This window comes from Miniopterus natalensis, chromosome 13 (genome assembly GCF_054644295.1).
Source record: "Miniopterus natalensis isolate mMinNat1 chromosome 13, mMinNat1.hap1, whole genome shotgun sequence".
In the NCBI taxonomy this organism is placed as follows: Eukaryota; Metazoa; Chordata; class Mammalia; order Chiroptera; family Miniopteridae; genus Miniopterus; species Miniopterus natalensis.
In genome coordinates this window covers 32,534,913-33,111,628 of record NC_142093.1, presented here as the reverse complement: position 1 = coordinate 33,111,628, position 576,716 = coordinate 32,534,913, and the positions used below count along the sequence as shown (strand labels likewise).

Here is a 576,716-nt window from a genome sequence, read left to right as displayed (position 1 = left end):
TTTCTCACCATTAAAGACTCTGACATTTCCTTTAAACTTGATATCTAAGCAAACTTTTTCTGAAATGTAAAAAGTATTCATTTTGTGTCAAAAACTACACAAATGTTCATACCCTTTGATTCAGCAATCCCACTGCTAGGAATTTAACTTAAGGATTAATTCAACTGCCCTGGCCAGATAGCTCAGTTGGTTAGAACATCGTCCTGATGTGCCAAGGTTGCATGTTTGATCCTGGTCAGGGCGCATACAAGAATCAACCAGTTAGCCCCGCCAGCGTGGCTCAGTGGATGAGCATCAACCTATGATCCAGGAGATAGCACTGCAGGCTTGATCCCCAGTAGGGGGATTGCAGGAGGCAGCCAATCAATAACTCTTTCATCATCAATGTTTCTCTCTCTCCCTCTCCCTTCCTCTCTCTGAAATCAATAAAGATATATATATATTTTTAATTTTAAAAAGCTTATTTTGGGGGAAAAAGAATCAACCAATACATGCATAAATAAGTGGAATGACAAATCGTTTCTCCCTCTTCCTCTCTCCTCTCTCTCTAAAAACCAATCAATGATTTAAAAAAAAAATTAATTCAATGGACAGGCTCTCCCTGGAACAAGCCCACATTTTTCTTCCCTCTAAGGATGCATCTTTATTTATCTCTTCTAAACTCTAAGGGTCCCCATGAGACTTGCAACCAGGGGAGCAATTGGCAGTGGCAGCTTGTCCCAGGTGAACCCCCTGAACCTGTATCCAAGGTCCCCTTCCCTGTGACTTTTTAGTTAGCTAAAAGCAGTCCTGTCTTGCCTTCTTTCACTGTGACTTCTACTTCTCAGCAAGTTCATGCAGCCCAGGATGGCTCACTTCTTTCCTGTGGTTATGCTTTTGAGGGGTCTGGAAAAGAGGATTACTTTGGCGTTTCAAAGGTGTGTTAACCTAGATGCACAAGAACAATGAACAGGGGTTGCTTAAGGCAAAGATAAACTTTTTACTAAAAAACTGATATGCCGCCCTGGACAGTGTGGCTCAGTTGGAGCATTGTCCTGTGCACCAGAAGGTTGCAGGTTTGGTTCCTGGTCAGGACACATACCTAGGTTTCAGGTTAGATCCCTGGTCAGGGCATGTGCAGAAGGTAACTGATTGATGTATCTGTCTCACATCAATGTTTCCCTCTCTCTTCCTCCCTCTCTAAAATCAAATTTTTTTTTTATTTTTTTTTTTGTAGAAAAGCAAGGAAGAATTGTCTGTAGCAAAAGTATCATGGGGTCCCTTAGAGGTTAGGGGATACATGCCTTGGAGGAAGGAGAAAGGGAAAGGAATGGCACGCGTGTGCTCCCTAGAGGGAGACCTCATCTAAAATCAATTTTTTTAAAAACTAGGCCTCCCTTTAAAAATAAATAAACAAATAAATTTTATACCTGGGCATGGCTACCCATCATGACCTACCCGGTTAGGAATTTATGATCAGGTCACTATCTGTTTCTGGACTTGCAGAACATATTATTGTCCACATCTTTATCTGGATTTCAGTTTCTTCATCTGCCAGAATAGTGTCACCTCCATGAGGGCAGGAACCAAGTCTGTATGAAATGGAGATTTGCATTTGGGAACAACTATGGGGCCTTGGGTTAGGCAGAGGAAGAAGTTGAACTATGATATGGTTGCAACAAAGGCCTCAGCTGATCCCATAGGATCCTCTAGACTTAGAATGACCTTTCAGAATTGTCACAAATTTTAGCAAATGGGCCTACTTTATATGCCTATTTAGACTGGATGTGGGCTTTTCTTAGCGAGGGACCATAAACTTGGGCAAGGAAGTTTCCTCAGCCTCGGGCAATTTCTGGAGAGAGGTTCAGCTAAAAACTGATGGCAGCCAATAAACCCAGCTACTGGGAAAATAGGTGTCTTGGTCTGAAGGAAGGTATCTGGGCAGCACACTACAGCATCCACTACAATCAACACGTTCTTAGCACCAACAGACACAGTACATGGCACAGGGAGGTGCTCATTAAATATTTGTTAAATGAATAAATTATAAAAAGGAATGTGTGGATTAGATAATCCCTTTCAGCAATATTGCCTACATCTATCTGTTTCCTGAAGGGTATGTGGAAAAGCTAGTGAATTAATACCCTCACAGTTTTTGTTATTGTTGTTTTAAAATAAAGGCATGAGAATAGGAATAGGAGATGAATGTGTAGTAAAATTAATGTTGACTGACCTGTTTGGCTAGAAAAAACAAGCATTCTTTGTGATTAATAGTAAAAAGCATTAGGGAAGCAATACTATAGATATTATGTAGAATCAAACTGTTGTCTAATACAGTAGCTGCTAGCCACAGAAGGCTATTTAATTAAAATTAAATAAAATTTATTCCTTTAATCACACTAGTCACATTTCAAGTGCTCAGTAGCCTTCTGTGGCCATTGGTTACCACCATGAAATAGTGGAGATACAAAACTTTCCCATCATAGAAAGTTCTATTGAACAGGACTGAATATACTGAATAGATGTGGTTTTTTTACCTCCATTCAATAAAAATCTAGTTTACTCTCATGAATTCTGCTCATTATAGTGAGAGTGCTGGAACTGGAACCAAAAATTTAAAAGGCTTTGGAAAAAAAGATTGCCCTGTATCCAAGTTTCTTCTTGGAAATCCAAGTAGTACAGCACAACACTAAAATGGAATAAACACAGGGTGTCCCAAAAAATGTACACACACTTTGAATAATTATTCATTCTAATGGGATAAATCTGAAAAAAAAGAAACATCAATTGAGCTATCAGCTGTTAAAGTATGTATACATTTTTTTGGGATACCCTAAATTTGTTCTCATTTCATTCTGTTGCTGCCATCTAGATCATCTGGGTGACCAAGACAAAAGGCCCTGGGATTCTGAAATGTGCCCTGCTCCTGCTTTCCACAGCCAGTGAGGCACAACCTGAAGCCTCAAACTGTCAAGATTTAGACATTTGACACCCAGATTTGTGTCATTTTTAATGCCTCCTAAAACCTAGGCATTAGCTCTGAGTCTGATATATTGAAACCCAGAATAAATGTTGTCCCTCTTTTCTCCATTAATTTTTTTGACCTGTTATATTATTGAAAACTTTGAACCAGATACAAAAGTAGCAAATTCATATAATGAGCTCCCAAGTACTCATCAAGCAGTGAAAATAGAGACAAGTGGACAGACTCAAGAGATTTATGGACAACCAAAAAGCCAGCTTTGTGCTTACTGGAGAAACAATGGAATTAAACTCAGGAACAAGACAAGATGTCCACTATCACCATGGTTACTTAATATTGTTCTAGATATATTAGTCAATGCAGTTGGACAAGAGGAGATAATTACTGATGTTAAAACTGGAAAGGAGGAATTATAAAGTTTCACTATTTATAAATTATATGATTATGTATCTGGAAACCTCAAGAGAATCAAGTGGAAAATCCATGATAAACAAAAGAATTCAATCTATGTGTATGAACTAATAGCTTTTAAAAAAAAAAAAAAAAAAGTCTTTATTGATTTTAGAGAGAGGAAGGGAGAGGGGGAAAGAGAGATAGAAACATCAATGATGAGAGAGTCATTGATCAGTTGCCTCCTGCAAGCCCCCGACTAGGGATTGAGCCCGCAACCCAGGCATGTATGTGCCCTGACCGGGAATCGAACCACGATCTCCTGAATCCTAGGTCGATGCTTAACCTCTGGGCCACGCCAGCAGGGCACCAATAGTTTTTATGCATACAAATAGCAAGCAGTTAGGTATAGTGGGGAAAAGGCACTATTTACAATGACAACAAAAAAGATAAATTCCCAGGATTAAACTTACCAAGAAATCCATATGATGAAAACTTTCAAATGTTCCTTAGGAACACAAAAGAAAACATCATGCACAGATGGAAAGGTCAATCAGTTTCTTGGATAGGAAGACAGAAGATTCAATTATAAAATATCAATTCTTTCTACATTAATCTATACATTTAGAAACAGACACATCTTTGATTACATTGGCAAAAGTAGTTTGGGTCACTTAATAGGTGGAAACAAAAGCTCTCAGAGTGAGAGGCCGAAATGCAAAGCTAAGTAGATAATGTTAGCAAAGTGTCTTTTTTATGGGCTTAGGGACAGAACAGTATGTGCAGAGGTCTGGGGGTGGAAATACTTGTCGCATTCAAGGACTGAAAGATGTGCATGAGGTGGTCTGTGCTGAGGAACAAAGGGTATGCAAAGAAGCTGGAAAGGTAGTGAGTCCAGAAGTAGGGACTAGAAAGTGAGGCTTGGGGACCAGGGATGCAGGCAACGCTGCGGGAAGGCCAGCCCCTCAGGGAGTGGGAATAGCACGCCAGCTACTGTTCTCCACCGTGCCTCCCTCTAAGAGGGCTGCATAAGGATTCTTCCTGCTACTTTCGGAGTAATTCTGTATACAAACTAGACCTTCCTGAATGCCTCCTGAGATTACTGGGCTGAGGGGCATTGCTCCTTCCTAGTTGGCGGCTTAGCAGCGCTTTTCCAGACCTTCACAGTTATACACTATTCCTTTCACAAGGCATCCCCATCCTTGACTTAATACCCTCAGGGGATGAATTTGGCATTGTTTAGCCAGAAATGAGAAGAGTTTGAGAACCAGTCTCACCCTCCCATGGTGAAATCAGCTGCATACAGGCCAGAGAGCCAGCTTTTCACAAGGTGGAATTTGTGGTTAGGAATGCAGAAAAGCTAATCTGATATTTGAACAAGACCCTGAACTCATTACCCAGTATCATGCCCAAGAGAGTTAACAAATTATGTGGCAGTGTAGGCCTAAGAAATGAGATTTAACACACCTAATTAATGCCTGGTTTCCCATCGCAGAGAAGCTTGGGCCCTGGGAAGGTGACGTGAAGTCCATTTCCTAGAACAAAGGCACACAGCAGTCCTCCTTCATGAGCTGCCAAGTAAAACTGTCAGACTCTATTTAAGAATACCAGGCCCGTCTGGCTGTGTTTATTGAGCATGGCCATATGAGACAAAGAGGAAAATAATTTTCATTCAATTCATGCAGGGTTCTTTATTGAGTACCTACCACATGCTAAGATTGTAGGTACATAGAAATGAGCCAAGTAGACAAAACAGTTGTCCTCACAAAGCTTACATTTTAGTGGGAGAAGATAGACAATAAAGATAAGAAGCAAAATGTGTGTATATTAGAAGGTAATAAGTGTTAAAGCTTCAGTTAGCATAGGAAAAATGTCTATAGGACATTTTTAGGACACAAATGGGTGTTGGCAGAGAGCCTACATAAGGGGATGTTAGTTATTCTATTAGATAGTAAGTAGTGTGGTCAGTGAGGAGCTTTCTGAGAAGGTGACATTTAGGCTGCATTCCGAAAGATAAAGAAGAAGCCTTGTGAAGAGTGAGGAAGAAGAAATGCTAGAAAGGGCCTGAGTTAAGCAAGAAGTTGGAATGTTCAAAGATAGGAAGGTTGATTTCTGCAGAGGAGAGATCCTAAGGTAGGGGTGAGATCCTAAACACCAAGCTGGGGAGGCAGGCATGCCCTGATAAGGGGTCTGGGTTTTTCCTAGCTCTGTGTGCTCATTATGGCACAATTATCTATTCTACTGTAATTCTGCTCACTCCCAACTTGTAGGTTAACTAAACTGCCTGGCCTGAGTTCAGAAAGAAAACATCTTGAAAAGTCCCAAGAGCTAAGCCTATGCTCTGAAACTCACAACACTTCTCAAGGAAGAGCTTCTGGGATTGTAGCCAGTTCATTTACTTTCACTTTAAATACCCTTTTAGTAAATTTCCTAATCTGATTTGCAAACTCCTAGCAGGTTACAAGCATCAGATTAGAAAGGGTGGGCCCTCTGTTCAATTGACATTTTAATTCAGTGAGTCATTTTGCTTGGAAAGCACCTTTCCCCATGACTGACCTCATCCTGTACTGCAAGGACTCCAGGATTTATCCAAACACCCTTATGACATTTGCATTTATTGTGCCATGATGTAGTGGCAAGAACACTGATACACATCAGTCCTGATATAAATCCCGACTCCAGCACTCATAGAGCTATGTTCCCACTAGATTGTGAATGATTTAGAGACATTGTGTCTTAGTCATTTTTTAATTCACCCATAACCCATCCCCCTACTCCAAGCCGTGGATAATGCTAGTTGTGTAATTGTGTGCGATTAATGGATCTTGAGTGCCTCATCTATAGATTGAAATAGCATCACCACCTCAAGGGCTGGCTTGAAATGTGAAATAACAATATATGTAGAAAGCACATTGTAAAGTACAACATATAATGCAAGATATTTTGCTCTTTGGGACTGATTCAGAGGTGCCCTTCAAAGGGTCAGGGGAACCTTTAGGTCCTTGTGTCTACAACTTGAAGTAGTTGCCACTAGATGGCAATGTTTTCTTAGGCCACATTAAGTCATTTTTGAGTCCACCTTGTGGTCTTCACACTGGGGGTTCTCATTCACTGAGAGTACAGAATCTTTTCCAAGATGTGCTCAATTATGGACAGCTTTGAGGAAATCAATTTTCCGATCCTCAACTTTCCTAAATTAACCTGCTTGGAAAGAAAGTACCTGTGTTCACAATAGTCCTTCTTCAACTTTTCAAAAGAAAAGCACGCCCATTATTCATCACAAATCTGATTTTATGGCACCAGCGGGTGAATCCTACACACCAGGGCATCAAGTAAAGGGGAAATCCCCTTCAATGATTAACAAAAAACAGTCTTTCCTTATCTTCTATATACTTCTGTGAGGAGTGGAACTTGGCTTTAGAAATGGGGTATTTTTAGCCCTTGCCCAATAGCTGTTGGTTAGAGTGTCATCCCAATACACCAAGGTTTCCAGTTTGATCCCCGGTCAGGGCACATACAAGAAGCAACCAATGAATGCATAAATAAGTGGAACAACAAACTGGCATTTCTCTCTCTCTCTCTCTCTCTCTCTCACCTTTCCTCTCTTTCTCTAAGATCAGTCAATAAATACAAATTTTAAATAAATAAACTTCCTTTAAATATTGCTTTAGTTGCATCACAAATGTTGATATGTTTATCAACTGTATATTTAGTTTTAAATCAACTGTATATTTAGTTTCTGTATCAACTGTATATTTAGTTTCTAAGTATTTGGGAATTTTCCAGAGATCTTGCTGTTATTTATTTCTAATTTAAATCTATTTTGGTCCAAGGAAATAATTTACTCCTCCCTCCCTCCCTCCCTCCCTCCCTCCCTCCCTCCCTCCCTCCCTTCCTTCCTTCCTTCCTTCCTTCCTTCCTTCCTTCCTTCCTTCCTTCCTTCCTTTCTTCCTTCCTTCCTTCCTTCCTGAGAAAGTTTATTTAGAAAGATACAGAGGTAGGAAACAAGTTACAGAGGCAAAGAAGGGCCCTCGGAGCTTAGGAGAAAGAGAGAAAGGTAGAGGTAATGCACCTGGGGGAAAGGAGAGCAGGACAGGAAAGGCTCTGGCATGCTCCCAAGAGGGAGAAAACTATTTTTATGACTTGATTCCTTTTAAATTTACCAAAACATTTTTATAGCCCAGAAGATGGGTAGAAATATGGTCCACCTACTGGGAGAAAATGCAGTCATTATTATGCTAATACAAGGACTAAGGTCTAGACAACAATATGTTTCTTATCAGTATATTGGAGTTCGGATTTTATGCATCGTTAGATGAGTTCAGTAAATGTGAGTTCCCTCCTGAGAGAACAGGTTGCCTCTTAATGTTCTCTATACACAGTGGCGAAGATCTTAATTGAAAACTGAACATTTCAATCTTCAAGGTATTTTCAAGTATCTATATGTTAGTGTTCATATGTTTGCTTTAGATTTAGAACATAAATGAAGATCTTAGGTCTCTGACTAAATTGTCCTTTCTTGGATTACTTTGTTGCTCATCTGAGAATTAAAAATTAACTCAAGTATTAACTTACTGTGTTTATACAGAAATGTATTTTGAGAAGAAATGTGATCCATATTGCTCAATATCACTGCATTTAACAGTTTAAGTGACCAGTAAATGTGTAGAATTTGAGCCTCCTTGGAATCAGCCTTAAAGTTCTGTTTATGAACATATTGAAATTAAATATTTTTAGAGCCATTAGGTGGTGTGCAAATACATTGTCAACTTGGGATATTTTTGAATATACTGCTAGGGATCATAATTGCAATATCTGAATAAATATTGGCCTATTAAAAGAAGTTGTTGCCAATGTCAAAAAGCAAAACAAAACAAAAACGAAAAAAAGTGACCTTCTGCTCCCCGCATAAAAAGAGGGGAAAAGCTGAAGGAATAATATCCCTGTCCTGCCTATGCTCTCCCCACAGCCAATCTTTTGTCTCTTTAGTGTGCCTTGAGCCCTCTGTCCTTCTGTGACTAGACACAGCATGTGGCAAAGAGGGCACAGTGTCAGCAGACCATTGTGAAAATGGTTTTCTCCCACTATCTGGGGATTTCAAGCTCTAATTTTCAATGTCTTCTTACTGTATGTATGTAGGGCCCACGTGGTCCATACTAGCATGGGGCCTTTCAATTGCAAACTCTGAAGTTATACAGAAAACTAAGGGTTGCAGCACCAGATCTCAGACACAATCATCAATTTTTTTTTCAGGGAACTTTTGTTCTGAAAAAACCACAAGTCTGGATGCACAGACTAAATGATCTGATCCAATTTATAACATCTTCATGATAACTCAGCCCCTCTCTTCTGGTGGATGTTTTTCAACTAAACATTCTTGGCATACCAGGATATGTTTTATGAAAAAGAGAAAAAGCAAGTATTACTAAGTTAAGCCTTATATTTAAAGCAGCAAAATGAAAGAAACATCCCTTGCTTGTACCACAAGCTTACAAGATAGGCAGTCAATCTGCTCTGAAGTTCCTCAATAGCTCTTTTAAAAAATAATCTATGGAGTGGCCCTTAACTCCCTTCACATTGAATAATGTCATTTGGTGGAGATATGTATTTCAAGAAATTTTTTTTGTGAGAGGCAGTGAAGTTAGGAACCAAGCCTCCACAGAGAAAATGTTCCATAGTTTCACCAACTTAACTTTTCCCTGTTCTCATTAAAAAGTGAGTAAGAAAGAGGTCACCCACACACGGCACAAGGAAGAAACTTAGTGTTAAGAACATCGGATAGGGGATCAGAAAACCTGAATGCTGGTCCTGCCTTTGTCACTGACTTGTTGGATGACTGGGAATTAAACCACTTAGTCTTTCTGCTCTGGAGTTCCTCGTCTTTTAAGTCAGGAGTTTCGTATGGACTCCTCTCATCTGCTTCCTTGCTTCTGTGGCTCCCTGTTCTCTGTGTTCTGTATCTCTCATGTCCCCTTTTCTGATAATTCTTTTTCCTATTGTCACATAAATGTAAGAACCTCTCCAGTGAACTGTCCTTGACTCCCTGTTTTCTCTAATCCTCTCCTAATTTTAGTTATAATCTCTGCAGTGGTTACAGATCCCCCACTTCTGTACTGAGGCTTACCTTTCCCCAGCTTCTGGGAAGGTTGGAGGATGGCAGCTCTCAGGGGAGCTCCAATCTGGGAATTGCCCTCATGCAAAGAGAGGTCATGTCCCTTCCCTGAAGAAAGCTTGAGGCCAATGCTAGTTCAATGCAGGAATGAGAAGGCCAAGACCCCTTGCCCCAAGGTCTTAATTTTTTGAGGAACCTCCATACTATTGTCCAGAGAGGAAAGGGGGTGGGAGAGGGGGCAAAGTGGCTAACAAGGGTCATAAATATGGTAACAAAGGAAACTAGAGACTTCAGTAGTGAGCACTCAATATATACAGATGTTGAATTATCATATTGTATACCTGAAAATGATATAATTTTTTTTTCCTTTTCTTTTTTAATTTATCTTTATTGTTGAGAGTATTACAGGTATACCATTTCCCCCCCCCCCAATTGATCCCCTCCACTTCCCTCCCACCCCCTTCCCAGGTCTTCACCCCGTTATTAACTGTGTCCATGGGTTATACATATAACTTCTTCGGTTAATCTCTTCTCACCCTCCACCCCCCTTCCCTCTTTCCCCTGAAATATGATCGTCTGTTACATGTGTCAATGTCTCTGGATCTATTTAGTTCATCAGATTCTTTTGTTCATTAGCTTCTTGTTAAAGAAGACCCTTCAACATTTCCTGTAGTGCTGGTTTGGTGGTGGTGAACTCCTTTAGCTTTTCCTTGTCTGAGAAGCTCTTTATTTGACCTTCAATTCTAAATGATAGCTTTGCTGGGTAGAGCAATCTTGGTTGTAGTTCCATGTTTTTCATCACTTTGAATATTTCTTGCCACTCCCTTCTGGCCTGCAAAGTTTCTGTTGAGAAATCAGCTGACAGTCATATGGGTGCTCCCTTGTAGGTAACTAACTGCTTTTCTCTTGCTGCTTTTAAGATTCTCTCTTTGTCTTTAACCTTTGGCATTTTAATGATGATGTGTCTTGCTGTGGGCCTCTTTGGGTGCCTCTTCTTTGGGACCCTCTGTGCTTCCTGGACTTGTAAGTCAATTTCTTTCCCCAGGTAGGGGAAGTTTTCTGTCATTGTTTTTTCAAATAGGTCTTCAATTCCTTGGTCTCTTTCTTCCCCTTCTGGCACCCCAATAATACGAATGTTGGGCCTCTTGAAGTTGTCCCAGAGGCTCCTTATACTATTTTCATATTTCTGGATTCTTTTTTCTTTTTGCTCTTCTGGTTGTGTGTTTTTTGTTTCCTCATGTTCCAAATTGCTGATTTGATTCTCAGCGTCCTCTACTCTGCTGTTGATTCCCTGTAAATTATTCTTCATTTCAGTTCCTGTAGCCTTCATTTCAAATTGGTACTTTATTATGTTATTGATTTTCTCAGTTATTTCCTAACAGTCTGCTTAAACATCCTTATAACCAAAATTCTGAACTCTCTATCTGTTAGCTTGCTTGGATCTATTTCATTTAGTTCCTCTTCTAGAGATTTCTTCTGTTCTTTCCTTTGTGACATGTTTCTTTGCCTCCGCATTTTGGCTGCTTTCAGGTGTTTGTTTCTATGTATTAGGTAGAGCTGCTATGTCTCCTGGAATTGGTAGAATGGCTTTGTGTAGTAGGTATCCTGTAGAGTCCAGTGGCTCAGCCTCCCCAGTCACCTGAGCTCCCCTGTGTGGGCTGTGTGCACTGTCCTGTTGTAGTTGAGCCTTGGTTGCTGTTGGTGTTCCTGGAAGGAACTGACCCCCAGGCCAATCAGCTGTGAGGACCAGCTGTAACTACAGCCAGAGAGCTGCTGTGCTGGAGACACCCTTATGGAGCAGGATTTACTTCAGTGGAGCTTTGGTGTTCACCAAGTGCGCCCATTGAGTGTGTCACTTGTGGATGTGGTAGGGTTGTAATCCAGTGTGGTCGAGTCTGATCACCAGGTGCACTGTCTCTGAGGCCTCCAGGGAGGTGCAAAGTCAGCCTCTGCCATTGCCTTGCCCAGGGCCACCCAGCATGAGCTACACAGCAAACCGTAGCTGGCTGCTACTTGTGTTGGGCTTTGCGTTGTCCAGGAGAGGCCAAGCTATGAGCCAATGCAGGCTGCCGCTAATGCCGGCCTGGGGCCACTTATCAAGCTGTATGGGGCCCGCTGCTGCTTGTTTGAGAGATTTTAGGGGAGTCCTAAACATGAGGCTTGAGAGGCCACTTGCACAGAAAAGTCCCTGGAAATGGCCTGGATGAGCTGCAGGTGGGGAGGGGCGGGGCCTCCAGGATCATGGGGCGGGGCCAAAGGTGTGAGTCAGGTGCTGGAAATTCAAATATGGCACCTGCCTGCCGGCTGTGTGCGGGGAGGACTCGCCAAGGGAGCCATGGCCTCCGCCAGCCCTTCTGCCCGGGAGGAAGCCGCCCTCCGCCTCTCGCCCGGATTCCAGGCAGGTTAGTTCCTCCCCGAGTGTCCCGGGTCCTTTCAGGCTGCTGCCCGGCGCTGGGCTCAGAGGGAGCGTCCAAGTGAGTCTGCGCCGGGCCCTTGAGAGGAGCTGCTGGGGCTCCCGCAGCCTCTGCCACCCTCAGCGACAGTCCCCGCTGGTTTCACAGCCCAGAGTTGTGGGGATGTCTCTTCCTGGCCTGAAGCCCTGGGCTGGGGGCCTGCTGTGGGGCTGGGACCCCTCCCTCCTCCAGGAAACCTCTGCGGCCGAGATTCCCTTCTGTGTTTGTGATTCTGCCCCCACCCGCCAGCGTCTGTGCCCCTCCTACCGCTCTCGGTGCTTCTTCAGGTCCCTGGTTGTGGGGCTTCTGTTCAGCCAGATCTCAGGAGGCTCAGAGTGATGGTGGTTTTGTGTTTTAGTTGTAATTTTGATGTGGTTGCGGGAGGCAGAGGGTGCAGCTGTTACCTACGCCGCCATCTTGTTGTTCCTCCCGAAAATGATATAATTTTCAAAACCAATGTAACCCCAATGAATTAAATGTTTAAAAATTTACGCCCCCAAAAAATGGGATTTTGGAACTGGAGTACCCATCTGCCAGCTGACAATGAGGACCCCATCACTGGTGGTGGGAGGCGAACTGCAAGCTCCTGACATGCAGGGTAACTGTTAAAACTGTCGCTAGTGGTGAACTTGGATGGAATAGCAGTGGAAGGGGGTGCACTAGCTTTTGAGATATTGGGGAAAGTCCTAACCATAAGGACAATGGAATCAATGGCTCCTTCTGAGTGTCACTGATGCATGGGAGAAAGACATCAAAAGACCAAGAGCGATTAATCACCAACTGAAAGCTACATGTGAATACCAGAGGGCCTCTTTGGAAGCCAAGATTTAATTATAAGAGCAGAAGAACTCCAAAGAAATTTGAATTCTCCAGTCTGCTATGCCAGAGTTAGGGCCCTGACAGGAAGAAGTAAAATCCTGAGAGTTGGGATGGGAATATTTGCATTGACACACTCCAAAATTTGAACTGCAGATCCCTTTAAACCCTCTGGGCCAGCAGAAATGGACAACTGCTCCTGTTAAAGACTAGTGCTCTCACTTGCTTGTAAATAATGCAGAGGCCTCCCCAATCTAGATAAGAAACCAAAGCAGGATTTTTACACAATAATGTAAATGCATATAATGCCACTGAACTATACCGTTAAAAATGGTTAAATGATAAAATGTATGCTATTATATTTTACCATAATTAAAAAATTCCTGCACATGAAGCTCCCTTAGGGTCCCCTTTTTCCTGGGGACCCTAACTGGCAACCTTCGTGAATACGGCAGACTGCTGGCTCCCGCCAGTACTTGTCCTCTCTTTTTCCTGCACGATTGGAGTTCAGTCTTACCGCTGGCTATGGGGTGTGAGACGTGTGACTGAGTTCGCCAACTGGATGTGAGACGTGATATGGGCCACTTCCTGGGGGTGCTCATAAAGAAGCATGCCCCCCACTTGTCTCCGCCCCTTCCTGCCGGCTGGGATGTGGGTGTGGTGGCAGGAGCTGGAGCCAGAGATGGAAGCCACAGGTAGAAGATGAGAGCCACCCTGCCAAACCTAGACCTACTGCCTCTGGCCGTTACATGGACTAGAAGTAAACTCATGTATTGGTAAGCCTAATGTGCCCTGACATATCGGATGACTCCAAAATCCATTTCCCTGACCCTGACTCCTTTTGCACATAGCTCCTGTTTTGCGTTTCCAGGTTTTTTATACTCTGCCCGTCCACACCAGAATTTATCCTAATGCTTCTTAAACTTTGTTCCCTCTTTGTTCCTTATTTCTAATAACATCCCAATCTCTTACTATGAAGAAAGAACTCAACATTCACACAGGGGAATACCACTCAGCTGTTAAAAGGAGGAGGAGATGGCCCTAGCTACACTGACACAGAACAGGTCTATGGTTGGGTGAAGAAAGCAAGGAGCTGTACAGTGTCTATAATACACCACTATTTGTGTTAGAAAAAAGACTATATACTATATAAATATTTGTATGTGCATAGAATATCTTGGGAAGGATACCCAAAAACTGAGTTAATGCTTTAGACAGGACAGCTAGGGGACAGGGCAGCAGAGAATGAACTCACGTACGCTAGCTTGAGCCTGTGAACCGTGTGCTGTATGCGAAGAGCTGCTCGACTACACAGCCCAAGGGTAGAAGTGAGGCCCCTGAGGTTGTGCTGTGTGTGGCCTGGGCAGCTGTTCGTATCAGTACTGTTGTGCAAGTTTTACAAACACACACACACAAGGTTTAAGGAAATATACTTACTCTTTGTTCTGTAGTTTGGACAGAACTGCTATTCTCTGAAACTGTTTCAGTTAAAATATTCTAGGATAGCATATTTCATAGATAGCATCTGGATTGTTATTTACATTACTGTAACCAGCCATTGATTTAAAATGAGCCTTTAGTATCTTACTCTTTTCAGGAACTTCCTTCAGTGCAAAAAAACCACCAGGCAGCTTTTTTCTCCAAACTCCAAGGTGAGATTGGGGGAGGGGCGACACTAAAACTTGCCTAAGGATTTAACCCCCCCAATTGTCCTTCTCTTGGAAGCTGTCAATTATCAATTATTTAATGTGGACTGAGAACCTGAAAATGTTCTTAACTTTTGACCCTGCTAATTCTGCTGCTATGAGTTTCCCACGTTATCTTAAAGAAAGTGTCACAGATACACACCAATGCGTATGTAGCCGCTCGCTGTGGCTTCTTTTGTCCAAAATCATGGTCACCAAAGAACCATAAGTATAGGACTAGTTAAATCTAGTACAGTTCATCAAGGTAATGGAGTTCCATAGGTTAGAAGAATAATGAAATCGAGAAAGGACTACATTATGTTGATAAATGAAAAAAGGCAACTTACAAAACAGTAGGTGAGGTATTAACCTTGGACCATCCCTATTTAGTTTTTGAGTAGAAGTGTACAACTGTGCCTGGGAAAGATATTCGCTAGTATGTTTATACTGGTTTTCTTTGGGATTTGGGCTTATTATAGATTATTTTTATTTCCTTGTTTGTGCTTGCCTGATTTTTCCAAAGTTACTACAATTAACATGTTTTCTCTTACAATAAAAAAAAAAAATGTTACCACCCACCCAAAGTCAATTTGGAGGTTCTGTGAGCACTTCAATTTGCCCCTCATTGGTCTCGTAGTACTCTGAGGCAAATATGTGAATTTTAAATGAGAAATATCAATCCTAGTTTATGTAGAGAATTCTTCCGACTTGATTATGTGCTACAAGGAGGAGGGATGAGCAGAGGAGTGGCAGATGGCAAGGGGGAATAAAACAGCTTAAATGGCTTTGTTACCTTTGTTACAAGTTTTCCTTCCAGGAAGAGCCACAGAATGATTTTCTAGCTAAATGAGCTGTTTTACATTTATTTGTAGAGATGAGGAACTTCACTACTCACCAGGACCACATGCTTTTTTGATTGTCACAAAAGCTTTGAAGTCTAAAATATATGCTGTTTAGGTACGTTAGTCTAGACTAAAGAGTAATAGCTCTCCCCTAAATAATACATTAGTATCTTTTTAAATAGCCTGGGCAAGAGAAATTTTTACAAATAGGAGATATGGGTCAGAATCAAGTCCTATAACTTAGTACATTTCTTATAAAACATTTATGGATTTGATTGGAGGTTTATTTTAGACACATTTGTGTATGGCATAAATAAAACTTAAATGTAAAAATTTTTAATAATGAAAGAGTGAATCCTAAAAGGACCAGCAGGTGGCATAAATAATTTATGTAATCAAAACTGCCAAGATATATATTGTAAAATATATCTCCCCTGACCTTTCCCCCATGGGGAAAAATCTGACTATTTAGACCCAAATTCGCAGTTAAAGTATCACTAAATAAGACTTAACTTAGTTATAAATACAAAAATTAAAACTGCAGGAGAGATGGAGCTCATAGATATCAACCTGAAGCTAGATTATAAACCATGTGCCCGACCCTATCATTAAACTGAAACACAAAAGACAACATATAATGAGAACATCTAATCTAGATGCTCCAGCCAGTACATTTCAGCCTCTGAAGTGGGAGACGTGTGCTGACATCAGAGACTTTGGAAAATAATGTCTTCAAAAGTTTTGTGAGTGTGTACCTGCCCCAATACATTACTCTGCAAGAGCAACATGAAGCCTCTCCTCCCTTCAAATACAACTGGAATATTAATTTCAACGTTCAGTGTTTACTGGGTACCAGTAAGGTCCAAGACAGCATTCTATCAGATACTTGTTAGCTGCCTTGGACCTGCGCTAGGATATTTCCTACATTCATGAACATGTGGTGAAATGGCCAACAGGATGTTTGTCTTCACCTACTTTTGTACCTGCTCCCATGCCAATAGCTCCTGTCAGAGAGGTATGTGCCAAAGAAAGAGGCTGTGTAGTGGTATTGGCCTTTAATTCCACTGAAAGGAGAGACTTTTCCCAAAAGTAGTCCTGCAGGTTCCTGACTATTGGTAGCATGTAGTACAGAAGTCTGTGAAGCCCACATGTCACCTAAGACCTCTAGAGCACTGTTTCCTGACCTGGGACACTCAGGGGAGGGCCGGGGACCACAGACTTACCACCATGGGTTATAATCCAGATGTGTAAAGGCTAGAACAAATTGCACCAAACTATTAATAATGCTTTCTCTGGAAGGTGAGTTTGTAGAAGATTGTCTATTTTATGCCTAGTCTAGGGTCTTATACATAATAGGTGCTAAATAAATATATGTTAAATAAATGCTTTTCTGTAATTTATTTTTACTTTTTGTGTTGTAATGTTTAAATTTTTTGAAATGAGCACATTACTTTTGAAACCATAAGGAAAAGAAAGGTTTTCTGGCATTGTCCTCAAAAAAGTAAAGAATAACTCTTCTAGAGAATTTTTCCCTCAGTGAAAACCTAATTACTTTTTCTTCCACAGTCTTAATTTGAATCGATTTAATTTTTTAGTGTAAATATTATTCAATATATACAAGCTTGACAAAACCCACCTAGCTTACAGTGTCTATATTAGATAACAGATTCAATTATTTAAATCACCGATAACTCATTTCAGAGACTTTCCAGTACCTGTTTCAATAAAAACACTCCACTATTACTGCACTTTTGCTCCTGTGGATCCTCACACACATCTTGAAACATCACCTCTCATGGTCTTGGTTACTTCTCCATGTTAACCTGGAAGAAATACTGAAAGTCAGCAGCTTTTTCTCAAGTAAGACACCCACTGTGCTGCTCTGTGTTTCTTGCAAGCAGTCCTCAGCTTGAATCCTAGCAAGGCCAAATATTAATTGGAAAGCAATTGGGATGGAGGGCTGTAAAACAAAGTTTTCTTTAAAACCATGTTATAAATAATGGTCAGAGCCCAAGGCTACCCCTCCGATGTTGGATTCACATATAATATAGTTGAAACCATTCAAATTTTGGTATGTAGATAAGCACTCATTATGTATTTGTTGAATGAATGGATATTGATAGTACGTCTTAGCAAGAGGAATTTATAGATTGAGACCCAATCACACTCTCCACCTGCCCAGGGGCGCACCTTTTCTGCTCTTAGCACTTGGCAGCTATTGATACCTGCAGGCACTTACAGGTTGAGTGTTGGTAATTCAGAAGATGCCTATGTATTGGTGTCTTAGACAAAGATCTTCTGATTCTAAGTAACTGGAGGGGATTTACTATAAAGGCACCAGCCTGTTGATACACCTTTGGGTGGGGGCAGTTCTCAGAGAAGGACAGTTGTGGACTGGAAACATAAGAGGTATCTACTATATATGTGCTTTAGACCTTTAGGCCATTTTAGTTTAGACTCATCTGGTGATAAGGAACTGAGGTTCACTGAAGTTAGCTAAAATAAAGGGGATTTATTGTAGGGAGTGATTGCAAACATTAATCCAAAAGGAATCATCACCAGCCTTCCTGTGGCTAGAAAAGAAGATGGTTCTGGGCTCACAGCTATGGGGCGGAGGCCCCAGCTGCAGGCCCTATGGGATTTCCTGCTGTTGTCCCTCTGTTAATATGCTGTCGATACACATCAGTGTTGTGTTACCTTCCTCCTCTTAAACTGGCAGAACTTATTGCACTGGGCAACAGGGCAAAGGTCTTTGATTAGTCTGAAGATTGACAACCCACTCTGGCAAAACAGCTGTGGTCCAGAAGGACAGGGAACAGCATCACAGGGAACAGATCATAGCTGTCTAGAAAAGAGGACTGTGGAGGGCCCTAAACTATGTTTAGTATATTTGGGTATTTAGTTTAAGAAATCTGGGTGCTATTTCAGGCTGCTATGGACTCAGGATTAGCCCTGAATATCTAAAGGAGAAGAAATTTCTCCTTAGACCATTGCATACACATGCACACACACATACTTAAGCAAATACAGTGACTGGTGTGTTAATTTTGCCCTAAGATCCTGACACTAGACTTCCACTCAGGCCTTCCTCTGATTCAAAGTGCTCAGGATACAAATTATGTCATCATGGCCTTAAAAAAGGATGGCCATAATGAAATTTCAGGTAGCCTGATGAAGTAGAATTCTAAGAGTGTAAAGCAGTGTAAAATGACTAGTTTGGGCAGAGGGAGGGCGGTGGGGGTGCAGAGAAGGTGGGAGGGGGGCTTCCTATCAACTTATAAGTCATACCACATCATCAATTCCTGGAAAGACTAGCCCCTCTGCCCCTCTCCATTCAACTATCCTTGCCTTTCCTGTGTGCTTTAAACTATTATTAGCATAAACGGCCCTATGTACATTGAATGGATATGCTTTGACTTATCTGAGTGTTAACAGCAGTTTTAAAACTCATAATTTTGACTTTTATCTGTGACTGTTGCATTCTGGGAGTCGAAGATCTTCCCCTGGTCCCAGCTGTCCTCACTGAGTCCCTAATAATGGCTGAATCTCTCACCAGTGATGGGGTAGGTCATCAGAAGAGAAAGGGCCAAGTCCTGTGTACAAGACGAGCTTAAAATGTCATATTGCACTTTTATTCATTTATTTAGCAGAAGTCTGAGAATGGCTGCTATGGCCAGGCACCATGCAAGGTGTTGCGACCCAGAGAGGAGTGGGACTGGGGGAGAGCTGGACATTGAAAAAAGGCCATGTGTAGTTTAGCGAGCAAGAGCAAGAGTGGTTCAGAATGAGGTAGCTACTCATTTCTTGTCTTTTATCTGAAAGTTTATTGTAAAGAGTCTAATCTGTCACTTTCCATGGGGAAAAAGAAGGAGTTAAAATGGCTCTCAGACTATGCTGTCCAATATGGGTAGCCACCAGCCACCAGCCACCAGCCACATAGGCGATTGAGCACTTGCAATGTAGCGGATCCAAAATGCAATGGGCTGTGTGGAATACACACTGGATTGTGATGACTCGGTCTTAATAATTTTTTTATTGATTATATGTTAAACTAATAATATTTTTGATGTATTGAGTTAAAATATATCATTAAAATTAATTTCACTTGTTTCTTTTTTACTTTTTTTTTATTTTGAGAGAGAGTTGTTGTTCCACTTATTCATGCATTCATTGGTTGGTTGTTGTATGCATCTTGACCAGGGATTGAACCTGCAACCTTGGCATATCGGGATGACGCTCTAACCAACCGAGCTACTCAGCCAGAGCCTCTTTTTAACTTTTTTTATGTTTTTAATATGGCTACTAGGAAATCTGAATTTACACTATATTTGTGTTGGACAGCATTGCTCTAAAATGTTTACTTCACCTTGACCAGTTTGCTCAGTGGTCCAGAGCATCGGTTAGAGCATCGGCCCGCAGACTGAAGGGTCACAGGTTCGATTCTGGCCAAGGGCACCTCCATGGCAGGCTCGTTCCCGGCCCCGGTCGGGGCACATGCAGGAGGCAACCAACTGATGTGTCTCTTTCACATCGATGTTTCTCTCTCCCCCTTCCACTCTCTCTGAAAAGCAACGGAAAAAATATCCTCAGGTGAGGATTAAAAAACAAACAAATAAATAAAATAATTCCATTAAAAAAAAGAAATAAAAGAAATAAAATAATAAAATGTTTACTTAGATGTGAAGAAAAACCATTTGGCTATGAGGGAGATTAGGTAATTTAGAAAGGGAGATTTAAAGATTCCAATTCCAGGAGACCTTTAAAAACAGGGCAGCAGTCACTTACCTCTCTTGAATGACCTAAGAGTTTCATTTTCCTGGAGGCAGGGAAAAGAGCAAGCCATCCAGGCTCTTTAGGTTCCTTCCAAGGACAACAGAATCCACTTATTATCAGGCATTAGTAGGCGCACAAAATAGTGGGCAGGGCTGGAGGAGCAGGTTCTAGGTGGAGCTCCTCAAAACAACCCCCAGCCCACAGTCACAGCGCTTCTCGGTGGCGGGGAAATTGCTGCTGCCACCACAGCAGGCTGCTGCCGGTTGAGCAGCACATCCCCTCCTTTGCCACGCCACACCAGAAACACAGGTGATTGTCTCCCGATTTTACTAAATTCTGAATTCAGGTCTCACGTGAGAGCATCTGATTGGCAGAACATAAATTACACTCAGCATCTAGCTGAAAAGGACTCTGGGAATTGCAGTTTTTAGTGTTCCAAATTTTAATAGAGCAAGACACACCCGAAGGAAGTTGTAATGGATACTGACTGAGCCAATCCTCAGTACCTACTATAAGGGAAGGGAAAATATTTGCAAGGATGCCAGTGTGAGAAAAAAAAGCTTGGCACATCCAGCCAGGCTTAGTGAGGGAAACTTAGTGAGGGAACTTATGCCAACTTAGTGAGGGAATAAAGGAAGATATCAGGAATAAACATGAACATAGATGAACCTTGAAAACATTATGCTAAGTTAAAGAAGCCAGTCACAAAGGACCACGTGTTGTATGATTCCGTATATATGAAATGTCCAGAATAGACAGATGTATAGAGAGAGAAAGTAGATAATTGTTTAGGGCTAGGGAAGTGATGGGCAGATTGGTAGGTGGTGGCTAATGGGTGGAGGGTTTCTTTTAGGGATAATGAAATGTTCTAAAATTGATTATGGTGATGGGTACACAACTCTGTGAATGTAGTGAAAGCCATTGAATTGTGCATTTAAGTGAGTGAATTGTATAGAAGTCTTGTTTTTAGTGGACAGGGTCTACAAGGCAAACCTTTGAGATCCTTACAAGGCCTCTGTCTAGCTGAAAGTTTCTGTGAGGCACCACCTTTGATGTTTCTGAGATTTTAAGTAGGGCCTTGATCTCTGCCCTGAAATTTTTTACATTTGAGAATCTTTTGCCCTCTGGAACAGCTGGGAACAAGAAATAGTTATATTTTGTTCAAACCCGGCAAGTCCTGGCTCTTTTATAATTCTTCCAAATTTTTTAACTTTATTTTTTAGCTCATTTCTGTCTAAATCTTACCATCACAGCTAGAAGAAACCAGTTGGCACTTTCAACACCCTGCCCAGAAATCTCCTTAACTACATCTCTGAGTTCATTAGGTCCGGCTCCTATTTTCCATGCTATGGCAGGAAACAGTGCTGCTAAACTCTCCACCACTATGTAAAAATAATCCCTTCTCCAGCTTCCAGTAATTTTCTCATTTCCCTATAAGTCCTCATTGACAGTCTTCTGGAGCCCTGTCAGGTTTTTCTAGCAATCTCAAAGCCTCTTCCAGCTTCTGCTTGCCACTGGTCCCAAATATTTTAGGCTTTTCCATGGCAGCATCCATTCACAGGTAATAAAATCCATTGTGATTATAACTGCTGCATCACAAACCACCTCAAATTTAGTGGTATTAAACAATAACCTTTTTTTTTTTTTTTTTGACCTATTATGTGGATAGGGTACAACAGGGAAGGCTTTTCTGCTCCACAATGTCTGGGTCCTCAGTGAAAAAGACTTGAACACCAAGAGTGACTGATTTGGCTGGGGAAGGAGGAGGCTTCTTCATTCACATACGTGATGCATGTCTCAAAGGCTGAGCATACCTGGGACCTATGTGTGGTTTGGGCTTCTCACAGAAAGGCAGCTGGATTCTGAGGGGGAATCTCCTAAAAGTGAGCATTTCAAAAGAACCTAGTGGAAGCTGCATAGCCTTTTCTGACCTAGCCTCAGAAATCATGCAGCATCACTTTACCAATTTCTCACAGTGCTGCATCACTTTAAACTTAATGCATAGCGTGAGATTTGTAGGACGACGCAGGAATGTAAATGTGGGCTGCAAATCTACACTAGGAATGTTGCAAATCTACACTAGGAATGTTTGAGGACAGTCCCCCTCCACCCCCCACCAGCACTCTGCTCAGTACCAAGGCAACATTCCTTGCTGACCATGGAGGTTAGGGGTAGGGGATGGGTTTATTTCTGGACCAAACTTTATGACACAGGGTCTCCTATCAGCCCCCATCTTGGGTAGGTCTTTGTCTTCATGAAAACTGAAGTTCAAGTTTGACAAGTTTGGCAATTTTCCTCAAAAGTAGCTTCAATACTCCACTTACCTCTTTCGGTTCATGCCTTCACTTATGTTTTAACCTTTATTTCTTACTATATTGCAATCTGCTTTTAAGAAGATGGTATTGCTCTGGCCATGTAGCTCAGTTGGATAGAGCATCGTCTGGATACACCAAGGTTGTGGGTTCGATCCCTGTTCAGCTTCCACCTAGTTCTCTTGGAATGCTTGCTCTCAAGATGTTTCCTCTTGGAAGCCAGCTGCCATGCTGAGAAGCCCAAGCCACATGAAGAAGCCATAAGCCGGTGCTCCATTCGGTAGTCCCGCTGAAGCCAGCCTTGCATTATACCAGCTCAGGCATCAGATGTGAGTGATGGAGAACTTCAGATTATCATAGCCTCCAACCAGTCAGGTCAGCCCCCTGTGTGTGAGGCTTTTCAGCTGAGAGCCTAGTCACCATGGAGCAGAGACAAGACATCTCTGCTGAGCCCTACCCAAATTTCTATCCCACAGAGTTTGTGAGCAAAATAAGATGGTTAATGTTTTACACCACTAAATTGGAGGTAGTTTGATATATGGCAATAGAAGTCAGGATAGGGCTGGCCAGTGTGGCTCAGTGGTTGAGCATCGACCTAGGATCCAGAAGATTAAGTTTCGATTCCCGGTCAGGGCACATGCCTGGGTTCCGAGGCCCATCCTCGGGGGGGGGGGGGGGCGTGCAGGAGGCAGCCAGTCAATGACTCTCTCATAACTGATGTTTCTATCTCTCTTCCTCTCCCTTCCTCTCTCTGCAATCAATAAAGACATATTTTTTTTAAAAAAAGAAACCAGGATAGGAAGCATGGCATATTCAAAGAACCAAAAAAAGTGTTATGGCAGATAAAAGGAGGCTACTACTGGCTACTTGAGTAACAATCATTTCTGTTTTCTACTATGAGAAATCAAAAATCAGATAAAGGAGGAAGGGTGAGGTCATCCGCGGGAGGAATGGTTGGGGAAATTATGGCTACATGGCTTATACCTCTGTATAACCCTATATCAAGCCAAGCACGTTACTCATTTTCAGCCCTTCCCATTTATTGTAGAAATAAATACAGAGGCCTCTGGCCCTACCCAGGTTTGCTCTACATCAGGCTTCCTTACAGAGCAGGGCCCATCCAGGGTGTCTCTTACCCCACCCCAAGCAACAACCCTGCAGATGTCTCAACTGACCCTCCACATGTCCCTGTTCTGTTCCTTGCTAGCATCAGGCAACTGCTACAAACCCTGGGACTGGGGCGGTTCTATCCCCATTCCAACAAAATTAGCTCTCTGTTAGTACTCTTAGTTGTGTGATCACCAGAAAAGAAAAAACAAGAAATTTCGCACAGTTTCCTTTAGCCCAGATATGACACCCCTGTCCCCTGGGCCATTCTCCCACGAGGCAAGTACACCCTGCCGTGGCTCATTCTACCCTATCTTATGTGGCGCTGCATGAATTCTGAATCAGGAGGCATTCAGCCTTTAGGTCATTTGCCATGGTTTTCACTTTGGAATGCACTCAGGGTGCAGGGCAAATGCCTGCTGACCCCATGTTTATTTTTTCAGCTGGTGATTGAAGTTTTGGTCCAGTTATAATAGATTGGAATGCCAATGTCTTGTCCATTTCCAGCTATATTGCAAATTTTGCATTGCATAGGGGTCAGAGTTCTACTCTCAGCATGTAAAATAAAAGTAATTTTTAGTCTGTGTTTCCAAAGAAAATATCATTGTTTGCTCCCCTTCCCTCCACCACCGCCCCATAGAATTATTTTAAAAAGAAAATACACGAAATCACTTCTCGGCCTTTTGGCTAAGATCAAGTGTAGAAAATACACGAATATGGAAAAGTAACATTCTAAGCTTTGGGGGGAATGTTATTAACATATGAGGCTTTTTAAAATTATAAAGCCCGGCCAGCATGGTTCAGCGGTTGAGCATTGACCTAGGATCCAGGAGGTTGAGGTTTGATTCCCGATCAGGGCACATGCCTGGGTTGCGGGCTCGATCCCCAGTGGGAGGCACGCAGGAGGCAGCCAATCAATGACTCGCTTATCATCGATGTTTCTCTCTCTCCTTCTCCCTTCCTCTTTCTGAAATCAGTAAAGATATTTTTAAAAAATAATAAAAATTAAAAATAAATAAATTATAAAGCATGTTAAAAAATATTGTATTCGATAATCCATGACCATTATTCTGCTTATAGTATCTTACACCTCCTTAACTGAATAACAGTACTCCTTTTTCTATGTATTTAGTCAATCATTTAATAAATATTGATCGAGTGCCTACTGTGAGCCAGATATTGGCGATACAAGAGTGATCAAGATGAACAAAATGCGGTTCTTGCCTTTATGGCACCTATATTTAGGTTCAGTCTCCCCATTGGAGTGTAAGCTTCCTGAGGACCAGGCAATATAGCATTGGATTAAAAACACAAATTCTAGAATCAATCTGCATTGGAACCACAGTTCTATCACTTGCTAGCTGGAGACCTTGGATGAATTTCTTAACCATCTGTGTCTTAGTTTCCTCAGTTACAAAATGGGACTGTTACAAAATTAGGGTGGTTGTGAGAACTATATGAGATGTGTGGTGGTTTTAAAATGTGTTTGCAAATTCTTTAGCACTCTTAAGTTCTCTTCCCTTGGGCACAGGGGATTTGGGGACAAATAGATTGTGATAGCAGTGATAGTGTTTGAGGTGAGGACATAGGCATTGTGGCTTTGGATCACTTCCTCTGGAGGAAGTCAACTGCCTTCTTGTGAGGACACTCAGCCCACCCACGGCCCACGGAGACGCTCACGTGGTGAGGGACTGGAGCAGCCCTGTGAGGAAGTCACCTTGGAAGTGAGTCCTGCGGCCTCATTCAAGCCTCCAGAAGACTGCAGTCCCTGCCGACATCCCCCCAGAAACCTCTGGGGAGACCTAAGCCAGGACCAACCCGCTAAAGAACTTCAGGATTCCTGAACTCACAGAAACTGAGATAATAAATGCTTGTTGTTTAAACCATTATGTTTTCAGGCAATTTTTGTTTTTAATCCTCACCCAGGATATTTTTTCCATTGCTTTTCAGAGAGAGTGGAAGGCAGAGAAAGAGAGAAACATCGATGTGAGAGATACACGCCAACTGCTTGTCTCCTGCATGCACCCCAACCAGGGCTGAGGACCGAGCCTGCAACCGAGGTACATGCCCTTGGCTGGAATCGAACCCGGGGCCCTTCAGTCCACAGGCCAATGCTCTAACCACTGAGCAAAACTGGCTAGGGCATTTTCAGGCAGTTTTTTATCTGGCAGTAGAGAACTAATATAAGAAGATAATGTTAAAACACTTAAAAAACATATAGTAAGTCCTCAATAACTGTTAGTCTTTGCCGTTACTGCTATGTTCTCCTTTGAATCATCAGCGCCTAACACACTATCATGCTATCTAGTCGGAGCTCAATATATAGCCTGTGACTGACTGAATAAATAGATAGGCACATGAGTAACATGAAGGGTGGAGGCACTCACCCATGGCAGTGGTTGCTGAAGTTATTTGAGCAAGGACATTTCCAAACAAAATCTCACCCTGTGTTATCAGTCAGGTTTGCGGCAAGAAAACAGAAACTACTTTAGGCATTTCAAACAAAGGGAATTTAATACTAGGAATTAGTTACATAGGTGATGGAAGAGCTGAGAAGCCAAACAGGAAAGAGTGAGAAAACCCAGAGATTAGCCAGAGCAGGAAGCCGCTATTATTCCTAGAGCTAGAGGGACAGTGAGGAGAGGTATATTGCTGGAGTCCAGAAGTCAGGGCCATCCATAATCAGAGGATGGAAGGCTGGCAGGAGGAAGGCTGTTGGGCCAGAGCCATGAAAGAGAAGCCACGTGAGTCAGAGACAGAGAGGAAGAAACACCTTCTTTCTTCCTTGGTTTCTTTCTCTCGGCCTACAGTGTTTTACCAGTGCATGCTATTGGCCAAATCTCCCTGAAAGACAGCGAACAGCCTGAGAAATAAATGTAGTTCCCTATGAAGCAGAGCAGAGCAGGAGAAGGGTGAGGAATGGATCTGAGAGCAAATTGTATGGACATAATTAATATATGTAATTATATATGTATATATGTTTTTTAATGTTTTTTTATTGATTTCAGAAAGAGGAAGGGGGAAGGAAAGATAGAAACATCAATGATGAGAGTCATTGATCAGCTGTCTCCTGCACACCCCCTACTGGGGATTGTGCTTGCAACACAGCCAGATCATCTCCTCTAAACTAGTTTAATTAAACATATTTTCCTAAATTGTGTTGCTAGCCCTGGCCAGTGTCACTCAGTTCATTGGGCGTTGTCCCATGCACCAGGAAGCTGCCAGTTTGATTCCCCATAAAGGGCACATGCCCAGGTTGCGGGCTCAATCCCCAGTAGAGGGCGGGCAGGAGGTAGCTAATCAATGACAACTCTCTCATCATTGATTCTTTCTCTCTCTCTCTCTCTCTCTCTCCCTCCTCTCTATGAAATCAATAAAGATATATTTTAAAACAAACAAACAAACAAAACACCCAGGACTTAAAAAAAAAAAAAAGATTCATTTGAGTAAAATCAGACTTCAGCTAGTGCCTATTTATGAGGGCTTCTACAGATAGAGAGAAACAACAAAATTAATTTGGGATCAGCAAACTTCCCTGGGCCACTCATTTTCTGCCCAGGCCTCTGAGAGACCCAACCCCTCGGGTTCTAGGCCCTCTCCAGAATTCATCCCCTTTCAGGGTACTCAGAGGCAGAGCCCATCCAGACCCTCCAGAACTGTATGCATTGCCAGCACAGTTCTCAGAAAGATTTGCTTTCCAAGTCTGATAGAAAAATGTCCATTTATACTGAACTGTAAACAGAAACCTGTTATTTGTACATCTTGGGAGAGAGATTCCGGGTTTCCCAAAGAAATGCTTGAAGAATCAATTCCTCAAAATTGAAATTGTTATCCTCCATCTGGGAAACTTAATTTCATGTTTCCAAATGTATACTATGGGCATCACTTTGTTTTGCAGGCCACACATAGCTCTAATTACATGGAAACAGTGCACCGAGAAAGAACATGGCAACCATCATGCAACTGGAGAGTAATTACCAGCTCCTTTCTGTTGTCTAAACCACAGCCACACAATAAAATATTAAAATTGTAAATAATATAGCAATTAATCTGTTAACTATTTGGACAGTGTTTTACTAGGTGTATATGCCTTGCTTCAATTGCCAAGCTTCAATTTTCCCAAGCAAAAGGACTTCAAAACAAAAATAATGGTAAGCCCTAGCCGATTTTGCTCAGTGGTTAGAGCATCGGCCTGCGACTGAAGGGTCCCGGGTTCAATTCTGGCCAAGCGCATGTACCTCGGTTGCAGGCTTGATCCCCTCCCAGGGTCAGGGTGCATCAAGGAGGCAACCAGTCGATGTGTCTCTCTCACATCGATGTTTTTCTCTCTCCCTCCCTTCCACTCTCTCTGAAAAGCAATGGAAAAAATATCCTTGGTGAGGATTTTAAAAAAATGAAAAGAGCCCGGTGGGCGTGGCACAGCTGTTGAGCATTGACCTAGGATCTAGGAGATTGAGGTTGGAGTCCTGATCAGGGCCCATGCCCAGGCTGCAGGCTCGATCCGCAGTTGGGGGCATACAGGAGACAGCTAATCAATAACGCTCTCACCATTGATGTTTCTGTCTCTCTCTCCCTCTCCCTTCCTCTCTCTGAAATCAATATAGATATATTTTAAAAAAAGAAAAGAAATAATGCTAGGATGCTACATAGCATCTTGCTTAAAAATTTTTTAAAAAGCGGAACTGCCTCTTTTTGTCTTAAGGAACCTGTAAAGTATTAGATATTCAGATTTGGGGACAATGGAGCTAGATGTTAGTCAACCCTGTTAATTAGCTAATTCATTAAAAATAAAAAGGATCCCAACCTATGACATGGGATCAATCAAAACTGATTTGAAGCCCTGATTCCTCTTGGGTTGAAGGAGACCAAGTCTCCCTCACCCCAGGCACCCTAGTTTGGGGAAGGGCCTGTATTTTTTTTTTTGATGATACCTCAACTTCCCACCTATTCCTCCCCTTTCCCATGCTGCCAACTTCTAACCACAATAGTGACTCTGTACCCATCTGTTTAGTTCTATGTATAAATGAAATGTGGAGATAGCCCCTCCTCACACTGCCTGGTTCCCCTCCCCTTTTCCACCTGGTCATGGCCACTCATGGGAACAGGACCAATAAGGGACCTTCAATTAAAAAAAAAAAGGAAGAAAAAACAACATAAAAAGGCTCACTTAATAGGGGAAAAAAATAATAAAATAAAAATAAAATGTGGAGCTAGAAGAACCTAAACTTTCTGTTAAAGTTAGCCTCTGATTCTGTGTCCTGGGCAGGAGCATACATTTACAGGGCACCAAACTTTGCAGAAAGACCTGAATCACACCTTGAGAGAGAGTCAAGGGACTGAGAAGCATAATTCCGTTGCTGTCAGTGTTTACAGTCAAACCAGGGATCAAAAATGTTGATGCTGGAAAGGATTTTAGGGATAATGAGATCAAACTATAGAAATTTAAAATCCCGTACTCTCAAGATGGTCATTCACCACGCACGCCCACCTTTTACCCTTGTCAATCACAGTGGGTCTGCTTACACCAGAAAGGCTACATAATGTTCACTTCAGTTTTAAGCAAATTATTCCATGTTATTATGTAGATTATGCACACACTAATTTTATTTTATTATTATTTATTTTTTTGTTTAAAATATTACAAATATCCTTTTATCTCCCCAATGACCCTCCTCCCCAGTCCCTCTCCCACCATTGTCTGTGTCCACACACTGATTTTAAAAGGCACAAAAGTGTAGAGGGAAATGTTTCCCTACTACTCTGGGTCCCCAGCCATCCAATTCCCCAACTCACCTGGGGAATGTTACAACTTTCTCACATATAATTGTAGAGATAGCCTATGCATCTAGGAGCATGTGTGTGAAGAGGGATATAAACAAAATAGTACATTCTGATTACAGTTCTGCTTCTTGATTTTTGTGCTTAATTTGGAGATTGTAATCTTGGAGATGTTATATCAGGATATATGGGCCTTCCTTATTTTATAAATTTAATTTTTTAATAAGAAATTATCCACATGGTTCAAAATGTTTGGGTTTTCCCCCACACACTGTACACTCTCCTTCAGTGCTCACAGCCCACAGATAAAGAGGCTGGGCAATTTACCCTGGCATGGCTGCACTAGGAGGGGCCCACAGAGAAGGGCCCATCATAAGCCATCAAAATATATATTTTTTAAGTTTCTCTATGACCCATGTCTCCAATCATGAGTTCCTAACTTATCCCCCCAAACTAAGCTTTATATTTCCCATATTTTTAAGCAAAAGGCAGACTACTACACATACTCAACTGCCTTTTTTTTTCCATTTAAAAATATGCCTTTGCATGCCTAGCTGGGTATGGCTCAGTGGTTGAGCATCGACCTATGAACCAAGAGGTTCCCGGTCAGGGCACATCCCCGGGTTGCAGGCTTGATCCCCAGCAAGGGTCTTGCAGGAGGCAGCTGATCAACAACTCTCTTTCTTGTCATTAATGTTTCTATCTCTCTCTCCCTCTCCCTTCTGCTCTCTGAAATCAATAAAGACATATTTTTTTAAATAAAAAGCAACAGGAAATTGCTTATACAGCTAAGAAAATATTCATAATATATTATAAAGTGAGACAGGCAAGCAATAGTAAAAACAGGTGGTGGGAGGTTAGAGGATAACAGGGAAGGGGAGGAAAACATATACATGTTTACTTGGATACTGTTAGATTATCTGCAAAGAAACACAAGAAAATTTTAACATTGGTTGCTTCTGAAATGGAGAACTGTTGGCTGGAGACAGGTGGTGGAGACTTTTATACCTTTTGAATTTTGAAGTTTTGTGAACTCAAATAATTAAATACAAATTTAAATTCTATTATATATACACACTTTATTTTTCTATTCAGAGAATTGAGAACTGGTAGAGATCTCAAGAAATATGGCAGCAGATGGGCCCTAAGATAGCATCTTAAGCATTTGCTAGACTCATGAGAACAGAGACTGTGTGTCTTACTCACTCACTGCTGTATACCCAAAGACAGCAGTGCTGGAACCTTTGAAGGGACACAGTAAAGCATACTAAGAATATGTGTTAAGTGAATGAATGAATGAGTTAATAGTTAGCTGGTGTTAAATATTTATTTTTATAATTCTCTATAATGTAGGCTTTACACCCTTACAAGGTCACGCATTTTTAGAGTTAGTAACATCTTTCTTATGTCCAACAAAGGCCCATTTCATCTTGTTGTGTCCTTGGTAGAAATGACCAACAATTGGTCAGGGAATCTCATTTTAACCTTCCAAATGCTTGAAAAGTCATCCGTGACCCTTTAGCCTTCCCTTTTACCAATTCAAGGGCCCCAACTCTTAACCTTTGCTCAAATATAAATTTAATAACTATTCAATCATTCTGGGTTTTTTGAGCTCTGCAAATCTTTCTTTAAACTCAGATTTCCAATTGGCTTATGATATTTTAGTAAGAATCACACCTATCAGATATTGTGAAAGGATTATTGACCAGCTTTCATATTCCCTTCCATTAACACTTTCCTATGTTAGCTTTTGAAAGAAAATCTTTTTTTCTTCCCAGAGAGAGCATGGAGTCGGGAAAAAAAACACCAGGTTTCAAACCAGGAGACTCATCTTTTGAATTTCCACCTCCACCATTTACTGGCTGAGTGGCCTTTCATATATTCATTTATTCAAAAAATATTTGTTGAGCCTACTCTGTGCCAGGCACTGTGCTAGGCACTGGGGATATAGTAGTGAAAAAAACAAAGTTCCCACTCCCATGGAATTTATATTCTAGTGGGGAGAGACCACCAATAATCAAAATGAATAAGTAATGTATATGTCATCTTAAATGGTGATAAGTGCTATGGAGAAAAACAAAGAAGGAAAGGAGGAGGTACAATTTAAAAAATTTTTAATTGATTTTAAAGAGAGAGAGGGAGAGAAAGAAACATTGATTTGTTGTTCTACTTAATTTATGCATTCATTGCTTGATTCTTGTATGTGCCCTGGCCAGGGGGTTACAATTTTAAATAGAATCAAGAACATCTTTCTTGACAAGGCCACATTGTAATGGTGATAACTGAGACAAGACTCTAAGGATGTGAGGGAGCGAGTTACATGGATTTCTGGGATAGAGGGAACAGCAAGTGCAACTGCTCTGAGGTGGTAAGTGGCCTTAATGAGGAACAGCAAGGAATTAGTGTGGCTGAAGGGGAGTAAATAGGAGAGCAGAGACGAGAGTCAGAGAGGGGGGAGTTCAGCCAGAGAGGAGCCTGTGAGGGGCTGGACAGTGGCCTGTGACTGAGTGAATTAATTTCTGACAATTATAACAATACTTCATTCTCTGAGGTTTAAATAATGTAACATACATGAGAGTGCCTGCCAAAAAGTATGACCTAAGCAGATGGAAGTAAGTTTAATTGTCTGCAAGTCCTTGTGGCTATTTTTCAGGTTGGGGAATTACTTTTACCTAATGATTTATTCCCTATGATTAGAAACGTCTGTGTTCTAAACTATTTTCACAAAGACAAAAAAACCCATGTGGCTAACGTCAATTAAGGTGTTGGCCCATATCCCAGAGTTGATTTTTTTTTATATCTAAAAGATATATGCATATTATAAACTTACCCATCTGTGGCAGAGAGAATGCTGCCAGGACACCTTCCTTTAACAGAAGCCAAAGGTGAATAGGTGAGAGGAATGGCAGCCCGAGGTCACTGGGGAATGACACAGACTGATTTAGTTGATTCAGCAGAACATTTAGTTAATGCCAGTATCTGACAGAATAATTCTCCGCAATGCAGGCTACAGTATTGCCTAGCCAAAATGGGTTTTTCTCTGCCAGTCTTTCTATTTATTTACTGAGAACTGAAGATTTTAGTTAAAGAAGAGGTTCAGAGGCAACCTGACCTTTCAGAAGCCAATCAGGAGGCATCTGTCTGAGAACAAAGGTGAAAGGAAACCAGTGGAGAAGCCTGTTCCCAACTCCAGATTCTAGAGGCCACAGCCGCTTTCATTTGCCTCTCCCAGAAGCCCTTGCTTTCTGGCTTGTAGCAGAGCCTTGCTGTTCTATGAACAGATAACCCAGGCGGATTGAATTAATTTTGCTATCATCAATCCATCAATCTTAGGTCTGTTAAATATTAATGCCTCAGGCCCAGATGACCTAAGGTTCTCCAAGAGGTATCCAGGTAACACAATTCAACTACATCAGCAACTAGAACTAACCTAAACACACACACACACAGCTATACTGACAGAAGATGAAATAAAATCGGTTGTATTAAAGCAACAAGATTATTTTATCCTATTTTTCAAAATCTCACTTTTGAAATTTTTTAAAAAAATGCTTATGGGGTTTTAGTAAATGTGGATTACCAAGAAGTATTGTGTGATTAATTTGTGTTTTCAAACTCCAGACAACCTATTCTATAAAGGAGATTGATTTTTTTAAAAATTCAGTACATCAACATAATATGCAGCCATTAAGATATGTTGTAGAAGCTCTGGAGGGATAGCTCAGTTAGTGTCCTTCCCATACACCAAGGTTGTGGGTTCGATCTCCAGTCAGAGCACATGTAAGAAGCAACCAATGAATGCATAAATAGTGAAACAACAAACTGATGCCTCTCTCTCCTTTCCCTCTCTCTAAAATCAATAGATAAATAATAAAAAATATGTTGTAGAAGACCAGAGAGTGACTGAGAGAATATTCAGGATATATTGTGAAGTAAAAAAATGAGTACTGTATAAGGCCATTAAATAAATATTTTTATACATAAAGATAGAATATATATAAAAATGACTAACATATTGACATTATTTATTCTTAGAGTATAAAATTACAGGTGGTTTTATTTTTTTGTGTGTGCTGATCTATATTTCCAAAAATTTCAACAATGTACATGTATTACTTTTATAAGAATTATTTCAATTTTGTGTTAATTAAAATTCAGCTGCCTAGTATTTCTAAAAATCAAATTAATTTTCCAACTAGAAATACAAATAAAGCAATTCAGCTCTCTACTTTCTCTCCTTCAGAAAATGGCTTGAAAAAAGGCCACAGCCATAAAGATTTGTGCCACTGCAATTTAATAATGCTGAGCACTTCCGCTGGGCTGTCAGCACTTTGCCTGCATCACCTCACCTAACCTGCACAACCTCATGAGGAAGTTCCCAGTAGGGAGCCCATTTTACAGATGAAGAAACTGAAGAGTAGAGATTAGTAAATTGTCCGAGACCAACCACAAAGTTAGGAAGAGGCACAGACCTGGGCAGTGGGGTTCCAAAGCCTGAGTCCTCACAACTATAGATGCCTCACTGCTAGTCTTTATATAAGGCAGCCCTGGTCACCTCCTCATCTATTTACTTCAACAGCTGTGGCAAGTTCTAGCTCTATTCTCAAAATCCACTCTTAGCAGCTGACTTGATTTCCGAGAAAAGGAGAACCCCTTCAGCTTCCTGCATCCTTCCCTGACTTATCCACTCTCTCAAAGGGAGAAACCTTGTATGATTGCAATATTTGGGATATACTTCTACTAAAAAAGTTATTATTTATCGGAAATTCAAATGTCCTGTTTGGGGCAACCCTACTTAGAGAAGATCCTCAGCTATCTTTCATCCTAAGAAAACACACCAAAACAATCTTAATTCCTTATCCCTCGCCAACAACAAATCACCTAGCCGGAAGATGCCTACCCTGCCTACCACTCCCCTGCCTCCTCCCAAGGAAAGCTGTGTGACAGCAAAGCCACATCTCCTGTTGCCCTTGATGGCTTAATTTGAACCCGTCAGGATCTGGCTTCCATAGCTGACTGGGGACTGGCCTGGGGGATTACTGCAACCTCCACTTCCGAACTCAGAGCCTGTCCACTGTTGTGGCCAAATTCCAGCTGTCCCTCCAGTTGTGGTAGTGTCAGTACACTAGGAGATCTGTGGGCATGGGAGACCTAACGCCCTTGGTTAGCCTCTTTCTCATGAGTCCTCTCACCTGGTCCGGGGCTTGGTGTAATGTCAGGGAGGTGGGGAAAGTATAAACTCCTCAAGAAAGGACTGAGGCTGGTAGACGTTCCTGGAAGAAGGGGTTTAATCCTGCACAGGAAGGGTACGTGGAGGTGGGAGAAAGCAAGGTGGCGATGGGATTACATGATAGTTAATAAGATTACTTGCTCCCCTGAAGGTGGCTTATTTCAAAAGTGTGTTAACCTACTGCACAGAAACAATGGACAAGGCTTACTTAAGGCAAAGATAAACTTTACTAAAGAAGTTATGTGCTGCCCTGCCCGAGTGGCTCAGAAGTTGAGTATTGACCTTTGATCCAGGAGATGGAGGTTCTATTCCTGGTCAGGGCACAGGCCCGGGTTGTGAGCTCGATCCCCAGTAGGGGGCATGCAGGAGGCGGCCCATCAATGACTCTCTCATCATTGATGTTTCTCTCTCTCTCTCCCTCTCCCTTCCTCTCTCTGAAATCAATGAAGACATATAAAAAAAATTTTTTTAAAAGAAGTTATATGTCTAGGGTGTGACTACCCACTATAACCTGTTCAACTAAGAATTTATGATCATATTACCCTGTGAGGTTACTTTCCATAGAACCCCCCTGTTTTTTGTTCTTAGTGAGCATTACCATATATTAATTTTCTGTTGCTGCTATAACAAATTATCACAAACTTAGTGGCTAACAGCGACACAAATTTACTACCTTATAGTTCGGTAGGTTAGAAGTCTGACATGGACTCACTGGACTAAAATCAAGAGGTTGGCAGGGCTCTGTTCCTTTTTGGAGACTCTAGGGGGGAATCTGGAGTTTCGCCTTTCCTAGCTTCTGGAGGCACCTGTTTCGGGGATCCTGGTCTGCTTCCTCCACCCTCAAAGCCAGCAATGTCAGGTTGCTGAGCTCCCCTTTACCTTCCCTCTCCCACCATTAAAAATCTTTGTGATTATGTTGGACTCATCCAAATAACTCAGGATAATCTCCGCATCTGCAAAGTCTCTTTGCCATGTAAATGAACATATCTCTTAGGACATGAACATCTTTGGGAGGCCATTATTCTGCCTATCACAATTAAATTTCAAAAAGATACCATGTGAAACATATATTAGGTATGAATTTTAACGCACTTAAAATGAGGAAATATTACTGTGAATCCCAGATTTTGGCTCCCATTAGATTAAGGTGATGGGAAACTAATTAATAATTATTGGTGAGGGCGCCTTATGTGGAACCCATAATGCCACAAAAATCTTGGTCTCAGGTCATGTGGTCCCTTAATGTACAATGACATTCTGGTCTGTGGGGTATGGGCATTTCTGCCCAAGCAGGTCATTGTGGAGTCCAGTCATCCTGGATGCCCCAATACACTCTGAGGTCTTGACCACTCCCTGGGCCCCCGAATCATTAATGAAGTTCCTGGTACCCCAGGACCCTCCCTTGTCTAGGAGAATCTCCCCTCTTCCCCATTCCCTCTCCATTAATCTCTCAGGCAGGGTCCTCTCTCTTTCTTCCCTCCTCTTGACTGGGTTTACACTTTGACAAAAGACCTGAAGAGCATTTGGCTTTAAACTGCTTTTGGCTTTCTCTTTTGCAAAAAAAAATACCAGGAAAGGAATTACAAAAGACCTAGACACAAATGACCTGTGTAGAATAGGGTGGGGTGGGGTTGTGTGGAGGCTAAGAAATGATATGGTGAGCAAAACACATTGGTACAATTAATAAATTAACATCTCAGAAAATAATCTTGTTGCATAAGTATAGCCTACTATTTTATCTTTTCCTACCAGGACCTATTTCTATTTAGATAACTTCGTTTATAAAACTTCTCTATAGATAGTTCTGCAGAGGCACTGGTAAATTCTGACTCTCATGGTCTTTTTTTTAAAGGATCTTTATAAGCCATGAAACTTTTATTTACATTTGTCATTTACCCATGAACATTTCTAATAATGCATTTTATCTTCTACTAGCTAGTTTAACCTGGCTGCTCCCTTAAAAGATGTGGGAGCACATCCTAATCTATTATTGAGACTTATAAAACAAAGTTGGGATGGGTTGTTCCATCTGAAAATAACCAATCTTTATTTGTGTGTGTACATGTGTGTTGTGCATTTACTTTGAGGATTTGTTTGTTTTCATTTTTGTTTTTTTTTGTTAACCCTCACCCGAGGATATTTTTCCCATTGATTTTTAGAGAGAGTGGGAGGGAAGGAGGAGGAGGAGAGAGAGAAACATGATCTGAGAGAGACACATCCATTGGTTGCCTCCCACGTGGTCGGGAGGCCAGGGATGAACCTGCAACCCAGGTACATGCCCTTGACTGGGAATCTAACCGACCCTTCGCTGTGAGGGCTGATGCTCTAACCACTGAGCATGCCAGTCAGGCTATTTTGAGTTGGTTTTATTTTGTAGTAAAATATACATAACATAAAAATTACCACTTTTAACAATTTTTTAAAAGAGAAAGTTTATTTAGAAAGTTACAGAGGTAGTAGAAGTGAGCAGCTGGGCTCTGTAGGGTCAGGAGACAAGTTACAGAAGCAAAAGAAGGGATGCACCTGGGGGAGAAAAAAAGGGGGACAGGAAGATCAGGGGCATGCTCCCAAGAGGGAGAGCACACCCACTTCAACAATTTTAAAGTCTACAAATCAGTGGAACTAAGTACAATGTTGTGCAACCATCATTAATATCTAATTCTAGAACTTTCCCATCACCCCAAATAAAACCCTAATTCTATTGTCCATGGAAGAAAGTTTATTTGAACCAAACTGATGACAGCCAGGGAGAAAGATCTCAAATACTCTAGAGAATAACAGTTTTGTAGCTTTTTAAAATTTTTTTAAATTTTAAGCAAAGTAAGAATTTATTGTCTACAGCAAAAATATACTTAGGACAGTGAAACAAGGAAAGTGCATAGAAGAAGTAACGGGAGAGGCTAGGCTGGGTTGCTCTGGCTCACTGAGAAGTCAGAGGAAAGGGGGCCTTGGAGACAGGTTCAGGGAGTTAGCCCAGGACGAGATGCTGCTGCCTGTTGCTTCCCTGGTTGCAAGCCTCATGGGGTCCCTTAGAGGGAAGAAGCCGGGAGGGAAAGGTGCAGGCATGCTCTCCTGTGGTGGAGCTCTCACTGGGTCCTTTGTGTTGAGAGTATTTGTCTATCTCTTGCAGGTGGGAATCTTAGGTGGGTTTCAGGGGAGGGTCTCAATAGAATATTCATTAGCTTTCCAAGCAGCTTTTTTTATGCATTTGAAATTAAGGAAGAGAGGTAAGGAAGATTACATGGAGATAGGAGAAAGCAGCAAGGTGGGGATTAGAATACAGGATATTTAACAAGATTATGTGCTTTCTTAAAAGCTGTCTACCTTCCAAGGGTATTATTCTGACATCTCAAAGGTGTATTAACCTTGCAGAAGAACAATGGATAAATCTGGCTTAAAACCTTTCACTAAAGAAGATATAGGCCTGGGGCATGACAACCCATCATGACCTGCCCAGTTAGGAATTTATGATCAGATCACACTGTGAGGTTAATTCCCATAGTTTTTCATCCACATCATTAACCAGTCACTTCCTACTCTCCCTTCCCCAATCCTTTATTTGTATAGTTTTTATGTTAATTTTTTCACTTGATATAATGTATTTATAAAAAATATAAAATACATAAGCAATATAGGAAATGTCAAGGTAAAAATCTCTTTTCCACCCTACCTTATCAGTTTCTCTTGGGTATGCTTCCAGAGTTTCTTTCTACACACAGAAACAATTTTTCCCTCATTTTTACACAGGATGGATAGCTCAGTTGGTTAGAGACTTGTCCCATAGGCCAAGATTGTGGATTTGATCCCCAGTCAGGGCACATACAAGAATCAACCAATGAATGCATAAATAAGTGGAACAACAACAAATGGATGTTTCTCTTTCTTTCTCTTTCTCTAAAAATCAATTTAAAATTTTTCTTAAAAAGGAAGAAAGGCCACAGACCAGGAGAAAATATTTGCAAAAGACACATCTGATGAAGGACTGTTATTCAAAATATACAAAGATTCCTTAAAATTCAACAATAGGAAAATGAACAACCCAATTTTTAAAATAGGCCAAAGACCTGAACAGGCACCTCACCAAAGAAGATATACAAATGGCAAGTAAGCATATAAAAATATATTCAGTATCATGTCATTAGGGAATTGTAACTAAAACAAAGAGATATCACTATACACTTATTAGAATGGCCAAAATTTAAAAAACACTGACAATACCAAATGCTGACAAGGATATGGAGCAACAGGAACTCTCAATTCATTGCTGGGGAATGCAAAAATGTACAGGCACATTGGAAGACAATTTAGCAGCTTCTTACAAAACTAAACATACTCTTACCATACCATCCAGCAATCCCATCCTTGGTATTTACCCAAATGAGTTGAAAACTAATGTCCACACAAAAATCTGCACATTGATGTTTATAGCAGCTTAATTCATAATTGCCAAAACATGGAAACAACCAAGATGACCTTCAGTAGGAGAATGATAAATTGTGGTATATCCAGACAGTGCAATATTATTCAACACTAAAAAGAAACAAGCTATCAGACCATGAAAAGACAGGAAGGAACCTTAAATGAATTTCGCTAAGTGAAAGAAGTCAATCTGAAAAGCCTCCATACTGAATGATTCCAACTATCTGACATCCTGGAGAAGGAAAACCATTGAGACAGTAAAGAAGATCTGTGGTTGCCAGGGGTTAGGGGGGGATGAATAGAATACAGAGAATTTTTAGGGCAGTGAAACTGTTCTGTATTATATTATAATTGTGAGTACATGGCTTTATACATTTGCCAAAACCCAAAGAATGTACAACATCAAGAGTGAACCCTAATGTAAGCCATGGACTTTGGGCAATAATGATGTGTCAATACAAGTTCATTGTTTGTAACAAATGTGCTACCCTAGTGTGGCGTGTTAATAGTGGGGGAGGCTGTGTGTATATGGGAACGGGGTATATGAGAACTCTCTGTACTTTCCACTCAGTTTTGCTGTGAATCTAACACTGCTGTATAAAATGAAGTTTATTAATTTTAAAAAAATGTGTGTGGCTACTTCTAAGAGCCATTTTATTCAAGATATGCATAGTGTTAGGTGAATAAAAGAAGTTCAGAAACGTATTTTTATGATCCTATTTTGTATAGGAAAAAATAGAGAGAAGAGGATATGTTTAAATATGCTCAGAACGTTAATGGAAGGGCATTAAAAAGTTGATAATGGTTTTCTTCTGGGGAGTGGGCTGGGGAACCAAGAATGGGAAACTTTTATTTCCTTTTGCATATAGATTAAAATTTTTTTTTAATATATCTTTATTGATTTCAGAGAGAGGAAAGGAGAGGGGGAGAGAGATAGAAACATCAATGATGAGAGAGTCGTTGATGGGCTGCCTCCTGCACGCCCCCAGCTGGGGACTGAGCCCACAACCGGAGCATATGCCCCGACCGGGGAATCGAACCCCGATCGCCTGGATCCTAGGTCGCAGCTCAACTGCTGAGCCATGCCCGGCCATGCTAGATTAAAATTTTAATGTGAGCATGTAGGTCTTCTTATTTTGCCATGATTACTTACTTTATTTATGTAATAAATGGGTATGTTTTCTTTGCAAAATATTCTAACAATTCAGATAAGTAAAAGTGTTCTTGACCTCCCTCCACACAGTCCAACCCCCTCCCAGGAGATAACCTCTGCGGGCAGTTTATTTGTATCCTTCTTTTATGATTTTTAAAAGTATATGTAATTCCCTTTGAGCTGCTTGAATTTCTGTGTTTATTATTAGTTGTAAAATTCCCCAGGGACCACAGAAATAATCCTTATGGGGAAAGGGAAGTTTTAAAATAGGGGAGCAGCAGTATTTGTCATAAACTAGCCGGGCCGCAGGGAAAACCCCAGGCCTTTTTTAGATCTCTGAAGGATAGCTTAAGGTGACTGGCCAGAGGCTGGGAGTGGACAAAGAAAGGAAGCCGAGAACAATAGGGTCACTCCACCTCTGCCTTTCTGGAGGGGGGGCCACTGCAGTAAGTGTGGGATTGGCCTAATCAATGTGACTTAGGGATTAGAAGGTCACCAGAGCTAAAATCTCAAGTTATTACTTTGAATTCTAAGATAGGATATGGTGAGAAGAGTGGAAAAGTCTGTCACTTGCTCCCTTGGGTACAACCACTACACTGGAGAAAGGGACCCAGGAGATGGTGCCACTTAAGTTATTTTGCTGCTTTGCAATTGTTATAAAGGTTAAAAACACATGGGTGTTATAGAATTTTTTTATTAAAAAAGTTGCTGCCCAGCCGGGCATGGCTCAGCAGTTAAGCTTCGACCTAGGATCCAGGTGATCGGGGTTCGATTTCCGGTCAGGGCACATGCCCGGGTTGGGGGCTCCATCCCCAGTCGGGGGCGTGCAGGAGGCAGCCGATCAATGACTCTCTCATCATTGATGTTTCTATCTCTCTCTCTCTCCTTCTCCTTTCCTCTCTTTGAAATCAATAAAGATATATTTAAAAAAAAAAAAAAGTTGCTTTCTGTGTCGTTTTTGGATTAATGGCTATTTTCCCCAAATAGTAATTTATTTTCCTGATCATTAAAAAATATGTACTGAATTTTAGTCGATTCAGTCCAGCAGATGCATCTAGAGGGCAGGGAAATTCCTAATCTGACTTAATGGGAAAATCCCGGGACTGGGACTCGAGTCCTTACTAACTGGATTCCTTGAGCCCTTACTAACTGTGATCTCATTTAATTGCTTGGTGCTTCATTTGTTCCATCTGTAAAATGAGACTGTTAGTACCAACGATTTCTATGGTCCTCTGGTTCAAAAATCTATTCGTTGAACTCGTCTAGTTAACGTAAAACTGTCAGACTTATCATACACTCAAATGAAGTGGAGAGTTAGATCAATTGTATGGATCACTCTGGAAAAAAATAGAAAATAAATTGGACCTCAATTAGATCTATTTCAGGCCAAATTGTTTATTCTGTCTTACTTTTCTGAGACTGTGAAACCGGAATCCTACCTGATGGATCAATGCAACTCACTGGTTCTCAACTCCATTTCATCTAGGTGGGCCCCACAAAGATTCAAATACACCTAAAAATGCCAGGTGTAGTTTTGCTCTATATGTGCCAGAAAAACAAGACGTTCTTTCAAACTCAGTGCTAACCGGATCTCACACTTAGTGTCTGCCACCATTTAGGTAACCAGCCCTTCTCAAACTTTATAAAGTGCTTAAAGAGTCACCTGGGGATCTTTTAAAATGTAGATCCCGATTCAGCAGAGCTGGGAAGGGCTCATGAATCTGCATATCTAACGAGCTCCCAGGTGATGCTGCGCTGTTTGTGTTCTACACTTGAACTAGCGAGGGGCTAACCCCGGAGCCCCTCACTGTCTTTTGTAACCCTCTTCTCCGATGCAAGTTATTTTTAATGAAGAATAACTAACTCTTTAAATGATAAAACTCACTGATTTCAGAGAGTATTTGTGAAATAAAGCCAAAATTAAGGTCATTCCTAAAATAAATGTGTTGGGTCTGGATGCATAACACTGCTAATTGTTTAAGAAATGTACAAACATATTCCTTTGTCTCTCAACCTATATATAGATATCTTATACAGCAGCAAAGACTTATTAACATATATAAATTCCTTACTCCAAAAGGAGATTCAAGGCAGTAGGTTGTGAGGATTAATAGATAACCTATTCCAAAACCCTTAGCCTCATGCCTAGTACTTACAAAATACATAACCAAAAGACATATTACCAAGTAAGGCAAAAGATACAAAGGGGCATTTCATAGAAGAGAATGGTCAATAAACATTTGAAAACAAGCACAGCCTCATAAATAATCAAAAAACTGGAAATTCAAACTGCAGTAAGACACCACTTTATAACCTCCAGAATAGCAAAAAGTAAAAAAATCATACAATAGCATATGCTGGTGAAGATATGTTATGTACTGCTTGTGGAATTTTAGTTGGTACAATTACTTTGGAAAACAACTAGGCATTATTCAAGAAAGTTGAAGAATATGAATATCCTACTACCTAGTAAATCAAATATTAGCTACAAATCCTAGAGGAAACTCTTACAATATATACCAGTAGACATGCACAAAGAAGCTCATGATATAACGGTCCATAAGAACAAAAAAATGAAAACAACCCAAGTGCTCATGCATAGTTGAATGGATAAGTAGTTTTATATTCATGTGATGGAATATTATACAACAGTAAAAATGAAGGTACTGTATTTAGTCACATACATCATCATGGGTGAATCTCACAAACTTAACGTTGGGGGAAAGAAAAGGCAGAGAAGAATACATTTAATATGAAAAGCACACAATGAAAACAAGATGTATTTAAGAACATATATATATGCATCATTAAACTGAAGGAAAAATCAGGGTAATGATTATATTGGGATAAGGAGGGACACATAACTGAGGTCGGGCACTATGGGGAGTTTTAAATGCATTGACAATGACAACACGTACAATATTAAAGCTATTTTCCCGTTCCTATTGTCCCAAGCTGGACACTTTGCCATCATTTTTTTTTTAAATATATCTTTATTGATTTCAGAGAGAGGAAAAGAGAGGGAGAGAGAGAGATAGAAACATCGATGATGAGAGAGTCATTGATCGAGCCCGCAACCCGGGCATGTGCCCTGACCGGGAATCGAACCCCGATCGCCTGGATCCTAGGTCGATGCTCAACCGCTGAGCCACGCCCAGCCGGGCGACTTTGTCATCATTTTAAAAAATATGTTTTCATTGATTTTAGAGGGAGAGGAAGAGAGAGAGAGAGAGACATCAATGTGAGAGAAACACTGATCGACTGCCTTCTGTACGCACCCCGACTGGGGGTGGAGCCCTGAGCACAGGACAACCCTCAACTAACTGAGCCACACCGGCCAGGGCTCATCCTTTTTTACTCCAATCTCTGCCCACATCATATCAGTTTCTTACCTGACTTCTCTCACTTAAGGACATTATTAATCCTGTCACCTGTACCAGAAATGTGAAGGTCATCTTTGATTCCTCATCTCCACATCAATTATCAAGTTCTCTCATCTAAACATTTCTCAGATCTCTGCCTTCATTTCCATTCCCATCCCTACTAATACACAATAAGTCCTAAATCTTGGACTATTGGAATCACCTTCTAATTTTTCTTCCCATCTCTAATCTTTCTCTCCAATCTTCCCCTCTATCTTCTTTTGCAGCCAATAATCTTTCTAAAATGAAATCCAGTGTCGTACCTCCCCTAGAAATCTTAAACAGCTCCATGTTGTTTTTAGGATAAAAAGCACATTCTTTGTCATGGAAGGAGCCATTTTAACATTATAATAATTAATACCCCTAACTAACATTTAGTTAGCAGTTGCTATGGGTTAGGCACCATTCAAAGTGCTTTTCATTTATTAATTTGTCCTCACAGCAACCCTATTAGGCTGGCATTATTATTATGTGTCTGGCCCCCAGTGAGTGATCAATAAATGCTGTCGAACGAATGCATTTCTCTTTTACAGATGGGGAAATGAGGCTTAGCATATTAAGTCCCCCAAGGTTTTCATAGCTAGTCAGTGATAAATTGTATACACAGGGCAATCTGACTCCAGGGCCTATAAGTGTGATCCGTTAAAAGTGGACCCTACCCTACTTTTCAGGCCTCATCTCTGGATACTTCTTAGTGTTTTTTTTCTACCCTAGTGACTGTGCTCTGGATTTATGAAGCTAGTTCATATTGCCCATCTTTATGCAGGCTCTTGGCTCTGGAATGCCTTTCTCTATTCCCCTCTTGGTCAGAGTAGCTCTTTTCAACCTTCAGTATCCAACTTTCTTAAGACTGAGTCTGAGAAGCCCTCCTTCACCCCGAGGCTGAATTACTCCTTCCCTCTCCTTCTGCTCCCAAAGCACTTTATTCATGCGTCTAATTGCAGACACTCTAACACTATATTTATGATTTACGTGTCTGCATCTTCCTAGGTTGTGTTCTCCTTCAAGGAAGGGACTAGGTTTCATTCATGTTTGTATCCTGGCATGTAATCAGGATTTAATAAATATTTGTTAAGTGAATGAATAAATGGATGTCTTTGATTTCACTTTGCAAAAGATATAGGAAATATCTCTTTGAAAGGACATTTCTTATAATAACCTTTTTATAGAAGTTAAGGGATAAGATTAAATCTTAATTTAGCAAAGGTCCTTAGCAGGAAACTATTTCTTTTCTTTTTTTTAATATATCTTTATTGATTTCAGAGAGAGGAAGGGAGAGGGAGAGAGAGAAATAGAATCATCAATGATGAGATAGTCATTGATCTGCACCTCCTACATGCCCCCCGACTGGGGTTGGAGCCCGCAACCCAGGCATGTGAGCCAACCGGGAATCAAATCGCAATCTCCTGGATCATAGGTTGATGCTCAACCACTGAGCCACACTGGTCAGGCAGGAAACTATTTCAATATCAACAAGAGATCTTGCTTTCTGACACTACTTAATACAAGGGTGTCAAGGAACTAGTTACAAAGACACATCATAAGTGCACTTAAATAGAAGAGGCTGACCAAATAAATGTGAATGGTTTGCTGATACTCACCATGTGGGGAATGAAAACTAGAGAACTTAAAAACCAAAAAAGCCACAAATATTTCCATTTATATTTTAAATGTTAGATAAGGGAGTTGGGAATAGAGAAAAAAAATTACCGGTTACCCTGTGCTAAAGTCTATTTTTATGACCTTTAGTCCGAATGCTTGTCATAAGCATTAGGGACTCCAGGTCCCTTATCGTGGATTATGTGTCATCTCTTCCTTGTCTATGTACATAACAGCAAGTTTAGTTTCTGAGACCAGTCATTTGGTAGGTTATTTGGATCCTTGGATCTCTGAAAATTGTTAATTTCTGCCAACCTGTCTCACTAACTACTAGCTTCGAAAGAGATGCATCTGACTCATCAGCAATTTCAGAAGTTGAGGCATCCTCTCATTCTTATCCTGATAGAATACTTGACAAGCATTCCAATATTATTTTCAGTAACTTGGTTAAGTCTCCACCTTTTCCCTCCCTACTTTTTTCTGCGTAACCAAAAACATCCGTTGAAAAAACAAAGTAAGCTAGAGAAAAGAAAATGTTAAGAAAATTATAAGGAAGAGAAAATACATTTACAGTATTTATTGAAAACAATCTGCATATAAGTAGACCTGCTCAGTTCAAACCCATGTTGTTCAAGGGTCCAGTGTACATGCATAGAGATTTCTTCTAGCTTTTCGTCACTGCTTCTTTGGTAAGCTTACGCTGCTTGCCAAAAGGAGCCAGGATAACAAGAAGAACGTTTGGGTCCATCGGCACAACAGCATCACAGAAGTGCCTATAAATAGGCAGACAGGAGGACCCTTCATGCTGACTCTATCAAATCGCTGAGTTATAACTGACCGGGTTAAAGACTAGTGAGCCAGAGAGATTCAAGATTCACAGAGAGAGGGTGATTAGTAGTGCAAAGCTCTAGAGAACGGGGGCGGTGTGTGTGATCCACAGCGTAGGTGGAAAAAATAGCCTTAATAGGTGGAAAGGAGGGGTGTTATTTTGGAGGCAGGAAGTCGGGGGAGTTCCTTTTAAAGACTTCTGTTTTTCTTAAAGAAGGGGGTGAGGTCATTCTTGGAGGGTGAGGTGGGAGGGTCAGAGATTTGTGGAGGTTTAAAAGGGCTATTGTGGATAATAGGAAGCAATCCTTTTAGCCTGGCAGTCCTGTGAACCCCTTTGCAGGTGGAACCACAGAAAGGTAAGGGAATGTGGGGTCGAAGTAAAGGATCAAGAGCTACAGGCTAGAGAAGGAAGAAATAAAGGCAGAAGGAACTCAGCCCAAAGGGAGAAAGAGAGAAGAGGTCAGAGAACCTGGGTCTGAGGAGGGACTGAGGAAAGGGCAGGGTGAGGGCAGGGAACGTTTGGTCAAACAGAGTTGTCCAAATTATCATTATCATTTTAAGTGTAAATAAAACAGTATCAGCTTGAAACAAAATTAAATATACTACAATTTTGTAATCTTGCATTTGAGCATTGGTTTTATTTGTAGATTATGTTTTTCAAACTTTTAAAATGAAATTTTATATAGGCCTACCTAGTTGGATCCAGAACGGGTGATCTAGAGCCCCATCGACCCTCTGCCAGCTTTACACCCCTCCTCAGCAACCCCTGAGCACTTTTATTATACCCCAGGACCCCACAGAACAAAGTTTAAATATTGCCACTGCCCAAGTTTTGAGACTGAAAACAATTTTATATCAAGTGAACACAATTCTGGCCTTGTTTGATAACATTCTGGATCACATATTTACTGTCAAAGTCATGATATCATCTCAAGAGCACATTTCTATATTTCCCATATTTTCCATGGTGGACATGTATTACATTTATAATGTGTTCTAACTGGAGTCAGAAATGCAACTGGTCCTAGATTCAGTTCAATAATGCATCCAGAACCAACAAAGGAGCTAACACTTGAGAAATCCCAAGGATAGGCCTCTCAGCTGTGTAAAAGAAGCAAGTAGAGCTAATTTCCTGTATTTTTAAGGCTAACATAGTTTTCAGTCTGCCCTCTATAATTAATATTTGTTAGAAAATAACAGTAGACCTTTACCTCCTATATTCCAAATGCTAAAATACATTCCATATAGTGTAAATATTTAAATATAAAAAGTCACAATATGTAATTAGAAGAAAATATGAGAAAAAACTTACATAAACGTGCATAAGAAAGGCAACTTATAAACTTATATCAGAATGGCAAAGGCAACTCGGGAAAGTGAGAAGCCCAAATTTTAAAAGATAGTCCTATATGACTACACAAAAGGACACAGAATGGAAAAGGCACAAAAGCCATAATCAAATCACGGCTGCTAAAAATATCTGCAACACATCTGACAGGCAAATAGTTAATATCATTACAAACTGATAAGAAAAAGACAAGCAAACCAAGAACAAGGGGGGCAAAGAATAGGCATTCCACAGAGGAGGAATCCAAGTAGCCAAAAAATATATGAAAACAGTAGCCAGGAAGTTTAAATTAAAATAACTATCAAACAGCATCCTGTGCTGGAAAAAAACTATAGAAATGGGCACTCTCAAATTTATAGTGTGTGTCTAGGGTGTGTGTGTGTGTGTGTGTGTGTTACTACAGCCTTTTGGAACAATAATCTAGCAACATCTATAGAATTTTAAATATTAATAAGATTAAAATACAATAAACATGAACTTTATCTTCTAATTTTATATTTAAAAAATTTTCAAATCTATAGAAAATTTGCAAGAATAGTACAATGAACAACCATGTATCTTTCACCTAGAGCCATTAATTGTTGACATTTTATTATATTTACTTTCTCTTTATCTCTTTCTATATATAATATGTAAATACTTTTTATTTTAAAGAATAAAAATGTTTAAATAAAAATATTTTAAACTTAGGATCTAGGTGTGTCAATGTCAAATAAAACATGAAATGGAATCAAGTATGACATGCAAATTCTTGAAACATTCCCTATTAAAAAAAAAAAGTAACTGTTCTAAGTTTGTTCATTCATCATTTATTCAGTCATCCCTCATTCCCCAAACATTTACTGAGCATAGTTTCATTCCCAGCAAGATATTTGCTATGCCTCTGAATTAGAACAACAAAAGACACAGCAGTGAGGCGGTGGAGCAAACAAGTAAACAAACAACTAAGATGCTCTGATGGATGTAACACAACTAGAAGGTATTATGAACACTCAGGTTGAGAAACTAAACCAGCTTGGTCAATCAAGAAGGGCTACTTGCCCTAGTGGGTTTGGCTCAGAGGTTAGAGTGTCAGCCTGCAGACTGAAGGGCCCCTGGATGGATTTTGGCCAAGGGCACATACCTCAGTTGCAGGCTCAATCCCTGGCCCCGGTCAGCGTGCAAGCAGGAGGCAACCAATTGATGTGTCTCTCCACATCAATGTTTTTCTCTCTCTCTCTCTTCCACTCTCTCAAAAAGCAATGGAAAAAATATCCTCGGAGGAGGATTAAAAAAAAAAGAAGGGCTACTTAAGGGAGGTAATATTTACCTTGCTCTTTAAGGATGGGTAGAAATTAGGCAAATGAATGGCATTCCAGTTGGAGGAAGCAGCATTCATTCATTTATACATTTATTCCATTTACAGCATTTACTATGTGCCAGTCCATAGGCTCTGGAGATGTAGCGGTGAACAAGACAGAAAAGTCTATGCCCTCCTGTGGGGAGAGATGATAAACAAGTAAACAAAAAAATGTATAAATGACAAGAAGGATAAGGGATGAGAGAGGGTCTGGGGTGGTGTGTGCATTTTAGATAAGATGATTAAGGGAAGGACTCACGGAGGAGATGACGTTTGAACAGAGACTTGTGTGAAGTAAGGGAGGCACTGTGGAAGGAAGAGCAGTAAGTGCAAAGGCCCTGAGGTGGCCAGTGAGGCTTGAACTGAGGGAATGAGTGGGAGAGCAACGCAGGAGATCGATAAGCAGTGGGAGATCACCTAGAGCCTAGCGCGCAGCAGCCTGAGACTTTGATGAGATCACCGAGGAAATGAGGGTGGGGTTAGAAGAGCAGTCTTAGATATGAGCAGGGAAATATTAAAAGACGCTGACCAAGGACACAGTTAGGTCACCCCATCTCTGATTCCACCTCCAGTGCCCCTTCTGCTACCTCTGCTGGTTCATCTTAACATATGGACAACATTCATCGCAGGCGTAAACCTGACGAAGAACTTATTATTCCGTTCTTTTTTTTCTTTCTCATAAAAGTTTACTTCAAAAAACTCCACAGTTAAAAAATCAACCCATAAGCTTTCCGGAATCGGTGAAAATGAAGGAGACGAATCTGTCACCTTGAGGCTTTATCCACAGGGAGCGACCAGGATCAAACCTCACAAACACAGCAACTGGAGCTTTCGGTCTCTCTGGCACGACGGAGTGAAGGCATTCTTCCCAAGGGGTCTCCTATCTACTTTACCAGGTTATTGAATGTTTTAGCAGTCAGATAATGTTCTTAAAGACTTAAAAAACATGAATTTGATGTGCCTAAATATTTTATTTATTTAAAAATTCATCCCATAACTGAATAAATGTGCTAAATATCTTTTTTGTTTCAGATTTTGACTGTTTAAACCCACACCTGAGATATTAACAAAACTATGAGGGTGTTTCTGTTGGGTGGGAGTTACTCTTTCAGCCTTGTAAATGGCTTGCTCCATACTCATGGGGAAAAGGAGTGGCGGGGGGTGTGACGAATATGTGTAGAAATAAAAAATAAATGACAGTTGCTAATAAATAGAATGGTTTACTAGAATGGTTTTTATATATAGTTTATGTAATAGTGTAAGTTTACTAATAATGAGAAAAATGCTGTGGTGCTATTTTTCAGCCCTTAGATTGGCAAATAACCAGAAGCTTGTTAACACTGTTTGTTGAGAGGCTGTGGGAAAACAAGTGCTCTCACTTACCGCTGGGGGGAATATAAATGGATTTAATCCCTATAGAGGGCAATTTGGCAATATCTGTCAAAATAATAAATGCATATACCCTTTGACCCAGCAATAGCAATCTTAGGAATTTACTTGCACATGTGTTAATTGACTTAATGTACAAGATTATTCATTGCAGCATTGTTTGTAATAGCAACAAAAAAAAAAAAAAAGAAAACAATCCAAATACCTATCAATAAGGAACTGGTTAAATAAATTGTAATGTAGCCATGAAATGGAATACTATGCTGCCAAGAAAGAATGATCAACTAATGATATCGAAATATCTTCAAAATGTGTATCACTAACTGACAAAAACAAGGTGCGGAGCAGCACGTATGGTATGGGTATTCTACCTTTGGCAGGCGAAGAGCACAAAACAAGAGCATATATTTTTATTTGTATACTCATAAAGAAATTCTAGAATAATTCATAAAGTACTATACCAAGGATTATCTTTGGTGGTCTGGGTATAAGCCAGCGGGAGACAGGAGTGGGAAAATTTAAGTGAACCTGCCTATTTTTTTAAATGTTTGAACTGTGAGAGAGCAGACTGATGGTTGCCAGAGGGGAGGGGCAGTGGGGTGGGGAAGGAGGGCTGGGTGAAAAGGTGAAGGGACTAAGAACGACAAATGGGTAGTTACAAGAAAGTCATGGTGATGTCAAGTACAGCATAGGGAATACAGTCAATAACATTGTAAGAACTATGTACCCACATAGGTACTTGAAATATTGAGGGGACCACTTTGTAAAGTATGTTAATGTCTAACCACTATGCTTTACACCTGAAACGAATACAAAATAATATTGAAAGTAATTGAATTGTAATTGAATTGTAATTGAAAAATAAAGTAAGAAACAATAAATGTTTGAACGGTGAGACTGCGTTATCTATTGAGAAAAAAAGGTGTGGAAAACGTATAAATGAGTTACATACTCAACATTTAAAATTTTTAAATAGATTTTTAAATTGGCTATTTTAGGCCCCTTTTAAATTGCTAACAGGACATGGTGAAGTATTCACTGCGACTCATTGTGTCTGCTGTTGTGTACATATATGTGTTGCTTTCTGCTTTGGAGCTAGAAGACCTGGATAAACTGGATTTAAACACTGGCTGTGGTCTTAAGGTAACCACCACATAGAGTTGAATGAAGGAGATAATGTACAGGTTTTAGTTCAGAGCCTGGCATGTGCCAAGTTTGTTTTCATGTTTTCTGAGAGTTGGCACTTGCTTCTCCCTCCTCCCAGAGCACCTGTTACCCACTTCCCTTTAAAGCTTTTATGCTCTGTGGTAGCAGTTTGTTTGCAAGTCTGATCCCTTGAAGACAGACACCCCATCTTACTGAGCTGTGTCCCCACAGTGCCCAACGCATTGCCTGGCATGTAGTAGGCTGTAGTGGGCACACAATGAATGTGTGTTTCTTCATTCAACAAAGATCTATGGAGCACCTACTATTTGGCAGGTACTGTGCTTACTGCTGAGCATTAATTAAAGAGGTCCTGTTGACAGTCTAGCAGAAGATACAGACATTAAAAGATACTTAATTGCAGTGGGATGAGACCCTGCAGGGAGAGGCTAATCTGGGAGACTCCCTTAGGAGCTAACATGTAGAGAATTGAAAATAAATCAAATTAGGTTGCCAATATTATGAAGAAAACACTGCAGGCAGAGGGAACTGCCTCCCCAAAGGAAAGGGTTTTATGCCCTTGAGGAGCCAAAAGGCCAGCAGACCCTTAGGGAGTGAGGAGGAGAGAAACCTCTACAGTGGCCCTGGAGGTAGACTTAATAAAACTTAACACTTGTATGCTTGATGCTTGGGGGGAGGGGGTGTGTGTGAAAAAGGTAAAGGGATAAAGAGGTACGAATTCGGCAGTTATAAAAATAGTCATGGGAATGTAAGGTACAGCATAGGAATATAGTCAATAATATTATAATTATGTATAATGTCAGATGGGCAATAGACTAATCAGCATTATCACTTCATAAGTTATATACATGTCTAATCACTATGCTGTACACCTGAAACTAATATAATATTGTATGTCAACTGTAATTGAAAAACAAAACAAAATCATAAAAAAAAGAACAAGGAGTTTCCATTGAGGGATTTTAGGCAGAAGAAAGACTTGAATAGATTTGCATTTCTTAAAATCTTTCTGGCTGCTATGGGAAGATTAGGAGGCTGTTATAACTGTTGAGGGTCATGAAAGTGACTAAGTGTTCAATGGTTGCATAGATAACTCCAAACAAAGTTCATCACCAATTGTATTCAACAGACTCTAATACAAATTTACTTGGTTTGCGCCTTCTTTTGTGTTTCACTGAGACAGTATCCTCTTTACTTTAGATGTAGGAATTCAGTTACAGATTAATAACCATTTTTAGGATGGTTACCTCTACAGATAAGCCCTATTACTGTAGAGGGTAATCAAATCTTGAAACTCTGGGGAGACCACATCTGCCCCCACATGTGGTGGGCCACACAGTCGTCTTTCTACCCTACACAGCTGCCCAATACCACCCCCGGCTACCACCTCACACAATTATTCTACTTAGGAGAAGCCTCGGAGAACTTGTCAAGAAAAATCAGCAAGCAAGCTAGTTCTGGCAGAAGAGCAAAAACAAATATGGAAACGGAGGAATAGCAGAGTAAAGCCAGTTTCTATCTAATGTGTGTGATTTTTACAGGAACTCTTTGGCTGCCTTAATCACCTAGAAATCAGTCCGGGTAACAGTTCAGAAAGTGGTACTCTTGGAATAGTAATGTCATTAGGCAGTTTCTATTCTAATAATAGCTGTCTGGTACACTTGGCCAAAGTTAATAGAATTCAAACAGTGTCACAACAGATTCCTTTTACTTACCAAAATAAAAATAACGACACTAATACACAATTTAAAACTCTGAAATTACTTTTATTCTGTTCTTCATTTTGTAAAGAATTTGACATTATTGCTGATATAGATGCTAAGTAATAAAATTCTGTATGTCTGTTTAGAAGGTTATGACTTTAGGGGAAAGTATCTTTTTTCGCCCTTCTGTGACATTCTAAAAAAGGAGGGGAAGGCATTGTTTTATGAAATAATTACTGCAGTAGAGGTGCTTCAAGTGAGGTGCTTCAAGCTGTGTGAATCTGAATGGGTAAAAATTCTAACGACAAGGATCAAGATTTTAAATGTCTTATTAAAACGCATTTCCTCACCAGAGGGAGAGACTGTAAACACCATCTGAAAATGAAGCTCAGACGCTGGCATCTCCTTTTGGAGTGACTCGATGACTTTGATAAGCGCCCCATGTGACAAAATTATTCTTTGACTCTGAGGGGTAACTATTTGATAATTATATAGAAGTCAAATTTTTTTTTAACCTAGGGAAACACTTTATTTGGATGAAGTGACAAACAGTATATCTCACTAATCTGTATAAGCCAGTTTGTCATGGTTACACTTTATCAATCAAGTAGAAGACGAGTGGAGAGCAGTGTGTCCTTGGAACACCTGAGAGTGCCTGGTGCCATGGCTGTACACAGATTCAGAAAACACCTGGTGAGTGATTAATAGCAATGATGATGATAATAATTAATAGCAATGATGATGATAATAATATGTATGGCGTGCTTATCATGTGCTGGGGACTTTGAAGCAAGCTTTACAAGTATTACATGTGTAACTACCCGTTCTCACAATGACCCGAGGAAGCAGGTTCTGTTGTTATCCTCATTTTGCAGATGGGGAGGCTGGAGCACAAAGAATATGGGGAACTTGGACAAAATCACAGAGCTAGGAGGTGCTGGAGCTGGGATTCAAAATCAGACATCTGCCCCTAGAGTCTTTAATCACTGCTGTTTCTTAAATATGGGATGATGAAAGTTGAGGTTTTCAAGCAGCAGGCCATAGCCCATCACTTTAATGGCTCTCTCAAAAATTAAATGGAATGGAATGAAACAGAGAATATCAGAGTGCATGGCAGTAAAGGTAAGTAATGTTTCATGAAGTTACTGTCATTTATGTGTAGACACATAAACAATCTCCTGCACAGTGTCGAATGAAAAACTACATTACAAAGCCTGATTGTCACAGAAATGAAACTAACAGATTCAGTTTTCCTAAGAGGGTGGCTATCACAGCTATCTTATTTTTCCTGTAAAATTAAACCTAAAAATTCACCAGTCCAACTTTTACCCCCCAGCTCAAAACAGCATACATTTATCTCACAGTTCATGTGGGTTACCAGATTAGTCATTTATGTGTACATAAACACACGTGGACTGAGTCACAATGTAAAATGTATTTTTTACTGTGGGTTGAGGTAAAAAAAAATCTTTGCAAGCCCATTAACCTGAAATATGGTTGATATATTTTTAATTATCAAAAGCGGCAACATTGAATTGATTAGTCCTTAAGTTCTTACAAAAAATTAGATTTTAAGAAATTTTAAAAAGAGCATTTAAGTTTTACCTATTGTTTAAAAGCTTGACAAGCTAAAAGTTGAAGAAAACCCCCTAGAATTAGAAGTAGATAAAAATTTATTATTAATTTGAGATCTCATATGATGAAGTGTTTATTTTCTAGTTAAAATAAAAATTTGAACATCGTAGTTTAAATAATTCCTATCTTTGGTCCCTTTTTTGCTTTTCAATATTTTCAAGCACATAAAGTTGATCTGATGCTTTTCTGGTTTAATTTTGCAGGTAAAGTAAGATAGCTGTGATATTTTCCCTTTTTGGAAGACTGATCCTGTTTCATGTCTGTGAATCAGGCTTTGTGATGTACTTTTTTTTTTTTTAATACTATGTGGTAGGTTGTTTTCATGTTTTAAAAAATAATCTATGCATTCCAGTTTATCACCAAGAGTTATGCAAATGGAAGAGATGAATTAGCCTTTGTGATTTTGTTTCTTACTGTGTGTTATGATTAATTATGACCTGGTTTTAAAATGTTTTAGACAGGACACTGAACTTTGAAATTTTAACTTTTGTCATCACTTCTTTGATTGTGGAAATAATTAAGTAAAGGTTGGAGAATGAATCAAAGCTTTCATTATGTAGACTAAATGTGTTTATTATGTTAACTGTTAAGATTATTACTGATTTCTAGTAATGGGCTATTGATTAACTATAATGACCTCCTTCACCATGTCCAACACATCTTTTTGTGGGTTGGTTTGCCCTGTAACTTCATGAATTATAGTTCAATATTTTATGATTTACAAGATTTCCAGAGGGAATCTGAAAAGTTTACAGGATTTTTCTCTACGGAAAGCACAGAGAACATTGTTTCTGACATTTCTGACATTCTAAGTGACAAGATTTCTCCAAGATGTAGTACGTAATAGTATACAATACAGTTTTACATTGCTTTGGACCAGAGGTCTCTATGTGATATGATTCTAAGTGGCTGGTTGCACAGACTTTTCTCATTGTACAAATTCTGTAAAATAAGATCCTTTTAAATATTTGTTTTAAAATAAGAGTATCCTTATAATAGGAAATTTTATAAATTGATTATGTCTGCCTGTTTTTTTAGTCCTCACTGGAAGACAGGATTTTATTGATTTGAGAAAGAGAGGAAAGGAGAGGGAGAGAAAAAGAGAGAAACAACCATCAATTGGTTTCCTTCCACACAGGATCCCACAGGTGGGGACATGTGCCCGGACCAGGAACCTAACCTTCAACCTTTCGGTGTGCAGGACTATGCTTCAACCAACTGACCCACACTGGCCACGGTTATATTTTCCTTTAAAAAAAAAATCTTTATTGATTTGAGAGTGGGAGAGAGACAGGAACATCAATGATGAGAGAGTCATTGATCAGCTGTCTCCTGCAAGTCCCCCACTGGGGATTGAACCCTCAACTCGGGCATGTGCCCTGACTGGGACTTGAACCTTGATCTCCTGGATCATAGGTCAATGCTCAACTGCTGAGCCATGCCCGGCCAGGCTATTGTTTCCTTTTTTGACAACAGGAACACTCCACCAAGCTAGCCTTTTCTGTCATCTTTCAGGCCTAAAGTGACTTTGTAAAGGTAAATTGTGTGAGTATGATGTTCGTTTTGTTTTGATTTTCTTTTCTTTTTTTTTTTCTTTTTAGAGAGAGAGAGAGAAACATTGATCTGTTGTTCCGCCCCTCTAGCACTCATTGATAGTCTCCTGCACTTGCTCTGACCAGGGATCAAACCATCAAACCACAACCTTGGCACATCGGGATGACGCTCCAACCAACTGAGCTACCTGGCCAGATTTGTTTTGCTTTGTTTTTAAGAGTAAGGATTTTTCAGTTCTACTTTGTGTATAGCATTAAAGTTTCATTCATTCATTCATTCATTCATTCATTCATTCATTCATCTATTAATTCAACAAATATTTACTGAATACCTAATCTATAGATAAGCACCATAGGTAACTTAATGGAATACAAAGACATATACTGCAGAGTTCCTGCTCTTCAGAAGTTTATCACTTGGTTGGGAAGGGAAGATGTATACCAGACAAACCACCAAATTCTGATAATTCTACCCCCTTAACATTTCTTGATTTTTTCCACTTCCTGCCATCCTCAAAGCTGCTACATTAGTTCAGGCCACCACCAGCTCTTCCTTGGTTTCCTCTAACATATCTTTGTCCCAAAATCTATTCTTCACAGTGTGCTTTCTAAAATGCTAATCGAATCACTCCCTTTCCTAAAACCCTTTGATGACTCACTATTGTCCGCTGGATCAAGTCTAAATTGTCAAAGTGGCTGGATCTGGGCTCGCTTCTTTCCTTTGTCCCACCTTTAGCCACTTGCTTTCTTCAAATATGTTTTCAGCCATTCCAGGTTCCTTTCAGAGTCCCTAATTCACCATGCGTGTCTTTCCTCATGTTATCCTCCCTACTTGGAATGTCATTTGTAGATGCGTGCTCATTAATTCATTTATTCACTCAAAGCATCTTTTATTAAGGGTGTCTCTGTGCCCAGCTCTGTACACCATTCTGACATTTCCCATTGTAGTCAGGGGCTGGATGCGTAAGCTGACCATTGTACTGCAGCGGGCAAGTCCCAGGATGGATGCAGGCACAGGACTGCGGGGGTCACAGATAAACCCAGTTCCGGAAATCAGGGAAGGGCTGGAGGGAGGGAGGGATGAAGAGTAGTCTGGATTAAAGAAGCAGCATGTGTAACGGAATGGCACTTTGTGCGGTCTGAGTGGACGGTGTGCTAGCCTCCGAGCATAAGCAGGACGGGGGAGGCAGGGCCCAGTCACCGAGGGCCTTACATGACATGCTAGGGAGCTGGGGTTTCTTTTCTTGTGAAAAAATTGGGAGCCGCCGAAGGATTTTCAAAAGTGTAAGGGACCGATGGGGAGCTGGAGAGTAGAAGGAAGACTAGCAAGGTCACATTTGTTTTTTAAAATCAACACTCTAGTAGCATGGCTAGTAAAAGCGACAATTTGTCACAGATTGCTTAAATAAGCAAACACAGTTCTGAATTGGAAAAAAAAAAATCACCTGAAAAATTTCAGGGCTGCTTTATAAAGCTGAGGCCATTGGCTAGCATGCTAAGAAAGTTTAAATTGCATAAATGCATGCTTTAAATTTCTCCTGTTTTAATAAACTCACCATATCCCTACCATATCCTCACCACCTACAACAGAATCTAGCATGGAGTAGATTATCAATAAATATTTTTGACCAAGTGACTCTTAAATATCTTCAAATACCTCTTCCAACATCCTTCAATGAAAATAACTCCCTGATATTTTAAAAAAGCCAACAATATAAGTAAATTAACCCCCACTTATCAAAGTTAACATGTTCAAATTTAAGAAACTGCGATTAGTCAGAAACTACTACACAGTAGATCCAATTACAGGCATAATCACATCTAAAGAAAATTTTTGTATCATTTGGTCTTTTTATGTCAAGGGAAGTAAAAGGTTTTCCTTATTGTATCCCCAGCCCCAGCACAGTACATGTCACATGGGGGGCCTTAAAATATTAGTTAAATAAATGAATATCTGAATAAGTATAGAGAATGCTTCCTTAAGGCAAACACATTGACAAAATCCCTAATAAAAAAAAATTCTGTACTTCTATTTATCTGCTCTAATCTTCAAAAGAAAGGAACACCCAGAAGTCAGGGTTGTCAGAAAGGACTTTAGGAACCTTTTAACAGTGCAATCACTTCACGGATGGTGAAGAGCTCTGTCTGTTTTATTAAGGGCAGAACTAGGAGGAGAACCTGGATCTCCTGCTTTCAGACACTTTTCACTGTTCCATTTTGCATCTCCATTTTTTAAAAAATGTGACAACATTTATAAGAATATTATTTGATCCTGTGAAACCCACTTTGTACAGCTGAAATGTATCTCTCTCCACTGAAGGGTTACTACAGAGCCATATATCTCCTGTAGGAGCAGAATTCGGAACACAGATGCGGAATTCACAAATGAAGGCAGTTCTGACCCTCAAGTAAACCTTGTAAGTTTTTCTGTATGCCAGTTATTTCCACAGTATAAGTGGTTTGACTGCAGTCTTCAACAACCAATTAAGTTTATGTTGTACACGAGACCTTGGGGATTTCATGTTTGCTGGGGCCAATAAAAGCAAATTCTCTTATGCCCTCCTACCAAGAACCTCATTGTAACATTCTGCCAGATGCCGTCTCAGGTCTGCATGAGTTTCCACTTCTCTCTCTAGATTCTACAACAGGCAAAGTTTGTCTTTGAAGCACCATTTACTCTGTCTTCCCTACTGGTCCTCTTTCTGCCTTTTCAGCGGTCCTCTTTTCTTCCCTTAGCTACCCTGATCTCATAAGAAATATGCTTGCAGAGTTCTCATTCCCACTAAAGTGTAAATGCCTGAAACCATTCTCCCCACCCCACCCCACCCCACCCCACCCCATTCATTTGTGAGAAAAACCAGAAGGGAGAAATAGCACCTGTCCCTGTTTGCAGTTCTGTGTCTCTAAAGGCAGAGACTAGAAGACAATTCTAGGAGCGCCCTAATGGCCTTAGGGCTGCCCACAACCCTTTGGGTTCTCTCTAGTGAGGCCTTAATGGAGAAAGAAGGGAAGCCCTGCTCTTCTCTTCTTCCCAGGCTATAGAAGGGCACTCATATCTACCTAGAGAATTCAGTCAGAGGGTTCAGATGGCCCAACTGAGCTCCTTAACAGAAGTACTTAGGAGGCCTGGAGCTAAACAGGCTGCTGCCTACATTCTCAGTGAGGTATAGGAGATAGATGAACTCCTGATGGACAGATGATCAGGAGCTTTGTTAACTTCCAACTGTCCCCTTGCTTCTCTGTCATGGGCTTACTTACTTTGAGGACTAGGTTTCCTGTTTTTGTATCTTTCTCTAGCATCAGAACTGATGCCACTAGAAGACAAGGATGGACAAATTCTTCTGACACAATTGAGTGATGAACTCCATTGACTTGCCTCCAGCCTTTTCTAGCTGTAGCAGTGAAAGCATGAACCCAGAAACCTAAGGCACTGGATTTTGTGTTAGGCATTATTATACTTATTTTTATTACTACCTTCACCTTCTGATCTACCTGGGCTTATAATGTGCTCTGTTTAATTCTGACATTGCTAACTGTTGTTTTGTGAGAAAATGTTTGATTGCTTAAATGTCTCCTTAGGGTCAAAATTGCCCCTTGTTGAGAATCACTGAAATAGATGCACTAACTGCTAGGCTCTTCATTTCTTCTAACGTCAGAGCATATGATTTAACATTTTTTTTATTGTTGTTAGGATTTATTTTATTTAGTTTATTATATGAGAATAAGGCTTTGAAATAGAAATTTGATAAAATATTGTCAAATTTGGATAATATATTACTATTCTGTCTGCTTTTAAGTTTTCTACTAATGCTGATAATATATGAACCTCTTCTTGTGATCAGACAACTAGAGCACCAGGCAGGCAGAAAGATGCAGGGCAAAGAGTCAGACCTACTCAGTGGTGAGAATTAAAAGAAGTAAAATAGGCCTAGTTCAGTGGCATCTAGTAGCTTTCCTCCTATTCAGAGTCATTGTGTCACAGAATTTTACATCTTGCAACATCTTTTCATCAATATTAATTTCCAGGACTTCTTTGAATACAAAAGCCAAAAAGAAAGATTAATTCTTGAATCTAACAAGTATTTATTAGGCATAACTAAGAAGTTGGCACAAAACCCTTGACTTTAAGGAATTTATGGGTGATGGTAAATTGAGATCCTAATTCTGCCCCCTTCCCCACGACCTGTTTCTCCTGCAACACGTCTCAGACAATGATAACTTCACCGTTCCAATCCCTGGATTAATACAATCTCCTAACAGGTCTTCCTTTTTCTACCCTTGCTCCACAGGCTATTCTCATCTCAACATCTAGGGTGATCCTGTTAAAATTTGAAGTCAGGTCAAGCCCTCACGTCTCTGTTCAAACACTTGGATTTCCCAATTATCACTGTGAAAACAAGCAAGAGCATTTACAGTGGCTTACAGTGAGACCCTCTCCCTCTTGCTCAGTTAGCTCTGACCACAACTCCGGCCTGCTTGATGGTCCTTAACACACAGCAGTGTGCTGATAAAGATTTAACGACAGGCTCTCAGGAGAAACAGTCCTGAATTTCAGCTGACTTCCATGGTATAAGTACCCCCACTATGGCCTATTTCAAGCTACCAATGTGATGTCACCAATCACGGAGCCGGTCATTATGTAGTATTTCCATTACACAAACACCATTGATGTAAATAATAAAGTGTAATCATATAATTAAGAAGTGATGAATTCTGAGTATTTATTACCTTTGTTTTTAATATAATTTATTTAATATAATTTAATTTTTTATAATGGCTGTGTTTGACAACCAGCTTGCAAAATTCCTGAAAATTTAATAGTTGTCTCCCAGTAGTCAATCAAGCTGGCTCTATCTAGCACAACTCTGTAAATAACACACCAAACATGCTCCTGCCTCAGAGCCTTTATTTTTCCATCTGACTGGAAAGCTCTTCTCCCTAATACTTGCAAGGACTACCTCCTTCATCTCCTTCAGGTCTTTTCTTGAATGTTACCTTCTAGGTGACACCTTCCCCAGCCACTCTATCAAAAATTGCACCACCTCCCAGCTCCCTATTCCAATACCCTTATTCATTTTTAACCTTGTCACCATACAAAACACCATTTCTCTGACTTACTTCCAGCGTCCTCCATTAAACTGAAAGCTTAGTGAAAGCAGGGATTTTTTGTAGGATTTGTTCCCTCGAATGCTCAGCACTTAGAACAGTGGATTCTCAATATAATATTGGTTGAATGAATAGATTAGTGTCACCTCTTATTTCCTTTTATTTTACTCATTTTTTCTGACTCTCATTGCCTAATAGATAATGGTATGTTTATGTGGGAAAGAAGTGGCATATCTTTCCAACTCACAGATACCAACTTTACTTTTTCTAACTCATCCTTTTTTCTTTTTATATATGCGGACTCCAAGCCCCTGATCATTATTTTTACTTTTGGCTTAGAAATACTTCAGCAAAAAAACTTTGGCTTCCCCTGTCCTGCTTGAGAATAATCTTAGTTAAATGGTACTTCATTTCTCACTCCTCCAAGAGTAAGAGGCTCATTGCTGTATGTCACCTACTAGAACTGTATACACTTCTCAGACAAACTATAACTCCTAGACTTAGCCCCCTTTGTCAGATGCTTTTTTACTATGTTCTCAAAAAGGCAGCAACTCACTTTCAGGTAATTGCTGATTCTGCTCTTGACTGATTTGAGGTTTCATAGACTCCACATAGATATTCACTGAGGTAGTGGACACACAGGTCTTAGGTCCGCAGATAGTGTAGTCATACTTTCCATAAACATTCTCAACATTATAATGGACGTTGATAGAAATAAATTTGTAACCTGGACTATGCCTTCTCAGGTCAATTATTTTCTTGAAAAGAGTATTCCTTCTCTCCCACCTGCATGCTTCCGCATCATACACAATTTTAATGTTGTTCAAGTTACATTGGCAATTTTTTTGAAATCTTAGGGTGTGATGTGATATACTGTTTTACAAAGTATTTTTTAAAAGCAAATAGAAAAACAACTTCATATAAGATATGCACAAAGAAATTCTTCTCCTGTGCCTCCTTTCAGGGTTTACAAAGTCACAAACATGCCTTCAAGGTTCACTGGAAGAAAAAGCCCATGGGATTATGAATTTGTGCTCAATACATGAATATACCAGTAAGTCAGACTCATGATATGTTCAGCTCAAGTGCTCTTTTTTAAAAAAAAATGTATCTTTATTGATTTCAGAGAGAGGAAGAGAGAGGGAGAAAGAGAGAGAGAAACATCAATGATGAGAGAGCCATTGATCAGCTGCCTCCTGCATGCCCCTCACTGTGGATTGAGCCTGCAACCTGGGCATGTGCCCTGACAGGGAATTGAACCATGATGTTCGGGATCCTATGTTGATGCTCAACTGGTGAGCCACGCCTGGCTGGGCCGTTTTTGTTTTTTTTAATCTTCACCCAAGGATATGTTGTTATTGATTTTAGAGAAAGAGAGAAAGGGAGAGGGAAGAGAGAGAAACATTGATCACTTGCCTCCCATACACACGCCAACTGAAATAACCAGAAATAGACTAATTGTCTTCAATAGGGGAATGGTTGAATGATTTATGGTATTGAAAAGATGAGGTGGATTTATATATTCTGATTTGTTAAGCAAAAAGCAAGTCACTGAACAATATGCATAATATGATGTCATATACGTTGAACAAAACACAAAGCAAATATACTCGTAAATGGATAGAAAATATCTCAAAGCATACAGAACACACCCTAAATAATGATTATCTCTGCACAGGAAAAAGAAATGAAGAAGGCATAAGAAAGGGATTTTTACTTTTTACCGCAGATAATTCTTGCTCTATTGTTTGAATTGTTAACACTGATCATGTATTACTTATTAATTTTAAAGTACTTTTTAAACAGTTCACAAATTTGCATATCATCTTTGTGCAGGGGCCATGCTAATCTTATCTACATCGTTCCAATTTTAGTATTGTGTGCTGCCGAAGTGGGTACTAAAAATAATTTAAAAAATAGAAATACACGCCCTGGCTGGTGTGGCTCAGTTGGTTGAGTGTCCTCCAGTGCACCCCAAAGGTCAGCGGTTTGAGTCCAGGTCAGAGCACATGCCCAGGTTTCGGGTTACACAGGAGATAACAGATCATTTGCTCTCTCTCTTTTTCCCTTCCTATCTCTCTAAATCAATAAAAACATTAAAAAAATAATAATATATGACATGTGATAGAAAGGAATTTATGTGTTTCTGTTTCTCTAATTTTGTTTGTTTTTGTTTTTAATCCTCTCCCGAGGATATTTTTTCCATTGCTTTTCAGAGAGAGTGGAAGGGAGAGAGAGAGAAATATCGATGTGAGAGACATCAATTGGTTGCTGCCCTCCCCAGCCCAACTGGCCTGGAACAAACCCCAGGACCCTTACAGTCCTGGGGCTGACACTCTAACCACTGAACCAAATCGACTAGGGCTGATGAACGTTATTGTGTTGTGAGAGACAATGTGAACTAGTAGAAAGAACACAAACACACACACCCCCAGTCCGTTTTTATTCCTATTGTTCTCCCTTCTAAAAAATCAGGATCCTGGTCAAAGCTAAAAATGCGGATGAAAAAACTTTTTAAGACACAGGACAGCCCCAGTTTTTCTAGTAATAGAATATAAGTATTCCCTATGATCAGTGTACATTTATATTTTATACATTATGGTTTGATATTATTCAGTTAGGCTATGAATAAAAATCTTAGGTCTGAAAGTCATCCAATATCATTTTGGTAAATCTAGGCGTTAAGTTGTTGGGTTTCTCTTAATGGCGTTATTCTGAAGGGCGCTTTGGTGTTAGTCATTGTCTACTGCGAGTGAAGATTTGCTGAAGAAAATTGTGTTGATTTAATAAACCATTTATCAACCAACCTCTTGGTGGCACAACGGGCCCATACAATTTGGGTGGGCTGCTTGCTGTTTCTTAAGCAAATAACAATCAGTAAAGCTGATTTGGAGGGCACCTGGGGACAAATCAGAGGCAACCATGTGAAAGGCCACGTGCATGTGACTTGCAAAGAAAACACCCTTTGGTGGTGGTGAAGCATGTGAAGGACGGCTATGCTGAAAAGAAAAACCCAGGGTAGTGCCACACCAAGGGCACCTGGTGGGAGGCACTTGGCCTGCAAGCCTACCCGCAAAAAATACCTGATGTTATACCAATTATCGGGATTACAGTCGTAGTTTTTAGGAAGAGTTGGTTGTTTTTATTTTTCCTTTTTATTAAATTTATTGGGGGTGACACTGGTCAACAAAATTATACAGGTTTCAAGTGCACAATTCTACAACACAGGGTTAGCTAAGCAGCCAAATTCCAGACCGGGGAGACACCCAGTTACAACCTGAGGACTTGTCCAAGAACTAGCCTAAGTATCTTTCCCAGGTCTCTGAGATCACAAGGCGCCAAAAGCTAACGCCCCCACACCTCACCTCACCCTCCTTCACGGTTATTGTCCCCTCAGCTCCAGGTCCCAAACCTAGGGCTTTGAAACACATTAGAGAGGTCTGGGCCTACACTCCGGCCAGGCATGCTGTTTTCGCTTTTTCCACGCTCTCCCCGATTATAAAAACAACCGGGCGCGCCCTCCCTTTTCACAGCGCAGCCCCCACTCGAGGGGCGGGCCCTCCTCCCGGCGGGCTCGGGCCCCGCAGGTTGGCGGGAGCCGCGGGGGCGGGGGCGGGCCGCCGCGGGTCCTGGGAGCCGAAAGAGCTGAGCCGCGCGCGGCGCTCAAACTCGCGCCACCACCAGCTCACGAGCTGCTCCCCACCCTCTCCGTCACCAAAGGCGCCCAGCCAATGAGCAGGTCGGAAAGGCCGGGCCTGCGGGCTAAGCCCTGGGAGGGGGAGCGGCGGGAGGGGAACGGGAAGTCGAGGGCGGGCTGCGTTTGATTGACGGCTTCTCGAGCCAATCCTCCTCGCGGCGTCCCTTCGCTCTTTTCTCCGCTGGGCACAACACTTGTCCCACCTCCTCCTCCTCCACCCCCCTTCTCTCTCTTTTTCGACCCGCCCCAATTCCCTTCCCCCACTCTGCGGGCAAATCGCTGCTGGAAAGAGGCGGGGGCAGAAGCGGCGGGCTCGTGTGGAGACTTGAGGTGGGATTGACGGGCGATCTGGCCAGTAAGAGGTAGGCTGATGGCGCGGCTGTGGCTGGAACTGGCCAATAGGCGGGCGGGCTGGGGGCGGAGGCCCAGGTTCCAAACGCTCCGCGGCGCCATGGGCTGAAAACTCAACCGAGATGGAATCTCCCAGTCTGAACCGGTTTCAACCGGTTCCGAGTTTGAGGCACTAGGAGGAGGGGGAGAAGCGGCTGCAGCGGCCGCGGCAGGAGCAGCGGGAGCTACAGCATCAGCAAGAGCAACAGTAGCTACAGCCCCGGCGGTGGTGCTTGTTCCAGTCTTTGCTGCTGCAGTCCGTGCAACCACCCAGAGGGGGAGGGGGGAACCACCAGTCGCTGAGAAGCAGGAGAAGGGGGGAAAGTTTAGGCGAGCCGGGGTGGGGGGGGCCCAGCGCCGGAGCCGCGTGAGAGAGGGAGCCGTATTTTGGTAGGGGAAGTCGGACTGCAACTGGCAGCAGAGCGTCCCCCGGCCGTGTGGACTCTACACCCCTACTCCTGCCGCTCCTGCTGCCGCCTGTAGCTGGAGGGTCCCCTTGGGGCTGATCTTTGGGACTTGACCCCGTTCCCCTCCCCCTCCTCTTACTCCCTAGCCAGGCGGGAGCATTTATTCCTCAGATTAATTCCCCCTTCTTTTTTTGGGGGGGGCGGGTGGGTGTGTGTCGGGGTGAAGTGTTCCTGAATAGTAAATATTGTTGAGCTTTTTTTTTCCCCCCCTTACCTCTTTTTTTAAAATTTCCATTTTTAAGGTGGGAAAACTGAAACCCACCTTGGTTTCCTCCCCTCTCCCCTCTCCCCACCTTCCCTCTCCCTAATCCCTCGACAAGGAAGGAAGAAGCAGTTGGTTCAATCTCTGGGTAAGTCGACTGTGTCTTCAGGGCCGGGGGCCGGGCGGCTGCGCGGCCGGGCGGGAGGAGGCTGGCGTGGGGCGCGGCGGCCGCGGGAAGCGAGCCCGGGAGGCGGCGGCGGGCCCACAGCGCAGCCTGCGATTGAATGGAGCCGCTTCTGCCACTGGGAGATGGAGGCGGGGAGGCGGCCGCGGGAGGGGAGCGCTTGCTGGGTCATTCGCGTGTGCGGGTGACGGTGGAGGAAAGCGAGGAGCGTGGTAGTGAAGCAGGGCCTCGGCGCGGGGGTGGAAGGGCTTCCCCAGTCCAAAGGACTGGGGAGAAGTTGGGGTGATTTTAGGAACATCTCTGTAAATTATTAGGAGTGGAAGTTTCCAGAAATATTTAGTGCAGCAGCATTGAAACGTCCGCCTGCATCACGTGGCCGCTCGGTGGAGAGCTTGGGATCAGGGGAGGGAGGGGCTGCCGTGTCCCTGCTCATGCTGCAAGGGAACTCAAAATCTTTGTTTAATTTGCAAAGTAGGATTAGAAGTAGGAAAGGTTGGTTGGTTTTTCAAGAATCTGCAAATGGGGTTTCGTGCCATAGTTTGTTTTCGGCGACTTGAGTTCGTTGTGATCGAATTTTTACTGCTGGTATTTTATAGTGGATGATGCCCTAATTCTCCTTCATTGCGATTTCTTTTAATTTGGCGTGAGTGGGAGGAAGTGGTGTAGTAGAGGAAGCATTAAAGATTTTGCCCAGCCCGGACCTCCTCTGATCATACAGAGGCCATGCTGCCTAGAGAATGGGGCGGTGAACTTCGGGCGCCTGGTTATGCCTCCTCCGAGTATGGGCGGGGTGAGTGCGTGCTCCAGTGTGCTATAGTTAGAAGTGCTGCAAATCCGCTCCGGTGGGAAGATAGGGGAGGGCGGGCCTTAGTGAGGTGTGTTTCTAGTGAATGAAGCAAGCAATGTCCCACACACCTAAGGTAGCAGTCTCTGCCCTTGTAGCGACTTTAAAAATTTTTTTAATTCATTTTTTACCTACTATGTAGTTATCATGAACCAACTGTTACGCTTTTCTTGTTTTTGAATGGGAGCTGGCAGTAGGTAGCTGTCTGCCTCTTGAGTTTGAAGTAGCAGTGAAGGTATGTTGGTAATCACTTGTAGAGTCACCACATTGCTGGATAATCCCTTTGTATGTTACCCAGTGCTTGGATTTTAGGATTGAGTATTCCTAGGAAAAGGGCGTTTGTGGTTTCACTTCTCTCGCTGTGGCTATTTGTTATCTGTCTCGTTGTATATTGTAAGTGTATGGGACACTGCTGTTGGTGGAAAGAATGTTTTGGGAGCTATTTAATTTGGGGGACTAAATGTGCTTGGCATTGACCAGAAAGCCGCCATTTCTGTACTCCATACAGTTCAAGAATAGGTAGGTCATTTCCAAGATAGCCGCTAATTCTAAAGATGGCAAACTTAAGTATTTAACACAAGCTTCTATTCTAAACTTGGTATTTTGCAAGAATTTAGCACCGACAACTCTGAGAACAATGTACTTGAAAATGAAACTTTTTGGAGTCTCTTTATTCTTTTTTGTTTTGGCTATTAAATTATAGGTAGAGCTAAATAGGTTAGTTCATTCAATCTTTAACCAAAAAAATCGAAAACTTGATATGTAGATTTTGATGCTTTGTGGACATTGCTTTCAGCCTCAACTTTTAGGATTGTCTGGCTCTTGAAGGGAGGAAATTTACACATTTATTTGAAACGTATTTCTTTTTACATTAATATTTGGAGCAAATATTTTTTGTTGTGTATGCCAGGTATTCTGTATTACAAACACATTTAACAATTGCTATAAAAGTTTTTGAAATCTCATCAGTTTTACTGTCATTAATGGACCAAAAGACTTTAGGTTAATAAAAATGCTACAACTCTTAATACCTCGATTTTTACATAATGCCTAATTTAACCAACTTATGATTTGTTGTAATTGACATTATCATTAAATAAAACATTTGATCAAGCTAGTTTGTTCAAACATAATCAAATTAGCCACCCATTTTCTGATCCTGGAAGGTTTTAAGAGAGGGAGAAGTGGAGATGACCATCTGACTTTGTTGGGTCTAAGTACAGTAAGCCAAGAGTTTTTAACCTGAGGTTTCATGCCTGACTTTCAAACTGTCCCACACCTTCTGTAATTGTATACAAAATTGTGAGCTTTTTAATTTGGCAAGAGTTATTATGCCCTGCAGTTGTAAGGCATCTTGACCCAAAGATGTTAAGGAATACTGATTTAGCCAGTCAAACTTGAGTGGTACTGGCTTTGAAGAAACAGCAAAGGAAAGATCTTTATAATGTTGGGCAACAAAAATGTGGATGTGTGCCAGCATCTTGGGTGGAATCCTCTTAAAAGGATAACATTGCATATGAACCAGTAGGTTTTAGCCACTACATTTTTGAGGTGAAGCTCATTTTCTGTTGTGTTAGAATTTGTTTTTATTTGGAAAATAGTTGGCAAGCTTTACAGTTTTTACCTTGCCGATGAATACCTGGAAATTTGAAAAGAAAATCTTGTTTGACATGTTACCATAATGTGTTTTTCTAGACCATATGTTCAGGGAACTTGTATGGTTGTAATTTTAATTCCCCAAAATCATTGAGGGTTGAAAGAAACAAATGTACATGGTTTAACTGCATGTAGAAACTTAAGTCCTTTTATAGAGGTTAAGGTTATCAAATTTGTTATACTGGTGGTTTCTGTTAATCATTGATACACACAATAGCAAAACTTGTGTACCACATTTAATTTTTAGCATCTTCCTGTCTTTTCAGCATATCTTAAAAACTAAGGTAACATGAAATGAGGGGAAGTGAGTTTTTGCTGAACTAGACCTGCTTATGAGCTTGGGGGGGGGGGGGTGATGATGATGATGACGACGATGACTAAACTATCAATTTTTAGGCCATAGGTTCATTTTATTTATTTATTTTTTAGGCCATGGGTTCATTTTAAAAACAGGTTAGGGTAACTATATATATGCAAGTAGAGAACAATACAGTTTTTTTGGACTCTAGAAGAGTTGAATGGTCTAATAACTAGTATGGCGATGGAGTAGCTAAGTAACTACAATTTTTTACTTTTACTATTAGTTTTTAGGTAAAGTCTCAAAAATACTCATTAAAAATATTTGTGCGAGCATGGTTGAAGTAAAATAACTTGAGTAGAAAGTTTTGACTGATACTATAAAAACTTCATAGGCATCTTAAAATTTTTCTCTTTATTTTCAGTAATCTATGCCAGCAATTATGACAATGTTAGCAGACCATGCAGCTCGTCAGCTGCTTGATTTCAGCCAAAAACTGGATATCAACCTTTTAGACAATGTGGTGAATTGCTTATACCACGGAGAAGGAGCCCAGGTAAAGTAAGCTGTTCAAAACTTTATAACATTGCAGTGTAACAAAGTTATTGGATTTTGAATACAGTTTTAAATTATCACCTTTAAAAAAAGTATTCCATGGGTTGTATTGATTTGGAATTATATATTAACTGTAATGGAAAATGTCTGGAGAAAGAAATTGGATTCTACTTTGACATGGTTAGAGGGGAATAACATTCTTGTTCTGTTTTGTTTTGTTTTGTTTTAATTAGTAAGTTTACTATTTTTATTTAATTATTATTTTAAAATATATTTTTATTGATTTCAGAGAGGGAGGGAGAGGGAGAGAGAGAGAGAGAGAGAAACAGCAATGATGAGAGAACCATTGTTTGGTTGCCTCTTGCATGACCCTTGCTGGGGATTGAGCCTGTAACCCGGGCTTGTGCCCTGACCAGGAATCGAACCTCGATCTCCTGGATCATAGGGGAATGCTGAACTGCTGAGCCATGCCAGCTGGGCTTTAAGTTTTTAAAATGTATATGTTAACAAGAAACTGGACTGTCTTGAAACTTTACACTGTGGAGCTAATCTCAAAGAGTTTCAAATGAGTAAAAGTTTTCTGTTGGATAGAAAAAAATCTTCTTAATAAGAGAGAATTTTAAAGGAAAGGGGGCCATGAAAATATATGAATGGAAAAATTACTCTGAAGTGATTTTTGTAAGCTTGTTAGTCCAGTTTTATACTCCTAGGGGCTGTCAATCAGAGTTCTTGTCTCCAAAAGCATTCCTGAAAAAGTTACTCCATCTGTATTTATCACACATGTCATGTAGCTGTTTCCTCATGTTGTACATTCAACATGGAGCTTTAAGCTTCATTTCATTTTAACATGTATGTATGGATAGCAGCTGCTTTTGGAAGAAAGTATGAAAGTAAGGTTAAAATGCATGAAGTAAAGTTGGGCTCAACTTTGAATATATTAGAAGTGCAAATCTGTAGCCATTAGCAAGACGGGCATTTAATTTTTTCACATCATTCAGTTACTGCTGCTGTTTAATCTTTGTCCTTTTTTAACCTGGTTTACAGCATCTAAAAGTATGAATAAATGGATACCAGTGTTCTTCTAGGCTTATAACTGAGAATTAGTAATATTTAGTAATGTTTCACAATATTGAGATTTAATTATTTGTTTTAAATTTGACTTTAACAGTAGGTTTAGAAAAGTATAAATATTTTCTATTTATAAAAGCAAAACTAACTTTCCCAAAAGTAAGGACTTAATGTTTAGATTACATGTGACAAATCAGATGCATAAAGATAATCAGTAAACATATTTGTTATAGGTAAGGAAACTGAGGTTTAGTGCTTAAAGGTTAAGAACTCCTTTTCTAAAAATCATGTTTTAAACTTATAGTTAAGTCTATTTTTTTATAACTACCTCTTTGGGGGTGTTATTTTAATTAAAAGTAGGGAGATGTAATGGAAAACATGGGTTAGCTGTCTTAATTTTATTCCAGTAAGTTTTCTAGTCATTGCTCTCGAGTTTTCATCTTCAAACTATTACCTACCTTGCAAGAGATTGGAGGATTAATGATGAGGTTTGTAAAGCATCTGTTACAGTGCCTGATACTTAGAAGGAATTATGTTTAAAGGGTACTTCTGGAAGTTTTGGAAGTATAAAGATTGAGTATATGTGATGTCAAAACTCATTGTTTTTAACATATGGTATATATTTTTTCCTAATCTCATAAAATAATGTGCTAAAAATGGCAACTAGAAATTGTACTGATTAAGCTTGTAAATTAAACTGTAGATATCCTAACTTTTTAAAAAGGACTATATAACTTTGGAGGGGAAGAAATTATTAGAAAGATGGCCTTTTAAAAATCTATAGACAGAACTTTTACTTAGATCGGGGGAGGATAGTAGGATATTTAGCACTGTAACATTAGGACTACCTTCTATTGTAAGCATTTTTCTATTTTTAGCCAAGTAGGCAGCCAGGGGAAAAAGATACGGAATTGTTAGGTGTTTTCTCCAATACTGTGTTAAGTGTCTTGAACTCTTAATCTATTGCTTAGCAACTAGAATACTTTAACCATTCAGTTAGTAACAGGGAGATGCCAGATTTTCTCCCTCTTTGGTTTTCTTTTTAACCCCTTTGGAGTTTTAAGTTAGTAAAAGAGTATTATATAAGGATAGTGGGCTTAGGGCAAAATAAAGACACTAGGATACAAATACTAGAATTAACTTTGGAGAGTAAAATTACAACTGCAAGAACAACTAAAAGAAACATGATTTATGCAGAGATTGAAATGAATGGTGATAGTGTGGGGAATATTCACTTAAATGTAGAATGCTCATTACTTCAAAAGATCAGACAGTAGTATCTTGACCAAATAACTTTTATGACGCATGGGTTTTTTATGTCTCGATATTTGTTACTATTTATATGTAAGTCTATGTCTAGTTGGAAGTGAATTATTTACTTAGAGATTCTCAGTGAGAGAATCAAAACACTGCTAAAATGTGCTTTAGCCCTAGATAACTCACATCACTCCTCTTTCTGTCTTTTGTCAATTGTTATATAACACAATTATAGCCCCTTTTAAAGATACCAGTCCTTAATGAAATCATATTTTCCGAGCTTACACTCTGCTCTAGCCCCAGACCCTTAGGTGAAACCCAGCAGCTGATTTTTCTTTTAAGTTCCATGAGGGTTCTGGTGGTATTGACAGGATACAGAAACACTACCTAACTTTAGTTTAACTCAAATGTTTTAAAGAAAACAATAAGCAGTATATGTTGCTGGTAGATTAGTTGGAAAAATCATGAATGTGATTTTATAACTGCTACATGAGGAAAAGAATTCTCAACATCAAAGCCAAAGTAGGAATAAGGATTCTTTCTGTAAGTTGGAATAAAAGCTAAGTTAAAGATTATGAGGTGGCTGACAAATTTTAAAACCACCAAGCTTACTTTTGCTTACAACTTGTGATAGAAATAGATAAAAGATAATTAAGGAGGATCCAGTTGAGCTACAAACCGGCCTTTAAAAGTAAAAAAGATTAAGCTGTTGCTTCTTAGAAAAAAGAAAACATTATTAATAGAATTAACAGCCTTTGTTTATGTATGGAAAACTGTAATGGTTTAAAAAACTAGATAAATAATGTCAACAGGGCTAGATCTTTAAAACTGTCCATTTCAGTCATACCTCAGTAAAGATGAGCGAGGTGGGAACTGTCAAATGGAAAGAGCAAATTGCCGGAGGATTTCTATATAGTATACTATTTGTATAAAATTTAGTAGCTACATAAGTATTTTCTATGAAGTTCATATACGTGCTCTGAAAGTATGGACAGGAAAAGACCAAATTCATGAAAGTAATTATCTCTAAAGAAGGAACAAAGGAAGGAAAATGGCACTGGAGAAACTTATAAAAGGTGACTTCCATAAGTTTTACATCTTTTATGTTTAAAAGAAAACAGACATATCCTAGATAATGGCTACATAGGTTTAATATTATTTTTGGTTTGCATTTTTTTGTTTGTTTTTATTGATTTCAAAGAGAGGGGAAGGGGGGGAGAGAGAAACATCAATGATAACAGTCATTGATCTGCTGGCTCCTGCACGCCCCCTACTGGGGATCAAGCCAGCAACCCCAGGCATGTACCCTGACCAGGAATTGAGCCATGACTTCCTAGTTCATAGGTTGAGGCTCAACCATTGAGCCACGCTAGCCAGCTTGGTTTACATTTTTTAAAACTCAAAGCTTTCAAAATAAGCTAGGATTTAATATATGAAATTAGAGGACATTCAGAGAGTGATTTTTCCATTATAATAAATTTAAGAAGTCTAAGGGTCTTAATGTTTTATATATATGTATATCTGTGGGCATTTGAGATTTGTAAGTATTATTTAGATCCAGTTTATATGTCTTCCCTTGCAATACATTTTTGTTGATAAATTTTGTTATCGATATCTTGGTGACTTGTAAAACAGATATACCATTATATAATTTATCTAAGTAGATGAGTTTTTCTATGTTGCTCTTTTTGGTAATTGTAAGTACTGAGAATTTGTTTATGTCAGAGGAGATCTTTGTTAGCATTGGTTGGATTTAAGTTCAATTTTGAGAATAACAAAGCAGGTTATCCCAAAAAGGCTATTTTGTTTCAGAAGAATATTTCTAGTTTTAATTGAAGTTAATTGATAATGAAGACATTTTTATTTCTATAAAGACTAATTATTTCTTGAGTGTTTCTGAAAGTTGGTAGAATCACTGTCCTTTTAGGATTTGTGCCTTGCTCAATACCATTTTAATAAATGATTCAAAAGAACAAGTGAGTTTAAAATTCTTCTTGTATAAAATTTTAGCAAAGAATGGCTCAAGAAGTACTGACACATTTAAAGGAGCATCCTGATGCATGGACAAGAGTCGACACAATTTTGGAATTTTCACAGAATATGAACACGAAAGTAAGCAAGAAGTGGTTTTTAAAATCCATTTATTTCTTCTTTTCTTCCAGTCATAAACTTTGAGGAAGGTATCTCATTTTTAGTATGAGCATTTGTTATCTCAAATCATTTAATATTGTTAACTTATTTCAAAATTTAGGCTTAAACATAGAATTAATTCTTGCAAGTAGTCCTAAGAATTATGAAGCTTTGTAATTGGGACTAGTATGCAAGGTGGCTTTTTTTTTGGTTTGTTTTGTTTTCTTTTTAGAATATGTGTACGGATCTAAGTAGCATAAATTCTGAATGTTATTCAGAGATGAAACATAACATCAGAGGAATTATTTTGGGCAAGTAATCAATAAAATACAGGCTAGACGCCTCCAACACCAAGTTGTATGGGCAGTGTAAAACCCTACTCTGTGGTACCAATGCTTTTAATGGGACAGCACTCAGTTTTTATTTGCAGTTGAAAATGTTATAATCCATGTCCTTTTTTCTTAAGTTTGAACAGAAGGGTTGATCAAAATGTGTGTTGACTGTTTTAGACTTGATGATTCACACTTCTCTTTAAACTGCATTAACGTAACAAAATACCATTCATGGCATTCTGTTTAATACGCACAAGGTTTCCACTTGGTATACATTGTGTTAAAACAGAAAGTAGCCATGTTCACATCTGTTTCTGAAATCAGACTGTGTTAATTAACAGTTTTAAAATATTAATTAGTTTTGACATCTTGTAAATTTTAGGGCAAAAATTCAGTTCAGAACTTCCTCAAAGTGCTAACCTTAAGTAACATAACAGTGTTTGCCTGTTTGCTTGCCTGGTAAATTTTGCTTTTTATACTGACAGACATTACTAATGTTTAAGTTGATTTATCAACAGTATTTTTAAAAACTCAAATTTGTCTTGTGAAAAATGAGATGATTAGAGGAACAGAAAGAAAGCAACAGGTAAAGAATTCTTCGATTTACATAAATTACAAATGATTTGGTGCTAAATTTATGCACTATGACATTTGGCTTTTATGCAATCATTTTTTTTTCTTTAAAGATGTTAACACTACCTGATATTAATCATAATGTTCCATTATGTTGATTGCTTGTAATAGGAAGAAAAGGGGTGTCTTCCTGTGCAACTGACACAGCTAGGCTTTGACGGCAGGCCTCCACAAGGTCTACCCTTTTGATTCCCTTTAACTGAATTCTGTTCATCAATTGTTTTTGTTTCATGGGCGGTGGGAGGGGAAAGGGGAATTCAATGCATAAAATAATTATTTCTAAGGGCTCAGTAGAAATTTCTACCATAGGGATCATTTCATGCATTTATTTTTTTCATTTAGTCTTTGCTGTTTTCTGTCCCATATCTTCATAACTCAGCAGTGGATTTCCCAAATCCTGAGATATAAAGCAGAAATGTAATTCTTTAGAATGATTGGATTATTTGTGGATATTTCTAAAGTAGTCATTTATTATTGGCCTTCAGATTTGGCTCTATTTTTTAATGTTTTTATTGATTTCAGAGAGAGGGAAAGAGAAAAACATCAATGATGAGTCATTGATCCGGTTGCCTCCTGTACACCCCCTGCTGGGGATAGACCCACAACCCGGGCATGTGCCCTGACCAGAAACGAACCTCGCTTTCCTGGATCATAGGTCGATGCTCAAACACTGAACCACGCCGGCTGTGGGCTTGGCTGTCTCTTTAGATTTTTGAATCAAAATACTCTTTCAAAGAAATGTGAATTCTCTTCATGTGTAGAATCTTAATATCTAGGGGAGACTGGGTTTTAGGATATTGTATTTCTTTGACCTAACTTGTGAAAAGCTTTTATTGGGCTTCCTATTTTAGCCCCCTTGGCAGAAAGGTGCAAATATGAGTGTATCTTCTGCAAGCTTATACTACCTTTTTACAGCTGGGAGAAAGGGCTAGAGGTTAGTAAATAGATAATTTAGGTAACAAAGTATCAAATATAAAGGAAGACATAAATAATGAAGGGGGAGAATAGTCAATTAAAGTGTAAGCTGAAAAACATTGGCTAAATATGGTAGTGTTATTAACATTATTTTTACTGGTATATTTATGGTGGTTTTGTTTCGTATTTTTTAAAGGTCTTTTTAATTAGTTTAGAATTAGCAAGAGGATATATTCTGTATATAGAAAAGTACCTTGTTTTGACTTGCTAAAACTTGACAGTCTTATTTCATGCCTATAAAGTTTTTAGAGCAGTATTTTTTTTTAAAGTTAATTTAGAATTTCAATCAGAAGCTTCCCCTTTTTGCTTTTATTCACTTTTTTCTTGAGACCTAGACATAGGAGGTGTAAATGAAAGGATAGAAAAGCTTCACTATTTACTGCTGATTATGAAACCCTTTACTAGCATCAAATTTGTATTTTTAGAATTTTGCTTTTGGCCTTGTTTTTATTTTGGAAGTCTTTTTAAGGAATGCTTTGCAGATGTAGGATTTCAGTTGAAAATTTTCCTGAAAAGCCTGAAATGTTAAAATGAAAGAAAACAGCAAAAACATTTACTGTTTGAGCGCAATGTAGTTTGGGACAGTCTATATTGTGCTTTGGATAAAGTGAGCATTCACATGATCCCTTTGGTTGAAATACTAATGCTCCTATTTATTTTATTGTGTGATGACTAACCATTTTAAAGATGAACTCTTATTCTCAGCCAAAACTTGCAATCTGAGGTTCTATGTCTATATATGAGTAAGTTTACCTTTCAGGTATTGTAGCTGATTTTTCCCTAATTCAACCAATTGAAACGTACCACAACAGTTTTGTCCTTTTTCTTCCTCCTGTCTATCCACACTAATTGGTCATGATAATAATTTTGGGTTTTTAACTCCTGTAGTATTATAAATTGTTACAAACATTCTTGACTATTTAGAGTGAGTAAGCAGCAGGAGGGACAAAATGGCTTGAAGGTGGTATCTGTTTATTCAGTTTATTACATTTTTAGTTATAACTTATATTTAGGAAGGAATACCTGAAAGGTAGATACAGATTGCAACATGCACTTCTGTATTATTTTTGACTGTGCACAAAAGTTTATCTTTAAATTAGTAGAAATAGCAACTATAAGGGTGGGTTAAAATTTAAAATTAAACCCATGGGCTGTCTTGCTGCTCCTTAAGTAACACACCAGTGATGTTTGTAAACACTTTCTATAGAAAGTATCTGACAATACTTTAATGCTTGGCCAAGAGCTTACAACTCCTAGAGGATGGTAGGAAGCTTGAAAGCATCCAAGCTGCTAAATTCTTAGGAGCCTGGTCGTGTTAAAGTACGTGAGCCTCTGAGCAGTCATTTATGCTATGAATTCATATCTGGCTGCTACTTTTCCTTCTACAGATAAGCCCATTTGGCTGCAAAAGGGCTTTTTATTTGGTTGTTCTTCCTGGTGTGAGCATGTATAAACAGCAGGACGTTAAATAGAGTAGTAAACAATAAAATGAGGAAAATGCATGAAAACTCAGTATATGGGTGAATAGATCCTTGTTTAATATATGTAATTAAACTTGGTAGCATAATGTTTTTGAAACTTTAGATGTAAATGTGTGAATGTCTGTCCATTTGTGAATCCTGAGAGTTGCTAGTCTTAAAGCAATATATTCACATGCTTCTGTTATCCAATTTTCAGTATTATGGACTACAAATTTTGGAAAATGTGATAAAAACAAGGTGGAAGATTCTTCCAAGGAACCAGTGTGAAGGTAGGAAAATGTTTTACAAATTGTAAATTCAGAGAAATGTTATTAATCCTGGCATTTTTATTATAGTTGAATATTTGGGTGGCAGGTATATTGAATCTAGTTTATTATGCTCTAATGGAGATTACTGAAGTGATGTAGCAAGGCGCAGGTTGTTTATAAGGTTATCTTTTGGCGGGGGAGAGCAGATGAGACTGGTCAAACTTTTTTACAATAAATACTGTGATGAAAATATGTATCAATTCATAGTTACTATGGATCTATGTCTGAAGTGAATGAAATTTGAATATGAGCTCTTATACTTTGTTTAAAGTTCACCAGACAGTAACTGACAAATAATGAATATTATAACACTGAACTAATACACAAATTTAAAAGAGTAAAACATGTTTTGAAAATCACAAGCCTTTACCTTTTGAATTATAAGAGGTTGACATTTTAAAATAAGAAAAGATCAGAAAATGAAGATGTGGTGATGCCTGTATTAATACAGGGTGGAGCAAAAGAAGGTTTACAGCTCTAAGTATGTGAAACAGTTTATTCTTGTATTATTATTTATTTTTGTAATTTCCATAATAAGTGTAAACCCACTTTTGTCCTACCTTGCATAAAACTTTTCCCTTTGTGCTGTTTCAGTGAAAGTAGTCATAGTTTGAGGGACCTGAGGTAAGGTTAGTCTCTTGGAATTCTTTGCAATTACTTTCATTTTTCACAAACTGCCTTTATTGCCTACTTTTTATCACTTGTTTAATCTCTGAGAAATATAAGTAGAAGACTGGACTTTATAATAGGGGGTATACTACTTTTGGTGGCATTTTCTTGTAAAATATGTCCCCTTTCTTTGACTGTCTTTAAGATGCTGTCTTTCATTTGCTTTCTCATGTCATCTCTATGATGGGTTAGGGACCTGGATTTTACCCAGCTAGTCTGACTTAAATCTTCACACCTATCTAGCGTGTTTAGAGGTAAATAAGACAAGTTTTAATGACTATTAATATTATAAACCAAAGATTAAGTGATAGTGCAGGAGGAAATAGTGCCTCCAAAAGAGGTTCCTGTTTCTTTTAAATGTTTTATTTTGAGTTGAAACCATTTTAGATCATATTCTGTGACCTCAGAAACTAATAATTGCAGTTTGACTATGTGGCCCAAATAATTCCTTTATACTTCCCCATTGCTGTTCAGGGACCTTAGGTGCTGTCCTTGTTCCTTCTTTTTTTGTTTTTTGTGTTGTTGGTGTTTTGTGGGTTTTTTTTTAAATATATCTTTATTGATTTCAAAGAGAGGAAGGGGGGAGAGAGAGAGAAACATCAATGATGAGAGAGTAGTCATTGATCGGCTGCCTCCTGCACACCCCCAACTGGGGATAGAGCCCATAACCCGGGAATGTACCCTGACCAGAAATCGAACCTCTATCTTCTGGATCCTAGGCCGATGTTCAACCCTTGAGCCATGCCCGGCTGGGCCCATCTTTTGTTTGATACATGTGGTCTGAGCCTCAAATTTAACTTTGGCCGTGGCTTACTATAGCAAAAAAAGAGTTTACTTTTTTACTTCAGTACCATTTTTACTATAGTATAAGTCCCTCTTTTGTTTTTAAACAACTAGATCTCTGCTTCTGATCACATAAGGATTGTACTAGATGACTTTTTGGAGCTTTATATTTAAGTGATTTAAAATTATAGTAGCTTGTCAAAGTCATGGTTGTATTTGTTGTTGAAAAAATAAGAGGCTCAAAGTCTCCCCGAGGATTTGACATTTTTAGCTTTCTACACGAATGGGAGTGGTATGTTTGGTTTTTTATTATGAAATCGTAAGGGCTCCCATATATTAATATGCAAGTATCCAATATACAGTATTTCAAGGGGCATAAGACTTTACTTTTGAAAGCCTATTGTGTTTTAAGAAACTGGAGGGGAAGGTGATGGTGATTATTCTGTTTGACTTAAGAGAAATTCTGTTTAATTTATGTGTTATTTTTCTGTGTTAAGATAACTTCATTTCTCTCCAAGCTATATTTATAAAAACCCACCTATTAGAATCACCTTTCTCCCTTAATTTCCCTTCATCACTAGTATTAAGTGTGGTGTAAACTTTCTAAAACTACCTAGTTACTCTATCACCCATGTATGGTTGACATTGTTGGTGAAGACGTTACATGGAGGAAAAAGGTGTGGGGTAACTTCTAGGGTCTTTGAGAGGCTCATTGTTGGAAGACCATGCAAAATGGCCCCCAGAGAATGCTAGTGATCCCTATATTTAGATGCCACAGCAACTTTGTATGATGGATTTAATGATTAATGTTCTTGTTTAAGGTAATTGTTCTCATTTGTAAAGCATTGGAAAGTAAATTCAATACTGTATTAATTTTATAATTCTCTTTAACATTGTCAATCCAGGGAGGCTTCTCCAGGCTTAAGGTTTCATGTTTCAAAAAATATGCTGGCATTTCTGAACCTTAATTTTCCTTCATCTTTAAGTAACTTTGGTATTGGAAATGAATTTGTATAATCCCCAAATACTGTACATTCCTTTTGTCTTTGTCATGTCTTTTAAACTAAGTGCCACTTCTTAGTCCATCAAAGCATATATATTTATTCATCTGGGGCATATATTGTGTATCTGCTTTGTATAAAGCACTGTTAGGTGTTAAGACTATATAAGTATACCCTTACATCGAAGTGCATGCTATGGGTCAGAAGATAAAATATGTATGTAAAAAATTAAGTTTTGTACATTTTTTTCCAATCTAGCAATTTTAAAAATCTGATTTCAGGTGCTTGTTCATAAGCATATGTTAATTTCCACATGTTCTTTTAATGTAGTGGCATTTTAAATTTAAGCCTCTTGTCTAAAGCAATTTGTTAGGAAAATCTCTGACAGTTCTAGACGTCTCTTGCTTCATGTTCCCTTAGTAAATCCTGTGCCAGTGGATCACAGATAAATACAATTTCAGTGAGCAAAAGTCACGCAGGTAATAATTAGCCAAGTAAGGACGTTTTAAAAAACATTTAATAAAACATTTTAATAAATTTAGATTTATATAATACAAAATTTACGTTGTTCTGGTTTTTGCCATTTTTGTTTTAGGTCAGAAAAAAGGTTGACTATTTGCAGTAACCCCCCACCACCATAACATTTATCACACTAAACTGTCATTGTTTTTCTTACTCTTTCTCTTATCCCCCAAAATGTTAGCTTAATATGGTGTCAGGGATCAGAGAATGTCTTTATTGCATTCTTATTGCTTGGTATGTATGTGTTAGTATATAATTAATTAGTGAATTACGTATTATTGAGTTAATGTTCTCCAATTCACTTTATTTCTCTACTTTAGGGGGAACTAATGACGTTCCCAATATTTTTGTTCTTATAAATTATATATGTGTATATAATTGATACCTTTGAAGTTAAGTTTTGAAGTGAATATTTGCATAGATGAGATATAAATTAAAGACTCTAAATATTTTTGACTTAGGAAAGATGGAGCCCTAGCCCATATGGTTCAATGGTTAGAGTGTCTTCCTAGGGACTGAAGGGTCCTGGGTTCGATGCTGGCCAAAGGCACATACCTCGGTTGTGCGTCTGTGCCCTGGCTCCTGCAGAAGGCAACCAATCCGTGTGTACCTCTCACATCGATGTTTCTCCCTCTTTCTCTCCCACTCTCTGAAAAGCAGTGGGAAAAATACCCTCAGTGAGGATTCAAAAAACAGAAAGATGAAGGGGATCCCGGCTGGCATGGCTCAGGGTTGAGCATAGACCCATGAACCAGGAGATCACAGTTTGATTCTGAGTCAGGGCACATGCCAGGGTTGCAGGCTCCATCCCCAGTAGGGGGCATGCAGGAGGCACCCGATCCATGATTCTCTCTCATTGATGTTTCTCTCTCTCCTGCTCCCTTCCTCTTGAGGAACCAATGGAAACATTTTTTAAATTAAAAAAGAAAGGAAAGAAAGATGAAGAGGAAATTTTATTTTTTAAATATACCGTATCTTGATTGATTTCAGAGAGAAGGGAGAGATAGAGACATCAATGTGAGTCATTAGTGGACTTCCTCCTGTATGCTCCCTACTGGGGATCAGGCCCCAACCTGGGCATGTGCCCTGAGTAGAAACAAACCTCAATCTCCTGGATCATAGGTCAGTGTTCAGCCACAGAGCCATGCTGGCGTGGCTGAAAGAGAAATTTTAATATGTGAAGTAGAATAATAGAAAATAGGGAGTGTTTGCTAGTAATGGAAGTAATTAAAGGTGTACTAGGGTTGTCAGTGATCTTGAATCTGTCTTGGCTGCACATCAACTTTGCATTATTCAGGTCTCCCCCCCCCCCCTTTTAAAAAAAAATTTTGTATTTGGTTTAGAAATTTCAAACTGCAAAGGGGTGGGCAGGGAGACCGTAAAAACTTTTATTTCTCCCTGAAAAAATAATCTATCTGTATAAAGGTATCTCTGTATTTTTAAAATTTAAACGAAAGGCTCGTGTTTTAATCTATTAAGGCGAATGGCTAAGAGATCACTTTATGAGACAGATAAGAATTTGCTGACATTGAAAAGAGGAGTAATGAATTAATGAATAGTCCAAAGTGATAAAATCATAATTGGACATTTTGGAAGTTTGGGTGCTTAAAAGTAGTTGGGCAAAGATTGAGTTGTGCAGTTCTGTGTTATAATTTAGGAAGTTGACAGACCAAAGCTGGTTACCCATAAGCTTTTATACAGTGCTTTCCTTTGGAATGAGGCACGTGGTAATTTATTATTCGATCTAACATAAGTTACGATACCTCTTTGAATCTTAACTGTCCTGCAGGGTTTTTGGGATATCAGAGGTGCAATGTGTGTAAAGTTCTCTGTGCTTCTAGGTGCTGAGTATGAATAAATGCACAGCATGTGTTGCAGTCTTTTTTTCAAAGATTATTTGTATTTGCTGTCTTTTTGTTTATTGAGGTATAATTTGATATACACAGTGGACTGTGTGTTGAAGTGTACAATTTGATAAGTTTTGACTTATGGATATACCCATGAAATCACCACTAACCAAGATGTTCATCTTGTGATCACCACTCCCCCACTTCCCAATCTGCTTTTTATCACCCACTTGATTAGCTAGGAATAGAATGACTGGATCATATGGTAGGTGTATGTTTGTTTGCCAAAATGTTGGTATCATTTTACATCCTTACTAGCAATATATGAATATGCTTTACATCCTCACTGAAGCTTGGTACTGTGTTTTTTATTCTAGCCATTATAGTGCATATAATGGCTTCTGGTTTTAATTTGCATTTCCCTAATGACTAATGCTGTTGAGCATTCTTTCACATCATGTATATGTGTATATATATGTATCATGTTAAGTTGATACTGTTGCTCCCTATTGAACACGGATGGTGGTAGTTTCCTTTGTTGGTAATTTTGAAAAGAATATTTTAAGTTTTGGGGCTCTTAAGCCCTTGTGTCTGAAGCAAATTCATGTGAAATTCCTCTATTTTTCTTTTCATAGAATATAATTCTAGAAACATTTTCAGTCAGATCTCAAATTTGACAGTTTGTATGTTTTTGCCAGTTTTATACCATGATGGGATAATAAAAAGACAATATTGACTAAATCTATATTTTTTATATCTTAAAAAACAAGCCAGTATTTTTAAAATATCCTATTACATTTCAGCATCATGCATATTTGACAGAAAGTATTTTCCTATGACTTCTAGTTAAGGTAGCACTTTCTTCCTTACAAAGTTTTTATGTGGTATTTCCATAAGAGATGTTTACTTGAGATCTAACAATGTCTAATGCTTACCTTGTATTCATATAGCAGCAGGAGATAGGAACCACTTGATGGACTTGATTAAAGCAGGGTGGATTTTTTTTTTTTTTTTTAAATATATCTTTATTGATTTCAGAGAGAGGAAAGGAGAGGGAGAGAGAGAGACAGAAACATCAAGGATGAGAGAGTCATTGATCAAGCCCACAACCCGGGCATGTGCCCTGACCGGGAATCAAACCCCTATCATCTGGATCCTAGGTCGACGCTCAACCACTGAGCCACGCCCGGCCAGGCAAGCAGGGTGGATTTTAATAAATTTGATTTTTTTTTAATAGGAAAAATTATTAAATCTTTAATAAAATTTGTTTTGTACAATATCCTTAAAAATATTTGTCATTTTAAATGTATAATTTAGTGTTGGTAAGTATATTCACAGTATTGCACAACCATCATCATTGTACATCTCCAGAATTTTTCATTATACCAAATCTGAAACTACCCATTAAACGTTAACACTCTACCCTCTCTCCCCAGTCTTCCAGTACCTGCTAAGTGCTATTACACTTTCTGTCTCTCTGAATTTGCCTAGTCTAGTCATCACATATATGCACAATCATGCCATATTTGGTTTTGTGTCTCACTTATTTCACTTAGCACATGTTCCCAAGGTTTTTCCATGTTTTAACATGTATGGAATTTTATTCCTTTTTAAGGCCAAACAATATTCTGTTGTGTCTGTGTGTGTGCACATTTTACTTATTCATTCCTGTATGGACATTTGCGCTATTTTCACCCTTTGGCTTTTATAAATAATGATGCTATGAACTTAGTAAAATGTTAATTTCTGCATTATCTTTTAGAGTTCGTGGTAAGTATCTGTTTCAGGCCATAAACCCTTTTAAGAAAGATTAATGTTCTTATACATCCATTCCTTTTATGAAACATGTAGGCAAATAAGTTAGTCTGATTCTAGCCTACTTATGGGAGCCCTAGGTTAAGTAAGAACCTCTGGTTTTGAATTGTTTTTAGCTATTTGTTTTATATTGCTGTTCTCACATGCTCCTTCCATTGAGTGACTAGAACAATATTCTGGATTCTTTTGGATAATAAGGGAAAGGGGATAGCTATTTTAGAGTAGTGTTTGGGGTGAGGGGAAAGTAGGTTTACAGTTTGTATGGAAAGCACTACAGTAATTAATAAATAATAATACAAGAATAAACTTTTGTGTACTCACAACTATAAACCTACTTTTACCCACTGCCCTGTATTTTATTGTCTGCCATGAGGAAGTAAGGCCCACCTTAGTGACTCTCTTTCTGATGATCGGTGTAGATAGTTTAAATGGACAGATGTTTGTAATAAATCTACATCACAGAGAAAGGGCCATTTGTTTTTACATGGTTTTGATGGAGGGGTTTACCCAGATGTACTTTTTTATAGCTTACAGAGTAAACAATGAAAATGGATTGAATACTTTAAGTATAGCACAAGTGGTTGGAACTGGATTGAACTCAGTTTGCATGGTTGAATTTTTACTTTTGTAATAGAGTATTAAGGTGTTCCATTTTCTGTTGTATATGAAAATTAGCCACACTGAGTAATCAGAATGTATCTTTTTTACTCGCATATTTTACATTTTGTCTTTGAACACAGTTTTAATAGTCAGAACCCTGTATTTTGATGAAACTTACTGTTTGACAGCCTTATTACTTGACTTGATAAGATGTTAATGTACAGACCTTATGATTTAAATTTGGAAAGTAGGACTTTTGCTTCCATGAGAATAATTCACCATCAGTATGTTGGCAGTGTTAGTAAGTTTTCATTAAAAGGTTCTAGTGGATCCTTTTAGGGAAATTAGTTTCATCAATGCATTTCTTTCTGTATCATTAAATATCCAGTATTTGAAAGCTGTTTCTGGGGGATAAGATTATTAATATAACTGTGTAAATAACTTGCAAGATGTAGATTCTTGCTAGCTGAAGTTGATACTGTTCACTTAAAACTTAGAAGTTTATATTGATTATTTGATATTGCTCTCTTTTTATTTGGAATGAGATTGTCAATGACATTTTCTCATTGAGAAAATAGTTGGATTATAAAAGATACACGCATAAACTCTTGGAGTTAGGAAAATTTACATGTCTTAAAGCTGTCTTCCAATGACTAGTTAGGTGTTTTTATAGTAGTGTATCTTGTTTTGAAGAAATTATAAATGGCTGGTCTTAAAAAAACTAACACCTTTGAATAAACTGAGGGTTAAATTTGAAAACTTTGGAGGTGGTTTTTTTTGTTGTTCATACTGAGAATCGAGTGGGGGTCCATGGATACAAATATGCTAAATAATTTTATGAATCTTTTGAAAAACTTGATGACATGATAACCATGTAAGACCACAGTTGCACTTGTCAAAGACATAAAACTTAATTAAAATTCATCAGCCCTGGCTGGTGTGGCTCATTGTTTAGAGCATTGGCCTGCATGCCAAAGGGCCACTGGTTTGATATTCTGTCAAGGGCATATACCTGGATTGCGGGTTCAATTCTCTGACCCCTGTTGGGGCGAGGGAAAGAAGGTACTGAATGTGGTAGAGTGACATTAAATTGAGACTTCATTGTCTGTGAGAACCTTCCGGTTATTGACTAATATTGCCTTTTTTCTATTTTCTTCTTTTGCCCTTTGCTTCATCTACAGTGAATTTTACAACCTGAAAAGAGGGTGAACATAACATGATTTAATCAGTAACAGAAAAGTAGAAGGATCTGTTTTGATCCTGTTTTAATCAAAGCAGACTGCATTTTTGTCTCTATTCTTAAACTTTTGAACTTGGATTAAGAGGTTTCAGAGGAATGCTTACTTTTTTTTTTAAAGAATTGCCCTTTATTTTGGGGGGTCTTAATGATAGTAATTTGTGTAAAGAACAGAAAGGTCAACGATACTAGAATTTTGTTTTTATTAGATATAACAGGTATTAATATTAAGGACACAAGAGATTGTTGTGTGGGTTACCCTAAATGGTATAATTTAGTGCTCATTTAAAAATAACTTTTGATTCCCCTAATTGTTTCCTTTTGAAAATCACCTTATTTAAAACTAGATCTGATTTTGTGTCTACAAAACCACTTAATATTTTGAAGTAATTTTAGACTATGGAAAAATGTTGCCAGAAAAGTACAGTTTGTCCTGATACTAACACCTTATACACTATAATAAAATGAATAAACCAGAAATTAACATGTGGTTAGTACTATTAACTGAACTGTGGACCTTAATTCACATTTCACAAGGTTTTTCTTTATTGTCCCTTTTCTGTTCTACAATTCGTTTACTTGTGTCTCTTTAGTCCTTTAATCTGTGGCAGTTCTTAATTACAGATTCTATGCCTTTGACACTTGATGAATTCTGGTCCGTTGTTTTGTATAGTGTATTTTAGTTTAGGTTTGTCTTACTGTGATTAGACTGAGAGAAACTTTTTGTTTTGTTTTGTTATTTTTTTAGCATTCATTCATCTATTCAGAATACTTATTAAGGGAAAGGCACTGTAACAAATGCTGACAGCAGTAAACTGAATGGACAAATACTCCTGACATTATGAATCTTTTGGTAGAGTGGAGAACAGAAAAAACTAATTATTCAAATCATATAATGATAGTTGTGGTTGAGGTACACATTTTTTAAAGCCAGAATACCACACGTGATGATGTGTGTCCTCAGTCCACCAAACCACTTGTTATTAACCTTTATCAGTTGGCTATGGTGGTGCCTGCTTGGTTTCTGTTTATAAAATTACTGTTTTTCACATTGAAAGTGATAAGTATATTGAGATGATTTTCACACTATGCAGATACCCATTTCTCCTGAGGTTTGCCCATTCCTTTTAGCGTTAATTGATGGCTCCTGTCTGCAACAGTTAGTATTGTGTCTTTGCCTAATGTAGAACTGACTTTTTAAAATGTAAACAACAGTTTTCATTACGTCGTTACGTGTATGTAATAATCAGTTAAGAATTTTTAAAGAAAAAATAGGCAGCCCAGCCGGTGTGGTTCAGTGGTTGAGCATCTACCTATGCACCAAGAGGTCACGGGTTTGATTCCTGGTCAGGGCATATGCCTCAGTTCTGGGTTATGCCAGTAGGGGGTGTGCAGGAAGCAGCCGATTGATGTTGATGTTTTTCTCTCTCCTCCCTCCGTCTAAAATCAAGAAAAACACTTTTTTTTGGTAAATTATACAGGCAGTGTTTTTAAATATTATACCATACTGTTGATACTACTTAACGTTATATTTTCATTGATACTTCATTATTTATATTTGACTTTACTTACTAATAAAATTTTCCCACACTTTGGAAAATTAATTTCATAATTAGTGTTTTTTAGAAGTTGGGTTTATTTGTGACATTAAAGGAAATGGCCATTTTCCCTATAATTAATAAAAATCACTTTCAAGTACCAATTAAAGGGAACCATAGGTAAAACTGAGTTTAATACTAAAGTTCATGAAGATTACTATATTAAGGTCGTTTTACAGACTTTACAATCAAATAAGCATTTTGTTGTCTTCAAGTTGGCTATATTTTCTGCTAATTTTTACAGGCACACTTCTCACCAGATCCCTTCATTAAGTGTGTTCTGGTTTGTTAGATGAGGTTGGGACACAGTTTCACAAACCTCTTATCTGTAGTTCCAGAGTTCACATAGCTCTGAAGATTAAAAATCTTTATTGATCATTTGGCAGCAAACCTAAATGGGAGAGTAGTCTTTATTTAATGTAGTGAGAAATAAAAATTTGTTTCATTGGGGTTTCTGTTTTATACCTGTTGGGTATGTTAATATAGGTGCATCAAATTACTTTAAAATTTAAGTGGACCTATAGTAGATGCTCTGTAAATTCTGAATAAAGAAAATTAAATTCAAAGGTGTGGAGTCTTAACTGTTGAAAGAATAGGTTGTACCATTAAGGGGCTCTTAAGTAAAAAACCTTACAAACAAAAACTTTACCTGACTCTTTTTTTCCTGCGGTCTAGTGGGGGGAAAGTTTAAAATTACATTTCCACACCCTAGCTGGGGAGATCAGTTGGTTAGAGCATCGTCCTGATACACCAAGGCAGGGGTTCGATCCCCAGTCAGGGTACATACAAGAATCAACCAATGAATGCATGAATGATTGAAACAACAAATTGATGTTTCTCTCTGTTTCTCTAAAGTCAATAAGTAATATTTTTTAAAAGTTACTTTTCCAGGATTAGCTTAACGTTATATTTAAATAAATTGGGAAAGTATAAATATATCTGATCTTGATTTATAAACATTTTACATAAACTTCTTTTATTGCTTACAAAGTTACATCTTTGGGTTTTTGTGGCTTTAACCCGCAAAAATAAGTTGGTGTGTTTATTTATTTAAATGAAAAACACAGTAGTCCCTTGTGGTGTTTTTTTATTTCAAAATTATAGATTTTGTATAATTAACTGATAAAGCATTTAAAGAATATCTTGGAAGATAATTTGTAATTGTTAAATTTATAATTTGTAAAGGCTAACAACAAAATCTAAAACTTTAAAGTAGTACACTAAAGCCCTGGCTAGTGACTCGGTTGGGTGTAGTTCTGTGCACTAAAAGGCCTCCAGTTAGATTCCCAGTCAGGGCACAAGCCCTGGTTTCCAATTGATGTGTGTCTCGGTCTCTTTCTCCCCCTCTCTTCTCCCTCCTTTTCTCCCTCCTTCTCCCTTCGTCTCTAAAATCAATTAAAACAAAAACAAAAAACTTACAAAAAAATAATAAAGTAGCACACTAAAATTTCCCCAAAACAGCAACATTGGTCATGGGATTGGGCATATTATCTGGCTGTGCTCTGCCCTCTTCCCCAATTTTTTTTGCTCCTGAAGATTTATTGGCATGCTATAAAAGTATTTTTTTCCCCATAGGAATAAAAAAATATGTTGTTGGCCTTATTATCAAGACGTCATCTGACCCAACTTGTGTAGAGGTAAGAGACTTTTTGGAGATTATTGTGACAATGTAAAATCATTTAAATATTGAATCTTCATCTTAAACACTACTGTCACAGACGTACAAACATATACACAGCCATTTTCAATAGATAGCAATTATTTTTCTCTCACGGGTTTCATAATGCTTATGTTCTTCCTTAGGCTCTCAATTAATCTAAATTTTTTTTTTTGTTTCTTAGAAGGAAAAGGTGTATATCGGGAAATTGAATATGATTCTTGTTCAGGTAAGCTTTTACTTGATTCGCTCTTTTCCTCAAAAGAGTTCAGTGCTTCATTTAGGCTGATGACTTTAACCTAATATTTGAACTTACTTTATTGAATAAACTAACATCTTGAAGAGGTAGAGATAGTAGTCTTTAAAATAAGTATAATAGTTAATCTACTATCTAGCATTTGAAACTATAAAACTGAAAATCCATCACTCTTATGGCTCCAATATGGATTGGACTTGTTTAAAATTTTCTAATTTGGCCCAGCCATTGTTGCTCAGTGGTTGAGCATTGACCTATGATCCAGGAGATCAAGGTTCGATTCCCTGTTGGGACACATGCCCAGATTGTGTGCTTGACCCCCAGTAAGGGGTGTGCAGGAGGCAGCCAATCAATGACACTCACTGATGTTTCTCTCCCTTCCTCTCTCTGAAATCAATAAAAACATTAATTTTTTTCTCATTTGCTTGCTATGTGCTTGTTTCTATGTTATCTATGTCAATCTTAATTCGTAAATCATTGTTTGATCTCTCTACTTTATCAGCTTTTCAAACTTTCTGTACAGTCGTAACTTTAGACATTTTAATTTACCTATTTTTAATTGGTGTGTGAGAGAAAAAGAAATTGTTCTGTTGAATAAGTTTTGGGAACTTGGTTTTTTAAAATACTTGTGTTTTCACTAAGTTAAACTAGCTTTTAAACTAAGGAGTTTTTGTTTGTAGCCTATTTCTGAGTGGGGAGATAGAGGAGTACAGACTTGAAAATCAAACACGATCCATTAGGTTTTTGGTCAAAGATGCTTCTATCAGCAATTGTAATGCCTCCTTTCTTCTAAATTTATATGTCCAAACTCTACTATATTTCAAGGGCTAGATTTCAGCCAAAAAGTTTTCCCCTGTCCATCACCTTTTTTATTGCTTAGAGTCTCCTAGGATAATTTACATACATCTATCTGGCAAATACTGATATGCATACACGTTAGAGCCAGATTAGGCCAGTTGGGGTAACTGAGAGGAGTCACCGGGAATTTTAGACAGAGGGCTTTATGAACTTTGTTGTACTTTCTATGCAGTGGATTGTATAGAGAGTGACACATTTCTGTTTTTAATAAAGAGGTAGAAAATGGAAAGTGATTTGATATTTGCTTCTTTTAGTATGACACAGTTTCTTTGAAGTTTTGCCATTGACAACTGAAATGAAATTAACATTTTCTGTCTTATTTTAGATACTAAAACAAGAATGGCCTAAACACTGGCCAACTTTTATCAGTGATATTGTTGGAGCAAGTAGGACCAGTGAAAGTCTCTGTCAGAATAATATGGTGATTCTTAAACTCTTGAGTGAAGAAGTATTTGATTTCTCTAGTGGACAGATAACCCAAGTGAAAGCTAAGCATTTAAAAGACAGGCAAGTATTTTGTTTAAGTAATTTCTCAAACTATTTAATAGAACTTGGAAGCGGACTAAATTTTTAAGAAATCATGGTTGTTACTACTTTTGTTTTTGAGTACAAATTTAAATAGTCCTACAATCGGCCTAATATTCTAATTCTGGAGGCCTAAAAAGTACATGCGGTGTTAAAGATGTTATACTTCACTGTCACAGCAAAATAACGTCATACATCACATGGGGAAGGGTTTTAGACTGAGAGTTCCCAGAAACTCCTTTGGGATCTGTTTTATATGTGACTATTAATTATGGTTTCCAAGGAAATTACTTGTGCCCAAATGTCAACTGAATTTTTACTAGTCCTGCATCTTGTCAGTTCCTTACTGGTAACACTAGGATCATTCCAGACTTTCTTTTATTTCTTCTTAGTAATTAAAAATTTGTTGGAAGTTACTAGGACACAGCAGTATATTACCTTTATAACTTTATGTGGTCAAACTAGCTTCAAAATACACAGTTTTTCCTCTGGTTTGGTATAAGCACATTTTAGGATTTGGCACATGCAAAAGTACATTTACAGTTGTTCCTATGGAAAATAATACAACAACTACTAAGTCATAGAAGAAAAAACTGTTTCACATACAACTGTAAAACTACTTTTGTCCCACCCTTTATATGATGCTACTTCTCTTTGGAGAGTTTTGTTTCAACTATCTTGATTTAAAAGACTAGATTGATTGATAATAAATAGAGAAAGGATGACAAAAGAAACCAAACCTCCAAGAAACACATAATTTTTAATAACTTTGTAGCTTTTGATGAAGTTGTTAGTATTTGCGTTTAAATATAAGTAGCTCAAGTTTTTAATGACCAGATTACTGGAATTTGTGTTATTTGTTAGTATTTAAATAAGTACAGTATTCCTATTTGTCTTCTAAAGTGATCCCTTTTTTTTTATTTTTAGCATGTGTAACGAGTTCTCGCAAATCTTTCAGCTGTGTCAGTTTGTAATGGTGAGTGCTTTTAATTTTACTTTTAAAAATAATAATTATAAGCCTGGCCTGAGTGGTTCAGGGATTGAGCATTGACCTACAGTCCAGGAGATGGTGGTTCCATTCCCAATAGGGGCACATGCCTATGCTGCTCGCTCAATCCCTGGTAGGGGGCGTGCAGGAGGCCGCCGATCAAATGACTCTCTCATCATTGATGTTTCTCTCTCACTCCCTCTCCTTTCCTCTCTCTGAAATCAATAAAGATGTCTTTTTAAGTAATAATAATAATTATAAGAAAGTTATTTATAGTTATGTCCTCATTGCAGGAAAATTCCCAAAATGCTCCACTTGTACATGCAACATTGGAAACGTTGCTCAGATTTCTTAACTGGATTCCGCTGGGATATATTTTTGAGACCAAGTTAATCAGCACGTTAATTTATAAGGTAGAGTGAATACATTTCAGTTATTTATCACTGAATAGTTCATATATTATCTTAATCTGTAACCCTCTTTCATATAGAAAAATTATGAATTTATAGCCATAATCAACCTTGTTTCTGAGATAAGGAACCTGCTCAGAAGTTTTTCATTGTTTCTGCTAGTAGTTCTTTGAAATACTGTCAAAATCTTACAGTTGTTCCACTTACACCATGTAATTTCATGAATTCTATGAGAACAACTGTTAATGGATTTGACACTACTTTAGGTGATGATATAAATCACAATGAGGTAAGTTAAGGAATGTTTCTACAAAATGGAAAGTATTTTTTTCCTGATAATTTAAAAGCAGCAACATGTAATGCCTATACGAAGTCTCATAATTGTTCATCAAGAGATAATCAGTTACCAATTGGCTTTTTTATATTATCAAATGTTGTCTTGGCAGATGTAATGAATAAGCTATGTGCTTAATTGTGACTTTATAAAAGCAGGCAATTATAATTTACATTTTGGGCTTTGTAGTTCAGGGTTTGCGATGGAAATAATTCTGATATATGTATATATTTATAATATTGGAGACATCATTTTATTAATAGACAATTTATATATAACATTGTTTGCTGTTGTCAGCAGTACTACCAGTGACATTCTTAAATATAAGGCATTTATGTCCTTGTCTGAATATTTATTTTGTTTGAGCTTGTGTAAGTATCAACAGTTACGTCCATTTCTAAAGCTTTTGCTGCTTCCCAAATTATTATCCACAAATGGTATGCCATCTTTATACCTTCTCAATAATAGAATATGAAAAAGCTAGTTTTCCCACACCTTCATTAATCATAGGTGTGTTTACTGTCTCCTAAAGTCCTGAGTGGTTATAAATCTTGGATTCTTTTTAGACTAAACAGAAAACATGTTTTTAAAAGTCACGTAAAATAGGTCCTGGGTAAGTTACTAAAAGCAACTTGATGTTTTTTAGATGTCCCAGGACACATCAAAAGAGCACAGTTTGCTCCTAAAATATTTATTGTCAATTGGGTGTATAATGGAATTTCCTGAAAATACATTTAAAAATGTATCTATCACCTGTTTAATCTGCATTTTGGGGGTCTATATTTGATGTAAAATCCTTTATTTTTTTATTTTAATTGTTAATTTTAAGTAAAGTGTTTCATACTATTTAATGTTATGCTTTCTTTTTTGTATTAAAATAGTTCCTGAATGTTCCAATGTTTCGAAATGTCTCTCTGAAGTGCCTCACTGAGATTGCTGGTGTGAGTGTAAGCCAATATGAGGAACAATTTGTAACGCTATTTACACTGACAATGATGCAGCTAAAACAGGTAAAACAGCATTCTTAAAAACTGACTAAATTTAGATGCCTTAGAAAAAGTTGGGTTAGAGTTGAGCCATTTCAGTACAACTTACTCTAGATCAGCTGTAATGTAATTGCATATTTATTATATAAAATTAAAAATAAACTAGACATCTTAACATTTTAAAACGTCATTGAAAGCTCGCAGATCTGGGGTTTAATATCAGCTCTGCTTCTGACCTTATGTCTTTGAAATGAAGGTTTGTGCAGTTCTAGTTTGGTTAGATATATATGAAATTATCTGGAAAGTTATAATATTTCATTACTGTATAAGTTATCTGAATTAATTGAATATTTTTATGTTTCTAGTAAGGAGAGAATAGTTTGACAGGGAAAAATTCAGAGTATAGTCTGAGGAAATCTTACTATTTGCAACATTAAAGGGGGAAAAAATTCCCAAACTAGAACACAAAGATACAAAAACAGGTATAACCAACCAAGGAGTTCTTGGGAAGAATAAGCTGTTTATTCCAGTATTGGTAAAAGGTTGATGGAATCTTGGGGGTTAACTGTAGTACAGTTTGTTGTTTTAAAATGTAGACTAACAAACAATCTGTATTTAACTTGCAGATGCTTCCTTTAAATACCAATATTCGACTTGCATACTCAAATGGAAAAGATGATGAACAGAACTTTATTCAAAATCTCAGTTTGTTTCTCTGCACATTTCTGAAGGAACATGGTCAACTTATTGAAAAAAGACTAAATCTCAGGGAAACACTCATGGAGGTAGGTTTTGTGGAGCCTTTGGCTTCTTAAATTCTTTTTTACATAATAATAACTTAAATTCCTAAAGGATGTACAAATGTGTAATTTCTAAGATGAAGTCTAATGACCCTACTTAAGTTGATGTGTAATCCAAATAACATGAAGCTATCCATTTTCAAGTGTACAATTCTGTGGCATTTAGTACATTCACAGCAGTTTCAACCATCTACGTTTTTCATCACCCACAAAGTGTACCTATTGAAACATTTACCTCATTATTTTCTCCCTCTATCCTCTAATGGCCACTGATTTGCTCTGTTTCTGGAACCACCTACACTAAACCTTTCATATAAATGGAATCATACTATGTGGTCTTTTGTAATTGGCTTTTTTTAACTTAACATGTTTTCAAGGTTCATCCATGTTACAGCATGTACCAGTATTTTTTTATGGCTGAATACTATTTTCTTATGGCTATATCACATTTTGTGTGTCCATCAGGTGGTGGACATTAGGATTGTTTCTACCTCTTTGCTATTGGTGCCAACTAATTACTACTTAAGTGTTCTAACATGTAAGAAGAAAGCAGAATTGACTCCTAGAGAATATTAAGTCTACTGCATGAATAATGAAAACACAAGAGTTGTGAAAAACATGAATTTTTATTTCTAAATAATGCGACGAGTGAAAAGCAGTTTCGTTAATTATATCAAAGAATTATTTTAATAGTTTCATCTTCTTCATAGGCCCTTCATTATATGTTGTTGGTATCAGAAGTGGAGGAAACAGAAATCTTTAAGATTTGTCTTGAGTACTGGAATCATTTGGCAGCTGAACTCTATAGAGAGAGCCCATTCTCTGCATGTGCCTCTCCATTACTATCTGGAAGTCAACATTTTGATGTTCCTCCCAGGAGGCAGCTGTATTTGCCCGTGTTATCTAAGGTAACAGTAAAGTGGGTGGTTGGATGTGTTTCCTGTTGCTTACTGTGATTTTGAGAAATAAATGCAAGTACTGGCTTTTATTTTGGCTAATCTATCAAAATAAATGAGCTACAAATAGAATCCAACTTCTCCATGTATATTGAAAAACAGAACATGAAAGGGATTGGTATAAGAACATCTGTGAGTTTGTTAGAAATACAAATTAAGAGGCTACCCCCTGTCAATCTCTGGATGAGACACTGGAAATTTAACAGTTGGTTTTTATTCATGATAAAGTTTGAGAACCAGTGTTTTAGAATTAGATTTTAAATATGTTTATATTTTTCAAAAATTGTCTTTAATTTTTAAAGTATTACAGGTGTCTCCTTTTTCCCCCCCATTGACCTCTCCACCCCATCCCCAATCCTGCCCCTTCCGCAGGCCTTCACGGTACTTTTGTCTGTATGGACGGGTTATGCACATATACATATAAGTCCTTTGGTTAATCTCTTTTTGTCCCCCACCCCCTTCACTCTCAGAATTGTCCGTCTGTTGCATGCTTCCATGTCTCTGGATCTGTTTGGTTTGTCAGTTTCTGTTGTTCATTAGATTACACATAAGTGAGATCATGTGATATAACATGTTCCTTTTAAATTGTTGGAGCAGTTTGGTATCTTAAGGTGCATATATCTTAATTTTTTTATCACAACATTTGAAGTGGCTGATTTCAGAGGTCCTAACAGATTTTTCTTACGGTTGAATAGGTTCGTTTATTGATGGTTAGTCGCATGGCTAAACCAGAGGAAGTATTGGTTGTAGAAAATGATCAGGGAGAAGTTGTAAGAGAATTCATGAAGGATACAGATTCCATAAATTTGTATAAGAATATGAGAGAAACATTAGGTAAGTTAATAAATACTATTAATTTTTATCTTTGTGATTCTATTCTGGGGTGTAAATATTTAGGACATGTGGTCCACTTAGTTTCTGAATCTGTTAATAGCCATTTTATTAATGTGCTGCTCTTCCCTTATTAAAAATCTTTTGCTCATTACGTTTTGCATTTGAAATATCTGGAACTTTTTTCCTTTGTAGTTTATCTTACTCATCTGGATTATGTAGATACAGAAAGAATAATGACTGAGAAGCTTCACAATCAAGTGAATGGTACAGAGTGGTCATGGAAAAATTTAAATACATTGTGTTGGGCAATAGGCTCCATTAGTGGAGCGATGCATGAAGAGGATGAAAAACGATTTCTTGTTACTGTTATAAAGGTATGTCTGTGATGTTTGTAGACTGGAATCGTTAGATAACTATGTTTTATTATAAATTACTGAAATCTGTCTTATTTTACAGGATCTATTAGGATTATGTGAACAGAAAAGAGGCAAAGATAATAAAGCTATCATTGCATCAAATATCATGTACATAGTAGGTCAATATCCAAGATTTTTACGAGCTCACTGGAAATTTTTGAAGACTGTAGTCAATAAGCTGTTTGAATTCATGCATGGTAAATCCTCTTTATTTAATATATTTTATTTAGTTGTTTTTTTAAAAATTTTTTTTGGAAACTTTTTTGATAAATGTTTTTGTTTTGTTAGAGACCCATGATGGAGTCCAAGACATGGCTTGTGATACTTTCATTAAAATAGCTCAGAAGTGCCGCAGGCATTTTGTTCAGGTTCAGGTTGGAGAAGTAATGCCATTTATTGATGAGATTTTGAACAACATTAACACTATAATTTGTGATCTTCAGCCTCAACAGGTATGGGAGATTTTAGCATATTTTCTTAGAAAGTAACTACTATTTTAGTCAGAATTTATTAACGGGAATAGAAAGAATGCCACTATTAAATTCAGTTCAGGCATCTCTGATTTAGTTTTCATAGTGAAGCAGAAATTCAACCAGAATTTGTTAGACTATTTTCCTATATGATATTAATTATTTCTGACACTTTAATAAAATTAATTTTGGTACATATGTGAATTGTCAGTGTGTGGTTTTACTTACTGTGATAGATTAAAGTAAAATGTCTGCCTTTTAACATAGGTCCATACATTTTATGAAGCTGTGGGCTACATGATCGGTGCACAAACAGACCAAACAGTACAAGAACATTTGATAGAAAAATACATGCTACTTCCTAATCAGGTTTGGGATAGTATAATCCAGCAGGCAACCAAAGTAAGTTATATTAGTTTTTGTAAAAGTTCTGGTGGAATTTAAGAAGACTGTTATTTATAAAAGCAGTGAATTTGGTACCTTTGACTTTGGTACCTGATTCATAAGTGCTTTTATCTGTGCTTTTGCTCATTTAAATTGGGAATTTTCACTGTAATCTTAGTTGTAGATATCAGTGATAGACTTCTGTGTTTGTTAAACCATTTGGGATTATAAAGGTGACTATAAATTTGGAATAAGTTGGGTAGTGTTTTTTTGCTTTAGTAATTACAAGGGCAATTCTCATGTGATAAGTGAATGTATTTGTCGTTCACAGAATGTGGATATACTTAAAGATCCTGAAACAGTCAAGCAGCTTGGTAGCATATTGAAAACAAATGTGAGAGCCTGCAAAGCTGTTGGACACCCCTTTGTAATTCAGCTTGGGAGAATTTACTTAGATATGCTTAATGTATACAAGTGCCTCAGTGAAAATATTTCTGCAGCTATCCAAGCTAATGGTAAATGATTTTGAATTCTTATAACATCAGGTCTACATTCACTGCCTTTGTGTAAGGATTCAATAGCTCTCACCAATTTTAAATAAATCTCCCTGCAGATAACCCTAGATAATTTTTTAATCAGTTCCATACCCCTTCCCTTATAAAATCAGTCTTTTTCTTTTATTAGGTTTTAAAACTTACCTTTATTGTTGACAGTATTACAGATGTAATCTCTCCCTTTCCACTCCCTTACCCCCCCTTCCTTCTGAGGTTCCTTAGTCTGTTCCGTGCTTCTGTATGTCTCGATCTATTTCGGTAATTAGATTCCACATGAGTGAGATCATGTGATACTTGTCCTTCTCTGACTGGCTTATTTTGCTTAGCATAATACTCTCCAGTTCCATCCATGCTTATTTTTTCAGTAAGACCTAACTTTATCTTTAGGTTTTTAGTGGTAAATAGTATTGGAAGCACGTGTAATTACCAATAAAGAATTTTAGTTGTCAAGTTGGATTCCACTTGGTTGTATTTTTTAGGTGAAATGGTTACAAAGCAACCGTTGATTAGAAGTATGCGAACAGTAAAAAGGGAAACTTTAAAATTAATATCTGGTTGGGTGAGCCGTTCCAATGATCCACAGATGGTAAGTGAGATCTTGTGTTTTTAGTTTTTTAAGTTGATGCTGCATTCTCTGGTATATGCTTTATCTCTGTATACATTTGGCTAATTTAAAGGTAATTTAGATGTCTACGTTTGCGATTATTTATAGCATTCTGTTTATTACAGTCCTTGAGTACTTGGCAGATACTATCAGTTGCCCTACCTGGTTTTGCTCAGTGGTTAGAGCACCGGCCCACAGACTGAAGGGTCCTGGGTTTGATATTCTGCCCAAGGGCACGAACCTCAGTTGCAGGCTCAAATCCTCAGCCCCGGTTGGCGTCGAGCGTGAAGGCAACCAATCGATAGTTTCTCTCCCACTTTTCCACTCTCTTTGAAAAGCAATGGAAAGCCTGGCTGGGCATGGTTCAGTGGTTGAGCGTCGACCTAGGATCCAGGCGATCAGAGTTTGATTCTCGGTCAGGGCACATGCCTGGGTTCCAGGCTCGATCCGCAGTCGGGGGCATGCAGGAGGCAGCCGATCAGTGACTCTCTCATCGTTGATGTTTCTGTCTCTCTTTCTCTCTCTCTCCTTTACTCTCTCTGAAATCAATAAAGATATATTTTTTTAAAAAAAAATTAAAAAAAGAAAAGCAATGGAAAAAATATCCTTGCGTGAGGATTAAAAAAAATGTGTTTTTTTGTTTGTTTGTTTGTTTTTTAATTAAAAAATACAGTTATAAACCATCTTCCAAAGAAATTGCTGCTCGTTGAGGGGAGGGGTGATATGTAAGAAGATAGCTGAGAGGAATGAATTGAGTCATTTTAATTTTTCCATGGATAGATATACAAAGAGTTCAGATGAAATTTTGGGATTCATGATGATTTTGAAAGCAATTTACAAAGCTGCCATTGGTTTGCCTCTTCCAATGGAAGTACTTTCCCATTTGAATGTTCAAAAGTCTCTTTTACTGTCTTACTGCTTTTAGTCTTAAATCATTTCTAGGAAGGAACATAATTTTCAGAAACTAAATGAGCTCCATATGCTTCAACTTGGAAAAATGTGAATTATTTTTAGTTTTCGTTACACCTTTTCATTCTCTTGGTCTTTGGAACATTACAAAAAATTCTATCTTGTTAACATTGCTGTGTGGATATAGTGGTTGACAAGTGAGGTACTTGCATAATTTTGAAATTTCAATATTATTGTTGATAAGGAGATAATTTCCAGGAAACTTCTTCTGAAAACTATTGTGGAATTCTCAAGGTATCATGTAAATATTGAAAAGTTTTGAACATGTGCATTATGAGAGTTATAACTGTGTTTAAAATTGGAAAGTAAAAAGTAGAATGAAGGAATTGTGAAGTTCATAATTTAAAATAGCTTGGGCAAATTTCAGGCTTATCAGTGGTAGTGATACAGATTGCACCATTATATTTTACAATGAAGATTTATGTAAAGGTTAGAGCAGTAAAGTCAAAGATAGCCGGCCTGAGCCAGTTTTGCTCAGTGGTTAGGGGGTTGGCCCATGGTCTGGAGGGTCCCTGGCTCCATCCTGTGCCCAGGTCCAGGTGTGTGCGGGAGGCAACCAGTCATTGTCCGTCTCTTTCTCCACCCCACCCCCCTTTCCACTGTCTGAAAAGTAATGGAAAAAATGTCCTCAGGTGAGGATTAAAAAAAATTCAAAAACACTTCAGATCCAGTTTATAGGGAAAAATTATTTCAGTCAGTGTTAAGATTAGACATTAGAACCAGCTCTTATTTGAGACACCAAGTGGGTAATTGAGAAAATAATTTTCTACTTATCCTTCTATCTTACTAGATCTGTTTTGTATAGTAGTACACCACTAATGCTAGTAATCTTCAGTTAACAAAACATTGGTTGTACTTACTGTACACCTCAATATGACTAGGTTTATTGAGAATTATAGAAATGCCACAGTCTTTCTGATGAAATTCTGTTTTCTTTTATGAGAAGTGATGGCAACTTTTGTTTAGTAAAATAAAATACATTTAGTGCCTGTATTTTGGTTATATATGAGTACCTTGGTTTTTATAGATACTATCTATCCACTGAAGAAACTGATAGAATCTTGGTTAGGAGGACTGTTCTTTCCTATTAGTTTCCTCATCCTTCATGTACAGTTTCCCTAGAATCCTGGTTGTTCCACTGTAGCTTGGAGCCAGTCACTTGTTTTTCAGCCTTATTTCCTTCCTAATTATAAATTTGAACTATACTGTGTTCCTGGCCCTTCCAGTCTATTGTAATGTTTTGGGTTTCTTTCAGTTTAATGTTTTAGTACATAAAAAAAACTAGTCAAAGTATAAGATTTCCAGTTTACAGTAGATGAACCTTAGAGAAAACAGTGACCTAGCATTTTATAATAGTGACCAAATACATACATTAAAACTTATTAAAGCTTTCCCCTGCTGGCGTGGCTTATTTGGTTGAGTGTTATCCCATGCACCAGAACTTGGCTGGTTTGATTCCTGATCAGGGCACATGCCCGGATTGTGGGCCTAATTCTTAGTGGGATATGTGCAAGAGGCAGCTGATTGATGTTTCTTATGTTCCCCCCTCTCTAAAATCAATAAAAACATTTAAAAACTTAAAAAGTTTTTTTGTGTGTGGTTTTTTCTTTTTAATAGGTAGCTGAAAATTTTGTTCCTCCTCTGTTGGATGCAGTTCTCATTGATTATCAGAGAAATGTCCCAGCTGCTAGAGAACCAGAAGTGCTTAGTACTATGGCTATTATCGTTAACAAGTTGGGAGGACATATAACAGCTGAAATACCTCAAATATTTGATGCTGTTTTTGAATGCACATTGAATATGATAAATAAGGTAATGTGATTTGCATTTCAGTTGTAAAATGGGAAAATTTGCAGGATATCCTTGTAACTCTTGAAAGTATGAATGATATCTATGAGTGCAACATAAGTTCTGGGATTAAATGTTTGAATATCTAGATCAGAGAAATACTTGTTTTTTTAATTTACTACAAATAACGGCAAATTTGATAGGTTGTAACATTCATTCAAATAGTAGCTTGCGTTTATTGAAAACTATTTACAGGCATTAAGAATTTAGTTGTATTGATTTGTTTACATAAAAAGGCAGGTCTACATATTCAGTTATAAAAGTATAGTATATGCTAATATAGAGGCCTTGGAAAATACATTAACCAAGAAAAGAAATGATGAGGTTTATGTACAAATTTACACAGTAGCTAACAATTTTTCTAATCTGTATTATCCCAGCATTATTAGAAAATGTGGTGTTTTTTATGTGTGTTTTGATGAGTTCCTTTATAATGTGACCCCGTTTCCTTATTTTCGTAATTCATTTGTTTAATGGTAATTTTATCGTGTGTGAGAGGTGAATTATGTTGTCTTTGGGTTTGCCTTTCAGGAGGCCATGCAGCTTATGAGTTTCACTAACAAGTAAAATTAAGGCGTTTTAACTTTATTTTGTTCCTACCATTTATTTTTAGGACTTTGAAGAATATCCTGAACACAGAACGAACTTTTTCTTATTACTTCAGGCTGTCAATTCTCATTGTTTCCCAGCATTTCTGGCTATTCCACCTGCACAGTTTAAACTTGTTTTAGATTCCATTATTTGGGCTTTCAAACATACTATGAGGAATGTTGCAGATACAGGTAAGCGCATAGAAATGATGTCTTTTTATTTATTATTCGCCTACCAATTTACAAACTGTACAGACACTTATAGATAGATGTACAGTTTTAGACAGGTAGATATCACTTCACAAGTTTTATCTGTGTAAGTCCTAAAAGCTATTTGTCTGTTTCAGACATAGTCCATAGGCAGGATTAGTTATGGGGAGATGGCATAAAATTCAAGGTAGGGAGAACATCACTTACTCATATCTTTATGAATGTTTTTTCCCCCCAATATGCTTTCCCTCTGTGGTAGTAAGAATTGACCGAGGATAAAACTAAAGAACATTTCTAGCAGGAGGATTTTTTATTTGTTGTGTATTTAAATAGTAATTGGCTTATATAATAGAACCATCTACTTTGTTCTGTTTTTGATGTGGGTGTGGAGAAAATTGATCCTTCAGGCATAGGGGAGAGGTGGTAATGGTTATTACTTATAATATAGTTTATTGGTAAAATACTATCGTGGAATGTTATCAGTCTGTAATTGTCGGTGTTCTATGTATTTTAGGCTTACAGATCCTTTTTACACTCTTACAAAATGTTGCACAAGAAGAAGCTGCAGCTCAGAGTTTTTATCAAACTTATTTTTGTGATATTCTTCAACATATCTTTTCTGTTGTAACAGACACCTCACATACTGCTGGTAAGGATTTAAAGCTATAAAAGTGTTAAATGTTCCAGTAGTTATTAAATCGTAGAGTTAATAATGTTCTTTTTATCAACAGGTTTGACAATGCATGCGTCAATACTTGCATATATGTTTAATTTGGTTGAAGAAGGAAAAATAAGTACACCATTAAATCCTGGGAATCCAGTTAACAACCAAATGTTTATTCAGGAATATGTGGCTAATCTCCTTAAGTCTGCATTCCCTCATCTGCAAGAGTAAATATATATACTTTTTAATAAGCAAATTTCTTGTTTTAAAAAAGAAGGTGATTATTTAATTACTGTGTTTTGATTTGCAGTGCTCAAGTAAAGCTCTTTGTGACAGGGCTTTTCAGCTTAAATCAGGATATTCCTGCTTTCAAGGAACATCTTAGGGATTTCCTAGTACAAATAAAGGTATGTATTTTATTTGCATTTGCAGAAATATTGAGACTAAAGATGATTTAGGTATTGCATCATAGAAGTAACTACTTTATATGTATTGCAGAATGATGGGCGGGCTTTTAAAATAATGTCCAGTCTTACTAGTGATTACGGAATGAAAAACTAAGGGCCACGAAGAAGATAGGTTGGAAATGTCATTTTTGGAAACGTGTTATTAATATAATCCGTTTTAGATAATTAATTGCTCATAATGTAATTGCCTATTGCAGTATTGTGATTGACTTTCACAGATGTTTTTAAGGAGTATGATGAGGGAAACACATTGGTAGTTCCTTTTGGGGTTCTATACCCATTTTATCTATGACTGTATAAGAATTGGCCACATAAAATATTCAGTGTTTTATACCCTCCAAAATATAAGTTGTTTCACAAAAATATTAGCTAAGTGTAAAAAATGAATTCATAAAATAGAGGAAGAATGAAATACAGCTATGAAGATAATGAAAACATAGTTAAACTTTATCATTAGTCTTAAGAGAAACAGCTTTCTCGATATCTTTGCTTAAGACTTTTTTAAAAAATGGCATCATACTGTGACTCTTGTAACATCCCCCCCCCCAACATCTTTGGTTCCACATAGTACTATAATTTAAATCCAATCAATGGAAAATTTATATCCCTTGTGCAAACAGGGATGTGCTTATCTGTACTTTTTCTCCCCCAAAGACTACTCATTTTTTATAATGTACTTATGTGGACCTTTCAACTACCTGTTTTCACAGGAGTTTGCAGGTGAAGATACATCTGACCTGTTTTTGGAAGAAAGAGAAACAGCCCTCCGACAGGCTCAGGAAGAGAAACATAAACTTCAAATGTCTGTCCCCGGCATCCTTAATCCACATGAAATTCCAGAAGAAATGTGTGATTAAAGTCAGAAGTCATGCTGGGGTTTTTTTCTCTGCAACTCTTGTTAGCAGAAGAAAACAGCATCTGGATATTTGTCGACCAAAATGATGCCAATTTGTAAATTAAAATTGTCACCTAGTGGCCCTTTTTCTTATGTGTTTTTTTGTATAAGAAATTTTCTGTGAAATACCTTCCATTGTTTAAGCTTTTGTTTTGGTCATCTTTAGTTTGCATGAAGTTGAAAATTAAGGCATTTTTAAAAATTCTACTTCATGCCCATTTTGTGGCTGGGATGGGGGGAGGAGGCAAATTCGGTTTGAACATATACTTGTAAATTCTAATGCAAAATTATACAATTTTTTTTTTTCTGTAAACAATACCAATTTTTAATTAGGGAGCATTTTCTTTCTAGCCTGTATTTCAGTCTAGAAGAAAAATAATGAGTAAAACAAATTGCATTGTTAAAAGGATTATAGTGCTGCATTGTCTGAAGTTAGCACCTCTTGGACTGAATTGTTTGTCTAGACTACATGTATTACAGGTCTGTATGGCAAGTTTGCAGCAAGATCATGTGCATATCATCCCATTGTAAAGCGACTTCAAAAATATGTGAACACAGTTAGTTATTTTTACACAGTTCTTTTTGTTTTTTGTGTGTGTGTGCTGTCGCTTGTCGACAACAGCTTTTTGTTTTCCTCAATGAGGAGTGTTGCTCATTTGTGAGCCTTCATTAACTCGAAGTGAAATGGTTAAAAATATTTATCCTGTTAGAATAGGCTGCATCTTTTTAACAACTCATTAAAAAACAAAACAAAAAACAAAACTGGCTTTTGAGATGACTTATACTAATTTACATTGTTTACCAAGCTGTAGTGCTTTAAGAACACTACTTTAAAAAGCAAAATAAACTTGGTTTACATTTATTTTCCCTTTATTGGCTCAAAATTATTCCTGTATTAATGAAAGTTGTTATTTGTGTTTAGGTGTTATATTTTAAAGCGGTATGTGAAGCGTGTTGACATATAAATATTTCTAAAGTTCCTGGGAGTAAAAGTAGTGACATAAAGTGAATATGCTCAGATACCTTCTGTTCCCAAGAAACAAATCTCCTCTTTGACACATTTTTACCTTTATTTGCGATTAAAGAGTGTCTTGTCTCCTGCTTAGGGAGATCAGTGTAACAAAGAATGAGAACCCAGATATAACAAACTACTACAGATATTCTTGAATGTGTTCATGTAAAATGTAACCCTTAGAAGTAAGTGGGCGGAAGGGGGAAAATGTGTACAGGGCCTATAAAACACGAAAAAAGGAGTAGAATGAAGGGAATAGAAAAAGTTAATCAGCTGTAGTAAATTCCCAGAGGGTAAACTAATCTATAAACTTGATTAAAGCTTAAGCATTTAGAGGGGCTTGTGTTAGTGGAGAATCAGTAATTTTGCATAATTGGCATATTCCTAAATTAAGTCTGTGGCAAAACTGCCATAATTTCAGTTAAATATAACCCTTTAAGCAATTTGTTTCTACAATAGCAAATGTTAAGAATTTAAATATTCAAAGAGGAATATTCGGAGACTATAAAGTTTTAGCTTCGTTAAAATCTTTAGTTCAGTCTTTAGCATATGACTAAAAATATGTTTTAAGGTGTTTTTTTGAGTCAGCTAAGAGTTTTGGCCCTGGTTGATTGTCCTATTTCAATTAGCTGTATAAAGTACAGAGTTATTTTTTAACAATGGTCATAATGTAATTTTTTTTCTTCCTACAGCGACACAGGACTCTTGATATGTTAGGGATGTTGCAAGAAACCAAACTTGGGCTTGGGAACCAGGAGAGTCCACTTTGAATTAGAAATGATTGGCAACTGGGGATTCCACTACTGCCAAAAGTAAATTTACACCTTTAAATTAATGAGGATAATTATAGCTATAAGCAATAAGGGAATCATTTCTTCAAGGTTTGAAATATGTGAACTTGACATATTCACAGGGAATTCATAGATTGAACTAGAAACGTGAGACTTAGGTGTTTTTATTTAACGTGGATCTCATCAGATGTGCATTATTCTATTTCAGTTTAATCCCCGTGTGAAGATTATTTTGTGGGAGTATTGAGCAAAAAGATTTGACCAAAACTAGAAAACAATAGCGATAGCAACTTAAATCTAAGATGGGAAATTTCTTGCTTAATTGTTAGTCATATTTGGGTCAGCCTCAAGGTATTTGACAGCAAAGCACACAAATAACTGGCCATCTCAGCTGTTTGGCATACTACTAGAACAAGGCAGTGTTTTAGTTAGAAATTGTGAGAGATAATTGGAATTGTCTTTCATAGTAAGAGGGTATCAGTCCTGGTCTAGGCACTTACTGGGTATGAACTTAATTATAGCTGTTGGTATACATTTGACAGTATAATTACTATTTAAAGTTGTCTTCCAAAGGATGGTTCATCAAAATAAATTGTTATTCTTTGTGCAAAAAGGCACACAGAAGCAGCAGGCATAAACTCGATACTAGGAAGGAAATCATTGTTGGAAGGATTAGTACCACAATTCCCCTTTTTTTTTTTTTTTTTGCAAAGTAGTGACCAAATTTTTTTGCAACCAAGGGAGCTGTCCATAAGCTCTGCAAAGAATTATATACCAAATGCCATTACACTTCAAAAAGAGCCATAACCGATTCATGTATTTCCCAAGACTGTGTTCTCATTCTTCAAAAAAATTTTATTGAATTTATTGGAGTGACTGGTTAATAAAATTATAGGTTTCAGGTGTACAGTTCTATAATACATCATCTGTACATTGTACTGTGTGTTCACCACCCCAACTCAAGTCTCCTGTCACCACTTGCCTCCCCTTTACCCTCCTCTACTTCCCCTTGTCCCCCCTTTCCCTCTGGTAATCACCATAATGCTTGTGACTCTGAGCTTTGTTTTTTTTTTTTCTTTTCTTAATCCCTTCACCTTTTTTACCCAACACGCCTCCCCCCCCCCCAAAAAAAAAGAGCTGTCAGTCTGTTCTCTAAGAGTTTGCTTCTACTTTGTTAATTTTGTTTATTAGACTCTACATATGAGTGAAATCATATGGTGCTTGTATTTCTCTGACTGGCTTATTTTACTTAGCATAATGCTCTCCAAGTCGATCCATGCTGTCACAAAAGGTAATAATATTCCATTGTGTAAATGTCCCACAGCTTTTTTTATCCATACATCCACTGATGGGCACTTGGGTTGCTTCCAGATCTTGGCTATTGTTAACAACACTGCAATGAACATAGGGGTGCGTATATTCTTTTGAAATGGTGTTTGGTTGGTAATGTCCCCCCCGCCCCCTTCCACTTACTCAGGTAATGCAGGTACATGCCCTTGACCAGGAATCAAGCCCACAACCTTTTGGTGCAAGGGCTGATGCTCTAACCACTTAGCAACACTTGCCAGGGCAGTGTTTGGAATTTTTTGGATATAGTTCCAGAAGTGGAATTGCTGGGTCAAAAAACAGTTCCATTTTTAATTTTTTGAGGTAACTCGGTATCTACTGGATACATCATTCTCCATTACTACCAACGGTGTAAGAACATTCCCTTTTCTCTACATCCTCACCAACACGTGTGGTGCGTTATTGATGATAGCTATTCTGACAGGTGTGAAGTCATGTTTCATTGTAATTTTGATACACGTTTCTTTGATTAGTGACTTTGAACATCTTTTCATGTCTATTGGCCATCTGTATGTCCTCTTTGGAGAAGTGTCTATTCAGGATAAAAAATACTGCTACAAGAAATGTTTGAGATTTTACTGCCTATGTTTTCTTCTAGGATTTTTAGGGTTTCATGTCTAACATTTAAGTTGTGTGGGGTTTTTTGTTTTTAATATGTCTTTATTGATTTCTGAGAGAGGGAGAGGGAGGAAGGTAGAAACATCAATGAGGAGAGTCATTGGTTGGCTGCCTCCTGCCTGGCCCTTACTGGGGATCAAGCCCGCGACCTGACGGAATTGAACCACGATCTCCTGGATCATAGGTCAGTGTTCAACCACTGAGCCGTGCTGGCTGGGCTTACATTTAAGTTTTAATCCATTTTGAGTTTATTGTGTATGGTGTAAGAAGGTGGTCTAATTTCATTTTTTGCATATATCCAATTTTTCCATCACCAGTTAGTGAATAGACTATCATTACCCCATTGTATGTTCTTGCCGCCTCTGTCATATATTAATTGACCATAAAAGTATGGGTTTATTTCTGGACTCTATTCTGTTCCATTTATATGTCTCTTTTATGCCACTACCATGCTGTTTTGATTACTGTGGTAAAAATGGACATCCCTGTCTTGTTTCTGATCTTAATGGAAATGCTTTTTGATTTTGCCTATTTAGTATGATGTTGGCTGTGGGTTTGTCATATGTGGCCTTTATTATGTTGAGGTATTTTCTCTCCCCACTTTGCTTAGTTTTTATCATATATGAGTGCTGGATTTTATCACATGCTTTTTCTGCATCTAATTGATATGATTGTGTGACTTTTATCCATTTTGTTTATGTGATGTATCACATATGTTGATTTTTGGATATTGTACCAGTCTTTTCTGGAATAAATTCCACTTGATCATGGTGTATTATCTTTTTAATGTATTGCTGGCTCTGGCTTACTAATATTTTGTTGAGGGTTTTAGCATCTATGTTCATCAGGGATATTGGCCTATAATTTTCTTTGTAGTGTCTTTATCTGGTTTTGGAATTAGAATAATGCTGGCCTAGTAAAATGAGCTTGGGAGTCTTTTCTCTTGAATTTTTTGGAAAAGTTTGAGAAGGATAGCTGTTAGTTCTTTGAATGTTTGGTAAAATTCACCTGTGAAGCCATCCAGCCCAGTCTAGAACTTTTGTATGTTGGGAGTTTCTTGATTACTGCTTCAGTTTCACAAGTTTTAATCTATTTTCAGATTTTTAGATTCTTCTGGATTCAGTTTTGAAGATTGTATGTTTCTAGGAATTTATCCATTTTGTCCAGATTGTCCAATTTGTTGTCATAGTTCATATTTTCTTACAATCCCTTGTATTCATTTGCTGTCAGTTTTTACTTCTCTTTCATTTCTGATTGATTTATTAGGTCCTCTCTTTATTACCTGATGAGTCTGGTTAAAGGTTTGTCAATCTTCTCAAAGAACCAGCTCTTGTTATTTTTTATACTCTTATTTATTTCTGCTCTAATATTATTTCTTTCTGTCTGCTCACTTTGGGCTTTGTTGTTCTTTTTCAAGTTGCTTTAGGTGTAAACTTAGATTGTTTACTAGAGATTTTTCTCGTTGCTTGAGGTAGAGCTGTAATGCTATGAATTTTCCTCTTAGGACTGCTTTTGCTGTATCCCATAGATTTTGGGTTGTGTTCTCATTTTTATTTGTATCAAGGTATCTTGATTTCTTCCTTGATCATTCACCCATTCATTGCTTAGTAAAATGTTATTTAGCCTCCATATCTTTGTGCATTTTTCAGTTTGTTTGTTTTTCTCTTTTGATTGACTTCTAGTTTCATACCATTGTGGTCAGAGAAGACACTTAATATGATTTCAGTCTTAAGTTTATTGAGACTTGCTTTATGTCCTAACATGTGGTCTGTTCTAGAAAATGTTTCATGTTTGTTTGGTAAAAGAATATATCTTCGCTTTAGGGGTAAAATGTTCAAAAGATATCAATAAGTCCATCTGATCTACTGTATCATTTAAAACCACCATTTCCTTGTTGTTGTTCTGTCTTCATGTCAATGGGGTGTTAAAATTCCCTACTATGACTATTACTGTAAATCTCTTTTTTTATGTCCGTTAAGCTTTCCATTACATAGTAGGTGCTCCTAGGTCCATGTCAAGACTGGCTTTTACCAGCACTGGGCTTAGGTGGGCAGGTCAGCAAAAGTCCCAAGGTACCCCAAGATTACCTCTGCCTACTGGCTGCATGTTAAGGCTCAGTCACTCAGAGCCTCTGGTGGTACTCAGGTTACATGAGGTAGGTTCTCAGTAAGATACCAGGTAGAGGTGAGTGGTTTTCACCAGATCGATACAGTTTCAAACTCAGGTGCCAGTCCTAGGTCTGAAGCCACTCAACAAATACCCGCAGTTATACCAAGTCTAGGTGCCACCTGCCAGGTGCCCCCAGACCTTTCTGGTGGTGCAGGGTCTTGGAGTGGTCAGGGTGAGGCCGGCAGAGTTTATCATGCCCAAACAGACCAAGGTTTGGCTATGTGAAGGGAGGGCTGTTCCAGTTGGGTATGGGAGAAAATGGCCACCCTCATAGAGCCAAACACTCAGTCTGTCCCAGGTTCTGCCAGGAGCCCGATCTCAGCAGGACAGGGCCACTGGGTAGATCTGCAAGATGGGGTTAGTGGGTTTTCCAGTGGTGGGGAAGTGCTTTTCAAGCTTGGGAGTGGCTCCTGTCCCAGAGTAACACGACTCAAGTTTGTCCTGGATTTTGTCTAAACCTTGACAGATCGGAACCACCAGCAGTTGGGAGGGTGAGAACGCCTGGAGGATCTCCCGTGAATGGGAGGTGCGAGTCAGGTTCAGAGAAAGTTGGAGGAGTGGTCCTTGCCCCAAAGCCATGCAACTCAGTGACAGCCCAAGTCTGCCCAGGCCTCTATACCTAGCCCCAGGCAGCTAACTCAGCAGGGCATGAGCTCCTCAGGTTTGGGAGTCCAGAAGGTCAGACTCACTTCCTCCTAGGCTGATGCTGTATGAGTAGAGTGCTCCATGTAAGAAAGATGCATCTGAGGTGTGGGAGGGTGATTCAGCACAGGTAGTATGGCGGCTGTCCATTCGGCTCTCCAGAGCCACAAACCACAGTGGTCTATTCTAGACCACTCATCCTTACTCTGCTGGAGCAGAGCCCAGAGTGAGTGGCTATGAACTAAGATTTTGGGTATAGCCCTAAAAGAGGGCACCTGTGTCTGTAGCAGACTCCTGCCTGTCCCTGTGCAACAGAATCCCTGATTTTCACAGCCAGGTATTACGTGGGTGCGTCTTCCCAGCTCTGGTGCTCCCGCTTGGGATTCAGACCATACACTTCTTGGGGAACTTTTTTTTTTTTTAAACATCTATTGATTTCAGAGAGGAAGGGAGAGAGAGTTGAAACATCAATGATGAGAGAATCATTGATCGGCTGCCTCCTGCACGCCCCTGACGGGATCGAGCCCCCAACTCAGGCATGTGCCCTGACCAGGAATCAAACTGCTATCTCCTGGATCCTAGGTCATTGCTCAACCGCTGAGCCACGCCTGGCTGGGCTCGGGAACCTTTTGCAGCTGAGAGATCCCTCGGGAATATCAGCCTCCTCCAGTGGGAATGGGGCCAGCTCTTTCGAGTCTCTGCCCTTCCTACCAGCCTTGATGTGACCTCTTCTGAAAATCCTTCAGCAGTGTTCTTATTTTTGATGGTACGTAAAATAATGATGCATCTTGCAGTTGGAGTCATCTTAGATTTTAAATAAAGCAGTAAGTAAACCAAGTATGAGTTTAGTCTTCACAGGCTGTTCCTACCCCAGTTGAGTCTAATCTACTTCGGTAGGTGTACCTAGAATGCAGGCATTTGATGGCAACAGAGATAGGCAAGGATGGAGTTTAAAAAAAATACAATATAGAATGTTGAGAAGAACTAATTAGTCTGATTTAGTCATGTATGTATTGGATTGTCCTCCAGAAAAGTTACTGGCAGAATTCATTCTGTAACAATGTGAAGACAAGTCTTTATGGAAGAGTTTCATAAAAAATGGTCACTTAAGTCAATGAACTGGTTTTGGTGCTGTGATTAAGAAGCTCATGGATGGAAAGGTCTGTATTATAAAGAATTATATTAATTCTGCCTAGGTGGCTCAGTTAGTTGTAGAACTGTCCTGTGCAACAGAAGGTTGCAGGTTTGATTTCCAGTCAGGACACGTACCTAGGTTCCTGATCAGGGAGGCAACCAATTGATGTTACTCTCTCACGGTGTCGCTCCCTTTCTCTCTCAAAAAAAAAAAAAAAAAATCATTAAAAACATATCCTTGGGTAAGCATTAAAAGAAATTATATAAAATGTTCAATTCTTATTTATAAATAGTACTTTTAGTAATTTACTCCTGTCTGTGTTACTAATTGTGATGTCAAGATAAGTAAAACTACTGAAACTAATATATTTGAAACCTGTAATTTCCAACTGTGGAAAAAGTCTGGGAAAAATGTGGAATCTGAAATTCCAGAGTATTTTCCTTGATCCACTTCTAATTGACCTAATGCCCAAACAATACCACTGCTCTCACTTATCTGTTATGACATCCAAGGAAATTATATCTTTTCCTTGTTTGCTGACATCGAAGGGTTTACTTTCAAAATTCTTTGTCTCCTCTCAGTATTTCTTTTTTTTAAATATAACTTTATTGATTTCAGAGAGAGGAAGGGAGAGAGATATAGAAACATCAATGATGAGAGAGTCATTGATTGGCTGCCTCCTGCACGCCCCTGACTGGGCATCGAGCCCACAATCCGGGCATGTGCCCTGACCGGGAATCGAACCCCGATCGCCTGGATCCTAGGTCAACGGTCAGCAGCTGAGCCTCGCCCGGCTGGGCTCCTCTCAGTATTTCTTTGGAGCCTAATAACAAATCAGCATGCACTGAATTTATTAAGTCTCTCTTCTGTTAGCCTATTAGAATTTTGCAACCTGGGATACACTATTTTTTTTAATGTAGTCAAATTTTAAATTTTATTGATTTTAGAGATAGAAACATTGATGTAAGAGAGAAACATCAACCGGTTGCCTTCAGTACACAACCTGACCTGGGATCAAACTATGAAAGACAAGTGGGAGATATTACAGAAGTGAAGAAATATGAAATATAAAGCAAGACAAAATAAAGGTTCAATTTTAAGAGAAAAATTGTCTAAGCCCAGCTGGGCGTGGCTCAGCGGTTGAGCATTGACCTAGGATCCAGGAGATTGGGGTTCGATTCCCGGTCAGGGCACATGCCCGGGTTGCGGGCTGCAGCCAATCAATGATGACTCTCGTCATTGATGTTTCTATCTCTCTCCCTCTCCCTCTCTGAAATCAATAAAGATATTAAAAAAAAAAAATTATCCAAGAAATTACATGAACGTGTTTGACCATTAAAGTGAAATGAAAAACAATGGGATTTCAACATTGAAGTCTATTTTGGCCAGACTATAATTATGATCTGTGAATTGAAGGTGAACAATAATAATATTAAGCCAAGTAATAGTTTAACTGAGATTCTAATAAGTGACTTTATGACTTAATTGATAGTAGAGGTATTAAACACAAATTATAAAGGTTAGAAAATTTTCAAAGTAATTTAATGTAGTTCAACAGAAGCTGAGATAGAAATTGTCTACTTAATGAAACTGCATCTACTGTCTCAGTTTAATGGGGAAGTTAGAAGAAATCGCTGCATGACTACATTTAGCTAAGTGAGAGTTGTATCAAAATTCAACAAAAGACTTGGTAGTTATAATAAGTTACTGAACAATCTGTGCCTTAACTTGATATTTTTTAAGTTTAGTTAGGAAATAAAAGGGAATATTCTTAAATCTATTAATTTTGAGTATCATTCCATAAAGATTTTATCTTTTTTCTTCACAAGCAATTTATAAGAATTCCTGTTCCTCTTTTTTTAAAAAGTGTTTCATTGGCTGGAATATTATGAGAATTTAAAGGACAGAAGTGAGTCTAATAAAGGGTACAGACTACCTAAGTTTCATTGAGTGCTTTATCCATTTGACTCAATGCAAATGTAATTTTTTCAAATACTGCGTTACATATTTTGTATGCTTTGCTATTTCAGTTTGTGTGGGAGGTGTATATGTATATATACACACAAAAATTTTATATATTGATTTAAGATGAAGGGATACATAGAGAGAAACATCAATTTGTTCCACTTATTTATGCATTAACTGGCTGCTTATTTACTGCCTTAAAAATGTATATTGATTTTTAGAGTGAGAAAGGGAGAGAGAAAAACTGATTTGTTGTTCCACCCGTTCATGCATTCATTGGTTGCTGCTTGTATATGTCCTGACTAGGGACTGAGCCCAACCCTGGCATAGGGAGAGGACGCTTTAACCAACTGAGCTACTCAGCCAGGGCCTACTTATTGATTTGAGAGGAAGTGGGAGAGCGAGAGAGGGAACAAAACAAAACATCAATTTGTTGTTCCACTTAGGCATTCATTGTTTGATTCCTTTTTCTTTTTTTTAACTGTGAGGCCAATGCCCCTTTTTTAAAAAGTTTTTATTGATTTTAGAGAGAGAAGAAGGGAGAGGGAGAGAGAGAGAGAAACACTGACTTTGTCAAGCCCTCGGCTGGGCATGTACCCTGACTGGGACCTCTTGATGCATAGGTGTTGAGGATCAACCACTGAGCCACATGGTCCAGGCTCATTGGTTGATCTTGTATGTGCCCTGACCAGGTATTGAACCCTTAACCTTGGTGTGTCAGGATGACGCTCTAACCAACTGAGCTACTCGGCTCGGGCAATTTGTGATATTTTGAACCAATTGATTATCAAATAGTGTGCACCCATCAAAAGTGAATTCATGGTGTCATGTTACCTTCTAAACTTTTCTAATGGACTGCAAGTTGCTATCATTCCCTGCAACTCAAAAGTGGGTTGGTGGTCTTGATTGTAGCCAGACCACTATTGGCAGCATTAGGAGCCTCTGGGATTCTTGAGGAGGTGAAGTTCAGGAGAATGCTTGGTGGGTAGGTGTTTTCAAGTCTACAAGTGCTGATAGTCTGCTGCTTATTATGTAGTGGGTTCTGTTAGTTGCTACAGTTGCAGCAATGAGTAGTAACCTGCGATCGTTTAAGCCTCTCAAGGACCCTGTCAGAGACTGTCATCCCTGTTTTACAGATGAAGGTAACTGGGCAAGCAGGTTTTTCACTTGCCTGTGATGACGGAGCAGGTAGGATGCAAATCCGGGCCTCTCTCTCCCATTGTAAGTGGGCACAATGCAGTTTAATGAAGGACAGGGGTGTGTAGAAATCTAACAGGAATACAGTGTTATAATAGTGCTTGGGTGTCAGAGCAGAAATTCTGTTGGAAAGTAATGGCATTAGGTCTTTGAAGAATGATTTGTTGCTCAGGGGGATGGAGAGTTAGTGTTTATGGGGTCAGTGTTTCTGTTTGGGAAGATGAAAAGGTCCCTGAGGTTGTGGCCAGTGTGGCTCAGTTGGTTGGGAGCCCTCCTGTGCACCAAAAAGTTGCCGGTTTGATTCCCAGTCATGCAGGCGGCAGCCAGTCAATGTCTCCCTCTCCCTTCCTCTCGCTTAAAAAAAAAAAGTCAAGCACTGACCTCCTATGGCCAAGTACTTCAGTTGGTTAGAGCTTCATCCAGATATGCCAAGGTTGAGGGCTCGATCCCCGGTCGGGGCACATACAGGAATCAACTCATGAATGCATAAATAAGTGGAACAAATCAATGTTTCTCTAAGATGAATAATTTTTTTTTTTTAAAGTGTAAAACATAAAACAAACACTGTCCTGTAATCATCTAATATGTAAATTGGGCTTGTTAGAGTGACTTACCTCTTTCATTCCCAACAACCATCAAAGGAATGAATAGCTTTTGAGAGTGACCATTGTAAGCCATGCAAAAAAAGCCTCAAACCCTAAAAATGGCTCCCCCATCACACAGTTAAAGGTGAGCATCCCCCTCACCCCACCACCTGCCCCCACCCAGGCTATTATATTATTTATTTCTAAGGCATGTCATTGGCTGGAAGGGCGAGCACATTTGAATAGCAGAAACAGTCTACTGGCTGGTGATGCTACTCCTTAACTTCGGGGGACTTATCAGATATAAAAAAGTAAAGTCAGGGTTAAACATTTTATGGAATTTCAGGTAAGGTATACATAAATCAATAAGGTTTTACAATTTATTTGTCAAATCATATGACATCTTTATTCATTTTATAGTTAATTCTCATCTTCGACTTATTAAATGCTTTCTTTCCTACTTCCATTAACACAAAATAAAATTATACCCCAGTTATAGACATTAGATTTTCATAATATATACTTTTCTGTTTCAATACATATATAGGAACAGTTTGATCATGAGTTCTAACAAAACATATTTCTGATTTTTACATGTATTCTTAATAATCCTGAAAACTCAATACCAGAATTTGATACATGCAAACATATACATTTTATATGTTATATTATTTTTCTCATTTCATAAACTTACTTTGGATATATAGTACACTTTTATTACAAATAATGGAAACTATTATATAGCTTATGAAAAAATTATGTCATTTGACTTTATTACTTTAGCAATCTACCTTGTAAGATGTGTTCTAAAATGCATTTCTCAGTGGTTTTTGTTACTATTCTTTAAAGTATCAAAATCTATAAAATATATACTGATATATTAATTTGAATGAAGTCAGCCATTTTATTGGTTTGATCTGGCAGATTCAGTTGACAGTGAGGACCTACTTTGCCAGTTTTGTTAACATAGCCAGTATTTTCTTTAAATTGAATGAATTAATCTGCAACCTTATAGTTTTGACAAAAGCCAAAGGTGACTCTAAGGGAAATCGTAACTAATATTTTAGTTTTATATTGAACAATTTATCAAATTGTTATATTTATGTTTTGATCAACCGTGTATTCAAAATAATTTAATGTCAGAAATGTTACACTTAAAACCTCATGTGTGTTAAATTTCTTGAGTATAAGAACTGTATCATGCTTATGTAGAACGATCTTGTTTTTTGTCTTGTAGAATGTTGTTTAGGAAGTATATTACATTAGATTATGTAGAGGAAGTAGAATGAGAGCTTGTTGCTTGCTGTACCTTTGAAAATGGATGACTGTTGAGTATCAAGTTGCTAGGGATTTCAGATTTCATTGGAAACATTTAAAAGGGATGAAAACATTTTATTTAAAATGTCAGTATTTGTGTCATAAATTACATCTGTTGCAACACTTTAAAGTTATGACAAAATATGTTAGATACCAAATTAAAAATCTGCAAGGGATACTTTTTCTAAATTACTTCGTGGTATACAGTTGAAAGGGTTAGGAGACTCCAGTTCTGAGAAACACTGTAAATTGTGGAGCAAAACAAACACTTAAAGGCTTACTTGCACTGAGCTGTCCTATTTAGAAAAACAACCCCCCATCCAGTCTTTTTCACACACATCCACCTATCCAATTTTATGCCAAGATAAAACCTTTATATCTTTTTACGATGCTTTAAGAATTTTAGAAATATGAACTCAATACAAGACTGCTTACAAAAATAATTTTGTGGCAGGGAGGTGATAACTTTTTTAGATTTTTCACCTGTTTCATAACTATGGGGTAGGTTTAGAAAAGCACTAAGTGACAGGCAAGGACGAAAGGAAGCAAAGAAGAAAGCTAGAGATGTCCAAATTTACAGATTTCACACAAAGTTTATTTGGTTTCTCCTTGTATATTTTAGCCAGAATTAAGGTAGTGAGGGACTTAATTATTGTCTTTGTTTTGCTCTTTATTAGGTGTTACCATGTAAAACCTGGGAAGCTGTTGGAGCAAAACAGGGCAGCCTGGCCGGTGTAGCTCAGTGGTTGAGTATCAACCTATGATGCAGGAGACTGGAATCTGATTCTCAGTAAGGGCACATGCCCGGGTTTTGGGCTCAATCCCCAGCAGGGGGCGTGCAGGAGGCAGCTGATCAGTGACTCTCATCATCGATGTTTCTCTCTCTCTCCCTTCGTCTCTCTGAAATCAATAAAATTATATTTTAAAAAAAAGAGCCCGCCCGGGCGTGGCTCAGTGGTTGAGCGTCGGATCCAGGTGATCGGGTTCGATTCCTGGTCAGGGCACATGCCCGGGTTGTGGGCTTGATCCCCAGCCAGGGGCATGCAGGATTTCACACAAAGTTTATTTGGTTTCTCCTTGTATATTTTAGCCAGAATTACGGCAGTGAAGGACTTAATTATTGTCTCAATCCCCAGCAGGGGGCGTGCAGGAGGCAGCTGATCAATGACTCTCATCACTGATGTTTCTCTCTCTCTCCCTTTCCCTTCCTCTCTCTGAAATCAATAAAGATATATATTAAAAAGAAAAAAAAAAAGGGCAAACTCAGCTGTCTCCACTAGACTTTCTATGAATTAGAAAAAGATACCCGTTCCTCAGCACACTTTACTTTCACACATTGGAAAACTGTCATGGTATCCTAATTGCTAAAAGATGCTTTATTTATATCCTGTTATAGTAACCATGCAAATTTATGATGTCTAAGATGTAGATGGCATTCTCTTAAATTGTTCACTGCACAGGGCTAACTGCACATTAAAGGCTCTGGGAAGACTGGTATCATGAGTTTCATGAATACCAAAAACCAAGCTCTACCATATCTTCATCTCTACCTAGCATCACTATCACACTTTTCTGGTTAATTGGTTCATCTGCCCTCCAGAACTTTTATTTCAAACTTATAGCTCTTTCAGTCTTGCATAATCCTACCTTCTTCTTGACTCCAGATGACTTCGCCTCTTCGAGAAAAAACTCAAATCATCTGATGGGAATTCCCTCAACTCCTGATCATCAAATGCACACACATGGGTACCCATCCTTTCTTCCCAATTAACAAAGTTCAGTTCTTCTACCTGTGCCAAGGATTACATCCCCTCTCACCTTAGAAAAATTACAGCAACCACTTTGACTTTTCTGTCCTAGTATCATCCCCCTGTCTCTGGGACAAAGTATTTAAACTCTCTGTGCCGCCTTATTCTCTTTTGGAAAATAGAATAGGATATAGCATACAAGGTGCTTGAGAGAATGAAATGAGTGTACAGGACAGTGTTGCACAGTATGTACAATAAGTTACCTATGATTAATTTCATGTTTCTACTACCATTTACCTCACTTTCTCCTTTTAAGAGCCCAAAGTCTTAAAACAGTTTTCTACTTTATAGTTTCTTCTATAAATGGTCTTCAGTCTACTGTAATGAGGCTTCAGTGTCCATAATTCCATTTCCCATGACCTCCAAGCACTAAATCTAATAATTTTGTAGATCTCGTTTTAGTTGACTTCCCAGCATACAGCAATTGTCATCTTTTCCTTTGGTTTAAATGGTACCAAAATTCCCTCCCCACTCCTTTACCATATTCTTTACCCTTTGGGGCATCTTCTCTCTCTCTACCCCAATTCTAGATGCTAACAGTCCCTTGAGGCTCTGTTTTAGGTCCTTTTCACTGGAAGGTATTACCTCTCCCTATATCATTACTTCATTTACCATTTGTGGCAGATACTGTAAGTAATCTGACTTAATACTCACCACCTTGAGGTGTAAATGTGGTCATGTGACACAGAGTTCTGGGAAATGAGATCAAAAGTCAAGTCAGCTGTAGGGCTTTCTGGAAAGTTTTTGCTTTCCTCATGAGAGGACAGTTGAGGAAGAGCTAGCATACAAAGGATTGTTTTCATATTTACATTTCCAGTCCGAGACTTTCTTCCAATCTTTAGATTCAAATAACTGCCAGCTCAACAACTTTTGGTTATCTCACAGGCACTTCTAAAATAGTACTTCTTGACGCTCAACCACTGAGTCACAGCGACCACAGTTGGATCCCTGTTGGGGCACAAGCCCTGGTTGCTGGCTTGATCCCCAGTAGGGGGTTACAGGAAGCAGCCAATCAATGATGTTTCTCTTACCGATGTTTTTCTCTCTATCCCTCTCCCTTCCTCTCTAAAAAAACACACAAAACATCTAAAAAAAGTTCTTGTCTTTATTGACCGCACTTCTCTAGTCCTTCTTGAAGTGAACCCTATCTTGGTGGGTGGCACCACTATCTCCAGTTGTGCAAATCAGAAATCTGGAGGCAGCCCTGGGACCATTGTCCCCCCATACCTACAAACCAAGTCTTGTTCTTTTTACTTCTAAAATATTCTTAGACTGACTCTCTTTTTATTTATTTATTTTTTAAAATATATCTTTATTGATTTCAGAGAGAGGAAAGGAGAGGGAGAGAGATAGAAATATCAATGATGAGAGAGTCATTGATCGGCTGCAGCCCGCAACCCGGGCATGTGCCCTGACCGGGAACCGAACCCTGATCGCCTGGATCCTAGGTCGACGCCCAACCGCTGAGCCACTCCCGGCCAGGCTATTCATTTCTTTTCTATTACCCTAGTCCAAGCTATCGTCATCTTTCTGGATTAATATTAGTAACCCCCTGTTGTCTCTACCTCCAATCCATTCTCTACAGACTAGTCAGGTTATTTAAAAATACAAATAAGATTGTATTGCTTCCACACTTCAATTACTTTTAGGATCTAAGACAAAATATAAGCAGGATTTGTGGTGCTCTGCAAAGTATGGCATGGGCCTTCTTCCACAACCATGTTCATTATCCTGGCTTTACTTATTTTTATATGTTTTTATTGATTTCAGAGAGAGGAAGGGAGAGAGAGAGTGAGAGTCGTCATCAATCGGCTGCTTCCTGCAGGCCCCCAACTGGGGATTGATGCCACAACCCGGGCATGTGCTCTGACCAGGAATTGAACTGCCATCTCCTGGATCTTAGGTTGATACTCAACTGCTGAGCCACACCTGGCTGGGCATACTGGCTTTATTTTTGTTTCAGGGATTTTGCATATGCTATTCCCTGTAACTGCATGCTACTTGTATTAGTTTTCTATTACTGCTGTAACAAATGACCACAAATTTAGTGGCTTAAAACTAAATTTCTTTTATTTAAAAAATATTAATTTTTTCATAGAAAGGGTGAGGGAAAAGAAAAGTATCAGCCACCTCCTGCCTGCCCCACACCAGGGATCAAGCCCACAACCTGGACATGTGCCCTGACCAGGAACTGAGCCAGTGTGGGACAAGGCCCAACCGAGCCATACCTGCCAGGGTAGAACTAAACTTCTTTTAAACGTTTTACAGTTCTGTAAATCAGTAGTCTAACACGGGTCTCATTGGGCTAAATCAAGGTGTCAGCAGGGCTGTTCCTTTCTGGAGGCTGAAGGGGGGAATGTTTCCTTATCTTTTACAGCTTCTCAAGGCCACCCATGTTTCTTGGTTCATGGCCCCCGCTCTGTTATCAAAGCTAGGAGACTGCATCTCTCTAATCACTCTTTAGTCATAGCTTCCTCTGGACAAAGCTGGGAAACATTCTCTAATTTGAAAGCTGCATATAATTGAGCCCACATGAATAATCTGAAACAATCTCCCCATCTCAAGGTCCTTACTTGCAAAGTTCCTTTTGCCATGTAAGGTACCATATTCAGATTCTGGGGATTAGGACGTGGATGTCTTTGGGAGCTCGGGGGGACATTATTTCGCCTACCACACTATTTTTATTAAGTGTGTTGGGCTACAAAAACTCCAATAGTGACTTGAGGGTTTTTGTTAGATAAACAAATGTCTTATAGAGATAGCACCAAGTAGGCAGTTGCTAGCACTGATTCAGCTACTCAACAATGCCATCCGGTACCCAAGTCTTTTCTCTTTCCATTCTGCCATCTTTAATGCCTTGGCTTTTGCTTACAGGCTTATTGTGTCATGATGGCTGCTGCTGCTCCAGACACAACACTTGTATAAGAGGGAAGGGCAGTGTGCCAGATACCATCAGTACTCAAAGTTCTTATCACTTCAGTGCACAATGGCCAGACTTCCAATTGTTGGCCCATTTTTTCTATGCCTGAGGGTTTTCTCAGGCTGCCTGAAAAGCCTGCTTTGCTACCTGCAACTCCTAGCAACACTCAGTGACTAAAGAGGATAGATGTAAATACCCAGCTTCCTTGTCCCTTTAGTAGGATGATATTAAGGCACGTTTTATAATGGTTTGTAGTTTCCCAGTGGGATTAGGTTCCAGTTACCCTCAAGAAGAAAGGGTTAGACCTGGCCAGTGTGGCTTAGTTTGTTGGGCCTTTTGGTGTCCTGTGCACCAAAAGGTGGTGGGTTCGATTCCCAGTCAGGGCATATACCCAGGTTGCGGATTTGATTCCCAGTCGGGGTGTGCATGGGAGGCAGATGTTTCTCTGTCTCTCAAATCAATTTAAAAAGAAAAAAATAATGAATCATTTATTGGATACCTATTCACCTCCTCCCCAATTTCCTATCTCCACTATTCCACCAATGTTTCTTGGGATAATATAAGCATAAACTATTTCCACCTGTGTCCTTGTTTCACGACCTGCTTTGGGGAGAATCCAAACCAAGACAGGCCATCACCACCTTTCTTCCTTCCTGTCTTTAAAGCAGATAGTTGGTGCTACAGTGGCTATCTTACAAGTAGGAGATGACAAGCCAGTATGTGGAGGGTGGAGTGGAAAGAAACCACCAACTTTGGTCCATATCCTTGAGCCAGTAATACAGGCCCTAGACTGTCTACTGTCTTGTTGGTCACAAGAGAAAAATAAGCCCTACTTGTTTAAGCCATTCTTAATTGAAAAATTTTTTTGCCTGCAGTCCAATGTGTCCCTGATACAAATAAACATAAAAATAATTACAGACTATAGTAAAAGCTTTGACGGAAATAAACAGAGTACTGTGATACCTTTGGAAAAAGATGTTAGCCATTTCAAAATCAGAAAGCATGTCCTAGGAAGAAACAACAATCACTAAGACCCAGAGCAGGAAATACTTTTATTTTAGAAATCAGACCCATGTGGCTGAACTGTAACAAGAGTAATGTTAAAAACTGGAAAGATTGGGGGAAGACCCAAGTAAAGTTTATTCGAAAGGAAACAGGAAATATTGAAGCGTTTTAAGCAAGTAAGTGATATAAGCTAATTCATTTTTAAAAATAACCACTCTGGCAATTTAAGACCCAAACAACAATTTGCTGGGCTGGGTGCTGTGGAAATAAAATAGCATACCTGCCTTTCTAATAATGGCACTAAAGTCCACAAAACAGTGATGATTGTGGGAGTGAGGGAGAGGAGTAAATTCTGGAATAACTCTGGCCTCTGATAATAACACCAGACTTTAATTCCCAAATTCAGAGACAAAAATCCTATGTTCAGTAACAGCAACCAGAAAGCTGAGGACAAATCATTTCTATAGCAATAATAATTTTCCAAAGTTGTTTATGCTGGGCTAGTTTCCAGGGAAGTACCTAGGAATGTACTACAAATATACAAGCTTGAGGATTAGAAATTTCATAGATTGTAAAATTTTACTCAAAGCATAATTCTACCACTAGATGGTGACATGTATACAAATTATTAAAAAGTTATCAGTCTTTTAGTTATCGAAGGTGTATGGTGATCACTGATTACTGGTTTTAAAATCAATTTACAAGAATTTAGGATATATTTTGTCAGAGATTCTGTTCCATTATTCTCTTTATTATTATTTTTTTCAACTTTTAGAAACTGTTTATTTTCCGTCAACCTCATTTCCATTCTTTTAAGAGTTTGTGGAAGAACAGCTTAGGACCACTCAGTGGTTGTTCCTACCTTTTTGGTGGCCTGGGCAGTGGGGACTGCAGACCAGTCTTCAGTAGGAAACTGTTGAATGCGCACAGAAGGTACCTGCACACCTTCAGACCAGTCTGCGAACTCAGGCTGAGCAGCAATGAACTTGGGAGCTGGAGCAGTCCATTCACCCTGAAATTCCTCCTTGGCCACAGCCTTTTCAGCAGTGGCCTGCTCTTCCTTTTCAATCTCTTCAAGATCCCTGTAGAAGGTCAGGTATGACCTCCCATGGGTGTTCACCGAAGATGGTGCCATGCATGCACAGAACTTCCTGGGCCAGCATCCACCACATCAGACCCACTGAGTGAGCCCCCTTGATGTTGCAAGGAACGGCAATGTCCACATAGTGCAGAGGAGAGCCTGTGTTACACAGAGCAATGGTGGGCAGTTTCACATAAGACGCCTCCACGAGAGGCTGGTGGTCAGCTCAGGGATCAGTGACCACCAGAAGTCTCGGTGGCCTGGATCTGGTTGGTGAAGTTTCCAGGAGTGAAGCAGCCGGTAACAGGAGTGGCTCCAGTGGCAGCAGAGAACTTCAGCACAGCTTGCTGGCCAGTATTCCTGGACGATATGACGCTGACATCAGCTGAGTTTTCAATGGCAACAATGGCACTAGCTGCCAGCAGAAGCTTCTCCCAGGTTCTCTTCAGATTTATGATGTAGATGCATCACCTCCTTTTGCAGATGTACTGTTCCATTTGGAAGTCAAGGTTGGTGCCACCTAAGTGGGTTCCCATTGCAAGGAATTTGAGGACAGCCTCCTCCATTTGCAGGACATCCAGGGCTCTAGACATTGTGAAACTTCCCCTTTATGTGGGAACCGAGAACAACGCCGTATGGACCTCTCCCTGGGTAGCATGGAAGTCCATTATTTTTTTAGAATGCACACCTTTCAAGTACATTAAAAAAAACCCAACTCTGTTGACACATATATGAAGATAGCACAGAAGAGTGTAGCCAGGAGGCAGGCAACCTTTTTATTAGTTTCTATGCCTTTATTTACAAGCAGCTGAAGTAGATAAAGGGTTGGTAAACTACAACCCATAGGGCAAATATGGCTAGTTACAGGCTTGTTATTTTTAAAATCATAGATTGTATAATGTTTTTATTGATTTTGGAGAGGGAGAGACAGAAACATCAATGATGTGAGAGAATCATCATTGATCAGCTGCCTCCTGCAAGCCTCCTACTGGGGATTGAGTCCACAACCCAAAACAGGGCATGTCATACTGTCACCTCCTGGTTCATAGGTTGACGCTTAACTACTTAGCCACACTGGCCGGGCTAGTTACAGGTTTTTGTGTGGCCTGTGGGCTAAGAATAATTTTTACCATTTTTTATTGAAAAAAATTTCAAAGTCCATAAATAAAAAGTTTTATTGGGAGTACAGCTACACTTATTCAGTATATATTGTCTATGGCCGCTTTCCTGCTTACAGAGTCATGTAGTTGTGATAAGAAATTTGGATTGCCTATAAAGCCTAAAATATTTATTATCTGGTCCTTTACAGAAGTTTGAACCCTGAAGTGATGAGTGAAGAGCAGTGATCATATATGAGAATAATTCTCTAATCTTTTTTTTTCTCTAATCCTTGCCCAAGGATCCTTTTTCCATTGCTTTTCAGAGTGAGAGAAAGAGAGAAACATCGATGTGAGACAGACACATCAATTGGTTGCCTCCCTCTCGCACCCCAATCAGGACAGAATCTGCATCCGAGGTACATGCCCTTGGCTGGAACCAAACCCAGGACCCTTCAGTCTGAAGGCCAATGCTCTAATCACTGAGCCAGCCCAGCCAGGGCTCAAATAATTTTTTATTTATTTTAAAAAATGTATCTTTGTTGATTTCAGAGAGAGGGAGGGAGAAGAAGAGAGAAACATCAGTGTTGAGAGCGTCGTCATTGATTGGCTGCCTCCTACATGGCAATGACTGGGGATTAAGCCCACAAGCCAGGCATGTTCCCTGACCAGGAATCAAACCATGATCTCCTGGACCCTAGGTTGATGCTCAACTGCTGAGCCACGCCTGGCCAGGCTCATATTTTTAAAAATAATTTATACTGTTGAAAGTATTACAGATGTCCTTTTTCTCGCCATTGACCCCTTCTACCCCACCCCTGTCCCCCCCAAAAATTTTTTTTAATCCTCACTTGCTTAGAGAAAGGGAGAAACATTGATAGGTTGCCTTCTGTATGAGCTCTGACCGGGAATCAAATGGGCAACCTTTCTGTGCACTGGATGAAGCTCCAGCCGGGTCACTCAGGCCAGGGCAAGATTCTCAAATCATTTTAAACCAAGCACCTAGAAACCAACTGATTATTTAAAAATATATGTATTTCTTTAAAGGTCAGAATATGTAGTAGTAGTCCTATTTTCAAGAACTGTCAAGGGTCCTCTGTGGTCTTAAAAGCATACGTAACAGATAACTTACAAATAATTATCAAAAGAATATCTGTATCAGGTAGGAATGTGGCTACAAATAATGGAAATTTAAGAGTAGATTAAGGAAAAAGGGATTTTTCTTATATAAGCTTGACATTGCTGCTCAAGGATGTTATCAATGACCCACCCACACCTTATAATTCTGTATTATCAACTTTATGGTTGGCATTTATCTTGTGGTTTCATTGTTAAAAAACAAAATAAAAATGGATGCTGTATTACTTTGTGTATCAAGAGCATGTTTCCGGGAGAAAGAACTAAGGGTTAAGGGGTATGCCTGCTTAATTTGTCCCTTTTTATTAGGAAATGCCAATTATTTCTAAAAGACCTACTCTGCAGAGTTCTTTTTCTTTTTCCAAATTTGTAGAAATGATTTTTTATATGCTTCCACTTATTTGTATTTTCCATTTCTTTTCTTCCCCCCTTTTATTGAATTTATTGGGGTGACACTGGTTAATAAAATTATACAGGTTTCAGGTGCACAATTCCACAACACATCATCTTGTACACTGTGCTCACCACCCCCAACTCTGCAGATTTTTGCTTTTATTTCATTGGCAAGAACTCAAACATATAGCCAGCCCTAGAGTAACCATACCATGATTGGTTTTAAATCAATAACAAATATTTCTAGGGGCTTTCCTTCCAGAGACAGGTGTCTCAGCTGCCACCTGAAAAACAAACGAACAAAAACTACTTGGGTTTGGCAAGTTTTGCTGTTGGCAGGGATGGGTGGGAATGGATGTTGGATGGATGTTGTCTGCTCACAGGGCCTAAAATCTAGGAAACCCAGGTGTTGTGGGAAAGATGGGAAGAGAAGATTATGTCAGAATAGCTCTACACTTCCTAAGGAGCACCTGCTTATATGGAGCCACTTAAAACAGGATGGGCAGAAACTTTATAGCACCAACTTCAGGCGGCAGAAAAGCAAAGAATGCCGGGATGGTGGTCCTGGCATGGTGAAGTGATGGTGCGACCTAACTTCGACAAATTCTGTGAAAGAATTACTACCTAATAGCTGCTCTGATTACAGTTCTAAAAATATTATGAGCCCTACCTTTGGGACTTTTCAGTCACCTCTCTATATAACCACATTGGATACAGAAATCAGCGAGGAAGGTATTAAGTGCAGATATGAGGAAAATTTCCCCAACGTTAACTAGTTAACACCACACTTCAGCTGAGTGTCCCCTTTCCTTCACCTGTTCTTCCTTCTCCGTTCCCCATCGTAACCCTTTAAAACTGCTCTTCGCCGAGAAGCACAATATGCTGTTTCAGGTGAAGAGTCGTAGATGGGCAATTCGTGAGGGGCCCTCTTGCGTAAAAAGGAGGCGATGCCAACGTGGACACTCTTCACTCCGCCATTTCTAGTCACATTAGGTGTCTCACTGCTCGAGGACCGGTGAGCCTTACAGGACTGAGGGCAGCGAGGCGCGCCGATGCAGGTGTAGCCGACCCCGGGCCGGTCCATTCTCACAAAGCCCGGCGGGGAGAGGGCCGTGTGTCCCGACCTGGGCTGCGATGTCGGCCCGGATCCCTATGGACTCCCAAAAATACGCAGCGCGAGGGAGGGCGACATGGGAGAAAGCAGCACCCACTCCCCTTCGCGGGCCCGGAGGGAAAATGGCGAAGCTCGGGGGCGGGGGACAGGGCGCCGCGAGTGACCCGCTGCTCGCTGGGCCTCGGAGCCCGCGGAGCGGGCCGCCGTGGGCGACGCCGCGCAATCGCGACCGGATCGGCGCCTCCGCCATCTTCGCCTACTCACCCGGACTCCCCCCGCGGCCGCGCTGGCTTCGCGTCTCCCTTCCGGCCGCTGACAGAGATCCGGGCTGGGCGGGGTGGGCGAACGCGCAGAGGGGGTGGACCTAGGGCGGGGAGGCCAGACGGAAGAGGAAAGGGAGGGCTGCGAGCTGGCCGCCGAGGGGAGTGGAGCGTGCGGCGTGGGCGCGGAGGGAGAGGTGGGAGGGCGGGAGGCGAAGAGAGGGCGGGAGGCGGAGGAATGAGAGCGCGAGGAGCTACTCGTCGGCTCCTTCGCCCGGACGGAAAGAGCCGAGCGCAGCCCGAACGCTCTATTAAAATGGCGGCGGCGGCGTCGGCGGTGGCCGCGGCGTCTGGTCGGTGAAGTGACTCTGCTGCTTCTCTCCCCACCCGCCCCCTCCCTCCCTCTCCCCTCCCCCCGTCCTTCCCCCCCTTCCCCGCCGCCGGCGCCTCCGCGCCCCTCCGGCCTGCGCACCTCCCCTCGCCCCCCTCCTCTCCCCCGCCCGCTCCGGGGACCGCCGGCCCCCTCCCCCATCCTCCTGCTCCCCGCCCCGTCCCCGCCGCCGCCCGCCCTCGTCGCCTCCCCGCCCCGCCGGCCGGCCGGCCCCCTCCTCCGCCTCTCTCCCCTCCCCCCCGCCGGTCGGGATCAGTCAGTGCGATCCGAAGCGGGGGAGGGGGGGGGCGGCGGCCGAACGATGTGCGAGAACTGCGCAGACCTGGTGGAGGTGTTAAATGAAAGTAAGTAGCCGCGGCGGCGGCCTGTCGGGGTGCATGGTTTGGGGTCCCTGCGCTGCTCCCCCGCCTTGCCGGGCTGCTGCGGCCTGCGGGAGGCGACGGCCGAACCGGCGGCGTGCGGGCCTAGCGCCCCGGGAAGGTGCGCTGTGGCGCGGCCGCCGCGCCGCCTCAGGCCCAGCCTGGCCGGGTTACCTGGGCGCCCGTGAGGAGCCGCCGCGGAGCTGCGGCCAGGCCGGGCCTGAGCGGTCTTAGCGCTGGGAAAGTTTCCTCATTACAGGTGTCAATTAACGAAGGCACTAATGAGCCTTCGCCTCCTTTTCCTGCTGGGGAGGTGAGGGGAGGTGGGGTCCGAGGACCAGGCTTGCCTCCGCAGCCCGGACCCTCCGACCCTCCCGCGGCCCTCTTTGATTTCCAGCGTGCTGCCGAGGCCTCTCTTACCTGTTAATTTTCATTGAACTCCCTGGGAGAAGGTTGGTGGTTTTCTCCTCCCTTGGGGTGTGTGTGGTGTATTAAAACCTTCTGCCAGACCTTAAATACCCGAAAATGAACTGTGGTAGTGATGATTAGAAACTTTATACCTATTTTTAAAAATTAATTAACGATGTTTCTTAATGGACCATTCGTTGTTTTAATGGTAAATTCTATTATATTAAGGAGAGTATTATACCTCAGATACCATCCTGGGATAGTCATGGCCTATCTCTTGCAATAAAAGGCCTTATTCCTTATACTTTTGTTTATTAAAGAGTGTTAATATACGTACATTGATCTTTTCTAGCCAGATTAAAAATTTTTTATTCCCGACCCTTGTAAGATGGTATTTTAGCTTAAAGAAACAAGATATATTGCAAGTTAGTTAACTTCTGTGCCCAAAGGCCTAGTTGGACCAGGTGAATTAGATAGAAGATTTATAAACAGAAACTTGATTGTTAAGGAAATGCTTATTACCAATCGCTTATGTGGGTTTTGGATTTGTGTTGTGGTATTTCGAAAGACTTAAACGACCTCTTTTCAAATACGATTCTTTAAAACAATTGATTTATAAAATATATCATCTTGCTTGTGTTTGAATTTTACTTTGTGTGTTTGAATTTCACGTTAATGACCAAAGGCAGTAATAAAGGTGGAAGGGTACTCAGTTTACTTTCAACTGAGTATTTACTTCCTGACAGGTGGAAGCAGAGTTTTGCCCATTTTCAAACTATACTTTTCCAATATTTGTGCCATTCTACATTTTCCTAGAATTTTAAGGTTATTTGTATTTATTTTGGGATACTTTTATTTTTGGTGCAGGTGGTTTGATATTGCTGATAAACATAATCCTTTTAAGTACTTATTTCAGTAAACTGTATTCTGTAGCGTAGATTTAAGTTGTGTGATTATGGCTTTGTTCTGAAATTGGAAAACAAATAGCTTTGCTATCTAATATGTTAGGAAAAAGTGCTTTTAATAATTTTGTTGGTGTTTTAAAAATTATTTTAAACTTAATGAGGAAAATTAATTTTAAACATAGTATCTAAAGAAACTGAAGTTAGTTAATCTTTATTTTGAAAAGAGACCTAGTGAAAGAGGTTCTGTTGAAGATTATCTGGGAACCCCCTAGAACTCTGTTTAGAAGCACTCAAAAATGCAATGGATTTATGGAGAGTTAGAAGTAGTATGGAGAATTGAAGTAGAATTTAGTTTTTACTACCATTAAGTAAATACAGTTAGTTGAACCAGGTTCACAAAATCTGACCATGCAGACCCTCTAAGAAACCTGTCTTAATGAACAAAAATAGGATTTCCTATTTGTGTATGAGCCAATGATCTCTAAAAATTCTAAGACAGTTTCTTAATATTTCCTTTAAGGCTCAGTTTAAAAAATTGCCTCCTAAACACAGTCTCACAATGATACTTCCTTTTTTAAAAGAATATTACTTAAGCAACTTTATTTGTAGGTTACACTGAGCTCTATTACCAGTCACCCTCCCCCCCCCAATTGTTTTCATTTTTTCTTTATGTAGTTCCTGTATCTCATTAACTAACATTTGTCCATGACCTGGTAGGAGTCAGATAGTTGGAACTTGATAAAACGTGATGAAGTAGGTTATATGTCTGTCTTGTAATCTGGCTCACAATAATTAAGACTTTACTTTTCCCCTCCCATAGGTTGTACAAAAATGAGCACCAGTTCATAATGTGCTCAGAATTTATTTTTTAGTATAACTGCCCATAACAGTTTAACCAAGAGAAGAAATAAAATTATATTTTTTGGGTGTTATGTTTCAAGTTGTTGAAAAAGAGTTATTTTTTAAAAATGCCAAAAACTTATTTCTTTTCATATTTACAATCTCTGATCAAACTTAAAGAAGTCTGCCTGGACACACCAGTAAATGTGCAGTTTAAAAATTTTGTGTTTTATATGAAAGGGTAGAGATAATGTGGATAGTATAGCTTTGTATCTGGTATACACAGGGTTTTGATAAGGTAAGGGCTTCAGATGAATTGTTTATTTTAAAATCTTGTAGAATGTAATATAGTTAAAAGTTGGTAGCAAAAGAATGTAAATACGTTTCTTTAGTCATCAGTTTTTGATGAGTATTAAAATTACCACTTCTATTCCTGCTAACAGTCTAAAGCTGTAAACTCTTAACTGTGGAACGTGTACCCGTATACAGACACAGTTCTCCCTGCAGGTTAAGGGGCAACTGAAGCCTGTCTGTGTAACCAGGATCCCATATTAAGGACCCTCTCATCCCCCCGTTTTTTTCTTAATCTTCACCCCAGGATATTTTTTCCGTTGCTTTTTCAAAGAGAGTGGAAGGGAGTGGGGAGGGATGGAGGGAGGGAGAGGGGGAGAGAAACACCGATGTGAGAGACACACATCGATTGGTTCCCTCCTGCATGTGCCTGGACCAGGGCCCAGGATCGAGCCAAGGTATGTGCCCTTGGCCGGAATTGAACCCTGGACCCTTCAATCCACAGGCCGACGCTCTAACCACTGAGCCAAACCTGCTCGGGCTCATCTCCTTTTTAATGTCATCTTAACAGATATCCTAAAACAAACTAGCATTTGGCTTTAGTGTTAGAAAACTGTCTCAACAGTGCTAATATTTGAATTTCCATTTTCCTTTCAGTGCTTTGTTTTTAATAAAGAAGACTTTTTTTAAGGCTTGGAATGTATTGAGTGAATTTTGCTACTATCGGTTTGTGGAGTTGCATTTAGTTTAGGAGATAATTTTAAGTTTATATTCCTGTGCTTGCTTTGTCAAGTTTGTATGTGTGCTGCTTTTATAGCTATTTTTATGAACCAGTTCAGTAAGTCCAAAGTATTTCTGGATGTTGATGAAAAGTTGGAGGCCTGATGTTATGCTTTGGGCCATCTCCCTAACTAGCTCACTGGTAAATTGAGGTCAGTATTTGCCTTGGAAAATTTTCTCTGAGAGCAGAGAAAATGGTTCTGAATGTACATCAATCTTTTAAACTATTTGTACATTGTGGATTTTATTCTTTGTGTGTGTTACAGTTTACCTGTTGTTTAAAATAGACAGTCCATTTGTCCTTCCTATCCTTTGAGATAGGCCAGAACAAGTATTGGCGTAACTTGAAAGGTGAGGAAATTGAACCTCAGAAAGGCTAAGTGGTTCGCTAAAGATCACCTGTCACCTGCTTAGTTAGTAGCCATATCTAAGCTAGAACTCTGATATCAGTATTTGCAGAATACTTTTGTTTACATTTTATTTTTGAAGCAGAATACTTCATTGAACAGTTTGTGTTGGGTACTTTATCAGTTCTTTGAGCTAGGTACTCTATCACCCCTTTCAGATAAGAGAACCAAGGCTTAGAGTTTATGTAACTTGCATAGAGAATCACAGGAATATTCAGTGGAGCCAGGATTTGAACAAGACTTAATTATAGGTCAGGCTAAAAGCCCACACTATTAACAGTTGTGCTCTACTGTATAAACTTGATGATCTGTTCAAGTGGAGGAATACTATTATAAGTACATTGTTGGGACAGAATAAAAAATTACTGTACTTTTATGTATTTTAACAAATTCAAGCGTAATTCCATGGCAATTGTAGTAGAAGTTTATGGTGATAAATGTAGCTGAATGGGAATCTTATTTCTATCTTAATATTGTTTGTTATCAGTGATCCCATTAAAAAACAACACAGTTTACTCTGGCCGGTGTGGCTCAGTTGGTTGAAGCAAAACCCTGTAATGCCAAAGGGTCGCAGGTTTGATCCTGGTTGGAGCTCATGTCCAGGTTGCAGTTCGATCCCCGAGGCAACCAGTCGATGTTTCGCTCTCACATCGATGTTTCTCTTTCTCTCTCTCTCCCTCTTCCTTCCCTTCTCTTTTAAATCAATAAAAAAGCAAACAAAAACTGTGTCCTAGTCCAGCTGGGATGGCTTAGCGTTTGAGCATTGACCTATGACCCAGGAGATCTGGGTTCAATTCCTAGTCAGGCCACATGTCTGAGTTTCGGGCTTGATCCCCAGTTGGGGGCGTGAAGGAGGCAGCTGATCAGTGACTCTCATCATTAATGTTTTTCTCTCTTCCTTCCTCTCCCTTCCTCTCCCTTCCTTTGAAATCAATAAAGATAAATTTTTTTTGAGTGTCCTAATGTGAGGATAAAAGAAACAAAAATAAAAATAAGTACATGTTCCTAGGGTTTTTTAGATAAGTACACAGGCACTAAATAAATCATTAGTAACATAACATTTTTTGGTAGATATTTAATTCTAAAATTTGACCTGATTTTGCCTGGCTGGTGTGGCTCGATGGTTGAGTGTCGACCTAGGAATCAGATCACTAGTTTGATTCCTAGCCAGGGCACATGCCCAGGTTGCAGGCTCTATCCCCCAGTGGGGGCATGCAGGAGGCAGCTGATTGATGATGTTTCTCATTAATGTTTCTGTCTCTCTCTATCCCTCTCCCTCTCCTCTAAAAATCAATAAAAACATATTAATAGCCTGGTCGGGCATGGCTCAACGGTTGAGCATCGACCTAGGATCCAGGCGATCGGGTTCGATTCCCGGTCAGGGTACGTGCCCAGGTTGTGGGTTCGATCCCCAGCAGGGGGCGTGCAGGAGGCAGCCGATCAATGACTCATCACTGATGTTTCTCTCTCTCTGTCTCTCTCTCTCTTTTCCTCTCTCTTCCTCTCTCTGAAATCAATAAAGATATATTTTGAAAAAACCCAAAAAACACACATATTAGTAAAATAAAATTTGAACGGATTCTTAAAATTGGAAATTTGATTTCACTACAAAATGAAGTCCCAAATTATGGATTTTTATTTGGTAAATTAATCTTGCTAAATATCCTCTTAAAGCAATTAGTACTTAAAATAGTTTTTCAAAGATCATGGTATTCACAATTTTAGTTAAAATATTTTTATAAAGTAACAAACCGTAAAGTCACAAACCTGTAGTAGATTATTAATATGAAGGCTTTCTGCATAGTCATTGATAACTATTGATGACTAGCTTTAGCACTGTATTCATGAAATATGTTAATGTTTCATATGTTTAATAATGATAGTATATATGTATTTCTTATGTGCATTAAGAATTTTTAAATTTTCAGAAAGAGAAGGTCAGAAACTTTCCAATAATGACTTGATCAGGTGTGACAGATGGTAGCCAAATGGGCTGGGCTACCTTTCTTTTTCACTTTTTTTTTTCTTAGTTATAAAGGTTGCATATTCTCATTGTAGACATATTGAAAACTTCAAGCTTAAATCCGCCATAATCTTACCAAGCAGTGATGACGCCTGTTAATGTTTTGAAATATTTTTCCATCTTTTTGGTACACATTTACATTTTTAAAATTGAGAATGAGGTATATGTAGTTTAATATCTAGCTGGTTTAACCTAACATTGTGTATGATTGTCTCCTTTATTAACTTTTGAAAACATATATTTTGTCTGTATAATACTTCCATTTTATATACAATTTAATATTTTCCTATTATTGTACTGTTTGTTTCCAGTTCTCTCATAAATAATGCTGCAAATGGTCATCCTTGTTTGTAAATCTTTTAATAAATCATTGGTTCTTTACGATAGATTCCTAGAAGTAATTACTGTGTCAGAAATATAAAACATTTTTGTTTATATTATCCAGTTGCTTATAGCCATTTTTTCAGCAGTGTCTGCGCAACTTGGGCACCCTCACTTGTGCAGAATATTATCCTTGAAAAATGTTATTTTGGCAAAACATGTAATAACTAATTACTAGTAAGCTTAAACACATTTTTATTCGTTATTTGCATTTAATGCATTGCCTTTTTGGTTTTTAATGTTTTGTAATAATTTATAAGAGCTGTTCATTTATTAACTATATCAACGCTTGGTCATATTCAGCATGTGTATTTTTTCCTGCTTTTTTGTTTGCTTTTTCATTTTGGTATTTTTAATTACCACTTTAAAAAAATGTTTTATATTGTGGAGCTTCTCCATTGTTGCCTGTCTAAAACACAATATATGATTATCATATTGCTTGCTTAAACCATCATAGCTCTTTATTGCCTGGAGAATAAAGTCCTAACTTCTTAGCCTGGCCACATATATCATAGCACAGTTTGCCCCAAATTCATCTCACTTTTTCGTGAGGCCTTCTGAAATCTTTTTGGACTTCTCTTAACATGACTTACTCCCTTTAGTTAGAATACATACTTACGTAATAGTTCTGTTGCTGCTGCTGCTGCTTCTGCTTATTATTATTAATATCAGCCTCCTTGCTGAATGGTGAATTCCTTAAAAGTCAGGAGCCATGTTTTATTTCTTCTTTTCCCAGTCCTAGTACAGTGCCTTGTAGAGAGTAGTGCTTAGTAAACATTTTAGTTAATGAAAAGTTGTGGTAGAAGATTGCCTAGGTAAATCAGTATTCTTGGACCTATAGTCAATAGTAATTTATTTATTTAATTAATTAATTTAAATTTCTGAAAGCTTATAGTAATTTTTAATTGATTTTTTAAGAGACGGAGGGAGGAAGTGAGAAAGAGAGAGAAACATCGATTTGTTGTTTCACTTATTTATGCATTCATTGGTTGATTCTTCTCTGAGCCCTGACTGGAGATTGAACCTTCAACCCAGGCATATTGGGATGATGTTCTAACCAACTGAACTACGCGGCCAGAGCTTAGTCAATAGTGATTTAGATATGAGAGTTTCTGGATGAAGTATGCTATAGCAGTAGATTATAGCGTATGTACTGCTTTTTATTGTCTTATTCATAAACCAGTAGGTATATGCTTATAAAAAATACCCACCCTGCCCTAGCTGGTTTGGCTCAGTGGTTAGAGCGTTCACCTGCAGACTAGTGGGTCCCTGGTTCGATTCCAGCCAAGGGCATGTACCTTGGTTGCAAGCTTGATCCCCAGCTTTGGTTAGGGCGAGTGCAGGAGGCAACCAATTGGTGTGTCTGTCTCACATTGATGTTTCTCTCTCCCTCCCCCTCCCCCTTCTCTGAAAAGCAATGGAAAAATACTTCAGTTGAGGATTTTAAAAAAATCCACCCTAACCAACTATGTTCTAAATTAATAGACAATGCAAAAAGGCAAAAATTAGTTCTCTGTCTACATAGGAAGTGAGATTTGGGTCTATGGGATGGAATTTGGCTAAATAACTTTTGTTTAGGGCTTTATATGCCAGGAAAAGGATTGGACTTTGCCTTTTAATGTGATTAATACCTGTTAATGTTATTTTATCTTAAATGCCATAGAAATTAAGTCTCTAAATGTAGATTACTCAGTTAATTGAGAATTGATGTAGTATAAACCTGGCCTCGTCTTCCACTTTCCTTACTGTGGTAGAAGACATGTTTCCGTTCCTGCCCTGGCCACAACCTATACTAGAGAATTTATCTTTATTACAGCCCCTGGAAGACCCTGCTCCCTCCCTAGCCATTGCTGCTTAGATTACAGGTAGACTGCTGACCTCATGGATGGTGGGGCTGCTGTCAATCAGATTTTTCCTGTCAGAATATTTGAACTAAAAACCCAGGTAACTGGAGCAGCTGAGCTACAGAGTGTTTTGGCAAGCTGATGTGAGGGAGGCTGTTTGCAAAAGAGAATTGGGGCAAATTTGTGGAAACAGTTGAAGTTTCATAAAGAGACAGAAGATAATTCCCTGGTGGCTTTCCAATACTGAAGCTAGAGCTCCTTTTGAGGTGTCTCTCCTGTGTGTATTAGTATGCAACCAAGTGTTTTGACTCCAATATAGCCCCAATGAGCTCTCTTTTATTGGAGATTTGCTGCCATCTTTAGCTGTGAATGCTTCTTCATAGTCAGGTTTAGGTTTTTGGAAGTGTCGGCTGTAGTATTTGGTGTCAGGAGAAAACTTAAAAACCCCTATTATTAATTACCTCTTTATCAGGGTTTTCAGTCTTTTCCCAAAGAATGAAAGTAGCTTTGTTGTTTGTGATGTCTAAAAAGAATACCTGGTTTTTTAGAAAAAAATCAAATAGTACAGGAAATAAAGTTAGGAGAATATGGAACTGTGCTTACCAAAGAATTGATTTGTTGTGTTATAGTGAGCATCTCTCTCTCTCTCTCTCTCTTTTAAATATGTTTATTGATTTTAGAGAGGAAAGGAGAAGAGGATAGAAACATTGATGAGAAACATCAATATTGGCTGCCTCCTACATGCCTTCTGCTGGGGACTGAGCCCAAAACCCTGGCATGTACCTGGCCTGGAATACAAATGTCGACATCCTGGTGTATGTGTCAATGCTCAACCACCGAGCCACACTGGCTGGGCTACATCTCTTCATTCTTTTCTGTTTCCTCAGACACACTATTTAATGTAAATAAACTAATTACAGGTTACTCTATATCATTTTTATTAATAAGATGTAGGCACCTTTCCGTGCTAATACACATTTACATTATACATTTTTTTTATGGATAATCCTCACTTGAGAATATTTTTTCCTTTTTTTTATTTTTTAAAGAGATAGTAGAAAGGATGTAATTTTTTAAATTGATCTTGGAGGGAGGGAGAGAGAAACATTGATGTGAGAAGGAAACATCGATCAGTTGCTTCTTGCATACACCCCAACCCAATGATCAAACCTGCACCCTGGGTATGTGCCCTGACGGAATTGAACCCGCTACCTTTTGGTATATGGGATGTCGCTCCAACCAACTGAGCCATACCAGCCAGGGGCATTATACTTTTTAATACCTTAAAGGTAGTATTCCATTATTTGGTCATAGTGTAACTTAACCAGTCCTTGTTTGACAGGCACTTGGGTTGCTGTATGTCTTTGTTTAATTGTCTGATTATCAGCTTGAATATATTGAAATCATATTGTTGAATAGTGCATACTGTATTTCTGGGAGGAAATTTGGCAATATGATAAAACAAATTTATCTTCTAACATCAGAGCATCAGTGTGTAGGCTTCATAGTCTTAAAGTGTTTATTTTGACTCGTAGGTGGTGGGTCTGATTTAGCAATGTACTGGTTTTAAACCACCATAGGACAGAATAGGTGGGTACTTTTTATTCTGGGTAACTTTGCTGCCAGATTCATGGACCATATTTTGATTATTGAGAATGGCTTAGTAACCAGTGATGACTGTAGAAGTATATGAGAAGTAGTAAGAGTTCTAGCTCAGAATAAATTGAGACTTAAGAAGATCCTTAAGACAATAGGGCTTTTAAAGTGTTCAAAATAAGACAATAAGTAATAAGGGACAGTGGACAGTAGAGTAGTATAATAGAGTATAATGGTCAGCAGAATGTTGTTTTACTCTGATAATACTTTGTTTCCACTTTCCCTTCTAAGACGAGTCCCCAGACTGGCAGGATAAATCATATATTAAGAGGAAATCTAGCCCAGCCGGGCGTGGCTCAGTGGTTGAGCGTCGACCTAGGATCCAGGTGATCAGGGTTCAATTCCCGGTCAGGGCACATGCCCAGGTTGCGGGCTGCACCCGATCAATTACTCTCTCATAATTGATGTTTCTCTCTCCCCCTCTCCCTTCCTCTCTCTAAAATCAATATATATTAAAAAAAAAAGCATGCAAGAGGAAATCTAGATTTTTTCCAGCTGCTGTTGCCCTAGGCATGGCGACTCCTCGCCCTATGACTTCAGAGGCACCCTTTGAACCATCACAGCCCCCAGTCATTGAGGGTTTTAGCCCCAGTGTCTACTGCAGTCCGGAAAGCTTCAAGGACGTTTCTTTGCAAAACTCGCGAGAACCCAATGGTACCCATAGGCTGCCTGGGCACAGCGGTCGTCCTTACCTACAGCCTCTACTGCTTCCACCAGGGTCAGAGCCATGGCTCCCAGCTTGTGATGCACACCCAGATTGCCACCCAGGGCTTCATGGTTGCAGCCATCTTGATGGGTCTGTCAGTATCCTCTCTGAAGTCTAGACCTTGAGCCTGAGGCCTGGCCTTGAAAGCTCCCCAGAGATCATCACCAGCCCCTGGAGCAACCGCCGGTCTTGCCAATGGACTTATTCCTGCCTCTCCCCTGACATGCCTCTGTGTCAGTGGGGGAAGAAGTGGCCAAATGAGTAACAGATTTTTTTTCTGCAATCTCTGGTTTGGTTCTGTTTGGGTGTTGCATATTTCTAGTTCTGCCGCACTTTCTCCACTCCCTACATAACTCTAATCCACCGTAAAAAACAAAAAAAAAACAAAAGAGGAAATCTAACTTCCAGATTGTTGAGGAATAATGAGAGCTTTGTTAGTGGTTTGAAGAGTTAAAAATCTCCATGTCTATGAAGATTCCATCCGGTGAAGGTGATATAGAGCTATGATTTTGTGATTGTGAAGCGTTAGCTGAGAAGTTTCCAGAAGAGCAGAAATTGGCAAGTGTTGTCTTAGGTTATTTTTTTCCCTCCTCATTTTGGGAACTACAAGAGAAACTTGCCACTATTAAATAATTAATCACTTAGTAAAGACAGAGGGAAAGGATAGTAAAAAATTGACATTTCACTAATAAGTAACTTATGTTAAACCAGTCCTTTTTTTTCTTTCTTTGACCTGGAAACCAATATGGTAAAACATGGAAATGCCACTATAGATATGACATTTTGAGTACATTAAGGCACTTGAAAGAATCTGATGCTATTCTTGTGAAAAAAGTTGAGATGTATTTTTGTCAACCTGGAGGAACTTCACTGGTAGCAAGCCACAGGATCTTGTCCTTAATTCTTTCCTCTTCAAGATTTTTAGTAATGAACCTTGGTTTATAAACTGTTCCTTGGAAAAGAATTGACCCTATTTCAATGGAATGATGGGGACTTTGGAACCTTTTCCTTTGTTTCAAAATGAAAAGCTTATTTTGATCTGTTTTATTAATTGGGGTATAAGATTTCTTTTGGGGAGAAAGGGTGTAGCTGTTTTTATAAATAAGCTTGAAAACTATTCACAGTATATGGGTGCTCAAAAAGCCAACACAACATGAAACACTCTTCAAGTATTATAAGCATTGTACCCAGGTTACAGGAGGTAGTAGTGCAGTGCTTGTGCAGTTGGAATAATATTGAGTTGAACTGTATACAATACAGTGGTGGTGATTTACTTCTGAAGCTATTTGAACATTGTGTAATTTCATATTTCTTCATTGAACCTCACAAAAATTATGAGAGAGTGATTTGGCCAAGGTTACACAGCTAATAAGTAGGAGAGCTAGGACTAGAATTTAGTTCTTATTTGTACTTATTGTTTTTCATTAACCATGCTATCTTTTTAAAAAAATGTTTTTTATTGATTTTTTTTTTTTTTTTTTTTTTTTTTTAAAGAGGAAGGGAGAGGGAGAGAAAGAAACAGGATAAGAGAGAAACATGGATTGGCTGCCTCCTACTGGGGCACGCCCCCTACTGGGGATTAAGCCTGCAACCTGGGCATGTACCCTGACTGGGAATAGAACTGGCTACCTCTGGGTCATGGGACTATTCTCAACCAACTGAGCCACACCAGCCAGGCAACCATGCTGTCTTTTTTAAAAGCTTGCCTATAGGAGTTGGGGAACTCATGAAAAACTGTTAAAGGAACTATGGGGAGATTTATTGTGACTAAAGTGGATTAGGGAAGGTTTCAAGGAAGATGGAAGATTGAACTGGACCTTTAACTGGTTGGAATAGTTGCTGGAAATGAGTGGAGTGGAACAGCTTACTATGATTTGTGAGGCTCTGCATGACATGTAGCTGCTGCTAACCTGGTTCCCTTACTGGTTTTGCCTTTTATTTATTGATGTTCTTTGCTGCCTCTGAGCCTTTTATGTATGCCTGGAACTTATCACCTTCAAGTCTTGACTTAAATGTTATTTTTTTCAGAGAGGCCTTTTTTGAACAGCCAATCTAAAATAGTTCTGGTTCTTAACCTTCATAGCTCCACTGTTTAGAATTATGCATTTAGTTTTATTTACTTGTTTAATGTCTTTATTTTACAAGATTATTCTTTGATTGCAACTACCTGTTATGTCAACTAACTTTCACAGTACTCACACATACTACAATTAATATTTATTTGTTAAAATACCTGGAAAAATATTAAGATCACTGTAGGTGGGTAATGGTAGAGAAGAGAAGGGTAGGCTGGATGTGGTAGTTTTTCCCTGTTTTTTTTTTTCTTTTCTTTTTCAGTTTTCTTGGATATTTCAAATACTGTCATTTCTTGTCTTTGTGAGATGTCCTCCTTACCACCCCTCTTCATAAAAAGGTGCTTTTTTTTTAACATTAAAAAAAAAAAAAATCTTTATTGATTTCAGAGAGAAGAAGGGAGAGGAAGAGAGAGATAGATAGAAACATCAATGATGACAGAGTCATTGATTGGCTTCCTCCTGCATGCCCCCTACTGAGGATCAAGCCCACAACCCTGCATGTGCCCTGACCACAATCTCCTGGATCATAGGTTGATGCTCAACCACTGAGCATCACCAGCCAAACATCTCTTTTGTAAAGAGGTGTTTTGTTTTGTTTTGTTTTGTTTTTAATTCCTGGATATCCGTTGATACTAACATCCATGGGTTAAAGTCTAAGATTGGGAATTACTTTCAAACCAGTTAGTATTCTGTCACAAGGACCAGAAAGAAAAAAGTCCATATGGTAGAAACAACAGGATTTTTTTGAAGCTATAACTAAGCATTACAGGTGTGTACTATCTTTGGGTGTAGACTACTCTTAATTTATCAATTCATAGCAGTATCAGGACTTCATTTCTTTATGGCTTGCTTTGCTGTACTTCCTTGGTTTTGACTTCAGTTTTGCCCTTTTAATGGTAGCAGAAATGGCTATTGTACCATCTTTATACCATGCTGTTTGGAAAATCTCATATTTCTGCTACACAGAGGGAAAGAGAATATCTTCAGAAACATACTGTACGAGAACAAGGAAGCTTCTTTTTTCAAAACTTCGATAGCAGATGACACTTCATATATCATTGGCCTTATTCTTGAAAGAGTTAAAAGAGGGTGGGTTTTGGTTGTCTTAAACTGATTATGACCCATTCCTGAAGCTGATACTGTCAAAACCTCATAAGCTAAAAAAGTAGGTGTTTCTCAAATCTCAGAAATTTGGCATGTCGTGACCATGAAGGTGAAATTGTTTCTAGGCAGCAAACATACAGGTATGTAGTAGATTGTGCAATACTGAAAAATTATTTTTGCAGTTTTATTAACTTTATTTGGTAATCAGTGGTTAGTTCTCATCCACATTGACTATATGTAGATTTTTGAAAGTGGTGAACAGGTACATAGGTAACCAACATAAAGAGTTTGGTGAATCTTCATCTCATGTTTTCTGGACAACTGAACAGGAATACAAGTATGGGCCATTTCTTATTCCTTTGGCCCAGACACATTTGTTGAGCCTGGTGTCATTGTGCACATTTGGAGTTCCCATATCCTTCATGGCAGATTTCTGGATCTCTGAGGGCCTGAATAGCATGCTTCTTGAAGCCCACCCCATGGATGCACTGGTGAATGTTGATGATGTGTTCTCTGCTCACTACCTCATTGATGGAAGAATGGCCCTTCTTCTCCCTACTCTTCTTTGAGGGAGCCAACCCGCTGGGCCCAGGTTGGAAAGTTGAAAATCATTTTTATAATAAAAAAATCCTCACCTGAGGATATTTTTTCATTGTTTTTAGATAGAGTAGAAGAGAGGAAGGAAGTGGGGGAGGTAGGGGTGAAGGGGGGAGAGAGAGAGCGAGACATCGATGTGAGATGTCTGGGTACCTCCCTCACTTGCCCTGATGGGTGGGGAAACGAAACTAACCCAGGTACGTGCCCTTGACTGGGAATGGACCCTGCGATCCTGTAGTGCATGGGCTGACACTCTAACCACTGAGTAATACCGGCCAGGGCCGCATACTGTGTTTTTTAACTTATATGGTCTGTGTTTCTTTGTGAACTTCTTTGGGTTTTTTCCATTTATGTAGGTTCTGCACATTTTCTATTCATTATTCCTAGGTATTTTTGTTTCTATTTAAAATGGAATTTCCACAAAGCTTTATTATTATTTATTTACTTTATTATTGTGACAGCTTTACATTAAAGCTCACCTCTGTGGCTCAGTTCGTTGGGCTCGTCCTTTGCATCTGAAGATGGCTGGTTCAGTTCCCCGTTAGGGTACATGCCTGGGTTGTGGACTTGGTCCCCGGTGGGGGCATGCAGGAGGCAGCCGATTGATGTTTCTCTCTCTCTCTAAAAATCAATAAGGTATTAAAAACAAGAACAAAACAAACAATTACCTCACCCATTAAAACTAAACAACTCAGTTGCTTTCATTAACCTTTAAAAGACAGCATTTAAATTCGGCCAGCGGGACCTACTCCTTGCCGGGAACTAAAGTTCCCTTTCGTCGGATAAAGGGTATATTCACAGAATTATGCAGCTATCACCACAATCAATTTTAGAACACTTTCAGTACCTCAAAAATATCACTTAAAATTCCTCGTCTTCTCGACCCTAAGCAACAATCTACTTTCTCTATGTATTTGCTTATTTTGAACCTTTCATATAAATGGAATCATACTGTCTTTTGTGACAACTGTTGCTTAACTTGTTTTCAGGATTCATCCATGTTGGAGCATGTATCAGAACTTTATCTCTTTTCATGGCTTAATATTCTGTTGTATGCAATATACCACATTTTGTTTATTCATCAGATGATGGACATTTTGGTTGTTTCTACCTTTTGGCTATTAGGAATAATGCTTCTGTGCATATTTGGGTAAAAGTTTTTCTGTGGATTTATGTTTTCATTTCTCTTAGGTATATAGCTAGGAGTTGAATTACTAGGTCAAATAGTAGCTCAGTTAAATTTTTTGAGAAACTGCTGGACTCTTTCCCAAAGTGCTGCACATTTTATATTTCCTTCAGCAGTGTATGAGGGTTTCATCTTCTCCACATCCTCACCAGCACTTGTTATTTTCACTACAGGCATACCTCGGAGATATTAGGGGTTTGGTTCTAGATTATCATAATAAAGCAAGTATGTATCATAATAAAGGAGTCACAAATTTTTTGGTTTTCCAATGCATATGTTATGATTACACTATACTGTAGCCTGTTAAGTATGTAATAGCATTATGTTTTAAAAAACAATACCTTAAGTTAAAAAATACTTTCTTGCTAAAAAAATGCTAACCTAACCATCATCTGAGCCTTCAGTGAGTCATAATCTTTTGCTGGTGGAGGTTCATACAATATTTGCGAATCTCAGTAAAATGAGGTATACCTGTATTTTATTCTAGCCATCCTGGTGGGTGTAAAGTGGTATCTTTGTGGTTTTGGTTTGCATTTCCCCAGTGAATAATGATGATGAACATCTTTTCATGTACTTATTTGTCATTTGTATATCTTCTTTGGAGAATTGCCCATTTAGATCATTTGCTCTCTTTTTAATTGGGTTATTTGTCTTTTTATTATTGAGTTGTAAGAGTTCTTTATTCTAGACACATAACCTTGTCAGATATATGATTTGCAAGTATTTTCTTCCATACTATGAGTTTTTTCACTTTTCAGTAGTGTCCTTTGAAGCATGGAAGTCTTTGATATTGATGAAGTTCAATTTAATATCGATGAAGTTCAATTTATTTATTCCTCTTGTTGCTTGTGTTTTTGGTGTCCTATTCATTGCCAGAATCCATTGCTAGATCCAAAGGCACAAAGACCCCCTTTCTCCCTCTCTCTCTCTCCTCCCTGCCTCCCTCCCTCCCTTCGTTCCTTCCTCCTTTTTTAAAAATACATCTTCTATTGATCTCAAAAAGAGGAAGGGAGAGGGGGAGAGAGAAACATCAATGATGAGAGAGTCGTCATCAGTCAGTTGCCTCCTGCATGCCCTGAATGCCCCTGATTGGGGATTGAGCCCGCAACCCAGACATGTGCCCTGACCAGGAATCAAACCACAATCTCCGGGATCCTAGGTTGATGCTCAACCACTGAGACACGCCTGGCTGGGCACCCCTATACTTTCTTGTAAGAGATTTATAGTTTTGGTTTTTACATTTAGGTCTTTAATCTACCCTGAGTCAATATTTTGTACATGATGTAAGGTAAGGGTCCAACTTCATTCTTTTGCATGAGCGTATCCAGTTCTAGCACCATTTGTAGAAAATACATTCCCCGTTGAGTGATCTTGGCATCTTTGTTGAAAATCAGTTGACCATAGATACATGGGTTTATTTCTGGACTCTCAATTCTGTTCCACTGATCTATACTTATATCCGTCTGCCAGTACTACATTGTCTTACTGCAGTTTTGTAGTAAGATTTGTAATTAGAGAGTGTGAATCAGCTTTGTTCATTTTCAAAATTGTCTTGGCTACTCTAGATCCTTTGAGTTTTTATATGAATTTTGGGATCAGTTTGTCAGTATTTACAAAGAAGCCAAATGGAATTCTGAGGGAGTGTGGGAAATCTACAAAGCTGAAGAGTATTGCCATTTTAACAATATTAAGTCTTCTGATTTATGAACATGGGATGTCTTTCCATTTATTTAGATCTTCTTTAACAGTTTTCAGAGCATAAGTTTTGTACAAGATTAATATACAAAATCAATTCAATTTCTATACACTAGCAATAAACAATGCAAAAATGAATCTTAGAAAACAGTTCCATTTACAATAGCATCAAAAAAAATAAGACTTGAGGATATAATTTAATAAGTACAAACTGTGGTATACAGCTATAGAATGGAAAATTACTAAGCCATGAAAAGGAATGAGGTACCAAAATGGACAAATTTTGAAAATGAGCCTCTTTTTCCCTCTTTTTTAAAATATGTTTTTACTAATTTCAGGGAGAGGAAGGGAGAGGGAGAGAGAAACATCAGTAATGAGAGAGAGTCATTGATTGACTGCCTCCTGCATGCCCCCTACTGGGAATTGAGCCTGAAACCCCAAGCATGTGCCTTCACTGGGAATTGATTGAACTGTGACCTCCTGGTTCATGGGTCAACGTTCAATCGCTGAGCCACGCCCGGCTGGGCTCCCATTGTTTTTTAAAGAGAGTGGAAAGGAGAGAGGAAGGGAAGGATGGGGCCGGGGAGAGAGATCAATTGATGTGAGAGAGACGCATTGATTTGTTGCCTCCTGCACACACCGCAACCAGGGCCGGAGATCGAACCTGCAACCCAGATATGTTCCCTTGACAGGGTATCAAACCTGAGACCCTTTGGTGCCAACCACTGAGCCACACCGGGCAGGGCGGTAATGGATGTTTTAACTAATCTTACCGTGATAATCATTTTATAACATATATGTGTATCAAATCATGATGTTGTACACCTTAAACTTACACAATATTATGTGTCAATTATATCTCAAAGCTGGGGATGAATAAAACACATCAGCAGCTATAAGAATGGTTGGGTGGTGGAAATACTCAGTTTTGCTGGTGCTTACATGGTGTATACATTTGTCAAAATGAATGGAACTATACATTTAAAATCAATGCAGTTCAAAATGTAAATAGTGATTCAAATTTTAAAGAAAAATTTTAAAATTTTAAATTTAGAGTACAAGGAAAATTTGACCACTAAATGTCTTATATTAAGAAACTGCTTAATTTTTTATCTATGATGATATTGTGGTTATGTATAGTAAAAGTATTTGTCTTATACAGAAACACAGATAACATGTAATGCCTGGATTTGCTTCAAAATTATCCAGTGAATGGGGGAAAGGAAATGAGTATGGTACATATAGAACAAATATGCCCATAAGTTGGTAAATGCTGATTGGGCGATGGGTACATAAATATCACTGCCCATGAACCTACCCACTTACTAAATTTTTCTATAATGAAGTTAAAAACAAGCATACCAAAAAACAAGACTACAGACCACATATGAAAAACAAAGAGGGCTGGGTGGGCCTGGCTCAGTGGTTGAACGTTGACCCATGAACCAGGTGGTCACAATTCAATTCCTAGGTTGAGCATCAACCTAGGACCTGGGAGATCGGGGTTCGATTCCCGGGCTGGGCACATGCCCAGGTTGTGGGCTGCAGCCGATCAGTGACTCTCATCATTGATGTTTCTATCTCTCTCTCCCTCTCCCTTCCTCTCTCTGAAATCAATAAAGATATATATATTTAAAAAAGAAAACAAAACAAAAAAACAAACAATGGGAGCCCAGCCAGTGTGGCTCAGCGGTTGAGCATCGACCTAGGATCCAGGAGATTGCAATTTGATTCTGAGTCAGAGCACATGCCTGGGTTACAGGCTTGACTCCCAGTAGGGGACTTGCAGGAGGCACCCAGTTAATGACTCATCATTGATTTTCTGTCTCTCCCCCTCTGCCTTCCTTTCTCTGAAATCCTAATACATATTAAAAATAAATAAAAATATATTTTTTTTAATTAAGAAAGAAATGTCAATTTGTTGTTCCACTTATTTATCCATTCATTGGTGGTTGTGTTGTGCCCTGACCAGGGACTGAACCTGCAACTTTGGCATATCGGGATGATGCTCCAAACAACTGAACTACCTGGCCAGGGCCCTAATACAGTATTAATTATGGTCATCACACTGTACATTAGATCCCAAGAATTTACTCATAACTAGAAGTTTGTACCCTTTGACCAACATTTTTCCATTTCCTCTACTCCTCAGCTCCTAGAAACTTCTACTTTTTTTCAAAGAGTTCAGCTTTTTTAGATTTATATATGAGATCGTACACTATTTGTCTCTCTCTTTGACTTATTTCACTTAGTGTAACACCTTCAAGGTCCATCCAAGGTGGCAGGGTTCCCTTCTTTATGGTTGAGTAATAGTCCACTGTGTATATGTACCCCGTCTTCCGTATCCATCCGTCCGTCCGTCCATCCATCTGTGGACACTTAGGGTTGCTTCCAAGTCTTGGCGATTGTGAGTAATGCTGCAGTGAACTTGGCTGGGGTGCGGGGGAGACGGGGGAGAATGCAGACACTTTTTCGAGATTTCTTTGATTTCCATTTAACGTATACTCAGAAGTTGGATTTCTGGGTTATATGGTACTGTTTTTTGCATATTTTGAGGAACCTCCATACTGTTTTATATTGTAACTATACCAGTTTACATTCTCATCTTTAGTGTAGTAAGGTTCCCTTTTGTCCACATCCTCGCCAACACGTTATCACTTGGTTTTTTAATAATGGCTGTTCTAACAGAGGTGAGATCATAGTTATTGTAGTTTTGATATTGAGATCTTTCATGTACCATTTGTATGTCTTCTTTGTAAGAATGTCTATTCAGGTTCTTTGCCCATTGTTAAATTGTATTCGATATTTTTTACTATTGAGTTGTATGAGTTTCTCGTATTTTTAATATTAACGTTTTATAAGATAAGTGGTTTGCAAATGTTTTCTCCCATTCTGTAGGTTGACTGATCTTTTTGCTGTGCAGAAGCTTCTTAGTTTGATATAGTCCTACTTGTTTATTTTTGCTTTTTTTTTTTTAAATTGACAGGCTAGTTTTATTTTTATTTTTTAAATATATCTTTATTGATTTCAGAGAGAGGAAAGGAGGAGAGATAGAAGCATCAATGATGAGAGTCATTGATCGGCTTCCTCTTGCACTCCCCCGACTGGGGATTGAGCCCACAACCCAGGTATGCGCCCTGACCGGGAATTGAACCCCAATCGCCTGGATCCTAGGTCGACCTTCAACTGCTGAGCCAGGCCCGGCCAGGCTATTTTTTGCTTTTGTTGCTCATGTTTTTGGTGTTACATCCAAAAACGTTGCCAGGGCCAGTATCAAGGAATTTTTGCCCAGTGTTTTCAGTTTCAGGTCTTATATTCAGGTCTTTAATCCATTTTGTATTAGTTCTTTGTATGGTGCAAGAAAGGGGTCCAGTTTCATTCTTCTCTGTGGATATCCAGTTTTCTCAGTACCACATATTGAAGAGACTATCCTTTCACCATTGAATATACTTGGCTTCCTTGTCAAATATTAGTTGGTTATATATGCATGGTATTCTGTATTTTCTATTCCATTGGTGAATCAGTTTTTATGCCAGTATCATTTAGATTATTATAAATTTGAAATGAGGAAGTGTGATTAAACTTTGTTTTTTCTCAGGGTTGCTTTGATTATTCAGGATCTTTTGTGGTTTCATGCAAATTTTAGGATTTTTTTCTATTTCTGTAAAAAATGCCATTGGAATTTTGAGATATTACATTGATTCTATAGATGACCGTGAGTAGTATGGACATTTTAAAAATATTTTGATCCGTAAACACAGGATATCTTTTCTCTTTTTTGTATTTTCTTCAGTTTCCTTCATCTTGGTACAGATCTTTCACTTTCTTGGTTAAGTTTATGCTTAGGTATTTTGTTGTTTTGATGCTATTGTAAATGGGATGGTTTTCTGTATTTATCTTTTAGGTAGTTTGTTAGTGTATTTTGTATGTTGATTTTGTAGCCTGCAACTTCACTGAATTATTCTATAAGTCTTTTTGGTGGAGTCTTTAGGATTTTCTATATATGAGGTCATGCCATCTGCAAAGAGAGACAACTCCAATACTATGTTGAACAGGAGTGGTGAGAGTGGGTACCCTTGTTTTGTTACTTCTCTCAAGAGGAAAAACTTTCACCATTGAACCTTTAAAAGACTGCATTTAAATTCCCATAGTGGGGTCTCCCGGCCGGAGCTTTTTTGGGCATTTAAATTCAGCTCTGCAGGCATTTACTTTTTTGCCTCTATCTTATCATAGAAGGAGCAAGAAATAATTCAAATGAAGTGGGAACGAAAGTTCCCATTCAGCCAACGGGACCCACTCCTTGCCGGGAACTAAAGTTCCCTTTCGTCCGATAAAGGTGAATATGATGAGTTGTGGGCTTGTCACATATAGCTATTTTGGGTTCCTGGACCCAATTCCAATGTGTGTTTGTGTGGAGGCTTCCCACATAAACAAGCAGTTCTTGGACACAACTGTTTCAGAAGTCATCAATTCTGCTCAGTTATGACAGTTTATACCCAGAGTTAGCATCAAATTTCAGATAAAAGGTTCAGTCCCACATTACCACTCTCCACCTCAGATACTAACCACAGACCCAGATTGTTACCTGTACTTCTTAGTGACTGGTTATAAATCAGAATTTCCCACAACTCCTTCCTTGGGTTCAATTAATTTGCTAGAATGGCTCACAGAACTCAGGAAACCTGTTTACTCAGTAGATTACTGATTTATTACAAAGAATATTAAAGAATACGAATCAACAGCCAGATGAAGAGATATATAAGGTGGAGCTGGGGGCCTAGCACTGTGACATGTGGAAGCATTCTAGTTCCCCAGTCTGGAATGTCTCCAAACCACCTCTTTTTCGTTGTTTGTGGAGGCTTCATTATGTGAGCATAATTGATGAACTCATTGACCATTGGTAATTGCTATAGCCTCTCCTCTCCCTGGTAATGGAGGTGGGACTGAAAGTTCCATCCTGCTATTCATGGTTGATTTTCCTGGACCCCCCCCCCCCTTAGGTGCTTTACAGAAGTTACCTTCGTTAACATAAACCCAGTTGTGCAGGAAAGGGGCTTGTTAGGAATAACAAGACACCCATTTCACCTTTATGGCTCTGGAGTGTTTTCAGGAACTGAGGATGAGGGACAAATAGTTGTTTCCCTTTCTCTGGAATAACAAAAGACATTCCCCTTTCCCTGGGATAGCTTAGAAAATTCCAAGAATTTTGGGAGCTATGAGCTAGGGAATATGAATGAAGACCAAATACAGTGTGGGGCAAAAATAGGTTTACAGCTGTTTGTTTGGAAAATAATACAAGAATAAACGTGGTGTTTTGCATATTCAGAACTTCAAACCTACTTTTGTCTCCACCCTGTATATGTGAGAAATATATTTTGATCGCCTGAATGACCAAATATATATATATTTCTTATAGATCACAACATTGTGGTGGCTTTTATTATGTTGAGGTGTATTCCTTCTATACCCAGTTTTGAGAGTTTTTATGATGATGTTGAATTTTGTCAAATGCTTTTTTTGCATTTATTGAGATGATCCTAAGATATTTATCTTTCACTCTATGAGTGACTAATCATGTTTATTGATTTGTATATGTTGAACCATCCTTGCATCCCAGGGACGAATCCTACTTTATCATGGTATAGGATCCTTTAATATGATGTTGAGTTTGGCTTGCTAGTATTTTGTTGAGTAATTTTTGCATGTATATTCATCAGGAATATTGGTCTGTAGTTTTCTTTCCTTGAAGTTATTTTTTTCTGGCTCTGGTATAAGAGTAATGCTGTCCTTGTAAAATGAGTTTGGGGATGTTCCCTCTTCAGTTTTTTGGAAGAATTTGCAAAGGATTGGTGTTAGCCTTTAAATTTTTGGTAGACTTCATCACTGATTTGTTGAAAGGTTTTGATAACTGATTCAATCCCCTTACTCATTATTGGTCTGTTTAGATTTTCTGTTTCTTCATGATTCAGTCTTGGTGTTATTGATGGGGTATCCTCTGTGTCTCTACCTGTCACTGATGGAAGTGGGCTTCTTGGGGTGCTGCAGGAACAAGAATTTCCTGAGTCCCTCATGGGAGAATGAGGTAACATGGGAAGCTTTATTGATGAGGTAACACTAAGGGGGGGGGAACCCTTCCAAGGTCCCAACTACCTCTGTTTAGCCGTGGAAGAAGTCCAGCCTTGTCTTTAGCAGAGCTAGAATTAAAACCACTGCCCAGAGTTGTCGCTCCATATTAAAGTCCAGTCCAGTCCAGCATCTGGCTAGGTTAGCTTATGTTCCCAGCTGCAGTCCATTGCATGTGGGGTCTGTGTGGCAGCGCCACATGGCAGGGTTGAGTGCGGGTCATGGAGCAAGCGAGAAACATGAGCACAAGAGGAACAAGAGAGCAAACTTTTCTTTGGAGATATTAACCAGGAGCTTAACCAGTGAATCCTTCAGGATTTCACACTCTTGTGGCTCCACCCCTCTAGCCAATCCATGGTTCCCCAGGCTAGACTGACAGGCAGGCATTTTCCCTATGTCACCCTGACTTTACTGAGCAAGTGCCCATCTTCCCCTTTGTCGGACCCCTTCTTCCAGTAATCATCAGGGAATGGACCGGTGGTTTCCTGGGGAGTGTTAAGTAGCAGCTCCCTGGTGAAGCTGCCCAGATGACCATGCTTATAATGTCCGGCTTTCTCTCCTTTCTGTTACTAATATTTGCTAGTTAATTACAACAGTATCATTGGTAGGTTGTATCTTTCTAGAAATTAATTTTTTTAGGTTGTCCAGTTTGTTGGCTTATGATTGTTTTCATTTGTCCCTTGTGATATGTGGTATCAATTCTGATACCTCAGTTGTCTCCTCTTTTATTTCTGATTTTATTTCTTTTGAGTGTTGTCCTTTTCCCTTAGTCTAGCTAAAGATTTGTCCTTTAAAAAAATCTTGAAAAAAACAAAAAACCCAGCTTTTAGTTTCATTGGTTTGTTTTTTCTAGTCTTTATTTTATTTCTGCTGTGATTTTTGTGATTTCCTTTCTTCTGCTAACTTTGGGCTTAGCTTGTACTTTTTCTAGTTTCTTGAGGTGTAAAATTAGGTGTTTTGAGATTTAAAAAAAAAAATCTTAATATTGCATTCATAAGTTTCTCTCTTAGGACTACTTTTGCTGCAATTTTTTAATTTCCTTTTGACTTTTTTGACTCGGTTGCTCAGAAGTCTGTTGTTTAATATACACATATTTGTGAAATTTCAGCTTGATTTTTTTTTTATACCATTATGGTTAGAAAAAATACTAGATATGATTTCAGTCTTCTTTGTATTTTGTTAATCCTCACCTGAGGATATGTTTATTGATTTTTTTTTTTTTTTTTTTTAGAGAGAGTAAAGGGGGAGGGAGGAAGGGAGAAAGAGAGGGAGAGACAGAGACCGACATCAATATGAGAAGCATCAATTAGTTGCCTCCCTTATGTGCCTGAACTGGGGATCGAGTGTGGGTTCGATTCCTGGTAAAGGGTGCATATACGTGGGTTAGGGGTTGGCTCCCTGCCCCTGGTTGGGGTGCTTGTGAGAGGGAGCCAGTAGCAACCAGTTGATGTGTCTCTCTCACATTGTTTCTCTCTGTCTCTGCCCCTCTCTCATTTTCTTCCCCTCCTTTCCTCCCTTCCACTCTCCCTAAAAAGCAATGGAAAAAAATATCCCCAGGTTAGGGTTAACAAAAAAAAAGAAGATACAGTGGCAGAGCTGCCTAGTTGTGAAAGAGACTCAGTGGCGTGCAGCGCCTAAAATACTCCCTTTCTGGCCCTTTATAGAACATTTTGCTGATCCCTGATTTTATACAAACATTGTACATTAAAAGACTTGTTGGCTATTATATTTAACTTTAAATTCCTTTTGTATTAGTAGTAGTAGTAGTAGTACATATGGTATATGAAATGCCAGTATGTCAGTTAGAGTACAGTCAGGGAACTGAAGAGAGAATTTAATCAAGAGAAGCAATTAAGTAGATGTTGAAGGTTTTAAAGAGCAAAGAGGGAACCTGGAGGATACCCAGAAAATGGTGATGACAACAACAACAACGATAACTGCAGGAAACATGCATTGTCCCCTAAGGCTGGGGGAACAAAGGAAAGAGAGTTGTCTAGGACTTCAGGGATGCTGCCTGGCTAATCCTGGTACCTCTAAGAGAAGAGTACCATGAGATAGGTTCTTAGAAGCTGTAGCCTGGAATCAGTGCTGCTGCTGAGTGATGCTTTCAGATATAGCAAGGTAACATGTTCTTGGTCTCCTCTTACCTCTCAGTCTTTTTCTAGTGCTGTGTAGGCACTGAAGGAAGATCTGAACAGGAAGCCAGCTGGAAATGAAAAATGTAGCTTGCAGAGTCCCAGCTCCAGCATCACAAAGTACAGAACAGAAGGGTGGATTTGAAGTTGAGAGACAACACTAGAATGATTGCAAAGGGTCTTCTATTTTTCTGCTCAGAATTAAATATCTTAAAAATGTCTTATTAAGCTCAAATTATTCATTAAGTAAATAAACTAAGATTTATTTTCCTTAGTGAAAGCAAAAAAAAAAAAAAAAAGTCACCTGAAATACTTGCATTTGTAAATCTAGGCTTTTTTGGGTGAAGTATTGGCTTTAACATTGGTTTAGCGTTATTTATTCATAATTAAATTTTATTTTTTCTACTTTATTTTAGTATCAGATATAGAAGGTGGTGATGGACTGCAGCTCAGAAAGGAACATACTCTCAGAATATTTGCTTATATCAATTCCTGGACACAGAGGTATGTATCCTTAAGTATTTTGAAGACTAACTTTGGGAGTTGTATTTTAAATTTGCTTTGTTTGTCATCAGTTTTTCCTTTTAGGATGTTGGGTTGTATACTTTTAGTCATTAAATGACAATTTATCAATATTTATTAAATCTTCCCTTTCTTACTCATGGGGCCATTTATGGCTTTGTTTTTAAAACATAAAAATAAAAATTCATTTTTTTCTTTAACCCTGCCTTCATTATTAACAAATATGGGTGTGATCAAAATTCTAAAAGTAATTATTTTGAGAGATTAAAGAATTGTTGTGGCATAGCTAGAGGCCTATAACAAACTTACTCTTTTTAAAAAAATTGCTATTGTGGTAGAGGACACTTTGGCCCTTCTGGAATCCACTTGCCATTTGTTCCTTTTCCATAACAGTTATGCATATTAGAGCCATTTAAAAATAACACATATATTGAGAATATAGAGAAAAAACTTTAGGGAACACAGTGATTAATGTAACCAAAGTTTGTTTCAAGGATTTGCAAATTTTTGTTTCTCATTGTGATTTAATTGATTATGGCTAAATATTCTTCTTGTGTGCTTATCCTGTTTAAACTTCCTAGTCCTTCTAAAATTTTATGGGTAAAGAATGTTTGAAGCATTGTGTACAATGATTAATGAACATATTAAATGCAGTGGTAACATAAGTGACTGTCCTGAGGCACACAGGATAGCTGATGATAGTTTATCAGAATAGTTTAATTTCAAAAAGGTATTTCCTGTGCAGAAACATCTTTTTTCCATATGTTTTTTTACCCTTTGTCAATAAAATTGGTACATAAATTTGTTTCCAAAAAAGACTGAAGATTTTAGGTATTTAAAATTTATGTGCCATCATTATTGGCATCTCTTCTGAGTCTCAGCCTGAATTCCTTTTGACTAAGTTTAGCAATGGTTGCTGTTCCTTTCATTATGGGTAAAATAGATGATTGGATATTTTGTAATAATACTGTGTGTGTTTTTTGTTTTGTTTTTTGTTTGTTTTTAGTATATCTTTATTGATTTTAGAGAGAGGAAAGGAGATGGAGAGAGAGATATAGAAACATCAATGATGAGAGTCATTGATCGGCTGCAGCCCGCAACCTGGGCATGTGCCCTGACCAGGAATCGAACTCCGATCCCGGTCGGGATCCTATGTCGATGCTCAACCGCTGAGCCACGCCTGGCCGGGCTGTAATAATAATATGTTAATGATTTAAAATTCACATTATTAGCCTAAAGGATTTGCTAAAAATGGTATATTTGCGTCAGAATTTTGAATTTATTGTAACTACAGTTAGGTGACAACATGTTATACTAGGATAAAATCATAGTTTTAATTTCAGGATTTATAGGTGTGCCACTAAATAAATGAAGTTCAGAGAAATGATATTTTACTAACATCTTATCCCTGGTTATTGGTGGAGATGGGTGGGAGTTACATTTTCCCATTTGTAATTCACTTTTATCTTAGATGTATACTCTTAATCCCTGTATCACAAATTTTTAACCTGAAGTCTGTGGATAGGAATAAAATTATAAAGGAAATTAAAGATATATATATATATATATGTCTTTATTGATTTCAGAGAGAGGAAGGCAGAGGGAGAGAAACATCAATGATGAGAGAGTCATTGATCGGCTGCCTCCTGCATGCCCCCCTCGCATGTGCTCTGACCGGGAATTGAATTGTGATCTCCTGGATCATAAGTCGATGCTCAACCGCTGAGACATGCTGACCGGGCATAAAGGAAAGTTTGATAGACACAAGTTTAGGCATTAATTTGTAGGTTTCATCAGAATATCAAAGTGTGTTTACTCCAAACTGTTAGAGATGCTCTCTCCCTTTATCTCATCCTGCTCCAGAATATAGTGGTTAACAATATGGCTTTGGAGCTACATAGATGTAGATTTCAGTCCCGCTTTATCACATGTGTATTGGATGATTATGACAAATAACTTTTGTAAGCTCTAAGCTCTTACTTCCTTATTTGTAAAATGAGGATAATAAAGTTACTACTATCTTAGTGAGGTTTTAGAGAAACAAAGTGCTTAGCATAGTATCTGTTGAAACTTAACAAACACCTATTTTAATTAAAATTGTTAAAATTTATTTTGGAAAATGAAATATATATTGAAGGGTACATAAGTACATAAGCTAAAGCTTGAAAAGTTTAACTGAAAACACAGTTTGTAACATTTCTAATTCTAATCACATGTTGATAAGTTATGAAAAGTTTTTAGCTGGTAGTAAAAAGTACTAAAAAGTATGCCTGGCCGGTGTTGCTAAGTGGTTGAGCATCAGTCCATGCACCAAGAGATCGCAGGTTCTATTCCCAGTCAGGGCACATGCTTGGATTGCAGGCTAAATCCCCAGGAGGGGCATTTAGGAGACAGCCGATAGACATTTTTCTTTCTTTTCCTTCCTCTTCTCTTTCTCTCAAAATCAATAAAAACATATTTTTAAAAGTACCATGCTGATAGAAAAGTGAAAATAGTCAATTGGATCACAGTGCTTTGTAGTAAAAATTTTTTTCTATTCTGCCCTTATTCTCACCCATATCTCCCAGTTTCTTGTTTGGGCATCAGAAAATATTGTTGCCTATATTAACATTGTGGATAAATGGCTACTCATAAAGCCATTTAACTTTGGGGCCCATGACCATGGAAGTCTATAAATACATCTTAATGCACTAATGAACCCATGACATTTCATGCAAAATATTCTTTATAGGTTTTCTGGGAGAAAAGTGATAACAGCTTCCATAAGATTATCAGTGGTTAAGAATCATTTTTTAAATGTATTAACTAGAATATAGGTAAAAGAGAATGTTCGCTTAAAAACAATGTTGATAAGAATTTAATTTATAAGCATTACAAACATTTTAATATTTTATATTATTTTTCCTCCTCTTTAAATGATACACTTGTAAAAATCTTTGAGAAAATACAGGGGATCGGAATTTAAAAAAGTATACCACCATGTAGAGTAAAAATTGCTTTTTTTTTTTGGTGTCTAACCTAGGTATGAGATTGTGAACAGTACAGTTTAAAATTTTACAAACTGATTTTACTACATGTCTGTTGGATAATATGATTTTTCACGTACAGCCTACTGTGATCAATCTCTCCATGTCATCAAATATTATATGTCATTTTAAAATTGCTATAGAGCAGTCACACAACTGCCACTCCTTTGTCTTGTCTGTAAGATCAGGAAAGTTAGTTATGTATGTTGGTTTAACAGATTATCGTTATTTCATTTTAATATTGTAATTGGGAAAGGAATGAAAGGAAAACTAATTCAGAGAATGGGAAGAGCAGATCACAAGCATAAGAGCATATAAGGGTCTGAAAGGAATATCATGTTTGACGAATGCATTGAAACTACAAGGCATAATCCTTAAAAGTTGGAAGCATTGCTAGTTTTTTAAAAATTGTTCATCACTTATAAAACAAGCTTAGGTTTATATCTTGTAAATTTCATATTCCTTAGGCAGTCAAGGCTCTTTGTTGTCTTCTACTTATCTACTTTTTAAAAATACACGTTTTTATTAATTTTTAGAGAGGAAGGGAGAGGGGTAGAGAGAAACATTGATGAGAGAATCAATCAACTGCCTTCTGCATGCCCCCTACTGGGGATCGAGCCCAAAACCCAGCCATGTGCCCTGACTGGGAATCAAACCAGAACCAGTGACCTCTTGGTTCATGGGGAGACACTCAACCACTGAGCCGCACCTGCTGGGCTGAAAGTGATGTTTTTATTTAGAAACAAACACTGTTTCCCATTGTGGGTATGGATAAATAGAGAAATGCTATGCTGTTTTGAGAATTCAAATACCTAGACTACTCAGAATTGAATGTAATAGAGTAAAATGTATAATTTATGTAATACGATAATTTTAGAGATGTTTATGTGTATCTTAGACTCTTAGCTCTCCTTGAACTTACATATTTTAGGTCTATAAGGACCTAGGTCCAACTTTCCATTACTTTGTTTATATATCATTTTTGTTTTTTAAGATTAATTTCCTAGTCAGTTACCAAGCAGTTTAATGCTTATTTCCTGACGGTGAATTTTTAAAGTAAATTTGATTGGCTTTTTGGCTTTCTTAATCCAAATCTGACTTCAAGGGGGTTTTTTTTGGTGGGAGGGAGTGTTCAGAGTCCATTTTCACAAAAGAAAGATATTCAAAGGTATTATCCTTCTTTTTGAACTTGGTTTTCCTAAACCTAAAGAAAGAAACTATTCGTTAGAGAAACTTTAGTTTTCTTCTTATATAAATTGTAATATTACAGAATTTTAAAACTAGAGGCCTTAGAGGTAAAATCCCTTTCATTTTGCTACTGATAAAACAGGCGCGATGCATCATTTAGGTATTTCTGTGTAAGAGATTACTCCAAAAGTAGTGTCTTAAAGACAACAATAAACATTTATTATTCTCAGAGTTTGTATGGATAGGAATTTGGGAGTGGTTCAGTTCTGGCTTGAATTTCTCAGAAGGTTACACTCAAGATGTTGGTCAGGTTAGTCATCTGTACCTTGTGTGGGGCTGGAAGATATTCCAAGTTGGCTCACTTACATGGTTGGCAAGTTGGTGCTTGTTGATAGTGTGAGACCTCAGTATTTTCTTATGTGGACCTCTTTACTCCTTGAGTGTCTTACAACACGATAGCTGGCTTCCATCAGAGTGAATGATCCAAAAGGGAGCAAGGCAGAACTGGCAATGTCTTTTATGACCTCGTCTCAGATGTCATACACTGTCATTTCTGCCACATTCTTTTCATTAGAAGCCATTCATTAAATCTGGTCCACATTAAGGGGAGGGAAATTGGCCTTCACTCAAAGGGAAGAGTGTTTGGCCATACTTCAAATCTGCCACACCAGGAGAAATGCGATGATTTCTACACGAGTTGGTGATCTATTTGGACTACAATATAGATGTTTTGATAATATAACTAGGTGAAAATTGTAAGTAATAGTTGCTTAACTGTCATTCATTATTGGATGCAATTATTATAACCTGGTATTTGTGTATCATTTACTTATTGACTCACCAGACCCCTTTGATTATTTACAATATGGTAGGCATTGTGCTACTAACTTGTCTAAGAAAATTAGATTTGTATGTAATAATTACTGACTCTTATTGTTTACATTTATTTTTATTTTATATGATTGTGTGTGTGCGCATGCATGCACGACAGTGGTGTTCCTAAACTCTTGATCTGCCAATCAGGGTAGGAATGCCCCTTTTAAGTAGACTTCAGGCAAATTATTAATTTTAAAATGTGGATTTTTTTCATTGACCACAAAACCACTTATGTAAAATAAGCATCTTTATTAATAAGGTATTTTATTATGGCCAATTTCCTGGTATTTACTAAACATATATTGAGTACTTGGTACTTAGAGAAACAAAGATATATGCCACAATTCTTATTCTTAAATCGTTCTTTGTGTAGAAGGGCAGATAAACGAATATGTAAAATTGAGATGATAGCTGTCAACCTAATATGGTGACTTTTTATCAACTACAGTACCAGTTTTTGGTGTGATGCTATCCATAGACGTTGTTATGGTGCTACTTACTTCATCAGGAAGGGGGAAATAAAAACCATTTGGAAAAAATGTATTTTGGTATTTGCTTATTTTCTTTATATTACTTATTAGGTATAATTGTTACTTTTCTAGAAATTATTAATTAATTAATTTTTTTTCTCTTTTTTTTTCTTACAGGCAATGTCTATGCTGCTTCAAGGAATATAAGCATCTGGAGATTTTTAACCAAGTAGTGTGTGCACTTATTAACTTAGTGATTGCCCAAGTTCAAGTGCTCCGGGACCAGCTTTGTAAACATTGTACTACTATTAACATAGATTCCACGTGGCAAGATGAGAGTAATCAAGCAGAAGAACCACTGAATATAGAAAGAGAGTGTAATGAAGGAAGTACAGAAAGACAAAAATCAGTAGAAAAAAAATCGAACTCTACAAGAATTTGTAATCTGACTGAGGAGAGTTCTGATCCTTTTAGTTTATGGAGTACAGATGAGAAGGAAAAACTCTTACTATGTGTGGCAAAAATTTTTCAAATTCAATTTCCCTTATATACTGCTTACAAGCATAATACTCATCCTACTATAGAGGTATGTAACAATAGGTATTGTGGATTTTAAGTAATAAGTTATAGTTGGCATGGCAGTTTCTAACTTATGAATAAATATAAAGTCAGTTATTGGTTGAAAATTTTATAAAAATTATTATAAAAATCCAGTTTTCTCTCTACTATTCCTGTAATAACTTGTGTTGAACATTTGCTCAGCATAGTCCTATTACGGAAGGATTTATAAATTGAACTGTTTGTCAGTGATTCAAACATTTTGCTGATATAGATCTATGCTCTGTTGTTAGTCTTTCAAAAGGTAATGATTGAGGAAAAAGAAGAACTTAGAATTTTGAATTTCATTCTTAGAGGCATAGGTAACAGAATTTGGAATTCCCTTCGTCAAAAACGTAACTGCTAAAAAAAAAAAAAAAAAAAGTACTAGGCTGGCTGGCATGACTCAGCGGTTGAGCGTTGACCTAAGCTCTAGGAGATTTCAGTTCGATTCCTGGTCAGGGCACATCTCTGGGTTGTGGGCTCAATCCCCAGCAGGAGGCATGCAGGAGGCAGCCGATCAATGACTCTCTCATCATTGATCTTTCTCTCTCTCTCTCCCCCTCTTCCTTTCTCTCTCTGAAATCAATAAAAATATAGTTAAAAAACAAATGGTATCTCATTGTTTAAAAAATAACTACTAGTTTTAATAGTATTTTCTTTTGCTAAGTCAGGGTGCTTGACTCATTCTATGAATAATAATTTTACAAGCCTTTCTAAGAGTTTAGTAACCCACCTTAGGTTTATTTGTAATAGATAATGGTACTTCTTTCTAAACATAGTGGGAATTGAGGCAGTTATGTGGCAATGTATAATATTAGTGGCTTAAAACAATAGTGATTTATTGTTATTCATGTGGGTTGGCCTGGCAATTTCTTTGCTGGTTTTGTGTGGCTTCATTTATGCAGCTGCATTTACTTTTGATTGTGTGAAGGTCCAACTTCATGTCTGACAGTTGGTGCTGACTGTTGTCTAGGGTACCTTAGATTTTCTCCATATTCCCTCTCATTCTCCATTAGGATAGACTAGCTTCCTTACATGGCAGTCTTAGCATTGATCCAGTAAGGGAAAAAAATAAAAGCTGGTAGACCTTTTAGCTTCCAGTCTCTGAAACCACACAGCATCAATATTGCCACATTATGTTGTTTGAAGCAGTTTACAAGGGCAGCCCAAGTAAAAATGGGTATGAGGTAAACTTCATCTCTGGATGGAAGGAGAGAGAAAGTTTCATTTTAAATTTAGTATATTTCGTTGTCTGTGCATTCTAGCGTGGGAACAATTGGGGCCATTAACAAATCTACCACATGCTTTAAAAAAAAGTTACCTATTTTCTTGAGCTTATTTGTTCTGTAACCTTCATACTGATTTCCTTAAACTTCTTTCTTCATCTAGAAAAAAATGGTTCTTTCTTGAAAATATTTTCACATTGAATTGAGATTATTTAAAAACATAGCCTAGGAGTTGGGTATTTTCCCTATTAGAATGAATTCTTCATAAGAATATTTTAAGTCAGATTATGCTCCATAGTGAGCACTCAAAAAAAAAAATCTGTTGAATAAATGGATTAATGTCCAAAACCCTGTTGTTTAGATGGATACCACTCTTTTGCTATGATAATTAATGAACTAATAAACATCTTATTGCATAGATTTTACTTTTGAATTTTCCCTTATGATTACACTGATAAAGAAAATATTTTAAAAATGTATATTTTTGTTCACTATTTAATCATTCATCGATTTACCAAATATTTAAGTGTCTGCTAGCCATTGTTTTATGTCTAGTGACAAAGCTGTGAAAAAGGTAGATGAGGATTTTGACTTTATGAAGGTTTTATTCTATTTAGGGAGATAGGCAGTAAATAAACAATGAAATATCAGATAGTGATAGGACTCTGGAGGAAATTGAAAAAGAGGAGGAAAAAGTATGCTGTTTGGGCAGGGATGTCAGGGAAAGCCTTTCTGAGAAGGCAAGTTTTAAGGGGATTCTTAAATGAAGTTAAGAGGTTGAGCCATATGAATGAAGTAGAGGGAAAAGCATGTGCAAAAATCCTGCTGCAGTAAGTATTTTTTTATACAATGGAGTTGTGTCTCATTAATTTTATTTGCTCTTTGGCTAAGTATTTTTTGGGGGGAGCTAATTTACTAAGTGTAACTTCTATGTTTTTGATCACAAATAAGGATAAACCTTTGTTCCCTGTATTTCTTCACTACTTGCATTTCTTTTTCTTAATCTTCACCTGAGGATATTTTTTCCTTTGCATTTCAGAGAGAGTGGAAGGGAGGGAGAGAGACAGAGAAACATCGATGTGAGAGAGAGACATTGGTTTCCTCCCACACTCGGCCTGGTTGGGCCAGGGATTGAGCCTGCAACTGAGGTACGTGCCCTTAGCCAGAATGGAACCTAGGACCTTTCAGTCCTCCGGCCGACACTCTAACCATTGAGTCAAACTTGCTAGGGCTGCATCATTTCTTCTTTTTTCTTTTTCTTTTTATATCTTTATTGATTTCAGAGAGAGGGAAGTGGGGGGAGAGAAACATCAATGATGAAAGAGTCATTGATCGGCTGCCTCCTGCATGCATCCACCTGGGGACCAACTCCACAACCTGGGCTTGTGCCCTGTGCCCTGACTGGAAATTGAATCTCGATCTCCTGGATCCTAGGTCGTTGCTCAGCTGCTGAGCCACGCCCGGCCGAGCTGCATTTCTTCTTAAATGAACTCTTTTTTTGCTGTCCTTTGGGAATTGACTGTTGGCATCTTGTTGCTTTCCTTAGAAATTTGAATGTGATCTTTATATGTTAGAGATACAAATACTTCTCTGTATCGTTATTTAAATTTTGGTTTTGCTACTTTTTATTATATAGCTATCCTCTGGTTTTGTATGTATTTTAATGGAATAAAGTGATTTAAGAAGGAAAAAAATCAGATTGTGCTCTATCTTCTAGAATTCTTAGTCTATTATCTTCCCACATAGAAATCTTTTAATGAATTGTTTACATGACATAGGTGTTTATTAAACATTCTAAAAGGTGTGATCTGAGAATCATTTTTCAACAAAAAGGGTTCATCTGTGCAAATCTGCTAAATTTAATCTTAACACCATATGAATAGTGTATTAATGCCTTAATAATTGAAAGATGCTAAGAATACTTTGGTTAGGGACCTAGATAAGACATGAAATTCATGTGTTTCCTAGAAATATTCCCCCAGTTAAAAATATCTTAATAGAACTATAGCAATACTAAATCTGCTGTTTTGTTCCTAAAATCAGTTTGCTCGTCAGTTTAAAAAAAAAGTAAAAGATTTTCAAAGATGGTAATCTCTAAATGTTGGCATAGTCACACTCCCTTATATTTTCCCTTTTGGAATAAAGTGCCTCATTATTCTTTAGGATTGTTCCTTGTGACTGCCTGGTTGAAAGCAATGGTTCGTGAGGTGTTTGTGGTAAAATTCTAATAAAAAACATTCTTAGACATACTAAAAGAGGAATCTCCTTATATAGAATTCTGTATTCTTATATTCTTGTATTATACGGAATTCTAATCGCCTTATACAGAATTTATGTGCGCTTCTTTAATCTGTTCATAGTAATTGTTTCCCAAGATTCCAATATATTACTGAAGATTTGTTACAAATATTCTAGAATTTCTAGTTTCTGTCCTGTTGGCTGTATAATTAAATATGTTAAGAGTCAGCTGTTTTAAAGGGTCTTAGTAGCAAAACCTTGGTTGCACATGTGTATAAAATTATATGTGTGTGTCTATATATACATAAATAGAGATATCTTAAGAAAACCAATGCTTGTTTTGCGATGCAGTAGAGCTTACTATATTTTTGTATGGAGATTTTTAAAATTTATTGATAGAGATACTGATTTATGCATTCATTGGTTGATTCCTGTATGTGTTCTACCCAGGGATCGAACCAGAAACCTTGGCATATTGGGATGATGCTCTAACCAACTGAGCTACCTGGCCAGGGCAATACTAGTTTTAAATAATATTATTTTCTTTTGTAAGTCAAGGTGCTGTAGATATTCTATTAGTAATTATTTTTAGTATTGTATCCATTACCTCTAGTGAATAGGATGGGCGGGAACTTGGAGCCTCTCTTCCCCCTCCATTCTCTCCATTCTTTTCCTCCTGTTGAAATTGATAATTAAAGATGTAGTCTGGCTGGCGTGGCGCAGTGGTTGAGCATAGACATATGATCCAGGATATCATGGTTCAGTTCCTGGTCAGGGCATATGCCAGGATTTCGTGCTCAATCCCCAGTAGGGGGCATGCAGGAGGCAGCCCATCAATGACTCTCTCACCATTAATGTTTCTCTCTCTCCCCCCCCCTTCCTCTCTCTGAAATCAATAAAGATATAGTAAAATAAAATAAAGATGTAGTAATTGGAAATAAGTAATATTCTGGTTAAAAGTTTTTTTGGGTGACAAGTTACATACTTTTTACTAATTCTGAATAATTATATGTAATTCTATGAAATAAGGGATTGCCCTAGTGTTATTTCTAAGTAGAGCGAAAAAGAATATAAAAATTGTAGAAAGGAGGGAAACCACTGTGTTTCTGTTAAAAGTATATATAATATGATCAGGAAGATTATATATTGTTTTATTTTCAAAATTTCTGAATGTAGACTTGTTTTTCTTGCCCCTTCTCACTTTTTTAATTCACTCTTAAAAATTTAAAATGTTACGTATTTTTAATTCATCCTTTTAAAGTATACAATTTAGTGTATTTGCAACTATCACTACTATGTAGTTCCAACACCAATGACTTATTTTTAAGCAAAAATTTTACTTCTAATCTATAGGCCTTCAGTTCTTTATGGTTGATCATGGATGAAATAGCACTTGCTTAATTAGATTTAAAATTACTTTCTAGTTATTCATTTATTTCTGTTTTTTCTTTAAAAAAAATAGATGAATTTCTGTTTATATCTAGAAATAGAATGGCACCATCTTATTAAGTAAATGTGAAATTTTGGGAAAGAACAAAAACTTAAGAAATTCCTGATAGGTTTCTTAAGGCCTTTTCAGGGTCATCTAAAATTAGAACTTTTAAAAGAAAAGTTACATTGATTTAGCTTTTAGCAAGACTTCCTAGTGTTGTTACTTATAGATTTATTTTAACTGTATATGCTGCTTAGAATATGATTATAATAACACTGTTAGGATTTTTGTCTTCATGTATCCAGAGTAGAAATATAAAATGGTAAAACAGTTCTTTTGAGTAACCAAAATAGATGTTGCATTTTGTGTATCAGAATAGAATTCTGCCCGGCTGGTGTGGCTCAGTAGTTGAGCATCAGCCTATGATCCAGGGGATAATGGTTCTATTCCCAGTCAGGGCACATGCCTGGGTTGTAAGTTCAATCCCTTGCAGGGGGCATGCAGGTCAATGATTCTCTCATCATTGATGTTTCTGTCTCTCTCCCTCTTTCTTCCTCTCTCTGAAATCACTAAAGATATATTTAAAAAAAAAATAGAATTCTGTTAAGATTTTTCTAGCTGTGTCCAAGGTAGCACTAGAAATCCGGACTCCTAGCTAATATTTTCAGCATGGTTCACAGGTTCATTAATCTGCATCTTATAATACCACAGCAGTTCTTATATTTTGGACCTTTTGAAGATGAAAGGTTTGATAAAAATAAGTTAAAGCTTTAACTGGGGCCCTGGTTGTAGAGGGTTGGGAATAGATTTAGGTGTTTTAGTACACTTATTTGACAAGTGTTCTGACCTCTCTTAGGACAGTTTTTGGTAATTTTGAAATTTTTTTAGTTTTATATGATGCTCTGAGTTGTTTTGAAACTATTTCAGCAGGGAAACTTAAATATATAAAACAGGTAATAGTAACGAATGAGTAGGTTCCTTTGGCAGCTTTTTTCAGATGAGAGTATCTTGCTTTCTCTTTTATAAAGGTAACATTTTCATTGTGACCAAGAAATATAGAATATACAAAATACAGACTTTAAAAAGCCTAAACCTTTCCTCTTTCTCCATCCTGTCAAAAATCAGTCATGAAATTAGTTCAGATAATTCTAGATAATCAAATATAGTCAGATCAAATTCATAAATTTATTTTTTTTAAATGTAAGTTATCGTCTATGTTTGTACATATTTATTCACTTTATTAACAGCTTTTAAAGGTATAACTTACCATAAAGATTATTTGCTTAAAATGTATAATTTAATCATTCTAGTAAATTTAAAGAGTTGTGTAACCATTACATTACAATTTTAGAACATTTCTATCATTTCAAAAAAGATCCCTCATGCCATTTCATCTTATTATTTTTCTAATCCTCACCCGAGGATATGTTTTTTATTGACTTTAGAGTAGAGAGGAAGAGCGAGAGAGAAACATCAATGTGAGAGATATACTTCCATTAGTTGCATTTCATATGTGTCCCTACTGGGGATTGAACCCGGTGTCTTTCAGTGTGTGGGATGATGCTCCAACCAACTGAGCCATTCCAGTCAGGGCTCACCTTACTATTTTTGAAGGATGCTTAAAATTCTGGATGGTTAGGCCGTCATTTATTTAGCCATCCTATTGATATTCAAGTTGTTTCTAATTTTGAGATGTTACGAATAATTTCAGTGAGCCTGATTATTACATACATTTTCCAAAACCTTTTTTTAGTTGTTTAGGATAATTGAACCAGAAGATGAACTCCTTGATCAAAGGGAATGTGCATTTTAAATGCTGATGAATATTCTAAATTTTCCTCCAGCAAGGCCATACCAGCTTATATGCTCACCAACAATGGATGAGTGTGCTTTTAGGAGTTTAAATTTTATGTATGGAAAGCACATTGTGAAACTTTTTAAGTATACCTCTAGAGAATTCCAAAGCACAGTTTCAAAACCATTTAAGCTCAGTATTTTTATAAGAGTTACTAAAAAAAAAAATTTTTTTTTTTAAACCCTCACCCGAGGATATTTTTTCAGAGAGAGTGGAAGGGAGAGAGTGAGAAAGGGAGTGAGTGAGAGAGAAAAACGTTGATGTGAGAGAGAGATATCGATTGGTTGCCTCCCACACATGCCCAACAGGCTGGGCCTGTAACCGAGGTTCATGCCCTTGGCTGGAATCGAACCCGGGACCCTTCAGTCCATGGGCCGATGCTCTATACTGAGCCAAACTGGCTAGGGTGAATTACTCTAATTCTTTAAGGAATGATTTTTGTTTAAGAAGGCAAAAAAAAAAAAAAAAAAATGTGTAGTACATAGTATAGGAAGATTTCTTTGGAGAAGACTTAACATATACTTTAGCTAAATCATATTAGCTTCAGTTAGGAATAGCACTGTTCATATTGAGAAGCAATTGCAAAATTTGAATTTTTATAAAATCAATTTTTAGAAAATTGTATTTTTTAATGGTTGTCGTTAAGTAGCTTGACCTAATTGTATTTACTTTTTTTTTTTTACTCAGGATATATCAACCCAAGAAAGCAACATATTAGGGGCATTCTGTGATATGAATGTAAGTTTTGGCCCTTATTCATTCCCAGGTTTATGGAAAATTTTATTTTTTATTTATTTATTTTTTTTACATATATGTCTTTTGAGTTTGTTTTTATGTCTGATCAGTATCTTTCCAGTATTGGTAAATAAAGTAAAAATTTTCCTGATTTAGTTTTAAAATAATAAATTTTCTTTTTTCCCTCAGGATGTAGAAGTACCATTGCATTTGCTTCGTTATGTATGTTTGTTTTGTGGGAAAAATGGCCTTTCTCTCATGAAGGATTGCTTTGAATATGGAACTCCTGAAACTTTGCCATTTCTTATAGCACATGCATTTATTACAGTTGTATCTAACGTAAGTATTTGGAATTGGTTTTAACCTTGGGAACAATGTCTAGTATTTTAATGAACTTCACCTCCAGAAAAGGCATGTTTTGAGTGATTTGCATGTACATTAATTTTGTTGTTGTTTATATTTTGAAAAAGTTGAGTACAGAAACCTTCTTAAAGTTTTTTTTAGAAAATGTCAAGAACTCTTTTATTTCAGTATTTAATTGTGTATACTACCTTCTTATACTAATAAATAACCAGCATTTAAAAAAAATTCATTAAAATCCAGAAAGTTCTTTTTTGGTGAATAATACTGTTTCAGTCTTATGGCAGCCATAATAAAGTACCACAAAATGGGTGACTTACAACAACAGACATTTATTCTTTCCCGATTCTGGAAACTAGAAGTCAGAAATTAGCTGTCAGCAGGTTGGTTCCTTTTTTGTAGGTTCTTAAGAGGAATTGATTTGGTTTTGTATCCCAGCATCCGGTCGTTGTTGACAATCCTTGATGGTCCTTAGCTTATATATAGATGCATCATTCCAATCTGTGCCTCCATGTTCACATGGCTTTCTCTTGTCTGTGCCTTGTCTCTTCTCTTTCTTGTGTCTGTGTCTCTGCATCCAAATTTCTCTCTTCTTGTAAGAACACCAGTCATTGAACTACGGTCTACCCTAATCCAGTATGACCTCACCTTACTTGATTATATCTTTAAAGTGTTCTTAAAATCTTTATTATAATAAAATTGAATTTGTATAAATTAGCAAATTTAAGTTAAATAGGTAAATTTAGCTATTTACCTGTTATTTGAAATATAAGATAGGTAGCTGTGTACAAAAATTGATTTTAACCTTTCTTGCCTGGGAATTTTTTTTTTTAACTGGAAAATTTTTGGCTTCTTAGAGTTTTTGGTCACTTAAATGATGGTTAGCCTGGGGTACTAACTTGACTTCCCTCTATATTGCAAGTAAAGACCTAACATTTCATTTGCCTTTGTAAAGATAATTCTTTTGTATGTTGTGAATGTCAGTTGCTGTGAAGCACAATAAGTATGGAAGCAGAAATAAATACTTTTTATTGCCTGTATATTAAAATTCAGCCTTTAATAACCTATTTTGGTTGTCATTTTAAAAATTGGTGTAACAAAATTTAAATCTAACATTACCAAAGCCTGAATTCTTGTGTTAACTAAATTACCTTAAATACTAACTAATGTGAAATACTTAAAATACTTTGTTACATTGTTAACAATGATATTCTCTTTGTAATGAAGTAGTATACTGGACAGGGCACTGGCTTTACGTAAATTTATTGAGTATCTGGACCTCCAGGGTTCCATATTTAAAATACATTATTTGTATCAAGACTGTTTTTATTCCCCAAATTTCTTGGTTTCTGACAGGTTGAAAACACTATCTATGAGAATAAAACTACTATAATGTAAGCATATTAGATTTAGAAATGGGTTAGAATATTGTGCACAAAAAAGGAAACATTTTATAACTTAGGTTGGAGCATTTACAGTAAGAGCTTAATTCATAAGTAGTTGTTGATAGTGAAATCAATGTGCGACTCTATAAAATATATATATCTTTTTTATTATTGATCATAGAGAGAGAGAGAGAAACATCGATGTAAGGGAGAAACAGCCATCGGTTGCCTCCCGCAGGTGCCCCACTGGGGGTCATACCCGCAACCTGGGTATGTGTCCTGACCAGGAATCAAACCCGCCACCTTTGGTGTGTGGGACAGTGTTCCAAACAACTGAGCCACACCGGCCAGAGTTAAAACATACTTGTTTTAAATGGATATTGAAGTAATTAGAAATCAGAGGTAATTTGATATTTTTTATTTTTTAATTTAATTTTTTTATTTCTTAGAAAGAATGATGAAATGGTTTATTAAAAACTAAGATGGCTTATTCAAAAACTAGTTTAGTGCTGTAGTATTTGGGTTGTTACCATATTACTTGGATAGGTGGTTCTCCATTTTCAGCAAGAAGCCAGTATTCTTCAGATTGATTTTATGTGTGTGCACATATATATAAAATGTACATAGGTTAAATTAATTACTTGATATGTGCATAATTTTATTTCTTAGTTTATCCTTTCCAAAATAAAGAAAATGTGTGTAATTTTAGAGGCAGCAAAATACTAATAGATCTTGTTTTTAATTAAAGTGAAAGACATGTATTCACATATTCATTATGCATTAATGTCATCTTCATGTTTCTTTATAGATTAGAATATGGCTACATATTCCTGCTGTCATGCAGCACATTATCCCTTTTAGGACCTATGTTATCAGGTATGTTTATAATTATATTGTTTTACAGTCCCTTGTTTTCACATTCTCTAGAGAAAATTTTAATTCACAGTTTGGTGTATAGTATTTTTTATGCATATGTTGGTCTATATTTAATGTTTGCTTTTAAACCATTTTTGTCGACCTTTTTTTATTACATGAGTATATAAAAAGAATTAAAGAGATTACCAATGGTTACGTGGTATTCCACTATATTCAGTCAATGAATATATACTAAGTATAGTGTTCTAAGCACCCTGATATAACAGAAGAAAATATTTCTCCTTTTGTGCAACTTTGTACAAAATGAATAAGTAAATGACATAGTTCATCAGCCAGTGATTAGTATTACAGAGAAAAATAGCAGTAAAGGTGAATTGAAAGTTCTAGAGGGTGGGTCACAATTTTAAATATGGGAATAGAGAAAGCCTCGTGGAGAAGGTGACAGTTGAGTTTTGTAAGTCTCAGCCTAGGAAGGAAACCTATGAAGAGGATAGAGAAGAATTGTATTGATTAGAGTTAGAGAATGAACTGTTCAAAGATTGTATTTTTTGGTAGTAATTGTAAGTTCTTTATACTATTTCTCATTTGCAAATATTTGAGTGCTTACTAATTTTTCATTACTGTTTGAGTTGTCCTACAAAGTGTCAGGAAAAGAAACAGGCAGTGATGAATGTTATGCTAGTAAGGTAACATGACGGAGAGAGAATATGAGGCCTTTTCTTTTTTTTTGTGTGTGTTAAGCCTCACCCAAGGATCTTTTCCCATTGATTATTTTAGAGAGAGTGGAAGGGAGAAAGGGAGCAGAGGAGGAGAAGGGGGGGAGAGAGATATCAATCGAAGTGATATAGATTGATTGCCTCCTACACGCACCCTGACCGGGTCTGGGGTTCAAACCTGCAAGCCAGGTACATGCCCTTGACCGGGAATTGAACCCACAACCCTTTGGTTGCCCGGCAGACGCTCTAACCACTGAACCACACCAGGCATGAAGCCTATCTTAAAAGTGACATCTGAAGAACATGAATCAGCTAATCAGATGATAATTAGCATATTTCAGGTAGGAGGAACGTAAAGGTGTAGGCTTTGAAATTGGAAAGAATATGACATTAAAGAAACTAGAAGCAGACTTGTGTAGAGCATAGTGAATAAGGGAGCAAAATTATGATTTGAGGTTGGATAAGCAGGGTCAAATTATTGAGGGACCTTCAAGCCATTGTAAGGAGTTTGGATTTAATTTTAGCAATGGGAATCTCTTGAAGGGTTTTAAAGCAGATGAGACAGGCTGGCTTTTAAAAAGATCACTTTGAACGAAACAGATGTCCACTCTCAACACTTTTATTCAGCATAGTACTGGAAGTCCTAGCCAGAGCAGTCAGGCAAGAGAAAGAAATAAAAGGCATCCAAATTGGTAATGAAGAAGTAGAAGTGTTAATTTTTGCAGATGACATGATTTTTTTAAAAAAAATATGTCTTTATTGATTTCAGAGAGAGGAAGGAAGAGGGAGAGATAGAAACTTCAGTGATGAGTCATTGATTGGCTGCCTCCTGCATGCCCCCTGCAGGGGATTGAACTTACAACCTGGGCATGTGCCCTGACTGGGAATTGAACTGTGACCTCCTGGATCATAGGTTGATGCTCAATCACTGGCTAGGCGACATGATGATTTTTTTTTTTTTTTATAGAAAATCCTAAAGACCACCAAAAAACTATTAGAACCAATAAATGGATACAATAAAGTTGCAGGATACAAAATCAGTGTATAAAAATCCACTGGAGTTCTATTAACAATGACATTTCAGAAAAAGAAATGAAAAAAAAACCCCACCAACTCTTTTTGCAATTGCAACAAAAAGAATAAAATACCTAGGAATAAACAACTAAGGATTTGAAAGACCTATGTACTGAAAACTACAAAACATTTTAAAAAGAGATTGAAAAAGACACAATGAAATGGAAAGATATTCAGTGTTCATCGATTGGAAGAATCAACATAGTTAAAATGTCCATATTACCCAAAGTAATTACAGATTTAATGTAATTCCCATCAAAATAGTGAAATTTAAAATTTATTTTTTATTATATTTTTATTTTTATTTAAAAATATTTTTATTGGTTTCAGAGAGAGGAATGGAGAGGGAGAGAGAAACATCAGTGATGAATCATTGATTGGCTTCCTCCTGCACGCCCCATACTGGGGATTGAGCCTGCAACCTGGGAACATGACCTGGGTAGGAATCGAACCCTGACTTCCTGGTTCTTGGGTTGATGCTCAACCACTGAGCTCACCGGCTGGGCCAAATAGTTTAAATTGGGAATGTTAATCCCAGGATTCCAGGTTCTACTGTACTAAACATTTTGATTTTTGAAGATATGGAGCAAAGAAATATTTTGCAAGTTTTGTATGTTTTATTTCTGAAACATTTCAGGTATTTATGCAAGCTCTCTGATCAGGAGTTAAGACAGAGTGCGGCTCGCAACATGGCTGACTTAATGTGGAGCACAGTGAAGGAACCATTGGACACAACATTATGCTTTGATAAAGAAAGCCTAGATCTTGCATTTAAATACTTTATGTCACCTACTTTGACAATGAGGTTGGCTGGACTAAGTCAAATAACGGTAAGCTATACTTCATTTTTGTTTCATTTTTTATTTACATTTCAGACCATCATCATCACCATAATAATACCTACTGTTTATGGAGCACTTACCTCATGTGAGGCATCATACTAAGTATTTTACATGCATTACTTTGTATATGGTCCTTACAAATAATTTCTGTATTCCTATTTTAAATATGAGGAGACTAAGGCTTAGATTTAGAAGGACTTATACCTTAGGTCTTTTTGATTTCAGGGTCCAACTCTTTCACTATTTTTTTAACACTTCACTTTTTACGTTTGCAGAGAGAAAAAGACTTAGAGATTATAAGTAGTTAATTCATTATTTAGGGATTGGCCAAATTTGACTAACAAAAACATTTTGTTTGGTTTGCACAATAGCAAATACTGTTTTAAATAGGGAGAAATCTGTATTACTGACCTCACTTGTGGGGTGGAGTGGGGTGGTATAGGGAGGAAAACTTGATATCCTAGAGTCTGTATTACATTAACAACAATTTGCTAGAGCTAAAGTAGTTAGCTGCATTCTTTAGAATGGATATGCTTTCTGTGGTTTACCAAGGTCTCTATTGGATTTTCTGCTTGTTTTTGTAGTGTAGTTTTTCTGAAGTAGTTGGATTTTACCGATGTATTGGACTTGTAAATATAGAAGATACTTGTTGACATTTTCCCAGATTAAATCTTAAATGTGTTTATTTAGCGGGCCTTTCCAAAATTCTATGTAGTGACATACTACTGCCTTGCGTTAGATTTTTGTATTTTTCTCTTTTTTTCTGTAGGCTGCGTAGTGGAATAAAGCATAAGTAATAGTTGTGGAATGAATTTATTTAATGTTTTAATATGATAAAGGAAATAGCCAAACTAAATGGGAAGTGTGTGATTATGTATTTAAATTTTATAATTTTGTTCTGGTTATTGGTTATGATCTACAAATATCAAACTGTTTCTTGACAGTTGCTAATATATATAAGAATAATGTTGGAAAACTTTTCTAATTATAGAATCAACTTCACACCTTCAATGATGTGTGCAATAATGAATCATTGGTATCAGACACAGAAACGTAAGTAGGAGCATTACTTATACATAAATAATACCACTTTAATGTGTAGCTGTTTACATAGTAAATATAATTGTGACTATTAAATTTGAAGTGTTTACTAGAAATTCTCTGCTTTTTGGCTTCATTTGTGTAGTCTTAGTAAGATTTCAGAACAATATTTTGAAACATTTCTTCACATTTTTTAAAAGCATATATCAAATGGTGTTATTTGCACAAAATGTAAAAGGATGTTATTTATATAGGAGAATTTAGTAGTAAAGAATATGGTACTGATAGTTTTCAGAAAGCACACTTAATGCAGAAAAAGAAAAGACCTCATTCAATACATTTTGTGGAGGAAAACCAGGTTAATGATGCTCATGTATGAAAAAAAGTTTTTATAGCTTAGAGCTTTTCAGGTTCTTAATATTTATTTCAATATTTATTAAGTTCTTTCATCGTAGAAATCAGTTTTTAAATCTTAGGTGGTAGTATGTTTTCTTTGAACAGTTACAAAGTTAAGGTGTTAGAAAACTCATAGTTACATGAATGTGTCATATATTTGCTTTACTGTAACTTTTGTGCATTAATCTTAGTTCTGTCCTATGGAGCTAATCTCAGTTGAATCCAGCCCTTTGTGAATTTGAAAATCAGAGACTATGTTTCTTTTCTTTTTTCTTTTTTAAAAATTGATTTGAGAGAGAGAGGAAAGGGGGGAGAGAGAGAAACATCAGTCAGTAGCTTCCTATATATACCCCACCTGGGGATGGAACCCACAACCTGGGTATGTTCCTTGACTGGGAATCAAACTGGCGACTTTTTGGTATACAGGTTGTCACCCAAGATGTTACTCAACCAACAGCCACACCAGCCAGGGGGAGGCTGTCTCCTTCTCTTTTTTTCCTCCAGGCTGAAGCTTTCTTATTTCTTCAATTATTCTTCATATGCTATGGTTTTTAGATTTATTGCCAGATCAGTCATTTAGCTCTGGCAACATTTTTTGTCAGTGATCCCCTTAAAATGTGTTGTCCAGAATTGGTTGTATATTTATAAATTCTGGGTTGTACTAGAAGTGCTATTTCATATCATCAGGACATTATATAGACTATATCAAATATGTGTAAAACTACAGTTCTGGATTTCCTCTTTGACCACTCAGTGCCCACCCCACCCACTCCAACCACATACATACCTCTACCCCCACAACACTGCCTAATAGAATGTAGGCAATCCCCATCCCTTTCCCCCCACTCCCTGCAACAACAACAGAATACCTGGAATCATCAGTGCAGTAATCCCACAAGTCCAGGCTAGGTCTTTTTTCTTCTTCTTTTTTTTAAATAAAGACTTTTTCACAAAATATTAGCAAATCAAATCTAAAAATGTATAAAAAAAGAATTATTCGCCATGACCAAGTGAGATCCTCAGGTATGCAGGGCTGGTTCAACATCTCAAAATTAATTAATATAATCCATCATATCAATAAAGAAGAAAAATCCATGGTCATACGGAGAGATTTAGAAAAAGCATTTGACATAATCACTCATTTGTGATAAAAACTCTTAGTAAACTGGAAATAGAAGGGAACTTCCTCAACTTGGTAAAGAACATTTACAATAAACCTACAGCTAACATCATATGTAATGGTGATAAGCTCAAAGCTTTTCCACTAAGATTAGGAACCAGCTAACATCATATGTAATGGTGATAAGCTCAAAGCTTTTCCACTAAGATTAGGAACAAGGAGAGGATGTCCCTCTCACCACTGCTTTTCTCCATTTTGCTGGAATATCCTACCTAATGCAGTAAGGCAAAAAAGGGAAATGAAAGGTATACAGATGAGAAGGAAGGAATAAAAATCTTTGAAAGATACCAAAACTCTGATGAAAGATACCAAAGAACTAAATAAATGGAAAGATACTTCATATCAGTGGGATAGGAAGACTCAGAATTCTAAAGAAATCAGTTCTTCCCATCTTGATCTGTACAAATTCAGTGTAATCTCAGTGCCAGCAAGTTATTTTGAGGACATTGATAAACTGATTTTAACGTTTAGATGGAGAGACAAAACACCCAGAATAACCAATACAGTATTGAAAAGCAAAGTATAAAGTTGGAGGCTCTGTACTTCAAGACTTAATATAAAGCTACAGCAATCAAGACAGTGTGGTTTTGGTTTAAAAAAAAAAAAAAGGATCCATAGAAAGGATAGAGAGGTCAGAAATAGACCTATATAAATATAGTCCATCCACTGATGTTTTGACAAACAAAGGCAGTACAGTGGAGCAAGGATAGTCTTTTCAACAAGTGGTGTTGAAGCAATTGGAGAAACACTTGTAAAAACAAAAAGAATCTAGACATAGACCTTACACCCTTAACAAAAATTAATGCAAATGGATTACACATCTAAACTTAAAATGCAAAACTGTGAAACTCCTAGAAGATCATATAGGAGAAAACCTAGATGGCCGTGGGTGTGGTGATGACCTTTTGAATACAATACCATGATTTGTGAAAGAAAGAATTGGTAAGCTGAACACCATCAAAATTAAAAACTTCTGTTTTGCTAAAGACAATGTCAAGAGCCTAAGAAGACAAGCCCACATACAGGGGGAAAATACTTGCAAAAGACACATCTGATAAAGGACTGTTATCCAAAATATACAGAGAACCCAAAAGTCAGGAATAAGAAAAAACCTGATTAGAAATATGCCAAAGACTTTAACAGACACCTTGTCAAAGAGGATATATAGATGGCACATAAGCACATGAAAAAGATGTTCCACATCCTCTTTCATCAGTGAAATGCAAATTAAAATAACAGTGAGATTCCATTACTCAACTATTAGAATAGTCAAAATTCAGAATACTTAAAACACCATATGCAGACAAGGATGTGTAGCAACAGGAAGTCTCATTCATTGCTGGTAGGAATGCAGGAAAGCACAGCTATTTTGGAAGACAGTTGGGCAGTTTCATACAAAATTCAACATCCTCTTAGCTCATGATCCAGCAGTCATGCTCTCTGGTATTTACCCAAAGGAGTGGAAAACTTAATGTCCACATAAAAACTTACAGATATTTATATCAGCCTTGTTCATAATTGCCTAAACCTAGAAGGAACCAACAGCCATTGATAAATACAACTAATGGATAAATCTTATGTTGAGTGAAAGAAGCCAGATTTAAAAAAGAGTGCATACTGTATCACTTTAAAATATAAAATTCTAGAAAATGAAAACTAATCTATAATAATACAACGTAGGCCACTAGTTGGGGAATGAGGTTGTGAGGGCTGGAAAGGGGATGGATTACAAAGGGGCGTAGAGAAACTTTTTAGGTTGATGCGTTTGTCATCTTGATGCTGGTGATAGATTCATAGATGTATACTTAAGCTTTAACTCATCAAATTTCAAATATAGGGTGGGGCAAATAGGTTTACAGTTGTATGGAAAATAGCACAATAATTAATAAACTGTTTCACATACAACTGTAAACCTACGTTTGCCCCACCCTATATGTTTAGTTTATTAGATGTCATGTATATCTCAAAGTTGTAAAAGACAACTGATAAACCCATACTACCTTATAGGTAGAACTAACATAATAGTTTAATTTGTATACCAGTGAGTGAGTTATTACTCTAAAAGAGAATAGCTTTTAGATCTTAAAAAATGAAGGGTAATCAGAAAGAATATATGTACCCCTATGTTCATAGCAGTGCTATATACAAAAGCTAAGATCTGGAAACAGCCCAAGTGCCCATCAGTAGATGAGTAGATAAAAAATATGTGGTATATTTATACAATGGAGTACTATGCAGCTGTAAAAAAGAAGGATCTCTTACCCCTTGAGATAACATGGATGGACCTGGAGAGTATTACGCTAAGCAGAATAAGCCAGTCAGAGAAAGACAAGTACGCCATGATCTTGCTTATATGTGGAATCTAATAAACAAAACAGATTGACAAACAAAATAGATCCAGAGACACGGGAACATGGAACAGTCTGAGGAATCTCAGGGGGTGTGGGAAGAGATTAACCAAAGAATTTATATGCATGTATGCATAACCATGGACACAGACAGTAGTGCAGTGAATGACTGGGGTAGGGTTGGGAGCAGGGGGGAGGGGGTTATTGGGAGGGGAGGGACATCTGTAATACTTTCAACAAAACAAGTTTTTAAAAAATGCAGAGTAAAATTGTTCTAAAATAAGGTTATTTTTTTTAAATGAAGGATGAGTTATGTTGGTAAACGTAACTAAGTTGTTCTGAGCGATCAGTTGATATCTTTGGACCACATTAGTGGAATCTTGATTAGTATCAGGCAGGAGACTTGCATTTTGACTTGGAGTTAATTTTTTTTCATCCTTTTGGTAATATGCTTTAGATTGCCATAGAGATCATATTGGGAAAGCTTCACTGAACACTTTAGTGCCTACTATGGGAATTAAAAAGTAGGAAGGGAAAGTCCTTGAGTAGGAACATACATTGCTTATTTAGGTGTTACACTTGCTGTTCTCACCTGTGTACCTGGTGGTGTTACTCTAACTTTCCAGGAATTTTTTATTTGTCAAGTTAGGTAATATTACCATTTCTTATATTTTACTTGTTGTTCTTTGTGTAGTAATCTAAACAGCTAATTGTGTATAATCACTTTTTATAATTTGCGAACAAATTTAGGTTTTCAATTGTGTCTGCCTTTTAGACATGGGTAAGTGATGCTAATATTTTTTTAATATATTAACTATTTTTATTATTTGATTTTAGGTCCATTGCAAAAGAACTTGCAGACTGGCTTATAAGCAACAATGTAGTAGAGCATATATTTGGACCAAATTTACATATTGAGGTTTGTGTATGATTATATGACTACTTTGCTCTATTAAGACAGAAGAATATTTTAAAAAAGTAACTATAGTAAGTTTTTCTTTTCCAGATTATCAAACAGTGCCAAGTGATTTTGAATTTTTTGGCAGCTGAAGGGCGACTGAGTACTCAGCATATTGATTGCATTTGGGCTGCAGCACAGGTAATATTAACAGCTCACATTTATTGAGTGCTTCCTCATTATATGTTCTAAGTGCCTTCCTCCCTTATGAAGTAGGTTCTGATATCCCATTTTATAGCTAAGAAACTGAGACATGGGAAAAGTTGGGAATGGAACCTATGAAGTCTGACTTCTAGAGTCTGTGTCTTATCCTATTACCAGTAAAGCTAAAGGAAATGAGTTGGGTAATTGGAAGTTCTCGACAAAAATTATCTTGGCTTATTAAGAAACATTTTCCTATTATTTGCATTTATATACTGAACCCCTTCTATCCTGAACATTGTGTTGGTATGTTTCTTTTCTTTTGTTTTCTTTTTCTTCTTTTTTTAAAATTTTATTGTTGAGAGTATTATAGGTGTCCCATTCTCACCCCCCCAATTGAACTCTTCCACATCACTCTCACCCCCTCCCCAGGCCTTCACCCCATTATTGACTGTGTCCATGGGTTATGCTTATATGCATATAACTTCTTTGGTTAATCTCTTCCTACTCTCCACCCCCCTTCCCTCTTTCCTCTGAGATATGACTGACTGTTGCATGTGTCAATGTCTCTGGACCTGTTTAGTTTGTCAGATTCTTTTGTTCATTAGCTTCTTCTTAAAGAAGACCCTTCAACTTTTCCTGTAGTGCTGGTCTGGTGGTGATGAACTCCTTTAGCTTCTTATCTGTAAAGCTCTTTATCTGACGTTCAATTCTAAATGATAGCTTTGCTGGGAAGAATAATCTTGGTTGTAGGTTCTTGCTTTTCATCACTTTGAATATTTCTTGCCACTGCCTTCAGGCCTGCAATGTTTCTGTTAAGAAATCAGCTGAGAGCCCAGCCGGGCGTGGCTCAGTGGTTGAGCGTCGACCTGGGTTCCAGACGATCGGGGTTCGATTCCTGGTCAGGGCACATGCCCCGGTTGTGGGCTTGATCGATGACTCTCTCATCATTGATGTTTCTCGCTCTCCCTCTCCTTTCCTCTCTCTGAGATCAATGAAGATATATTAAAAAAAAAAAAAAATCAGCTGAGAGTGTGTGGGTGCTCCCTTGTAGGTAACTAACTGCTCTGCTTTTCTCTTGCTGCTTTTAAGATTCTCTCTTTGTGTTTAACCTTTGGCATTTTAATTATGATGTGCCTTGCTGTGGGCCTCTTTGGGTTCCTCTTGTTTGGGACCCTCTGTGCTTCCTGGACTTGTAAATCTATTTCTTTCCCCAGGTAGGGGAAGTTTTCTGTAATTATTTTTTCAAATAGGTTTTCAATTTCTTGCTCTGTTTTTTCTTCTCCTGGCACCCCAATAATACGAATGTTGGGCCTCTTGAAGTTGTCCCAGAGGCTCCTTATACTATCTTTATATTTCTGGATTCCTTTTTCTTTTTGCTCTTCTGGTTGGGTGTTTTTTGTTTCCTCATGTTCCAAATTGCTGATTTGATTCTCAGTGTCCTCTACTCTACTGTTGATTCCCTGTAAGTTATTCTTCATTTCAGTTTGTGTAGCCTTCATTTCAAATTGGTTCTTTATTATGTTATCGATTTTCTCAGTTATTTCCCTAACAGTCTGCTTAAACATCCTTATAAACAAAATTCTGAACTCTGTATCTGTTAGCTTGCTTGGATCTATTTCATTTAGTTCCTCTTCTAGAGATTTCTTCTGTTCTTTCCTTTGTGACATGTTTCTTTGCCTCCACATTTTGGCTGCTTTCAGGTGTTTGTTTCTATGTATTAGGTAGACCTGCTATGTCTTCTGGAATTTGTAGAGTGGCTTTGTGTTGTAGGTGTCTTGTAGGGTCCAGTGGCTCAGCCTCCCCAGTCACCTGAGCTGGGCCTTCTAGGTGCTCCCGTGTGGGCCGTGTGCATTGTCCTGTTGTAGTTGAGCCTTGGTTGCTGCTGGCTTCACTGGGAGGAATTAACCCCCAGACCAATCGGCTGTGAAGACCAGCTGCAACTACAGCCAAAGAGCTGCTGTGCTGGAGACACCCCTATGGAGCAGGATTTACTTTAGTGGAGCTTTGATGTTCACCAAGTGTGCCCCTTGAGTGTGTGACTTGTGGATGTGGTAGGGTTTTAATCCAGTGTGGTCGAGTCTGACCACCAGGTGCACTGTCTCTGGGGCCTCCAGGGAGGTGCAAAATCAGCCTCTGCCAGTGCCTTGCCCAGGGTCCCCCAGCATGAGCTACACAGCAAACCGTAGTTGGCTGCTACTTGTGCTGGGCTTGGAAGTGCCCAGGAGGTCAAGCTATAAACCGGTGCAGGCTGCCACTAGTGCCAAGCCTGGGGCCACTTATCAAGACGTTTGGGGCACGCTGAGGGCAGCTGCTGCTTGTTTGAGAGATTTTAGGAAAGTCCTAAGCATGAGGCTTGAGAGGCCACTTGCACAGAAAAGCCCCTGGAAATGGCCTGGATGAGCCTGCAGGTGGGGAGGGGCAGGGCCTCTGGGAATCACGGGGCGGGGCCAGAGGTGTGAGTCAGGTGCTGGCGATTCAAATATGGCGCCTGCCTGCCGGCTGTGTACCGGGTCGACTCGCCAAAGGAGCCATGGCCTCTGCCAGCTCTTCTGCCTGAGAGAAAGCTGCCCCTCCAGCTCTCACCTCGATTTCAGGCAGGTTAGTTCCTCCCAGTGTCCCAGGTTCCTTTCAAGCTGCTGCCTGGTGGGTGGGCTCAGAGGGAGCGCGTCGGAGCCCGTGCGTGGGCCCTTTAAGAGGAAAGCCTGGCGCTCCTGCAGCCTCTGCCACCCTCAGCCACAGCCCCTGCTGGTTTTCCCAGCCCCAAGTTGTGGGGACTTCTCTTTCCGGTCCTGGAGCCCCAGGAAACCTCCACCCCAAGATGTCCCTCCTGGGTTTAAAGTGTCCCACCGGATGTGGACCCCCGGCCTCGTCTCTAGGATTCAGCCCCAATCGGCCTGCATCTCAGCCCCTCCTACCGGTCTTGGTGCTTCTTTAGTTCCCTGGTTGTAGGGCTTCTATTCAGCCAGATTTCAGGAGGCTCTGAGTGATAGTTCTGTATTTTAGTTGTAATTTTGATGTGGCTGCGGGAGGCGGCAGGTATAGCTGTTACCTATGCTGCCATCTTGTTTCTCTGTTTTTTTTAATTTAATTTTTGAATAGGCATATATCCACTTGGTTCAAAATCCAAAAAGTAAATATAAAAGGATATGTTACACATTTTCCTCCTTCTGCTCCTGTCTCCCAAGCATGCAGTTCTTATCCTTTCAGGTGCCTCATGGATTTTATATACAAATAGTTAATTGTAAACATTTCTCTTCCCTTTTCTTCCTCTTTTCCACAAATATCATGTATTAAATGGACTTGGCTTTTTTTCACTTAATTTATCTTGGTGATTATTCCGTATCAATACATCAGACACTTATCTTTTTTTTAAAGACTCCATAGTGTTTCATTATATACATGCACTGTGATTTAATTAACCAATTCTTATTCATAAGCATTATTCCCCCTCAGTCTTTTCTATTTTACACAATGATGCAATAAGTAGCTTCTAACAGTCATTTCACGCATATGCAATTATTATGTAGTATTAGTTCCTACTTATAAATAGAATTGTTAAGATAAAGCATGTGTGGTTTACTTGTAGTTAATGATGTGATGGTGGCACTTTTCCCTTATTCTCTCAATACATTGTGTTCTGAAACTTCTTGATGTTTGGTAAACTGATTGGTAAAAGGTGGTATCTTGGCTGTTTTAAATTTCTTTCATTTGAATCAGGTTCCAAATCTTGTGTTTAAGAGCCAGATGTTTTTGTGTTCTTTTCTGGGAATATCTGTTTATAAAGTCTTTGCTATTTATTAGTTGCTATACTTGTTCTCTTTTCATAGGAGATCTTTATGTAATGAAATTAGACTTTTGTCTGTGTTATGAGTTATGACTTTTACTTTGATTAAAGGTGACTTTTGTTGATCCTTTCCAGTTTGTGGTTTCAAACTTGTGGTTGAATATTTTTATGGCCTATGAATTTTGAATAATTTATGGGATTTGTGTGTAAAATTTAGTATGTTAAATAAACAATATCTAAACTATTATTCTTAAACTCTTAAAATGAAATATCCACCAGAATGCAGTAACTTTATTCCAGAATTGGTATTTATGAAACAAAGAAGCCTGAATTTTGCAGCTTATTACTACTTTTAAATATGTAAAAATACTAGATTAGGTAATGTCTGTTACAAATCATTGTAATGTGTTATAATTGTAAAATATACAAAAGAAACACATTTGCATATTCATATAAAGGATAGACTTGATCTTTAAAATGTTTTTAATATGAGGGGAATTGAAATTCTATTTTCCTATACAAAATATGATACGCCGTTTTGTTTTTTTCTGTGTCATTCGGTATTTCAAAGTTTTTGTATATAGCCTTGATGTTGTTTGTTCGTAGGAATTTTAATTTTATTTTTGTTGTTATAATAGCAACTTCTCATATTTTTTCCATTATATTTTCTTTCATTATATTTGATGATCACTACATAATGTGCATAGTTTTTATCATATGTAAACCTTTTCCGATTTTTGATTGTTTATTGTGAGCCTTGATACTTAATTTTTAGATTGGTTGTAATTTTTCAATACATTTTTGACTTTCCATTTTTGACTTTAATATTGTATATTTAAAATCACTATCATTTTAACAAATTTAAAAAGTTCATGTTTTTGAATAAAGAGTAATTTTCTTCTGTTGCAGCTTACTCTCAAAGTATTCTGAGCTACAGTTTTCTCTGTCGGTAGATTTTTAAATGTATTCCCATTTTAATATGTTAATTATGCATTTCATTAAGGTAGATGTGAGATGAAATGTCACTGGGGTAGGCATACTTGAAAAAGGGAAGATTGCCAGGCACAACTTTCTCTAGAGAGTGACATTTTTTTTTTTTTTTAAGTATACCTTTATTGATTTCAGAGAGAGGAAAGGAGAGGGAGAGAGAGAGATAGAAACATCAATGATGAGAGAGTCATTGATAGAGCCTGCAACACGGGCATGTGCCCTGACCGGGAATCGAACCCCAATCGCCTGGATCCCAGGTCGACGCTCAACCTCTGAGGCACTCCCAGCTGTGCTTGACATCTTCATTAACATCAAGAATCACAAAGTCTGCCTTGACTTTTTCTGTAAAGGATTAAATCATTAACTTTTTAAAAAATGTATTCCCGTTTTAGTCATTCAGACATTTTTTGAAATCTCATCTATTATTGATTCATTTTCTTTGTGGGTTTAAAAAAAATTCTAAAATACATTAATGATTGATTCTCTTCTGTGGAAGATGAGGAAATTTTCATCATTTCTCTCTCTTTTTTTAATCCTCACTCAAGGATATGTTGTTTTTAATTTTTACGGAGAAGGGTAACATCAATTGGTTGCCTCTTGTACTCACCCTGACGGGTGATTGAACCTGCAACCTAGGTATATTGACTGGGAATCTAACCTGCCACCTTTTGGTGTACAGGATGATGCTCCAACCAACTGAGCCACCCAGCCAGGGCTCATTTTTCTCTTGTCATTTTCTACTTCCCAGTATTTATTCATTCATTCATTCATTTTAAATATGTCTTTATTGATTTCAGAGAGAGGAAGGCAGAGGGGAGAGAGATAGAAACATCAATGGCGAGAGTGTAGTCACTGATCGGCTGCCTTCCGGAACCCAGGCATGTGCCCTGACCGGGAATCAAATTGCGATCCCCTGGATCCTAGGTTGATGCTCAGCCGCTGAGCCACGCCCGGCCAGGCCCAGTTTTTATTAATTGTTATTTGTACTTTATCAAATTACAAGTGACCCTTGAACAACATGAGTTTGAACAATGCGGGTCCACTTATACATAGATTTTTTTCTCAATAAACAAACAGTACTGTAAATGTATTTTTCTTAGAGTTTTCTTTTTTCTCTAGTTTACTTCACTGTAAGAATACAGCATATAATACATGTAACATACAAAATATGTGTTGACTGTTTCTGTTATCTCTAGGGTTCCAGTCAATAGTGAGCTATTCGTTAGGTTTTTGGGGTGTCAAAAGTTATATGTGGATTTTCGACTGCACTGGGGTATGTCAGCACCCCTAATCTCCATGTTGTTAAAGGGTCAAGTGTATATAATGTTTAAATTTTACACTATAACTCCCTCAGTTTTTTCGTACTAATTTTGTCTTTAGGCATATGACTCACCAAAAATGACATTTCCACATATCAGAGTTCATTGTATGTATTCTTGTGGATTTCACAGAACAGCCCTTGGTTTTCCCTGAAGAGAAATTTGTGGATATTATATTCTGAGTTTCTACACATTGAAGATATCTCGCACTTTAAGAGTTTGACTGAATGTAAGACACTAGAGCTAGTCGTATTTCCCCTCAGAACTTTGTAGTAGACGTGATTTTCATTGTTTTTGGAACATCTTTTAGTTCTTAAAAAGACTTTTTATTGATTTTTAGAGAGAGGGGAGGGGAGAAGGAGAGAGAGAAACATCGACGTGAGAGTGAAGCATCAGTCAGCTGCCTTTTGCATGCCCCCTGCATGCCCTCTACCGAAGGTCAAGCCTACACCTGGGCATGTGCCCTGTCCATGAATTGAACCAGCAACCTTTTGGTGCACAGAACCACACCCAGCCAACTGAGCCACATTGGCCAGGGCTAGTTTTAGTTTTTTATGAAGATACATATTTACCTCTTTGTTGGCAGAATTTTTCTCATGTAAGTTTTCGGGTGTTCCTTAATCCCATGAGAGTTTTTATTTTTTAACTTGTGTAGAGTTTTTGGTTGATGGCTTTTAACAAAGTATATATTTTTTATTTTGTTTATTTTAAAATTCTTTGTTGTGGTACAAATATATATAATGTAAAACTTAACCATTTTAACCATTTGTGTATACAGATTTGTGGCATTAAGTGCATTCACATTTGCCTGTGCAGTACTCAAAACTTGAACATCATCCCAACAAAAACTGTACGAATTAAACAATGACTCCTCTTCTCCCTCCCCATAGCCCTTGGTTTCCTCTATTGTAAATTATATCGGTTTGAATTTACCTATTCTAGGTACTTCATTTAAAATGAATCATACAGTATTTGTCTTTGTCTAGCTTATTTTACTAAACACAGTGTTTCCATCCGTGTTACAGCATATATAAAATTTTTCTTTTTCATAGCTAAATATTCCACTGTATATACTACATTTAGTTTATCCATTTGTCCATCACTGGACATTTGAGTTGCTTCTACCTTTTGGCTATTTATTGTGAATAATGCTTCTGTTAACATGGGTGTACAGATATGTGTTTGAGTCTCTGCTGTGAATTCTTCTGTATATATACCTAGGGGTAGAACTGCTGGTTCATATGGTGAGTCGATGTTTAACCTTTTGAGAAACCACCAAACTTTTCCACAGTAATACAGGAGGATTCCAATTTATTCACATCCTTGCCATCACTTGTATTTTTGCCTATAAAAAAAAAAAATTTTTTGCTATCCTAGTAGTTGTGAAGTGGTATCTCATTGTGCTTTTAATTTGTATTTATTTTCATTTCCTAATGACTAATGATATTAAACAGCTTTTCATGTGTGCATTGGCCATTTGTATATCTTTTTTGGAGAATGTTTATTCAAATTCTTTGTCCACATTTGAATTGGGTTGTTTGGGTTTTTTGTTAGGTTTTAGGAGTATTTTAAATATTCTAGATAATAATCACTTATTAAATAATTTGCATATATTTTCTCCAAATCTGTGTTTTCTTTTGCTTTCTTGAACATATCCTTACATGCAAAAAGTCTTAATTTTGAAATTCAGTTTATCTGTTTTTTCTCTTGTTCCCTATAATTTTGGTGTCTTCTTGATGAACATCATTGCCAAATAGAATGTTGTGAAGATTTTCCCCAGTATTTTCTTAGAACAGTTGTATGTATTTGCTGATTTAGGTCTTTGGTCCTTTTTGAGTTAATTTTGTTTATGGTGTAAGGTAAAGTCTACCTTCATTTTTCTCAGCACCTTTTGTTGAAAAGACTGTCCTTTTCTCATTGAATGGTCTTGGCATCATTTTTTTTAATTTAAATATATCTTTATTGATTTCAGAGAGGAAAGGAGAGGGAGAGAGAGAGATAGAAACATCAATGATGAGAGAGTCATTCATTGATCGAGCCCACAACCCGGGCATGTGCCCTGACCGGGAATCGAACCCCAATTGCCTGGATCCTAGGTCGATGCTCAACCGCTGAGCCACGCCTGGCCGGGCAGGCATCATTGTTGAAAATGAGTTGACCATTCATGTGAATGTTTATTTCTGGATTTTCTATTTTACTCCACCTGCCTGTCTGTCCTTAAAAAGCATATTGTTTTAATTACTCTCATCGTAAGTTGCAAAGTCGTCTTTTGGAAGATTATTTTGGCTTTTTAGAACTCCTGGCAATTCCATATGAATTTGAGGATTGGCTGTTTCATTTCTTCCTAGGCTCTTGAATTTTGATAGGGAGTATATTGAATCTACATCGGTTTGGGTGGTATTAACGTCTTAACAGTGTTAAGTTTTCCTATTTATGAACATGGAATGTTTCACTTATTTATTGAAATCTTAAGTTTCTTTCAGCAGTGTTTTGTTGTTTTCAGTGTACATCTTTTACCTACGGTAGATTCATTCCTAAGTATTTTATTTTGTGTGCTATTACACACATTATTTCTCTTTTAATTTTAAGTTATTTTCATTGTAACTGCCTACATTTTAATTTATTAGTTTTTTTCCTCTTTCTCAAAAGCATTTTATTTTATTATTTTTTAAAATTTTAATTTTGTTTAAAATATTCCAGATGTCCCTTTTTCTCCCCAATGACCCGTTCCACCCGGTCCCATCCCCCTCCCCAGTCCCTCTCCCCACCATTGTCCGTGTCCTTGGGTTGTGCATATATGCATATAAATTCTTTGGTTACTCTCTCCCCCTCCACCCACTCGTGATATGTACAATAATTTATTTGGCATCTTCTTCATACTTAGATTCCAGAAACTATTCATTGTGGGCTTTTCTCTTGTAGTTAGAAAATTAAGCTTATAAAGTTCTGCTTATGTGGAATTTTATTTTCACAATTTTATGTACTGCCATTTATGATATTTGGTAATTAGCATTATACCAACATACTAAAAAGTATTAGTGTAACAACCACATTGGTTTTTAAAACTAAAAAAAATATAAACTGCATAACTTCTTTGTTACCATATTATTTATTTATGTAAGGTGATTGTTTTTGACTATTGTCTCTACCTTTTATTTTGTAGTTGAAACATTGTAGTCGGTATATACATGACTTATTTCCTTCACTCATCAAGAATTTGGATCCAGTACCACTTAGACATCTTCTTAATCTGGTCTCAGCTCTTGAGCCAAGTGTTCATACAGAACAGGTAATTTACTCAAAAACAAAACATAGTGATAGTTATTTTTTTAGTAATGTGAAAATTTATCTGTGATTCAGATAATTTAACTTGTAGTTTACTACTGTTAGCATTTTAATTAGGCAAAAGGATATTAAATTTGTTATAATGTTGCCTAAAACCTCTAATTTCTACCTCTTTCTCTTTTTAAAGACACTATACTTGGCATCGATGTTAATTAAAGCATTATGGAATAATGCACTAGCAGCTAAGGCTCAGCTATCTAAACAGAGCTCTTTTGCATCTTTATTAAATACTAATCTTCCCATTGGAAATAAGAAAGGTTAGTAAAGTGTAATGTATTTTTTAAAGTAAGTTATGCAAAGTTTGTAACTCAAATTTGAAGTAGTTTCTGTTTTATAGTTCAGTTCAACCCCAATTTCAGAATAAATTTGAGGTGGCCACTAGCGTGTTTGTGAAAGGGTGAATAAATTGGAGTTAGTTCGTCCTATGGCTGTCACTTCAGGTGTTTTATATGTGCTTTTACATGTATATACCTTTCTAGGACTTTCTAAAACATTATACCCTAATTTTTGTCTCCTGACATCATATACTACTCTTCTCTTAGGCTTTTCTGTGTAGGCACTCACAACTACTATTGCAGGTGGTGGGGACTTCAATTATTGCAGATTTCCCTACCTGTATCTTATTGATTATGTAATAAGAACAACTGATATGCTGTCCCAAAGAAGCCCAGTCATTTAGAATATTTCCCTCCTGTTTTTTCCTTTTCCTTCAGAGGAAGAAGAGCTGAGAAGAGCAGCTCCATCACCTTGTAAGTTGAGTCTTAGAAGTGCATGGCAAGATGACTTATACTTTTATATTGATGGTGGTCGTGTAGTTAATTGACTTTATATATTTGTATTAGTCATAAAGTTCATTTTGAGCAGAGGATGTAAACCCTTAACTAGTTACCCAGCTCGCTCACCCTTTTGTTTAAACTATTAGTAATCCTGACTTGATTGAAATTGCGGATATTCTTTTGGCAAATGTTAACATTTACAGATTATATTTTTGTCTAATTAGCATGAAGCTTTGGTAAATCAAAGAATCAAAGGACTGTGCCATTCTGATAGATCCATGTTAATATAAATTAGAAGTAAAACAAAAAATCTATTTAATATAGGGTCACCTGCAGCTAGTCCTCAAAGCAGTGATAACAGTGATACCCATCAAAGTGGAGGCAGTGACATTGAAATGGATGAGCAACTTATTAATAGAACAAAACATGTGCAACAGCGACTTTCAGATACAGAGGTATGAAAAAAGTCTCCCCCCTCCCCAGTAATTTTTGGGTTTCTGCCATGTTTATCCCTTGAACTGGGAATATAAATGTGATCTATGTTCAGGCCTAATCTCTCTTTTCTTTTAATCCTCACCTGAGGATATTTTTTCCATTGCTTTTCAGAGAGAGAGAGCGATTAGTTGCCTCCCCACCCTGACCAGGGCTGGGGATCGAGCTTGCATCCGAGGTACGTGCTCTTGGCCAGAATTGAACCCCGGGCCTTTCAGGCCACGGGACAATGCTCTAACTACTGAGCCAAACTGGCCAGGGCCTTAATCTCTTTTAAGTAGTATTATTGAGGTGCTTTTACTTTCTTTGAGTTTTTAATTCCATTTTGTATTGTTCAAAGGAATGAGTCAAGACTGTGACAGCCTTTTAAAAAGTACAGTGTTGTGTTGATGTCACTTTTTCTTAGTAGTGTAAATATTTATTTAAATCTGTTTGTTTCTAAATACAGGAATCCATGCAGGGAAGTTCTGACGAGACTGCCAACAGTGGTGAAGATGGAAGCAGTGGTCCTGGTAGCAGTAGTGGGCATAGTGATGGATCTAGCAATGAGGTGAATTCTAGCCATGCAAGCCAGTCAGCTGGGAGCCCTGGCAGTGAGGTACAGTCAGAAGACATTGCAGATATTGAAGCCCTTAAAGAAGAAGATGAAGATGATGATCATGGTCATAATCCTCCTAAAAGCAGTTGTGGTACAGATCTTCGGAACAGAAAGTTAGAAAGTCAAGCAGGCATTTGCTTAGGGGATTCCCAAGGTCCATCAGAAAGAAGTGGGACAAGCAATGGAACAGGAAAAGACCTGGTTTTTAACACTGAGTCACTGCCATCAGTAGATAATCGAATACGAATGCTAGATGCATGTTCACACTCTGAAGACCCAGAACATGATATTTCAGGGGAAATGAATACTGCTCACATAGCACAAGCATCTCAGGAATCTTGTATTACACGCACTGGGGATTTTCTTGGGGAGACTATTGGGAATGAATTATTTAATTGTCGGCAGTTCATTGGTCCTCAGCATCACCACCATCACCACCACCACCATCACCACCATGATGGGTAAGTTTACTTTAAAAAACCAAAAAACAGCTTATGTTTTCTTTTTTCTTCTTTTTTTTTAATATATCTTTATTGATTTCAGAGAGAGGAAAGGAGAGGGAGAGAGAGAGAGAAAGAGAGAGAAACATCAATGATGAGAGAGTCATTGATCGAGCCTGCAACCCGGGCATGTGCCCTGACCGGGAATCGAAACCCCGATTGCCTGGATCCTAGGTTGACGCTCAACCACTGAGCCACGCCCGGCCAGGCCAGCTTATATTTTCTTTAGGGAAGTAATTACGTCTTAAATTTATTTACAGTTATTCTAGATCACTGTTGTCCAGTAGGTATATAATGTCAACTACAAATGCATGCCAGAAATACATAATTTTTAATTTTCTGTTGGGCGCATTTTAAAAAGCAGAATGATCCTGGCTGGGTGGCTCAGTTGACATCATCCTGTACACCAAAAAGGTTGCAGGTTCGATTCCTGGTCAGGGCACATACCTAGGTAAGTTTGCAGATTTGATTCCTGGTCTTGTGCATATGGGAGGCAGCTGATCGATGTTTGTCTTGCACATTAATCTCCCTCCCTCCCATCTCTACCTCTCTCCATTCCTCTGTCTGTAAAATCAATAAAAATGTCCTCGGGTGAGGATTAAAAAAATGGTAAAATAGATTAATTATAAATATTATTTAAAGCAATAATATCTAAAATATCTTCACATGTAACCAGTATACAAAATATTAATAAGATTATTCTTGTGCTGTCTTCAGTATTTTGTGTATATTTTATACTTATACCACATCTCAGTTTAGACCAGTCACTTCAAACAAATTTTTTTTAAAAATTACAGTTGGGGCCAGATTACAGCTGGGCCAGCTGATGGGTGTGGCTCAGCGGTTGAGCATTGACCTAGGATCCAGGAGATCGGGGTTCGATTCCCAGTCAGGGCACTAGCCCGATTTGTGGGCTGCAGCCGATCAGTAACTCTCTCATCACTGATGTTTCTGTCTGTCTCTCTCTCCCTCTCTCTCTCTGAAATCAATAAAGATATATTAAAAAAAAAATTACAGTTAATGTACAATATTATATTAGTTTCAGGTGTACAGCCCCGTAATTAGACATTTATATAACTTGTGAAATGATCACCTTGATACTATATGTAGTTATTATTGACTATATTCCCTGTGCTATACTTTATATCCCTGTGACTGTTCTGTAACTACCAATTTATACTTCTGAATCCCTATACCTTTTACAGCCATCCCCCAAGCCCCTCCCCCATCTGTGTTTGTTTCTATGTATTAGGTAAAGCTGCTACGCCTCCCTGACTTGGTAGAGTGGCCCTACGTAGTAGGTGCCCTGTAGGGCCCAGTGGCATAGCCTCCCCCTGTCACCTGAACTGGACGCTCCAGGTGCGCCCCCATGTGGGCTGTGTGTCCTGTCCTGTTGTAGTTGAGCCTTGATTGCTATCATCGCATCACTGGAAGGGATTTACCCCAGGCCAGTTGGCTGCAAGGACTGGCTTCAATTGCAGCAGAGGAGCTGCTGTGCAAGGGCCAACCCCATGGAGAAGGACTTAACTTCAGTGGGGCTTTGGTGCCAGCCAAGTCTGCCCCTTGTGTGTTGCTGTGAGGCAGAAGCTGTCCATCAGGTACACTGGCTCTGGGGCCTCCCAGGAGGTGCAAAGGCGGCTACAATATGTTTCCTGCTCAGGGCCACCCAGCATGAGTTAGAGTGATCTGCAGATGGCTACTACTTGTGCTGGGTTTGGATGTGTCTGGGGGAGGCCAAGCTGCAAACCAAGGCTGGCTGCCTCTAGTGCCAGACGGGGCCACTTAGCAAGAGGTATGGTGTACACAAAGTCCAGATGCTTCTTGTTTGAGAGATTTGATGAAAGTTCGAAGCATGAACTAAGAGAGGCTATTTGTATAGAAAGCTATTGGAAACGGTTTGAATGGGCCCTACTGTTGAGTGGGTCAGGGGTCTCAGGGAATCACCAAGGTGGGACGAACAGTGTTATCCTGGTTGATGGAGACTCAGAAATGGCGCCAGCCTGCTGCCTCTGTGAGGGTGGGGTTCAGCAAAGGAATAACAGCCTCTGCCAGCACTTCTGTTTTGAAGAAAGCTGCCCCTCCAGCTGGGCCCCAGTTAATATTAACCACATTTTGATTGCAGCCTTAAATTAAAATATTTTTCTGGTAGTTATCATTTGATTCTGTAGTTCTATGAGCAAATGTAAACAAATTTTAAGGTTCACATTGTGTTTATAAAATAATTACCTAAAAGTAAGTTTACTGACCTTCTCTGAAATTATTCTCTTTGAAGTGTGTTGGTGGGCAGATAACATGTAGGCATATTGTAAAATTAATATATAGTTCTGCTATTGTGGGCTTTTTAGTTTTTGTAAAGCTCTTAACATAGTATCTTATTAAAAAACAAATGTAGCTTTGTTCTTGAATGTGAATAACTTGTGCCAAATATTTTGAGAAAGATTTTTTTGTTATTCACACAGTGTGTTTAAATATCTAATTAGTAATTTTGTGCCCTTCTCTTTGTTAACAGGCATATGGTTGATGATATGCTAAGTGCAGATGATGTCAGTTGCAGTAGCTCCCAGGTCAGTGCAAAATCAGAAAAAAATATGGCTGATTTTGATGGTGAAGAATCTGGGTGTGAAGAGGAGCTAGTTCAAATTAATTCACATGCAGAGCTAACATCTCATCTCCAACAACATCTTCCCAATTTAGCATCTATTTACCATGAACATCTTAGTCAAGGTAAGATTCTATAATAAAATATTTTACTTTCTTTAAAATAGGAATAATTTATATTACATTGTTAAAATGAATCACAGTTAATATTATGATACTTAAATATTTTTGCTAAGTAGGTTTCATATGGTAGTTTTCTTTCCAAGTGAATGAAATTGATATTCCATCATGAACATAAAGGCTGCAGTTCCATCAAGAGATATTTAGCTAGAAGAAATATAAAAAATATGTATAAAAATTATAGCTTTGTATTTTATAAAATACATAGCTTTATTAGATTTTATATTCAGCAGGACCAAAAAGTAGGAGATTACACAGGATCACATATTGTATGATTCCATTTCTATAAAATGTCTAGCCTGTTGCTAGGGAGGGTTGGAGGGGAAATAAGGGAAGGGGTGACTGCTAAAGGGCAAGGTGTTTCTTTCACTGGGGATGATAAAATCTTTAACCATAATGGTTCTTTCTAACCACTCTAAATCAAGTGGGGAATGTCTGACCTTTGGGCCCTGTACTGCCCACGAAATCATTTGGTCTGGCCCTACCAAGGCAACTACAGGGAGGGATGGACACTCAAAATTCAATATATCTAGGAGCTTTTTTCACAGCTAATTTTTAAGTTGATAATTTTATATGGCCCGCAAATGATGTTATAAATATCCAAATGGCCCTTGGAGAAAGAAGGTACCCCACCCGTGCTCTAAATGAATCTAAAAAAAGTAATAGGACAGACCAGATTTGGAAGAAGCGTTTAGGGAGGGTTAAAGAATAGTGGAAGAAAAAGGAGGAAAGAGAAACATTAAGAGAGGAGAACAGTTTTAGAGTTGTCAGTTTTAAGGTCTGTATCCAACCTCTTGTTTGGTTAGGTACCATCAACACTTGCTAGGCTAGGAAATTGGTTTTGGGATGACAGTACATTGCAAACTAAGTAAACCTGGTCAATTAGATTTATCCTAAAAGGTCATGATTAAACTTGGAGATAGAACTTGTGGATCTTGGCAACAACGTTTATCTATTTAAAATGTTACTTGTACATAATCTAGGTAAGTTTACCTTTTTTTTTTTTATTGTGTTATTGTGGTTGTTGAGAAATGAGTAGGTTAAGATTGAGGTCATTTGATTTTGACACTATTAAATTTTGACCATTCTTCTATTCTTATTCCATTTTCCTTTTATTCAGTACTGTATGTATTTTTTATTATATGGAGTTAGAAGTTGAACAAAATTATTAAGTGTATTAATGCTGTCCAAAGCTACCTTGCAATACAGTGTATTTAATACTATAAAGAACTCCTCCAACACGTTAAGACAATTCAATTTGGAAATGATCAGAAGATTTGAAGACTTAATACATAAAAGAAGATATAGAAATGGTCAATAAATACATGAAAAGATTCTTAATATTGCTAGTCATCTAGAAAATGCAAATTAAAACCAGAGTGCTACTATACACACCTGCTGGAATGGGTAATATTAAGGCTAATGATGACAAATGATGCTAAGGCTATAGAGCAGTAACTAGCTGTCGGGGAGTATAAAACAGTATAGCTAGTTTGGGAACTGTTTTATCAGTTTCTTATAAAGTTATATGAACAGGCACTTACCATAGGACTTAGCAATTCCTTCTAGGTATTTATCCAAGAGAAATGAAAACATATTCACCAAAATATTTATATATGAGTGTTCATACCTGCTTCATTCATAAGAGCCTCAACTGGAATTAACTGGTAGGTAAACAAATTATGGTGTATTCACATAGTGGAATACTACTCAATAAAAAGAAAAGAACTATTGATATAGTTCAACACAATGGATGAATATCAATAAACACCCTAAGCAAATGAAGTTAGAAGAGTACATGCTGTATATAATTTATATTTATTTCTACAATATTTAATTATGGGTGAAATTATGGTTTATTATGGGTGAAATGTACTCAGTGATTACCTTAGGTTTGGTGGTGGGGACTGATTGTATAAGGTCACAAGGGAACCTTTTGGGGTGATAGACATGTTCTGTATCTTACGTATTTACATTATATTTTAATAAGATTAATTTTAAAAAGTAAATACAAACAAAGTGCCAAAAAGTCAAGCCACAGAGTGGGAGAAATATTTCTTAATAAAGGGCTTGTATCCAGAATATAAAAAGTTTTACAACTCAGTAGTAAGACAACATAATTAAAAAGTGGGGAATGATTTATTTCACCAAAGAAGATACATAAATAGCTAATAAGCAGCTCAACTTCATTAGTTATTAGAAAAATGTAGATAAAAACCACAACGAGATTCTATTGCACACCTATTAGAATGGCTAAAATAAAAGACAAATACCATGTGATTTCATTCATACATGGAATCTAATGAACAAACTGACCTAACAGGCAAAATAGAGACAGAGTCATAGATAGCAGGCTGAAAATTCTTGGGGAGGCTGGGGAGGTGGAGGGATTGAACAAAAAAAAAAAGAGAAGGACTCATGGACACAGACAACATTGTGGTGATTGTTGAGGGAAGGGTGGTGGTGGAGTTGGAAGAGTATATAGAGGGGATAAATGGTGATGTAAAAAAATAAATGAAAATACCTATTTTGTAAAAATCTAAAAATATATTAACCTAATGGATGACTATTAAATACATATGTATGCATTTATTCCTCAAGGCACTTTTAGAAATGGAATTTATATAACTGGGAAGCAATTTATTGTTTTAAAAATTGAAACAGAATAAAGAGTCCAGAATAGACCCTTAAAAAAAAAAAAGTGACCAAAGATTGTTGAGGAGGATGTGGTGGAGCAGGAACTTGTACTTTAATATGCTGCTGGTGGGAATGTAAAATGGCACAGTCATGTCAGAAAAGAGTTGGGCAGTTGTTTTGTTAAATGTACATTTATTTACCTTTTGATCCATTAACTCCATTCTTAAGCATTTACCCAAGAGAAAGGAAAACATATCCATAAAAAAGACTTGTTACACAGATGTTTAAGGCAGCATTCCTCATATTAGTCCCAAACTGGAAACTATCCAAGTGTTCATTAACTGGTGAATGTGTAAACGAAATGCACTAGTTTCACATATGAAATATTATTCTGTAATGTAAAGGAGCACACTAGTGATACATGCTTCAGAATGGATGAACGTCAATAAAAGTGTTGCCAAGTGAACAAAGTCATAACACTATGCATACTGTATGATTCTATTTACATGAAATTTCTAGAAAGTAATAATATATGGGGATGGATAAACAGACTAGGGCTGGGAAATGAGATCAGGGATTAGCTGGAATTACGTATGAGAAACTTCTAGGGTGGTGAAAGTGTTCTATAGCTGTGTTGTGGCATAGCTACACAATTCTTATTTTAATGAAATCAATGTACATGTACAATCCAATAGGAAAATTTCATGGTAAAGTTGTTAAAAAGACAAAAGCAAAGAAGATTTTTGCTTAATATAACAGAATTAGTGAGAATTTATTCAGCCTGGTACTCAAAGTCTAAATTATTATAGTAGAATCTGAATTTGAAATTTGGGTAAATTATCTCCAATCTAATTAAAAAAAATTTTTAATGTAAGAATATAAAGACAGCTATACAGAAGGTCATTTAGAAGACTGTCCCTTGGTTATAGAATTACTTCACATAAGTTATATTCTTTATGCTTAATTTGCGTTTTAAGTGTTTATGTACAGTTTTCTTGACATGTGAAAAACATTAAATAATCATGTTTAGTAGTGACGAGACTATGAAAAAACTTTTTTTACTTCAGTCTTATCAAACTTCAGACACTATGACATTCATAAAGCAACTGTTATGCTAATCTTGTATTGTTTTTATTTTGCTATGTAAAAAAGATATTTATTATACTTTTGATTTGTTAACTTTATGAATGCTATAATTCACATCACAATTTTAGTCAGCTGTGTTTCTCTATAGTGTGTTACATTTTGCCCCCTCAGGACCTGCAGTACATAAACATCAATTCAACAGTAATGCTGTGACAGACATTAATTTGGATAACGTTTGCAAGAAAGGAAACACTTTGTTGTGGGATATAGTCCAAGATGATGATGCAGTAAGTTATTTAATAGAACCAAAAGACTGCAAAATTTTAGCAAAATATAATCAGGATAAACAGTAACTTTATGTATTTTTTGTAGGTTAATCTTTCTGAAGGATTAATAAATGAAGCAGAGAAACTTCTCTGTTCCTTAGTATGTTGGTTTACGGATAGACAGATTCGAATGAGATTCATTGAAGGTTGCCTTGAAAATTTAGGAAACAACAGGTAAATAGGAATTTAAAAATTTTTTATGTAGTAAAGTTCATTTTGTGTATTATTGACTTGGTGTGATGAAATCATAGCATTTAATGTGCCATTATCAACCTATTTTTTAGTAATTGTGGTTTTCATATTAGGTTCAAAGACTTCTTTTTCAGGGTTCATATTTTATCACACAGTCTGGCTTTTTTTCAGGATTTTTTTCTTTCTTTTGGCATCTTGAATAGATCCCCACCAAGAGAAACAAAGGAATAATAATAGTAGTACTTTCTTCTTGACTCTGAGAACATACTGGTGATTACTTTGTGTTCAAATTGCAGTTAATGTTCTTGACTGTGTCATATTACATATAAAGGAAGCTAAATAAGGTAAATGAAGTAAATGTAAGCCAAAATAGAAACTTTTAAAAAATATATATCTTTATTGATTTCAGAGAGAGGAAGGAAGAGGGAGAGAGAGAGAGAAATGTCAATGATGACAGAGTCGTTGATTGGCTGCCTCCTGCACACCCCCGACTGGGGACCGAGCCCACAACCTGGGCATGTGCCCTGACCAGGAATCAGACCTCGATCCCCTCGATTCTAGGTCAGTGCTCAACCGTTGAACCAGGCTTGGCCAGGCCAAAATAGAAACATTTTGATAACGGCATTGTTCTTTCATTTGAGTGGATCATTTGTGTCTCTACTTTTGTAATGTATAAAGAATTAGATTAGCGTTTTTCCTCTAGTTTGACTTCTGCCGTGTATTTATAGCCTTCTTATCAGAGCTCAAATGATTACCATAAGTTTATTGATTTTTTTAAAATTTCTGTTCTATTGTATAATTTCAGGCTTTTCCTTGTCTTATACTGCTTTGATGGTGATGTTTTATTTTCTGTCATAATAAATTCAATTATTGATTGAATATATTATTTATATTAATACAATGTTTTCAGTTTACCTCTCCCCAGGCCTGATATAAATGCCAAATTTTACTGAATATTTAAGTGCTTCAAAAAATTCTTTTTCCTAATTGAATTAGACATGTATGTGCAATATTTTCTACTTCTGGTCTTTAAAGGGCTGTCATTTGAACAGTCACAATAGAAAATTGCTTGTTCATGCAGGTATGAGAAATTATTAATGGACCTCTTTTAGTGGGTCAATTGCCTCATTTAAAAGGAATGCTACTAATGGCTGAATGATATTTCGTCATTTACATAGGTATTATACTAGTTAATTTAAAAATGCTAATTCTCTTTTAAAAGTCTTTGTGGAAACCACCAGTTTTTTAAAGTGGTTTTATAAATTTTGTATTCTTCATATGTGTATCTGCATTCCCTGTGACCCAGCAATTAATTCCACTGCTAAGTATGTGCCCTAAGAAATTCCTCCAAGTGGTTACCAAAAGACACTATTCAAGAATGTTCATAGCAGCACTATTCAAAATAACTAAATATTCTTTGTGTAACTATCCAGATGCCAAAAAAGAATAGGAAGGAAAATCAAATTTGGACGGTTGAGTGACATTTTGTATAACAATGGCAATTAATGAATTACAGCTGCACAGAATAGTGTGGATGAATCTCACAAACATAGTGTTGAGTGAAAGACGCCAGATCTATCTCTTTAATTTTATAATGTTTAAAACAGGAAAACTATTATATTTAGTAGTCAGGATAATGGTTACTCTTATGTTGTTAGTGACTGGAAGGGGCGCAATGAAAATTTCTGGTATGCTGGTAATGATTTATTTCTTGGTGGTGGTTGCACAAGTATGTTTACCTCCTAATATTTTGAACTGTCACTTAGATTTACATGTTTTTGCATGTGTGCTATACTTGCAAGAAGAAAAACAACTGTGAAAGATGAAATATCATGTAGCCTTTTAGGGTCTTGTTTTCAAAGATTATATAATAACATGAGCATATACTCACAGATCAGTCTGTTAAATAGATTGCAAGCAATATGTGGGACTGTAAAATGGTTATTTTCTGGTAGGATTGAGTTATTTTTTCTTCTTTAAGCTTTTCCGTTTTCCATTTTTCCACCATGAGCATATATTTCTTTTATAAGTAAACTTAAAAGGGACAAAAGGAAAATCTGTGTATAAAATGGAAATTGTCAATCTGGATTTTTTATTAAGCTTGATTTTGTCCACCCCAAATTACTTGAAGATGAAACATTTCACACTTGTTTGAGGCAATCACTGTACCCTAATCACTTAATGATTTTAAAAATATTGATTTTTAGAGAGAAAGGGGGGGAGAGAAATGTGGAAGTGAGAGTGAAACATAGATCTGCTTCCTCCTGCATGCCCTCCACCGGGGAATCCAGCCCGCAATCCGGGCTTGTGTCCTGATGTGGAATCAAACTGGTAACCTTTTGGTGCAAGGGACAACACCCAGTCAACTGAACCACACAGGCCAGGGTTAACTTAATGATTTTTTGAATAACTAGTAAACATAACTATTATGTTGAAGTTAATTTTGCCCTCAGACTTTACTCCACAGAAGGTTGCTATATCATGCTAGTCTTACTATAGAAGACATTAGTCATGTGACAATACATAGAACATAGTGCCATTTTTCAGCCTATGATATATGTAGCATAGACAGTGTATATCAGCTGAACTTACTGAGGTTATCATTGCAAATGGAAAAAAATAGGTTTGAAAATAATTTAATTATCACCAGTCTGGGTTTCCTAACAAACCAGTGGTTTTCAATGGAGGTGACTCCCCTCAGCCAGACAATGTTATTGTCTGAAGATACTTTAAAAAAAAAAAGTTTTTATTGATTTCAGAGGGAGAGAAAGAGAGAAATATCGATGATGTAGGTCATTGATCATGCCCCCCCCCACCCCCTTGGGATCGAGCGCACAACCCAGGCATGTGCCCTGACGGGAAATCAGACTGTGACCTCCTGGTTCATAGGTTGACGCTCAACCATTGATCCACCCCAGCGAGGCTGGAGATACTTTTGATTGTTACACTAATGAGTAGGAAGGATTAGAAGTGTTATTACAGGCCAGGGTTGCTGCTAAATATCCCTCCATGCAGAGAACAGCCCCTTACAACAAAGAATTATCTGGCCCTGAATGTCAATAGTGACATCAGAGTTGAGAAATCTATTCTAAATACAAGAATTCTTTCTCCAAACATAGCCCCCTTAGTTTACCATCACAGTGAGAAAAGAAAGTTGGGCAAGTATGCTAGTATTAATAGGAAAACTCTTCCTTATGTTAAACAAATGGGCAGTGTAACCTTAACTCGTTTACCATTTTCCTCACATTTGACAAAAATCATAGAGGTTTACTTTTTTTTTTTTTTTAATCCTCACCCAAGGATATTTTTTTCCATTGCTTTTCAGAGAGTGGAAGGGAGAGAGAGACATTGATGTGAGAGAGACATTGATTGGTTGCTTCCTGCATGGAGGCCGGGGGTTGAGCCTGTAACCGAGGTATGTGCCCTTGACCGGAATCGAACTGAGACCCTTCAGGCTGAGGGCCAACACTTTAACCAGTGAGCCAAACCAGCTAGGGCAGAGGTTTGCTTCTTGATGATGGTAATTTTTTATATACTTATGGAGGTTTTATTTTTATTTTCTCTATGCTAGCCTTTTCATTTTCTTTCCAGTTCCTCACTTGCCATGGTTTATAGACCTGTCAGCATTTTTTGTTTCCTTTTGCTTTTCTCTGGTCATATTCCAACTTATTTTATAAAATGAACGTAGCCTTTTTTGAACAATAATTTGGACTCTTTACTTCTCAGGAAGCAGATCTGAAAAAGAAAATTAAAGTCTTCCATAAATTGCCCATAATTCTATCATTTATATGGGACCATTGTAAACACTTTTTAAAAATGTTTTTATTAATTTTAGAGAGGAAGGGGGAGGGATAGAGAGGTAGAAACATTGACTGACTGCGTCCTGCAGGTGCTCCACCAGTAATCTAGCCTGCAGCCCGGGCATGTTCCTTGACTGGGAATCAAACCAGTGACCTCTTGGTTCTTGGGTTGACTCTCAACCACTGAGCCACACCCTGGCTCGGCTATAAACACTTTTTTAAAAATGTCTGCATAATCTTTCTCTGTGATATGCAACATGTGCCTTGTGCACATTTATCCCTAGGTAGATTGGTTTATAAGGCATATAATAACATTTCAGCAATGCAGGAAGTTTAAAGTTACACAAAGAAACACATAGTAGAATGTGTACCTAGGCACCCCTGAGATTCTGTGGCCTTCTAAGAATTGAATTGAGACTCTGGGAACCTATTCAGTGTGCTGTTTTTTGCCAATGATTCCCTGTAGGTACTTGAACCCGTGTTCAGTTTTTTTGCATTTGTGTACAAATGATTTCTTGAGTAATGATTGCATGTGTCAGAAATCTTGTTTATGTTAATAAAAGTTCAGATGATTAAGAAATGGGTGGTACTATATACTTTTTTTGTTATGTTTTTTCCCCCTCCCATGATGACTATATTATAAACAAGATTTTGTGTCAACTCTTGGTGTATATATAGTTGTTTGTATGGATAAAAGACATAAAACAATAATTAATAAATAATAATAATAATTGATTAATAAATAATATATTGTTTATAAATAAGTGAAAGAGGTCAGTGCCCCCGACTAAATAATCAGGTATTTCATGTTTTAAAAATTCTTGTGGCACACCAATGTGCATTGGCACACAGGTGGAAAATCACTGGCCTTAGTAATAAGTTTCTGGTTACAACAAAAACTCTTAGAACCAAGCAAAGAACTATAGCAGTTTAGTGTAATAGAATTTTTCTGGACTCTAAAATTAGTATCTTGTTACTCTGGATTATTGAACCCTTTTGACTTAAACTTATTGTTGCCTAGAATTTTGGTATTTGAAAGTTTCACTCTTGGAAGAATTTTTGAAATATATAGCAGTTCTTTTTTATATTGAGTTTTGTAAGCATTTAGCAATCAAAACTTCAACATGGAAGTACTAATTTCTGTCACCAGGCAAATAAATTATCTTCCCCATTTTGGAAGTGATTAATTTTTAATCTATAATAAGTATGTACTTTATATCATTTTTCCTTTTAAATTTATTTCAAATAAGATGTTGCAGTATTTTGAGATCATGTTGAATTTGAATTTGCTCATTTCTTATAAAATATTCTTAAATGTATAGCACTTAAAATATGTGGCTTCTGAATTCTTGGGAAAATTTTTAAGGAGAAAATTTGGAATTTTTCTGACGCTTAGGAAAAACTTAAAAATGTTTTAGTCATTTAATGTTTAGTTATTTATTTATAAATATATTTTTATTGATTTTAAAGAGAGAGGAAGGGAGAGGTTAAACATTGATGATGAGAGAGTCGTCATTGATTGGCTGCCTCCAGAATTAAGCCTGCAACCCAGGCATGTGTCCTGACCGGGAATCCAACCTCAATCTCCTGGATCATAGGTCGATGCTCAGCCACTGAGCCATGCCCGGCCAGGCTAGACTCTTAACACCATTGACTGCAAAAGAGAGAATTCAGTCAGATTTTCAGAAAATATACATTTGTTTCATACTATAAGACTTGCCATAGTTTTTTCTTAAAGAAAATAAGAAATGGTATATCTTTCTAGTCTTTGTATTTTAAACCATTATTGAAATTACACTAGGCAAACAATTTTGAAATATGCCTTTGTGATTTTAGATGAACTTTTTCTATATCTTTTTTCTTTGTGATCTCGCTTATTGATTTTATTCCTGTAAAGCCTCAGGTCTCTGATTTTTCAACTAGTGTGCTAAGAATTTTGACAACATCCAGTACCTAACTATTTAGTCAGGGATACTGACCTTTTTTCCCTTAGATTGTTAAATAAAAAGATGACAACAGCCAGCACAACAATAGCCCTCTGGTGTGAATGAATCAAAAGTATACTTTTTTTTTTTGGTCAGATCAGCAAAAAGTATATTTTTTAGGTGTGCTCCAAAATTTTAGTAATTAGTTTATGTGTGCCATGAGGTGAAAAAGATTGAAAATAACTGCCTTAGGTCAAATTTATATATATATCTCTATTTGTTCTAGTGTTATATGTATTAATTCTTAGGAAAAACTCCAAAAATGTTTCTGAAATTTTGACAAAGGATTTTAGATAAAGAATCTGAAATTCCCCTTGATTCTCCATGGTCTGTTTTTCCAAACCCCATTTACTGTGCAACTTGCCGAAAAATATTAAAAATTTTATTTAAAACTATACTTAATTTTTTTATTTACATAGACCTGTATATTTTTTGTTTTCATCAACTACCTAAAATGGAATTGCAGTCTCATGGGACTTTAAGAAACTGATAGAGTTTTTGACAGTCATATTTTAAAAATATACTTTAAAATGTTAATATTTTTAAATATTTGGAGAATGTTTACATTGCACTTACTGTATATCAGGCACTTACTGTCCTCATTACTTCACTATGTACTCCTTAACCTGTACCAATATGGGTTTGATCCTCTAATGTCCTACTAGCATACTGCTTTTTTTTATTGTGTAGTAGAAGTTTTGTTTCGTTTTTTGTCCTGGTTCTTCCTGACAGTTATATATCACTTAAAAAGTTGGTCATAGCCCTGGCCGGATGTGGCTCTGTTGGAGTGTTGTCTCATACACCAAAGAAGTTGCGGGTTTGATTCCCGGCTAGGGAGCATACCTAGGTTCGATCACTGGTTGGGGCATGTATGGTAGACAACTTACCGATGTTTCTCTCTCTCTAAAAATCAATAAAAACTTATCCTTGGGTGAAGATTAAAATAAATAAATAGTTGGTCATCTCCTTCCTTGAAAATCTTGCTTTTAAGTTCTTTGCTGGTTCATTATTTAAGTATATATTCATTATGCACCATGTGCAGAGAATTTTAGTAAGAGTCTTTGCTCTCATTGAGCATATATCAATGATGGGTACATTAAATAAAGGAATGTTCTTTAGATGATGATGAAAAATTGGGAAGGAATCAAGAGGAATAAAGAGGTTCCTGGGGCAATGGACGGGTGTTATTTAAAAAGATGTCATGGGCATATTTTCTGATGACAGTTGAGGAAACATGAATAAAGTGAGAGGGATTCCTGCAGATAGATACTTAGGTAAAGAGCATTTCCAAATAGAGACAATAGCAGAGGCCCTGAGCAGGAATGTGATTGTGTGTGTTGAAGGGATATCAAAGAGAAAGATTGGAAGGAAATAAAGTTAGACTGATCGGAGAATAGGGACATATTACAAACAGGGCTTTGTAGTCCAATTTAAGTACTTTGGGTTTCATTCATAAGTAAATTTGCCTTTCTCTCTAGTTTGTGCTACTCAGTATTCCCCACTGTTTCCCTCCCACTCAAACGTGTTATTTTTATACCCCTGGTACTCTTCTCAAAGAGTAGGCATTTTGGAGGACTTACTTGTACATCAGACTTGTGGTCAGGGTGCCAACTTTTCTCTTTTCAAAAATTCTTTCAAGAAGCTATATTGGCTCCTGAACTTAAAAAAAAAAGAAAGAAATTCAGTATCTCATTAGAGTTTGTTGCCCTTTCGAGGCTCATGCAGGCAACCTCCTTGCCTGCTAAAACTTCTGGGATTTGTATGCCAGTATCTTCCCTGTACCCCTTTCTTCCAGAAGATAGGCATACTCAGTTCTACTTGAGTATGAACTTCCCTATTCCTTTTTTGCTTCTTCATACTTGAGGTATGTGATGTGCTTTCATTATTAACATGGCTCCTAATGAAGTGATTCTCAGCTTAGATGCAGATCATAGTAAATGAGAATTAGGGAGAAAGTGGTAGTTTGTTTAGTTCAAAAAAATATTCTCTACATTATTGCTCCTCAGAATGTGATCCACAAACCAGCAGTTTATCACTGGTGATGTTGTTATAAATGCAGAATTTCTGAACCTACCTTAGACCTACTGAATCAAAATTTGCATTTTAACAAAATTCTCTCAGGTGAATCAAGTGCACATTAAACTTTGAGAAGCCCCCCTCTAGCTGCTGCTTCCTATTTTCCTTAATTAAATTCTCAGAGCCCCCATCACTTACTAAAGAATATGTACTTTCATGAAGAAAAATTTACCTTTAAATGCCCTTCATTTGCTTTTATACTCAGATATTTATAGTGTATTTTACTTTAAAAGTCTTGGGTTGGAATTTTAAAACTTGATTTCTTGCCCCAATGGTAAAATAAATTTATATTTCAGAAGAAAAATTTTTAATGTTTGTGTAAGAAATATATATGTAAAGTTCATTAAGTTCTTTTGCATATAAGATTTTAAATAGTTGAATTTCTGTAAAAAGCCAGAACTACTGATAGTAGTTAAAATTATTTTATTCTATAAATATTTGTTTTTGTTGTTTCAGATCGGTTGTGATTTCCCTTCGACTTCTTCCAAAACTGTTTGGTACTTTTCAGCAGTTTGGGAGTAGTTATGATACACATTGGATTACAATGTAAGTAAATAAAAGAAGTGTATTCATTTTAAGGATCTTTTTTTTTAAATCGTAGTTATCGAAGCAGGGTTTTGAATAATTTGCTTACTGGCTTTTATTCTGTAACAGGAAAATTTTATTTTCATGTGGTTCAAATGTTTTCTTAGGTTTCTTGAGTGTTCTCTCTTCCACTTATCCCCATGGAAATTATTTTCCCATCAGTAGAAAAATCTGACTTTTGTATTCTTTGTAGTTTGAGGAAAATACTGTGACAATTAATGCTCTTAATTTTAGGGTGAAGATTTTTAGTATATCTAGCCATAGCAAAGAACTGAAGAAGATCCACACTAAAATAAACACTCCAGATGTCTTTTATTTTTCCTGTTACTAGGAATTGGTTCTAGACATTTTATCATGTTAGGGATAATCTTGACCCACCCCATCCTATTAATGAATGTTAAAGAATTCTTTCAAGGATAGTACTTTGTGAAATTGATCCAGTTTTTGGTAATATTCTAGAGAAAGTTAGCTATCACAAGTACTTCATTAATCTATAAGAATGTGTGACTTATTTCAAAATAGACTTTTGGAGAGACTTTAGAAACATTTAAATTTTAGGAAAAATTAGATCTGTTGGATTCATGTTTGAAATCAAGTAGGATGGCTTTTACCTAATATCTTCTCACATCTAAGAGCTCTTGCACTTCCTTGCTTTCAAAATACCTTTTAAAAAATTCTTGGACATCTACATTATTGTTCTAAATAAGATGAAGTTCTGAGTTATAGCTCTTGCTTACTTATTGCTCTTTTAAAAGAGATCTATTTAATGTGAACCTCTATTATTTTTTTAAAAGCATCTTAGTCTCTTCAGTTAATATTGCAGTATGACTCTAGTGATCATTCTATTTGTGAATGCAGGGAAGGTCCTTGAGATGCTAAACAGAGGAATGGAGGAAAATATTTAGCATCCTTCAAGTATAAGAATAGCATGAGTCATATTTCATGGACACTTCCCATAGTGTTTAAATGGCTGAATTACAAAATTCTAAAATTTGAAAGGGATTCACTTGGGCAGGATGGTGACATATTGTGGCTAGTTGAGTTTGATGTTGAGGAAGAAAGGGTAACATTCTTGTGGAAGAGGCAAACTGAATATATAGTTATCAAGTACCTGAACCTAAATATATTGAGTTGAAACTTTTTGAGCTTGTTCATGAAATTAAATGTAAATAAGCTCAGTTAATCACAGATAACAGGTTTCTAACATGAGACTGGTATCCGAAATCTTATCCAGTGATTCACTTAAAAGAACACTGAGCTCCCTATAGTTAGTTAGCATCAGTAACAAAAAACCACTTATTGTGAATCTTATGTGCAGCAGCACTCAACATTTGGCACATATTATCTCTTAAACTCTTATGGCCCATATTTTAAAATTGGAAGTTATTGTCCCTGTTCCTCTTAGTAAATGTTCAGGTAAGCAGCAAACACTTCAAGAGGTCAGGTTACTTGCCCAAAGCTGTGGAACAAGTGTGTTAGAACTGGTTTTAAACCTAAGTCTTAAAAAAAAGAAAAGAAAACCTAAGTCTTAGATTCTACCACTTGATCTTCATTAAATGATTGGCAAGATGAGTAACTTATTTTGAAAAGAGCTATAGCAAAAGCATGATGTAAATCACATTAGAAGTTTGGGAATTTTAATCCTTTTACATCTATACATTTTAGCAGATACATTGCTAGTAAATACTGTGTAAGATGGGTTAATTGTGGAAATTAAAGATGCTGGGATCTCTGATTGTATTTATTTATCACTATTCCCCCCCCCCCCCAGCATTTCTAGATTACTTTGGAGCTTAATACCTGAATATTTCTTTGATTTTAAAAAAATTGTTAAAAATAATTAGCAGATTACATATTGACAGTAAAAAAAAATTCTGGTTTAGTAAGTTCATATTGTTTGTATTTTATATGCCAGGCCTCCTGCTAAATTCTGCTAAATAATGACCAGTGCACACAGTTTATTCTTATATGGACTGTATCATACTATTTTTAATATTCATGTTAGTCATTTATAATTAACACTATACCAGACATTTTATCCCCTTCACAGGGATTGAGTATTTTAAGGTTAAAAAAATGACATTGATATTCTAAATTAATAAAAATTAAGGCGTAAGTTTTGACAAAAGATTTTGTATTTGAAAATTTTATAGATATATATTTTCCATTCTGTAATAGATTTATTCTTTTACCTTATGGCTTTAAAATTATTTTTTCTCTCAATTGGTCCAGGTGGGCAGAAAAAGAACTGAATATGATGAAGCTTTTCTTTGATAATTTAGTATACTATATTCAATCTGTAAGAGAAGGAAGGCAAAAACATGCACTGTAAGTATCCCTTAATTAGGTTAGTTGTGTTTAACTGTTGATTGTTTATCCTCTAAAAGATAACTTTCCTGTGTTTCTACTTCTTTTCTATAGTAAATAAATATAAAAATTTCAATTGTAAAAAATTTAAGAGAAGGAAAGGATTTTTTTTGAAGTTGTATTTCGTAGTTATTTTTGTAATTCTTAATCTTAAGGAAATGTAGGTTCTATAACTTAGGGGTGGTTAATCTTCACTATTGAGTTTTGTTCAAAGTTGTTTTCAGGAACTAAAAGTAAATTTTTTTCCAGAAATCATCAATATCCTTGTCTTAATGTATGTATTAGGGCATTGAATCTAAAAATTTTAAATATTTACTTCCAAACAAATATATTTAACATAATTAATTTAAAACATTATTCTCTGTAATAATTGGATACTAGTATTAAAAAATTTAGGACATGTGTGGAAAGCTTAAAAAAGGATGACATGACTGGTTAATATTTCATCATTAAAAATATTCTCTGGCCCGGCTGGCGTGGCTCAGCAGTTGAGCATTGACCTAGGATCTTGGAGATTGCGGTTTGATTCCTGGTCAGGGCACATGCCTGGGTTGCAGGCTCACTCCCTAGTGGGGACGTGTAGGAGGTAGCCGATCAATGACTCTCTCATCATTGATGTTTTTATCTTTCCCTCTCCCTTCCTCTCTCTGAAATCAATAAAGACAAATTTAAAAAAAAAATTTCTCTGGATATGTTGAAGTGACATTGGATAAGAATTGGCAGAAATTGGTCAGTGGTAGAGCTGTGTTTAAAACTATTCTTATAGGGAAATGCCTACCCAGAAGTAAACATGTAAAATTCAGAAGGTTTCTGCTTGTGAGTCAATTGGTGGAGACTGATGGCCTAATTGAGGAAACCAGCTCATTGTTAGTATCAGCACGTCAGTAAATATGAGAAGTAGCACAGTATTTACTGAGAAGATATACACACAGAAAACTTACACGTCGATGGAAGCTGAGTACGCTGGAGAAGTGTTCAGAAAAGTCACAGACCTTTAAGGCATATTTATTCACCTTCAAAAATGAATTTATTTTTTTCCACAAAGCAGTTTTTCCTTCAGATTTTACTATGTGCTTGAGAGTACCACCATCCTCTCCCAGTCACCTAAAACTTGGAGACTTGGATTTTGGGGGATTCTTTTATTTCTAAACATTGAATAATGATGATGATGTTGATAAAAATAGCTAGTGTTCATTGATACTGTGTGCCAGATATCATTTAAGTATTAAGTATTAACTTCAAGATATACAACAACCCATTGGAGGTAAGCAGTCTCATTTTAAAAATAAAAACATTTAAACTATGAGGTAAATAACTTGTCCAAGGTCACACATTTTAGTAGTGAAGCCAGTGTTTCTAGAATTCCTTTTATGAACAGTGGAACAGTTTATTTTCTATAATTACTGTTCTTGAGTGTTACCTTATACTGTTGTCAATCTCTAGTTAGTTTGATGCTAAAATATATCCCATGTCTTTTCACAAGTTGACATTCCCACGAACACAGTTCCAGTTTTTTTTTTGAATCCTTACCAACAACATCATTGTTCATTGACTTCCCTCCTGATCAATACCAAACTCTTCTATCTGACATTTAGGCTGGCCATAATCTGGCCCCCTGTCTACAGCTTCAGACCCATCTCTTAGGTTTTCTCATCCAGCATTTTAAAAATGCTGTTTCTTTTCAAATGCCTACAAACTGAATTCTGAGAGAGCCATGTAAAATCACCTACTTAATAAGCTTCCAGAGCAACTCTTACATTAACCACTGAATTTTGTACACATGAATTATAGTTATTTAGATTTGAAATAACATTTAAAAGTGTCAATTGTGTATCAACTGAGTTCTTCATGAACTAGATTTATGGAAATTATATTTTATTAGCGTTTCTTATTTAAGGAATAAGAGTATGTCACTGGAGGGACAGTGATAATGAAACATGCAATTTCTAGATAGAGATGTAGTTTTTTGTTAACTTGTAATTTATGTGCATATTGTATAATTTCAAAATGTCATATTCATTCCACTATTGAGTTCTTACGTACTTTCTCGTCATCTAATTTGAAAGTACATTTTCTAATAGTTTACAGATTTTTATAATTTATTAAATAACATGAATCGCAAACATAACATTTGACTTATGACCTTTTTTTGTGTATCCAAAGTTATATAATTAACATTTAATAATTATGAATTATGAAAATGGAATTTTATTTTTGTGTAATTTAAGATTAGGACCATTCAATCTTTAAAAATAATTAAGAAATAAGATCTTTCGGTTAATTATTTTAATGAATTTTTATATGTAGGTACAGCCACAGTGCTGAAGTTCAAGTTCGACTTCAGTTCTTGACTTGTGTGTTTTCAACTCTGGGATCACCTGATCATTTCAGTAAGTTTTTTAATCAGTATTTTAATCAGTTTTTAGATCTGTATTGATCCTTGAAGAAGAGTCCAGTGAAATATACTCATGCCTTTTTTTTTTTTTTTGGGGGGCCAGAGCTCCTTTTCTCTTACTAGACTGTGTTATCTCTCACTCTCCACACTCTTTATGTCTATGTCAACAAACCTCATTTGTAAGGACATTCTCTTTCTTTAGCTATGTTAATATAGTCAAACTCATGAATGTCTTACTAGCCTGAGAGGTGTCATCACTCTTTTTAAGTCCATATTTATGCTTGAGATGCACCATGTGTTTATTTTACTGTGTAAGTCTATAATTTTTTCAAGTCAAAATTATTTGTAACAAATACCACTAACATTGTTATACCAACAGATTTCAAAATGAAGACACTTGTTTTTGATAGGAAACTGATGTCTCATGTTACTAGGTCATTTATCATACCCATTATGATGGGTACCATACAGGAAAAAAATAATATAAAATGAAAAAAACCCATCTTATTCTTGGAGAAGTCAAATCTAAACAAATTCTATCAACATAAATAATTTCACATGCCCACTAAATTTTATGTTTGTTTAGAATAGACTCTCATTGGAAATATTAACCACTCTTCTCAGTATTTGAATAGTGAATTATTTATTTTGCTGCTTCCATCCCAGTGAGCACAGTATATACATTCTTTGTGCATTATAGCTACTGTCCAGATAGAATCCAGTTGAAAACTTTACTTCCCCCAGATCATAATTGTACTTTTACTGGCACAGTTCCTGTCAGGTATAGTATAGTTACTCCAAAGTTATATTCCATAAGTTAATACTGATTTTTAATGTATCAACGAATATCTTTTTTAAAAACTTAAAACAATAAAGCATATACAATGTCTATTGAATGTAGATTGGTGATTCAGTCATTTATAAATACATTTCTGTTTTATCATTTAGTTCACTAATTAACCTGGATATTCTTTTTTAGGACTGGTATCTATTTTCTTCAGTTGTCGCTCATCTTAATTACTTGTGTTTAAGTTATACACTAAATGTTGTTTCTAGTTTTATGTTGACTCCCAGAGGCACAAGTTGTTCTTAGAACAGATACTCTGTACATTAACTATTTCTGTGAGAAACAGGATACTGTTTTTCTGTTCAAACTCTTTAGACTGGTATTGCATCTTGGTAAATGTTTTCTGAGGTGTTTTTTTCATATTCTGGATCTCATCTACTTTTCCCAAGAGAGAGGTTTCTTAGGATTCTATCATACCTTCATATCCCTTCTGATTCTGGGGAGCCAACCCCAGACTTTGGAACCTCTTATGATACACTTGAAAATCCATGTAATGCTTTTATTTCTACCTCTTTAGATTGTCTCATTTATCCATATTCAGACTTCTGATTGCCTTTAATGCCTTCTCCTCCTTTTGAATAGTTCTCTGGCTTCCTTCCGTCACACTTTGGAATCATTTAATACTTGAGTCAAAGTACCATACAGGTTTCATCTCATTACAGTGGCTTCCCTGTTAATTGTATCCCCTGATGTGTTGCTGTTCTCTGTTTTAGGCAGTCAGTTCCATTTTTCTTTGTTTATCACAAGGATCCTTATTTTCACAGTTTACAAAAATAATGCTTATTAGCATGTATTGTTCACCTGTTGTGTGCATAGAGTGAGCTTTGAACATGGTATCCACTCTGTTCTTAACCCATAAACCTTAGTAGAACTGACTCCTCAACTTTTGGAATTACCTTCCGTTAATCATGTGTACTTTAATACAGTAATATGTTCATATTTTAGGAAGAATGATTTTCCAGACCAAATGACTCTTCTAGGATACTATATAAATTGTATGTTTTTAGACGATTTATATATAGATTATATTTAACTACATTTAAAAGCATAAGTTATGTGAAGTCTCTTACAAAATAATTTTTATAAAAGGCTGTAAAACATCTCTATATTTTTGGATATATTGGTGCTTCTAATACATTGAATTAGGAGCGAAACATTGTATGTACCATGATTCAAAATTTGAATTTTTTTTTATCTAGGGTTAAGTTTAGAGCAGGTCGACATTTTATGGCATTGTTTAGTAGAAGATTCTGAGTGTTACGATGATGCACTCCATTGGTTTTTAAATCAAGTTCGAAGTAAAGATCAACATGCTATGGGAATGGAAACCTACAAACATCTTTTCCTGGAGAAGGTAATTTTATTTCTTTATAGTTTTATTGTTTATATTGTTTTTCCATATTTCCTTTTTATCTCTTAAAATATAAACTCTGTAATGTTAATTTTTTTTCCTCTTTCGACATCATTTTTTTAAAAAGGTAAATGTACTGTTTTTCAGCAGCCCTTATATAGTTTTTTCCACTTAGATTTTGCTTTAATTTTGTTTTCTGCCGTGTTTATATCAAAATTAATACTTAGTTTATATTTGCAAAAATACTCTGTTCCTTAACTAAAGTACTTAAACTAACAGTAATTAGCATAACTCTTCAGGCAAACACAAGAGATGTGGGGAGTTTTGGTATTTATTTTTTAAATAACATTATAGTTAAATTTTTAGGCGTGGTACCCACACCCACTAGTGTGGAGTTGTATTCTGTGACTCTTCCTTAGTTAAATGGTTGTGGTTTTAGCCAGTCTTCTGGCATATGTAAGCCAACATTCAGATACTTTGTAGATCCCTAGGAAGGCAGTTTTAGGAATTGCTGTACTGATATTAAAGATATTCTTCTATCCAGTTTTGTTCGCCTTTATCAGATGCAACAATTGTTTCAGGTGTTAATTTTCCATGAGTTTTGAAACATTGATAATAACAGCAATAGACTTATGCTTATTTATGAGATTGTAAAGGCTCTCTGCAAGCTCTCACATTATCTCTGGTAGAATTGAGTATATGTGAATGAGTACATGTAAACTAAGTTACTTAATAGATCTAAAGCAAAGCTACAAATACACTTTCAGGTATTTTAATTTCAACCTGTGACTTACAAACTGTACGTGTAACTACACATCTCATAAATGTGCATGGTCTAGGTATACAAAAAATGATAAATTTTTTAATTCGTTATCTCTGATTTTAGTCTATGTTCATTACAAAAACTGAAACATATCAGGTATGTTTTAATTATGACCTCAATAAAATTTTCATTGTCTATTTTAATTTTTTAAATTATTGGAAATCTGAGGTAATACATTTCCTTCTATATGTTTTCAGTAAAATTAAGTTTAATTTAAATCTCAAGTTAAATCCAATAAAATAAAATGTTAATTTAATTACCACACTAAGCTAGCTTAAAAAATTATTTTTTTAAGATGCCCCAGCTAAAACCGGAAACGATTAGCATGACTGGCTTAAACCTATTTCAGCATCTATGTAACTTGGCTCGATTGGCTACCAGTGCCTATGATGGTGGTTCAAACTCTGAGGTAAGAATTTAGACTTGTCATTTTATTAAGTCAGTTTGTGGAATTTTTGTTTTATTCCTCAAATTAGATTACTGAATTACCTTACATAGTTTATCAAGCATTGAATTTACTATGAAGACTTTTATTCTTAGGTTTTAAAAGTTTTATAAAGCGAATTTGATGACTTTTCAGTATCTAAGATAACCTTGGTTGTACTTAATGAACTTATTAAACATTCCTTGATTAATAGAGAAGAGACCATCTGAGGTTTTAGTCCTCTAAACACTCCCAGATAATATAATCAAGTAGTTTTGTCAATTAGAAGGTTGATTTGTCTAAAATCTGATTCTTATGCCATTTGGTGAGGCCAAAACTTCTAGTTACCTACAGAGTTCCTGTTGGTAACCTCCATTCTGGAATAGAATCTCTTTAAATCATCTTTGACCATGAGTCATACAATCGCTTTATTAGCTGAAGACTCTCACAAATTGCTAGTTTTATCTCTGGTTTAGAATTCCATTTGCCTAGTTGGGTGGCTACTAAGTTTTGTTGAATGCATTATTCCTAGATTCTCCTAACACAGACTGTTATTTGAAAGTCTTCCTCATTGGATGTTCTGGTTTATTAATGATAGTTTTGATATATTTATTGTCCACATTTTTCATTACTTTTCTTCTGAAATTGGAGTTGTATTATAATGACAAAGGCAGAGAAAACTGATGTTAATTTATGTGATAAACAATAACTGTTTCTAGTGTTCTTTTTTTAAAATTTAATTTTGGGGGGCCTAACTTGTACTTTGATAGTACTATCATAAATTTCAATTTGTGATTTTCTAATTTACCTAAGAAGTAGTCATACTATAATTTTGAGATAATACTGCTTTTTACGTAGATGTTACAAAAACACTAAGGCTGTTCAGTCACTTATCAGAAGGATATCTTGCTTTACCCTGCCCAGCTTTTAAGAACTTCCATTCTCCACTTTTTCTGTAGTTTTCAGGAAAACATTCTCTTTGCCATCTCATAGTTAAAATAAATTTAAGTGACAACTTGGATTAACATATTTTTAAAAATTTTCTGTGAATACCTGTAAACAGTGACTTTATCAGAGTAAGTTGGATGAAAGCATTGAAGCATTGTTATGCTTATAATTTTGTGTGTGTTTTCATTCCTTTGTAGCATGTTTTTACCACTGTGTAATCACAACTTTTGAGTTATTGAACATTTCATACATTTATAGTCAGCTGCTTTATAAATAAGTAGTTTTAGAATCAGTATGTCAGTAATTGAGGAAATTTCCAAGGCTTTTGTCCTCTCTATTATTATTTAATAACTAAGTAATAGCAATTACCTTTTAAGTATTTTATAAGATACTAAAACGTTTTGATATTGTATGGCTTTTAAATTTGTTAATTCAGCCTTAGCATTTGCATTATTTGACAAATAATAAAATAGATCTCACATTTTTCTTTCTTAGCTCTGTGGTATGGACCAATTTTGGGGCATTGCTTTAAGAGCACAATCTGGTGATGTCAGTCGAGCAGCTATCCAGTATATTAATTCATATTATATTAATGGTGAGTTATTTGAAATATTGCCTAATAGGTAATTTTTTATGTGAAGATTTTTTTCAGCTACAATTTTCATTATATAGCAAAACAAGATATAAGATTGATATACATGTCTAAATATCTGATTTTCAGGTAAAACTGGTTTGGAGAAGGAACAAGAGTTTATTAGTAAGTGTATGGAGAGTCTTATGATAGCTTCTAGCAGTCTTGAGCAAGAATCACATTCAAGTCTCACTGTTATAGAAAGAGGACTCCTTATGCTGAAGACACATCTGGAAGCATTTAGGAGAAGGTAATTTTTAAATATCACATCAGAATGAATTTCAGGTTTTTTTATTGCTTACATGTCCAAAAATATTCTTAAAAGAGGTTTTTTGAGGGGGTAGGTAGAAAACGTAACTTACCAAAAGGAAGTGCTAGCTCTCAAAGTAATTTTTGTTCATAAAATGTACCATTTAGTGGTGCAATAGGCAATAATAATAGATTACTGGTAAATATTGCAGAGCTTTAAAATCATTAGATTCTGAGAGGGTATGCATGAATAAGAATTTCTAGACAGAATTTCATCACTAAGAAAGTATTACTATGATTGAAAAGGCAGACCACCACTACCAAAAAAAGTTTTGCTAAAACCCTCGCCAAGAGCATCAAATAATCTATCATAGTTGAATCAAGTTAAGTTTGTTTCATTTGCTGTTTTTTTTTCTTCTTCCTGGACTAGGAGAAAGTATTTTAATTTTGAATTTCCATTTACCATGGAAACATGATCAAAAATTCTGTGTTAATGAATATCTGTATAATTAATTTAGACATACCCTGTGTAATACAGAAATAAAGCAAATTAACATTTATGAATGTATCGACTGAAGTGAAAGGTGAGTAGATAGTTTTAATTAAGAAATTCTGTGTATTAAAAATCATGAGTAAATGTAAAAGTATAAAAAACCGTCTTGCCCTAGCCAGTTTGGCTCAGTGGTTAGAGCGTCGGCCCTTGGGCTAAAGGGTCCCGGGTTCAATTCCTGGTCAAGATCATATACCTGGGTTGCATGTTCGATTCCCAGCCCCAATGGGGGTGTGGGGGAGGCAACCAATCAATGTGTCTCTCTCACATCGATGTTTCTCCATCTCTCTCTCTCTCCCCCCTCCCTTCCTCCCTTCCACTTTCTAAAAATCAATGGAAAAAATATCCTTGGGTGAGGATTAATAAAAAACAGTGTGGGAAAAAATTCTTAAAATGAATAATTTTTTTCAATTTCAGAGCTTAGTTTGATAATGAAAATGTCATATAGTTGACATTTATTGATATTTTTTAAATATCGGGAAATACTGAATAATCAAGATATTCTAGACATTCCTTATAAATAGCATGACTCCATGATTTAAAAATTTGAGCATTGCAAAATTTTTTACTTTATGAGTGAAATTTATGGAAATTCTACTTAAGTGATTCCTTGTGTTTTAAAAGAATATGTATGGGTACTCTGGAGTTTTTTGCGCAGAAACTTCACAACGCTAGGTAACTTGTACCACTTTAAAAAATAAATAAGCAAATGTGATGTTTTATTCAAATTAAAAAGTACTCATAAAATATATGTTACACTAAGATAGTAGTATAGAAAGTAGTATCAGATAGTTACTGTTAATGACATATGTATAGGGTGGGGCAAAACTAGATTTACAGTTGTTTGTAGGGAAAATAATACAATACTTAATAAAAGATTAAACTGTGTTTTGTGTACTCACAACTGTAAACCTAGGTTTGCCCACCCCTGTACATATATTCCAAAATTTTCTCTATGCTGCAGGGTCTACAAACAACAAACCAAAGTCTGTTGGTTGAAACCCTTAATCCTTATATGATGTTACCAGTGTTTTAAAACAAACACATCTTTAAAAATAAATTGAGGTTCTTAGGATTCCATTGTGCTTTTATAACTAAGAGGTACTTTAATAATTTACCAAGGTATTTTCATGCAAATCTTGTGCAGTATCACTGTACAACTTCAAGTACTTAATGTAGTTATTGCTGCTACTAATTTATTTATTTTTAATCCTCACCCAAAGATATTTTTTTCCATTGCTTTTCAGTGAGAAAGAGAGAGAGAGAGGAATATTGATGTGTGAGACACATCAACTGGTTGCCTCCTGCATGTGCCCGGACTGGGATCTGGGATCGAGCCTGCAACCATGGTACATGCCCTTGACTGGAATCGAACCTGGGACCCCTCATTCCGTAGGCCGACACTAATGACTGAGCAGCCAAATCAGCTAGGGCAGTGCTACTACTTATTTAATATTGCCTAAGGTTTATAGAATGAAAATGTAAAGTAATTGTGTTTATGTGTTCCTTATATTAAGAGAGTAAATAAAAATGTCTGTTTTAAAGGTTTGTGGTTTTTTTTAAGATAAGGTTATAATCTTAAACAGCGGTTCTCAACTAGAAGCAATTATGTTTCCGGGGGGACATTAGATAACTTCTGGAAACATTTTTGATTGTCACAGCTTAAAGGAAAAGGTGGTACTATTGGCATGTAGGAGGTAGAAACTAAGGATGCTGGTAAACATTCTACAGTGCTTGAGATAACCCCTCTCCTCCCATAACAAAGAATTATTTGGCCCCAAAATATTACTCTTTTTGTTCAGTCTTAGAAGCTGGACATTGGATCGCTTCTGGGAAATCAAGTCCATTTTATTTCCTTACCCTCTTTCTATTCCAGAATTGATGATTAATATAAGATACTGATAATTTTTTTTCTTAACTGAAATCAGATACCCTGGATCCTGTCTTCAACAACTAAAAATCACTTAGAAAATTGACATATTTAGTGTCATGTTAGATGCCTGTGTCCTTTGAAATACTAGTCTTCATAATTCATTTTATAATTTTAGCAGTCATGGAATAAGCTCTCAAAATTCTGTTAGACTGGTTATCATATATTTACTAGAAACATTTTCTAACTCTGAAAAATATTTCTAATACCTTTTTTTCCTCTTCTGAATGTAGGAATGACAACTTGCCATTTCTTTTACTGGATTAATTTGTTTGGATTCCTACTGCATCTATTACCACCACTACCCCCTAACCCCCATTTTTGGAAAAAAAGGAATGTTCTTAGTGGGATTTTTCTCTCAGTATTTTTCCTGAAAACTTTTTTAGGAGCTTATAGGTATATTTATTTACGCATTTAAGTTTAATTCAGTGTGATGAATCTAAACTTAGTGCTTTTTTTTTTCAAATTGGAAAAAAATTAAACTCAGTGCTATGGATAAGAGTAAATTGAAATGTGCTAGAACCTTTTGAGGGCTTTTATGTTTTGTAAAATAAGTTCAGTAATATTAAAATGGTTTAAAATTATATCCTTCCTATGTGTGGTTTTTGTGTGTTTTAGGTTTGCATATCATCTCAGACAGTGGCAAATTGAAGGCACTGGTATTAGTAGTCATTTGAAAGCACTGAGTGACAAACAGTCCCTGCCGCTAAGGGTTGTATGTCAGCCAGCTGGACTTCCTGACAAGGTAGCTATATAGTTTTAGTTTCCAAATTGATAACATTTCCCAGTTCAAATATCTGTTCTTTTTGTATTTTTAAATTGGTTGCATCTCATATTTCAGATGACTATTGAAATGTATCCTAGTGACCAGGTAGCAGATCTTAGGGCTGAAGTAACTCATTGGTATGAAAATTTACAGAAAGAACAAATAAATCAACAAGCTCAGCTTCAGGAGTTTGGTCAAAGCAGCCGAAAGGGAGAGTTTCCTGGTAAGTCCAATAATTCAAATTTTCATATGTCCTAGGTTGTATAGTAATAACAACTTCAACCTTTACTTCTTTGAAGACTGCCAACCATGTCCATAGCTTCCATCTGCCTTCCCTTACTCTTGGTATGATGCCATTGATTCTTAAGCATGAGTTAAGAGTTTCTTCAGATGTTAACTTGTAAACATTTTCCCTCCTTTTTTCCAAAAATTTCTTCTTTCAGCGGTCATTCCATGAATACTGTGGGAAATATTAATCAGTTTGTTTCCATATACTACTTGGTACCCAACAATTTGTTTTTGCTATTTATTTATATACACACACATACATATATATATGTTTGTTTGTTTTTAATCATCACCTGAGGATATTTTTTCCATTGCTTTTCAATGAGAGTGGAAGGGGGAGAGAGAAAGAGACATCGTTTGATTGCCTCCCACACATGCCCCTACCAGGGCCCAGTATTGAGCCTGCAACCAAGGTATGTGCCCTTGGCCGGAATCAAACCCGGGACCCTGCAATCCGAGGGCCAATGCTCTAACCACTGAGCCAAACTGGCTGGGCAGCATTTAGATATCTTTTGTTTTTGTTCTTCAGAGCATATTAAAATAATGCAGCCTTAAATTCCACCTGTGCATCTCTCCCCCTCTCCCCTTCCCTCCAAAAAAGTATCATACTAAGAAATTTTTTTTTCTTTTTTTTTTTTTTTTTTTAAAATATATCTTTATTGATTTCAGAGAGAGGAAAGGAGAGGGAGAGAGAGAGATAGAAACGTCAATAATGAGAGTCATTGATCGAGCCGGCAAACCGGGCATGTGCCCTGACCGGGAATCGAACCTCGATCGCCTGGATCCTAGGTAGACGCTCAACCGCTGAGCCACACCTGGCTGGGCGAGAAATTTTTTATGTGGGCCTAAAAGGTTTATTTGATTTGTGCATTAACTGTTATAAACCAAGTTACTAGTGTTAAGCCTTGGCCCACTTAGGGGGAGGTATACTGCTTGCCAAACTAGATGCTGCTTGTTTTGAGAGATTTTAGGAAAGTCTGAAGCATTGGTCAAGAGGGGCTGTTTGTATGTAAATTGAGTGGGAAGAGCTTGGGTGGGCCCAAAAGTTGGGTGGCATGGGGTCTCAGGAATCAGCAGAGCGGGTGAACTGTGTTTGATGGAGACTCAGATATAGAGTCTCCCTGCCAGCTCTTTGGGGGCTGGCTCAGAAAAGGAACAATGGCCACTGCCAGCACTTATGTTTTGTAGAAAGCTGCCCCTCCAGCTCTTGTCCTGATAGCAGACAACTCAGTTCCTCCCAGTTTTCCCTGGTGTCTTTCCAGCTGCTTCCCTAGCACTGAAACTCAGAGCAAAGTGAGTTTGAAAAAGTTTGTGCCCTGGCCCTTTAAGAGGAATGCCTGGGACTCCAGCAGCCTTCTGTCTTACTCTGCCACAATCCCCACTGGTTTTTATAGCCGGAAATTATGGGCACTTTTTTTAATGCACTGGAACCCTGGGCTTGGGGGGCCTGGTGTGGGGCTGAAACCCTTTGGTTCTCTGGGGAGGGGATTCTGCAGCTGAGATATCCCTCACAATTTTTATCCACTATATTGTGGGTGTGGGACCAGCCTCTTAGGGGACTCTGCCTCTCCTACCAGTCTGGATGTGGCTTCTTTATATCCTTAGTTGTAGAGCTTATATTCAGCTAGAGGCTGTTGTGAACGATTTCAGGTGGTGGTTCTGTAGTTTATTTATAATTTGGATGTGGTTGTGGGAGAATTTGAGTACTGCATTTACCTACGCTGCCATCATGACCAAAACCCCTTAATTTTCCTTTTCTACCAAGCATTTCCTCTAAAAAATAAAATGAAAAATCATGAATTAAATAATACTTAATTTGAATGCCTGCTGTGTTCTCTTGCTGGGGAATACATCTGTGAACATAATAAAATCTCTGCCTTTGTGGAATTGGGATTCTTTTTTTTTTTCTTTTTTTATGGAGGAGAGACAAATATATGTCAGATGCTATTAAGTGCTTTAAAGAAAGATAAAGCAGAATAAGGGATTAATAGTGAATTGAGGCTCTTTAGATAGAGTGAGTAGATAGAGGGCTTTTTAGAGCTTATATTTGATAGAGATGTGAAGCAAGTGAGGGAATGAGTTATGTGAATTTCTGTGGAGAAACATCTTAGGTCTTGATATGGGAACATTTTTGGTATTTTCAAGAAAGAGTAAGGACACTGGGTGGCTAAAGCATATTTAGGTGGGAAATGAATTTGAAGGTGTGGGCAGCAAAAAGGACTTTATGCTTTCTGGAAATAAATTGCCTCTATTGAGTTATTGAATTTACCATAATCTGGGATGTTGTAACTGATCTTCTCCCCACTCCCCCATGTCAGAGCTTTATGTTGTTTGTTGTTGTGTTTAAGTTTATCTTTATTGTTGAAAGTATTACAAATGTCCCCCAAAACTTGGTCTTTTTCATTTTTATTTTTTCTGTATTATAGTTTGTTTTACTTTGTTTTGGTGGATAAGAACAGGGAAGAGAAAGCTCGATCATTAAAAATACTTGCTGGTTACTTGTGTAATTAATGCATTAATGAATCTGATTCATCTGTTTGTGTTGCTGGGGAGAAAATGCTTTAGGTTCCCAGAAAGCTCCATAGTGCTTTTCACTTGTAAAATTTTTCATATTGTTAAGCAGGCAGGAATTAATCTAGTCAAACAGATGGTAAATGAGAATTTCTTGCAATTTTTAATGCTTAAGGCTAACCACAAACAACAGAAAATAATGAGGAATCATGTTTAGTACTGTCTCCACTTTGCTCAATAGTTATATTTAAGCTTAGTGTCCAGTAGAATTAATTGCTATAACCATATTTTCATGTCAGCAAATAAGTTAACGCTTATAAAAGTTCACTTATGTTTTCTCCTGTTTTTAAGGAGGCCTTATGGGACCTGTCAGGATGATTTCATCTGGACATGAGTTAACAACAGATTATGATGAAAAAGCACTTCATGAGCTTGGTTTTAAAGATATGCAGGTACACTTAAATGTTATTTGAGTTTTAATAATCTGTTGACTGTTATAGTCAATAGTGGAATATTCAAAGTTATAGTTTAAAAACAGTTCTTACTGCTTTTGTTATATTAAAATAATAAATGAAGTTATTTTATACTTAAGAGATTCATTAAACCAAAAACTTGATATATATAAAATATTTATTTGGTTTTCCCCCCTATTGCTTCTATTTTTACAGATGGTCTTTGTATCTTTGGGTGCACCGAGGAGAGAACGGAAAGGGGAAGGTGTTCAGCTGCCAGCATCTTGCCTACCACCCCCTCAGAAGGACAACATTCCGATGCTTTTGCTTTTACAAGAACCTCATTTAACTACTCTTTTTGACTTATTAGAGATGCTTGCATCATTTAAACCACCTTCAGGAAAAGTGGCAGTAGAAGATAGTGAGGTGACTTTACCATTTCATTTCTACAAAGTTTTGTTCTGTCTTTCTTTTGAGTGGAAAATAAATATCTCTTAAGAGCGATAAAACCTAAGAAACCAAGTATTTGTTAGCTGTTAAAGTGTTTAATATGACCCTGGCATACTGTTTAAAGTATTGTTTTACAAGGATCAAAATAAGCACAGTTTCAGCCTTCGTTGAATCCAGCGGGTAATACATATCATTGACATGCTGAACAGATAGTTTTAGGTAAACTAACATATAAATCATAGATAAAGATAGGTGCTAAGACTGAGAGACGTGGCATGCCGTTATTAGAGCATGGTGATAGGGACTCACATATTATTTGGTCAGGGAAGGTTTCTCTGAGGGAGACTATATGTAATCTGGGGAAGAAGGATGAAGAGAAACCGGCGAAATGAAGACGGTGAGGAACGATTTGGGTAGAGGAATTTGATTCCTGAAGCCCTTGATATGAGATGGAGTTAGACAGGTCTAGGAATTGTTAGAGAGCTGGTGAGTAGAATGTGAAGGGTGCTACTAGAGTAGAATGAGAGGAGTGAGATTGGAAAGTTAAGCAGAGCCAGATTAGTCAATACATGCCATTTCCATTTTACTCAGAGTAAAGTGGACAGCATTAAAATATCTTACACAGAGAGAGAGACATGTTCTGATTTTTGTTTTAAAGGTAATAGGTTTGTTTGACAAGAATAGAAAAAGGTGTAAGGAACCTAATGCATTAGACCAGGGGAGCATTGACAGTGCCCTGGCATAGAATGGTGGCAATGGACATAAGTGGACAGCAGGTCAAAATAACAAATTGGTGGTGGATTGGCTTGGGTTTAGGAAGAAGGAAAACTGGTTTCTGGCTTGAGTAACTGTGTAGAGTCCATTTGACATGAAGAATGGATGCATGACTTTAGAGGGAGTGGATGGGGGGAGGAAAGGGGGAGAAAGAAAGACAGAAACATCAATGTGACAGAGGCACGTTGATTGGTTGCCTCCCATACTCACCCCCAACCAGGGACGGGGATTGGACCTGCAACCCAGCCAGGTACATACCCTTGACCAGGAATCGAACCCATGGCCCTCCAGTGTGCAGGCAGACACACTAACCACTGAGCCATGCCAGCCAGGGTGACATAACTCTTAATTTATTGAATAAATGTGTTTACCATGTAAGGAATAGTTTATTTCTCACCATTAAAGACTGTAAAATATTATCAAACTTGATAGTGATTTTATGCAAAAAACAAAAAAGTTGAACTTAAGTTTAGAGGGTTTTTTTGTTTTTTTTACTGATCCATCTTGATAAGCAGTTGTTCTTATTTGTGTAGAGCTTAAGATGTGAAGAACTTCATCTTCATGCAGAAAACCTCTCTAGGCGTGTATGGGAACTACTGATGCTTCTTCCTACATGTCCTAACATGTTAATGGCATTCCAGAATATCTCAGATGAACAGGTAAGCCCGCAGAATCTCTCTCTTTTTTTAAAAGATTTAAAAAACAAAACAAAAACCAAACATTTTATTGATTGATTGATTGATTGATTTGAGAGAGAGAGAAACATCAGTTTGTTATTCCACCCATTTATGCATTCATTGGTTGATTCTTGTATGTTCCCTGACTGGGGATTGAACCCTCAACCTTGGTGTATCAGGATGATGGTCTCACGCAGATACCTGGACAGGGTCCACAGAATCTCTTTATTTTCCTGGAGGATGGTACCAGTTTACATTCCTACTTGCAGTGTTTGAGTTTGTTTTTTGACCTGTATCTTCAGTAAAATCTGTTTTATTAAATAGGTAAACAGTGCCAGTTCATTTGAACATTTAATGAAGTTGAATAATATAGACTAAGTATAATAATATAAGGCAAGGATTTTTACTAAAATTATCGTTAGAAAACATGGATATGCCTTTATGTTAATATTTTTTCATATTACCGTATGTTCTGAATATTGCTTAGTTTTTCCCAACAAAAATGTTTAGAGGAGAAACACTTATTTAATGACATGCATCAGTTCTTGTTTTGGATGCTCATACAGGTCAACTGGTAGAATTAGGTACAAAAATGAAGCTAAGAAATCTAATCATGTATTTGTTAATTTCCCATATGGGCATGACCTCACATATGTATTAGATATCTTCCTAGAAAGACATCTGTTAAAATGAGAGATTACTTTTTAGGTGTTACTTTCTGAGAATACCAATAGAACACCTATAGGATGAGTGGAAAAATAATCTCCTGATGTTATCTATGCTAATCATTATCTATGATTTTGGATTTTTTTCATATGATTTCAGAAGGTCCTATATCTGGAATGACTTAGAAATGAAGACAGTGGCCCTGGAAAGTGGTAGTTCATGACTTAGAGTAGCTCTAATAATATCGTTGTCAAAGGTGCACACTAAGTGTGAATAACAATTACATAAGTTGAGGGTAGAAAAGAACAGTATATTTAAATGTATTTGCATTTGACTTTTGAATGGGTAGGTGTAACAAGTATGAAACATACAGACTTTACTACTTGTATATTCTTAAATGTTCATGCATTCAGCTAGGCTTCGGTGTTTTTTTTATTGGTCAGATGGTAAATTGATTCAACTCTTGTGAAGGTTAAGATATTTTTTCCTATTCTGCTGTTTGTATTAATTTTATTTTAACAAATTTAATGAGTAATTGATGTTTTAAGCATACCATTAGTACCAATTATATAATTGGTTTTCGCATGTTAGAATATGTTTCAATGTATATGTAATATTTGAGTTTTTATATGGTGTCAATTTCTTTAATTGGGGAGGGTCCCTTAGTAAATTGGCATGGGAAACTTATGCTTTTCTTTTATTAACTTAAGAGTAATGATGGACTTAATTGGAAAGAACTTCTCAAAATTAAGAGTGCTCACAAGCTATTATATGCCCTGGAAATTATTGAAGCACTGGGAAAACCTAACAGAAGAATAAGGAGAGAGTCGACGGTAATTGCATTTCCATTGTTATCATTACATAGTTGTTATTCTCTCTGGAGCAAAATTCCAGAGTGTGTTATCTTTTAATTCTAGAATAATTTTTTCTCTTGCCATTCTCTCATTATTTTTGCCCTTTTTTTCACAGGGAAGTTACAGTGATCTTTATCCAGATTCTGATGATTCAAGTGAGGATCAAGTGGAAAATAGTAAAAATTCCTGGAGTTGCAAGGTTGGATCATGTTTTTTACAGTATATTGATAAAATAATTTATTTCTAATTTTTGGCTCCTATTTTTAGCACTTATATGTTTCCTTCATTGTAATACTGTGTTAGTATATCTCAGTGTTTGGGATTAAATGGTTAATGGAATATAAAGATACGTTGTAGATTTTTGCAAGAATCTATTTTAAAAATTCTTGAAAGTAGGCTGTATGTTATTACTTTGTATAGGAGTTATTTTGGTTATTTAAGTCAAAGAGAAATTTCTTCAATGAAAGATATGTAATATTTTACTTACACATACACAAAAGCAGGTCTTCATTATATTATGTAGCTGCTTTTCTCTTACCATTATGTTCACAATTGCTTACAGTTTGTAGCTGCTGGAGGACTTCAACAGTTATTAGAAATTTTTAATTCCGGAATTCTGGAGCCTAAAGAGCAGGAATCCTGGACTGTGGTAAGTGAAAATTCACTGCTAGCTAGTTACAATAGTTAACCCTTTTTAAGCATTTCCATTTCCCAGTAGCAAGTATAATTTTTGCTACATCACTGTAGCAAAGGAGAGTATGGAGTATAGAAATTATTATTTTTTCAAATAGGGTCTGATAAAGTAATTATGCAATAAGAGTTCTCCATGGCAACTCAGTTTAAAAATTTTAACTGCTAAAATTAATTACTCTGAACGATGTCTAATCATAAACATTTTTACTTTAGGTTGATACATTATATATTAATGTTTATAGAGTCAAATTTTGGATTTTAAAAAAACTTTTTAAGAAACTTGGTGTATGTATTTAATTTTTTGAAGACATTCTTTTTCATTTTGTTTTGACCACTTTTTTCCTGTGTAGCAGTACTTCTCAAAAATGTGTTTCCAGACCATTTTTGAGTGCTCTGTAATGACATGGGTATAAAAATTGAGAGTAAGCTTTTAGAAATTTTTATAGCAATATGACATTGCTGCAGTATTTTTTATAGTATTTTACAAAATTATTGGTACTCTAAAAATTTTTTTAAATGGTGCCTTACTACTATTAACTTGAAGAAACACCTTTCTATAATATTACCAAAATAAAATTACTTGTAGAAAGTTAAAAAATTCATAATGCTATACTGCACAGTCTGGTTTTAAGTGGAAAGGATTTTCCTTTTCCTGCCTCCAACAAAGCAGAGTAATTTTACTTTCTTTTTTCCAGTTTGGGTGCCTTTTATTTCTATTTCTTGCCTAATTTCTCAGGCGAAAACTTTCACTGCTATGGTTGAATGGAAGTGGTGAAAGCAGTGAGCCTTTCCTTGTTACTGGTCTTAGAGGAAAAGCTTTTAGTCTTTCACCACTGAGTATGGTTTTCATTATGGATTTTTCATATATGGCTATTTTATGTTGAGGTAGTTTGTTTATATTTCTGTTTTGTTGAGTGTTTTATCCCTAAAGGGTGTTGAATTTTGTCAGGTGCTTTTTCTGTGTCAATTGAGATCATGTGATCTTTTTTCTTTATTTTGTTGATGTGGTGTATTGCTTTGATTGGTTTTTGTATGCTGAATCATCCTTGCATTCCAAGTATAAATCCTACTTGATCATGGTGTATAATAATCCTTTTCATATGTTACTGAATTCTGTTTGGTAATATTTTGTTGAGGATTTTTGCATCAGTGTTCATGAGGGATACTGGTCTGCAGTTTTTTCTTGTAGAGTCCATCTGGCTTTGATATGAGGGTTATGTTGGCCTCATAGAATGAGTTAGGAAGTGTTCCCTCTTCTATTTTTGGAAAAGTTTGAGAAGGATTTGTATTAGTTGTTTAAATGTTTGGTAGCATTTACTAGTGAAGCTGTCAGGTCCAGGAGTTTTGTTACTTTTTTTTTCTTTTCAGATTACTGATTCAGTCTCCTTACTAGTTACGGGTCTATTTCAGATTTTTTATTTTATTTCGATCTGCAGTTTAGTATTTTATTTTTTAGAAGTAATTTTACTTTAATATATTTAGATTTTATTTTTGAATTACAATGGACATTTTTCAATCTGCATTTTTGTCCTTTTTATTGAATTTATTGGGGTGACACTGGTTAATAAAAGTATACAGGTTTCAGTTGCACTATTTTACAGCACATCGTCTGTACTGTATTGTGTGTGCACCACCTCAGTTCAGGTCTCTGTCCATCACCATTTACCCCCCTAAACCCTCCCACCTCCCACCTTCCAGCAGTCACCACACTGTTGTTCGTATCCTTGAGTTCTTCCTCTTTTTTTCCTTTTTGCTCAGTCCCTCCACCCCCTTCACCCAGCTTCCCCCCCACCCTGCCCAGGTGTCAGTCTACACTTTATGAGTCTGTCTCTATTTTTATTGTTAGTTCATTTTATTCATTAGATTCCACATATTAGTGAAATCATATAGTACTTGTCTTTCTGACGTGGAGAGCATTGTTCAGATTTTTTCTTTCTTTATCAATGAGTTTTGGTAGGTTTAGCGCTTATAGAAATTTGTCCATTTTGTGTCAATTATCTAGTTTTTTGATACACAGTTGTTCATAGAACTCTCTTATAATCCTTTTCATTTTTATAGAATTGGTATAAAAGCTCCCACTTTCGTTTCTGAGTTTAGTAACTTCACTCTTTCTTAGTCCTACCTAACAGTTTGTCAGTTTTGTTGGGTTTTTTTTGAAGAATCAACTTGTGTTTTCATTGATTTTTTTCTATGGTTTTTCTATTTTCTCCTGTTTACCTCTGCTCTGATCTTTATTATTTCTTCTTCTGCTAGCTTTAGGTATAGTTTGTTCTTTTTCTGGTTCCTTAAGTTGAAAAGTTAGATTGCTGATTTGAGATCTTTCTTGCTTTTTTAACATAAACATTTGTAACTATAAATTTTCCTGTTAACACTGCTTTCACCGTGTCCCATAAGTTCTGTATTGACCATGCTTTTTACCTTCCTTTGTGAAATTTCTGTTCATACCTTGGACTTTTTTTTTTTTGTCTCAGTAAAGAGTTATAAGACTTTTCCCCTGCTTAATTTGGACAATGTTTTTTTTTGCCAAGTGCCCCCTTATCCATGGGGATATGTTCCAAGATGCCAGCAGATGCCTGAAATCCCAGATAGTACCAAACCCTATATATACTGTGTTTCTTCCTGTACATACATACACTTTACAACTTTGCTTTGGCATATCCGAATTGGCAGCATCAACACTCTTGCATGATGGGGCTGTTATTAAGTAAAATAAGGGTTCCTTGAACACAAGCACTGCGATACTGAGACAGCTACTTAGTGCTTAATGGTTGGGTAGTGTATACAGTGTGGACACACTGGACAAAGGGATGATTCATGTCCTGGGTGGGACAGAGTGAGACAGCAGGAGATTTCATCACACTACTCAGAACGTCGCACGATCTAAAACTTATGAGTTGTTTATTTCTGGAATTTTCCATTTAATATTTTCAGGCTGTTGTTGACCATGGGTAATTGAAACCTCTGAAAATGAAACTTAATGGGGGGGGACTACTGTAGTGGTAATATTTTCACTCAGTCTGTAGCTTGCATATATAAACACTGATGGTTTTTTAAGCAGAGTTTTTAACAGGTTTTGTATCCTATATAAGAAATTCCTGTTTTAAGATCACAAAGATTTTTCTCCTGTTCTTTTTTTTTTCTCCTGTAAGTTTTATAGTTATCTTTCACATTTAGATCTGTGATGCATTTTGAACTAACTTTTTATGTATGTAGTGAGGCTTTGGTTTTATTTATTTTTTTATATGGCTATGCAATTTTTCTAGCACCGTTTGTTGAAAAGACTATTCTTTCCTCACTGAAATTTCTTGGTATGTTTCTTGAAAACCAATTACATGGGTTAGCTGTATTTCTTGGTGTATTGGTGTAGATATAGCACTTGGCACTGGCGTTAGGAAAATGGGAAGAAAAGGACTATTGAAGAGGAAGCTCTGAAACTCTCATCCCAAACATAAGTGATATTCTTATTCATTTCAAGGAAGTGTTTTACTTTAAAATTTTTAAAGGGAGCTTTAAGTCAGTTAGAAATATTATAGTAAACAATATTTTACCGCCTGGCCAGGCGTGGTTCAGCGGTTGAGCGTCGACCTAGGATCCAGGTGATCAGGGTTCGATTCCAGGTCAGGGCACATGCCCGGGTTGCGGGCTCGATCCCTGGTTGGGGGCATGCAGGAGGCAGCCGATCAATGACTCTCATCACTGATGTTTCTATTTCTCTATCCCTCCCCTTTCCTCTCTCTGAAATCAATAAAGATATATTTTAAAGTAAATAATGTTTTACCAAAAATTGTTTTTTTATTTTAAATACACAGATAGAAATGTAATATTTTCAGTTGAATTATTTTCTAGAACTATTAAGAATTGCTTTGGCCCAAACTGTTAGAGTGTATGCATCTTATGTGGAGAAACAACTTGCAGTCCTTTGTCTCAGTTCATTTCATTTGTAGGTAAATATCTTTGTTAGCGTATAAATAATTTTTTAAAAATCATAATACATTTTGAACAGTGTACAGCGGAATATTGGTTTTCGAACGTGTTCGTTCTGGAAGGCTGTTGAAGAAGCAATTTATTTGAAAACTGAATCATTTTTTCCCACTAGAAATAATTAAATTGAATTAATCTGTCCCAGACCCACAACTGATTCCCTGTTTTTACCTTTCTTATATACACTACATGTCTAATGTACTGTTTAATCTATAAATAAACACATCCTTTCTTAAATTTATCGAACCCCCTTACTAGCCTTAAATGAATCACTTTTTCAGCACTCCTTCCAGGCATATCTTTCAGGTTAGCATGCAGTATCTTTGCTTGTTCGTATTATCACTGCCTCCAAAATACTATCACTGGCTGTTTTTTGTTTATCGAAATCAGCAATAGTGTTTCTACCTCTTCAGTTGCCTGTGATCATTGCTTCTTTCACACCCTTAGGAACATTAGCGCTCTTGACGGCCTCTTTATGTTTGAAAATTGTGCTAATTGTTGATTTCGCCAGCAGCAAAAGCATTCTCTCCTTTGTTGTCTGGGAGTCATGCCTTTTGTCATGTAGAGGTTTGCATGGAAAGGTTGTTAAGTCAGTCAGCCTAGACATTTTTTGTGTGAACAACTTGGTTGAGAACAGAATTGTTCGCGATGGGAGATGCTCAAGAAAATGAGGTTTGATTGTATTTTTTAAAAACCCTGTATCTCTCTGTTACATACATTTGTATGATGCTTTCATGATAGAAATGCATGTTATTTCCATTTTATTAAATGCACCCACTTAGTGTTTTGATAGTTTGTCTTCATTTTTATAAGATTGGATTGTTATCATAATAAATGCTCAGCAAAATTCTATAGCACACGGATTAAGTATTAGGTATAATTATTTTTATTTTTTAGCCTTTCATTTTAAGTTGTATAGTAACCATATTAAATTAAAATAGGGAAATGACTTTTTCTTTTTCTTATCCACAGTGGCAGCTAGACTGTCTTGCTTGCTTGCTGAAGTTAATATGCCAGTTTGCAGTAGATCCATCTGATTTGGATTTAGCTTATCATGATGTCTTTGCCTGGTCTGGTATAGCAGAAAGCCATAGGAAAAGAACTTGGCCTGGCAAATCAAGAAAGGCTGCTGGTGATCATGCCAAGGGTCTTCATATACCAAGATTAACAGAGGTAAAGTACGGAAGTTATCATTAAATTGTAGTAATGATTCTACTTATGTTTTAAGAAATCTTATGTATTTTCATTTTGATAAAATGATGAAATACACTAATGCATAAGAAATACTATTCTACAATACCACAGTATGATGTATCTGAAGTGATGCCTTCATTTTAAAGCAGAAGTAATTATGATACAATAATGCTTTTCAGTTCATCATCCAAAATGCAGAAATGAATTATATGGCATTTTAATGTTATCTAACTGTAGGATTGAGTTTATTATTTGGATTCAGTAATATATATATATATATATACTGAGTGTATATATATATATACTGAGTGTATCAGGGTCCATTCAGGCAAGCAAACCACATTAAATATTTCAACAGAGGAAATTTAAAATAGAGCATTGGTTTTACATATATGTGTTGGAGGACTGAAAATACAAAAAAGAAATGTTGAGGTAACCTAGTCAAGTAACCGTTTACTGCTCCTGGGGTTTTCGGAACATATGGAAGGAATAGGTTGGGTTTTTCAGAAATAAGCTTATAGAACAAGAATACTGTTGAACTGCGGTTTAGGACTCTGAAGAAGGGGGTTCTGCTACTGTGTCTGAAACCAATTGCCTTTTCTGAGTAAAATACTTCTGGAGCAGTGCTAACAAAAATGCAAGGAAGTAATTTCTGGTGTCTCAGGTTGACAGAACTTAATAGGAAGTCAGCTGTCAAAGGAGGAATTTGATTTGTTATGTACCAGCCCTAGAATTGCAGAGCAAGTATATAAAATGGATAGAGCTGAAGAAATGGTACAATAACTAGCAATACAACTAGAATTATTTTTGACTGTGGATTTTGTTATTCACATGATCATATATTTTCCCTTCCAGTGTCTTTGTCAGTGAATTAGGAAGTGCGGAAGAGATGACGATGAGTTTTTAGTGAAATCTCTTCCTTATTTTGTAATCTTTTGAGACTGGCACCTCACCTTGTACCTGCCCAAGAAAAAACAAAGTAATGAGTTGTTTAAGGATAGAAAAATATTGTGGTGATTATAGGTTGGAAATTGCTGGTATAAATGGAAAACCAGAGCATATTTCCCTGGAATTTGGGGGGTTAAATGAGGGAAACAATCAATGCTAGTATTCCAGGGTTAAATGGGAAAAATGCTAGTATTCCAGGTTATAATGTAAAAAGCTCAAATTGAATGTGGTTTTTTCCATTAACTCCCTAAATAATTTAGTGATTTTCTCTTGAGATATTAATAATATAAATAGATAAATATATATGTATATATGTAAATATAGATACACATGGAGTTTTAAAAAGAATTGGCTTGTTCTTTGTTTTTATTTTTTTAACTGTATTTTTGACACTATTACAGATGTCCCCCATTTACCCCATGTTGCCCACCTCCACCAAAACACCAAGAATTGGCTTGTTTTTTAAAAAATATGTGCAAGTACATTCTTACTGAAAATAGTTCTGAATATACAAGTGAATGTTTCCCCAGCATTATGTTTTAGAGGTGTTTTTTTTTCCTACACACATGCCAGTATTAGCTTTTTGTAGTTTACAAAAGGTGCATACTGTATGTATTTTACCATTAGTTTATCATAATAGAGCTTAGTATGTAAATGGAAGCTGTTTGGGAACAAAAGTTCTTCTTACACTAATACTGGAGACAAAAGTCATCCAATTTTGGTACACTGTAGATATAGTAAGTAATTCTTTTAATAAATTATTGTCATGCATTATTTGTTCTCTTTAATAGCGTTTAAGAAGCTTCAATTCCAAATTGAACTTTTAAATTCTTGGCTAAACATAGTTTCTCTTGAAGCTTTACTGATTTTGCCAGGGGCAGGTTTAGTTGTTACTTCCTTGTTTTGCACATTTGATACGTTGTATATACTTATGTTACAGTGCTCTCTCTGTTATCTGCGGCACTTGTCTTATATCTCCAGGATGGGAACGGTGCCTTATAAAATAAATGGTCAGAATGGGTTCTCACCTACAAAAGGGATTCAGTAATTTTTTAATTAAAATAGCAAATTATTTTTTCTCTTATATAGATGAAGAACTGGAATTTAGAAATTAAGTATTTATTAGAATCAAGGCAGCTTGAAAGTCAGCAAACTCAACATCGAACATAGGATTTTTAATCTAAAATCCATGCTCTATATCCCTGGTATATTGCCTTTCTATATTTAATTCAGGATGGTTGAGGAATCTGCTATTTCTTGATTTGTTTGTTCTTGTTTCAGAAGTAGAAAATGTTTAATTCTTTAACCATGTCCCAAAAATCTAACCTGTAATATACATTCTTTTTCTCTGACATGCAGAGAATCTGTGGATCAAATATAAAAAATAGTTTTGCCAGTGTATTTCTAAATTTTGAATATTTTCTTGTTAAAGTTGCTCTTTGGTTACAAAGTTTGGTTACAAAATTCTGATTTTCTGATATTTGATATTTTTACAGTATTTTCAAATGGCCATTCTTAATCCTTATTTTGTCATAAATAGAAATTAAAATAATTTGGAGTCAGGTTAAAAATGCAGTTTTGTGTTTTAAGTGTATTTAAAGATACTTTTCAAATGTTTTTGTTTTAAAGGTATTTCTTGTTCTTGTGCAAGGAACCAGTTTGATTCAGCGACTTATGTCTGTTGCTTATACCTATGATAATCTGGCTCCTAGGTATGATGTTTTTAACAATTTATGTATGCATATGTAGTAAGAATATAGTGTTTTAAAACTCCATTTTGAAAAATTTAATACTTAGAAAAATTTTAGGGTGTTTTTATGAACTCCCATACTGCTTATCTAGATTTGCATATTATTATCAATATTTTGCCATTTTTATCATATAATGATGAGGGTGTATTTTCTGTGTGTGTCTGTGTGAACACATTTATTTTCCATATTGTCCTGAATCCTTGAGAGTAAGTTTCAGACATTATGACCATTTACCCGTACTTTTGTGTATATCTCCTAAGACCAAGGACATTTTCTTAACCACTAGTATAAAATAAGCTTAGAAAATATTAACTAGGATACAGTTAATACTCAAATTATCTCACTAATATTCTTATAAAAATTCTTTTCCTGCTTTAGGATTATGTACTACTACTGCATTTAGTTGTCCTATTTATTTCATTTCCCTTAATCAGAGATATTTTCTTAGCCTTTCTTTGATGGTCTTAACATTTCTGAATAGTACAGGCCAATTCTTTTGTAATGCACCTTTCAGTTTCGGTTTTCCTGATGGCTCCTCATGATTAGATTCAGATTATATCTTTTAGCAGGAATACTCCATAAAAAATAATCTTTCCCAATACATCCTGGTGAAGTCAGTTTTCCCCATTATTAGTGATATTAATTTTCATCAGTTAATCTGGTTTCCTTTAGGTTTCTCTACAGTAAGATTTCTGATAATTTTTTTCTTTGTAATTAAAAGTAACCTGTGGGAAGATATTTTGCAGCTGTTTAAATTTTCAGCTCCTGATAAAATTTTTATTCATTGATATATTTTTTAGCATTCAATGATGATTCTGTCTGAATTTAAAATATTAATAGCCCTAGCAGGTTTTCTCAGTGGTTAGCATCAACCTGAGGACTCAAAGGTCTCGGGTTCATTCTCGGCCAAGCTCATGTACCTTGGCTGCAGGCTCAATCCCCAGCCCCTGTTGGGTGTGTTTGGGAAGCAACCAATCAATCAATCAATCTCTCTCTCTTTCTCTCTCTCTCTCTCTCTTTTCACCCCTCTCCTCACCCCCCCTTTTCCACTCTCTAAAAATTAATGGAAAAATACCCTTGGGCGAGGATTAACCAAAAATAAAATATTTGTATGGCCCTGGTTGGAGCATTGTTTTTCCTATGTACCAAAAAGTTGTGAGATTGATTTCTTTTCAGGGCACATACCTAGATTGTGGGTTCGATCCCCAGTTAGGAAGCATATGGGAGGAAACCAATTGATGTCTGCCTGCCTGTCTCTCTCTCCCTTTCTCTTTCCCTCCCTTTCTCTAAAATCAATAAACATTTCCTAGGGTGACGATCAAAAGGGAGGGAAAAAGGTAAAATATTAGTATATTTGCAAACTAGTGATTTTTCTAACTCTTACCATTCCTTTTATGTTTATTAGTTGACATTCTGTTGTGAGAAAGTGCTTTCTCTTCCTCCCTTTTACTTATTATCAGTTTGGATTTTTTTTCATTGAACATGTTGTAATTCATTACTATTACTATTTACTTTGCTCAAATTATACCTGAGTTGGCCTCGTCAGGCTTGTTCTTATGTCCTTTTGACATATCACATTATTTTGTGTGGAGGGGAGGAATCCTTTTCCCCTCTTTTATTACAAGATCTTCCAGGCTAGTAGTTTCCCTGCCTTAGTCCTAGTGCCAGCCACTTTCTTTCAAGACCTAGTTCCTATTGGTAGGGAACCTCAAAAAATATGGGTGCTTGGTGTTCTCATTCCTACCAGTGTTTCCGTGCTTGTCGGCCCTCTAGACAGAGCTGGAAATGTGTAAGAATATAGTTAAAATATGTAATATGATTCCATTTATTTGAGCTGTGTTGGAAAATTTTTTAATGTACAAAATTTTAATATAGAAATTATTGTATTTGTTGACTAATACATGGGGAGCAGAAAGAGAGAGAGAGAGCGAGAAGCCGATTGGTTGTGCCTCTGGGCCACACCCCTACAGGAGATCGAACCTGAAACTTTTTGGTGTATAGGACGACGCTCTAACCAAGCCACACCAGCCAGGGCCTAAGATTATTTCTTTTCTTCTTTTTTTTTAAAAAAATATATCTGTTGATTTCAAAAAAAGGAAAAGAGAGAGAGAAACATCAATGATAAGAGAGTCATTGATCGGCTGCTTCCTGCACTCCCCCGACTGGGGATCAAGCCTGCAACCCAGGCATGTGCCCTGACCAGGAATCGAACCCCGATCGCCTGGATCCTAGGTCGATGCTCAACTGCTGAGCCACGCCTGGCTGGGCGATTATTTCTTTTTTAATGTACTTTTCTTTAATATTTGTCCTAATTGAATTCACATTCCTTGATCAATATCTCCTGTACCCCACTAGGCTCAGTAAGTTCTTTATCAACTAAATCTGATTTTGCTCACCATTATATTTTCAGTGCCAGGCACCTTGCCTCGTAGTTTGTAAAACTTATAAATGGATAACATGGGGAAATGAAGAAAGTGCTGTAACGTGCCCTTGATTAGTATGATGAAATACATTTTACACCCCAACCACTAATTACTCTCAGCTAAATGTTTCTTAACTCTTCCTTCTTATCCTCTAACATACACTCTACCTCAGTATCCCACACACTACAATATATTGAGTTAAGGCAATTCAATGACTGTTTTAGTCTGCTTTTTCTTCACTTTACTCTGTTAACCTCATACAATGAAAAACCAGCTGTTGCTGCTCAAGTTGGTTCTCTGTGGCAATTCTTGTTTTCATTCTAGCAGTTCCATTCTTTCTTTAAATTTTTTTATTTTAGAGAGAAATCAAGACATTGATTTGTTATTCTACTTATTTAGGCATTCATTGGTTGCTTGTATGTGCCCTGACCTGAGATCGAACCCACAACCTTGGTGAATTGGGATGATGCTCTAACCAACCGAGTTACCGGGGTCGGGGACCCGCAGTTCCATTCTTAAAGAACTCATTAAAATCTTTGTAATGTGAGCTCTCACCCCTCACCCCACCCCCACTTCATGCCTGTGATTTCTCAGCTCCAGTTTCTGCACCATTATCTTTTCATAGGTTGTAACCCTCTGTTCATTAGGTGCTAGGAGTTTGTATCAATTAAGACAGCTATAACACTTTTTTTGCCTATGTTATCAAAAATTATCTAATGCTATAAATGTAAAAGATAGATGGGTAAGCTGCTCTGGTAAAGTTAACTATATCAATATGTTTATTGTATATTAATACTTGATTTATAATGTTTTAACTTATTAGTACCTTTTACTTTAAATCAATAATATGGATGAGCCTTGCTTTTGGGGATTTTGAAAGGTGTTTTGTGAATTATAACAGTGGTAATGCTAGAGATTGGTGCTTTTTTTAAACAGTTTATTTGTAAGGCAAATAATCTATGTTTAATTATTTCGTTAAAATAAAAATTTTTAACATTTAATTTTCTTGAAATTGAAGTAATACATTTCCCTTTGAAGTTACTAAAAGTATTGGGGAAAATAAAGGTGAAATTATATTAAATTAGTTTTCTCTACTTTTTAATAATTTGCTTTTAACAATATTTGTGGTAGAAATTGGCATTAACAATACAAAAGCATTAAACAGAAACTTTCATGGCTGAAAGCTTTTCTGAATGGGTTTGTTGAGCCAAATGCTAGCCAGAAAAGGACAAGGTCCTTCCTGGGGCATGAAGTCTAAACCAGCAGCAGGGCTAGGTGGAGTAGACTACATGTCCACCATACTGGAGTTGATGGGCTCTTTATACATTATGGAAGAAAGGTGTAAGCTGTTCTGAAAAATTTACACTGGCTACAATTAAGGAGGACGGTGGGAAAAGGTGAAGCAGGGGCAGTTCTAGGATAGGTCCATAGTTCCTGAGGAAGAAATGTTTACTGCTTTTGATTGATTGTGGGCAAGAGTCCTGAAAGTTCATGCATAAGCAGGATATGGTGGCTTCTGGTGGTTGCTCCAGGAGTTGATTCAAAGCTCCTACATGCATTCAGGAATGTGAGCAGCCTGTTGTTAGTTGGCTCACAGCTATTAATTAACTGGTTAAATACTTTTATCTCACTCTCTGGCCTGCTGTAATTTAATTTAGGACATATCAGAATTTTCCTATTAAAGGAAGGGCATTTTATGTCAATGTATGATTCTTTTTTTTCAAAGGAGTCTGAAGTTTAGACTAAACCATCGTAACCTTTCTCTTTGTAATACACATCTTAGTAACTAACTCATGAACATTTTTTGAGGGCTCACTTAATTCAACCAATATTCGTTTCACTCAGATTTTATTAAATCTGAACATTTATTTGGTGTTTGCTATAAGACTTTACCAGTGATTTTTTTAAAAAAAGATAAAGATCATAGAAAAACATACAAGTAGATTTCTTAAAACCTAATGTTTTTTAGGGGGAAAGTTGTATATACTTTAAAGGATATGTGGTAATTGAGTTATTTTTAATTCATTGCTGAGTTTAATTGGTGGTGGTCTGTTTTTACTTTACAGAGTTTTGAAAGCTCAGTCTGATCACAGGTCTAGACATGAAGGTAAGGGCTCAAGAAAGTTAATTTTTAATGATAAAAACTTGGATAACTAGATACATTTATATATAATATCTTTAAATAATGAACATTGTTTTCTTTACAGTACAAACCCTTATAGTTGTATTTTTTCTAATTTTTCTTTAGTTTCACATTATTCAATGTGGCTCTTGGTGAGTTGGGCGCATTGCTGTTCTTTAGTGAAATCTAGCCTTGCTGATAGTGATCATTTACAAGATTGGCTAAAGAAATTGACCCTCCTTATTCCTGAGGTAAGATAAAAATTGAAAATTAGTAGTTACTCTTCATATTTTTTCATGTTGTTAAACATTGATAATAAGAGAGCTAATGGAAACAAATGGACATGATTCCATAAATATATTACATTATCTGGAATGTGTTTAATCAATCCTTTAAGATCTAGAGTGTTTTGAACTATCTACAGAGGTGAACATTTATTTTGGTAATTTGTGTTTTAGAGAAGTTCTAGATGCAGCAGAGACTAAAAATAAGTCAAATATGTTTTCTTTTGATGCCATTATCAACACTGAGGAGGACAATATAATTTTCACTAACCATATCTTGACATTACACCATATTCCTAAATGAAATAGTAGAAGCACACTCTTACTGTCATTTAGCCACAACAATCACATCTTTTTTAGACAGCACTGTCTAAAACTGTATCTCTGAATTGATGCATATGTGTTTTTGTTCTGGCTCTGTCCCAGAAAACCATTGTGACATTTGGGCAAGTCTCTTTAGAATATGTAAAATGTTCTCGTTTATTTTCTAATTGCTACCTGTTATGAATACATTTTATCCTGTTACTTAATCTTGTAAATAAATTAATATGTATATTTTCTCCTCAATCCCTTTTGTATTTGTCTATTGTTGTTGTGTTTATTTGGTCTTATTTTATGGCCATACTTGGGATTTCTAAGATATGTTTTTACATATTGTATTCTTTAATGTACTTTATTTGACCATATATTATTTAATGTGCATTAATATGTGATCAGAACATTGCATTTTAAAATAGATTACTAAAGAAGTCACCTAACGTTATTTCTGCCAACATATTAACTTTAATGTTAACTGTTTAATACTAACTCAGATTACCTTTGGAACTTGCTTTTTCATTTAGACTGCAGTTCGTCATGAGTCTTGCAACGGTCTTTATAAGTTATCTCTATCAGGACTAGATGGAGGAGATTCAATCAATCGCTCTTTTCTGCTATTGGCTGCCTCAACATTGTTGAAATTTCTTCCTGATGCTCAAGCACTCAAACCTATCAAAGTAAGATTTTATTGCTTTTAAGAGCTGTTTTTAATTTTTCAGTTTCTTTTGCTCATTTTTATCATCATGTTATATTCTCGCAGTAATTTTGAGTACTTGTTTACTGTATATAATTTTTACCAAGATGATAATAGTTATATAGTTTTAAAGTGGCAGCATTGTGACATATTGTGACCATGTTATACCTAGGAATGGAATCTGTTTGCTTTGATTTCAGCTCTAGGGGATCTCGTGGATATTCTGTTCTGGAAATAGCATTCGTTCTTACTAGGTTCTGGGGCCTTCTTTAGTAAGTTGAATGATAGAAATATCATAAATGTAGCTATCTTATTTAGTCATATAGGGTTTTATGATGATGATATTCTGAATTTCCAATTTCCTTCCCTTTCCAATGTATATACTACCCTTGTAAAAGCCTTCTACCACATAATAAATCCTGAGCTCATTAATAAGTAAATTTTACTAATCCCAGAAATATGTTGCATTGTAGGATTTACTTTTCCTCCTCCATATTAACCTATCATCGACTATGTAAGAAATATAATGTATTCTTTATTTTTCAGATTTCAAAACTATAATAGATCATTGCATGTGGAAAGATTTATATATAATCATGTTCTATAAGTTTCTTTTATTCCCACATTTTCATTGAATTCTTAATTTATATCACATTATTTAGCATTATACATTATTCATATCTTTTTCAGGTAGGTTGTAAGTAATTTGAGAGTAATGTTTTTCTGAGTTTTCTCATTATTCACTATGTACTTAGTAATTCTACTTTTATAGAAAATATGAGTGTTGTCTTCATATTTTTGTTAAATTTTGATTGCCGTTTAGTTTGTATTGGGATTTAATTTTTTCATACAGTCTAATTTCTTAAATATATTGTAATTTTAAGTTATTTTCCTTTTTAAAATGTTTACACAAAGTTAAAAATTTTTTTAATAGATAGATGATTATGAAGAAGAACCAATGTTAAAACCTGGATGCAAAGAGTATTTTTGGTTGTTGTGCAAATTAGTTGACAACATACATATAAAGGACGCTAGTCAGGTATGTTCAGGAAATTATATATTATCATGTTAATAAAGATGAATTATGCACATGTATGTTTGTAACTTTATAGATCCTTATTAAAGGCACTTTAATCAATAACAAGTTGAAAATGTTATAATTTTTCTACTGGATTTATACTTTTCTGTTCTGCTTGAATCCCTTTTGACCTTCCTTGAAATGGCTTTATCTGGTATCTGTATATAAGTAGTTTCCTGTCTCTTTTGAGTAAGATTTGTAGATGCAAAATCTTACTTAGAATGTCAAACTTAGACTTTAAACTTAAGTACAGCTTTCTATAATAGCATGTAGATTTAGAGTTCTGAATGTAAAATAAAATTGCAATTGAAATAGAAGTTATTTTAAGCTAAAGAAATACTATCAGTTTGCTAATCTAATTTTCTTATTCCCTTATTCCAGACTAAAATATTTTCATCTAAACAAATGTTTAAAACAAGTTAATTTCTAGAACAAACTTGATTCCTTTTCTCTTTTATAAATTTATTGAACTAAAATTCATCTAAGTGAGCTCAGAAAAAATGAGAAACTCTTGAACAAAATACATTTAAATATTTAGGAAACATTTTCTCTCATTTTTTAATGTATTTTGATCAAAGTGCAGTATATACATTTTACATTTAAAATACCCTGTAGTGTTTGAACTTTCTTTTGAGAAACAGTTTACATCTGAATTCTTAAAGTTTTCTACTTTTCATTTGAGAAATAATTGTAAAATGTAATATTTAACGTGTTTTAATTTATTTGATGATTATTCATAAAATATTGATGCCAGATAAACATTGATTTTTTTTTTTTTTTCTTAAACCCAGGGTTGCCTATTTAAAGTAGGAATCTAATGTTTCTTGCTTGCCAAAGTTACTTTCCTGCATAGAGATTGTCTTGTAAGAATCCTTTTTTTAAAAAAATTTAAAAATTTTGGGATTTTTTTTTTAAGAGAGAGAGGAAGGGAGAGGGATAGAGAGAGAGAAAATTGATGGAAGAGAAACGTCAATCTGCTGCATCCTGCATGCCCCCTGCTGGGGATCGAGCCCGCAACGTTGAGCATGTGCCCTGACTGGGAATTGAACTGGGGATCTCTTGTTGCACAGGTTGACGCTCAACTACTGTGAGCCACACTGGCCAGATTATGAAAACCCTCCAAAATTAAGTTCTGTTTTATAAAATGTTATAATTTGCTCAGTTATAATGAGAAAGCTTTTTGAAATTATTTAACTGTATATGTAAGTTTGTTTTTAAAGCGTAGTTTAAAGATGGGGTTAAGCCCGGCCAGGCATGGCTCAGCAGTTGAGCATCAACCTAGGATCCAGGAGATCGGGGTTCGATTCCTGGTCAGGGCACATGCCCGGGTTGAGGGCTAGGCAGCCAATCAATGACTCTCTCATCATTGATGTTTCTCTCTCTCTCTCCCCCCTTCCTTTCCTCTCTGAAATCAATAAAGATGTGTTTTAAATAAAGATGGGGTTAAAAAAATCCTAATGGCCCAGGCTGGTGTGGCTCAGTTGGTTGTCCCATGCATCAAATGGTCAAAGGTTCAATTCCCAGTTAGGGCACATGCCCAGGTTGCAGCTCCATCCCCAGTAGGGGCATGCAAGAGGTAGCCGATTGATGTTTCTCCCATTGATGTTTCTCTCTCTTCTCCCTTTCACTTCCTCTCTATGTAAAATCAATAAAAACATACTTTTTTAAAAAGCCTTAATGGGTGAATTGTATAGTATGTGAATTACATCTCAATAAAATGTTAAAAGAAGAAATAAAACAACATCCAACTTTTGTGTCTTCTCAAATAACTGAGGATCATTTGTTACTGACATTCCATTGTATCTTTTTTTTAAAAAAATTTTTATTGATTATTATAATTTTTTTTTTTAGAGAGAGGGAGAACCATCGATGTGAGAGAGAAACATTGCTCAGTTGTCTTCCTCATGTGCCTTGACTCAGGATCGAACACACAATCTGAGTCTGTGCCCTGACTAGGAATTGAACCCGCTCGCTACCTTTCGGTGTACGGGACAGTGCTCCAACCAACTGAGCCACACTGGCCAGGGCCCGTTTTATCTTTCTTGAAGGACTATCGATGTATTTACAACTGTAATATTCTTTATTTGACATCACATATAAGTAAATGAGTTATTATTTAATAGGTATATTAATGAATATAAGAGAACAAATTCTCATTACCTACAAAGGAAAGGATTTTTTTGTTGTTTTAATAATCTCTGAACTACTAAACATAAAAATTTATATTTGAATCTTGTATTTTCTCTTTGTGTTAAGACAACACTCCTCGACTTAGATGCTTTGGCAAGACATTTGGCTGACTGTATTCGAAGGTAAAATTTGATGTGAAATTGACAATTATATTCTTGAGGAAAGATAAAAGGACATGATTATGTGAACTATTTTGTTTTGCTTATTTATTATAGCAGGGAGATCCTTGACCATCAAGATGGTAACATAGAAGATGATGGACTTACAGGACTCCTCAGGCTTGCAACAAGTGTTATTAAACACAAACCACCCTTTAAATTTTCAAGGGAAGGACAGGTAGGTATTAAGACATCTCTATGTCTGTGTGAAATGTGATTGAAACTTTTTTGTTATTGCAACAAAAAAATTCCCTTAAACGTGCAAACATATAGTTTGCTAGAACGTTACTGCTGGCAGGAAAGTAAACTGTGAATAAAATGAACCCTGGAAATATAAACCTTAGGCTTATTTTTAGAATGCAGAAACAGTTTTTAATTTCTATAACTATATAGAGAGACAACCTCTACTTTATATGGTCTAGTTTTGTAGGATTGAATATTTTGAATAGTAACAAACACAATGGAGTTAACAACTAGTCATTATAGAGTACCTGTCTTACTGGTTTTATATTTCAAAGGTCCATTTGACATAAAATCTATTATTGAATATTTGATACACTTAATGACTCTACACTGACAGTGTCTGATTACTCTCTGTCATTGCTTGCATTGAGTGAGTTATGTTCTGGAAAGTTTTCTTGAGGTTATTGATTGTGTTAGGAAACATAGGATGGAAGATTGTCCCCATGAGCATAGACAGGATTCTTGAGATACACTTAGGTGACAGTCTTACCTATCTTAAACCTGTGCTACTTCCCCTATTCCATAAAGCTCCTACATGTGCATTTTTAGACAGTACAAAGTGAAGATTCCTTTACACAGTTCGATTTCCCATGATGCTTTGGTGATGGCCTTCCAGAACTTTCTGTGGATATAGTAAATACATAACTATGTAATTTGTGGTGGTTATATAAACCACCATTCTGTGATCTGCTTTCTTCATTTAAAAAGAATACATTTTAAAATAAGTACATAAGAGGGAAATAATTTAATCTTTATTGACATATTACTTGTTTTAAAAAAACAACTGCAAGGAACATCTTTGCACACCTATTCTATTATATATTCACATAAATTCGTAAAGTAAATTTGATTAATTTTAATCAGAATACACCACTTTACAAAAAGTCTTGCCATTTTATATTCCCAGCCATACTATATGACAGTGATTTTCAGCTGTTGAGCCACAAGCATGCTAGTGAGCTGCAATAATTTTTAAAACAGAATACCTGACTGTTTAGTCAGCGTCACTGACCTCTTTTCCCTTAGACTGTCAAATATAAAATGACAACAGCTAGCACAATAGGTGTACAGTGTGAATGAATCAAAATTATATCTATTTTTTTGTCAGATTGGCAAAATATATATATTTTTTGGTGTGCCACAGAATTTTATTAGTTAATATGTGCCATGAGGTGAAAAGGGTTGAAAATTGCTGCTATATGACAATGCCAGTTTCTCAACATCCCCACATTCCTTACATGACCTTTAAATCTTTGCTAGCCTTAGTGTTGCTTTAGTTTTATTTCTTTGGCTATTTTTGAAGATGAGTTTCTTTTCATTTATGTATTATCCATTTGTATTAACTTGTGAGTTTTCTATTCATACTCTGTGTATATTCTTTAGTCATTTTTTGTATTTATTTCTAAAAGTTCTTTTGAAAGTGCCAACTCTTCTGTCATATGTGCAGGAAATATTTCTAAAAATCTTACTATTTATTCATGTTTTTTAAGGACCAGTTTTTTCCTTCTCTCTTTTTGTTTATTGATTTATACAAATAATTGTCGTAGGCAAAGTGTTTGAGCCCTTATAAAATGTAGATACTGCCTGGCTGGGTGTGGCTCAGAGGTTGAACATTGACCTGTTATCCAGGAGATCGTGTTTCTGTTCCTGGTCGGGGCACATGCAGGGTTGCGGGCTCGATCCCCAGTCGGGGGCTTGCAGGAGGCAGTCGATCAATGACTCTCTCATCATTGATTTTTCTATCTCTCTCTCCCCCTCTCCCTCCCTCTCTCTGAAATCAATAAAGATATATTTAAATATATATATAAGTACCTTTTTAGAATCATATTCTAAACTGCCATATGTATTTGTATTTATTTCTGGACTTCCTGTTTCACTTTACACATGCATTCAGTTTTCAATCTTGTACCCTTATTACATAGATTTACAGTTAATCTCGTAGAGATGGCCCATCTTCATTATTACTCCTCAGAATTTTCCTGGCTATTTTGTTCTTCATGTGAACTTTAAAATCAGTTTGTCTCATTTCTTCAAAAATTTAAATTCTGTTACTTTTTAAAATTTGGATTGTATTCAATTTATGATTGGTATAGAAAAATTGATATTGTATTGAAATTACCTGTACAAGAACTGGATCTGTCTCTTTATTTATACAAGACCAGTCTTTTTGTGTTCTTCACTTTAAAGTTTTCTTTTGAATATGAATTTTAAGCATTTCTTAATAAGGTTATTCCTAGGAATTTTATCTTTTTTATTGGTATCGTAAATGGAATCTTTTCTACAATTATGTTTTCTGTTTGTTTGTGGATTTATTTTTGTGTATGAATTTGTTGTAGGCTATCTTCATTTTAATCTTCAGTATTGTCTTTGAGTTTCTATTTGTTTTTATTTTATCTTCTCTAAGTAATTATTTTATTTCTTGATTTTTAAGTTCTATCTTTCCATTTTTAAAAAAATTATTTTTATTGTTGAGGGTATTACAGATGCCTCCCATTCCCTACCCCCTTCCCCCCCTCTACCCAGTCCCTGCCCCGCCCTTGACCTTCACTGCAATATTGTCTGTGGTTTTCCATCCTTTTACTTGTCTAATTTTGTCTAGAAACTACATAACATGTTAAATAGTTGTTTTATTGTTTATTAATAGTTAATATTGAGAAAATTTTAATGTTTATGTAATCAAAATTGTAGTTTTTCATTGGTGAGCTTGGAAACCTTTAGAAGCACTCGTACAGGAGAAAGATGTGATGTGAATTGACATTTTAAAAGCTTCACCATACTCTAGGTGTGAAGATCTAGGTAGAAAACTAGAAAGGGCAAGTGTATGGGTCAGGGATCCAGTTAGGAAGTTTTGCCTTGGTTCTGGTAAAAAGTGATTGGACTTATAATATTTTTGAAGGTAGAGCTCACAGGACTTAAATTTAGATCAAATTGCCCTAGCCAGTTTTGCTCAGTGGTTAGAGCGTTGGCCTGCAAAGGGTCCCGGGTTCAAATGCGGCCAAGGGCATGTACCTTGGTTGCAGGCTCAATCCCTGGCCCTGGTCGGGGCACATGTGAGAGGTAGCCAGTTGATGTGTCTCTTTCACATCGGTGTTTCTTTCTCTCTCTCCCACTCTTTGAAAAGCAATGGAAGAAATATCCTCGGGTGAGGATAAAAAAAAATTTAGGTAAGATTGTGAGGTGGAAGAGAGAAGTTAATCAAGAGTGACTCCTCAGTTTTAAGTCTTAGAAACTAAGTTAATGGTAATGCCATTTGCTAAGAAAGGGAAAGCCCAGACTCCATCAGATAGGGGGAGGGTGGGTGTATCAGGATCATGTTAAATTTGGACTTGTTAAATTTGAAGTGTCAATTTAGATATTCAAGTGTAAGTGTTTAAGGCAGTTGATTTGGGTGTAATTTTAAGAAAAATCTTATTTCAAATATATTAAAAGTTCCTTTTCTACTTTAGTGATTTTGCTTTCTTATTTAAGGATTTTTAAAAATTTCATTTAGAATTTTACTTTAGTTCAGGAGTCAGTAAACATTTTCTGTAAATAGCCTTATAATTTTAGGCTTTGAAGGCCATGTATGGTCTCTGCCACCACCATTACTATTGCTACTGCTTCTCCTTTCCTTCTTCCTCCCTTCTTCTAATTCTCCTTTAAAAATATAAACCCCACCCGGCTGGGCATGGCTCAGCAGTTGAGCGTCGACCTAGGATCCAGGTGATTGGGGTTCGATTCCCGGTCAGGGCACATGCCCAGATTGTGGGCTGCAGCTGATCAATGACTCTCTCATCATTGATGTTTCTATCTTTCTCTCTCCCTCTTCTTTCCTCTCTCTGAAATCAATAAAGATATATTTTAAAAAAAATAAAAATATAAACCCCATTTTTATCTCTACTACCTAGCATAGTATCTAGCAAATATATGTTGAACAGATGGATGATTAAGACTTAGTCCTGATTCTTAAAAATTTGACAATCTAATGGTTCATTTGTTTAGCAGGTAATTATTGAGAAGCCTGCCTTATACAAAATTTGTATGTATCCTCGCAAATAATGGCCACTCATGATACTTATAACTCATGGTAAAAAAAAAAAAAAAAAAAAGCTAGTAAAAGAATGTAATCAGGGATATGGAAGATCAGATAGCATTGAGATGATTAGGAAAAGCTTTGAAGAAGATACAGCTTTTGTAATACAGGATAAAGTTTTCTTAAGTAGAAAAATAAGGGAAACATTTAATCATAGAAAAGAATATGAGTAAAAATTAAGTCAGAAAACTGCTGGCTATGTACAGGAAATTGAGTGGTTAGTTCAGTTTGGCTTCAATTTGAGAAAGTATAGGAGGTAACTTTGGGAAGCTAGGTAGTCATCTATTGTGGTCACAGGAAATTGTTTTTGTATGTACAATGAAACAAAACCTTAACTTTTGTAATTTTTTTAAAAAGGGTTTTGAAGTTTTTGATCAGTCAAATAACATCAAGAATATATTTTGGCTAAATAAATCTGGTAACAGATTGAGAGGCAGTGTAGTGCAGTGGTCTATTAAGCTAGAATGATCCTGTGATTATTCTCTTTATATTTTTATGGATATAAATTCTGGGAAACTTTGTTTACATAGTAGAAATGTAAACCTTGTTCATATAATGTTTACAATGGGAATCAAAGTTTTGTTTTAATAATGTTATTTCTTTTAATTTCTTCTGAATTACTTCTCAGAAGTCACACTGTGATCAGTCATCAGAAACTATTTCTAATATTCTCTCAGGTAGTTGTTTTTAAGGTTTTTCTTTCTGGGGAGTATACCAAAATGGCTTTATCATTATTTATCAAATGGGTATGTTAATAGACATATGTTACTAGTTCACTTAGAGACACCTGCTTTCCTGATAAACTCAGAGTAAGGAAAATAAAAATAGTTTTTATTTTAGTATGCTTTCACTAACCTGATATTTCTGATAAAATGCTTTCTTCTTATCATAGGCTTTAAATATATATTTTCAATACTTTGGAGCTACAGATATTTAGCTAATTCAATTTCTAGATCTAAACTGATTGACGAAGATAACTGTTAAACCAGTTACTAGCCAATTCCCTTTCCTGTGAGTGAGCTTGATTTTATTTTCTAGTTCAAGTAAATGTGTTACTTTGTGTCTAAGGTAGTCATCTCACTTCTGAATTCTAAGATAAACAAATATAACTTATATGAAATAAGACTGTATTTACTTTCCATATTTCTTAACCAAAGTTAGGAACTATGTATTATACTTTTGATAATAGTGGGATGCAAGAGCTTTGAGGTCATTAATGGAAAAATATTTCAGATTGTCCTTTATTTGGTACTTGTGCCAAGACCACCCCCAGCTTCACTGACTTACTAGAAGTAATCAAAGGACTCAGCATGTAGTTGTAATCATAGCTAAGCTTTATTACCGTAAAATGATACAAAATGAAAGGAGCAAAGGAAAGCATGGAGCCAAGTCTAGTGGAAACCAGGTACATGTTTATAAAAGTCCTCTCATTGGAGTTTGACAGAATGTGCTTAATCCCCCAGCAGTGAGTGTGACAATATGTGTGCAGTGTTGTCTACTAGGGAAGCTCTCTTGAGCTTTGGAGTCCAGGGTTTTTATTGGGGTGGGTTGTGTAGGCACATAGTATCTGAATAACTGACCAGTCACTGAAATTCCAGACTCCCAGATGGAAAGCAGTCTCAGCATAAACCAAAACCAAATAGGCACAGTGAGCCACTTTTATCACTTAGAGCAAGTTTTATATCAAAGGAGGGTACTATTGCCCGGCACGGTGTGACTCAGCGGTTGAGCGTCCACCTAGGATCCAGGCGATCGGGATTCAATTCCTGGTCAGGGCACATGCCCGGGTTGCGGGCTCCATCCCCAGTCTGGGCGTGCAGGAGGCAGCTGATCAATGACTCTCTCATCATTGATGTTTTTCTCTCTCTCTCTCCCTCTCCTTTCCTCTCTCTGAAATCAGTAATGATTTTTTCTTATAAAAAAAAAGGAGGGTACTATTTACCATTTAGGTTTCCAGATGACAGCCAAGGGCCAACCTTACAATCCAGACTTTCTAAGGATAGCAGAGTCTCAGTCTTAATATCACTTCTTTTCTATGCAGTACTCCAGGAGGTTTTGTACACCAGCACAATGTATCATAGTAGTATTTGAGGTGGGAGAGGGATATAATTGGTCCTTTGCTACTTTACTAAAGAAAATTAGGAGAGAACAAGTGGGAAAGGTAGTCCTTTCTCAGCGTTATGAGATGTAGGGAAAAGTACATCTGGAATATACTTAACATGGTAAAACCTTGCACCTCAGTTTGAACTTCACTCATATAGAAGTTAAGAGCTTGATGTCTTAGATCCTGACTCTGGCACCTGACAACTCTATGACTCCAGGCCAGGCTTTTTTTTTTTTTTAAATCCTCACCTGAGTATATGTTTTTATTGATTTTTAGAGAGACAGGAAGGGGGGGGGGGAGACATTGATTGGTTTCCTCCCATATGCCCACCGACTGGGGATCAAACCTGCAACCTGTGTATGTGTCCTGACTGGGAATTGAAGCCACAACCTTTTGGTGTATGGGACGATGCTTTGACTGAGCCACCCAGCCAGGGCAGACATGGTTCTTAATGTTTTTTGTATTGAGGCCTTTGAATATCCTAGGGAAAGTTCTCATGAGTAAGTTGCTGCTTTGGCTGCTACTACTATTATTATTATTAGAGTAAAATAAGGAAAAACTTAAGTAAGCGCAGAGGCAGTCAAGATAGGAGTAATGAATGAGTCCTTAACAAAAACTTGGTCACTTAATGGCGTGTAAAATAATAGCATTATATTATTTTACAATGGTAAGAATGAGCTATACTAGGTGTCAAGAGGGAGGTAAGAATAAAGGTGATTCTCACCCATTCTGTTTTCTCTAAGAAAAGTGAACATTCTGCTTTTAAGTTTTTAAACAGTCTTTTAGAAAATTGTAGATTGTCATGTGATTTAGTTTACATAAGTTGTTATATTTGGAATATTCAAGTTTAGATAATATGCTTGGTTTTTCTCTGTTTTTCAGGAATTTTTAAGAGATATCTTCAATCTCCTGTTTTTGTTGCCTAGTCTGAAAGATAGACAACAGCCAAAGTGCAAATCACATTCTTCAAGAGCTGCTGCTTATGATTTGTTGGTAGAGATGGTTAAGGGATCTGTTGAGAACTACCGGCTAATACACAACTGGGTTATGGCACAACACATGCAGTGTAAGCATTTTTCTTTTTCTTTAATCTTTCTAAATTTTGTATGCAGAAATGAGATTTTTGAATGACATAGTCCAAAGAAAGAATTCACTGTTCAAACACTTTAACAATTATAAACGATTGTTGCTTAGGATGTTACTGAAGTTAAGTAAAAATTGTTTTAAAAAACAGATGTGAAGGGCATTTTATAGATGGCTGAAGTCCTTGAGCATTTTGTTGTTAAATAATTTAGTGCTAAGTGAAATAAAGTTGTGACAGTCCTTTGAACTTTTAGGGACTGAAATTGTTTTACTGTGTGCTCTTACTACAAATTTAAAATTTTTACCATCTATAATGTTTTATGCATATTAACTAAGTATGTAATGGAGGGTAGTGGTTGTTAATAAAAACAGATTACATTATGTTTAATAGTTTGTTTGGGGGAAATTTTTTCCTCCCTCTTTTTTCAGCAGCTCATGCACCTTATAAATGGGATTACTGGCCTCATGAGGATGTCCGTGCTGAGTGTAGATTTGTTGGCCTGACTAACCTTGGAGCTACTTGTTACTTGGCTTCAACTATTCAGCAACTTTATATGATACCTGAAGCAAGACAAGCTGTCTTCACTGCTAAGGTATAGTTTTCTCAGTTTAAAAATTAAAACTGTAAAACAAAATTTTTAAATTTTGTGGATAAATCTTGATTTTTTTGAATTTAATATTTGAGATTTATGAATTTAAAAAATGACAAAATTTGATTACATAACTAGCTAACTCCATGTTTGTTTTAATTATTTTTACATTTTAGGTTGCTACTAACATTGTAGTATAGTAGAATTTCTCAAAGGAAAACATAGTTGTGGAATATACACACTCAATATACACAGTGAACATGGTATTTTTACTAAAAATTAATACAAATTTTAATTATATAGAAAATAAGCAAAGCCTAAAACAAAGTAGATAGGTATTACCAGAATTAGTGGTCTTGTTTCTTTAATATTTATCCCAAAAAAATTTTGATTGTGGGACTAATTTGTTTGGGTAAGCTGTGCTTTGTTTTCTTTTGTTAACTTGGTCTTTCTAGTTTTCGTTCTTTTTTTTTTTCTTTACCATGGACTATTTTTAGTTTGCCCTTTGCACTGCTTTTAAAATTTCTTGGCAAACTTTCTTTATGCTGGCACTTGGGTTTTTGTTTTCCTCCATCATGTCATCTTGATGTCCTGGCTTTCCTTCCTCCCCTCGGAGTATTGTAGTTTTTGATATATCTTTAGTCTTTATATATCTTTAATGTGTTTAAGTTACGCTTTAATGGCTCCCATTTACAGTGTACTTGTGTGGGTTTGTTTTTTGGCTTTAGTTATATTGATGTTTTTAAGTTTATCATCTGAGACAGATTATGATTAGAAATAATTGAATAATTTCATTTAGCATAAATAAATTTTTGTGACTAAATTTGGTGACCCCATCTGCATAGTTTTATAAAACCAGTTATTATCAAAGAGGCATGTCATCTTTTTTCTAAGCTGGTCACTTAGCCATATTTCTTATTTCTTCTTTATATCAAAGATCACCTTTAATTCATTAGCACTGTGAGGAATTAGTATGTAGCAAACGAAAGAACAGTCATATGTGCTAATTGTAAGTTTCATAAATGGTATTTTTAGAACTAAACTTAGACTTGTCTCTACATAAAATAGTCTTACTATATTCTTAAACAGTATTTGACGTGACTTTGGAAAGTACTCTAGTCATATGGGCACTTATTTACATGAAAATGTTATATTTAGTCCCTTTTTTGATGTTCACAGGAAGATTATAGAAAGCTACGTGTATTTTAATTGTGGTAAAAATATGCACAACGTAAAATATACCATATTTAACCATTTATAAGTGTGCAGTCTGGTATTAAGAACATTCATATTGTAACCATCACCACCATCAATCTCCAGAATTTTTTCACCTTCCCCAGCTGCAGCTCTGTACCCATTAAGTACTTAACTCCCCATTCTCCCTTCCACTAAACTCCTTGCAACCACTATTCTACTTCAAGTCTCAATGAATTTGAATATTCTAGGTACCTCATATAAGAGGAATCATACAGTATTAGTCCTTTTGTGACTGCTTATTTCACTTAGCATAATTTCTTCAAGGTTTATCCGTGTTGTAGCACATATTAGAATTTGCTTTTTAAGGCTGAATATTTCATTGTATGTATATACCACATTTTGTTTATCCATTCATCTGTCAGTGGACACTTTTGGGGTATTTACACCTTTGGCTATTATGAATAATGCTGCTATGAACATGAGTGTACAAATACATATTTGAGTTCTGGGTTTCACAACCTTTATGCATATACTCAGAGGTATAATTGCTGAATCATAGGGTAATTCTATATTCAGTCTTTTAGGGAATCCATGCCATTTTCCCACAGTGGCTACGCTATTTTATATTTCTACTGGCAGTGCACAAGGAACCAAATTTCTTCATATTCTTGTCAACAATTGTCATTTTCTTTTTTTTTTTTTAATAAGACATCCAAAAAAATAATAAGTCGTCCTAATGCATGTGAACATGAATTCTTTTAAGTAGTAAATACATACATAATGTAGGCTAGTTAGAAATTGCACCATAAGTAAAATATCCTTGGTTTGACTTGATTTTAAAGAATTCAGTCATTTCTGTTTTGCAGCCAACTAATACTTTATTCTCCAGTAATGAAAATATAAATTCAGGTCTTTTTTTTCCTAACCATTTTTGTATTCTGAATTAATAATTTGCATATATTAGATCTGATATATAGGAAAATGTCATTTAATATGACTATTCTCATAGAATATTAAACTTCCCATATACCAGTAATATGTTATTTCTTTTTCCAATTTTGATGATTCCTTTTATTTAATTCTTATTGCAGTTAATAAAAAATTACAATTTTGGTGTCTTTATCTTGTGTCCTCAGTTGAATATAGGCTCCTATATAACGGAGCCATATTATTTGCACTTAACACAAATAACTAGTGTATGCTTTCGCATATGGGAGGCCTATTATTCTGTGAGACTATCAGACCTTCAGAATTATGACAGGTAGTAATTTGTAATGAGGATAATAGGTTTACTTTAATATTTGAATGAGATAGAGTATATCTAATAAATGCTTGTCATGTGAGACTCACTTGTAAGGCTGATGTTCAGGATTAAATCTCTAGTAAATGAGTCTAGCCACATTCCTGAATCTTAGTTAATGATATTTGAATACTTAGAGGATTATTCAAGATCTTGGCCAGTATTCCTCTGCAATGTTAAGGACCTGTTTTAGGAACAATAAAGATATGACTAGATGAAGGTAAGATGTGATTTATTAATGTATTTTTTTATTTTGTGGAAAAGTTTTGTTGCACACCTAAGATGTCTTCTATTCTTAGAAAATCAATATATAAATCAGCATTTCACCAAATGAGTGTAAATCTGGAAAGTGACCTTTTAAAGATGTCTTTATTCAGTTTCCTTACATAATAGTGATGGTTGTATTTCTATAATGAACAAAATACTCTAATTTTTAAATGCTAAAAAAAAAAGAATAGACTGTGTCTTTGTTTTTTCTAGACATACCTAAAAGAAAGAAAATGGATAGTGTTAAGCATATTGTAGTACTTTCTTTGCTAAATGTCTAATTTACTGCCATCACTATCTTTTAATGGAAAGTTTTCTTTTGAATTTCAGTATTCAGAAGATATGAAGCACAAGACCACTCTTCTGGAGCTTCAAAAAATGTTTACATATTTAATGGTATGTTTGAGAATTGTGTATTGGGTGTGGGAGATTAACCAGAGAACTTATATGCATGTATGCATTGACCATGAACACAGACAATAGGGTGGTAAAGGCCTGGGGCAGGGAGGGAACCGGGCAGTGGTGGGGCAAGGGGGAGGAAAAAAAGTCTGGGCGGGGGGTGTATCTATAGTACTCTTAACAATAAAAATATTTTTTAAAAAAAACATTAGATATACCCTCTGACCAAAGCTGAAAACATTAGAGTTCATTTATATTGACTTTGTCTTGATTGAATTAGTTCCTTACTGGTATTCTTAATAGCCATATCTGTTCTTTACATCCTATTATTGTCCTTTGAAGAATCCTTTTTCCTGTCACAGCCTCCTCCACCCAGGCTTAGAATTTTCTGACAGATTTATTTTTTCTCCCTCTTAATTCTTACTTCCAAAACTATAAAAGTAATCAATCTTTTTAAAACAAGCAAATCTTACAATATTACTCCCCTGCTTAAAATTCTTCAGTGATTCTTTATTATGAACAGAATAGTATCCAGGTTCATCAGCATCACACATATTTTGCTTCCTTCTTTCAATTTTTTTTTGTTAATCCTCACCCCAGGATATTTTTTTTCCCCACTGATTTTTAGAGACAGTGCAAGGGAGGGAGGATGAGGGGGAGAGAGAGAAACACATCAATGTGAGAGAGACACATTGATTGGTTGCCTCCTGCACATGCCCCGATGTGGCTGGGGATTGAACCTGCAACCTAGGTATATGCCCTTGACTGGGATCAAACCCTCAACCCTTCGGTGCTTGGGCCGAAGCTCTAACCACGGAGCCACAACAGCCAGTACAAGACTTAGGTTTCTTTATTTGATTATTTTATAATCCCTTTTCCCACTCCCACCCCACTTATGCTTTACAGGAGAGTGAGTGCAAAGCATATAATCCTAGACCCTTCTGTAAAACATACACCATGGATAAGCAGCCTCTGAATACTGGCGAACAGAAAGATATGACTGAGTTTTTTACTGATCTAATTACCAAAATTGAAGAAATGTCTCCAGAACTGGTTAGTACCAGAATACTGAAGTTTTGCTGACATTTGTAGAGATTTGCCCAACTTTAGTTACTGACTTCTGTTGTTTGTTGTTGTTTTTTAAGAAAAATACTGTCAAAAGTTTGTTTGGAGGTGTAATTACAAACAATGTTGTGTCCTTGGTAAGTATTCTACCTGTTCTTTGCTTTTTAGAAATCTTAATGTGTATTTTAGCTTATTATAATAAATTACTAATTTTTGACTGTTGACTGACCAGGATTGTGAACACGTTAGTCAGACAGCTGAAGAGTTTTATACTGTGAGGTGCCAAGTGGCTGATATGAAGAACATTTATGTAAGTAATGTATCTATTTTTAGACTTTTCCTTCTTTTAACTATTTGTATATAGCAGGTTTATATTTCTCATCTTGAAAGTTAACTTTCATCTATTTTTTCATACTGTGGTACTCAGATAAGAAAGAAAGGTAGACCACAAAGCTGACCCAATCAAAATTTAAATACTTCATTTTTGAAAAATTTAGTAAGATTCATAGAGCATTTTTGTCAATAAGGGGAAGACCATTTTTTACCGAAATTAAGAATTCACTTTAAAAAAAAATTTGTTCTCCTCTGTATATTCTGCCCAAATTATAATTACTATTTTTTTAATTTTTGCATACTGCAAACAATAATATGAAACGTTTAACTGTGGCTTTATACATAGGAGTCTCTTGATGAAGTTACTATTAAAGATACGTTAGAAGGTGACAACATGTATACTTGTTCTCATTGCGGGAAGAAAGTACGAGCTGAAAAAAGGTATGTTTTTGAAATGTAATGTTTATCACTTTGATAATCATCAAATGGAATTAAAACAAACTTAGTTTATAAATTAAAATTACCTGGTTAAGGTAAAGGTCATCTGCTTGGAGCTCATTCTCATATATTAGCTTTTTATTCAGTTACTGAAGTATACTTTAAAGCACCTTCAGATATTTCAGGTTTTATTTCCCTTTTAATTAATCAAATATTTACCAAGGTCTGTCTGATTGCTTAGTTCTCTGCTGTGCATTTAGTGGAGCATGGTAAAGAGTCTACTCATGAACTTAAGACATCCTCTGAATCTCTATAATGAGAGAGTTTTTTCTTCAGAGCCCAGCTATAAGATGGCCAGTTTAGGACAGAGTAGTTGGGTAAAGATGTTTCAGTTCTACAAGTGAATATTGAATGACAAATAGAAATTAGATTGAAAGAGCATCTTATACAGTTAGTTGCTAGGAAAAAGGCAAAGAAATAGAAATGATGTTGTAGGCCAGCTTGAATCATTCAGGTTGGTGATTTGCACTGACCAGTAATAGAAACCAAGATTGGTAATATATAGTAACATCAAATAATATCTAGATTTTGGGATTATCTACATAATTGGTTGAAGGCATCAGAACATCTGCCTGAGAAAGAACATATAACTATTGCAAAGGACGGAGACTTAAGCCAACTTAAACATGCAAAGGGAAAAGTGACAGAATCAAAGCCAGGAAAGAAAGAAAATCAAGATAGGATGGTAACCCATAAACTAGGGAAGAGAATCTTAAGAAGATGATATTCAGTTTATATAGTTTGCAGAGATTGGGGTGCGGGGGGAGGATGACAGCTGAGTAAAAAGCATTTGGGTTTTGTTTCAAAAAGGTACTTCGTGTGTTTTGTCAAGTTGTCGCTGTAAAAGCAGGGTTTTCAGGGTACGTGGTGTCAAGTACAGATCATTTTAGAAGTCTGACAATAAAAGTCAGCAAGGAAGATGGAATGTAGAATGAGCTTTGGGATTAAACAGGAGTTTTCTAGGTGAAATAGATCTGAGCATGTTGAAGGCAGAGAAAGAAAAGCTATTGCTTCAAAGTGCTTCATAGAAGATTTTTCCAGGTAAATATGTATTTGAAGGGAATGGTACTCATTTTCTCAATCTCCAGAGTTCAAGTTGGTTGGAAAAGAGAAAGGTTGTAGGTGGACATACTCAAATGAAAGTATAGCTGTGCAGGCAGTTACAGGAAGAAGAAAAACTCATCTGACAAGAGTTGGATTAGGGTAAGAGTTAAGGACTCATACAGAATGGTGTCAGTGAAAAGTTTTTTACTGTGGAGGAATATAATGAGTCAATCAGAGATAATTGACAGAGTGAGACATGTTCTTTGGAGAACCTCTTTTTAGGTTGAATAAATAAACTTGTTGAATAAATCTGTCATTCTTAATAATCTGCTTCTTGGAACATTTCCCTTTTTTGGCTAATATGATTCTACTGTTGTGGTATGCTTTTGTTTTTTTAATACTGTCTCATCTTTCCCAGGCAAAGTGTTATGCAGTCTTTTGTACTCTTATACTTTAGATGTCTGTAATAACATAGTAAATGGTCAACAGAAATGGGCTAAGGATCATATTCTGCTCTGTTTTTAAACCTCTAGTTTTTCAATTTATTCATTCTTTCCTGAATAATTTTACCTACCACCATAACATTAATCTCTGCTGACATGCTAATGATTCCCAAATTATCTTGCCTAATTCGAAGTGCTGTGCTGTGCTCTTACAACTGTCTTACTTGTGTGTCTCATAGATTTAATAGGTCTTATAACATAAATTCTCGTCTTTTCAAATGTTTATTTTATCCTCTGACTCAGTGCCTGGTTCCACTGCCCACCACAGGTCTGTTAGTGAATTTTAGCTTTCAGGATAAAGTTCACACTCTTAACATTACACACAGACCCTTCATCATTTAACTCCTTTATACTTTTGTAACCTTATCTTTTGCTAGTCCTAAGTAATCAGTAATGATGAATTAAAAAAAATTTTTTTTTTAAAAAAATATATTGATTTCAGAGAGAGGAAAGGAGAGGGAGAGAAAGAGATAGAAACATCAATGATGAGAGAGTCATTGATCGGCTGCCTCCTGCACGCCCCCGACTGGGGGATCGAGCACACAACCCAGGCATGTGCCCTGACAGGGAATCGAACCCTGGTAGCCTGGATCCTAGGTCGACGCTCAACCGCTGAGCCACACCCGGCCAGGCAGGAATGATGAATTTTTAGACTAGTTATTCCCTTTGCTTATGATATCCTTCCTGTACCTTCTTCACCTTCCTGAATTTTTTAAAAAAACAAAAAAACTGAGCTCTTGGTTTAAACAAAAGTCTCTTTTGAATCCTGTGTACAGTGAAGTATTATTCCCTGAAATGAACATTATTCATAAATCCATGTTTTTATATATATTTTGTTTAAACTGAAATTTTATTTTTTTCTACACTTGGACTAGCAATATGTCAGCCATAAGATTTAGATAACTGCCCTAGCTGGTTTGGCTCAGTGGTTAGAGTGTCAGCGGGTGAACAATTCTGACCAAGGGCATGTACCTCGGTTGCAGGCTCGATCCCCTTGGGGCTAGTGAGGGAGGCAACCAATCGATGTCATTGATGTTTCTCTCTCTCTCCGTGTCTCTCCCCTCTCCTTCCCACCTCCCTCCCCCCCTCCCCTTTCCACTCTCTGAAAAGCAATGGAAAAAATATCCTTGGGTGAGGATTAAAATAAAGATGACAATGATGATTTAGGTAACAAATTGACTTGCTCCTGGTACTGCTGTGATTGTTGTACTGTCGGGCAGCACATATTGAATAATATTTGCCAGGCAGTGTTCTAAAAGTTGTAGGGAATAGCCACTTTAATCTCCATTTTACAAATCAGGAATTAAGCTCAGAGAGGTTAACTTGTTTAGGTTCATACATCTAGTAAATGATACAGAGACTCCGCAATTCTAGTTCACCGAAATAAATACTTCAAACCCTATTATTTAAGGTGGAAAAGAAAACTGAACCAAAGACCTCCTTGCCTTTGAAGTATGATGTGACTCTCTCCTCTGCTTTCATAGCACCTTTATATATCTTCATCATGTTATCGCAGTCTGCTGTAATTTTTCATTTATTTTTTTAAATCTAGACACAGGAAAGCCCTTTTAGAATGAAAAAAGTCACGTAAGAGGACGTATCTGTATATGTCCCCCTGTTACATGGTTGAAGTACTTTTGAGAGAATTTTTAACAAAAGTTTGTTTTCTCTTTCAGGGCATGTTTTAAGAAATTGCCTCGCATTCTGAGTTTTAATACTATGAGGTATACATTCAATATGGTAACAATGATGAAAGAGAAAGTGAACACACATTTTTCCTTCCCATTACGTTTGGATATGACACCCTATACAGAAGATTTTCTTATGGGAAAGAGTGACAGGAAAGAAGGTAATTTTCCATCTCTTTTATTGTAAGTCTCTATAACAAGATAGTTATAATTGTAAAGTGGTAATCAACTACATATTTAACAAAATGAAATTGAATCTTAGAAGAATATTTTTAAAGACAGTGTGGCATGTTCAGTCAATTACCAAGTAAATATTTAATATTTACTAGGACTATGTTCTAGGCACTCTTCTAAGCATCGGGGACACTGTAGTGAACAAGATAAATGTCCCTGCCCTTGTAGAACTTAAGTTTAGTAGGCAAGTCATATTGAACAAGAAATTACGAATATGATGTGTTGTCAAATAGGACCGTGAATGTATTACATATCTAGGGGAATCAAGGAGGGCTTTTGTGAGAAGGTGACATTTAAGCAGAGCTTGAGTAAGAGCTAGATTGAGAGTAATGGATAAGCTCTTTGGTGGGTGGTGGTTGGGGATGAGGAGATGGGCAAAAGGCAGTGGCCAGATCATTTTTTTGGTAGGTCATGTTAATAATTTTGATCTTTATTTAGTGCGAAACCATTGGAAAATTTTAAGCAGGGAACTGAGATGGGAACCAGGTGGGATCTGGAAAAGGTTAATCTGACTACAGCAATCAAAATGGATCAGAGGATGATGAAAAGGATGTGGGGACACCATTTTAAACTACAGAGGTGGTAACTTAGATGAGAAAGCACACCAGTAAGATTGGAGGAGAGGTGTGTAGAGATACAGTTCACAGGCCTCAGTGACTGAATGAATAAATGAATCCAACAAAGTTATTGAACATCTGCCTGCTATGTAATTTGCTATTCTTGTAGTAATGGGATTATAGTGACAACAAAGAACAAAGTGTCTCCCCCTATAAAGATTATATTTTAGTCAGTCTGCTACTAGAGGGAGGAGGAAAAGTCAAGAATGACTCAGGTTTCTGCTTGGATCAGCTAGTTGAATAAGGGGGTCAGTATTTCAGGATCTCAAGAAAGGGAATGTGGTCAGAATTATTGGATGCTAAACAGAAGGAATAGTTTCAGTAAGAACATAATGAAACATAATCTTATCATGTGGAAGATTTTTGGTTGTCTTTATCAGAGCAATTTCATTTGGGTGTTGCAGTAGGAAGGCAGGTTGCAGTGAGTCAGAGATGGATGGCTCTTGGTTCATAAGTAGTTACCTCCAAATTGTTATTACTTCCATAAGACCAGTGATTTTCAAACTTCTTTGTATGTGCCTCAAGGACCACAGAAGTGCAGAATGGAAATAATGAGAGAAGAAAGCAAAACAGGTCCAGGGCCTTTTCCATTCTTTAGCCAGAGAAGTTTTGTTTTACATATTAAGGGCCTGACAGTGTTTTCTTTGTATAAAAAGTTCTGCTGATTTAAAATTTTAAGGTTTAAAGAAGTTACTATAAGATTTAGGAAAAAGAACAATGATTTGCTCTTTATACTCTATTGCCTGGCACTTACTGAGCATTCAGTAAATGTTTTACTCTGACTAAATGAGAGGTGTGAACAACGAGTGTAGGGTATTCTTTCAAGAGAAGAACATATTCCTTATTTGAAGAGAGGAGAGAAAATGGTGACTGTAGCTATGAAGGAATATGGAGTTATGAGAGGGAATTTTACAGTTAGAATTTGAGTATATTTAGAAATTGCAGGAAATGAACCAGTAGAGATGATAAGTTTAAAAATACAGGTGAAGTTAAGAAGTGGGTATTGTATATATACATCCTACTTTTTAGAACTCTTTTCAAACCATTTATAAAATTATAGCAAGACTGCACAGGAACTATGCTTCATTGTACTTTTTATTATGCTTCCATGGATGGAAGTAGCAGAAACTTACGTGAAGATAAAGGGTTTGTTAGGCCACAGGTCAGACCCTAGCACATTCAACTCCTCAGCCACTGCTTTGACACTGTCAGTCATTTTTTTCCTCTCCACCTAATTGTTACTTCACTTTCTAGTTTAGATTGCACTCAAGTTAACCAAATCTGCTCTTTCTTACTTGCTTCTGATTAATGCAGTTGTCGCTTGGTATCCTCTGAGAGTTGATTCCAGGACCCCTGCAGATACCAAAATACATGGATGCTCAAGTCCTTTATATAAAATGGCTTAGAACAGTGCATACAGTCAGCCCTTGACATCTGCAGATTCCTGACTGTGGATCCAAAATACTGTTTTAGGTCTGCCTTTGATTGAATCTGCAAATGTGATACCTGTGGATGTGGAGGGTCTACTATACTTTTTCCTTTCTTTATGATGCTGAGAATATAGATCATAAATCATCCATCTTCTTTAAACTTGTTACACCATTCTGAAGTTTTTTCCTTAGTATATTTAATACCTCTCAAATTTAAATCTTTATGGGTGGGAAATATATCTTTTATTTTTGTTTCTGTCTACATAAGGCTCCTAATACAGAGTGCTTCCTATTAACTGATTGTTGGAAGCATGCTACCAGTACAGTGCTCCCATTTCCCTTCACATGAGACTAAAAGACATAAATATGTTAATGCCCTTTCAGATCTTGTGTTTGCCTGCTCCTAATATAGTACAAAATCTTCATTCATGTTTCTCTATTTCAAAAGAAATAGCCAAATTAAACAAAAAGAGCATACTTTGTTTTATGTATTATGTTGTAGTTATCCATAGTTATGTACTAACACGTGTTTGTTTTTCCAATGATTTGTATAAATGTTCCTTAAAATTTTAGGCTGTGGATGGTGAATGACTAGCAAATGCAGTTGTTTTGTACCTATTTTAATATATAAAGTATCTGTACCTGTTTATGTACATAAAATATATAAAGTGATTCTAAGATGTCACTGTGTGCAGTTTTCAAAATTATTGCCATTATTTTATGTAAATCATTTCAGGTTTTAAGGAAGTCAGTGATCATTCAAAAGACACAGAGAGCTATGAGTATGACTTGATAGGAGTGACTGTTCACACAGGAACAGCAGATGGTGGGCACTATTATAGCTTCATCAGAGATATAGTCAATCCACATGCTTATAAAAACAATAAATGGTGAGTTTTAAATATTTTTTTGGGATTTAAAAAAAAATTTTTTAAGTATAAGCTTATGGTAGTTTTCTCTTCAGATATGTTTTCTGATTTTAGTTTTCTAAAAACTCTGTAAATTTAGGAAAGTGGTTAGACAAAATTTTTAAATGAAAGTGACTTTCAAAAGACAGTATGAATCAGTTATTCTTAAACTTTATGGATCTCTAGACTATTTTGAGAATTTTATGAATGCTTTCCTGAAAAAAAAATGAACACACGAAATTTTGCACGCAACTTTATATTCATGGAAAATATTGCACCTTCCAAATCTTACCTGTGTTCACTCATTCAAGAGCTATTGTTTATTGAAACCTCCTATAGGGTGGCCACAAAGTTCTTATATATTCTAGTTAGAAATTAACCTTCATGCTCCACTCTCTTCACCTTTGCTTTCTCTTTCAACACACATTCTTTTTTATCATTTTATATCAAGTTAATGATTGGAAGTCATTAAATCAGTTCTTTGATAACTATTTTTTGGTCTTCAAATGTCTTCAGATGCTGTTAGGTAGAGTCCCGGGTACAGAGAGACTATTATCTGTGCTAGGCAGTGTTCTGATTGCTGAGGATATTGCTTTGAATATTTACATTGGTACATTGATCTGCAGTTAGCAGAAAAGTTTTGTCAACTATTTCTCACTCTTTTAAGCCATCATGTCCATGATATCCTTAACTTTTTTTCATTTGAATATATTTCCATAAATACACTTTGAATCTTTTTTTATCATAAATTTTAAAATGGCATCTTTATCTTTGGAAGTTCTTCCATCTCTTAATATTTTTCTGTCCAGTGGCTTTACGTGTTACATTTATGCAAACTTTTTATTGTTTTTACAGACCCCTGTTGCTTCTAGGTTATAAATGAATCTGTCAAATTTTAGGGTGGTTATGACTGTCATAAAATTATATTACCAGTTTCTAGTGGATTAGAGTTGTCAAAAGAGCTTAGTTAGAATTTACCTCATATTAATAATAGTTTGGTAGTTATTTATAATATATCAGTATATAGCCTAAATATTTTTTTAAAAAGACATAATAGATATTCAGTACCTATATACTTTATCAACACTATGTGCTCTCTCTTAGGTATCTTTTTAATGATGCTGAGGTAAAACCTTTTGATTCTGCTCAACTTGCCTCTGAGTGTTTTGGTGGAGAGATGACAGTAAGTTTTATTCAGAAATTAGAAATAGTTTGTGACTTTCACATGCTTTTCAGTATCCTAAAATCCAATAGCAGAATCACTTAACTTTCTTTTAATTACTGTGATTAAATCTAAATTTTATTCTGCTGATATTTATTGGAACTTCAGTATGTTTGGAATGTATGATAGACACTAGGAAATATTTTAAAAATTACTATTTTTGCCTTCAACTGATTAAGAAGGTTAAGACTTAAAATTGAAAATTAAATAATAGTGTAGGAATTCAGTTACCTTGCCATGAGACATTATGATTGAATAAGTTGCTTTCTTAATGCTTTGGGATTAATGCCAAAAGAAATTACTCTTTATTAACTTAATATGAACACATTTTGACAAGGAAGTTGGATTGAGCTGAACTTTAAAGAATTATTCATTCAGTGCCTTTTGTAAAGCAGTAGCAGCCTGGTTATTACAAGTGACAAGATAGAAAAAGAATAGCTTATCTGTTACATAATTAGCAGTAAGATAAAAGAAAAGACACTTAGGTTAGAGTAGTAGTGTAATTTCACTCTTCATAGGCAGTTTGTCCTACTACCAATTTTCTGAAAACTCTTAAAATACCCTGTTGATTCTCACGAGTCAGGTATTTAATAGTCATTTCCATTTCACAGGTAAGCCCAGATAAACCAGTTTTTCACTTCAATAGCCATGTTTATTGTGAAATAACTGTTCACATTTTGAATTTTAATGAAGGACTTTTTATTGATCTTTGGTGTTCTTATATACTATTCTGAATAGAAAAGGAAAAGTAGGAAAATTGCTAACACTTTGGAAATGGGTAAAAGAAGGAAGTAAATAATGAATTACCACTGAAGCTATCACTAAACTGATTGCATCGCTAAATGTTATTCCCAGGATATTTCCTCAAAAAAAAAAAAAAGTAAAAGTAAATTTTGCAAAAAGCTCTTCTAAAAGATGTTTTTAAATTGAAAGGCCATTTTATTTTCTCTTTATATATTTTATGGTAAAGTACCTTAAAATATGTTTTGAATCTTCATTTTTTAGTATACTTCTGTCAAGGATTTTTATAAATGTAATGCTATTTGGAAACTGTTTATGAAGTTACTGCATGGTATTAAATAGCTTTTTTGAAATACTTTATATTTAAATATAGCTGAGTATACCCATTTTCTAAAGAAGGAAACTTGTTTTTTAAAACAGACCAAGACGTACGATTCTGTTACAGATAAATTTATGGATTTCTCTTTTGAAAAGGTAACCATTTCTTTCATGTATGATTTTACATTGTTTTCTTTTTTCCATGTTGCCTACTTGTTATTTATTTATTTTTATGTTTTAATTTATCTTTATTGTTGAAAGTATTACCAGTGTCCGCCTTATTCTCCCATTGATTCTCTCCACCCTGAACACCCCTCCCCCCCAGGCTTCACATGTTGCCTACTTTTATAGTTATATTTTGTCAAAGTGAAAATATACTTTTTTTCCTCTTAAAGACACACAGTGCATATATGCTGTTTTACAAACGCATGGAACCAGAGGAAGAAAATGGGAAAGAATACAAATTTGATGTTTCATCAGAATTACTTGAGGTATAAACTAATTTAACTTTAGTGACAATTTGAAAGCATGTTTTAAGTATTTTTGCAAGTAATAATAGTACTGTGATATAAGAATAGGCTATGACATCATTAGTATCTATAATCCAGGGTAGACGTTAACACTATATACAAATACTTTTGGTAATACTGATATATAACAGGTGAACGTAAAGTGAATGAGATTAAAGGGAGTGGGAAATTATTAGTAACATTGAAGAAAAATAAGAAAGATAAAATGGTTGATGAAATTACAGCAAGCTCACAGGTAACTTGTATGGTTGATAATGTTCTTACTGGTGATAGGAGGATTGCAAGTGTTCTCTTATGCTTTGTTACACACAAGTATACAGTGTATGTGTGTTTGAAATGCATTTGAAATACGTATTTTTTATATTAAAGTGTGTCTGATTTGAGGCTTTCTTTGTTTTATAATGTAATAAGTGGTAATGTTACTTTAATGTTTTAAGATTTATAAAAAGTACTCATCACTCATTGTGTGTTATGTCAATCTTAGAAACTCAGCGAGTCAGCCAAAAGTACAAAAAATAAATCTCCAGAAAGGTATACCTGAAAAAATACTCATCTATCTGGACAATTCAGTTTTTACTATCTAATTGATTTGTTTATATTTGCACTGTGTGGTCAAGCCTTAAAACTGAGTGTATTTTGTTCCCCCAGACAAATGCTGTAAACTAGTATCTTGCCTACCAATAATGTTATTGATAAAAAGCCAAAAATACTGTCTTTAATCCCTTGTATTGGATTTACCAGAAAAAAGTAGATTCTTTGCTACATTTTAGGCCATTCAACTCACCTGTTTGTATAGTAATTTCAACCACCATCATAATGAAAATTAAATAGATTAGAATCACTATTATGTGCAAGACTTTATGCTCCCAAGGGATTCAGGCAAATGTAGAACTTGTTCTACATGAGGACTCAATAGTATTTTTTTTTTTTTTACTCAATAGTATTTAATGACAGCCAGCCCATTTGTGAAATAAAATACTCATTTATATCAATAGGTTCTCAAATGCCTTTATATTCTTAAAAATTATTGAGAACCTTAGAGTTTTAAAAAAATACAAATTTTAATGTGGTTATATCAATATTTACCATATTAGAAATTAAAGCAAAGTTTTAAATTTTGTATTAATTCATTTAAAAATAACATGGCATGCTAATATAAAGTGAATGAGATTAAAGTAAGTGGAAAAATTATTAATAACATGAAGAAAAATATGAAAGGTAAAGTGGTTGGTGGAATTAGGGCAAGCTAATTATTGTGAAATATTTTTCAGAGCAGTACCATTCAGTGAGAAAAGTGCCCCTGTTTTACATTTTTACAAATCTCTTTAATATCTGATTTAATGCAAGATAGCTTGTATCTCATAACAGCTTGTATATTTTTGCATATTGTGATCTCATCATTTAACCTCTGGAAAACTCCATTGTGCTTAGGAGCTTACAGACACCCTATAAATGTCACAGGGACACCCACAGCTACCTGAGCCATTCTTTGAGAAGCACTAATTTATGTTGTGACAAAAGGGAATCCCAGACGTTTGCTTTATTGTAGTAATGGCAAGAAAAATAAACTGAACTGCTTTAGAATATTCTTAATTGCAGACCTAAACCAACCATTTTTTCCTATCATTGTTTCTTTCAGCTTATTAATTTAAAATGTTTACACATACATTTTACTAAAAAAATTAAGTAAAAATATAATAATATTACTTAACATTAATATAGATTTTAGATATATACTGGAATCTGGGTTTTTAGATTTGTATAGTTAAAATATAGCTAGTAGCAGACTTTACCAGGAGGTAAAAAGAAAAGTTTAGAACCCTAAAATAAGTAAACAAACATTATAAATTGTGTGACTGTTACAGATAAAACAAGTAGAGTGCTCAGAAAAGGGTAGTTAAATCAGGAGTGATGGGGAAGGTGATCAGGAAATGTGACCTTCAACTTCAGTTTGAAAGTTAGTGAGGAGTTAATCATGTGAAGAGTACCCCAGGCAAAGAGAATGTTACATACAGACTCCTGAGGAAGGATAGAGTTTGCTGGCATGTTTTTGGCACTGAAAGGTGACCTCTGTGGCTATGATGATTAATAAATGCAAGGAAAAGTGGTCCAAGATGAAGCTGGTTGTATATATAGAAAACACTTAAAGTTCTTTCTGATCAGTGTAGTACAGTAGTTTCACAGTTAGTCACACCCAGTTGGCTCCATGTACATTGTATTGATACAAGGCAAAAAGAACAATCAAAAAACAAGATGAGCCTGGCCATCATGGCTCAGCGGTTGAGCATTGACCTATGGCCAGGAGATCAAGGTTCGATTCCCAGTCAGGGCACATGCTTGGGTTGCAGGCTCGATCCTCAGCAGGCGGCATGCAAGAGGCAGCCAGTCAGGCAGCTGATCAAAGACTCTCACCATTGATGTTTCTATCTCTCCCTCTTCCTTCCTCTCTCTGAAATAAAAATATATTAAAAACAAAACACCAGGATGAATATTTCTACATAACAGAAATGGAACAGCATTAAAAGCAGTAAGTCTGGTGGAAATCATGGGACTGCCAGACTTTAAGTCCAAAGCAGATAATGGTGGCCGAAGGTTCAGCATTTGTGGGTTAAAGGAGACAGTTCCTAGCTAAAAGCAAGAAGCTTGGAATAGGGCTCAGTGAAAAGTCGCTGAATTGAGTGGGATGAATGAATGCTGTCAAACTCTCTCTGTGACTAAATCTTTATAGAAAGCTGTATGCCTAGAAATACTAGAGGACCAAGAACTCTGAAGCAAGGCGATTCAATGACTAGGTCTATGATTTTCTAAATATAATGTAGAGCAAGAGCTCTAATATGTGATTATAAAACCTGGTTCTGGAGTAGTAGGGGCTGCGGGGTAAGTAGAGGTAGTTGAAAATCTTTAGGGAGATAAAGATAGCCAGTAATATCAATTATCAGATGATAAATTTGTTCCAGATAAAAATAATGTTATAGAATTGCCCGACAGTGACTTAGAGCATGTTTAGAGTATCCAAAGAGATGAAGGAACATAAAAACTAAAGAGAGCAAAGCAGTCTATGGGACTAATGTCAAACAATAATTTTTCATGATTTTTATAGAGTAAACGGAAATGAACTCATATAGGTCTGCCAACCTGAATTAAAGGTGTTTTTGCCAGTTTTTAAACAAACCTTTCTCTCATAACCTATTCTTACCAAAATGTAATATGACATAATTAATTTATATATTTGTTCTTCAGGCAGATGAGATTTCAGAGTTCTTTCAAAATCTCTATAAATACATTTTTTAACAATCAGTTGAGGTAGCCAGATATATAATGATAATTTGGATCAGGTAAACTTAAAGTAACTTACAGTACTTTCATGTTCCATATACCTGGGGGGGAAATCAACATGAATTTTAAGTGAATGTATTTGGGCGGTTTTGTTTCTAAAATATTGGTAAAATGTCGTAAAGCAAATGGTTTCTAATGTGTGATGTTAACTTTTTTTTTTTTAGTGGATTTGGCATGATAACATGCAGTTTCTTCAAGATAAAAACATTTTTGAACATACATATTTTGGGTAAGTTTGGTAAATTTAGTAATAGATTTTTAAAATTTTTTATTGAATTTATTGGGGTGACATTGGTTAGTAAAATTATATAGCATTCAGGTTACAATTCTATAATATATCATTTGTTTATTTTATTATGTTTTCACCACCCAAAGTCCAGTCTCCTTCCGTCACCATTTATCCCCCCTTTACCTTCTTCTGCAGCCCCCAGTAATAGGTTTTTTTTTTGTTACATGTTTACATTTTTTTCTGTAAGAATTTCAACTTACTATTTTTAAATTCTAGGTTTATGTGGCAATTGTGTAGTTGTATTCCCAGTACATTACCAGATCCTAAAGCTGTGTCTCTAATGACTGCAAAGGTAATATATAAGCCTTAGATAACTTTTTCAAAATGACTACTTTAAAATAATTAAGTCTTTTTTGCTTAATTTCATCTTTCTTTACAGTTAAGCACCTCCTTTGTCCTAGAGACATTTATTCATTCAAAAGAAAAGGTATGTTTTATTTTGTGCATTTTTGTGATTTGATATCTTATGGTTCTCATTATCTTTAGCTGAGAAATCCTTATGCCTTCAGTGACTTTCCTTTATTATTTGTTTTTTAGCCCACGATGCTTCAGTGGATTGAATTGTTGACCAAACAGTTTAATAATAGTCAAGCAGCTTGTGAGGTGAGATGAATAATTCAACCAACAATGCATAGTTTAAGATTCACTTCTTGTTATATTTTCTTTTTTATTATTATTATTATTTTAATCCTCACCCTAGGATATTTTTTCCACTGCTTTTTTTTTTTTCAGAGAGAGTGGGAAGGTGGGGGGAGAGAAACATCGATGTGAGAGAGAACATTGATTGGTTGCCTTCCATATGTACCTCGACTAGGGATGATACCCACAACCTTAGTATACTGGATGATTCTCCAACCAACTGAACCACACCAGCCAGGGCCATTTATTATTCTTTATTAGCTTCCAAAGTGGTGTAAACCTTCCTGGGAATGCAAGTCTTATAAACTTCCAAGAAGTGGGAGATAGCAGCATAGGATGCAGTAGATGAAATTAGTTGAAGATTTTTTTTTTTTCTTATATGGAAGGTCATCTAATTATTCCTTGTAGTGATGAAATAGGAAAATCTAAAACTTTCTAACACAAAGGCTTAACTTTTTGAAACTTAATGAACATTTCAAAGCATGCTCAAAAATAGATTTCTTTTATTGAAATTGAGTGATACATAAATTCTTCTGGGATTTTTTTGTGTCTCCCTGCCCCCCCCCCATGCTTTTTCTCAGCTGAAATATTTTAAAGCAAACTTAGATACCATATCATACATCCATTAAGCTCAATATGTATCTGTAATAGATGAGAACTTTAAAAATATATATAGCATAATTTCATTCACTCTTAATAAAATTAGAAGCGATTCCTTAACATCCAGTAAAACGAGTTCAGGTTTCTCTAATTGTCTTTAAAAATGTTCTTTTCAATTGGTGTGCTTAAATTAGTATTCAAACAAGGTCCACATTTTGCTTTTGTCTATTAAATCCTCTTCCATCTATTAAGTTACTATTTCTACTTGCTACTTTGTCATTGTTATGCAGGATTATTCTCATGTTGGTTTTGACTGATTGCATCCTCCTGGTGTTTTGTTGTTGTTGTTTTGATTCTTTTTATCTTTGTTGTTGAAAGTATTACAGGTGTCCCATTTTTCCCCCCAATTGACCTCATCCACCTTGCTCCCACTCCTTCCCCAGGCCTTCATCCCGTTATTGACTGTGTCCATGGGTTATGCATATATGCCTATAACTTCTTTGGTTAATCTCTTCCCTCCACCCCCCTTCCCTCTTTCCTATGAAATATGATCATCTGTTGCATATATTAATGTCTCTGGATCTATTTCGTTTGTCAGGTTCTTTTGTTCATTAGCTTCTTATTAAAGAAGATCCTTCAACATTTCATGTAGTACTGATCTGGTGGTGATGAACTCCTTTAGCTTTTCCTTGTCTGAGAAGCTCTTTATCTGACCTTCAATAGTAAAGGATAGCTTTGCTGGGTACAGTAATCTTGGTTGTAGGTTCTTGTTTTTCATCACTTTGAATATTTCTTGCCACCCCCTTCTGGCCTGCAAAGTTTCTGTTGAGAAATCAGCTGACAGTCGTATGGGTGCTCCCTTGTAGGTAACTAACTGCTTTTCTCTTACTGCTTTTAAGATTCTCTCTTTGTCTGTAACCTTTGGCATTTTAATGATGATGTGCTTTGCTGTGGGCCTCTTTGGGTTCCTCTTGTTTGGGACCCTCTGTGCTTCCTGGACTTGAAAGTCTATTTCTTTCCCCAGGTAGGGGAAGTTTTCTGTAATTATTTTTTCAAGTAGGTTTTCAATTCCTTGGTCTCTTTCTGCCTCTTCTGGCACCCCAATAATACGAATGTTGGGCCTCTTGAAGTTGTCCCAGAGGCTCCTTATACTATCTTCATATTTCTGGATTCTATTTTCTTTTTGCTCTTCTGGTTGGGTGTTTTTTTGTTTCCTCATATTCCAAATTGATGATTTGATTCTCAAGCATCCCCTGCTCTACTGTTGATTCCCTGTAAATTATTCTTCATTTCAGTTCATGTAGCCTTTATTTCTGATTGGTACTTTATTAGGTCATCAATGGTCTCACTTGTTTTCATAATAGTCTTACTAATATCCTTGAGCATCCTTATAAACAAAATTCTGAACTGTGTATCTAGTAGCTTCCTTGGTTCTATTTCATTTAGTTCCTTTTCTAGATTTCTTCTCTTTCCTTTGTGACATGTTTCTTTGCCTCCACATTTTGGCTGCTTCCAGGTGTTTGTTTCTATGTATTAGGTAGAGCCGCTATGTCTCCTAGAATTTGTAGAGTGGCTTTGTGTAGTAGGTGTCTTGTAGGGTCCAGTGGCTCAGCCTCCCCAGTCACCTGAGCTGGGCCTTCTAGGTGCTCCCCTGTGTGGGCTGTGTGCACTGTCTTGTTGTAGTTGGCCTTGGTTGCTGTTGGTGTCACTGGGAAGAACTGACCCCCAGGCCAATCGGCTGTGAGGACCAGCTGCAACTATACCCAAAGAGCTGCTGTGTTGGAGACACTGCTATGGAGCAGGATTTACTTCAGTGGAGCTTTGGTGTTCACCAAGTGCGCCCCTTGAGTGTGTCACTCATTGGTGTGGTAGGGTTGTAATCCAGTGTGGTCGAGTCTGACCATCAGGTCCACTGTTTCTGGGGCCTCCGGGAGGGACAAAGTCAGTCTCTGCCAGCGCCTTGCTCAGGGCCCCCCCAGCATGAGCTACACAGGAGACCGTAGTTGGCTGCTACTTGTGCTAGGCTTGGCATTGTCCAGGAGAGGCCAAGCTATGAACCAATGCAGGCTGCCCCTAGGCCACTTATCAAGCTGTATGGGGCATGCTGCTGCTTGTTTGAGAGACTTTAGGAAAGTCCTAAGCATGAGGCTCGAGAGGCCACTTGCATGGAAAAGCCACTGTAAATGGCTTGGATGAGCTTGCAGGTGGGGGGCGGGGTCTCTGGAAATCACTAGGTAGGGGCCAAACCTATGAGTCAGGTGCTGGTGATTCAGATATGGCGCTTGCTTGCTGGCTGTGTGGGGGAAGAGCTCGCCAAAGGAGCAATGGCCTCTGCCAGCTCTTCTGCCTGGGAGAAAGCTGCCCCTCCAGCTTTTGCCCCAATTTCAGGCAAGTTAGTTCCTCTCCAAATATCCCAGGTTCCTTTCACGCTGCTGCCCTGCGCTGGGGCTCAGAGGGAGCACATCTGAGTGAGTCCATGTGCAGGCCCTTCAATGAGGAGCTGCTGGGGCTCCTGCAGCCTCTGCGTCCCTCAACAACAGCCCCCACTGGTTTTTACAGTGCATAGTTGTGGGGACTTCTCTTCCTGGCCCTGGAGCCCTGGGCTCAGGGCCCCTCACTCCTCCGGGAAACCTCCACTGCCAAGATATCCTTCCTGGGTTTAAACCTCAGCATCAGATGTGGGCCCTGCTGCCACATCTCCACGATTCAGCCCCAGTCTGCCCGCGTCTTCGCCCCTCCTACCCATCTGGGTGCTGCTTCAATTCTCTCCTTGTAGGGCTTTTGTTCAGCTAGATTTCAGGAGGTTCCGAATGATGGTGGCTCTGTATTTTAGTTGTAATTTTGATGTGTTGTGGGAGGCGGTGGGTATAGCTCTTACCTACGCCTCCATCTTGTTTACCTCCTGGTGTTATTTAACATGTTTTTCTATTCCCCTTCCACTTCATGATTTTTAAGCTGTTTCATGGATCCAGAGGTTTGTTTGATTAGGTCATAACTTGTTTTGTTTTTGTTTTTTAATAAACTTTTTACTTTAGAATTTTCACTAAGTATTTGCCTCTGGAACTCTCTCAAGGAGTTAAATGTTTCTCCTACAGTTGTCATTAATTGTGTGTATGCATAAATAGGCAGTACAATTCAATAAAAGACTTAAATATGTGGTTAGTAGGTATCTTGAAATCAATGGGAAATTGTTCTTAACTTAAGATAAAGAAGCAGGTTTTTTGTTATCAAGAGAGCATAATTTGTTTTTAAACAAAGAAAATGAATCCCAGTCAGACTATCACAAAAGACTGTATAGTAGGACTGTATGAGGACTAAGACAAAAATAGTATTCCATTTTACTATAAAGACTGCAGATTGCCATCATGCGGGGTGTGCACTATGATATAAATGGCACCCATGGAATTCTGTAATAAGGCGATCCTGATTATTGGCTCTAGGAATTTTAGGCTTTTTAACGAATGAAGAATCTCTTTGGTAAGAACTTAAAATAATTAGAACATTGATGAGAATTAAAAAATCCTTGTGTGATTTTTATCCCATTTAATGAGTATTGGTTAAATGTTAAAATCACACTATTTTCTTACAGTGGTTTTTGGACCGCATGGCTGATGATGACTGGTGGCCAATGCAGATATTAATTAAGTGCCCTAATCAAATTGTGAGACAGGTAAGAAAAAATTTATTTAAAAAAGAAATGACTGTTTCTATTTAAAAAAGAAATGATTCTAAATTTACCCGAGACTGTATCTTAACCCTGCTTTTATAGTAGTTTGGAAAGATTGACCTCTTACCATAAAAGTCATTTTGCTATTGTTTTCACCAGCCTTTTTTTTTTTTAGCAAATCAAGGATTATTTCAATCAAGCAGTTTAAATCATTCAAATGTCTTGGTGATAGGAAGATAGCTATAGCCACCATTCTCTCAGATCCTATTCTGGCTGCTTGATGAGTTATACTGATTCTTTTTCACATCCTTAAGGTATTCTAACCATGGGAACTGAAGTGACCTTGAAAGTTAAGTGAATAGTTTATAATTCATTTCTGTGACAAGCCCTGAGCTGTCACATGAATATTTGTTTTCCTAATTGGAAAATTTGGACAAGAAAAATATAAATACTACTTTTATTCATTTATAACACAAAACCAAAAATTTGATCTGAAATATGCCACTTTTCAATTATTATTGAGATATAATTCTTACGCTATAAAACTCACCAAAACCTTTCAAAGTGTAAAACTTAGTGGGTTTTAGTATGTTTCCAAACTTGTGTGACCATCATGTATCTGATTTTATAACACCCCAAAAAGAAGCCTCATACCTATTAGCAGTCACTCCCCATTTTATCCTTCTCTTCTCATCAGCCCCTGGCAACCACTAACCTACCTTGTCTTTCTATAGATTTGCGTATTTTGACCATTTCATATAAATGGAATCATATACTATGTGCTCTTTTGTGACTGGCTTCTTTAATTTTACATTGTTTTCAAGATTTATCCACATTGGATTATGGATCTGTACTTCATTTCTTTTCATTGCCAAATACTCCATTAAATGGATAGTCAAAATTTTGTTTATTCATTCAGCAATTGATGAATATTTGGGATGTTTCCACTTTTTGGCTCTTTTGAATAATGCTGCTATGAACATTTGTGTACAAATGTTTGTGTTAACATATGTTTTCAGTATTTTTTGATATGTACCTAGGAGTGGAATTGCTGGGTCATATGGTCACTTTATGTTTAACAATTTTAGGAACAACCAAGCTGTATTTCATAGTTTCTACACCAGTTTATATTCCAGCAGCAATCTATGTGGGTTCCAGTTTCTCTACATCTTCAACATTTTTTACTGTCTTTTATTTTAGCCATCCTAATGAGTATGAAGTACTATCTCATTATGGTTTAGATGTGTATAACCCTAATAATTAATGATATTGAACATCTTTTCATGTGCTTATTGGCCATTTGTATATCTTCTTTATTAAGAGAGGTTTGAGAAGCTTTGTTTTTGATAATCTCTAGTAACTGAAACTTATTTGTTTTTGTTTATCCCTTACTATAAAACTGAATGTCGTTTTTCAGTCTAACTTTGTCTTATGTCTTCACTCTCTAGTTGAGACTCCAGGAATGCTTTAGAATGTCAAAAGATTTAATCTGTGGGCAAAACACAAATGAATGGCAGAGAATTTTGAATCATGTAAATTTTTCAGTATCTTTGTTACCTGATGCAAGTTGGCTCTCGGGTTGTTTTATCTTTTCATTTATAGATGTTTCAGCGTTTGTGTATCCATGTGATTCAGAGACTTAGACCTGTGCATGCTCATCTCTACCTACAGCCAGGAATGGAAGATGGGTAAGAACTATCTTTTGAATATTTTATTTTTAAGCTTTTTGATGAGCCACCTACAAAGTATTTTTAAATATTCACACTGAAATATTTAGGTTCTTTTATTTTAAAAACATCTGTAATAATACAGATCAAGAGGGCAAAACTTTTTGTTTTATTTTTAAATAAGTGCATCTTCAAAATACTCTACAAATAACTTTATGACATCATCTTTTGTGTTGATTTACCAGGCACAGTAATTGGAATCCAACTACTTATATTGTTGTAATTGGTATTTATTATTACAAAGATGAGTTAAATTCAGGTGGTGGTGTTTTTTACATCCTCACCCGAGGACATGTTCATTGATTTTTAGAGAGAAAGGCAGGGAGAAAGAGAAACATCAATGTGAGAGAGGCATCGGTCGGTTGTCTCCTATACCTGCCCTGACCAGGGAATCGAACCCATGACCTTTCGGTATGTGGGACAATGCTCAAACCAATTGAGCCACATTGGCCAGGGCAAAAATCAGGTTTTTAAAACAGTTCTCCTCCCAGAGTATCTGTCTCCAGACTTCATACTTTCTCTAAGACATTAAATTATGTTTTCAGGTCAGATGATATGGATGCCTCAGTAGAAGATATTGGCGGTCGTTCATGTGTCACTCGATTTGTGAGAACTCTGTTATTAATTATGGAACATGGTGTAAAACCTCATAGTAAACATCTTACAGAGTATTTTGCCTTTCTTTACGAATTTGCCAAAATGGGTGAAGAAGAGGTGAGGTTATATCCTGTTTATTTCTGGTATTATGTACCTATTTTCAGTATTTATAACTTGTTTTTATATTATATTTTTAAATCAATATTTTTATTTTTAGAGCCAGTTTTTGCTTTCATTGCAAGCCATATCTACAATGGTACATTTTTACATGGGAACCAAAGGGCCTGAAAATGTAAGTACAGTTCTGTCTCATGTCAGGGATTTAGAGGCCATGTTTACAAATTTGCATCATGAAAAATCATTAGATATTACAACCCTTTAAAGTCCCTTCTGGCCTTGATACTAGATAATTTTAAGGGTCAAAGTTTGATTTATTTATTTATTTATTTATTTTTACTATATGTTTATTGATTTCAGAGAGAGGAAGGGAGAGGGGGAGAGAGAGAGAGAAACATCAGTGATGAGAGAGTCATTGATCAGCTGCCTCCTGCATGCCCCCACAACCCAAGCATGTGCCCTGACCGGGAATCGAACCGCGATCTCCTGGATCCTAGGCCGGCACTCAACTGCTGAGCCACACCAGGCCAGGCTAAGTTTGATATTTTTAATGGATATGGCAAGAGAAGAAACAAATCAAGCAATAAATTTCACTGGCAAGGCCCTGAAACAAAGCAAATAAATTTAAGCAAAGTGGCCACCACCTACCTTGGGCTTCTATCACTAGAGTGTTGTTTTGAACATTTTTGTTGCCCATATTTTTTGTCAGTGTCTCAAAAATTCAAGTAGCTGATCTGTTCACATATTAAAGCATGAATGTGAATTTTGTGTTTTCCATAATGACCACATTAGATCAAATCCTCTATTTGCACTATCTTAGTTAATCCTTTTGTAACCCTAAGAGATAAGTACTTTTGTTATCTCCGTTTTACAGATAAGGAGCTTGAAGCATAAAGATATTAACTTGTTTTAGATCACAGTTGAGTTGGGCTTTGATCCTTGATCAGACTCCTGACTTAATTACTATGATATATGTATAAATGCTTCTCAGAATATGGACAGTTATGTAATTCTAGCCTATATGGCTGCTTGTTTAGACTGCTTTTCTTTTGCTTTGTTAGACTGTAAAACTTTTTTAGTCTCTTGAATTTCAAAACCCAAGTGACTATCTGTTTGAAATACCTACTATTTGGATTATTTGACAACTGCAAATAAGGATACCTTACTTGTTTAAATGGCAGTTTTAATAAATAGGAAAATACTGTTTTATCATACTCATACATTTTGATCCTAATTTATCTTCCAAGGGGCTTTCCTATAAGAAAAAAAGAAATTATTAAAAGATTTATCCCTTTAGGTAAGGTAAATCATCACAGTTTTGAGAATTATTGCTCTTTACAGTTCTGCCTATTAGATCTAAAATCGTCCTGAATGTGGTTTTGAGTTTTAAAGTTAGGGTCAGGCCTTTGAGTGGTTGTTTTTCATCATACATACTCCTGCCATAATCTACCCTGGATAGTTATATAAAACAATCAAGTTATGTGCTCTCAAGATAATATTAAAACTAATATTAAAATTGGATTTTATTCTGTTCTAGCCTCAAGTTGAAGTGTTGTCAGAGGAAGAAGGGGAAGAGGAGGAGGAAGAAGAAGATATCCTCTCTCTGGCAGAAGAAAAATACAGGCCAGCTGCCCTTGAAAAAATGATAGCTTTAGTTGCTCTTTTGGTTGAACAGTCTCGCTCAGAAAGGTGAAATGTTTCAACATTCAAAATGCTTAAAGCATGTTTGATTTTATTCTTTTTCATGATTACTTCACCACTATTAACTCAGTAGCTTTTGTTATTTAACTCCTTTTAAATAACGCCACAGTTGACCAACTCTTACAGCTTAAGTATTTCAATCCTTTGTACCAAACTCGTACACTATTTACCTGAGTCATGTTAGAAATATACATTGAAGAAATTATACAGTAAAATATCTAGCAAAATTATATGTGCATTCATCCTTTAACCTAGCAAGCCCACTTCTAAGAATCTGTTCCCCAAACATAGAAAGATATATGTGCAGTGCTGTTTATTGCTGCAGTGTTTGTAATAACAAAAGACTGGAAATGTTTAAGAGGGAACTAGTTGGAAAACAGGGCATCACTCAATAGAGTACTCTATAGCTGAAAAAAAGGAAGCATGGGAATATATCTGTACTACCTTGGAGAAATCTTTAGGATAAGTATTACTAAGTGAAAAAAACAAGGTGAAGGAAAATGTATATAGTATGCTACTTTTTAAGAAAGGGGAGGCTATGAGAGAGAGAGAAAGAGAATGTGTGTATGTGTGTCCTCATAGATCTCCTGTTTGCGAATTTACCTACTTGCTAAAATTTTTTGTAATCCCAAAAGCAGTATTCAGGAGCTTTTACAGTCATTTATGGACTGCAGAAAAGACATGTGCAATGTGGTTAAAAAAAAAAAAAAATCAAATTGCCTGTTGTACACTTTCCCAACTGTAGTTAAATATGGTGACATTATACCTTGTTTCAATTTTCATATTGTAAACAATGTCCTTTTCTCGGTATATGTCTCATTTTTCACATTTCTGGTTTTTGTTGGTGACTTGGCTGTGTAAAATGTCCCTGAGCATAATGTTAAGTGCTGCCTAGTATTCCTAAGCTCAAGAAGGTCATAATGTGCTTTAGGGATAAACTTCATTCAGATATAAGCTAAGGTGCTGTTTGCTGAGTTCAATGCTAATGAGTCAATGATACATATTAAATAAGGTATCTTTAAACAGAAACACACTTACAAAAAGGTAACATCTTTTGGTTGACAAAAATGTTGTCACCAGAAGCTCGTGGGAACCTAACCTGTCTTTCCCCTTCAGCAGTGATTGAGTATTCACTAATTTGATGTTTGTAGCACTTTGTAGAACATAAATACTGCAAATAAGAATTCACTGTATATTGTTTTTAATTGAAGACTGAATCAAAAACCAAAAAAGAGTTTCCTTTGGTTGTAGAGGGAAAAACAGGCTAGAGGGGAAAGGAATGAAAGAAAGCTTAACTTCTTTGAATATACATTATTTTGTTGTTTTTGTTTGTTTTAACTTTGGAATCATGTAAATGTTTAATATAATTATTAATTAATTAAATGCAATCCCTAAAAATCAAAAGCATGTTAATTTAACTCTAAATTGCCAGTAGGAGGTACCTGGAGGACAGAAAGAATTGTAAAATTATCCTAAACTGTTTTGAAATTTTTATTCTGAAACTTTTTATATTATAGAATAAAGCAAGTAATTGTTCATGTCATTAGAAGCCAAGATTCTTAGCAAAAGAAAAAAGAAATACAAATATAATAGGGTTTTTACATAATTTCTGTAAACTGAACTTGGAAATACCATTAGAATTCATGATATATTTTTGTCTTAAAAAATACATCATATACCTACATTTTTCTGAAAAGGCCTAGAAATCCTGTCCAGCTCAGAATCAATGAGTGCCCTTAGCATCTAGAGTGTAGTCTCTAGATACTGTTTCCCACTGAAAAAATTTCAGTTCCTTGGAAATATGGCCAATTCCAGGTTTATGGCAAGAAATGAATGGGAAGTTGGAAATGTTTTGTCACCTTGGAAAACAAAGAGGCTATCAAAACCTACTGAGATCATGTTAAAAGTATTCAAGAGCCAACTTAAAGAGGTTTATGCTGATCATAGTTTGGACAACCTGAGCATCAATATTAATAACTAACTACAAGTGGACTAAATGTTTAAATTCATGACTTCATAGTAATACCTAAAAAAAATTTTTTTTAACTTTTTTACAACCTTTGGAGCATATTAGGAAACCAAATCATAATTTTAGAAACATATTAATAAAGGAATGATAGTAAGCATTTCTCTTTACCTGCAAGGATTATACCTCATAGCAGCCAAATGGTAAGTGAGAGGATTTGAGGTAATAAATAAGCAAGTAGTGCTGGAATTACAATATGAATATTATACATCTCAAATGAAATATTGGGTCTAGGAAATGGTCGTCATTGGCTGAAAACATTACAAAAAGAAAGACAACTTTTAATTGTGTGCTTCCTGATGACATCCATACCACCACTAAAGTATTCTTGGTTAAAAAGTCAAACCTAGATTTGATCAAGTCTCTAGATCCAACTACCAGTTTACAGGAAATACGGGGACACAGGAACCATGTTAAAACACCACCACAGGGTATAATCAGCAAAATGGAAATGTGGGATATTCTATAGAACAAACCACCTGCTTTCTTTAACACATAAATTGTAAGATAAAAACAAAATCAGAGGGGAAACCAGTAGTCTAAAAGATTTGAAAGATAACTTCAAACAATTGTAACAAAGAGCATTTTATTTGGATCCTGATTCAAACAAATTAAGTGTAAAAGGTTTTGTTTTTTGATTTTTTAGAAATTTAAGGAAATTATACATTGGATATTGTATGATAGAAAGGAACTGTTGATTTATTTTAGGTATGAATAATGATAGTGCGGTTACGTATTTAAAATTTATCTGTTAGTGATATGTATTGAGGTTTATGGATTAAATGATAAAATACTGGAATTGCTTCAGAGTATTCCATATTAAGTGAGTAGGAGGTAAAAGGAAACCAGACTGTCCATAAATTGGTAATTAGAAGCTGAGTAATGGGATACTCACACTATTCTTTTTATTTTTGTACTAATTTTTTTTTATAAGAAGTTTAAAAGAAATATTTTAAACTGGCAAGTGAAATTTGCTAGTATTTCTTGTAAGTTCATTTTGTTTTGAAGGTTCTCATTTCAGAAAAAGCTATCTAGCCCGGCCAGGCGTGGCTCAGCGGTTGAGCATCAACCTAGGATCCAGGCCATTGGGGTTTGATTCCTGGTCAGGGCACATGCCCAGGTTGTGGGGCGAGGCAGCTGATCAGTGACTCTCTCATCATTAATGTTTCTATCTCTCTCTCTCCCCCTCCTTTCCTCTCTCTGAAATCAATAAAGATATGTTTTAAAAAAAAAAGAAAAAGCTATCTAAATGAGACCTGACCTAGTGTTATAAGAAAAATTTAAAAAATATATATATATATTGATTTCAGAGAGAGGACGGGAGAGGGAGAGAGAAACATTAATGATGAGAGAGTCATTGATCCGGCTGCCTCCTGCACACCCCCTACTGGGGATGGAGCCCACAACCCAGGCATGTGCCCTGACCGAGAATCAAACCTCAATCTCCTGGATCATAGGTCAATGCTCAACCGCTGAGGCACGCCGACCAGGCACAAGAAAATATTAAAGTGAAATAAATTAGATTTGAGCTCCCATATACCAATTTTGGAATCTTGAAAAATTATAAAAAATACGTCTAGCAAGCAAGTCTAGCTAGCATAGTTCAGAATTATTTTATGACGGTTGCTTGGTATAGTTATTGAATTTACAATTTTGATGCGTGTCATGATGCAAGTAGCTATACAGTAGTACAGAGGGAAGAAAAACTTATTTCTACTAATGTTTTCTTTCAGGCACTTGACATTATCACAAACTGACATGGCAGCATTAACAGGAGGAAAGGTAATACTCTATATCCAGACTATTTTATAATCACAAAAATAGTAACATAACACTTCTTAAACACCTTTTGCTTTTAACAGGGATTTCCCTTCTTGTTTCAACATATTCGTGATGGCATCAATATAAGACAAACTTGTAATCTGATTTTCAGCCTGTGTCGATACAATAATCGACTTGCAGAACATGTAAGTGCTGAGAAGCAGTCTTAAAGTTTTTTGATAATTTTAAAAAGAATATTCTGAAATTCTCCTTTTTCTGTTTTAGATTGTGTCTATGCTTTTCACATCAATAGCAAAACTGACTCCTGAGGTATGTAGAAATTTATTAATTCATGTTTTTAGAACTTCTGCCAGTGTTGACAATACTTTCAATGAACCTTTGTAATTGTCCTTGAAAAAATTTATCCATTTTTCCCATAACTTCACCTATTTTTAAGTATGTAACGTGAATAAATGGAGTTAACTCTTCATGTCTTACAACAAACATAGTTTTCTCAATTAAATATAAATTTACACGTTAAGTTCAACATATCAGAGTGTCCTGCCTACACTTTAATCTTGTTTAGTTTTAAACATATAATTGTGCCCAAGATAAAAATAGACTAACCACAGTACTGGATAGGTGGGAAGTATATAAAAAAGTGGAATACAGTACTGTACAAAAATACTTTTTTGTAAAATGGAAGCGTTGTAGCTACTTTGATAATACATGTCAAATATTAATATAAATTATATCTGAGATCAAAGGTTGCTACAGGAAACTTTTAATCTAGATTATTCTACAAACATGGTTGTCTCAGTAACAAGAGTTTTGATTTATTTTTTTCCCAAATTAACAGCCAGAAAAATACATGTTTTCTGTTACATATGGCTCCCATGCAATTGACTTTGTTTCCCAGCTCATTTTATGATAGTTCAAGTTCATATGCAGGAGTAGTCAGCTCTGCAAACATAATGCAGCAGATTTAAATGTTATGTATTCAAGAGTTACACATGTTTATGTTTTGCTGATAGAAATGGGTTCAAGTAGATAGAAATACAGTCTTCTGTGTCTCTTACAGGCAGCCAATCCTTTCTTTAAATTGTTGACTATGCTAATGGAGTTTGCTGGTGGACCTCCGGGAATGCCTCCCTTTGCATCTTACATTCTGCAGAGGATATGGGAGGTAAATCTTAGCAGATGTTTCAGTATTTATTTTTTTGAGGATTTTGTTCGTCGAACGCAGTCACTACCATATTAAGTTTCAGTTTCTTCTTACGTGGGTAACCAAAAATGGATTTAGTAAGTCACAGGTTAAGGAAAGAAGAGACACTTTAGTCAGAAGGTCTAGGGGGAAAAGAGTTTTTGGCTAGTGTCCCAGGTGTTTAAAGAATTTCTCCTTGTGTTATAAATAGCCTTCAGCCAATCCAAGGTTCTCATTTCCCCCCCCTAAAAATAGAAGATTGCCCTGGCTGGTGAGGCTCACTTGGTTGGGCGTCATTCCATTGGTGGTTGATTCCTGGTCATGGGACATGCCTGGGTTGCAGGCTCCATCGCTGGCAAGGGGCTTATGGCAGCTGTTTGATGTTCAGGTCTCGCATCGATGTTTCTCTCTCCCTCTCCCTTCCTCTCAAAAAATCAATTTTTAAAAATCTTTTTTAAAAAAAAGATTATATAATAAAGTGGTAGAAGCCCTAGAAATACAAATCATGTGTTTTCAGCAGTTGACAGAAATAGTAGAGGAAGCACCAACCACTTCCTTTCTTCCAGAGTTACTACTGAGGTCACAAAATGTCTCCTTAGTATTAGAAAAGCCCACTCTCTAGACCAGGGGTCAGCATACTTTTTCTCCTGGCCAGATAGTAAATACTTTAGGCACTGTTGAAACCATTCAGCTGCTGTTTTAGCATAAAACCAGCCATGGGCAATACATAAGTGAGTAGGTATGGCTGTGTTCCAGTAAGTACTGAGCAAACCGGCAAACCACAGAATTTGGCCCACGGGTCTTAAGTTTTCCAACCCCTACTCTAGATTCCTAAGGTTCCATTTCCCCTGTGAAAAAAATTTCCCCAGTGGTGCAGTGAGCTAGTTTTCATTCTCACTGATAGAAACAGATTGAGCAAACAATAAGAAAAGTAAAGATGAGAAACTTTAAAGAATTAAAAGCACTTTTAAATTAATCTGCAAGCTTAAGACATAAAAGTCATTGTCTTCTCTTATTGTTCTTATGTTAGAATCCTTGATTATTTTAATTTTATTTTGTAAACAAACTAATGACACGTTTCTGAACATTTTCTGTTGATAAATGGGAAAACACATGGTTGAAACTTTTTAGGCTCTAGTTTTCATAAAACTATTTTGGCCTTTGTATATTTAATGGCATATACCAAAAGTAAGTTAAAAAGTAACTGCTCATTCGGTTGGCCTTATTCTGTTCTTGTCTGTTTTAATTTGTAGGTAATTGAATATAATCCTTCTCAGTGTCTGGATTGGTTGGCAGTGCAGACACCCCGAAATAAACTGGCGCACAGCTGGGTCCTACAGAATATGGAAAACTGGGTTGAGCGGTTTCTTTTGGCTCACAATTACCCTAGAGTCAGGACTTGTAAGTCAAATATTCAGAATTTAACACACCATTTGTTGTTGTTCAAGTTTTGTTTCTTTGTTTTGTTTGTAAGGTGACTACAATATGCCCATTGTTGTATAATTCAAATGCTCTTAGAGGTATTGTTTTTAAAAGCCAAAGTTATATTAGTATGTGGAAACCTATACCAATGTTTTACAAATAACTATAGTGTTTTTGGTTTTTTAAGGATAGAAAACTATGTCCTTTCTTAGGTAACACCACCAGCACAACCATTTTTGTTTCCTTGTTTGATGGAATGACAAAGCATGATTAGCATTAGTAAAGAGAGTAAAGGATCAGAAAATTCTATCTTAAAGGCAGTTTGAGAAGACTAAAAATAAAGTAGTAATGAAGACATAAAACAGGTTGAGAGAAAACATTTACTGAAATTATGGGCATTAAATGATAAACATCTCTATTGTACACATGCTGGAAGAGAATAAACAAAGATCTTGGAAGAGATGGATAAGTACAAAATATAGATATTTCACAGAATAGAAAATTACTTGTAAATGAACTTAAAATATGTTCTTTTGATAGTGTTCAAAGAAATAAAAATCAAAGTAGTTAATAAGATTTTTAAAATCATTACAATCACTTGCTAGCTGTCTGTTGAGAGGGCCTAGAATCAGTGATACTCTAATAGCAATAAGCATATCAAATACCCAGATCTCTTTTTCTAAACACCATTCTTTAATTAAAGGAATCACAGCTCCTTGGAGAAATGGCTGATTCTAGGACTATGGCAGGGAATATACAATATGAACTTGGAGCATCTTGTAGAACCAGAAAGTAAAGAAGTACTCAAAAACCAAAGTGGCCCTGGCTGGTGTGGCTCAGTGGTTAGAGCGTTGGCCTGCACACCGAATGTCTCTGGTTCGATTCCTGGTCAAGGGCACATAACTGGGTTGCAGGTTTAATTCTGATTCCAGTTGGGGCAGGTGCAGGAGGCAACCAGTTGATATGTGTCTCTCACATCAGTGCTTCTCTGTCTGTCTGTCTCTTTCTCTCCCACTCCCCCCCTTCCACTCTTGCTAAAAAAGAAAAAATCAGTGGAAAAAATATCCTCAGGTGAGGATTAACAAAAAACAACAACAAAGTGATGGAGTTGTATCAAAGAGACATAGAACCAACCTGAAAGATCTCCTAATGGTCAAAGCTAGAACAATTTGGGTAAAAAAATAAATAACATACCGCTGGATTGTAACCCAAATGATTGAATAAATAAATGGCGAAGAGTCACATATCCCATACAGGAGAATTTGAGATAATTTATGTGCCCCAAGGAGGTGGAGTATAACTCCCCATCCCTTTTGTGTGAGCTTGATGCCTTGCTTTCAAAATGTAGGGTATGGGGGATGAGGGAAATAACTTTAAGTGAAGAAACTTTACAAACATTAACTCAGCCAGTTGGCTAAGGTTACATCACTGAAGAGTCACATTTATATTATAGCATGTACCCTTGATATAATATGATGTAAAGGGCACTGTACCTGTGTGTGTGGTACAGTGTGGTCTTCCTCCCAAAAACCCATAACCTGAGTCTAATTATGATAAACATTAGAAAACAATCTAAAGGTCATTCTACAAAAATACCTGACCTCAAAACTAGCAAGGTCACCAAATGCAGGGAAAGTCAAACTGTCACAGCTACAAGGAGCTTAGGGGACATGATAACTAAATATAACGTATCCTAGAACCATAAAAGAAGAACATTAGGGCAAAACTATTGAAACCTAAAATGTGAAGTTTAGTTGATAGTTGTGTGCCAGTGTTGGTTCCTTAGTCATGACAAATGTCCCTTAGTAATAATAGCTATTAACAGTAGAGGAAATGGGGAGGAAGTGTATGGAAATTGTCTGTTCTAAGTATTGTAAAGTAAAATATTTAGGGAAAACACCTTTCAGGGGTGGGTACACATGGATTGGCATTGGTACTCTGATCATAGGCTAGTTTTTCTTGCCAATTTAGTTAACTGCACAGTAATGGGATATTGGTAAGAACCGACACACATGCTGGCTGGCATTCATGTTCTGACTCCTGAACATAGAACAATTAAAAACCTATGCCAAGCCCCTCCACTGCCAAAAAATGTTTTTTAGCTAGACATTACAGCTAATATTCATGACAGTGCTTAGGAAACGGCATTCTCATGCATTGCAGTGACATCGTAAGTTAATATTACCCTTATGAAAGGCAGTTTAGCAGTATGTAATGAGATCCTTAAAATCTTTTTGCCCTTTTTAACTCAGTAATATAATTTCAGGGATTCCAGTATATAAGTAAGTCACCCAATATATGGATACCCAACCACATTATTTATAGTTGTGAAAAGTTGAAAGCTGGATGTTCAGTTAGGAAATAGTTATAATGCATTATTTTTAAAGTATTATAGTGGAGACTATAGTAATGTCAAAAAGGGTTTTTGATATAGAATGAATATAACTTAGAATAAAAATTAGAGTAACATGTATAGAAGAAAGATTACAAAGAACTACTTTTAAATCTTACAAAATAACTTTAAGGAATAACTGAGAATGTTTAGTATAAAGTAAAGAAGAAAAATTGAGACATAAGTGTCTTAAAATAGTCGAAGAGTTGCCTCATAGAAATGGAAGTAGATTTGCTCTAAGTTCAACTGAATACTTTTTTTTTAATCATGAATGACTTTTCTAAATTGCAGTTTTATACAAAAATTGATCAGGATGATACCTATATGCCAGCTTTTTATATTTGAAACTCAGCAAATTGAGCCATCCTGGAAATAGACTACCAGAGCAATATATAGGTGAAGAAATACATAGAAATGGAGTATTGTGCAGAAATAAAGTTTAATTTATATATCTATAAAATAGTTTACAATTAACTTTAGAAACACTGACTTTTTTTGCTTTGGCAGCACAATGGAAATTATCAAATTATTGGTAGAATAGTGGGAGACAGAATTTAGTAGGTGTATTATAGAGAGTTAAACTAAGTCATTAGAAGCTTTGAAGAGGCTCTGTAGTGAATCTTACAAGCATTAGCTCATGAACCCGACCATCTGGGTTTGAATTCCAGTTGTGCCACTAGCAGTGTAATAGGGGTAGTCTGAGTGAAAGTGGGGATAATAATAGTAGTGCTTACTATATAAGGTTATGATGTTAAACAGAAATATTCAATAAATGTTAGCAATTCTTATTATTGATGTTGTTGTTTTACCATTGTCATCATCATCATCCTTTCCCAAGGCTGAATATGGGCTCTACTTTTTTATCTGTGTGACCTTAGCCTTTACTTCTCCAAGATTCAGATTTTCCAGTGTAATATCACCTACTTCTGGGGATGGTTATGAGAATTAAATGAGATAATATTTATAAAGTCCTTAGCTCACTGCCTTGCTCATAGTAACTGCTTTTACAGATGGACTCAACTAATAAGTCATTAACCTTTCAGAATTACAGCATAGGCTTAATAAGATTTTTCAGGTATGTTGGAGAGATTCTTTTTTTGTGTGCAAGGTTAGCCTAGAAGACTGTTAAAGATTTTCCAAAGTTAATGTTCTATAATTGGAATATATCTAATCTTATATATTACAAAGGACTTTTAAGTAGATCTCATTCTCTCTTTGTAATATAAGTAAATTTACCATTATTTTGTAAAGAAGAAAACTAACACCCTAAAACATTAAATGATTTCACCATGTCCGTCAGCCTTATGTAGATCTTCTGGTTCCAAATACTGTGTTCTTCCTGTTAAACCATATTGTTCCTGAGAAGAAATGAAATGATAAAATAATTGGGAAAACTACATCTTGGGAAAGCTAAAGAGATTTAAAGCTGTTTCTGCTAATGCGATTGTTGTCTCCACTTAAAAAATAACAGTAATAGAATGGAAGATGTCTGTTTTCATCAGTCATTGGGATTTTTCTGTGGGGCTAATGGTAGAGCAGAAGGATATTAAAGGAGATGTTTATAGCCCTAAAATTTTACTCATTTTAATTTTTAAAGGGAAGAGTGGCTTTGTGTTTAATGACTGCTCTTCAGTCTATTTTATATCATGTAAGGATCTGACAGTTTTGTTTTACATTTTATAGCTGCAGCTTATCTTCTGGTGTCCCTTATACCAAGCAATTCATTCCGCCAGATGTTCCGGTCAACAAGGTCTTTGCACATCCCAACCCGTGACCTTCCACTCAGTCCAGACACAACAGTAGTCCTACATCAGGTCTACAACGTGCTCCTTGGTTTGCTCTCAAGAGCCAAACTTTATGTTGATGCTGCTGTTCATGGCACTACAAAGCTAGTGCCCTATTTTAGCTTTATGACTTATTGTTTAATTTCCAAAACTGAGAAGCTGATGTTTTCCACATATTTCATGGATTTGTGGAACCTTTTCCAGCCTAAACTTTCTGAGCCAGCAATAGCTACAAATCACAATAAACAGGCTTTGCTTTCATTTTGGTACAATGTGTGTGCTGACTGTCCAGAGAATATCCGCCTTATTGTTCAGAACCCAGTGGTAACCAAGAACATTGCCTTCAATTACATCCTTGCTGACCATGATGATCAGGATGTGGTGCTTTTTAACCGTGGGATGCTGCCTGCCTACTACGGCATTCTGAGGCTCTGCTGTGAGCAGTCTCCTGCATTTACACGACAACTGGCTTCTCACCAGAACATCCAGTGGGCCTTTAAGAATCTCACACCACATGCCAGCCAATACCCTGGAGTGAGTAAAATTGATAACCCTTATATCTGTATCCTCAAGTTGGATAGAAATACCTGTTTTTCCCCTCTTGGGAAGTGGTGAAAAAATACAGGAGTATAGTCTAACTTTATTCTTAAAGATGACATGTATTTGTTTTCTTGAAAACATGTAAAATATTTTATGGTTATAAAGTTTATAAGTATATGGATAGTTTTTCTTAGATTGATGTTGAAATTTTCTCTAGTGGAACTTACTTATTGTAATTTATGGTTTTGTAAATGTGTCCTTCATATGTACCTAATGAAAAAAGTTAGCTTTGTGTTACAGTTTTAAGGAAGTATTTACTATTTTGATATTTATTATCAAGCTCTCTATGCTAAGCTAAGTTGTGAGGTAGACAATATTTTTATATTTGCTGTAGGATTGCCTAGAATTTTTTTCTCACACTACATTCAAGTGAATGAAATGGTTAAGGACTCTATTAGAATACAAATATATGCCGTCTAAATCTGATTCTTTTTTTCTCTACATACTATTTTAGGTTTTTATTAAAATTTCCCCCCTCCATATAAGGCTGTCATTCCTGGATATTTCTTTTCACTATTATCTTTTACTCTCCATTGTCAATGGAAAATTATACTAAGGGTATAAGTCCTGGAAGGGGAGTGCAGAACCCTTTTTAAAGCTGTTGTGAACTTAGAGGCCACAAACTGCTAATATTCTGAGTTTGCTAAATAGATGGTGGGAGTGGGGAGTAGGAAGAGCTTTTTCAAAACATTCAACATTTAAGAGTTCAATAAAAATAAAGGGTATTTTAAGGATTGGTAGCCTTGAATTGTGTACTGTACTCCTTTTTCCTGTTGGAAAAAAAGGACCATAACTGTTCTTTAGACATAATGTAGTGAAGTGTTTAGAATTTCTCACCTTGAAAGAATAACCTATTCCCAGTGAAGAGTTAGAATGCCTATAATAAAGAAAAGAAAGTGATTGTATGGAGTACCAAGAAACATTTAAAACCAAGGCTATAAGAATACAGAAGGAAAAGAATGAGAGGTTCTGCCTGACTTAGGGGTCAGGACAGGAATTACTAAGAGTAAATGGATTTGACATTCACATAAACAATACTTCATTTCATTACTAAACATGTCCATAGTTAAATATACCTTTGAAGGTTGCTGGGTGAGTGAGAATATCTCCTAATGTTGCTTCTTGCCCTTGACATCAATGAAATGTAACAGCTTTTATTGTAGAACTTATCTCTTAGAGATTTTGATGAAAATGGTGCTTAAATCAGTTTTTGCCAGGTAACCTGAACTGAATATCCATCAACCAAGAAAGATCATTCCAAATGTTGGCACCAAAGGGTTTTCTCAGAAATGGTCTTAATTGAGGGGTGTAAAATGTTTGTGACAAAGTAATGATTTCTCATTTATTAAAGAAAAGGGGGCAAAGGATTGTTGTAGCACGTCTCTGGATGCACATCTGAAATTACGAAACTTGGTCTTTAAACAGTATTAAGACTTAAAACTGAACTATATTAACTTACAGTTTTTTAATCTTTCTGAAATTCTATTTTGAGGTTTTCTTTTAATGAATTATATATGAAATTATAAAAATAGAATTCATTGCTAATTTTACAACTATTCTTGAATGGTAGTGTAATCAGACTTGTGTAATTTTTAAGAGCTGGCTAGTGAGCATAACATTCAGAATGAGAAGCACACATTCTAAAAAGTTGTAAGGCCCAGCCGGGCGTGGCTCAGCGGTTGAGCATCGACCTAGGATCCAGGAGATGGGGGTTCGATTCCCGGTCAGGGCACATGCCCAGGTTGTGGGCTGCAGCAGATCAATGAGTCTCTCATTATTGATGTTTCTATTTCTCTCTCTCCCTCTCCTTTCCTCTTTCTGAAATCAATAAAGATACATTTAAAAAATAAAAAAAGTAACATAAAAAGTTGTAGGATTAAAAAGATCACCATAATGCTTATTTGTTCTTTTTAGGCAGTGGAAGAACTGTTTAACTTGATGCAGCTGTTTATAGCTCAGAGGCCAGATATGAGAGACGAAGAATTAGAAGATATTAAACAGTTTAAGAAAACAACCATAAGTTGTTACTTACGTTGTTTAGATGGCCGCTCCTGCTGGACTACTTTAATAAGGTAAAAAGATGTTTTGTGGGGTTTTTGTTTTGTTTTGCCAAGTGAGGGGATGGGGACCATACTTTTACCAATTTAAATTATAACTGAAAGTTTACCAATTTTGTAAGGTTATTGGGGAAGCATTTATGCATTTAGTCCCCTTGGAAGAATTTATATTTTGAAAGTTAATGACCTACTTTTGAACAGGTTTTGTTTTGTTTTGGATTGTTTGTGTTTTATCAGAATTATAGAATTTTAAGGTTGAAAGGAATCTTAATATACAGTCTTCTACCTAAAGCTTGACATTTCCTCTATGGCAATCATCCAAATTTATGCTTGAACCAGGTCAGTTCTAGAGGCCTCCAGAAACAGCTTTTTTCATCTTTGGATGAGTCTCACTGTTAACGTTTTTTATTCTATTTAGCCCAGATCGCTCTGTCTTTTTTAACTATAGGAATTAGGCAAAACAAATCATGATCTTTACAATTAATTGTTCAGAGCAAATTAAAGTAGAGGTTAATTTCTTAAAATACTTCTATATATTACATCTAAGACTTGGAGGTGATGTCCTTTATTAGGCACACATTTCTTGGCATTACTTTCTTGAATACTATAATATCTTTAAAATTTTTTTTTAATTTATTGGGGTAGTATTGGTAAATAACATATAAATTTCATGTGTACAACTTTATAATATGACATTTGTATACTCTATTGTGTGCTCACCACTCAAGTCTTGTCTCCCCTCCTGTCACCATGTATGTGACCCGCTTTACCCTCTTCACCTTCCCCCTACTCCCCGTAATTCTAGTAGCCACCATTCTGTTGCCTGTATCTGTTTGTTTTTTTGTTTGTTCATAGTGTTGAACACTGTAGTATCTTAAGCTGTTCAACCCAAGATACTTATTTCAGATTATCTTCTTCAGAAAACTTTTCAATTTGAATTTTTATTAATACACAAAGTGCTTTTGCCGTGACTCTTTAAAGAAATTTGTTTTAAAAAATTGGCATTAATTTTGAATATATTGTTTTCCCAAGATTTACTACTTAAAGTTTATTTTCAATAAAAGATTTGGAGCTTTCTTAAAGTGGAAGGATTTCCAGTTGTACTACTTAACAGCAGTTTTCAGTACTTAATAATGAAATAAGGTCTGTTAACAAGAATAATAATGGCTTTTGGTGATTATTATATAAATTATTTTTAAGGCCACATGTTTTTAATGTTTTCCCCCTCATGTTCCTATTTTTTCCCAATAACCACCTAATGAGTGGTTTGATAATACAAGTGTATTTTTTTATTATCCAGAACTTAGCATAATTTAGAAGATAAACCCATTATAAAAATAAGCATTTTTTATATTAAAACGTTCAAAATATTCTTATTACACCTGTCTTCCACCATTGTGGATAAATTAAGAGTTGACTAGATACTGTTAGAAATAACTTTTAAGTTACTTAGAGGGTTTCATATTTAATATTTCCTTTTATTGCACTATTAAGAAATAGATGCAGTAGTTTCTTTTCTATAGGTAGGAATGTAGAGAGCCTAAATGACAGTATACTTCTGGTTTTTGTTTTTTGTTTTGTTTTTTATCAGCAAAGTGTTCTGTTCTGATTCAGAATCCTCAAATTAGACTTTATGTATTCTTCTAGTGCCTTCAGAATACTATTAGAATCTGATGAAGACAGACTTCTTGTTGTATTTAATCGAGGGTTAATCCTGATGACTGAGGTAATTATTTTATTGTAGATTTATTTCATTTAAATTTTCTCACCAAGATTTCTTGTTTTGTGGAGATTAAGAGTTTATTATTGTAGAGTGTTTTACAGGTATTTGGATTTTATACAGATAGTAAATGCTAATTTATATTCAGAGAATAATGAGGTCACAGTTCTTAGGGTGCTGTTTACATTTTCCATAGTAGTTCTTCTCCCCCTCAGTTAGTATTTAGAACAACCACTTGAAATAGACTAGTTTTATGCATTTTATTTGTAAGGATAGAAACAGAAGAAATTCATATGGTTTAATCAAGGAAACACAGTTTCTCAAGAGTGCACTTATTTGGTAGAGTTAAGAAACTCAGATTAGCATCGTAAGAGATAGCCAGTGAGACTGTTATAAGGTGGTTAAAACCAGCCATTCATTCTTCCCATAATTCTTGAACATACATCCTGTGAGATGATTTTAAGGCCACAGAGGCCCATTGTAACCTTTAGTCTACTAATGGAGGTAAGATGGAAGAGTATATGCCAAGGGTACTGTGAGATTAAGAGGTAGGGTAATTTCTGTCAGTTAATGGTATGGTAGAATAGGAATACAATGTGTTTGAAACTGTACTTTGAAGAATTTGGTCTTGGAATGATTAAGTGGAAGAGCATTTAGATAAATGACTTAATGGGCACAGGGGCAAGAAAGTTTTGATTGTGTATGAGAAATGCCAACTATTTCTGTTTGGCTAAAACAAAAGGTATGTGAAGAGCGGTAGTGAGAATTTCATTCTTTCATTCAACAGATGTTTGAATGTCTACTCTGTGCCAGGCATTGTGCTAGGCACTGGGGATACAGCAGTGAACAAGACAGACAGGGTTCCTGTCTTCACAGTTTACAGGTTAAGTGTCGCACAAGTACATCGTTCAGATTGTGTACTGCCACAGATTCTAGGCTATGAATTTGAACTGACCAAGAGGATTAGAAAAAAAGATGCTATGAAAGGGGGGGGCGAAAATCTTACTTTAATTAAGCTAATAGAGTTCAGAGGAGTTAATAGATTTAACAAACCAGTATGATTCAAGGAATTCCTACCTTTTTGAGCTCTTTTACCTCTTTCTTTTGAGTATGGCTGACAGCCATGTCACCATTTTCTTCCTTCAGAAGCCCTGAAAAGTTGGTTAAAGTTGTTTTATATTCTCCCTAAACTTCCTTTTGTTGCCTGCTGCCTTATAATCTCTAAGGCTTATAGTCTTAGAGCAACCAGTAATAAAAAGAAGAAAAATGTGATTAAACAAATTATTCCTTCAGACTAAAATGTGTACACAAAATATCAGAGCTCTGAAGTGTAAGGACTGTTGTGTATTTTAAAAGAGCTGAATGAGAATTTGACTTTTAGATAAAAAGCAAATACATTTGCTTTGTGTTCATATGCATATACATAGTCTGAGTCTAAAAACATCTGTCTAGGGAATGAGCACTACAGTTTTGTGGCTCAATAAAGTAAAAATGAAATGAAGTTTTCCATTTTTTAAATCACTTGTAGTCTTTCAACACGCTGCACATGATGTATCATGAAGCCACAGCTTGCCATGTGACTGGAGACTTAGTAGAACTTCTGTCAATTTTCCTTTCGGTATTGAAGTCTACACGCCCATATCTTCAGAGAAAAGGTTTGGCTATCCCTATTTCTTTCTTTTTTCTTTTTCTTTCTCTTTTTTTGTTGTTGTTGGGTTGTTGTAGTTGTTATTAGTTCAACTGTTAAAGAGCAAAATAAGGTATTTAGACCTTTTGGTTCAGAGAATCTGTTTTTATCTCTAGTCACAGAAGATGGGGTTGTTGCCAACTAATCATCAGGGACTGTTTATTATGACCTCCTGATATAAGACTGGAATGCTGTTTTTTGTTTTCTTTATACCTACCAAAAAAATAGGCATGTTATAAGAGTTAAGATACAGGAGACTGGAAAACATTTTTAGCACAGTTACAACATGAGTGTTTTGTGAAGGTTCTCCAAGCATGAAACTTCATGGCTTAGATTAGATCATTTTAGTTTCAAGAGAAATAACTATAAAAGTATCTCTTTTGTGCCCCTGTAAGATAGAGTGAACTCCGTACTTCATATAAATTTCTTTTAAAAATAGGATATATTCATCACTAAAATCCATGCTTTAAGAAATCTAGCAGGTTTAACAGCAGTAGCCATCTCATGAAGAGAGTCATAGGTTTTACCCAAGATGTTTATGTAATTAATTTGAATTTCTCAGTGTTAGTATTCTCTAGTTTACATAGAAAATAATTGTGAGGAGGTTTGATCTCAAATGGCATATTTATGTGTGTTTTTGTATTTGCAGATGTGAAACAGGCATTAATTCAGTGGCAGGAGCGAATTGAATTTGCCCATAAACTCTTAACTCTTCTTAATTCCTATAGCCCTCCAGAACTTAGAAATGCCTGTATCGGTAAGTTACTTAGAAACTATACCTGTGTAAAACCCTAGTGAAAGAACATTTTTGTGGGATTATTTTTTTGTAAAATGTGATGTTCTGTAGGGTTTGGAAAGACAGTTGTGCTTTTTATGTGTAACTTGCATTGGCCAAAGTGCAAGAAAATCGAATTTTATTTCTTAACATGCCAGTAATTACCTATATGATCATGGACAGTTCACTTAATATATCTGGAGAATTGTAAAGGGTTGTGGTGATTATTTTACTGAGTTCTTTTGCCTAAAGATACTTCATAGTAGCTGTTCATAGACTCCTAAGTATTTTTACCTTTTTATTGATTGCATATTCAAAATAAAGTAATAATTTGTGCCTGTTAAAGGACCCCCTCATTGAAAATTTATATTGAATTGTGGCTTAGAAGCCACTTTAAAGTCATCTTTAGAGAATATAACTGCCTATAACAATTTCTCAAAATAACATGGATTGGCTGTCATGTATCAGCAGTCAGTCTTGGCAAGCATTGACCTGATGGTCTGTGGAATTACTGGCCTATCCTTCTCCAGCAAGAGGAGAGAGGCGCATGGTGGTAATCTCTGATAGCCAAAATCTCTACCACTAGTCTGTGGTCATGAGCTTTACACCCCTGTGATTAGAGAATGTGAATCAGTCCAGCTAGCATTATGAAGTATCAAAAGTAGATTAAGGATTATTCCTTGGATTTGAAGAACTCTGAGCCTTAGATTCTTTGATATGTTTCTTTGGTTGATTTTATAAAGACACATAATGTGCATTAAATACTTCTCTCAGTGTGCTGCTACATGGTGTTTCTCTTGGATAAATAATACACAAAAAAATAGTTTTAAATTTTAGTTCATAAATGATGGCCCTTTTGTGGTTAATAACTCTGCTGATCCAGATTTGATTGAGCATCAGACAAAATTTCTTGTGGTGTCAGGAGCTAAAACAGTTTTAGACTGATTAAAACTTCACAGCTGCCACACTGCAGCTAGTCACTCAAAAAGGGTTTGTGAGTTTGAAAGTAACATGTAGACATACTCCAGTTTTTAATACCCAAATTGTGTTTTTATTTTCAGATGTCCTCAAGGAACTTGTGCTTTTGAGTCCCCATGACTTTCTTCATACTCTGGTTCCATTTCTACAACACAACCATTGTACATACCATCACAGTAATATACCAAGTACGTATTCATCTAGCCCAGTACTTGAATATGGTTGGCATTTAATCTTTCTGCACACTGAAACATGGAGATTTATTTTTTCCATTTATTCTTATTGTACACTTTTAATGTCTTAGTGTCTCTTGGACCTTATTTCCCTTGTCGAGAAAATATCAAGCTAATAGGAGGGAAAAGCAATATTCGGCCTCCGCGCCCTGAACTCAATATGTGCCTCTTGCCCACAATGGTGGAAACCAGTAAGGTATGTTGGGATGCCAGGAAAACCATGTTTCTATAGTACATAGTAATTTGAAATTTCCCCTCTGGCAGTTATGAGTATATTAGACTTAAATGACCATTTTGTGGATCCTAAAAAGATTTAGATTCATTTGGACTTTTCCTTAAAGTGCTCTGAAATGTTGGTTTAATATTTGCAAAATCAACAATAAGCACAAGTAGTAAGTTTTTTCCCCCCTCAAAAACTACCCTAATAGAAAAACTTATTAGTGTTTGTTACTAGGCTAAATTATAACTGGGTCATATATCTAAACCTGAAAAGTCAAGTTAGGTATTTACTATTGTTTAAATTTGGCCACATAGTCAATGACTTCTCTTACTTCCCTTTAATTATAATCCTTTGACCTAAGCCTTGTATCAAAATTAATAGATTTATCATTATTTGTAGTCTGATTTTTGTCCTCTTAACGCTTATTCTAAAATAATACTAATTCTAGATTATGGAGAGAAGGTACAGGATAATTTATTTTAGTTTCAACATTTTTTAAACAATTTTCCCCCTTTTATCCTCAACCCGCTTCATTCACACTCTCCCTTGCCCACTCTCTTTGTATCTTAAATATACTTAAGTTCTTATAAGATAAACTATTAAAAATAATTAACACTGTAGTAACTATTACAGAAATAATATGGAATCTATTTCAAAAATCAAATTTAATTTATTCTTGATTATATGTCTGTAGAGTTAAAGTGTCACATTTTAAACTCTTATAATAATTTTACTTTATTAAAGTATATAGAAATAATGGGTAATTTTAATTTGCACACTGAAAATAAATTTGTGACAGTTAATATCTTAACATTACTAGAAACTTGGAAATTAAAACTAGGTTCTTATAGAATTTAAATATTTAATCAGCTTTTTAGTTTAAATTTATTACATTTGCACAAAATATGCTCTTTAATTTATTATACAATTTAAGTGCAACCATTTTATCATCTTTAACCTTCAGGGCAAAGATGACGTTTATGATCGTATGCTGCTAGACTACTTCTTTTCTTATCATCAATTCATCCATCTATTATGCCGAGTTGCAATCAACTGTGAAAAATTTACTGAAACATTAGTTAAGCTGAGTAAGTATAAAAGATGAGCAGTAAATTCCACTGAATTATTTTAAGCCCCTAGCCATTCAGAAAGGGGAGGAAAAAAATGAGACAATCCTTTTTTTATTTTTTAAAGTGAATGTTTAAAAATATTAATTATTCTTGGGAACACTTTTATTTTTATTAAGAAAACACCAACTTACTGGTTTCCATTGAATAGTTCTGCCCAGAGTTTCAGCTGGCCTATAAAGTGTGGAGTAGGGCTGCTCACTTTTGTGCATAGAAGCCCAAGTCCTCCTCCATCTGCCCAGCAGAATTTAAAAACAAAAAACAAAAACTGCTCTGCTTAGGGAGACAGGCTTAGATGGATATCCCCAGCCCTGATCTTGAGGGTAAGTTGAGATCTATAGTGCCAGCTGTGCTTTGGAGCTGGTAACACCAAGAGCAAGCTGAGTAGGCTTGCTAGGGTGAAGCAGAGGTGCATATATGAGATAATTAGGAGGTAAGTCTCATAAAATAGAGGAGGTGAGTAAGAAGGGAAATTTGAAAAGGAATATGTGAGAAGTAGAAAACAAAACCATCAGTGAATTCTGAAGGGGGAAGAAAACTCTTAATTACTTAATAAGTAATATTGTCTCTCCAAGGATGTGTCTGAGAGCTGTTAGAGAATGCTCCCTTTGGGTGACATTTTTAGCTGATAAGTCTTTGGAAGACATGTAACCCTCCTCCAGGTGTCCCCTATCTCAGGACCTCAAGAGTTCTTAGGCTCTGTGTGTCTTGCTTCTTTAGGGATGATCCAGGATCCTCTCCAGTGTTCTTTAGTTTTATTTCAGAGCGTGGGAAGTAAAGTATTCATGGAATTATCACCCAGGTCAAGAAATAGAATATTACCATACCCTAGAAGTCCCCTTCCGCTCCTTCTCAATCACAACCTCTTCCTTCCTGTGGAAAAGGTTTTGATTCATTATCGGTAGGGCAAAAGCTGTGAATGTACCTTAGGTTTCATTATCCAAGAAGAAGGAAGTGGTAACAGCTGTCAGGGATAATTCTTCAGAAAAACCCATCTTATTGGTAAGTGATTAGAGCATCTTCAGATTTGAAAGGTTGTTTTTTCCACCTCTTACCCTTAGTTGGTGTGTGTGTGTGTGTGTGTGTGTGTGGCTGAGGTGCCAGCATGGGTGGTGGGAGGGGTAAGGATATGCTCAGATTGGCCATTTTATGATTGCACAGTTGGGTTGTAGCACTTGGTAAAAAGCAAAATCCTAGCAGTGGCAGTGATCAGATGTGAAAGAATATTCAGGAGACTTAGTAACACAGTCTTGAGGGGGACTTCTAAAGATGCTGACCTTAAGAAAAGTTCTTGGTAATTGTGTTCATATGATTTATACCAAAAATTATGTGAGGAGCTATTTTAGCTACTTGAATAGCTCTTATCAAATAATAAATGTTCTACCCTGTTTGGAACTGTATTCCTTATCAGCACAAATACACAGTTTCAGGGAAGTTAAACATGGAGGGGAGGAGGAGAGGGGAAAAGGACAACACACTTAGCTGGATCAACTTGCATAATATTTTAGACTCTCACCACTCTTACAACCATGAAGCACTGTTGATGCTACCTCATGGTATTTAGTTCTCTACATATGCATTATCTATAGAACTTCCTACAAGGACAGAGAAGTAGTCTCCATCTGCATCACCATCCATAATATGATAGCCACTAGTCATATGTGAGTGTTGAGAACTTGAAGTATGACTAAGGAACTAAATTTTTATTTTTTTAATTTTAACCAAATTAAATTTAAAGAGCCAGGTGTGGCTGGCGGTTAGTGTATTGAATAGCACAACTCTAAATAGAAACCAAGACGTTCACAAATGAGCAGGATAAAAAATTTTCATGGTTAGATCTTAGTTAATGCAGAAAATCAGATATGAAGACAAAGACCTAAAAACATTGCTTTCCTTATGCCTCTTGTAAATGTAGAGATTATGCCTCACTGTTTAAAGTTAACTCCTCCTTCTAGTTGAAATGATTATTTCCAGGGAGAGGCATCTAGGAATGTAATGGAGAGCAGAGAGTTAATTGGGAGTTTTAATTTGTATAATTTCTTCAGGAAATTATATTTGGCGATAAGGAGAGGGAAGGGTAAGTTTAAATTGGTTATATTCTTACTCATTTGAGTTTTGAAGTTAGATCAACCAAGGACCCAGAATATTGTGACCACCATCCACAGATAAGATTGTCTCAAGACCAATACTGGATTGCAGGTTATTTCCAGTTTTGAAGAAAAGTCTTTGTGGTAATTCTTATTTTGGTAACTGAGCAGATTTTAAGATTGTTAGGGGATAAAAAGGAATTATTTAATAACTGTAGATTAGAATTGCAGGGGATAGAGTCGCAAGTACTGAATTGTAAACAAAGGGAGGGTGGAAGTACTTTTGAAGTGAGGACAGTCAGGCATGGGTTTAGGGGAGACAAGTGGGAAGAGAATTCAGGGAGGGTGAACAAACCTATTGACTGCCATGTGAAGTAACTGAAACCACAATATTTTGATATTAAAATAGCAGAGTTTAGCTAGAAAAGTTCTGACAAAGAAGAATAGTAAGAGGGACTAGCACTATTGATTTCTAAATACTTATTAAAGATACAGTAATTTGTTTTATTTTTTAGTATTTATTATATATGTAGTTCACAATTCAAAACAATATCAAAAGGTACACATCATCGTATCACTCACAGCCTCCTACCACTTTTATTTTTTATCTTTTTTTTTGCATAAAAACAGCAAGTATGGATTATTTTTCTCCTTTCTTACATAAAAGTCACATTACATTAAAACCATGTGATGCAGATATGGAAAAATGAGCTCCCAAACAAATATAAGGATATATGAGGACACATCAGATCAATGGTGAATGTGTGGTATTGAGATAATTGGTTAGCTGTCTGGAGAGAAGGCCCAGGAGACTTTAATACCTGCTTCACTCCTTAGACCAAAATACATTCCAGGAGGATTAATGATTTAATTGTTAAAAGTAAAATCATAGAAATATTAGAGAAAAATATAGAATGATGCAGATACCACCTTGAGATTTGAAAGGCCATCTTAACGCTGGAAACAAAACCCAGAAACAATAAGAAACTGAAAATTTTGTCTACATAAAAATTAAAAATACTATATATTTTAAAATGCCATAAAGTGAATGAAAATACAAACAACTAATGGGAAAAATATTTGCATTCATAACAGATAAATGGCTAATATTGCCAAATAACAAAGAGTGTTTAGGATTCAGTATGATGGTAAAGAATATAAAGTTAAAATAAGCAAACACCATGAATAAGCAGTATACACACACACACACACACACAGTACATGTTTGGTAACCATATAAGAAGTTGCCCAACCTTAATATATAAAGAAAGCAAATAATTTTTTTTTTTCAACTGCTAAAGTTTAGATAATATGCATGTTTGGGGAAAAGAAACGATCTTACAGCATAGTCAGTTTGGAGAGGCACTTTGGCATTATCAATTTAGATTGTTCATGCCCTTTGATACAGCAATACTAGATCTAGAAATCCACCCTACTCTACTCATAAGCATGTACAACAATATACATAGGATCCCCCCCCCCCCCCACTTAGTGTTAAGTAAAAATTGGAAACAACCCAATGTCCATTAACAGAAGCTTAGTTAAGTAAACCAAAGTTTAGCTTTTAAAATAAAAGGGTGGGAATTGACCGTGGGTTATGTGAAAAAGATAAATTGGAAAACTATGCAGAACATGACTACACTTTTTTTAACCAATGTATTTTTAAAGATTTGGTTTTTAAAAAATTTTTTTAGAGAGGGAGAGAGAAGGGAGGGATGGAGATTTTGTATTTGGGAAACAACAAGAGTTTAAAGTAATATAGAAAACTTGTACTGCAAATTCTAATACCATTTTTTTAGGTTCTGTATAGTTTATGCAGAATTAACAAGATGCTCAAGAATCAAACTTAACGGGTCCTTAGATTTCATCATTTAGTTAAATAATTTTCAGAGACAAAACAAGAATCTAATAACACCTTTATTATTTAACATTGTTTTGGAAAGTTTGCCTAATGCATTAATAACCAAAAGTAAAAAAAAAAAAAATGGATTTTCTTGCAAGTAACATTATGATGTACCTAGAAAATCCATAATCTTCAAATCTCTAGAATTAAAAAATTAGTATAGTTGGTAAAAGTAAACATGTTAAAATTTCAAATTATTAAAAGCACAGCACTGGTTCATGCTTTACCTTTTTGTGATGTCAAGGTGGTACTGATTGGGTAAGCAACTGGTTAGCCGTTTCCAAAGAGGCTTCTTAAGGTGAATATACTTCAGAACAGGGCCAATCATTTAGTGCAGATCAGAAGCCAGCTTTTACCAGTCCACCAAATGCAAATCCCTTTATCCTAGGCTAATACATGGTAATTATATTTAATAAACATATTTATAATTCTACTTATTATACCAATTTGTTAATTTACATAGAAAAAGAACTGGCACAGGTATCTGAATATTCTGTGGTAGGACCAGCAGATTTTTTCCAGTAACCTACATGGGAAGCACAACAGTAGGTTATTTGGTGGTTTGAAGTCAGACAAGGGAAATTAGAAGCATCAGATGTGTGATAGTCTTAGGCTAGGATGTCTTGGTGATTCAGTCTCGCAGTGGAGTATTAGTTATGGGCCTTTCATCCATTGGCTAAAGCTATCACTTCCTGTGGATAATGCTGGGATATGGTAAATACTCCTATAGAAAACTAGACAGAGAATCGTAACACAATTCAGATAGGAGAAACCCTAACTAGTAAATATACATACGCAATGTTTCATCCTCACAGCAATCATCTGAACTCCATTTTACCTACAAAAGCAGTTTTTAAAAGATTTTTCTTTTAATACACCCAGCAGTGTCTATGGTATAAGGTGTTAGTAATGAAGAAAAGGTATGTTTGCAACAGTTGTTGATTATTGTATATTAGTTCCTTTGTGACTAGGGGATGAAGAAAGATAAATGTTCAGAAGCTAGTAGCTTTTAGGCCTGCCCATCCCATTTTACTGAGACAAAGCTTAGATATGTGCCTGAGAACTTTGGTGATTGCATCTCCCTGTGCTTTCCACCCAGTAAGTGAGACTCCCCAGGAGGTATTGGAGGAGTGTGTGGAGTAGAATGGTATTGGTCTCTACCGTGAGTCACAGAGCCAAGATACACCTGGTCCTCAGTGTTCTGTGAAGATGCTAGAAAGAAACTGAAACTGTTGCTCTGAAGGAATGACCTTCCTTCCAAAGGAGGTGCCACTCGGAAAAGGGAATAGGTTAGACTATGAAAGAGGTTTCCTTAGCTTACTGTGGGCATGTTTTCCAGAGTGGTATACAAGATGGCTCAGGGAAAATAGTTTTTATATTAATAAATATGCGTGATCTTAACTGGATTACAAGAATACATAATTACTACCTCAAACCCATGATTTAGAATCAGATAAATCTGGGGTAGACATAAGTATATTGCTTACGGGCATTTGGAATGAACCTGAGCAGATTACATAATCTCTCAGATAATTTCCTCATCCAAAAAAGGGGGCGAAAATGAGGCTAATGCCTCCCAAAAAAGTGTGATTATCCGACATACCTAGCACAGGAGATGCCAGTATGTGTTTTGCTTCCTCACAAAAAATAAAGATATTTGCATCAGAATATCATTGAAAGTGATCTAGATTATAGAGTGCCCCCATGGGGTTTTTTTGTTTGTTGTGGTAGTATTGGCTTTTTGGTAGTTAATGGAAAATAGGAATAAAGATTGTTTTACTTTGCTGGGTATTTGGAGAAAAAAGAATAAAGACCAGAGAAATATAAATTGTAGTATACAATCTGCTTTCCATAAGAGGGTTTATGTTAGGGCAGCCTCTAGTTCAGGGCTGGCAAACTTTGTGCAAAAGGACTAGATATTAAATATTCTAGGTTTGCAGGCCATATGTGATCTCTGTCGCATATTCTTTGTTTGGCTGTTGTTTTTTTATACTTCTTTAAAAATGTGAAAGCTCATTTTAGCTCACATGGCCATACAGAAATATGGTGTGGGCCATTCATTGTTTGCCAGCCCCTGCTCTACTTTTATGGGTAATTATGATGCTGGGATATAGGGGTATAGATGCTTTCTTCCCTGTAACCAACAGTTTTGTTGACATGCCCTTGTTTGCTTATGCATATTGGATAAAGGAGAAAGATGATAGAGTTTCCTTGGGTCTTTATAAAGGGATTAATCTTGACAGGAAAATAAATAGGCTTACCTACAAAAGGGAGTTGAGGCATCTTTGGATGGCTCAATTGGGTAACTGATCTGACTTCCCTTTCCAAAATTTTCTCAAATCTTTGGTCTAACTCAGAGGTTTGCAAACAGAAGCCTGCATGCTGCTGCTATTGTATAACCAGTGAGCTACCTGCAAGCTTAGAGGGGTTTTGCTTTTTAGGTAGTTTAAAAAACACATACACAACTAGATTATTCTAAATATTTTGTGACACATGAAACCACATGAGATTTAAATTTCAGTCTTCAAGTTCTGTTGAAAGACAGCCACACCCATTCATTTAGTGTTGCCTGTGACTGCTTTCACAGTGCCTCTGCAGAGTTGAGTAGTTAGATCATATGGCCACAAAGACTAAAAGATTTACTGCTTGGCCCTTTACAGAAAAGTTTGCTGACTTCAGGTCTAACTTACAATTTTGTTTAACAGAGGAGGTAGCTTTTACTGTATTTCTCCTCCATGATTATACTTTTCCTAAGGGTGGGAGTGCGGAGTATGGGAAATTAATTTCAAACTGTGTTATCGCAATTTCTGTGTTTTGAGAGGTGGTAGGGCATAGGGTACGGGAATGGATTTCTTAAAGACATACTTGACATCTGGAACAGTCAAGAAGAGGAAAGGGTAGCACACTGACATACAGCTAAGTATGGTCTATCCAAAGGATCCTGGAGACAGGGCTAGAAGCTGTTAGACTCAGAGCAGTGTTTACCTCTCCCTATCTTTAGAGAAGGTAAAAGAGGAAGTAATATGTTCTCTAATTCTGAATATCCTCTTTTTGACCTTATGAAAGTGCTCCTGAGCACACACAGACAGATACTCCGCCTTGCAGTCTAGCTATTGCATGAAAATTTTCTAATAGGCAGAGTGGTGTCTTAATTCAAGAAAGCTTTGGAACCACTTGGCAGTAACCTTTACTAAACTGTCCCAAATAAAGCTCCAGTACTCAAAGAACAGAATTGGTTTAAGTTGCCTCAGATCCTTCTGACCAGGAATGAGGTGTGGGATATAAATAAGTTCAAAGTGTACTGCATTCTAAATTATTTAACTGGTTAAAACATTGGAATGAATTCTTCCCTTTAAGTATTTTACATATTCCTAAAACATGTGGAAAATATGCCTAGTTATGAGTAGAAATAGCTATTATATTGTACCTGCATTGCAGTCAGTACCTCAGTAGTGCAATTTATAACCTATTCTGATTTCTTTTCAAATATTAGGTATCCTAGTTGCCTATGAAGGTTTGCCTCTTCATCTTGCACTGTTCCCCAAACTTTGGACTGAGCTATGCCAGACTCAGGTAAAGAAAATTGAGTTTTAGATGATTTGGTCTTTAATCTTATTTGACCCATACGGTCAGTGATTTTAGAAACAATGGGATGAAAGCTGGCTTGATACTGGGGATATTTTAGAAATCTTGGTAGGTAATCTATGATTAAGGAAATAATAGCTACTAAGCACTGGGCATCTAGTTCTTTGAAGTTTTTTACTTCAGTAGATTTGTATCACAGGGTATTTCACATAAGCTGTTTATAATTGAATGCCTCATTTGTGGGTCAATATCAGTAGTTGTGGTAAAAATCCAAAACAAGGAGATATTAGGGAAATACATACGCCACTTCTTGCTCTCCCTACCCTGCCCCCATCTGTCTCTTGCTCCCCTCCACCGTTGCTGCTCCCTCCACCATTCCAAAAGCTCTAGCAGAAACTACTTCAGCAGTCTGTCCTTGAACTCTTATCTGTTAACTTCGAAGTAGTTTTCAAATCTGATGTGCATGTTTTCTTAACAATCTCATTGAGAACAGAAAACACTGTACCCTTCCTACCTTAAGTATCTGAGAGCCAACCTCTTAAAATAGAGTGGGCACCTAAACATCGACTTGTTAAATTGTGGAGGGAGAATGTCAAGGAGAGGGGGAGAAATCAGATTGGTCCTGAGGTTGGGCTCATTCCTTAGGTCAGGCATAAAGGATCCCCACTCTTTTAGACTCTGAAAAAAACTATTATTTTCCTGCCTAGTTGCATCTGCTCATTTCCAGAGAAAGAGATGAGTTTGTTAACCTTCCTTTGGCATAAACCTTTACCCATGTTATAGTGAATTACTTTGGTCCAACCTCCTGCCCAGGCAATAGTGCTCTGTATATTCTCCTAATGGATGTGTGTCACTTGGTACTGTGATAGTTGTTTCTCTATCTCATTGTCCCTAACTGCAAGCTCCTCAAGTGCAGAGACTTTGTCTGAGTCATTTCTGTCCCCTGAAGAAATGTCATTTTGGTTTCTATAGTAGGAATCTTTGAAGGCTAGACACATTGATTACATGGTTTAGTACTTAGTAGACATTCAGAAAAATGACTTGCTGGTTGATTTTTGAGCTGAGTGGTCTCTTTAGTAAATTAAAGCAGATTATATCTCTGCTTTTTCCTTCTCTGTTGCTGATCTTCTTGATTTGGCGGGGTGGTACTGTACTCTGCCACCACCTACTGCTTCCCCATTGCTCTGCACTCTACTACTCCCTTTATTTGGCTTTTTTCCCCACAGAATTCACCATCCCTCCAAACTTCCCTTAAAACAGCCAAACCAACCCAACTAAGGCTTTCAAAGCCCCTGCAAGTAATCCTGTGCAAGAAACATAGGCAGTAGGCAGAGGCTGTGACTGGTAGAATAAGGGGGGTTTTTCTTGACACCAAAAATCTGAAGTCCTGGGTCCTGGTCCTACTCAACTCCTCTAATTTCTTGGGTGACCTTGAGTGTTAATTATTTACTATAGTTGCTTACTGTAATAAAACATATAAATATATAATACAGATATTATCTAAACTTTTGTCCTATTTTTTAAAGTCTTGTCTCCCATGTAAATCACCTATTATTAAAACACATATAAGTAATTAGGGAATATATCTACTTAAAGACATACTACTTGTGTTTAAGAGCCATGACCATTTGAAAACAGGAAAACCAAATTTTAGTGAAATTTCCATATATTGGGACCCACTAATTTTCTGTGTGAGGTAATTAAGAAAAGAGGTTTGCTGTTTACCTTTGCACTATTTATGGGGGGAAAGGATTTTAACAAACAAATTACTACTGCTAATGAGATCATACAGTAAAAGTTTTAACTCAGTTTAGAGAATACATTTAATTCTTAAAATTTTCTCTGCCTGTCCTTTGGTTACCTATTAACTATCCATTAATTGGTTCCCTAAAAACATTGTCCAGTCCCTTAATTCTTGTAATGCTAGATAATAAAGCTGCTGCAGTATTTTAAAGAAAATACTTGTTCAGCTCTGCCATTCAGACTTTTTACAAGTCTGTCCCGCTAACACTCACCCATGGAGTCCAAGTTAGTAATATTTTGATTGATCGGGAGGACATTTGCTGTTACTGAAAGTTTAGTAGACTGAGTTACAAGTGGCTTTTCCAGTCACATGTACAGACTCCGCCATATATCATAAGCAGTGTGTTTAAGGGTTACAGTCATTTCAGCGCTCACCCATCAGTCTTCTTCTCCCCACTTTAGTCTGCTCTGTCAAAAAATTGCATCAAGCTTCTGTGTGAAGATCCTGTTTTTGCAGAATATATAAAATGTATCTTAATGGATGAAAGAACCTTCCTAAACAACAACATTGTCTACACATTTATGACTCATTTTCTTCTAAAGGTATGTTGTACTTTGAAAACTCAAAATATTACTTCCAGTTAGTTAATGGTTGTGTTTTCATTATGTTGGTCTTTTGGAGATTTTTTTTAATCCCTTTTTTCAGGTTCAAGGTCAAGTATTTTCTGAAGCAAACTGTGCCAATTTGATCAGCACCCTTATTACAAACTTGATAAATCAGTATCAAAACCTGCAGTCTGATTTCACCAACCGAATTGAAATGTCCAAAGCAAGTGCTTCATTAAATGGGGTAAGAACTGTGGAAGGGAATAGTCATGTACTTCAGAACTTCCTTAAATCAACTTTAAATTTGGCCTTACTATGATTTTATTATACCTTTATTATTCAAACTCTAGAAGTCAAATATGATGAAAAAAACTATTCAAATTTTTAAAAATTTGTTCACTGTGCCTTTTATGTATATAGCACACACTTTTAAATATTTTTATTTTTTAGGGAGAGAGAAACATCAATGTGAGAAGGAAACATTGATTGGCTGCCTCCTGCATGGCCCCTACCATGCACCCTGGGCATGTCCCCCGACCAGGAATCAAACTGACAACCTTTCGGTGTATAGGGTGAAAAACAACCAACTGAGCCACACCAGCCAGGGTGCACACACTTTCTATTTATTACCTTAGAAGACATGAGCTAATGCCATGAAATACTAATGGCAGTATGACCACTAAAAGCCATCCCCTTTATCTTTTCTTTACATTTTTTGAAACAATTACTTGTGATGTTTCTGTTACTGCTTATGGCTCATAAGTAACTAAGCAGTCAGATTAATGATCTGCCTATTATAAAGCCAGTTAAAACTAGAGAATTAGTAAGTGGCCTTTTATAGACTCCCATGGTAGCCATGCCATAGAGTAATGGAACACGTGTGCTAACACATATCCAGCAGCAGTTTCCCAAGCAACAAAATGCTTAGATGCCAGAACAGATAAGTGAGGAAGACCTTACTGTTTTCCACATCCTCCCAAAATTAACATATCTGAACAACTGATTTCTAGATTAATAAGGCCTAAATTTCTCACAGATCATTCAGGGTTTGTTTTTTAAATTCCTGTGTAAGTTCTGTTTTGATTGTAAAAACAATTTGATTGTTCAGTTCAACTTTTTTAGTGGTGTGGTGCATAAAATAATGGTATTAGTGACTTAGAACCGATGATATATAGTATCATAGCATGGGCTTTCTAGTTCCATCATTCTTCTAAAAATACCAGGGAAGCCAGGGTAGGTTCCTGGGAGAGTAAATACGTGCATTGAACTGTGAACAGAGTGCGTCACATGTTGACTTTAGGAGTTGAAATGTTCATGTCTGGATTCTTGTAGGACCTACGGGCACTCGCTTTGCTCCTTTCGGTACACACTCCCAAACAATTAAACCCAGCTCTAATTCCAACTCTGCAAGAGCTTTTAAGCAAATGCAGGACTTGTCTGCAGCAGAGAAATTCACTCCAAGAGCAAGAAGCCAAAGAAAGAAAAACTAAAGGTTAGCTTTATGGACCAGTATTACCTTTAGGGTGGGAGAAGGGAATACACTTGGTGTAACTGCGTTGTAGCTCTATGTTCACTTTGGCCTCCTAAATGTAAATGCTGTAAAGGAAATTTTCCACAATCACTCCCTTCCTCAGTGTGATCTTAGTGACTCCTTTCACAGAAGTTTGTTTGGATATCTTCACAGATGATGAAGGGGCGACTCCTGTTAAAAGAAGGCGTGTTAGCAGCGATGAGGAACACACTGTAGACAGCTGCATCAGCGACATGAAAACAGAAACCAGGGAGGTCCTGACCCCAACTAGCACTTCAGACAATGAGACAAGAGACTCCTCAATTATTGATCCAGGAACTGAGCAAGATCTTCCTTCCCCTGAAAATAGTTCTGTTAAAGAATACCGAATGGAAGCTCCTTCTTCGTTTTCAGAAGATATGTCAAATATCAGGTCACAGCATGCAGAAGAACAGTCCAACAGTGGTAGGTTTGAAGAGTGTAAAGAATTCAAAGACCTCCACTGTTCCAAGGATTCTAACTTAACTGAGGAAGAATCAGAGTTCCCCTCTACTTCTATCTCTGCAGTTCTGTCTGACTTAGCTGACTTGAGAAGCTGTGATGGTCAAGCTTTGCCCTCCCAGGACCCTGAGGCTGCTTTATCACTCAGTTGTGGCCATTCCAGAGGACTCTTTAGTCACATGCAGCAACACGACATTTTAGATACCCTGTGCAGAACCATTGAGTCTACGATCCATGTGGTCACAAGGATATCTGGCAAAGGAAACCAAGCTGCTTCTTGACATTAGATGTAGCATGTCTACTTTTAAGGCTCCCTTACCCCCCAATGCTGTTTGTATAAGTTTTGCTTATTTGTTTTTGTGCTTCAGTTTGTCCAGTGCTCTCTGCTTGAATGGCAAGATAGATTTATAGGCTTAATTCTTGGTCAGGCAGAACTCGATGAAAAAAACTTGCATCTTCAGTATACTTTCTAAAGGGCAATCAGATAATGGATATGTTTTATGTAATTAAGAGTTCACTGTAGTGGCTTTCATTTAATATGGCCGTCTGGGAGGAACAGGGTTCCCTGGCCCTGTACAATGTAATTTAAACTTACAGCATTTTTACTGTGTATAATATGGTGTCTTCTGTGCCAGTTTTGTACCTTATAATAGAGGCAGGTTGCCTCCGATCGCTGTGGTTCTTATTATCAAAATTAAGTTTACTTGTATACGGAACAACCACAAAAAATTTGATTCTGTAAAGAATCCTCTTTAGCTGTGGCCTGGCAGTATATAAATGGTGCTTTATTTAACAGAATACCTGTGGAGGAAATAAAGCACACTTGATGTAAAAATAATTGTTTTATTTTTATTGACATGACTGATTGCTATTCTGTGCACTTAATTAAACTGATTGTGATTACTTTTCATTTGTTTACATACGTTGCTTCAGTCTTCTCAGATGAAAGTAATGAGAAAACTGTGAAAGGGGGAAGCACTTACCCATTATATTCTATTTCATTAGAGGTGTGAGTGGCAGTCCAGAAAGTAATTTATTCCCATAGACTTTTCAATCCTATCCACCCTGAAGTGCTTAAGTGCTGCAGGGAGAAGTTTAACAGTACAACCAACTTGCTCTCACTTCAACATGCTTCTGAGTGCAACATGCCACTGTTTCACTAACCTAAGAGCTACCCACCTTAAAAACCCTGAAGTAAATAAAGGAATGATACCAACATGCCACTTACTCTTGTCTTCCTGAACTAAAACTACAGCTGAAAGTAAGCTTGCTACAAGGACGAGCTTTAAGTTGGGAAACTTCAACTATCTGTACTAAGGGATTCAATCTATTCCCAGAGGAGCATCTATGGGAAATAAGGTTAAATACTTCAGGTTGCTTGCTGCTTCTAACTTACTCATAGTAAAGATTGAAACAATGCTTTAATGTTTCAAATTGTGTAAAAGTTCATGGATTTCAATATAAAGAGTTTTGTTTTCTTTTTTAAAAGGAATTATAGGAAAGAAGTAACTTTCTCTGCTTACAAAGTGATGCCCTTAGAAAACCTAAAATTCATCCATTTAGGGTGGTCAGCTGCAATAAATCTTTTATTTCTTCAAAATGCTGCTTCTGCCAACAGAATTTCATGTTCTCCTCTTTATGGACAGGAACTCCTTTACAGTCCAACTGTAATTCCGTGAACCCTGGAGTAGGCACAAAATTCAGTACAACTGTTGCATAGTGTTCTGGAAGGAAAATAGGAACCATCATGAAAAGGGAAACAGATAAATACTACCACCTGCTTTTCCTAGGGGAAAACAGCTTGAGTGTTTTTAGACTCTTACAACAAACGGTACTAATAACATACCTTCTGGCCAGTTCCTGCATTTCCATTTCATGATGATCTTTTCATTTGTTAACTGAAAACAAAGAGGAAGTTCTACTGAAAGCATCTTTTTAAATTTCCTACAGTACTAGACAGAAAAACAAAGCCTTTCTTAAAAACCCCTATGTACTAAAAGTAATCAATGAACATACAGTCTCATCTTCCATTTTATATGCCAGCACCATTGAGAATTCATTGTCTCTAGTGCTGAAATCCTTAACAGCAGTTAACATCAAGCACAAGTGTAGTAACATGGGCAACCAGAGCAGAGCTGATGTCAAGGGTGAGGCAGCTGACAGTTGGAAACACAGACCCTGGCGATTGAGGTGGCAGAAAGCTCAATGTTCTACACCAAGAGCTTGAAGAATTATACTTCTAAAATCATAAGCATTTGCACAAGTACTGTGAAACTAAGGCTTCAACTTTCTCATTATATATAACATTTTTTATTTGCTTTACAACCAACTATAAAAAGTTCTCAAGTTTCTTTGAGCTCAGATAAGAACCCAAAGCAAGTTAAAAAGCATTAATTAAAAAAGCAATGTTAATGGAAACAAGAATCTGTCCCAGCTTACTTTACTTTAACCATAAGATTTCTTACCAATTCTATATATTCACCGGTCACATTCCCGTCAAACATTTGGAACTTCCCTCCCTTTTCAGCTTCTAATATGGCAGGTGATTTAGAAAATTTTTGCACCAACTAACCAAGAAAAACAGACATTATTTCAGCATAGAACAATTACTGTGGGTGGTTTGAGGTTTTTTGTTTGTTTGTTTTTAAGTCCTGAATATGTAGCTTGTAATTACTTACAGCTTTCTCTTCCTCTCCTTTGTAGAGGGAGAAAACTAAATTAATGTATCCCCTAATTGCTGATATATCCCCCCAAATGTTTCAGAAGTTACCCTAAAGACTTCTATCCCCACAATTCCAGATCCCTTCAATCAAAAATATGAACATAAGGGAAACCAAAAAGCAGCTCCAGTAGTTGGACATTTTCTCCCAGTGTCAGCATTTGCAGTCCTAGCTTGAGAAGGGACGTCCTCCTCCTACGGTGAAGATGCTGTACAGCTGCTCTACAGCCTCGTCATACATTTCTGTCATGTGCAGCGCCACAGTGGGAATCTGGACACCCAGCGGCCCCTGGATCTCGAGAAGAGGTTCCAAAGGGTAATTAGCATGCCCGGAGATAAAGCTGCTTAGATTTAAAAATTCAGTCTCCCTGTCTCAATAAAACACCAAAATATCCCAAATTCCATACTACCCCTTCCAGAAACATGGAAATAGCATGAAAAGACTTTTTAGCACCACCAGTCCTGGCCTTTACTTTGGAAACAGCTCGTTATTCCTATGAGCTCTCTAGCTCTGTTCTACTTCCGGACTATGGCTTAACACCCCAACTCCTACTTGGGCGTGTAAATGTGGCCCAAAGGGTATAATGATAAGCAGATGAAGGCCAACAGCACGTAAGGACAAAGTATTAATTTACACCACTAGATTCCAAGAAGAGGATTGAAAACCTTCCAATCCGAAAGTGGAGAGAAGGTTGGTCCACTGTGGTATGTGAACCTCAAAGTCACCTGGTTTGGGTAGGAAACAGTCATCTGTTGCCTACCAAAGAACAGTGCCTTTAGAACAGTCTCAAACGAAAGGCGTTTATACATTCCTTTTCATAAAAAAATTAAAGTCTCGTCATCCCCCCCCCCCCCCCAAAAAAAATGGCATGGATGCAAGAGTGGATTAACTGGCCCTCACTGTACTTCAAAGTCCCATCATCAAAAGGCTGTTGAGAGCTTTGAAGAATTCTCACTGAGCACTTCCTTTCCCCTTCCCTTCATAGTCGCCACTAGAGATCACACCTGCAAGGTATTCTCACTCAGTTTCCTTTTAATAGTCAATTCCTGGGTTGCCATAGCTTTTGTTGGTAAAATCATTCCCATTGTAAACTCTACAAGGAAACATGGGAATGTTCCTTTAATAAGGAACTTTTTCCTTTTCAGCACAAATAGGCAGAAAACCCAAAACAACATTACAAGAAAATAAAAGCTGATGATTATAAAAAGAATGCCTAAGTCACTTTGAAAATTTCTAGACCATTCCATGTTTTTGTATATAAAACTAACATGTTACATAGCAACAAATGCCTTTTATTATTTTATTTTTTCAAATGCCTCCCTTTTATACAGTTCTTGATAAAACAGCAAAGATTTTCAAATGTTCTTTTCCAAAAAGCTCAGTTTTATACAACTAATAGTTTTGTGGACTTCATCTACTGTCAAAACCAGACACCTTCTCATTGCTTCACTACCGCCTCACAAGATTGGCCTCAGTATTCAGGCCTGTGGGCCAGCTACGCGTGGGTCTCGGGAAAAGCGGCAACCTCAAACCCATCTATGTTGGCTCCTAGACACACAGCAGAACCCAAGTATGACGTGCAGACAGACAGGCCCTGTTGGCCACTTTGCCTGGCAAGTAACTTCTCTAATTTAGGGAAGGAAACAATAAATAACCTCACTTCCACACAGTGTAGGGGTTATCTAGGTAAATCTTAACTATACCTGGCACCTACAGTTAATTTCATTCCTCCATTCATTCATTCAACAAAGATTAAGCACCTACTATGCACCAGGCATTGTGCTAGATGCTGGAGAAGCAGCAGTAAACAGACACCTTCCATGCCCTCACGGGGCTTACGCTCTGCAAAGACAGACATTAAGTTAGTAAGTATACAAACAACTGATGAAATAATTTATCAATCCAGAAAACTATTAATTCTGTAGGTAAAATGTTTCACGCTGTGTAAAATACTGATAACCACTAATTGTAGTCTTACTCATGACTAGCTCTCAGCATCCACACTGCCATTTATCCTGCAGCATAGAGTTGTTTCCAGAGCCTTAGACAGCAGCCTAACCTGCGAAGCCAGACCACAGTGCAGAGCCTAACTGGGGTAAACAGAAAAGGGACCCCCGAGTTCACAAGAGATGCCTCCTTTATCGGTCTTAAGTGCCTTCAGGTAATCTCCAAGGGCCTCCCTCACCTTGGCGGTGCCTGCAGTTTTCATAAGATCCTTCAGTATATCCCCATTTCCTTTCTTTTTACTCACATTCACCTACAAATCAGAAAAATACAAACCTAAGAAAACTCTGGTCTGATGTATTCTTACAGCACTGGGCCATATGGATGAGAGAGGAACTCAGACTCAGGGAAGGGGAAGAAGTGGCTATTAAGAGAGTTGTGACAGAATTCTCCCTATAGCTTGAGAAGACGTAAGGGTTTTTTAATCAAGGCTCCATTGACTGGGTTGGCCAAATCTTGAATGGACTTCTTAGAATGTGAGCCCCTTAATTTGCATAAAAATTTCATACATAGGTATTACATTGATGTAGTCCATGGCTTTTACCAGAGTCTAGAAATGCGCTGTCCAGTATGGTAGACACTGGCCGCATGTGGCTCCTGAGCACTCAAAATGTGGCTGGGCTGCTTTGAGATCTGCTATAAGTGTAAAGTAATACACACCAGACTTGGAAGACTTAGTACAAAAAGAGTAAAATAATCTAATAATTTTGATGTTAATTACATTTAAATGGTGTTTTTTACATGTTGGGTTAAATAAAATTATTAAAAGTAATTTCACCTGTTTCTTTAAGTTTTTTAATATGGCTACTAAAAAATCTTAAATTCAGTATGTGGCTTGCATTCTATTTCTATTGAACAGCGCTGGTCTAGAACCCCAAAGCCAGTACGGCCTCAAGGTACCCATTTTTGGCAGGAGAGTTGGGAAAGGGAGAGGGGAGGGAGGGAGGGGACAGAAGGGAGGAAAAGAGGAGGGGGAAGGAGGAGGAGACAGGGAGAGGGAAACATCAAAATGCTGCTCTGGGGATGCCAGTGTGGTCTTCTCAGAATGAAAACAGGTGTTGGTTAGAAATCATTTAGTGTCCCTATGATTCAGTTGGGCTGGAGTCCTAGCTAGAGAATTTGTTCTCTAATGCTGCCAAGGATTGCATCTAAAAGACCAGTGTACTATTCTGATGAAAAACTTCTCAGCTGATGGACCTGAATATTGCAGAGTGAAATCACAGCCCGAGAATAGCAAGCCCATGTCTGAAGATATGTCCGAGACAGGCCCCCCTTTTCTGGCATTTTATAACCTTTAATAAAGGCAAGTCATAGGTGTGTGGCTCAGGATGATTTAGTTTCTATATCTTTGAAAGCCTTCACAATGAATAATTTCACAAATCAAAAAAGACCTTTTGTCAAACCATTTGGTTTGGAAAATACAGCTGCTGTACAAATGGCCGCTCCCCAGAACCACGCCTTCAGCTTACAGAAGGCACTAACTGAAAACCAAGGTTGGGCGTTACACAGGCTCTGTCCCCCAAGAGAACTAGGAGAGCCAGTCAAAAGCAACACATACTAACTAGTTTACGAAAAAACATGCGCTATAACCAAGGGCGATCGCAGCCAACGGCTGCGGATTTTCACTATCAAAGGGAAACAGCAAAGATGCAGGGGAGGAAAGCAAAATCCCACTCACCAAACTGCGTGCTGCCTGAGCACCTTCCCGTGTGTTCACCGTGACACCTATCTGACAGCACCCCTGAAAGGTGCATTCACCCAGTTTCACAGGTGAGGTGGCCACAAGGATGCAGCCACCTGCCCAGGCCCCACGCCTGCCCCACGGGAGCCCAGGGCTGCCCCGGCCTACTCGCCACCGCACACCCCCCGCGGGCCCCACAGGGAGGGATCCTCACCACGAGAGCTCTCCACAAGTCACCACAACTGCAGGAATCACAGTCTGATGAGCAGTTTTTCAAAACCTCAACATCTACAGCAGAAGCTTGATATAAAAGAAAGAAAAAAAAAGAAACACCATCACTTCACCTCAGTGTCATCTACTTCATTTTCTTCAGCAAGGCTGGGTATTTCAATCAATCCCTTGTGCTTCCCACCAGATTCTTTAATTATACCTAAAATGAGCAAAACGTGTTCTTCAATTACAAAGTAACGGCTGGTGTGTGCAAAACTTCCCTGCGTGACCGACACGCACGCCCTCCTCACAGGGCACCGCCAGAGGTGGTAACACGGCGGCTCAAGGCTTTACCACCACACAGGTACCACCACTGACCCTGCTCTCCTGGCCCACGTTGCAGGTAAGCAGCCAAGAAAGGTGGCGCAGAACCTGGCCGAGGGACGTGCAGAGGAATCGGGGGCCCGGTGGAAGCTTGGGGTGGGAGTAAGTGGTTCTGTAACCAGCGCTGCTTCATCCCCCAATATTCTCCACCACATCAAAGCAGGATAAAGGGCCATCCCAACGAGCAGTCGCAGAAGAGATGGAAGAACAGAAAGGGACAGCGAGTTTGATCATGGAGAGAGGTGGGAGACCGCAGCTTGGGGGAGTTCTATGTGGACTCCATGCAGCTGGATATTTTTCAACACCAGAGTGTTGATTTCAGTGACAACATCAAGATGGCAACATAGGTTATTCCCAAGTTCAGTCCCCTTCACAAAACGACCGTCTATAGACAAGACACCACTGTGAAAATCCCAGAACCCACAGGTGAGGCCGAAACACCATCCTGGGCCAGAGGCAGAGAGGACTGCATTAGAACACTGACCACACCACCCCTCCCCCAGGCCAGCACAGAGCCCCACTGAGAGGGTCTGGTCCCACTGTGGTTTCTCCAGCAGGAGAAAAGTGCACATCCAGGTCCCCCAGAATTGTGGGGTGCTTCCTGGAAGGCTGCCTGGGACTTTCCTCATGGGGACCGCTGGGAATCGGAGGAGTATGGGGCAGGGCTTTCAGCAATCTTTAATTTTATTTTTCAATTAGAGTTTATATTCAGTATTCTGTATTAGTTTCAGGTGCACAGCAGAGTGGTTAGGCAATCATATACTTTGCAAAACTCTAATCTTGGTGGATTGTATTACCGCTTGCAGCAGCCAATCTGCACAGCCAGGGACCTCAGCTAGCAATTCTGCCTGATTTGGATCCCCAGTCGATGGGCGAAGCCAGCTGTGGAGCTCATTCGATTGCCCTACCCAGGCAGGGAAGCAAATTTGCAGCCCTGCTCCACTGCTGAGCATAGCCTCCAGTCCCAACCATCTAAGAAGCCTGACCAGGGGACCTGGGCAGCCATGGAACCCATGCTGCAGCACCACTCAGGCAGAGAGCCAAACCAGAAGCCCTGCCCAATTTCTGAGCCAGACTCCGACCCTGCATAACTAGGGAGCCTGAACAGTGACCCTAAGCAGCCGCAGAGCCCAGCCTATAGCCCTACCCAAATGCAAAACAGAGCTTGAGGCTGCACCCAGGTCGGGAGCCCAGACAGTGGGGTACCCAACTGCAGAGCACAGTCTTTAGCCCCACCCAGCCAGAGACTTTGCTCAATACTGAAGCATGGCCAGCGGCCTACTGGCTACCTGATCACAAAGGCAAGCCTGCAGACCCGCCTGTGCGCCCACGTGCTCAGAGCCTTTTACTAATCTACTGAAAGCCACCACTGAATGTGGTAGAACCCATGCAAATGATGCCTCTGCCCTGAGGACTTCCTTTTCTTCCCTGAACCTGACCTCAAGACTGTTCTTGTTTAAACTTTCAGAATCTCCTTGAATTTTGTGAAGATAATACAGAAACCTGGATGAACAATTTTCATTACACAGGGAATGTAAGGCAAAGAGTTTCAGTGCTCCCTGCCCCATTTGGTCACAGCTGTCTGGAATGCAATGGTTACAGCAGGTCAATAGGTCAAATACGACTTGTTGGTATGTTTCTGACTTCAGTTTGTGAGAGATTCTCTCTAAGAATCTGTGTGAGGACCAGGGCACGCTGACAAGAGCCTGTGAAATGGTTATTGTGCCTAACCTGGGATTCGGAGCTGCTGCTGGAGAAATCTCTGAAGGTAATTCTGAGGAGCACATAAAAGGAAATTTGCAGGGATCGGATACTGAAACTAGACACAGGGCTGCTTGTGATCTAGCATGAAGAATATGCAAGTTTTTTGAGGGACCTGTGACAGGAATCTTCTCTGGTTATGTTAATTCTATGCTGCAGGAATAGGCAAAAAATCCATCTGTCAACTGGAAACACAAAAATGCAGCCATTTACTTAGTGACATCTTTGGCATCAAAAGCTCAAACACAGTAGCCTGGAATCATAAGCAAATGGACTTGCAAACCCAAGCGAGTTCTCTGTGAATCACATCCTGCCTGATTTAAAATCAGCTAACGTGAATGAATCTCCCGCCCTGAAAGCTGACGGTATCAAATATATCGTGAGCTTTAGGAATCAAGCACCAAAGGAACAGCTTTTAGTATCTGGTCCTCTCTTGGTTAATCATCTTCAGGCTGAAAGTACTGCTGTTCATACTCACACAGCACATGCCCCTGAGAGGCCGCTCACAACACGGGGCCTAACCACGCCACTCTCTTTACAGCTGCAGAATTAGCACTGTTTGTTGAGATTCTGCTAACGAACCTTTTCAAAGCTCTCACACTTCCTGGCTCTTCAGAAAATGAATACATTATGAAGCAGCAGCCATAACCCTTACTCCCCACACTCATCACTCAGCTTACTCAGAAGCTATTAGCCGTTGGTGAGGACCCAAGTAAACCTCACTTTGATCACTGCATGCTTGAAGTAATATGTTTATCCATAAAAATAACATGCAAAGCCAACCCTGCCGCTGTTGTAAATTTTGAAGGGGCTTTGTTTCTGGTGTTTACTAAAATTTTACAGAATTAAGTACAAGAGTTTATTCCATGTGTCTTTCCAGTGATATCTTTGCTTCTGGAAACACACAAAAATGATATTCTATCTTCCTATATGGCCTTATTTCCTCAGCTCCCTCAGCCAATGCTTTGGGAAAGAACAGGAAATATCCCTGCTCTAGTGAGGCTGCTCCAAGCATTCCTAGAATGCAGTTCAAATACAATAGCAAGTGCTGCAGCTGACAAAGTCCCTGGGATATTAGGTGTTTTCCGGAAGCTCACTGCATCCAAAGCCAATGACCACCACGGTTTTTCTCTTCTAAACAGTAAAACTGAGCACATGCCTCCTGAGTCAGTTGACCAATACAGGAAGCAAATCTTCATTCCACTATTCCAAAGACTTCAAAATTCCAAAACAACAAAATTTATCAAGATTTTCTTAATCTTGAGGAACAACAAGATGGTGGCGTAGGTAACAGCTGCACCCTCTGCCTCCCGCAACCACATCAAAATTACAACTAAAACACAAAACCACCATCACTCTGAGCCTCCTGAGATCTGGCTGAACAGAAGCCCCACAACCAGGGACCTGAAGAAGCACTGAGACCGGGAGGAGGGGCGGAGACGCGGGCGGATCGGGGCTGGATCACAGAGACGTGCCGCGGGCCCACCCCTGGTGCCGCGGGTTAAACCCAGGAGGGAAACTCGGCGGCTGAGGTTTCCCGGAGGAGGGAGGGTCCCAGCCCCACAGCAGGCCCCCAGCCCAGGGCTCCAGGCCAGGAAGAGACGTCCCCACACCTTCGGGCTGTGAAACCAGCGGGGACTGTCCCTGAGGGTCGTGGAGGCTGCGGGAGCCCCAGCAGCTCCTCCTAAAGGGCCCAGCGCGGACTCACTCGGACGCTCCCTCTGAGCCCAGCGCCGGGCAGCATCCTGCAAGGACCCGGGACACTCGGGGAGGAACTAACCTGCCTGAGATCCGGGTGAGAGCTGGAGAGGTGGCTTCCTCCCGGGCAGAAGAGCTGGCAGAGGCCATGGCTCCTGTGGCGAGTCCTCCCCGCACACAGCTGGCAGGCAGGCGCCATGTTTGAATCGCCAGCACCTGACTCGCACCTTTGGCCCCGCCCCGTGATTCCCGGAGGCCCCGCCCCTCCCCACCTGCAGCTCATCCAGGCCATTTCCAGGGGCTTTTCTGTGCAAGTGGCCTCTCAAGCCTCATGCTTAGGACTCTCCTAAAATCTCACAAACAAGCAGCAGCGGGCCCCATACAGCTTGATAAGCGGCCCCAGGCCTGGTACTAGCGGCAGCTGTATTGGCTCATAGCCTGGCTTCTCCTGGGCACCTCCAAGCCCAGCACAAGTACCAGCCAGCTATAGTTTGCTGTGTAGCTCATGCTGGGGGGCCCTGGGCAAGGCACTGGCCGAGGCTGACTTTGCACCTCCCGGGAGGCCTCAGAGACAGTGCACCTGGTGATCAGACTCTACCACACTGGATTACAACCCTACCACATCCACAAGTGACACTCAAGGGGTGCACTTGGTGAACACCAAAGCTCCACTGAAGTAAATCCTGCTCCATAAGGGTGTCTCCAGCACAGCAGCTCTCTGGCTGTCGTTGCAGCTGGTCCTCACAGCTGACTGGCCTGAGGGGTCAGTTCCTCCCAGGGACGCCAACAGCAACCAAGGCTCAACTACAACAGGACAGTGCACACCGCCCACACAGGGGAGCACCTAGAAGGCCCAGCTCAGGTGACTGGGGAGGCTGAGCCACTGGACCCTACAGGAAACCTTCTACACAAAGCCACTCTACCAATTCCAGGAGACATAGCAGCTCTACCTACTACATAGAAACAAACACCTGGAAGCACCCAAAATGCGGAGGCAAAGAAAGATGTCACAAAGGAAAGAACAGAAGAAATCTCTAGAAGAGGAACTAAATGAAATAGATCCAAGCAAGCTAACAGATACAGAGTTCAGAATTTTGGTTATAAGGGTGTTTAAGCAGACTGTTAGGGAAATAACTGAGAAAATCGATAACATAATAAAGTACCAATTTGAAATGAAGGCTACAGGAACTGAAATGAAGAATAATTTACAGGGAATCAACAGAAGAGTAGAGGACACTGAGAATCAAATCAGCAATTTGGAACATGAGGAAACAAAAAACACCCAACCAGAAGAGAAAAAAGAAAAAAGAACCCAGAAATATGAAAATAGTATAAGGAGCCTCTGGGACAACTTCAAGAGGCCCAACATTCGTATTATTGGGGTGCCAGAAGAGGCAGAAAGAGACCAAGGAATTGAAAACCTACTTGAAAAAATAATTACAGAAAACTTCCCCTACCTGGGGAAAGAAATAGACTTACAAGTCCAGGAAGCACAGAGGGTCCCAAAGAAGAGAAATCCAAAGAGGCCCACAGCAAGACACATCATCATTAAAATGCCAAAGGTTAAAGACAAAGAGAGAATCTTAAAAGCAGTAAGAGAAAAGCAGTTAGTTACCTACAAGGGAGCACTCATACGACTGTCAGCTGATTTCTCAGCAGAAACTTTGCAGGCCAGAAGGGAGTGGCAAGAAATATTCAAAGTGATGAAAAACATGGAACTACAACCAAGATTGCTCTACCCAGCAAAGCTATCATTTAGAATTGAAGGTCAAATAAAGAGCTTCTCAGACAAGGAAAAGCTAAAGGAGTTCACCACCACCAAACCAGCACTACAGGAAATGTTGAAGGGTCTTCTTTAACAAGAAGCTAATGAACAAAAGAATCTGATAAACTAAATAGATCCAGAGACATTGACACATGTAACAGACGATCATATTTCAGAGGAAAGAGGGAAGGGGGGTGGAGGGTGGGAAAAGATTAACCAAAGAAGTTATATGTATAACCCATGGACACAGTTAATAATGGGGTGAAGGCCTGGGAAGGAGATGGGAGGGAAGTGGAGGGGATCAATTGGGGGAGGAAATGGTATACCTGTAATACTCTCAACAATAAAGATAAATTAAAAAGGGAAAAAAAAAAGAGTTTCTTAGTCTTTATTCATTTGTATTACATAAAATATGGGCCCAAGCACTACAAGAAATATTTGATGGAATACAACCCAAAATGTTTGGAATGGTTTTGGCATGACCAAATTACTAACAGAATGTTCCCCAGTGATGGACACTGAGTATACCAAACTACGGACTCCTTTACTGCAGTCTCTGATTGGCCTTTTTGAGTTACCTGAGGATAATTCCATTCCTGGTGAAGAACATTTTATTGACATAGAAGATACACCAGGATACCAGACTGCATTCTCACAGTTGGCATTTGCTGGGAGAAAGAGCATGATCCCGCAGGTCAAATGGTGACCAACCCAAAGATTCACCTGGCACAGTCACTTCACAAATTATCTACTGCCTGTCCAGGAAGAGGTCCATCAATGGTGAACACCAACCTCAATGAGGAAACAAAAAACACCCAACCAGAAGAGAAAAAAGAAAAAAGAACCCAGAAATATGAAAATAGTATACGGAGCCTCTGGGACAACTTCAAGAGGCCCAACATTTGTATTATTGGGGTGCCAGAAGAGGCAGAAAGAGACCAAGGAATTGAAAACCTACTTGAAAAAATAATTACAGAAACGCTCCAGTACCTGCAAGGGTATCTTCAGGCAGCCAATGTGACACTGCGTTGAACTATGATTTGGCTAATAAAGCCCAAGATGGTTTCTGAGGAAAGCTGGGAGACTTCTGAAGAAGAACAGCTGAGTAAAAACAAAGCAAGTTTTCCTTTTGAACCTGTCACAAATGCCATCGTGTAAAAAATATCAAATGCTGCTTTACCCTGAAAAAAAATATATATGAAAAAATAATGACAAAGAACTTCCCTAACCTGGTGAAGGAAACAGACATACAAGTCCAGGAAGTGCAGAGTCCCAAACAAGATGAACCCAAAGAGGCCCACACCAAAACATATCGTAATTCAAATGCCAAAGGTTAAAGACAAAGAGAGAATATTAAAAGCAGCAAGAGAAAAGCAGTTAGTTACCTACAAGGAAGCTCCCATAAGACTGTCAGCTAATTTCTCAACAGAAATTTTGTATTCCAAAAGGGACTGGTAAGGAATATTCAAAGTGATGAAAAACAAGGACCTACAACCAAGATTACTCTACTCAGCAAGGCTATCATTTAGAATTGAAGGTCAGATACAGAGCTTCCCAAACAAGAAAAAGCTAAAAGAGTTCATCACCACCAAACTAGTATTACATGAAGAAAAATGTTAAAAGATGAAGAAAAATAAAGTAGGAATAAAAACATATCTATCAATAGTGAATCTTAAAATAAACAAGCAGAACAGAAACAGACTCATAAATATAAAGAACATTTTGATGGTTGCCAGATGGGAAAGTGTTGGGATGGGTGAAAAAGGTGAAAGGATTAAGAAGTACAAATTGGTTGTTACAGAATAGTCATGGGGATGTAAAGTACAGCATAAGAAATATAGTCAATAATATTGTAATAATTATGTATGGTGTTAGATGGGTATGAAATTTATCAGGGTGATCACTTAGTAAGTTATATAAATGTCTAATCACTGGGTTGTACAACTAATATTATATGTCAACTGTAATTGAAGAGTAAAAATTTATTTAAAGTCAAAAAAAAAGAGAGAAGAAAAAACTGTCAAGTAAGAATACTATAGCCGGCAAAGCTGTCCTTCATAAATGAAGGCGAGATAAAGACTTTCTCAAACAAACAGAAGCTCAGGGTGTTCAACACCACTGAACCTGCCTATAACAAATGCTAAAGCTCATTCCTCAAGCTAAAATGAAAGGATGCTTATTAGCATCATAAAAACATACAAATGTATGAAACTCCCTGGTAATGATAAATATATAGTCAAAATCAGATTATCTTATATTGCAATAGTAATGAATAATTCACTTACAACTCTAAAGGTTAAAAAACAAACATATTAAAAATAACCATAACTTTTATGCACAGTAACCTAGGGTTATTTTTAATACTTAAAAAAAAATTTTAAGTAAATTGTAACATCAATTATATCAGTTAAAGTAAACTGTAACATTTAAAGTAAGTTGCAACATGAATAACCTAAAACATGAGGGAGAAAAAGTATAAATTTCTGTATCCTATTGAAGTTAAGTTGTTACCAGTGTAAACAGAATGTTATAAGATATTTTATATAAGCTTCAAAGTAATCACAAAGAGATACCTGTAGTAGATACACAAAAGATTATGAAAGGGAGTCAAAACACACCACCACAAATAGGCATCAAATCACCATGGAAGATGGCAGGAGAGGAAGTAAGGAACATGAAAACAGGAGCTACAAAACACTCCAAAAACAATGAACAAAATAGCAACAGTAAGTCCTTTCCTATCAGTAATTACTTCAAATATAAATGGATTAAATTCTCCAATCAAAAGACACATAATGGCTGAATGGATTAAAAAATACCAAGATCCAACAATATGCTGCCTGTAAGAGATTCACTTTCACTTTAAGGGCACACATGACCTGAGATTGGAGGGATGGAAAAAGATATTTCAAGCAAATGGTGACCAAAGGAAAGCAGGAGTAGTCATATTAGCTAAAATAGACTTTAAACTAAAAATGCTCAAAAGAAACAAAGATGGTCATGGTATAATACTAAAGGACAAATACTGTATGATCTCACTTATATGCGTAGAAAACCGAACTCAGAAACAGAGAGAGTAGACTGGTGGTTGCAAGGGGGTGGGGAATGAAGCTGGTCAAAGGGTACAAACTTCCAGAATAAGTTCTGGGGATGTAATGTACAGCATGGTGACTAGTTAACAATAACATACATGTATTTGAAAGGTGCTAAGACAGTAAATCTTAAAAGTTCTCAGCATACATATAAAAAAAACTGAACTGATGGATGTGTTAGCTAACCCTATTGTGGTAATCATTTCACAGTATATACATAAATCAAATCATGTTGTACATCTTAAACTCGTACAATGTTGTAAGTCAATTATATCTCAATAAAGCTGGAGGGGATTAAGTTAAAATTTAATTAGAAAACAAAACAAAAACAAGACAAGAGTGTTGCCTCCTCCCCAGCAGGTCCCACACGCCACCTCTGGGACGCACTGCTAGAGGAGAAAGCTCAAGGGGTCAGGGCAAGTCCTGTTCAGCCTGCCCTCTCTCTGGCTGCCACCTGGAAGTGGGTGGGCCTTATCTTGCAAAGGAGCTGGTTGTTGCCTTGAATTAAAGCAGATGGAATGGACACAATATAGTGAAAGCTTCCTCTGGGCCCTCAAAGCCCTGTATTGGCAAGGAGGGAGATGAGGGGACTAGTCAGTTGCAGGGAGTCAGCCCCTGCTGTAATCTATCCAGCAGCAGCCACTGAAGGAGTAACTGACAGCAAACCCAAACCAAAAGGTTCCCAGGCATGTGTGGGACTACTTTTGATGCTGTCTGACCATCTCCCTGGGTTCTGGCCTAGCTAACAAGGCTGGGTAGAGGCCCAAGGCCAGTTTACTCAGTGGCTTGCTAACCCAAACTCTCAAGAAAGGAGCTGACTCCTGGGCTGAGGCCCAAACTTGAACACGGCACAATCTTCTAGAACCAGCTCTCTCCCTCCTTCCTCTTCCTTTCCCCCTTTGTTTTCACATCTGTGGTTATTTTAACAAGTATTCATTGAGCACAGACTGCCTACCTAGCCAGGAGCTGGGCACCACAATAGAAATTTATTCATTCAACAAACACACTATGTTCCAGACAGTGATGTGGGCCTGAAACAAAACCAATCAATTCCTGACCAAAAGACCCAAAGAGTGGAAACAACCCAAATGTCCACTAACTGATGAGCAGATAAACAAAATGTGCTGTATCTGTACAAAGAACACCATTTAACCATAAAATAGAACAAAAAATGCTACATACAACATGAATGAACCTTAAAAACACATTACATGAAAAACAATCACAGAAAAACACATACTGCATGATTCCATTCATACGAAATGTCCAGAATAGGCAAATCCGCAGAAATAGGAAACAGACTGGTGGCTGGGGGGACTGGGGGAGTGACTGCTAATGGGCTCAGGGTTGGGGGAGGAGTGATGAAATTTTTCTAAAATTGACTGTAGTGATGGCTGTACAGCTCTTATTATACTGAAAACCACCGAACTGTGCACAAGTTGGCAAATTATATAGTATGTGAATTATATCCCAATAAAGCTAATATATTTTAAAAATTCCTGTCCTAATGAACTGGGAGAAGAGGGGGACCAGAACAATAAATGAAATATTTAAATAACCGTATACAGTATACAAAATACCAGCGCTTTGGAGGAAAATAAAGCAGGGGAGACTGTACAAGGATGGCATCTGCAAGTTTCACAGGATGCACAGGTGGCTTCACTCAGGATAAAGGCCTGAAGGGCTGACAGGAGCCAGCAGGCAGCTACCTAGGGGAAGCGTCCAGGCAGCAGCTCCGGGAAACTCTAGTGCTCACGGTGCCCGGCAAAGAGAACAGCTGAAAGCAACAAGCTCGACGCAGCTCTGCGCCCTGGGAGAAAGGGAGACCCCCAGCCTGTTGGACAAGGAACTCCACCTGTGGTCAGGTTGTGTCTGGAACTACAAACACCAATTCGGGGTTCAGCCCGTGCAGGGTCCACAGCAGCTCTAAAAGAATTTGCTGAATGTTGAATAATGAATCGACAAAGTCTGCCCCGAGGCTGCCCCCAGCCCCGCCTGGACCCGAGGCCCGTTACCTTTCCAGCCCAGCGTGATGTTCCACTCATAGAAGAAAAGCAGCTTCCCTCTGCAGCTGCGACAGGAAGCCTCACCTTCCACCTGCTTCAGCTCAGTGATCTGGCAGCGACCAGCCTCGTTCTCCACGTCGATGCCCACCAGGAACTCCCGGAGCTTCCCCTTGGACCAGCTGGTGGCATCCTGCTCTGTCCTGCCAGGGACCAGCAGGGCAGAGCCGTGAATGGAAGGCCCAGGCGGTATCGCGGGCCTGGCCCAGATCAGCGTGACTGCTCTCAAGGGGCCTTAAAAGAACTGCCACCCTCAGACTTACAAACACACTTCTCAAGCCACCTTTCTGCCAGATACTTTGTAATCCTCCTGCTCGGTTCCTTAAGAGAGTATTAACCACTATTTAAAGTAGTATTTTGTCTTAAAAACACCAGTTTATTTGGGGAAAAGGGGGTCTAGCCATCTGACCAGTTGGAAATGAATGGGCAAAGCTTATGAAAAGGTAGTAATAACTGAAATAATTCTAATCATAAGACAAATGATTAAGTGTGTTCCTACAATCTCCCCAAATAATGTTTCCACTTTGGGGAGCGGAAATGAGCTGAGAGAAGTCCATCATGTGTCCATGGTAACAGGGCTGGGAAAGGAGAGGCCAGCTCCTCCGAGCCCCGAGCCCCAGGGTTCCCCCAGCAAATGATCCCTTCACAGGCCCGAGGGTTTGCTCTGTCCAGGACCTGCCTCAGCATCACCTCGGTGGCGCTGAGGTACCCACCGCCCTCAGAGGCGCAGGGCGGAGCATCACTTCCTGCAGCCCTGGGGGACAGAGGGAGGCACAGACAACCGGTTTCCAGGTGAGGTTCAAGAAGATGGGTAACTTGTTCCAACTCCTCGAAGGGGCGCTCACCGGAGGCCCATCGAGTTAGATGCAGACAGAGTGGGATCCACATGCCTCTCTTCCCACTGCGCACGAGCCAGAGCACACCCACGCTCCCGCACGCGCTTTCTAGCTTCGTTTTGCTTCCAGAACATCCAGAGGATTAGGGGCGGGAGCGGCTAAGGGGAGGGAGGACCTGAATTAAGGGCACAGACTGTCAAAGTTGAAGAGGTCAGTCAAAGGCCATTCTCGGAGCCCGACCCAACTTTCAAAAGGAGGAAACGTGTCCGGGGGGCAGTGAGCGCACCACGCGGGGTCTCCAGCCCCAGAGGGCTCTCGGGAGCCCGGGGCTCACGCGTGGGCCGCACAGAAAGCAGGTGGGGGAGGGGAGAGAACCCTCCGCACCGCGCAGGCCCCGCCCCTCAGGGGGACCCCGCGGCCTCGCAGCCCGCAGCCCAGGGCGCAGGCCCCGGGCGCCCGCCGAGGGCCCCGCCCGGGAGGAAGGGCACGCGGAGGCCCGCAGGCGGCCCCGCCCGGCCGCACTTGTGCCGGTTGTGGCCGTCGGTCGAGTCCTCCCGCTCCTCCACGACCCCGCGCGGGTCGCCCTGGCCCCACGCCCCCCGCGGAGAGCCGGGCAGGGGTGCAGCTGGGTCACCGAGGCTTCCCGCCTCCTAGCCCAGGGTCCGAGCGCTCGCGGCGCCCACGGAGCGCCAGGAATCCCCGCGCCCCGCGCCCCTGAGCTCGGCCAGGGCCCGGCCGGGTAGCGGGGCGGGGGCCTGGGGGCCCGGGGACAGGGGGTGCCCGGAGGGCTGTGGGGAGCGTTTGGGCCCGGGAGGCCGGGAATGGGGGCCCAGGAGAGGTCGGCCCGAGAGTCGGGGGGCGGGGAGGCGCAGGAGGGAGGGGTGTCGCGGCCTGGGGCGGGGTCGAGGGCGGTGTGCGGAGGCGGGGGTGGGGTGGGGGGAGATGGTCCAATAAGCGGGACTCCCTGGGGCGATGGGGAGGCGCGGGGCGGGGGTTTGGGGAGGCCCCGGGCTCCGCTGCGGGACTCGCAGGTGCGCGCTGGGAAGGGGAGCCTCGGCGGCCCCTCCGAAGGCCCAGCCCCTCCGTGAAGGGCTCGTCCCCGCGGTGGTTGGTGGCTGTGCGGGCGAGCGGGCGGAAAGGGGCGCCTGAGCGCCCCTCTGCGGTTGCAGACCCGGAGCGGCTGTCCCAGCGCCGTCGGCTGCGCTAACTCCTGTTTCGGACACGCCCCGAGCACGTGACCGCAGTTTGCTCTGCGACCGACTCGGGGTGGGCGCCCGGCGCGCGTGGTCCCCCGTGCGCGTGGCTGTGCGCCGCTCGGCTCCGAGCCGAGCCTCCTGCGGGCGGAGCGCGCGCCTCTCCCCACCTGCCTTCCAGCCTGTCCCAGCAGCACGGTACCAGGCTCCCGGTTACTTCGGGAAACGTTTACATCTCATGTCATCGTCCTTTACAGGTGACAAAACGGGATTTCGAGCGCATTCAGCGTGATGCAGTTTTACAATAATTAAGTGGGTATTAATGATTCCTTGAACGAATCTTCACCTTCCAGCAAAAACTTTGTACCAATTATTTGGAGGCTATTACCTGGATATTATTTAGTATGGAAAACGGGTATGACAGTGGAAGGGTGGGAGGACCTGTGCTGTTCCCCGTGATCACCTGTCCTTTGCCTGTGATCTGTGCGCAGCAATGAGATAAACGGGGCGGGGGGGGGGGGGGGGTTGGTTCTCATTTACTACAGGAGCTGCTACATCCCAATATCATTTTTCCAAACAGCAACAACAGTTATATAAACCGACTGCTTCCAAGTGTTTTGGCCTCAAAACAAAATGACATTTTGACTTCACCTTTTACACTTCACTTCACCAAAGGCATGGACACCTAACACATGGTATCCAATAGAAAAAAATTTCAGTGGCCATGCTAGTGGAGCATGGTTTTCTTGCGCATTAGCTGTGCGTCTTTATCCAATTCATAAAGAATTTTAAGGGTAGAACATGACATGGTAAGGTTTAGATATGGATCATTGGAATCTAGAACGCACATAAGACAGCAGAAAACTTACAAAAGGCAGAAGCTATAATCACTAAAATTTTGTGAAAAATCTTTTGCAATATTTATACAAAAAGAACTATCCCAATGGAAATGATCATATTAAAATGTAAATGGAAAAGGCATTCTATGTAGTAATTGATCAAGATTTAATTGGCCCAGCTGTTCTGGCTCAGTGGTTGAGCTGTGATCCAGCAGAGGTAGGTTCAATTCCGGTCAGGGCACATGCCCAGATTAAGGGCTGGATCCCCAGTAGGGGGCATGCAGGGGGCAGCCAATCAATTGATGTTTCTCTCTCTCTCCCTCTCCCTCCCTCTCTCTGAAATCAATAAAAACATATTTTAAAAAATTAAATTGGCCTGCTCAGTGGGAGCGGCTCAGTTGGTTGGTTGTGGTGCTGTGCACTGGAAGGTTGCCGGTTCAATTCCTGGGCACAGCACACACCTGGGTTACAGGTTCAATCTCCAGTCAGGGCAGGTATGGAAGGCAGACCACAGGTGTTTCTCTCTCTCTGTCCCTCCCTCCTTCCCTCACTGCCTCCCCCTCCCCCTCCCTCCCTCCCTCCCTCCCCCTCCCCCTCTCTCCCTCCCTCCCTCCCTCCCTCCCTCCCTCCCTCCCTCCCTCCCTCCCTCCCTCCCACTCTCTGAAAAGCAATGGGAAAAATATCCTCAGGTGAGAATTAACCAAAAAAAGGGAAGGAAATCTTGACACATGGATAAACCTTGAGAACATTATTCAAAGTGAAATAAGCCAGTCACAAAAAGACAATACTGTGATTCCACTTATGTGAGTTACTTAGAGCAGTCAAATTCATAGAGAGAAAAAATAGATTGGTGGTTACCAAGGGCTGGGGGAGAGGGAGATTGAAGAGTTAGTGTTTAATGGGTGTAGAGTTACAGTCTTACACGGTGAAGAGAGTTCTGTGGATGGATATGGTGATGGCTGTACAATGTGAATGTACTTAACACTACTGAATGGTTAAGATGGTAAATTTTATGTTATGTATATTCTACCACAATTTAAAAAGTTTACTGAAAAACAAGATGGCAGCGTAGGTAACAGCTGCACCCTCTGCCTCCCGCAACCACATCAAAATTACACTCAGAGCCTCCTGAAACCTGGCTGAACAGAAGCCCCACAACTAGGGAGCTGAAGGAGCACCGAGAGCGGGAGGAGGGGTGCAGACGCGGGCGGATCGGGGCTGAATCCCAGAGACGGGCGGGGGGGGGGGGCGGGGGGGGCGGTGCTGTTGTTGAAACCCGGGAGGGAATGGCGGAGTTTTCCCAGAGGAGAGAGGGGTCCCAGCCCCACAGCAGGCCCCCAGCCCAGGGCTCCAGGCCGGGAAGAGACGTCCCCACAACTCTCCGGGCTGTGAAAACCAGCGGGGACTGTCGCTGAGGGTCGCGGAGGCCGAGGGAGCCCCAGCAGCTCCTCTTAAAGGGCCCAGCATGGGCTCACTCGGACGCTCCCTCTGAGCCCAGCGCCGGGCAGCATCCTGCAAGGACCCGGGACACTCGGGGAGGAACTAACCTGCCTGAGATCCGGGCGAGAGCTGGAGGGGCAGCTTCCTCCCGGGCAGAAGGGCTGGCAGAGGCCATGGCTCCTGTGGCGAGTCCTCCCAGCACACCACTGGCAGGGGAGCACCTAGAAGGCCCAGCTCAGGTGACTGGGGAGGCTGAGCTACTGGACCCTACAGGACACCTACAACACAAAGCCACTCTACAAATTCCAGAAGACACAGCAGCTCTACCTACTACATAGAAACAAACACCTGGAAGCAGCCAAAATGTGGAAGCAAAGAAACATGTCACAAAGGAAAGAACAGAAGAAATCTCTAGAAGAGGAACTAAATGAAATAGATCCAAGCAAGCTAACAGATAGAGAGCTCGGAATTTTGTTTATAAGGATATTTAAGCAGACTGTTAGGGAAATAACTGAGAAAATCGATAACATAATAAAGTACCAATTTGAAATGAAGGCTACAGGAACTGAAATGAAGAATAATTTACAGGGAATCAATAGTAGAGCAGAGAACACTGAGAACCAAATCAGCAATTTGGAACATGAGGAAACAAAAAACACCCAACCAGAAGAGCAAAAAGAAAAAAGAACCCAGAAATATGAAGATAGTATAAGGAGCCTCTGGGACAACTTCAAGAGGCCCAACATTCGTATTATTGGGATGCCAGAAGGGGAAGAAAGAGACCAAGGAATTGAAAACCTATTTGAAAAAATAATGACAGAAAACTTCCCCTACCTGGGGAAAGAAATAGACTTACAAGTCCAGGAAGCACAGAGGGTCCCAAAGAAGAGAAACCCAAAGAGGCCCACAGCAAAGCACATCATCATTAAAATGCCAAAGGTTAAAGACAAAAAGAGAATCTTAAAAGCAGTAAGAGAAAAGCAGTTAGTTACCTACAAGGGAGCACCCATACGACTGTCAGCTGATTTCTCAACAGAAACTTTGCAGGCCAGAAGGGAGTGGCAAGAAATATTCAAAGTGATGAAAAACATGGAAATACAACCAAGATTGCTCTACCCAGCAAAGCTATCATTTAGAACTGAAGGTCAAATAAAGAGCTTCTCAGACAAGGAAAAGCTAAAGGAGTTCATCACCACCAGACCAGCACTACAGGAAATGTTGAAGGGTCTCCTTTAAGAAGAAGCTAATGAACAAAAGAATCTGGTGAACTAAGTAGATCCAGAGACATTGACACATGCAACAGACGATCATATTTCAGAGGAAAGAGGGAAGGGGGGTGGAGGGTGGGAAGAGATCAACCAAAGAAGTTATATGCATATATGCATAACCCATGGACACAGTCAATAACAGGGTGAAGGCCTGGGGAGGGGGTGGGAGCGAAGTGGAGGGGGCCAATTGGGGGGGGAAACGGTATACCTGTAATACTCTCAACAATAAAGATAAATTTTAAAAGTATAAATAAATAAATAAATAAATAAATAAATAAATAAATGTTTACTATTATCAGCAAGTGAAAGACCAAAATTTTTAAGTGCTTGTAGAGAACTCGTGGGCTCTGAATATTTCCGTAGACCCCACACACCCTGCAGTCCACACTGCTTTAATCTGTTCTCCACCCTCTACCTCTAGCCTGGGATCCTAAGAGTGACCTTACTCTCAGTTACTGCTCAGCTCTCCTCAACACCAACCTGCAGCTCCTGCTAACTGACGTCCACCAAAATCAACACGTATTCTCACCTCGTTGCCTTGGCTTGTGCCTTTCCTCGTATGAAATATACACTTTCCTCTGCTTGCATTACCCAATCCCTCCGTTGGGTTAGGTCCCTTCTCCTCCTCACAATGGGATAGTCCCAGGCCACAGGGTGTCAATATTCCCCACTGAGCATCAGTTACACATTCTAAATTATTTTATCACTTATTCTTTCAATCACTCAACAGACATTTCTTGAGCACAGGCCACATTCATGACAATGTGCTCGGCCCCGGAATCAAATGCCATGTCTTCTGCTTTTTCTCTCTCTCATAGCCCCTAAATATTTCACTAAAATTTGCTGCAGTGTGTTGGGTGATGTTGTACTGGTCTGTACTGTCATATTCCACATATAGACAGCAAATTTTAAACTACTGAAATCAAGAATACTATAATCAAGAGGGTATTTTGTTGGTAATGGTAGTTTTTTTGGTTATCAGTCTTAAAAAGCAGCTGTCAGCCCAGCTGGGCATGGCTCAGTTGTTGAGCGTTAACCTAGGATCCAGGCGATCAGTGTTTGATTCCCGGTCAGGGCACATGCCCAGGTTGCGGGCTCGATCCCCAGTGGGGGGCGTGCAGGAGGCAGCCGATCAATGACTCTCTCATCATTGATGTTTCTCTCTGTCTCTCTCCCTCTCTTTTCCTCTCTCTGAAATCAATAAAGATACATTTTTTAAAAAAGCAGCTGTCAGTCAGTACAAGAAAGGTTTCAGGACTGAGTTCAATGGGGATTGCGTGGCAGGGACCCTAGTCCTAGTTATTGGAGGTTCCCATGATGATGGCAGTAATGTTTTGGGTCATGAATGCCTGTGATCATCAAGGACATGTGCTGTTTCCAAAGTTCCCTTGAATACCATTTACCTAATAGACATCTGCACAAACACAAATAACTTTATTCATGTTAGAAGCTTTGAATAGACTGACTTGCAAGGACACTTAATACAATCAATTCCTTGAACTCAGGTTTGTGTTTTAAAAAAACACTCTATATTCAAGCTCTGGGTATTTTACTTATAGAATTTTGCATGTAGCCCACTTCTTTCTGCACAAAAGTAAAATGTTATTTGTATTTGCTTAATCCTCCATTATTTTGCTGTTTCAACATGATTTTGTACCCCACCCCGGTCATCTCATTGTTAGTCCAAGGTTACATTTCTTTCACTCTCAGCCTTTCCTGAGCTTCATTTTCTCTCTTTATGCACATGAATATAGCTCTGAGGCACAGGGTACTCCTTCCCAAGATCCACAACAATTACCTCCCTGGAAAATGTCACTCCTTTTAAAGGTCCTTTGTTATGAGTAACTGAAGGGGGTCCAGGGACAAGTGTGTGTGCTTTTTGCAAATCATCACCCTGTAAGAGAATGGGACAAACAGTGTAAATGATCAACTTATGAACACAACAAGCCCTGCTCCTAAAAATACAGGTTATATGTGCATTGTTAGTGAGAAACAGAAGTGTCACTAAGTGATACAGAAAAGCAGTGATAATCCATCATTTTCGTATTTCTAGGGTTAATAAGAGCTTACACTGACATATTCAAATAGCATCTGGTAACGTGTCAAACCCGAGAGCCACCTGGACCATCATTCTGTCTCTAACTGGGCATGGGCCTCATTTTGGGAAGACATGTGAGTTGTTCTTATTAGGGAGCCCCGGACATGGAGCTCAAGAAGGTCCTGGCAGTGTCTGTGTGCTGCCGCAGAAGACCTTGAGGAGGGACACAGGGTCTGGCCCAGAGCTCCGCTGCAGTGAGGGATGACCTTGAGTCATTTATGTCATTTTCTCAGTTTTGGTTCCCTAGATGATCTCCAAGGCCTCCTCTAGCTCTCAGATTCTAGGATTCTGAGAAAAGCAGCAAAATGAAGGGGAATTATTAAGAAAAAACACAAATGTAGGGATGAAGGTTGAGCGGGCATCTGTAAATGGTGTAACAACAAGGAACCGATGAAGCTAAGAACGGTCTAAAGGGCCGCGGCCATTGCACTCCTTCCGGATACAGACTTAAATTACAGGCACGGCCACTCCTCATTTTACCTGGCCAAGTACCTGACCTCCTTTTCTAACCAATTCTGAAGCGCCCCATGAGTCACCAAGCCCATCACCTCTTTGGCATCCTCAGGATCTCCCTTCTGTACTTTGTCCTCTGGGTACTCTTTGCTGTTTAAGTGTGTGGCCAACATCTCTTTACTCCGTCTGTGGACAAGAATGCCCGGCCTCAGGATTTGCCTTAGAGTCCTAAAATAGTCAACCAGCAGGGATTTTTTTAAAAAAAAAATAATTCGTGCCTGTTGGCCCCCACTGTCACACACTCACACACACACACACACAGACACAGACACACACAGACACACACACAGACACACACACACACAGACACACACAGACACACACACAGACACACACACACAGACACAGACACACACACACGGACACACACACAGGCTTTGTACGACATTCGATGACACAGACTTACTTTTCTTGGACTCCTGGGTCGCCTGTCCTCACATTATTACCAATTACACAATCTTCACAAGGACCACTCTCCGTCCCACCGTCGTTCTTGGTTTGGAAACTGAAACGGAGCGAGCGGAGAGTGAGAGGCGGGGAAGGGCGGCCTCGGGCGGGGCGGCGCGGCGCACGCGGAGCCGGCCGCCTCCAGGGGGCGCTGCGCGGGACGCGGTCTCCCTTTACTTCTAGCTACATCGCTAGCGCGACCGAAAGCTGAGCCCAGTTCCCCGGCGGGCATTTATACCATTTATATAAAAACAGCGTCAGTAAGAAGAGGATGGAAGCGAAGCAGATAAGCAAGATGATGACGAACGTGACCAGCAGGGTGTCTAAGCTCATGGACCTGGCGAGCAGCTTCCTCCGCGGGCGGGCGCCCCGGCGCGCGCTCCCTGCTCCGCGTGAGCGCAGGTCTTCCCGTCCTTTAAGGTCTCGAGGAGAACGCGAGGCTCGTCTTCATGGCTGTTTTTCTAGACCAGCTTCCGCGACGGCTGCTCCGCCGGCCTCAGGGCCGCTGGCTCGCCCGGGCTGCGGCGGGCGGAAGGGAGACCGAGCTGGGACCCGTGCGACCGCTCCGCTCACCGCCCCTCATCCCCAGACTCTCCAAGCCCGCAGGGGAGGAACGGGGGCATCTGGCGCCCGGCGCAGCTCCCCGTTCTTCTCTCGTCAATGACATCACAGAATCAGGGAACCTTGGAGCTGGAGGGACCGGGCGCCGGCCCCACCCCACGCGTCGCCTGGAACCTGGGAGAACCAGGGGCCCCTGCTCCCCGCGGAGAGGGTGGGGTGGAGGCCCCCGGCGCCGTCTGGGCCGCTCTTTGCACAAGGGTTTCTTCCTACTCCCCAAACACATCCTGCTTACCTTCCGGCTGTTTCCGCAGGCCGCCAGCCCGCCTCCTTGTCGGCTCCCTCTCCGGCCCCAGGCCTGGGTCCTGACGCCCCTCCCCGGGCGCAGCGCCCCCTGCCCGACCCCCGCGTCGGGGCGCCTGCTTCCCGCACGCGCGAGGGACCTGGCAGCCCTGGCGGAGGAACCAGGTGATCAGAGTAAAGACCCCTGACCCGCCCTCACTCCAGGTGAGGGAGGGGTGCCCGTGACCGGGGGAGGGGGACAGAGCTAAGATTTTCTGAGAAAAGGAGGGTGCAGAGGAGTGTGGCGCCCGCTGCCAATCGCATCTGTAAAAGTCAGAAGGGGAGCTGGGGGGCCTTTGGGCTGCAGTGACACTGGCTCCCTTCCAGAAAGGCAGGGGCTGTGGCTTCTTTACCTTTGGATCCTCCACCAAGTCATGAAAATTCCGTAAATGTTGAGTAAGAGTGTGTGGGTGAGTGTGTGTGAGCATAAGGAGGATTTGCTGGAGCCTCAGGCCAAGGCCGAGTTTGCACAGTGTGAGCCTCTGAGCCACCGGCAGCCAGCACAGCTCCTGCATGAAGCCAGGGCTCCCGGAGGAAGACCCGGCCGCGCTCCGGCCGCACTGAGGTCCTGAGAGGCCAGATCTTCTCATGTCTCACGGACACCTGGATTTTTCTGGGAGATGAGGGTATTTTATATCTATTTACTGGTGGTTAGACAGACTTAGACATATGTAAAGACCCAATCAGTTGTGTACGTATGTTTAGTACACCTGATGCCCTCTACTGTGTGGATATTATACCGAAACAAAAAAGGGCAAAAGGGCCCCTTCCCGGACCTGAATTTGAGTGTGTGCCGTGCAGAGTGGTGCTGGGCTGGAGGGCACCGCTGCTGGTTGGTCGTCTCCAGGACTGTTCGCCCGCATGCTCTGAGGCCAGAGGCCTTTAGCAAGGACACAGCGGTGGCTACAAGTAAGGGCTGGGTAAGACTGTAACTAAGGGCTTTCTTTCACAGAATGTGACTTGGGAATCAATACCTTAAGTTTATACGTATGGAAGTGAAAGCAGGGACCCAGCAGACATCTGTACACCCACGTTCATAGCAGCACTGTTCACAACAGCCAAAAGGTGGAAGCAGCCCAAGCGTCCACCAGGAGGTGAGCAGATAAACAAAATGTGGTAGATTCATACAAAGGGATGTTGTTCAGCCTTAAAAAGAACAAAATTCTGACACGTGCTGCACATAGATGAACCCTGAAGGCATTATGCCAGCCGAAGTAAGGCAGACACAGAAGGCCAGCCACTGTGTGATTCCACTTATGTCAGATTCCTGGAAAAGTCAAATTCATAGACGCAGGAAGCAGAATAGAGGTTACCAGGTGCTGGGGGAGGGAAAATGGTGAGTTAGTGTTCAATAGGTACAGAGTTTCAGTTTAGGAAAACGAAAAAGTTCTGGAGATGGAGAGTGGGGGTGGCGCACAGCAATGTGAATATACTTAATGCCACTAAAGCAGATGCTTAGAAATGGCTAAAGTGGCCCATTTTGTGTTGTACGTGTTCCATTACAATTAAAATTTTTTTTGAGGAAAAAAGGAAAGGGATCTTATCTATGTAGTAACCTGGTACATGGCAGGCGCTGGAAAAATAAAATCAGCACAAAGAGATCGTGTTTCAATCTGCATCCATCTGTGGACGTCCTAGTCCCGCCCCCAGCCCTTCCCCTGCCCCCTCCCCTAAGCCCTCCAGGCCGGTCTTGGACTGCTCTTCCAGGTGCCTTCCTCCTGGCTTCTCTCAGCCGTCACTGCAGCTCAGTGACGCGCCACGTCACCGCCTGCACCCCAAACCCTCGTCCGTCCAGCTCCAGCCGCAGGCGCGCTGGGAAGCCGCAGTCTTCCATATTCTTTGTCATTGCTCTCCCCCTGCCTCACGTATTCCTTGACCTCAGGCTCCCAGAACCCTGCAAATTTCACTCCCTCCTGTTATCAAAACCTCAAAACCTGCTTTCTTCTTTTTTTAATCCTCACTAGAGAATATTTTTTCCATTGCTCTTCAGAGAGAGTGGGAGGGAGGGAGGGAAGGAGGGGGAGAAGGAGAGAAACGCTGATGTGAGGCAGACACATCAGTAGGTCGCCGCCTGCACTCACCGCACTCGCCACCACCTGGCCGGGACCGAGCCTGCAACCGAAGTAGTCGAACCCGGGACCCTTCAGTCTACAGGCTGATGCTCTATCCACTGAGCCAAACCAGCCAGGGCTCAAAACCTGTTTTCTAATCCTTCACTCTAAGAGTTCTTGATAGAAATTTAAAGTGTTTCCACTCAAGGACATTTGTACTTTAACAAGGGCTTAAAGCGAAAGCAAGACAGTCAGGCCTCAGCCAGCAGACAGCGAGTTCTCTTTGGAGCCAGGAGGGTTTTTCGGGTGCTCCTGGCATCTGCCACAGTGAAGTCAGACGCGGACTCCTCCCGGGACGAGCAGTCCTGCCCCGCCTCCCCCCTCCTGCCTTCCGGGTCCTTTGGGGTAGTGGCCAGAGGACATGCACTCCTGGTGACAGGGTCTGCAGCATCTTGTGCTCCAGGTGGGCCCAGGGTGCCTATGAATCCCCAGCCACCTCCCTAAGGCCTGGATCCATGTGGCCTGGGGAGATCCTTTGACAGAAGCATGATCCCTGAGTTACAGGATCAAGGTGAGGACATTCAGAGGACTCAAGGTCATAGCTGCCTCGGTCTGAAAACCAGGGTGAGCACAGGACCCAGTCCCGGCTGATGACAGTTCAGGGGTCAATCTGTGATCGGAATCATCCCAGTTGGACTCAATGTCGTGACATTTTCAGAAACTGCCAGCACAGAAGAGAGCAGGGCTGGGGTGTGAACCGGAGGCTGAACTCGCAGCTGTGTGAGCCAGGGCCTCTCTTTTTTGCCTTCAGCTGGTTTGATTGGGGCTTGTGTCTCTTGCCATCTAAGAGTCTTGTTGTGACCGACACTCTCCTGCCTCCTTTCTGAGCCCTCCACCCCTAATGAGAGATTCCTGCGTTCCTCCGGGAGAGCCAGCGAGCCGGTTGGCTTCCCCGCTGGACATTCCCTAGGTTCCCTCCGCCTGCGACGGCAGGGAAAGGAAACGAGGGCCTCTCTTTCACCAGGTTAGCACAGCCTTTTCCCCGCCACAGCCGGGGGGCTGCCTGGAGGCGGTCTTTTAGATTTTAGAAGCTAAATGGGAGTTACTGAAGCTCTTCAGCATCAAGCTATGATATTTACCAGGGCACTTGTATTGAAAGTCTTTTTCTTCTACATTAATGGCCAAAACCTGTCTGTTTTTATTAGAGGAAAAAAGAAAAAAATATTAAACACCGAGATAAACGCCTACTGTTTCAGTCCATGTAATTTCCACACAAGAGAAAGGTTGTGCTGTTGAAAAGCCTTCCTTATTTATGATCCACAGTTACCCTTTTCATGCAGAAGTCATTTAAAACCTCAGAAAGTCAGGACAGCTTGATGGGGCTTTTGGCAACCCATTCATCGCCCAGCCGTTTCCGCGCACCAATGACACTGAGTTATCCACCAGGCAACGCCGCCCGTGGCACTTACCTCAGTAAAAAACAGGCACCCACCCCCAAACGCCACATCTGGGGACAGATAACCCGAAACGCAGACCCCGGGTGGGAGGAGAGTTGGAAAGCAGCAGACGCCGCGGGGCGAAGAGCAGCGATCAGACTCGGGCCATCGTGGGGGCCGGCAGGCCCCCCCCTGCAGCCGCGCGTGCTCGGGGAGTGTCGGCAGCAGCGCACCGGCACCGCGACAGCGTAGCCCCCCGTTACACGTGCACCCCCGACCTCGGCCTCGGCAGCCACCGCGCGCCCCGGGCACGTGTAGAGCCGTCTCGTGCTCCCCGGGGGTGTGTGTGTGTGTGTGTGTGTGTGTGAGGGGGTCGCCGCGGCTGCCTGAGCCCGCGCTCCAGTGGCCCCGTCCACCCTCTGGTCTGGGAAGGCCGCCGAGGCTCCCCAACAGGTATTATATCCTCACCCTGAGCCCAGAGCTTCACCATCCCCCAACCCCCCAGCCGGAAACCCGGGGGTCCGCCGATGCCCCCCCTCTAATCCATGACCACGTCCAGCCGGCCGCCGCCCTAACCTTTCTCCACGCCGCTCCTCGCGCCTGCCGCCTCCCCGGGGCGGTGGGGGCCTGAGCTCCGCCGGGGCTATTGCCAGAGCTGCTTAGCTGGTCTCCTCGCCTCTGAATTTGTTTCTCTTCAGTGCACCACTTACCAGCCCATCAGCGTTTCTTGGTCGGTACAATCCTGGTAACGCCGTTCTTGGCCTGCCCTGTCCATCGGCCCCCCAGCACTTACCAGATCGGCTGGTTCCAGGCCCGCCTCCTTTCTCCCGCCTCCTTCCCAGCGTCGCTTAGGGTTCTCTCCAGCTGCGGCGCTGTCCTCGCCGGCGCCCCTCGCACCCTCGGCCCAGCCCGAGCCCCTGGTCACCCCTCGGGGCTCACCTCACGCTCCCCGAGGGGCCTTCTCTGCTCTCGCCCCCGACTGAGTGCCTTGAGGGAAGGAGTTGAGGCTCATCTGTCTTTGTATCTCCGTGTCTGGCATCCATTTGAAAAATATTTCTTGAGAACCTACCATGTGGCAGGTGGGCACTGTTCCACGGGCTGCGGATCTGGTGGTGGGCAAGGCAGCAAGGCACCTGCATTTCATGGCACAGACGGTCTACTTCTTCTTTTCTTTTTTAAAAATATATCTTTATTGATTTCAGAGAGAGGAAGGGAGAGGGAGAGAGACAGAAACATCAAGGATGAGAGAGTCATGGATCGGCTGCCTCCTGCACGCCCCCGACTGGGGATTGAGCCCGCAACCCGGGCATGTGCCCTGACTGGGAATCAAACCCCGATCGCCTGGATCCTAGGTCGATGCTCAACCGCTGAGCCACACCGGCCGGGCCGGTCTACTTCTAAGAGACACAAGAGGCCTGGTCTGTGGAGTGAGCAGGATTCTACAGGTGCAAACAGAAAGCGGCTCTCCTCTCCTCCGTCTCCCAGACATACGCCCTCTGTTGAACAGTGTTTTCTCTGCCCCTGCCTCTTAGGTAAGAGTGGATAAATAAATGCTCTCTTTGTCTTGACTTTTAAAAATCCTACCCCAGTGAAATGATCAGATCTCCAGAACTGCTTCCCTTCACCAGCTGGGGTCTGATGAAGGCTGGCCCTGTAAGTCACTGCTCTCTCACGCCACACTTCATGCTGGGTGGCATTAGAATGGTTTCAGCCATTTTAAAATCTGGGGAAGTTGAACTGGGGATATATTCAGTTTGAGTTTGATGGGATGCACTGATATGATTTCCAATGACTTCCGTGTATGGCGAAGTCATCGCTAGCTGTTCTGGTATAGGAACGACTCCCAGGAATACCCCCCCGCCCCACAGGGCTGCCTTGCCCTGCAGGCATCCTGAAACAAAGGTGCAGGGCCAGAGGTGGGTAACAATCCGAAAGTGTCCTACAGTAAGTACCTGGTGCTGGAAATGAGAAACAGGCTTGAAAGGCACAGAGCCAGAAGCTGGTCTACAGTCCAATTCTGAATTATCTCAGTTTCTGGATGGATGAAGTTGCTCGGACACTGACAGTGCTTCCAGCTATCTCTCAGAAGCGAACATGTATTCTCTCAGGAGGAAAAGAACATTATTTTAGGCTTCAAATGATCTTTATAATTCTTCATATACAATGACCACTTTTCAAAATAAAAAATAGGTGTGAAAGGGAACAAATTGATGTATTTAAAAATAAAGGGGGGAATCCCCAAATTCTCCTGTGTTTGAGTCATTTTCAGGTTTGCAGTTAGCATTACCTTAAAACAGAATTCAGTATGTAATAAGTTTAGCATCACAAACTAGTGGAGGAAAATTCTATTTGATACATGTGTTTACTGACACCATGGATAACTGGTTAGCCATCTGAAAGAAAAATAAAGTTGGATCCGTATTTCATAATTATACCATGAAAACTTTCAAATGAATCAAATACTTAAATGGGAAAAGTAAAATCATGCAAGTTTCAGAAGGAAACATGAATTTCTTCATAGCCACTATTTCTTTATAAACTTTACATGTGAAAGGCCCTTTTAAATGTGACTCAAACTCTAAAGTCATAAAAGATTCAATTGACACATCTCAGTAGCTAAACATAAAAACACTCTCTGAATGGCCAAAAGATACCACTCACCAAGTAAAATATAAATGACAAACAGGAAAATTATTTGCTATTCATATTCACAACCAGGCAAAAGCTAGTATCTCTACTATATAAAGAACTTAGAGACTGATGAGAAAATACTAACAATCCAATATAAAAATGGAGAGTGATTGAAAAGAAATGTCTCTTAAATATATGAAAGATGCTCAATTCATATAAAAGAAATGCAAACCAAAATTATGCTGATACCATTTTTTATCCATTAGTAGCCCCAAATACAAAAGTCTGACAGTACTTTGTTTATGAGGCTGCCTGGAAACAAGCACTCTGATGCATTACTGGTGGAACTGTTAGATGTTCATATGAAAGGCAATTTGGCAACATCAAAGTAACAAAACTTTGGCCCAAAAATTCCACTTGGAGGAATTTATCCTGCAGATGTACTTGTATAAGAACAAACTGATATATTACATATTCGCTGTATATTATTTGCCACATGAGGTTGGAAACCACTCAAACTTATATCAATGGGGGGGGGGGCCTGGTTAAATACCTTATGGTACATCCTCAATGGATGTTATGCAATTATTTGAAAAAAATGAAGATGCTCTATTAACTCTTATGCAGACATGTCCAAGGTACTTATGTTAAAATGCAGTGTATATATGTTAGCTGTTGTGTTAAAAGAAGAAAAGCCTGTATGTTTCATTGTATTTGCGTGAGGAAACGGTAAAAGAATACATAAGGAGATACAAGAGTGGGGTGGGGCTGGGACTGGGAACTGGACAGATGAGAAATAATGATGAAAGGGAAACCTTTTACTCTGTCCCCGCTGGTTATGAAGCGATTGCTTCTCAGCCCTGATCCACCCTCCTGTATTCTGCTTAGTGATGCAGGGGCTGGGACGCTACATTTCTTCTTTGCCAGTTGGCTCCTTTTAGGGGGTGTAAGTAGGAGACTGGAGGACAGCCGGAGAGGAGAAGGGACACACTCCTGTCTGTCTGCTCCCTATTTCTGTTGGTGTTGCCTCAGCAATGGATCTTCACTCTGGCAGCAGGTGGTTTCAGTCTTTGCCCTTTTTTGGCATTCCCAGAACAGCCTGTCGCGCTCCCTCTCAGAAGCCTGGGTCTGGCCCCACAGGGTCCTCCTCTAAGCTCCAGAGGCAGTGACACCAGCCTGGGTTCCACTCCGCAAGGCCCCTCCTCCGACGCTCTAGGTTCTAATAAGTTCAGCTTTTTCACTTTGTTCCCTCAGCCCTGAGAATGGTGGCTGCTCCCTGCGGTTACTGCACTGCCTCAATGGCCTCTTTTCAGTCTGTAAATTCTCCAATTCCTATTTAATCCACTCCTTATATTATCAACCCTCTATGGAAACACGTAGTATAGTTTCTATTTCCTTGACATGCAATCTTTTATAGCCTTTCGTTTTTAAACCATGTAAACTATTAAAAAATGCAAGAAAAAATACTTCAGGGTGATTGGACTTAACCAGATATAAAGGCCTGTCTAAAGCAGCAGCAGTGAGGACAATGGAGTTCTGGCGCAGGCCTAGACACTGCCAATGGGACAAAACGAGAACCGCGGACGTGCTTACACGCTCATAGGAACACAGTACCTGACGGGGCGTTATAAATCAGTGGAGAAAGTGGTGTTCCTTGTTTTCTTTCCTGCTTTTCTTCCTTTTCCTCATTTGCCTTCTAGAATTCCTTATGTATTTTAGCTATACTTTCTCTTACCAGCTCTTTTTCCAATATTCTGTTTTCTTCTACAAATAATACACATATGCACACTTGCTAAGGAAGACTAAGCATAAACAAACCAAATTGTGAGATTTTCAAACTAGTTTCCTGGCACTTTGGCGCCATCCTCTGGCAGCATTCTGGTACCAGAATCTGTGCTTTCCTGATTTTTTTTTTAATGCTCCTGAACATTTCCTCTGAAGTTTGCTGTGAGTCATTTAAAGATATCATGTCACATAGCAGTATGGTTCTCAATCTGTCTGTACAATAGAGTCACCTTGTGACCCTTAAAAAATATCAACACTAGGCCTCACTGCAGAACCACTGTCAGAAAGGCTTTCACATTGATTTGTTGGACAAAGCTCGATGCCATTTAACAAATATTCAGCTCCTTCACTTACTGGGGGGAAGTCGGCTTTCTTCCCTGATTACATAACCACATACACTCACAGTCTTATGACTATTTATGGGTAGAAATAAATACACTTTAGAGGTCCCGTCAAGTGTTTGTACCTGATGTAAAATAATTCTGACAGTTGCCTACATTTGTTGCTGAAGCTTTTAATTTTTTAAACAAATTCTCATCATTTTAATGGTCAATAGCTTCTGGTGGTTTAATTCTTTTTAATTTGGGAAAATATATTAACCACAAACATAGAGTCTAAAACAATTCAAAACTAACAAAAATGAACATTGACATATTTGTTTCAAATATTTATATAGATTATACAGTTGACCCATTGAACAGCACGGGTTTGAACTGTATGGGTCCACTTACATGCAAATTTTTTCCAATAAGCACAGTAAATGTTTTTTCTGACTTTCTGAATATTTTTTCTATAGCTCACTTTTTTGAAGACAACAGTATATAATACATTTAACATAAAAGAAATATATATTAATCAACTATATATTATTGCTAAGGCTCCTGGTCAACAGTAGACTATCAGTAGTTATGTTTTGGAGGGAGTCAAAAGTTATATGTGGATTTTCAACTGTGTAGGGGGTTTAAGCCCTTAACTCCCACACTGTTCAAGGATCATGTGTATATCAAATATTACTACTAGAGCATAGGAGTTGGTTGGGGACTTAAGATCAAAAAAAAAAAAAAAAGCAATGAGAACATGTGACTGCTAAACCGAGGCAATGTTGTGAGTGCCATATAATTCGGAGAAACCAACATGGAGCAGGGACATAAAGCCAGGGAGAAATTTCAATATGCAGCAGAACAAAAGAGCAATCTAGGTAGGAAAACATGAGCCAAGGTCAAAATGGAAATGAGCACAACATAGTTATTTCTAAGTCTTTCATGTGGCCTAACAACATTTTTTTTTCGTTTTTTAAATATATCTTTATTGATTTGAGAGGAAGGGAGAGGGAGAGACAGAGAAAGAGAAACATCAATGATGAGAGAGTTGTCATTGGCCTCCTGCACACCCCGACTGAGCATCAAGCCTGCAACCTGGGTATGTGCCCTGACCGGGAATCAAACCACTGTCTTCTCGGTCCTAGGCTGATGCTCAACTGCTGAGCCACACCGGCCAGGCAATAACAACATCTTTTGAGCACTCACTATGTGTCAGGCTCTATTCTTAGTGCTTGACGTGTGTATATTACCTCATTTAACACAGCAACACTGTTACCAAGAGCACGCTGCGCAGATCATCCTTTCTGTTGCCCTTAGACATGCTGCTATCTCTGGGTCTCTGTTTCTCCTTCTGTATAAAAAAGTAGATAATAATACTGTTCTGGGCATGGATATATGCATATGGGTAAACACAAGAAGAGATTAAATTAAAAAGGATATACCTGTTAGGATAAATTGATGGATAAATGGTAACCTTTTTTGAGGAACTGTCTGACTGCTTTCCAAAGAGGCTGCACCATTTTACATTGTCACCAGCAGTTATGAGGGGTCCAATTTCGCCACATTCTCTACACGTCGATAGGTGGCTTTCTTGTTATAGCCATTCTACTAGGTGTGACCTGGTATCTCATTGTGGTTTTGATTTGCATTTCTCTGATGACTAACGACGTTGAGCACCTTATGAAGTGCTATTGGCTACCTTCTTTGGAGAACTGTCTATTCAAATCCTTTATCACTTTAAAAACTGGGTTGCCTTTTTAATGTTGAATTGTAAAAGTTCTTTATATATTCTGAAAAGAAGTCCTTTATTAGACATAGGATTGTAAACATTTTCTTCCATTCTGTAGGCTGTCTTCTCACTTTCTTAATTGTGTTTGTTGTCATATTTAGGTTATTAATCCATTCTGAATCATTTTGTTGCTGTTCATGGTGTGAGGTAAGGGTCCAACTTGATTCTTCTGCATGACCCTATCCAGTTGTCCCAGCACCGTTTGTAGAAAAGACTATTCTTTCCCCATTGAATGGTGTTGGCATGTTGTTGACAGATGGCTGTAAACAGATGGGTTCATTTCTGGACTCTCAATTCTGTCCCATTGATATATATATATATATATACATATATATATATATATATATATAAAATATACACACACACACACACACACACACTCCATCCTTTGCTAGTACTACACTGTCTTGATTCCTTTAGCTCTACAGTAAGATTCTAGAACAGAAAGTATGAATCCTCTTTGTTCTTCTTCAAAATTGTTTTGGCTGTTCTGGGTCCTTGTTTCCATATGAATTTTAGGATCAGCTTGTAAACTTCAACAAAGAAGCCAGCTGGGATTCTGACAGAATTGTGGTAACACTGAGGAGTCTCATGCCATCTTAACATTTAAGTTTTGTGATCCATGAACATGGAATAGTTTTTCCATTTAATTTCTTTCAATGATACTTTATAGTTTTCAGAATATGTTTTGCATTTCTTTTGTTAATTTTTAAGTATTTTATTCTTTTTGATGCTATTATAAAGAGAACTGTTTTATTTCATTTTCAGATTTTTCATTGCTAGTGTGTAGAAACAAGTTGATTTTTGTACATCGATCTTGAATCCTGAGATTTTGCTGAACTTAATTATATGTTCTAATAGGTTTTTAGTGGATTTCTTAGGATTTTCTATCTAAAGATCATGTCACCTGTGAATATAGTTTTACTTCTTTTCCAATTTGGATGCATTTAATTTCATTTTCTGGCATGAGAGACAAACTACAAACCAACAAAGAAGAAGAAAAAGAAACATATCAGAGTAATGTCACATTCATACAGAAATAAACTGTGATGATGTGATGAGAGTGACTTGGTAGCTACTTTAGGTTGAGTACATGGAAATGCCTCCAGAGAGGAAATAATATCTAACCTAAAACCTGAATGGTAAGAAAAAGCCTTGTAGACAGTGAGACCAGCTAATGTGAACAGACAGAAAGGTGGGAATGAACTTACGTGTGCTGGAGGAACAGGGGGGCTAGTGTGACTGAAATGCAGTAAGCGAGAGAGAAAGGAGGTCTGAGAGGCAGCCAGGGGCTAGGCCGTGTAGGACTTTGTAAACCCGAGCCATGGAGGTTGATTTTATTCCAGGTTTGATGAAGTCCTCCTAGAAAGAGTGTCAGCAGGGGAGTGATGTGATCTGATTCACATTTAAAATCACTACAGTTGCTTTGTGGATAACAGGTTGGAGTGGAAGCTGGGTATCACTTGGGAGACTTTGGCAGCACTTCATGTAAAAGACACTGACTTGGGGTGGTGATAATGGAGATGGAGAGAAGCAAATGGATGTGTCGGTGAACTGGATGTGAGAGTGAAGGAAAGAGAGGAACAGGAAAACAATTCCTAGATTTCGGCTCGTGTACTTGGATGGGCAATATCACCATTTGCTAGACTGGGGAAGACCGGGCTCGAACAAGCAGGGATTGGGGAGGAGGTGCTGGGGAAATATATCACAAGTTCTGTTTTTATTATGTCAAGGTGGAGACAAGTATTGGTGCTTCAAGTACAAATGCGAAAGAGGCCGCTGGATACACAAGACTGAAAGTACAGGAAGAGAGCGGAGAGAGAATGTTTCGGGCAATCCAAGGTAAATTGTTTCAAGGCATTGGATTGTGCTGATAGGTCCAGGTTCCAATCCCAGTGTGTGGGTTACTTTACCTCTCTGAACTTACTTCTCCACCTATAAAATGAGAATACCTGATGTGGAGGGGTTATTGTGAGACTAAAAGAGAGAAGGCATATATACATTTAGCAACTACTATTCTACACCAACTCTGATTTGATCAGAACTGGCCTTGACAACTAGGAAGAGCCAAACTAGCTACATTTTCTCAAGAAAAGATACATCTTGGATGGAGAGCTGCTCTAAGAAAGACTATGGTGTAACCTTCACTCTCTTCAGTAAACCTCTTTGAAAATAGCATAGGTCACTATCACATATCAGGAAATGGTTTTCCTTCCTAGCTCTTCCTACAAATGCTATTTATTCTGCCTGAGTAAGGCAAGATGTTTAATATAACATAGTAACCCATGATGCCATAACCACCACCAAAGTACTGGGTGCCTCTTTTCTTTCTTGCACTAAGCACACACAAACATACTTAAGTCTTAGCAACTCAAGTTATAGTAAGAGGGATATCAAACCCTCATCTTATAGAATTTAAGTCTACTTACTAAATATTAAAATAACAATGCAACAATAGTTGTATTTATGGAGGGCTTACTATCAGCCAGAAAGTATTATGCTGTTTTAGATCTGTAAGTCATTTAACCCCAACATTCTTGTAGGATGGGAATAACATTATCCCCATATCATCTTCCCTGACACATCAGCTTTAAGTGAGAGTGGGAGTTAACATATTAGAAATAAACTGACTAGGGTACCCCAGTGACTTTTAACTAAAAGGTGTGAGGTGAAATTTATACTAGTTCCTCAATGAATAGCTGAAGGTTGACTAATTCCAGGTATTGGAGATAAAAGATATTTTTATTTTTATATAATAAAAATAAAATGCATGATAGAGCTTCAGCTTCCGCTTCCAAAGCAATCAGCACATCTCACAATACCTGGCTCAGCATTCAGAAGGAAAACAAAATGATTCCAAAATGCCACAGTTTGGAATCAGCACTGTTAGCTGGTTGAGCGTAGTCCCCTGCACTAAAAGGTCGCCAGTTTGATTCCCGGTCAGGGCAAATGCCAGGTTGTGGGTTGGATCCCTGGTCAGGGTGTGAGTGGGAGGCAACCAATCGCTGTTTCTCTCTCTCTCTAAAATCAATAAAAACATATTTTTTAAAATCCATCTTAGATTTTATGAAATTCACCTTTTCTATGAAAACCTGTGGTCTAGAGTCCATCAGACTTTTCTGAGAAAATGGAATAATTCAGATCAAGGGACTTCTCAAACTACTTTTGTCATTAACGTTTATTTCAATTAAAGAAATGGGAATTCAGAATTAATTTAATGTCAAACCTCAAAGTATTTGGCAAAAGAAATGCTATTAAAAGCTTGAATAAAATGTTTGTGGTACCTGTGTTATGTTCGACAGACATTAACAAAATAAAAAACACGCTCTGAAGAGAATCAAATTCTGATAAATTGTGGTTTGTAAAAATCAATTCAGTGTTACAGTCTCCCCAGGGGAGAAGCAATTTGCCTTGTTACTATCAGTTAAAAAATCAAAAGAGCCCATTTCCCTCTTCTGGCTGTGACTATCACAGCACTATGTAACATGTATGTGCCTCAATCCTTTAAATAAGGGAATATAGTAAATTGAGCAAGACTCTGGTATTTAGCAGGGCTTACAGATCATGTATTATAAACATTTTCTTTTAAAAATAAAAATTTTATCATCTATTTCAAAGACATCAATTGAAAAATATATAAACTGCAACAAAGTTTCCAAACAGAAGTTAAAAAACCTTGGCCAATCCATACACAGAACACCAAATAAAATCTAACTTAATTTATCAACTAAAACTAAAAAGAATGGTTTCTGTATGTGCTTACTGAGTGTAACACTTCAACATTTCAACAGAAACTGCTGTTCTGTCACACATTATCAAAGTCTGTTCTCTAAATAATTTGAAACAATTTCAATTATAAGGCAAATCTTCATTTAAATTAGAAACAGTGCATCTTAAAGTTTAACAAGACCTATATATAAGTAATTTCCAAACACATACCTTTTTATATGCTTTTGGTTTGGAACAAATTTTCCCTGAGCACTCTTTCTGCTTGGTTAGGAAAATTAAAGCATGATCTCTACAATTTTATTTTGATTTCTCTTGAATATATGCAATTTTTCATCCATCCAATGCATTTGGGAATCTTCCTTCTAGAGAACTCTAAAGCAATCAGCAGTTATAACTGTTTTAAAGGGCTATTTGAATGGCTACAGAAATGTGGTTGGGTTTTAGAACCCTGAGAACTGTACAGTGGGTGTCTCGTATAACTGAAATGACTTACTATCCGAAAACTATCAATTATTTTAACAAATTCAGGATGGCACTAGCTTCACAGAGAAAGAGTTCATAATCAGTAATTCCAGCTCAGGTGACCAACAGATAAGCATTAAAAACCAAAAGAAAAAGAAAGTTGGATTGACATTGTGCTTTCCATGGAATAACACTGAAAATGCTTACCCCTTCTGCCCAACACAAGAGATATCTCCCCATGACATGTTACTTAATGCAGTCTTGAGGGCTGTCTCTCCTTAATATCCATGCAAACATAAAATCAGCACCACTGGAAATGTCAGCACACAAACTGCAGTGCCCAGTGCTACCCCACAATTCACAGAAGACATGCGACAATCAGTGCACATGCACGGCACCACCACCAGGTGTGTCCCTCTAACTATTTAAGGTTTTAAAAGACCTTAGCTACTCGAGAGTTTAGGCCTCTTCTCTTTCAAATAAATAAATTAATATTAGGAGTCTTAACAAATTTGTAAATATCAATTTTCTATATAGCCTAGCATCACACTAAAAGAAAATTAGATTTGAAAAGTTTCATATTTACAATTAGATTCCATAAGACTAAATTATACGCTTCCCTTCGCATTATGATTTATGTGGTGTGCAAAAATAATTAATGAATAACTTAGAAGTCATCGTTCTGAAGATCTTCAAGAGGTGAGCAATTCCAGATGTCCAGAGGTGTGTCTTCTGCCTTTTTAGTTACATGTTAAGGTGCTCTATGCAGGACGCCCTGGACCAAAACGGCTTTTAGACCTAGATTTTTTAAACAGGAAAGAAGGTCAGAGGTGCTTCTAAAACACTAGGAAGTTACTGCTGCTTTAGGTTATGCTTGCTTGACAGTATCAAAGTTTAATGAAACTTTATATAGCTCCATAATCCATTTTTAAAAACCCTTGGAGTGAGAGGTATTTTAGAACTCAAATATTTTTTGATTTGGGGAGGTAATATGGTAACTATTGTATATTATGGATCTGGAGCAGTGCCCCATAGTCAAACACATTAATATTTCTTCACAGTGAAACAAATGAACAGTTATATTAAGTGGGAAAAGTAAAAACTACAAAACAGCATCATAGTAGCTCAGCGTAGGTTTGAACTGACACAGATATATGAAAAAAATCTGTGGTTTTCTGAGCTTCCTGGATTTCTGCATTGCAGATAAGGCTTTTAACTCTGTAGTATTAATGATCAAATATCAATTAACTGTTAATCTTTAGAAGAAAATGTGTGATGTAAAATAACACAGGACCCACAAGTTAGATATTTAAGAGAGAAATAAAATAAAACAAGGAATGGGAAAGACTTCAATGATTTATATAAAGTAATAATATATAACCTATGAAAAGTATACAAATTCTGCTAATTCACAGTAGCACAATAGCTTACAGTTTTATCAGCAGTTGGGTCAGAACAGAGCTGAATTAATAAACAGAAAACTTAAAAAACAACAACTATACTTTCATTAAATTTTGTGCTTATGACCCTTGTTTTTTTTTACTTATGAACCTTTTAAAATCTTAACTTTTAAGTTAAACTCTGATTCTTATTAATGCCTGGGTCTAATTCTTAAAACAAAACAAAATTCAAATTATATGCTTCTAGTGTCATGATTTTCCCTAAAAAAGAAAATCACTTCAAAGTCAATGGCACTCTAAATTCACTGATGCTGACTTACCTCGTGTTCTTCTCTGAGCTTCCCTGCCGCGCACTGACTGACACTGAGGCCTTGATTTGTGCTTCAAGCCTGGAATAAATACCTCCTGCAAACTGCAGAGTAAAGGAGCAAAATTTAGTCATTACCTTTACAGAACCAATAGAAGCTGTGCTTTACTAAAATGGCATTGCTTTCTAACTTAAAAGTAACTTTATTTTGATTTTTGAAAATTCAGACTCTTCGACTTATAGTTTACATACATTAAAATTCATCTGTTTTAGTAAACATTTTGTTTTGATAGATGCATACAGTTGTGACATAGAATACAATGGAGATATAGAATAGTTCTTTCACCCCAAGAAAATCCCCTTGTGACTCTTTTAAGTCAATTGATTTGACACTGCCAATCTGTTTTATGATGCTATAGTTTTGCATTCTTCCAGAATATTGCATATACAGAATCATACAGCCAGTAGACTTTTGCATCTGGATTCTTTCACTTAGCATAATGTATAGGAGGTTCATTTATGTTGTCGGATACCAGTAGTTTGTTATAGGGAACTACCAAACTGTTTTCCAAAGTGGTCATTCCTTTTTCATCCCTACTTGGTATATATGAAGGTTCCAGCTGCTCCACATCCTTGCTGGCATGTTTTTAAATTTTTTCTAGACATTCCAGTTGGTGTATAGTGATATACCGTTGAGGTTTTAATTTACATTTCCCTAATGACTAGCGATGCTGCATCTTTTCCTGTGCTTATTTGCTACCTGTATCCTTCTTTTAAGAACTGTATGGTTGCCCAGTGGGGCGTGGCTCAGAGGTTGAGCATCGACCTAGGATCCAGGCGATCAGGGTTTGATTCCCGGTCAGGGCACATGCCTGGGTTGCGGGCTCGATCCCCAGTTGGGGGCATGCTGGAGGCAGCCGATCAATGACTCTCTCATCATTGACGTTTCTATCTCTCTCTCTCCCTCTCCTTTCCTCTCTCTGAAATCAATAAAGATATATTTAAAAAAAAAAAAAGAACTGTATGGTTAATCTTCTGACCATTTCATTTAATTGGATTGTTTATTTTTGAGTTTTAAGACTTCTTTATACATTCTGGATACAAATCCTTTACCAGATAAGTATCTTACACATATTTCCTCGTAGCTTATGACTTGTCTTTTCATTTTCTTAACAGTGTCTTTCAAAAAGAACTAAATTTTGATGAAGTCTAATTTGCCAATTTTTTTTCTGTTATGGATCATGTTTTTGGTATTGCAGCTAAGATACATTTATTTGCCTAACCCAGGTCACAAAGATTTTTTCCTATGTCTTCTTTTTGAAGTGTTATAGGGAGGTAAATTTTTTAATGCAAAAATAGGGGCAAGAGTTATTATAACTAAATAATAACAATACTATGATAATACATAATGTTATGACTAATATGTAATTCTAGGTGTCTGTAGTCATCATTTTCAGCAAGATAATATCTTATTTTAGAGATAACCACCCGGCATGCAGGGTTGACCACATCAGCAACTTCTTGAAAGCCACCCTCTGGATAGTTAACCTACTCCAGCTGTGACATCCCACTTTCAGTGACAATGTACTTGGTTAAGTGTGTTACAGAGGACCTATGAACCATGAATAATAAGAGACAGTGGGAAACTTTTATGTGAGTGAATTGGCTAACTGGTCCAGAATATAAAAATATTTATTCTTTTTAAAGACTTCCTAAAACAGCTTTATATTTCTCATGATGAACATAAAGTAGAAAGGCATATCTATGCAAGCACAGGACGCTGGTACATAATCCTTACTTCTTTTGATTCCTTTGCCTTGACTCGGTCTAGATCACCCAATCTCATCTTTATCAGGTGCCCTGTAATTTCAGACATCCGCCGCTGATCTGAAGTTAAAAAATAATAAATCTTATGTTTTATGATGATGGTTTATAACTTTTATTTCTTAAAAAAGATTGCAATCATCAAGTGTTTATGAAGATATTTTACAGACTACCTACGGCCTATTTATTTTTGAAGCATTTTGGGCCACAAGTGGCAAAGTGGCTTATACATGGATAGCTTTTAAGATTACTGTAAATCAGCCTGAAACATTTTCTGTCATCTTTAGAGTGAAAGTAGTGGACAAAAGTCAGTCTGAGACCTCAAAACCATACATGCATAAAATAATGCATTAGCTACTGTAATAATGAAACTCTGGTTGATGTCTAAGGCATGTGTTAATTCTGGACCTTATTTCAGCTGAAACATTTAAGGCTATTCAGCATACTTAATAATATAAACGATTCTTATTATTGCTCTTTGTACCTAACTTGTATATTACCCAAACGATAAAACTCACCATCTTCTCTTTGCGCATCCTGGTTGAATCTCAAGGACCTTGTGACATCCCACTTGTTCTGCTGCATACTCACACTAGTGGAAAGTTAAACAAAGTCAGCACTGTGCTTTCAGTGAACATCTGACTGGATGCAGAAGCAATACTCACATGAAAGGAGACACATCTCTAGAAGTTGACTAAAAGAAGTAGACAACATTAAGGCCCAATTAGAACATATTTACTGGTTAGTGCTATAGTTAATAATAAAAGTTTACATTTACTGAGTGCAAGACACTGTACCAAGGGCATTACAAGTATTATTTCATTTAAGCCTTACAACAGCCATGTGAGACAGGTGTTATTATTATTTCTATGATAGAACGGGTTTGTAAAAATTAAGAATCTTGGCCAAAGAGAAACAAACCTGGAATTTGACCCCAGCTTTTTCTGTCTGACCTGGAAGCCCCAGTTTACACAATCTTTTATAATTTGCCCATTCATGTGTCTGCAGTACTTAACACGAAGATGAATGTGCAAACATCCAATGTAATTGTGTGGAACTTCTCTCAACCCCAGCTTTCACACATCTTTGTAATCCATGGTTTCTCTTTTAGCCAACTGTGGTTACTATGGTCCTCTTATTCCTACCTGTTTTTTTACCCCTTTATTTCATGACACTTTAAAAGACCATAAAATACAGGGTGGGGCAAAATTAGATTTACAGTTGTGAATACGTTAAACAGTTTATTCTTGTATTACTAGGTATTAATTATGTTATTTTCCATACAAACAACTGTAAACCTACTTTTGCCCCAATGCTGCATAATTTATTTAAAAATTTAAAAAGTTTATTTATCTTATTTTATTTTAAAGTCTATTTATGTATTTTTTGAATAAGTAACATTAGTTCAAAATTCAAAAGGTACAAACAGCACATATAATAAAAAGCCTCTGCCTCCAGACATTCAGGTCCATTCCTTAGAGGTAACCAATCTTATCAAGTTCTTATGTAGCTTTCCAGAGATATTTTATGTATATGCAATAAATTCATATATATTCCTTCACCTATACTACACAAATGGTAACATAATATGCCACTCTACATACTATTCTACCCTTTTCTTTTTCACCTGTCAACCTCGAGATCTTTAATCTTGGTCTCTACAGAACCTCATTCATTTTACACTGCTGGCATTCCATTATGGTATTTGCTACTCTTCTTTCAGATTTCTCCTGGCTATGTTGCTTGCTTATTTCTCAATATGAGCTTTAGAATAGTAGTATATAATTCAGAGTTACCTTCTCCAATGCCTTTTCTTTCTTCTGACCACAGGGTGAAGACATCTGCTTTTTGGGTTGTTTAGTGAACTTCTTTGGCTTCTCCTTCTTCCCTGATAACAGAAAATCAATGTCATAAGTCCCATATATTTCTCCAATGCACTTGTTACCTCCAAACAAAAAACCCTTAAAAACCATTGTTTTTTTAAAACTAACTAATTAGCTCTGGATAAAAGTAAATATACAGAGAAGTCAAACTGAAAGTGCTTAACAGGTTTATTTTAATTACTTTTCTTCTTTTTACTTGGTGAAGACCTTTGCGGGGAAAAATGAGGGCAATGAATTCAAAGTCTCAATGAAATTAAATATAGAAAAATGTTGGGGAAAACCATACATATTTATTTATCTTAATCTAATTTGACAGTGAAGTCATCTCCTAATTCCAATGTTTTTATATTAAAAAACAACTATAACCCTGAAAAATACAATTTGAGAATGGGAGAACTCCCAAAAAAATCTTTAAAATGTCCTTTGCTCAGGCAGGAGGTGGGCTATGAAGGTAAAAATGAAGGCAGGACAGAAGTGATCTTGGGAAGCAGCAGATTTGGAACAAATTATATTCTGGACGGGACACTCCTGCAGTCAGTATTCTGAATTTATTCTGGCTGACAGTTAAGTAGAGAAAGGAGAGGAGCAGAAAAGAAGGAGTAGAGAAGCATTTCTCTAAAAACAGTGTTTGAAGGTAAGGATAATACTGTACATTGGATCACTGTTTCCCAAACATCAATTATTTGTATACCATCTTCACAATTTTTGCTATACTATTTAAAAGGGAAACTTTATATCACTACCATAGATGAAAAACCTGTAAAACGTACTACATATTAGATAACCTTGAAGATACTAGAATAAAAACAAAACAATATTAATAATCTAGATAGATTTATTTGTCTGCTGACAAGCCCTGAGCCCCTGACAAGTGCCTCTTTGTTAAACTGGAAGATTACAAAGTGCTATATATAAAATTGCTTTATAATGTCCAATCACTGGGTTATATACCTGAAACTAATATAATATTGTATGTCAATTGTAATTGAAAAATTTAAAATTATTATAAAAATAATCACGGGGATGTAAAGTACAGCATAGGGAATATAGTCAATAATATTGTAATAACTATGCATAATGTCAGATGAGTATTAAACTTATCAGAGTGATCACTTTATAAGGTATATAAATGTTATCATTATGTTGTACACCTGAAACTAAAATATTGTGGGCCAACTAATTAATTGGAAAATAAATTAATTTTAAAAAGACACGATAGGGTGGGACATCTGATAATGGCAGTGTAAAGAGGTTGGATAACTCCTTCCAAAGAAAACAATGATAAAAACAGAACAAAAATATTACAAACAACCATCTGCAGGCACTGGCAAATACTCTATAGCAAGCAGAAATTGAATATTTACATTTGAAAGATGCAAGAAGTAAGAACTGTGAGTTTGTGCCCTTCTTGCCCGAGTGTACTTCCCAATCTCCCCAGCTCAGGGAGAAAAATTACAGCCTTATAGGCTCCAGGGTAAAGATGGAAAGGCTTCAAAGCAACAGAGAAGCTGGAAATATAAAGGGGCAATTTTGGAAGCAAGAAAGTCACAAAAGACCTGAGATCTAAAATGTGAGTATAACCTGGCTGGCGTGGGTCAATGGTTGAGGTTGACCTATGAACCAGGAGGTCACGGTTTGGCAGTGTCTTATAAAGTTAAACATACACTTCCCAGATGACCCAGCAATTCCACTCCTAGGTATCTACCCAGGAAAAATGAAAACATATGTTCACAAAGACTTATGCACAAATGTTCACAGCAGCATTATTCATAAGAGCCAAGGACTGGAAACAACCAAAATGTCTGTGAAATGGTAAATGGATAAACAAATTATGGTATATTTATACAACAGAATACTATTCTGCAATGAAAAGGAACAAACTACTGATATATACAACATGGATGAGTCTCAAAAATATCACAGTAAGTGAAAGTAGCCAGACACAAAAGACTACTCATGATTCTACTTTACGTGAGATGTTAGAAAAGGTAAACCATGGTGACAACAAGCATAGGACAGTGGTTGCCTGGGGCTGGGAGTGGGGAAAGGGAACTGAGTGTAAAGGGGTAAGAGGTAACTTTCTGGAGTGAACTTCTAGGTCTTGATTTTGGTGGTGGTTACACAACTGTGTGTCAAAATTCACCAATGTGTACACTGAAAAAAGGGTGAATTTTATTACATGTAAATTATACCTTTTTCCTGCTATTTCTGTCACCAGTGAATTGAAAACTTTTGACACAAGTTCACTCTCTAGCTGTATAAAATCATGTTTTTAATTTTCTTAAACACATTTTGATGACTATTATTCAATGTTTCATTTGAGTGTCACTTCAAATTATCTCAGGTAAACTGATGTGAGTCATACGTTTTGAGAAACCCATTAGGTTACACTTGAAATAAAAACTTGGAGGATTATTTCTCAGTACACTGCCTTTGGTTATAATTTTATTGAGGATTCTGTGTTAGTGCCAACGTTAGGAAATCTTGATGGAGCCACCTTTATTTATTTTCTTCCATGTTATAGCCTACCCTGTAGACTTAAAAAGCCAATTCCTCATCCCTTGCATTAAAGTCGTCAGAATACAACTCCTTCATAAAAGTAAGGCATGGCTTTTAACTCAGAAATCAATGTACTTTGTTTCTTGGATAATTCTTCTTCATCTCCAACCTCATCTTCAGTGACCTCAGATCCGGTGGTGTATTCTTCTTCTTCTGAAAACAATGACTGTTGCTTCTGAATTAAAAAAAATACATATCCTATTAAAAATGTAGTATTTATCACATCCCTAATGAATTTTTTCAAACACATTTATTTAAATTTATTTTCAACGAATGAAAATAAGAGCTGATAAAATGACCACTGCCTGCCTAGCACAACATTCAGAAAACAGACATAAGAATTTCTATATTTAGGATTGCATTACATAAGATATTTTTTTATTTCCTTCACAAATTCTAGCAGAGTGATGGGCATCTAATAGATACTCAGTATTTGCTGAATTGTACCACTATCACTCAACTGAATGTATGTTCCTTGATATTAAGAATAAATTAAAATACAGTAACTGCCAATATTAAAATAGTTTCATAAACAAGCACATGTGCACATTCTCTGGGTCAGTGGGGTTCTGGATTACTTACACGTATCTGCATCAGTTTCCTGTATCTATCCACCCTACTGTCTGTCATCACTGATCCAATTATGACCCCATTTTTGTGAGTACTGATGGCAGATGGCATAGTAACGGCAAACAGGTAAAAAAAACAAAACAAATAACCAACCAAACAGCCAAACAATTGAAAAGTTCTAGTTATAGATTTGTTGCTTTGTTTACTGTTCTAAATGTGACATAAAAATAACATTTAAAAAGTCATTTAAATACTTATGGATTGTGCAGCCAGATAATGGAGTATGTGTCTGTTTTAAACGACGACATTTTCAGTAAAGTACAAAATTGTAGACACTGAAAAGGATGATAAACATTTAACTAAAATCTATAAAATAAGATACTGATAACATATTAAACTAAACTTTAATTTAGGAAGAGATCCATGAAAGTGGAATATAGCTGCTCACTTACCAGTTGCAAAGTCCAGTTTTTCAGTGATAAAAACTATAAAAAAAGACAAAAAAATAAGAGATTAATAAGTCTGCATCTACCCATGCAGTAAAAACCCTGAAGGCCATGTTATATTTTTCCCCCCAAATTTAAGTCAATTAGTTATTAATTCTTTGAGCACAATGAATATGTCCTATTATCCTTATAGTCAGGTAGTCAGTAAATACTTATTACCTAAAAATTAAAACTTCAATTTAGCCCGGCGGGGTATGGCTCACAGGTTGAGCATTGACCTAGGATCCAGGCGATCGGGGTTCAGTTCCCGGTCAGGGCACATTCCCGGGAAGAGGGCTCAATCCCCAGTCGGGGGCATGCAGGAGGCAGTTGATCAATGATTCTCTCATCATTGATGTTTCCATCTCTCTCCCTCTCCTTTCCTCTCTCTGAAATCAATAAAGATATATTTTAAAAAAACCAAAAAAACCCCACTTCGATTTAAACTTATCCAGGTTTCTGTCAAAGATTAAATGTCATTAATTGTTTATATAAATAACAAGTCAAACAAGCTACTCACAGCATTGAGCTCCCCAGTTTTGGGGCCCCATGGTGTATTTGGCTCCAGTAAAACATCACAGTCCAGACCCTTCTCCTCACAGGGACCAAACCCAGAATCACTAGGAAGAAAAAGACACATTATGGAGAAGTGTTCCATTTCTTAAGAATTTAAATGTGAATGACATCTTTTTATTTGCAAATGTTTTATAAATTGTTCTTTAGAAATACAGTTCTGAGTATAAGATATGCCACTACAACTTTTACATTTAAAAAAAAAAAATCTTTATTGATTTCAGAGAGAGGAAGAGAGATAGAAACATCAATGATGAGAGTCATTGATTGGATGCCTCCTGCCACTACAACTTTTACATTTAAAAAAAAAAAATCTTTACTGATTTCAGAGAGAGGAAGAGAGATAGAAACATCAATGATGAGAGTCATTGATTGGATGCCCCCAAGCTGCAACCCTGGCAGGTGCCCTGACCGGGAATTGAACCACGATCTTCTGGATCCTACGTCAATGCTCAACCGCTGAGCCACTCCTGGCTGGGCAACTTTTACATTCCTTAATTCACCTACTGATTCTCCTAGCAGAAAATACTCCATACAGGGGGAGCACCGTTACACTCCAGGCACCTTACTTGCCAGGTGGTGAAACGGGCTTCTAGAATGTGTACTAATTTGAGAACAGCCTTTATTAAAGGGTCCTCCTACCCTCAACCTGACAGCCTGCTGTAGTTGCAAGATGATGGAAGTAACTTCAGAAATTAATGACTTCAAGGAGCTCAAATTTATGCAAAGATGACCTCAACCATCAACTATTTTTCCAGTTGTGTCAATCAAGCATTTAAGATGAACTTAAGTAATTTGGGAAAAGAAAAAAAAAAAACACGCCTCAAAAATTGTATTGTAAGTCCCAACCTTTCAATCATCAAGGACTCCTTTTATTAGTTTTTCTTCCTCTGGACCTCTAATATTTTGAAGTGCTGATTGCTCTTATTGTAAGCTAACGTATAATTTCAGTTAAGCTTTCTGAAATACTGTAAACTGTTTGAGGACTGACACTGGTGATTTGGGGAGGCACCAGGAGATTGAGGATTCTGAGATGGGACTCGCTGAATAAAGCTGCAATACAGCATCCCTCCCCCAAACCCACGCCCTCACCCTACCTCACCTGACTGTATCTTTAGAAAAAGGCACAACAATGACATCTCTGTGTTTGTGCAGATCCTCCAGTATTCTAGCAGTCGGACAAGATAGCAAATCTCCACCTTCACCTTGATCACGAAGAACAACCATGTGGTCTTTCACTTTACAACCCTGTTGTACAAGAGACACTAAATTGGAGAGGTTGGTTCATTACAGGAACATTCCTTTAAAGATGACCATTTTAGTTCTTTTTCTCAAGAAAAAACACACACAGGAAAAAGCATTAATGTAACCACCATCCACATTAAGAAATGGAGTATTTCCAACACTCCAGGAGTCCCCATGAGCCCTTACCTGCCACCCTTCTTCCAAAAGATAACCTCTACCCTGACTTTTATAGTACTTACTTCTTCCTGTTTTTATCCATTACCACTTAAAGATGCATCCCTAAATACTATCATTTAGTTTTGCCTTGGTTGTTTGGTTCAACATTACATTTTTATGCTTCAACCATGTTATTTATTGCATGTAAGCAACATTTGCTTTAATGCACAGTATTCCTTTGTATGAATACACAAAGAGCTTTAGGTTCCTTTCATCACCCATGAAATTTAATAATATAACCTTTTCAAAAGGATTAGTGATCAAGGACTCTAACCTATAGCAATACTCATGTATTGCTCCAAGATGTATGTGCAAGGATGCTCGTTGTAACACTAATACTATCAATCCTTCATGAATGTATTGCCTTTACACTTTAAAAACAATAAAAGAGAAAAAGATTTAAATAAAAAGTCTTAGTGAGCACTGTAACTCCAAAAAGGCAACATTCAACATTTACCTTTGTAAGCCGAGTAGGATCAAAGCGAAGAACCTTTAGGTCGCAGCAGGGATAAATCCCAGCGCCCACAGTACTTGGTGAGCCTGTGGCAGGAGGGTAAACCACTGCTTCTGAGTGATACTGACAATGAGAAAATTCTATACAGAGAAAAACCTGAATAAAATAAATGCATAAAGCTAATTATTCCGATACTGAAATTTACATCTCAAAAATATTTATTCAAGACCACATATTCTATGTTCCCTTTACATAAAATGTACAGAAATGGCAAATCTTTAGACACACAAAGTAGATTTGTGGTTGTCTGAGGTTGGAGGTAAGACTGGGGAGTGGCAGCAAATGGACACATGCAACCTTTTGGGGGTGATGGGAATGTACTAAAACTGGATGGTGGTGATGGTTGTGCAACTCTAAATTTACTAAATTGTATACTTAAAATGAATGAATTTTATGGCATAAAATTATACCTCAGTAAAGTTATTAAAAAGAAAAAACAAAAACACTTTACTCAAAATTCAGATTATTTGATTTTGATGCACATCTAATTTTACAATTAGCCAATCACATAAAAAGTTTTCAATGAAAATAATGAAATAAAATTTTGCCTTGATTATTTCTTGGCATATTTTTAAGGTAAATATTTAGCATTAGTATTAATGAAAACTATGGAATAACTGAATCATTGGTAAAGAAATGTATCAAGGTTTAATTATAAAAGTAATAGGTTTCAGATACGTTTATAAGTTGGTAAAATTAAAGAAAACAACAAAATTAATAATTTTAAGCACTAATCTTGAACACAAAGGCAAAAAAGGATAGTCTATAATTCAGAATTCTTAGTTGTTAGTTCCAGTTATGATTTTCAAGTGATTTTTAATTAAAAAGTTTTGAGACTGATGAAAGCTATAAGGTGTACACTCATATACAAAAGTATTTAGCATACAAACTAGTTTTTGAGTTTATGAACTCTCCATAATAAATATTAAGTGTTATAAATCAAATCAATATTCAATTTGCTATAAGGAAGGGGGCAAAAATCCCTCAAATCTTCTATGTTCTGATAAGCTAAACAAGTCAGGTTTCAGAAGCCTGATAATCTTGATTATAAATGATACTCTGTTACACTCCTCTTAAATTTAAACAAAACCTACACCAATTTGACAATATCAAGTGCTAGTGAAGATGGGGAGCAACTAGGCCTCTCATCCGTACCTGGGAGGAATGCAAGTTCAGGACTTTGGAAAACTGATAGGATTACATTTACCATGCAATCCAGCAATGCCACTTCTAGGTTATTACCCAAGAGAAATAAAAACCTATATTCACATGAAAGTCTACAGGAAATGTTTATAGTTGCTTTCTTCATAATAGTCCCAAACTAGAAACACCGACAAAGTCCTTCACTGGCAAATGGATAAACATTTCAAGTCCATTTTTCTAAGTAAATAAAACTGAACTAAAAAAGTTAAATATGGTATAATTTTATTTGCATGACATTCTGGAAAAGTCAAAATTATAAAGACACTTAACAGGTCAGTGGTTGCCAAGTCTTGGGTGGGAGAAGGAACTGACTACAAAGGGGCACAAGAAATTTTTAGGGTGATGGAAGTGGTTTATGTTCTGATTGTGGTGGTAGCTACATAACTGTGTTTGTCAAACCTCATAAAAGGAATTAATTTTACCATATAAAGGTAAATTTTACTGTATATAAATTATACTTCAATTAATCCAATTTTTTAAATTGTAGGAACACAGGAAGTCCATTGGGTATAAACCTATACAGTTTGAGAAATCTCACTCTGAAGGTTTTAATAAGCAGCTCTTCCTTCCCTCTATTGAAAATCATTACTCAAGAGAGAGAGGAAAATTGCTGGGGGCAGGGAGACATTAGGGAGTCATAAACAATTTTATGTAGAACACTCTGGATTATAAATAAGACTAATTAGGAATGATTGTGACCTATAAAGACCTATTTATTCTATAAAAGGATTTCTTATAGGTACTTTCAAATAGCAAACTTTCTTGTGCTTTTATTACAGACTTCATTTATTAAAAACAAACCCTTTTTGGGAACACAGCTGTTATAACAAGGAGGGCACATATCAATAACAGCCTATCTGCAAAGGTGTTTCTGGATTTCTAAAGAAATGTATGGGCTAACAGAGAAACAATTTGGCTGGAAATAACTGGAGGCAATAAGGACTCTGTATTTATTTTTCTGCTGAAAAAATATACTTGGTCACTCGCAGCTTGTTGGTTTTCTAAAAATTCAGCAATTCATTGATTGTTTCAATAATGAAAATAAAGAGGAAGAAGAAACGTAGTGAGAGAAATCAAGTCAGATGTAAGCAATGCTACAAATGAAATTTTATCTATTAATAGCACCAGTTTTTGCCTCTAATTTCTTAAAAAGATGTCAGATATTGTCAATACACATCCAAACATGCTAATTAAGCAGCATATATCAAAAGAGCCTGCTCTCAATGTTTGCAGAGCAGGGCATTTTTAAAAATCTCACCTGATAACATCTCGAACAAGTCAGCCAGTTGACTGTTCCCCACAAGCGCCAATATACGTCTCTCCAAGATTTTAATTCTTCAAAAAGACTGTTCAGATACTCGTGAACATCCCAAGTCTTATCTCTGGGGAAAGAGCCTCAATTGTTACATTATTTTACAAGCAAGCAATATTAACAACTGATTAGAGCAAATGTTTTTAAATTTGTGGCTTATATCCAAAAATATTCCCCAACTAATGGCTATGGGATAGACTACAATGAATGGTAGATAAAATTTCATTTGGGAGTCTGCTTATGCTTTCTTTTCCTGTAGACAACAGGAAAATGTATGAAAGGTTGAATGCCAAATTATTTTGCTAAGCTACATAAATGATTATAATTTAAATACAGTTTGAGTAGGCTAACGTTTGGGACTTAGGCATATGTTGCTTTATTTTAATTGTACATAATTGTATAATAAGTTAATTATTGGTGATTCTAAACATTTCATTAATGTGTCAGTTCTTTATATTATTCTCAAGACATTTTCTAGCAATTGAGTAATATACAATCAGGCCTTGGTAATATACACTTTTAAGTTAAGTAAGATCAACTTTAAAAATAGCAAAGGCTTAAAACCCTATTTGCTACAGTCATATGTAACTCAAGTTCCTATTTTTTTCCAAGTCCCTTAATCTTTTCAAACTTTTGCTATTTTTGTCCTTGGTTCAACAAATAACAAAATGCCATCATGTTATTACAAATTACACAGGCACATCTGTTTTAAGTTAAAGACAATTTAAAAAATATCAACAGCTGACTTGCTGGAAAATACTCTGAATAAAACAAAAATGGATGTTAAAGTTAGTATCATTTTTTTCACATAGTTACCACTGTCAGAATATACATAGAATACATAAAAGTTATTGCTATCAGAATGGATATAATTTGTCAAAATTGATATTAGAGAGAGGAAGGAGGGAGAGACAGCGAAGGAGAAAGAAAGACAGAGAAACATCAATGTGTGGTTGCCTCCCGCATGTGCCCTGACCAGGGATCGAACCCACAACCTGGGTCTGTGTCCTGACCAGGAAGCAAACCTGTCACTTTTTGGTGTCTGGAATGATGCTCCAACCAACTGAGCAACACTGGCCAGGGCAGAATGGACATAATTTTAGAAGATGAGTAAAGTCTCAAGACAAAAAAGTAGAAAATCCCAGGTGCTTATAATAACTAACAAAGATTCCCTGATTATTGTATACAGAAAAAAGGAAACATTTAAAGTTGATTGTGCTATTCATATTAGGGTCAAATGTGTTTTCTGTACTTCTGTTTTAATGTTTAACATATGAAATCTAACATTTGTCAGTTTTTCTTTAATAAAAGTGGTGTACATTTTTAATATAGAAATAAGAACAAGCATGAAGAAAATGAAAACCATCCATAATACTATTACTCAAAGGTAACACCACAGTTAACATTTGAGTGTGTTTCTAGTTTTGTTTTATAACCTGTTCTTTTTGCCTCTTAATTTACTACTAACAATTTGTATGTAAATATATATTCCTTTACAACATTATTCTCAAAGGCTGCACATTAAGAATTGATTAGATGTGCCCTAGCCGGTTTGGCACAACCATTTTTACTCTTTTAAAACTTGAAAACATACTGATAATTACCCAATTAATAAAACATAGCCTTTAAAACAACTTTGTTTTGAAAGTAGCATCTTTCTAAATCAAAGTTGGATCATATGCAGAAAGTATATCCTTTTCCTTACAGGAGTAGTAATGCTTCTATAAATACACTAGTAATTCACATGTGAAAAGCTGTATTTTATTTTCACGACACCTTATGTGAATGTACACAATATTTCCATGTCGATCCACATTGATTTTTCCAGGGATGCAAGGAATTCTTCTTTCTGTTTCTTTTGTTAAAAGTTTCATACACAAACAGCATCTATAACAAAAAAAGATACAAAAACACACAAGAAGAAAAATTTCAATGTAGTAAAATTAAAGAATTTAGCTGCATCATATAGCAAAGCAAAGAAAAACAGGTCACCATACCTGTACAGCGTTGCCGCATTATTTGGAGAATCTGGGTTCAAGTACTCAGGATCAAACAGTCTCTCAATTTTCTTACAAAACAGTTTACTGTTAACAAATGACCAACAAGTTAATTTCCTATATCTACTTTACTAAAGCTACTTAACAGTAATGAAAACAAATGCTGACATATCTGCACATGTAGCAAATAAGATTAATAAACCCTTAGATTTATTAATTCTCTGGGAATTTATAATAAAGTTTTAGTGTTCTAAGTAAATACACCTCCTAAAAGGAACTGCTTGATCAACAATCTATTTTCACAAGAAAAATAAGACTGATGAATAACTACCTCTCTTTTAGTCTTTTGTTGGTAGAATATTCAAGACTGAAGATTGTGGAAATTTAACAATTCTGAGTTTACCAGTAACTCAGTATGTGATCTTTGGCAATTTAACCTCTCTGATTGTTGTTTTCTCAGCCATAAAATGGGGTTAATAATTCCAAACTCCTAAGTTTTTAGGAGGGTTAAATGACATGTTGTTTAAGAGTGCCAGAGCCTGGCCTGTGTGGCTTAGTTGGTTGAGCGTTGTCCCATGCACCCAGAGGTCACCCAGTTCAATTCTTGATCAGGGCATATGCCCAGGTTGTGGGCTGGATCCCCAGTAGGGGGTGTGCAGGAGGCAGCCAATGTTTCTATCTCTCTCTCTCTAAAAATCAATAAAAACAAATATTAAAAAAAGTGTAGAAGTCCCTAATGGTATAAAAACATTAAAAAAAAAAAAAAAAAAAAAGAGTGCCAAACATAGCAGTAAGTATTCAATAAATATTAATACTTTATTAACATGCAAAATGTGACTGAAATTTAAATCTTCTAATTAAGCCAATTGTCATTAATTCCAAGTTGACCATCCTGTCTCCATTCTCCCTCATGTAACATCTGCTATTAAAGGCCAGATCCAGATTTAGGATCCTGATCTCATTTTTAAGTATTTAGCTCTTGGATAATTATTCTCCTTTGTCTCATTTCCCTTAAGGACTAAACTCTTGGGTCAATACCTACATGATCAATTCCTCCCACTCTAATGAATCATCCTGGTCAGCAAATAAACATAATCTAATATTTCTCTCCTTAAAAAAAAGTCTTTATTGAGCCTACCTAGCCCTAGTAGCTACTGCTAAATTTTTCAGCAACTGTTCAGAGCAAAACATCTGGAAAAATTTTATCTAAATCTAACTGGTTATATTTCTCTCCTCATCTTACTCTACATGGCAACAGAATTCTACACATTTGATCACTTAATCACTTCCTCCTGTTTGAAACCTTCTTTCCTTCAACCCATTGGCTCCTCCTTCTCCGGTCCCTCACTGGTGTCACTCCTCTATTGAACCTCTAAATTTTGGATAGTTTTTATCAATACTCTCTTACTAACAATTAGAAAATTAAATAAATAAAAATAGCATTTACACCAACACCCCCAAAATTTAATACTCAATAATAAATTTAATAAAAAATGAAAAATATCTCTCAACTGAAAACTATAGAACATGGCTAACATAAATGATGGGTATACCATGTTCATGGACTGAATGACTCAATATTATTAAAATGTCAAATTTTCACAAATCTACAGGCTCAATATTAATCCCAAATTATTCCAACAGGTGTGTGTGTCTGTGTATGAGAGAGAGAGAGAGAGAAAGAAAAAATGATTATAAAATTTATATGGAAATGCAAGGAACCTAAAATAGCTAAAACAGCAATCTTAAAGAAAGAAAAAACTAGAGAATTTAGATACCAAAAAAATATTAGAAAGCTACAATTAAGACAGTGTGCTACTGATATAAGTATCGACAAAGAAATCAACAGAAAATGGAGAATTCAGAAACAAACCTCACATATATATTCACCTGATTTATAATAAAGGTGCCACTGGAATTCAGGGGAGAAAGGAGAATTTGTTAGGAAATCTCATCCAGTTCTATGGTTTCAAACCTCATCTATGCTTATATTTCTACTTTAAGCTCTGACCTCTGACCTGAACTTCAGACTAGTATATCCAACTATCTACCTGTCATTCTACCTGATGTCTAAAAGTATATTAAATAATCTTAACATGATCCAAACCCATCTCTTGATTCCCTTCACCTCAATCTTTCCACTCTCTGTGAATGACACTACCATCCACTTACTTGTACAACTTTAAAGCCTAGTAAGTACCCTAGAATACTCTTCCTACATCATTACATTTGAAAATCTGTCATATCTTTCTAATAACTTACTCTGATTCCATCTACTTCCTTCCATCTCCACTGCTTCCACTCAATTCCCAACATTTTTGTCTCTCACCAGACTACTGCATTAGCTTCCTAGTAGGTCTCCTTGCTTCTTATATCCTTATAATCTATTCTCCACATAGCAACCAAAATGATCTCTTAACAAACCAGATCATGCCACTCCTCTGCTGCTATTCACACTCCAAATAAAGTTTACACTCCTTACTATGACCTAAAAAGCCCCTAAGTGACATGACCGCTGCTGACCCCACTTCTTACCACTCTTCTCCTTTATACTAAGGCCAGTCTTACTAATTCCTCATATAATTTACTGCAACAGTAAACTAATATGTATATTATGCAAAATAACTGATTTAATTACTAATTTTTATCTTGAACAATTGGCTCTGGATATATTTTACTTCATTTAAAATAAAATGGTAATATATTTCTAAATATAACCTAAAAATAGAATGTTTTACTAAAATGAAATAGAAATATTTTTTTCTAATAGGAACACTAGAGTTAAAATTAAAAATTACCTCCTAAATTTATCTTTTTTGTCCTTTAAATCATCAACCTCATTGTGTGTGAACAAATCAGCTATACGTGTAATAAGATTTGCATTAATACAGTTCATGTTGCATGGGGTAGCTACTATGTCATTCATATTTTTGTGGCAATACTCAATACATTGATCAACCTGTAAGACACAGAATAGAAAATGAATGTTGAAAATAGCAGCATAAAGGATGTCATATCAATACCTTTCAAAGATAAAATTCATTAAAAGCCTTATCCATGTACTGCTAGGTACTATTTGGGTTTTGTCTATTTGGGTTATCTACACTGTTCCAAAGTGGTCCAGCAGGTCAAATGTGTATAAACATATAAACATAGCTAGAATAATCATTTTCAACCTTGTTAAAATGTTTCAAACAATACTGCAATGAGCATCTTTCATGGTTGTGGCAGGTATAAATCTTAGTCTACAAACTCAAGTGTACAGGATATGTGACTTCCTATCACTGAACTTAGTTACAATTTTAAGTTCCCATTTCTCTGAGTAGCAAAAACATAATTTCAGTCACTTCAGGGTTTTCTCAGTCGTGTTGTGCTTGCTCTTTTTTCCCCTTTCTCCAACCTAAAGTATATTTATTTACTTTTTGAGGTAGATTTGGGTTCTGGGGAAAACTAGCATTGGCTAATCATGTATTGTTTAAAACATTTTGCTTATGGCAGAAAAATTATCCTTTAGGGCTTAGATTTCAAAACTCAAATGTTAAAGACTCTTTAAAAAGATTTTTTTCTTCTATAATCCTTCCCTGAAGCAACTAATACCATCAACTGAATGGGGGAGGGACTAAGGAGTAGAAAGAATACAGGGAACTAGTAAAACCCCAAACAATCAAATAAACAAATTTCACATCTGTTAACATAGCAAAGGAGTGTTCTGCCCTGTGTAGTCTTATCAGGGACTAAAAGCAAATATTTATTTAAAGTAAAACCACAAGAATATATAAAAACATTTGAATGATAAATTCATTAAATAAAAAGAAAAAAAGAAAAACACATGTATTTAATGTTAAAGCTGTATATGTATATGTATATGTATATGTATATGTATATGTATATGTATATGTATATGTATATACTGTGCTTTATGTTTCATCAACTACTCATTAAACAACAGATATCAGCATCTGATTTACCCATTCAAAATTATATTGTTTAATAGTTGGGTGTTTTTTCTTAATTTGCTGAACTATAAATGAAAGACACAAATTAGCAAAACATGCTTAAAGAAATTACTTAAATAGTAAAAAAAAAATTCCAATTAATTTTTATTTAATTTGGTTTTAGAGCAAACTCCCTTTTAGGGTAAAGTCAATTCTAATACAAAGAGAGCTGCTCCTTGAGGATATATTGCTTGCTTTATAGGCATCACCTATAAATGCTATACAGTAGCCTTAACCCATTTCACAACAGAACAAAATACCTTCAAACATGAGTAGTTCTAATCGAATCATGCGCTTGAATTAACAATAACTTCAGATAGATGCCTTAGAATTTTATATCACTTGAAGGAAAAATCAAGTTAAAGATTAAATCAAGCCTGGGTGAACAGAAGAGCTCAGATCTTTTATTAATACTTACCAGTGAATCCATTTTCAAAAACTCTGAAGAAATAAGAATTGAAATGACATTTCCTGGCTCTAAAAAGCAACAACAAAAATTTTAATTCTCCTTTTTATTTGTACCTCAATCGCCTCAAAGCAAGCTTCCTCTCACCTTAAAAGAGGATGATACTTTAATAATATTTTAAGATAAACTTACTATGGCTTACATACGTGAAAGGAAGAAAATGTTCAAACTGAGGGTATAAAGAAAATGCACAGTAAATTTGTCCTAGAATTAGTTAGATTTATGTCAAGTAAAAGGACTCCAGCTAAACATATGACACATGCAAACTTCTCCTTAACTAAACCAGGAGAAAAGATAATTAAAATGGAGAATATAATTCATCACACAAAATCAGTGATAAGTAATTTTAAATGATTAATGAGAACCCTTGTTATTAGTTATTTCAAAAGCAGTTCAATGCTTGTTATGAACACATACTTAATGAAAAAGATTCTGAAAGATAATATAAAATTTACTTCTGTAGAAGTGCTAGTTACTTCCTAAAGGCAGACTGAGTAAGCCTTCTGAGGCAACCAGGGAAAGGGGATGCCAGCTGATGCTATTGTTTCAGTAAACCTAAGTCATCTTCTATGAGGTATATTTAATAAAAAGAAAAATCTGATTTTTACCATTACAGCACTAAGACAATCCATCTAAAGAAAGAACTATACAGACAATGATTAAAATAAGTAATCCCAACCTTTCCTTAAATAACAACTCTAGATTAAAGGTTCTCAAATAAAAATGAAGGGAGGAAGGAACTGGTGAAAAAGTTCCTTTGAAAACTGTAATATCATCCATTCCAATGAAGGCCCAATGGCTGAATCATCAGAGATTTAATTAAGCATTTTGGTAGTTTTCCAGGTTAGAATAAGGACTGTGTTTATAAAAGTTTACATTTCTAGTCACTGACTTAAGGTCAAAGATTGCAGTGACTACCACTTTTTTTTACCTTTATTATACACATAAATATGCTGGATCAAACAATAAGAAAAGTTTTTTCTCTCTACGTATTTTGATTTTTACTTCACACATGCCTATCATATCTGGATGGTCTAGAATCTCTGAACTCTGATTGGCTGAAATTTTTGATTTAGCAATCTTGCAATTTTTATTTAAGGATCACTAGAAAATTTTCCATTAAATTTGGTCCTTAAAATGTAATAAATTGTAAATTTCCTCAGAAAACTTTTATACTGTTAGTATAGATTCATTTACTAATAAAAGGCTAGAAATATTTTGGTACTGCTGCAAACAGCAATTCTAGTGCACAGAAAGACTTTATTAAACCACTCGTGAGATTTCCTATACAAGTCTATGCTCAATGAAAGATTACTTAGTAATTCTTTTTCTTATCATATAGAATACTGGTTCTCAAACTTTTACTCTCAAGATTCCTTTTCAATCTTAAAAACTGAAACAATATTACTGAAACAATAGCATCAGCTGGCTCTTTAGATGCCTAAAGAGCCTATATGGGTTGTATCAGTATTTATAACATTAGAAATTTTAAAAGAAAAAAATTTATTAATTCATTTTAAAGAATAAACTCATTACATGTTCACATATTTTTATGAAAAATATATTTTCCAAAATGAAAAAAAATTTAGTGGGAAGAATGACAGTCTGACATTTTTTGCAAATTTCTTCAGTCTGACTTAATAGAAGACAGCTGGATTCTCATATCTGGTTCTACGTTCTCTATGTGGGTAGTCTTCTTCGATGTTACGTCAAAACTTGACAAATGGTACTTTCTTAAAATTAGCTGCAATGGGATCTGAAATCTCATCAATGAACTTTTCCATTCTGTTACCTCAAGCGCCACTGATTGATCTTGCGCTTTGAACCTTTAACCCCATGTATGATTTTTTTAACATCACGCATTAGTCATTTGGAAAATATTGGTTCATTGAGTTATGTAGATCCTCCAATGTTGAAACATTTCATTGTATAATATATTAAAAAAATCACATTTTTTAATATGACCACACATCTCATCAGAAAAGTCTTTAAATATTAAGAAGCTGTCAAGCACATGAAGGCACATACAAGTTTTCCAAACTTTAATTCTCACTTAAAAGCTTGAATTTTATCATTGGCAACAAATATTAGCAATTATTTCCCTTTAGTTGACCGGCTCACTTAATTCATTTTCAAGACAGTATCTGCAAAATACCTAAGTCTGAATAACCATAATTTGTCTGTTAGTCATTCTTTCAAGTAAAAATAGTTTTCTATTTTTAAAAAAACAACTAGGTTAACTTGCAACTCACAAAACTGCACCAGTACTTTTCCTCAAGACAGCCACCATACTGTGGTGTGTGACTGAGTCCACTTCCTGTGTCATCTCACAGAATGTTACAAAGATGTTATGTTCGAGAGTCAAAACTTAATGAAATTAGTAATTTTTACTGCTTCATCAAGGACATTCTTAAGTGAACCTGGATTATTTTTCTTTTTTTCCTTTTTACTATGAACACATGGTGAAGATTACAGAGACCACCAGAGTACAGTCTGGTGCCCTGGCCTTGATGTGAGCTGACACTGCACCAGTTTTACCCTCCGTTACTTCTGCACCACCTGAACATATGTCAAGACACAAGACAAATACATCTTGGTATTATTATGCAAACTGTCTTGACCTCGTGGATCCCCTAAAAGGATCCTCCAGAACTCCAGTAGTCTATGTACCATACAGTGAGAAATGCTGATCTAGAGACCTGTCCATTTGCCATAAATTCATTATAATTTACTGAAAAAGATGAGGTATCTGTTTCCTAAAGGGGAATTACTAATCTGAGTATAAATGTTAATGTTCAAGCAATTATCCACATTTCATGTCTGGCCTGAAGCAACTACCAGGTGACACACAAATTTAACTACTAAATAAGTAATAAATTGTTCTTTACCTAAAGTGGGCATCTCACAATCTTTATTCTCCTTAGTGTTTCTTTTAACATATTTTATCAACCAGTTGAAAATCTGAACGTCACAGTGAACTGAAATGTCCACCTCTTCCCAGCGCTGGGCATCCATAGATAAATATTCAGCAAAATACTTCATTTCTGATATCAAAAGATCTCGTGGACAAATAAAATCTTCTTTCAAGCTTTTTGCTTCATCACATACATGGATCACCATGTTTGGCCTGCAAAAAAAAATGTTTCACAGAAATGAAATTGTTAGGGTTTTAGAAGAGGAACCAAGAATATTAACATTTATTGGAAGTATGAGAACAAGATGTTTTTGAAGGTTTGACTACAAATTAGTTTTACAGGATTTAAGTGTCTTGCTAATCTGATCCATACCTGAGATTATGAATAATTTTAGTTAAACTACTAACTTAATAAAACAAAAATATTTTTACTATGGAACTCGTAATTTATAGGGCTTAAATGTATTATTTTCAAGTTAAAAGTGAGAAAATTTTTAAAAAACAATACCAATTCACAAAGAAAAATTAAATAATACATTCTAATTCTTGTGATGAGTATAAAATAGCACTTTTACATGGCTATGGGTCTGGGAAGGAGATAAAGTTAAATACTAAAATTTTCTTACTAGTAATAAGTAGGAAAAAACAGTTAAAATTATTCACTAGAGAACTGAAAAATTAGCACAGCAACTTAGTTTATTTTTAACAACAAGAAAATTTGTCAGGCATTCAATAAATATAAATTCGTAAATATAGTTAAAAGAATTCTTAAGACTACAATGTGCTTATTTACATATTTTAAAAATAATTTGAGAATAAGTTCAGGTAATACATGAGAACAATTGCTTCGAAAATTATATACTCCTTGAATTTACTATCCCTTGAAAATTATATTACCTCAAAAAGAAACATTAGTGATCCACAACTGCCTACATGTCATTACAAAAGGAAGAATTAAATAAGAAGAGATACAGCGTCCTACAATATGAATTTAATGTGTGTTTAATTGAACTTCATAAATTTCTAACACAAAAAATTACATTTGTCCTAACCACTATGTTGTACACCTAAAACAAATATAAAATAATACTGAATATCAACTGTAACTGAAAAATAAATAAATAATTATATTGGAAATAAAATTGGGCTACCAGAAAAAGGGTTATTAATTAACACTCTGTCAAAGTCAAAGGAATTTAAATAACTCTTTGCAAATTGTTCTTCCAAATAAATATAAACAGGTAATGGCAAGTATAATGAAGCATAAAGTTTCTGTGACATTTTGGACCACCATATAAAATATTAGATAATTCCAGTAAAAAAATTATCTGATAAAATTTTTCTGCCATACAAACTGATTTTTCTATCAGTTAAAATAAAATCTATGTCAATAAACTAAAAATCACTTTAAAAGAGTGATTTTATTTTATTGTGGTAAAATATACATAACATAAAATTTACCATTTTAGTCATTTTAAGTGTACAGTTCAGGAGCATTGAGTACATTCACATCGCTGTGCAACCATCACTACCATCTATCTCCAGGACTTTTTCAAAAGGGTAAATGTTATGGTATGTGAATTATATAGTAATAAGGCTGTTATAAAAAGAACTATCTGAATGGAAAATACACAAAGGAACTTTAAGAGACAATGAAAATGTTCTATGTCTTCATTTGGGTGATGGATACTAGGTGAGCCCATTTGTTAAAACTCATCAAAGTGAATACTTAAAATATATGCAGTTTAGTGTATGTAAAATATACAAAACAATACAAAAGTTTCAAAACTTGCAATATACTGAAAGATATATTCTAAATTTTAAATGTTTCTAAAATGAGTAGTTATATTCAAATACATTATTCTAAATTACATATCCAGTTTCTTTAATAAAGTTGGAGAACTAATGACAGATATTTCTTTAGATTTAAAATTTTACTTTTCAAAGTTTTATGTTAATAGAGGTTATTTCTAATATTTCAAAATGAAGTTTTAAAATGAAAAACTAGTCCAATTTATAAATAACACAAATAAGCCATGTTTAGCTATCAAGCAATTATTTATAGTTCAGTACATGAACAACACTGATTTTGAATGTTTATCAATTGTGTAATGTGTTATTTCCTAAATTATAGTAACTGATGTATACAATCACCAATCATATATTTTATAATTTAAAGTGGATATTGATATTAAATCTTATCTAGCAAAGAACCAGCCTCCTACCCTTCAGATTCTTCAGTCTTTTCTCCACCACTATGAGTAGTACAATTTTCACTTTCTGAAGAACAGTTCCTTGTGGAAGCTATACTATGTCTTCCTTAAAGACAAAAACAAACACATACAAAAACAAAGGGGGGAGGTTAGCATTTCCAGCTCAGAATGGGTTTTTACCTAATGAATGGTTATACTGTAAATGCAGGTTCTCAAGGCTAGTTAAAGATGGTACTTGGTCAGGTGACATTTCCCTCAGTATTTCCAAAGGTCCATGGAAGAAATAGTCCAAAAAAGGGATAACAAATTGCTAATGTTATACTGAAGCTTTAAAAAAATCCTGATATGGTGTGTAGAAACAGGGTCAAATGCTCAAAAGCCAATAGTATAAATTTCTCTTCCTGAAGTAAATGTTTACATCAATACTTTGACCGCTGTTGCTGAGATTAAAATAACTCACTACACTCCGAGGATTTCTAAAAACAGTTATTTCCAAAGCAATTGTGAGAAACATCTCTTCTACCCTGCCACTGTGTCATGTGAAGCTATTTTTGACTGCAATAAAGATAAAAAAGGTAACACAAGAGACAAGCAAGATTCCCTCTGGGGAAGAGGGGGGAACTTTAAGTAAAAGGTATAGGGCAAATTCCTTTAAAATTTATGACAGTAAAATTTTGGTAAAGAACTTTTTTTGATAATAGTATTTGACCTGTATTTTTTTTAAAAAAAAAAATCTTTATTGATTTCAGAGAGAGGAAAGGAGAGGGGGAGAGAGAGAGAGAGAAACATCAATGATGAGTCATTGATCCGCTGCCTCCTGCACGCCCCCAACTGGGGACCAAGCCCACAACCTGGGCACGTGCCCCGACCAGGAATCAAACCCCGATCATCTGGATCCTAGGTCGACGCTCAACCGCTGAGCCACACCTGGCTGGGCATGACCTGTACTTTAACATTAAATTTTTTTTCATATACAGAAAAGAAAATTTTCTAAAACTTAGGAATATACAAATACGAATAGGTTTTTCTATTAATGTTTATATTAGCCTTTATATAAATAAAGAAAAGGTGACTGTAATACATAATATTTTGCAGAATTATTGTAAGGACAAACACTGCATTTTGTTTTCAAACCTTACCTGTTTTGGAAACTGCATCCTGACCAACTGAAGTTTCCTGAAATTCTCCGTGTGTGTCAAGAAGTGAGGATTTGATATACGTGGCTAAAGTTTCAACAGGACTCTCTCCAGCCATTAGGGGACTGTACTGGTTGTCAACAGGTGAGCTTCCACTGCTCTTCAGTTCCTCAAACCTTTTTGCACACTGTAATGATATAAAAGTAAGAAAATGCAGGTCTGGGGGACTTTAAATTAAAAAAATAAGAAAATACATTCTTGCCTACTATTTGAAGATACTTTGCTATAATTATTTTTTTTGTAAGTGAATATTAATCCACTGGGTAACTACTGAAAAATGAGCATATGTTTCAATACAAAAAAGCCCTTGAAAATTTTTTTTTTAATTCAGGGTAGAATTTTTTAAAAATACACTTTAACCCAAAGGCCTAATATGTTTATGCTCTTGTAGAAAAATGAAGAATGCCTTTATCAACCATATTTCCTGTGGTGTGTATCTATTATCAGATAGCAATTTTAATAATTTAGTTAAAAACCTGGCTAATATATTAACATTAAATGAATTTCCACCAGGAATAAGACCAAATTCTAACCTTCAACGGAAAGTAAACCAAAAAGTTTCTGATTTGTGACACCAGATTTTCTTTATTAAAATAATGAAGACTTTGTTCCTAACAGTGCCTTGCATAAAATATCGTAGTAACACTTCATTGCCACCTACTTGGACTTAGTTTGTTTAGTACAGTGTTTTCCCTTAACCCATTAGCTGGTCATGAAATCAACTGAGAAGGTCCAGATTAGCAAAACATTAAAATATATTAGAAAATATCAATAGTACATTAAGAATAGTAAGGCTAAGTACTCCTTCACCAAAATGCCTTCCTTACTATGTTACTATGGGTGTTGATCAAACAACACTGCTATAGCATCCATTTTTAATCTCATCAACATCGACGTGGATGGTAAATTCCATAGCAGACTGGAAGGCGCAAAGGAAGAAAAATATACACCTACCCTTCCTCTTTCTCTGGAATCAATTAAAAAAAAAAAGATATTGTGAGTGAATTTTCAGTTGTATAGACATACCAGGTGGGTTAATGTATTATATAATTTATATAGTTTTTATCTAGTCAAATCATATCATATGCACATTAAGTATTTATACCTACATATAAATAAGTAAAACTCAAAATTATTTTCTTGCTTTCTGATTTTTTCCTGGAGATATCTGTGGGACTGTTATTTACCTCTTTGGGTGTTAAGCCTGGCACAAGCCTTGCCACAGTTTCCCAGTTGATGGTCTGATGAATTCCGATTAATGGATAAATGAGCATGTCTAACACCATTTGGTTGTTATTGTTCAGGCAATTGTTGTTTTCTGAATACCCACGACTCATTTTTTGGAACTAGAAATAGAGAAGACAAATTTATTTACATCTGATATCCAAATGTTTTCAGAACATTATATATCAGTTTATGTCTTAAAAATTATCTGTTACTATGTAAAGGAAAATTAAAATTGACCTAAAATAAACACAAACTATATAGCTCAAACTCTTCAAATATAACAGCATTTTAACGTTATGACTCAATGGATGGATAGAAAAATGGACAAATATGTGATTAAAAGTATAATACAAAAATATTAATGGTAGAATATAACAGGTGGGTATACAGGTGTTTACTATGAAATTCTTTTGACTTTGCTATATGTTTAAACTTTTTCAAAATAAAACATTGGGGGCAGGAATTGTATACAATTAGTGTAATTGTAATCAAGTATACTTTGATTAGCAAAGTATAAATCAGGCACACTTAGGAAGATAGAATTAAACTGTAAAAAATAGCTAGTTAAAAAGAATTATAATTTCATTTTAGTCCTAAGCAATATTTATTTTTCTGAGTGAATGTCCATGCTACAAACAAGGGAGGCTGAACATACTTAACTTTTACTGATGTAATCAAATGAAACTTAAAACCAAGTTAATCTGACATTTTGGGATAAGCATAATCATTGTGCCAAGTGATTATTAACTATAAATGACAGAGAGATTATATGAAAAACTATAATTAGTGTTATTTTTATATATTTGTAACAACTTTTTTGGAAAAGTTCTCCTCTTCCTTGTCTTCAGAAGTAATGTAACCATTAGCTTGATAAGCTTTAACCCTTACATACACACTGGAACACACAGCCTGGCACTCACATAAAAAACCTGGACATCTACACACGTGCGTGCGCGCGCACACACACACACCCTCATGTGCTCACTCCTGCAGAGTGGAGGCTTCCCTTGCTTCCTCATCTGGCTCTCCACCCCTCTCTCCTCACGTCACATCCCCTATTTCAATCCAGGAGCCCTTGAATAACATATCCAATGACCAAGGGTGTCCAAAATCTTTGGGCAACAGGATTGCCAAGAAAAAAGGATCTACATGGCTTTCAAAATGAATGTAGTTCAATAAACATTCAGTGAGTCCCAACTATGTGCCAAGCATCAAAAATAAATATGGCATGGTCCCTGTCAAGGAGTTTATGGTCTAGTGAGGGATACTAACAGACAAACGGATCATTTTAATACCATTTGCTGAGAGCCAAAGCAGAGGGGAGCCATGGAGGGGCAGAAGAGGGACACATAAGAGCTATTACTTACTGAGTACTTCTAGGGATGGTGGAACTATTATTTCAATAAAATCTCACCACACCCCTGTAAGATAGGTGTTCTCCCTACTTTTACAAGATGAAGAAACAGGTTCAGAGAAGTTAAGTAATTTGTACAAGGCCACAGAACTAATAAGAGGCAGAGCCAGGTAAAACTGACTCTCACATCCTTATTGTTTCCATTATATACAAGAGATACAGTACAGGGGAGACAGCAGGTTAGGCATGATGGCTTGGGGTGGAGAAAGATAGAGTCTAACAGATTTTGAAGTTAGTTATAATTCAATGAAACAGTTTTGAAAGCTGTTTGTGAGGTAGGGTAGGGGAAAGGCTGTGGTATCAAAGTGAAAATGAAGCTACACCATTTAAACTTAGAGAATTTTAAGAATTTATGTCAATTATACTTCAATAAAGCCACAATTTAAAAAAATAATTTTAAAAACTTTTTTTTGTATCAATGTATGTGAGACATTTCTTATTTTCTTCAAACATCTGCTGAGCCTTCACTATGTACCAGGCATTGTATCTGAAGTTAGAACATAAACAGATGAAAATAAGACAAAGGCTAGTCATATCTATGATGAATTCTGGGTTGGGAATATAATCACCAAAGAGAAGCTGTTCCTATGGAAAATATCATCTATTTTAGGATAAGAAGTACAAAGTGAGGATCCACTGACAGACTGGTACAGGGCCAAAAGTAGTGCACATAGGACTCTGCAGCTCTGCTTTGAGTATTAACTCCACATATGCTAATTAAGGCAAGTCATCTTAACTTCAGCAGTAACATTAAATGATAATACCTCTGACCGACATCATAGAAGAATCAAAGGGATTATTTTGTGAAAGCACTTTGAAGACAATAAAAGCACCCCACAAATGTGATGCAGCATAAAATAACAGGATCTATCTCCTAGGATTGTGCTGAGGATTTTGAGATGTTTAAATGTTGGGATGGGGTGTTGGAGTATAGAAGCTCTCAGGTCAACTACGACTAGTACTATGTAACTGTTTACATAAAACATTGATATAGGACATCAGGTGGTGCACATCAAAAGTTATCCTACATGTATCTGCATGAGCATTAAAAAGAAACAAAGAAAAACACTAAGCACTCTAAAATCACAGTTTTCTAGCAACAAGAGACTACCTATTGATGGGCTAGAATCATGTTGTGGATACAAGTATAGACTCTGGAGGCATATTGCTCAAATTTCATTCTGGTTCTACCAGTTAAAGTATTATATGGTTCAGATTACTTATTTCTGTGCCTCAATTTCCTCATCTATAAAACAAAAAATAGTGGCTAGCCCACATACTTCTGAGGATACATGGACCAAGCTACCTGGTACAACAGTAAGAACTATATAATGTTTGTAGTAGTAACATTACCATTCCAGAGATCCTCAGATTAACGAAATTCATAAAGATAAATGTGGCAGAAAAGGAGAGACAGTAGCTTTTCAATGAAGTACACTTTTGACAAAATAAATAGAAAGTCAGATCTAGATTCTTATCCAGTTTTACCACTTTCAATTGTCCCAGCTATAAAAAAAAAATACCTACTTTTGTCGTTACTGTAAGGATTAAATAGTAATATATAAAGCACCCAGCACACTATGTGGCATACAAAAAGTGCTCAGTAAATAATTTATCACCACTATTATTATTTTTCCCCTTCCAATTTTGGTCATTATTGGCATTCAAAAAATCTAAGAATTATTTTAATAACCATAAATCAGTAACTGTAAATCGCTGCCTTGAGCCCACTTGAAGAGAGACTTTACAGAATTTCACTGGTCTCGACCTGTGAGTCTGGCTCACCATCACTTTTCCTACCATGCAATTTGACATGTTAGGGTACGGGGCATTTTTTAATAATTTGTTTGGGCCTTAGAAAACAGTCTAAAACATAATTCAGGGCATGGAACTCGGTGCTTCCCTCCCCCCCCCTTCCAAAACATTTACTTAAAATTCCTAAAATATTTATTGTGACCTACAATGTGTAGGCCTCTGTTAGCTAATCAAAAATGCAATCCAGACTAAACACTTAAAAACTTGTATGTACACTTCAAATATGACACTCATACACACGTTTAAGAATAATTTAAATCATCTAGAGGTGAAAATTTGCTTTCTGTTGACATTTTTCTCTACACAACTGAATCACACCAAGCCGGGGAGAGTGCCCGGTGTCAATCCAGTCGGATGAATGAATGTTCAGGAAAGCCTCCCTCAGAGCCTGGATGTAGGTACGGGGGGCACAGCGCTGACGGACAGTCCACAGTAACACCCACTCTCTCAGAAGAACTGTCACAGTGCATCCCACGGGGGGGGGGGGGGGGCGTAGACATAGAAAACTGACAAGAAGTTTGAAGCTCAAATGACACCACTACTAAATCTACTCCCATTCACGACAAAATATATTTTAAAAGTTAACGTTTAAGCTGCAACGTGTTACTTACCAGAAATAAAGATGCTACTTGTTTACTACGCTACACTCTAAGAGCGCCCTTCATGTCGTCTCCTCCACTCCCACAAGCTTGGTTTATTTCAATGTCTCTGTGCGACCAACCTAACTAGTTAAGGCCAGCAGAGGTCCACAGCTGGCATCTCATTGTTAATTGTTTTTTCCTTTTTGAAATTGACAAAGGCTCCTCGGGACAGCAGTTTCCCCCGAGCCGCGGAGGGAAGGGGAGCGAGGGCGCGGAGGCAGGTCGAAGGCCCCGGCAGGGCGGGGCGGAGGGCGCCCCGAGGCGCCCCGCACCGGGGGAGCCCGGCGTCCCCGCTTCCAGACCCCCGAGAACCGCGCCGGCGGCTTCCGTCGTGAAGGAGACAGTAATCACATCTGACACCCGGAATGAACGGAGCAGAGCCCCGACACCTTCGGCGGGGCCCCTGCGCCGCGCCCCGCGCTCAGCCTGCAGAGGGACCCGGGGCGGACAAAGGCGTCGGGCGGAGGGGCGCGGCCGGCGCGACCCGCGGGGCGGCCGGCGGGCGGGCAGAAGCTGGTTCCCCCGGCAGGTGCGCGGGCGGGACGGGTGGAGGGGCTCCGGGGCGGGCGGCGCCAGCGGGCGGCGGCCGGCGCCGGGGCGCGTTCGCGGGCGTTTGGGCGAGCGGGACCCCGGCCGGCCCGCCGGGATGGAGGCCGCGGCGGGAACGCGCCGGCTGCCAGCGGCACCGCCCCTCGCCGCACTTCCCGCCCCCTGGCCGGCACCCGAGCCCCCTCGGCGTCTCGCTCACCTTCACAGGCCCGCGGCGGCCCTCGCTGCACCTCCGTCAGCGGCGGCGGCCGGCTCGGCCCGCGCTCGGGCCATACGCTCCCGCGCCCGGGCCCGCAGCCCCCGCCGCAGCCCTCACATCGAGCCCTCACGCGCCGCGCCGCGCCGCGCCGCGCCGCGCCGCCCCGCCCGAGGAGCCGCCGGGGACCAGCGCCCGGGGGCGGGGGAGCGCCAGGCCCAGGGCCGCCCGGCCAATCGCGGGCCAGCGCCACAGCGGCGGAGCCAATGAGCGACGAGCTCCTGTCGGGCGGGAGGGAGCCGAACGCGCGGCTGCGGCGCCTCGCCTAGGTCTTCCCCAGCTCCCGGGACTGTCGCAGTGCAGCGTCCCCACCCTCCCGCGTCCTGTCCCTTGGCAACCAGAGCCTCCAAGCCGGATCTTAGGTGACCAGCTCCGAGTCCGGAAGAAAGGGGGAATATGGGAGGGAGAGAAGAACTCGAGTAACGGGCGTGCGAAATGGCTTTCGGGGCGGGTCGCTTTGGTACAGCGGCTTAGATTAGGCAGAATGGCAAAATTGTGTGACCCGAGAGACACTGAAATTGTCTTTGGTTAAGCATCGTCTTTATCAGGAGGCGTCTCTTGAAAAATGTAAATAACTCTGGGTGACAAATTCAGCTTTTATTCACACCAGTAGGTTCCGCCTGTGTGTGACTGTGTTACCGCTGGGAACCTGGTACGATGTATACAGCCCAGTCTTGGAGGGTAAGTGCCACACACCACATTTTAAATTTCCACTTGGGATATGTCTGTTCTGAGGACCGAAAACTAAATGTCAGAGTCAGAGGGGACAGAAAAAGCCAAGCCCCATCCAAATGAATAATTCCTGCGGGGAGGCCTGATGATGGCGTGGCCAACTGGACAGAAAACGTCCTTTTTCCCCAACTGGATCACCTGTGAATTCCTGCAAATCTTTCGCTCTTTTTGTTCCGCGAAGACATTCAAGTTAGGCAAGTTCTGTAGCACAGATTTACCAGGTGACTTCGTGAGAGAGACTGCTGGCCGGCTTCCTTTCCTCTCCCACGCGGGCTGGCGCCCCGCGGTGCGGGTGCCGAGCCAGCTCCACGCGGGGCGCCAGCAGGACCCCTGCGGGACTGCAGAGCGGTAACGCGGAGGGACCCGGGCCGCCGACCGCCTCGCTGGCACCGCTGCCTAACGCGCCCTGCGCGGCCTGCCCGTCCGCCTCGGGACGTGTCAGTCTTGCTTTAGCTGGTGCCCTTTTGACCTACTTGTTACAGAAGCTCAGCGAAGCCCCTGAAAGGGAGAGTTGGTAGCGAGAGTGGTGTGCAACAGTAACAGAGACCCAAGACCTACATGGCGTTGGCAGGTGGAAGCCTACTGCAGGCTGGAGGGCTGCTGACTCGTCCCAAATGTACTGGGGAGAGTGTCACCCCAGTGAACTTGGAAGGCGGGCTGTCAAGCCTACAGCTCTGAGGGAAGTAGTTCAGAAAAGTTCAGAATGTGAGTTTGTGTTGGCGGCCGCCCCTTGCTTTCAGCAAGGCGCAGCAAAGAGAAGTGCAATCAGTTAGGAATGAACCAGTTCGCAAGCAGAGGCATTAGAGAACAGACTTCCACTACGGGGCCTCGCCGGTAACATCTGCTCCGGCTTTTGATCCACATGTGACTATGCATCTCTGGGGGATCAGTGCAGGCACTTAATGTTTGAAGGGTATCCTCCTCATCTCTCTCCAGTCTCTTCTAGAACGAAATTCATTTACAGAATGACAGAGCTAGAAAGGATCCTTGAACAGTCAACTTCTTCAATCTTTTCATTATAAGGTCAGAGAAAGTTTAAGTGACTTGTCCAAGGTCAGATAGCCGACTCAGGTTCAATGACCTTTGCCCAAAGAAGAATCTGTCTTTGGTATTGTACAGATGTCCCTTCCTGAGGCCTTTTTTGCAGAATGGCCTCTTCCATCCACTTTCCCTTCCTCAGCAAGTCTAACTCGTTTGTGTTCATAAGCTCACCTATCCCTCAATTAGGTTTAGCACAGACTAAGTTGCTTTAACAAAGAGACCCAAAACACAGTGGCTTAAACATGATACAGGTTTATTTCTCTCAAATTACAGTACAGGTGGTAGTTCAGGGCTGGCATGGCTGCTTTGCCATCCTTGACGCATAACTTCCATCATGGCATCTGAAATGGCTGCAAACGCTCACTCTAACTTCCACACCCCACATAAGAAATGGAAAACAGCAAGAAATGCATGCCCCAGGACTCTTTAAAATTTGAATGAATTGGGGTGACATTGGTTAATAAAATTATATAGATTTCAGGTGTACAATTCTATACTACATCATCTATATCATGCCCCAGGACTTTTAAGGCATGGTCCAGAAGTTACATGTGTCACTTCCACTTGTGTCCCATTGGCTACAATTTAACCATAAAGGAGGAGGCCAGATAATGTAGGCTCCATTTGAGCAGCTGTGTACCCAACTAAAAGGTGGGAGTCCCACTTTTAAACTATGGGAGAGTGAATACTGATGGTCAATAAGCAGTCTCTACACAACAGTCTAGTTTCAAGGATTATATGCTACCCAGACCTCTATTATTGACTTCATTACAGTAACTTATTTTTGAAACATTTTTAACTAGTGAAATGTGAAACTAAAAAGGAACTCCATTAGTACTATAAAATATATATATATATATATATATACACTTAGATAAATGGATGAAAGGCAATAAAAATAAATGCAATGTCTTTTGGACTCCAGCTACTACCAAACATGATTGCAGAGCATGATTTAAAACGTAACTTTCTTCATGACAAGGCAAAGAGCTGTATAAAACAACAAAAAGAAACAAAATGTGGAAAAGTAAAAGATATAGCAATAAGCACATTTCCTTCATCTGCTTCAAGTCTGGAAGAAATCATGTTGGAGGCCATGTTCACTTCCCCCCAAAAGTCTCTGATAGTTATTATATCCCAGTGTATTCTTTTTACTACCCCAAGGTGGAGGCCCTGTTCACAAAAGCCACTAGAATTGATATGCCTCATGTTCAGAATCCAAGTCCAACATGGTGTCATGTATGTGTTTGTGTGTGTGGCAGTTCTGTGCCTAACACTGTAGACTCTTGACTGCTTATTCCTGAACAATATTTCCCCCTGTCCCTCAGTACCTGTGCTAGCAATAGGTAGGAAATTTTCCACTCTTCTAATAGGCTGCTACAAGACAGTATCCCCATTCCTAAAGGGCACTGTCCCACCTGATCCCCTTAGCAGGTCTTTTGTCTTTAAATACAGTTCCTGATTCAAAATTGCATCTTGATAGCCTGGCTATTAGCAAGTGCTTATCACCTTTAACAAGAACACTTACCCCATTGTCAGGTGCTCTGCTAGGTGCTTAACACAGTATCCTTTCAACAACTCAATGAAATAGATATTTAGAACTTAATGGGTATTAACAAGTTTCAAATGGAAAATGTGTTAACTATTTGTAAGTTCACTTTTAAAAAGGTGTTTTCTCACTTGGCCAGGATGGCTCAGTGGTTGAATGTTGCCCCATGAACCAAGAAGTCACTGTTGGATTTCCGGTCAGGGCACATGCCGGGTTGTGAGCTCCATTCCCAGGAGGGGGCGTGCAGGAGGCAGCTGATCCATGTTTCTCACCAATGTTTCTCTCTCTCCTTCTCCCTTCCCCTCTCCCTAAATAAAAACATTTAAAAATTTTTGTTTTCACATACAAATGGAAAAACAGTATAGTAGTGTATGTTTAATCATTAATACAATGGTTGAGATTTTTCCAATTGATTTATGAGTTTAGTTGCCATGTACCACATATGGATGAAAATTTTCAAACAATATTGCCATAGACTAAAAAACACACACACAAAACTACAGTTGTAAATGTACCTGCTTTTTTTTCTCTGAGTCAGAAGGCACTTAGAAGTCTTCCTAAACCTCAAAGCAGAAGTTTCCAAATGTCTTAGTTTATGGACCTGTTGTGAGGACATGTGGCAAAATGGGGGAAAAAATATATGCTTGCAGGTTTATTAGTAGAAATTATGCCTTTTCTACTTTCTGGTGTTAATATCCTTTCTTCATTCCTGGCTTCTCCTCACATCCCATTGAGGATATTGAGTTTCCCAGTTAATTTCAAACGAAGGATTAGTTTTTACAAAGTAAATATTAAACAAAACAACTCAAAGAAACAAAAACACATTTCTTGACTTTTCACAATGTAAAACTTGAAATAATTGGCTATGAGTGTCTGGAAATTGGAGGGAAGTTCTCACTTTTGGCATTGTGGTGGGCTACATGTGAGGCTCTCCTGCTGAACAAGACCCTGTCTGAGACATACACATTAAGGCGCTGTGAGTTTCACAGGAAGTTGGGGGCAGGCAAAAATCTATCAGATTCAGTGAGCTGGGAAACTGCAGGAAGAAAGGAGGGGTGTGGGTACCCTGAGGGTAGATGCCCAAAGCTGTCAGGAGTCTGAGCTTTGGGCCAGTAAGTAGAGTGAGGGTGAGGGGAAAGAGATCCTGGTCTCCTACTCTTACTTAAGACTTTCAAGGGAGTACTTAGTTGGTCCCAGAATATGATGCATCCATACTATCAGTAGAGGCAGAAGTGAATCCTCTGTGGAGTCAAGCCCGCCCAGTTTTGACCTGCAGAACTCACAGATTAACAAGCAATAAGCTCAGAAAGGTCACCACAAACATGAAGAGGCCAGATACTATGCGTGGGCATCAGAACAAACAATAAACATTTTAACTTCTAAGGATTTGCAGATACTGGAATTCTTGTAGACATTAACATGGTGTCCTTAAATAAAGGGCACAATATATGATCAATGATGAACAAGCAGATTGAAAAAAAGAACTTTTAGATACAATTATTAAAATATAATTAAATTTAAAATATAATTATGAAAATTTAAAGAAACCACAGTGAATGAATTAAATGGTAAATTAGAAATAACTGAAGAGTGAACATGCAAATAAATACACATGAAAAGTTATCCAGATTGCGGCACACAGAGACAGAGATGGAAATACAAAGACAAAGCTATGAAGGACAGAATGTAGTTTAGCACATGTCTAATTTGAATCTAAAGAGAACAAATAGAATGGAGATAACTGTTGTGAAACTTCTAGAATTGAGTAAAAAGATGAATCCAAAGGTCCACAGATCCTGGAAGCAAATGTATTACAAAAACATTTGTAATGCATTGCTGTGGGAAATTAAAAGTATCAATTCTACTTAGCTATCTAAAAGATTTGCTACCTAAATGACTTGTGTTGTGGTCTTTTCTCCAGGGCTTACTTTCCAATTGAAATTTACTGTATTGGCTTAAAATGAAAACTTCTTTAGTGTGCTGAATGTTATGAATGTATTAGTGAAATTTAAAAATCAACCAAGTTTGCCCAGCCGGGGTGGCTCAGCGGTTGAGCATCGACCTAGGATCCAGGAGATCGCTGTTTGATTCCTGGTCAGGGCACATGCCTGGGTTGCAGGCTCGAACCCAGTGGGGGGCATGCAGGAGGCGGCCCGATCAATGACTCTCTCATCATTGAGTTTCTCTCTCTTTCTCCCCCTCTCCCTCCCCTCTCTGAAATCAATAAAGATGTATTTTTAAAAAATCAACCAAGTTTAAACTGCACAAAAATTGAATTATCAAAGGCATATAGTTTGATACTCCTACATATTTTAATCTTAACAATAAATTAAGTCTACTAACAGTGTAAACAAATGTAAAACTTTTGCATTATGAATATCTAGGAAAATACTGTTTATTATAGCTAGTAGTTATAAATTTAAGCTATTAATTTACCCTGTACTCATCATTAATTATGTTAGGGTTAATTTCATATGCTCTTCCTAGAGGGAAACTGACATTAATGAGAGTATTGGGAAAAGACAGTATGATTTATCCGCTCTTTCAACATATGAGTGCCTAAAATATGCGAGGTACTGTTTCATTGTGGGATGCAGGAAAACATGAAGCAATATATACTACAAAAACAAAACAAAACAAAAAAGCAAAGAAGGATAAGGGAATGTAGAGGGTTGCAGTTTAAAACAGGGTGACATGGATGGGCTCATTGAGATGACCCTTGGGCAATGACCAGAAAGTTGCGAAGAGGGCTGTGAGAATCTCTGGGAATGTCCAGGCGTAAGAAAAACTTTGTGCAAAGGTCCTAAGGTGAAAGCATGCCTAGAATGTTAAAGTGACTGCAAGGAAGCCAACATGACGTGGGGAAAGCAGGAGGTAAAGAGTTGAAGGGGGTCAGACCACACAACCACTTGTAGACCACTGTAGGACTTTGAGTTTGTACTGAGTCAATGGGAAGCCTCTGGCAGGAATTAGCAGAGGAGTGTTGTGATAGGACTTAGATTTAAAAAAAAATGAATACTCTGTCCCTGTTTTGACAACTGACTATAGGTCTTCTGACATAGAGGCAGAAGAGCGACAAGTCATAGGCTATTACAATAGTATATGTGGGGTGTGAATGAGAGAAATAAAAAGGGTTCCAAAGTTTCCGGCCTAAACAAATGGAAAAATGTAGTTGTCATTTACTAGCAAAGGGAAGAGAATGGAGGAGAAACAGGGTTTGAAGTGAAGGTCAGGATTTTTAACCATTCTAAACTTCAGATACCAAGTTAAGATATCAAAGTGGTAGGTAGATATATGAATTTGGAACTCAGATAAAATATAAGGCCTGAAAATAATAAATTTTGAGGTCAAGAACATATGGATGATGGGAATCATGACCCAAGAGGTACAAATGATTTGAAAGAAGTGGTCAATAAATTGATTCCAGACAGCACTGAAAAGACAGAAAGGGCTTGCCAATCTTTTCACCTGCTCCATCATGTCTTTGTTAGAAAAATCAAATGCTAAAGAAGCCCAAATATGAACTGGGAAAACTCATGGAGATTCACACTGAAGTTAGCAGATCTGGAAAAGCTACTAGGGATGAGACAGGTGCTAAAGTTGAACGGGCTGATGGATATGACCCCCCAGTCCAAGAACCTGCTTAAAATTCAGACTTAATGGTGACAAATAAAAAATCCTACTTGGGTGGGGTGGGGGGGCACGTTCATATGAGGCAGATGTAGCTTCTATGTCCAACATTATCAACGAGGAAACTAATGTGAATTAAATCTTATAGTAAGTAGTAGTGGTGTCCAGATTAGAATCCCAAACCTAGATTTGTAGTCTTATTTTTAAGATTTTAAAAAATTGATTTTGAGAGAGAGAGGAAGGGAAAGTGAGACAGAAACATCGACGTGAGAGGGATCCACTGCCTCCTTCATGCCACCCCACCAGGGATCAAGCCCGCAACCCAGGCATGTGCCTTGACCAGAAATCGAACTGACCACTTTTCAGTGCACAGGACAATGCCCAACCAACCGAGCAACACTGGTCACGGCAGTAGTCTTATTTTTATTTAATTCACCGTCTAGATATCTAATTTTTATATAAATGTAAATCTAATTTTTCTTTACCTCACAAGGAAATAGAACAGACACATTGGTTTGCAGTAGTTAGTATACACAATAACAGGAAGAAAAAGAGAGACCTTTTTGTTGTTAATTCTCACCTGAGGATATTTTTTCCATTGATTTTTAGAAAGAGCGGAAAAGGGGGAGAGAGAGAAACGATGTGAGAGACACAGGGACTGGCTGCCTCCTGAACTCGTTCGGCTGGGACTGGGTATTGAAACTGCAACCCAGGTACACACCGTTGACCGGGAATCAAATTCAAGACCCTCCAGTTCGGGGCCAACACTCTAACCACTGAGCAACACCGACCAGGGCGAAAAAGAGAGACTTTTTATATCAATTCCAATCCTGCAAAAAGAGTTATCTTCAAAAAATGTCAATGAAGTTTAATGTATTTTTATTTTTCCAGTAAAAGTAACTTCACAATCTATTAAAAATAAAATTTTAACTGTATTCAATTTCTGTTTTTTCCATTAAAGGAAGCACAAGATAAGGATAGCTATATTCAAGTAAATGTATAATTATGACACACTGAAATAAATCAAGTACATAAATAACATGTTAAAACATGAAAATTTATAATCCTCTTACGTTTTCCTTTCTAAACTGACAAAATAAAATCAGAAAAAATTTGTAAATAAAATGTTTTCTTGTTGTAACTTGTAATTTATTATTTTATTTAATTGAAAATGTTTTGGATTTAGTTAGTAATTTCTGTAAAGCAGTACTCCTTAAATAAGTTCCTAAAAATTACAATATTGAAGCCCTGAACATTACATTTAATATCATCTAAAAAAAGTATACTAAAACTGTCATAATAAAAAAGATTACAAAATTTCTTATTCTAGTCCTAAATTCCTTTTCTAGAATTTTAATAGAAAAGGAATTTTTAGACACAAATAGTTACCAGTCAGCTAATATATATTGCAATTTAGCATACTTAACCAAAAAATAAACACCCTAGGAAAAGTGAAGTTATTCCTATTATTCATTCTGTGCTATACTCTTTCCCTAAACATCTTTACCAGCAGTCACAAATCCTATTGTAAAGACTCACCTTTTCTAACCTAAAGAGACTGACTCGACATTTCACCTCTACACTTCACTTACAGCATTCAATTCAGATGTCTCAACACCAAATAATTTGTTTTATCAAAAATTTGTTTCAAGAAAATTTCTATAAATTACTCTATAACAAAACAAAGCGGAACCTATAATTGTGGAACAAAAATGGAAATATACCTGTGAATATATTCTTGTACACATGTATTCCTGACAGTATTATTTTGTAGTATGATCACAAGTATACAAATTTTCCAATCCTGTGTGTAAATATTCAGGGTATTGAAATTTAACTGCCTTTTAAGTTATTATTAAGCAAAAAAGTCAAATAGCATTACCATTTGCCAAATGGCAATTCAGAATTTTATTTAGTCTCAAGTATTAAAAACTAAACCTAAAAACAAATGTGTTCAATGAACAGCCTGAATATGTACTCTTGAAAACTGTACTAGTTAGAAGCAGAGAATCTGTGAGAAGATTTTAAATCATTACTGCTAGAATTGATTATATCATTATGCACAAACTCCAAGGACTTGACTCCTGGTTGGAGGAAAAGAAAGTAAATCTTTCCTATACCCTGATTCACCCTGGATGAAACTAGTCATATTGTAAAGGGAAAAAAGTTCTTTGCTCCTTAGAAGAAATGGAAATAATCTGTAAGAAAGATAAATGTCAACCTTTTTAGTAGCAGGGAAAACTATTAAGGCTAAATATACTTTAGAACCATCTCCTTCACAATGCTTCCAGTGACCTTTCCAAGATAAATTTTTAAAAATACAATAAAAGATGTTATCAATTGTTAGTGGGCAAAAATATATTACTGCTTAAAACAAACCCAAGACTGAATGTAATACAGGTCAGAAAATTTTTATTATTCGATATAATTAAAGTTGTAAAAAAAAAATTAGCCTTTTTCCCTGTTCTCATATGTTAGCACTCAATTTCTGAGGATTCCAAGACAATTAATGTAGAATTTTAAAAAGCATTAATAATCCCTACTGTAGCAAACAATATATTCTGTAGTTCATTACTCTTACTCCTTCAGTAAACATAGGGTTTTACTTTTTTTAATCCTCATCTGAGGATATGTTTATTGATTTTAGATAGGAAGAGGGAAAGAGAGAGAGAAACACTGATCAGTTGCCTCCTGTATGTGCCCCAAATGGGGGATGGAACCCAAAACCTAAGTATTTGCCCTGACCAGGAATCAAACCCGCAAACTTTTTGTTGTACAGGATGATGCTTCAACTGGGTCAGGCAATAAACACAGGGTTTTAAATAAGATGAAAATGAAAGTTCCCATAATCTTAAAATCTAGGTGAAACAAACATCCTTCTGGTCCAATAACTTGTAAAATGTAACCAGGTCACTAGACCAACATACTAGTGTACAACTTTAACAATTTCTAGCAGCAAAATACCTGGAATAGCAATAAATGTGTTCACTGGATTGTAGAATAATTTCTTTATAAGTAATTTTTTAAAAGTACTCTAAAGTTCAAAGATCTTGTTTATCTCCACTTATCCCAGTGGAATCAGGTACAACTGGGACCTTACTAGTTTCAACAAAAACAGATTCAAAGGCAGCTTCCTGTTCATCCAAAGAATCAGCAGCTGTGGCTCCTTTAATTAGTGTTGTGTTGGTCAAAGATTGTTGTTGCTTGGAAATTTTACTGGATTCCAGTGTTTTTCTACCTCTTCTTTTACCAAGAATTTTGACATAATTAGCAGGTATAAGTCCTGTTGTTTGACCATCAAGACTAGCCAGAAGCCATCCACGCACTCTGGGTTGCTGTTCTGATGACAGAATAGACAGTCTTGTAATTATACTTTGGAGGTCCAACAGAATATTAATAGTAAAATACTACGTAAAAGCTGTGTTACACTTACATAATAAAATATATAAACGAATAGCATATACACAGATATTCAATATCAAATGGTAATAGGCTTAACAGTTCTAGGGTCCCTTCTTATAATTTATACGTTTTTATACTTACTAAATATTTTTTTCAACCTTGAAGAACATAAAGTTTATATTAGTTGGTCCATTCATAGAGTAAGGAGATTCAGCTACCCCAAAAGCTGAAAGCTAACATCAATGTCTTTCATATTTTAAATTGGAATTTGAGAAATGAATTTCTCAATCCTTCTTAATAGGATAAGTCAGGGGTAAGTATAGAAAAGAAATATATACCTTCATGTAAGTCAGCTTTCTTTTTTTTTTTTTAATCCTCACCTGAGGGTATTTTTTCCTTTGATTTTTTAGAGAGAGTGGAAGAAGGAGGGGAGGGGGAGAGAGAGAGAGAGAGAAAAAAACCGATGTGAGAGGAGAGACACATCGATTAGTTGCCTCCCACATGCTCCCCGACCAGGGCCAGGGATCGGACCTGCAACCCAGATATGTGCCCTTGACCGGAAATGGAACTTGAGACCCATTGGTGCACGGGTCGACGCTCTAATCACTAGGCCACATGGGCCATGGCAGCCAGCTTTACATACTTTTGGCCAAAATATAAAAGTCATTCTATGTGACAATGATAAACAATCCTGAAGACAGTGAATGTTAATATTAATCCAAAATGGGCAAAAATGAAGACCTCTATTATCTCCAGCCTTATGACAAAAAGTTAAAGGCAATAACTTAAGCTTAAAGTAGGAAAGGTTATTTAATATATTTAATTTTGTATTTTGGTATTCTCCCACCTATTTTATCCATGTCTTTAAAAAGTTGTTTAACACTAGAGTTTCAGTTCAACATTGTAATTTAGGAACAATATGACATTTGAATGTTTGATATGCTATAAAAAGAAAAAAACAAGAAACTAATGTGTATGACTGATTTTGTTCTAAATACATATACTTTACTTGAGCAATGGAAAAAAGCAAAGAAGCAAAGACAAAGTGTTTAGAGGCAAGATTAGTAGAATATCTAATCTAAGCTATAACATTTTTCTGAATTATTATAATGTAATTGAAAGAAACCTTTATTGTTTATTTAGATCAATTAAAACTAATTTCTGTATTGGTCCTATCTATAACAATAAATCTTATAAAAAAACCATTCTTTTGAAATCCAAAAGAGTAAGATGTGATTTTCACCAAAAAACATGAATATAATGCTTAGAAGTCAAGATTTTGTGTATGAGGGGATATGGCAGAGATTCAGCAAATCTGATCCAAAAATTTTAATTATTTACACATTAAACTAATGATTTTTTCCTTATGTAAAGAGTGACTAAAAGCAATTAAAAGCTAAAGCTTCCATTTAAGAGGTCACACAGGAAACAGCCAAAATGGTTCCGAAGTCAAATAAACCTAGGTTCATAGTCCAGTTCCACTACTTCTTAGTTTTGTAATACTGGACAATTTACTCAGAATTCTGAGTCTTAGTTTTCTTATGTCTAAAACAGGGACAAAAATAACAGTTCGCATTTCACAGCATTATTATTATAAGGGTTAAATAAAATATGTAAAGTATAGTGCCTTGTACATAGTAAGTAGTATTCTATAAACAACAGTGGTTATTATTACTGGTATCTTTACCAACAATGTGACTTTTCGTAGCAAACCTGAATCCCCACAAACACACAAAAGATTTTTTTTTTGTAAATCAACAAAAATTATGATCATTACTGGGGATGGCTGAAGAAAAAGGCCATGTCTGGAGCAATTAAAAACTGTTAGTGATCTGGTCCAAATACTTCATGACAGTAATTCCTAAAATATTCATGTTGAAGTTTCTGAAGTAAACACTATTCAAGTGAAAAAGAAAGCAGCAACAGCACCCGCAATTAGAGGAGGAAAGGGATACTTCAATGATGCCAGATAATTTCTTTGGTTTGTTAGATTTGTTATACTAGTGTTTACCTCATGCTTTTGTGTGGGGATTAACAGAGTTTAGAATTCAAGTGTTTGGGGTTTAGAAGAGATTATATAAACAAACTCTTATCTCGGTGAAACATTACTGGAACAACTTTGTTGGGGCATTTCTCCCCCACTGCCCAGATTTGAAAGTTCAAAACAGACACAAAAGCAAAATCCTAGAAACTACTTCTGAGTTAACTAACAATAACCAATATCCTTTGTTGGAGTTTTTATACTACATTTACAAATTCTAAAAATTCACAGATAATTTCAATTTATTCATGGTTTGTTACCTTTGAGAGCTAAGTTTAGCATATCACCAGCACGGAAAGAAATTTCTTCTTCAGAAAGGGCAGCAAAATCATATTCTGCTCTAGCAACTACATGGTCATCTTCACCACTTGCCCAGTTGGTGTTGTCTAAAAACCAAATTAAGACTAGATTAGTAAAACATACAAAAGAAAAATGAAGATATTTTACTGGTTATGGTTTGCAAACTGCATAAATTTATTTGACAAGAAAAGTCACCCCTGAAGTAAATTCTATAATTAATATAATGTAAAAATCAACAGTGTGTTCACCAGGATATCTATTATGAATTTTTCCCTTTTTTGAAGCTCAAAATTCTAGCTCCCTTACTATAAGCCAAGGGTTAGCAATTTTTTTTTCCATAAGTGGTCAGATAGTAAATATTTTAGGTTTTGCAGGTCATGAGGCAAATTGAAGATACTGTACTTATTTAACAAAAGAAACAACTTTTCCATAAATTTTTTGATGAAACTCAAAATACAATAAAAAGGGAGTTCTTTTTTTATAATACAGGTCTACTACTGAGAAGAATGGGATTTTGGGGGTGGGATAATATTTTGGTGTTTAAAGGTAGTGTTTCCTATCATCAAGTGCAAATGTTCATCTGTTAATGCTCATCCATAATGAGATTTGAGGTATTTCATCTTTGAAAATATTTTTTCACACAGGTATTAACAAATCCTGGTATCAATCCACTGAACTTATGCTTTTAATTGAGCATATCCATCCATAAGAAGACGAGTAGAGTAGAATTCTGTTAAATTCTTCTTTTGTATTAATTTATGCCATGTCATTACATTAGAGATTAATCACTTCCAAATGAACGTTAAGTGGAAACTTCTCAACTGCATAATTCAATGGACTTTGAAATATGGAAATTTCCTTTGCCCTTGCATGGAGGTCTCAAAACACTGTATTCTTCCCTCCTTCATCTCCTGTTACTCAGACTTTGCTCCTTTACCATTGGCCTCCTTGCTGTTCACATGACACGCCAGGCACACTACCATTTACATACCTTTGCGCTTTTGCTGTTCCCTATGCCTCAAATAGGTGCAGGGCTTAATCTCTTACCTCCTTTAGGGAGGCCTTCCCTGACGGTGTAGCATTGTAACCCCACTTCCCAATCCTGGTTCTGCAACACCCTTCCCTGCTTTATTTTTTCCCCATGGCACTATTCCCTTCTGACTTCTACAGGTGACCCTTGAACAATGCAGGGGGTTAGGAGTGCTGACCTCCATGCAGTTCAAAGTCGATGTATATCTTTTGACTCTATAGTCAGTCCTTCGTATCTGAGGATTTGACTAACAATGAATGAAAAATAGTATTTTTCATCCATGGTTGGGAATATGAAAATACTGTTTTTGATCCACGGTTGGTTGAATCCATGGATTCAAATCCTGCAGATGCAAAGGGCTGACTGTATTTAATGAAAAAATCAGCATATAAGTGGATCCCGAAGTTCAAACACCTGAGACAGGCTGATCTTTTCAGAACACTATTTATATGTATAGGTCTGCTAAAAAAACTCCACACATACACAAAACAAACAAAAACCCCATCCTTTCCTTACTAAACAAAAATTAAGATATTCCATTATTAGCCTTCAACCTTACTTTTCATCCTTATTATCCTTTTATTCTATGCTACAGGACAGCTGCTGAATATTCTATTTTCTGCCTACGCACTCTTGTTCAAGCTGTTTCATCTACTCAACAGTCTGCTTTTCCCCAGTTAACTGATGAAATGTTACCTGTCCTTCAAAAATCTAACTTAAGTGCAGCTTCTTGGATACCAACAGACAAAATAAATAAATAAATAAATAAATAATAAATAAATAAAATTTAGCTTTGCCTTTCTAAATTGAGATAGCATTCTGTACCAGTTGGTGGAATAGGAACTTAACAGTCCAACAGGCCTGGTTTTGTTTCTAGTTCTACCTTATTAAAGATGTGACCTTGGGCAAATGACTTCTCTGAACCTTAGTTTTGTCACTTGTAAAATGAAGATAACTCCTATCTCTTAGGGTTATTCTAAGAATTAAATGAGATAAAATACACAAAACACCTAGCAGTGTCTTGCATATAAAAAAGGCTCAATAAACCTTGTCTTTCCCCAACTGTCATATTCCTTATCACACTCTTTCTGCTTCATTACAATTACCTGTATGTGTCTTCCCCACCTCCCTGCCAATAACTTTTAGAAATAAGGGTGATTATGTCCTATGCATCCTTATATACTCCACAGCAGCAAGTTCAGTGCCTTGTGAAGAGCAGTTAGGTAATATGCACTGTTACACTGAATGGACAATGAATAAATCACCAGGCCTGTTTTGCTGTGTATCTCTTCTGGGTCTGAAGTTCTTAACTAAAAATACGACAGGATCAAAATATTATACATAAATAAATATAAAGAATGCTAATTGAACAAATCTATTCTTGAAATCTGAGATTGTTATGTGGTTTCTGAACCCATTCCCTTACTCTTACCTGTTATTTCATCACTGTGGGTAGATAGCAGTTTCCAGATGAGGTAAGGACCGCCAAGGATAACAGCAAAGAACAAGAATATTGGCCAAGATTTTGCTGAGTTAGCCGCTCTGTCATCAGCACCAAGGCAAGCCACAGTTCCTTCACTTTCTGCCCATAGGTCCTCATTCTCGGAGCCTCTTCTTAAACCTATCATCCACTGTAACCGTCTATAAAGATACCTTATAGTCCTAACTAATGCAAAAGCTGAAAAAACCTTTGTGAAGTGTATTTTTAATCGGGAAAAATGATTCGCTACATCCAATACAGCCCTAAAACTGTTATACACAGCTGAAAAGGTAGCATCCATCATCATACTGACAGAGGCAAATGCATGCACAATACTTTCAATGGACTGAAATGCACCTCTGCTGCTTTCTTCAGCTTGCTGAACGAATCTACTGGGCGGAAGATCATCTACACGGAGGCGGTTATAGTTTAACCCATTATATCCATAACTATAAGGGCTATAGCTTCCATAAAATGAATTTCCATAGGCACCATATCCTGAAGAAAATGAGCTGTAAGCAGGTCTGTAGGTGTTCATACTGCTACTTCCTGTTTGCTGTGATGGCCTTGGAAGAATAGGTGGGGGCACTCTGGTAAGTGTTGGTTGTCCAGGTCTTGTCAGTAAAGTAGGACCCAAATCAGCAGATCTAAAACCAAAAAAGATTCAAAATAGTAACTTAAACACAATAGATTCAATTCAAATTAACTAAAAACACCTTCTATATCTAATGTTGAGATTCTATTGAAGGTATGTTAAGAGTAAGAAATAGTCTCTAATATCCAGTTACTTAGAATCTCAGTGTTAAGACAAAATGCATAGATAAAATAGCTGAATGAATGAACTCTATTTTCTAGTTTACTTAAGCTATGATTATTAGTACTATTCTCAATCCATAGTTTCTTTTTAAGACACTTGTCCATTTTCTCAGAGTTGGTTGCTAGATATTGTCCATATTTGTACCTGACACTATAATAATTAGTATAGTTTTATAATAGATCTTAATATCCAATAAAACAAGTCCTCCCACAATGTTCTTCATCTTCAAAAGTGAAGATGAAGTGAATGGCTATTTAATCCATTGAATTTCCATATATATTTAAGAATCAAAGCAGGAAGTTCTATAACCCTCTCTCCCTCCCAAAATCATACCAAGATTCTGTTTGGGATTACATTGAACCTGCAGATTAACTTGAGGTAATCAACATCTTTATAATACTGAGAGTTTCAACCCACAAATATAATATATGTTCCATTTATTTAGGCCTTTTGAAGATTTTTCTCAAAAATGGTTTTTAAAAATAACTTTGACTCTCAGTAATGTTTTACAGTTTACTATATGGAGTTCTTTCTTTAGATTTATTCCTATATATATTTTTTTATTTTTTGGTGCATTGATGTCTAATATTTCACTGTTACTGTTATGTAGAAATAATTGTTTTAAAAAATAAGGTCCTTGTATCCAGCAACTTTGTTTTAGATTCTTCCTTGGATTTCCTAGAATCTTAAGATTTGCAGTCATACGGTATGTGAATATTGATAGGTTTATTTCTTCTTTTTCAATTCTTACAGCTCTGATTATTAAGGTTTTACATCTAGGACATGCAGTACAATCTTGAATAGTGATGATAGTAGGCATCCTTGTCTCATTCCTGATCTCAAAGAAAAGTTTTCAACAGGTAACCATTACATATTATGTTTGCTACACGTAGGTTTGTTGTAAACTTCTATGGGAAGAGTGTTTTCAAATGTCATGCTCATCTTGCAGATTTCCATCTTTTCTGGATCTGCACCCCATAAATCTTTATCTTATCTGCTCTATAATGTCTTCAAGCAGATGTTTTTATATTTCACTTAGCTTTTCTACTTGTTCTTAGTATTTTTTTTCTAAATTATTTTGCCAATATCAAAAGACCTTCTTGCCAGGCTGGCGTGGCTCAGCGACTGAGCATCAATCTATGATCCAGGAGATCTTGGTTCAATTCCCGGTCAGGGCACATGCCTGGGTTTCAGGCTTGATCCCCAGTAGGGGGTGTGTGGGAGGCGGCCAATCAATGACTCTCATCATTGATATTTCTCTCTCTCTTCCTCTCTCTGAAATCAATTAAGACATATTTTTTTAAAAAAAGCATTCTTTAAAAAAAAAGTCCTTCTCATAATTCTTTGTCCATACTTTGTGCAGTATCTTACATTTGTTTTCACGTTTCCTTCGTCTACAAGGTGAGCTCCTCAAAGGTATAAGAGTTTTCCTTGTTTCTCCATTATCTACTATAGTGCTTGGCATATAATAGGTACTGTCATAAACACTACATTGGGGTCTTTCATTACTGAATATTTAATACACATACTATTCCACACTATTAGTACAGTTTATTTTTCTTTATATACCTTTGTATTGTTTCACAAGTTGTGATGAATATATTACTTTAAAAAGTATAGGGATTAAATATGAATGTTTAATAAGAAAAAAAGAGTTTTCCTCTTCTCTGGTTTTAATGCTACCTATTTCTGGCATACACAAGTATATTCAGTGTCCATGTACAGTCCTGTTATGTGTTATGACCAGCAAAATAAGAAGTAAACAGGCCGCTAAACTAGAACAGAAGGTGTATTCTCAATGCTGAATGTGCAAAAAGTCTCTCCCACCAACTTTTTAATTTTGAAAAATTTCAAGGTAAAAACCTTGAAAGTAAAGCGCAATGAATATCCATATATATTCTATCTAGATTCAACAACTGCTATTGTTTAGCCGTATTTGCTATCCCTCTCTCCCTCTCTAGTCTTTTGAAAATTGTGTAACCATTTGAAATTAACTGTTGGACTTGATATATTACTCCTAAATACCTCAGCATGCCATTTCCTAACAACAAAGGTATTTCATACAAAACCATATTTCCATTTTTGAAAATTAAAAATTCTGTACCATATATTATCCAACTGACATTCAAAAAATATTCATTACCCTCAAATGTCATTTAAATTGTTTTTGAGATAAAACTCACATATCATAAAATTCACCCATTTAAAGTTTAAAATTCAATGTTTTCTATTTTGTTTTTATACATGCACAGAGCTATACAACCTTCACCATATGTAACTCAGGGCATTTTCATCATCCCCAAAAGAAATCTCATACTCGTGAGCAGTTGCATACAGTCAGTCCTTGTTATTTGCTATAGTTATATTCTATATAGTTATATTCTATAAAGTTATATTCTGTATAGTTGTATTCTATGAAGTATATATGTAAGGCATATATTGAGTCATTGCTTCTGAGTAAAACAATGCTCCTTAGGAATACTAGGCAGCACTTTAGCACTGTACTTAGGAGGTCATTTTTTCTCTCTCACCCCCTTTGATCACCTTTTTATTCAAAATTAGCTGTCCAAAGTGATTTGACCTTTATGGAATAAACAAATTTAAGTTTATGCCACAGGCTTCTTTTCTTCTGTGGTGGGTTCTTTTCTGCAGGCTTCTTCTCAGCTGCTGGTTTCTTGGTAGCTGCAGCCCCCCCCCCCCCCCCCCCCCCCCCCCCCCCCCCCCCCCCGCGCGCAAAGGCTTCTTCTGCTTCTTAACACCAACAGCCTTCTTTCCTTTCTTCCCTACCTCAGGCTTCTTGCCTGGAGCCCTTTTCTCATCTGATTCGGCTTTGAGTGCTGTTGCTGCTTTATCCACCTGGAGCTGGTTGCTTTTGGCCTCCCAAAGAATGGTGTTCTGGCGCATGGTCTTTGCATATGGGTTTAGCTTCAACATGATTCTCAGGTTTCTCAGTGGATTCTTCTTCAGACTCTGCAGTGAATCTTCTTGCATGGTGCTTGGAGGGTTGTTTGGATCTCTGGGCTTTTCAAGATTCTGCTAGGGTCTGTATTGAACATCTTGTGCATGGGAAGGTTGTAGTTACTCTTGAGGGAGGCAGCTTTATGCCAGGTGCTGTACAGATCATCTAACTTGTGGAAAGCATTTCCAGTCCAAATGCAGAAATGGCCCACAAGCCCACCAGGAGCAAGTTTCAAAATGGTCGATGATACTGTTGTCCTCATTATAGATGATGCAAGGTCCCCTGTGCTGGATACGACAGTTTCTCACTTTGCCCTTGCCATCTCTCACTCGCTGTGAGGCATAGACCTTTTTAATGTCATTCCAGGCCTTAAGTTTCTTAAGCAAAACAGCCTCCTTGGTTTTCTTGTAGCCTTCAACTGTATCTTCAACCACCAAAAGTAGTTCAGGAACTTCCTCAATTATGACCTTTAGACATGGCCAGTGCTGGTAAGGCCGAGGTAGCGAGGGCCGAGCAGATGGCATATCATTTCTGTGTTGTGTTCACTCTGTGGTGCCAACGGTGCCAGGTTTTGGTTGGTGTGCAAACATGTGGCCCCCATGACACATATTTCCAAAAGCACCCTGGCCAGAACGATGAATTCCACCACCTTGGACTCTGGGAATTTGGGCCACAGCTCTGCCAGTACCCCAAGACTTGGCACTGGTTTGATGACCTGCCAGTTCACTGACAGCATAGGGCTATTGTTTTTGCACAAGTTGGTGTGAATAAAGTTCACAATAGGTTGAATGGGAGCCTTGAACACAGCAGGCAAAGTGACATTTTTGCCAGATGTTTCCCTTTTCGGAGTGCACGGATATTGGTGGACAAGCACACACCATGGTGGGGAGAGGAGAAGGTCACACTCCTCTCCTAGGGGGCCATTTTAAAACAGTAAAATCTCTGGCACTAAGTAAGTTGTGAAAAGGACCCATTTACACTATGAGCTGAAACAAGAAACCAGAGTGCTGTTTTGCCGACCTCAGCTGAGGGATAACTCAGGTCTTTTGCTACTCTAAAGCATGTGTGCAAATGATCATGAAAGTGCAATGAGTAATGGTTTTGAGGTTACTAATAAACTTTAGTGAGTAGGTGAACTTGCAAATACAGAATCCGCAAATACTGAAGCTCTACTGTAAATGGAATCACACAATATGGAGTATTTTGTGACTGGCTTCTTTCCCTTAGCATGACATTTTGAAAGTTTATCCATATTGTAGCATGCATCAGCACTTCATTCCTTTACTGCTCAATTATATTTATCGATGCATCATTTGATGGAGATTTGGATTGTTTCCACTTTTTGGCTATTATGACTAATGCTGCTATGAAAATTAATGTGCAAGTTTTTGTGTGGACATATGCTTTCACATCTGTTGGGTATATATGTCCATGCATGGAATTGCTGGGTCATATGGTAACTCTATGTTTAACCTTCTATGGAACTGCCAGGTTGTTTTCCAAAGTAACTGTTCCATTCACATTCCTACCAGCTGTGCATGAAGGCTCCACATCTTTGCCAACACTTATTATCTGTCTCTTTGATAGATTCATTCTAGTAGATGGAAGTGGCAACTCACTGTGGTTTTGATTTCATTTTGCTGATGGCTGATGATGTTGAGTATCGTTTTTACATTTTATTTTTCAATTACAGTTAATATTCAATATTACTTTATATTAACTTCACGTGTACAGCACAATGGTTAGACAATTACATAATTTACGAAGTGATCACCCTGATAATTCAAGTACCCACCTGGCCCCCACATAGTTATTACAATACTATTGACTATATGCCTTCTGTAGTACTCTACATCCCAGTGACTGTTTTATAACTGTCAATTTGCACTTCTTAATCCCTTTACCTTTTCCACCCAGCCCCCAATTCCCCTCCCATCTGGCAATCATCAAATTTGTTTTCTGCATCTATGAGTCTGTTTCTGTTTTATTTGTTCTTTAGATTCCATATGTAAGTGAAATCATATGGAATCTGTCTTTCTGTCTGACTTATTTCACTCAGCATAATATCCTCTAGATTTATCCATGTTGTTGCAAATAGTAAAATTTCATTCTTTTTTTATGGCCAGGCCGAGTAACATTCCATTGTGTGTATACACACACACACAATCCTGGATCTAGAATCAGGCAGTGACAGGCAGGGCCTAGGTTTCCAGGAAATATCAAAACTAAATGTGCTCCACTCAAATGAAACTAGTCTGGGGGCTGGGAAATGCCACCTTGCCGTTTAAAAAGAGACTGTAAAATGTGCTGACGACAGTTTAGGATTTTTAGAAAGTTACAGAATGAAGAATGGGGGAGAACTTTGATAAAGCCCCAAGTTCAGAAAATGAAACAAGTTATCTAGTACTCAGTCACTTAATATTTAATATCCTTAATCTAAGCCACCAATTTTATACCCAATTCTTGTGTGGGGAATGGGAGCTGAGGGAGCAGGTAGAGGCAATAGGAAACCTACCAGACAGACAGAGGTGAATGTAGAAGGGAAGGGAAAGGAAACAGAAATAAAAAATTCTTACTTGAAATGAACATGTCAAAAGTGCCACACACAAGAGGAAAACACTAAGAAACCAAGCTAACAAAAATAAGAATGAAAACTCATTCAAGGAAAAATTAATTTTATATAACAGCTCAACAAAGATTCTAAATATGTTTAAAATGGTCAAAGAAATAATGAAGCAATAACATTTTTGAAATCAAAACTGAAATGGCTTGGCTGGTGCTGGCTTAGTGGCTGAGGGTCGACCCATGAACCAGGAGGTCATAGTTCGATTCCAGTCAGGGCACATGCCAGGGTTTCAGGCTCAATCCCCAGTAGGGGGTGTGCAGGAGGCAGTTGATCGACGATTCTCTCTCATCATTGATGTTTCTAACTTTCTCTCTCTCTCCCTCTCTCTGAAATCAAGTTTTAAAACAACATTAAAAAAAACAAATGAAATAAAAACATGGAAATATGAAAAAAATTTCAGTACAAACCTTAGATATAGTGCCCACAGCCACAGGGGTTATCTTGTAACTATGAGGCAACAAGCAAACAAACAAAAAAAGCCCACTAAGGAACCGAGTGGAAATACAGAACTTGGGGGATTTCACCTCACATAATGGCATTCTAAGTCATCAGACTAACCCTTACACTGAAAACAACTAGAAAAGCTAGAAAAAATAGAAAATTATCTGTTTAAGACATGAGAGAACAAGAAATTGAGGAATTATGGTGCCAAAACCCAGACAGCCTATTTTGGGACATTTCTCAAGGGCCAAGGGCCAACTTCAGAAGAGATGGTCGATAGGATGAGAAACTGAGCAGCGATTTAATTTAATTTAATATATCTTTATTGATTTCAGAGAGAGGAAGGGGGAGAGAGAGAGATAGAAACATTAATGATGAGAGCTATCATTGATCGACTGCCTCCTGCACAACGCCGGCTGGGGATTGAGCCCATATCATCCTGGGCATGTGCCCTGACCAGGAATTGAACCGTGATCTCCTAGATCCTAGGACAATGCTTAACCACTGAGCCACGCCTGGCCAAGCTGAGCAGCGATTTTAATAGATTCCTTGGGCTATGCTAAGGATACAAATACTAGAGTTCATAACCCTCAAAGAGGGGCAATGTAAACCCCCACACTTTAGATTGGGACCTTTAAGGGCCATATACTAGGAGTAAGGATAAGAAGGTTTCCAGGAAATAGACTAGTCCTGGGAGGAACTGAAACCACAGCTTCAAATAAGCTCAATTCTTTATTGAATTAAAATGATCCCAGATTGCTAGTGACTCAAGGTACATGTCAAAAGTAAAACTCACTGGAGGAAAATACCATCCTAGGCCTCAAATCATTTTAAATTGTGTGTATACAATGTCCAGCTTTCATTAAAAAATAATTAGGTCTATACGATGACAAAATTACATGTTTTAAAGAAAGAGCAACATCAGGCAATACAAAGAGATCCATAGGGGATACTGCTAATGGAGTTATTAGGCAGAGACTTTAAACAACTATCATCAATATATTCAAAAGGAAAAAATAAAATTGAGATTTTTCAGCAGGAAATAGAAACTATAAAGCAAAACTAAATGGAAATTCTAAAACTGAAAAAAACAAATACCTGAAACCATGAACTCAATCACTGGTTTAATGCCAGATTAGACACCCTGAAAGAAAAATATCAGTGGACTAGAAGAGAGTTCAGAAGAAAGTAACCAGAATGAAGCATGAGTAACTAAAGGATACATCCAGAAAAAGAGTGTAAGATACAGTGTATGGTGAAATACAGAACATACATGTAATTGGAGTCAAAGGAGAGAAAAGATGATGGACAAAAACAATATTTAAAGAGATAATGGCTGAGACTTTTCTGAAATTAATGAAAGACATCAAGTTAGATTCAAGTATCTCTATGAATCCAACCCAAAAGAAAACCACAGTGAGGCTCAGTAAAGTATAATTGCTGAAAACCAAAAACAAAGAGAAAATCTTGAAAGCAGTCAGAGGAAAAAGAGGTTCCTTTAGAAGAGGTAAGAAATAAGACAGAGATGGCCAAAACTATTAGAAAGGTGACAGGGGAAAGAAAAAAAGAAAAGAAAGGGAAGACAGGAAAAACATAGATTCCTAATGACAATGTTGAATTAACAGATCTCTACAATTCTTCTTAACTAAACAATAAATGTCTTTACAGTCCAAAGCACAGTAAGTCAGATGTTGATACAGCAGGAACTATTCATGATACAATGTTTAAGAGGAGTTCCAAAAGAAGCGATGGGAAAGAAAAGTGCTCAATATTTTAAGATATAATTAGTAAGGGTTTTCCTGAATTAAAGAAAGATATGTATCCTCAGACTGAAAACTGTGGGTACTGAGCATGAACACTGTGGCTACTGAGTAGGAGGAAAAAATATAAATGTATATATGTAAGTCTGCATATTCACCCTGATACAGAACAATAAAGCTGCAGAGGACGAAGGTATCAGGTAAAATCTTAAAGGCTACTAAAGAAAGGACAATCTACCTATAAAGGAAAAAAAATTAGACTCAACAGAAAAATTTGTTAGACAACTTCGACACAAACCCACAAAAGTAAGATAGAACAAAGAAATAAAATTGTAGGCCAACTTCACCTAGGAACATATATGCAAAGATCTTAAAATATCAGAACAGAATTCAGCATTGTATTTTACAAAATAATCACAATTAAGCAGAGTTCATCCAGAAATGCAAAGATAACTCAACATTAGAAAGTTAATTGATACGATAAACCACATTTTCATATGATTGATCTCAATAGATGCAGAAAAGTCATTCATAAAATTTAACACTTCTTCACAGTGAAAATCTGAGAAATTCAATAGGAAAGCTATCAAAAATATAAAGCAGCCCAGCCACTGTGGTTCAGTTGGCTGAGCATAGTACCCTGTACCAGGAGGTCAATGACTCAATTCCTAGTCAGAACACATGCCCAGGTTTCGGGCTCCATCCCCAGTAGGGGGGGCGTGTAGGAGGCAGCCAATCAATGTCCCCTTTCTCTCTCCCTCTCCTTTTCTCTGAAATCAACAAAAACATACTATTATTTTTTTTAAAGTTTAAAACAAATAAACGAACAAACAAAACGAACAAAAAGCAAATGTCATACTTAATCGTGAGGCTTGAGAAGCACTCCAAAGAAAATCAGGACCAATACAAGAATGCTGGCTATTGATACTAGCTTATTTGTAAATAAGATTGTAAAAATGGAACACAAGAGAATTATAACCAAATCATCAGAATAAATTAAGTCTGAATTATGCTGGATATAATCCTTATTTTACAAAAGATGGGAAAGAACTTCATGGAGACAATTACAAAACATTATTTAAGACAAATAAGGTCAAAATTCTCCCCAAATGCACTTTGTACAATATTCACAGATGGAAAGACTTACTTGATCATTAAATAAAGTTCCAATAAAATATAAAGTTCCAATAAAAATCCCAATAAGTCTCTCAATAAAGGCTAAATGTAACAAAGGCAATTTTGAAGAATAGCAATGTGTGAAGGCTCTTGACATACCAAATATCAAAACTTATTATAAAGACAGTGTTGTGCTAGCATAAGAATAGACAGACCAATAGAACGTACCAGAAAGTGCCTCAAACAGAACCACACACTTAGGAAAACTTGACATGATATAGATGGTGTTATAAACTAGTATGGAACAGACGGATAGGTGGTACTGGGACAATTAATTATCCACATGGAAAGAAATTAGGTTCCCTATTTCACATGGATTTTGTACAACGAAGTCAATTCCAGGTGGATTAAAGACACATGTGAAAAGCAGAACATTTAAGAGAAAATAAAGAGAAAAATTTTCCTGATTTGAGGAGAAGAGATTTCTTAAACCAAGACACAAGAAGCACAAAGAATATGAACATTTTGGCTATATTAAAATTAAAAGTATCTGCACAACAAACATGAATATGAATGTAAAGAAGATAAACCATAGACTGAAAGATATTAAAACATACAAAGAAAACAGGATTAGTATGAACAATAAAGTACTCCTATTAATTGATAAGCAAAGATAAAGCCAATAGAAAATTGGGCAAAAAAAGAAAATTCAATAGAAAAGCTCAAATGGCTAATAAACATTAAAAAAAGATGCTCAATCTTACTACTAATCAGAGAAGTGTAAGTTAAAGTGAAATATCATTTCACATTCATTAGATTGGCAAATACAGTACTAAAAAAATAACATCATTGAAAGGGACCAAAATTTTGCTACCACAAAATAAGCCTTTTGGGATATTGATTTTAAGTTGGTGATTAAGGAACAAAAGACTCAGAAAGAAACTTTGACCTTCCCCCTAACTATCTAAAAGGAATTTTGATAGAGTATGTGCTCCAGGAAGGGAGGTATCATCATAGGTAATTATAGTTTAATGTAAACTAGTATGTAATATACAGGACGGAACCTAGCAACACTCATATGTTCTAAGTCCTCTCAGTATCCTATTGTTAAAGATTTGGTAACATTTATTTACCAAACATTTGCTTTTCCATCTCCATGTGAATTGTCTTCTTGCCCTTTAAAGTCCTGAAGAACCCCCCGCCCCACCACTTCTTAGTCCAAAATGGCATATGAACCTCAACTGCCCAACGTGTCTTTGGGTCTCATATTCTTACGGCACCCCCACATGTACATCCGTAATAAATTTTATACTTTTCTGCTATTAATCTGTCTCTGTTAATTGGATCATTAGCACAGCCAGAACTGAAAAAGGTTGGAGGAGTTAATTTTTTACACCCCCCCACAGTATCAAGTGCTGGAAAGAATGTGGAAAAACAGAATACCTTGCTGGTGAAAAGCAAAAACTAATATACAACCACTCTGGGGAACAACTAGCAATAGTCAGTACTTGAAGATAAACATGCCCTTCCACCACGCAGTTCCACTTACGACAGTGACACATTAGGAAACCCCTCGGAAATGTGAACAAGGCGAAAGGCGCAAGAATGTTCACTGCAGCAGTTTTTAATACATCACAACTAATACTCTAACACCTACAACAGAGCAAATAAACAGTTTGCTTTTACATAACAGCAATTAAAATGAGCTACAGCTATATGTATGAAAAAGATAAACCTCAAAATAAATAATATTTACTGGAAGCACATTTTGCAAAATGATAGTTTGAACATATATATACACACATATATATGTAAATGCACACACAAACAAAAATACTGAAGTATAAAATAAAGTATAAAAGCTATTGGATACACTAAACACCAAACAGGCACAGTAGTTACTGCAGGAAACAGAATGGAAAAGCTTATCTGTTTCTCTAATTTTAATTTTTTTTAAATCTGAGGGGAATCTGGCAAAATATTATTTCTTTTGAATTTATTTCTTTTAAAATGTTATTTCTTTTAAATACACATCCAAGCATTATCTTACTCTCCATTGGTCTCTACGCGTTTAAAATAATTCACAAAGAGAAAAGAGTGGGGAAATGGTCAATTTTCCCTAAACAGAACTTTAACAGATGCAAGGACAAAACCTCTCTCCCAAAGAGCAGTCCAAATTTTCAGCAAGTCACATCACTCATAAAAAGGTAGTAGAAAGTGTCACCCCAGTTTAACAGCATAATTAAAGCTTATGACTTGTTAAGTATCTGTCATTATGAAGTAGCTGTTGTGTTCAAGCATCTTAGCATTAAATAAAAGATTACAAGATTTTTGAGCATAGGAGAAATACGTTCCAGTATGTTGGGGATTTTAATGTATTAGAATATGTGCCATTCCAGTTTCATCATCTGAATTAAGATGCCGAGGTCCACACTCAACACAAAACAAACAAGGTTGTGAAACTCTTTTCTTCTATTTTAACCTTTTTTTTGAGTTGTAAATCTATTCAATACTGATTTTTTTTTTTTTTGGTTTTAAACAAAAAACACAGGCCTTAGAAAAATCACACACTATTTTGCACACAAAAGCCATCCGTAGGCCTTGGATTTAGAGCTCCCGCTTTCAGGTTGCTGCCTCAAATCTCTGCCCGAAACATCGCTGTTATTCTGGAAAACAACGCCAACTGTGTAACAGGCTTCGGTTCCAGTTGCGTAAACGCGACCTTTCGGGCTTTAGCACAAAACCAGCCTCCTCGACAGGCTGTCCAAAGCTTGAGAGGGAATCTGCTCCCCGTCCAGCTGGGGCTGGGCAAATGTCCCTCTCCTCCGCCACAGATCAAAAGGCTATCGCTTTAAAGGGGGTCAAGCGGTACGGCCAGGGCGCCCCGCAAACAGAAAGCGGCAGGAAGCCGCCCCCTTTACTCCAAGCCCGGGGACCCAGAGAGGCTCCCAGCAGCTCCCTGGAGAACGTCGCATCGAGAGCCGAGGGGTCAGAAACTGCGGTCAGACACCGAAACTCCCCACGTACGCCCCCCTTCCCCGGCCCACCTCAACCCCCTCGAGGTTGGGGGCTGGTGGAGAGGGGGAGGGGAACCTCTCCGCCACAACGGCCTCAACCGCCCGGGGACGAGTCCCCGCTCCGGCCCACCACGCTCGCGGCCTGAAGCGTCCCACACTCACTGAAAAGCGGGGCCCGGTCCTGGCCCCGGCCCGGCCCCCGGAATCCGGCGGGTCTCCCAGGGTTTCGGGGGAGGCGGCGGCTGGGACGCCATCTCCTCCGCCTCCGCTCCGGCGCAGCTGAGCGCTGGGACTCTCCGGGCCCCGGCGCGCCCGCAGCAAGCTCGCCAGGCACGACGGGCGGAACGCCGAGCCCTCCACCCCGCCCAGCCCTGCGGTCAGGACGTGGCCTGTGGGGCTGTGCCAGCTGGGACCAGGGAATGGGAGGATGCCACTAACCCACGAGAGAGAAATGCTCTCTTTTTATTGGCAGTAGAAAGAATTTGCATTCTAAATCTCTTAGATAAGGTAGGGGCTCATCGACATTTCTGGCAGCGGCTACAATGTCTTAGATGTCGGAGTCCCTCTGAAGCGTCTCAGGGACTAGTCCGGTTGAGCCGAGACTTAAGTCCCACTCACTCCCACTCCCTCGGGAGAGGCGGGGCACGTGGCGGCAGTTCAGACAGTTTTGCTGATTTTTTTTTTTTTTTCCTCCCTGCAGACGAGCAGGAGATAGTTCATTCCGTCCTCCCGAGAGGGGGCTGGTACTTTCGTTCTGAAGCTCTCGTTTCCTCGGGGAACAGAATTGCTAGACGCAGTAGGTGCTTTGTCTTTAGTCTTCCCCGTTTCCACTGAGAGCCAGAAGGGGTTAAATCTCAGGCTCCGGCTTCCTGGGAGAAGGTGCGGCGGGGAGGTCTGAGGTGAGGCGGTGCCGCCCGGGAGCCGGAGAGGCGTGGATGGAGGGGGTCCTTTCCTTCCTTCCGGCTTTGCTAACAAGGGGGGTGAGTGAGAAGTTTCTTGGACTTAACCGGAGCTGGGGGGGGGGGGGGTGTTGCTTGGCCAAAAACGAGACTCGAGGTTAGACAGATCTTGGATGTAGGGGAGATTCCACAGCGGGGTGTGTCGGTAGCGAAATGAACTGTGAGCGCCTCCTTCTTCAGAAATCCACCTCCACCCCCACCCCCACGAGACAAATGACACCCTTCGGTATGGAATGAGTTTTTCAAAGATCACGGGAGGTGACACAACCTGGTCATTTTGGCGCTTTTGCCCTGCTCCTTCCCTATTTGCATCGAATGGTTTCTATCATAATCCGAGAGATGAAAAGAAAGTTCACGCTCTCCTCCAGTAAACCAGACACCGGGCTAGTTATCCTTGGTTTGCGGGGAAGGGACTCGGTCCCCTTAGGGATCCTGACACGTGGGAGGAGGTTCTGTTGCAATGACTTTTGTCAACTAAACGCGTTTAACAAAGGTAATCAACGATGTAAGCTTGACTGTGTAGGATACATTTCTCATAGCTTGCTTTCAAAGATAAGCCTCATATGGGACAACTGATTTCTGATGCCTTATGAAATCCTGTCATTTCAGCGCTGTACACTAAGATGAAACAACCATATTTAAGGCATAACGTATTTCCTTCTTGTAATAACGTGTTTAAGAAGTCGCTAGATTATTGCTAGGTGAAAATGATATGAGAGGTTTGTAAGTCCATTCAGTTTATAACACTCAAGAGGGTCTTGTTTGTTGGGGGGGGGGAGAGGGGGAGGGGCTCCTTCAAATTACTCAGGTGATGGTGGTGGTGTTTTTTTGACTCCCTTCAAATTACCCGGGACAGGTGTCCTAATTCTCAACAGGTTTGGGAATTTCTGAGCGTGAAGAGATTACAATGTATCATTTATTGGCCTTACAGGTTACCTTTAGTTCTAGCGAACCCATTGGAGAAATAAACATTGTTTTTAAGTCAAAGGAAAGAAAGTAAACATTCTATTGAAACTATTTAACTTAAGTCTCCAGGGAAATCTTTGATACAGAGTGTCCTTTATAAGCACTTACGCTTTGACTTTTTTTGTTTTTCTGAGTTAAAAGTTAATTCTGAATTAAATGAAATCTTTGACCTTAAGGAATGGAAAGGAGGAGGAGAAAAGATAATATTATGAAACTGCACAAATTAAAAGGCGCCACTGTCTGTTATAGGTATGGCCACAGTTATACCATACCACAACATTGCCGTGCAGTCACTTTTCGAGTTCCTCATTTTAAAGTAATGTGGACTGATTCATTAATCAGGAGGCCATCTATTTTTGTCAAGCAGAATGATTAGGTAATTTAGTACCCCTCCTTCCTGGCTACAAGAGAATTATATTGGATTTCCCCCATTCTCTAGTATTTGTTTCTAAGTGAATTTATTCAAATTGCAAAAGGTAGCAAATTGTTTCACACAGTAATTACTCTAAAATATTTTGCATTTAATTTGTTTTTGTTGGAGATATTACTTGTGCATGAAAGAAGCAGATTTTTCTTATTTTGCTATAGTTAGTTGTCATTTAGTTATATCATCAAAGTAAAGTTGATGTTTTTGGATCCACTGATCAGTTTGTTTTAAATACTTGACTGCTTAACTATTATTAAGGTTAGTCAAGTATTATATAATATTAACTTACCGATGTTTTTCTAGAAAACTCATTTTTAATTTCTAATAGGAAAAGTTTATTGAATTTACTACTCTGTGTTCTCAAACAATACTGAATGGTACAAAATAAAAGCAAATTTTTACTTTGTATTCTTGTTTTCATTACCCTTCTCAGAGACAACCATTTAAAAAAAATATTTCTTTTCATTGATTTAGTTATATTGATGCACTTTATCATAATCCAAAATGCTAAACTAATCCCTTGACAATTAGGAACTTATCTGATTCATCTAATAAATTTCTTTCAAGTTTACGTTTCAATATGCATATTGGAGAATACAAAATAGTGTTTTTCAAATAAAAGTTAGTTTTTATCCTTAAAGTTGATGATATATTTGTTTATAAAAGTAAAACACAAAAGATGCTCATTAGTTTTACTTTTTATTTCTTTCTAGTTGTAATTTTTCAATATGTTTCCGCTGACTGAGGAAAACAAGCATGTGGCCCAGTTGTTGTTCAGTACTGGTACATGTCCAAGATGTATCTTCAGATTCTGTGGTGTGGATTTTCATGCACCTTACAAACTTTCCTATGAGGTATTTTCATTTTTTTTAAGGTTAAGAATCTTTCTCTAGTTTTAAATGAATACTTGTACATTTGAGGGCAAGTATCTATCCATAACTCTGCATTAAATTTAAAAACACTATAATAAAATAATTACTGATAATGCTAATTTTGGAATTTACATTACCATAAAAATGTAAGTTTCTTCTTAAGTGATTGTATATAACATTTAATATAGTGGGATCTTTGTGGAGCAATTCCCTGGTGCATTTAGTATTTGTACGGTATAGACCTTGCCTAAAGAGTATCTAGACAGAATATCACAAAGTAGTACTTCTCGCCAGATATTAGTAAGTTGTAATGGGAGAGGGTGATAGTCCTTAGATCTATTAAGTGAAAGCATTGTGGATTTAGTTGCACTTTTTTCCTTTTCTGTTTTTCTACATTATCATTTTATTTACAAATAGTGTTTGCAACCCTCTAGAAAGAAATGCTATTAAAATAATTAATTATTTACTGTTTTAATAACAACAAAAGTAATATACAGAGATCTTTGACATTTAATAGAATACTTTCACATAAAATACATAATATTTTGTGAAATATATTTGATTCTAATAGTGATGCTCTTTTCAGAGGCAGATAGTAAATATGTATATATGCAGTACAAACATACACACACACTCAGTTTCTTATAATTTAAAAAAATTACCCAATATCAGTCATTTTTCTTTGTATTAGTTGTTTCTATTATTTTGAAATAATAATTATACCTAATATTCATATAGCATTATTATATGTCAAGCTCTCATGTAACCATCATAGTAACCTATTAGGTAAGTACATACTATGATTGTCTCTATTTTCAGATGAAGAAACTGAGGCACAGAGAGGTTAAGCAACCTGTCCAAAGTTACACATCTATTAAGTGGGCAAGCTAGGATATGAACTGTCTGTCTGAATCCAAAGCCTAGAATTTGGAGCTGAAAGACATGGATTTGAATCCCAGTTCCACCACTTTACATCTTCAGTTTTCTCCTCTGTAAATGGGAATGATGATAACATCCACCTCACAGGATTTTAAGGGACAGTATCTAATAAAGTATGTGAAAGCACTTTGAAAACTGGAAATGGTACATATGCTATGATGATTAATATATGTGTATATTTATACACTCTATGACTATAAAATAACAAGACTGGTTTTGTGTAACTTCTCACACAGTTTTAAAGACACATTATAATCTATTATTCCATGCATATGTTATAAGATTTAAAATATATATATGTTATATAAAGAGACTTAGTGCTACCAACTTTTGTTTGTATCATTTTGTGTAAATAAACATGAAAATATTTGAGAACTTTTTTGGAAAATGTACTTAAATTTTGACCTGTTCTATTCATATAACTATATATGTACACATACATATATATGTACTATGTTATACCAACACCACAGATCTTAGGTAATAATAAACGTGTTTGTGTGGGTCATAATATACCTGTATGTGTATGTATGTATATTTCTCTGTAATAGGAGAGCTAATGTCAATAAAATGAATTAAATTTGTTTGAGTGAAAGACTTTTCCGTTTACAGTCAGTAAATTGTAATCCGAGTGAATATAAAAGGATATTTATTCAACACCAAAATAAGAAATCCTGTTTAATTTAGACAAAATAGAGGGAAAGTTTTCTGAGTATTTGGATGAGTAGAATGTCTGAAATATGAGAATGGTTTCAAAGAATGCCACTTTCAACATTCTAATACAAAGGGTGACAAAAATTAGGGAAACCAGAATGTAATAGAAGGCTTCTTCCAATTAATGCATGTAAATGGTTTGTAATTATGGTGCCGAAATTTCAGCATTTCCAGCATCTGTTTACCTTTGTTTAGTAAATTGTCTTGAAATTATTTTTACTTAATGGACTTCTGGTCTCTAATTTTTCAGATTTCATATTAAATAAATATTGTACATATGAGGTTTTAGTGATTGTGGAATTATTAAATAACCAAGCAATAATGGAAAGTCAGTTTGTATTTTTATTTGTTAAGAATTAGAATTGAAATTTCTAATTATTTCAGTTAGGGTGGTTTTTAAAATTTTCTTTTTCTGAAATTAGCAAGTGAATGAGTGAATGACCCCACAACAGAACCACAAGCCAAATTAGTAAATTTCTTAATGGAGCCTGTCTGCCTCAGATTTGGGATGTTAGCTTCACTGATACACGAAACTCTTGAAAAAATATTCACACATTTATTATAGAAGTTACATGATTCTCTTTTAAGTTCTCCAGAAAGCCGATGCTGGCTAATAAAATTAATTCATTGCTTTAGAATTAAAATAAGTCAACATTGGGTAAGTCTGTGATATATCATAATATTCGCTCTTCATGCTTCATCTTACCCTTGGGGTTATTACCTTTTTTTTTTTTTTTTAATTAACTTTCTAGGAGTTGCTCAATGAACTACAGAAATTTCTGGAAACTGAAAAAGGTGAATTAATTTTGGAAGTTCCAAACCCACCTCCTAAGAAAATTCGACTACATGAACTAGAAGATGGGATTGATGGGAATGATAATCGGAGTCAAAATGGAGAGGGAAGGGTCTCCGTTATTGACGATGGAAGCATTGCTTCCAAGAGCTCAAATCTAAACGTGTGCAATGTATGCCTAGGGATTCTTCAAGAATTCTGTGAAAAAGAGTTCATTAAAAAGGTAAATAAATCTGTCTTCTGTTATTATATGTACAATTATGTAGAGATTTTCAGTTTTAAGACCTAGAATTTTTTTTTTAACTTATGCTCACTGAGGGATATGTTTATTGATTTTGGGGGGGGTGGGGCGGAAAGAGAAGTAAGCATGGATCAGGTTCCTCCCGTAAGCGCCCCGACCGGGATCCAACCTGTAACCTGTTTGTTTGTTGATGTTTGTTTATTTTTAAAAGTAACATTTATTTATGTATTTTTAAAAAAATATCTTTATTGATCTCAGAGAGAGGAAAGGAGAGGGAGAGAGAGACAGAAACATCAATGATGAGAGTCATCGATCGAGCCTGCATCCCGGGCATGTGCCCTGACCGGGAATCGAACCCTGATCGCCTGGATCCTAGGTCGATGCTCGACCGCTGAGCCACACCTGGCCGGGCTGTTGATGCTTTTTTTTAAAAGAACAGTACTGATTTTTAGAGAGGAAGGGAAAAGAGAGAAGCACTGATGTGAGAGCACAACATCGACGGGCTGCCTCCTGCACGCCCCCTACCAGGGACTGAGCCCGCAGCCCTGTCAGGTGCCCCGACTGGGAATCAAACCAACCACTTTTTGGTGCCTGGGCCCATGTGCAACTCACTGAGCACCTGGCCAGGGCAGACCTAGAATTCTTGTATCTATAGGAACAGTGCCATTCATTTCAACTTATTTCACAGCAATGGATTATTAAAACATTTTCCTAATTTATTTCAAAAAATGAAAACTTTCTTATCTCAAATTACCTTTTTATCAACATGATATCTGAAAATTAATGAAATATGTATCCATTTATGTATTTCAGTCATGAGTGCTATTCAATAAAAAGAGATATAGCAGTTTTCCCTTTGCTACTTAACATGAGGAAGAAGTTAGAGAAAAGTTCTTTGTTAGTCATCTCTCCTAGTGTCTAGAAAGACAAGTGTTACAGCCTTGTGAGAGGTACATGCTTGAACATAGGACTGTCTTTTGTTTCCAGCTGTCAAGAGTGCCATAGTCAGCTCTACTTTGTTCAAAATCTTTTTTAAGTTATGAGGTAACCTAAGAGAAAACTCTTTTGACATCCAGCAGCTTGTTCTGCAGGTGAGTCCTGGCTGTTTTGGTGATGTCAGTCTTCAGGGTCCTAGTTAGCAAATATTTGATTTCAGGGTGTTTGTGAGAGCTCCCTACTTAAAAGTGAAAGTTTGTGGAAGTTTTGCAGTGTCATCTCCTGGACCAAAAATCTATGTTATGAAGATTAGTATAAAATTTTTTGCAATTCCTGGGAATTTATATAATACTCTTTTATGTAATAATAAATACTTTTTACGTAATACCTTTTTAGGTGTGCCAAAAGGTGGAGGCCTCTGGATTTGAATTCACCAACTTAGTACTTTCAGTCTCCTTCCCACCACAGCTATCTGTAAGAGAGGTAAGGTCACTTACACACATACAACTACATGTGCAATGCATGCTAGAAGTGTCCCCAAAAATACAAATTTTCCTTGGTAAGAAATATTCCTTACCATGTTATATTGTTTACATTTTGTGTACTTATTGAATGCATGAAAGCATTACATTATTATAGCTGCTTAATAATATTGAGTGAATGGGTAAAAAAAGGAATTATTGGTTCAGATTAGTGTATTCATCACAGGACTGTCATCTTTTTAAAAGGTCCTGATTCAGTAGAAGATATTCATTGAGGATTAGCTCTGTGTTGTCAGAGAGAGAATTGACCAGGAATTCAGAGACTTGAGTGTGTGTGTCAGGGGGAGAAGTGTGTATTTTATAATGGTCCTAGGATAGGGTTATTTCAATTTTGATATACCTTCTTATTTTCTGATATAAAACAGTAGCACCTCTTTTGGTCAATGGTAAAAAGCAAAATAATAGCCTTATGTTTATTTTAACTTTTTCCTTTGTTAGTGGAAAAAAAAAGTCATTACTGTAACAGTCTTGTGTGTTGAAACTGACTTGGAAACATAAAACTATTTTTGTTAATACTTTTACATGAAGTATAGGGGAAACAGCCTCTAGAATCTCAAATTATAACAGTGAGTTCCAAACATTTATTTATATACATAAGGTGTCTTTTCATTAAGAATCCCCAAACATCACCAGAACATTACATCTTACGCTGTCACTTTCTTTGGGTGAGCATGTATGTTATCCCCTAAAAGGCTGAAAATTGATTTAAAATGTGTTGAATGACAGATAAGAGCTGAGAAGTGAAAAAGAGTGGATGCTTTTAAATAGTACCTCTGTTGATGACAAGAAAACTGAGCAAATGGGAGAATGAAGGGGATGATGGTATCCTGAGGTTTATAAACACTTAAAGTCATTTTCTTGTCAATCATGAAAGCATTTCTCACTGACAGACCATCTTCAGGGTCCAGTTTTGGTCGAGAGAAACAGACTTCCAAAAGCAGGGTGACTCACAAAAAGTCACAATGTTTGAGTAACAAAAATAGAAATAGGAAGTATAGTTGACCCTTGTACAGCAGTCTTGAACTGCATGGGTCCACTTATACACAGGTTTTTTTCAATAAATATTGTAAATTTATTTTCTCTTCTTTATGATTTTCTTAATAACATCTTCAGCTTACGTCATTGTAAGAATGTAGTATATGATACATATAACATGTAAAAAATATGTGTTAATCACTATGTTATCGATAAGGCTTCTGGTCAACAGTAAGCTATTAGTAGTTACGTTTTTGGGGAGTCAAAAGTTATCCATGGATTTTTGACTATGGGGGGAAGGGGGCATCCCTTCTACCCCCGCTTTGTTCAAGTGTCAATTGGATATATTCTTAGTGTGGTTACATATCTTACTACCAAACTTGTCTCAAAGTTCACAGTTTTACACTAAAATTTGTGTTGTTCATATTTATCACTTATGTGATGATGTTAACATATTGATTTAATATTTATTGACTACTTATAAAGCATTTATATTCCATATCAGAAATAGAAGATGCTGTTTTAAAAAATAGAATTATTCTGCTTACACTCTACTTACTTTTTATAACTGACTTCAACCACTAAACTATTCAGCAGAAATATGTGACTATTCCTATTACTGAGGAATTACTTTCCACAGTTGAGTGTATGTGACTCATTGTTTTCCTTTTTGTTGATGAGTAGTGTATTTTTACCCATTCATTTCTTAAGAATAATAGTTATTCAGAAGCATGCAGTTGTACATGCAGCTTACTATTTTCACAGCCTAGATTTCTTCAGCAAATTGTGCTTATGTTTCACTTTATTATCTTTTATCATTATGTTTTGTTACTTTCTTTTGTTGCTCTTTTATTCCTTCTTTGGCACTGAGGTATGTTATCGGCCAGACTGAAAAGAAATTGCTTTTCAGAGCAGTTAACTTATTTGTAACACATTCCAGTTTAAATAAATTACACATCTTCAGATTATTCTTGCATTTTGAATAGAAATTCTGTGACTTCTTTAGTAACATATTTCATCTGCAGTGTGGCTTTTCAATGTAAATCTTGCAAAACTTAAGAACTTGTTTGTCTGCGTGTGGAATAATATTAATATACATAGAATTGATTGGTGCTAGTTTATCTCATAATTCAGAGTGGAATGTATAATTAAGTCAATTTTTCCCACTTCTAAAGAAGAAAATTATGGTCACAGATACATTCATTTGAAAGAAAATAATTTTTTTATCAACATGGTAGTATTTGTCATATTCCTGCTTACAAAAGAACCAAGGAAAGGGACGACCTCAAGTAAGGATTTTTAAAAAGTCAAGCTATTAAATTGGCATTAACTCTGTATTCCTGGCCCTCCCAATCCCTTTCTGGCTACAGCTATAGTTCTTACATATCGTCGTCATAAAAGCACTTACTAAAAGCTTAGGAGAAAGCTTGCGGCGTTGTAATCATCACCATCTTCCACTGAGCTTGGGAGGACCTGGAGGGAGGGATGGGCTGCGTCCCTGGGAGCCAGCTGATCTGCTGGGGACAGCTCTAGACCCACTGCTCCTGAAGAGGAGAGAAACGTGCAGTTTAACCGATGCAGCTGTGCTGGACATAAAGCAAAACACGGAACCAGAAGTAAGTGGAGGCAGCATCCAGGGGTCCCCCCAAACACAAGACTATGGGAACTAGCTGAACATAATAATTAGAAGCTTCAATACCATCATAACAGCATACAAAAATCTGAATGACAAAATAATGGGATTATAGGGGAAAGGAATAAATAGCTCATGGCTGTCTTGGTGACTCTGGATCTGGGCTTACCATTTGAATGTAACAGTGGAAGGATGTCTTCATTATAGACTCAGATATCGTAAAGGGAGATATATAGGGTGTCCCCAAAAATGTATATACACACTTTGAGTAATGATAAAGACAGCGTTTATTAACATACATTTCATTTTCAGAATCGCGCTATCAGCTGTTAAAGTGTGTATACATTTTTATGGGACACCCAGGTACGTGCCCTGGCTAGTGTTGCTAATTGCTTAGGGCGTCCGCGCAAGCACTGAAGGGTCTTGGGTTCGATTCCCGGTCAAGGGCATGTACCTGGGTTGCAGGTTCGATCCCCAGCCCAGGTTGGGGCACGTGCGGGAGGGCAACCAATTGATGTGTCTCTTTCACACCGATGTTTCTCTCTCCCCCACCTCCCTCCCTTTCTTCTACTCTCTCTAAAAATCAATGAAAAAAATATCCTCAGGGTGAGAATTAACAAACAAACAAAATAATAAAATAGAGTAGAATTTAAAACAAGAGAGAAATGGGATAGATACAGAAGTGGAAGTGTGCTGTGTGCCCCTTGGCCAAAGGAGGAGCCCATGAGCTGCAGACATTGAAGAGTCACAAAGGTTAATGTATACAGTGGCCCGAGGGACTCCCAGTACTTAGGCACTTGATGGAAATCATGTTTGGTTGAAAGCACATTGTCTGACAGCTTTTGATTTGGAAGAGTTTCTTCCCCTAACGTAGTGATTCTCAAACTTTAATATATATAGAACTCACTTGGAGAGTTCTCCAGGCCCCATCTCCAGGTATTCTGACCCGGTAGGTTCGCGGGACCCATGAGTTTGTGTTTCTAACAAGTTCATGGCTGATGTTGGTGTTGCTGGTACGAGGACCACACTTTGAGAACCAATTCCCTTGAGGAGAATGGCGGAACTAATGTAGGCCTAAGTGAAAAGGGACAGCCCTTCAAGAGATGCACTCCTGCTAGGAAGAGAGAAACGGGCCCAGGCCGAATGTAGCCTAGACTTCTGCTGGGTGGATTTCAAGCAGTCCAAAGGAAAAGCAGTCGAAGAAAACCGGCGTAGGAATCTGGGCTGGAAGATAAATGAAAAGGATTGGGAGGTGCAGAGAGAGTGCAATGGAGACTTTAATTAAAACCAAATTATCCCAACCAATAAAAAACGTTTAGGGATAAAAATATATCCCAGTGAAGAAGAAATAGGGAATTACTGCCCTCTTCCCCCATCCCTCTCTATTTACACAATTATATGTTTAATTTGTATTTATATATTTAGATATATTTGTTTGACTTTTTATTATGAAAAACTTCAGAAGTAATAAGACTAGCCTAACAAACCCCTATGTATGTGTTATCCAGCTAATTTTTTTGCCAACCTGAGATCAGTTTCAAAAAAAGAGAGGAAAGGTGAAATCAGATTAATGCATATGTCAGAAGGAGGCTTAAATCTGTAAGAATAAAATTTGCATGAGTAGAGACTTGCAAGAACTGCTAAGGAAGACTTGGGCTACTCGAAGTTATGTTTAGAGCAAGAAAGCGATGAGAAAGGGGATTGATCTGCTGTTTGGAACTGATGGTATACCACTGATGGGTGATACCGAGAAGGCAGAACTGTGAAAATCCTATTTTGCTTCTGTCCTTTCTGTCAAGAAAAATCATCTTCATGTGCAAAGGGCAGAAGGATCATTGGCAGGGAGGAATGAAAACGCCACACGGGGAAGCTTCTCTAAATGGGTTCGGGTACCTGGGCCTGGATGAATTACTTTCCAGGAGAGATTCAGAAAGAACTTGCAGCTGTCCCTGATCTTTGCGAGCTTTTCAAAGATAACAGATTTTCCAGACCACCAGAGACAGATCAGGGCAGTTCCAATTTTCCAAACGTGAAGAAACTTGGTTCTGTTAAGTACCAGCTGGTGAACTTGTCCCTAAAACCCTGGCAAGGTTCTAGATCAGGAACTAAAGAATAAATCGTGGGCGCTGAGGATGAGGCAGACACGATCGTCAACACACCGAACACGTTTGCTGAGAACAGACGGAGTTTGCCACATTTCTCCTTTTTACAGGCAGCAGGACTGGCAGAGCAGGGAAATAGGAGCACCGGTGCGACTGGGATCCAGCCCCTCGTTGACTGGGTTTCTTCCTCGTGGTAACTCCCTGAAAGTGGCAGCGGCAGGAGCGGGGTGTGAGGACAGCGGGGGGCTGTGCCCGGCTGGCCATGCCCACGGAGCCGGTGCGTGGTCGGCACCGCCCTGGACGGTGTTTCTCGCGTGCGCTCTGCGGGCGGCCGCCTGAGGCCGACGGGGCGGCTGGGTTGCCGGGCCCGCCTCAGACCTGACCCGGGATCTCTAGAGATGGGCCCAGGCCTCTCGGCGACTCAGGGACGCTGAGGCCTCAGAGCCGTGCGCTTCAGGCCCTGTCCTGCTCCTGGTTTCTGCCAGTGATGGTGTAATAGAAACACTCCCTACAGGGCTGAGCATCTGTCAGACAGGCTGGGTGTTAGAACTGAGATCCAGAAAGGTCTCAAGAGTAGGGGAAACCTAACAAAATGAAACTGAACGGAAATAAGCATAGGTTCTATGGTTGGGCGTAGAAAACTGCCAAGTGAAAACAGGCAGGGGTGGCTTAAAAACTGTGTGTATAGGTAAGACTCGGGCTTTAGCTAATGGCCTGGTACGAACGAGAGGTGCGACGCAGGGAGCCCCCTTGGGTTTGAGTCCAGGTGAAGAAGCAGGGCACCGGGAGGGGTGAGGGTGGCAGCCGCCGGCCCGTGCCCCAGTCAGACGGCGCTCCCCGCTTTAGGAGGAACAAGGACGATTGGGAAGGCGTTTTGTCGCAGCCCACGTCCTAATCCCCGAAATGTGTGACTGTTACCGTGTGTGAAAAATAAAGAGGGACTTTGTGGATGTCATTAAGATTAAGGCCCTCACCAGTTTAGAGCATCGGCCAGAGGCCGGCGGGGCCCCGGGTCCCATTCCAGCCGGGAGCCTGTGCCTCGCTTGCGGGCTCTGTCCCGGGGCGCGTGCGGGAGCAGCCAGGCGGGGTGTCTCTCACAGGGTGCTGCTTCCTCTCTCCCTTCCGCCTGCTCTGAAAAGCAATGGAAAAAATATCCGAGGGTGAGGGTTAAAAAAGAAAAAGCTTAAGGACCCTGAGATGGAGAGATCATCCCGAGTTACCTGGGTGGGCTCCCCCCAATCCCACGAGTCCTGGCTGCGGTGGGGCAGAGGAAGGTGTGGTTATGGAGGAAGGGCCGGAGGGACTGTGGAAGTGAGCCACGAGCCAAGGCACGTGGATGGCCTCCGGGAGCTAAAAATGCAAGGAAGGGGCTTTTCCTAGCCCACAACCTCCAGAGAGGAGCACAGCCCCGCCCACATTTTGATTATAGCCCAGTGGGATCCATGCTGGACTTCCGACCTAAAGAATTATAAGACAATAAATTTGTGTTGTTTTAACTCACTAAGTTTACAGTAATTTGTTAGAGCCGCAATAGAAAAATGAATACACATCCAGAGGAGTGCATTCAGAATAGTGGAGGCATCTGGAACCTGGTCATAGGGGCCACTGGAAGGAACTCGGGGTATTTAATTTAGAGAATAGTTGACTTAGTGGGATTCATTTGCTCTATTTAAATCTTTGAGGGGTTTTCTGCTGCAGAGATCAGGTCAGGAGGGAAGTGATTTTCAGTTATAAGGGATTATCCAGAACAGGAGAGACTATTTTCAGGGATGGTGAATCTTCTATCACCAGAATGTTTGAGCCAAAGCTGGGCAACTACTTGGCAGATACACAGAAGGAAGACATGCACCATATAGTTGGTTAGATTGGAGACTTTATTCAGCCTTTTCAACTCCAAGAGCCTATGTAGTTTTAAGAAAAATATTTATCTTCATCATTATTTTTTGTTACCTTATATTCATGATTGATTCGTCTAAACTTCTACACCACATGAAGTTAGTGCCACACTAAAATTACCATAGAAGGAATGACCCAGACTTATGCTAATATTAAGCTAAACTTGCACTTATAGGAAAAGAGCATTCCATTAATTCCTTTAAAAAGTAAACATTCTAGTTGTTCTTTTAGGTTTATTTTTACTAGTGGAGTCCAGTAGAGGGCAATATGGTACTATTAGTTTGGCTTATTGGACCCACCTCAGGGGAAGAAGGTAGTTTGCTCACTCTGTTGACTTTAAATGCATAATATCTCTTAAATGTTACTTCGGTTGTATGAAACACCTACTTTTTTTTTAAAAAAAAAAGAGTTGTACTGTTTATTGCATTTACATAATCAGGTATAAATGTTACATTCACCCATTTACTTAAATATTTATTGAGTTTAAGTATTTCTGTGACATAATTGTTCTAAATGCCCCCTACTCTTCAGATCTTTTTTTCCTGATGTCTTATTACATGTTTATATATTTAATTATTTTCTTATTTTTAAAAAAACTGAGGTACAATTGATGATAACATTATATTAAATTTAAGTATAAAACATAATGATTCAATATATGTATATACTGCAAAATGATCACCACAATCAGTTTAGTTAACATCCATCACCACACATGGTAACAGGTTTTTTGTATGTGATAGAACATCTTTTTTTTCTTTTAAATGTTTTAAATTGAATTTATTGGGGTGACGGTTCACAAAACCATACAGGCTTCAAGTGTACAACTCAACAAAACACCACCTGCACACTGCATTGTGCACCTGTCACCCAAAGCTAAGTCTCTTTCTGTCCCCATTTACCCCCTCTTTATTAATTACTGTATTTTCCATACGAATAACTATAAACCTACTTTTGCCCACCCCTGTACACACACACACACACACACACACACACACACACACACGGCAAATCAAAGTCATATTATTTTTGTTATATATTAATTTAAAAGCTATTCATATACTTTGAACTATTGATATGATTGAAACTCTTTTTTTTTTTCCACCCGAGGCAAAAAATTTTTTCCATTGCTTTTCAGAGAGAGTGGAGGGGGGCGGGGAGAGAGAAACATCGATGTGATGAGAGAGACACATTGACTGGTTGCTTCCCACTTGCACCCTAACCGGGGCTGGGGATCGAGCCTGCAACTGAGGCGCGTGCCCTTGGCCAGAATGGAACATGGGACTCTTCAGTCCTCGGGCTGGTGCTGTAACCACTGAGCCACACTGGCTAGGGCTTAGCTTCTATTTTTATATCATATTGTACAAATTAGTGGCGGTGTATGAATAACTCACCGTACTGCCATTCTCTAGAAATTTACTTGAAATTTCCCATACGCCGAAGCTTTGTCATTAGATCTTGCCTTTAGATAGGCCTTCACCAAATTATTGTTAGGAACCTGTGGTTCCTTTTATCTTCTTTCTCTCTCACTGTCTCTGTCTCTTTCTCCCCCTTTCTCTTTCACCCCCTCTCCCATTTCCATCTCCGTCTCTGCCTCCCTCCCTTCCTCCCTAATTCTGTATCAAGGTATCTTCGTGAAGATATTGGCAGGATTTAAACTGGACAGGATTTAAGGCCCAAGGGCCCCTCGCCTGCCTTTCTCCTTCCCCGGTGCCTTACTGCACTTGTGGTTGGGTGTGTGGTTTGATCTGTCTTGGCCGTTTGCCTTTAGGTCTTGCATACCTGTTAACCAGCGTTCATAGCTAGAAACTGGCCCAAAGCAGATGCTTTTCCATACTCAGATTCACAACAACATTTTAAAAATATCACCTTCCTTAAACTTTTATACTAAAATTAGAACAAGCTTGGAAGGGGCAAGGCTGGAGGAAAGCCCCCTTTTTGAAAAATGTGCTTCAAGGAGCCATTTAGTATATCTTTTGAATTATACACAGAGAGTCAGCATTATAAAGACAACAGTTAACATTTTTTTTGTAGACTATCTCATTTAAACTTTTAATTATACAAGAAACAGCATTCTGCCTGTTTTACAGGTGAGGAATTAAGCACCAAAAAGGCTTGCAACCTTGTACCCTTGCCAAACTGGGAATTATAATATTCTTTCATATTTTCTAACCTTCATATGAAAATTGTCTTGTTTTAATTCTTACTTACTTGATTTTCAAATAAGGGTCCACATTTCTTTTTTTTTTTTTTTAACTCTTTATTGATTTCAGAGAGAAGAAAGGAGGGAGAGAGATAGAAACATCAATGATGAGAGAGTCATTGATCGGCTGCCTCCTGCCCCCCCCCCCCTCGGGGGATCGAGCCCGCAACCCAGGCATGTGTCCTGACTAGAATCCAACTGTAATTGCCTGGATCCTAGGCTGATGCTCGACCGCTGAGCCACGGCCAGCCAGGCACATCTTCGAATATATTTAGTATCCATTAGGGTTTCTTTTTATCTGTTTATTTGGCTTTTAAAAATTGATTAGTAAGTGCTCTTTGGAAATAAAGGTTGTTAATCTTTTGTATATTTTATTTCTTCCAGCCTGTCATTTGCCTCTGTTTATGGTCATTCAACAAACTTAAATTTTGAAGTTTTATGAAACTTTTTATCTAGGAACAAATTTTTCTGCATTTTAAAAATTCTTTGTTTAGGTCTTTCAATTGTTTTGTAGTTTTTATCTCACATTTCATAAATTCTGATATATTTGGGGATTTTTTTAAACACGTTTTTGTTTTTTATTTTAATTACAATTTGAGTGGGATTTTTTTCATAACCTTTCCTATTTTGTTTAGGAAAGTAATTTGTGTGTATTTGTATGTGTGTGTTTGCTATTTATCTTGTAACTGCCTAACTTACTAGTCTTTATTATTAATGCTAATTGTTTTTAGTTGCTTATCTAGGTATGCATTTACCTTATTTGTAGATAATGATTCTTTCTTTTAAAAATATATTTATTATATGTGTGTGAATGTATGTGGGTGTATACATATGCATGTATGTGTGTATCTCAGAGAATTTCCTAGGACCTCTAAAACATGTTACATAATAGTGGTGACATTGGTGACCCTTGTGTTGACCCTCACTAATAGGAATGTTTCTAGAGTTTTAATATTAAGTATATTGTTAATTATTTTTCTGATATTTTTTGTTTAAGGAAGTTTGTTTTTATTCTAAGTTTAGTACGTTTTTAAAATGATAAATGGAGGAGAATAGGTAATAAACTGAGTTTTTATATGGAATGACCATATGTAATTTTCTGAAAGTTTTCCCTCAGAAACCATCCAGTTTGTCCAAAGAAGAATCCTCTAATCTCTTGTCCAGAGAGGCGTAAACCTGGCTGCCTGAGACCCAGAGCAGGGCAGGGAAGGCGGTTGCAGGTCTCTCTGTGGACTGTAAACTCACTGGACCCTCCTGTTTTCCTTGTAGGGCTTCACCCCAGGCGTCCTCTTGCCAGGCATTCCTCAGTTTCCCAGAGCATAAGTCTGCCCTTGCTTGGTGTCAGGGAGGGGACGTGGGGGTCGGCCCATTCCTTCTGCAAGCCTTCAGCCACTCCCTTTGGTTAGCCCACGTTTCACCCCGTTGTCTTATGCCTCCAGTCCACAGCTTGCTGGGTTTGGAGGGGCAGGTACCTCCCTTTGCCAACACCTAGGGATCAGCTTCTTGGGCTCTGCTGCCTTCCACTCCCGCATCCCCTTTCTGTCTTCGTATATTGAGAGTTGGGGTGATGAATTATTTTCTTGTTTCATTATTAGATAGAGTTTCTGTTTTCTGTTTCTCATTCTCTGCCTTACTTTGAGATGATTTTCCAGAGGAGAGGTGGGCATAAAGGTCATTTTTTCACCATCTTGAAGGTAGAAGTCTGATGATTTTATAATAAAAAATTCCTTAAGCATATTTAAAAAGTAATATCTAAAAATTAATTTTAAAAAAATGCAATAAATCTGTATATTTTTATTAACCAATGTCACGCCAATAAATTCAAGAAATCCTTATTCCTAAGGCTATATTAAGTGTAAATCAAGTTCAACACCCCGAATGCTTCCAGTCTTGTAATTTTCCTGTGATAATTTGCAATAATTTTTAAATAGTTCTCTTTATAGAGTTCTTTCTTTTAATGCTCACCAGAGAATATTTTTTCCATTGCTTTTTAGAGAGAGTGGAAGGGAGGGGGAGAGAGACAGAGAAGGAGAGAGAGAGAGATGTGAGAGAGAAACATCGGTTGGTTGCCTCCCGCACTTGCCCTGACCAGGGCCAGGGATCCAACCTGCAACCCAGGTACGTGCCCTTGACTGGGAATTGAACCTGCGGCCCCTTGGTGCGCGGGGCCGATGCTCTAACTACTGAGCAACCCTGGCCAGGGCTCTTTATAGAGTTCTTAAGTTATTTACTGAAGAGACCTATTTCAACAATTAATAGATTCTCAGCAATTAACAATTTGTCTCCTTGGTATTTCAAAACTTAAAATTTACTTTTAAGAGCTGTTTTTCTTGGTAGTAATTTTGAAGTGAAGTTGTATTTATGACTATTGAAATTGAGCCAGTTACTACCTTGAAGCCTCTTAAATCTGCAAGGTCACTTTACTCGTGTTTCTCAAAAATCAAATTCTAGGAGGAAATACATTTGCACCCTCTCAGCCACACCCAGTCGCTAACAGTTTTTGTTGAGATGTCTTTGCTTTGCTGATGTTTTTAACTCTAGAGTTACATGGAATTCAGTTCATGTTATCCCCTCATTAGCACAGGACACTAACAGACAAGCTGGGCCGACCTGTCTTTGTGTTTATCCCAGAACCTCTCCTTCGCTGTAGCTGCCTGTTTTTCTGATTCCCCCCCACCTCCACTCCCACCCCGCTTTCCCACCCCCGTAGAATTGCCTCGTGATTATTTCCAATCCCATCCTTCAGAGCTGGGCAAACATCAGCACCTAGGGTACCGGAGAGCGCAGTGGAAATTATTCTCAAAACTCAACCCAGAAAGAGCGCTTCTCCTGGAGCTGGGCCAGGGGAGCTGCTCAGCCTGGTTGGGACCTGCCGAGCCCAGCCGTGTGTCCTCGCTGACTCGTCCTCCCCTCTCGCCTGTGGAAACCGAAACGTGCAGCCTTTTTAGCGCTGTCTAGAGGATTTTATTGCCAGCGGTAGTGGGAAAACCTGCAGTGAGAAGGTCTTGTGTCTCACTCTACTTTCTTTTTTTCTCCACATCTGGGGAAAGAGGAATGTAGAGGATTTGCAGAGGTTTTTATGCACAGCTGACATAAGTTTTATTCATCAAAAGAGACACCCAGACTCAGACTGCTGGTCATTATATCATGGGTCTGACCTCAGAGACCCCGGGGCAAAGGAGAGTAGGATTGAGGCAGGGAGATGGTGGAGGTGCGGACACGGGTGAGAGGATGGGGGGTTACCTGGCTAACTGGTGGAGTCCGGCAGGGTAATAGGGGTCTATTGCCCCTTCCTTCCTTCCTTCCCGTCCTCTTTCCGCCACCGCACCTGCCCCAAGCCTCGCGCAGGGTGAGGAGGCCGGGTGAGGCAGGCCTGGAGGCTGTCGCAGGGGGAGGGTGGGGAGGAAGCCCGAGGCAGCTGTGCTGGGTGGGAAGAGGGGAGCGTTTCTGCTGTTACCAACCTCATTATTCAGCCTCGCTCCCAACCGGCTACTTGTGTGCAAGAAATAGACACGGCGCGTGTGTGCCCGTGTCCACGTGGAAGGCAGGGGCGGGGGCGATGCCTCTGGCGGCCCGAACAGCTGCTGTCAGCGCCCTGCTGGTACAGGCCTATATTTGTATTGCTTTGTTATTAGAAACGAGTCCAAGAGACGGGTAGGATTCAAAAGACTCTAGAGTTTTAGGGGCATTGGTGGGAATTTGAAACCCCAGCATCACTGCCCACGGCCAAGTTTTCTTAGTTTGTGCCTCCTTACCTCTCAGAGCTGCCTCCTCTCCTCCACCCCCACCAGCACTGCTTTCTTGCTTGAATTACTTTCTTGCTTGAATTACTGCTTAAGTTTACTGCATGTCTTCGTTTCCCCTAATTCCCATCTTCCTCCTCCAAGTCACGCTGCAACCAGTGAGCGTTCCTGAGGACAAATACGACTCTGCCATTCCATTGCTTAAAATCCCGCGGAGGCACCATATTGCCTTAAGCGTAAAACCTAAGCCCCTCGGCACAGGGCCGCTACTTCTGTGGTCTAAGGCCCTGGTTCCTCTTTTGTACGCCCCAGCCACATGTCCTCAGCTCTTTAGGGACCAATGACTTACAGTCCCCAGAACTTTCCTGGTGCTGTCCGGTTTTTGCACCATAGAGTTTTCTATATTTGGAATATAGCTTTCCCCATTCTCCACCCAGTTAGTTCTAAGTAATTGATCCTTCAGAGCTCAGATCGGGCATCACTTCTCTTACAAGACTGAGCTGAGGATGCCTTACATGTTCCCTCGAACTATGTCCCTGTCATAGCTATTGCCATTCTGTATTTTTATTAATTTTAGAAATATTAAGTATATTATTATTATTAAATTTTATTGTCACTTTATTCCCTCCTAGATCATGGGTTCCCTTATGGCCAGAGACTGCTCTTTCATCTCTAGTCTCAGCAGAGATCTCACTGCATAGGTGGGACCCCCAAAGTAATGAAGTGCAGAGCCCTTTCACGTTGTAGCTGGGAAGCCAACGTGCAGAGAGAGGAGCTGCCTTGGAGTGACCACACAGTATCAGAGGCTCCGCCTGCCTTCTAGTCTAGTGTTTGTTTCCCTCTCAGGAGTTATGGACTCAGGTTCTGTGAGGGCCAGACAGGCCACAGACCTGAGACAAGTGGGCTGTCTTTTTCAGCAATCATTCTGTCACTTTTCTGGAACATATGCCTTTTTTCACACTGTATTTTCTATGATAAAGAGATATTTTGGTACAAGAAATATTTTATTTTCCTCTTACGCCACCACGTAAGGAGGCAGTGGTGTGAAGACGATGGCTGTCCTGTGACTGGACGAATTACAGGTTAACGTCGTTTCTTCCTCGTGCTCCTGTGGGACGGTGCAGATGCATAAATGTGGTGTTTCTCAGGTTATAGTTTCAGTCTCTGGATTCATGCCCTGGCTTGGCGCTCAAAAACCTGCTGACCTTCCCAGGTTCATTTCTAGCTGTTGAGCCCCCTACTCACATTTACGTGCACATGTACATACCCTAAGCTCCAACTTTACTAAATTGCGTTTTTTTTGGATTCATTTAAAAAATTTTTTTTCTTGATTTCAGAGAAAGGAAGGGAGAGAGAGATAGAAACAGCAATGAGATAGAAACATCGACTGACTGCCTTCTACATGCCCCTTATGGGGATCGAGCCCACAACCGGGGCATGGGCCCTGATCAAGAATCAAACCAGGGACCTCCTGGTTCATGGGATGACAACCACCCAACTGAGCCACATCAGTCTGGCCCAACATATCTTTTTTTTTTTTAAATCCTCACCCTAGGATATTTTTTTCATTGCTTTTTAGAGAGAGTGGGAGAGAGAGAGAAACACCGATGTGAGAGGGGCACATCCATTGGTTGCCTCCTGCACACACCCTGATGAGGGCCTGGTATCAAGCCAGCAACCGAGGTACATGCCCTTGGCTGGAGTCGAACCCAGGACCCCTCAGTCTGCAGGCTGATGCTCTAACCACTGAGCAAAACATCCAGGGCCCCAAATGTCATTTAGTTTTTGGTTTGTTTGTTAATCCTCCCCTGAGGATATTTCTCCATTGATTGTTTTAGAGGGAGTGGAAGGGAAACAGAGGGAGGGAGAGAGACATTGACATGAGAGACACACCTCCATTGGTTGCTTCCCCGACACAGGGGTCAAACCTGCCACCCAAATACGTGCCCTTGACCATGAAGCGAACCTGCCACCCTTTGGTCCGTGGGCCAACACTCTTAACCACTGAGCCAAACTGCCCGGGGACATCGTCTCAGTTTTAATGCCTCTCTTTCTCTCTGTCCTTCCTTCCTGCCGCCTCTGCTTGACTCAGCCTCAGTCCCTGCCCTCCACCACCCTCTCTCACTGTTAGGTGCTGGATGAACACCCACCTCAGAGCTTTAAGCTCCAAAGGCACAGACTTCCCACGGCGTGCGTGTGTGGCCAGGGGACACCAGTACTTCGGCAAGCATGCTCTTCAACTGCCCCATTTAGAACTTGCTTGGAATTCTCTAATAAAGTTAAAGCTGAGCCCAGAAGTAAATTGTGTGGTTCCCAAATTTTCAGGAGGTGATATACTGCCTTTGGTAGGAAATCTGGTTAAACTTGATCACTTAAATGCCATTTGACTCTCTTGAGGAGGGTGAATTAAAGGGCTTGCTCTAAAGTCTAATGAGTTTTTCCCATTGACTACAGGATAGAAGGTGTATAAATCTAAAATTATCTTGGTGACCTAAAAGGGAGACGTGTACTTCTCTTCCCTCGGCGGAAGCAGGTTCAGGGCACTGTTAGCGCTTGGTAAAATTGCGTGATTGAGCAGCGCGGACTTCTTTGGGATTCAGGTCTCCAGCCCCTGCTATGACTAGTTCCGTGTGACCTGCTGTGCAGGGAGCCTGTGGAGGGCTAGGAAGGGAAAGTCCTCTAGCAGGTCGCAGGGCCTGGAGGCATTCGACTTAATTTTACCCGTTAAACGCGTCACCTGGTTTCCCTTGGCAACCTCCAGTTCTGCCCCACTTTGTAATCAGAGGATGACAGGAAGCATTGCGGACTTGATGGCATCACCTGGAAGTGACTGTTGAGGGCAGAGTTTGCCTCCAAAGAGGAGAAAAAAAGGTTACTGAAAGAGAAGAGGCGAGTCTGAGTCCCCTCAAAGAGGGGGCAGGTGGGAGAGTCCTCTGCAGCTCAGATACCAAGGGGATGCCATCGATGAGGGAGACTCCAGAACTACCGACAGCGCAGCAGTTTGGCGTCTGAGGGAAAGGAATTAAGTCTTGCAAATCGTTTAGGGGATAATAATTTTATTATCTGTGAGTTGCAGGTAAGGTTTTAATTTAAAAACAACAATAATAGTTACTGTTTATTAAGTACGTGCCAGGAATCTTACCTGGTTCCTTACATACACAATTTCATTAAATCGTTCCAATATTCCTACAAGGGGAGTATTAATATCCCCTTGTGGATGGCGGAACAAGTGTCTGTTGATTTCTTAAAGTACCGAGGCCGAGGGTAGGTGGGGCAACATTGACTACAAGGTTTCAGCTTTAGGAGATCATTGTTCGTTTTTTCCTCTGTGATCTCCAAAAGTCCTGTAAATCTTAACAGCCTCTATGACAAAACAGTAACGTCTATTAATGATGGCCTTTAACCACTCACAGAGGTTTAAATTGCAGTGATCTTAGTCTAACTCTCATTTTACACATTAGGAAATTGAGTGACAGGAATTCAGGAGAGCCCAAAGCCAGGTCTTCTGACTGCCGGTAATTTGTATAGTGTACCATGCCCGTTCGCTTTCAGAGGGCTTGAGTAACCGGAAGGGGGGGGAAGGGGTCTGTAGTCCTACAGATGGTATTAGGTTGAGCCAGCAAAGCAAACAAGTTAACAAACCAGAAGGTGCTGACGAGACAGGCATTGGGAGCAGTTCTAGTTCTCACCTAGCTGGTGACTGACTTATTCTGTTTGGTTTATGTCTGAAGGAAGTCATGCACCAACGTTTCCAAATGATCATAAGTCTTTAGAAGTAGCTAGTGCCCCACTGGTCATTTAAAGTTTAAAAGGACAGGGTTCTACATATGAACCATGGGGTGTGTGTGTGTGTGTGTGTGTGTGTGTGTGTGTGCACGCGCATGCCTGTAGGTGTACATGTGTGCTTGTGCGCTCGAGTGTGCCGATAGATAGATAGATGATAGATAGATAGATAGATAGATAGATAGATAGATGATAGATAGATAGATAGATAGATAGATAGATGATAGATGATAGATATAGATAGATAGATGATAGATAGATAGATAGATAGATGATAGATAGATAGATAGATAGATAGATGATAGATGATAGATATAGATAGATAGATGATAGATAGATAGATAGATAGATAGATAGATAGATAGATAGATAGATCTATAGATCTAACTAGGCCTCGAGGTGGATGTGAGTGACAATGACTGGTTAGTGATAGAGACTATACATGGTACTTTATCAGCTTACACACGCATACCTCTGTCATCTTCACAAAATGCTGTATACTGAGGCAGGACATGTCACTACCTTTCTTTAAGGTAAAAGCCATGGTGGTCTAATGGCAAACGGAGAAATCTTAGTGTCACACGCTTACTGTGCAAAGCCTTTTACATGAATTTTATTTAATTCTCATAATGACCATGATTGTGAATGTTATTTCATTTTAGCATTTTTTTTTCAGTTTTCTATTAATCCTTCCCAGAACTTCTCCCTAACATTTTATTATGAGAATTTTCAGATGCAGTAAGGTTGAAAGAACGAACACCCATATACCCACCTAGATTCTACAATTGTTACTATTTTTCTGTATTTGCTTTATTATATATCTAGCCATCAGTTTATCTACCAGCCTCCTTAGTTTTTGTTGTATTCCAAAGGGAGTTACAGACATGAGTACCTTTTACTCCTAAACACTTACATGCGTATATCATTAATTAGGTAGAATTAAAACTGTTAGCCCTAATGAAAAACAAAAACAAAAACAAAACTGAGCCTTGACTTCTGTTTTAGGGACATAGTTTGCACTCAGTCACTTTGGGCCTTTCCCTATGCAATAGTAAGATATTGTAAGAAAAATGTAAGCTGCCCATGTTCAAAAACACTTGTACCTCATTAATGAGAAATAGAAATCTGTAGGGGGGCGGGGGATACCCCTGTTGGATTCCTAGGCCACAGCCAGCCAGCGCTGCAAAGTGGCATCTTAACCTCACTTCTGATTTTAAATGAGGGTGAGGTCACTGCCACATTTCTGAACACTAACTTCTCTCCCAAAAAGGGGACTTTGATTAGCAAATTAGTTAAGCACTTTAGTAATGATATTGGAACTGAATTTCAATAAACATTTTTTTCCCTTTTCTTTCTGGGTGTGACTAAATTGCCTACAGCATGCTGCATGGTTGCTGGTAAAACAGGAAATGGGGTAAGTAATTTAAGTAGGGAATTTTTACCACCATTTAAATATAAGCTACCTGATGCTTAAAGTATTTTTACTACGGCTATCTCTGTTTTTAGAGTAAGTTCACTAGCTACTGGAGAAATTGGCACAAAGAAAAATTTTATTGTATAAATTTAGGTGTCGGCCTTGTTTAATTGGTTTATTTGCATAGCATATTAGCCGTCTATGAAAGCAGATTCACTTTTTTTAGATCTAACATGAGTGTAAATAGGTACTTTATTTTTTTTGGTCACTTACATAATGTAGTTTGGCAAGTTATTTTAAAAGTAAATTTTATACTGATTTTAGAAAGTAATTTATGAAACTAATTAGGCTATAAAAGACACAAAGTAAAATCCTAGTTAAGGCAGAACAATAGTGAGTTTATACATAGATAAGACATAGAAAACAGGTCCACAGTCCTCTATCAGAAGCCCTTCAAGGCCAAATATCCTAGATTTTGGAAATGTAATATGATGTTTGCCATACGTAATACACCCTTCCCTTCCAGGGTCTGGGGTGCTACTATATAATCAAACATGTTAATATTTCTACAGTGAAACCTATGGATAGTCATACTAAGTTTGATGAACAAAATCTCTAAACAGTCTCACATGTTCAAGCCAGGTTTGGTTGCCAACTGGGCTAAGGAAAAAAATCTTTAATTTTCTGGAGCTTTTAGGAGTTTAACCTAAAATTTTTAGACCAATATAAAAAGGGCCCTGTGACTGCTGGAGGTTCCTGTGTACTCTGGAGAGAAGAGTTCAGAGAGAAGTATAGATTTCTGTGTTAAAATCTCGAATTTGGTTAAGTGATTTATTTAAGAAGTAATTGATTTTTGTTCTTTTTTTTGGTTTGTTTTATATTTCACATCTACATTTTTCAGGGGCCAATAACCACATATTTATCAGAGGCTTTGGAGTTACTTGGGCTATGTTAGATTAGTCTCAAATGCTTGTGATTCTGTCATAATAAAATTTGATGCTATATTTGAGGAAGTTTTTAGTGCGGTCAGAGCAAGCTCTCTTCTGAATTTTCCAGTTTCCACCCCATTGCTTGTGAGTTGCTGTTGTTATCATTATTGAAGGGTTTTAAGGTAATCTTATCAGCTCTTCCAAAAGACCCCATTCACTGTAGGGATACTGGAACAGAAAAAATGTAGAAAGAAAACTCATCTTTACCCTCAGTGTCCCGAGGTCATTTTATGTTCGAAAGATTGTGGAGGAATTGACATTAAAGGATTTATTCACGGAATTTAGAAAAAATTGTGTTGGATTCTTTGATCTAGTTGGTTGTCATGTTATATCTATAGCAGAAGTGACTGCAACTGACCTCCTCATCAGTAGTTACCTGACAGAAGAGGGAAATGCAGTGACTAAGTACTAAATTGAGGCTGAATTTAGTACTTGTACTAATTCCTCTAAGGGAACATCAGGCAAATGCTAGGAACCTCTGTGAAAACATTTACCCTAAATTATATTAGAAAAGTTGGTGCCACATTCAGCTTGCAGGATGGAAACTATGGCATTTTAAGTATTGTACTTTTGCCTTATATATAAGGTTAGGTTTTCTAAGATGTCTGTTAACCCTTCCCCTTGGGTCTTTAATCTGGAAGGAAAAAAATGCATATAGTTGAAGTTTTTTAACTGGACTGAGAAGCTCTAACTATACTTAAAAGACTATGAAGGATTTAAAATACCAGTTTTCTTAACTACATAATGAGTAGTGTTTTAACCCATTTTTAGGATTGACTTTTGCTGCAACCCTTTGTACTCGAATAGAGTATAAACGATTTCTAAATAGTTTTCCATTCTTGTGTTCTCTGTTTCAACTTTTTATCCTTTAAAATGTATCCTCACTTATTATTTACCTTTCAACTGTGATGCTTTTTAATGCAAATGTCCTTAAACTATTGATACAATATCAAGACAGTCTTTTAAAATACCTAAAATGTTTCTGATATTTAGAAAATTAGAAACAGTTTATGAAGCTCAAACACTTAGTGTTTAAATAAGTTCTTGAATGTATATTTGTTTTTAACAATTAAGTTAAATTACTTTCTTGATTTCTACCTTCAGTTAGTAGTATCTGTTAGTCTTGAAGAATTAAGTTATAATAAACATTGACTATAAGTAGTCATTTATATCAGTGACAAATTAGACATTTAAGTATGTGAGTCACAAGTTGGCCCTTAATACCTGTTTTGTTAAAAGTAGCCCTGTGAATAGCCATAAGACTGATTTGAAGTTTTAATTATATGATTGATGTGGGCTTGTTTATTAGTGATACTGCAGTGTTCTCAGCAGAGCAGAGCAGTTTTAATAATATCATACCATGTTTTTCTTTCCTTTCTCTCACAATTTTAGGTTACAAACTAAAAGCTAGAAACCATAATTGGGACTTCCCCAAACCTATTTATTGGCTCATGAGTAGATTTTGGGGGAATGTCAGATTTTTATTCAGACATTTATCTGGTATTAAGTTGATGAGCATTTCAGGACATTCATACTTTAGGATTTAGTACTTCTTCAGCAGTAAAGACCAGTACAGTTTTTACATTGACTTCCCAAAAGTCAGCCCCATTATCAGGAAGTGAACAGATGAAAACATTTTTCGTCTGGGTGAGATTATTGTAATACGTGGTTTTGTAGATTCTGAATAATAAACAATCCTCTCTGTTCCACCTTTCTGTCTTCTGATGTACAAATTCTGGAATCTGGAAGTTGTAGCTCAGAAAAACTGATTAGTACACTTTTGTGTTTGAAACTTTATAAACTGTCTTCATGCCATTAAAAAAACAGTTTCTTGATTTTACTGGAATATAAGGTCCATGAGCTCATGGATTTTTGTCTGCTTTGTTCTCTACTTTTTATCTAATGTGTAAAATAGCACCTGGGGCATAGTAGGCACTTAATAAATATTTTTAAAGTAATTGCATAAACGCTTGCCTTTAGTAGAAAAAGTGAAGTTTTTCATGTCAGTGAATTAATTTTTATGTTATTCAGAAAGCAGAGTCTGTCACTGGGAAGAAATGACATAGTTCAGCTAAAAGAAGCCTACAAATGGATAACTCACCCCCTGTTTTCAGAGGAACTGGGTGTTCCCATTGATGGAAAGGTATTGGGTCATCAGCATTGTTAATTTTGTTCTCTGGTTTTACCAGTTTTACTTCATTATATGGTACAGTTTTGGTTACCCAAAAGAATCTTCTCTCTAAATAATCCAATGAAGGCTTTATAAGCCTTTAAACCGTTAATTTCTAATAGCCTTAAATAGAGGTTAAAGTTTTCCTTTCTTTCTTTTTTTAAAGACTTCTTTGTGATCCACGACACTTATGAGTATAGCAGGTGCAGTGCACCCTAACTGACCTTAAGAGGTTAGAAATGAATCTAAGCCTTTAATATATTTATATTTTAATTGCAGAGGCATATTTACCATTACAAAGCAACACATAAATAACTGAGCAAATGCAGAGTCAGCTCTAGACTATTTAAATTTTGTTATCTGTGGCTAATCTTGTTTTCAAATATGCAGACAGAATCTGCAGTGATCATGGGCTCAGTCTGTCCCACCTGTTGGTAGTTCAGGTCCCTCTGTTTAATTTTATGCAGAGACTGCCTTTGAAACCAGAACATTTAGCCATCTCCCCTATCCCAGAGCAGACCTTGCCTCAGTCTCTGGAATGGGTTGAATTTTAGGGAAGAGCCTGACAAGTTTCCAGATGGGGAAACAGGACCCATTCCTGGCTCATCTTAAATTAGGTCTTCACAGTGCAGCCTCATCGCTTTGTCATTTGGCTTGAAGAAAATCCCCTGGTTATCAGACACACCCCTATGCAAATAAAATCATAAAACCATCTTTCACAGCTAAATACTTAAACAAATTTTTTTTCACTATTCTGAATTTTATAGCTCTGTTTCCCTCAGTTAGTAAGAATAAACTGACTGTCCTTTAAACCTAATACTGAGAGAAGAGAAAATAAAACCACCACAGATAGTATGAAGAGGAAATGAGGTAATGAAAGTACTCTGGAAATTAGAGAAGCCATTGACGCAAAATATTTTTACCTCAGGTTTTACTTTTGAAGCGCAAATGATTTCTTACATGTTGAATCAGAACAGAAAACAAAAGATGTAGTCATGTTCTAATAGGTTCAGAAGGACTGAAAGTTTTCTCGAGTGAAAAGAATGTGTTGTAATCTTATTTTTATTTTGTAGATTAGAATAGAGAGAGAGAAAACCTCTTCACTATTGTGGCTCTAGAGTAGCTAGTAGGCTTGCTGCCCATCCAGTGCGCTCTGTAGACGTGGCAGTCAGTGAAAAAGGCAAGACCGTTACATGGCATGGCACTCATATCTTTTTCTCAATGTGGAGTTTTATGTATACTCTGTGGAGGTCAATGCGCACAGAGTATGAAATTGTGCTTTTTTGTGTACAGGGATGCTTATTTTAGCATTTTTTAATAATAGAAAAACTTACTGCAACTATAACGTCCAACAGTCCCTAGCGTTGAAAAGATGTCCATGACATAATATTCATTGAGTAAAGCAATTATCCAGAAGTATGTTCACTATCCCAAGAAGTGCATACTGTACATTTATGTTCATATTCATAAAAGTGGCTTGAAGGAAACGCGCCAGGCTGTTCCCAGTTCTCCCTCCCTCGGGGGAGAGGGACCGAAACCCACCCTGTATTTGATAATTTTACAATTTGTATGTGTGGCTTTTGTAATAAGACAAAAAATTAAGATCTGTCTTTTAAAACTCAAATTTATTAAGAAGTTTGAGCACTTCTAAAAAGCCTCGTGCAGAGTTTTTAAGCATGTGAATAAAATGCTTTTTTGCTTTGCTAATAATCCCAATCCCAGTGTTGACTGAAACGATTCTTCATTTCTTCCAGTTCTCTCTCTCCAGTTCTCTGAATTCTCACTCATCTTCACACCTGGTTTATGCACACGTACAAAAATCCTACAAATTTATTTTAAAATTCCTTTTAAACTTGTTGTTTTTTTTGGTTGGTTTTTTTTTTTTTGGTAGAATCACTAGTGATGAACTTTAGAAGCTAAAAAAGACAAAAAAAAAAAAGACAATTTCCTTTACAGCTGCTCTGTGAACAAGCCGATTTGAAAATAGTAATACTTCCCGTTTTCCTTGTCACCCTTTTTCTGAGCCAACCTTTGAGAGTTAATTTCTGTTTCCATTCATAAGCTGTTGGATGTTGGTTTCCTTTTGCTCATTTTAAAACTGTCTTTTATAATTTGTAGAGCTTGTTTGAAGTGAGTGTGGTCTTTGCTCACCCAGAGACAGTGGAGGATTGTCACTTCCTGTAAGTTGCCATGTAAACAACGTCAGTTGTGTAACATTGTGAGTGCTTCTTGGTTTTCATGAAAATAGTATTGCTCTTCCTCCTGATGAGTGGGTCAGAACTTGTGATGGCCTCGCAGGTTTAAAACGCGCACGCCGACGGAGGGGTCTTCAAACCAGTGCAGCTGGCATAGGCCTTTATTTTGTCTTCCCCCGATACCCTGAGTTTAGCAGCCCTGTTGTATAAAATATGTCTGAATTATAGCTACGCCAAAATAAACTCATTAACCTTTGTTAACTTGAATTTTACTTAGACGTGCAATATGCCCAGATTGTTTCAAGCCAGCCAAAAACAAACAGGTAAGGATTCCTGGTACTTATTCTTTAGTGAGTTTTGTCTGAGCTGAATATTCAAATTAACGAAAAAAAAGGTATGCATTAGTAATGTGGCAGTCTGTTTTCCTGACAGTCAGTCTTCAGATCTTTCCATTTGCTCTACTTATTTTTATTTTTTTCAACTCTCAACACCTTGGCCTCTGGCTAGAAAGTCGTAACCCGCAATCATTCTCGTGGGTTTATGTCGCTGTTTGGGTTGTTCCCCTCTTGTTGGGCTTAGAACTGGGGTTTCAGTGATGTTTCTGTTTACCCATTTGGGAAAATTTGACTTACAGATTTTAATTCCCAAAATTACATCATCTGGGAAAATCCGTGGCAAGTTCAACAGCATTCCAAGCTTTTTGTCTAAGATCCATTTTTTTTTTAAAGCAATTGGTGCTTTACAAATATAATCCAAAGTAAATTATTTTATTGTCCTGAATTAATAAAGCCTATTTCAAGCTACATTTGCAAAAAGGGTATATTATTCAAACTCCTCTTTACTGTGTGATGTAAGCCGGTCTTCATGTTAATGAGCAAATTAGTTGGCATTTACTTTTAGTTTCTGTTTTGCCAGGAGAGAATGGCATGGCACGATACTGGCAAAGCTCTCATGTCCCAGCTACTTAGCTGGTTTTGTGCAGACTCAGGCATTCCTGAATTACTGACATCCATTGTGCTGTTCTGGTTGTTAAAAAGAATGAAGTTTATTGTCAAAGATACTTCATTTGGTCTTCCTCTTGCTTTGACTAATTGCAGGGCCTTTTAGAACTGAATGGGGGGAAGGGCTTGTAACATCTGCTGAATGCCCTGTGCAGAAATAATTAGAAATGCAGACCAAACCTAAAAAAGTGCTTTCCGACTTTTCTCACATCATGGTGCACCTAGAACATTACCATGTTTGTTCAGCACCCTAAGGTTAATAGATGAAGTTGCTCTAAGTTGGAAGCAGTAGGCTGGGGGTTCCCACGGTCCCAGGCCCTGCTCCTGAGCCCTTATGAACTACAGGGATTGATATCTTAGCACAACTGTAGCTTACTGCTTTGCCATACCAGTTGGGAAACTCTGTCCTATATGTCATTAACCTGTAAGCCATATTTATATTGGCGATCTGGGTTTATTTTTTGTTATCTTTGAGGAAATATACAAGTACCAGCATCACATAATAGGATAAGGGGATTTTTGTCAAAGCATCATAGACGCCATGCCATTTGGCCAGTAGGTATTGGATAGTCTTAGCTGTAGTTTTCCTGCCTTACGACTGGGAGTCAATGGAATGGCCTTTTGAGATTCTTTCTGGCCTAAAATTTCCTATCTGAACAAACAGGCACTTAATTTTCAGTTCTAACCCTATGATGCCTTGGGGTTCCCTAGAATGTGGTTTAGAAAATCACTGCCTTGATGATAAACCGTTGAGATGTCTACATTGTGCCCTTTCCCGGCCAAGTGTAATTGTTCATAACAGAAGAAACAATTGTGATGTATCATAGTAAACCCTGTATACATATGAAATAATTAGTTCTAGTATGTCTACCGGGTGATTTGGCTTTTCTCAGTTTAAAAACCCGTAAGTGGGATATTTGTTGTTTGCTTTGTGGCTGGTGAGTGATGTTGAGTTCCTAGATGCCAGGGCAGGCTGGTTGGCTCTGTTTCACCCCTTACCCTGGCAGCCAACTCCTAAGTTATATACTGTGGCCCATGAAGGGAGGTAGGAAAGAAAAGTTAGATGAATCCATCTAAATTCCTTTTGTGGTCTGGGAAAAGATATTCAGAGCACGCCTCCTGCAATGCCATCATTTTTGCATCTGCCGAATGCCGCCTTTGGGGGGAGTGGGACAGTGCAGTGAAGAGGACGTGTTGTGCCAGGCCTGCCAGGTTCGGTGGACATAGACTAGACCCAAGAGAGGGGCTGTAGGAGCGTACCCACTGCAGAACTCACCATGTGAGCGCCTACGTTTGACTTATTGCCTTAAAACTATCAAGTGTTTCTCCCTTTTAAGTATGGTTTAAAATGCTGTAATTTCTCCAGCCATGTTCTGTGTGTCACCTCGGACGGTTTCTTGTCCAGCTGATAAAATGTCTTTTCTTTTCATTTTACCCCCTATAGTCAGTATTCACTAGGATGGCAGTCATGAAAGCTTTGACTAAGATAAAAGAAGAGGATTTTCGCAAGTAAGTAGAGGCGCAGAAACAAGGAGACCTTGTGGGACTTGAGCAGGAAGGGAAGGGCAGCGATCGTCTGGGTTTTCTGTCTCTAAGACAAGACGGGGTGTCTTTCAGGGGCCGGGACTGTGCCTGAGTCATCACTCTAGCCCCAGTCCCTGGCGTGCAGTGGTGTTCAATAAACATTCGTCAAATAGATTTGCATTTATAAGTCAAGTCCACCTTCTTTATGTTTTAGGAGAGGGTACTGAGGTTCAAAGAGGGAGCTGACTTGCTTAAGGTTTCAACTGGGTAACGGAGGAGTGAACCCAGAGCCCGGCTTCCTGCCTGTCCAGTCCAAACCTGCCTTTCGTGGTGCTATCCATCCCCAGAAGAGGGAGAAAGGCTCAGGAGCTGCTCACTTGTTAAAATATACTGAAATACAACAAGCCTTATATTTCAATTCTCAGTGTGTTTGTTTTTTAAATAAAATATTATCGTTATCCTTCTAGAATATCCCTGAATAAATTTCAAACAATGAAGTTATGAGGAAGGTTTCATGTATTTTGCTGGCTAAAAATGAGCCTCCCAGTGGAAATATTTTTATTAAATTTTAGAAAGTAAAGACAGTTACTCTCTACAAGCAATAGTTCCTGAGTTCCTAAGTGATATCTTTGTTGAGACATCTTAGGAAACTCTGACATTTTCAGGCCAAGCATTGTGCATTAAATCTACATCTAGACATTTACAGGGATCCTCTAGTCCATGGCTGTGGAAGTTCCCAGAGAGTGGACAGAGAATAAAGCCCTGCATTGCTCCTCCCTGTCTGTCTTCAGTTGAAGTTTCGTAGCTAAAAGGGCAGAGTCTGCCACATTCCACTTTTTTCTGGCTCTTTGGTCTGATTCCCAAGGTCATACTTGGAATGAGAGGGGAAAAAAGAGAAAAATGGTGGTGTACCTGCCCCACAGGTGGGGCTCGTGTGACCAATCTCACTGCACACCAGCTTTAGCCAAATGACTGAGGGTTTTTGTAAGCCAGCCGCAAGTGTTCGTGGATAGCAAATTGGCTAAAGAACCCGGAGAGGCTTCTACTTCATATATATGGATTTTCTCCCAAATCTCAAGGCCGTTGGAAATGATCATCTGGGAGCATGAGGCCTCCTGGGCATGAAAGGTGGTAGTAACTCAGAGCCCTGCCTCAGTGCCACTCTCCTGTACTGAAAGCGGTACTCTAGAGGCCTAAAGGACCCGCAGGGCTCCTAAACTGAAAGTCAGGGAGAGGCCGAGTCCGTGAGAGGCCCAGGCTGTGCGCCTGGGACAGCGCTGACTCAGGGCAGCCACGAGGTGCGATGCCTGTTCGGGATATAGTAGCTGTAAAGTTCATTTTGTTTTGCAGGCAGTTTCCTTGTCCTCCAAACTCACCAAAGGCTGTATGCACTGTCCTCGGAACCGAATGTGCTCACGGTGCTGTCTTTGTGGCTGGTAAAGTTTTTAGTCTAGAATGTACCTCTACGGTCAAGTTACTCTCCTTTCTGAAAACCTCAACTCACCCCTCCTCTGTCCCTCCTTCTTGTTGTTATTGGGTTCCGCTCAGTTAGCTCCTCGATAGCCAAGCCCGTTTGAGGCTGTGTAGGCCTTCTTAAGGTCCCTCGAGAGATCTGTCCTTTAAAATGCCATGTCAGAGGGAAATGACACTTCCCAGGTTTTAATCGTTTCCATCAGAGATGGCCAAGTGGCAATATGGGAGATGTCGAGATGCAGAACTGGTCGGGAGAAACAGAGCTGTGGAGAGGATGTTCTTTTTTATAACATGAAAGCAAACTTGAAAAATTTTATTATCTGCAAAATGACTAAACACTTGGCTTCTGCCTGAAAAGAATTGTTGTACTGACTTTCCTCGGGGGTAATCTAGCAGACAGTTTTGAAAGCGACAGCTGTTTTATAGTAATACCTGAAATGAAATTGAATATTTGGTTTTGACTATTGAATAAAATAGGGTAATGAAAGCTACCTTCCTTAGGGTAACTTTATTCATAAAGCAATGAGTCATATTCTGTTAGGGTGTTGTTTTTTTAAAATTATAAAAACTTCAAAATTTTCTGTATTTGAACTCTTTGGAATATATTATCACCAATGACTATGACATTGAAAGTGTTATTAATCAGATGTAACAACAGCTGTTGCTTTTTTTTTTTTTAATGATCCTGGGTGTGTTCTGTAATATAACTTTTTCAGTCATATAACTTGTTCAGTCAGCCTTTCAGGTTAATAAATATATTGAACATTCCTTTAGAACTCATTTAATGATTCATATTATGTCTTTAGCCATCTCTTCTACTGTTACCTTAAATACTATCACTTAATTATCTATCTGTTTATGTGTTGGCACCCCAAATTAGATTGCAAGTTAAGTGAAGGCTAAGCCTTATTTTATATCATAGGATATTGGCACTCAACAGATAGTTGTTGCTATTCTTTTTATCCCATTGTGTTAATCACATCATGACATCTAGCCTACCTTATATTTCCCTGGCAGGGAGATATAATAAATACTCCAGGAATCTCCCTCAAACTCCTTGGATAATTGATGGAGAAAGGAAGCTGGAATCTTCAGTGGAAGAATTAATTTCAGATCACCTTTTGACAGTATTCAAAGCAGAGAGTAAGTGTTCAATTATTCATATTTTAAATACATTGTCATTCACAAATTGATTGTTTGGAAGTGGCAGGTAAGATTTCTGTATTTGTAAATCACCACCAAGTCTGGGCCCCTTGCCTGGCAGCTTCCCATAGACAGGGATTGCCATGTCTGGGCTCCTCTGACCTGGGCTGGATTTGAACCAAGGTGCCCAAGAATTTCTTTCCTTTTTCAAAACGATTGCTCTTTCCTGGGAAAATTCAAAACAATCGAAGCTACTTTAAATGATTACACTTAAGCTCTGACCTTGGGACACCTCAGCCTTGACCTCTTTAGGGGAATATGAGAAAATTAAAATACAGCCTGCACATTCAGTGCTGGCAAATGCCTGGCTTCTGTTGTAACCACTAAAATGTCCCAGGATAGCCCAGCCGGGCGTGGCTCAGCGGTTGAGAGTTGACCTAGGATCCAGTCAATCAGGGTTCGATTCCTGGTCAGGGCACATGCCCGGGTTGCGGGCTGTAGCCAATCAATGACTCTCTCATTATTGATGTTTCTATCTCTCTCTCTCCCCTCCTTTCCTCTCTCTGAAATCAATAAAGACATATTTTAAAAAAATAAAATAAAAATAAAAATAAAATGTCCCAGGATAAAGTTGAAGCCCAGAGAAAACAACCCACCAGCTACCATTTTACAAAGACTTAATGGGAGTTGTATTGTGTTTTAATTTCATAGGCATTAACGAGCCCCGGTTTGTGGATGAGTCAGATCCTGGCAGGTTTATGTCTTCTTTGTCTCAATAGGCCTGTTAGGTCAAAGGCGGCACACAGCCTCATGATTTCACCCAGGAGTAGACTAGAGGGAAGGGGCTGAGATGTCAACCACAGGAGATCATGTTGTACATCAGGAAAAACTGTAGGCAGTAAGTAAATCACTTTTGAAGTAGATTTCCTAAAATAATTAGAACACCTTTTTTGAGGGATCAACTAGACATCCACCCTTCTCTCTGAAACACTGAAGACAAGCTTGCTTTAGGAATGGCAAGCAGATGTCCGAGACGAGGCATGGCTGTCCCTTCCAGCTTTCTGGCTTGTCAGCGGGAAAGAAGCACTTCAAACCACAGCCCTCTTATAATTCGTTGCTTGTCAGGTAGAGCAGCCCTCTTTTATTTGAAAAGATATATCTTTATTGACTTAAGAGAGACAGGGGGAGGGGGGTAGAGAGAGAGAGATAGAAACATCAATGATGAGAGAATCATCATTGATCGGCTGCCTCCTGCTCACCCCTGACTGGGGATCAAGCTCACAACCCGGGCATGTGCCCTGACTGGGACTCGAACCGCGATCGCCTGGCTCCTAGGTCAATGCTCAACTGCTGAGCCACACCGGCCAGGCAGAGTGACCCTCTTTTTAAGGGTCTTTAAGAATTGTTTACTGAATGAAGAAGAAAGTAACCTAGCAAACCTTTTTTGTTTTCCAAAATCTTGGCAGTAAAGACTCTGGGCTATAGCGATGAACCTTTATGTACTTAATCTAATAGTTATACCCTGGTTATCTTATAAGTCTTATCCAAGTTATGAAGAAGCCAAAATAAAGCTTTGGCATAAAAAGTCTCTTTCAGACTCTTTTTGGAGGAGCCACCTTACTCCTTTTCTGTAAGGAGACTCAAGAAACTTTCAGTTTTGATTATTTGGGTTCCCAGGAAGCCCCTACGATGAGTAGGGCTGCTGAGAGGCTCTGAAACAGTGGTACGCTTCACCCTCGCAATCTTTCATGAAGGTCGTTCGTTTTCATTTTCCATTCGAAGGGGAAAAATTATCCCCAAACCGAAAAGAAATAAAACTGTGTGTTTAGCATATATAGCTGTGTGCTGAGGAAATTTACTGAGAGCTTAAGAGAAGGCAGACCTTTGGGCCTCTGTGCTCATTGGCTTCTTATTGGGATAAAACCTTGTTTGAAATGCCTGGTTAATGGCATCAATTTGCTACACCCAGGCTTCTCAGATAAATTACTTGTTATTTCTGTGGTTTGCATCTGACAACTCAGGGAAGATGGTTCTGGCTGTTGCACCTCTAAGTTTTGCAGCTCTGTGAAAATAAGCTGGTATTGCATGAAGCAGCCTAGCTACTTCCAGGAAGGTTCCTTCCCCTAAATGGGAGACATGACCTTGTTTCTCAGTCACTTCATATTGTGTGCTTGCTAATTCCCTAGGCAATGAGTAATAAACTTGACACACTCTCAAAATCAATGTGTCTAAGAAAATTTTCCCCTAATACGTTTATTACATCACTCAGTGAATAAATGTTTGCCATGTCAGTTCCCTGCTGAAAACTGGTCAGTGACTAGCTGCAGGCTCAAGTCCCAGCCATTTACCCTGATATCCTAAGGCCTTCATCACCTGGTCTCTGCCCCTCTTTCAGCCCCATCATCTGCCCCTGGGTATGAGAGCCACTGCAGACCAGCTGAACCACGTCTGTGGTTCCTGATCATTCCTTCCCTTGGTTTTATATTTGTTTTCGAAACACCCTGTTCCATTGAGCAGAAGGCACAAAGAACTCATGGGATTTAGAAAACGCAACTAAGTTTTAAACACGTGTTTCTTAAAATGGCAGTGGCTCCTTTTCCCGTTTTTGTCGGCTGTTACTCATCATTGCATACAAATAAAGTTTTGAAGTTTGCCCCCCAGGAGTATTTCTCAACGTAGGGTCCAAATTGGAAACATTTTTCTAAAAGATATAGTAAATATCCCTTCTCCCTTTGTCTGGATTGACTGTTTCTCTGGACTCAAGAGCCTAGCTTTGTGCCCCTCTCTGTCGAGGGGCTGGAATTTTGGGATGTTAAACGGGCTAATTTATGAATTTGAGAGTTCTGGTCTGATTTAGCGCTCACTGATAGACACGTCTCTGTGTCCTGTCCGTTCCCTCCATTCCCACCTGGCACAGGTTAGGCTCAGGCACTGTGGATTCCCTGACATGATAGCTGGTTTGGAGATGGAGGTGAGCGGGTGTGAGACACATCATAGCCCCAGGGAGTCAGTATTTTTGACTTTCCCAGATGCCATTGTGAACCCTCCATTTAGCTCGCCATCCTTAGTGTACTCTTGAGGTGCTGACTCTGCCTGAAAGCTACTAATGTTGCTGCGTGTTTATTAACAGCTTGGCAGTGGAGCGTAAGCCTGGAATGGAGGGCTCTTTGGGACTTAGTGGTCCACAGGATCCTACTCCCTGCCTGGCCTAGAGTCTCGACCTGGAGAAGAGCCCGACCCTGTGCCCCTCATGGCTGCCCACGTGGCCAGTCCTCAGGAATAGCGCCCCACAGGGTACCCAGATTCCTGAGCCGAACGAGCTGCTTGAATTCGAGCCCCGCCTTCCATATCTAGTGCTTAGCGCACTAGTCCTGGGTTGCTTGCTGTGTGGGAGCCACAGCCTGGGGCCCTGGGGGCGGAGAGGAGCCTTCTTTGCCGTGGCAGTGTGTGCACTACAGCTCGGAGCCTAGGCCCCCAGGGTGCCACCTGGCTTGCTAAAGTGATTTCCTAAAGGTGAAGGAAGGGTGAAATCCTACATTCTTCATAGCTAACCATCCCAGAAATAAGGGCCAATCTTGAGTGTAGTTTCCACAGGACTTTAGGGCCTTTTCGCCTTCCTTTTTCTAAAATCTACACAAGAACTTTGCATTTAGAATCTTTCCTGGGAGAGCAATGGCTGTTAAAGTGGTATCCATGCCCCCCCCCCCCCCCCCCCCCCCGGCCTTTCCCAACTGCTCTTCCCTGCGGCCTCGGGCTTCGCATCTCACGCTTTCCTAAGAGGAGCAAGCACGAACCTCGTGGCTGGCGCTGCAGCTGTGCTCCAAGTGCAGGAGTGCTCCTGTACTTTTTCTGCCCAGCGCTCCCACTATGTGATGGTCCGTATCCCTACATAAATCGTAGGCTCTGGGAGATGAGAATTACGTCCATCTTGTTGGCCACTGTCTTCCCATCATCCAGCACAGTGCCTTGCACACCCCCCCTGTACATATTTGTTCCTGAGTGAAGAAATCAGGGTGTGAGCCTGAGTTCTAGCCTTCAAGCTCTGTCTTCAGAGACCTTAAACTCTACCACTCTAATGACCGACCAGGCTTTCCAAAACATCCCCTCCTTTCCCGATCCTTGGCCCAAGAGACACAAGTCTGAGCATTTTGGCTGTCCTCTTGGTGGGGCAGTATGGACGGCGGTGCAGTGTAGACGGTCGTTAAGAAACTCTGGAGCCAGGCTGCCTGGTTCAGGTCCTGCCCATGCCGCTTGTTAGTGATGTGACCTTAGATAAGTCACTTATCCTGTCTCTGTCTTACCTTCCTCGTAAGTAAAATGGAGATGATGGCAGTACCCATCTCAGAGTGTTAACATATAGGAAGCATTTAGAATAATGCCTCTCATGTTAACGGGGGCTGCAGTGATGGCGATGAAATCAGCAGTCAGTTCTGCATCTAAAAGTGTTGTCATGCGAACACTCCCCCCCCTTTTTTTACCACTTCCTAGTCTAATATTTGCAGCTTTTAGTCTATGCTGACCCATCTGTCTTAGAGTGAACACTAGTTTGTCATGGTTCCAGCTTAGGTTTGCTCATAGAATGAGTTTGCTTTTAGAGTCAAACATTTCCCCCTCCTTTTCCTTTCATCAAGTTTAATTCTCAAATAAGTGTTTTCGTTTTGCTTTAAGGAAAAGAAGAATGTAGATGATAGATTTTCCACCCTAGGCTGTGGCCAGCGTGGTGGTGGGGCCTTCCTCTAAGTCATGCTCTGCTCTCGGCTTTCCTGTGGGATGGTGGCGTGGGGTGATGGTTGAGGCCTGGCCTTGACATTAGAAACGCGTAGCTCTGCCATTTAAATTGTGACCTTGAGAAAAGTACTTAACCTTTCAGAAGTTCAGTGGGTTTTTTTTGTGTGTTTTTTTTTTAATAACTACCTCACCAGGTACAATTAACTGAAATAATGTCTGCAAAATGTTTATCTCAGTGCATGGCATATAGTAAGTGCTCAATAAATGGTGTTTATTATTATTATTGGTACTTTTAGGAGAGATTGGAATTAGAGGTGGGAAGATAAGCATCCTTTGGGATTCTCCTGTCAAGACAGATTGGGTTTCTACTAAAGGGCAGGAAAGAAAACCTTGGGCCCATTATTCCTCTGATTTTTTTCTTTACCTGCTTTCCAAAGGTTTTAATTTTTCATCCTCTGGAAGAGAAGATGTAGACGTGCGGACACTAGGAAATGGTAAGAGGGCAGCAGCAGCGCCCGGCTGGAACTGACCGTCAGGCCGGACCTTTCAGGCAGCGGGTTGCTCCAGGCCCTTGCTTAGAGCCAGAGTGGGCAGAGCGCTGGGTTCTCCCGGGGGGAAGGCTTTCTGGGTTTGGAGCTACGATTGGTATGTTTTAATAGGAATCATTTCTTTAGGGACCATTTTTATTACATGCCTGTAGGTGACAAGGGGCTTTTATGTGCATTAAGAAGGCGGTGCCTGAGTTTTCCAAAAGTTTGAATATTAATGGTTCCACTTAATACCATTTCAGCAGGACAAGCGCAGTTTTTAAAATGCACGTCTTCCTTTAAAAGGCGATTCTGCCCTTTCAGCCTCTTTTCTTGTTTTACGTTGTTGCATTGCAAGAAAAATGAGAGCATCAATCTTGAGCTATTTGGGATTTATAGGCCCTTTCTCTCAGAGGACCACGGCTTTCCTGTTTCACTCTAGGATTAGGCCAGGAGGATGGGTTTCAACTTGGATTACCTGGACATCACTGCATGCGACATGACACAAGTGTAGCCAAGTCAATTAGCAGTTTAGATTTTACTCTGTAATTAACACAGGCTGTTCATGGACCTTTGGGAAAGCGGTCACTTTCGCATATTGCCTGTACTGGGGTTTAGCAGCCCCTAAAAAGCCCCTTCATTCTTTTCACACATTCTTCCCTCCCCCAGATGTAGCTAAACTTTCAGTCCTCTAGAGCTCAATTCGTTTTTTCACACCTCCTAACCCCCTTGCATTAGCCTGAATGTTAACTCCATCCACACGTTTCTGTTTCATGGCGGGGTGTGTGCTGCCAGGAAGGCCCTTTGCAATTGAGCTGGTGAATCCTCATAGAGTACATTTCACTTCACAAGAAATTAAGGAACTTCAGCAGGTAAACCACTTCATGACATGGAAATCGTCACGTTTCTGCAACTCTGTGACTGACCTGGAGTTGCTAATTGTTTTTCTTTTTCTGCTACTACAGAAAATTAATAACTCATCTGACAAAATCCAAGTCCGTGACCTGCAGCTTGTCACAAGGTAAGAGTAGACTTACTGGAGATAAATTCAAAAGGGAAGTTTCAGGTGTAGATCATGTATCTCATAAGGGAATTATATCCAGAATGTACAAAGAATTCTTACCACTCAATAATAAGAAAACAACCCAATTAATGATAGGGACATGATTAAGTGGACATTTCTCCAAAGAGGATATATGAATAAACCAGTGAGCACATTTAAAAATGCTTCATATCATTAATGATTAGGGGAACATAGCTCGAAACCAGGAGCTCCAACGTCACATCCACGAGGATGGCTGTGATCAAAAGGATGGAAATTGGCAGGTGCAAGAACGTGGAGAACCTGGGACCCACACATGCTATGGGATGTAATGCAGCCAGTTTGGAAAACAGTTTGGCGGTTTCTCCAAAGGTTAACATATGACCCAGCAATTCTATTTCTAGATATGACCATGCACATCCACACAAAAAATCTACACGAATGCTCCTGGTAGTGTTGTTCTTAATAGCAGAAAAAATAGAAACAATCTGAATATCCGTGGGTAAACAAAGTGTGGTATATCCATCCATAAAATGAAATATTATTCAGTAACGAAAAGGAATGAAGGCAAAAAAGGGAATGAAATACTAATACATGCCACACCATGGATGAACCTCGAAAGCATTGTGAAGTGAAAGAGGCCAGACGCCAACCACCACATATCGTGTGATTCCGTTTTGTGGGAAATGGTCCGCGTAGGGACACCTACAGAGCTAGGAAGTCAGTTGGTGTGGCCAAGGGCTGGGGAAACGGGCAGTGGGAGTGGCTGCAAACAGGTGTGGGGGTTCTTTTTGGGGGTGATGAAAGTTTCTACAGTTAGACTGTGGTGATAGCTGCCCAACTCTGTAAACATACTAAACATCACCCAACTGTACAGTTAAAACAGTGAGGGGGGTTATCTGTAAACTGTACTCAGTAAAGCTATTTTTAAAGAGAGAAGTTTGGGGCAAGGCTTGTGTGCATTTTATGTATCCGGACAGACTCTGCTGTATTGTTTTTGTTTAGAGAGGCAATAGGACATATGAAAGAAGGTGAAGAAGAAAAGACGAAGACCTACAGTGCCTTGATCTGGACGAATAAAGCGATACGGAAGGAAGACATTGCATTCCTAAATGACATGAAGGTAGTCCAAGTGTCCTAATTCTCCTTATTTTATTTTTCTACTGCCTATAAAAGAGTCCATTGTCTTCTGGTCTTTAACCAGCAAGTCACAGAGCATGGGTATTGGGGGCTGTGGGGCCTGGTTTCCAATCCTGGCTCTGCCATTTACTAGGTAGATGGCTGAGTAACTCATCTAACCCATCTGAGGGGTGGCCTTGCTGGTGATGAAGAGCCTGCCTCTGAGGACAGGTTGCTTAGGTGGAAATCCTGGATATGCATTTCTTAATTGTGTGACTTGGGACAAGTTACTTAACCTCTTCAATTTCTCCGTCCATCAACTTAGAAGAATGAAATGAGTTTAGTCACACAAGTCGCTTAGAACAGTATCTGACACAGAAAACACTCAGGAATGTTCCTATTGTATTTGGTCATCTGTACAAAAGAGACATAAAATAGGACTTATCTAATAGAACTGATGCTAAGATTAAGTCCATATATAAAACATGCTATAAAGAAATAAAGCAGGGAAATGTGTGGAGCACTCATTTTTTGGCATGTGCTAGGTTTTCCTTCACATGAGCGTGTCATTATAGAGGGTCTGCCTGTTTGAATATTTCTTCCCATCTGCCCCTGCCTCTTCCCATAAAGATAATTTGCTTCCACATGCAAGAAATGAGCATAAATGGGCACAAAGATGTTCATATTTAGTTATCAGAACATTGTTTAAATGGGCAATATTTTGTAATAACCTAGATGACCTACTAGAGGGGATTGGTTTGATCTTATGGCTTCTTTGTATGATGGACTCTTATTAGCCAGCAGTCAGAAATTATGTGGTAGATGAGTATTTGTTGACAAAGTTGGAAATGTTCCTGACAAATGGTAAGGGGAAAAGAACACTCACACACACACACAGGTGTGTGTACACATATGTACGACTATGCAGAAAACAAGTTGGCAAAAGATACCATAAATAGGATTTGTACTTATGAAAAATGCAAACACCCAATAGAGAAAAATAGACAAAGCAGCTGAACAAAGAGCAACTCCAGATGGCCAAGAATCATTCAAAAAGATGTTCTGCCTCCAGACTGAAGTGACAATAAGACCATCACTCTATTCCTCTGAGACTAATAACACCTATTGGTGGGAGCAGAGGAGAGGGCTGGTTGCGTACATTCAGCAGAAACGTAAAGTGTTTCAGCCTTTTTGGGAAAACAATGTGGCAGTGACTGTAAAAATGAAAAATACACTGGCCTTCTACCCACACTTCTACTGGTAGTCGGTCCTGAAGAAATAACACCCGGCGCATAAGGAGATGTGCACAGGGATGTTTACTGACTTTGTTCAAAGTGGCAAAATCAACAATAACAAAACTGGAAACACAACGAATTTCCTTTAATAAGGAAATGGTAGAACAAGTTGGAATATGATACAACTATTTAAAAAAACTAAAATAGAGAAAGGCTAAAGGTGGGTCTACATCTGTGACTTGCAAGAACACCCATGACATGAGGAGGGAAAAGTGAAATGCAGAATAAGGTCTCTAGTGTGAGTGTTTTGGTGAAAACCTGCACCTGCTTATAGAAGTTCATCTATACAGTGAGCGTGGACTGGATCTTCCCCAGTGGCCCCCCAGTTCTCAGGTTGTGATTCTGTATCTAAGGCCTTTTGGCTCTAACATCTAGGGCCTTTAGGATGATAATTATACTATAGATAGATATCTTTAAGATTGCAGAAAAAAAATTTAAACCTCAGCTTCATCACGTGCACAAGTGATTCAGAATGCTGTGGGGAAAACAAACTCATTTGAAAAATACATTCAGCGTTTGGGGGTAGCTGTAGAGTTAATTCAGAAATATTGCTGAAAGATGCTTTTTACAGGTACAGCCTAAGGAGTAAGAGGGTCTGATGTAATGGTCCACAGCCCAAGTAGACTGTTGGGACTAGAGACTACTTGACTTCCGATCATTTTTTAAGTGTTAGGGTTACAACAGCTTTCAAATATCCCTATTGGTATATAAAATACAAAAACCGAGGCACTGCCCCATTCTGAGAAAAAGTCACTTCAGGTTTACTATTCTTCTCCTTTTTTTTTAAGGGCACCCTCCTTCCAAGGGGGAAAAATCATTCGTGTGCGCTTATATGTGTTTCTGAGATTCTGCAGTCTGGGGATGTCAGAGCGCAACGTTAGAGTAGATGATTGGCTTTCTTTTGCTGCTAAAAACAGACCGAAAAACCCACATGAGTGTGTATTGGTCTGAGTGTTATTTTAAGAGCAGTGGTGGGTGTGCTAGCTCGGTTAGCACATCCATGGACTGGCTCATGGGCCAAAGTCCTGGGAGTGACTAGAGGTCAAGGAAACGGGGAGACGAGAACTCCTTAGTCACTCATTTAAAGGCCAGCTGTTTCTGTACTTTAGAGGCCACATGGTTACAGATTCCTTAAAAGATCAGCCTTGTCCTGTCAGTCTCACTGGCCAGAGAAATGTCAAACCTTATGAGGACAGCTTATCTTGTCAAAACAAAGTGCTATTAAAATCGAAGAGTTGTAGACTCATCAAGGCCATGAGTTAGTCACGGGGATGCCAAGTACAGCCTGCGGAATAGAGGCAGTAATATTGTAATAACTATGTATGGTGTCAGGTGGGCACTAGGCTTATTGGGGGAATCACTGCATAAGTTATATAAGTGTCTAACCACTATGCTGTACACCTGACACTAATATAAGATTGAATGTCAACTGTAATTGAAAAAAATAAAAGTAAAAATTGAAAAAACCCCTATGAGTTAGGAGGGGCCATTGACTCACTGTTTTGATAAAAGCAGTCACACCACTTCCAGTGTGGTTATTGTCAGAACTTGTTCTTTCTCCCTTGGTGGAGAACTTGATCGAGGGAGACCAGACAGAGCTATTTCTTAGTATGGCTGCGGGCACTCCCTGATCGTGTAAATGAGAAAGGAGTTGTTCCAACAAGAAACGGCAGACGATTTAAAGTCCCTCTGAACCTACATTTCTGGTTATACCCAATATCTATTTTTAAAACTCAGAATGAGTTTGCCTTTTACAATACTAATCTCTGTTTCTTAATGCATATCTTGTGACATAAAAGGAAATCTCTAATTGTGAGAAAAACAAGCCCGTGTCCCTAAAAAAATCGGAATCGTGAAAAGACATACAGTATTATCATTCTCAAGTAACTTGAGCTGGGCTAACAAATATTGAGAGGTCCTTGTTTATTGCACGCACTTACTTGTAATTATTATATGGAAACACCACCCTAAAACTGTGATGCAACTGCTGATTTTCCAGATACATCCTTTCACATAACCAAAAAATAGCCCTGTGAGCAGGGGTATGGTTCTCCCTAAAAACGCACGCTGCCGGTGACACAGGGGTGCCGGTGCCCCACCTTCTAACGCAGCCATTTCTCACCAGCCTCCAGTCCCCACTACTAGCTTATTTTGTCGGGTTAGAAAAAAACGGTTAAGAACATGTCTTTTGGGAGAGCTGTTAAAGTAAAGGGCAGGACAGGACTCCAGGGCCCTGATCAATTTGTTAAACATTAGAGCAAAAGAGACTCTGGGGAACATTTACCTCCCAGCCTGTTTTAGTGGTGCACCGAGGCCCAGAAGACGGGTCGCTGTGGCTAGGTTAGGAGAAGTCCCACAGAGTGGGCGCCCTGGGCTCTACAGTTTGTTCTGATATTAGTGAGTTCCTGCCCTGACAGTGATAAGTGGGGTCCTCTAAAGAAATCATCCGTGATGGGCCACCGCTCACAAAGGGGGCGCTAAGATGAGCTTCCGTGGACAGCAAAGGCGGCTCCATGGTTGTGCATCACCCCCTCCTTAGGACTTAAAGATCGACCAGAAGACGCCGCTCCGGGTCCTTCACCGCAGGCCCCTGGCCGTGCGGACCCGTGTCGTCCACTCCATGGACACGCGCTACGTGGACGAGCATCATTTCCGCCTGCACCTGAGGACCCAGGCGGGGACGTATCCTTTCAGCCGCCCAGAGCGCTGGCCCCGGGGCCCCTGCAGGCTTGGCTGCCCTCAAACAGGTTCAGCCTGGGCCAGGACGGGAGGGAAGGGAAAGGATCAGGTCGAAGATTTTTATTTTAATTTTTTTGGTTTGAGTGTCCCCCTCCCCATTAAATGTGTATTTTTCAAAACAGCATTTTAAACCATGAGCCAGCAGCTAGTTCAAGTGATCTTTAAAACAGCGTCTCACACAGTAAGTACTCAGGAAGCACTTTGGCTCGATTCCTTTGCTGTCCTGACACGTTTTGCCAGTCACATACTCAGGACCACATCTGAGTCCTTTCATCGTTTCTGAGCATTTGCCCCCGATGATTAAACTCTGGTAGTAGATGGGGGTGGCCCCACTTTGCATATTGATCTTTCCTTTTTTTGTCCACTGGCCCAGAACAAGTGAATAGTCCCAGGCTGATCACTTGGTCATAACCTACCCGGCCTTGCATGGTTTTGTATCAGATCTGAGTTGCTGGTTAAAAAGTATTAGAGAGCTGCTGTAGTCTTAACTTTAGTTTACTTTTCAAAGGTGCTCCTAGTTTTTATTTGTTTCTTGGCTTTATTTTATTTTGTGATGTAATAGCATGGAGTGACAAAATGCCTTCGAACTGGTCTAAAACTAATGATATACTTACGGATATAAGGAGGAAAAATGTCAAGTTTTAATCACCAAATAGCATTCACACTATATTGCTGAAATTAGTCTGCCTCTCCTTCCCCACCAACCTCCTCACCTCTCTGTCTCCCCTGTCCCACCCCAGGAGTGACCGGGAGTGCCCCCTTGAAAACAAGTATAGGTTACTTCTAAAATCTTTTAAGTTTTTACCATTTGGAACAAGGGATGGTCTCTCTAGTGGGCAGATCTTAGTATCTTTGATGTTAGGAGCACATCTGCCTATTATAGATGGAATGTGGGTGGGAATCCAAAGAAATCGCAGGTTCTTTTAAAAAAACAATCCTTTTTACCTAATCCCAGCTTTGATTTTGGTGTGCTAGGGAGAAATGCAATGGTATTTTGGTGAAGCTAGTACATTTTCAATCTCAGTAAATATTTTTAGAACCAGCCAGGTACATGTAACTTAAGGCATTAGCTAAGACAGACTGTTTGGTAAAGCTTTAGTTACCATGTGGTTATACACAAAAGTATGTGAATTTTTCACATATATTGCTCAGTACACTGAACTAGTTCATTTGAGTTACACTTCATCCCTCTGGGTATGATTAAGAATCATTCTAGACCTTATAATTGATTATTCTGGGGCTTTTGGGTCATCTCCTCTCATCACTGCTACTCAGAAGTAGCATTTTCTAAAGAAAGTGAGAGGAAAAGAATGATAGTTGTTAAGTAATTGAGTTTAGCAAAGAAGACAGTTACATGTCTTATGTTTGAGTCAAAACATTTGGTGAAAGTTAAGTGAATAAACTTTCAGAAAGTGAGGAGGATATGTCAGCATATTATGGTGTTATTTTTAAAAAAATTCATCATCTGAGAGCAAACTTATTTTTCCTATTCAAATTATATTAATTTTTTACACTAAGTGCTGGTTTATAGACAACATAATGGTGAATGAATTTTTACTGAATGCTGGCAAAAACATATCTTTCAGATAAAGATAGTCAAGGCTGTAGTAGAGTCCTATGTAAGGAATGTTAATATAATCTTATTAGTAACTAATTTTAGGGTTGGTCGTTGACTTCAAAATTTGAAGACCTATGAGTGAAACACAAAGTTGCCTCTTTAAAAAAGAGAGAGAGGGAGAGAATTTACTTAATTCTCTTGCTAACCATGTTTGCAAAACAACTAGAACTTAGGTCCTCTGATAATCCTTCTGAAGGGCTTCATCAGGACTCAATTGTCTTACTGTCCCTCCCATCCTACTGCCATGTGTCACTGGGTCACGTTATAAGGAAAGCCTCACTGAGGTCACTCTCGTGACTGTGGAAACCTATCTTGTGGCAGATACCAGCTGCCATTATTGAAAAATGGGACAAGAAAGATGTCAAAATGGAAATTGTGGCAAAGAAAAAAATAGCTAAGATTTGAAAAAATATATAGCATATCTGCAGCTGATTTTGAAAACCCATACCCAAACCTTGGCCCTCGGAGATGAGCTGAAGAAAAAAGAAAATGAAGACTCTTGGTAAATTTGAGGTAAACACAAATCCTGGGTCCTGATGTTGGCTACCACGTTGGTAGGAACCAGTTTGTGTAGCTTCTTTTCTAAGACACACATCCCAAGTCACAGCTCAGAAATAACCTCTCTTTCGTAACATTTTTACTTTTGTTATTTCACCTATCAAAGCTCACCAAGCAATTGGTACTGCACGGCTACCTTATTTTTTTCCTTAAACGAACTCCAGCTACATCAAAGAGTTTGTACATGGGGACTTTGGGAGGACCAAGCCCAACATCGGCTCCCTGATGAATGTGACCGCAGACATTCTTGAGCTGGACGTCGAGGTAAACCTTTTATTGTGGAAACACCCATCTGCACCTTGAATTCAAAGTTATGCTTGTTTGGCATTAAGCCAAAATAGCACTACTTACCTTAAGAGGTGTTTGAAAATCGTCAAAATCTCACCGTAGCGTTATATTGCAGGGAGGGTCTATCTTAGAGTTTTTATATCTTTTAAAAAAATGATAAGGTCTCATTTATGACCCTTGCAAATATATAGCTAATTTATTAATTGTTCTTTATATATGGCATGAGATCTAAACCCTTAAGCCAAGCAAAGAAATGAAGTTGCCAGTGCCCTTCATATGTCCTTTGGACTCCATAGTTCATTTCCATACCAACTTTGTCAGATAAAGAATTAAAGGCAGCCTACTCAGAAATGTGTATTCAGGACAAGGGTAGAAAATGGCATGAGCCGATGGTTATTAGTAAAAACAGTTCTATAAGGGATCCCTATGATGTGGCCCAAATTCTCCACTCTTATAATCTGAATCGAAACAAAATTAAATTCATAAGTATTTAGAAAAATGAATGGAATGGATCTTTCAGGAAGTTCTCCATAAATATTTTTCTCATTTGAGCATCAGTAGGTATTGAGTCACAAGTTGTGCTCCTTGACAAATACCCATTAGGAAGAGTCCCTACCCACCCCCACAACAAAAATTTTAGGAGAGGTTTCGTACTTGGGAATTTTTAGAAAAAGAAGTGGGTCTAGTTGCCTGGTGTAAGGGCGGCCGTGGTAACCACGCCAGCACCGGCACATTATTACCGTCCCAGCAGTTCCCTTGAGTGCGTTCAGGTCAGACCGCCCAGCTCAGCCAGCGACGGCCTCTTCAAGGCTGCAGGTACCCTCCTCAGTGAGACGCTGTCATTCTGACGGGCAGCCTTCTGTTAGAGAAAATCCCAGTTGCCTTGTCTCCTTTACCTTCTCAGAACAGCTTAGGAGTGTCAAAGAGCCACAGGCCAGTGTTTCTCAGCCTGATTATCCAGTAAAAGCACCTGGAGAGCTTTTTCAACATTACAACATGCCTACCCCCCTGCCTCCCCTCACATGCAAGATTGTGATCAGTGATGTTTAGTTTTCAGGCTTGAGAAACCACCCATTTACTTATCTATGGGTGTTGGGTATATGGCTATATTCTGAAACAGAACCAAAATATTTCCTTGGGATTTATAAAAGATGCACACGTACATATGCAATAGGTATTTGGGCTTTTGCTATAAAATTTTTCTGAATCTGGTATGTGAAGTGACTCATAGATTAATTTAAAACTATATTCAGCAGATCAGTTCAAGTTTTAAACTTAGTCTCAAGCAACACGGGTACAGTGTTGTTGTTTTTTTAAAAAAAACTTCCCCCTAAATTAGGCCTCTAGGGTAGTTAAGATGAGGTGCAGTTTTATACTGCTGAGGCCTGGAATGTGGCACAAAGTAGCCTGGTACTGTAATTTCATTATGATTTGAAGCTCAAGGTTTTGTTTTAGAAGAGCCAGGCCAGGGTGAGTAGAAAATATGGGAAAATGAAACTGATCAGAAGTATAAAGGTTTCTGAGACTTCTGAGAGAAAGCTGGTGTTGCCACCTGAATTTGTTCACTACTTTACCCATAAATAACATTAACGAATTTTAAATGTACTCTAGTCTCTAATCAGGCAAAAGGCACAATTAATAACCAGCTGAGGGACTGGATAGTCCATAAACTCAGCAACAGACCACAGGCCCAAGAACCCTAAGTCAGTTTCTTCTGTCACGGTGTATTAGAAGTATTACATTTACACAGCACCACCAGCAATGGTTCCTAGAACGGTGATATGTTTTAATGACTTGTTTTCTTCTTTCCAGTCTGTAGATGTTGACTGGCCGCCTGCTCTGGATGACTAGCTTTCAAACCTGGAAACAGTAGGGTTTTCGTGGCCCGCTGTGGACGTCCATTCAGCACACACTGTAAAATGGCTGTTTACCCACCGCGATGGTGTCTTGGAAACTAGTTAGATCATGTTGATCTATTTATTTTTAAACTTGTAACATCTCAGGATCCATATACAGTATGCATATAATGTGTTACATTGCTCTAAGGATGTCTTAGGACTTTTCTTGTCCCCTTGCCAACCCCTGCAAGAAACCATGAATAATGAAACCATTCCCTACTTTAAGTCTTTCCTTCAGAGAGGTACAGACAGGATACCTTCTCTGCTAATCAAGAAGCTGTAATTTCTTTCAGCAAAACTTCCCTTCACAAGAGAAATACCTACCTTTAAAATCATGTTCTAAATTTTTAAAACGATGCTGATGTTATACGTATGTTTATGCAGCACAGTGTCTTATAATAAGATATCGAATGCAAACCTGACACCATTAGTCTTTTTCGCAGTAAGCTTCTAGCAAGCTATTACCCATAGAGGTACTTTCGGTGTGATTTGTCACAAATGCTAATGACTTCAAGTTACTATTTTGACAATCTAAAATTGTCAATACCTTTCCTGGGGAGGGAAAATAAAACCTTAGGAATCGAGGCATACAGTGGTAAGAGACTTTAATAAACCTTTTAAATAAGGAGACACAAGTGCCTTCAATAATTCTCTTCAGTGCCAGGGATGAGATTATGAAAAATGGAGATTGCCGAACAGAGGTAGGTGAGATTATTCCAGATGCTTCGATGCATTGTCTAGCCTCAAACATCCTCATCAGGTAGATAGGATATTGTCATCTCCATTTTATAAATATGAAAACCAAAGAACAGAAGTTAAATGATTTGTCTAAAATTGTTAGTTCTTTCCGTCTAAGACCAGAACTGAAGTTCCCTGGTCTGTAGGCCCTTCCTAACAAACCTTATTCCCGAGCACAGGCCGTGTGCAGGAGGCCGCTGAGGATGTCACTTACATGCCTATAACCATGAAAACTGACTTTTGGAAGTTAGATGCCAAATCAAAGAGCTTACCCGAAAATAGCCCAAGTGTGTGTCATAGGATCTCATGTGATTACCATTTGTTAGTAAGTTAATCATCAGTTGGTACTATGAAGAGGAAAAAACATTAAATGAACAAAACCTAAAGAAAACATCTGAGTCATTAAGAGAAAACTTTCGGAAAGGAGTCTCACTAAAAGTTCACACTTAAGTGTAATTTCCATTTCCCTGATTCAACTATGTGAGCTTTGGGACACCTGTGACTTGGATAGTACCGGATTACTCAATGTCCCATCCCTCCATTAAACATAATTCATAGATACGAAGATGGACTGTTCACTTCAGAAATCAGGAAAGTGGTTTGACATGAAATTTCATTATGTGAATAATAGCAAACAATTTTTTTTCACTATTTTAAATGCCAGAAAATGAGAAAGGGATAATAGAAATAAACTTTTGATAAAAAGGTAAGAATTTTCGTGTGAATGTTTCTGTTTCTGGGGAAATTTTGCTACAGAGATTTAAGTAATTTGGAAAGTTAGTCTTTTGCATGTTTCTTTTTGGCTCGGCTTTGAATTCAGTGGATCTGTGAAATGGGAGAATTAAGAACCTCCTTAGCCAGTATAAATGAGAAGACTTCTATTTCTTAAATTTCTATTCCTGAGGTTGTGTAAAATTTCAAGCAAAGAGTAAACTTTAGTTGTAAATACTTATTCCAAATCTTCATATAATTATGAGGCAGAGGTTAAATTGATGTAGGTCTTTGATTATGCAGAACTGAAACATTAAGTAATGAGAAGACTATCGTTTTGCCTACATGAAAGTATTTTAAATTAGCTTTGTGATCTCTCATAGCTTTGTTTAATATAAGTCTTTTAAATAACACTTAGAGAAAGGGCTCTTTGTACTTCATGGCATCTCTTTGTCCCAAATATAGCCTGTGGTTTAGTTTAGGGAAAACATCAACTCTAAATACCTGGAAAAGTAAAAATAAAGTTGGTAAAATGAAAAATTTCCTAAATAAGATAATTGGTTACATTTGTAAATTATGTGAAATAAACTTAGAAGTTAAACTTCCATTTCCAAAGAGAAAAACATCTTACTTAGGTAGATATTTTCTTTTGGAGCTTCATTCTTGGATTTTTAAATCCACATAAGAGAATGAACCTCAAGGTAAGCTTTTGAGTTGATTTTTTCAAATGGTATCCTTTTTTTATTATGGAAAAAATTCATTTATATTTAAAAAAAAATTTTAATTTTGAAATAATTTCAAATCGACAGGGAAATTGCAAGAAAAGTGCAAAGAAACTTTTTTCCCTGAACATTGAGCCAGCGATGCCCCATCCCCCCAATACACTCGTGCGTAATTCCTGCCAACAAGGACGCTGTTCTCATTCACCGCAGCATAACCATCCCAGCCAGGAACTGACCTGACCCTGCAGTCAGAGTGACCCTGACACTTTGCATTGAGCTCTCTCTTTAGTCTCCACCAATCTGAAACAGGCATCTTTCCTTGACTGTCATTACTTTAACACTTTGAAGATTTCAGGCCAGTTATTTTGTAGATTGTTCCTCAATTTGGGCTTGCCTGGTGTTTCATGAATAGATGCAGGTTGTAGCTTTCTAGCAAGAATACCACAGAAGAGAGAGTACCTTCTTCTTGCATCGTATCAAGTGTCACACAATTTTGATTTGTGCTGTTACCAATGATTGGGCTTTGATCAGTTCATTAAGATAGTGTCTGCCAAGCTCTCCCACTTTTCCCCCTTTGATTAATAAATCTTATAGAGAGACCATCAAGCTTCCACTCACTAGTTTCAGCATTCATCGAAGATACTAACCTGAATCGATTATTACCACAATGTCTGTCAAACACTCATTTTCTAATTCCTTTTACATTTATTGGTTGGCATTAAGTTTTCCTTCCTGTGGATTCATGGCTTCCTGTTTTATTCAATGGGTTATAATTTGTTACTGATGTTTATTTTGATTTCTAAGTACTGATTTGATGAGTAGATGCCCCGCCAAGCTGAGTCCTGTATCCTTTTGACATGACCTCATCGTTCTCAGAGAATGTTCTTACTTTAATAGAAAAAGACATCCAGGCTCCTCTTGTATTTCACCTGCACCAGCCCTGGAATGGGCTATTTCACTAAGAGGAACTAGTGAAACGAGTTCCTTTTAGGAGAAAATGATATTTAGAAACCAAAATCTGGGCACTAGGTATGCGCATCGCTACTGTGATGTCACTGCTCCCAAGCCCGCTCATGGCATGCTTACCTCTATGGATTTCTTTACACATATTGAAAACTATGAGTTATTCCAGTACTTCCAATTCCAACCTTATCTAGTTTGCTCTCCCTTCCATATCTGTCATTTCTTTCTCAGTGAGAAATATGGCTCGCATTAGCTTTAATATATTAACAGATGAGGCCCCTCACGAATAGTCCCCTATGGAGGCACCCTTACGTCAGATCACTGAGACGCCCCTCCGCTCCCCCCACACGTTCTCTCAGGCTGGGCACACTGCCACCCCACACTGGGTCACCTTCACCCGCTGTGGAGGTACCTACCTGTGCCCTGCTCACAATAAGCGAACGGCTTTGTCCTCAGTTATTCAGGAAGGAAGAGAAACAGGCAGGAAATAATTCAGGAAGGCAGAAAATAAAAATCTTTTAAAAAGGCTTTTCAGTACTCTGTAAAATTATCTGTCATTTCAAAGGACAGTTACATATGCAAGTATATTCAGCTGCAGCATTCCATTAAAATGCCTCGTGTTTCTAAGCAACCCAAACTAGTTTTCTCTGAGGAAGATGCTATAAATACAAAGAACATCTCGTTGATATTTTTAAAGTCAAGTAGCAACAAAATTTTAGTAAGGGTTTTAGAATTTTTTCCATTTATTATATTACCAAGAAAAAAAAAATCACTGTATACAAAGATATTACAAAGACAATATTCTGTACAATAAAAGAGTTTTTTTCCAGTTTTAAAATAATTTCAGTTTGATAGAATGCTTAACAATTAAATAACTGAACAGTATCTGAGAACTTAAAAAAATTATAAGTCAAAAATATAATAGTGCCATTCTGTGGGATATGGATTCATCATAGTCAAAAGCATTTTTAAGTACATTCTTTTTAAACAGAAATCATTTCTAAAGGATTCCTCTGGTCTGAACCATGCATTTAAGAATGCCATTACCCAAAAACTTTGTTGTGTTCCCTTTCCATTTCGCCTTAAAGCTACCTGAACTGTGTACCAGTGACCACATTTCCAGCTAATTATCCAATAAAATCAAGTGTGTCATCAATGAAGTCTCCTGAGATTGAATTCCACAAATGGATCCCAAAATACTCCAACCTCATCTAATTCTTACTACATTTTATACAAAGCCGTAATGGTTTGATTAGACAATAAAGTTTGAGGAGGAAAACAGGCAAGATGAGTATTTGATACTTTTACCAATTTGTATTTTATTTACCTGCTGTTATCTCTGAAAACTCGATTGTTGAAGCACCAACATTTTGTATGAATTATTGTGCATTATTGTTCATACAGAGGTGTTTAATGAATTTTTTTGGTAATTATTTAAATTTTTGAAAGTCCAATAGTAACTGAAGTTGTAGAAGCAGGTGATTAATATTAGAGTGTGATAAATTCCACTCCTTTTAAACAGATAATTACTAGCAGGTGTTTTTTTTTCTTCTTCTGGAGCCACAGACATTCAGGATAAAAAAATTGGAAATATTTACAAAAATAGTTTATAAATTACATCTATATTTTGTTTATTAATGGGGTAATGGAAACATGATGGGGTCTTTTTTTGGGGGGTGGTCTAAGCTTTGGTTTGCATGAAAAAAAATGATATGATTACTTTTGTGATTCGATCTTATCCACTGATGTTAAGTTTGTGCTTTACCTAAATTTTGCTAAGATATATTAGTTAAAATATTAATTTGACTAATTCTTACATAAATAAAGGCATGAAACTGGATACAGACAACCCCTACATTCATCTCTGATGAGCTACCCACTCCTGGGCTTATAAATTTTCTATTATATGTGATTAAAAAGAAAAAAAATCCTAATTTTGCTCCCTTTCTTACTCAACATCTAGAAATAAAACAGGTTAAGAAATCTTACAGTGGCCACTTCATTAGCTATGAGACCCTTTTTCAGGGAGACAGTCATGCTACTCTTGATTCATAATCAACTTGGGCTAAGAAATTAAAAGTCACAGAATTGCAGAACTGGAGTCATTAACTGACCTATCTTTGCTACACAATTGGAAATGGCTTTGGAAGAAGGCGGCCAAGGCAAGGCCCTCCAGACCTGGGCAACAGCTGGTCACTCTAAAGAGAAACTGATTTCAGGATTCCTGCTATGGAAATCTAATCCATAGTGATTTTTCTCACTCTGCCACTGGAAGGAGTGTTTGGACTAGAGATTAATCAGGGCCACAAGACATACACAGATGGTTTATTAACAGTATCCAATTAGCACTATACAGTTTCTTATGCATTATTTTATTTACTACAACATACCTTGTAGGTAGGCAGGTAATGCCCAGCCTACCTACATCTGAAGAGAGAGACTCAGAGAAGGCGTGATTTATTAAATATCAAACAACTTCTAAGTGGCAGAGCTGAAGATTAAAACCCAGATGTCCGACTAAAAAGTCCCCATCCTTTCCATTTCTCCATGCTATTTAAACATCCCATGGACATTTCTTTAGTCCCTCAATAAATCAGTTTATAACATAACAATTTATTTAGTGCTACTAGGCAGCCTAGATCACCAATTCCTAGTCTTTAACATGGACAGTATAGTTTTTCTGAAGTATTACGTTAGAGATTGACATCCAGCTTTTCTGTTAAGCAAGGTTTTGAGTAGAGAAGCCCAGTTACCACTTCAAATGGCTGTTAAGATAGGTACTGATGACAGAACTCAGAATAGGGGTTTTGAGTAGGTAGGTTGGCAATGGGAGTGAAAGAAACTTCTGGGTGCTGGAAATGACTATGTATGTAAATATTCAAGCTGTACACTTAAAATTAACCCACTTCACGCACTTTACTATAGGTGTGTTATCCCTCAAAAGAAAAGGACTGACCTCTTTGAGAAAGAGTTTTCTCTCATTCCCCTCTGTATTATTTCCAGCACCAAACATGGTGCATTGCACATTAGACATTAAAAAATGTGGCACGTGATTTGATTACTACTCCAGTGTCTGTGCAACGGTAAGGTGCCGAGGGAATGCACGGGGGGGGGGGGGGGGGGGGGATGAGACTAAACCTGCCACAGATGAGACAATCCTAAAACCATAAAATTTCTACCTAATACAGTCGACAACACGGGAGGCAGAGGGTAAAGTATTTCCCGAGCTGGATAACCTTGGCGTCAGTGCTTTTCCTGCTAAGTACCTTTCCCTTTAAGAACCACATCCTTGCCCACATTTTAATAATCACTCTTGTGTCAGTGTCACCCCTGACTCTCTAAGAATAGCTGCCATTGATTCAGCACCGACTGTGCCAGGGACTATGCTAATGGATGGAGTCGCAAACATGAACGGGACGGGCCTTAAGTGACTGTGGCCAGCGAGTTCCCCAGCAGAGGCCCTAAGTGACTGGCCAGCGAGTTCCCCAGCAGAGGCCCTAAGTGACTGGCCAGCGAGTTCCCCAGCAGAGGCCCTAAGTGACTGTGGCCAGCGGGTTCTCCAGCAGAGGCCCTAAGTGACTGAGGCCAGTGAGTTCCCCAGCAGGGGCCCTAAGTGACTGTGGCCAGCGGGTTCTCCAGCAGAGGCCCTAAGTGACTGTGGCCAGCGAGTTCCCCAGCAGAGGCCCTAAGTGACTGTGGCCAGCGAGTTCCCCAGCAGGGCGTGAACCGCTGCACCTCGGCTGGGGAGGCAGGGCCAAGTCTCACAGCAGAGCCGTCTTCAAGAACACAGGCAGAGTAGGGGTACGTGAAAGGCACGCAGGCCCAGTGGCCTGGGAAAGCTTTTTCAAGGACAACTACGTAACAGACAATAACGGGGAGCGGGGTGTTCCTTTTAACTGGAGCAGATGGAAGAGAGATTCTTGTTGGGGAAAAAGAAGGAAGGCCTACACTAACTCAGCAGCAATGGAGGGCGGATGCAAGAGGTTTTGGGGAGGCAGACTCAAAAGGACTTGATGAGTAAGTATGAATGTGAGAGGCTTCTTTTAAATATCTTAGATGGCAGGGTAAACAGTAATGCAATTTATAAAGGCATCCAGATACCGTGAGAAAGCTGAAGTTGTGGCACTGATAAGGTCACCCTGGGGAAAACAGCACCAACTGAGGGGCCAGGGTTGAGACTGGGGGGGGGGGGGCGGAGGGGGGAGGGAATCAACCTCAGACAAGAATCTTATGTACCACAGCAACCTTGGAGGGGTATCCAAGAGGGAGTACTCAATGGGACTGGCGGTTACAGACAGTTCAAGCATAAAAGATTGATAAAAAGATACTAGGATTAACAAGGGAGGGTGTCTCAGGTCACTTTTCCCAGAATAGCTGAAGAAAAGAGTAGGAGGTAAAGCGAGAGATGACAGGGTAAAAACTTACTGGGAAGTGAGGAAATGGAGACTGAAAGTGTTAAGTCTGGATGTGAGGGTAGCAGGAGAGGTTTTTTCCTTTCCACATTAAGCTAGAGAAGACATTTACCATGTTTATCAAAAAAAAAAAAAAAAAAAAGGCACTAAATGCTGACGTAAGGATAAAGAAACAGGATGGGGGATGGGAGAGGAACGAGGGGGATCCAGCAAGTAAGTAGAGTTTAGAAAGGCATAAGGTCACCTCTTCCTCAGAAACTAAGAGTGGGGTGTTACAAGAGCAGGTGAAAGTGTAAACACATTTAGAGACAAAAATTCTTTTAAAATTATAAAGTCAGTCTGATGAGCAGTAAATGGCATATGAGAAACGAAAAATCCATCTCTTATCACAGACTTAGCAGTACCTTACTTTGGCTTAGACAGGAAAACCTGCAAGTCAATTGCTTATTTAATCTAAAAAATCCATTTAGATTTTCTAAGTGTTAAAGCTGATCGATGCTACCTAACACAAAATTATAGGATTCTGTATTTTTTAAAAAGGGCATCACCTATCAACCACTATCTGGAAATATCTTGGGTCCGTGTTTTGAACAGGTAAGAAATTATGCCTCCAGGTTTTCCTTTCTCCTGGTGAGTTCTACTAAAGTATGTTATGTGCTTATGATTTTTAAAATTATATGACAGAAATGTTTCATTTTAAAATCATAATTCCTGAGACACATTAATGGTGTTTAGCTTTAATCTTTTAAATCAATCTTTTGCTTTTGCTTCATAAATATCCTGAACCCAAGTCTTACCTTGGTCACCTTCCCATTTCCCAGTATCACTCAACTCAGAATTTTTATTTATCTGAGATTCACATATTCCCTATTTTAACCAAATTGACTAGTTTTAATTGTTCCAGTAAATTTATGGTTTGGTTGGATGCCATGTTAGTGAAATGACATGTTTCTAGTTAGGAATATGCTCAACATTTATGGTTGACTCTAGTTATAAAATAAACTAGGTCTTTAGTAAGTTAGCTACTTAGCATCATGACAATCCTGTCACAATTAAGATTTTGCCCAAATTCTATCATCATTTTTCCACTGGGATTACTTTGCTTTCCAACTATTTGGATTACCATTATTAATCCTTGTCTTGAATGTATATGATTCTGATATAAACCCAATGTCACACTAACCAGAACTATAAAAATCATGAACATCTAATAATTAAAGCTATTTTCTTTATTTCAGAAAACAGTTGTATCAGTAGTACTCGGAGTGTTCAATAAATATTTACTGATTGCTTAATATGAGACATACACTGTTCTACAAACTGTGTTCAACAAACAAATATTTCTGCCCTCAAGGAGCTTATAGTCCAGTGTAAGAAAACAAATAGTAAACAAATGAATGCTTAGATAAGTACTATGGAAAGATATAAAGGAGGGGGGGCATAGAGTGCTGATAACTATTGTGTCAAGGAAGGGTTTGACCAGGTAACAGTTGAGTGAGACTGAAGGATGAAAGAAGTGAGTTCTGTGTGTATCTGAGAGGAAACTATTCCAGGGAGAGAGGACACCAAGAACAAAGACTCTAAGGCAGGACTGTACTCAGTGCTTTTGAAGAGGAGCACTGAAGCCAGAGTGCCTGGAGCTGAATGGCGAGCGGAAAATGGTAGTAGGTGAGGTAGGCGGGACTGCGAGCCTGCTAATCTCAAGGACTTTGGTCTTTAAGATGGGGAGGCACGAGATGGAAATAATCATTCTGGCTACTTAAGGGAGAACAGACCGTAGGGGCACAAGGATACAAAAAGGGGTTTTGGAGGGTATAGCTTCAATCCAGGCAAGAGGGATGGTGGCCTCGAACAGGATGTTACTAGTAAAGGTCAAAAGAGGTGGTCAGCTTTGGATGTATTTGGAGGTAGGACCTACCAGGTTTGCTGATTTGGATATGAAAGATAAAAGAAAAAAAGAACCAAGGATGAGTCCATGGACCTGGACCCGAGCAACCAGAAGCATGGCATTGCCATTTACTGAGTTGGGGGGAGACTGAAAGAGAAGTTTGGGAGGGAAGATCAAGGACATGTTCAGTTGGAGCTTTAATTAGATTTCTAGGTAGAGATGTCAAGTAAGCAGCTTTATACACATGGGTAAACTCCAAATCTGGAGTTTAGGGGACACGTCTAAGCTAGGGGTAAAATTTCAGAGTTGACAGCATGGAGTTGGATGAAATCACAGTGAGGGAGGACACATAAGAAAGAGAAGGGGTCCAAGGAAATTTCTTCCCCTTAAGAACCTAAACTCATAAGCAATTTTAAAGGCATGGATTTAAATAGTCCAAAAAGTAATGAACCTCCCGTACCTTGAAAGTGCCCTCTGCCCAACTTAGCATGTTAAAGAAATCTTGTTTTACATGTAACCTAAGAAACTCCAGAAAGCCTCAGAAGAACCCCTTAGGGGTCACCTTGGCCATGGGCTTCAAAAATAATAAGGAATTTATTTTTCCAATGACATAGCCATTACAGGTTTTACCTTAAATTTGCTTAAAAGCAAATATCATTTCATTCATTTAACTACGAATACATTAATACATTACAAAAGAAATATAAAAAGGAGTATTTGAGAAACTGGAACTTTGCCCTCACGCTCTCTCCTCTCTCTTCTGTGGAAGCGTGGTGGGCCTCTAGAGCGAGAATTCCCATTATGCACAGCATCAGGCCACATATTTCAAAAGAAGAAACACTAAAGCCCTTTAAAATGTCTATTTTGGAATGTTCCTTTTCTGGCAGTTTCCAACTTTGTATTCTACATACCCAAAGTTTTTTGTTTTTGTTTTTAAATGGAAAAATTGATTTTATTTAATATTTAACATGTCACAGATTCATTATACACTTCTAATGGTCAAATAGTGGTCGAGCACAGGCTGAAATATGTACTAGTTTAAATAAACTATGTGCGGTGCACGTAGAATTCCACAGGACATCATAGCCTAAAGTTCAATGTGTGTGGATTTATCTACTCTTGAAGCAAAAGTCTTCTGGACTTTTTCCAGCTCTTCCCGAAGGTGGGAAATGAGTTCATCCCTCTCTTCCAATTCTCTGAAAAGCTCCAGAGCCAAGGTGGCCTGCCAAAGAAATCCCCTACATATGGTTGGAGAAATAGGAAATGTTGCTTCTATGTAGGTAATATCAAAACGGTTGCAAACATTAAAAAGGATTTAAAGCTTGAACCATCACTTAACTCTTACAAGTTAACTTGAAAAAAACTCAAATGCATATGAGCCGCCTAACTGCTCATTCTGCACAGTGCCAATACCTGAATACTGACTTTGAACAAAACCATGGCTGTTTGGATTAGGGCCATTTGAGGGCCCTGCCTCATTTACCATGCTCTCTGCACAGCCGAAGTCAGATCCCTCAAATGCATCTGACTGTGAAACGAAAGCAGCAGTACTGGAACTGGCGCCTGCTGCCATGCTGGAAGAGGGCATCTGATGGAGCTGTCTCAAGTCTCTTGGGTCTAACATTGAGTTACAGGAGGGGCTTCCAATATTCATTCTCATAAGTCTCGAACCGTCAGTCTCCCTCATGCTGTCATTACTGGGCGTTATCATAGTCACAGGGCAATTCTGCAGCATGCTGGCATCAGAGATGCCATACAAGTCAGCTGGTGACATGGACGAAGCTTCCATTCTGCCTATGTCGTTAGTACTGTTATAAAGGCAAGCGTTAGAAGCATTCAATTCACTAACAGGCATTTCCAGGAATGACGGGATACCCTGTGAGTTAGAGGAAATTGTCCCTGTTGAAAAACTACTCAGTGGGTTGGTGCTGACTGAGCAGGAGGTCGGGTGGGCCACGGAGGACCAGCCTGAAGAAGGCGGAGGCGCCATCGGGGGCACGGCTGCAGCGTGATGCGGCACTGTGCTCGGGATGGGCACAGACGGCGGGTAGTAGGGCTCTGCTTGACTTGAAACTCCCGCAGTCCTGGGCATTTCTGTCAAAGCTGTACCATGAGAAAACAAGTTTGATTCTGTAGGGGGGAAATGAGCAAAATTATAAAAAGTGCTATTTCTACAAATCGTGCAATCACACTAATAAAGAAAATTTTCAAGGACACTGATGTAGCATTTCAAATTAAAAATTTAAACAGCACTAAAATTATTACATGAGCCCAAAACTGAATTCTGTGACACTTACTGTTTTACAAATACCTATAGATAATTTAGCTAAGTTATTTTGGCATAGGTAATCTCACTCCAGTCAAATGAAAACCTAGCTCCTGAGGCCCTATAAAGGTATTTTTGAAAAGTGAGAGATAAATATCAGAATTTCAGTTAATGGGACTCTAAATAGCCCCAAACCATTTCATATTCTCTACTTTTAAGAAAAAATGGAGCAATGGAGGACACATTCATTAGGGATGATTTGAAGTCCACATAACGTTCTAAGATGTGTTAAGATAAATTCCCAGTCAGAGAAAAATGAAGGCGTCTGTGTTTATTCACGTTATTATGTGACTGCTATACAAATAATCATGGAAAAAGCGCTGGCTTAAGAATGTACAGGGAAAAGTCTTCTAATTAACCCTGGTTGAAGGATCTAAACCAGAAGCTGGCAACTTCTTTTCTATACAGGGCCAGATAGTAAATACTTTAGGCTCTGCAGCCGCGGTTGGAACTGCTCGATTCCGCTGCTGTGCTGAAGAAAGCAGCCGTGGACAGTACGCAATCAGACAAGCATGGCTGCGCTCCAGCAAAATTCTATATAGACAGGCTACTGGCAGATCTAAACCGTTTCTTGCATGACGCACTGTGACTAGTAAAATTATCACCATATGAACGAAAGGTAATTTCTCAAACAATAACTCCCCCAAAACCAGTTTCCAATAGGACGTTTGGAAGCCAAGATCAATTCACTCAGTATTCAAAGCATGAAAATATCTTTGTAGGAGTAGAAAATATTAAAGAAGCAGTTTTATTCCTAAGAATGGAATTCCAATATATTGTGCAAAGCAGTGGTCTTTCTGATCACAAGGGATATTCTACAGGGAATAAAATACCTTTTTTAATGAATCGTCCTTCTCCAGTTGATCCTAGAGGACCAGGTCTAGGTCTTTCAGGAAAATTAACTGCTGTGATAAAGTTTCTCCATTATTAAATGTAATTTGAAAAATAACATTATCCGTTAAAATGCGCAAAACTGAATAAGCAAAACCCCCACAAAACCTATTTAAATATGAATCAATCCAAAATATTCTTACCACAGTCCTGCCACAGTTTCTGGAAAAGCAGAGTTGTTTTTTGTTTCTTTGCTTTATTGCCATAAGTATCTGGTTAGAAAGAAACCAGGAAAGCATGTGAATGAATCATCATGCTTCTTCTAACACATAGTGTTTCATGCCTATTTAGAAAATGCTTTCAATAAACGTACAGAACATGGATTTATTAAGCGTTGTGGAGTGTGCCCTAAGCCATGGTAAAGGGTATTTTTCTCTTAGTGAGAAACAGTGGGATAGTCGTCTTGTTTTCTTCTAACACTTGTATGTCAACAATGTCAACTAATACAATAGGGGCAGAAAAGGGCCAGAATGGAGACGACTCTGACGGGCAAGTTTGCTATCTATAAAAAGGACACAAGAAGGATCAAAACCCCCCTCAACTATAAAACAAATTTGGATAAACAGTTTAGATACCCTGAATTATTCCAGATTCCTCTCCTAAGAAAGAGATACAAAGAGCACACAGATCAATCAGCTGAAAAAAATCAACTGACAACGATCAGGAAAAGAAATGTAATTTACGAAAAAACACACAACTGTGTTTCAAGGACTCTTACAAAAATGTTATTAGCAGGACTAATTTTAGGAGATGTTTAAAACATTGCTGCCAAGAAGTCGCACCTTTTTCATCTGGCAGGTATCTAAAATCCATAGATTCACTAACTTCCTGGTCAGAAGGTCTCCGCAGGTGCATTTTTACTGTCACCGGTTCCGTGATAGCTTTGCAATACGGCGGAGTCTTGAAGACAATGGCCACTTGACGGTGTACATCAGCTTGTGAAAAGATGCCTTTTGCTTCCCAATCATTCAACACAAACCGAACTTCTATGTCATCTAGTGAATATGAAAGCAAAGGACCATCAATGGGAAAACAAAGTAAAATGTAGCTATTAATTTAAAATATATTCTGAATTCCATGAAACAGATGAAAAACAAATAAATACCTTTCTGAACTTTGTCACAGAGTAGAAAGATTTCATCTCCTCCTCTGACACTTCCACAGTTCTTGTTTACACGACAAATCCTCAATTCTGCAGTATTAGGGGCACCTACATAGGAAGAATTTTTTAAAGGAGTTGTACCTTAATAATATATTTTATTCCTTTTTGATGGAGAGAATTTTAGGAAAACAATTTATAGGATAGATAAAAAAGTTTAATGTATAAGTAAATTAAGAACACTAAATACATTAATCATCCATGTCTGTCCCTTTCCTTTTCAACTGTATTGTCTAACCTGGTTTAGAGTGACTTCATTTCTAGGCAATGACATGTTCTCTAATTAAACCTTCCTGCTTGTAAATTGATTCTTCCCATCCATTCTACACACTGTCACCAAATTAATCCTTTTAAATCATAACCACAACCCTAGGGCATTGCAATTTTCATGCTTCCTAGTACCGGGCAATATTCCAATAACTCTCCCTGGCATTCAAAGCTCTCCATAAGGATACTCTGACCTACCTTTATAGCCCTATGTCCCACTATCCTTCTACATGCAAAACAGGTATAGTCATAAACCACTGGTGATCATTTATAAGAGTACAACACACACCCAAACACACACACACACACAATATGGGGGTAACTTCATAATCTTTTAAAACTATATACACAGTGGTACCTCAGTTTTTGAATGTAATCCATTCTGAAAAACCGTTCGAGTTCTGAAATGTTTGAAAACCGAGGGATCCACAGCCGACAGCTAGGCCTCAGGATCTTGCCCTCAGCGGAAGCCGTGTGGCGTGTTCGACTTCCAAGGTGTGTTAGAAAACCGAAGCATTTACTACCGGGTTTACAGCGCTCATAAACTAAAATGGTTGTCAACGGAGACGTTCAAAAACCGAGGCACCACTGTATCTGTATCCTTTGATCTAGCATTTGCCAACATTCTACTTCTGCAAACTCATGATAAAGACCTACCTGTACAAGATATGCACATGCAGGATACTGATTGCAGTACAAAGTATGAGAGCAAAAATTAAAAACTGAGAAGGAAACAAACCAAATGTCTTGTAATAAGGCAATGATTTACTAAAATTACGATATAGCCATATAAGGCAATATGCAGCTACTGAAAAGAATAAGGTGCCTGAAAGGGAAAGAGATTCAAGATACATTGCAAAGAGAGGGGGAAAAATTAAACAATGATCAGTGAGGATTTCTTTAAAAAGTTGCCAAAAATATATTGTGTGAATGATGATGATGATGTATTTGTACATATATGAAGAAAAAATGGTCCTAAGGACAGTGATTATCTTTGGAGAATGAAATTAGAGATTTACTATAGGCAAATAACTTGTTATTTACTTCAGGAATGTCGAAATTTTTCCTGTAATAAACAAACTTTTTCTAATTACCAAAATACTTAAAAAACAATTAAACTATAAAAAAATAAGCTAGGGCTACAAACACAAGAATATGAAGTACTTACGGTTGTCATAAATTGGGTTAGAGACAACAGGAGGTAGAGTAGTCGTCAAATTACCATGGTCATCATAGAGGAAAACTTGAAAACATAATCTCACCACATTGAGGTCGCAATCTTCAGTATCAAGGAGCTGTGCTTCAGGGACTAAATGGGAGAATTTTTTTTTTTAAAAGAATGTAGAATATTCACACAGAACTAAAATCCTGCTCGATTCTCCTCCCTGCCCAATATATCCAGTAAACTTAAGTAGCATCCAAATCTGCACTAAATAAAATAGAATGGTACACAATCTCAAGAATGCCTTTTACCATAGTACATCATGTAGTCACTATCTAACAGTATTCATGAGGTATGACCATGTCAGGAAGTAACTATCCCAGTTGCCTGGAATTTAGATCAGAATCCCAAACTGACATTAATATTAAATTTTTACAAAGATGGTTGCAGGTTATATACAACAGAGAATAGGCATGCATTCATTAATTCAACAAGCATATATTTAATCCAGTCATTGTGTTAAGAACTCTGTAAATTATCTCCTATACCTGTACAAGAATGACTATCATCCTCATTTACAGATGAGGAATTGATTTTAAAGAAATGAAATTACTTGTCCCAAGTTTCACAGCTAAGAAGTACCAGAATTCATACTCAGGCAACTGAATCCAGAGCCTAGGTTTTTAAAAACTGAACTCTATTAGACAATTTTACATATGTTTTGTATTAAGTGACCAAAGGATTATGTACTAAAATTTAGATCAATATTTTAGGATATTAGATAAGGTAGCTTAGTTTGCATAAGAAATTTGATGTGCAAATTTGGTTTGTCTCTTAAAAAAGGCAAACAAACCCTATAGCAGGAAAATTTTATAGTTCTAAAAACATATAAAACCCATTCTTTGTGGAAAAATATAATGAGTTTGTTAAGTTGATATTGGAAAAGAAATCCAGTTCCAAAGGAAAATATTTACTGCCTTTTCAAAGAATATAAACTGTAGCAATCAATTATAAGTCATATTTTTAAAAAGCATGAAATATACATATTAAATTTTATAAAAATGTTTATTTTTAAAAAGGTATTAAAATTTGAAACACTAAATTTGAAAACAGTTAAAATCCAAATTCTTTAGTCTTACAAATAATAATAAAAACTATTTTGACTTTTTATTTAAACTACAGTCATAGTCTCAGTAGCTATCACAAAATTTAAAATTATCTCATGATCACCATTCTTAAGCTAAGCATTTGAAGGAGCCTATTAGAACATATTTGTACAACTAAAAGGTCAAAAAGTGATGCATGATATGAATACCTGTATCACAGCAGCAAATTCTACTGGCACAATTACATAGGCAATGAGAGGTCTACCCCTTCAAAATCAAAGTTTATAGCCTTATCAATTTAGAATTCAAGACATTAATGTTTTGCAATTCCAAAGATGAATAATCAATACACAAAAAATAAATTATTTGCTAATTGCACCTGACAAGTTTAAAAATAAGCCTATGTGAGTGATGTAAGCAAACTGTGACAGCCATACACATACAAAAGAACAGATTATGGATATAGACCCCAACACAAATGTATCTCATCAACATTCTGTGCAAAAGGAACCAGATATAGTCATGCTTCCATTATATGAAGTTCTAGAAAACATTAATTGATGGTGACAAAAAGCAAATTAATCGTTGACTGGGGCCAGAGGAGGGAGAGAGACATGACGGGAAGGAGACCAAGGAAATTCTGGAGTGGTGGTGGTAGTGGAAATGTTCCTTATCTTGACTGTGGTGGTGTTCCATGGAAGTGTATATTTGGGTAGATCTAAGTGTATATAAATTTGACCTAAATAAAAGTTTAATTAAAATCTCTTAAAATAGCACATAAAAAAAAAAAAAAATGAACTGGTTAATAAACCAAAGCTTAAAAACATTTAGGCACATAATTATTTCATCAAAGAGAAAAAATTCTACCTGGTTCTCCAAAAGTCAATTTTTGTGGGATTTTACTTAGAATTTTCTCAATAGGGTGCTCGCTTCGGCAGCACATATACAAATTTTCTCAATATATGGGAATACAGTTAGCACTGCATCAGAATTACCTTCATCTCTTCACAACACGGTTAAAAATCACTGACCAGCAGGAATTATGGCTGATCCCTGTTTTTACCCAATGCAGGATTCAGTTTAAAGATAAAAACTCAGCACAAAGCTTCCTCTTTTCTACACAGCCTACCCTCATCCTTCGAAATGGAAGGAATATATCTTCCTTCTCTAAGTCAGTGCAGCACTTGACCTATATACCTGTCCTACACACAGTGTGTGTGTGTGTGTGTGTGTGTGTGTGTGTGTGTGTGTGTGTGTGTGTGTATCTTGCATGATTATCCTCCATCAAGGTCTCTTCTACTCAAGTAGGCTAAGTTCCATGAAGGCAGAATGGGTGTCTGGTGCATCTTTGCATCTTCACTAAACATGGAACACAGTGGCTTACATATAATAAATACTAAACATTTTCTTAGTGAGTAACTGAAAAATTAAGGAAAGGCCTGTTAACCAAACATTTAGACATTTTCATAAGTTGCTGAAAAAAACTATAAAGTAAAAATCAACAAAGGAGGTTCTACTTTTGGTAAAGGCAGGTGACATATGTAATTGGGACCAGCTCTACCGTGAGAACTAAAAAAGGTGGACAAACTATGAAACAAAAATCCTCTAAAGGCATCAAAGAACTGATAAGATCATGAAGAACCATGGGGCTAAGGTATAGAAGAAAGGAACTGTAAGAAAAACATTCCTGTTTCTCTCTACTCACCAACACTTCTGATGTCTATGTGTTTTTTCACACATAGCAATTCTCCAACTCTTAGGATATCAAATTGGTGGGGTGTCCTACAATTTAACTCAATTTTGACACTAACCACCTGGGGGCTGGACAGATCCCACAAGCAAGAGCTCAATCCCACAAGTCTGCTCCTCCCCACACACTTAAGACACTAATCACAAGTCCAGGGTGTCATCTGTACTTCTGACTGACTGGCTACAAACTGGGAGTTCCATGACCCACTCCTTGGGTTTGATAATTTGCTAGAATGGCTCACAGAACTCAGGAAAACAAATTACATACTAGATTATCAGTTTATTATAAAAGGAAACAACTCAGGGACAGCCAGACAGAAAAGATGCCTAAGGAAAGGTATATAGAAGCGACACTGAGCTTCCACGCTTCTGGGAATGCCTCCTTCCCAGCGCCTCCCCATATTCACTAATGCAGAAGTTATCCGAGCCCCTTCAGTTAGGATTTTTATGGAGGCTTCATTTTGAACAAATGACTGATTAAATCATTGGACACTGGTGATTAACTCAACCTCCTGCCTCTCCCCTTTCCAGAGTTTACATAAAGGGATGAGGTTGAATGGTCCAACTCTAAGAACATGATTGATTGGTTCCTCTGGCAACCAGAGTCCCCCACCCTTAGGGGTTTTCCTAGCCACCTCATTAACATAAACTCGGATGTGTTTGAAAGGGGTTTGTTATGGAAACAAGGCACTCTTTTTACCTTTTTAGTCTAATCATTTAAGCAAATTCCAGGGATTTTTAGGAGCTCAGTGCCAGGAATGGGGATAAATATCATAAAATCACAATATTACAGAAACCCAGAGAGGTAAGTTCAGAAGACGGTTGTTTTTTTTCATATATAGCCTACCAATTTTGTAACAGGAGCTAAGAGGATGATAAGAAGTTGAGATAAACTCTCAATAAACTATAAGGGAAAAATAAAGGAGTTCAGGGTCTGTCCAGGATGGAGAATTTGATAAACATCTAATGCTTTGATTGGGGGACCTGGAGGAGCTATAACCCAAGAAGTAAGGGTGAACTGGAATGACACCAGAAACTCACAGGATGAAAGCCTAGCTTCAAATATCCTAAATCATTTGCTGATTGTAGGTGATCTGGAATTGCTGGTGTGACCACCACCTACCACAAGAAAATCTTCTGAAAGGAGATAACAATGTCCCAGGAATAAAATCTCTACAACTTTTCATTTACAATGACTGATACTCTATTTTAAATAACCAGGCATATGAGGAGACAAAATAAGGTGATTTTTTTAAAGTATTCTGATCAAGATGGCAGTGTAGGTAAACACAGTACTCTCATCCTCCCATAACCACATCAAAACGACAACTAAACTACAGAACAATCATTCAGAACTGCCTGAAATTTAGCCAAACAGAAGTCCTACAACTAAGGATATAAAGAAGCCACATTGAGATTGTAGGGGAAAAGACAAGGAGCAGGCTGGTCCCACACCTAGGTGTACTGAATAAAAATTGGGAGGGATATCTTCGCTGTGGAGGTCCCCACTGAGGAACGAGGGGTCCCAGCCCCACACCAGGGTTCCAGTGCCAGGAAGAGAAGTCCCCATAACTTCTGGCTGTAAAAACCAGTGAAGATTGAGGCTGAGTGAGACGAACGTCTGCTGGAGTCCCAGATATTCCTCTTAAAGGGCCTGCACATGGACTTATTCAGACTCACTTGCTCTAAGCTCCAGTGCTAGGGCAGCAGCTCAAAAGGCACCAGGGACATATGGGGAGGAACTGAATTGTCAGCATTAGGGTGAGAGCTGGGGGGGGGGGGGGCAGCTTTCTCCCAGAGGCCATTGTTCCTTTTCTGGGCCCTTCCCCCACAGAGCTGACAGGTAGGAGCCATATCTGAGTCTCCATCAACCTGGTTAACACTGTTGGCCCTCCCCTGGTGATTCCCTGAGGCCCTAAATGAGAACCAGTCAGAAATAACAAATACATTAACTAAAATAAAGAATACATTACAAGGAATCAACAGTGGAGTAGATAAAGCAGAGAATCAAATCAGAGATTTGGGAGATAACAAAGCAGAAAAGATCCAATCAGAACAGCAAAACGAAAAAAGAACCTAAAACATGAGGATAGTTTAAGGGGCCTCTGGGACGACATTAAGTGTACCAACATTCACATCATGGGGGTACCAAAAAAGAGAGACAGCAAGGGATTGAGAACCTATTGGAAGAAATTATAACAGAAAACTTCCCTAACCTAGTGAAGGAAATAGACATACAAGGCCAAGAAGCTCAGAGAGTCCCAAACAAGATAAATCCAAAGAGGCCCATTATAATTCAAGACACATTATAATTGAAATGCCAAAGGTTAAAGACAGAATCTTAAGAGCAGCAAGAGAAAAGCAGTTTATCTACAAGGGAGCTCCCATAAGACTGTCAGCTGATTTCTCAACAGGCACTGCAGGTCAGAAGGTACTGGCAAGAAGTATTCAAAGTGATGAAAACAAGGACCTACAACCAAGATTACTCTACCCAGGAAGGCTATCATTTAGAGTCAAAGGACAGATAAAGAGTTTCCAAGACAAGAAAAAGCTAAAGGAGTTCATCACCACCAAATGAGTATTACAATGTCTAATCACTGGATTATACACCAGAAATTAATATAATATTGTATGTCAACTATAATTGAAAAATAAAAAATGATTTAAAAAATATAATATATAATTTAAATTTATTTAACATAAAGCACTTATTATGTTCTAGGAACTATTCTAAGTGCTATATGAGTGTCTGTAATTAACATCATGCCTGGTTCTGGATTTGTAAATAAACAACACCAACTCCCTCCCAAACCCAAAACCTTCTACAGATGGCCCATCTGCCTCTTGACTCCTGCATCTTCTTTTTTAATGCCCTTTCTACTAGAGTCAGGAGATCTGGATTTGAATTTAAGCTGTGCCACTTGCTACACAACTTTGGAAACTTACATAACCAATGTTTTGGTTTCCTCCTCTGTGAAGCACTACTGCTGTTAATGATTGAATAAAATAGTGTACATAAAGCACTTAACATTTACTCCTTGATAATATAAAAAGTACTCAATGGTAGCTATTATTTATGATCTTCTTGTTTTATACAACATTATCCGTTTTATGTGGCATCAAGACTTAGATAGCCTCTTTAAAGGTTTGGCCTTTTACTTTAGCAATGAATCAAAATTTTAAGTGAACATATTCCTGACCTAGAAATTTCTGAAAATTTATGCTAAGGAAATATCACAAAAGAATTCAAAGTATATATTCAATGAAGCTTTTTTGATAAAATGAAAATAACCTAACTGTTCATTAATAGATGTCAATATAAACAGGTTACAACCTACCAAAACAACAGAATACTCTGTTAAGAAGTAAAATAGATTTATAAGTACTAACATATTTAAGATATATTCCTGAGTGGGGGAAAAAGAAGCATTAGAATAGGAAATTAGCATGAGTGCATTTATTTTAAAAATACTGTGTGTGTGTATATATATATGGCTATACACATATAAAAGAAATTTTAGAAAAATATATACCACACTTAATAGTGGTCTCCTTTGGCGAGTTAAGATTGACAAGGAAGAAGGGGACTTTTGCTTTCCACATTATACTGAATAGTGTGAAAGACAAAGACCCAGAGAAAAGAAATACAGACCTTATGGCTCATAAAAATATAGTATTTGTTTAGAAGCATATTCCTTAAATTATCATATCCCCTTAATTTTGTTTTCATCCAGGAAAAATGCAAACCAACAAAACAGGATGTCTTAAATATGACAAAGAAATCTATGCTTTGAAAATTTTATAGATATTCAATTCCTGAATTATGCATATTTAAGTAGCTGCAGAAGACTTTAAAAAGAGACTACTTTAGTGTAGGTTGCTAGCATTTAACTTGGTATCACTTATCTAGTCAAACTATATACAGTGATTAAAATCCACTAAACAGTAAATATCTAGCCATATACACAAATATGCTATGAACCTATTTTGAATAGTTGGTACTACTTCTATACTTCTTTCACATTGGGATTTAAGTTTCACTGTTAATATGCCTTTGAGTTAAATACACTCCAACACCTTTTCACAGTGCCTGTTCGACATTCAGAAAGAGGTATACTGTCAGTTAAAATGGCAAAAGAAAGGCTACATTCAAAGAGAACAGAACATTTCTGAGAGGATCTGGAGATACGTTTATTGTGTGGACAGTGTACCAACTGCAAGGAATGACATTTCACCCACAAGCTAAATTAGAATTCAAGAGCAAGGCTACTGGCTTTAAGTTAAAGATGGTAGAGTAGGAAGATCCTGAGCTCACCTCCTCTCACTGACACCAAAACTACAACTACACATAGAACAGCTATCTCTTAGAACGATCTGAACACTAGCAGAACAGATTTTTGACAACTATGGATGTAAAGAAAAAGCCAAACTGAGACAGGTAGGAGGGGGAGGGGCTCAGTCTAATGAGGACCCACCCTATTCCCCATTTTCTCTGTAGTGACTCTCAAGTGAGAGGGATATCACAACAGCAGAGGTCCCCCTCAAAGAGTGAGGGGTCGGAGCCTCAGCCTGGGGAACCTCGAAGAGGAAGAGGAGCCCCCATAACATCTGTCTTTGAAAACCAGGTGCACTGTCCACACAACAACAAGGCTTATATCTGGGAGAGCCAAAGGGCTGTAGGAAACTAAGGTTGCTCTCTTTCTGAGTCTCAGTGCAGAGGCAGCAGTTTGAAAACCACCTGGGTCATATGTGAAAGTGATACATTGACTAATTTTAGGGTGTGTGTTGGAGGGACAGGTATTTATTGGAACTTTCTCTTGAGTCAGAGGTGCTAGTGGGCACCAATTGTTTTTCCCTTTACTCTCCTACCCAACTGGTCTGACACTGGCAGGTGCTGTTTCTGACACTCTCCATTAACCTTGCTAACTCTATTTAAAAAAATATATTGTTTACTGATTTTTAGAGAGAGAGGGTGAGAGAGAGAGAAATGTTGATGTGAGAGTGAAACATCAAATGGCTGCCTCCTGCACGCTCCCCACCAGGGATGGAGCCTGCAACCCAGGCATGTGTTTTGACTGGGAATCAAACTGGCAACCATTCGGTACACAGGGTAACACCCAACCAACTGAATCACACCGGCCATGGCTTGCTAACACTATTCATCCCACCCCAGTGTTTTCCTGAGGACCCACACAGGCTGGCACCCCTCCAAAGTGGCTCCTTCTCTGTTATACCTGGTGGGTGGCCTTAGTTGGGACCAGCACACAGCAGTGTGTCTGCAACAGTTGAGAACGAGCTATAACGAGAATAGTTGCAGGGAGCTACAATGAAGGCTTGTACTGCATACCAGTGTGCTGGCAACAGTTGTGGCAAAGCCTCATAGCCAGCCTGGCCAGGAACCAGCCTCACCTGCCAGTGTGTCCTTAGCAGTTGTGGCGCAACCACAACAGGAGGCCACACTGTTCCACACAGGGAACACCTTTGGAGTACCTGGCTCTGGTGACAAGGGAAAGTTCCACCACTGGGCCCCACAGGACAACCTCTAAATAAGGCCACTTTTTCAAGACCTGGAGATGTAGCTGATGTGCTGAATACACAGAAACAAAGAGGCAAAATGAGGAGACAAAAGAATATGTTCCAAACAAAAAAGAACAAGACAAAACTCCAGAAAAACAATGAAATGAAAAGGAGGTAAGCTGTTTACTAGATAAAGGGTTCAAAGTAATAGTCATAAAGATGCTCATCACACTCTGTGAACAAGTGGATAAACTCAGTGAGAACTTCAAGAAAAATAAAAATTGTAAAAAAAAGAACCTATCAGAACTGAAGAATATAACAACTGAAATAAAAAAAAAAATACACTAGACAGAATCAAAAGCAGATCAGATGATGCAGAAAAATTGATCAGTGATCAGGAATACAGGATAGGGGAAATCACCCAACTAGATGAAGAAAAAAAAGAATTTAAAATAATGAGGATAGCATAAGGGACCTCTGGGACAACGTCATGTATACTAACATTCACATCATATGAGTACCAGAAGGAGAGAGAAAGGGACAAGAAACCTACTTGAAGAAATAATGGGTGAAAACTTCCCTAACCTGGTGAAGGAAACAGACATCCAAATCCAAGAAGCAGAGAGTCCCACATAAGATGAACCCAAAGAGACCCACATCAAGATATATCATATCTTAAATGTTAAAAGTTAAAGAAAAAGTCTTAGAAGCAGCAAGAGAAAAACACCTACATACATATAAGGGAATGCCCATAAGACTATGAGCTTATTTTTCAACAGAAACTTTGCAGGCCAGAGGGAGTGGCAAGATATATTCAAGGGAATAGATCTGATGAAAGAGAAAAACCTACAACCATGCATACCCTGCAAGGTTATCCTTCAGAATTGAAAGAGAGATAAAGAGATTCCTAGACAAACAAAAGCTAAAGGAGTTCATCACCACTAAACCAGCATTATAAGAAACGTTAAAGGGAATTCTTTAAGTGGAAAAAAAAAAGGCCAAAGCTAGAAATAAGAAACTACCTGAAAGAAAAAAAATCTCACTGGTAAAGGCAAACATATAGTAAAGATAGTAGACCAACAACTTATAAAGAGCTAGTATGAAAACAATGAAAATGGCAATAAGCACAAATCTATCAATAATTACTTTAAATGTAAATGGACTAAGTGTTCCATTCAAAAGACACAGGGTGTCTGAATAAATAAAAAAACAAGACCCTTATATAAGCTGTCTATAAGAGACTCATTCAGATCAAAAGACACACAGACTGAAAGTAAAGGGATGGAAAAAGATATTTCATAAAAATGGAAACAAACACAAAAGCAGGTGTAGCAATACTTATACCAGACAAAATAGACTTTAAAACAAAAGTTACAATAAGAGACAAAGAAGGACCCAGCAATTCCACTTCTGGGAACTTATAAAAAAAAGTGAAAACACTAATTCAAAAAGATACATGCACCCCTATGTTCATTGCAGCATTATTTAAAATAATGGAAGCAGCCTAGGTGTCCATTGACAGATGAATAGATAATGAAGGTGTGGTACATATATACAATAGAATATTACTCAGCCATAAAAAAAAAAAAAAGAAAGAAATCTTGCTATTTGTGACACCACAGATGGACCTAGAGGGTATTATGCCAAGTAAAATAAGTCAGAGAAAGACAAATACTGCATCATTTCACTTATCTGTGGAAAGAAAAAAAACTAAACAAATGAACAAACAAATAGACCTATAGATACAGAGAACAAACTGACAGGTGCCAGAGGGTTGGGCAGTGGGTGATGCGCAAAAGTGTGCAGGGGATTAAGAAGTTCTAACTTATAGTTATAACGTAAGTCAGTCACGGGAACAATAACTTTGTACCGTGACAGATGGTTGCTAGACTTCTTGCTGTGATCACTTTATAAGGAATATATATGTCAAATCACTATGTTGTACACCTGAAACTAATATAATATTTTATGTCAATAATACTTTAATTAAAAAGAGTCCATCAGTAGATGAATGGATAAAAAAGCTGTGGTACACTTACACCATGGAATACTACACAGCTGTAAAAAAGAAGGATCTCTTACACTTTGGGACAACATGGATGGAACTGGAGAGTATTATGCTAAGTGAAATAAGCCAGTCAGAGAAAGACAAGTACCACATGATCTCACTCATATGTGGAATATAATGAACAAAATAAAATGATGAACAAAATAGATCCGGAGACATAGAAGCATGGAACAGACTGAGGGATCTCAGAGGGAAGGCGGGATGAGGGAGTGGGTGGGGAGAGACTACTGAAAGAACTTATATGCTTATATGCTTAACCTATGGACTCAGACATTGGTATGGGGAAGGCCTGGTAGTGGGGTAGAGGGAGGGGGGAGGGGATCAATGGAGGGGAAAAGGGGACATCTGCAATACTTTCAACAATAAATATAAATTATATATGTATATGTGTATATATATATATATATCAATAAAAAAAGAGCTTTATATTCCAGAATGAGTAAAGAAGAACATCTCTGAAGTTTTCTTATAGAAGAATGGCATTCTCCACTGACATAAGAAAGCTTAAGGATTTTTTTTCAACACTGTGAAAGATTTTAAATATACTTCATCACTCAGACACAGAGAAAGTCAACAAGTAGAAAAGTGAACACAGAACTTAAGATAGGTTTTAAAATACAGGTTTAAAATACAAATAGAAATCACTTACACAAATAAGTCAATATTCAAATAATAGAAATGATTATATCAAACATACTTACCTTTGAAAGGATTGATTCCTGCCCTTATTCTTGAAATAATAGCTTCTTTTACTTCTTTTTTCTTTACACATCGAATACCCAAATTTTGAAAACTAGAAGGAAAACACAGAACTTTCAACTGCATTATAGTAAAACACACAAATACTAAAAAATACTGCAAGTATATCAAGCATATATCCAACAGTGGAGAGTCATCACACTGTCAGGTGGAGACAGTAAAGCATGTTATAAATTTCCAATTGCTATGATAAAGATGTGAGCCTAAAAAAAGTGGGGTTATATTTCTAAGAGAACTGTTAAAAGAAAAATAATACATACCATATGGGTTTTGCATACAGTATTTTACAATTACACCTTACTAATATGCCTATGTCAAATATACCAAAGGAGATAAAGATTAAGAGGAAAGTGATACCACAAAGCTAAAATTCACGTCCTAAACAAATTCGTTTTCAAAATCAATTAAATTTGTATATTTGATCATTAAAGCAAAAGTTGTAAAACGACGCCCATGGGCATATTTTGCTGAGCCCATAAAAAGTGTTGTCTACATTTAAGAAAAAGTTCATAGACTACCAACATTTAACAATCAGGTAACCGCATATAAATGCCTGGATTTCTGGCTTTGTGACCATTTTAAAGATCTGGTGACAGTAGGTTGGTACAGAAACATCTAGCTGGAGCTGATGCAGGGCTCTCCAGTGTGCTGTGGTGCCTGCTAGTCCTCTCAAACCTGACTCGCTCCACTCCACGGACACTTGTTATCTGAGCCCTGACTACACTGCTAGTAGCAGTGGAATATATTTTATGCCATATTATATGAAGTTACAATAATCATTCATCATAAGAAAGGACTGAAATGCATTTTTTTAATTAGAAAGAGGATGGATACTAACAATAATATTTAACAAAAGTTTCAAAATGTCATTTATGGAAAACTTCTCAATAGCTACAAATATTACTGATTTGCATGTGTACTACAGATGATGGTTAGGGGAACTCCCCTACCACTGCCAGTCATATTTGTTCCCACATGGAAAAACCATGACATCACTAAAGTTGGGTGGGTGTGAATAAGGAAGCAAAACTGATAATGACATTACCACTTGCTTGAATTGCACATGGCACTCTGCACCGGGAGGACGCCCGCCTCGCGTGCCCGCTCCACGCTTACGCTGCTCATGCTCCTCACATTCCCCACACTTGTGATGTAGTTACCACCTGACATATCCTTGACATTTCCTTCCTCTGCCTCCAATAATTTAAAAACAAGTCTTGAATTCATAATCCTTTCTTGAAAGCCCTAAACCACAGTCTTCTTCCTCAAAAGTATTGCACTTCTTTGAAAGATTCTTAGCTTGGTTCTTTTTCTTTGACAAAGGATTTTAAAGAATCCTCCATTTTAATATATTCCTACACTACTTGGTTTAGTTTCATCTGAATGATCATATTCACTATTCAGAGAATATCAGAAGTAGTAGAGATTCCTGAAATTCTGACATGAGGAAACCAAGGATCACAGAGATTACTTGAACCATTCATTCATTCATTCATTCATGGTCATTCAACAAGTTTTGAGGATCCTACCATGTACCAACAACCCCAGAAAGGAATGGGAATATATAATCCTTCCCCTCATGGAGCTCACAGTCTAGTTCAGGGGATGGCCAACTACAGTCCATGGACCAAATCTGGCCCACCACCTGACTCTTAAGTAAAATTTTACTGGAACACAGCTCAACAGATTTGTTTATGTATTATCTACAGGTGCTTTCACGCTGCACCAGCAGAACTGAGAAGTTGCAACAGGGACAATATGGCCTTCAAAGCCTAAAATATTGACTATGTGGCCCTTTACAGAAGGAATTTGCTAACCTTTAGACTAGTGAAGCAGATAGACATTAAGTACCCGCACACACAAAAAATGCTAACTAAAACCATGACAATTTTTATAAAGGAGATGTACACGATGCCAGGAGAGAGAGCCCTATGATAGGAAAGAATTGGCCAATTCAGGGAGGGGAAACAGGCCTCTTGTAGGAAGTGATATTTGTTATGAACAGAAAAGGAGAATCAAGAGACTTCAGGCAGTAGGAAAAGAACATGCAAAGGACCCTACAGAAGAGCACTGTGAGCCCAGGAAACTAAAGGAAGGCCTTTGTGACTCGAGTACGGAATTTAAGGAGAACACAGTTTAATCGAAGGCTAGAAATACAAGTGGGTGCCCTGGGCTTTCCAAGGAATGTTGTCCTAATTCCAAGAGTGAAATAAAGCCATTAACATGTTTTAAGCAGAGATGTGACAATCAGATTTGTATTTGACAAGATCTTGCTGAATAAATTAAAATTTTTTTTAATTTTTATTTTTAAAAAATATATCTTTATTGATTTCAGAGAGAGGAAAGGAGAGGGAGAAAGAGAGATAGAAACATCAATGATGAGAGAGTCACTGATCGAGCCCACAACCCGGGCATGTGCCCTGACCGGGAATCGAACCCCGATTGCCTGGATCCTAGGTCGACACTCAACCGCTGAGCCACGCCCGGCCGGGCTTAAATTTTTAAAAAGATCCCTTTGGCTAAGTGGAGGGCACAAAAAGAGTTGATAGGAGAAGAGCTGTCAGAAGGCTGTCCTTCTGGGTCCACATTTCAATTACAGCAGTAGCAGTGTGGTAGTGACAGAGGTCACTGAGACAAATGGAGAGATTCAAGAACTATTTAGGAGGTACCTGTAAGTGAATTCAACACATGCACCTGTGCGAGAGGTGTCAAGGATGACACCATGCTTTTATAGCAACCACTAAGATAACGTACATTAGAAGACCAATTTTAAGAGGAAAGAAGTATGATTACGTAAGATCATGGTTTGGGGCATATTCTACTTGAGGTTCTTTCAAGATATTTAAGAGGATATGTCAAAAAGGCAATCGGACTAAGTACATTCCCCACTAAAAAACCAGGGCTCCTCCGAAAAGAGTGTTGATTTCAGGGCATGATCGAGAAAAAGACAAGGGTCTTGAACAGTTTGTTGTGTCAGGAAGTAAAGAAGTGTTCAAAGAAAGATGAGGCCATGTCAAAAGGACACAGAAAACATTTGAAGAGGCTTGCATTAGTCAAAGTTGGGTCAACTTGAAAATCAAAATAATGATGTCAATATACTGAATATAAAAATCCATGGGTCTATAGTGGCATTTTTTATATGGGGAAGGGTAAAAAGGAAAAGGTTTTCTTTACAGTAGAATGCCAATTAACTATCACAAATGGAAAAAACTAATGTTACGTCTTCTGAAGAGATGTTTTGAGAATATAGCACTGCCTCTGTAGATACCTTGTCTAAAATGCTTCATGCTAACATGAAAATATTATTCATGCTATTCATGGTAACATGGATATAATCATGAGCAACCATTCAGACTAATCCACATTGAAAAACAATCTTCAAAACAAACAGCCTAGACTCTTCAAAAATGTTTACGTCATGAAAGACGAAGAAAGGCCAGGAAACTGATGTAAATTAAAGGAGGAAACTGATGTAAATTAAAGGAGGCTACATAAGCATGACAACTAAATAGAATGTGTGATCCTCAATGGGATCCTGGATTGCGGGAAGAGGCAGGACAGCTGTAAAGGGCACTACTGGGACATTATTGGATATAATTAAGGTAGCCCCCAAATTTAACTGCCTATAAGATTGAGAAGGAACAGCTAGAAAAGCAGGAAAACAGGAGAGCTTGTTTTCACAGAAATCAAGGGAATCAGAATGTTTAGGAAGGAGGAATCTATACTGTAAAATGCTGTTGGAAGGTCAAAAATTAAAATAGGAAATATTTCTTGCCAAGTTTATATTATTAGATATTTTATTTTTTTGTGCTCTTATTTTAAGAAAAATATTTTAAAGTATATTTTCTAAATGTTTACTACTTATATATAAAGAGGCTACTATTTTTTTTCCTGTTGTAATCAGTTTCATTTTTCCACAAACTCAATACATGTTCATTATAAAAAAAGAATTACACCCACAATTCTACCCATCCAGAGACAACTACTATTAATACCTTAGTGTATATACTACCATGGGTATGTACACATTTATTTTAAACAAAAAGGTTATCATATATTGTTTTAAACTTATTTTATTTACCTAGCATTCTGTGAATATCTTTCTATACAAAGATGTATTTATGATGTTATTTTTAAGACTTCAAAGGAGTACATTGCATGGGTGTACCAGTTTATTTAACTAACCCCTTTTGTATATTATTTGGATTGTCTCTAACATTTTGCCATTACAAACAGAACTGCAATGAACATCACCAGAGCTAAGTGTCGGAACATGCTTAATTAATTGTTTCCTGGGGATCAATTTCTAAAAGTAGAATTGCTAGTTCAAGAGGCAGTCATATAATTCAGACTTTTGCTATGTAGCTGTTAAACTGCCTACCAGAAAGGTTTTATTAATATACTTTCTCACCAACATAATGAATCTTCTGGCAGCCTCACCAACACAGCGATACATAATTTTCAATCTTAGAACTACTGTTGTATGTTAATTTTATAACCTGCCCTTTTCTAAATAATAATTTCAGTTTCCCAGTTGATTTTCTCACATCTGGCAATCTTTAAATTAACTATTAATGAAAAGATAAGAGTAAAAATGTATGAGGAAAAACTTTTCATAACTTGTTCAAACTAAGAAAAAAAATCACAGCATAAACGAATCCGTGTTTACTTCAGGTAACAATAAAGAAGTGTTCTTTCTACCATCATGAGTTACATCTACTAATACAGAACAAAAGGTACTTCTCCTGCAAATGGTAAGAAAATTTAAATGTATACTGAAGTAAATAGGAGTAGAATGAGGAATTAGTTTATTCTGCTAAACAGTATCAGAGATACACAGAGGGGGACGCAGAGTATCCTGTGCTTACAGATTTCCTAGCTGAGGCTGTGTACTTACAATAAAGGCCTGCGCTCCTGTCCGAATTCCGCTTCATAGTAGCCGTCTCTGCAGTCTTTTCCCACTAAATCATGAGGGTGAGGTTTAAAGGGGTCATTCTTTGTTACCAATGTAATCCTCACTTTTCCCTTTCCATAATAGTTCATAATCTGGAAAGGGGGGGAAATAAAACAGATGATCCATAAACATTTCTCACTAAGAACTGACCTACTAAATGAGAGTTCAATTTCTATAATGTAGTTAGCACTGGATAAATCAAGTCCAGCTGGCTGGCCGTCTGGATGAAACTTCCCAGGTAACACCAGTAGGAAGAAGTTACCTCTCAGTTCCTTGGCATATTAATTTCAATTGATCGTATCATTGGATTCTGCCTATTTGCCTTTTAAAAAACAAGTAAAGTTAAACCAAAATATTATCACACAGCATGAGAAAATACTTAATTGTTAAGTCACTGAAGGCCATGCTCTTAGATTCACTGTCCTACCATCAACGTCCCTTCAGCCAAACTGGATATGACAGTACACCAACACATATGACTATTCTACTTAATATGTGACATTTGTTCATTAGTAAGAACATCCCAAGTGTTCACTGTTCAGTAGGCAATGAATCAAGTTGAGTTTCACAAAACTGTTTTCACACAATAAATGCATGTAGAACACTAAGAATAAAGAGAAGAGTTAAGCGTGGAAAGGGGACACTCTGAGCACGGGCAGGAGCAAATGTTCAGTTTGGAAGCTAGCAAATTTGCAAACACAAAGCAGGGAATGTAAAAACCAGCTTACAACAAGGAAGCAAGGTAGTTAAGTAACAATGGGTAGCTTTTCAGGTAAGAGAACACTAAAATCCATAATTCTGAATTTACACTTAATTTGAAAAAGCAACCAGGAAGTATTGATTGCCTTTCTGAATAAAAGAGAGAGTAACCACTTAAAACCGTAATATAGGCTAATGTGGAACTCAAATGTAGTGTTTAGGACCTACTGGAATGGTAAGGATACAGATCTTAGAAATATTTTAGAGAACGTACAGAGTTAAGTTGAATTATGCAGAAAAGTTAATAACTGCTCTTAAAAGATTAAAAGAACAGTGTTTTCTTATTTACCTTTTAGTAGCATTTCTCTCATTTTAACATTTAAATAAAAGGACTTAGATAACTCAAATTCATATTGCTGCCAAAAAATGTGACAAAAATTAGGAACTGGGAATTCAATAATTTTGCCACTGCCTTATTCTACAATTTAGCATTCCCTTTAAGTTCAACTGAATAAACTTTGTAAATAACCTCATTATAAAACAGCGAATTAAGATCTGTTGGTGAAAGACTAAACAACTTTTAAAAATCCACTCTGCCATTCAAGTTTTTAATTGGCATTTAAAGGATAAAAATTCATTAAAAAGTCAAATTAAATATAGTATATTTTACAAATATAGTATATTACCCAAGTCATTTTGGATGAAAAACTACTTTCAAAACTTACGCTAACATCAAAAAACGATTTAAAAAGTGGCTATATTTCAAATCAGTCAATGAAATCCAGAGTATCAGGGAAAGGCAATAAAGGCAAGGAAAAATGAGGCAAAACGTTCATTCTCCTTTCCCATAGCCCCTAGTTTAGCCAAATGACTGTAGAAAGAAGAATTCTAATTGAGTTCCCAAGTCCACGATTTCAATCTACGGAATAATTTTGCTCACTGCTGGAAGGAGAGAATGCTTTTTCCTCATTAGCTCTGTGTCCCATGAAAGGAATCATCACCCAAAAGCTGCCAAAGTACACTAAGTGCCGTGAATCACTCTACTTAGATTAACACACAAACACCGAATAACTATCCTCAGGGACGAAGAATCCACACCATATTTAAGGAATGACCCCAGACAGCTATCTAGTACCAATCAATTAAAACGGAAAGGAAAAAAAGCAGAAGAAAGGAAAGCCCATGGAAAAGACTGTAAAGAAACTGAGCCTTTAATGTAATTGCTGTAGCTAAAATATGAAGCAACTAAGAGTAAGACACGTGCAGGAGAAAGGTCTGTTACCTGGATGGAAGGGTACGTTCGGTTGTTGTCCGTGCTGTGCTCCCCTGGAATGCTGCCTGCTGAGCGCCCTTCACATTTGTATCTGAAACGCATTCCCCTCTGCCGGGGTTGTTCAATTATCTCTATATATGGGTTATACCCACCTGAAATTTAAAAGATGGGGGGGAGGGTGAGATTAGGATAGCAATAATAATGTATATTAACCACTTGATATTTTTTTTAAACAGCAGACTAAAATATTTTCCCTCCCAAATTAAATTACAAGGTTAAAATGTAATTAAGATTGGGTGGTAAAGACACCTTCTCCCATTCAAACTGAGCTCCTATATAGTGTTAGCACAAGTCACATTAGTGTCATTCAAATCACATTTGTTGGTTAGCAGTTTACTGCTTAATATCTATAGTTAATGCCAATGTGAAGTTCTGAGATAGCCACTTCAGGGATATCTACTTCCCACATGAGACCAAGCAGAAGGGTTTCTCCCAAGAGTCCCCCGGAAGAGTCAAGAAGAAAGTCTTCAGAAGTACAATGTTATACTCCAAAGTGAGTTTAACTGTTCTGCTTGACTTTACATCAGACTCTTAGTAGTGGAATAAAAGACTACTCATTGAAAATGAAAATGCATTTAAATCCTTGAAGAAGGATATGTAAATTTTTCATATCTCCATTGGAATGTCAATGCACTTATACACAGTATATCAAAACACGTTCCAGAAGGGACTTTAGGCTCAACATAATTTTCTGTCTCATCTAAATCTTTTTCTAAAGTATAATATACAAGGAAGAAAAAGAAAATAGTTACTTTCTGTAACAAATACAATTCAAAATATGCAACTTTAGAACGAACTACTGATAAACACAACAGAGGTGAATCTTAAAATAATTATGCTGAGTGAAAGGAGCCAGACCAAAAGAGCATATACTGTATGATTCCATACATACAAAACTCTAGAATATGTAAACTAAGATATAATGTAAGAAAGCAGATCAGGGGTTGGAGCGGATGGGGAAACAGGGGCATGAGGGGCATATTAATTATCTTGAGTGTAATAATGATTTCAAGGTTGTATACATGTCAAAACTTACCAAAATGCATACTTTAAACATGTGCAATTTATTATATGCCAATAAAGCTGTCTAAAACATATACACCTTTACCCCCTCCTATCCAAGTTCAATAAAGACACTCAAGTGTGCTTACAAATAGAGTACGTAGCAATATGTCTGTATTTCAGATACATGAAGAAAACTTTCATTGGTGAAAAACCTCCCTCAATCAGTTTAGTGATTTCTAAGTTGCCTCAATTAGATATCCATTTTTTGTGTGCTCACTTCAGCACCTATATACTAAAATTAGCTATCTGTATTTTTTACTGTAGGCTTATCCTGTGTTAGAATGCAAACAAATCTTCAGAAAGGGTAATACAGTGGGTCTGATCAGTGCATACAGGGAAGAGGCCTTTGAATCCTACCCAGCCAAATCTTAACAATGAAAGCCTTGGAAATGTTATTAAACCTCTTAAATCTCCCACTCTATAAAATGGAGATAATAATAACAGTACTACCTCATTGTGTTGTTGTGAGGATTAGAAATATGTGTTAAATTCTTACCAAGTGTCTCGCATATATAATAACAATGTTGATTATTTCAGATGCTTTCCTGAAAATGATTTATAGTGATACCATGATGCTATCACAACTGCTCAAAGATTTTACAGAAGAGTGAGGTAAACAACACAAATTATTAGATTACAGAAAGGACAAACAAAATAAAATTTTGTTTATGCTAACAAAATTCTGCAAAAAATGATACTGAAAGCAAAAAAGTCGGGAATGCCTAACTATATATCAAAGGAAAAAAGGAGTTAATGCAGCAAAAGGGTGGAAAGGAAGGAGGGAGGAGAGGAGCAGGTAGGCGATCTAGGGAAAGGGAACAATGTGTTCAAAGGTGTACCAGTAGAGAAGATACAGCCCCAGTGGAAGAGAAGAGTTTAAGAATCACCAATATAGCCCCAGGGGACAGGTGGGAGAGGGGTGTGCATTTTCTACCCTTAGAAAGAGAACCAAAAGCCAGCTACATTTGGGAATTTGGATTTCATTCTATGAGTGTCAGTGAATGGTCTTAACACAGCGGAATCACATGATCAGATTGGAATTTTAGAGTAAAAATTCTGGTGGCAAAGTAACACACAAAAAAGAGAAAGCAAGGTGATCAGCTTTAGAGGCTGTTACAATAATATGAGCAGCGATGAGGGTGTGTCTGAAATATGGTAGTAATAAAAGGAATGAAGGGTTATTTAAAAGATAAAATTGACAGTACTTAGTGACAGACTGAACATTAGGGTTAAGAAAAAGAATCACTGATGGCTCCATTGTTTCTACTTTGGGTTACTGAGTAAAGTACAGTACCACTGTTACCTTTAATTTTATTCTGTTTGGTTCAGGAATTTCATTGGAACAGAGTTCATTTTGGGGTTGTATATCAGAATCACCTAGGTAGCTTTTCAAAACAAACATGCCCTGACCCCACCTGAGATCTGCTGAATAGAAACAGATTCATCTAAAAGCCCAGACATGTTTCTGAAAAAGCCTTCCAAGCAATTCTAACACATTCCTGATTGAGAACCATTGCTCTAAAACATAAAGAAGTGGAAACAGTGATGCACGTATCTAGAGAAGTAATCCAAAAATTCACATACAAGTACGGGCTGGGTGATAGATAAACTAGGCAGAAGAATTCTGACTACTTAAACTCTTTCTTTTCCTCCCACTCTAAAAAGTTTATCCAAATGAGGGGAGGGGCGGCACTACTATAAAGCTAGCCTTTAATCACTATGATTTATTTTAAAAGTAAATCATTTGCAAAATTAGTATTTTAACTATCATCAAAAACATTTCTTAAAATACAGCACACAAATGATTATAATGTGCCAATGTGTCAACACTACAGTTGAGAATAACTGACTACAGGCTGCATCTCCCTCACAGAAGTACTAGATAACAGAGACCCAAAGGAGCAAATGGAGCTAACAATATATACTTTTCCAAATATCACCTCTACTCACTTTGGAGAAAAAGAAAATAACATCTATTCTTCTTTCCTTGAACCTAGCAACCCAACTGATTCATGGTGATGATCTTCTTGACCTTAAGACACAGGTGAGTTTTTCTGTTTCTTCCTTGTTATGATCAAAATTTAGAGTTACCATTTTTTACATAGCTAGAATTGCATGCAATTAACAAAGGGGCAAAGAAAACTTAAGCCGATTCCCATAAAGAAGGAAAGACTAACATGGAAGGCATAAAAGAAATAAAACAGAAGATAAGTTATATTAATCAAGTTGGCAAAAGGACACATGGTTTATCTACTAAGCAATTTTGTATTTACTCCCTCACCCCCAGTGCTTACTATCATTTAAGTGGACAAAGGAGGGGAAAAAAATACACTGAGTCCAAGCATCACTGTCAAATTCTACTCCCCTAGTTTAAGTGTACACAAAATCATTTCAAATTTTTAATAAGTAAATGGGCATTCTTTTCTTATATATTCTTGAAAGATATGTATAAAACTAACACCTAACAAGACTCTGCAGGAGTTATTCCCATTTTTATCTCACAGAGTGGTAGAAGTGGAACAAAAAATGATTCAGGTTCACCACAGACTAAAGTCCAGGTTTATTCCAATATATCAGGCTGACTGTCAATCAGGTCTTAAAAATCCAAGTAAGGGAAATTTTCAGATGAGTATTTGACTGATGTACACATCATAAGGTAAATAAAAGATGTAAAAAATGTTGGCAATAGAGATTCTGCTGCTAGAGATTCCAGTGCCGTGAGGGTAAAAAAATAAGTGTTGAAAAAAAATTTAACTTCCAGGGTGAAAAAATAGAGAAATATTTAAAATCTGTCCTAGATTTTTCATGTATTTAACTGAATTAAAAGCAGATGACAGGCCCAAATCATCTGTCTTGATTAAGATTGCCAGATTTAAAAATAAAAATTACAGGATGCTCATTTAAATATGAATTAAACAAATAATTTTTTTAGTATAAGTATATTGCATGCAATGTTAATGATCATTATTCACAAATGGAAAAATACTGTCCTAATTTATAGGTTTTATGGTGGGGTATGTGGAACTAGGTGGGTAGAAAAAGTACTAGAACATTCACTTTTGTTAACAGTATTTCTGTTATATTCTGTTGACTAGTGAATAATATACATAATGGTAAGACAAAAGTAAATTGTTTAAAATATATAATGCAAAATGTCCCTGTATTTTCCCATTTAACATTTTTCTCTATATCGTGTCTAGATTTCTGACATCCAAACTGGGACCCTTGGAAAAGAGTTCTTTTAATACATAAAAAAATCCTTGTGATTTACAATCTGCATATTATTTCTTTTGTTGTACTTTATGTCTGTGTACAATAATTTCCTTTGGTATAAAAAAAAAGTACGTACCATTCAATGACTTAGGTCATGTGCCTACAACCCCAGTCATTTGCAGAGAACAGATGAGAGAAAGATGGAACAAAAGGAATGCAGAGTCCCTTAAATCATGTTTGAGATACTACAATACACACCCCCAACACATTCCACAAAATGATTCATGATCTGATTCACTAGTCATTTCATTCACTCATTCTCTTTACTCTAGGTCTGCCATATATCACCTTCATTCCTTCATACCACTGTTACCTCTACATTTTCATGTGTTGCATTTCTGAAACAGCCTTCATAGTGCACGTAGTCTTTTATTGTAAAAAAGAAGTCATTTGCTTTAGCTATCAATTCCAGCTTGCAGCTCCACCATTAAAATTTTAAGCTGTACATTTACATTCCCCCCCCTTACTCAAGAGAAATAGTTCTCTTGAAATTCACATTATAGACAGAGTTGGGAAGTAGTGTGTAGTTTACAAAAACAATTTCTTTGTGTACTTCCTATGTGACATAGCAGAACTATATTATAGAAAACTGGTAATAAAAATAAATTACCTAAATTTTAAAACGTGTTTTACCAAAGACAGCACTATTTATTAGTAAACAGGGCTGCTATATGCACACAAGAACATTTTACATTTTTTACTGGAACAATGAGAAGCTTTAAATTCAGACCTAAAATAGTGAATTTTATTTAAACATACAAGTGTAATCACGGCCTAACACGTATGGGAACATTTTTCTTCACAATGCCTATTCTAATTAATCATATCAAAAGGCTAGAATTAAGGTGTAATTTAAAAAGACAATTTAATAGAACACAAGCTGTGAAATTCTAAATAATCTGATAATTTACCTGAACAAAATTTAGAAATATATATATAAAAGTCCCAGTTACTCATGGTACTTATATAATTTGCTTATGAGATTATGATGTTACTTTTTACGTTATACAGACCACATATTCAACTACACATACCTATTTACATATGACATCCTGGAGAAGTGAAGAAATGGCCTTAAGGGCTTGGTAATCAATAAAAACACTTTTGGAGGTTTTAATACTATCTTACAACAAACAGAATCTAAACTAGACAATGATAAACTAATTTAGCACACTTTTTTTTCTGAGTCAGTTAAACTACTGTTTCAAAACAGGATGGGAATTTATAATTTAGTGGCTCTTTTTCTCTAAGTTCTTTACAACTGCTTAAGGAAAGTACACCCAGACTCCCTTTAAAAATTTGCTTAGCAATTTTCAAACAACTGAATTACAATTTAAATTACTTGTGATCATTACTCTACAACTTTCCATTCCTTAAAAAAATTTTCCCCTTCAAATTAGGCAATCAGCCCTCATAACAGCACAAAATATAATGTCTTAAACAAGTTTAAACTGTATCACATTGTAAAATGATGTGGGTTTTCCAATACTCTATAAAAATGGCTAATTGTTTTCTCTCTTTTTTGGGAGAATTAAAAGTATTATATTCATGCTTTATATTAACAAAGTTTGGCCCAACTGCCAGCAGGCTTTTTTTTTTTTTTTAACGTATAAAGCTCACTCTTCTTTATTACTTTCATACAAGATCTCATAACCAATAAATTAACCTAATATTTCAAGTCATCTTTGCACTTTTGTTCTAAACGCGCCTTGAATTTATGAATTTACAAGATCACCTAAAAGTCTGAGGGTCAATGAAGTGGGTAAGGAGTTAAATATTTTAAACTCCACTCGCATTCTCACATGAAAACCACACACAGGCTGAAATCAAATGTCATGTGAACCGCTCCAGTTTCCTTCTCAAGCCGCCGGCGGCAGCTCCGGCGCGGTTCTGCTCGGGCCCTTTAAAGGCTCCTCGGAGCCTCCGACTTCCTCTTCCCGGCCAGACGGCAGCCTGCGGCCGGGGGTCGCGCTGCGGGGCCGGGAGGGCGCGGGCCGGGCGCGCGAGCGCCCCTCTTCAGCCCGCGAGTGGGGCGGCAACCAGGAACTCCCTGCCCTGGCGCACGCTGCCCCCCGCAACGGGAAGGCGCCCCGAGGAGCCTCCCCAGAGCCCCGAGCAGGTCCCCCTCGAGCGCCGCCGGCCGGATTTCACTCACTTCCCCTTGGCCGCCGGCCGGCGGAGGCCGCGGCGTAAATACGCGCCCGCCCGCCCCGCCCTCCGGGCTGTTTCTGGGTAAACTCCTCTCCCGCTAAAGCCAGAGATTCGCGCATTTATTAACTGAAAATGGATCCTGACAGAAGTGATCCACAGTTGTCTTCGTTCCTGCCCATATTTTAAAGCACGGGTATTCTAAAGATCCTCTTTTCCCTTCTTTCCAACAGAGTGAAAACAAAAAACCAAACTCGACCTCCCCGTCAACTAAAACGCGCCGCCGGACAGGAAAAATCGCCCCGTGTTGAAGCACCGTTTCCACGTCGGCCCCGTTAAAATGCCATCGGTGACTTTTAAAGGCACACATTTCGCACAACTGCCATCGCCTCTCAGCACTTGGTGACATTACACTAAAAAGACGCGGAGCTCTCCTGAGGTCTGAGGTTCCTCATTTCTGATCTAAAACATAAAACCACCATTTCGACATAAATCGGCTTTTCAATAGGAGAACGCTTCGTCTCCCTTTATTTAGATGATTGCTTTCCTAACTCTAAAACCAAGTCGTTGGGAATTCCTAAGGTTCCGTCTATAATAATGGCATCAAATTACAGAACGTGGCTTTGATTTCGCACGCAAACCCTGAAGCAATGACAAGGTTGACAATTTGCCAGATCGGGCGATTTTAAAGACGGGACGCGCCACAATCAAAACTGAGCCCCGGAAACGGAGCAGTCAGACCCCCGGACGAGCTCCTTCCCCCCCAGTCGCGGACCCGCCCGCGGCGCGGGGCACACTCACCGGCGGCCATGGCTCCGCTCCGCTCCGCGCCGCGCGTCCGGGTCGGAGCGCGCCGCAGTCAGTCAGCCCGCCGCTCGGTCCTCTGCGCGCGGGACCCCTGTCCCCCAGACCACCCCCGGGGCCTCTTCCTCCTTCCCGCCCTCCTCTGGTCTGCGGCTCACACCTTCCCACCCCCTAGATTCTCGGGTTCCAGATCGCCCGGCGTCGCCAGGGGGCGGAGCGCCGCGAGGGCCGCGCGCCGGCCGCTGGAGAGACCGGCCGCAGCCGGGGGATTTCCCGGGGCTGACGTAAGCGCCTCCCGCCGCCCTCCCCCGGGGAGCAGCAGCCCAGCGTCCTCCGGCGGGCGCGCGCGGCCGCCCCGCGCAGCCCACGCTCCGCCCCGCCCGTGCCCCGCCCACGCTACCGCCCCGGGAAGTGCGGGGGGCTCGGGGCCGGGCGGGGGAGCCGGCGCGCGGGAGCTTCGGGAGGGCAGGGAACAGCGGGAGCCGGGAGGTGTCGGTCCCGAGCGGGCGAAGGCCTCGGGCTCCTGAGAAATCCCCCTCCTCCAGCTTGTTCCTTGGAGCGCGGTTTAAAGTTCAGGAGCGAGTAGGAGAGCGCGGTGACGTCAGAGGGCCGCCCCCTCCCCCCGGGCCGGGGGGCGGGGCGGGGCGGCGCGAAGTGGGGCTGGCCCTCCCGGGCTGGGGTGGAACCGGGGCCTGGGGTTTTCGACGGGTGGTTCCCCGCCTCTTCCCGATTTCGCAAATGCAAATCTCCGCCCCCGCGCCGGTGGGCGGCGCTGCGCTCCGGCGGCGGGGCGCCCTCGAGGGGAAGTGCGGCAGCGGCCGCGGTCCGTCTTCACTTGTAATTCACGTATTTGCATATGGGGACCCCCGCAGTCTGATTTTCCCTCTTTATATCTACATTGCGAAGGCTCAGCTACCTTTACGTACTTTACCTCGTAAAGCTCCTTAAACTCAGGGTTCACCGCACCGTGAGTTCATCGCATCCTTACGCTGCGCGCTCAACATCAGCGGGTGGACGCTGTCCTGGGATTTCACAAGGATGCCCACGATGCAAGGGTGAATGGAAGGAGCGTTTAGTGTGTCAAAGCAGTGATTTCCAACTTTTTCATTTCATGGCACACATCAGCTACTAAAATTCTGGGGCACAGCCAAAAAAGATATGTTTTTGCTCATCTTAAAACAACAACAAAAAGTATAACTTTGATTCATTCACGCTGGACGGCTATTCACACTGTTGGCTGTTGTCATTTTTTTTTTTTTTTTTTTTTTAATCTGACCATCTAAAGGAAAAGAGGTCAGGATCCCTGACTGAATAGTCAGGGATTGCATGTTTTAAAAATTCTTGGGGCACACAGGTTGAAAATCGCTGTGTTAAAGGAATCTAGTATAACTTGGTTTCCTTCGTATGTGCCAGTTCATTTACTTCATTTGTAACATATTGTTATCCTCATTTTATACATGAGGTCATCGGGGTTCAGAGAAGTTAAGTTCCTACTTCAGAATGTTGGTAAAAAGAAAAGCACAGTTTCAACAAAGGGTTTTCTGATTCCAAAGCTCCAGGCTCTTTCCACTGTCCCTTGCTGTCTAAAATAAGAGGGGATGGGGAATATCAGCCTGCCATGCAAGTGCGGGAGGGGAGGACCCAGTTGGGGGGGGGGGGCAAATCTCCTTCCAACCACAAATTATCCTTTCCACGAAATGTAGAAAAGTAGAAAAGAACGAAACTATTGAATAAGCATTAAACCATACTGTAATGCACTAAAGAGATTGCGAAGACAAAAAGAAATCTCACTTGGTAAGGAGGGTGGATTTTGCTCCAGTTTTACCCAGAAAGCTATGGAGAGTTTTAAGCATGTGATCGACTTGATTATATTTTGAGATGGTTACTCTACCTGATGTGTTAAACTGTGAGCATACGCCTGGGGCGAGGGTGAAGGCAAAGCAGTTAGTGGGCGCTGGAGTAGCCTGAGAGGTAAAAGTGGTTTCCACTAGTGTTTTTGTAGAGGAGATGGTGAAAAGAAGTCAGATTTTAGTAAGACATTGTGGTAACAGAGCCAGAAGTACTTGGTAATGGATTGGATATAGGTGGGAAAGGAAAAATGGAATTGGAAACTCCCATATTTTTGGTCTGGGCAACCAGGTAAAAGGAAGAAAAAGGCGAGTAAAAAGGTTTGAGAGGAAAAATCAGGAGTTGGTTTTGGACATTATATTTTAGATGCCTATTAGATATCCCAGTAGACAGCTGAATATGTAAAACTTAAGCTAATGGGAGAGGTCAGGGCTAGAAATAAAGATTTGAGAGTCAGCAGCATTTCACCTAAGGAAAGAGAAATTTTTTTTTAAAAGAGCCCTAGGATCCTCCAAGTCTTAGGGAACTGGAAGGGAAGCAGAAGCTGCCAGGGAAGCAGGAGGGAAGCCAGTAGACTGTGGTGTCCCAGAGATTGTTTCAAAAAGAACAGAAGTGGTCAGTTGTGCTAGATGATGCTGAGAAACTGAAAAGGGTGAGATAAGGAAATGACCTTGGGTTTGGCAAGGTGAAGGTCATTAATGACCTTGATAAGAGCCATGCCAGTGGACTGGTGGGGATGAACGCTGAGTCGGAGGAGGTCGGGAAGAGGATGGCGGAAACCATGAGTGTAGGCAATTATTCAAAGAGCGTTAAAGGAAACAAATGGGACAGTAGTTGGAGGGAGTTGTGGAGTTATATTAGGCTAAGGGCTGTTCCAGACAACTGCAATCTCAACAGGTTAATTTAAAGTTTATCTGTCATTTGAGTCACAGTCCAATGTCAGTCGAGCGTCTTTCTTCCAGGAGTAACCCAGGGACCCAGGCACCTTCAATCTTGTAGCACCAACAGGTAGCCGTCAAAGTCACCTTGGGAAAGGAAAGAGAGTAGAGAATCGCGAATGGGAGATTTTAAAGAAGAATCCTCACCCAAGGATGTGTTTTTATTGATCTGTGAGAGAGATAGAGAGAGAGAGAGACATAGATATGAGAGAGTGACATCGATTGGCCGCCCTGACTGGGGGTGGAACCTGCAGCCTTTCTGTTGTAGGGGACAATGCTCCAACCAGTGAGCCACCTGGCTGGGGTCGGAATGGGAGAGTGGTAGGGGCCAAGCCTAAACGTAGAATACGTCATTTCTGGTCACAGTCTACTTTCCATATGGCCTCCACAAAGGGGCTGAGAAATATAATTTAGCTTTGTACCCAGGAAGGAGAGAAGAAAATGTGTATCAGTGAGCATTAGCAGTCTCTGGCACTGAAAAGTTTTGTTTATAGAGGGAGATATTAAGGCCTATTTGCATTAAAATGAGACTGACTGGGCAGTGAAGGAGAAATGGATGACGACCGCACGCAGGGGGCAATGTGGGAGTGAGAGAGAGGATGGGATCTAGAGCACAGGTTATGGGGCCTGCTGCCGATTGGAACGGGGACACTTCTGCAGTGACAAGAAGGAAGACAGAGCAGGTGCGGAGAACCTGGTAGACTTGATGCTATGAAGATGAGGTGATCAAATTGCCCTTTTCTTTCCAATGTAGGGAAGTATGATGCGAGGTTCAGCCGAGAGTGCAGGGCAGTGAGGGAATGGAAGGTTCGAGGAAGAAAAGCTGAAAACGTGGCATGTGAGAGTGGAACTTTATAAGGGATATCTGGCTGTACTGAACATCCGTTTGAAATTTGTGGTCCTAAATGTAATGTTAGACCAGTAAACAGTATTTTTTATATGGTATTTAACCTAGGGGATATCAATGGGTAATAATTATGAAAAAGAAGACAAAGAACTGGGAAATTTTAAACCTGAATGGGAATGTGAGGGAGGAATTCATAATACCTCTCAGCCCAAACACTCCTTGAGTAATCTCATCTATTCTCATGATTTTACCCATGGTCACAGGACCGTGTGTCCAGCCTGGATCTTCCCCTGGGCTTCAGACCTATATCTCCAACTGTCTTCAAGACACCACCACGGGGAAACTCCTAGGCATCCAAACTCAAACTATTCAACATCTCTCCCAAGCTTACTCTTGCTCCCGTATTCCTTATACCACCATCTACCCATAAACAGGTTGGAAAATTAGGAGCCCTCTTTTACTCTCTCACCACCCCCACCAACCCCGCAACATCCAGTCACCAAATCCTACTGATTTTACCAATCCCATATGAATCCATTTCTTTTCCATCTTTATTGCCACTGTCCTTGTTCAAATCATCATCATATTTCACCTTAACCACTGGAATGCTCTCCGATCATGCCTGTCTACACTCTCGATCTCTTTGAAAGCCATTCAAACCTCTTCAGACCCTTTGCTGACCGAGTCCTCTGTATGGCTGCACTTGAGACCATACCACTCTTGTGCTTTAAAACCACCATCAGCCTTAGATCCAGACTCGCAGACGTGGCTGACCAGTTCCTCCGTAATCTGGCCTCTGCCTCTCTTCAGCCTCATCTTCTGCACTCCATGCCTTGTGCTTTATACCTCGTCGAACTGCTTCGTAGCTTCTCAGATTCCAGAAGCCATGCTGTTTCTTGTCTCTCTGCCCTTGTTCATGCTTTGCCATCTGCCTAGAACGTTTCTCCCCAGACGCATGCCTTGTTCATGGATTGCAAGACTCAGTGTTGTTAAAATTTCAGTTCTCCCCCAATTAATCTATAGATTTAATGAATCCCAGTTGAAACCCCAGCATATTTGTTGTTGTTGGAATTGACAAGGTGATTCTTAAATGTATATAGAAATGCCAGGGTCCTAGGTTAGCCAAGCCAATAAAGCTGGAGAGTGTACATTACCAGATATCCAAATTTTTAATAAAAATTACAGAAATTAAGATAGTGTGATATTGGCACAGATTTAGACAAACAGAGCGGCGGGCTGAATAAAAAACTCCAGAAATAGACCCTTGTTTATAGCAGTCACTTGTTTATAACAGTCTCTACTGCAGTTCTCTGGGGAAAAAGAAGGTCTTTTCATTAACTGGTGCTGGGACAAATATGTCATCTATATGGAAAATAATGAAACCTGACCTTAACCTTACACCATACCCAAAATATTATTTAAAATAGATCATAGACATAAATGTTAAAAATAAAATAATAAAACTTCTAGGAGAAAACCTTCATAACCTTGGGATAGGCAAGGACTTCTTCAACATTACATAAAAAGCAACAAAAAGAATAGATAAATTGGACTTAATTAAAATTAACTACAAAATGCCACTGGGTGGATGAAAAGGCAAGCCACCGACTGGAAGAAGATACTTGCAAAATCTACCTCTGATAAATAAGCCCATGGCATCCCTGAAGGTTCTCTGCTCAGATCCCAGTTCTAGAGAGGATCTACCTCACTTCTGAGCCGAGGCCACATGTTGCCTTGGAAACACCTAGCCAATTATGAGCACAGTGCTAAGTAGTACAAGGGCTTGCTATCTCTGGCCGGTGCAGGACTTCTCCATGAGCAATATTTGTGTTAGAGCTCCCTGTTGGACTGGCTGAGACTTTCTCAGAGATGCACCCCAATCTGACTGTGTCCCTACTCAACTCTCCTTTCCCCCTTTCTTTTCATAACTGTCAGACCTGCATCTGCGGACTTTCTCTGCCTATTCCGTCTCTCTCCCTTTTATCTTTCATAAGTGTTATCCCCAGTAAATCTCTTGCATCGCTCATTTCATATTGGCATCTGTTTCCCAGGGGACCCAATTGGTACACATATCTATTCTACAAATCATAAGAAAAACATAGGTAACCTAATTTTTTAAGTGGGCAAAGGACTCAAACACTTTACAAAGGAGGACAGCCAAATGACTAACAAGTATATAAAATGGTGCTGAGCATCATTAGGCTTCAGGGAAATATGTATAAAACCACAGTGAAATATTGCTACACCTTCATCAGAATGGCTAAAACTAAAAGGACCACGCCAACTGTTGGTGGGGTTGTGGAACAAATGTAATTCCCTTAAATTTTTTGTGGGAACATAAACTGGCACCACTTTGGAAAACTGGCAGTATCTACTAAACCTAAAATATAAATACCCTGTGATCCAGTGGTATATACTCCTTGACTTACAATGGGGTTATGTCCCAATAAACCCATTGTAAGTTGAAAAAATCGTAAGTTGAAAATGCATTTAATACATCTAACCCAGCAGTCAGCTTGAGGGCACTCCGCAGCGAGGAGGGGTCCTCAGCCATTCCACCTTCTGCCGCCAGTGCTGGGCTGTGCTGCTGGAGCCAAGATGCGCCTCCGAGCTCCTTGCCACCTCCACCCCCGAGGCCGCTGGGGGCGCACACGCAGTGATGAAGAAAGACGAGAAGTCCTTCATCCAGAGCCTGGCCATCCACAACCCAACCACCGGAGAGTTCCTGGGCGCACCTCCAAGAGCTGGGATGCGATCTTGCTCTTCTACATAGTCTTTGATGGGTTCCTGGCTGCACTCTTCACATTCACAGTGTGGGCTACTTCAGACTCTGAACTATGAGGTTCCAGAATAACGTGACCGGGTTTGTAGTGCAGGACTTATTATTTTCCCAAAACCAGTGTCGGCGTTGGAATATTCATTCAGTATGTCTGATCCAGAGTCCTGTAAAGGGTACATTGAAGACCTTAAGAAGCTTCTGAAGCCATATGCTGTAGAAGAACAGAGGAATATCGCAGCCTGTCCTGAGCAGAAGGGGCGAGTTTATGTTGCATGTCAGTTTCCTGTTGCCTTTCTTCAAGCAAGCACCGATGTGGATGACCCTGACTTTGGCCACTCCAGTGGACACCCTTCTAGTCTTATGAATATATACAGAATAATTGGGATAAAGCCTCAAGGAGAACCAAGGATAGAATGCTCTAGTATTCCTAAGGGTGAAAACACAGCAACTCTATCAGCTTATCCTCCCAAAGGAAATACAGACTTAAAATATTTTCCGTGTAATGGGGAAAAACTGCATGTGATCTATCAACAGCCATTAGTTGCTATCCAGCTCAGCTTTGGTGCTAGTAAGACTCCCAAAGACGGGGCAGGCTAGTGCAAGATTGTTGGATTACCCGACCTGAAAAACCAGGATGACGTGACAAGTTCTTAGGGCAAGTTGCAGTCAAAATCACAATGCGTGAATAGCAGGAGTTACCGTATGCCCGCAGAGTAAGTGTAGTGGTGTCTGTCTTCGTATTGTATCAGCTGGACCTCACATTCTAGAATTATGAGACCACCTGAGAGAGAAGTGGGGTAACATTGTGTCCTCTGATCATAGTGTTCAGTGTCCTCTGAGGTAACTGCCTGTTGCTTCTGCTGCTTTGGGAACCATTGTACAGTTCCAGGTGGGGACTTGTGCACACCTGATTCTGATCATAGGGGTCTTGTCCTATTTTTATGTGGTTTCATTGTCAAGTATCTAAAGCTTAATGTGCTGTGCTGTGTAAATATTTTATAGATTTAACACTGGTTAAATATCTATCTTATTTTTTTTTATTTTATTAATCTTCAGCCAAGGATATGTTTATTCATTTTGGAGAGAGAGAGAGAAACAACAATCTGTTGCCTCCTGCACAGGCCTGACTGGGGATCGAGCCTGTGACCTGGGTATGTGTTCTGACCAGGAATCGAACCTGCATCCTTTTGATGTGTGGGATGACCCTCCAACCAACTGAGCTACCCAGCCGAGCAACTGTCATATTTTGATGCCAGCAAAATTTTAGGGGTAGAATGGTACCTGACCAACATGGAGTGACTTTACAGCTGCAAAAAATGTGGTGTGTGGAGAAGTTCTGCAGGTGAACAGGGGGGAAAAAAAAGTGGATTTGAAAGGTTGTTGGGTTTTTTGTAAAGTTATTTTTTTACATGCTGAATTAGTCTGTAGATCTTTTTGATTAAGAACACAAACTGTTTATTGTAAAACATGTGAAAAAGAAAAAGTAGTGATGGGATTATTAGTGCTGGGACTAAATATCTTATAAAAAGTGTATTTTAGACCAAAGATGAAGCAGAATTTTTAGGTGCCGCTTTACAGCACAGCACAAATTAGGTGCATATTCATTCACCTGGAATGAATATACACCTAATTTTTTAATGAAATTAAATTCTTAATATTTAAATTGTATAATAGTTCATGAAATATCCTGTGGCCAAGTTGGACAGATGTTGTGGGTAACCTAGGCACCTGCCACTTGTGACTGGCACCTGAAGTGTGGGGCGCAGTCTTGTGGGACTGAACCCTTAATCTGTGGGTACTGATGCTCTCTCCAGGTGGATAATATCAGAACTGAGTTAAATTGCAAGACACCCAGCTAATGTCACAGAGAATTGCTTGGTGTGAAACCAACAAACAAACACATTTGGTATCAGAAGTGTTGTGAGTTTGGTAGTAGTGTGAGAGTAAAGGAGAAGCAGAGGAGGAGAACTGAGTTTTTCCTTACACACTTGGGCCTGGCTACATTAAAAGGCATAGTGAAGTTTTCAGATGTCTGTGCCTGTCCGTGACATCACTGGATGCAAGTGCTTGGAGTGCAGCCTGGTACTGCTGTGTTGTACCAGTGAGCTATCAGAGTTGTGAGTTAAAAGTTTTCTAATAAAACAACCTTCCCTACATAGTAGTTGGAAGATTCTGTGTCTATTAAAACCACAGAAAAGAATTTTGTGTCTATATGTAAAATGGAGTTGTGTGTAGGCTTATGTTATTATAATAGACTTTTCAGCTACATGAATGTGAATGTCTGATGAGACATTGGAAAGTCATGAGGTTGGGGGACTGTCCTTTGCAGGGCATCTAACAGCCCTAACCACTCCTGCAGTAAATGCCAGTGGTGATCCCAAATCATTGTGACAACCAACAATTCGGTCATAGGTTTCCAAAATATCCCCACTGGTTTGGAACAATGGTTCTTAAATTTTGGTGGCCGTAAGAATCAACTGGGAGAGCTTGTTTGGAATGCGCATTCCTTGGTTCCACAGCCAGAAATTGTGATTCTGTAGGCAGGGGAAAGCCCCAGAATCTACATTTTTTTACTGACTACCCCAAGGGTTCTGTCCCTTGGAACTAACTTTGGCAAGCTTTGCTCTGGACTAGGGGAATGATAGATACTCCATTTACCATGTTCAGCTAAAGAATAAAGGTCACAGAAGGGGACCAATTTACCCCATAAGAACCTTTATATTTAGAGGTATACATTTGGTATTTTTATGTTTTAAGGCCATAGAAATTATGGCAGTGTTGGCAATAAATTTTACTGCTGTCACTTTATGACACCAACAAAAGTAAAAATTCCATTAGTAGTTGAAAATTGTAATAATACTGTTGAGTATATTCTTACTACTCTAATAATTATTTAACACAGAAATAGATTTTAAGACCCAAATGGTAATAAGGGAAGGCCAGAAAAATGATGACTAGTGTTAGGCGAGGTTAGGGAATATACTTGGATGGAACAGGGGGAGCCGCAGGTTAGTGGCAGCCTGCCACAGAGTCCAAAATGAACAATAGGGCAGAAAGGAGGCGGCGTCCTACCCTTCCAGGTGGACATCAGAGCTGAGTGGAGCTCAATTTGGTGATTAATATGAAAACCTGACATTTTGCGTAGATGGCATTTATTTTTCACCACCAACTGAGAAGCAAGCACGTCTCTGGAGTCTTATCAGAAGCTCTTCTTGTGAGTAAAGAATGTAGTATATTCTCTAAGCCCAGGGCACTCCTTTCCCAGGTGCTGGTGTCTGGGAAGAACTAGAAAGACTGCTTCGTGGGCTAGGAGTCAGGCAAAGTCAGTGAGAGCATCTCGAATCATACTTAATGGAGGCTGTGAAAGTCTGTTGAATTATCCCTGTGCCATATACTAAGGGATCTGGTTTTGCAAACAGTGCAAACCTGGACCTGAATTTTAGGTCAGCCACTTTTTAAACATGGGATATCAGGCAAGTCACTTAACTTCTCTATGCTTGTTTGCTCATCTGTAAAATGGGGATAACAACATAGTAACTATCTTGCCCGGCTGGACATGGCTCAGCGGTTGAGCATCCACCTAGGATGCAGGAGATGGCAGTTTGATTCCCGGTCAGGGCACATGCCCGGGTTTCGGGCTGGATCCCCAGTGGGGGTCATGCAGGAGGCAGCAGATCAATGACTCTCTCATCGTTGATATTTCTCTCTCTCTCTGTCTCCCTCTCCCTTCCTCTCTGAAATCAATAGAGATATATTTAAAAAAAAATTTAGCAGCCCCCCCCCCCCCGTTTATTACAAAAATTTTCAAACATGTAGCAATATTGAAAGAATTTTGCGGGGAACATTTATCTATCCACCAACTAGCTTCTACCATTAATATTTTACTATATTTGCCTTATTACCTGTCTAGACTTTTTTTAATCCCTCTGTCCATCCATTCATTTCTTATTTTTTAATGTATTTCAGAATAAACTGCAGACACTGGTACACATTTCCCTAAATACTTCAATATGCATAAGTAGTTATTTTTACACTTGAATAACCAGAACGCTCCTGTTTATCTGATTCACTGTGTATCTCCCTCAGAGAATTCTAGATGAACATTGCCAAATTGCTTCTCTTTGATACACACTTTATCTATGTCCCCTTCCCTGTGTTACACAGTTTATGCAGATATTTTATACCAGTGTAGGCCATAAGGTTATTTTACAAGAAATTAAGCCTGATTCAGACTACAGTCTAGACCCAATAGAGTACTGCAAGTCAGGACAAGTAGTTGCAATAGCTGGACTCAACCGTTAGGAGTAGATTTTATCTACACCCTCAATGCTACTCTCCTGTTTACAGGGGTACCTGGGAGATACTGCAGGTTTGATCCCAGACTACCCCCCAAAAGCAAATATTGTAATAAAGTGAGTCACAGTATTTTTGGTTTCCCAGTGTATATAAAAGTTATGTGTACCCTAGTCTATAGTCTATTAAGTGTGCAAAAGCATTATGTCTAATAAAAATGTACATACCTTAGTTAAAAAAATACTTTATTGCTAATAAATGCCCATCATCTGGACCTTCAGTGAGTCATAATCTTTTTGCTGGTGGAGGGTCTTAGCTTCAATTTGTAAAAAAAACAAACCCCAGTATCTGTGAAGTGCAATAAAACTAGGTATGCCTGTTCTTACTACCTGAGTATCATCTGAGACCTCTATAAGCCACTGGCATGAATTTAAGGGGTCGTAAGAGACAAAAATAAGGGGGAAGACAACACATAAAGAGCAAGGATTAGGCCCTATGAGTCGGCTGTGAAGAGTCCAGGAACCATTTCCACTTTCTTCGCGTACTGAAGCATTCTTTGAAAATGGCTGAGGTACCCGCAGAAGGAAGTGATACTTAAGCAGGGTGGGGGTCATTTGGTTAAGTAGAGAGAAAAAGAAAAACTGAGTGTGAGAAGAACCAGGACAACTGCAGCAGAGGCTGTGCAGCAGGCAGTGCTAGCTGACTCCTTTTGCTGTGTCAACTGTCGCTTGATAAATAGTTTCTCAGTTGTTTCTGTCTCCCAGCTTCCCTTGAAGAGGGAAGAAGATAGGTGCCCACCCGTTCCTATAGCAGAGACTTTCAGACGGTGAGCTTGCATCTCCCTTTGCCTTCCCGGAGGCTAAAAAGATGCCCCGTGATGCATATTCCGCTCAGTTTTCGAAGACAGTGTCCTAGAGGTTATGTTGGAGAAATAAGATGGAAGGAAGCTGTGTGATTGCATGGAGCAGCCTGGAACTCAGATTCTGAACGAACTGCATTTGGATCTCTTTGTTACAGCACTGTATTAACTAATATGAGGATATACTAGGAAATAGAGAGAAATAAGGCTGAAATCTGATAATGGGTGGGTTAGAATAATAGTTTCGTTTTATCCCATAGGCAATGGAGAAATCATGCAGGCCCTTAGGGAGTCTGTGAGGGAGGCAAGTGTTTCAGGAAAATCAGGAAAAAAGCCTCCATTAGGAGATTATTGCAGTGAAACAGACCAAGATATTGAACATGGAAATGAAGGGGAAGGGAAACGAGATATTACAGGGAGAAGTCAAAGGTCCTGGTGAGCAGCTGGGTATAGAGAATTAAGGAGAACCAGGAGTCAAAGAAGAGTGCCAGATTTTTAATTTGGAAAACTGCTGATACAGCAGGAATTGCTGTCTGGAAAATGGAAATATATGGATTAACTTTAAAAATTCATAAGTAGTTTAGAGTGTGGCAGCAGGTCCAGATCCTGCCGTCATGGGTTTCGCCTGTTCTCCTTCCCATCCAGCACCGGTCCATGGACCACCATCCTTAAAGCAGGCTTCAGGGGAAAGGGACAGTCCCTAACGTAAGAACTATAGCTATGAGCAAACCTGCCCTACTCACCTATTTTCATTTAAGGAACTGAAACATTACATTTGTGAACCAAGAAGGGTGAAATCTTAGTACATGAAAACTCTAAAAAGGAATCACCAAACATTCATTTTTAAAATGCCTCTTTTAAATCTCTGTGTTTGTTTATACTGCATAAGTTTATACTGCATAGTATTATATCTGTTAGCTTTGCATGTGTCGCACTGCTTGGAAGCATGACACAGTGTGCCAGCTTGGTTTCTGTAACGGTAATAGCTGATGTTTCACAAACACGAGATCCAATCATTACCAGCACAGATTTAGAATTAGCATTTTTCAGAACTGGTAATAAAGTCGTCATCACCTTAAGGTCGTGTGATGGTTCTGATATGTCTCAACAGAGGACAATCGGTTTTAAGGTTGGAAGGAACTATATAGATCATTCTATAGTTAGAATAGTTCGCTCCTTCATTTTATATATGAAGAAATAGAGGCGCAGAAAACTTTAGTACGTGGCCCACATTTGTGCAGCTAGTTAGTTGCTGAGCTGGAACTTGAAACTAGATCTCCAGACTTTTGGTTCTCTTTCCCCTCTATACCACACTGCATTTCCAAATATGACTTCAGACATAAAGCAATATGAAAATATCTGTTAGCTAACCGACAGCCATAATCTTAGTAATAAAAATGCTAACGTCTGGAGTGCTTAGCATTCACAGGCTCTGGGGCTTTGAAGCTCTTTTCTCCAAAATCCTCAATTCAACATCTCTGTGGAAGAAGTAAAGCTCAGTTTTTCAACTTTTTTTTTTTTAAATTAAAGGCATTTATTCTATCTTATTCATCATTTATTCCCTATAGTAGTTAGTGCTCTGCTGAGTATTGTAGATGCTTAGTAAGTATCTAATGCAATAGAAATTGTTATACATTGAATCACTCCAGTATTGATATGAGTGACAATATATTACCATTGGGCATTAGATGCTACTACTACTAAAAAGAAAAGGAGAGAGAGGCGCAAGGTTTAATACACCCCTGCCCCCATCCAAAGAGGAAGGTAGCTATTCCTGCAGAGACATAATAGGATTATGTTAAGACAGATACCAAAACCATGAATTTAATAGCATAAAAGCAAGCTAAGCCAACCAGTTAACAAGTTCTTTAATAATATTCAATATCCTTAATTTTTTGCTAAAGTTTTTATTGTAAAATCACAACATCAAAAATATACATATAAAGGAAGAGTGGAGGAAAGAAGAAAAAAGACCTATAATTCTGCTTCACTAACACACCTATCAACTGTGTGCATGTGTGAGCGTGTGTGCTCCCTTCCAGAGCTTTTTCATACGTAGGCTTTGATTTATTTCTTCTGCTATTACTTGATCATGGTAAAAAATTAAAGCAGACAAAATGAGAGTCAATTAAAATGACATTAGCCCAACCCTGTATAAAAATATCCAAGAGTATTGGTTTGGAGTCTATGCTCTCATCACTTTTATTGAATACGGGAGATAGCTACAAGCGTGAATACTATACATACATAAAATTTGGTAGCCTGTTTTCCCTTTCGCTTGGTATTTATACTATTCACGTTTTCCTGCATTGTTACATGGTTTTCATACTAAGCTCTTTAAGGAGGGAAGTTAACTAGAGACTGGGTGTCCTAGGAAACTGGGAATAGTTCCAAGGTTTGTAGGTCTTAATGAGGTTCAGAAACAGGTTCTGTGTAACCATGGTGTGAGAAAAGGTGGAAAAATAGGGAATTATGAGCAGAAGGTTGTGCTTTCTAAATTGCTGCATAAGAAAGAAAGGGCTTGTTTTATTTAACAACTGAGATTGAGGACAAACATAACTTTTATCTAATAATCCAATCTAAATATTCCATCCAATATTTATAACAATCAAAAACTCTAATGAAGTTCAAAATATATTAAACCTAATTTTGGATATTCCAGATGGAGCTTTTTCATCTTCATAGTAAACATATGCACATTTATTTTTATTTAATGCTTATTAAAAGTGATAGATCAATATTATAAACTATAAAATTATACTTTCATATTACTGGATTATATTTTCAATACTATTTTTGCCTTAGACTTTTGATATGATCTTAGTCACATCACTTCTCTAAGTGGTTATAAATGAAAATTAAACATAAGAAATGTTAAATTAGTAATTAAGTACTTGCCACATGCCGAGTACTGTGTTAGGCACTAGCAATACAAAGGAGAAATTATGTCGCAGCTTCAAGGACCTTACAGTCTAGTGAGGACACAGGTCTGCCATTCTAATATAAGGTAGTTAGTGCTGAAAAAGGAAGGATAGGACATAAGGATCACAGGATCTTCTCTCCTGCTTTGCTGAGCCCAGAAGACCTCCCCTTCTGTCCAACACTGTATCACATTTTGTCACCTAGGCTTCAGAAAGGACTGCTTGTGCCCAAAGTCTCACTTATCTGTCATAAATACAGTTCCTTTATCTTTGAGCTCAAACATCATCAGACTGGTGACAGCAATAGATGGCCTGCTCATCTCTGTTACTGTCCTTGCTTTCACATCTGTCTCTTGAACCCCCTTGCACCTGAACTCTTTCATACTTCTGCAGTCACAAATTTTACATGTTGGAGGAAGTGGACAGTGAAAGTGGCATCTAATTCCATTTTTAGCATTTGAGCTCCAGTGAGAACACTCTGATTACTCATGAGAGAAAGCTTACCTTCTCAACAGTGTGGAAGATGGATTGGGGAAAGTGCAAGACTAGAGGCAGTGACTAGTAGAGAAAATAATTGTAATAATGGAGAGGAGAGAAGGTAAGTGCTTGAATGAAGGCAGTGGCTTGGAGGAATTGATATTTGGGAGACACAGGTAAACAGAACTGCTAAGTTTCTGCTTTGAACAACTATATTAATTGGGAAGCCATTCAGCAATCTAGGAACTCCAGGGGAGGGGAATTTATCTCTTTGTAGTACAGCAAATCCGAATATTAAAAGGCCCCTGGCTAACATTCTTCCTCTCCTACCCCCTTTTTAATGGAATGTTGATTTTGTTTAGGCAGTCTATCCTGATACAAATGCTACGTGTATCTTTAGGTCAATCAGGTAATCCCATTCTTGAGCCAGAGAGTGGTTTAGGAATGGGCAAATGATATAATTCTGACCAATGTAACAGGAAGGGAAATTTGCTGGGGAGATTCTGGAATAAACTTTTTTCTTCATTCATAAAAGGAGACACCCAGGAATTCACTGGACTTTGCTGTGTTTGCATGTGACAAGAGAACTATAGAAGCCATTTTAAGACCATAGGTTAAAATAAAACAAACATGCTGAAGATATTAGTGCAACAATATTTAGAAGGAATTTGAGGGTTTTTTGTTTTAATTTAATCATCACCCAAGGATATATTTAATGATTTTAGAGAAACATTGAACATCAGTCCATATGCACCTTGACTGGGGATTGAACCCACAACCTTTTGGTGTACAGGACAATATACTCCAACCAACTGAGCCACACTGGCCAGGGCTAGAAGGAATCTGAGTTTTTGATGTCATGGTTAGCTGCTGAGCTAGAACCATCTCACCTCAGACTCCTTGTTATGTGAGATTATAAATATTCCCTTATAGTTTAAGCCAGTTTAGTTGAGGTTTCTGTTGTTTGCAGCCCCTAAAAGAGAGAATTCTATCTAGGCTTGTAATCACTTGGAAATAAGATCTGTGGGGCTGTATCCTCAATGGTCCAACCAATGGCCCAAAGCAGTTCACCACTGAGAAACTGAACTGACTTTTTTGAGATCTGAGCTTCTGGAAAATGATCTCTAGTAAAATATGTTTTTCTTTAATTTTTTTTAATCCTTACCTGAGGGTATTTTTTCCATTGCTTTTGAGAGAGAGTGAAGGGGGGGGGAGAGAGAGAGAGAGACATCAATGTGATTGATTGTCTCCCACATGAGCCCCGACTGAGCCTGCAACTGAGGTATGTGCCCTTGGCTGGAATCGAACTCGAGACCCTTCAGTCCACGGGCTGATGCTCTAACCACTGATAAAAACTGTCTAGGGCAAAATATGTATTTCTTTAAAGTGGGTATTTAATTCAATTGATATTAAGTTAAGACATAGTATTTCAATTTTCACTTCCTGTATTATACTTACGGTTACTCTATGTATACTGTTGCTCAAGACCACTGCCAGATTCAGAAATAGAACACAGTGCTTAGGCCAAAATGGAAGTTTACAACTTTGACAAACCCTTTGACAAGAGTACAGGAAATAAAAGTCAACCAAACAGGAAGTAGGCAGAGTAGAACAGAACAGCCAGAAATATTTGGGCTTGGTGCAAGAATTAATCTATTTCTAGAACACGTAAGTATCAAGCAAAATATTTAGAGCTGAAATATTTCATTTGTAAACATTTTAAGGGGACCAGGAAAAAGGGGAAAAAACAAAAGGAAGTAAAAGGAAGAGAAAAATAATCTCTCTCAAGGAAGTAATTATTGCATAAACCAAAGAATGTCTTTTGCACAAATAATATCAGTTTGAAAACCTTTCTGCAAATCCCTTGACCCTCTTCCCATGAAGAGGTGACTTCTGTGGCCCCTCTCTTTGAATCTGGGTCAAACTTTAGTGGTTGGTTGACCAGTAAGGTATGGCAGAAGTGACATTATGTGACTTTCCAGGCTAGGTCATAAAGGGTGGTGAAGATTCCACCTGGTTTGCTGGATCGTGCATTAGAGCCATGGGCCACTGTGCAAGAAACATTACCACCCTGAGACTGCCATGCTGTGAGGAAGCACAAGCTAAGCCATGTAGATAGACCACAGGGAGAGCCCCCTGACCTGGAGAAAAACTGATGCCCAGCCATCCCAACCTCTCCTAATGCCCACTCTTCCAGCTCCAGCCACTGACAGCAACTGCATGAGGATTGGTAAGACAGAACCACCCAGAGGAGCTCTGCCTGAATTCCTGACCTATTGAAATCACAAGAGATAATAAACTGATTGTTGTTGTTTGAAACCAGTGAGCTGAAGGTGGTTTGTTGTGCAGCAACAGACAACCAGAACAATAGATGAGGTGATTTAAATGCTATGGTTCTTTAATGAGTATGGAAAGAGCCCAAAGGCCCATTAGAAGTCATTACAGCTAATTACTATGACAAGTGTAATTATTATGACAAACAAGGTGAAGTGGTGGTTTCCAGTCAGAGAACCTATCACCAATAATAAAAGCAAATAATTAGTAAGGCCAAGTAAGATTTTTTTTAAAGTGCTATTAAATTGATTGGGGTGACATTGATGAATATTTTCACATAGGTTTCAGGTGTAGATTTCTATGTATATTGCACTGTGTGCCCACCACCCAAAGTCAGATCACCTTCCATCACCGTATATTAGGCCTCCTACACCCTTAAGATTTTATAAAAGTCTTGATTCTGAAAGGACTTCACTTTAGTTAATATGAAATATTTAATGATTGTGCCATATCTCTCAAGGGGAATTTGTATAAGTAATTTTTATTTTACTACTTTTTCTTCCTATTTCAGAGATTCATATTGCCAACAAACTATGACAGATATCTGGGCTGATCCCTGGCATGTCACAATTCAAAAAGCTATAACCTGGGAGGTTTAGGATCCCTCTGCAGTGGGTGACTATTTCCTGACCTCAGAACATTCAGTGATGTAACATTTCTGTTAGGGAAAGCGCAGGACATTTTTAGTTGATGTAGGACATGCAGCCAGTGGGGTCATATCTGTGGGCTAAATATCATGATGGAAAAGGGATGCCAAGAAGTCTAAGCCTCTACGGCTCACACTTCTGGTATTCTTTTTGTTCTTGTTGTAAAATATTGAAAGAAAATGAATAAAAATTAAGATCAATGAAACCGAATGTAGATACGTAACATGGAAAATGTACAGTTGACCCTTGAACAACACAGATTTGAACCGCACAGGTCCACTTATATGTGGATTTTTTTCAATAAAACTGTACATGTATGTTTTTCTTCCTTCTGGTTTTCTTAACATTCTCTCCCCTCTAGCTTATTTTATTGTAAGGATACAGTATATAACACATACAACATACAAAATGTGTGTTACTCGACTGTTTATGTTATCAGTGAGGCTTCCAGTCAACAGTAAGCTATTTAGTAGTTAAGTTTTGGGGGAGTCAAAAGTTATACATGGATTTTCCACTGCATCCCTAAAATCTGTGTTGCTCAAGGGTCAACTATATATGAAAATGTCCAGAGTAGACAATTTCAAAGAGAGAAAAGAGATTAATAGTTGCCTAGGGCTGGAGGATGTGGGGCTGGGGGAGCATGGCGTGATGGCGAATGTGTAAAATGAGTGTGAAATTTCTTTATGGGATACTGAAAATGTTCTAAAATTGATCATGGTGATAATGTTAAGATTCTTAATACACTAAAAAACCGTTGAATTATACATTTTAAGCGGGAAAACTATGGTGTGTGAATTATATGTCAATAAAGCTGTTATTTTAAAATAGTAACATGGGGAAAAAGTTTAAGTAAAATGAAAGATAAAATTCAAGCCTCTTTATCATAATTTAAATGTTTTCAATGATGCTTAGAAATTCCCATGGCTAAATGAAAAGGTCACACTGAGATTCCTCCAGGGCAGAGTTTAACAAACTTTTTCTGTAAAAGGCCAGATAGAACACATTTTAGGCTATGTAGGCCAAGTGGCAAAATTGTAGATATTACGTAGGTACTCATATAACAAGAAAGAACAAATTTCTGCCCATTTTTAAACGATGAAATTTAAAATATAATAATAATGGAATATAATTTCTTTGTAATACAAGTCTACTGATGAGAAGAATGCAATTCCTTTTTTGGGAGATAACATTGCACTTAATTGTTTCAAAGTTAATGTTCTGTATCCTCAAATTAATTTCAAATATTCTTATGGGGGGAAAAAAGTTCTTAGTTCATGGGCCCTATGAAAACAGGCAGTAGGCTGGGTGTTTATGGGCCATAGTTTGCCAACCCCGCCAACTAAATTCCTAAATGCTAGTTCCTTAGTGTCCTAGGGCTTCCATAACTAAGTACCACAAACTGGGTAGCTGAAAGCAACAGAAATTTATTATCTCTCAGTTCTAGAGGCCAGAAATCTGAAGTCTGCAGGGCCGTGCTCCTTCCAGAGGCTCTGAGGGAAGATATATATATATATATATATTTTTTTTTTTTTTGTGCCTTTTCTAGCTTCTGGTAGCCCTGGGAGTTCCTTGGCTGAGCCAGCGTAACCCATCTCTGCCTCTGTCTTCACACGGCTGTCTTCCTTTGGTATGTGTCCGTGTTTCTTCTTCTCTTCTTATAAGAACACCAGTCATACCCTAATTCGTTATGACCTCATCTTAATGAACTACATTTGCAATGAGACTATTTCCAAATAAGATCACATTCATTAGTACCTGGGGGGTTAGGACTTGAACATATCCTATCGAACGTAATTCAAACTGCAGCAGCAGGGAACTTGGGCAGAGAGCCCTGGAGGATGACCCTTGGGCCAAAGGTATCCCCCTTACTATGTAATCTTGGGACAGTGACGCTATGGACGGCGTCCAGATTGAGCTCAGTCCTCATTCTAGGGAGCAGTTGCAAACCTGGAGTAAATAGAGAGCATCACCCTTCATGGTTCCCATGGCTCCAAACCCTTGGACACTCATTTTTTTGTTGTTTTAAGGCCCATAGATATTAGTTAGGTGCTTTCATTTAAAAATGTCACTTACTCTTAGAAAAAGAGCTAGATACTAGCCCTTCTAAACTAAAATGAATGTTTCTTTGCTATTTTGGACTTACTGGAAGCTTCATAATACATCTGAGACTGTAGAAAATGGGCTAATTTTTGCCTCTGTAGTTTGTTTCCACCTTAAAACTTTTTAGAAAGCTGTTACTGTGGTGCCTGCAAGAGTCAGTGGTGGCTTGTACCCAGGTTGTAGCAATGACGGTGGAGATTGGTGAATGGATGAATGATTTGTTCACTGACAGGCTCTACAATATTTGAAAAGTCATGTACATATATAAGGGTGAAGGGGGTGTCAAGAATAACTTTCAGACCCTGGCCGTGGTGGCCCAGTTGGCTGAGCATCACCCATGCACCAAAAGGTTGCCCGTTTGATTCAGCTCAGGGCATGTGCCCAGGTTGTGTGTTTGATCTCTGGTTGGGGTGCATGTGGAAGGCAACCAATCGGTGTTTCTCTCTCACATCAATGTTTCTCCTTTCCTCTCTCTTTAAAATGAATGAAAACATATTTTTTTAGAAAAAGTAACTTTTCGGTTTCTGGCATGAGCAGCTGGATGGAGAGTGGTAATAGTGGAATGAAATGGGGCAAAGTAGAAGAGGTTTAGGGTGGATAATATTCTACCTGAGCAACTTGAGAAACTATAAGACAGCCTTCTACATGGGCCTGAAACTGAAGATATATATCTGAGAGTGGTTGTTGGGATTTAAGGAGACCAATGAACAATGCCCCCTACCTTCTGAGTTTAGAAACAACTGAGAAATAGATCTTAGGACTGAAAATATCTTTTTTATTGGTCAAACTGGATTGTAGAATTCAGCTTTGATCTGCAGACAAAACTGGACTTTTTAGGATCTTCCCCCTGAGTTTAACCTTTTGACCCCCAACTGCAAACCTCCCTATTGCAGAAACTGAACCTGGTCCAGTGAGATTGTGTCATGTAGGAGAGAGAACTGGGAGCCTCCTACAGGGGGCATGGATCCAGAAAGAGAGACGAGAGAGAGAGAGAGAGAGAGAGAGAGAGAGAGAGAGAGAGAGAGAGAGAGAGAGAGAGAGAGAGAGAGAGGAGAGAGAGAGAGAGGGAGAGAGAGGCACCAGGACTACCCCTAAGTCACTCCCATCGGGAGGACTGAGTACCAGTGATGTGCTCGGAGAGGTATTGAAGGGAATATGGCAAAGGAATTATTCGCAGAGGCGTGGGCAAGGTTAAGGGCACTAACAGGGGATGATCCAGGAACTATATACAAGGAAGTTCTCATAGGGATAAGGGGAGGGAGCTCTTACCAGAACTCAGTAGGAGCTGTAGCCCAGGCAGAGGCACTGCCCAACAGGAATGTGGCAGAGGGAAGGAGCCAATGCGAAAACTGTGGCCCAGAGGTGGGGGGAGACAGTAGGTGTTCTTCCCACTTTCTGAACTCCCTCCCATGGACCAAACCCACAGGAAACCAGAGGACTATAATGACCCAAGAATGCAGTCTGTAGCAGTCAGCCTGCCCGGGCACAGAGCAGGGCAGAAGAGGGTGGGGAACAGGCAATCAGAAAATTACCAGCACACGGTTAGTAAGGGCCGGAGAGAGGGAAAGAGGTCACTCTTCTTCCTGTCCTGGCAGCGAACTTCCCTGAGGTGACGCTTAGAAGCCTGCTGTTCCCCTCCCACCTCCCTCCCACCTTTATGCGGCCAACAACTTCCACACCCCAGCCTCTACCATCCCCTGCTTCGTTGAGTCCCTTTGCTCCAAGAAGGCTCTGAAATGTGAGCAGAACAGTTCTTTAAATTATCAATGCCCATTGTACCCTAGGGTGACTCATCACTATCCTCTTTCCTGTCTCATATTTGCTCACCTGTGTTATTCAACTGGTTTACAGGAAGATATGCAATGGATCAAATGACAATACAAACATACGACAATATATTTGACAATGATGCAATGCTGATAAAACTGAAATGTCCCAAATAACGTTGTTACAATATTTCATTGGTTTTAAGATGTGAATTCCCCCCCCCCCCACATTTTAACCCCTCTAAATTTGGGAGTAATATTACAATCTCATCAGCCAGGCAGCTATTAGAATGGAGGTATCATTGCCTGCATGTGCATCAAAACTGGCTGAATGGGTGCCTGCAGCTTGGAAGACAACCCAGCAGACAGAGTGGAACACTGTGATAAAATGCTCCATCACCAGTGCTCTTGATGACACGGAGGGTGATACCATCTACTGCCACACAGGCCACTCTGAATTTAGAGGTGGTTCAGCCATAGAGACAGAAGGTAGATTCCTGATTGCAAGGGCTGGGAGAGTGAGAAAAGTAGAATGGGGAAGGACTGCTAATGGATACAGGTTTTTTTGGGTGGGGGTGGTGATGAGTGTTCTGGGATAGGTGGTGGTGATGGTTGCACAATTTTGTGAATATACTAAAAGCCATTGAACTGTATATTTTAAAAGAATGAATTTTATGGTATGAATGATGTCTGTTTTTTAAAAGTGATTCAGAACAGTGAGGCAAGTTGGGTATACGGGAACTTATTGTACTATTTTTTACAAGTTACTGTGAGTCCAAAATTATTTCAAAATAAAAAGCTTCAAAAAAAATCTTTTGGAATACCATCCAAAATGGAGGATTTATATTTAAAAATCTGTATTCAGAGTGTGTCGTAGACTTGTGTGAGCTGTCTCTTAGGGGGAAAAAGTAAACTGATATTCAATAAAAGCTCTTTCCCAATTTTAAAAACAAACATGATTCAGAATATTTGGATTCTCAATATAAAAAAACTTCTAAGAATACTTTAAGTTATTTTGCCCATGTTTTCCTTTTTATGTATGCACAAGAACAACATATGATAAAATTTTATGTCTAAATCTAAAAGAGTTTGTTAATTAAATATAAGATAAACATTTGAAGAGACAAGCATTGTATCAAAGTTTAGTTGGCAGTTTCTTCTTCCTTCTTGGTATATGTTAGATGTTGTGAAATATAGCATTACACTGCCAAGGAGGAATAAAACTCCCAAACCAAATGTCCTTGTACTTGTAAGGTGAAGACCACAAACATTAAAGTCCACAGTTATCGCCTACATAAACTCTCATCCTGTTCAGCTCAGCCCAGTGCCTGGGAAGAGTGGGGACCTCAGCAGGTGCAGTGATGGTCTCTTGTATATTCTACTTTTAAGAGTCCAAAGGGTTAAAATGTTCATACTACCCAAAGCAGTCTATAGATTCAATGCAATTCCTATCAAGATACCAATGGCATATTTCACAGAACTAGAACAAATATTCCAAAAATTTATATGGAACCACAAAAGACCCTGTAGAGCCACAGCAATATGGAGAAAGAAGAACAAAATTGGAGGAATCACACTACCTGATATCAAACTATATTACAAGGCCATAGTAATCAAAACAGCATGGTACTGGGATAAAAATAGGCATATAGAGAGGCCAGAAATAAACCCACGCTTCTATGGTCAATCAGTAGTTGACAAAGGAGGCAAGAATATACAATGGGGTAAAAATAGTCTATTTTATAAATGGTGTTGGGGAAAATTGGAGAGATACATGCAAAAAAAATGAAACTAGACCACCAACTTACACTATATACAAGAATACACTCAAAATGGATTAAAGACAAATGTTAGACTCAAAACCATAAAAAATCCTAGAAGAAAACATAGGCAGTAAAATCTCAGACATTTCTTGTAGCAATATATTTTTCTGATATATCTCCTTGGGCAAAGGAAAGAAATTGGATCATATCAAACTAAAAAGTTTTTGCCCAGCAAAGGAAATCATCAACAATATGAAAAACACCTTACTAAATGGGAGAACATATTTGCTGGAGATACATCTAATAAGAGGTTAATATCCAAAATTTATAAAGAACTTATAAAACTTAAAGCAAGAAAACAAACAATCCAATAAAAAAATGGGCAATGGACCTCAATAGACACCTCTCTGAAGAGGGCATACAGATGGCCAATAGACATATGAAAAAATGCTCAACATCACTACTCAGCAGAAAAATGCTAAATAAAACCACAATGAGATATCACCTCACATCTGTTAGAATGGCTACCATCAATAAATCAACAAACAACAAGTGTTGGTGAGGTGTGGAGAAAAGGGGAACCCTTGTGCATTGTTGGTGGGAATGCAGATCGGGGCAGCCACTGTGGAATACAATATGGAGCGTCCTCAAAAAATTAAAAATGGAACAGCCATATGACTCAGCGATTCCACTTCTGGGAATATATCCAAAGAAACCTAAAACACTAATCCGAAAGATTGTATGTATCCTTATGTTCATTGCAGTGTTGTTTATAATAGCTAAGATTTGGAAGATACTCAAGTGCCTATAGGTAGATGAGTGGACAAAAAAGCTGTGGTACATTTACAGAATGGAATACTACTTGGCCATAAAAAAGAAGAAATGCTTACCTTTTATAACAGCATGGGTGGACCTAGAGAGTATTATGCTAAGTGAAATAAGCCAGTCAGAGAAAGACAAGTACCATATGATTTCACTTAAATGTGGAATCTAATAAACAAAACAAACAAACAAAATAGAACGGACTCATAGATACAGAGAATAGGCTGACAGCTGTCAGAGGGGAGGGAGGTTGGGTGGCTATGTGGAAAGGTGAAGGGATTAAGCAAAAAAAAACAATAAACTTCAAAGACACAGACAATAGCATGGTGATTACCAGAGGGAAAGGAGGGTGGGGGGAGGTAAAAGAAGGTATAGGCGGGATAAATGGTGATGGAAGGAGACAGGAGACTTGACTTGGGATGGTGAACACACAACACAATGTACAAATGATGTATTATAGAACTGTACACCTGAAACCTATATAATTTTATTAACCAACATGGCCTCAATAAAAAAAAATAAAACCCTTAGTAATTCTACGAGAGAAAGAGTAAAGTCATTTCAAAAAGTATTTTCTTAGTAAGAGCCCTCAATTTCCTTCCACTTCTTCACTTTCCCATTAACGTACTTCCATTACCAGCCACAGAAAAAAGACTCCAATGGGTTAATAGGTCATTGAAGATTATCCAGCTCCAGCTCCACGCCCAAGAAACCTAGAGAACTAGAGCAAATCTGCTGGCCCCTCGGGCATTTAGACCAGTTGTATCAGTCCTGATTGTAGGTTGTGAGCTGTAGAAACCAACTTAGCCTGATTTAAGCTGAGAAGGAATTTATTGATGGTTCTTTGGGCAGTTGGAGGAATTGCAGGGAAGTTTGGAAAACCTGGCTTTGAGTAGTATGACCTATAAAGTGGTCCAGTGAAGACAATGTTACTGGCAGATCAGCCGTGGACCCATTGTCATGGGGAATTTTCTGCTGGGCCTGTGTCGGTGCATCTGTGACTCCTGATTCAAAGTCCAGGGTGGGTGTGTCTCACAGACAGAGACTTGGTCACGTGGCTGCACCCTAGTCCTAGGCTTCAAGGGAAGCTGGGGAAGTAAGTGTCACTTTCTGCTTTTATAAAAGGAGGGGGAAGAGGTTCAGACGATGGCCAGCCAAAAGTCATGATGAATGTCTACTTCAAAGTAAAGTTCTTAGAACCCCAGAACACACACAGTTTTGGGACCAGCTGAAGACCCTGGCAGAGGTCTATCAGTACCTGAGGCCTCTGGTACTGGAGGAAGGGAAGACTAAGAAAACATGAAAGGAAATCTTGTTGATATTAGCCTTGTCTATATGTCAGTTTTCTATAGTTTTTGACCTGTGAACTTTACAGTGTTGGGAAAAGATTTTCATCAAGCCCGGCAGGGCGTGGCTCAGCGGTTGAGCATCAACCTAGGATCCAGGTGATAGGGGTTTGATTCCCGGTCAGGGCACATGCCCGGGTTGCGGGCTCGATCTCCAATGACTCTCTCATTGATGTTTCTATCTCTCTCTCTCCCTCTCCTTTCCTCTCTCTGAAATCAATAAAGATATATTAAAAAAAAAAAAAAAAAAAAGACTTTCATCAAGAGGTTAATTATAGCTTAAGTTTACCATATTATATCTGGAAATTGAAACCTTCCTAGCCTCTTGCAAAATTTAGAAACTTTTAATGCTTCTCCCAGATTTACTGGAGGCTCCTTTCTTCCCTGTTCTTATATTAAAAACCCCTTAAATTCTACTTCCTCTGTATCCTTGTCAACCCAAGGATACACCCACATTTCCTCTGGTGAGCAGTCATTCCGACAGTGTGCTGTCTCTCTGAAGAAAAAAGAAAAGAAAAAGAAAAAGTCCTGATTTAAAGAATTTGCCAATTTTCTTTGTGTAAATACTCCCACCATGGAAAATTGCAAGCCACCAAAATTGTGGCTGAAAATCCCTGAATATTTAACTATCAGCTTTTCTAAGCCTCTCCCCCACACCAAGAGCCATTGCCTCTTGCCTGGAATTTCTTAGGCCTATAGTACTTGCCTCTTAAAGTAGTTTCCTCACTTGTTTGATCTGAAGAATCACTCATAGCGGATTCCTCAACTAACATTGCTATTGAGTATATGTTCCATGAGGGCAGAGGTCTTTGTTCACTGCTGTACTCCCAGTGCCTCCAATAGTACCTGGTACATAGAAGGTTCTCAGTACACATTTGCTTGTGTTGGTGGTTCTGAGGCTCTTTCCTGGGGCTGGTGAGTATAATCACTTCTGCCATGTGCTAGTCCACAGAACACTGTCTTTCTCTTGGGTAGTAAAGCTGTGGTAATGGCAGCAGAGACTTTCCTTAGATATTGTCTATCTTCCTGGGTGGGTGATCCTTCATGGATGCTCTTGTCCTACTGGGCCAATATCTAGCCCAGACATGGACTCTACCACTCTCTTGCCTAGTTCACCTGCAGCTTATTTCATCTTTCTGTGCTCTTCTTGAAAGTCTGCCTCCAAAAGTGTCCTGGATATGTTTCCTCAGGGCACACCCCATGCCTACGTTCTCTCCTATCATGATTGAGCCACCTTGAAAATCACTGGTAATGCTAGAAGCATTCTTCGCTCATCTTCCCAGACCTCCCTCCTCAAATCTGGCCACAGTGGCATGACTGCCTGGCATAACTGTCACAGTCTTTAAAGGGTGATTCCCCAGTGAAGTTTGTTGACTCCTTATCTGACCTTTTAAGAGGGCACTTCTCAAAAGCTTCCTGGAACTGTCCTCCCTGTTAGGGGTGTAGGGGTGTAGATTATTTCAGTCTGTTCTCTGAAATCTCATCTTCCTCTGTTGAGTTCTCTGGATCCCAGTCACCTTTTCTGGGGTAGTAATAACCAAAACAAACAAAAAGGGTTTCTAAGACCTTCTTTGAGAGCAGTTGGGTCCAAGCATATATCCTTTTGCCTTTCATATTGGGCTAACCTGGCCTCTATAATCAAAACCTGACTCTTAAGGAAATCCTCCTCTCGCATGGCAGTGGCGGTAGGACCAGTGCTGGCCAATCAGGATGGACACTGGCTGCAAACACCCAAGATATGTCTCAGGCTGAACCCCAGGCTTCCCCTGCTCCCTAGCGCCCTCCAGTATCAGTCTGACTCCTTTACACATCTCTCTCTCTCCAACTTTAAGATCAATGTTTTGTTAAAGAAAAAATGTATTCATGGCTCTTGTGAAAGCATGGCAAGGCAGACTTTATTCATGACCATTGTGGTAGGAGTAGGGACCACTGCAATGGGGTTTTGCAGTAGAGGAGAGATTGGGCTCAACTCTGAATACAACAGGAAAAAGTAGGAATTTATAACCGAGGAGTGTGTGTGTGGGGGGGGTCAGTGGATGGAAAATTATTGAAACGTCAAGGGTAAGGGGGGATTCTAGCTAAACCTTCCTAACAGGGTTCTTGCTGAAGTCAGGCCAGGATGATCAGACATCACCTGGGGGATGGTGGCGGATGGGGAACCTGATCAGTTATCAAGGGCGATTGGATATTCATGGTGGGAGATTTTGGCTAAAATGACTTAGCAGGATTCTTGCTAAAACTAAAAAAATACAGAGTTGAACAGAAGCCCAAAAGTCAGGGCCTAGTTGAGAATTCAGAAGAGTCTGACTAGAGTTGGGTCAAGGAAAAAAAATCTTTGTTAGTTTCTAAACCAATCCAGCTCCTCTTTGATTCTCAGAGATAGTACATTTCTGGCACAGGCCTTTTTCTTTCTAACTTTTGGCTTACTAACATTTTTATTAATGCCCCAAAAGATGGCCTGCCACCTATAATATGAGGGTCAATTTTCCTCGATTTGTTCATTGATGAGAAACCACCACCCTCTGTGACTGAACTTCCAAATATGAGTCTCCAACCAAAGCCATGGCCAGGACTTTCACCCATGTGGTGGGGTTTGAGGGTGGTTCTAGGAGTCTGTAGATAAGTTGTAAGAAACCAAGAGGTTAATTCCACTGGAGTTCAATCCTTGGCTCTAAAACTGGATTCAGTTCAACATAACATGAAGAGGAAGAGAGTTTGAGGCAGTTGATTGAATGCACCGAAAGCTAGAACCACACAACAAATACATTCTAATCCAGTGGTTCTGAAGTGATCCTCAGACCAGCAGCATCAGCATCACCTGGGAACTTGTTAGAAATGCAAATTTATAGGTCTTCACCCAGACCCACTAAATCTGGGGGTGGGAGCCCAGGAAACTATTATAACAAGCTCACAAGGCGATTCTTATGAATGTTAGAGTTTGAGAACCACAGCTCTCACACAGGTGGAGCTCAGCTCCCTTTATAGGAAGTTTCATGGAAACTTAGCTTCCTTTGGGTTGTTCCTGCCTAAGAAATAGGGTAGGAGCAGCAAGAAATTTTCCCAACCACTAATGCCTCAAGAATTTGTTCGTTGAAGCTCTACATGTTTTAAGTGATGGACTCAGATAATCCCCATGTTGGGCACACCTGCTTAGATCTGTAAGTTGCAAAAGCCTGTACAGCCTGTGTACACTGAGGTTGCAAATGCCTGGGTTTGCCTAGGCCCTGTGACACCCATCTCATTAAACTGCTGTGTTTTAAAGTAGTCAAGGGCCTACAAGTCCTGTGTTCACTAAAGTACTGACACCTCCTATCCCAGCCATACCTGAAACATCCTTCTCTTGGGCTATATTTTAAATCTCCAAAGCCCTATCTTTGTGTCTGTTTCTTAAACTTTCCTGGTTTGTGGGCCATGTATGGAGTTTGGGGTGGGGAGGAAACAAGTCAACCCACCCCTTCCGAATTCAGAACCAACTGAGGAGTAGGGTCAGGCCACTACTAGAGGCCAATCTATCAACTTCATTGCTGATAAAGTTGAATTGGAAAATGCAGCTGGAAATCTGCAGCCATTATTTGGTTTCCTCCTACCTTCCCCCTGAATTGAACCTCTCCACCCGAGCTGCCAGGCCTCCTGGTCTGCTAGGGACATTGCCAGACTAGAGCTAGTGCAGACTTTCTCCAGTCTTCCCAATCAGCTCATTTATTTGGACTTTGGAGAAGAGTGGTAAGTTGTGGCAAGACGGCCAGGAGAGGGACCCCAGTACTGTTTCTTCCTGGGGTGGGTGTGAGGATGGAGGAGTAAGGTTTTCTCTGACTGTGGGGATAGCATTTGAGGTCATTGGCACCGATGGAAGGGTCTAGAATGGGAAGAGGGGAAGGTCAGGACTGAGGCTGGAGGAAGGTTCACATCTAAGTGTGGTTTAAGGGGGAAGCCCCAGCCAAAGAAACTGAGAGGAGAGGCCAAAGAGAGTAGAACCAGGAGTGTGTGGTACCACACAGGCCAGGGGAAGGGCAATTTACCGAGAGTCGTCAGCAGGGTCAAAGTCCCCCTGAGGTAACAGTAAAACAAGGAACAAAAGCTGTTCCTTTGATTTAGCCACTTGGAACCTGCGGTGACCTTACTGAAGGGTGGGAAGGGAATCAAGCTTTGGGGTAGTCACTGGAGGGTGTCCAGGGGGAGGGTTTTTCAAGGAGGGACAAAGCTTGTCTGAAAACTGATGGGAAAGACAGGTGCATGTGCGTGTGGAGGTTGTGGCCTGTGCCCCACTTTCCAGGCCAGATGCCTTGAGGGCAGGGCTCTGTTAGCCTATCTCACCTTTTTCTAATTTGCACAAAGATGCAGTGTGAGCTAACAGCAGCCCTGGATGAGAGGATGCTGGTAGCCTCTTGTTCCACCCCAGAGCCCGAGCTCTTCTTCTCGAGCACATTCTGGGAACCTGGGACCCCTAAGAGCCCCCCATCCCTCCTTTAAGCCTATTCCCAGTGTTGGTCCTCTGGAGGGAAGCTGTGCCCCTGGTGTATACCCAAAGCCCAAGGTGGCCCAAGGGTAGCTGTTTGAGGAGGTGAGCAGAGCTTGGAGGTGCAGACTGGGGTGGCCACATACATGTGTAGGAGGCATTGCAGTGTGGTGTGGAGCCAGGGTGGGAGGAGAAGGGAGGCTGGACATGGGCTGGGACCACAGGCTGGCTTTCGGTGACCTCCACCTCTGGCAGAGCAGCCCAAAGATTCTGAGAATTCTAAATGTGAATCCAGCCTTCCCTGTTGCTGCTGGGGTAGAGGATGGGACATATTCTATCCGCTCGTTGGCTTGATTTATAACTTTTAAATATTTAAACACGTATTTTGTAGGCCTCCATTTGTACTCTAGCCCAGGCAAGTGTAAGATACTGTCTTGGATTGGGTTCTCTGCCTTCTACAGGACATCTGGCCTTTGATAGGCAACCCCTAGAGACACAGCCTCTTAGCCCAAAGAAGAGCTGTCCTGATCAGAGCAGGGGAAGTGTCCCTCAAATCATGCCAGGTGGGTGGCTGTCTCATCTGCCTTGGCCAGCTGCTCCTGTGGTTGGCCATTCTGTTACCACTGAGGTGTGCAATTAAGGATAGGCCCTCTCCCTATCAGGCCTTGGGGCAGACAGCGTCCCTACCACCCTCTCCCACCTCTAGTGGGAGAAATGGTACTTACACTGGCTAGAAATAGTTCTGTATTCTTCCTTCATATATGCCACTGTATAATAGAAATTTTATATGAGGATCCTGTGATACAACCTAAAAGAGATTTCATTAGTGATGGAAGCAGTCAGGCAGCCAGAAGGACTCTTGGCTAGGAGGAGTGATGAACCTGGGAGGGCCTAGAGAGCAGGAATCAGGCAGGAAACCTGCTTCAGGACCTAGTTGAGGCAGAGATCACCCAGGGCAAGTCCAGTTCCTGTGGGTCATGAATTCTATGGAGCCCTCTACCCTTCATTTGTCTTCCTCTGCTCTCCTCCCTCTTTCTTCCTTCCTCTCCCAGGCTCCTATTTTCTATCCTTTCCTGTGTTCTCACTTTCATTAAGGCATATTAAAGATTAGATAGAGATTACCGGGACAGGCAACAGCTAGCCTTTGTTAAATAGAACTTTTTGAAATAAAAGGGAAAATCAAAACTATTTCCCCCTTCAAATAAGTTGTGTTTCTTTCATGCCAACCAACTCATGGGGATTTCCGCCAGGATCTCTTTACCAAGGCCGTTTTGTTTTTCATTTGTGAATGGGGGCTAATTCATTCATTAAATCAATATTTACTAAGCTTATATTACAAGCAAGTACTACTCCAGGTGCTAGAGAAATTGGAGTGAACTAAAACAACAAATACCCTGCCTTTGTATGCTATACACTCTACGTGGGACCAAGGATTAAACAAGATAACAGTAGTGTGTGTGCGCATTGTGTTTGGTGGTGAGGAGTGCAAGGGAGAAATTAAAGAGGGGTACAGTATAAAGTAGGGTTGTCAGGGAAGTCCTCACTGAGAAGGTGACATTTAAATAAAGGCCTGAAGGAGGTGAGGAAGAGGCACAGGATATCTGAAGTAGAAGCATTCTTGGCATAGAGAAGAGCAAACGTGAAGGCCAGAGGCAGGAGCATGCCTGGCAAGTTTAGGGATCAGCAAGTAGGCTGGGGTGACTGAATCAAGAACAGGGTGAGCATACCAAGAGTAGAAGATGAGGTCAGAAAGGTGTGAGTGTGGGTGGGGCGTCACGAAGGGCCTTCATAAGCACTTTGATTGACAAGATGGGAAACTACTGTATGGTTTAAGCCTAGGACTGACATGATCCGACCTGCTGTGTTGAAAGTAAGCCATGAGGGACAAGAGTGAAACCAGTTAGGAGGCTACTGAAATAATCTAGGGGAAAGAGGAAAGGATCATAGAATAGGGTAGTAATAGAGATGGTGAGGAGTGGTGGGACTCTGGATATATTCTGAAAATAGAGTAAAAGAGGTTTGCTAATGGACTGGTGGTGGGATATGAGAAAGAAAGCAGTCAGAACATCAAGGTTTTTGACTTCAGCAACTAGAAAAAGGGAGTTGCTACTAACTGAGAGGGAAGCCATCAGGGGCGCAGGTTGGAGGAAAATTCAGGAATTCGGTTGTGGGAATTTACATTCCAGATTCCTGTTGGACATCCAAGTGGAGAGGCCAGGTAGGCAGTCAGGTATATGAGTTTGGAATTCAGGGCAAAGGTCAAGGCTGAAGATAAACTTTTGGGAGTTATCAATGAATAGGTGGCATTTAAAGCGAAGAGATGATGAGACTTTTGAGGAACTCATAGTAGATAGAAAAGAGAAGTCTAAGACAAGAGTCCTGGAACAGCCCAGTGTTTATGACTGAGGGGAACAGGGAAACAAGCCAAAAAGACAAAAGGGTCAGCCAACGAGATAGGAGGAGACTAAAGGAGTGTGGTGTCTGTCCCGAAAGGCAGGTGAAAAGATGTGCCAAGGAGGTGGGAGAAACTGAGCCCATAGTTGCTGATAGAGCAAGTAAGGTGCGACTGAGAATCCTCAAAATCAAAGTCATCGGTAACCTTGAAGAGAGTTGTGTCGGTGGAGTGGCAGGGGCGAGAGTCTTCTTGGAAAGATTCAAAAACAACGGAGAGGAAGAATTATAGTCAGCAGGCACAAACAATGCTTTGAAGGCCATTTTTTTGGTAATCTTTTAAACAAATTTCTCAATTACAGTTTACATTCAACATTATTTTGTTAATTAATATTATTATTTTGTCAATATTATTAGTTTCAGGTGTACAGCATAGTGGTTACTGTCATATACTCTACAAATTGTTCCCCTCCATATTTTCAGTACCCACCTGGCACTGTACATAATTATTACAATATTATTGACTATATTCTCTATGATGAACTTTATATCCCCATAACTATTCTGTAACAACCAATTTGTACTTCTTAACCCCTTCATGTTTTATACCCACCCCTCAGGAAACCATCAGCCTGCTCTCTGTATCCATGAGTCTGTTTCAATTTTATTTGTTCATTTATTTTGTTCTTTAGAGTCTACATGTAAGTGAAATCATGTGGTATTTGTCTTTCTGTGTCTGACTTATTTCACTGAGCATAATACCCTCTAGGTCTATCCATATTGTCGCAAATGGTAAGATTTTCATTCTTTTTTAATGGCCGAGTAATGTTCTATTGTATATCTGCACCACCACTTTTTTATCCACTCATCTACTGATGGGCACTTGGGTTGTGAAGGTCATCAGTTTTTTAAATAGAAGAGAGAAATAGCTCGAGCATGGAATACTACACAGTTGTAAAAATGAAGGGCCCCTTACCCTTTGAGACAGGATGGTGGGACCTGGAAAGTATCAAAAACAAAAAAAACAAAAAAAAAAGGTGACGGGATTAAGAAGCACGAATTTGTAGTTGCAGAAAGGTCACGAGGCTGTAGAGTGCAGCATAGGAATATAGTCAATAATATTGTAATAACTATGTGTGGTGTCAGACGGGTACTGGATTTATCCAGGTGACCACTTTGTAAGTTATATAAATATATAATCACTATGGTGTATACCACCTGAAACTAATATAATATTGTATGTCAACTATAATTGAAAAATAAAGAATTTATTTAAAAAAACCCAACCAACTAAAACAAAACTGCTGCCTAGTTCCCATCTCAGACCAAGTACATCTGAATCCCTGGGGTGAAGCCCTCGCAGGGGCCTTTTCAGGAGTGCGTACAGGGACAAGGACACTGCCCCCTGCCTTTGCTGGTGCGCTCCTGCCGGGAGGGAAGACCTGTGGCTGTGAGTCTGGGTGCTGACTGGGTGTGCCTCGGGGTGGTGGGGAGGACAGGGCTGTCCGGTGGAGAGAAGACTGGAGGACCCGGAGCTCACATAGATGGCTGACAGTAAGAATGGCCCTGGAGGACACCCCTGAGGGTAAAGACGAGGCTCACCACCTGGGGCAGTGACCGAAGACCTCGCACCAAGAACGAAAGTCTTTAAGGACAGCCTGCAGCCACCCTCCCTCTCTCTCCTTCTCCCTTCCTCTTTCTGAAATCAATGCAGACACAGTTAAAAAAAAGAAGTGATTCCTGAATTTAATTTCAAGTACACTATCCAGAACAGTTACATCAGCTTTTCATTATTTTTTATTGGCCTGTCCCATTGTGGAGATGTTGCCTCTTCATTTGTATTTTTATGTTCTACTGTAGTCACCTAAGTTGTTATTTTTATTCTTTTCAGTCTTCTTTTTAATATATAATCTTTTAGCCCACAAATGATACCATCAGATCCAATGGCTGTGCCATCACCTGCCAGGAAGTCTGGGCTGCTTTTCTCACTCTCGCCCTGCAGGTGAGGGATGGGGAAATTCTAAGTGTACTCCACTCTATTTTTTTTCTTTTTATTGAATTTATTGGGGTGCCATTGGCTAACAAAATTATACTGTCCATCACCACTTATCTCCCTATACCCTCCCCTACCTCCCCCCCCCTTCCCCCGGCAATCACCACACTATTGTTGGTGTCCATGAGTTTTTTCTCTCTTTTTTTCTTTTTTGCTCAAGGCCTCCATTCCCCCCACCCAGCTCTCCTCCCCACCACAGCTGTTTGCTTTTCTCTACTGAGAAAGGGTTGTAAACAGTAAAAGCCTTTAGTAATTCTTAATCATTACTCTGAGTTTGTAAACAAAACATTTATGGGTCAGGCTCTATAGGCTGATAGGGACCCTAGTTTTAACATTTCATCAGAGGCTTTATCAAAATAATACCTCTAGAATTTAACCTTAAATAGTATTTTAACCGGGATATAGCTTTTTAACTTCTATTTCAATAGCTGGGTATATCTTTTCTAAAATGATTTTTATTAAAAATATTCAAACCATTATCAAAAGAAATAAACTTTGTTGTAGCTCTAAACTCAAAGCAAAATGTATTGTATAGATTTAGACCTAAGGGACATTAAAATATAGAATGCATAAATGTCTTTCTTGATGCAAAATGTTCTTCATATGATGGTCATAATTTCTGAAAGAAAATCTGTACACATACATATCTATTGCATTGGGGGAAAGCTACTGCTTATTGTGATTTATCATTGGATCCTGGGTGATTTCAATGTGTTCATTTTTGTTTGCATGTTTTTGCTCCACTTGAAAAAAAAGCTGAGGCAAAGTAGAAAATATGAAATACAAGCATCCTTCTCTATGAATAGTTAGTCTCAATAGCAAAGCAACTAAAATTCTGGAGCTTATCGGCATCACCTGGGAATGGGTTGGAAATGCAAATTCTTGGGCTGACCCCAGACTTACTGAATTAGAAACTCTGGGGTTGGGGCCTGAAATCTACTCTAACAAACCCTCCAGGTGATTCTGATGCACCTTGAAATTGGAAAACCACTGCTCTAAAGAATAGCTCAGAAACCAATCTGGCCAATTTGGCAAACCCTCAAAAGATTCATTCTGGGAATATCTGTTTTGTCCGAAACATTTGGTTTTTACCCCCGATTCATCTTGCCCCAAATCAAACCTGTACTGGTAGTTCTCAACCTTGTCTGGGGAACTTTTAAAAATGTCTCTCTCCAGATGGGTCCTGGGCATCCAGGTGCCTCTGATGTGCACCAGGGCTGATAAACTCTGTTCTATATTCAGGTACTCTTGTGGTTGAGATGTAATTGTCAACACCTGGCCCTAAATTCTTTTGGCTGTTTCCTGCAAGCCTTGTGAAGCAGAACTCAGTGCTGTCTGCTTGTCCAGATCGAAAGGTGTTTCCTGCAGGCCAGCTTGGCCTTGCTTGCAGGTACCTCTGCAGACCACAGCCGCGCACAGATATGGGACACGGCCTCCCGCACACACGGCTGAGGGCCAGCTCCTCAGCTACATCAAACACCAGCTCTGCTGCCCAAGCGGGATGCCCAGTGAAAAAATGTGAGTTAAACCCCTAGCTTGGGGCACAGAGAAAATGTCGACAAATGGTAGCTATCCTTATCTTCATCTGAAGCATATGGATCCCTTTTATTGAAGCCCACAAAATACCTGCTTTGAAGGCCCATCTTGGTGGTTTCACCTTGAATTCTCCACCCTTGCCCCACAACTTTCCTGCAAAGTCCAGAAGAGACCACTCAAATTGATGAGAAATGTTCTAAGCCAATGCCTCTTAAAATGTGGTGGTGGGTGTCAGCAGCGTGAGTATCACCTAAAAACTTTTTACAAATGCAAACTCCTATTGGCAAAAAAATTATAACTAACAAAGAGGGCAGGAGGAAACATTTGGAGGTGACGGGTATGTTTATGGCATAGATGGTGGTGATGGGTCCACCAATAACTACTCATCTCCAAACTCATGAGGTTGTATATATTAAATATCTACAGCTTTTTGTATGTCAATCATACCTCCAAAGTGGGTTTAAAAAGAAAGAAATGCCAAGTGTTGGGCCCCACCCCAGAACTTCTATATCAGAACCCAGGAGGTGGGGCCCAGCCATCTGTGGGTCATTCTGATGCCTGCTCACAGTTGAAAACTACTGTAAGCCCTTGCCTCTCGACTGTTAGAAATGCAGAACCTCAGGCCCCAGCCCGGGCCAACTGAATGAGAATCCCCAGGTTATTGGAAGGCACTCGAGAGTTTGAAAAGTATTGCTCTAGGCTCTGTCCTGTGGTCCCTTTAGAATTAGAACACCAGAAGGGTGCATTCTTAGAGCACAGCTTCTCAGCTCTCCACGGAAATGCCATCACAAGGCAATAATTTAACATAAGAAACAGGTGCATAAAAGACCTTTCTGTATCTATTGGAAACAATTTCTGCTGCCATTCACCACCCGCTTGGTTAGATTCATTCTGTCAATTTTCTTAGAACTTAGAGCAAGCATGTGTGTTTTTAAAAAAGAAATTGAAGATATGAAACCCATTGTACCCAAGTTGCAGGACACTTAGATTTCTACTTCAATTCTAAGAAATATTCTTAGTCTAGATTCTCTCTCACGGCTCTCCCTTCTCCTCCTTAAAGTGATCTTTCTGTTTTATTGTTTTAACAATTCTTTTGTGGCTGCGTTTTTTATTGCACATAACCTCCAATATTGTGTGAGAAGATAAGAGGTTGATAAGAAATAAGTATCTGGGTGATGCCTCGGAGCATCTCTGCCTGTGTAAAGCACAGCGATTTCAAGGGCTCGGTTGAAATCTATCCGGCTCCTTGAAACTTTCCTGGCCGCTCTCCACCGCAGCTGTAATTAATATGGCCTCAGATAACATTAATTGTTATTTGTCATTATAACATAGATCGCCGATTGCCCAATATTTTGAATTAATGTTTGTAAAGCACTTGAGCAGTATAGGAACAGAAATTATTGAGCAGTATACTCAAATTATTATTATTACCATACTATTATTATTGTCATTGTTTATAGATATATACTTCTGTGCCATTCCTGCTAGACTGTAAGCTTCTTTGGGCTGAGGGGAGGGCCCTGATTATTATTGGATTCCCAAATAAGGCTGGTCTATGTTGCACTCACAATAGGTTCTTACATATAACATTAATGAGAATATACAGGAGAGTGCTTTGGAAAGGAAAACATGACTTATTGACAATGTTGGAGCATCAGGTCTCAGCCAATCCTAACCAAAGAGAGAAGCTGTTGTGCCAGCAAGAGTCGCACATCCCTTAGCCTCAGTCCCAGAGGCATCAGAAAAAAAATAAAAAAAGGAAGTGAAGGATAAATGTCACCAAAATTGTGAGTGAAACTCAGTTCAGAAGAAACTCTGACCAAAACCAAAATGGAACCAACTGGAAATGTTAATGGTCATTTTTAGTAAGTCACAAGAATTTGAAGAAAGGCTATTTTAATAAGTAGAACAATTTCATTTTCCATAGAGCCTAGGAAATTAAAACTTAGATGGCTTCTTTTACATAGTCTCTGGTCAACTTCACATCTCTTGGGGGAAAAAGCAGTATGGTTTCACCTCCAATCATTTCTGGAAAAAAAAGAAGCAAAAGGGACAGAGTCTTAAGTATTTGTTTACAAGGGAAAAACACGCTGGGTGTCATATGTGGGATCATCTGACATAGTGTTCCGGGAAGACAGTTTTGGCAAAACAAGAAAAATAAGCAAAGAATCAGGTTTGCCTGGTGTGTGTAGAAGCAGGTTTATGGTGAAATGAATGAAGCCTGAGATTCAAGGCCCCCCCTTAGCTCCGGCCTCTTCCAAAGCCCCAAGAGGGACCCTAGCAATTTTGTGCTTATAATTTTGCATCAGCATTTCTAAGTGGGCTTCCCAAATTGTGGAAGTTTTCAGGTTCTGTAAAACAGGACCTGCTGATAAAATGCCTCTGTCTCTTTCTGTAACTCTTGCTTTTCAGATTTACTTTTTACAGTCGTTTAGCTCTGCCTTGCCAGGTAAAGCGATACAACAGCTGGGGGATTTAATGGCGAGGAAAATGCTCCCTGGAGAACTGCTAGGAAGGGTGATAGATCACTGCAGGTGAGTTCGAAATGATGAGATGTGGGTAATAGGATGCTTTATTTCAAGGATTATCATTGTCCTTCTAGGGTAGTGATTCTCAACCATAATTACCCTCCCACCCCCCAGCATTTGGTGATGCCCTGGGACATTTTTAGTGTTGTAAGTGGGTGGGGGTGGGGAGAGCTGCTACTGGCATTTAGTAGGTAGACAGGCCAGGAAGATTACTAAATATCCTGCAATATATTGGACAGCCCCCCAACCCCAAGAATTATCTGGCCCCAAATGTCAATAGTGCTGATGTTGAGAAACCCTGTTCTTGGGTACTCAGGTTGTCAAAATGAAGTGATGGGCAAACAGTGTAAGGTAACTTCTCAGAAGCCTTTTGCAGTTTGGCCTCCCCCATAAACCATTGTTTGGCACATATCTGACTTTGTTCCTTAGTGACTTTACTCTCACCTCCCCACTCATGCCAAAACAGTGGCTCTAACGAAAACAATGGCGAAAGCCTGATTCTAAGGCTGATGTTTGAGAAACAGAGACTCCCTCCTATAGAGGCAGAGAGAGGCCTGGAAATGGCTTCAACACTTCAGGAGGATAGAAGGCACTGAAGTGGTACTTTGTTGTGCAAATCCTGATCAAAAGACCATCTCCCGTAAAACTAAAATCTGCCACTTCCTTCAACAATGGGAATGTCGACACCATGAAAATGTGGATCCCGCTCCCAGGCTGCTGAGCCCTACTAGTTCAAGTCCCAGAGTTACCAATAGATTGCCCCAAATCCTGCCCTCGGACCTCAATGCGTCCTTCACTGCCTCTTGGCCTTCCTCCTGGTCACCTTCTGATTGTGTGTCTGTCTTATTCCCAAGGTGGCTCACTTCTCCTAAGGACCCAAACCATTCTCTCCCTGTTTCTCTTCTGCAGATGCCCTTGCCTCCTGCTTTCCTGAGATGAGTAACGAAATAATCATAGCTGCTATCGGTTACGCAGCCGCCACAAGCACTGGGCTGGTGCAACATACGCGCTTCATCTGCAGGGTGACTACCAAGTAACCCTGTTTTGCAGATGACGACACCAGAGCTTAAAGAGGCCTTTAACTTCTTCCAAGTCACCATGCAGGTATTTGGTCCCAGGACTGCCCATCTCCAGTATGAACTCCCTATGCTTCTCTCTTCCCTGAAAATCTCTGTCTCCAGGTCTTGGAGGAAGAACAGTTCTTTCGACCGAGTTTTTTCCTCCACCTTGATCTTGGTTTCCTCAGGTCCCCCACTGCACTTCACTCTATTAACTATCCCTCCCTCTCTCATACAGCTCAGCACGCCCTCCTTCACTGCCTCTTTCCTCTACGAGTGCATTGGGCCCTCCCTGCTTTACCAACGCGCTCCTGATTCATCTGCAGCCTTCGCGTCATCATCAACTTGTCAAAAGAAGGAGTGTCTCAGTTTGGCCATCTCTCCTGCTGCCTCATTCGCTCCTGGCCTCTCCAGTCACCTACTCTGTGAGCAAAGCCTTGCTCCTTTCCTTAACTGTGTGTCCTTGAGTCCCCTCTGCTCCCTTCTGGATGGATGGGCACCATGTCCACCACCTACCCTTTTGTTTCTCAATGCCTGGGACAGTGCCCTGAATAGCAAGGGTGATGGTGATGACTTCACATTCAGAACTGGGCAAACACCAGACAAACAATTCCCAGGGGCCAGGGAGATGGCTGAAGCAGGGGTCCCAGGGAAATTCCTTTGGGCTGGAGTTCTGTTCAGCAGAATGACGACATACTATTGCCATTTTTAGAGCAGTGATTACCAAATGGAAATACCCTATTTAACCAGAGACTGAGAGTCAGTCACTAGCTTCATATCTAAATGTCATTCACATCTTCACTGTAACCGGTGCCCTGAGAAACAGAAACACATGACTACATGGTAGGGGATTCAATTCCTGTTTTTCCTTCCTGTTTGTCCTCTGTTAAAATAAAATAAAAAATACCTAAAAGAAACTTCTTGGTATTGTTACCCTGACAGTATTTTACTATTACATATGTAGAGATAAAGTTAAATGAAACAATAAATACTCTTTGAGCTGTTGGCATCAAATGCCATCAATTTTTAAAAGGCAAGTAAATAACATCTGAGCATTAAATCTATATTTGATGGCAAGGATTCCTTTTCTGTGTAATTCCATTTTCCTACTGACATGTCTATAGGAATTTCCGTAAGTTGGTATTAGTAAGCTTTTGTCTAATATTCCTCTATCTATCCATATCTACCTATCATCTATCTGTCTGTCTGTCTATCTATCTGTCTATCTATCATCTATCATCTATCTATCTATCTATCTATCTATCTATCTATCTATCTATCTATCTATCTATCTATCTATCTATCTATATCTATCATCTCTATCATCTATCTATCATCTATCTATCTATCTATCTATCTATCTATCTATCTATCTATCTATCTATCTATCTATCTATCATCATCTATCATCTATCTATCATCTATCATCTATCATCTATCTATCTTCATCATCATCATCATCTATCCATCTATCCATCTATCATCTATTCAGTCCTTAATTCTTTCAGGGAGGAAGAAATTTTCCTCTGCCCATGTAGGTTCTTCTGTCTGGCTTAGGAATTAACACTTTCACTTCCAACAGACCCTGCAGGCAGAGATCCAGGAGAATGACATGGTAAGAATTTGACCTTCTGCCAGTGCCTGTCAGATGTCCCAGGATGCTGCCCCAGAGTTTGCCCCACATTGGGTGCCACCTGTTGGGGAGGAAGAAAATTTCCTCTATCCTTTTAGGTTCCTGTGGCTGATCAAAAATGAAATTGACATGAGACAGATTAACAGGAGAAAATAACCAGGTTTAATGATGTCCAACATAAGGGGGGTTCCATAAGAATACGGGGCCCCCGGGCAAGGTAGGCTGTCAAGGCTTATATGCCATGTTGAGCTAAGGAGAAGGGGGTAGTGGTTTGAGACTTCAAAGGGGAGGAAGGTGATTCACATGAAAATGGAGAAGAAAAACGTTTGGTAAACAGATGTTTGCTGGGCCATGCAAAGATAGTCAGGCACAGAGTGGATGCTGATCTCCAGGCCCTGCTGAGTCTCCCCTACCGCACCTGCGTCCTCTTCTACTACTGTTATCTATGGTGATAGCTCCTTTCCTTGAGCAGGTCCTCTAAATTCTTTTAGTCAGTGAGGGGAAAGGTCAAAGCTTCTTCCTGAGTCTTTTGTTTCTTAAAAATAAGATAATCCTCCTGCCAGAGGGACATTTTGGAGTGGCATATTTTGCTTTCCTACCATTCGACCAATATTTATAAAATCTGTGCTAAGTCCGCAGACAAGATAGATACAGTGCCAGTCCTTAGGGAGCGCAGTCTAAGCTGGCACTTGCAATTCAATGCGGTAAGTGCTGGATAAGAAATATGTAGGGTGTGGTTGGAATATTTACGCAGACACCCCAGATTTGGGGGGTGGCTGGTCGGAGACAGTTTCCAGGAGAAAATAATGTCTAAAGAAAACCTGACTGTTAGGTGAAGTTGGGGGAAAGGGTTGTCCCAACAAGAGAGTAACATTCTAGAAGGCTCATGTCACAAGGGAGCAAGACACAGAGACAGAGGAGAGAGTTTTAGGGTACTGAAAAGAAGTTCAGTCTCACTGGATCAGAGAAGAGGAGAGGAACAGAGACAGACCAGTATCATCTTCATAGCTCATACCTTAGGTACATAAACTGGGTGCCATTTTTACCCCCATCTTATAGATATGGGAACTGAGGCACAGAGAGGTTAAAGTAACTTCCCAGGGTCACCCAGCTAGTATTTGTGCTCTTAACTGACACAACACTGCCTCCCATACCACCTTTGAAATAATTTTCCAAGTTCCCTCCAGCCAAGTTTTGGAGGCTGGAGAAAAGAGTATATTGAGGCAGTGATTTTATATTCAGTGGGAAGTCTGAATGGAAATATGAACCAAAGAAATCCTACCCTGCCCTACCTTCTCCTTTTCATAAATCAGATGAAAAAAAAGGTACTGCTCGTCTGAGGGGAAGGGGACAAGAAGTTTTGTGCACCCAAACTATACAGTGGGATGGAGGGAGACATTTTAGGATAAAAGCCCAGCTGTGCCCCTGAGGGGAGCAAGTAGGCAGAATATATGGGACTACCTAGTCATACAATCAGAAGCGTCTTTTTGAATTAGAAGAGTTGGTATGAATCACTAAATTCTTAGCTTTCTATGAGGGAATGACTTAGGCTCTTGAAAGTTTCACATTAGAAGGGTTTCCCCCACTCCAATTACTAATGACATAAAACTACTCAAGTTGACTCAAGGAGTAAGTTGGTTTATTCAGAGACAGATCAGTTTTGTTTGATTTAGTGACTGGTCTTAGACAAACAACAGCTTTATATCCCTTAAGGGGGAAATAAAAAAGCGTTGATTTTGCAATCAAAGTGGTGAATTGAAGTGTGTGGACATTTACCCAGACATGGTGCATGGTGATAAGACTTCTCAAGGCCAGATGTTCTCTCATGGACAATTACCTGCCAGTTAGATTAAACCTTGAGCCAATGAGAAATGTAACATTTGTTCATGATTAATTCTTCCTAGATAAAAATATTTCAGTTTGAAAAGGACTGTAGATCGCCCTTCCTGAAGTAAATGCTCACTTTTCCTGTTTCATCCCATTTGCTTGGCCCCTTCTCAAGAAAGTAGATAGGAATAGGTGATGTTTTAGCTGCTGAGACTGACTTGAGTTAAAATGCCTGCCTCTGTGACCCCCCTTAGTAAAATAGATGAGGACAGGGTTATTTTCCATGTTTATTTCTAACACTGTAAAGTTGATGGTTTCTGTGTGTATAATTGGATTGGATTGGAGAAGGAACTTTGAAGAAGCTTATGGTCAGTGATGGCCAATGTGAATGTAGAAAAGATGCGTGTGTTTTATATCCTTGTTTATAAAGTACCTAGGAAAATTGGGTATGATTTATCAATTAGTCCTCTCTACTCAAACCATTCCCCAATTCCCCACTAAAAAAAGAAAAAGACAGTAGATTTATTTGCCCTTTCCCTACTACTTAAAAATCCATTTTCCATTTGGCTGGATCTGATTTTGCTATTTCTCTCAGGCACAAGGATAGAGAGCTTGGTAACAACTTCTGCTTGTTAAATTATTGTATAGATAATTAGCTGATTCATCACCTCGAAAATTCAGAAATGCCATTTGCATAATGATTAACACTTTTTTTTTTCTTTGTACTATAGGCTGCCCCTGCTCTCAGGTACAAATTGTGGTCAGAACACAACCATTAGTGATGAGTCTTTATCTTTGTTTCTTTATTGCCATTGGGTCTACTTGTCACAGTAACTAGAAAATGTATATGTGATGCTTCTGCCTTGGGGCCCTTAAGAGAGTGATTGAGGGAAGGAGAAGGGAAGTGAAAGACTAAACAAACCCAACCCTGACCAAGTAAATGACTAAATGAAGGCTATGCTGACCAAACCAATGGCTTCAAGAGTAATGAAATAATGAGCATGCCATTCATGGTGGTTCTCATTCCACAAATATTTATTCATTCAAACAAATGGAGACTTTTATGAGCCACACATTAGGAAGACAAGATCTGACCTCGAGAGCTCACATTTAGGACTCACCCCACACTGGGTCCAACAAAGGTGCCAAAAAGACCTAAGGCTCATTTACAACCAGCAGCTGCTCCCTCTTTTCACATGATACAGTGGATGGAGTTATTTTTCACACTTCTTAGGCCTCAATTTGTCTATATTAATAAACTATAAAGGGACAGAATCAAAATGACATAGACAAAAGAGGGGATTTATTGGGAATCTCATATAACAGAAAGAAGGTTCAACAATTCAACCACAGGAAGGGCAGGGCATCAGATATGAGGGAACCAGTGAATCCATTTCTCCCTCATCTCTTCTCCCCATCCCATAATCCTTCTCTTGCTAACTGTCTCCCTGAAGATTGGGGTCCTCCCCACAATGGTGTTGCCACAGCCTCACATTTCCTTTTCCATCCCACCCTCTTCTCTATCTCTTTGGTGAGCTCAGCCCCCTACTGACCATCAAATGTTGGAGTCTCTTAAGGCTCTATCCTAGGACCTCTTCCTCCCTCAGAGGTCTCATTCATGCCCACAGCTTCAATCACCATCTCTACTTAGAGGATTCACAAATTAATTCTCCAACACAGACCTTTCTCCAAGCTCTAGGCCTGTGTATCCAAATGCCTTCCTAGCATCTACTCTTGGGTGTCTCAAAGGCATCTGAAACTTGCTCCTTCTTTCTTGGATCCCCATGTTGGGAGTGACAATGTACCCAGCTGAAAAGATTACATTTTCCAGCTTTCTTTGCAGCCAGCAATAGACAATGAGGTGTTCTCAGAAGTAATTAAGATGAGCTTCTAGGGGAAGTCCTTCAAGAAGGGCTGACTCAGCTGAAAGTTTTGCCATTTTTGCCCAGAGCCTCTCTTCTTCTGCCTGGAATGTGGATGTGATAGTGCTGCAGGGGTCATCATGAGAGTAAGAGGACAACTTGAAGGTGGACACTAGCACTAAAAATGCCAGAGAAATGGTGGGAGGTGCTTCAGATAAAAATGCCTACTTTCTATCTATGGACAACTTTAGGTGAGAAATGATAAATTTCTATCATATTAAAGCCAGTCCTACTTCAGGTCTCTATAACTAGAACCAAACACAATTCCTAATAAATACAGTGACCTCTTCTTATACCTCCATCCTCAACTGGCACCAGACCCCACTCCACCCTTCTCCCTCTCCTCTAGTCACACTGGCCTCTCTCCCTTTACTCACCATGCTTCTCCTGCCGCTTGTTTGTCTCACATGTCATTTCCAACGTCTGGCGCTCAGCTCAGTTATCACTTCCTCAAGGAGGCTATCCTTGACCTACTTCACCAGGTCAATTCCCCATCACAGGTTCTCAGAGCATCAGCAGCCTCTCCTTTGTAGTCCCCATTGGAATTTTATAGTCTTGTGTCCCTCCTACCACGTCATAAGCTCCATGGAGGCGGGGACTGTGCCCTTTTCTTTTATCATCACTGTATCCTTTATACCCTGAAAAGAAAAATGTTGACTAAATGAACCAGAAAGAAGTTACTCAGGCCTCTCTGGTCCACATTTTAAAAAACCCTAGGAAAGAGCCCTGGCCTGTGTGGCTCAGTTGGTTGGGCATCATCTCTTGTACCAAAAGGTTGTTGGTTCAATTCCCAGTCAGGGCAGATGCTCAGATTTTGGGGCTGAAATTCCCCAGTGGTGGGTATGCAGGAGGCAGCCAATTGATGTTTCTCTTTTACATTGATGTTTCTTTTCTCTCTCCCTCCCTTCCTCTCTCTTTAAAAATCAATTTAAAAATCTTAAAAAAAAAAAAAATCCTAGGAAAGAACTGTGACTGGTTTAGCTTCTAGCTGTCAACCTAAAAAAGGAAAAAAAGTCCAAACCATATGCCAGGAAGCAAGGTCTCAAATGCTCTGGAAAATAAATTTTACAGTTCTTTTATGCATTTGAAATTAAGGTGGGGACTTAGATAGATTACATGATCACTTCTCGTCTTTTGGCTAAAATCAAGTGAAACTACATGAAGGTGGGAGAAAGCAAGGGGGCGGGGATTAGATGATAGGAGAGTTAAGGTTATTCATTCTTTTGAGTGTGGTTAAATCTTAGAAGGAGGGGTCTGAAAAGAGGCATTTTCAAAGGTGTGCTAACCTAGTTGCACAGAAACAATGGGCAGGGTTGGATTAAGGCAAAGGTAAGTGCTTTACTAAAAAGTTAAATGCCTGGGATGTGACCTGCCCAGTTAGGAATTTATGATTGGATCACCTTGTGATGTTACTTTCCATAGGACACCCCCCCCCCTTTTTTTTCATCCACACAATTTAGGGTCAAGTTTCCACTTCAGAACTGTGGCCAAGAGCAGGGTCTATAAGAACTTGGTTGACTCAGGGAAAGGAAAATCCCAAAGGAAGGGCAAGGGGATAGATTCATGTAACAAGTGCCCACCCCTTTGAGGCCATCCTTGATGTTTATTGTAACGTGATTTTACTTGGAGGGGAAGATGGAGGAAGGAGGGTTCACAGTATAATTTGGCTCAGGTCCTGCATGCCCTGGGAGAGGACCTGGTCCCCAAACTTGTGTATAATAAGGGGATGACCTTGGTACATTCCTGCAGGGATCTATTCTTTATTCATTGTCAATAGATAATGACAATAAGAATGAAAAACCTTATTTTGTCCAATTTTTATGACTTCCATGCAATTCAACAAACAAATTATAAGCTCTTAATTCAAAGCCCCTCCATTTCTGGTCCCTGCCGACCTCTCTGACTCCCTCCCCCCACCCCATCCCTATAATTTCTTCCTGCCTTCACTGAATTCCAGCCTCCTATTTCTTAATGCCTGAGCTCAGTCCTACCTCAGGGACTTTGCACTGCTATTCCCTCTGCCTGGAACTCTCTGCTCCCAGATCCAGGCAAGTCTGGCTCCTGAGGAAGCTGAACCAAAAGGGCTGCTACGAACACTTCTGCATTTTATGCACTGCACAAAGATGCTGGACTAAGGACTAAAATTCAGTCCTAGTGCTCACCAACTGTGTGCTCTGGGGAAGAGTTATATTTTCCTTCACCAAAGAGCATCCTGTAACAAATCCAAGGGTCCTTGGGGCTACATCTGGCCAGAGGGGAGAGATCTTTATCTAATTTATACAGAAGCCATATAAGGCCCATGGCTAGATGGCTTCTTTCTCCCAGAGGGAAAATTTCCTTCCCTACAATATGATGACCCTGTGGCTGAATTGACACTGGAGCTGAACAAGCTTGAAGGTGACTGAAGGTGAAGGAGAGAGAGCACCATGGGGGACCTTAAAAGGTAGTTCTGGCTCTGCTCTGTGTCCCGGCTCTTTTGACTTAGTCACTTCTTCACATCATGTACTTCTTTGTCCCACAAGTATATGCTGAGCTCCTATCATGTGCTCAGGAGGGAGTGATGGTCGCCAGACTCTGCCCCTTGGTAAACTGGTCTAGAGGGAGAGAAATACAGATCAAATAATCACACCAACAACATGTAACATTGAACTGTGCGTGATAAATCTGGGAAGGGGCGAAGGATGAAACTTGGAGAGCTCATGGTAGAAGGATTTGACCTAGATGGAGGCTGGGGTGTTGGGAAGACTTCCTTGAGGAAGTTACTCAAGCAGAGAATGGAAGGGTGATGACCAGGCAGAGAGAGGATGGGACCTAATGTAGAAGGTAGACTGGTCCAGAGAAGAATAGAGCCCTGGTTCCTGAGGCCTGGGTTCAGCTCTGAGTGCATGTCACTTTAGTGCCTAAGGTGTTTCAAACACTGCTTTTTGGCTTTGAAGAATATACTGTTATTCATCACTATTATATTTTCAGATCATTCTTTCAGGGTCCAAGTAGAGCATGACTCTGGTGTGTTGGTAAGTTCCTTTCTGCTTGCAAGAGCTGGCTGTGCACATCTCTTCCTAGCTCCACATTCAGCAACATCACATTAGTAGCTTGAAACTGGTCATAGTGGGAATATTTACACCAGAGAAATTGGCAAACAAATCAGGCCTTTGTTTCCCTTTCTTTTTCTTGGAGCATCACACAGCTACAACAGGAGAAGATAGTATTAGGGTCCACGTATGATTCTCTGCCTTCCACTGCACAGTGATTTAGGCTGTGCTGAAACCATTTAAAAAAAAAAAAAAAAAAAAAAAAATCAAAAAAATCTTTATTGATTTCAGGGAGAGGAAGGGAGAGGGAGTGAGATAGAAACATCAATGCTGAGAGAGAGTCCTCATTGAGCAGCTGCCTCCTGCACACCCCTGACTGGGGATAGAGCCCACAACCCAAGCATGTGTCCTGACCGGGAATCGAACTGCGATCTCCTGGATCCTAGATTGATGCTGAACTACTGAGCCATGCCTGGCTGGGCTGAAACCATTTTAAACATTTACTAGCATGTCACTGAGCATGAGTCAACTGTCATTGCCCCAGAGAAGTTACCCATTTTCAAAGAGAATCACAAGTTTTCTTGAAAAAGTAAGTGACATGGACTTTAGATCCTGCCTGAGGTAGCTGGAAAAAGATGCTGCTGATCTGCTTGAGATGGAGTGTGATTTCTTTCATTCATGAATGTTTCCTGGCAACTGAGTTTCAAAAAGCAGAACCTCATAAATGATGTGATTTGAGAGTGATGGAGGTGGTTGGACTTGGCTGGTCAGCACTGCTTACTGACCATGCCATGGTCAGAGACTGTTACCATATGCTAGGGACAAATAGTGAAGGCACCCAAGACCTCCATCCTCTCCTCTAAGAACTAACAGTTGGTTAGCGCCATAGGACAAGTATAAATTATGTATGTAATTCTGATCCTCTATTTTCTATCACCCTAGTGATTAGGAGGCCTTAATTCAGATGATGAGTTTCCTGAGAACATAAATTATCTTTTGTGTGTGTGTGTGTCGGCGGGGGGTGGGGTGGGGGGGGGTGTTGTGCAATGTGTGGCCCTTTTATTTTTTATTTTTTAAATTTATCTTTATTGTTGAAAGTATTACAGGTATTCCATTTTTCCCCCCAGTTGACCCCCTCCACCTCCTCCCCAGACCTTCACCCCATTATTGTCTGTGCCCATAGGTTATGCATATATGCATATAACTTCTTTGGTTAATCTCTTCCTACCCTCCACCCCCTTCCCTCTGAAATATGATCATCTGTTTCAGGTGTCATTGTCTCTGGATCTATTTAGTTTGTCAGATTCTTCTTCTTAAAGAAGACCCTTTAACATTTCATGTAGTACTGGTCTGGTGGTGATGAACTCCTTTTTCTTATCTGTGAAGCTCTTAATCTGACCTTCAGTTCTAAATGACAGCTTTGCTGGGTACAGCAATCTTGGTTGTAGGTCCTTGCTTTTCATCACTTTGAATATTTCTTGCCACTCCCTTCTGGCCTGCAAAGTTTCCATTGAGAAATCAGATGACAGTCTTATGGGAGCTCCCTTGTAGGTAACTAACTGATTTTCTCTTGCTGCTTTTAAGATTCTCTCTTTATCTTTAACCTTTGGTATTTTAATTGTGATGTGTCTTGCTGCGGGCCTCTTTGGGTTCCTCTTGTTTGGTACTCTCTGTGCTTCCTGGACTTGTAAGTCTATTTCTTTCCCCAGGTAGGGGAAGTTTTCTGTAATTATTTTTTCAAGTAGGTTTTCAATTTCTTGCTCTGTTTCTTTTCCTTCTGGCACCCCAATAATATGAATGTTGGGCCGCTTGAAGTTGTCCCAGAGGCTCCTTATACTATTTTCATATTTCTGGGTTCTTTTTTCTTTTTGCTCTTCTGGTTGGGTGTTTTTTGTTTGCTCATGTTCCAAATTGCTGATTTGATTCTCAGTGTCCTCTACTCTACTGTTGATTCCCTGTAAATTATTCTTCATTTCAGTTTGTGTAGCCTTCATTTATGATTGGTACTTTATTAGGTCTCACTTGTTTTCTTAATAGTCTTACTAATATCCTTGAGCATCCTTATAACCATAATTCTGAACTCTGTATCTAGTAGCTTGCTTAGATCTATTTCATTTAGTTCCTTTTCTGGAGATTTCTTCTGTTCTTTCCTTTGTGACATATTTCTTTGCCTCCACATTTGCTTGCAGGTGTTTGTTTCTATGTATTAGGTAGAGCTGCTATGTCTCCTGGAATTTGTAGAGTGGCTTTGTGTAGTAGGTGTCCAGTAGGGTCCAGTGACAGCCTCTCCAGTCACCTGAGCTGGGCCTGCTAGGTGCTCCCCTGTGTGGGCTGTGTGCACTGTCCTGTTGTAGTTGAGCCTTGGTTGCTGTTGGCATCACTAGGAGGAATTGACCCCCAGGCCAATCGGCTGTGAGGACCAGCTGCAACTATAGCCAAAGAGCTGCTGTACTTGAGACACCCCTATGGAGCAGGATTTACTTCAGTGAAGCTTTGGTGTTCACTGAATCTGCCCCTTGAATGTGTCACTCATCGATGTGGTAGGGGTGTAATCCAGTGTGGTCGTGTCTGACCACTGGGTGCACTGGCTCTGGGGCCTCCTGGGAAGTGCAAAGTCAGTCTGCCAGTGCCTTGCCCAGGGCCACCCAGCATGAGCTACACAGTGAACTGTAGTTGGCTCCTACTTGTGCTGGGTTTGGAGGTGTCCAGGAGAGGCCAAGCTATGAGCCAGTCAGTGCAGGCTGCTGCTAGTGCCAGGCCTGGGGCCACTTATCAAGCTGCATGGGACCTGCTGCTGCTTGTTTGAGAGATTTTAGGCAAGTCTTAAGCATGAGGCTCAAGAGGCCACTTGCATAGAAAAGCCCCTGGAAATGGCCTGGATGAGCCTGCAGGTGGGGAGAGGCGGGGCCTCTGGGAATCACGGGGCGGGGCCAAAGGTGTGAGTCAGGTGCTGGTGATTCAAACATGGCGCCTGCCTGCTGGCTGTGTGTGGGGGACTCGCCAAGGGAGCCATGGCCTCCGCCAGCCCTTCTGCCTGGGAGGAAGCTGCCCCTCCAGCTCTTGCCCCGGACTCAGGCAGGTTAGTTCCTCCCCGAGTGTCCCGGGTCCTTTCAGGCTGCTGCCTGGCCCTGGGCTCAGAGGGAGCGCGTCAGAGTCGGTGCGCGGGTCCTTCACGAGGAGCTGCCTGGGACTCCCACAGCCTCCGTGACCCACAGCGACAGTCCCCACTGGTTTTTACAGCCCAGAGGTGTGGGGACATTTCTTCCAGGCCCTGGAGCCCTGGGTTGGGGGCCTGCTGTGGGCTGGGACCCCTCCCTCCTCTGGGAAACCTCCACCACCAAGATGCCCTCCCTGGTTTACCCCGCGGCACCGGGTGTGGGCCCGCGGCCGAGTCTCTGTGATTCAGCCCCGATCCGCCAGGGCTTGATGCTTCTTCAGTTCCCTCCTTGTAGGGCTTCTGTTCAGCCAGCTTTCAGGAGGCGCTGAGTGACGGTGCTTCTGTATTTCAGTTGTAATTTTGATGTGGTTGCGGGAGGCGGCGGGGACTGAGGTTGCCTGCGCCGCCATCTTGTTCCTCAGTTCTCAGCATGAACTGTCTTAGTCATCGTGTTTCCCATGGTCTCTGAGCCAGTGCCTGGCACACAGACAGTCTCTCATGACATGCAGGCTTTTGAATTAACGCGCCCCATGAAAGAGAACCCAGAAAGTTTACACAATTAGTTCCCTTCCTACCCCAGGCCTTTGATCATCCTTAGGAATTGCCTTTCTGGAAACTTTTATTTATTCTGCTAAACTCAGCTTGGGGGGAACTCTGAGAAGCTGTCCCTAATTCCTGGAGACTGGGGTATGACTGCACTGTGCAGGGTATCCCCATTACCTGTCCTCCCAGGTTATTTGACCCACCCCAATCTACTCTGAGAGTCCGTATCTCATTTATCCCTCCAGCCCCAGCCCCTGGTACAATGTTTGGCCCCAAATAGGTGCCCAGTAAGTATTCAATGTGTGAATGAGGGGCTGAAGCAAGAGCAAACGGGAATTTAAACTTCAGGAAAGATCGCAGAGAGCCACATTTAACAAGCTCCTTCTGCACGTCAGACACAAGGATGAAAGGTAGCAGAATGCACCACCCCAAAACATGCCACTTCGACGTAAGGATGATTTTGAGCAGATAGCAATTGAGAAGAAGCAGATACAAAAAAGCTCTCTGTCTCCCCCTATTTGCCTAAAAGCAGGACAGAAATTCCTAAAGGTGTCCCTCTCACCTCTACCAGGAAGGACAGAAGTTAATCACTGGAGACAGCTCCAGACCCTTGTCAGCCCAGAGATAGCACCAGAGGAAACTACATAACAAGCTTTACTAACTAGCCCTGTCTTCCATTAGTTCCCCCATGGGTCCTTCCCACAATTTGCTGCCTGAGAAACTCAAAGTCCTCTTGTCACTTCTCTAAAAGCATATTCTCCTTCTTTTAAGATGCTATATAAGCCCAAGTTGTTTTTTTAAAAAATATATATTTCTTTATTTCAGAGAGAGGAAGGGAGAGGGAGAGAGAGAGAGAGATAGAAACATCAATGATGAGAGAGTCATTGATCGGCTGCCTCCTGCACGTCCCCTGCAGGGGATCGAGCCTGCGACCCGGGCTCATGCCCTGACCAGGAACTGAACCAGGACCTCCTGGATCCTGGATGGATGCTCAACCGCTGAGCCACGCCGGCCGGGCTCTAAGCCCAAGTTTTAACCACCCCTTTGAATTTCTGATCACTGGGTCCTCCCACGTGTATGTACAATGAACATGCTAATAAGTGTTGTTTTTCTCTTGTTAATCTACCTTTCATTAGTCTAATTTATAGGGCCCCAGTTATAGAACCTAAGAGGGTAGAAGGAAAAAGATTTTTTTTCTTCCCATATATATATGGTCCAATGTCCATACATACTTTCTCTCCTTTAATCCTTATAACAACCCCATGAAGTAGATTCTATTATCCCCATTTTACAGAGAAGGAACAGAAGATCAGAGTTGTTAAGTAATTTACCCAAAGTCACACAGCTCACAGCAGGAGAAGATAGTATCAGGGTCCAAATATGATTCTCTGCCTTCCTCTACACAGTGATTCAGTCTGTGCTGGAACCAGGTACTCAGTTGCCACAGTCAAAAGCTGTTTAGTTGAAGGGTCCCTTTCTCTGCCTTTTTCCTTGCCCTCAACATCACAAGCTTCATCCTGGGGCTGGTTTGTCTGCACACTGATTCAATTAAGCTGACGGGACACCAGAGTTTATTTCTGTTGCACTCCTTACAGCTTTTTAGGAACATTTTGCAATATTCCTCTCAGTCCCAGTTCTTTAGGTTTATGGAAGCAGAACATGTACCAAGAAACTAACAGAGCTAAATACCTTCTTCTGAAACTCTTGACCAGTGTGTCTTAGAGTGTAATTCCAGGACAATCTGCATCAGAATTACCTGGGAGGCCGGATAAGATTTTTCTCAGCTCCACCCCATGGAGGTCTCTGGATGGAACCCTAAAACCTGCATCTTAACCAGGCACCCTTGGCCAAATTTTTTTTTTTGAGGAGCTTTCAAAGGACCTGCTTAAAATTTACGATACAATTTACATAGAGCTAAGTGCGCACATCTTAAATTAGAATTTTTATAGTTAGAATTTTTATATAACTACACACATTTTAAACTGCAGCATAACTATCACTTAGATCAGGACAGAGAAGATAATTTTCCCAGAGGCGACTACTATTCTGACTCTCACGATGGACTGATTATGCCTATTCTTGAGCTCCAGACATGGAACCATACAGGGATTGCTCTTTTGTGTCTGTTTCCTTTTACTCACATTGTTTTTGCAATTTGTCCATGTTGTTATGTATATCAGTAGTTTGTTCCTTTTTGTTGCTGGTGACATTCCATTGCATGAGAACAGCCTGACTTACTGATCCATTGCCTGATTGAGGATCACTTAGATTGTTTCCAGCTTCTGGCTGTTATGAACGTTCTTGTACCGGTCTTTTGGTGGACACAGGCACTCATTTCTCTTGGGTAATTACCTAAGGTGTGAAATTGCTTCAGGCTTCAGGCTTAACTGTGAGTGGTAGATGGGAGTTTATATACAACCATGAGCAAGAAATGCAGTGTTGGGGCAGTCATCACCCAAAAGATAGAAGGTGCCAGGCTGGAGGACTCAGCTGCTGATTCTGGCTCGTGTGTTCTCAACAGGTGACATTGGGCCTGTGAAGACTATCTTAGCTATTACAGTGGTTTGTGACCCTGAGATATGCTGACACGCAGTAATGTCATGGGGAGAAGGGCAATTAGGAATAGAGTACTGTATGTGACAAGTCTCCTTAGGGAGGTGATAATGAAAACAGCTTGAGAAACACTGATCTAGCTAAACCTAGATGTTCTCAAATTTCCGAAATGTGGAACCTAAGGTGCCCACCTTGCTTTTTGGTCAAGGAAGGCATCTTGGGAATAAGCAGCACTACCCAAGATGCCCAAGGGAAAACCCAGCTGGGCCCCTGGTATGTGCTGGGAGGAGCTGGGGCTTGTAGGTTCGAAGACACAGTCATACTCGGAGAGGACAAGTGAATTACTAGAGTCAAGAGAGATCTTGTTCTAATCAACTAGCAGCCAACTGGCCCATAAGAGGAAAAGTTTCTTTTATTAGCACCTTTTGTTGAGGGAGGAAGTAATGAGGTCTCCACCACCGGCCTCGCTGGGTGTCACGTAAGATCAAATCTTGCATGAGGAAGCTCAGGAACCACAATACAGCCACCACACTCGAGGCTTCCTGGGCACCTTGGCACCCGCTGCTCTCCTTTAACTCATGCGTGATGTTTCCGCCCCATAGGCCTTCCCTTGTGAGCAAACGGAAAGAAAGTAAAAATCTGGAAAGAATGAACGCATTAGAGAGGAAGCAGACACCATGAATCAGGCCGGCGGAGACGCGGGGCCCCTGGACACAAGACAGGAAGAAGGGGGCTTTCAGAGAGGGCCCTACAGTTCTTAACCGGTGTTCTCTGTAACCCAGGTCTCTGGTGGGCAGTCCTGCCCCCCACCCCGCTTGCTCCTGAGGGGTACGGTATGCGGTCAGTGTATCCCAGGAAGCCCCAGGCACCGACTTCAGCCCTGAATCACACACCGGCCGTGTAATACAGCAGCCAAAACCACTTATAACCTGTGTGGTTGTCGTACATTTTATACCCTTTCTTAAGGTTCCTGTGCCTCTGTCTCCTCATCTGCAAAATGGGAGTGATAATAGTGGCACCTATCTCATGAACTAGTCAATATATGTAAAAGTGCACAGAACAGAGCTTGGCATGGTCTCCTCTGAGCCTTGGCTTTTACTGTTACTTATAACTGATACCTGCCCTCAAGATGCTCCCCCACTAGGAAAGGTAGCACCTCCTATTTTCCTATTCAACTAAAAGGTTGACAGGCAAGTATAACTTGAATTTTTGCCTGTTCCTTTCTAGACTTCAGGTAGGGATATTGCTGCCCCCTTGGGGTTGTCATTTCTTGATTGACTCACTTTTCCTTTCCCTCTTCCCTTCCACTCAGCAGCCATGCTCCAGAGGGGGAGGTGTTGATAACCACTGGGGTGGGGGTGGGGGTGGGGCACAAAGCTAAGAGGAAAGTTTGATTGAGCCAATGACTCATGAGTCACTGTACGTTTGGCTCAGCACTGTAAGGTCACAGCACAGACTGGGAGCCCAAGCTCAGGTCTGCTTGGCCAGGAAATGGAGCTGCTCTTACATGAGGGATGCTCCAGAGCAGTGGAGGTGATCATGGCCATCTACACTACATTCCCTTCCTTTACATTTTGTTAAAAGGAATATGATGAGCCAGGCTCATTCCCGCACAGGTTGGGTTGGTTCATCATGTTGTTGGTGTGGCTTTCAGAGGCCCAGCTTATTATGTGTCCAATTCCCAAAGATCCTTCCACCTTTCTGGAAAGCCATTGGATCTTTTATTCTGAGTATCAGACTGAGCTCCCAGGCAGCAGGCTCTGCAATAGAGATTTGCGTACATAAGTGTACTGGGGAGTGCTCTGAAGATCAACACCTGAATGGGGTGAGAAGGAAGCAGGATAGACAGAGGGGAAAGTCGAACTTCAATGCTGTCGCAACAAAGCCTTTGCCACAGGGCTCTGGAACTGGAATGGCCCTTTAAAACGAGCCTGTGCAGGCTTTATACCCCCAGGGGACCATTGGATACAGGCTGCTCTGGAAGGGGCCAGTGACTGGGGTGAGGTGGCTTTCTCTAGGCCAGGGCAAGCCCTGCTGATGCCACTGGCTGTCAACACTCCTGGTAGCTGGGTAGCGAGTGCCACATCCTGAGGAAGAGCTGGGCAACCTACCTCAGCACTCGTCACACTGTGACATGGGCATTAGACCTCACTGTCTTTTACCACCTGTTCAAATCCTGCCTGTCCTCTAAGATCTACAGAGTATAATGATTAAGGATATAGGTTTTGGACTCAGAGGCTCATGTTCAAATTCTATTTCTGCCATCCGCTTTAACAATACTTATAGAGTTCAGGTGCTGTTAAGGCACTAAGGGTACAAAAGTGATAACACCCCAGTCTCTGGAGCTTTTATTCCATGGGTGGCAGGGGGACACTGACAGTGATATTATATATAATATCATATACAATGCATAATTACAATATATATACTAATGTGATATATTTATGTATAATGATTAATGACGTGGGAAGAATTAAGTAGGGTGTGGGGGTAAGGTAATGGTGGGAGTGCTGTTTGTGTGAAGGTCAGGGAAGGTGACATTTGAGCAGAGACATGAAGAGGGGAAGGTGGGGCTGTGCAGAGAGCTGGGGAGAGTGGGTTTCAGGAGGAAGGAACTGTAGTGCAAAGGCCCTGAGAAGGCGGTGTGCTGGGAGTGTTGAGGGCACCAGGAGGCCAAGGTGTGGGGTGGGGCTGGGAGTGGGGGAGGAAGATGGAGGAGGGGTGGAGAAGGGGTTTTCAGGAGTAGGAGGTAAAATCAGAGAGATTTATAGAAAATATCCATAACAAGCAAGTCTATGGTGACAGGCACATCTACGAAGAGCAGGCTGCCTAGGGCTGGGAGAGGGAAGATTGGGGAGTGACAGCTAGGCTGTGCAGGATTTCTTTCTGAAATGGTGAAAATGTTCTCAAACTTATTAAACTGCTGGCAGCACAACTCTGTGAATATGCTAAAAGCCACACAGTGGTACGCTTTAGATAAACTGTATAGTATGTGAAATGTATCTCAAAAAGCTCTTAAAAATCAGAGCAGCAACCCACAGGACACTGTATCACACAGGGCATGGTAGGTCTCTGTCAGGATTTGTGCTTTTACTTTGAGGTGGGCACTACTAGCAGGTTTAAAGCAGAAGAGAGGAATGGTTGGGTTTACATTTGAAAAGACGCTGTTTGCTGCTGTGAGAATAGGCTGGAGGGGCATGTGAAGCTGGGAGATGGTGAGGAGCTTGTGACTATCCAGGTGAGAGGTGCTGGTGGCTCCCAGCAGGTGCAGGGGAGCATGTGGCTGAATTTAGACACCCTTTGATGGTGAAACTGTCAGGAAGTACTGATAGGATAATTGGGTGTGGATGTATAAAACAGAGGAATCAAAGTTTTTTAGTCCAAACTGTGGAGTGGACTCACCACTTACTAGGATGAAGACAACCATGGAAGCTACATATTTGGGGGAAGATTCAGAGTCTGGCTTTTACTACATGAAGTGTGGGGTCTATCAGAGATGGTGCATAGGCGGGTGGGAGTTGTCTAAAGTTCAGAACGGGGACAGTCTGGGCTGGAGAGGAAATCTGGGAGTGATCAGCATATTCATGGAATTTAGTCTTGAGACCCTAGGGAGGAGTAAAGACAGAAGTCATGGCCAAGTGTCCAAACTTCTGAGCCTTAGTTTTCCAAACAATGCAAGATCCTTGCGAGGTGGTTGTGTTGGCACATGCTCAGTGGATGAAGTGCTCAGTATATCATAGCTCTTTCTGCCGCCTTTTCATCTCAGAGTCCCTCAGGAGACATGCTGTCACCTCAGCCTCTTCAGTCTTGCTATTTAACTCCTTTATCCAGTTCCGTACAGAGCACTGAGTGCGAATCAGCCACTCTGTTGGGAACATCAGGAACCTAAGATCCTGGCTCATACTTTCTATCCTTTGAGGGTGCACCTTCTAATGGAGAAAACATAAAACCCTATCATATCAACCTAATGATAACATATGGGAAGTGACAGGGCTGTAACAGGTACAATACTGGGCTAGGAGTAGGGAGACATTAATTCGGACTGGAGACATTTGTGAGGACCTCACTAAGGAAGCAGAACATCAGCTGGAGCTTGGGAGTTGACAGGAATGTGTTGGGGAAAGATGGGGATGGGAGGGAGGGCAACCCATTCAGATGTGACAAGTACAGAACCATTGGAGTCCTTTGTGGCTAAAGCATGGTGGTGATGGGACAGAGGGAGCTCAGACTGGCTTGAGTCAGATTGGAAGAGTGGGCAGAGGGCACTCCATTTTAGAAAACTTCACCCTTGGGCACACCCTGAGTTGTCTGGTTACCCAGAACTGCTCCTCTCTGAACACAGGCCCAAGGCCTTTTGGTTCCTCTCGCTCTTAACCCATCATGATAGCTCACCAGTTTCATTGAGACTAACATGTTCTGCTCATCCAATCATGACCTTTTAACAACCTCTTGTTCTCTTCCTATAGCCTATCTCTTGCTAGCATCTTCAACCGATTTGCCTGTTTTGCTTTCTACTCTGTCTTATAATCTCCCACACCTGGTAATTTCAACAACCTCTTTCTCTTCTCTTTCAGGATGTTGAGGTCGTGGACAATTCCCTAACTGCATAGTGCAGTAGCTTCGACTTTGTTGTCACCAGTCTCAGTTGGGCCCTTAAGAGTACTGGTCCATTCTTTCATACATCCCCTTAGCCAGCTAAATTTCCCATCTTCCACTATGGCCATGCCAACCAAACCTTTGTTCCTCTTTTCAACTTGTCCTTGGCACAGAAAATGAAAGGCTTTCAGGCACATGCTTCCTCAAATGTTTGCCTTCCATGCTTGCAAACATATCTACTTCTTACTACTTATCTATTGCTGCATTCAAATTTTAGTGGCTTAAATTAACAAACATTTACCACCTTACAGTTTGTGGACTCTGGCTGTGGTTTAGACCTCCTTCAAGGTCTCTTGTAACATTGCAGTCAAGCTACTGGCTGGAGCGGGCAGTGGTCTCAAGGCTTGACTGAGGCTGAAGGATGCTCTTCTAAGGTCACTCATGTGGGCCTTTACACAGGGCTGTCTTAGAACATGGCAGCTGGTTTCCTTCAGAGGGAGTGAACCCAGGGAGAGCAAAGACAAGAGTGCCCAAGATGGAAGCCACAGTCTTTTTATAACCAAATATGAGAAGTGGCATACCATCACTTCTACAGCATTCTATTTGTTAGAATTGAGTAAGTCCAGCCCCCACTTAAGGGAAGGGGGTTGATTACACAAGGGAATGAATACCAGGAGGCAGAGATCATTGGGACCATCTTCAAAGCTGCCTCCCATCACTTCTCCCCTCCTTCCCATATTCCTGCTCCCTGCCTGGGCTAGTTCCTCAACATGCGCACGTGTTCCTGTCCTCTGGATCTAGCACTATAAAGTATCTACCATTGTTCCATTGGCTTCTTCCCCTCAACCTTGAGGTATGTTCACAAATCTCTTCAGTTAAAACTAAACCCTCCCTCCACCTTGATCTGTGACCCCTGATCTTTCCCTCCTTCCCCTGCTACTCTTCTTGAGAATGTGACCTTTATTCCTCGAATTCACTTCCACCTCCACTTCTCTAAGGTCATCCTAAATGCCAGGTCACATGGCTACCTTTCAGTCCTCATCGTAGTTGACCTCTGAAGTATTTAATACTATTAACTCTCGTTCTTTGCATCTCCTGCCTCGTGACTTCATTTTTTCAGCCCCTTCTTTCTTCACTTGCTCCTAAATCTGAGATTGTCCGAGCTTTGCTCATGCTCCTCAGCTTCACTCCCTCTGAATTCCCATATTCAGTAGCCCCAGCGCCTCTAATGTTCTGATAACTGTTGTTGGAGTTATGAATCTTAGTCTTCCAAATCTGAGGTGAAGGAAATAACACATTTCTTGACCTTGTGACCTTGTTTAAATCAATTTTAGTCTCACAAGGGGGCCCCATTCTTTTCAGCTGGCAGGAAATTAATCTCAGGAATTGTTCAATGTCCCCATTTCCACCCAGGAATGGGCCAATGCCGGCTCCTCCAGGGAGAGCCTTCTAGGCAAAGCCATTGGTCTTTGGCTCTGGCTGATAATTGCTGAGATGTTTCTTGGTCTGACTGCATGATCCTTGCTGCTTGGAGCAAAGGAATCTTTGGCAAAGTTAGTACTCCTGTGCCTGGGGTCCAGTCTTCCTAACTATCCTGATCAATTGTCCTCTTTGAGGACATATCACCTCCCCAGCAAGTTGACACAGAGCAGAGCCCAGACGGCAGTCCTCGGGGACCTGCTGATCCTTCCCCTCTTCTCAGTCCCAGGGCCAAATCTCTTCTCTCTCCTCTTGTATCTCTTAAAGGCCCTGCGCCAGGAACACCGGTGACACACGGACAACCAGTGATGATTTTTTTCACCTCGCAAAATCATCTCAGTAAAGGAAGGCAGAGGAGGGAAAATTACAACAAACAAAACATACATTGATATTGTTGGGAGTTTGGCAGCGGTTTCAGCAATTAACACTTTCTCCCTTGTGAGTTTGTAGGAGACAGATGGAAGTGAAAACATTCACTTTACTACTGACAAAGCTGGTCGGAAACCATGGCTGTGGGTTCTGCCCCAAGGGGTTCACTGTACAGACCAGCCCACTTCAGCCCTTGGATGCACAGATCAAGAAGCGGTGAGGAGTGAGCCCCCCCAAACTCCCGCTAGTTGCACATGCTCAGTTCCTTTCTCAAGCCAAGCCATCAGATAGCCGCCCCATCCCTTCTCTCTCTAGAAGAAGAGCCCCTCTCGCGAGGCCAGTTCCCCTAACATATGTCTAAAAACACAACACTGCCGCACTGTGAAATCTGGACTTCCAGCCAAAACTGCTCTCCTGAGCTGAAGACAGTCTTTCCCAGCCTCCAGCACATCTCCACGCTGATGAATCGGAGGCAGCCCCAATCCCAACATCGCCAAATCTGAATTCCTGGTCCTTCTGCCCCATCATCGTATCTTCAGAATTAATGACAATACAGTCTGTCTCCCAACTCAAAGGAGCCATCCTCTCCTGTTTCCCTAACCCAGTATGTCAGCAGATCCCATCCATTCTACCTCAGAAACCTTGCAGAACACGTCCCCTCTCTGCTGCCCTGGCTCCCTCTCGCCCCATTTAGCTGGAGCCTGGCCCTCGCCTCTGCCCCTTCCTCGCGTCCCCAGGGGGTGAGACTGCCTACATTCCCAGCCGCCTCTTCCACCTTTCCCGCGGAGCGCCCACACGCCTCGAACACGCCCTTGCTACAACACCTAATTTCCAGAACCTCCGTCCCTTGCACGTGTGTTGTCCCCTACATCGCTTTCCACCCTCCCACCTACCCCACTGGTGGCCTGGAAAACTCCTTATTGCCCTGCAACATTCCACCCTGAGGTTTTTCTTCCCTAACACCATCCCTGGCGCAAGCAGACACAACCAAGGGGTCGGCCAACTTGCCCCCAGTCTGAGGGGTGCTTCAGGGTAGAGGCAAGTTTAATTTTTGTGTCCTGGGTGCTTACCTCAATGCCTGGCGAACGTTAGGGGCTTGATGCACACTTATGAAACGAACGGCTTCATGGCTGCTGTTTCACATTGGCCCCATTAGCTCAGCCGTTCCCTCCTTCCTTCCCTCCTTCCCCATCCCCTTCACCTGGTGACCTTGGTGCAGCTAACTGGCTCAGCGCTCACAGGGAATTTAATGGTGCTTTCCCTCTGGTGTGCTCAGCTGGAGGCAGGCTAAACAGGCGTCTCTGCAGGCAGTGAGTGGGCCTCCGTGGGGGAGTGGCTGCTTTGTGCAACCTCAGGGCCTCCTGCAAATCAGGCTCAATCGTCTTCATTTCCTGTGCTCAGGGAGATTAGATACTGCCTAATCAACGCCAATTTTTTTTTCTTCTCTTAATATTTGAAACTATCAAGTACCAGTTGCCATCCTAGTGGGTGGCTTTCAGAAATCCCCTCTTTTCTGGTGTTTGGCTTCTTGTGAGTTTCAAGAAACCAATCTATTTGGAAAGAACCTGCACTTAGAAGTTCTTTGAATTGCTGTGAAGCCCTGGCAGGAAGTGACTTGGGATCTGGGTTAGACAGTCTTGTCTCACTCCCAGGAAAGGTGGGAGTAATGAGGTTTAGGTGCGTCTGGGAATGGGCGGGGCTTTAGATCATTCCTGTGGCCATTTCCCCATGTGTGGAGTCTGATCTGAAATCAGGGATGTGCCTATTGCACATTGTTGGTGCACCTGCTCTTCTAGGCCTCTGGGAGTCTGGAGCTGGCAGGGGCTTTCTCATCTCAGCCTAACCTGTAGCAACCTTTAAGTACACCAAAGAACAAAACCTTATAAGAATTAAATGAGTCTTACACACTTTTTTCAAATAAAACAACTGTTTTGAGAAGTATGTTTGGAGAGGGCTCAATGGCAGGGCAAGAAATACTATCCCTACATCACTGCATGGGAGGTAGAGATATATTATTTCCGTCTGGCGGGGGAGACAGACACTGGCTTGCTTCCCTGATTTTTCTGGCGTGTTTTTAGCAGAAGATGCCCATTATGGGTCAAGCGCCATGAATAGTGCATGATGCACTTTTGTGTAAACTTCATGATGTCTCAAAGTTATTTCTTGAACTCCTCTATGTGTCAAGAACTTCTAGATTCTCTTTTAATCCATTTTGCAATTTTTTGAGGTAGGTTCTGTTATTATAATCGCCACTTTTTAGCAGAAAAAAACTGAGACAGAGAAATTAAGTCCTTTCCACAGTTTCTCAGTAAGAGCTGGAATCTGAGCCTATAGGTGGTAAGAGATGAACCTGAGGGCTATCTGTTCTAGTCTACAACACTCTCTTACTGCCTACGGGATAGACAGTGGACACATTAGTTTAAAAGTCAAAGAAGTGCCCTACAAGTCTTCTTTTTAAAATAAGGCATCTCCCCCCTTTCCTCCCTCCATTCCAGATTTCTGCTCCCTGGAGGCAATTATTTTTGTTCTAAGATTTTTCTACTAGTTACTCCTAGTTTTCTATGTACTTTTCTCCTAATATTTCTAAAGAAAATGCTTAGACTATCCTAGACTTGAGTTTTCCGTATTTTCTACTTACTACCAGGGAAGATGAGGATTTCACTCTTACCCCATCCTTCCTCTCCCCACTCCCACCTTCTCAGCATAGTTACAATTTGGGGCTAGTTCAGTATTCTCCATTTATATTATTACAACTATGTAAGTATTCACAGCTGAGCCACGTGACACACTGTAGTTACAGTTGCATTTTATTCAGCCTTTTGATTTCCCTAAAGTTAACATCTTAAACCATTTACTCGGTTATTCTCAAATTCTGATAGAAATGTTAATTTCCTTTCGCTGTGATGAAGCCTATCAGGTAAACCTTCATTTTTATCTGTCTTTTCTTGGCAGTATTTCTCCTGAATCCCTTTTCTTCCTGCTCCAGCCTAGACCGATGGCTGTTATTCTGAGAGGTTAACTGTCTATCCTATCTGTAGAACTCTGCCAATCTTTGGGAATATTTTCATGTCACAGCTTCTCTGTGACATGAAGGGCAGTGTTTCAGATGGGAGAAAACACAGTCAAAGTTACCCAGGTTTAAGTGGCAGTGCTGGGGTAGAAGTGGGCCTCCCTAACTCTTACAGCCTTGGCTACTCTGCAGGAAGCCACAGTGCCCTCTGCAGCCTGCCACAAATGACCATTGTTGCTGCTGACCACGTTTATCTCAAAAGTTCCAGACTCCACGGAAGAATGCAGAGTGGCAGGGGTCTGATCCACGCCTCTTCTTTCATAAATGGGTGATATGGCTGAGCACTAGACTTTGGATCATACTTCCTGAGTCTGCAATTAACTTCCTAGTTATGCAATTTTGAGCTGGTGACATAATCTCTCTAAGCCTCAATTTCCTCATTAGTAAAATAACTGCTACCTCATAAGATCATTGTAAGGATTAATGCCATAATGTTTTAAAAGGCCCATCCTAATTGCTTAGTAAACGTTAAACACTTTTATAATTATGGTCTAGAATTTCTCAGGACACAGTAATACTTTTACTGTTGGACCAATTCTCTAGTATCCTTGAATTCCTGGACCACACTGGGTTACTGTACGAGAGCTGTGTACAACAGAATTTTCTAAATGAGCAATTTACACATCTCACATGAGTGACTCTTGGTTAACAAGATGTCTACCATTCTTCAGTTGCCCTCCAGTCCACCCTCCAGGGATTGATGACATCCCTTGGCCAGCCGACGTCAACTCACCAGTACTAAAATAAATATCATCCAAATGTCCCAATTCTTGCTCTTTGCTGATTTTTGGTTTCTACATTTAAAAAAATTATCGATTGATACAAAGATGTTAACTTTCCTGGGTAATATTTTTCCTTGGGAGAAAGGAATATCTATATATACTTCAACTACTTCTTCCACATGCTTCAGACTGGTACTACTTCCTGTACCAGTCTGCATTCTAGAACAGGCTGAATATAGAAAGATGATCCAAGTTTGAGATGAACTTTTGGGGAAAGAACTTTGAGATGAACTTTTGGGGAAAGAACTTCTATTGCAATGTATTTCAAACTGTAGGTCATGACTCGGGAGAGGTTGTGAAATCACCTTAGTTAAATCACAACTAGCACTTAGAAAGTAATAAAACAAAGTATCAACCTGTATTACATAGAGTAAGGAAAACATTGTTTTGTGAAACTTATTTTGATTATATGTGTATATGTACAAATTTAAATTACATATGCCAACATTTGTGTGTGTATACATGTGCTGACTTGCAGTGTGTATATATTTCTTACTCAGCATTACAGTTGGAAAAGTTTGGAAACAGGTCTTAATGATTTTCACTAAGTTTTGTTTGCCTTTGCATCTTAGGTCTTTCGTCAGGCCTCTCGTCTAGATAATCCTATTCAAATACATAAAAACAAACAAATGAAAACCAAAAGAGCAAAAACAACCAACTAAACAGGACTCACGCATTTTCTTTTTCAGCATTTTCTGGGGAACCACTACATAAAGATTCTTGGATAAAGGTTACTACTCTCAAACCTATGACCTTATTATGGCAAACAAATAGGTAAACTGAACATTACACAAGTTAGAATAATTAAAATGTTAAAAGGTAGAAGTAACATGTTAGGGAGTGTAGGATGAATCATTCTGGCCAAGTTCTCATGGAAGGCATTATGCAACCATTAGGCCCCAAGTGCCCATCATCAGGTTAAGGAAGGGTTTAGAAGCATGTCTTTTTAAGGACTAATAAGTAAGTTTGGCTGAATCATATGGTTTGATAGTTTTAGAACATGTGATTTAAAATAAGTTCTATTTTCCCCTTAATACTTTAATGCATTTGGATCCACAAAGAACCTGTTCCGATGTTAACTTACTTTAAGACATTTCAGCATAGTGGGACATTTGTGTTATATCCTAGGAGCAGTGAGTTGCCCTAATCAGAAAATCACACTACAGGGGTGGTCAGCTGGCAACCCAATCTGGAAGGCCATGCTTGACCAGTGACTACTAGGGGCCCTTCTGTTATCCAGTGCTCATTCCATACAGGTGGCCTTCCTAATTAGCTTAATAAATGTCAAATATGTTTCCATTGCTGCTACGAGTGGCTTGCCAGTAATAATGGTGTAGACACAGGTTATTTGAGAACTCGGTACTACTAGTATTCAAGGTATGCGGATTGGCTATAAAAAAGGTCACTTCAGTAACAAGAATGTAAGGAGCTCTGTAATGTACTTCTGTAGACAGTATCAAAGGCATGATTGCTAAATGTACCTCTGTCCAGCCATTAGTAAAGGGCTCTGGTCACACTCACCACAAGGCTGAGAGAATTTTGCCCTCAATACATGAGGCAGATGCTATTGCTTGCTAATAAATGTTTAATAAGCAGTTCTTGTGAGGCAAACTGAGTATGAATTTTAAGCTTTCGGATTAAGCAGGTAGTGGATACCATTATCTGCCCAAAATACTCGAGTGGTAAATGACCAAATTGGCTGTCAGTTTGAAAAATAAGACGTCTGGTACATTTAAGTTACTCCCAAATAATATCAATCATCAACACCTATTTATCAAAGCAAGTTTATTTGATTACTTATTCCAGACAAATAATGAGGCTCATGTGTACAACTAAGAAATAAGACAATCCAAATAAATGGTAGGAAAAATTAATATGATCTACACAAGCAGCTTCATTCATCTTACATAACATTGTGGAGTGAGTGATGTAGCACCATTTACCTCAAAGATATCCTAAATACTTTATAAGGTAATTATGTGGATCTTTGCTAAAGTGTAGCAATAGCTTAAAAATTATAGTAAGTCTGATAATCTCATGTTCAACTGACTTCAAATATAAAATTATATCAGAAAAATTATTTCAGAAAAAATAGGGAATTTGGGAAGGATCTGACCTTGTACAATTCTTTTGAAAAAATCCTAAGGAAATATGTAGTTGCCATTATCGAGTCTGGTTTTCTTCTATCATCTGCACTATTTATCACTATCATCATAACTTAATTCTAAGCTTTGGAAGATTTAATAGGCAGTTACTTATTTAAACTCACACAAAATTCTATTTATAAAAAATATTTTTAAAACTAAAGTTCTATTTATTGGTCTGTTCAGTACACTCTAGTCTGAACCACAAACATGGAGGGACAAAACTTTAATGCTACTGAAGTCAAAAGATTAGGATCTTTAACGATTAATTGTACTTTCTACCATTTCTAATGGTCATTCTAAGCTATTCCACTCTGATCAATTTTAGGTTGAAATTTGCTGAACTACAGTTTGACCCTGTTGATGAGTCTGAATTAACAGGAGGACATTTGGAGAGAATTTGATGTACGGGATCCTCTATCAGCCCACTTTACTTGTTAGGAGCCACAGTACATTTTCAGAAATATACCACAGAAAAATCTTATGGCAAAACTCCCCAGAGTCCAGGATTATTCAAATCTGGATAGTTGTGGTTCCTAACTGCCCACCTTTTTGAGGATCATGAACCACTTTGATAAGGTGATTAAAGTTTTGAATTTCCCCCCAGAAAAATGCATATAAACAAAAACTTCTTATATACAACATTTGCAAAGGATTCCCTATGGTCCGTGACACCTAAATTAGGAATTCTGATTTCAAAGCTGTGGGAAAGTGGAAAATAAGACTAGTTCATCTCAATATTGTCCATCTTCACTTTACTGCTTTTATGGTAAGCATTTTAATATTAAATTGCTGCCTTAAGACTAAGTTATTCTTACTGTAACCACCAATGTACTCTTTTAAAATTCATTCTCCTGCCCCAATTTTATAAGATTTTAAGCCATGAATCCTGTCTCAAATTGTCCCTAAGGGTAAACTAGCAGATAATTGTTTTCCTTTGATATATACTATTTTTCAGAGCCAGTCACTGAAAAATGAGATTAAAATTTAATACCCTTGTGAAAATAAACGTGTCTCTACATAATGAGGAACAGAGTTGACTTAAAAAGTATTTCTAAGTATAGTTTCACAAGTGAAATCAAACACATCTACTTAGTCCCTTGTAACATAACCCCCCCCCCCAGATCATGCTTTCCCTTTATTTACTTGGAACCAGTACAATAGCGGTCTCCTACAATGGTAACAAAATGTACTAAACATCTACCTACTGTTCAGGATGAAAAACACTTCATTTCTGACCAAGCCCACCATCTCAAAAGCATCTCAACTCCCAGTTATCAAACAGGCTGAAGAATGCTATATTTGAGAGGTCCAACTTGAACCACTGGCTATGTCTTAATCCCATGTTGAATGGACCCTTAAAACAAGAGAAATGATTATATTATAGTACAAGGGTTAAGCCTACTGCTTTCTTATTAAAGAAAAACTCCACTAGTCACTCCAAGGAATCTGTTTATATACTACAGGTAAACATGGATGTATGGGGGATGCTTAAAGAGACTTTGAAGGCTAATAATTGAAGGGGATAATAGGAAGATACTAGAGAAATGCAAACACATCACAAATTCTAATCAAATCCGTTACTAAAGATTTTTTTAAAGTTTGAAGTCAGATGACACTTAGTCCTTTCATAATCATTCACCTTTTCTCAAATACAGTATTGGTAAAACAAATCTCAAAATATTTGAATACAGGAGGATACAACACTGTGGGCCTCTCCTCCCAGGGCTGTGTAGTGCAGAACAGCCTCCTGAGCCAGCAAGAGAAGTCCAGGAAGTCCAATGGAGTCCAGGAAGAGAAGAACCAAAGATGATACATGGAAAGCAGATGACCTTAGAAAACACCTTTGGGCTGCACAGTAGGGTACTCCCAGGGAAGATAAGAAACACAAGGAAAAGAAGCTACATAAGGACTCAACACAGACGTCCCAGAGTCCAAGGAGCAGAAGCCCAAGGACCCAGACCGGGAGGCCAACTGCAGAGAGGGCAGGGGACAAAGACTGGCCACAGATCCAGGAGCATCTTCTCAGGGACAGAGACAAGGAGAATCCACAGGGAAGAAGGGACACTTGGGACCAGGACAGAGAGAAACTGAGGGACAAAGCCCAAGAGCATGATTTGGAGAAGCACCAGAGCTGAGGCAAAGACTCGGAGAGGGACCAAGAGCACCATGTACAGAGGGAGGAGTCCAAGCTGGCAGCCACGCACCACAACCCTTGGGCCAGGATGCTTGCGGGCCGCTCCTGGACCTGACCTTTCTGGGTGCAGGATGTGATCAGAATAGTGAATACAGAAACTGGGGTGGAAGTTCAAAGAGACATGGGACTGGCAGACAGCATACTGAGAATGTAGCGAGGAACAGTGGAAAAGATAAAGACTCGGGAAGGAAGCACACTCATGATGAGGACCCTGCCCGCATGGAAGCTGGCTCTGAGGCCAGGAAATGAAGACTGGAAACTGAAAAGAAAGTCATTGACTTAGAAAATGTTCAGCTAAGAGAACAGCTTTGCTAAGGAAGCTACAACTTGATTGTAGGATTTCATTCTTGTCTTTTGCTATGTAAAAAGTGAGTAACGGGGAGATTCCAAGACGGTGATGGATTAAGTGGAATCTACAGTGACATTCTCTCAGGACCAAACTGGAATTACAACTAAAATACAGAAAAACATCCTGATAAACCAACTAAAGACAAGCTGGAGGGCACCCTCATAACCAAGGACGTAAAGCGGAGACCTCACAGAGACTGGTAGGAAGTGCAGAGGCATGAGAGGGCTGGCCAGGCTCCCACATGCAGCAGCTAAAATTCCAGAGGGATATCTCAGCTGCAGGGGGTTCACCTGAGAAGTCTGGGGTCTAAACCCCAAACCAGGCTCCCCAGCCCAGAGCACCAGAACTGGGAAAGGTGCCCACATAACATCCGACAGGGACAGAGGGATAGAAATGCAGATACTCCCTTAAAAAGCCAAGGCACCAGACAGCATTTGCAGCTACTAACCTTGGGCTCAGGCAGTGGGAGGGCAGGGTGGACCAGAGCTGCATGAGAATCTGGGGTTGGTGGCTGGGCAGGGAAAGAGCAGAGAGGACAGCTGCCAGGATCCCTGTGCTGCGTCATTACCCCATACAGCAGCCCCACCTATCTTAGGCAGATCTTTCCCATTAATGTAGCTTTAGCCTGGGGGAAAATTACCCCACCCACTGGAAACCCTCTTGCCTCACCCTGTGGAGTTTAGGCCCTGCTGTGGTCTACAGCCTGATGCTCATTAAGTGACTGAGAATAACAATCAGCCTGCAGGCAGAGACAGATCTCTGGGTGCTTTAAGTCTTTTCCTGACCTGCCTCAGAGCCCTCGACTAGGAAAAGCAGACCTTGGTGCACAGCTTGGTCCTTCCCACACGCATCCAGCCCCAGCAGAGGGAACCACAAACTGTGGATCACTGATAGGTCTAAACAGGGTACTCAGGGCCAGTCACAAACAGCATCTGACATTGGTCTGCACCAGAGACCATCCGAAAAGGCCTCAAACCAATAAACCCAGTGGCTAGCTTTGGACAACAACACAGCAGGACCAAATAAGCTCCACAAGCAGTTTATCCACAGGGAGATACCAGCAGGCTCCAAACCCTGCAGAGGAGAATTCTGCTTTGTGTGATAAGCAACTGCACAGCAGCCTGCACACTGTGTTGGTGGTTGAGCCTGTCAGCCAGCCTGAGGATCGAGCCCATGCATGAATGGGCCAATAGCAATCAAGACTCAATTACATCAAGAGGTTCCACACAATGTGCACAAGGGACATTATTAAGAGCACCCAGGTCTGGTAACCAAGGAGACTGTGCCACTGGGTCCCACAGGTCACCCACTACATAAGGCCACACTACCAAGACTGGGAGTCATAGCAGATCTACCTAATACATAGAAACAAACCCAAACAGGCAGCCAAAATGGGGAAACATTTTGAAAGAAGAGAATTCTCCAGAAGAGCTAAATGAAATGGAGATAAGCAATTTATCAGTATAGAGTTCAGAGTAGTGATTATAAAGATGTTAAACAGCATGAGAAAAGATATAGAAACTACGAAAAATAACCAGTCAGAAATGAAGAATGACACAGCAGAAATAAAGAATACAATGGAAGGAATAAACAGCAGATTAAAGGAAGCTGAGGACTGGAGCAGTGAAATAAAATATGGGCAGGGTAGAAAAAAATCACTCAATTAGAGAATCAAAAAAAAACCCACCCCAAAACAGGAGGACCATTTAAGGGAGCTGTGGGACAACATGAAATATAACAATATTTGCATCATAGGAGTACCATAAGGTAAAGAAAGTGACCAAGAGATAGAGAACCTGTTTGAAGAAACAATGGCAGAAAACTTCCTGAACCTGGTGAAGGAAAAAGTCACACAAGTTCAGGAGGTACAGAGAGTCCCAAGCAAGAAGAACCCAAAGAAGCCCAGACACATAATTAAAATGCCAATAATTAAAGAGAGAATCTTAAA

At 38.6% G+C, this 576,716-nt stretch overlaps 8 protein-coding genes, 1 non-coding gene and 6 pseudogenes across 16 annotated transcripts; 6 read left to right on the top strand and 9 right to left on the bottom strand.

The window, feature by feature from the left end:
* Positions 1–62,909: 62,909 nt before the first annotated feature.
* LOC148091642 (U6 spliceosomal RNA) lies at positions 62,910–63,017 on the bottom strand. Its single transcript, XR_015715592.1, has one exon. It is a non-coding gene; the product is annotated as a U6 spliceosomal RNA (small nuclear RNA).
* A 2,531-nt stretch (positions 63,018–65,548) lies between these two features.
* On the top strand, positions 65,549–105,204 carry XPO1 (exportin 1). Its single transcript, XM_087823589.1, has 25 exons — positions 65,549–66,022; positions 69,281–69,412; positions 73,747–73,848; positions 77,484–77,556; positions 89,243–89,304; positions 89,509–89,553; positions 90,764–90,945; positions 91,891–91,939; positions 92,245–92,364; positions 93,577–93,705; positions 94,308–94,466; positions 95,192–95,389; positions 96,133–96,271; positions 96,464–96,645; positions 96,728–96,884; positions 96,976–97,139; positions 97,425–97,559; positions 97,873–98,056; positions 98,575–98,681; positions 101,286–101,480; positions 102,130–102,298; positions 102,831–102,965; positions 103,048–103,207; positions 103,291–103,387; positions 104,158–105,204. Exons 2-25 carry the CDS (start codon positions 69,287–69,289, stop codon positions 104,302–104,304), a joined length of 3,216 nt encoding a protein of 1,071 aa, XP_087679715.1. The 5' UTR covers positions 65,549–66,022; positions 69,281–69,286; the 3' UTR covers positions 104,305–105,204.
* Positions 105,205–121,300: 16,096 nt separating this feature from the next.
* LOC107537909 (small ribosomal subunit protein uS2 pseudogene) lies at positions 121,301–126,517 on the bottom strand (annotated as a pseudogene).
* A 2,005-nt stretch (positions 126,518–128,522) lies between these two features.
* On the top strand, positions 128,523–312,274 carry USP34 (ubiquitin specific peptidase 34). 4 transcript variants are annotated; one of them, XM_087823584.1, is made up of 80 exons: positions 128,524–128,669; positions 154,257–154,344; positions 160,100–160,508; positions 167,961–168,011; positions 168,198–168,347; positions 170,562–170,629; positions 173,057–173,249; positions 174,253–174,314; positions 179,064–179,145; positions 179,233–179,325; positions 188,585–188,710; positions 188,894–189,023; positions 189,480–189,515; positions 189,867–189,997; positions 190,483–191,093; positions 193,642–193,856; positions 197,805–197,920; positions 198,006–198,133; positions 206,469–206,558; positions 208,830–208,925; positions 211,272–211,354; positions 213,406–213,560; positions 214,676–214,789; positions 216,248–216,347; positions 216,474–216,633; positions 219,731–219,857; positions 219,954–220,101; positions 223,029–223,129; positions 223,346–223,555; positions 224,887–225,012; positions 226,407–226,529; positions 226,666–226,749; positions 227,113–227,199; positions 232,197–232,397; positions 234,996–235,078; positions 239,607–239,647; positions 239,789–239,913; positions 240,789–240,941; positions 241,893–241,997; positions 244,293–244,348; positions 244,442–244,562; positions 251,686–251,869; positions 252,319–252,479; positions 255,571–255,636; positions 256,546–256,692; positions 256,785–256,841; positions 256,937–257,014; positions 257,384–257,478; positions 260,759–260,931; positions 263,788–263,941; positions 265,064–265,142; positions 266,343–266,396; positions 266,636–266,731; positions 270,271–270,335; positions 270,612–270,687; positions 270,775–270,822; positions 270,933–270,998; positions 275,224–275,304; positions 276,904–276,989; positions 277,574–277,742; positions 277,843–277,917; positions 279,280–279,431; positions 283,203–283,251; positions 283,332–283,436; positions 283,516–283,560; positions 284,312–284,416; positions 285,688–285,835; positions 289,932–290,566; positions 292,547–292,704; positions 294,337–294,415; positions 295,938–296,064; positions 296,746–296,853; positions 297,933–298,037; positions 298,154–298,278; positions 299,267–299,390; positions 306,913–306,992; positions 309,210–309,350; positions 309,454–309,597; positions 310,686–310,845; positions 311,038–312,274. In XM_087823584.1, the coding sequence occupies exons 1-80, from the start codon at positions 128,627–128,629 to the stop codon at positions 311,643–311,645; spliced, it is 10,629 nt and encodes a 3,542-aa protein (XP_087679710.1). In that variant the 5' UTR covers positions 128,524–128,626; the 3' UTR covers positions 311,646–312,274. The 4 variants fall into 4 exon arrangements, with proteins under 4 accessions (XP_087679714.1, XP_087679713.1, XP_087679710.1 ...); XM_087823585.1 differs by lacking the exon at positions 189,480–189,515; XM_087823588.1 differs by lacking the exons at positions 298,154–298,278; positions 299,267–299,390 and having other exon boundaries at positions 128,523–128,669.
* LOC148091641 (HIG1 domain family member 2A pseudogene) lies at positions 138,698–140,292 on the top strand (annotated as a pseudogene).
* Positions 142,316–145,242, bottom strand: LOC148091640 (large ribosomal subunit protein eL31 pseudogene; annotated as a pseudogene).
* Positions 312,275–312,887: 613 nt separating the features above from the next.
* AHSA2 (activator of HSP90 ATPase homolog 2) lies at positions 312,888–335,109 on the bottom strand. The gene is made up of 10 exons (XM_087823915.1): positions 335,047–335,109; positions 330,101–330,228; positions 328,695–328,885; positions 318,114–318,199; positions 316,218–316,341; positions 315,089–315,177; positions 314,283–314,378; positions 313,830–313,931; positions 313,211–313,262; positions 312,888–313,088 (listed from the first exon to the last, which is right to left on the bottom strand). The coding sequence occupies exons 1-10, from the start codon at positions 335,107–335,109 to the stop codon at positions 312,916–312,918; spliced, it is 1,104 nt and encodes a 367-aa protein (XP_087680041.1). The 3' UTR covers positions 312,888–312,915.
* On the top strand, positions 319,871–321,438 carry LOC107537899 (exportin-2 pseudogene; annotated as a pseudogene).
* Positions 335,110–335,747: 638 nt separating the features above from the next.
* On the bottom strand, positions 335,748–342,507 carry DEMA1 (DPM1 ER membrane anchor 1). The gene is made up of 5 exons (XM_016214034.2): positions 342,474–342,507; positions 337,615–337,895; positions 337,336–337,434; positions 336,914–337,097; positions 335,748–336,212 (listed from the first exon to the last, which is right to left on the bottom strand). Exons 2-5 carry the CDS (start codon positions 337,707–337,709, stop codon positions 336,042–336,044), a joined length of 549 nt encoding a protein of 182 aa, XP_016069520.2. The 5' UTR covers positions 337,710–337,895; positions 342,474–342,507; the 3' UTR covers positions 335,748–336,041.
* Positions 342,508–351,448: 8,941 nt separating this feature from the next.
* Positions 351,449–385,269, bottom strand: SANBR (SANT and BTB domain regulator of CSR). 2 transcript variants are annotated; one of them, XM_087823583.1, is made up of 21 exons: positions 385,197–385,269; positions 380,539–380,697; positions 379,295–379,478; positions 378,168–378,261; positions 375,917–376,155; positions 372,981–373,039; positions 371,366–371,526; positions 368,568–368,654; positions 368,347–368,457; positions 366,517–366,640; positions 363,999–364,151; positions 363,183–363,328; positions 362,028–362,127; positions 361,475–361,507; positions 360,528–360,627; positions 357,807–357,898; positions 356,676–356,704; positions 356,529–356,602; positions 355,985–356,073; positions 354,200–354,291; positions 351,449–353,277 (listed from the first exon to the last, which is right to left on the bottom strand). In XM_087823583.1, the coding sequence occupies exons 2-21, from the start codon at positions 380,686–380,688 to the stop codon at positions 353,241–353,243; spliced, it is 2,154 nt and encodes a 717-aa protein (XP_087679709.1). In that variant the 5' UTR covers positions 380,689–380,697; positions 385,197–385,269; the 3' UTR covers positions 351,449–353,240. The 2 variants fall into 2 exon arrangements, with proteins under 2 accessions (XP_087679709.1, XP_016069527.2); XM_016214041.2 differs by lacking the exon at positions 385,197–385,269 and adding an exon at positions 384,419–384,511.
* Positions 385,270–393,067: 7,798 nt separating this feature from the next.
* PEX13 (peroxisomal biogenesis factor 13) lies at positions 393,068–413,448 on the bottom strand. Its single transcript, XM_016214049.2, has 4 exons — positions 413,357–413,448; positions 400,411–401,105; positions 397,909–398,034; positions 393,068–395,545 (listed from the first exon to the last, which is right to left on the bottom strand). The coding sequence occupies exons 1-4, from the start codon at positions 413,446–413,448 to the stop codon at positions 395,247–395,249; spliced, it is 1,212 nt and encodes a 403-aa protein (XP_016069535.1). The 3' UTR covers positions 393,068–395,246.
* Positions 403,882–405,448, bottom strand: LOC107537923 (large ribosomal subunit protein uL4-like; annotated as a pseudogene).
* A 199-nt stretch (positions 413,449–413,647) lies between the features above and the next one.
* On the top strand, positions 413,648–466,090 carry PUS10 (pseudouridine synthase 10). The gene is made up of 18 exons (XM_016214042.2): positions 413,648–414,174; positions 416,260–416,400; positions 418,824–419,087; positions 420,438–420,524; positions 438,298–438,332; positions 441,353–441,464; positions 443,610–443,671; positions 443,964–444,009; positions 446,132–446,196; positions 447,562–447,647; positions 448,702–448,827; positions 453,993–454,049; positions 454,878–454,954; positions 455,048–455,103; positions 456,130–456,247; positions 460,078–460,220; positions 462,618–462,717; positions 464,554–466,090. The coding sequence occupies exons 2-18, from the start codon at positions 416,275–416,277 to the stop codon at positions 464,590–464,592; spliced, it is 1,599 nt and encodes a 532-aa protein (XP_016069528.2). The 5' UTR covers positions 413,648–414,174; positions 416,260–416,274; the 3' UTR covers positions 464,593–466,090.
* A 6,224-nt stretch (positions 466,091–472,314) lies between these two features.
* REL (REL proto-oncogene, NF-kB subunit) lies at positions 472,315–505,433 on the bottom strand. 4 transcript variants are annotated; one of them, XM_016214043.2, is made up of 10 exons: positions 505,351–505,433; positions 498,013–498,155; positions 495,975–496,123; positions 491,020–491,111; positions 479,885–480,025; positions 478,396–478,500; positions 478,073–478,285; positions 477,434–477,502; positions 477,233–477,304; positions 472,315–476,203 (listed from the first exon to the last, which is right to left on the bottom strand). In XM_016214043.2, exons 1-10 carry the CDS (start codon positions 505,358–505,360, stop codon positions 475,422–475,424), a joined length of 1,776 nt encoding a protein of 591 aa, XP_016069529.2. In that variant the 5' UTR covers positions 505,361–505,433; the 3' UTR covers positions 472,315–475,421. The 4 variants fall into 4 exon arrangements, with proteins under 4 accessions (XP_016069529.2, XP_016069531.2, XP_016069530.2 ...); XM_016214045.2 differs by having other exon boundaries at positions 472,315–476,176; XM_016214044.2 differs by having other exon boundaries at positions 477,233–477,301.
* Positions 505,434–511,645: 6,212 nt separating this feature from the next.
* LOC107537906 (sodium/potassium-transporting ATPase subunit beta-3 pseudogene) lies at positions 511,646–512,454 on the top strand (annotated as a pseudogene).
* The last annotated feature ends 64,262 nt before the right edge of the window (positions 512,455–576,716 follow it).

What these genes read in the sequence shown, in the direction of transcription:
- AHSA2 (XM_087823915.1), bottom strand. Translation starts at nt 335,109, where the DNA reads ATGGCATTTGATTCCGGGGCCGAGCACATTGTCATGAATGTGGCCTGT. An exon ending in ATGAAGTAGATGACACTGAG is followed by an intron (nt 316,342 to 318,113) that starts GTGAAGTGATGG and finishes TCTGATTTGTAG; the next exon opens with GTGAATGTGAGTAAAAAGAA. An exon ending in CCGGTGAATATATAGAATTG is followed by an intron (nt 313,263 to 313,829) that starts GTAAGAAATCTT and finishes CTTTGTTTTCAG; the next exon opens with TTAACAAATGAAAAGATCAT.
- SANBR (XM_087823583.1), bottom strand. Translation starts at nt 380,688, where the DNA reads ATGAGTCGTGGGTATTCAGAAAACAACAATTGCCTGAACAATAACAAC. An exon ending in TTTTGAAAATGGATTCACTG is followed by an intron (nt 371,527 to 372,980) that starts GTAAGTATTAAT and finishes TGTGTCTTACAG; the next exon opens with GTTGATCAATGTATTGAGTA. An exon ending in AAACTGGGGAGCTCAATGCT is followed by an intron (nt 361,508 to 362,027) that starts GTGAGTAGCTTG and finishes CTTTTTTTATAG; the next exon opens with TTTTTATCACTGAAAAACTG.
- XPO1 (XM_087823589.1), top strand. Translation starts at nt 69,287, where the DNA reads ATGCCAGCAATTATGACAATGTTAGCAGACCATGCAGCTCGTCAGCTG. An exon ending in AGCTGTGTCAGTTTGTAATG is followed by an intron (nt 91,940 to 92,244) that starts GTGAGTGCTTTT and finishes TCCTCATTGCAG; the next exon opens with GAAAATTCCCAAAATGCTCC. An exon ending in CATTGAATATGATAAATAAG is followed by an intron (nt 101,481 to 102,129) that starts GTAATGTGATTT and finishes ATTTATTTTTAG; the next exon opens with GACTTTGAAGAATATCCTGA.
- PEX13 (XM_016214049.2), bottom strand. Translation starts at nt 413,448, where the DNA reads ATGGCGTCCCAGCCGCCGCCTCCCCCGAAACCCTGGGAGACCCGCCGG. An exon ending in GGACCGGGCCCCGCTTTTCA is followed by an intron (nt 401,106 to 413,356) that starts GTGAGTGTGGGA and finishes TTTTGGTTTTAG; the next exon opens with ATCTGCTGATTTGGGTCCTA. An exon ending in CCACAGTGATGAAATAACAG is followed by an intron (nt 398,035 to 400,410) that starts GTAAGAGTAAGG and finishes TTTGGTTTTTAG; the next exon opens with ACAACACCAACTGGGCAAGT.
- REL (XM_016214043.2), bottom strand. An exon ending in AGGAATCAATCCTTTCAAAG is followed by an intron (nt 480,026 to 491,019) that starts GTAAGTATGTTT and finishes TCTCCCATTTAG; the next exon opens with TCCCTGAAGCACAGCTCCTT. An exon ending in TAACCCAATTTATGACAACC is followed by an intron (nt 478,501 to 479,884) that starts GTAAGTACTTCA and finishes CTTCCTATGTAG; the next exon opens with GTGCCCCTAATACTGCAGAA.
- USP34 (XM_087823584.1), top strand. Translation starts at nt 128,627, where the DNA reads ATGTGCGAGAACTGCGCAGACCTGGTGGAGGTGTTAAATGAAA. An exon ending in AAAGTACGAGCTGAAAAAAG is followed by an intron (nt 257,479 to 260,758) that starts GTATGTTTTTGA and finishes TTTCTCTTTCAG; the next exon opens with GGCATGTTTTAAGAAATTGC. An exon ending in CTGAGCTATGCCAGACTCAG is followed by an intron (nt 306,993 to 309,209) that starts GTAAAGAAAATT and finishes TCCCCACTTTAG; the next exon opens with TCTGCTCTGTCAAAAAATTG.
- DEMA1 (XM_016214034.2), bottom strand. Translation starts at nt 337,709, where the DNA reads ATGAGCTTAGACACCCTGCTGGTCACGTTCGTCATCATCTTGCTTATC. An exon ending in ACGCTGTTTTTATATAAATG is followed by an intron (nt 337,435 to 337,614) that starts GTATAAATGCCC and finishes GCTCCGTTTCAG; the next exon opens with TTTCCAAACCAAGAACGACG. An exon ending in GACCCAGGAGTCCAAGAAAA is followed by an intron (nt 337,098 to 337,335) that starts GTAAGTCTGTGT and finishes TGACTATTTTAG; the next exon opens with GACTCTAAGGCAAATCCTGA.
- PUS10 (XM_016214042.2), top strand. Translation starts at nt 416,275, where the DNA reads ATGTTTCCGCTGACTGAGGAAAACAAGCATGTGGCCCAGTTGTTGTTC. An exon ending in GACAGTATTCAAAGCAGAGA is followed by an intron (nt 448,828 to 453,992) that starts GTAAGTGTTCAA and finishes TGCTTTCCAAAG; the next exon opens with GTTTTAATTTTTCATCCTCT. An exon ending in GACCTGCAGCTTGTCACAAG is followed by an intron (nt 455,104 to 456,129) that starts GTAAGAGTAGAC and finishes GTTTTTGTTTAG; the next exon opens with AGAGGCAATAGGACATATGA.